Source organism: Malaclemys terrapin, chromosome 8 (genome assembly GCF_027887155.1).
Source record: "Malaclemys terrapin pileata isolate rMalTer1 chromosome 8, rMalTer1.hap1, whole genome shotgun sequence".
Lineage (NCBI taxonomy): Eukaryota > Metazoa > Chordata > Testudines > Emydidae > Malaclemys > Malaclemys terrapin.
This window is the reverse complement of record NC_071512.1, coordinates 86288703-86863078: the sequence shown is the minus strand read 5'-3', so window position 1 is coordinate 86863078 and position 574376 is coordinate 86288703. Positions and strand designations below refer to the sequence as shown.

General features: G+C 42.8%; 3 protein-coding genes and 2 non-coding genes across 11 annotated transcripts; all 5 read left to right on the top strand.

Annotated features, from left to right (window-relative positions):
• The first annotated feature begins 5037 nt into the window (after positions 1-5037).
• Positions 5038-30703, top strand: RABGGTB (Rab geranylgeranyltransferase subunit beta). 7 transcript variants are annotated; one of them, XM_054037183.1, is made up of 10 exons: positions 5038-5296; positions 13016-13123; positions 17708-17905; positions 21011-21116; positions 22840-22892; positions 23031-23141; positions 25246-25371; positions 26206-26355; positions 28085-28158; positions 28916-29006. In XM_054037183.1, exons 1-9 carry the CDS (start codon positions 5162-5164, stop codon positions 28148-28150), a joined length of 1053 nt encoding a protein of 350 aa, XP_053893158.1. In that variant the 5' UTR covers positions 5038-5161; the 3' UTR covers positions 28151-28158; positions 28916-29006. The 7 variants fall into 7 exon arrangements, with proteins under 7 accessions (XP_053893158.1, XP_053893161.1, XP_053893157.1 ...); XM_054037182.1 differs by lacking the exon at positions 28085-28158 and having other exon boundaries at positions 5044-5296; positions 28916-30703; XM_054037185.1 differs by lacking the exons at positions 5038-5296; positions 28085-28158 and adding an exon at positions 11779-12091 and having other exon boundaries at positions 28916-30703.
• Positions 13315-13397, top strand: LOC128842638 (small nucleolar RNA SNORD45). Its single transcript, XR_008446065.1, has one exon. It is a non-coding gene; the product is annotated as a small nucleolar RNA SNORD45 (small nucleolar RNA).
• On the top strand, positions 19306-19390 carry LOC128842637 (small nucleolar RNA SNORD45). Its single transcript, XR_008446064.1, has one exon. It is a non-coding gene; the product is annotated as a small nucleolar RNA SNORD45 (small nucleolar RNA).
• Positions 30704-41074: 10371 nt separating the features above from the next.
• On the top strand, positions 41075-99568 carry MSH4 (mutS homolog 4). Its single transcript, XM_054037929.1, has 19 exons — positions 41075-41231; positions 52251-52414; positions 58339-58449; positions 60688-60803; positions 61634-61807; positions 62753-62925; positions 67072-67139; positions 69749-69823; positions 70226-70290; positions 70899-71068; positions 79679-79815; positions 80159-80262; positions 81127-81251; positions 82613-82813; positions 83016-83134; positions 88132-88260; positions 88532-88706; positions 98501-98589; positions 99270-99568. The coding sequence occupies exons 1-19, from the start codon at positions 41114-41116 to the stop codon at positions 99459-99461; spliced, it is 2505 nt and encodes an 834-aa protein (XP_053893904.1). The 5' UTR covers positions 41075-41113; the 3' UTR covers positions 99462-99568.
• A 71076-nt stretch (positions 99569-170644) lies between these two features.
• Positions 170645-486979, top strand: ST6GALNAC3 (ST6 N-acetylgalactosaminide alpha-2,6-sialyltransferase 3). Its single transcript, XM_054038179.1, has 5 exons — positions 170645-170830; positions 314234-314425; positions 375789-376198; positions 475136-475243; positions 477932-486979. Exons 1-5 carry the CDS (start codon positions 170813-170815, stop codon positions 478116-478118), a joined length of 915 nt encoding a protein of 304 aa, XP_053894154.1. The 5' UTR covers positions 170645-170812; the 3' UTR covers positions 478119-486979.
• The last annotated feature ends 87397 nt before the right edge of the window (positions 486980-574376 follow it).

Sequence of the window (574376 nt, the reverse complement as noted above, 5' to 3'; positions counted from 1 at the left end):
ATAAAGATCCCACAGATCTACTTGGAAAGAATAAGGATCAACACTTTCCCCTCTCCATTTAAAAACAAATTCTCATCTGTAGAATGCTGTTTGAGCTATTGTTGAGTGTTTATGGCATTGACGTTTTGCCTGCAGTCATTGCAGTGACAGTATCTAACTTATGTGCTTTGGGCTACTTGGAGTACTTAAGAAAAAAAATCTGTTCTAAAAAAAGCTTGATAATCACTCCACTCTATAAAGAAGACAAATTAGTTTAAAATGCCATTTTTGCACTTATTCTAAAAAGATGATTTGGATGGAGTGCACTTAAATGTATACAAGCAAAAGTTTCCCTCGTGTGTGTGTGTGTGTGTGTGTGCAGTAGGATAGAGAGAGAACACAGAGAACCTTTTAAAAAGAAGGAATCATCCTTCTCTCCGCAATGGGATGCTCAAGGATAGGGTGCCATTTCCAACGGCTTGCAGCAATGATTTCACCCACCGTCCACCAGGTGCTATGAAGGAGTAGTAAAACCCACTGTTTACCATACTCCCAGTAACACACCAGCACCCAGGAGACATTGGGCCAGGGGTTCTCAAATTGGGGGTCGTGAGTTTATTACATGGGGGGGTCACAAGCTGTCAGCCTCCACCCCAAACCCCACTTTGCCTCCAGCATTAATAATGGTGTTAAATATATAAAAGTTTTTAATGTATAAGGGGGGGTCACACTCAGAGGCTTGCTGTGTGAAAGGGGTCACCGTACAAAAGTCTGAGAACCCCTGCATTAGGCCTTTCAAAGGGATAATGCTTCCTGATAAAATCACTAAGGTTGTGGTTACTCCCACTAACATGGCTGAGTCACGTAGGAGGTATAATGAATCCAAAAAGCCAAACTCTACCCTCACTTGCATCCTGTACTATCTCAGAGATTGTTGGGCTTATGCAGGGTGAAAAGAAGGCAAGAATCTGGCACTAAATGTGTCCAAAATGTATTCTCTTGAATCATCTTCTCCATTTTAGTCAGTCTTTAAGATGCCTCAAAAGAGGATTTCCACTGTAATATATTAGGTGGATAATGTCTTAAGTCCTTTGTGCTTTTCTTCATTTCCTACCCCTAGCTTTCATCAAACCATAACATTAATTTTTGCAAATGGGAAGTTTTGGTTCCTGAAACAAGCTATATGTAGGCATATGAAATATTTGCAACTTCAGAGCCCCTCCTCAGAGGATGTAATTAGTAAATGCACCAATTCAGCATATCAGGTGATGGGCCTCTTCTCAGTCAATTGCACTTGCAGTTCTGATTGCATTTGAGGAAGGGTTGTGCTCCCTGCATTCTGGCATCCTGCAGGAGCTTGGCTTCCCTGCCCTAAGGCTGCTCTAATTTGTGCTCTTTCCCATGGCTTTCAATAAGCCCTCGGGAAGCAGAGACTAGTCATAGTGCAGCATGCTCTGGCCACACTCCCAGTCCAACTCCTGCAGTGGTGGCTGGAAACAAGGCCAGTGCAGAACTCCTATGCTATCTCTACAGCAGCTGGGAAGACCTCTGCATAGGGGTTATTCTCAGAAAGCTGTTTCTGCCCACTTTAAGGCCCCTTTACACAACCAGAGTAATACACTAAGACTCCTTTTATAACAGAGTTGGGCTCCATCACTACATTACAGTGGTTGAACTGCTCCGGAGTGTATATATTTTTGTCCTTTCTGCATCCTTGGAATTTTTTTAAAGTGTTCTCAGTTTGCAGAAATTGTAAGAATCAAAGAAATAAATAGAATAAGGCAAAATATAGAGAATGATTAGCTAAATACCACTCTTTCCTATGTGTGGCTTTGCTTAGGATAATAAACCTGGTGACTATTGGCTGTTTTAGAAAACCTCCTTGGAGGACAGGACATGCTCAAAAAGGGAAATGGCAAAAATGTTACTAGGGAAAAGAGCAGAAGGGAGAAAAGGGACAGTCTTTTTTTTTTTTTTCTCTCAATGCCTCCGCTCACCAAACAAAAAACAAAACAAAACAAAAATGTCCATTATCATTTCTAGGAGAATCTCTTCTATGGGGACTTGATTAAACTTTTAACTTAGGTAGCGAAACAGGCAAAGGAATAGGAAAATCAGATGGTGGTTGTAGAAGACCATTCTCCACACTTTAACCGTCCTAGGTCTTGCTCTCCTTGTCAATCCCTGCTTTCCTAACCATGGTATGTTTAGTAGATTTACCTCTCAGAAGTTTAGACAAACCACGCCCTCAATCTAAATGGTGTTAATAGCTGTAACATGTCTGAAATCCCTTTCTGTATGTGTGTGTGTTTAAAAACAAAACAAAAAAAAGGCGGGGGGACGGGGGCGTTAGGACTGCTTCTTCCCACTTGGCTACACCATACATTCTTACAGCATGCACTCTAGTGGAAAATCTGTGTGATTTTTGGAGTGTTTACTTGTCTTGTTGGAGTGACTTATGTGATCTCATTTATTCATGTCTGTTCAGCATGTGAATTCTGTCATTTCTATCAGTCTGTACTTAGAAATAACTTTGCTCTGGGAACTGCTGAAAACGGCAATTTTCTGAGAGATTTTGTCACCAAGAAAGATTTCTCATAGAACTCAATATCCATGCACCTTTCCTTGGCTTCTTGGACATATTCCTCTTTGAGTGTTTTGTTTAACTATAGTCTTCTCCATCAGCTGAAATTTAACATCCAAACCCATGATTGGTGCTTATAGAGGACTTAGGTTATTTTTTTTTTTACTATTATTATTGACTGGAGCATTCGATAGAAGGCAAAGTCTGGCATGCAGACCATTTATTGTTCATTGTAGTTTTTTAATCTTCTTTAGTTATTGTAAATTGCCAGTTTGCTAACTCAGAGTATGTCAATCCTGCAACAGGTGATGCATACAAAAAACTGTAAGACTGAAAATTCACATTCAAATATCCTCTTTTTCTAGGGGTTTTCTACATATTACATCACATTGTTATACACTGCATTTCATCCTTTAGGATCCCAAAACATTTTACAAATCAAAATAACAAATATAAATTATACAGTGACACTCTGTACTCCATATTCACCACTTTTATATGATTATATGTTTCGTACAAAGCATGACTTGTGAGGTATCATTTAGAAACTCATAATCTGCTGACCATCATTGTCCTATTAAGATGTTTGTAACATTACTGGATGTAAAATTATGAGATTTTGCTATATGATTGTTACTGAAATATGTTGTAGTTCTGGGTAACACCCACAAACTAGTTTTTCAGAGCCAAAGGCACATAGCAACCCCAGACAGGTCAATAAAGTCAAGGGGGCTATCATTTAAACAGCCGTTCTTCAGCAATGGGGAAGTGTAAACAATAAATTTACATTTCCTCCCAGATATGGTGCAGATCTCACATATAAAGGGGACTGTTTATCCACCTCCCCCCCCCCCCAGTGGCGGGTGAGGAATAATCCTAAAAGAGAGGAGGTGGATATAAAAATAAAGGACAGTGACCTCCACAGGACCCTCATCCCTCCTCTCCTCTCCTCTTATATTGCTCTGCTCATACCATCAATGAATACCTGAAGAACTCTAAACTAAGGGGAATGGTCCCAGGCTGAAAGGAAGTCCAGCCTGAGAACTGTGAAGTGAGAATTGCCTGCAGTATCTAGTGTGGTAAGAATGATGTTTGCTTCAAATCTTATTTAGCTTGGTAAAGTTTAGGAATTAGCTTGCAGTTTTATTTTTTTTCTTTTGTAACCAATTCTGACTTTATGCCTTACCACTTATAATCACTTAATCTTTTTTTCTATTTAATAAACTTTTTATCTAAACCAGTGTGTTCGTTTGGAAAATCTTTACTCAGGTCAACAGGACTGGTGTATATTAATTACCCATCGTTGGAATGACAGACTAAATATGAACCTGTACAATCCAGTGGACTACTGAACAGTACAAGATGCACATTTGGGGGGAGGGGGGGGGAAGCGGAGGATCTGGGACTGATGGATATGTGGGTGTCATCCTGTATGGAATTCATGGATGGCTGGGCATAGCATTTGTGTACTCAGCTGGGAATGACTTTGCCTGCTGGTAGCTGTGAGTGAGCAGAGCCTGCAGGGGCTTGCTGTTCACTAGGAAAGCAGTGTAAAAGGCATCCCTAAGGAGACACACCAGTTCAGGTTGCACCTTGGGGAATATCACATGCACAGGATCACTTCTCCCAGTTCTGAAGTGCAATTGCCTCAGATGTAGAAAATAGTGACTGTTGAGTAGCACACAGACTACACAACTGTTTAGGTTAGGAAGGGCAGAACACCATTTCCATTTGCGACTTCAAGGAGAATATAGTTACTCTTGTTTTGAGCCAAATCCCTACTGTATGCACCTTTTCTGATCTAGAGTTCTAGATTCTAATACAAACATGTCAAGGTGTACAGTTTGCTGAGGAGTGTTTTCTGTTAGGGAAGAACAATATCTAAGCAGACTACACCAAGTTTGAAAAAACTGTAGCAGCAGGTCCTCTTCAAGCTTTCAGTACTTTACATCGAAATGTTCACCTCTCATTTGATTCCACTCCTCAGCTAGAAATTCCATATAAAATGACAGCAGATTTTCTCAAGTTCCTGTTCCTTTAAGAAGCTACAGCCAAGAGAAAGACTTACTCCTTTTGATGCCAGTAATATAAGAGCTTGCTAGTAATACAAGTATTAGTTTTGCAAACAATCTAAATGTGCTGTTATACATTCTGCTAAACAGCACTGGCTGTAGCTCCTTAATGAACAGGAACCCAAGAAAATCTGCCATCGTCCTATATTAGGGAGACAAAGTGGGTGAGGTACAGTAACTCCTCACTTAACGTCCTCCCACTTAATGTTGTTTTGAAGTTATGTCGCTGCTCCATTAGGGAACATACTAAGTTAAAGTTGTGCGATGCTCCCTTGTAAAGTGAGCCAAACGACATTATAAGGGAGCATTGCACAAGTTCCTCTTCTCCTCCCCCTCCCTCCCTCCTTCCCTTCCAGCGTTTCCCCTGCTCTCTGGCCGGCTTCGAAGGGGAAAGCGCCGCTTCTCTCTGGCTGCACGGCTGCCCCTGCTCCTCCCGAGTCCTCCGGCCCATGCTCACAGGGCTGCATTCTGAAAGGGGCATTAGAGCTGCAGACCAGGGCCCCGGGACCCCCAAAGTCCCCGCATTATGGGTGGCCCTGCCTGCTGGGGAGGTGGGGGGCAGCTCCCAGAATCACGGCTCCCAGAATCGTGGCCAAGGGGGCGGTGCCGCGCTGTGCAGAGCCACCTCCACACCCCCTGCACCGAACAGGAGCTGCTCCAGGTAAGTGCTCTGCACCTCCTGCCTGCCCCAGCCCAGAGCCTCCTCCCACACCTTAACTCCCTCCCAGACCCCGCACCCCCACCCTGAGTGCCCTCCCACAGCCTAACTTCCTCCCAGACCCTGCACCCCCAGCCCTGAGCCCCAGGGGTAAGCCCAGGGCACCTCCCCAGTACTGTACAGTACAGTATATAATGCCTTTTGTCTGCCACAAAAAAATTTCCTTGGCACCTAACCCCCTGCATTTACATTAAATCTTATGGGAAAATTGGATTCGTTTAACATCGTTTCACTTAAATTTGCATTTTTCAGGAACATAACTACAACATTAGGTGAGGAGTTATTGTAATATCTTTTATTGGACCAACTTCTGTTGGTGAGAGAAACAAGCTTTCAAGCTTACACAGAGCTCTTCGGGTCTGGAAAATGTACCCAGAGTCATAACTAAATACAATGTGAAACAGATTGTTTTGCATAAATAGTTAACAAATTTCAAGGGATGATTTAAGGTGAAGTGGCCCATTAACAATGTATAACCCACTAACAACCCCCCACATCTTTCCTCCTCTATGACTCCCCTCCAGTCATAGAGGAGGAAAGATGTGGGGGGGGGGTTGTTAGTGGGTTATACATTGTTATAATAAGCCATAAATCCAGTGTCTCTATTCAGTCCATGTTTTTTAGTGTCTTAGTAAAGTTATAAATTTAAGCTTTCAGGCTTGTCTTTTGAAACTGTTGTGCAGGTTCCCTTTGGGGATGAGGACTGATAGGTCAGATGTAGAGTGATCCCTTTGTGAAAAGTGTTCACCTGCAGGTGATGTGGTGTTTTTGTCTTTTATCATTTTCCTGTGTGAGTTTTATTTATTTATTGAAGCAGGTTCTCTTGGGGTATTTGGGTGGCCCGTTCCATGGTGCGATCTACTTCTCTGGTGGGATGTCCTTGTTCAGTGAAGGCGATTTAGAGCTAGATAGTAAAAATCATGGACTGAATTGAGACACCCCCAGCTGCGTTCCCTTCCTCCCTCCCTATGCCTGCAGGGGTGTTAAGAGGTCACTTCACCTTGACTGGTCCCTTGAGATATGTGTTAACTACTTATACTAAACAATCTGTTCCACCTTGTATTTAGTACTCCTGGGGGAATTATGTGCCAAAAAATTAAAAATTATGGGCACAGTATTTTAAAATCTGCATATTTTATTTGTAAAAATAACAATATAATCACACTAGTTTCAATTATTTTGGTAATTTATTTCAAAATACTTGTCAGCATATATGTCTGTAACAATACAGACAACAAAAAAAGCTTTAGGACAAATAGATTCCTTAGCAGGCATATTAATATAGAACTTTGAGTAATAATTAATTTAAAGAACAATACAGAAACATATTTCCCGCACCCCTCAGAAGCAGTGCAAAGGCTTGGGAGAGTCAGGATAATTGAGGAGCTGAGGGAGAAGGAAGTAATTGCTGGGAAGGAGCCTGGTTGTGAACTTGGTGGGTTGTTGAGTGTGGGTGGGAGACATATGGAACAGGTATTTTGGGGGGTGGGAAGGATTGTTAGGGAGTCTCCCCCATGTCCCTATGTGTCTCTACACCCCCCATTCCCATTCAGTCCCTGTCCCACTCTCCCCCCCCCAATAGCCCTTCTGAACCCAAGTCTATGACCCCCCTACCCCGCCTATGTGCCCTATGCTGTCCATCTGTCCATCCAATTCCTGTGCCTCCTGACCTGGACCCATGGCCAGGGCACTGTGAGGAACACAGCCTCTTCTCTTTCCTATCTCAGCTGGGGTTGCTCCCACCTGGGAGTGAATTCCCTGTTTTAGTGCCACAGCAGCCCCTGGTGGACGAAAGACACAACTGCAGCACTTGTCCAGTAGAATGTATTTTCTGTGGAGAAAAAAAATTCTGCACGGGCCCTGAATTCTCCTAGGAGTAATTAAGCTGTGATGCTGAGTACATTTCCCAGACCTGCAGAGGAGCTCTGTGTAAGCTCAAAAGCTTGACTCTCACCAACAGAAGTTGGTCCAGTAGATATTAGCTCACTGACCTTGTCTCCGTTATATCCTGAGACCAACATGGCTCCAACCCTACATATTCCCTTATATGGCATTTCTGTCTCAAGAATGGAATGACTTGTGGGACTCCCTCCTACATCCCACACACATAAAAAGTGATTCCCATGGGTCATCTGAGCTGGCATGCTGTTTTACGCTCCCCTTCCCCCAAGCATCCAAAATTAAATTTGTAGTTTTATATTTCTGCACAGGTGGTTGATTGTTGTGCAGCAGCCCAGATGAACTGTATTGTCAAGAAATTTTTGGTTTTGCAGAAGCTCTAATGGAAATCTATTGCATGTGGTAATAGGAATAGAGACGTTGCAAATAATGGAAAAGAGATATTTCAAAGACTGAAAGTGATCTATTTGATCTAATTACAGCGTAGTATTTGGCTCTTTTAGTTGGTACTTGACTAAGTTTCTAAAAGCCTGGTAAAGGTATTCCTTCAGAAACCGATGAACCCAATTCCTGGAATGTTTGGCATTTTGAAGGATGCTGTACTCTTAGGGCTTGTTTCAGAGTAGCAGCCGTGTTAGTCTGTATCCGCAAAAAGAAGAACAGGAGTACTTGTGGCACCTTAGAGACTAACAAATTTATTAGAGCATAAGCTTTTGTGGACTACAGCCCACTTCTTCGGATGCATATAGAATGGAACATATATTGAGGAGATATATATACACACATACAGAGAGCATAAACAGGTGGGAGTTGTCTTACCAACTCTGAGAGGCCAATTAATTAAGAGAAAAAAAACTTTTGAAGTGATAATCAAGCTAGCCCAGTACAGACAGTTTGATAAGAAGTGTGAGAATACTTACAAGGGGAGATAGATTCAATGTTTGTAATGGCTCAGCCAATCCCAGTCCTTATTCAAACCGGAGTTGATTGTGTCTAGTTTGCATATCAATTCTAGCTCAGCAGTCTCTCCTTGGAGTCTGTTTTTGAAGTTTTTCTGTTGTAATATAGCCACCCGCAGGTCTGTCACTGAATGACCAGACAGGTTAAAGTGTTCTCCCACTGGTTTTTGAGTATTTTGATTCCCGATGTCAGATTTGTGTCCATTAATTCTTTTGCGTAGAGACTGTCCGGTTTGGCCAATGTACATGGCAGAGGGGCATTGCTTGCACATGATGGCATATATCACATTGGTAGATGTGCAGGTGAATGAGCCCCTGATGGTATGGCTGATGTGATTAGGTCCTATGATGATGTCACTTGAATAGATATGTGGACAGAGTTGGCATCGGGGTTTGTTACAAGGACAGGTTCCTGGGTTAGTGGTTTTGTTCAGTGATGTGTGGTTGCTGGTGAGTATTTCCTTTAGGTTGGGGGGTTGTCTGTAAGCGAGGACAGGTCTGTCTCCCAAGATCTGTGAGAGTAAAGGATCATCTTTCAGGATAGGTTGTAGATCTCTGATGATGCACTGGAGAGGTTTTAGTTGGGGGCTGAAGGTGACAGCTAGTGGTGTTCTGTTATTTTCTTTGTTGGGCCTGTCTTGTAGGAGGTGACTTCTGGGTACTCGTCTGGCTCTGTCAATCTGTTTTTTCACTTCAGCAGGTGGGTATTGTAGTTTTAAGAATGCTTCATAGAGATCTTTTAGGTGCTTGTCTCTATCCGAGGGATTGGAGCAAATGCAGTTATATCTTAGAGCTTGGCTGTAGACAATGGATCGTGTGGTGTGTCCTGGATGGAAGCTGGAGGCATGTAGGTAAGTGTAGCGGTCAGTAGGTTTCCGGTATAGGGTGGTATTTATGTGACCATCGCTTATTAGCACAGTAGTGTCCAGGAAATGGACCACTTGTGTGGATTGATCTAAGCTGAGGTTGATGGTGGGATGGAAATTATTGAAATCATGGTGAAATTCCTCAAGGGCTTCTTTTCCATGGGTCCAGATGATGAAGATGTCATCAATGTAGCGCAAGTAGAGTAGGGGCGTTAGGGGACGAGAGCTAAGGAAGCGTTGTTCTAAGTCAGCCATAAAAATGTTGGCATATTGTGGGGCCATGCGGGTACCCATAGCAGTGCCGCTGACTTGAAGGGATATATTGTCCCCAAATGTGAAATAGTTGTGGGTGAGGACAAAATCACAAAGTTCAGCCACCAGGTTAGCTATGACATTATCAGGGATACTGTTCCTGATAGCTTGTAGTCCATCTTTGTGTGGAATATTGGTGTAGAGGGCTTCTACGTCCATAGTGGCCAGGATGGTGTTTTCTGGAAGATCACCGATGGATTGTAGTTTCCTCAGGAAGTCAGTGGTGTCTCGAAGATAGCTGGGAGTGCTGGTAGCGTAGGGTCTGAGGAGAGTCAAACTAGACACAATCATATGTCTATGTGCAAACTAGACACAATCAACTCCGGTTTGAATAAGGACTGGGAATGGCTGAGCCATTACAAACATTGAATCTATCTCCCCTGGTAAGTATTCTCACACTTCTTATCAAACTGTCTGTACTGGGCTAGCTTGATTATCACTTCAAAAGTTTTTTTTCTCTTAATTAATTGGCCTCTCAGAGTTGGTAAGACAACTCCCACCTGTTTATGCTCTCTGTATGTGTGTATATATATCTCCTCAATATATGTTCCATTCTATATGCATCCGAAGAAGTGGTCTGTAGTCCACGAAAGCTTATGCTCTAATAAATTTGTTAGTCTCTAAGGTGCCACAAGTACTCCTGTTCTTTTTCTTAGGGCTTGGTTGCAGAAGACACCAGGGGGCTTTTGGAAATCCTTTAATCCATTCTCTGAATACCAAAGGAATTAAGTGACGAGTATAGTTTGGCATAGCTGTAGACCACTAGTTAGGTATGATATCATGTAGTATTTGGAATACTCCTGTGGATTCTGTTTTTATTATCTGTAACAGTGTGGCTCCAGAACACATTTTTAATCAAAGCTTGCAAAAGCAGAATACTTAGTTATCTCCAGACCTTTTTATAAGTAGTAATATTGGAAAGGAGTGTAACTGAATTTTTTTTTCTTTTATATACTTTATGCATTTTAGATTCTCTGTTGCTCACCTTTATTTTTTCCTTCAAAGTTTGTCTTTGAAGCAAGCCACGTGTTAGAAAACTGCAACTCTAACAACCTTGGAAAGAACATATAACTGCACTCCTCGAATTCTGACTTTAACAAACAAAGGCTGTCTTGGAAAATGAATATAGTTTGTATTACAGAATGATAGAATTATAGGGCCGGAAGAGGAGACCCACGCTGAGGAAGGATGAAGTATATACATATTATGCAATTTACAAGTCCTGTAGTAAAGGCTCTAAGGTTCATGGAAGCAGCTGTCTGTCGACCTAGCTGCCTCTACACTTCTGGTGGGGTTGAACCAACTACAGCCCTCAGGATGCAAAATTTTTCATAGGTCTGAGTGATGTACTGAGGTCTATCTAATTTTTAAGTGTAGACCAGGCCTAAGGGGATGTCTATACTTAAAATGCCACAGCAGCACAGATGCTCCACTGTAATGCTTCAGTGTTGACACTACCTATGCTAACAGGAGGGATTCTCCCATTACTGTAAGTAATCTGCCTCCCCTAGAGGTGGAAGCTAGCTAGTGATTTATGCTCCCCTTATGAAGAATTCTTCCACTGACCTAGTGCTACGCCAGGGGTTATGTTGGCTTAACTGTTCTTCACAAGGATGTGGATTTTTTAACTACTGGAGGAATGTAACAGTTAAGAGTTTTCTTGTGTAGACCAGGCCTAAGCGTGTTTTGCTCCTGTTTAAAGTGGATTAAGCTGTCCAGGACCAAAGCACTCTTCCAGAACATGTCCACCTGCGGAATTATCAAGCACAGCTATTATGCTTTACATTCATTCCCTCTCTAAACCCGAATTAACTTTCACGCCTGAATTTGCTTTAAGTTCACCCTTGCAGTTAATCTAGTTCATTTTTTTCTGCATGGCATTGGGTTGCCACAGCTCGAGAAGCTACATCTCAATCTGCTCTTTGGTCTGGGGGGAGTCCCAGGTACGTTAACCTACAGGAGGGCCCAACGTTTATAAAAAGCAGGGGAGGGGGAGGGAGAGATTAGTGATTGAAACTAAAAATATTTGTATTCCTTGGAAGGAAGCCACAACCCTCCCCCCCGAAACAAGCCTCCCTCTCTAACCCTGCGGGAGTGCAAAGCAGTGTCCCGCCCTGGGCAGAAGGGGCTGACGGTACGTTGGGGCAGCGGGCCGGCTAGATGGCACTGCTGGCGGCCCGCTGATGCCACCACGGGGCTGCTGAGCTCTCTGCGTTGGGCGCAGCGCGGATGCGGGCGCGCGTTCACCCTGCGTCGCGTCGAGTGCGCACGCGCAAGCCGATGCCTGACGTAACTGCAGCTGGGCGCAGCCTCAGCCTCCGTCTCCTGGTCCCTCCCTCGGCACCCGCGCGACTGGGCGGGGCCTCTCCATGCTGCCCCCCGCTAGTCCCTATGACCCCCACGTGGTCGCTCTCTATTGTGCAGGCGGTGCCGGTCAGCCGGGGTCCTCCTGGGGCGGGCAGCGCGTGGGGCACCTAAGCGGAGTCGGGTCATCGCCAGTCAGAGCACGCGGCCCACACTGAGCCGCTAGGGCTAGGTGGAGCTCTGCTGCAGAGTAACCAGGCTGCGCAGGCAGCGCCAAAGACAGCTATGGCGGGGTCTTGAGAGGCCGGCGAGGGCACCGCCTTCTCCCGCTCAACGAGTCGCGATCCCACCTGTAGGACAGACGGTTGGTGGCGCGTGCGGCGGAGGCTGCTAACATGGTGGGTGGCTCGCTCCTGCGCGGGCTTCTCCGGGCGGTCTCCTTCCCCGTCCCCTCGCCGCTGGCCTGGCCCGCCCTTTCGCTGCCGGCTTCCGCTAGGTCGGGTCTCATCGTCCGGCCGGGGGCACCGGCCTGCGCCCGGCGAGCTCGGTTGGATCCAGTCGCTCCTGGACCAGTTGGTTCGCTGCAGAGCGCGGGAGGCGTCGCCCCGCGGTGACGGTTGTAGAGCCCGGCGCCCGCTGCCAGCCTAACAGGGCCCAAGCGCGCGGATAGCGGGGCGGCGGCCGCTGGAGTAACGTGGCCAAGGGGGAGGGGTGTGATGGGGCCTGGGCTGGAGATGGAGACGGGGGTGGGGGGAATTGCCCTCAGTCCCGGCCTGTGAGGGACCCGGGATGTGTAACGAGGCAGTGCCGGGCGATCCCAGGCTGGGAGCTGGGATCTGAACTCTGAGCTGAGCAAGCCTGACCTGGAATCGGGGCCGCGCTGAGCACGAGGCCCAGTCCCAGCCGCGTGAACCGCAGGCGCATCGCTATGAACCCGTCTGCATGAATTCGCTGCAGAGCGTCCCCTTGATTGCCGGGGGGGGGGTCGTTTAAAAAAATAGTTTGGTTAATATTTATCTGGGTTAGTGAAAATGTAAACTCATCGAAGCTTTTATTTATAGACTTTGTTCTGTCAAATAAGTTGGAACTTTTATCGGGAAAGAATGAAACAGACTTAGACGTCTGTTTAAAAGAAATGAAGTGCTGACATATTCAGTTTCGACAGGTACACATAACATGAATTGTTCGCTCTGACCTGTTACGATCAACTTAAGTGTTACTTGTAACAATAATTGGTTTATTAAAAATCAGGTACTGAGGTCTCTTTAGATTGATAATACAACTTAACTTTTTGTTTTTTTTTATTTATTTTTTTTAAAAAGGGAACACCACAAAAGGATGTTGTTATAAAACCTGATGCACCAAGCACATTGTTTTTGGAGAAACATGCAGATTACATAGCTTCTTATGGTGCAAAGAAAGACGATTATGTAGGTATTTGCTTATTTCACTATTGATAATACTCTAATAAGTGATATATCTTGCCATTTCGTGCACTGATAGGAGTAGGTTGGCAGGTGATGAGTTAGGAAGTTAGGTATCTTTTTGTCTCTGAATGCAAAGGGAAGAGTTAAAAGAAAAGATTCTGTTGCTCTGAGGGGTGGAGATAGTACTTTTCCTTGGTCAATGATGAGACTTGGCATGTATTATCTGACTCTAAAGTTGAAGATCACTGCTTTAGCTCTAGAATTACTCTGAGACCTAGGAAATGTGATCTTTTGCTTATTAGGATGAATTTGTGCTATAGTGATACAACGTCTTCCCAAATATCATGTATGTCCCATAGTTGTATTTCTACCTGCTATATAATGAGCCTCAGCATCACTGGATTTAATCTGGATTATACTAGAAAATGTACGTTGGAATTCAGGTAACACAAGGCAGGTGCGCCTCTCTCTTCCATATATTTTTCCTAGCAAATCAGCATATACCTCTGTCTTGTTAATAGTGAACCTTAGCCAACCAATCCTATCTGGTTTTATGAAAGAGAGACCGTACTCTTATCGGTATATTGTTGGTTGGTCATTCATCCCTCTTATAGTATCTTGTAGGAGAAGATGACCACAGCTATCTGTCACTGACATGGAACCCAGATCACTGTTTTATCACTGTCTCATGAGCAGCCAAAATACTTGTTTCCTCTTTCAGTGCATCATCCAGCAAGATTCCCAGCTAAGAAGTGACAGTCTGGTCCCAGTGAAATCACTGGGAGCTTTGGTATTAGGGCCAGGCTTTCACTCTACATTTCCAAATACAATTCCATGTAACTATCTTAAAAAAAACAGACAGGTTAAAAAAATACAGCTATGCAAATATTGTGGAAAGAATTCAACACCAGGCTAGTGATGAACACAATGATGAAATATCTGTCCCCGTGTGGAAGAGTTCTATCTCTAACTCTGCCATTTGAGTATTTTCCACATGAGTACTGATATTGCTGGCCAAACCTGAGGATTTCCAGTTCATGGGAAATTTTAAGGTTTTGAAATTTCAGGTGAGCCAGAAATACTGAAAAATCTTTTGGGGAAATACAAACACCATGTGGTGGTATTTACAAAATGAAATATGCTCCCTGGACCCCAGCAGCTGCTGACTTAAATTGATGTGATTCTTGTCAGTTTTACAGGGATTGGGGACCCCAGTTTCCCAGACTCCTGAGACAGTTGGCTCCATGGTGGCGGGTCTGGAAACCCTGGGAGTCTGGGCTCAAGCCAGGACTCTTGAGGCTTCTAAGCCTCATTTTATAGACCTGGGGAGCCTAGACCCTGAGGGTATACCTACACTGCAGAAAAACAAATCTGTGGCAGTGAGTCTCAGAGTCTGGGTCTACAAGCTCAGGCTTGTCCTATGGTGCTAAAATGTTCCCTCTTGGGCTCTGAGACCCACCCCCGTCTCTGGGTTTCACAGCCTGTGTGGCTATGTCTGCACAGCTGTTTTTAGCACTGTAACTCAAGCCTGAGTCTGCAGACCTGTGCTCTACCAATAGCTAGGGCTCGACCAATTTCACTGCTGTGAAAAATGTGTCACGGTAAAATCTGATCTCCCCTGCTGTTGAGAGCCCGGGGCTCCTAGCTGCTAGTCCGTCTGTGCTGGGAAGGGACAGGAGTTGTCCTTTCCCTGCAGGGCCGCTCTTGGTGGGGAGATCAGACCCAGCTCCAGAGGTAGTGCAGAAATGAGGGTGATACACCCTCACTTCTTTGCTGCAGAAGCCCAGGAACTGGGCTCCGGGATCTCTCTCTCTCTCTTCCCTCCTACACCCCCCCTCCCCCCCCCCCCCCCCCACCGCAGCTCTGGGTCCAGGTGCCAAGCTCGTGGCGTCATCCTGTAGCGTTTCCTGCCAGGCTGGGGGTTTTCACTCCTGGTTCCTGCAGCTGGGGCAGGCTCGGCTTCTGGGCTTGCCCTGCGCACTGCTCCGGTGCCAAGCCCAGGGCTTCCTCCTCTGGGGGCTTCCGCTCCTGACGGCTGCAGCCAGGGCGGTGGGGGAGACAGATGGCCTGGGCTTGGAACTTCTGCCCCCTGCCACTCCAGCCAGGGGTAGGGGCTTCCACTACACATGCGCACACACTCCTCGCGGCTTCTGCTGTGTCTCCGGGTGCGGAGCTTGGGGCTTTTGCTCCTGCCACCTTGGCCTGTGAGCAGCTCTGGTTTGGGGCTTCCCCCCTACTGCCACTCCTCCTGGGCTTGGGGGCATCCCAGGCTCGGGGCTTCTTCCCTTGCAGCTCCCACCAGGGCTCAGGGTGACCTGGTAGGGGCTTCTGACCTGGGGCTTCTTCTGGGGCTGGGGCACTGATTTTTTCTGGGGGGATTCCTAAATTGGCCAGGCCCCCTGCCTTAATCTGTCCCTGGTGTGGACTAGCAGCTAAGCACCCCTGGCTGGGGTGCTCCCAGCAGCATTGGCAGAGATCCTACCCACCTCCACCTCTGGGAGTTCCACTAAATGCAGGAAGCTGGGAGGATGCTGCCTTCAGAGTCCAGCTCTGAAGGCAGCACAGAAGTAAGGGTGGCAATCTCGGGACTCCGCTACAACAGCTTTACAAAACCTCCCTGCCTCTGCACCCCTCCCCCATCCCATTTTGGGTCAGGAGCCCCACAGTTACAACACCCTGAAATTTCAGCTATAAACATCTAAAATCGTTAAATTGACCAAAACCCTCTAGTCATGAAATTGACCAGAATGGACTGTGAATTTGGTAGGGCCCTATTTATAGCTGTCGGTTGGGTTTTTTTTGTTTGCAGTGTAGATATACTTTGAGAGTTCAGGATACAGTGGGTTTTCCATGTTTCCATGGCAGGGATCCTGGAAGCCCTGAGAACCCTAGTTCCCTGCTGCAGATACAGGAGGTGAGCCCTTATTACAGCCAGGGCTTTCAGGGTCCTGACTCCATTGCAAGGAGCCTAGAAGCCATGCATAATGGGACTGCCCTTGAGCTGTGAACCAGGTTCCCAGCACTCAAGTAGTGCACGTGGCTTACCTATCCGAGATCCTCAGACCCTGGAACCCTAGGCTCCATAGCAGCCCACCAGGAAGTCTGTGATGCAAGTTTCTCAAAGCACACTGTTGCTTTGAAACACATCTGGTTCAGTTAATTGGCTTTTTCGACGGAACTGTTTTGTTGGAAAATTCCTGACCAGCTCTAATTATTGAACCTCAGATGTTTCCTTGTTTCGGTCTGGCTTGATTTTTTGTGTTCCACTTCAAGTCCCCCAGTGGTCTGGCCTTAACCTTTGTGCCAGAAATACCAAAACATGAGGAATTTTCTCTTGGGAATGAGTACTTGCAGATCCTTTCAAATACAGATATTCTTTAACAATCCTCAGTATGCTGGAGGCATATCTTGACATGTTATGGGGTCAGTTCTGGGAGCAACGTTTAAGTAGAAAATGACATATTGTTAGTTTAGCTGTGTGATGTGTATTACAATATTGGGCAGGCTTATGACTTCAGCTGGGCATATAATGTATAATTCTTTATTAAATCTCTTATATTTTGCTCGTAGTAGTACTTCTTAGATAAGTTTTAATAGAATTACAAACTAAGCGAATTGGACATTCTAGTCAATTAGTACCTTTTCCCAAAGTAGTCTGTAGCAATTGTGCTTGGGGTTTTTTAAACCAGTTATAAATATCTGTATATATTATTTGATATTCATAAGGCTATGCAGAGAAAATGTACAGAAAAATAAAACTAGATGTTTAAATACGACAGGTCTCCCAACAAGATGGTCTCAATTACGTTTTAAAGTGTGGTGCCTCTGACTGAAACCTGCCTTCTCTTATGCCATGTGTATGGTCTCGCTCTCCTGCTCACCTGTAGCAAGAAAATACATAAATTACTATGGAATATTACAATACAATATGAAAAATCATAGGTAATGCTGATCAAGAAAGATTTATAACCATATATTAAGCTACAATAAATGAGTTTTTCTCCTCCTGTTACTGCTCTAAGTTGCTTTGCTTCAATTTTGGGAAATGGCAATTATGTAATTAACTGAATGTTAGGCTGTTATTTTGAGGGGACCATTTGGTTTAGTAACTTGAGCAAAGGACCAGAGCCAAGAAGATCGTAACTAATGATCTGGTCTGAGCTACTGTCTTGCTGCATAAATATGGGCAAGTAACTTGACCTTATGCCTCAGCCATCTAAGATGGAAAAATTATGTAAAAGGCAGAAATTCACTGAATCAGTTGCAGTATCTTAGCCAGCTTAGAAAGCTTATATTTCTTAAGTAAACAACCTAGAATAAAGTACAGTTTGGCTTGTTGGTTGGATGGGGAGGATTTGGTTATGGCTAGATCTTTAGTTCAGAGAACTTAGTCTAACTTACAAAATTGCAGAATTTACAGAGCCCTGCAAATCCACCGATATCTGCAGCTATATGCATCTGCGGATGCAGTTGTATTGTTTACCATCTTTGCAGATTGGATGCGGATCCAAATTTTTTTATCCGAGCAGGGCTCTACTTGTTTATATGTCTTTGTCTGCTTAAGAACTAAAATTCTGTACTACTTAGGAGTACTGTATGTCGGAATATTTGAGGATGAGTGGTGTCTACTGGGGACTGACAGTAATGGATCTCATGGGACAGCTGCAACGAATGACCAAAGAAGAAATTCTAGCATTCATCAAATCATGTCAACATGAGTGCGGTGGAATAAGTGCCAGTATAGGTCACGATCCTCACCTTTTATATACCCTTAGTGCTGTCCAGGTAAATATATAGAAAAGAAAATATTGGAAGTAAGTGAAAACAGCTGCTTAATTTAATAAATTACCTTGGTGGTATCTAGAACAGTCAAATTATTTCATTTTCTGCTGTCACATTGAAATGCTTTATTTGAGCCTGATTTGTTCACTAGAAAAATTGTTACAACTTATAGATTTAGTTCTGTGAATTCCCTAATAAGTTTGTTGCAAGTTAGACATGTATAATGCACCAAGTTGGAAAGCACAAGGTACAGCAGCTTGTCACCTTCAGGCAGTGATCATGTACTTCATGTGCACACTTCTAACTATGGTAATGTTTTATTTTCTAAAGAAATAGAATAGTCTACGGAGTTTTCAAAAAGGCTACAAGAATTATGCTGAATTGTATCAACCTCTTTCGGGGAAAATAAGGCACGTGTATAATAAGGATATATAAACCCAATTTCTTTAAAGCTAGTAGAGATGAATGTTTCCCTTTCCCCTTTGTGTGTAGTGCCTGAATTGAAACTTTTAATTGGGAAGCTTCTGTTTTAAAGATTACTAGTACAGCAATACAAATTTGAGAAGTAAAACATTGATGTAATGTAGATTTTTTTTTTTAATTGTAAGCTATTAAACACTTTCTTTTGTGGTGTTGGGGCCCCACGCACAGAGGTTGACCTAAGTGCATCTTGTCATTCTGAGCCAACATATACCTTAGTTTTTTCCCAACTTGCCTGCCTACTCATATTCAGCTAATAATGTAGAGTCTTCTTTCAAAGGGATGGTCTACACTGGGGGTATCGATCTAAGATACTTCGACTTCAGCTACGCTGTTCATGTAGCTGAAGTTGCATATCTTAGATCGATTTACCTCGGGTCCTCACGGCACGGGATCGGCGGCCGCGGCTCCCCCGTCGACTCCGCTACCACCGCTCGCTCCGGTGGAGTTCCGGAGTAGTCGGGGAATGAGTTTGGGGATCGCTGCATCGCATCTTAACGAGACGCGATATATTGATCCCCGATCAACCAATTGCTACCCGCCGATACGGCGGGTAGTCTGGACGTACACAAAGTGAAGGTGTGGTCTTGTATCTGCAGCTGACAGGAAGCCGTACAACAGAGATCCTCCTGATTACACACTACCTCCATTACAGATCTAGGTTCTAACTACTTGTAGAGTCGAGTTTCCTCTGCTCTATACCAAGAAATGTTACCCAATCCAGTTTTAAACACAAGAACTGGATGAAGTTAGTGTAAAATAGTTTGACAAGCTGGGACCAAATATATCTAAATGGCATTTAAATACTCTTGCATCATAGATCATTTTGTAGGGAAGAAGTGTTGTGGGTTGTAATCCTTGAATAGGATGAAATATAAAGTAGATGTGTCTGGTAGTGAGAGATGGGGCCCAGGAGTTTCACAGGTCAATGATGAGCCTTGGCATGTATTACCTGAATCTAAAGTTGATGATTATCACACTTTAGCTCTAGAATTACTCTGAGACCTGAGGAAATTGCTGTGCCCACCCTTTTTTTTAGCTTGAGTGAGTACCAGCTATTGTGGGTAGAGAGCCACACTTCTGCTTGTCATAGATTTGGGCACAAATTATTCTCAGTGTCCTAATTGGTTACCACACATTCTGGATCCAGTTTGGGTCTATCCACGCTGGCCAGGCAAAATATTTATATGTAGGGTTCCCAGCCCAGTATAGAGAGGGAATAAGTCTTGAGGTCCTTCCGATTTATTTAAACTCCTTACGCTTAATATTGATGTTACTATAAGATAATAAAACCACAATAGATTGCAGCGTAAATATAAAAATTTGCAAATTTAAAATAAAGTCAGGAAAGGCAAATCTAAGGTTCTTTTAGCAATGCTAAACTAACCCACCTTGCACATACTGTATTCATTTATATTTTACATTAAGAATTCTAAACTGCTAATCCAAAATAATAAATAAGTGCAGATTACCATCAGAAGCTTAATTTCTGCTTTTCTTGTCCTCCAACTCTATTATATTAACATTGCCATCTTGTGTTCTGTTTGTTTTTTCAATTTAAAAAGCATATTGCAACACTGGAGTATTATGCAATGCTCTGTAAACTGCAAAATATAGATTACTGCAAACACTGTAGCTGGAATTATGAAGTTGCTAATTTGTTTTCTGCAACTCCATAGGACTTAAATTGCAGTCAACAGATAAAGAGAACTTAGACCTGGATGAAATTTTTCAAAATTTTGTTAAGTATCAGAGGGGTAGCCATGTTAGTCTGGATCTGTAAAAAGCAACAAAGAGTCCTGTGGCACCTTCTAGACTAACAGACATATTGGAGCATAAGCTTTCATGGGTGAATATCTGCTTCGTCAGACGCGAAAGCTTATGCTCCAATATGTCTGTTAGTCTAGAAGGTGCCACAGGACTCTTTGTTGCTTTTTACAAAATTTTGTTGAAATTCTCCTCCTCTCCACCACCCCCTTATAATCCTGCTCAAAAAAGCTCTTGGAAAAATCTCTATGGAATGCATCACCTGCATTATTTTCTATAATATGACTTAACTAAAAATTTCATAACTTAAAATTCTTCTCACTATTACCAAGCATGTGCTTCTTATTGGGGACTAGTCTATACTATTAAAGTCTGACAGTTCTTAAATTGTGATTTTGTTTTTTGAATTTATATTTGTAAAAATTTGCCCATCCAAAAGCTTTCTGCACCTTTCCATTACTTAGGTATACATGCTACTACAAGCCCAGAACACTCTTATCTCCTAACAATTCAACCATAATCAGACACTAATAAATCAATACCATGTTCCATGATGCTAGCCTAACTCAAATGACTGTTTAAAACTTTAAAGTGGAGAAAGAGATTGTGTTGAGACCATGCATGGAAATCTTCACCTTCATTTGGGAATTTTAAAGTTTTATGGAATCAAGCTTGTAATGTTGGGTAAGTTGCAGTTAGCTGAAGCTTTCATGGTAGTTTAAAATGTTAGTGATTTATGTTCATCATCAATAAAATGAAGTTCTGGGTTTTGTTTTAAGAAAACTAGGGCTCTGGTTCTCTGGTAAATTCTAGGAAACTTTACTCTTCTAGTAATTGATTTGTGTCATTTTTGTTTTGCAGATTCTTACCTTATATGATAGTCTCCATGTTGTTGATGTAAATAAAATTGTTGACTACGTAAAGAGCCTGCAAAAAGAAGATGGATCATTTGCTGGAGACAAATGGGGTAACTTATATCTTCAGAGTCTCATGGATGGGTTGACGTATTTCATATAATGAAGCAGTTAAGAATAAGTTGCTCTGCATGTTTTTTCACTATGTATTATGCATGAACTGCATTTATTTCCCTCACTGTGTAAAAAGGAGCTATTGTGTAACAGCCAGTCACATGATTGCTTTTCTAGATGACTCTAAATTTACAGAAAAATGGATATAAATAACAAAAGCTGATCTACCTTCATAGAAGCTTCTGAAAGCTCAAAACTTGTTAGAGCTTGTGATGGGAGAGTGCCTTCTCATTTCAGTGTAATTTGTACTAGATATTAATCTTTGAGTTTAATATCTAGTGATTTCTAAGTTGTGGTATATATTTATTGCTTGTAAAAGGAACTACTTCTCTGCATAGTAATGACATAAATCTGTGTCTGCATTCACAGCTTTTAAAAATATTGATCTGGTTGATTTTTATTTTTAAAGGGTATGTTTGTTCACCTTTTCTTCTATTGACATTTTAAAGTATTCTTTATTTTATATAAAATATATTTTAATATTTCAGTATTGTATCCTGTTGAATATCAGTTACAACAAAACAATTTTCGTTTTTCAGTTAATAAAATGAACTGATCAAGATATTTCAACATACGTAAATCCATAAACATCAATTTGCAGTTGACAAGCTACGTGTTGGTATTAAAATGGTCATCCATATTCAGCACCGACTTTTACATTGCAGCCAGTTTTTCATAATATAGTAATGAAATACACTGGCAGGGATATGACCAATACTGACAAGAATGTAAATTATCAGATTGGATTACTGAAATGCACTATAAATGAGGCTACCGTTGAGGAAAATTCAGGAGCTAAAGCTAGTACAGAATGTGGTTACCTGCTTGATTGGTGATACGAGCTACAACAAGGATATTATACCATTTCTGAAAAACTGCACTCATTCCCTATTTGTATCTGGGGTACTGTTTAAAGTGTTGACTTGAGTTCTAATTACTGAGGTCTAATCAACACTGGGAAAAGGATTACTGGTATAGCCACTATAGAAATGTCATAAAAATCACTTCTCTAACTGATGAAACTATACTTGCAAAAGTTTCTAGTGTAGACCTTGCATGAGAGTCCTTTCTTGATCTGTGCCTTCACACCAGCTGAGGACCTTGAGCATTGTGGAGACTGGTGTTGATGTATTCTTGAGGGTCCATTGCTCTTTAACTTGCTTTATCCAAAGTTCTGAGTCTTTGTGGCCTTCAGATTATGATGTTGAAGAACTGAGTGGGCAATGTGGGTAATTTACTGGTGAACGAATCTGTGTTGACATTGTTCAACCAGTTCTCTTTCTGTTCAGTGTACATACTGTGCATTGGGTGCTTTTTATAAACTGAAAAATTAAATAGCATATTTACAAATTTCTCTTAACTGAAGTAAGCCTGGATATTTATCTGGCAACCGCTAAGTGATCAAAGGATTATTAATTAATGGTTACATACAGATCATTTTATATTTGTTTAGTGTGATCCTATTGGGAAATAATGTGAATGTATTGGCTGGTGGAGGAAAATATTGGTATAAAGCATTGGAATGTTTTCTATTTAATATTCAGGGAAACACCCTGTTTAGTGACTTACTGTGTTCTTTTTAATAGCATGCATCCTCTGTGTGCATATATATAATCAAAATTAGTTCTCTGTAGTTATACTATTTTCCCCACTTCTTTGTAGGAGAAATAGATACAAGATTCTCTTTCTGTGCTGCAGCAACACTAGCTCTTTTGGTAAGTTCTGCAATAGGGTGGATATTAGATACAAATATTTAAGTTTTCTGTAGATGGCAGACGAATGATGCTACAGTAGCTATACTTAATTTACTTGGTGGTAGTATAAAATATTAAAGGGACTTTTCTGACTTGCAGGGGAAGCTAGATGTCATTGATGTGGAAAAAGCAGTCAAATTTGTTTTGTCCTGTATGAACTTTGATGGAGGATTTGGTTGTAGACCAGGTTCTGAATCGCATGCAGGGCAGGTAAGTGCTGTTGCTTGCACATTGAAATATTTTAAATTGCAAAAAATTCTCATATCTAGTTTTTATAACTGTTTCTAAAACCTGTCAGCAATGCAGACTGAAGCACTTTTGTCACTTCCTAAATGTATGTAAAGAACTTTATTCCTTTAAATGACACAAGTACAGAATTGATCTGTTAAGAGGTCTAGGAGCTGAATTTTGTCCCTAAAAATCCATATCAGAACCACAGTTTTGTATAGTGGTGTGAATCTTTGTTTCAAACATCACAAGGATGAGTTAAAAATGTAACTAAAGTTCCAAAAGAAAAACAAGTATGCAGCTGTTCAAAAAGTAGTTAGCATTCAGATTTGTTAGGGAGGAAATATCTCAAGTTTTGTAATATGATTAGAGCACAATTTTGAAGTCATTTACTTTTTCTCTGTTAGATTAAACATATCAGAATTTTTTTTGTACTTCACTGGCTTGCACATTAATCAAATGTCTTGCCTTCTGGTAGCAAAAATACTTGTTTGGCCCAATTATAGTTATAGTTCAGGTGGAATTTACTGTAGATTCCACTCTTACCTTTTATTCTAAAGTCTGATATGTTGCAGGGGTAACTTGGTTAACTTCTTGATGGTGCTGGTGGAATTTCTTTTAAGGTGACAGGCTAGCTGGAGGTAAGGTGAAGGGGTACTAGAGCTAATTAAGAATGGATAAATTAGGGTTACCATATTCAAACATTTAAAAAAGAGGACACTCCACGGGGCCCCGGTCCCGCCCCAGTCCCTGCCCCCTCCTCTGAGCTCCCCGCATTCGCCCTCCTCCCTCCTGCTCTGATCTTGGTTGGGGTTTGCTAAGTGCTTCCCTGCTCCCCACTCACCCTGCAGCCCCTGCACCCCCCCCCCGCCCCTGCAGCCTCTATGCCCCTGCCTGTCCTGCTCCTCCTCGCCCTGCAGCCTCTGCACCCCCCGCCTGTCCCTACACCCCCCTGCCCCTGCAGCCTTTATGCCCCTGCCTGTCCTGCTCCTCCTCGCCCTGCAGCCTCTGCACCCCCTGCCTGTCCCTACACCCCCCTGCCCCTGCAGCCTCTATGCCCCCGCCTGCCCTGCCCCTGCAGCCTCTATGCCCCTGCCTGCCCTGATCCTCCTCGCCCTGCAGCCTCTGCTCCCCCACTCACCCGGCAGAGGGAGAGCTGCGGGCTCCACGTGGTGGACTCAAACACTGTTCTGTGCTGCTCTGCGGGGGAGGAGGGAGTGGGAGGGACTCTGGCTGCTAGAGGCCCCAGTGGCTGCGAGCGGCTTTCAATCAGGTCCCGCCATCCAATCAGCCGAGCCGTACTCTGCATGAGGGGAAGGGGGAAATCCTGGACATTTCTACTTGATTAGAAATCCCCCCCTGGATGGCCATTTAACGCTGAAAAAGCTGGACATGTCCGGGGAAACCCGGACGGATGGTAACCCTAGATAAATGCCAAGCAAGATGACCTGTATGACTTCCTCTAGAAACTTTACATGTAACTTAACTTTGGATGAAGTTGATAGCGACACTTACTCTGAACCGCCAGTTGATAGAAATTAACTTTAGCACATTTTAGTACTATTTCAATATAGATCTAATCACAATAATCAGCTATTCATTTTCCATAATTGTGCTGAGCATCGTAATTTGGAAGGATTTATTTGTTTAAATGAAAATATAAAAACTACTCAATGTAGAGAAACTTCATTATTTATGAAACGTACAACCTAAACGTGTTATAGTCCCCCTCCAAAATAGTTTTTTTTTTTTTTTTTTTTTCCCTAAATCTCCTCTAAGGTCCTGCATACATTAAGAAAATACCTTAACGTTCAATCTGATTTTTTTTTTTAGGGCTCTACAAATTACATTTTACTTTTAATGACAACTAGAGTACATTAGTAAAATGTTATCTTCTGATAAGATTTAAAAAATCGTAACAGTGGAGTAGTATGTTCACTTTGTAAACTGAACACTTAGTTAAAATAAGCAAGTTAGAAGACTATTAGCATGATGTGAAAGAATAGAATCCTGCTTTGTGATCCTCCTACATTTAGTCTATTACATGCTACTTAAATACACATGAACTTTATGTCTGTAATTTTAGATCTATTGTTGCACAGGATTTCTGGCTATAACAGGCCAGTTGCACCAAATAAATGCTGACTTGCTGGGCTGGTGGCTTTGTGAACGTCAGTTACCCTCTGGGGGTCTCAATGGAAGGCCAGAGAAGGTATTTGGTTCACTTTTTAAAAAAACTTTTACTCTGCTTAGTGTAGAAGCAAAAATATTATTTTTCTAATTTCTGGAAAATATCATGGACCTCCTTTCAAATGCTGTTGCAAAACTTTTCAAATGTTTTTACTTTTAATCTTGATTCCCTTGCTGTATCATCCAGTATGGGCCCCTGTTTAAGAAGAAGCAATGTTCTCAACATAGTTTAAGGTCTCAAAATACCTTGCTGAATCAGGGCCTGGATATATTGTGATGTTTTAGGAATGCTGTATACTACAGGATTTATAAATGTTCATTCATAAAGTAACCAGAAAAATACTTCGGATTTATAATTTTTGTGGGACTCCTTGTGTGTGTCCAACAGTTGAATAATGTAATGTGGAATGACTGACTTGCAAGTGGAGACTTCTTAGCACTAGTTTTCTTAATGAATGCAGCAGACAAATGCTTTCAAACTTAAGAGTTTTTTTTGTTAAATTATTAGTTGATACTGTCCTCATAGTCTCTTGTCCCTCTTGGCCATGAAAACGAAAATACCATTTAAATGAGTCTCTTCTTCAGAGCCAAAATCCTGTCAAAGAGACTAGCAAGGTTTCAAAAGCAGCAGAACACTTGTGATTCTGCTGCTGGGGGACAGGAGGAGGAGGAAGGGCATCTGTGAATAAGCTGTGTGGAGGAACTCGGTTCTCTGCCCAAGAAACAGTGCTCCAAAGTTGTACTCTGCTCAGTGATGTTTTGATGATATGGCTAGTGGTTTCACAAAACCTAGTGTTACTACTGCAACCCATGTATTTAAAAAACGTAATACTCTACTAATATATTTATTTGCCAGTTACCAGATGTATGTTATTCATGGTGGGTGTTAGCATCCCTGAAGATAATTGGTAGACTACATTGGATTGACAGAGAGAAATTGCGCTGCTTTATCTTGGCTTGCCAGGATGAGGAGACTGGAGGATTTGCAGACAGACCAGGAGATATGGCAAGTTCATTTAAATGTACATTTTAGGTTGAAATTCAGAGTTTACAGGTTTGCGAAAGGCTTTATTTTATATATACTAAAATTTAAACCAATGCAGGTAGTACACAAAGTATGAACAGGGTAATGCTACCTTAGCATATCTGTTTCCTTGAGGGAGCATGTGACAGTCTTCGATATCTGTTGACTATCCCATGCTGAGAATTCAGGACCCTTTCCCTGTTTAAATCCCCAGCAGATGGCTGAAAAAACATTTTGTTTAAAAGCAACAGACTAATAAGATTGTAGGCTGTATTGCAGTTGTGAATGTTACCTTTTAAAATGCTACTGTAAAAAGAGAAGTAAAAGCTAAAGATGTTTCCTTTAAATAGATTTGTCCAGTTAAATTTGATTTTTTTTCCCAGTTAAAAGTGGTGTTGGAAAACATTAAGAATATATGCTCTTGATATTTATAGCTTAGAACAGGGGTTCTCAAACTTCATTGCAGCGTGGCCCCCTACTGACAACAAATTACTACATGACCCCAGGAGGCAAACCCAGTAAAATGAGGTCTTGACCCACTTTGAGGTCCCAATCCACAGTTTGAGAACCACTGGCTTAGAATTTAGCTAAAACAAATGTGTCAATTTAAACAAAAAGCATTGGATAAACTAAAGATGAAAGTGAGCTACATGAAAATGGAAGGTGAAAATAGCATTTAAGGTTTTCCATTAAAAATTGTCAGTATATTTAAGGTCAAATTGCAATCTGGTCATCAATAAAAGTGTTGTGGCAGTTATTGTGAAAATTGAATACTGCTGCTACTAAAGCTAAATTCTCTGTTTGCCTTGTATTTACCTGTGAGACTGAATCCTTTCCCAGACCTGAGGAAGAGCTCTGTAGTTAGAAAGCTTGTCTCTCTCACCAGCAGAATAAATTATATTGCCTTACCCACTTTGTCTCTCTAATACCCACAATTGTGAATGTAGTTAGTTTCTCCCTCCCTTATTTGCTATAAATATATTCACAATAGTTAGCTGTTTCAGCAATTACTTGTTCAGGCTTGTCTTGTCTTAACTTGGGCCTGCCCATGTCTGCTAAGTTAGCCCTACATGTGTAGCAGGAAGCTTTTTTTTGTCTCTACGGAGAATTAGAAAGTAACATTAACTTTGGGTCCATGCAGGGGCCTGCCCAGCCCTCTATGTAAATTTAGAGCAGCCTCAGAGCTCCTTTTAGCTTACATTTGGCTTTTAATGGCCTATGTATGGGCCTTAGAAAGCAGAGAATAGCTAGTGCTGTGCATTCTGGACATGTCCATGATGTGCCTGCTATGTCAACTCTTTGAGGAAGGGACAGTCTTTTAATTGTTTTGTTCAGTACATTAGGCTCTGGTCTGAGCCTGGGCTTTTAGGTGATATCATAATATCTGGGAGGCTGGTAGCTGGGTCAGCGTAGAGCCCTTAAACCAGCTGTAAACTGGCCAACGAGGCCTCCGGTGCAAGTGGTATACGCATGGGGGGGGCTTTTTCCACCTAATTTATTGCTTATTTATGCTGCAGAGCAATGTAAGGAGCTTTAGTAAGTTGTGAACTAGGTCCTAAGGGTTTGTCTTTAGAGCATAGTTCGCTCAGGCTCTTACTTGGGTATTGTCCACACACATAATCCTGTCACCTGAGCTAAGTGGTGCTCTCAGTTTGGGCTAGCTGGCACAGTTGGGGATGTAGGTTAGAGCCCTGGTTTCTGTTTTCACTAGGGTTGGCAATGCCCACTTTGCAGAGAGGATACAGGCTACATCACTGAAGGCATACCCTCAGCCTAAGGGTTTAAGTAAGTAGCCTTCTATGTTGTCTGTGTAGGGGATATGCAAACTGTATAGCAGCCTTCTGGAAAATCTGTTCCTAATCTCATGAAGGAATCTCTAAATCTCAGAGAATTGCCTTCTACTTATGTTTTCTCTTCTCCTATGCCCCATTTTTCCTTCTGTTTTCCCTCCAGTTGTGTATTCAGGTCCCTTTGACTCCCTCTAAGACCTGTCAGCACAGCTCTATGTTCAGAGAGATTGCCAAAGAGCAATATAATGTTGAGTAAAAAATATGGAGTTTATGGCAGAGCTGATTTTAGATCATCAGGTTAGCATGTAACTTTTATATTATATACAGTAGAATCATGAGGAACTAGATTTACTATATTGTAACTTGCATAGAGGAATTGGTGGAAAGAGCTGTCAGACTTTTTCCATTATCTGCATGCGTGCTACTGAGTTCAGGTTTAAAAAAATTTCTGGTGGCAACAAACATCATCAGTTCAAATATCTCAAAATGGTATCCTAAATGTATACAATTTGAAGCTGGCTATTGGTTTCTTTTAATGTGTGTGAATATTTACTTCTGATATTTTAAAGTAATTGCATACTAAAAACCAGGAAGTTGTGCACTTCCATTGTTCTCTGAAATTAAATCTTCAACCACCATTGAGCTTTCTCAGTCTCTTCTAGCAACTCAGTCATCTTATTGTCTCACTGTAAACTCATCCAAAGGGTTTTAGTTGTCAGTGTGTATAAATTAGTTCTTAATTTTTTTTCCAGGTGGATCCTTTTCACACCTTATTTGGAATTGCTGGTCTATCATTGTTAGGAGACGAACAAATTAAGCCTGTCAGTCCTGTTTTTTGTATGCCTGAAGACATCCTTCAAAGAATAAATGTACAGCCTGAACTTGTGAGCTAGACCTTACAGAAGCAAAAGGTTGCTATGCTCAGCTGCTTTGATTTTGTTGGTTGAAACTCATCTGAAACATACTTGCATATATTTTTCATTTTAATGTGTTTACATCAGTACAGTAAAATTATCACTGTACAGTAAACCTTGTCACTTTGTGGATTGTGTCAAAATGGCTTGTTTAAATAAATTATGTGGATGTTACATGTATTGCAGGTTCTGTAACAGATGAAAAACATTTTTATCTGCATCTAAATATGTGGGCCTGTGGGCTCTGTTTGTACACTAACTCAAAACAACAGCGTATTAGTCACAGTAATAGAGTACTTGAATGACTTGATTTTTTTTGTATTTCCTACAATATCAATCATAAAACATTTGTCTTGATAATATAATATAAGCATATATTGATAGTGAATTGCCCTGAGTACTGTATTTAAGAGAAGCAGAGAAAAGATACTTGTAGTTAGAACACTTTGATGTTAGTGGACACATGTGCATTTAAAACATCCTGTTTAGGATATACCATCATTTTTATCTAATACTGAAACACACAAGTTTTCTTCTCATAGCAATTGATAAGTGTAAAGGTTTTTGTTCTCAGCAAATACAGTTACCTATCAGTAAAGTCCTTTATTAAAGAAAATATTTTTACTACTGGAAATACAATATAATTTGTGTTGAGTGTAGATTGAGACTTGCAGGTAATAAGCATTCTACAGATCACCTCTCTACAGTAGTATGACTTGCCAAATGTGCTGCTAATTGAAAATTTGTCATTGGTTTGAATTACTACTTCATTAGCACTTGAGAAAATAGTTGCGAAAGAAATAATATCAAAAATAAAAGTAGCTATGAAAAATATTTTCTGAAGGATGAAATCGTTTTGTCTTCATTGGCGTGCTTAAAGTGCCTCTACTTTACATCCCATAGCATTGTGTGTTTGCATCTGGCCACCATGTTCTGACTGAGAAGGACTAAGAAATTCCAGTTGGACCATATTAAAGGTAATTGTGAAGGAAAAAATAGCCTTTAACAGTCCCCAGCTTATTTATAGTTTAAAGATGTCCTAAAAGGTTTTTCAAAATAGTTCTCCATTTTTTAATAGAGTGGTCAATGCAGAGCACTAGTCCTTATTTCATTTGGCTTATTTTAAGGTTATTTTTCTTTAAAAGCCTTTTTGCCAGTCAAACTTTTTTTTTCTATATTAACGGGTGGTTCTTTTAGATAAGAAAATATATTTAAACAATGACTAATTAGAATACTAGTTTGCTTTGTATACCTTTTCTTACCAGTAGTCTTGTCTTCCATTTAATTACAATATTATATAGAATTTTTGGAAAGATTCTGGTACTGTATATTGTAGTCAATCTAGCAATGTGTATCACTACACATATGCATTTATCTGTAAATTGAATGAGAGATAATCTTCCATCAATAAAGCATCCAGTGAAGAAAATGAGTTGTCCTTTAACATGTGGAAGTTAAAGTACTTAGTTTCAGTGCAGAGTGCATTGGTATCATTAACTACCTCATTTTATCTTCTTAAATGTTAAGATTTTCAGCTCACTTTGGAATTACAGTAAGATATTAGTACTGTCTTTGGTGACAGCTTGTCTTTGCATGTAGAGATCCTTTATTAAATGTTTTCACACACTTGTTTCTATAATTTATTGATATTTTTACACAACTTCATATTGAAGTATCCTTCAGTGCATATATTTAAAACACATAATCATTCATGGCAGCATAGCTACTAATGTCCTGGAACTACAGTAACAATTTTGGGGTAAGAAGGAAGGTCCTCTCATGAATCAGTAACTGGTTAACACAGGAACCAAAGGTTTGGATAAATGGTCATTTTCAAAATGTAGAAAGGGAAAGAGTGGTATCCCTCAGGGATCTATACTGAGACCAGTGGTGATCAACAGCTTGATAAATCATCTAGGAAAGGGTAAACAGGTGGCAAAATTTGCAAACAATACAAAATTGCTCAAGATAGTGAAGACCAAAGCTGACAGTGAAAAGTTAGAGATCTCACAAAACTGGGTGACTGGGCAAAAAAAGGCAGATGGAATTCAGTGTTAAGTGCTATACATACAAAATGATGGTGTCCAAATTAGCTGTTACCAATCAAGAAAGAGATCTTAGAGTCATAGTGGATAGTTCTCTGAAAACAGCAGCAGTGGTCAAAAATGTTAGGCACCATTAGGAAATGGATAAATAAGACTGTAAATATGACAATATATTAAATCCATGGTATTCCTACACCTTGAATATGGTGCAGTACTGGTTGCCTCATCTCAAAAAAGATGCATTAGGATTGGAAAAGGTACAACACACATGATTAACGGTATGGAACAGCATTATGAGGCGAGATTAAAAAGATGGACTCTGCAGCTGGATGCTGCCTCTTGGGTCCTAGTGCTTGTTAGGCTCCCCTTCTATCCTGTTTTCTGTACAAGGGTGAGTGGCCGTGGTGGGTGAGGGGAAGAGGCAGTAGGGAAGGAAGCCAGATGGGATTGGACGGACAGGGGGATGTGGGAGTGAGGGGCAAGGAAGGGGATGGGGCAGAAGAAGAGGTAGTGGAATAGGGGGAGAAGCGGGAACCAGCATGCGGTGTCCCCTCAGCAGCAGGGGCTCCATTAAGCAGGCCCCTCAAACTCCCACCCCAATGAACCCAACCCACCCTGCACCTGGACCATGCTGATGAGCCCCCACACCCAGATGCCTACCCCTGAGCCCCAATCAGCTGCACCTACACACCACTGAGCCCCCCCCCCCACACCAGACCTCCCCTGCTGAGCCCCAACCACCTTCACCTGGATCCCTTTGCAGAGTCCCATTGCCCCTGAACCCAGAACTCCCTGCCCCAATGAGCCCCTGTCCATCCAGAGCCCCCACTGAGCTGCTCACACCCAGATTACCCCCACACAGAACCTTCTCACCTCAGACCTGGATCCCTCCATACTTGGATCCTGCTGAGCTGAGCCTGCCTGTCCACACCCGGTGCACCTGGCACCAGGGTGTTTCTGGGGCAGGCCCAGACCTTGTGCTGTGTCAGGGTTGGGTGCAGCCTCACCACCGAGTCCCTGTCCTCAGTGTGGGGTGGGCTGCAGGTGATCTCTCACCTGCATGAAGCCAGTGGCCTATGCTCACTGCCATGCTTGTCTCCACATTTATTGATAAATAAATTTTGCTGAATTAAAAAATGTTACTTTTTTTAGTACATAATTCCCTCAGGAATAAGGAGGAGGAGCTGAGGGCTCTCCTGGAGCAGGTGCTGCCTGTCTGAAGTGAGTCCCTAACTCACTGACAACCAGATGGGCTAGTCTCACTGGGGCAGCAATAGCCTCTCCTTAGGGCCCCCTGAAGAAAGCAGATGGGGAGCTGGCCAACTGGTAGACCCCAGAAGCCTGCTGAGGGGAAAAGGCCATTTGCCTCCTTGAAGACCCAACAGTGAAGCCTGGGGCCACTGAGGGCATGGAAGAAGGGATCTGTGGCAGCAGGGGAGGAATAAAGGAGACCTGGTCTGTAATGGCCAGGGATTCACAGAGTCTAAGGCCAGAAGGGGCTATTATGATCATCTAGTCTAACCTCCAGTATAGCACAGACCATAGAACATCTCAAAATAACTCCTAGAGTGTACGTTTCACAAAAACATCTAGTCTTAATTTTGAAATGGTCATTGATGGATACTCACCATGACCCTTGGTAAATCGTTAACAATGGTTAATTACTCTCACTGTCAACAATCTGAATGCACCTTATGCCCAGTCCAATTTTGTCTAACTTCCAGCCATTGGATGGTGTTATATCTTTGTCAGTTAGATTGAAGATCATCATCACCATGTTCCCATTATGCCTCCAGCATTTAGGGCAGCGATGAAGCTCCTCCACTCCTGTCTGTTTCTGGCAAGTCTTTCAATGGGTCCTCAGCTGTGCCCCAGGTTTTTCAGCTCAGCTTCCACAGCTCTTTGCCACATTGTTTTCGGGCTGCCTCGTTTTCACTTGCCTTCAGGTGTCCATCTTATTGCTATTCTGGTGTTGGGATCAGTTTCCATTCAAAGCACATGGCCAATCCATCTCCTGGCAATGATGGTGCTCATATCTTCTTGGCTGCACTGTGTGAATAGATCTTGGTTTGAGATTATTCTGGGCCAAAAGATACGGAGGATTTTTCTGAGGCAGGTTGTATGGAATGAAGACAGTTTGGACATGTCATACTTTCTCATTCCCCAGAATTCTGCACTATAATGTATAAATCTGATAAATCTTGAGTTTGGTTTTAGTGTTGTATTTTGATGATTTCCAGACTCTATTTAAGTTCCTGAGGGTGATCCTGGCTTTATTGATTCTGTTTCGGATGTCCTGGCTTGTTCCACTGTCCTGGCTGATGGTGCTGCCCAAGTCTGTGAATGTTTCTACATTGGTGAAAACATGATCCTCTAATCCATACTGGTGATGGTGAGGCAATATTAAAGGTCATAATATCTGTCTTATTGTGGTTGATTTTCAGTCCAATTTGCTGGTTGAATGTGTTGAGTCAAGTTGTTTTTTTCTTGTATATGGTGTTGGGTATGTGATAGGAGAGCGAGATCATCTGTGAAGTCCAGGTCTTCAAGGGATGAGAAGGGTGCCGACTTAATGCCTCTTGGCATGTCTTCTGTTGTACGCAGCATTATCCAGTCGATGGCAATGTTGAAGAGGATTGCAGACATGACACACCCCTGATGTATTCCTGCTTTGACTTCAAAATTGAGCTCACTGTAATCAACACTGCATATAAAGTTGGAATAGAAGCTTTTGATGTTGATTATACAAAGAGGGTTTCCATATGCCTGCAGAATGCGCCATAGGCTGGTCCTGTGAATGCTATCAAAAGCCTTCTCAAAGTCTATGAATTTTATGTAGAGCTGCTGTTGCCATTCTAAGCATAAGAACATAAGAATGGCCATCCTCGGTCAGACCAAAGGTCCATCCAGCCCAATATCCTGTCTACCGATAGTGGCCAATGCCAGGTGCCCCAGAGGGAGCGAACCTAACAGGTAATGATCAAGTGATCTCTCTCCTGCCATCCATCTCCACCCTCTGACAAACAGAGGCTAGGGACACCATTCCTTACCCATCCTGACTAAAAGCCATTAATGGAGTTAACCTCCATGAATTTATCTAGTTCTCTTTTAAACCCTGTTATAGTCCTAGCCTTCACAACCTCATCAGGCAAGGAGTTCCACAGGTTGACTGTGCACTCTGTGAAGAAGAACTTCCTTTTATTTGTTTTAAACCTGCTGCCCATTAATTTCATTTGGTGGTCCCTAGTTCTTATATTATGGGAACAAGTAAATAACTTTTCCTTATTCACTTTCTCCACACCACTCATGATTTTATATACCTCTGTCATCATATCCCCCCATAGTCTCCTCTTTTCCAAGCTGAAAAGTCCTAGTCTCTTTAATCTGTCCTCATATGGGACCCGTTCCAAACCCCTAATCACTTTAGTTGCCCTTCTCTGAACCTTTGTTCTGTTACGTTTCATAGAGTGAACATCTGGTCTGTACATCCACGCCCTTTCCGAAAACCAGCTTGCTCTTTTCTGAGAATGCTGCCAACTACCTCTGATATATATGCTGGACTATGATTTTACACAATACCTTGCTTGGCACAGATGAAAGTGTGATACCACACCAGTTATTCCAAACACTGAGAGTTCCTTTCTTGGGTATCTTCACTATAACCCCACTGAACCCTAGACTAGATTTAATAAGACCCTTATTAAATAGCTGTTCTCCATGTAGATAGGTGTAGCCTGTGATCAAGTCACCCGCAACCTTATCTTTGCTAAATGAAGGGGAAGGGCAGGAACACCTGGGGTAGAGGAAATCTTCAGGAAGATGGGGTGAGGGGAAGCCCCTGGAGAAAACAGCGGTGCAGGGGAAGAGGAATGGGGGGTGGGGGTGGCGTAGGGTATATGGGTAGCGCAGCGGAGCAAGGGGCTTGTGAACGTTGACCGGATCACAGGAGGGCCTGGGCTAGGAGCAGCGTGTGGGAAAGGGGAAGCTCCAGGGCGCCTCCCCAAGGGGCTTTTATATCTTGTCTGCTCGGGCAGACGGGGACCAAACCCACTGTGCAGTAGCAGTTGCTTTGTATGCCCACTCCCATGTCGGTGATTTAAAGGGCCAGCCATATAACACGCGGCAGGGCTCTTATGATTCCCAAAACAAAATGGCTTCCAGGCGGCGATGGTATACTGGATTGCGGCGGTGGGCGTCTTTTCCTGTTTGCGCACGCGCGGGTTTCACGTCGTCGCCGATGCCGCCATTTTGTGTGTGGCCTCTGGTGCCTGCGCTGAGGGAGATGTTACGGGGAAGCGACGAGAGGAGGCCGGCAGCGCGGGAGGAGGCCTCTGCCTCCTATTCTGGCCGCTGTTCGTCCTCGTCCGGGACGGAGCACCTGCCCCGTTACCACTTCGGGCTGCTGCAAACCCCGCTGAGTACGGCGGGCAGCGCCGGCGGCCCCCAGCGAGAGGCAGACTCCCTCGGCAGGGCCGTCCCGCCGGGGCTGGGGCCGCAGCTGTTCTCTGCGGCAGCAGGAGGTGGGAGCAGTGGGGCTGGCCTAACCAGACACGCCCTCCCTGAGCTGCCGGCCCTCTGTACGGGGCGTCTGAGCAGCCTAGCGCCCTAGATGGAGATAGGCCCGTCCTCCCGCCGTGCCCTCCCTGGGCCACCAACCCGCCCAGGCCAACTGCTGCTCCTGGGAAGGGGAAACAGGAATCTGCAACCCCAGGGGATCAGTGTTGCACAGCTTCCTGCATCCACGTGTATCCCTCCCTGAAACATCTCTGTCCCATTGGCCTGAGCAGTTAGATGGGCTGCCTGTGTAAGGAGGGTATCAAGTATCAGGAGGTAGCCGTGTTAGTCTGTATCTACAAAAACAACAAGGAGTCTGGTGGCACGGGCACCTTAAAGACTAACAGATTTATTTGGGCATAAGCTTTCATGGGTAAAAACCTCACTTGCATCTGAAGAAGTGAGGTTTTTACCCACTAAAGTTTATGCCCAAATAAATCTGTTAGTCTTTAAGGTGCCACCAGACTCCTTGTTGTTTGTGTAAGGAGGATGCTCTTCTCCTTTTGGTGGTGTTGGAACTGCAGCTCAAATTAAAGTCTCGTATGGCAGCAATACTCAGATCTCCCGTCATGAGAAGAAAGTGGGGAGATGTGATATTGCTAATGTTAAAATAAACATAAGAAAAAAAATTTGCTCTCTAAACCCCTAAAAAATTCCTCCACATTTTTAAAATTTGCTTTAGTTTATTTTTAAATACCTAAAATGGTTGGGGTAAGACGGAGTTAACAGTATCAGGTCAAGTCCTCAGCTGAACCAATAAAACCTCGTTCCTTGCAGGAAGTAGCCTCGTTATTTTAAGGGTCTGATCTATGTAAGATGACCAGACAGCGAGTGTGAAAAATCGGGATGGGGGGTAATAGGAGCTTATATAAGAAAAAGCCCCAAATATTGGGACTGTCCCTATAAAATCGGGACATCTGGTCACCCTAGGTCTATGCATGCTTTTTGTACTGGTATAACTATTTTAGTTAGAGGTGTAATTTTTTAATCAAAATAGTTACACTTGCACAACCTCTAAGTTGTGGACATAAAGTATACTGTTATGTCAGTAGAGCTTAGTCCCATTCTCTTAGGGAAGCACATTTTATACCAGTGTATCTATATCCACACTAGGGATGGTGGTACTATTTTGACTATGCCAGTATAGTTAAAATGGTACAGTTTTATGTAGATAAACCCTTAGATCCTGTTCCCACAAGCCCTACCTTGATGGGTCAAAAAGTTGTGGTTTTCAGTTGTATTAGCTCAATAAATCTAACATGATTGAAAAGACCTTTTAACGTTTTTAAAAATGTAGTCTAACAATTTTTAGGGCTGCCAAGGGATTAAAAAAATTAATCATGATTAATCGTGCAATAAAATTAACTGTTATTAATCACACTGTTAAACATTAATACAATTCTGTTTATTGAAATATTTTTGGATGTTTTCTACATTTTAAAATACATTGATTTCAATTACAATACAGAATACAAAGTGTACAGTGCTCACTTTATATTTTTGATTACTAGTATTTGCACTGTAAAAAAACAAAATAAAAATATTTTTCAATTCACCTAATACAAATACTGTAGTGCAATCGCTTTGTCATGAAAGCTACAAATGTAGAATTATGTAAAAAAAAAAAAAAAAAAACTGAATTCAAAAATAAAACAATGTAAAATTTTAGAGGCTGCAAGTCCATTCAGTCGTACTTCTTGTTCAGCCAGTCACTCAGACAAACAAGTTTGTTTACATTTGCAGGAGATAATGCTGCCCGCTTCTTGTTAAAGTGTCACCTGAAAGTGAGAACAGGTGTTCGCATGGCATTGTTGTAGCCGGGCATTGCATGATATTTACATGCCAGATGCACTAAAGAGTCATTTGGTCCTTCATGCTTCAGCCACCATTCCAGGGGACATGGGTCCATGCTGATGACGGGTTCTGCTCGATAACAATCCAAAGCATTACAGACCGATGCATGTTCATTTTCATTATCTGAGTCAGATGCCACCAGGATAAGGTTGTTATTCTCTTTTGCTGGTTCGGGTTCTGTTGTTTCTGCTCAGAGTGTTGCTCTTTTAAGACTTTTGTTTAGCATATCTGGCACACAAATACTTTGCAATGCTGGCTACAAAACTGCCAAGCAAATGCCTGTTCTCAATTTCTAGTGACATTGTAAATAAGAAGAGGGCAGCATTATCTGCTGTAAATATAAACAAACTTGCTTGTCTCTTAGTGATTGGCTGAAAAAGAAGTAGGACTGAGTGAACTTGTAGGTTCTGATGTTTTACATTGTTTTGTTTTTGAGTGCAGTTATGTAACAAAAAAAAAATCTACATTTGTAAATCACGACAGAGATTGGACTACAATACTTGTGTGAAGTGAACTGAAAAATATTTCTTTTGTTTATCATTTTTACAGTGCAAATATTTATAATCAAAAATATACACTTTGATTTCAGTTACAACACAGAATACACTGTATATGAAAAAACATCCAAAATATTTCATAAATTTCAATTGATATTCTATTGTTTGAGTGCGATTAAAACGGCTATTAATCGCAATTAATTGTATTAACTGCAATTAATTTTTCTGAGTTAATCACATGAGTTAACTGCAATTAATTGACAGATCTAATAATTTTGCAGTTGTGTTAAGCTACTTCCCACTAATGCAATTGAAAACTATACTCTTTTGGCCATCAGGACAGGGCCATAAAAGCTATGATAAAACTCCCACTGGCTTCAATGGTACAGGTTTTGGTCCTTGAGGCTGAATAAGGTGGAGCCCAGCATCTGTGCTGAGTCCCCACCCACCACAACTAATTACTTTCATTTAGTATAACCTCTAGCACATAGTAAAGCTTGGAGTACTCCATATTCTGGAGCATACAAGAACACACAAAATGGGTTTGGACTTAGAGCCACACAAGCTGTATTGTGGGTTAGAGTACTGACAGTTGAATATATGGCAGCTTGCAGGTGTTCAGCAGGGGCAGGGCCCTGCTTTCAGCACAGGTAGGGAGGAGGGTTATGGTGTATACCAGGGGTCGGCAACCTTTCAGAAGTGGTGTGCCGAGTCGTGATTTATTCACTCGTTATTCATTATTTAAGGTTTTGCGTGCCAGTAATACATTTTAACGTTTTTAGAAGATCTCTTTCTATAAGTCTATAATATATAACTAAACTGTTGTTGTATGTAAAGTAAATAAGGTTTTTAAAATGTTTAAGAAGCTTAATTTAAAATTAAATTAAAATGCAGAGCCCCCCCCCCAACCTCCCTGGACTGGTGGCCAGGACCCGGCAGTGTGAGTTCCACTGCAAATCAGCTTGTGTGCCGCCTTTGGCACATGTGTCATAGGTTGCCTACCCCTGGTATATACCATTAAATGGGAGGTGCATGGCCAGCCAAGTACCAGTGGCCAAAGTTCAAAGCACTAGAGCTGATATATATACATTGAGTATCATTAAAAAGTCAACATTTACCTAATATCTGTTTGAGATACCTCATCTGTTTTCTTGTGTGTGGAATGGGAATGTTGTGTTGGCTTGTGTGGAGGTGTAGGAGCCCATGACACAATTTGCTGTAGTGTTGTCTAAACTTCCCCTTGCTTCAATGTGCAGGATTATGTTAATAGATTAGAACATTAGGGTCAAAGATTATTTAATGGAAACGATTAAAGAGCATACAAAGGTACTTCAGGCTTTTGCCACTGGGACTTAGCTGGCCATCTTCCCCTCAGCAGGTGGTCTCCATTTTATTATTAGGAAAATAACTAACATACTGCAGAGGGTAAGTGTTATGTTTTTTAAACTGTTACTTCAGCCCTAGTCTGTATGAGTAATATTGTGGGTGCCATTTAAAAAATCAACTGCCACTGTACAGCAATTGGTATACTGCAGGAACAACTGTTTATAGGAAATATTATGGTTATTCCAGGGAGTAAGGACTAGTGAAGGTCAAGTCCTTTAATGGTATTTAAGTCATAGTATTTTGTGATCAAGATTTCTATTACATAAATGTGGTGGTGTAAACTGTGTATTTTTGTGCCAACCATCTGGAGATAATTTCAAGAAATCCATTAGGCATTTAGCAATTTCTCAGTGCAATGTATTATAGACCAATGTACCATATTTTCATAAAATATCATAGGATACAACCGTGGTTTTTTTTACAGACCTTGTTATGTTAATGATTTTTTTTTTTTTACATTTACTGTAATCTTTGGATATGAGAAAACATATTCTTGCTTTATTTAACACAAGATGGATCAAAAAATGTAAATCTAATTTCAGATGGTTCTTTACTTTCCTATACGTTGGTACATTTATCTCAAGAGAACAGATTTAAAATCAGTTAAAGATCTTAAACACAGATGGCCTGCTCTTTGTTACAAAGTGACACATCACTTTGAGCTGTGAAAAATTTTACGCCCCTTGTGATGTGGTTAAACTGAACTAAGCCCTTGTGTTGACTTTGCTAGGTCGATGAAAGTATTATCTTGGAGCGGTGGATTTACTACAGCAACCAAAGAACCCCTTTCTTGTTGTAGTAAGTGTCTACGCTGCATCTGTGCTGTTGTAGTGTTTCTAGTGTACTAAAATGAGAGCAGATTCTGAGGTAAATGCATCATCTTAGAATTTACAGTGCAGATCCATCTTAAAATTCATCAGTAAAATAGAAATTCCGGAAGCCCACCAGTTCTTAAATTTTAAATTATATGACTTTGAGTTGAACCATATAGGCAGAAGAGGATAATTTAACTGAATGAGTTTTTGAATATGGTTCTTTCTCTTCGTTTTTATTACCCTTTAAAATGTGTGTTCAGTATTAGGCAAATACATTCTTTTTATGACCCTTTTCAGACTTGGGAATTTTCACAAGCACTTTGTGCAACTTCAGATATTATTATTGAAATAGACAGGCAACTGAAGGTAGAAAATCTGACAAATAGAGCAGCCCCTTTTATAGGCCCAGAAATCCCTCAAATATGAAATTATGCATTGTATCTGGCTTTTTATCACATAATATTAGTATAACATCCTAAGCAGGGAATTTGCTGTCAGTATAAAGTAATGACATTAAGGAGAAATTATCATATCAATATGAGTTGGTTTCCAAAATAGCATCCTACTGAAGTTTACTTTTTCTCTTTTTATACTTGGATTATATAAATATTAATATCAATTCAGCAAACTCCCTGGGTTCTGTGACTGTATATATTAACCTTTCTCCATTAAGATATCTTAACAGTCTTTTAACTATTTTTCCTTATTTGTATTGCTTTTCAAACAAAACAATTCATGTCTGATTGTGTTAATTTTATTTTATGGAGTTTGTGTGACTTAAATAGCAAAGTGATCTATGCATTATCTTTTCAAGAGATGCTCTGACTTTTTTTCATAGATTCATACTTTGGGGACAAGAGTTCGTATGCAGAAAATGTTAGCACAATGAATTTTACAAGCTCTTCTTCTGCAAGAGGTCTAAATAGTGCCTGGATAGGAAAAACACCCCTCTCTTCTAGTAGATCAGGTTGTAGAAGCAGGACTCCTCTCATGGGATATTCAGGTAGAGTTGATATTTTTATAGGAGTAGCTCTCTTTAAATCTGTAGCCTTATTTTTTTAAATATAATTTAACAATTTAATGTTACATAGTAACATACTTAACATTAACTTTTATGTTCATGTATTTTGGGGGTATTACATTATATAGGATACCTAGCATTGATGGAGATGTACATAAGAAAAATATTTTTTTAGTTACTGATTAGCTACGTTTTCTTGCATTCGTCTTCAAAATAATTGATATAATTGGAATTTAAATATTCTCTCAAATTATTTAGTTTTGGTGTAAGTGTATGGACATGTTGGTGAGTCTATGGTAACTTTACTAAGGTAACTTTACCTAAATTTGTACTCTATATTTTTTTATCTTGTCAGACAACAACAAAATCAGCTTTGTCCCCATTACTTTTAGGAAGAGTAATTTTTACTTTTGCTAGTGCAAAGCTCTCATCCAGAATCCACTAACATGTGAAGGAGTTAGCAGCAGAATTCTTCTAGTTCATCTCAAGGAGTTCTTTCACAACAAAGAGTGTGGCAGTAGTATAACAAGGAGGCTGCTGGAATCAGAGTGCTGAACCAGGGCTGCTTAAAGTACACAAACTCAGTGCATACTTGTTTGCTGGTTGGAAGCCTCCAGATGAGGGAGCTCCAGCAGCAGAACATTTTGAGTCACTCACGGTTACAGGGCAAGCAGTGACATAACCCCTCACTGCCCTGGATTGCACCCCAGAACACGACAGCCCCTTGGACAGAGTTTCTGTTAATATTAGGTGTTGGGTCTTCTGATACTAAAATTACTCTTGGGAGAATTCTGTGCCACTGCACGCATGCAGAATTCATGTCCTCTGCAGATTTCTTGACTTCCTCTCAGAAAAATGACTTCTGACAGGGAAGCAAAGGGAAGCTTCAAGAGTGATCATGTACCCCTCCCCAGCAGCCTGGGTGTGTCTTTTCGGGCATCCGGAGCAGCCAGTGGAGAGGTAAATCACTGCATGGTGGGGGGTGGGCCTGAGGATGCCCTGGCCGGTTTCTCTTACTCTTTGCCGGGCTCAGCTATTAGTCCCAGATGGGCTGAAGGCAGGGGAGGACATGACTTCCTCTTCCCTTACAAGGAGCAGGCCAGACCTATTCCCAGAAACCCACCCAGCTGCAGGAAGCTCTGCACCCTCCCCACCCCTGCCCCCATCACTCCTCAGCTGCAGGGAAAGAGCTGCTCTCCCATCTGCCCAACCGCCTAGGTATCCAGACTCCCCATACCCGGCCCCCCACTGAGCCTCACCCCCCACACCCAGAATCCCCCCACTGAGCCCCCTGAACCCAGACTCCCTCCTGAGACCCTCCCCCCCTGGATCTGGACCTCCACCCCTCCATCCAGACCACACCCTGGCTGAGACCCCCCCCATGCAAACTCCCACTCTGATGAGCCCCCCCCCCTTGCACTTGGACCACCCCGTCAGACTCCCCACACTCGGGTCCCCACCCCACTGAGCCCCAACCAGATGTACCCAGACTCTCACCCCATCAATCCCCCCACACCAAGACCCCCTGCTGAGCCTCATTCCTACACACCAGACCTCCCCTTGTTGAGCCCCAACCATTTGACCTGGATCCCATTCCCTCTACATCCAAACCCCCGCAACGAGCCCCTCTGCAGAGCCGCCCACACCCAGATTGCACCACACAGAACCGTCTCAGCCCCTCCTGTATCCCTCCACACTAAGCCCGTCCAAACTCAAGAGAAATAGTAGAATCAGATTTTTTGGAGTTAAATATATTTTATTTTTAGAAATAATATGCTTAGATTGTTTTGGGGTGTAGGTGGAGTTTATAGGTATTGCCTTGTAAGTGAAAATACTGGTGGATGCCTTTGCTTTTGTGAGCAAGACACCATTTTTGTGCTGTATGATTAGGGATCTGTCTCTCATGGATGTCGCGGAAGTCACTGATTCTGTGACCTCCATGACTTCTGCAGGCAGCCCGTGTGTCTGACCCAGGGTCGCCCAAGCAGCTGACTCTAGGGCCAGCTGCTCAGGTGGCCCTGGGACAGCCACACCAGCCACTGCTGGAATGGCCCGAGGGACAGCCACACCAACTGCTGGTTGGGAAGCCCCGGCAGCAGTCTCTGGGCAGGTGGCTGGAGCAGCCACTGCTCGGGCCATCCCTGGCAGCTGATGTTGTTGGCCCTGGGCACCCTGCCCCCAGCAGCGGCAGCCCCCCCCCAACATCCTCCCCTAGCAGGCCCACCCCCCCCAAGATTTAGTCACGGGTATTTTTAGTAAAAGTCCTGGACAGGTCATGGGCTGTAAATTTTCGTTTATTGCCCATGGCCTGCCTATGACTTTTACTAAAAATACCCATGATTAAATCATAGCCTTATGTATGACTAGCTGCTCTTGGTAGAATCTACTTGTTTCAACTCATATGCCTGCATCTTGCTTGCTTTCTTCTCATCTTCAAGCATTTGGTTAAGTCAGAAGAACACAAATTGTCCCATATGCAGTTTAAGCACAGACTTTTGGTTGTGACTTTGGAAATTTTATCTGAGGCTAGGGGATAGTTATAGAATAGCTTTTGTTATCCTTATTATTGTTATTACTTAATACCTGAGAGTTTACAGCCTCAATAGACAACATAGCAGTAAAGGGATCCTTTTAAAAAAAATCCATTTCCCCCCAAATCTGTATCAAGATTGTATCACTTGGTTTCTCCAGTTTTGGCTAACAGTTCTTGGATCATTGGAGGAGAGGAAGCAATGAGATATGAAAGAAAACTTAATCCCAAGCACAGATTGTCTGACTGCAGGCACACAAATTTGTGTATTTATTTATTTCCACAGCATTTTCAAATTTGCTGCTTGCTTCTGACCTGCGGTGGCTTCCTTTGTTTTCGTGGACATGTTTATCTCTGGTTCATGGTATCAAAAGGAGTTGCTGAGATGCACAGTAGAGGGCACTGCAAAGTTATGTTATGGTTGTGAGAAATATAGAACATATGAACAGCTTTAGTTTTCCAGGAAGATTGCTTTAAGTCCTTTTTTATTGTCTTCACATTTAATGACAGAAATAGAATAGTTTACCTTTTTGTCATCCAGTGAAACCAAAACGGAATAAAATATAAAGAGAATGTATTCTATCAAAATAAAAAGTACCTCTACTAGATATTAGTTTAAGGACATAATCTGAAAAGTAGCCAGCAACAGGTCCCAGGGAAATGCCGGGTTTGAATGCCCTCATATTCAAAAAATGCATAACGTCTGTCAAAACAGGGTTAAGTCTCACCAGAAACATTATTAAATGGTAAGTTTTAGAACTAAAGTTTGCACAAATTAATTGGGAAAACAAAGCGCTTGACAAAGAGAGATTGCTTCTGAAATGTGGAAAAATGACATAATAGCTATAGCACATGGGCAACTCAGAATTAAAAACATACAGTTAAAATTCAAAAAGTGCCTGCATGAAATGGATATATTTGCTTCACTGGCATAAGATTAAAACAACCTCCTGTCTTCAGAGATATATCTGATGCTGTACCTTGAAATTTGTCAAATATTAGCAAACAGAGGAAATTAATTTCATGAGCAAAGGCCTGCAACTCTGTATGCCTAAAACTACTAAAGAGTTTGGTCAGAAACTGATAACAGTAGCGTGTCAGCTGATTTTGACTATCCTGACACAAAATACATTATTTATAATTTGTTTCCCAAGATAAGAAAAAATGTACTGGGTCTGTTGATCACCTAAGGAGGTTTTCTGAGCAAGGAAGTAATGCTCCCATACATGGTATGTGTATGTATGCATTCAACAGTTACTGCTTGGTTTCCCTCTCTGAATGATTGATCCTGTGTAATAGGGAGTGCTCTAAATACCCACTGTGGTCCAAAGGAAGTGAGGGCACTGGGCATCCTGCACATTTGGGCCCTGCATCCCCTTAATTTAATTTTAATTATTTGAACTCTTTCCCTTTTTCCAAATTAGAACTTGATCTGTGTCATGTAATTTAAAACAAAGAAAAAACAATTCTAATCTCTCCTCTGCCTTACACAGTAACACCGTTCTGCAGTTTTATGGATCTGTGGGATTCCTGTGAAAGAAATACTTTAAAATCTAAGACCATGAATGCATAAAATTTCCTAATCTATAGCTATTTCTTTTTTCTCTCCATCTCTTACTTTTCCTTTTCTTCCTGTCCTCCTAGCTCCATTGTTAATTTCTTCTAATTACACTATTTATTCTTCCATTAATTCAAACTACCAGTGTCAGAAAATCTGTTAAGTCTGATACTCAGTAAAAATGCATTGTACTTCAGACTTACTGTTTAGTATTGATCTCCCCATACTCAAGAAAAAATGGTTAATTAATTGGACTGGGTGAAACTACTACAATACTACTAGTACTGTAATGTACTACAAGAAAGGAACCACCTCTCCAGCATATGTTGGAAACCTTTTGTTGTGTGTGCAGTGATTATTTCACATCAGAAGAAATTCAGGCAATTCTCTGGATAAGAATTTTGGGGATCAGCTCATTAAGAGTAGAGGTCTTGCATGGGGCAACTTCATCCCTTGCTGGCTCCATCCTCTTCTGACAATAACCACAAATATTCTGTTCTTTTCAGATTTATAATATGCATTTTCTCCATCCAAATTGTATATGCATGATTATGACTAGAAGCTCTAAACTTCAAATTCCCTTAGTTTTGCAACTTATTTTTTAATTTTTAAAAGGATTGCTTCTCAGGATTCCTTACAATAGAGCAGCTACCTTCAGGCAATTGGAAATGCTTTTTGTGACACATGGATGTCACAAGAGGGACAAATAGCTTTGAAGTCTACTTTACCAGTCTGGATTAAGGAATTTATGATAGAGATATGCATCAGGAGAGGCAAGGAAGTAGCAGTCTCTTTCAAAGCTCATTGCACAAGATCATTGTCTCTCTCTTGGGCCAAGACAGTGAAGGTGTCCTTTCTTAAAATATGCAAGGTGGTGTCCCAGTCCTTGACCCCAGGATTTACAGAACAGTATAGGTTGGATATCTTAAGTTTTCAATAGGTGCAGTACCCTTCCATTTGTGTGGGTCCACTTCCTCTGTCATTGGATTCTGCTGGTATCTGTAAGACACTAATTCCTTTTTTTTTTTTTACATGAATTGTACTAGGAAGTTGTAAATATTTGGACATGTGCAAGTTAAAGGTTGGGTTTCACACCTTTAAAATTTCTTTAAGTGTTTCATATCAATCCAGACCACCTCCTTTTCAAGTTGGCTCTGGTAAATTAAAGACTGTTGTGCCTTATTTTCTGCAAAATTAGCATATTTGAAGAAATTGCTACATTCTAAGTTTCATCTGAAATATTGAACTGGCAGGACAGGTATATACAGTGAGCTGGCAGTATTCAAAAATATTAAATGTTCCTTCTCTGTCTTCTGGTAAGAGAGGCACTGTACAGTGGTATGGAATAATTCAAAGGGGAGGAAAGTAAGACATTTTACCTTTATGTAAGATGACAATAGTGAAAGTGAAATATGAGAATGAGGGTGAACAAAGCCAGAAGATGATGCTTGACATTGTATAATTTATGAACCATCACTGAAGTGTGTCTTCTAAACATGCATGTGTGCATTTCTCTTTAAAGACATATTTTGGCAATTTTCCATAAATTATGTGTCTCAGTGGTCTGAGCACATTATTTGGAATTACTAGACTCCCATGAACTTCAAGTCTGAATGCTGACATAGAGGATTTAGCCATTCTTCTTCGAATGCTTGCTCATATCGATTCCAATTAGGTGTCCTCGTGCCACGTGCACGATCGTCGGAAGATTTTTACCCTAGCAACAGTCGGTGGGTCGGCTGAGGCGCCCCCTGGAGTGGCGCCCTTATGGCGCCAGATATATGCCCCTGCCGACCCAGCACCCCCTCAGTTCCTTCTTACCACCCGTGACAGTCATTGGAACTGTGGAGTGCGGCATAGCTGATCTCCATTCTTTACTTGTTGTACTGTAGATAGTTGTTTAGTGTAGTTTTAACAGTTATAGTGTAGTTAATAGTAAGTTTTGTAGATAGTGTAGATAGTACTTGGAGGAAATGGGGTTTATCCCCTTCCCTCCTCCCCAGTACCAGGGCCCATGCCTAGGTCTCCGGGTTTCAAGCCTTGCTCGGCCTGTCTCAAGCCGATGCCTACGGGAGACCCCCCACGACTCCTGCTTGAAGTGCCTGGGAGAATCCCATCAACCAGATAAGTGCCGCATTTGTAAGGCTTTCAAGCCTGGGACAAAAAAGGAGTGGGACTTTCGTTTAAAACAGCTCCTAATGGAAGTGGCACTTAGCCCGGTGCCCTTGGCACCGTGCGCAGATCAGGCGCCGTCGGTCCGAAGCGCGCCTCTGGCACCGGAACAACCCGGCACCAGCAAAGACTCTCGGCACTATGTTGGCTCAAAATCTTCCTCTCAGGCAGAAGAGGGGGTTGTGGTGGGCATCAGCTTCTCAAGGACACTCCCTTGTACAGTTCCAGGAGGCTCAGTTCCTTTCCCACTTCCCATTTGACACATGTTAAATCTCAGGATAGGTTGTGAACTGTCACAGACTCCAGCTTCAGTAGTGTCCCAATGACTCCCAGCTCTGCATTTCCCTCATGTAAAACACAGCTTTCCCACTTATGATCTGAATATTTATTGCTTCCACCCTACTACAGCAATATCTCATACCTTTGCTTATTAAGATGTTCTAGATAGCACAACATGAAGCAATCCACCTTCTAATCAACATTGCACATCAAAAACACCATGGTGCTTCAGACACTACAGTGGCACGTGGTTCAATAACTAATCCGATGTAAATTTCTGATCTTGATCTTTGAGGCTGTTTGTGAGCTAACCTGTGCTTCTCAGGGACATTGGAGTTGTGAGTGCATCCCGAAGGAAACTCACAAATGTAGAGGATTGTGGCTTCTTTCCAGTAGACCCACTGCTGTGGAACTCCCTTCTGAGAATGAGCATAAATCTTACCACCTACAGAACAAAATATAACCCATTTATTTACATGAGCTTTCCCACAACAACTTCCTTGAAATTGAACAATAAATGAAGATGATGGTGGAGAGGAAAAAGGAAACATTGACATGAACATCTGCGTACATTCGCATCACAAAGCAAGTGGGGGATATTAAACTTTCAGACTGCTAGGTTTTTGAATTTCGGGTTGCATTCTGATACTACTTGGTCATGTTATAAATACCTTAATGGGGAAAGTATTTTTTAAAAAAAAGTTTGGTCTAATATCTGGACCAAAATGTCCCCTTGCACATAATTGTTTCATATCATATTGCTCTCTATTAGCTGGCTAACACCCTCCATCTCAGTGATGACTTCAGTTCAGAGCTGGTGTAAGGATTTACTATGTGAAGTGCTTTGGGATCCTTCAGAATGAAATATACTATATCTGTAAAGTAAGTAGTAATATTACTGTAACTTTTATTTAGCTTTTATTTTGAATTAGCTTTGATTTAAACTATTATACTATATCCAAATCTGGCAATAAATTGATAAAAGTTTAATAGTGAAGTGGACAAAAGGGAGAAATGACAAGTTGATGAAGAGGTTGACTACTGTGATAGCAAGTTTGACTGATAAAAGAAAAAAGATTGATGAAGATGTTGCCTTCTAGAAGAATATTTGATTAAAAAAAATGAAAAAGATTGATGAGAACACTGCCTGATACCACAAAGGCAGAGCAAAGAACTTTCTTTCTAGCAAAGAATCTAACGTATTGACTTTTTGACAGTTCTGGGATTTAGCAGTAATTCACTTTCAGTTTCAAATTGTTTGATATCTCAGTAAATCTCTCTGTGCCATAAAAGCTACATACTGTGGAATTGCTGTAAATAAAGCTTGAATGTGATGTATCTACCATATGCAAGAATTTTTCTTAGCCTAATTTGAAGGTCTTTTACATTTCAGAATCACCTTCTAATTAATGACATATTTTCTGGACAATTGTTTTATAGTGGCTTCAAACAGGATTAGGGTCTGTCAAGAACTCTGGTGGTCACAGTTTTCTTGTTTGCAGTGTTGTAGCTATGTTGATCCCAGGTTATTAGAGAGACAAGGTGTGTCAAAGATATTACCTCACCCACAATTTTCTTGAAAAGAAGTCATTAGTAATTTCTCCACTAGCCTGGTCTTTGGAAATACATAACATTAAATGTGAAACAAATAATCCCAGACACTAAACAAAGCTATTTAAATGTGCTTATGGTTTGCCATTTGTACCTTTTAATAAAGAATACTGTCTAAATGTAATATTCCTAGAATCAATTTGCCAAAGAATAGGTATATAAACTAAACTTCTCTGTGTCTCAGTTTAGTTAAGTGTCTTGTCTATGGTGCCCTGTAGCCTACCGCAATATTTCTCAAATGATGGAGCCATGCCTTCAGGTGTGTTGCTAAGGGTTGCCTGCTGGTTAGCACTCCACTAGCTGAGAACAACCCACCCCTTGCCACATAGCAGAATCCTATGGCTGTGAAGATCCAGCAGGAGCAAAGGGAGAGCAAGAAAGTAGCAGCTTGTTCCCCCAAATAATCCCCCCCACTTTTTGCTACTGCTGCTCCATCCCCAAACCCAATCACAATGGAGATTCTCCCCCTTCCCAGTGTTCAGTTCTGGGACATGATAATAAAGGACATCTAGAAGCTGTGGACCTGGCTTGATAGCCTCTTATAGTAGTGGTGAGAGCTGTGTGAGGGGGCATGGAAGGGTTGAGAGAGAAGCAGGGGCGGCTCCAGGCACCAGCGCTGCAAGCGCATGCCTGGGGCGGCAAGCTCTGACCCCAGCAGCTTGCCAGCAACACACCAGTCACACACTGGCTTCCACAAGCCTTGTTTACTACTTGCAAGATGACCCCAACGCACTCTGACTCCCGGATTTTCCCAAAAACGTGTGTTCTGCAATGACCAGCCCTCTCCTGGATAGTTCAGATATTAAGGACAGACATTGTCCCTGTAAGAAGTCAATATTCAGTAGTTTGTTACTTTAGATGGAGTTACCTAACAGTTCAGTTTAAACACGGCACTGGATTGGTTTAGATTAAAAATAAAACAAGTTTATTAACAAAAGAAGATAGGATTTTAAGTGAATTCAGGTATAAGAGATAGCAGTTAGAAATGGTTACGAACAAATAAAAGTGAAAACATGCATCTAAAAGTCTAAAACTTAATCTAGCAAGGTTTGGTTCAAGGTTTTGTTTAAGATGGCCTTTCTCACCCCTGGTTTTCCAGCAAGATCATAAATTACTTTTTACTTCATCAAAGGTTCTGGTGCCTTTGTTTTAGGTGAAAGAAAATGTGAGGTTCTCTACCCCTTTTTTTATAGTCCAGTGAACCTTTTAAATGGATTCTTCTGAGGGTTACCCTTCAGAGTAAAGTTTATTCAAGCAGTAAGAAAAACAACATGGAGTCTGGTGGTGAAGGAGGCTCCATGCCCCTACTTGTGTTTGTTAAAATGCAAATTGTTCTGTTTCCTGCCATCTCTTCCCCCTGCTGTCTTAAAGATTCTGTCTACTACTTATATGGAAATTGAGGCAAACATGCATTCCTTTGTTTAGGAATGACCTGTGTAACAATTTTTGCCTAGGCAAGGCTGTTTTGTTTTGAACATGTGCTAATGACATCATATGGGGGAATTCATATCTTTCATATAATGTTGCTATATACATATCACCATGATGATATTCTCCAGTGAGTTATTTGTTTTCAAATGATGTGTTACAAGGCATATTTTGTACAAAGCTTATTACAATAGTGTGTAGAGTGTGAATACATGGGATGCTTTTGGTCAGGTGTTTATAAGGGTTCTGAGTGGAAATGGGTTGAGAACCTCTGGTCTACAGGATTAGGCTTCAGTGTGGAAGTCAGGAGACCTGTATTCTAAACCAAATCCTGACACCGATTTGCTTGCAGTCTGATACGGGCAAATCAGTTCTTTAAGCCGCAGTTTCCTTAGTGGGAAGATGGGAGATAATGATGTTCATCATCTTCTGTGATGTTTTGAGGTATAGTCAAATCATGTTTGTGAAGTTCTATATAAGTGGAAAGAAGAGTAAGTCCTCAGCAGATGTAGGAATAGGATAGGCTTTTCTGACTTTTTAGCCCTGTGCTTGTCTCTCTAAACCATGTTTCATCTAGAACACCACTCCTATTTCCTCAAAACTTCTGTATGTTTTTGGATGTTTGCTCCTGTTGGAGTTTGTAAAGCACTTATATGTGCTGTGCATATATATGGAACTCTGTGCAGTTCCCGATGTACATATTAACCACATTCACTAATTGATTCCTCACCAACTCCAAGAGACCAAAACACGGAATTTCTAAGCCAGATTGGTTAGGAAAATTTCACCAAAGTGAAACCTACATAATTTGTCTCAATGCATTGTTTGATTTTCCACAAACATCAGAAAATTTCTCCCTTAGCATAAGATCAGATATGAAATTTCAGAAAGGTTGGCTTAGTATTTGACAAAATTAGGGACACCTCATCAGAACTACACTTTTAATGGAAAACTACCTTTAATTTCAGTGTCTCTCTCCATCTTTTAATTTGTCTAAATTTGATTAGCAATAATAGCTGCCCTCAGTTTTGTATTTAAAATTACAAATGCTTAATGATCATAATAGCCCTTCTATTCTTCACCTGTTTTTCATAATGCAGAAATAGTGCTCATGCACTGTATTTTCTACACATATTTGCACCTTTAAAAATGTCATTCTTCGTGTTCACCCCCTATTTGTGTACATGTGCTCTGTTCTTTATTTTTTCACATATATACATGGTGTTCAAATAATTGATAATATGGCTCATTCTCTGCATAGTACATCAAATGTAGAATTCAGCAACTTGTACTTTAAATTTTTAGGTAAATTTGGACAATTGCTAGACTTTTGCTTCTTTGTGAGTGGGGGATATAAGTACATACATTGTTCACTCTATTATGAACTGGGTCATAACTATAAACGTATACTACTGTTTTGCAGTTACATCCTCATCTGCTGTCTCTGCTCATTTGGTTGCATCCGTTATTGTAGCTGTAGTAGAAGGGAGAGGACTTGCCAGAGGTGAAGTAGGAATGGCTAGTATTGACTTAAAAAACCCTGAAGTGGTATTATCCCAATTTGCGGACAATACAACCTATGCTAAGGTAATTTTGAATACTTTTGGTTGCTGTATATGGTAGTATTTTACATAATGATGAAGATTATTATTGATGTCCTTTTTTGTCAGAAGTTTTTATAAATAATAGCAGGAAATCTCTGATTGATAGCTGCAGTTTGTTCATACCAAGAGTAATACAAAAAATAAAGTAGCATTGTTAATGTGAAGAGTAACATCATTTATGCTGGCTTTTTTGTACATTGGATACTCATTTTTGAAGCTGTCTCTCTTAAAAGATTCTATCAACTCATGATAGCAAGTGAGTTTTCTTTTCGGTAATAGTGTATTTATTTGTGTCTGGATTCTTTCTCCTCCCTTTTCCCACTCTCCTTTGGGGTTCCACTATGACCCTGTCCTTGGCCTTGATCCTCAAAGTTACCTTTCTAATTTTGATTTGTCTCCATCCATGCAATCCTGTATTTCAGTCTCACTCTCAATCTGACATCCCCTCTTAATTGTCTCCATCTTAGAATTAACATGATAAAAATGGAACTCCTTTCAAGTCCTTTCTGCATTTTCCTTGACTGTTGACCTCACTGTCTTCCCTGTCACTCAAACATAACCTGAATCGTCTTTGATTCTTTCTTCTCCCATGCTCCCACATCAAGCTCTGTCCAACTCCTGCTGTGTTTTGCTCTAATGTTTTTAAAATCTGCCCTTTTTCATACTGTACACACTGCAAAAACATGTTCCTCATTATCTCACATTTTGATTGCTGTAACCTCCTTTTTGCTGGCTTCCCTGACAGCACTTTCACCCTTCAGTCCATACAAAACATATCTGCTAAGATCATCTCCCTTTACCTGTCACTCTGATTTTACCCCTCCATCAACTTCCCATCTTCTGGCCCCACTGTCTTCAGTGCCCTTCACTACAATGCCCCTCTGTTATCCATACTTTTCTTATTGTGTTGTGACCTCTGCTTTGCCAATGATATTGGCTTCAACCATTGTTGCACTTTCTTTCATGCCACCCCTTATGCATGGAACACCATCCCTGAATTAATATGTTAAGGCCACTATCTTCTCCTCCTACAAATCCCTCCTTAAAACTTATTTCTGCTGTAATGCCACCAAAAAACTAAGCAGCTAATGATGGATAGGTTAGGCAGCCACAGCCCAAACAAAAATATATTAGATGGTTCAGAACTATTAAGTTGATGAAGTCTCATTAATTTATTATAGTTACTCCCATTCCCCTACCACCTCCTTTCAGTTGTTTGTCACACTGGTTGCATTTTGTCTTAGACTGAAAGAGATTTTAGACAGGGCTTATGTCTTTCTATTTTTTTGTACAGCACCTTATCACCTATATACTGGAGCCAAAATCCTAATTTGGGGCCTTTGGGCACTACTGAAAATAATACAATTAGAAACAATACATAATAATTGATCTTGTTAGGTATATGTAGATGTTAATCCTTTCCTAGATAAGAAACTAGCAGCAAAATTGAGTTGTACTTTAAATCAAAGTTGCCTCCTGACCCAGGCAGCACAGACTTTTGGGTCAAGACAGGGGACATCCTTCCTCTCCTCTTTCAGCTTCACCCAGAAGAACTAGCCCCTCTCTCAGGGGAAGCAGACAGTCCTTTTTTACCTTGTCTGTTGTGCCCTGTTTGACTTTCTGCTCCTGATCCTTCTAGCTGCTGGAAGACCAATTCTTGATGGTTCTGCCAGCTGCTGAACCTGGTGGACTCTCTTGGCAGCCAGTGGAGTATCTAAACACACTGCTCTTTTCCACCAGAAGGAAACGTGCTTGGGGCAGGATTAGCCAAGGTGGGAGGGCGTCAAACACGTGGTACACCTTGTCACAATGAGTATCTCATGTGAAAAGGAAAAGCTGGTTTAAATATGTATCTTTTGAGCCACCAAAACAGAGAAATAATGCAGGTTAGACTGTAGCATGAACATGTATACATAAGAAGTTACAAGGTCTAAAATATGACCTAATCCAAAGAGCCTTATACAGTCCAAGCGAGTCTGCAGCTCATGACCTTCAGGACCACCATGAACTTCTGCAGCTGCAAACCCAGAAAGTTACTTCTGATTGAAAAGGTACTTCCTCAGTCACACCTGTGGAATGCCATGTTAGGCATAACATTCTTCTTCTTCAAGTGCTTGCTCATATCGATTCCAATTAGGTGTGTGCGCGCCGTGTGCACGATCGTCGGAAGATTTTTACCCTAGCAATACTCGGTGGGTCGGCTGAGGCGCCCCCTGGAATGGCGCCTTCATGGCGCGGGACCAAAAAGGAGTGGGACTTCAGACTGAAGCAGTGCCTTATGGAGGCGGCATATAGCCCAGTCCCTTCCTCTGCACGCCGGGACTTGGCACCATCGTCTTTGGTGCGGAGTGCCCCTGCGGCACCGACTGGTCCGGCACCGCGTTCGGAATTTGCTCCCCCCACCCTTCCCCGTCCTGCTTCCTTTGCTTTGTGGTCAATCAACAGCACTTTCAATTCACCGTCCTTCCTTTCGGCCTGTCCACAGCCCCCAGGGTGTTTACCAAGTGCATGGCTGTTGTGGCTGCCTCCCTTCATCGACAATGGATCCAAGTGTTCCCATATCTCGACGACTGGCTTATTAGGGGTCACTCCAGGGATCAGGTGCAGTCTCATGTTCAGCTCACCATGAACATGTTCAATTGACTGGGCCTCCTGCTCAATGTCGAGAAATCCACTCTGGTACCAACCCAGAGGATAGAATTCATAGGAGCAGTCTTAGACTCAGGCCTAGCTGGGCACTTCTGCTGGAAGCATGCTTCCAGTCCCTGGCGAACATCATCCACAGCCTGCAAAGCTTCCCGACCTCGACCGTGAAAACATGCCTATGCCTCCTGGGACACATGGCCTGTTGCACGTATGTGACCAGGCATGCCAGGCTGCAACTACTTTCACTCTAAACCTGGCTATCAACAGTATACCGCCCAAGTCAGGACAACTTGATCACGGTGGTTACCATCCCACCAGGGATATTAGCCTCTCTAGGCTGGTGGCTGGACCCCAAATCAGTGTGCAAAGGGGTGCCATTCCACGCCCTGCAACCCTCCGTGTCCCTAGTCATGGATCCGTCATCCCTGGGATGGGGAGCCCACCTTGGGAACCTTCCATACACAGAGGCTATGGTCGGCAGGAGAGTTATCCCTCCACATCAACATACAGGAACTCAGAGCAGTGCGCCTGGCGTGTCAAGCATTCCGAGAGCGCATTCAAGGCCATTGTGTTGCAGTCCTCACAGACAACACAACGGCCATGTTTTACATCAACAAGCAAGGGGGAGCCTGGTCGTCCCCCCGTTGTCAGGAGGCCACTCGTCTGTGGGAATTCTGCATAGCCCACTCATCCATCTGTTGGCGTCGTTTCTCCCAGGAGTCCAGAACACCTTAGCGGACCACCTCAGCAGATCATTCCAGGCTCACGAGTGGTCGGTTTGCCCGGACGTCATCCACTCTGTCTTCCTGAAGTGGGGCTTTCCCCTGATAGACCTATTCAGCTCTCGCGAGAATCGAAAATGCCAGGTGTTCTGCTCTCTCCAAGAATGCTCTCCGGGTTCCCTGTCAGACGCCTTCCTAATACAGTGGAAGGATCACCTATGCTATGCCTTTCCTCCTTTCCTGTTAGTCCACAGGGTCCTAATCAAACTGCGCAGGGATAGAGCACGTCTGATTTTGGTCGCCCCAGCGTGGCCCAGACAGCACTGGTATACCACTCTCCTAGAGCTGTCGGTGGACACTCCAATTCAACTCCCGCTTTGTCCAGACCTGATCACTCAGGACCACGGACGACTCTTGTCATCCCAACCTGCAATCTCTCCACTTCACAGTGTAGTTGCTGCATGGCTAAATCAGTCTGAGCTATGCTGCTTTCGCTTGGTTCAGCAGATCATTTTGGGTAGCAGGAAGCCCTCTACCAGGTCCACATACTTAGCCAAGTGGAAGCATTTTTCCTGCTGGTGTGCTCAGAGTCATACGGCTCCCCTACCTACCATCTTGGACTACCTCCTGTCCTTAAAACAGCAGGGCTTGGCAATATCATCCATCAGAGTGCACCTGGCAGCTATTTCAGCTTTCCACCCAGGCGAAAACCGGCGTTCGGTCTTCTCCAATCCCATGATCAGCAGATTTCTCAAGGATTGGAGCGCCTGTTCCCACGAATTTGACAACTGGTCCCTACGTGGGATCTTAACCTGGTCCTATCCAGACTCATGGGTGCCCCGTTCAAGCCGATGGTCACCTGCTCGCTCCTGTACCTTTCCTGGAAGACAGCTTTTTTTGTAGCTATCACCTCGGCGAGGCGGGTGTCTGAGCTCAGGGCACTCACATCAGAACCACCGTATATGGTGTTCCACAGGGACAAGGTACAGCTGCGACCCCACCCGGCCTTCCTCCCTAAGGTGGTGTCTGCCTTGCATGTCAACCAGGACATCTTCCTCCCTATCTTCTAACCGAGACCGATGCCTCTCGACGGGAACAACAGCTGCACTCCCTGGATGTTCGCAGGGCCCTGGCCTTCTACATCAAGCGAATGAAATCTTTCAGGAAAACGTCGCAGCTGTTTGTTGCAGTGGCAGACCAGATGAAGGGCCTCCGGTCTCCTCCCAGCGCATCTCGTCCTGGATCACATCATGCATCCGTGCGTGCTATGACTTGGCTGGTGTCCCAACTACACACCTTACGCCCACTCCACGCGGGCTCAGGCTTCATCCTCTGCTTTCCTGGCGCACGTGCCCATACAGGAGATATGTAGGGCAGCGACTTGGTCATAAGTGCAGACCTTCGCCGCCCACTATGCTATATTGCAGCAGTCAAGGGGTGATGCTGCATTTGGTTCAGCGGTCCTTCACTCCGCGACATCTCACTCCAACCCCACCGCCAAGGTAAGGCTTGGGAATCATCTAATTGGAATTGATATGAGCAAGCACTTGAAGAAGAAAAGACGGTTACTCACCTTTGTAACTGTTGTTCTTCAAGATGTGTTGCTCATATCCATTCCAAACCCGCCCTCCTTCCCCTCTGTCGGAGTAGCCGGCAAGAAGGAACTGAGGAGGTGCTGGGTCTGCCGGGGCATATATCCAGTGCCATGAAGGCACCACTCCAGGGGGCATCTCAGCCGACCCACCGAGTGTTGCTAGGGTAAAACTCTCCTGACGATCGTGCACGCAGCGCACACACACCTAATTGGAATGTATTTGAGCAACACATCTCGAAGAACAACAGTTACAAAGGTGAGTAACTGTCTTTTTTTTGCAGGGGTGCTTCATCATATATATTCATGACATGAGATAAATTATTATCCAAATCTTTTACTTTAATTTTAGGTATTTTTGTAACAATTTTTCTGTTTTATATTAGTGAGCGATATCTGCAGACACTTCTGTTTGGAAAATTATTACTGCAGGCTATTTCTTTTTTAGTTCTTGTATGCAGCAGTTGGAGAGACAAGAGTGCATAAAAGGGAAGGAGAGGAGGAAAGAAATTTAGCAGATTTCTACATGCTATAAATAATAATATATGTTCATCTACTATCTTTGGAGCATGGTGCAATAGGTGTAACTAAATCCTCTCTTTTTGCATTATATTTATCTTATTGCTTTCTGTACTACACTTACCTCATTTTGTGGTCAACACAAAGTTCCTAATGATGCAGTCTCACCTGTTACCAGCACTCAAAGCTCAGGAAGTGAAAAAGCCATTAAATCATTTAGCAGTCCCAGGCACTGACTGGGAATAGATGATGTCTGCCTGGTTTTTGTGTGTGCACATCCCTTTAAGTGGAATTTTTAATTGATTTAAAAGTGTTTACAAAGATTATAGAATTTGTCAGTTATTTCTGGACTATTTTATTTATTTGTGAAAATGTACTTTGAGACTGCTAAATGATTTTTAATGAATTATGTTTAAATTTTGTTTTTAGGTTATCACAAAACTCAAGATTTTAACACCATTAGAAATAATAATGTCAAATACTGCTTGTGATACAGGGAATACAACAAAATTGTTCAGTTTGATAACAGACAATTTCAAGGTAATCTTTTTTTAGACTTCATTTAGTTTTTATAGGGCTCCTATTTGACTGGTTTTATATGGTTGCAGATTTGTGACCGTCTTTATGAGGGGATCCAAATGCTGAATCCCTTAGCTCACTGGGGCTGGGCAAAGTTTAGGCAGCGTTCCTGGCTTTTGGCCTCTGCGCGCACACTCCAGGTGTTACCTTGTGTCTGACACCTCTTTTGGCAGTGGTGACCCCACAGTCCAACTGCCTATGTCCCAAAAGTAATACCATCTCCCGCAAGCCTCCCCAGCAGCTCTTGCACATTTCCCAGAATCCTTCCAAAGCTGTGAGCCTTCTGGCTTACAGTTTGCCTCTTCAGGGACATGCAACAGACACATAGACAGACTTTCACAGGATTCTAAAGTAGTATTGCTCTTTACTTAATAGAATGAGAAGTGCATAGATCTAGATAAAATAATAAACATATGTATACACATTTCCTTGCCTCAGGTTCCTCACCATTCTAGAGAGTTCTTTAGGCTTGGGCAGAGTCCTCTGGGGTGTCTTCCTCTCCAGGTCATGTCTTCTGAATTATGGAGATTTTCCAGCCCATCTAGCCTACTCTGACCTTTGTCGGTCCTGCAGTTAAATTGGATCCCCCAGTATGAATGTTTGCCTTTCTCTTCCCCTCTTCTTACCAAAGCTTACTGTTTCTCTTGTGAGTCATTTTAAAATCTTAGCTTTGGCATCTCTGTCTCTGTGTCCTGTTTGGCAGTTTTCCATTCTCTACTTCCCCTCCCTGCAGACAAGTTGGAGGAAGTGGTTTCTCCCAGCTCCAGCCAATCTCCTTAGCATGTTCATTGTTTGGTCCAGAGACAAACAGTGATTAAGGTTAACAACTCTCCATTGGCCTTGGTCTGGTAGGTACATAGAGCTGTCCATGTCAGCAGCAGATGGATTCCACATACACACAGTCATTCTATGATGCAAAATTTTATAATAACTTCATAGCATCAACCAGAATTAATAAGTTGTGACACTTTGGGGTTCAACCTGGACCAATAAGGGGTTGTGTAACTGCCTGCCCTGCAACTCTGATGCCTTAAATGTGATGCTGGTGTGGCTCACAGCTCTGACACCAACAGTCAGCCTACATGCATGCAGGTCATATCCTGACTTCCACCATGCAATTGCTTTTTGCAGGTTGACCACAACACCTGTGCCCAATACTGAATTTCCCCGAAAGTGTTTGCCCTGGAGTGTCCAGTCCTGTCTTGGAATACTCACAGAAGCTAAGTTTGCTTCTCCTTTAAAGAGCCAGTAAACAACAGCTCATTAATTTAATGGGGGTTTGACAAACACCTTTTTCAGTCAAAGCACTGAACTGGTTTATAGTAAAAGTATAACAAGTTTATTAAATAAAAACTCTTAGGTTTAAGTGCTACCAAGTATAAGGAATAGGAAGGGTTACAAGCAAACTAAAGTAAAAATCTATTTCTAAGATTAAACTTAATTTTTAAAGCAAGTTACAATCTTTGTGTAAGCAGGGTTCTGATCTGTATTCATTCCCAGAAATTTCAGTCCCCTGAGTTGAAGGATCCAACTTTCTCTGATTTCAAGAGCTCTGACTCCTTTAGTCCCTCAAGTGATGGATGCCAAAATAGCTTCTTGTCTTTGCTTATATCTTCTAAAGTTCAATGAACTTTTGGGGGCTCAGCCTGCTGTGTCCAGCAGGGAGCCGACGCCATGTTAATTTTTGCAGTTTTGTGTTCCCCCGTCGTGATAGTTAAGAGGCTATCTCCCCCACTTACCCATTTGATGGTTTTATTTACCTTCAGTGTAAGTGCAGCTTCATCATCCCTGCCTAATGACCAGACCAGTCAGACAAGCAAACATACACTCCCCTGTCCAAGGCAGACAAGGCCCATGCAGTGGTTGCCAAACACATTTTAAGAACATAATTCCAGCACACCTATAACTGTTTGTACACACTCTGTACATACACCATGCAGTGAGCTTCAGGACCAGTGTGCCACCAATTTGCTCATGATATCCTACATGTCACCTTCCAGATACAGATCATAATAGCGGTGAGTGGGGGTACACTGAGTATGTCAGGCCTGACAAAAGTTGCTGACCCAGAGTTGTAAACTGCCAATGAGCCTCCGTGTCACATTTTTACATACAGAGATTCCCCAAATCACCACAACACTACGGTTCCTTTCCATAAGATTTTGAAACCTTTGCTGTTTTTGTTTTTGTTGTTATTAGAACGTGACTTTTACTACTGTCCAAAGAAAATACTTCAATGAAACAAAGGGCTTGGAATATATAGAACAGTTGTGTACATCTGAATTCAGCACTGTCCTAATGGAGGTTCAGTCCAAGTACGTTTAACCTAAATAAGAAAAAGAAGTAGCGTTTCCAGATAAAAGGTTTTAACAGTTTGTACAAATTTAATACACTGGCCAGTGGCTTCTCATTAATTGGTACACACATGCCTACCAGAGCATGGCGGGGAGCTCGGGGCTTCTGCCTTGCGGTGGGACTAGAGGTTTCTGCCAGAGACAACTGGTGCCTGCTGAGAGTGGGGAGGCACAATTTAAAGGTTTGCTCCCCCAACAGTTTGTCACACCCCTCCTCTCACCATCAGTGACCCCTCCCTGCAGCTCCCAGGTGTTAGCAGTGCAAAGAGAGGGAACAGCAAAAGCAGAGGCTCTCCCTGCAGCTCCCAGCTGTTTGCTGCTGCCTCTTCCCATGGCCGAAGCTCCCAGCATGTCAGCTCCAACAGCTGCTGTGCAGGGTGGGAGCCCAGTGGCACAATGTAACCGAGCAGGGCCAGCAAACCCTGGGAAAAATCTGGGGGGGGCATGTGACTCCATGTGCCCCACCACGCATTGCCTCTGGCTTCTGCGTAATGGGAAGGGTTGTCTTGGGGCTTCAGTCCTGCAGGAGTCATCTGCTGGGGCTCGGGGCATCAGCAGGAGTGGCATGCCCTGGTTCTCGAACTTCTGAAGATTGTCATATATGGTTCGGAGGGTAAGCAAGTTTGGCTACCCCTGGTTTATACAGTGCTCCCAATCCCTAATAGGTGTGAACATGACTCTACAGCTTGGCTAAGATTGCTAAGAGAAACCTTCTCCCTAAGTACAGTAAATGTTTTTGCGCTGGATGAGGAGAAATATTTAATGTTCAATAAATGATTACTACTTTACAGGTATTACTGTCTAGCAGCTGTTGCAGCTTTGCTAAAATATGTTGAATTTATTCAAAATTCAGTTTATGCTCCTAAGTCACTCAAGGTTCGTTTCCAGGGAAGTGAGCAAACTGCTATGATAGATTCATCATCAGCCCAAAATCTTGAATTGTTAACTAACAATAGAGATTCTCGGTAAGATTATTTTGTTTTTACAAATTAAATTTTTTTTCATTGTTATAAATTTATAATGCACCAAATTCTATGGCACATGTATCTAATCTATCTAGTCATAGTAATTATATCGTATGCAAAGCTGATTTTTAAATAATTTGAAACGAGAAATGAACTGCAACTTAGTGCAAAATTTGTAGTCCTAGCCTGGAATTTTTTTATGTGCATCAGGAAACCCCTAATAATAAAAGGGATTAGAAAGAAAGAAAAAAAGAAAAGATAAGAATTGTGTAAAGGTGTATAGTGTATCTGTCACAAATGAGCCTGCTGTCAGCAGGTTTGATTTATATAACTGACCCACAAGTTATGTGTGGCCACGTCTCTACCTAGCAGCTGAGCAAGGGGGATGTCACCACTTTTGGGGAGTCCAGAAGTGGGTAAGCGCTGCCCAGAGCCCGCCTCACTCTGTCCTGGGCACCAACTTCCTGCCCCCTCCCATACCCAAACTCTGCTGCTGCTCGGGGTGGGAGGGAGGGCATTGAGCCAAGTAGGGAGCCTGCCGGTCTCGCCCACACCAGCACCAGTGGGAGTCCCAGGCAGCGTGCCACCGCCTGTGCCCCACCTGCACCAGTAGTGGTTCTGGGCAGCCCCCCTTACAAGTTTTATTCACTGGTAATTTTAGTAAAATCATGGACAAATTCATGGCCCATGACCTTTGTTTACTGTCCGTGACCTGTCTGTGACTTTTACTAAACATACCTGTGACTAAAATGTAGCCTTACTCATAGTCTGATTTTCCATCTGAGGTCCCAGAGCTCACATGGAGTTCAAGGGAATTTGTGTGTGCTCAGCACTTCTGATAATCAACCTATAAATTGTAGGCTAATTTAATCTGAAAATTTCATTTAATTTGTATCCGCTTGATTTTTTTTATTTTTTGTTTTTTTAAATTTGTTATTTTCAAAGGAATGGTCACACTCTTTTTGGCGTTCTAAATTATACTAAAACTCCAGGTGGAAGCCGAAGACTTAGGTCTAATATCCTGGAGCCTCTGGTTGATGCTGAAACAATTAACACAAGATTGGATTGTATTCAGGAACTTCTCCAGGATGAGGAGCTCTTTTTTAGTCTTCAGGCAGGTAATAGCTTGTTTTATTTTTAAAACACTTAAAAATACCCATTTAAATATTTTGGTTTTTATAATAGCTGAAAACCCATAGCATGTATTAATAAAATAGATATGAAACATGTTTTGACTTGTCAAATTACATTTCATAGTGGATTTTAAAAATGCTATGATTTCTAGCAATAGTTCATAATCTGTCATTATTTAATTTGACTTTTTACCTCTTTTTTTGATCATTTTGCTAAAATTTTTAGTAAATGAGGCAAACCAGCGAATGGTGCTTTAAAGAGGAATAAAATTCGCAAAACCTTTATTTCCTGGTTTTGGACGGCTTATTGTGGTTTTTTGGCTAAACGAGTAATCACTTTTGGTCAGATCAGGAACTCTTTCCAAGGCTTTCACAACTCAAAAATGGATGACATGTAGTCTGTAGAGCTACACTCTTTAGCTTGATATTGTACCAGTAGAGCAGATTTGAATATATAAATACCACCAAATTTTGCAGATCGTCAGAGTGGCTCAGATAGTATGTTTATCCTTTATTTTTACACCTTAAATATTACAAATACACATTTTTAAAATAAAAGTTTGGAAAAAGTTACTGCATCACAACTACCTAAAACAGTGAATGGGAATTTCTCATTCTTTCTCTATCTCCATCCTATCATAGAAAATATTTTGACATTTATATCCCACCTGTCAAGAAGTAAGGAGGCAAAAGGTATAAAAATACCAGCCCACCCACTTTTTCTTTAGTATTTTTGCTTCCTTTCTCTTGGAAACATGGAGTGTATTTCTCCAGTTTTAACTTCATCCATACCCACCCACCCCATTTCAATAGATCAGAAATATGCATGTGAAGATGCAGCAGAGGAGACTGTGTTTTGGCACTTGTAGCTCAAAGGTAGTGAGGTAGGTAGGAGAGGTGGACTATAATATATGCTTTCCCACAAGACTACTTGTCAAACATTGTCTCTTGATCTTATTAGTGATCAGCTCTCTAACTTGTGAGGAGCAGCTGCTTTCTTTCTACTAAAAGAATAGGACAAGGAACTCCCAGAATCATTACTTTTGATTTTTAACAAATCTGGGAACAAAGAAGGATTGGAAAAAAGTCACCATTTACTAATATTTTAATATTTAAAGAGGGTAAATGGGATGACCCAGATAACTGTGGGCCTCTATCCTGGCAAAATCTTGGAAAGGCTGATATGGAATGCAATCAGTGAAGAATTAAATGATGTTAGCATAATTAATGCCACTCAACATGGTTTTATGGAAAATAGGTCTTGACAAATAAATTTGGTATTTTTTGACAAGATCACGTTTGATAAAGTTTACTGTGTTGACATAATATACTTAGATTCTAGCATGCATTCTGATTTTTTAAGAATTTGCACTATATGTAGCCCATGTTAAATGGATTCATATTTACAGATGACACTCAAATTGGTGGAGTGATAAATAATGATGGGGACAGGTAAATTATACAGACAATCCTAGATCATTTAATAAGGTGAACAATATGCATTTTAATACAGCTAAAAGTAAGATCATACATCTACAAACAAAGAATGTAGGTCACACTATTCTGGAATGCAGCAATCCTGAAAAGGACTTGGATGTACTGGCAGATAACCATTTGACTCTGAGTTTCCTCTGTAATGCTGTAGCTAAGAGGGTAAACATGATCCTTAGATGCATAATTGGGAATATCGAGTAGGAGTAGAGAGTTGGTATTATGTCTGTATACTGCATTAGTGAGACCTTTACTGGAATACTGCATTGAGTTCTGGTGTCTCCAATTTTTCCAACATCCTTTTTGAAATGGAAAAGGTTCAGAGAAGAACTACATGAAAGATTTGAGACTGGAAAACAAGCCTTATAGTGAGAGACTAAAGAAGCTCAATCTATTTAGTTTATCTAAGGGAAGGTTAAGAGGTGATTTGGTTACAGTTTCCAATATGTACATGGGAAAGTGATATCTGACGATAGATAGCTCTTTAACCCAGCAGAAAAAGGCACAGAAAAGGGCCCATGGTTAGAAACTGAAGCAAAAGAAATTCAGACTATAAATAAGGCACAAAGTTTTAACAGTAAGGGTAATTAACTACTGGAACAATTTACCTAGGGATATACTGGATTCTCTATCATTTGGAGTCTTAAGATTTGACATCTTTCTAAAAGGTATGCTGTTGCTCAAACAGAAGTTATAGGTTTGATGCAGAAATTCTGTATGAGGTTCTATAGCCTGTGTTGTGTAGGAAGTTAGATTTGAATGGGTCTGTCTGGCCTTAAAATGTATGAACCATACAGCTCTCATTATTTTCTTTGTGACTGTTAGAACAGTTCTGATGTGGGTGATGGTCCTTATGATTTGTAAAAATTTTCACTCTGGTCCTTGCCAGAAATGTAGATCTCCCATTGTGATCTCTCATTCTTTGCCCTTAAGACCAGGTGTGAAATGCAGCAGGAGCTAGGGTAATACCTGAGAAAGGTCAGTACACTATCTCCTTTCAAGTGGAGGCTAATTCCTCAGTTGTGTCCTTTTATGACATTTCTAGTATGGAAGTTGTCAACCTTCACCTTCCATCTTTCAGAGTCACAACAGAGTTGTAAAACTTCTAGGGCTGGTCCACACTAAGCCCCCAGTTCGAACTAAGATACGCAACTTCAGCTATGTGAATAACGTAGCTGAAGTCGAAGTATCTTAGTTCGAACTTAAAGGTACTTACCGCGGGTCCACACGCGGCAGGCAGGCTCTCCCGTTGACTCCACCTACTCCTCTCGCGGAGCAGGATTACCGGTGTTGACGGCGAGCACTTCCGGGATCGATTTATCGTGTCTAGACAGGACGCGATAAATCGATCCCAGAAGATCGATTGCTTGCCGCCGAACCAGCGGGTAAGTATAGACGTACCCCTAGTTTCCTTTGGATACCAGTCCACCTGGTGATGTTTCCAACATAGCTGGTTCTCTTTCTTCCTCTTGCCTGATAGTATAAGAGCTGGAATCAAGTTGCTCTGGTGATCGGCGAGCAATTTGTCCACAGAAAGATTTTATTTTCTTACCTACAATATCAAGTAATTTTGCTCTTTTAAATTGTTCCGTTTCATCATCTGATCATTCATAATTTTGGTTATCCAGCTAATTTTTAACCTTCTGTAACACCAAAACTTGAACACTCTGAGTTGTGTCTCAGTCTCCTTTTTAAATGTCCAGCTCTCACACCATACAGGAGGATTGACCATATGTGTAGCTCTTCAGCAATCAGTGCTGTTGCACCACTAAAGCATTGCCACACACCAGGGCTTTTATTGGATTTGGGGATCTTTCCTCTGCAGGATGCATGGGGGTCTGCTGCCTCTTCAATAGTTCAGTAGTGCCCACCAGCCAGCATCTTTCTTGAGCTATTGTAGTTGCACAATTAGTGCTATGTTCTGTCTGGCTGCCTTTTGATAAGGTCATTCCACCACAGGCTCAGGTTACGACTCTTGAAATTGCACGACAGATACATAGTCATCTTTTCACTGTCATAATTGGATGGGAATTTTCAAACAGAGAATGTTGCTATGATTTTTAAGATAGCCTGTTTGCTCTTGAGGACTGCCTGCTACATCTGCAGTCTGACATATTTTCTGTTATAAGATAGGAAGTAGAGACATTTGACAAGGGACAGTAGTTTACTGACAATGCCATTTTTGTTATAGTCTCCTGCTTTTCCCTCATTTATATTTCAGCCTTTCTACCCTGTTGTGGGGATAGTAATGTTCTTACCGTTCAATATTTTTTAGGTTGTTTAAGTTCTGAGAGTTTATTTACTGAAGAGAATACGGGAGAGCTGATGTCATTATAGCCATCATGATACAATGACCAAGAAGTGCTCAGATACCATGCTTATGGATGTGACATAAGAATCTAGATAGATAGGTCGTTCTTTTGTCTGTTTTCTTTCTGGTAATTGAAGCTACAATACTTTGTCAAGATTTTTCTGTGATAGGATGAGGGAAGAAAATGACTTCACAAACAGAAGTACTAAATAGTTTTCTGTGCCTGTTTTCTTTTGGAAAATTAAATCACTTATTTGTTAAAGATTTGTTATTAAAATTATCGCAACTTTTAACTCAGTTTCTAATTTGTGTTTAATTTTGTTTTACAGTGATTTCAAGATTCCTGGATACTGAACAACTTCTTTCAATTTTAGTACAAATTCCAAAGCAAGATACAGTAGGTTTATAAATGCATCTATCTCATAAATAATGAATAATTGTCAGTTATCTCAATAGAGTATGCAACATGTAAACTTCATATAGCAGTTGTACAATTGTATTATATTGTAAGAAAAAGATTGTACATTAAAAAGGGATGAAAACATAGTTTTAAAGATATACAGTGATTTATATATGTTGCTCCTCACCCAGAAAGATGAAAGTACATACCCCTTAAACTAAACCATATTTTTACTTTGTAACAGGAGAAGAATTTCAGCCAGTCATAAAGTGTTTTCATTTATTTATTTAGATTTATGTAGAGAGTAATAAAAGAGCAGCCATCTAATGCTCTAGGCATCTTTGACAATATTTTAAAAATACATTGAAACAGGCCTGTTGGTTCCCCCAGATCAGCTCAAATATACAGCAACAAAATACATGACTGATGTGAATTGCTCTCACACGATCCGCACCTTCCTACACCCAGTCTAATCTAACACTCATTTCTTCGCAAGTGAGGGAGAAAAGGTGGGCAAAGCAGCAAGGCTAACAAGCTCAAGCTGTTACGGAGTTGGGGAGGAAGCGAGGCCCTGTTACCCTTGTGGAGAATGACTAAAAAAACGTGACTGTTGTTACTTCACAAATGCCACTGTACTTTTAAAATCTGCATCCTCTTACTTATTCATCCTAATCACACCTCCATCTTAACATCACTGGAGAGTAGGAGAGAGAAGTATTTTCATATGAGCATGAAAGGTAAAATTCACCTTTTAATGTTAAAAATTGTGTAATAGAAATAATCTTCTTTTTGTAATATACTCACAGTTTTTAGATCGATTGCCCACTTAACTTTGCTTTGTCTATTATTTAGCCTCAGGAGCCTCTTATGCAATGTAAATCAGTTGAGATGATCCCTTATAAATGGGCTGCAAAAAATTTACTAAAAAACAAACCTCTTTAGTTTAGTTTCAGTTACTAAATAAACTTTCCAAATCTGTCAAGCCAGAACTTGGAATCTTGTTCCTTTTAGCTTCCAAACACAGGCCTTCATGCTTACACCAAGTGAAAGTCTCTTACAACTATGCCCCTATCCCCAGTGCATCAATAGCAAGATTTGAATCCTGGACTTCAGCACCGACCTCGACAGCTTCAACTAACACATCTCAGAGTAGGCTGTTACCACTTCAGTTATTTGCAAACTGCAAAACATTACTAATCAATGACTAAGTGCATCCAACTAGTGCAAAAAAGTATGTCAGGAAAGTACTTTAGTAACAAAACAGCTGCCTAGACTTCATTGTTAACAAAAGAACTATTCTGATTCAGTATACTTAAAATACAGCCAGTACATCACAATTTTCCTTAGTGTTTCTGGATGCTAGTTCAGACAAAAAAGAAATTAGAAAGGAAATAAATCTTTCTTTGTACTCTCATCCATGTGCCTATTTTAAAATGTTAAAAAATAAATTAAAACACCAAGTTATAATGCAACAGAGAGTCCTGTGGCACATTTAAGACTAACAGGCTAATGTTACCAACAGGTATAGAATAAAAAAACTGTTGAACGATGCTTTTTTTTTTTTTTTTCTTAAAAGCAAGACACACTGAAGTTCCTGGAGTTGTAATTGGTAATGTGTGTATGTGGGGGGGATTTTGGTAGAAACTTGCAATGGTTATTGGAACAGCTACCCTTGCTTGCTTTCTCCTTGGTAAGGTGACCCAAGGCAATCAGATTGCTCCATCTTAAGGAATATTTCTGTAAATGTCGCCCCTGATACTTTGATTGCACTAAGACACCATCTGGGCTGATTGCCAAGCTTCATTCTGAGAAGAAAATTCTGCAAAATTCAGTATCATATAAAGGGATTTAATTGAGTTCTGTGAGCACATTTTTCCTTCTAAGAAACTTCAGAACATTAGAAATTGGGTGGGTTGGGGTGTTTCTGTTCCAAAAATTTGTAGCATAATTATTTTTAAAGTAAACTTAGACTTTTTAGTAGATTTTTATGTGTAATTGAATTTTTCATAAAATTGAAATAAAAATACTGTTTAGTATTTCCCACATAGGAGCCTTCACTTTTATTTATATTTTCTATTAATTTGACTTTAAAAACAAGGAAGATTTTCATTTGTGCCTTTGAAAATCTGCCTTAGCTTCTACATAAGATTTTTCCATTTTTTAAATCTAAAGTTTTCTTCAGTTTCATTTTCAGAAGCCGTTGATTTTCCAAAATTGATTTGAACTCTCCACACAAAAATTAGATTTTTTTTTCTTATGGAACTGCTACCTATTCTTTCTTTATAAGGCAACAGCACATAGCAAATGTTCTGTTCTCTGTAAGAAAGCACAAATATTTTAGACTCCTTGTTAGGTGAAAGAACTCTTTTGAAAATATTGTATTGTAATTTGAGTTTTCTCAAGCCATATATAGTCAAATATATATATTTTTTAAAAACAGCAAATTTACAAATTATCAAGCTGGTCATTAGTCATATGAATTTTCATAAATCACTTAATTGTGCATGAAAAATATATTCAGAATATGTGTGTAAAATGCATGCTTGTTTTGAAATGTATTTTAAAAATGTATATGTACTGTATTTGTAATATTTTTTTTTCAACAGGTTAACGCTGCTGAATCAAAAATAACTAATTTAATCTATCTGAAGCATACTCTGGAACTTGTGGATCCTCTAAAGGTGAAATGTATTCTGTTACTTTTTCTATATAAAACCCAAACTAGTTAATATTTGTTGTCACACAGTGCAGTTCATTATATTTACTTTATATCTCATGGAACTGTACATTGTCACTGTAGTAACATCCTCTAAAAATAAGACAAGGGCCTCTAAATGTATGCTAAGTTTGATGTGGATTTAAAAATAAACATATTTGAGTCTCTAATAATTTCGGAATTGGATTCTGAATGCTAGGTAAAAACTTAATTTTATAATGATTATGCCAGCCCAGCCGGTAAGCTCTCTATATTATCCCAATTTCAAATAAGCCTAGGTGAATCTAAAGGCCTTACAGACTGTTAAAATGGTTATTTAATCATAAAAACATGATTAAATTTTAATCTATATTTTAATTTTCAATAGGCTGCTTTGAAAAGCTGCAAGACACATCTGTTAAAGGCATATTACAGTTCTCTGGAAGACAAAAGGTATTGTGATAATATTTTCATAGCTAGAATATCTTGTTGTCTCCTTTTTTCTGAGAATGTCTAGGATTTTAAGATGTTGCTTCTTGAATTATTTATAGATATAGCTCCTGTTTTTTGTGTTATCATTAGAAACTCTTAATTTTACTTACTCTTTATGAAGTTTTTAGAAATTCAGTTTTTCAACTATTGCAGGAGAAATTTTAAAAAAGATAAACAGAAAATTGGTTTTAACAATAGTTGATTGGTTATGAATGACAAACATAATTTAAATTCTTACAAAATTTAAATACTCCAGTAGATATTATTGAAAAGACAAAAAAAAAAATTGAGAATACTTTGATTTCTTAGAATCACCCAAAATGACTCAGGACAAGTAGCGGTTTCCAATATCTGAGCAGTGTGCAATGTCTGCTATTCTTTAAGGTATTAAAATATTTAGGTAAAAGTTAAGTGTGTTCATATGATGTCTCAGGTAAAAAAAAAATCACATGGTAAGTTTTTAGTATATTGGCTTCAGTCATTTTTATTTATAATTGAAGATGATATTGATAATGAAGTTGAAAAATATGACCTAGCTAATTCCGTTACTGATATAACTACTGTTGTAGGTTTGGAATCATACTTGAAAAGATTAAAACTGTCATTAATGATGATACAAGATACACAAAAGGATGCCTGAATATGAGGACCCAGAAGTGCTACGCAGTCAGGCCAAACATCAATGAATTCCTTGATATAGCTCGTAGAACATACACAGAGATTGTAGATGACATAGCAGGTATTTCATGATTGATCACTAATAGAAATATATTGCACTGTTATATAGAACCATAAAATTGTACAAGAATATATAGTGCTAACTTTCTAATGGAGAAGGCAAGTATTTTTATTGTAATTTGATTTTGTCATTGATTTAAAAAAAAGTTGAGGTACATTTGAAATTAGGGTTGCCATACATCTCAGTTTTCCCAGACACAACCTCTTTTTGGTCCTCCGATCTCTGTCCTGGCAGATTTTTGAAATATGAACAAATGTCCATGATATTTCCTTTCTTGTCCTATTTCAGGACATTTTGAGGACATTACACTAGTTATTTATAAATGTTAGATATTCAAAGATATTCAAAGTAGAAAGAAACTGTATTCCCCTCCCCCTCCAGCTCTCCCTTTCCCCTGGCAGTGTCCTCTATTTGGGAACTTAAAATATGGTAACCCTATTTGAAATGTACATTGAGGTTTTCCATTTGTAGATAAAAACTGTAATTAAAATGAAATGATGAATAATTATTTTGTGATTTTAAAAAGTAAAAAGATTGCTTCATTTATTCTGCCACAAAGAAACAAGCTGTATATGAATCAAACATATTGTAATATTTCCATTTAAAACCTATGGTTTGCACCTACTATGCAGTGCATCTAAATTCAGTTTGAAGTGTTGGAACAATATTATTTCAAATAAAATTTTCTGGTACAAAAAATTTAGTTTTATCGTCTGCTGACACATTACAAACACAAATACTTTGTTTTTAATATTTTAACTAGTTTGAGTCATGAGCTATGATTTAACTGTGTGCTATTAAGAATTGTGTAAAACCACTTTCTTGATATAATTTTAAAGCCAAAATGAATAAAATCAGTGTTGGAAGAATGCCTCTATTCTTTGAGTGTAACTGTTTTAGATAAAGTGTCTAAAGTTGATGAAAATAATTGTCTTTTTCCAAATGGCTCCTATCACGTTTCTGAGCAGACAAGATTGTTCTTTAGTTCACACTTTAACAGGCAAGAATGATAAATAGCACACATGAATAGTAGAATTTTTAATACCAATAATATACTATAGATTGTCTTGAGGTTCCTGTTAGCTTTGTAGCTTACAGTTGACATCACACAGAGTGAACATCACAAGAATTTAGTTGTTCCCTTGCTTTCCAAAATTTTCCTTACATGGCTGCTAAGACCCAGAGAAATGTAGGCAAGGAGGAGCTCTTTCTTCTTCGAGTGCTTGCTCATATCCATTCCATTAGGTGTGTGCGCGCCGCGTGCACGATCGTCGGAAGATTTTCTACCCTAGCAACACCGGCGGGTCGGCTGTGGAGCCCCCTAGAGTGGCGCCTTCATGGCGCTGAATATATACCCCAGCCGACCCGGCGCCCCCTCAGTTCCTTCTTACCGCCCCTGACGGTCGTTGGAACTGTGGAGCGCTGCTTAGCTGTTCTCCACTCTCCCTAGCTTAGTTTGTTGTATCACAGTGATAGTTATAGTTATAGTTCTAGTGTTTATAGTTAAATAGTTAAATAGTTTAAAAGTTGTTTTAGTTGTTCTAAGTAGTTCAGGGGATTAAGGGGGTCGTCTCCCCCTTTCTCCCCCGGCCGCGGGGCCGGGCTCATGCCCAACGCTCCCGGCTTCAAGCAGTGCGCCTCCTGCGCTAAGCCTATGCCCACGAGCGACCCGCACGACTCCTGTCTGAAGTGCCTGGGAGAGTCCCATCAAACAGATAAGTGCAAGATCTGTAAGGCCTTCAGACCAAGGACCAAGAAGGAGCGGGACTTTCGGCTTCGGCAACTCCTGATGGAGGCAGCACTTAGTCCGGACGCTCCATCTACAAGTCAGGCCCCGGCACCTAGCACCTCGGTGCGCAGTGCCCCGGCGGCACCGGCTATGACGACCACGCGAGTGGCGTCAGACAAGCCTCCTCGGCACCGGACCTCGTCGGCACCGCAACAAGTGCCTCGGCGCCGGTCACTATCCCCGGGGCATAAAAAAGCCCATAAGACGGGGACATCCGTGCCGAAGACGCCGGCTCCCCCAGTGCCGGGGGTAGAGCCGCGTCCGCCGGTGGAGCACCGGAAACAGGTGCCTCCAGCACCGTCGACTCCGGCGCCGAGGCCGTTGAGTCCGGTGCAGATAGCGTCTCCACCGAGACCGGCGGTGATACAGTGCCTCCCGTCGACTCCAGAGACTTTCGCGGCGGCGAGAGACTTAATAGCTCTCACGGAGCCGGCACCGCCTCAACCACCGGCACCGACTGCACCGTTGACTCGCCCGGTCCAGTCGAGGGGGAAACCTGCCTTGATGCGCCCTCCATCGCAAGGGCTGGAACCTCGGCACCGATCCAGGTCCCAAAGCAGGTCCCCACGCCGCTCGCAGTCCCGGCACCAAATATCGCCTCGGCACCGGTCGTACTCGCGGCCAAGATCTTCTTCGCGGCACCGCTCTACGTCTCGGCACCGCTATGATCGTCGGCACCGATCAACGTCGAGACGTAGTTCTCGGCACCGCTACGGTCGACGCTCGACGTCGAGAGGCCGCTCCCGGCACCGGGCATACTCCAGGTCCTCGTCGAGGTCCAGATCCGGCTCCCGGCACCGAAGAGGTCATCGGCACCGATCGCGGTCCCGGCACCGTTCGCCGGCACCGCGCAGAGATAGATCATCTCCGGACCGGTACCGTGCGGCACCACAGCACACGGGGATCGTTTCATCTCTCTCGGCACCGCCATGGCCATCAAGATCGGTGTCTCGCTCCTCGGAGGACCTGTCGAGATCGGCATACCCCCCTCAAGGGCAAGCCGAGGAACGGAACTTGGGCCATTGGCAGGAGTTGGCAGAGGACCACTCCCAGGGACCATCTCACTGGTCATTTTGGACCCCGTGGGCGTACCACCAGGAGCAAGGGGCTCCAATACCATCGACCTCTCGCTCGGGTCACTCGGTTAGAAGGGCCCCAGAATCCACCATCTCTCGACCTCCGCCAGGGGGCATGGAGGCTTCCGTGTCCACGCCACCTGACACCATAGACCCGAGTACAGGTGATGCTCCGGCCCAAGAGCAGGGGGATCAGGACCCCCCCTTGGATCCAGTACCACCGGAGGCGTCTTCCTCCTCCTCTCCGGATGAGGCAGTGGCGGGCACTTCATGTACGGGTCCCCCTCCGATAGATCTTCGGGCTCACCAGGATCTCCTGCGTAGGATGGCCCGTAATATGGACCTGCAGGCGGAGGAGATAGTGGAAGTACAGGACCCTATCGTGAACATCCTCGGAGCGGATGCCCCATCGAGGGTGGCGCTACCCCTGATCCGCACGATACAAACCAATGCGGATCCGATATGGCAAACTCCTGCCTCTATCCCACCCACAGCGAGAGGGGTGGAAAGGAAGTACTTTGTCCCGTCTAAGGACTACGGGTACTTGTATACCCACCCCCAACCGTGTTCACTGGTGGTGGCATCAGTGAACGCACGAGAGCGCCACGGCCAGCAGGCTGCAGCGCCTAAATCAAAAGAGGCTAAGCGGCTCGATTTGTTTGGCCGTAAGGTTTACTCAGCCGGAGGGCTGCAACTTAGAGCGGCGAACCAACAGGCGCTATTGAGCCGTTACAATTTTAACTCCTGGAACTCTATGGGGAAGTTTAAGGAGTTGATTCCCCAAGAGTCCAGGGAAGAGTTTGGAGCCATGGTAGAGGAGGGTAAGAAGGTGGCTCGGACCTCCTTGCAGGCCTCCTTGGACATAGCAGACTCAGCTGCGAGGACCCTGGCTTCGGGTATCGCTATGCGGAGGATCTCCTGGCTTCAGGTTTCGGGTTTGCCTCCGGAGCTGCAGCAAACCCTACAGGATCTGCCCTTTGAGGGACATGGATTGTTCTCGGACAAGACGGACTCTCGTCTGCAGAGCCTCAAGGACTCGAGAACAATCATGCGCTCCCTGGGGATGCATGTTGTGGGCCCTCAGCGCAGACCATTTAGGCCGCAGCCTCAGCGCTTCTACCCCCCCCCCCCGCCTCGTCAGAGACAGGACTCGACCCGGAGGCGAGGGCGAGGTGGTAGAAGAAGGTGGGCCGGCCCTCAACCCGGCCAGAACCAGGGGCCACCTAGACCACCTTCAGGCCCCAGGCAGAACTTTTGAAGGTGCGGTCGAGGACGGCGCCCCAGTCATCCCCCAGGATCCAGCCCCCTCCTTTCGGGATCGTCTCTCCCACTTCCACCGTGCTTGGTCCCTTATAACTTCGGACCGTTGGGTCCTCCGCACAGTGGAGAGGGGATACACTATCCAGTTTTCTTCTATTCCCCCCTCCCACCCCCCTTCCCCGTCCCTCTTCAGGGACCCTTCTCACGAGCAACTTCTTATACAGGAGGTTTCCACGCTCCTTGCTATGGGGGCCATAGAGGAGGTTCCAGTAGAGTTAAGGGGCAGGGGATTTTATTCCCGTTACTTCCTGATCCCCAAGTCCAAAGGAGGCCTGCGGCCCATCTTGGACTTGCGCGGACTCAACAAATTCGTAGTAAAGTTGAAGTTCCGCATGGTCTCTTTGGGGGCCATTATTCCCTCCCTCGATCCTGGAGACTGGTTCGCCGCCCTCGACATGAAAGACGCATACTTTCACATCTCAATTTACCCACCTCACAGACGCTTCCTGCGATTCGTGGTAAACATGGTGCACTACCAATTTGCAGTCCTTCCCTTCGGCCTATCCTCGGCCCCAAGAGTGTTCACGAAATGTATGGCTGTCGTGGCAGCGTACCTTCGTCGGCAAGGGATACAGGTGTTCCCGTACCTAGACGACTGGCTGGTACGCGGTCGCACCAAAGAGCAAGTTCAAGCTCACGTCCACAGAATAGTGCACACATTCAACGAGTTGGGCATCCTACTCAACAAGGACAAATCCACTCTAGAACCTACCCAGAGAATAGATTTCATCGGCGCAGTTCTAGACTCCAGACGTGCGCAAGCCATCCTGCCAGACAACCGCTTTGGCACCATCACGAGCCTCATTCAAGGGCTCCAGGCCTTCCCAACTACCACGGTGAGGTCGTGCCTTACCCTGCTGGGTCACATGGCTTCCTGCACGTACGTAACCAGGCATGCCAGACTTCGGCTTCGCCCACTCCAGACCTGGGTGTCATCAATATACCGTCCACATCGGGACAGCCTGAACATGGTGGTCACGGTCCCGAACTCGGTCCTGACCTCCCTCACCTGGTGGCTAGATCACAATGTGGTCTGCGAAGGGATGCCATTTCACGCCCCACAACCCTCTCTGCATCTGGTCACAGACGCTTCATCTCTGGGTTGGGGCGCCCATCTCAACGAACACCATACCCAGGGCCTGTGGACTGCACCCCAGTTAGCCCTGCACATCAATGTTCGGGAGCTGATGGCGGTGCGCCTGGCGTGCCAGGCATTTCTCAATCAACTACGTGGCCGTTGTGTGTTAGTTCTCATCGACAACACCACGGCCATGTTTTACATCAACAAGCAAGGAGGAGCACGTTCGTCAGTTCTATGCCAAGAGGCCATTCGCCTGTGGGACTTCTGCATCGCCCACTCAATCCATCTCACGGCATCGTTCCTCCCTGGAGTCCAGAACACTCTAGCGGACCGACTCAGCAGGTCCTTTCAGACACACGAGTGGTCTATCCGTCCAGACATCATACATTCCATCTTCCGGAGGTGGGGGTTTCCCCAGATAGACCTGTTTGCATCTCGAGACAACAGGAAGTGCCACGTGTTCTGCTCCCTACAAGGTCGAGCTCCGGGCTCCCTCTCGGATGCGTTTCTCCTTCCCTGGAAAGACCACCTGTTTTATGCCTTCCCTCCATTTCCTCTGGTCCACAAGGTACTGCTCAAATTGCGCAGAGACCAGGCGCAGGTAATTCTGATCGCTCCAGCGTGGCCGAGACAACATTGGTACACCACACTGTTGGAACTCTCGGTTCAGACTCCGATCCCGCTTCCGTTATGTCCGGATCTCATCTCTCAGGACCACGGCCGGTTGCGTCACCCCGACCTGCAATCACTCCACCTCACGGCGTGGCTGCTCCAGGGTTCACCCAGGCAGAGCAGCAATGCTCACTCTCTGTCCAACAGATTCTGCTGAGCAGTAGGAAGCCCTCAACACGCACCACGTACCTGGCCAAGTGGAAGCGGTTCTCCTGTTGGTGCGAACAACGAGCCAAGTCCCCGTTGCAGGCACCCATTCCCCTCATTTTGGAATATCTCCTCTCCCTAAAACAGCAGGGGTTGGCGATATCTTCAATTAGAGTTCACCTGGCCGCTATATCGGCCTTTCACCCAGGGGAACTCGCGTCCTCGGTATTCTCTAACCCGATGGTCGTTAGATTCCTCAAGGGCTTAGACCGGATGTACCCACAACAACGTCAGCCCGTCCCGACGTGGGACCTCAACCTGGTTCTCTCCAAGCTCACAGGTCCTCCATTCGAGCCACTGGCCACCTGTTCACTTCTGTACCTATCCTGGAAGACAGCCTTCCTTGTAGCCATCACCTCAGCAAGGCGTGTTTCTGAACTCAGGGCGCTTACATCTGAGCCCCCTTACACAGTTTTTCACAAGGATAAAGTGCAGCTTCGTCCACATCCTGCCTTTCTCCCTAAGGTGGTTTCTCCTTTTCATATCAACCAGGATATATTTCTCCCGGTCTTTCATCCTAAACCACATGCCACTCGCCAGGATCAACGTTTGCATTCCCTGGACGTACGTAGGGCCCTGGCCTTCTATATTGACCGCACAAAGCACTTTAGAAAGACGACGCAACTCTTCGTTGCAGTAGCCGACCGAATGAAAGGCTCACCAGTCTCCTCACAACGCCTATCCTCCTGGATTACGTCTTGCATCCGGACTTGCTATGACCTGGCAGGTGTCTCAGCACCGCACCTCACCGCTCACTCCACGAGGGCCCAAGCTTCCTCGACTGCTTTCCTGGCACATGTTCCGATCCAGGACATTTGTAGAGCGGCGGTTTGGTCATCAGTCCACACATTTGCAGCTCACTATGCACTAGTGCAGCAGTCCAGAGACGATGCTGCTTTCGGATCAGCGGTTTTGCACACAGCAATGTCTCACTCCGACCCCACCACCTAAGTTGGGCTTGGGAGTCACCTAATGGAATGGATATGAGCAAGCACTCGAAGAAGAAAAGACGGTTACTCACCGTTGTAACTGTTGTTCTTCGAGATGTGTTGCTCATATCCATTCCAAACCCGCCCCCCGTCCCCACTGTCGGAGTAGCCGGCAAGAAGGAACTGAGGGGGCGCCGGGTCGGCTGGGGTATATATTCAGCGCCATGAAGGCGCCACTCTAGGGGGCTCCACAGCCGACCCGCCGGTGTTGCTAGGGTAGAAAATCTTCCGACGATCGTGCACGCGGCGCGCACACACCTAATGGAATGGATATGAGCAACACATCTCGAAGAACAACAGTTACAACGGTGAGTAACCGTCTTTTCTCCCTCCTGATGGTTAGTGCAGTCCAGTTTCACTGCAGCCCACATGTTTACAGCAGAAGAGCTCCTTTTCCTGTTACCATGCTAAGCATAGAGGAAGCAAATGCTGACACACTGGAGCACTGAGTGACTCCAGGACCCAGAAAGAACGGGAGTGCTTGTGGCACCTTAGAGACTAACAAATTTATTTGAGCATAAGCTTTCGTGGATTCTATGCATCCGAAGAAGTGGGATGTAGCCCACGAAAGCTTATGCTCAAATAAATTTGTTAGTCTCTAAGGTGCCACAAGTACTCCTGTTCTTTTTGCGGATACAGACTAACATGGCTGCTACTCTGAATCCAGGACCCAGGTGTCCAACACAGCCCATCTTCTCTACCCAACCATTTGCTGGCCTGTCTCTCTGGTGGTAGCAACAGTGGGAGGTTGAGCCAGCTCAGTGAGGAGTGTGAATGCCAGGGAAACCTTGTTCAACAGCATCCTTCTTTTCTCCCCACACAGTAGTACATCATCAGTATTTTTCCTCATCCACCCAAGCACCCACACCTACCCAACCATTTGCTGTACCCCACTCAGCAAAATTCAGAATTCCTACCATTTAGCAGCACCTTTCCTCCTGTCACCTAATAGTCCCCTGCATCTATCACCCTCCCAGGTGGGTGGGTTGGGGTTAGGATTTAGAAATGCAAATAATTCTGAACTATGGAGTGAGTAGGAAAAGATTGACAGCCCCAGATCCAAGCATTACAGTTACCTGTTGAGAAAGCAGGGTGAAACACCAGTGGCATGAAAGTGGATTCATCTGAAGCTTACTTCTCTGAGAAATCTTCCTTTCCAGCAGAAGGACAACCCACCCCTGAGATCCCTATGACAACATATGAATATCTTTAAAAAGAACCTATGAATTCTCCTATTCTCACCTAGCACTTTTTGTCCACTAGTTTTATAAAGCTAATGCTCTTATTTTAATGGTTTACTAAGCTCTTTCACCTCCACACAAGCCCCCTTTCAAGGTCCTAACAAGGCTGTTTAATTTACTGGAATTGGTATCTAGATATCTGCATGATGAATTTCCTACTCAGATAACACAGTGAGTTTTATAGTATGTTAGAAAATATTTGAATTATGGCTGATTTTTTCCTCATATTATTTAGGAATGATAACACAGCTTGGAGAAAAATACAACCTACCTTTGAAGATGAGTTTCAGCTCTGCTCGTGGATTTTTTATCCAAATGAATGCAGAATGTGCAGCATTACCTAATGGTCAGCTTCCTTCAGAATTTACAAAGGTGTGTGTTCTGGACATGTTTTGTCATGCAATTAATGACCTCAGTGATATTACATAATAAATGAGGATAGAATTTATTTAACCCATATTCTTTTATACAGTGTGTTAAATGTCTAAATGTGGTATATTATTTGTGAGATGATATGAAATGTTCTAAGGTTTCTGTCATTCTGATATTTACATTCTGTTTTCTTGCTTTTTCATGCTGTTTTATTTAGGAAAAGTGAAATAAGGTAACAGTTTTGTCACTTGCTTTCCAGATTGTTCCTACTTTGTTTTCTGGAAATCTTTCTTTATGTGCGTTTATTTGACATGTATTACTTAAAGTTTGAATTTCCCTACAGATCACTAAAATGAAAAATGCGTATAGCTTTACTTCAGCAGACTTAATTAAAATGAATGAAAGATGCCAGGAGTCTTTGAGAGAAATTTATCACATGACCTACTTGTAAGAACATTTCAAACTCTTTAATATTTGTGTTAACTTGATTTATTTGCCATATTAACAACTAGTTGTGAGGTTTTCTAATATATTTTCATTATTAAATTATGGTGCATTATAAAAGCACTCCAGATTGTAGAGAGAGAGTGTTCTTCACGAGAGAGCACATTAAAAGGCTAAATCTACATTATTCTGAATTATGATGAAAATGTATAGGGATTTATTCATAAAAAAGAAGAGTATCCATCACATTTATTAAACTTTTTGTAGAATATTATCAACACAAAATGACACAATGAGTATAGCAATTTGGCAATGTGTAGCCATTATTTATATTAAGTATGCCTTTCATTTTAAGTAGAATTACCTTCAGTTTTTCCATAAGTTATGCTTATAAAGGGACCCAAGGGCACATATAGTTCTCTTTTCTTCTAGATCACAAAAGCTAACATAGGCTATTTTTGGCTACATCTTCTTTGGAGATCATGTGAACCCATTTTAAACATGAAGGACTCAAGAAACTGAAGAGTCACACTTTTTGGAGGACAAAGAACACCATTGGTTCAAAAGCTGTATTTTTTAGAGTCAATTTTGCACATGCAGCTCCCTTTCAAGCAGTGGGAGTTGCATCTGCACATCTGATGGCAGAATTTGTCCTAGAAGTTGTTCCCCAATAACTTACTATGCTTTTTAGAAATTCACACAATTGCCCATGTTTACAAATCTCTATGGCATTTATGTAATGCCTGTCATCCTAGTATCTAAGTACCATATTGACATTATGAACTTAATAATTGTTTTATTGCTGTAAACTGTATAAAGCAATAAAATGTAGTGTACAGTAACTAATTCAGAGCTGTCTGCTTGCAGGATAGTGTGTAAACTATTGAGTGAAATCTATGAACATATCCATTGCCTATACAAACTCTCTGACACTGTATCAATGTTGGATATGTTGCTGTCATTTGCCCATGCCTGCACTCTTTCTGACTATGGTAAGTTTCTTTCTAAGAGATGGTAAATATAAATTAAAATGCTGTCCCCCAATATTTATATAATAGTACCAGGTCTAGTTTGTGGCTCTTGTATTTATCTCTTCATATATTAGTCATCTATAGAACTAAAATTGGATTTCAGTTCAGTGTATGAATTACTTTTATAGCTTCATTTTTCCTACTTTTCTTTCCCCTTTTATTCATGTATTCCCCCACTTGCTTCCGAACACAATCTTGGCATGTTATTTGAGGATGGAGGGCTAAGATGTTATTTTTCTGTAATAGATCATGAGGACTTGTATAAAAGATGTAATCTGTACCTGAAAACAGCCCATTAATTCCTCCAAGTATACTGTCTTTGCTGATTTGATAGCTATAGGTCAGGTCTTCTACATGGGAATATCCTTTCTGATTCTTCCACTCTTGCTCATGTTGAATAATCCCTTCTTTGTGAATAGTTCTTGTCATGGGGTGACTGGCCTTTTAGAGAGAATTAGACAGTCTACCCATGACTAAGGTTGGTAAGCCAGTCTTGGTGGTTAATTGGTGGACAGGGAGCTAATCGATTGTCCAGGTGGCTGATTACTGCTCAATTAGGGGAGCACCTGACTTTAATAAAATTACCAGAACTCAGTATGGAGAGGAGGTCAGCAAGGAGCAGTGTCGGGGAAAAAAGACTCCTGATGATAGGAGACAGCAGGCAATAGAAAAGGGGAGGGTGCCCACTCTGTCATGGGATAGACAAATGATACCTGAACCTCAGTTCCAGGGAGAAGAACTGGATCATATCTTTATGCTATGTTAGCTAAAGCACTGGCAAGAGTTTTACCCAAGCTCCAGTGAGAACTGGGAAGGTGAAGGTGGTACCTCCAGTTCTGGGAGGAGGATGGAGGTTATTTTATGTAAACAGCAGAAAGACTGTTCTGAACAGTACTCCAGCTCCAGGGAGGAGGACTAGGAGCCTCACGATGAAGGCAAAATACAGAACTATGTAAGAGGGGTCTCCCAAATCTGGAGCTAGTAGTAGGATTAAAGGCTCGAGTGGAAGGTCTTTCCCTGTTTGGGATATTTGTTTCTGTTAATTAAAGGGAAATGCTTTAAGGCAAGCTTGTTTTGACTTGTTTTGTAGATACAGGTTGGGGGAAACTGAGGCAGCACCTTGTAGTGCTATGCCTGGCAGAGGAGTGAAGCCCCCAACTCAAGCAGCAAGACATTATTCAACAAGAGGAAGAGTAACAGACTCAGAGCTCTGCTCTGCATAAGTGATTCTTATTTTATTTTAAAATGTAACTTTTTAATAATTGTCGTAGGTTTTTTTGTATTTAGTGCTTAACATTTCTTATAATTTTTTCTTGGTTTAGTTCGTCCAGAATTTACTGATACATTAGCAATCAAGCAGGGATGGCATCCCATTCTTGAAAAGATATCTGTGGAAAAACCTGTTTCTAATAACACGTATATCACAGAAGGCAGCAATTTTATCATTATTACAGGACCAAATATGAGTGGAAAATCAACTTACCTGAAACAGATTGCTCTCTGTCAAATTATGGCACAGATTGGTGAGCAACAGTTTACCTTATAAGTATTCTTTTGCACTACTCAAATTGTTTTCTACCGAAACTATCATTATTTACTAAGTGGAAAAATGTGTTTCTAAAAATAAGATGAGATTTTATGTGTATTACACAAAGCCAATTTTTAGCTATAGTGTTACTACCAGTGATAACATAAGATAACTTGTACTTTTATTTTATTTTTCAGGTTCTTATGTCCCAGCAGAATATTCTTCTTTTAGAATTGCTGAGCAAATTTTCACTAGAATTGGTATGGATGATGATATAGAAACAAATTCATCAACATTCATGAAGGAAATGAAAGAGGTACAAGTTTAATTATTTTAGTATCAGGGGCCCTAATTAACATTAAGCTGGTACACTTTACATTGGTTTATGGATTATATTTCATTGGCACTGAAGCACTTTTATTTTAGACAAACACATGTCAAGGATAGTGTAGGAGTACTTGGTCCTGCCTCAGCACAGGGGGCTGGACTAGGTGACTTCTCAAGGTCCCTTCCAGCCCTACATTTCTATGATTCTGTGTACAAACAAAGCAGTCAAAGACAACTTGGCTTCTGTATCTCTCTTCCATATTGTATGTCATGAGGAGAGAAGCATCTTTTAGAAAGGTAGGTCCCAGGCCATTTAGGGATTTACAGGTCAAAACCAGCATCAGAAAATCAACTCAGGAACTAATAGGCTGCCACTATCAAGCACAGAACTTAACACACTGCTGACATGTTATGTGAATCACAGTCTTAATGTGATTATGGGTAAAACAAACCTTTACTTAACAAGTGAATTTTGCATCAGCTTCAGTTTCCACATGAATTTAAGATGCATCCCTTCATTACAGTAGTCTAGTCTTGAGGTGATGCATCTGAAAGAAATGTTAACTACTGGATGGCTGTTTATAGAGTGAAAGAAAGCTGTCTGGATGTTGCTGCTATATGATCCATTAGTTACTGCTCAGAGACTAACTAGAGGCAGGTGATGACAACCTTTTACCATGTGGACTCCATTGTTACGTGCTAAAGCACAACCGATATTGTCAAATCAGCATCCAAACATCACCCAGGGAAGTCCCGGATTGAAGAGCAATGGAAATAGTTACTCTTCAAAAAGTGACTCCATCCAGAGCCACTTAAGAGAATTGTAGACCCAGCTCTAAGAATTTGTCAATTGAATGTTGAAGGTATTTACCAGCCTAGAAGCGACCAGCTAGCTCATGTTACATGAGATAACATGATTAACATCATTGCCCTGCAAGAAACTCAAGGACCACGCTGCCATATTGCTTGCTACAATCTCATCACCTACCTCCATCACCCAAAACACAGCCATGATACGTGCATCAAGCTCAGCATTGAGGATTATGACCCGTAGTTGCTAGGAGCAACTCTGGAACCTTGACCATCTCAGTAAGAATCATCAAGATAAGAGTGTTTAATGTGTATAAATCACTGAATACAGACTTGTCTTCTCCCCCATTACCCACAGTCTTTTGCCTGGCTTATATATATGTCGTTGATTTCAGTCACCACCACACAATGTAGGGCTATGCTAGTAACGATATTGTGGATGAGGCACTTGTGGAATTGTCATCAAATGAAGACACATACCTTCTTTTCTATGCAAAAGACAGAGGCACTTTTCATTCTGCCCCCTGGAATGGATACCGCAATCCAGATCTCTGTTTCATCACCGAAGACCAGTTGAAATCCCTCAGAATGTCTAGCATTACTTTTGCTACTTCCTACACCGCTAGCATAGACTGGTGTTAATCCACATTGCCAGTAGTCATGTCATTGCCCAAATGGCAACAGAAGTTTCAAAGGGAAACTGGCCAGGATTCATTACAACAATTGAGGCCACCATTGACGCAATTCCACTAAAGCCTGGAAATTTCGGTCGTTTCAGCAAGTTTATCCAAATAGCTTCAAGAAAAAACATCTCTTGCAGCAATCAGAATCGATATACTCCATATGAAACCAGAAACAAAAAGGCTATTAAAGAAGAACCAAATAAATACTGTAACATCCCTGCTAGAGTCACTGAATCTAGCGTGCCATCAAAGATGACTCAAGACAGATGAAGGTCAGGATTTCACTTACTCCAGTCACAAAGCTTGGCTAATTTTGCATCAGCTTGGGGCGGCAAACCCAAGGGAACATCAAAAGCTGGTCCAATCGCAGAAACGCTTCTTATGAACTCAAAAGTACTAGGGGACAAATCAACTAAGCATAAAGTGTGCAGAGAGCTCTGACACATAGTCAGCTCACTACCTATCCCCAATCCCCGTATCATTTCCCTTCACCAAGGAGGAGGTGAATAAACTTGGAAGAATATTTCTTATATTGACAGCCAAACCAAAGCCCACTAAATGTATGTCTACATTGCATATTCCTTTAAACGGTGTATAGTGTACATACACTACATGCCCTCCTCCCCCCAGCACAAGTTTAAATAGCAGTATAGATGGTGAGGGATTATTTAGGTGAGTATAGTAAAGACATGCCTGAACCTTGTGGGTATGTACCCTACATGGCTCTCTACTCACCCAAGCAGTGACTCCCCCATCTACACTGCTATTTTTAGCAGTGTAATGTCCTGCAACTGGCTCCCCACTGCTGGAGTTTTTCCAGTTGCAGGGAAAGACTCCAGCAGCGGGAAAAGGTTCTGACAGTTCCCCACTGCTGGAGCATTTCTCTGCCATAGGAGCTGCTGGGGCCTTTGCCCCCCATTTAAGACTCCAGCACCAGAGAGCTACATCTACTAAACATGTGGTATGCAGTGTAGACATAGCCTAAAACTGGTGTCAGCATATCATCTAAACAATCGAAAAACTAGGGCAGAGCTGCACATGGACTTCCGTGACTAGAAGATAAGACTGCAAAATGTCTTGATGTGATGTTAGACCAAAGCCTCACATTTCACTAGCAGAGGGGCAGGCAAACTTTTTGGCCCGAGGGTCGCATCGGGTTTCAGAAATTGTATGGAGGGCCAGTTAGGGGAGGCTGTGCCTCCCCAAACAGCCAGGCATGGCCCAGCCCCTGCCCCCTATCCAACCCCCCCTGCTTCTTGCCCCCTGATGCCCCCCCCGGACTCCTGCCCTATCCAACCCCCCCCTGTTCCCTGACAGCCCCCCTAGGACCCCTGCCCCATCCACTCCCCCACTCCCAGTCCCCTGACCACCCCAGAACCCCCGCCCTGACTGCCCCCCGCAGCCCCATCCAACCCCTCCTCTCATTCCTGACTGCCCCCCCAGGATCCCCACCCTATCCAACCACCCCTTCTCCCTTTCCCTTGACTGCCCCCAGAACTCCTGCCCCTGACTGCCCTCCACCGCCCATCCAACCCACCCCCTCCTTCCTGACTGCCCCCCCGGGACTCCTGCCCCCATTAAACACTTGTGGTCCCCGCCCTCTGACCGCCCCGACCCCTATCCACACCCCTGCCCCCTGACCACCACCCCAAACTCCTCTGCCCTCTATTCAACCCCCCCTCCTCCCTGCCCCTTTACTGGTGCTCCAGCCATGCCACCCAGAGCACCAGGACAGGCTGGAGCCAGCCACACCACCGCGCAGCACAGAGCACCGGGTCAGGCCATGGCTCTGCAGCTGTGCTGCCCCAGGAGTTGCAGCCCCGCCGCCCAGAGCATTGCGCCGGTGGTGGAGCAAGCTGAGGCTGCGGGGGAGGGGGAACAGCAGGGGAGGGGCCCGGGGCTAGCCCCTCAGGGCAGGAGCTCAGGGGCCAGGCAGGAGGGTCTTGCGGGCCGGATGTGGCCTGCGGGCCGTAGTTTGCCCACCTCTGCACTAGCACCTGAAAAATATCTATGACAAAATAAGGATGTGTGTAAACCCCATCCATAAGCTGTCAGCAACAACCTGGGGAGCCGATGCAAAAAGTCTACAAACCTCTTCACTAGCCTTTATCTACTCTGACACAGAATACTGCTGACCCGTCTAGTTGAGAATTGACAAATGATATGTCTAAACACCATCATGCATGTCATTACAGACACAGTAAAATCAATGCCACAACCATGGCTTCCCATACTGGCACACATCAGCCCACTCCAAATTCATTGCTACATGAGGGAACAAGGATTTTCCGATATATGAATATCTAAATAATATATCAAGATTCCAACTCAAATCCAGAAAGCTTTTTTGGCTTGCAGCGCAAGAGTTCGAAGACTTGGGGTTCTCCCACGAAGTCAATGGCGAGCAAGGTGAAAGGACACCAGTGTTCCTTACAAACACCTCATCAAGGACTCAACTGAACAACCCACTGGCTTTTCACTCACATGAAAATATGCTACACTTTGAACTGAATGTGCACAACACATGGCAGATTTGCCTCTGTCCTCCATGAATGGAGACTGATACACAATTCTATTTGTGAGTGCAGAAACAGACTTCAAGCTATGAAACACCTTATCAACTAGTGTCCCAAATAATCATATATCAGTGGTATTTCTTCCATCTACTCTGTGTCACCTGAAGCAATCAATTCGATTGCCAACTTAGATCTGGACATCTAACGTTGCTGTTTTTAAGCCATATGAAAGAAGAAGAGTTTAACTAGACCTCCATATTGCAAACAGGTATTAGTAACTAGGACAACTGGACTTCTCAGGAAGCAGGGCAGAAAAATAATACCAGTAAGTTATTTTTTAAAACTTTTCTAAAATAGGCCTGCTATAAAATAAGGTAGAAAAACCCACAACCATCCTTTTCTCTACCTGTTGTTCCTCTCTATAACGCCCTTCAAACTTTCTATCTTGCCTTCCATCTTCTCTTTTTTCTTCAAGATTTTCAATGTGGGTTATGGACTTTAAGACCTGCTACCCAACCAGCAAGCTGGAGATGAGCAGGAAGTTTTAAGAATTATTCATAATAGCTTTTCTATAAATCATGTCACAGTTTTAAGTCCAATATCTCTGAAACCATTCCAACAGGAGTAGAAATCACTGTTCCATTGGACATTAGTCTTGATGTTTCATTAGGTATTGTACCTTAAATTATTGTTGGGCCATATCTGACTGTTGCTAGTATTCCACCTGAGACCTCATTTTGAGGAAAAATTACATATTTAGAGAGAAAGAGGCAAACAGTTTTGTGGCAGGATGTTTTGTTTGTTTTAAAATCTCAGCTGTTTGGAAGCTGCTCCGAAGTGAAAGCCATGGATCTTCTGAAGGATTCTGTTCTTTACTCACATTACGAGCGGACTTTTTATTGGTTTGTTTGGTTTTTCGGGGTGGGGGGGATTTAAAAATGTACTGCTAGAGATAACAAAGTTTTTTTTTTCCTTAGATAACATATATCATGCAAAATGCTAATGACAAATCACTCATCATAATTGATGAACTTGGCAGAGGTACCAGTACTGAAGAAGGTATTGGCATTTGTTATTCAGTGTGTGAATATCTACTGAGTTTGAAGGTATTTTTTATATTTTTTAATCATTAGTCTCTAAAATTTGTAATTGTTTTCTCACGCAGCCTTAAAATAAAAACATTTTCTCATACTCCAGTCTTCATTTTATGGACAATTCTAATCTAAATAATATGGATACACTTACTGGGATTTATGGATAGAAAAGAGATTGATCAAATATCAAATATATATTTTAAATTTATTTTGCTTAATTATAATGAATTATGAAGGATTACTTAATATGTCATAATATTTCCTTTTCTGTTGTCTAATTTAGGCATTTACTCTATTCGCTACACATTTCCTGGAACTGTGTCACATAGATGCTTTATATCCCAATGTGGAAAACAACCATTTTGAAGTGCAACATGTGAAAAACAGTGCTGGAAATAAGGAAAAAATTACTTATACTTACATACTTTCGAAAGGACACACAGAGGAAAAAAACTATGGTAATGGACTTCAGTGTTGATATTAATAACTTATTAAAAAGTACATAAGATATATTAAACTATTAGGGTCTAACATTCCTACTATCCACTGACAGATCACTCCATATTGTGAATAATTTTTTACATAGTAACTGTTCTTCTTCGAGTGATTGCTCATGTGTATTCCACTATAGGTGTGCGTACTTGCCACGTGCATCGGTACCGGAAGTTTTTCTCTTAGCAGTACCCATAGTGGGGGAGCACCGCCGACATATCGCGCCATAAAGGGGGCTGCATGCTCCCCCCACCCTCAGTTCCTTCTTGCCTCCAGTAAAGGTAGTCAGAACTTGCTCCAGCGCTTCTAGCCTTAGTAGTACTCAGTTCACTGAACTTTTCCTTTTTGAACTTCTCTGCCTGGCTCGGGGCATGCCCCGTGGCCCAGGCTTCAAGTCCTGCGACTCTTGTTGCAATTCTATGCCCAGAAGCGATCCGCATGTTAAGCGTCTTCGCTGTCTGGGCGAGTCTCACGTTACTGAAAGGTGCAAAATCTGCCACTCCTTCAAGCCGCGTACGAAGAAGGAGCGTGAGATCCGACTCCGAGCGCTTTTAATGGAGTCGGCATTGGCCCTGGCACCGACGCGTCGAGCTGGTACTGCGCTGGGCTCTGTATCATCAACACGCGGCAAAGTGCCTCCCGCGTGCCGCTCTGAATCGGCGCCCAGCATCGTGTAATCGGTACGCAGTGAGGCACCGTCGACGTCCCGGCACCGTTCCCCTGCTAAAAAGATGGGGAAATCGCTGAAGCACCGGGAGAAGAGTAAGGGGAAGGCTAGACCCATGTTGGGCAGCCCGCAATCCCCACCGGGACAGAGACCTCCGACTCACACTGAGCGGAGTAGTCCAGTCCCGTCCGTGCGAGCCTCTCCGGAGGTGTGCATGCCCTCGACGCCAGAGGCAGCTCAGGCCGCGCGTGACATCCTCACGCTCCCGGTGCCCGTGGCGCCGCAGCAGTCGGCTCCCCGGTCCCATGGGAAGCCGTCTTTGTCTGCCCATCACCTTTCCATGGAGGACTCGGAAGTCGAGCCGCCTTCCGGGTTGAGGCATCTACCAGACCCTCACAGCGCATGTCGACTCCGCAACCCGACTCTGCCATGAGCGTCTCCCACTCGTCTGGTCCCGACCGTCGTCGTCCCGGTAGAAAGAGGCAACACCAGACCTCTTCGTACAGTGACTCCGACAGGAGCGGGTCGGGGAGCCGTCAGCACCGCCATTCCCGCTCCAAGGCCCGGCACCGCCTTGGAAATCCACGTTGGTCCCAGTTCAGCGCATAACCTTTATAGGTGCGATGTTAGATTCCCGGACGGCCACAGCCTCCCTTCCGCGGGACAGGCACGAGATGCTCGAAGTTCTCATCACCTCGATCACGGCCTCTCCGGTAACTATGGCACGGGTGTGCCTTCAAATCATGGGCCACATGTCAGCATGCACCTACGTGGTGCGACATGCCAGGCTCCGAATGAGACTCCTCCAGCTTTGGCTGGCCTCCCGGTACTCTCAGGCCAGGGAAGGCCTGGGCAAGGTTGTCACGGTACCACCCGCGGTGCTGGCGGACCTTCAACGGTGGACCTTCCCCAGCAACATGCTCCGGGGTATTCCTTTCCGAGAGCCTCCTCCCTCCCTCGATTTGGTGTCCGACGCCTCGGACCTGGGCTGGGGAGACCAGGTGGGGCAGGGGCAGGAGCAGACCCTGCACATAAATGTCAGGGAGCTCAGGTCCGTATGCCTAGCGTGCGTGGCCTTCTGCCAGCACATACACGGGAAGGTGGTAAGAGTCCTCACGGACAACAGAACTGCCATGTATTTTATCAAGAAGCAGGGTGGCACATGCTCCTGGGCACTATGCCAGGAAGCCCAGTTCCTGTGGGAGTTTTGTATAGCCCACAGCATACTCCTGTGGGCCTTCTACCTGCCCAGCAAGAGCAACACCCTCGCAGACCGCCTGAGCAGGGTATTCTCCCAGCAGCATGAATGGTCCCTGCACAGGGAGGTAGCCAAGGGGATCTTCCTACAATGGGGTGCTCCCCAGGTAGACTTGTTCGCCACCGCTCAGAACCGGCAGTGTCCCCGGTTTTGCTCCAGAGCAGGAGTGGGCGATGGAGCAGTATCAGATGCATTCTGCTTCCATGGTCGGGGCCCCTGTTGTACGCCTTCCCTCCCTTTCCCCTAATAGGCAGGGTCCTCCAGAAGGTGAAGTTAGACCAGGTGAGGGTTATCCTCATAGCCCCGGACTGGGCCCGTCAACACTGGTACGGGATCCTACTTCAACTTTCAGTGGCCCCACCCCGCAGGCTCCCGCTCCACCACAATCTCCCCTCTCAAGGCCAGGGTCGCCTCCTCCATCCCAACCTAGCTGCGCTCCACCTGACAGCGTGGCTGCTCCGTGGCTAACCGAGGAGGAACACATGTGCTCTGCAGGAGTGAGATCTGTCCTGCTAGAGAGTAGGAAACCTTCCACGCGTCAGGCCTACCTTGCTAAATGGTGTAGGTTCTCTCTGTGGGCGAGGAATAGAGGTTCCTCTCCCTCTTCCGCCTCTATCCACTTGGTTCTGGATTACCTTCTCTCCCTGCGGACCCAGGGGCTAGCCCCCTCTTCTATCAGGGTGCACCTGGCGGCCATCTCGGCCTTCCACCCTCCAGTGATGGGACAGTCAGTGTTTCTTCCACCACATGACTTCCAGGTTTCTGCGGGGTTTGGATAGGGCGTTCCCTTATGCTAGACCCCCGGCCCCTCCCTGGGATCTGAACCTGGTATTGTCGCGCCTCACAGGGCCTCCCTTTGAGCCTTTAGCCACCTGCTCATGGTCCCACGTCTCCTGGAAGGTGGCGTTCCTGGTGGCCATCACCTCAGCCCGCTGGATCTCCGAGCTTAGGACTTTGACTTCTGAACCGCCGTATACGGTCTTCCATAAGGATAAGCTTCAGCTCCGCCCTCACCCTGCTTTTTTGCCAAAGGTGGTCTCGGCTTTTCACATGGATCAGGATATTTTCCTCCCGATCCTCTGCCCTAAGCCCCATTCCTCCTATGAGGAACGCCGCCTGCACATGTTAGACATGCGCAGAGTGCTGGCCTTTTACCTGGAAAGAACCAGGCCATTTAGGAAGTCCCCCCAGCTTTTCATTGCTTCGGCCAAGCGCATGAGGGGGCAACCGGTGTCCGTCCAGTGGATCTCCCGCTGGATCACCTTGTGCATTCGCACCTGTTATGACCTGGCACCTCCTATTGTGACTCATAGACTCATAGACTCATAGACTTTAAGGTCAGAAGGGACCATTATGATCATCTGGTCTGACCCCCTGCATGCTGCAGGCCATGAAACCGTCCCTACCCCTTCCCTGGACTCTGCTGTTGAAGTCCCCAATCCTGTTTTTAGTGACTTCAATCGGCAGAGACCCTCCTGCTAGAGATCCCTGCCCCATGCTGCGGAGGAAGGCGAAAAACCTCCAGAGGCTCAGCCAATCTGCCCTGGAGGAAAATTCCTTCCCGACCCCAAATGTGGCGATCAGTAAGACCCCGAGCATATAGGCAAGAGTCTCCAGCCCGACCCCGTTAGCCATTATACTATTTACCCACCATTGCTTGGCTTTCCTTGACTACTATGTTTTACCATTAAACCATTCCCTCCATAAACTTATCTAACTTTATCTTAAAACCAGACAGATCCGTCGCCCCCACCGTTTCCCTCGGTAGGCCGTTCCAATATTTCACCCCTCTGACGGTCAGAAACCTTCGTCTAATTTCAAGTCTGAACTTCCCCACGGCCAGTTTGTATCCATTCGTTCTGGTATCCACGTTAGTACTAAGCTGGAATAATTCTTCTCCCTCCCTTGTATTAATCCCTCTAATATATTTAAAGATAGCAATCATATCCCCTCTCAGCCTTCGCTTTGTCAGACTAAACAACCCAAGCTCCTCTAGTCTCCTTTCGTACGACAGCTTTTCCATTCCTCTGATCATCCTAGTGGCCCTTCTCTGCACCCGTTCCAGTTTGAGTTCATCTTTTTTAAACATGGGAGACCAGAACTGCACACAGTACTCCAAATGAGGTCTCACCAGCGCCTTGTACAACGGAAGCAGGACCTCCTTATCCCTACTAGATATACCTCGCCTAATGCATCCCAAGACCGCATTGGCTTTTTTCACCGCCACGTCACATTGTCGACTCATAGTCATCCTGCGGTCTACAAGAACCCCTAGGTCCTTCTCCTCTTCCGTAACTTCTAACCAATGCGTCCCCATCTTGTAACTAAAATTGTTATTAGTCATCCCCAAATGCATCACCTTACACTTTTCACTATCAAATTTCATCTTATTTCTGATACTCCAATTCACAAGCTCATTCAAGTCTCCCTGCAGGATATCCCTGTCCTCCTCCGAATTTACAACGCCTCCCACCTTCGTATCATCCGCAAATTTTATCAGCCCACTCCTGCAATCGGTTCCGAGGTCAGTTATAAATAGATTAAATAAAATGGGTCCCAAAACCGAACCTTGAGGCACTCCACTAGTAACCTCCCTCCAACCTGACAGTTCACCCTTTAATACAACCCGCTGCATTCTCCCCAGTAACCAATTCCTTATCCACTTCTGGATTTTCATATCGATCCCCATGTTTTTCAGTTTAACCAATAATTCCTCATGGGGTACAGTATCAAATGCTTTACTGAAATCCAGGTATATTAGGTCCACCGCATTTCCCTTATCTAATAAATCCGTTACTTTCTCAAAGAAGGAGATCAGATTCGTTTGGCACGATCTGCCCTTCGTAAAACCATGTTGTAATTTATCGCAATTGCCACTACCCTCCAGGTCCTCCACTAGTTTCTCTTTCAGAATTTTCTCTAACACCTTGCACACTACAGATGTTAGACTAACAGGCCTGTAGTTACCCGGATCACTTTTTTTCCCTTTCTTGAAAATAGGAACCACATTAGCTATTCTCCAGTCTAACGGGACCACCCCCGAGTTTACAGATTCATTAAATATTATCGCTAACGGGCCTGCTATTTCCCGCGCCAATTCCTTCAATATTCTCGGATGTAGATCGTCCGGTCCTCCCGATTTAGCCCCATTAAGGCGTTCAAGTTTTGTTTCTACCTCGGATACGGTAATCCCCCATCCCGAGTGCCCCTCTATAGTGGTGCTAGTATCCCTAATACCTTCATTGGCCTCATTAAACACCGATGCAAAATATTCATTAAGATATTGCGCCATGCCTAGATTGTCTTTAATCTCCTCTCCGGCAATAGACTTCAGCGGTCCCACTTCTTCTTTCTTTGCTTTCTTCCTATTTATGTGGCTGTAAAACCTCTTACTATTGCTTTTAATTCCCCTCGCTAGGTCCAACTCTACACGGCCTTTGGCCTTTCTCACTCTATCTCTACATTCTCTGACTTCACTTAGGTACATTTCCTTACTGATCCCTCCCCTCTTCCACTCTTTAAACGCTTTCTGTTTTTTCCTAATCGCCCCTTTGAGTCGGTCGCTCATCCAGCTCGGTCCCAGTCCTCGTCTGCAGCCTTTCTGGCTCATGTCCCCATTCAGGACATCTGTAGGGCTGCTACGTGGTCCTCTGTCCATACTTTTGCATCGCACTATGTGATCGTCTCCCAATCAAGGGATGACGCCGGGTTTGGTAGGGCGGTGCTCCGCCCGAATAACCCTTAAATCTTTACCTTTAAACTCTGACCTGCCTCCATCCGGGTTAGCTTGGAGTCACCTATAGTGGAATACACATGAGCAATCACTGGAAGAAGAAAGGACAGTTACCTGTTCCGTTACTGGCGTTCTTCGAGATGGGTTGCTCAGGTGTATTCCACATCCCACCCTCCTTCCCCACTGTCGGAGTTCTCTGGCAAGAAGGAACTGATGGTGGGGGTAGCACGCAGCCCCCTTTATGGCGCGATATGTCGGTGCCACTTCAGGAGTACCCACTACGGGTACTGCTAAGGGAAAAACTTCGAGCACGCACACCTATAGTGGAATACACCTGAGCAACACATCTCGAAGAACGCCAGTTACAGAACAGGTAACTGTCCTTTACAAGTTCAGCGGTGGCCTAGAAGAACTTCATCATGCCACTGAAGATGCCATTGCTTGGCTAGACGACTATACACATGCTAAATAAATAAACAGTTTAAAATACAGTTCCACTTATTTTTGTATTTTAAATAGTTGTGTAATAAGGTAGTTATTTTGTGTCCACAGTATGAAAAACTTAATTGTCTAATAAAATGATCTTTCTGCTCTCAGACTTCACCTGGCATCTTCAACTGGTTGAGAACACAGTGACCTGTGAACACAGTTTTTAAGGTCAGGCTTGTCAAAGCCCTGACTGGAATGATTTAGTTGGGAATTGGTCCTGCTTTGAGCAGGGGGTTGGACTAGATGACCTCCTGAGGTCCCTTCCAACCCTGATATTCTATGATTCTATGACCTGAGTTGGGTCACGCTGAGCACATAATAGCTGTACTGAGTGCTCTGCATTGATTTCCTGTTTGATTATGGGAGCAATTCAAGGTGCTGTGAGATAAGTCTTGAATGTGCAGGCATCCATTTAAGACTATCTGAGAGCTGCCTCTTTTGTATTTGCTCATATAGGATGATATAAAAAAGTTAACTAAAAGCTGTACCCATTTGGCTCATCCTAAATGAATGAAGTTTTATTAAAAATGACACATTAATGTTCATAGATGTGTGCCTCAGTTTATTTATGCAGAGAGATGCTTTTTATCCTTTGAAATGTCAAAACTGTGTTCTTGGGAAAGTGGGTTAATTTATCCTTTAAATTTAATATAAACTGTAGTGAAGCAGACTGTGTAACAGATTAAAACATTTTATTTATGTCTCATTGTCATCCATTCATTTCTTTATAGACCCATAATCCTTCAGGGAGTGAAAAGAATCCACATAATGTTTCTGAGGGCTGGTCTACACTACCCCTTATGTTGATATAACGTATGTCACTCAGGGATGTAAAAAAGACACCCCCCCTGAGCGATGCAAGTTACACTGACCTAAGTGCTGGTGTGGGCAGCAGTACATCAGTGGGAGATGCTCTCCTGCCAACATAGTTACCACCTCTCAGGTGGAGTAATTATGCTGATGGGAGAGCTCTCTCCTGTCGGCATAGTGTGTCTTCACCAGACACACTACAGTGGAGCAGCTGCATCAATGCAGTTGCGCTGATGTGGTGCTTCTAGTGTAGACTAGGTATAAATGCTAGATTTTGTAGTTGGATCTCTGATTTAGCTGGTTTAATCAATAGGGAGTTGTCTCACAACACACAATTTTTACAAGTCTGAGATAGCTGAAGACTATAAATTATTCGAGTTAAAGTTAGAATTAATTTAATATAAAATGTTCCTTCTATGCCTTTATCAAAATTTCACTGCTAATTTGCCTCACATTGGTAACACAAGGCCAGTTTTGGGGATTTTTTACAAGATGAGTTCTGAAGAATTATACATAGATTTATAGGACTGGAAGAATTCATGTCCCCCGCAGATTTCTTTGCTTCCCCACAGAAAAATGACTTTCTGACAGGGAAGAGCAGTCACATGCCACTCCCTAGCTGTGCAGGTACGTTGTTTCAGGCACCCAGAGCAGCCAGCAGAGAGGTAAATCACCACAGGGCTGGGGACACCCCAGCCAGTGGCTTCTACTCTGAGCCGGATCAGCTGCTAGTCCCGGCTGGGCTGGAAGCAGGAGAGGACGGGACTTCCTCTTCCCCTGCAAGGAGTGGGTGAGGCTGTGTCAGACCCACCCCCAGAAACCTCCCCCAGCTGCAGGAAGCTCAGCATCCTCCCCTGCTTCCTGCCCCCATCGCTCCTCAGCTGTGGTGGGGGGGGAGGGGTCACTGTACGGGGAGCTGCTCGCCCATCCACCTGACCTCCCATACCCAGACACCCCTGCCAAGCCTGACGCTCACCCAGAATCCCCCTGGCCCTTCATATCTGAACCTCATCCCAACCCCTGCATCTGGAGGCCCCCTGCACCCAGAACCCCTGCCTCTGGACCTCCCACTCCTGCACCCAGACTACCCCCACTGAGTTTTCTGCACTCAAACTCCCATCCTCATGAGCCTGAGCCCCCACATCCAGACTCCCATGCCACTGGCCCCCAACTAGCTCCACCCAAACCTCCACCCCACCAAGCCCCACTCCTCCAGAACCCAGACCCCCCTGCTAAGACCCCCACACCCAGACCCCTCCGCTGAGCCCCAACCACTTTCACCTGGAAGCCCATGCAGAGTCCCATTGCCCCTGCACATGGAAGCCCCCAATGAGCCTCTTTGAATCCAGATCCCCTCACACCTAGACCCCCAACTGAGCTGCCTGCACCCAGATTGTCTCACACAGAATCCTCTCACTCCACACCTGGATCCCTCCCCATACTGAGTCCCTCCACACTTGGATCTTGCCTGGTTGAGCCTGCCTGCCCCACACCTGGTGCACCTGGGGCAGAGGGGCAGGGCCCCAGGGTGTTTCTGGGGCAGGCCCAGGCCTTGTGCTGAGTCAGGGTTGGGTGCAGCCTCACCACTGAGTCCCGGGGAGTGGGGAGGCTGCAGGGTGATCTCCCACCTTCGTACAGCCTGTGCGCCCCACTGCCATGCTGTAGCCTCTGCATTTATTTATTGACAAATAAAACTTGCAGAATTTTAAACTGTGCAGAATTTTTAATTGTTTGGTGCAGAATGCCCTCAGGAGTAGTGTTCAGTTGAGGCACCTGGTCTGCCAGCATCACTGGGGGATTTAAGGACTCCTAGGAGCCTTGCTGTTTCCTCTCAGCTTTCAGGGGAGGCAGAAGCAGGCAGCCCAGCTATTGAAAAGAGAAGCTTTTCAGCAGCTGTTGGATTGGGTTAGGCCTCAAGTTCTCCTAGACCAGTTAAGGGATGGAGGAAGAATCAAACATCACAGTCTTGGGAGCAGGACAGGCATCAGTGATACTCTGTCCCTCTTCCCAAAGACAAATGGCTCATCAGGTGAGAGACTGGAACACACAGAGTCTCAACCATTTTCACTGACCCTGGAAACCGGCCACTCAAATTCTGCTCTCCACCTCATTCTCCTCACTGAGTAAGGCTCCTTCTGTCTAGGATTGTCACCTCTGAGGTACAAAAATACAGGACGTCCAAGATGATGTCCTGAGCCCATAAAATGTATGGCTGACAGCGTGATCACCCTTACAGATTTCCTGGACATTATCTCAGGAAAGGACGAACCGGAGAAAATGTAGACAGGTGGCAACCCTACTTTTGTTCCACACCGAGCTCTTCTCTCTTCCCTATTGGATCAGACTTAAGTGAAGGCTGCTAAACCCACTTCCCAACTTTTGTTCTACAATCCTCTTAGTGAGGGATTCTTCTTCCTACTCTGTAGACTTTGCCCCTCTTTCAGTAATGGAAAAAGAGCTGCCTATTCACAGCCCTAGTATTACAGCTAATGCATCTGAGCATGAGCAGTTAGTGACATCAGCAGTTAGCTTGTGTCATAATAGCTATTGTGAATACATAGAATATATATGTTTTAGAGCAGGCATCATCACAGACCCTGAGTAACTTTATTTAATCCCAGCTCTTCATAAGTCATACTGCTAAGAAAATTACTGAGTTCAGATACAGAGGAGAGGAAACTTGTAGGGGAATTAAATAAAAATTCTTTTTGAAAAAATTCATTTTAGAGTGACATTTTGATTTAGGTAAGGATTCATTCTGGCACAGACAGTAAAAGACTACTTCATATTTTTTTATATTTAGGATTAAAAGCTGCAGAAGTTTCTTCTCTACCACCATCAATAATTTTGGATGCAAAGGAGATCACAACTCATATTGCTAGACAAATTTTGGTATGTGGTAGTAATTTGCAGTAGTCAAATTATAATCTTATAAAGCACATACCTTCAATATATTCTCATGTATTGTCTATTGTTTGATAAAAATGTAAGTAGCTCAATGATATATTACAGAGGTACATAAGTATGGCACATAAAAATAAGATCTAATGATATAGGGCAACTGTGTTACTGGTTACTGGGAATTTTTAAAGAAAATCAGTTATGATTTTAATAAATTTGCTAATAAAATTACTGTGAGAAAGGGAGAGGATTTTATTTTATTTTATTTTCAAAAAGCTTCTTTATTTCATGAACTGTTGCGAAAAATAAATAAATCTGTAATTTATTTATATAACCTTTGTAACCTTTCACCAGAATTTTACAGACTAAGAAGCTGTTCGTAGGATAGATTTCAAACGGATTTCTCAGTTCATTCTGGTGTTAGGTCAAGAAACTAAATATTATGTTTTTGGGAACAGTTTTAATGGGTTTTACTGAAGATCACTGTCAAATGACAACAGAGAGCTCTGTCATTACTATTATGAAGTACTAGACAAGGTCCTAGATAGAATCTGCAAATGGTATATCAGCAGACTCAGATATGGGACAGGCAGAAAACAGCCAACATTACTACTTCAATAAATGAATATCTGTGTTCACATTTTAATGTATGTGTTTATTTTTAACAACAGCAAAAGCAAAGAGCCACTCCTGAGACATTAAGACAAAGGGCTGTATACCATCTAGCAACAAGGCTGGTTCAGACTGCAAGGAACTCTCGATTGGATCCAGACAGTTTGCGAATATTCTTGAAAGGCCTGAAAAAAAAGTATGAAGCTGATTGTACTGTGTCTGGACAAGCACAAACTGAAGATGGACAGTAATTTATAGCTTACACTGATGGATTAATTTATTTGGTGAGGGCCAGAATATTTATTTTCTGTATCACTGACATTTATTGTTTTTTATTTTTTAAAATCTTTGATTCTCATCATAAACTATATTCACTACTGAAGCACCACATTCCCTATATGTGGGTATAAATAGTTATTCCTCTGAAGAATTTTTTTGGAGCAAATTTTAAACAGAAGCATTTATTTTGTATAAATAATATAACTGTGAAACAATTTTTTTCCATATGACTCTTGATATGTCAGTGATGGCCAAAAGTCCCTATATGCTTTCTTCTGAAGAGATTGAGGGCAGGGGGCCCCACTCCATTTTGCTAGAGATTGGTGGAGACACTACTCCAACTCTTCTCTAGCAACAGAGGATGGTGAATAGGTTTATTTCAAAATAGAAAATTAACCCTTTTACAGAGTCTTCAGTACATCTCTCCACCTCCTGGAGCTGGATTAAATCCTTCTAAGATGCATGGCCCCAGTATGGAGAGAAGGAATGGATCAAACCAAAGAAAGGGAGTTGTGGTAGGCAGACAACTTATTTGCTCTTCCTGGATATAACTCCTGGGCAAATGAGGAGGTGTTGTTTTGGCCTTCCACCAAATGACACCTGTCTGTGGAATAGGTCAGTCAACAGCAAAGCCAGCATCAAATTTTTACAGAAAATTGCACATACATTGACATGGTTAAGCTTTTAGCATTCCTGATGCCTAAACATTAAAGGAATCTCATTAACATTAAAACTACATTTGACTGAACATGCTTTTCATGTACTACAGTTACAAGTAACATCTAAGATTACTTCTTTATAGTTATGACAAAGGCTAGAGAAAGTATTATTTCAGCTTTGTCTTTTCTGTTTGTTTTTTGTGTGCGTTTGACAACACTTTAGTCACTTCACTCTTATGTAGATGGCTAGTTTTTCTGTCTAGTCTTATGCAGTGATATATTGATATCACCTACTAGCCAGAGGCAGAGCATTTACCACACCTCTGGAAATAATTTTGGCTGAAGGTGGCCAAATTTAAGGTCCAATCACGGCTCTGAGTTGGGGCCAGTGAGGATCTCTCTCCACCTCAGTGGAAGCTCCAGGAGGGATTCCCTTTAATCTTGTGCCCACCTTCTCTTTAAGCAACCATATGGGGGCACAGTCTAGCCTATAAAAAGTTATTTAAACTATTCATAGTTTAAGGATTTATTAAGTGTTTGTATAACATTTAATAAATAGCCTTTTCTAAACTACAGTAGTTTACTTTTTTCTTGGGCATATTTTATTTTCACATATTTCAAAAATATCAAGAGAAAAAACGTTTTAAACTCAGTCTCCACGGTTTCCTTTTCAAGAGTGTCTCCTGCCTTAGCTGTGTCAATTACAAAGAGAAATGAAAGACACAGCATTTTGGTTGAAGGCAGTTTGCAGCAAAGACTTCACAATCCCCAGGGGCTTCCAGTGATTTTACATTGATTTTTAAATCAGTTGAAAACACCGCCAATAATTTTTTTTCTCCAATGTTTTTCCTCCCTTTTATGGATTATTATTATTATTCACATAGCATAGGCATGACTGGTCTCTGCTTCAAAGAGTTTACAATCGAAACTGAAGATGCAGACAAAAATGGGAGTAAGGAAGTAACAAAAGAAAATTCTTGCCGACAATATTCCCACTGAACTGTTCTCTATCTTATCATTTTTAATCTCTTATTATATGTGGAGATTGTAGGGATGCTTCAAGGCAAGGCTGCCTAACACTTTCTATTATAAGACCTTTTTTTCAGTTGCTTATAACTTCGTCAAACTTTAGGCTGAAATTTCTCATACTGCATGTCTGCCTCAGGTTGATTCTTTTTGGATCTTTACTGCAAAAATAGTTCAGCCATTTCTCAGAACAAGGTTAGGGACATATAGGTTGTTTTTCCCTCATTAAAAACATTCTTACAACTGTTTCAGTGTGAAGCTTCAGTACCTCCATGGTTTAGAGCAGGGACATGAAATTTGCTGAAGGGGTAAGTGTTGCCCGCATGTCAGGGAGTGCATTTTTTTGTACCCATAAAACAAATTTGGCATAATTATAGGGCTCAGAAAAAACAGAATTCACACATGCTCAGTAGAGAATTGTTTGACTTTGGCAACTAAATTCTCTAAAGATTCCATCTGTTCCGAGTATGCTGCAGCCTGGGGCAGCAGGGGCTGAAAAGAACTTTTCTGTAATTGTGCCTCATGGCTGCCAGGGTCCACTGTGGCACCAGACACAGGAACGGAAACCCAGGGAAATGCTCTCACCTGTACTCGCAATGTTCCTGCATTATTGCTTCCTCATCTACTGATTCCTAGAATATCAGGTTCATGGGTAGTGTTAGTCTATAGAGTGTAACTTTTTAGCCATAACTGAACATTTTTATTCCAAGCTGAACACACAGAATTTGATGGCAAATTACTCAGTTCCTCGGAGGAGAGAGTGAGGGAAAAGGCAGTTAGGAAAGACCTATTGACCTCCGCATCTGTTTTTTTTCATAAGGTAGCAGACAGTTTATGCAAAGGTTACTGCAGACACAGAGTCAAGGTCTCTAACATGACAAACCCAATCTTATCTCCATGGCCTTTCAGAATGACTAAATCTGATTTTAGTCAATCCTATCTCTAACCACTATTAGACACCCTCCTTTTCCAGAACCGGAGATAGACTCCAAGATTCCTGATCACCAGTATTCTACTGCTAACTAGGAAATAGTTGCATAATCCACTGGGAAAATGCATGTTAAGTCCTCCTCCACTGGGTAGTCTACAAAAGGGCTGTTTCTCCTGTAGCTCAGTAGTAAGGGTCTAAGATAGGAGTCTGAAGATCAGGAAGTTCAAACCCTGCTGATCTGTGTGGGAGGACTGAATAGTTGCATGTGCTTCATACATACGGAGAGACCACCGCTTTAAAACAGATTTTGTACTTTGAAAGTATGTTGCGCCGTACACTATGATTTGAATCACCAAAATACTTATGTTTTGTTTCTGGAAAGAAAGTCTCCTAAAACAGATTTCTTTCAAAAGGGGAGGTTTGTTCTCACAGCTTTCTCAATAAAGCATCCCTTTTATGCTCATGATTTTTCCATGTTTGGACTGTTTTAAATTTGTTTCTAAAACATTGTTTTGCTATTAGACACACAATATTCCCAGGAGAAGACTTTCCAGACGTCCCATTTAAGTCTGGTTGGTAAAAATGTGTAGATGATGAGCCTTAGTGCACTGAGCTACCATACCAACAATAGAGTGTAGCCATGATGGCATGGGCAGCCAGAGGACCTACCTGCCCTGAGAATGTGCCTAGTGTCTTAGGCCTTGGCTACACTTACCCGGTAGTTCGGCGGCGAGCGATCGAACTTCTGGGTTCGACTTATCGCGTCTAGTCTGGACGCGATAAGTCGAACCCGGAAGTGCTCGCCGTCGACTGCGGTACTCCAGCTCGGCGAGAGGAGTACCGCGGAGTCGACGGGGGAGCCTGCCTGCCGAGTGTGGACCAAGGTAAGTTCGAACTAAGGTACTTTGAACTTCAGCTACGTTATTCACGTAGCTGAAGTTCCGTACCTTAGTTCGAATTAGGGGGGTAGTGTAGACCTGGCCTTAGACAGGAACTTACTCAGAGTAGCTAGCCACTCTGACTGCTATGACCACACTCTGTTCTTAGCATGCTAGCTTGATTAGAGCTAACACAAGTATGTCTCTCGAGCTAGGAATTACACCCCAGCTCAAAGTGCAGACATTCTTTTAAGAGAATGATTTAAGCCTTTTCCTCTTTCTTCCCTCCCTCCAAGTACCAAAACACTTTCTTTGTGCATGTTTTATGTATAGAAATGTAGCATTAAACGCCCATAATTTCCTGGGGTCCATCTCTGGCCATTTTGCACCATTTCCATGCAACTCAGTTCAAGGTGGGTAGAGTGGAGAGAAATGCTGTTTTTGTTCCCTCTCTAGCTGTAGCCCAGGTAGTACAGTAGGTAAGTGTTATGAAAGGTCAGGGGTAGGGAGAGACTTACCATTTTAAAATCAAATACACAAATAGGGAACTATGAGGAGTGTTGAGCACTGCTGCAGGAAAGGGACAAAGGTATCTCTGAGTCTGTGCTTTCCCAGTCCTGGGGCTCCTTTATGCCAGGCTAGTCCCATGGTACATGTAAGAAGAGCCTATTCGAATTGCTTTGACTGCCTGTTGCTCCAAAAAGCCACTATGGCAGCCCAGAATTGCCAGGGTTCAGGATGCCTTAGCCAAGCCCCTTGCACTCTACAAGCCGATGTAGTGTATCTACCACACACATTGATTTCCCTTATGCTGGCAGGATCCTCTTGCAGCCAAGTAAGGCAGCGTTAGGACAGCTTTGCACTGATGGAGCTGCACTGATGCTGGTGAAGGTGTGGCGCATGGTGTCTTGCACATACAGATTAATTCACATAATTAACAGCAGGAATTTGAGTACAAAAAAACGGAGACAAAAAAGTTTGGTCTGATGTGAAATGACAAGTAAGTTGTCCTTTATTTAATGACTCCTCTTGGTCTTGAGAAGTGGGTGAAATTTATCAAGATTATATTCATTTTCCAATTTCCTACTAACCATAGCTGTTCTATATGTGCTGTGTAAATTCCAGCCATGATTTGACCTGTTATTTCTCTTTTCAACTTCTTGTAATTTAGAATTGAAGATGGATCTGGAAACCTTAATGTGGGGATAAAGTATGGAATGCAGGATTTTTAGACATAGGGTAGATGTGTTTGGTATTAGCAATGGTGGATTAGCCATTGGGCCAATGGGGCCCATGCCCAGGGCCACCGACCAGTTGGGGTCTCCCAGAAAAATGGGCACCCCTGCACCCTGACCTACTCCGCCTGTCCAGCATTCCTGCCTGCCCGGTGATGTAGTAAAGGGAGTGGGCTCTGAGAATTCTCTTTGTGTGTGCGATGGAGAGAGGGAGGGTCTCTTGGAGTCCTGGTGCAGGAATGAAGTTAGGAGGGAGGTTATGGGGCCTCATGATGAAGAGGTAGGTTGGGAGAGGAGGAGAGATATGGGGCCTCGTAGTGTAGGGGTAGGGAGGAGACAGGGGGTAGAAGAGAGAGAAAGGGAAGCCTGAGGATTTTGTGGTGCAGGGGGATCCACCTCCAACAATGAATGGTTGTAATTTCATTATTTTGCTCAGGAAAAAATTAGATAATTACTATTGTCTCTCCGCTTTCACAAAGAGAAGGGGAAGTTATTTTAACATGATTTTTGCTATTAATTTAGCAACTTCAGGAGTAATTTAAATCAATTAAGCCCACAAGTTTGATTCATACTTGGTATTTCTGTTAGCACAAAATGCACCAGTATTCTTTTCAAATACGATAAACTACAAGAAAGTGTTTCCTAACAGGTAAAGTTGCATAATACAATTTTATGTTAATGGAAATATAAATTTACATTTTAGAATGCTATTAAAACCTTCCCAGCTTAACTCCTCTGTGCAGCATTTAACTCCTTTCTAGTTTTTATATGACATTCTTATAATAATTAAATAGCAATGTGTTCATAGCATTTGTACCATCCCAGATGTACTGCGGTGAATGGAGAAAGGGAACAATTTCCTTGTTGGTCTTGAATTTGTTCATGTAGTTGTGTTTATGGATCAGACCCTCCCTAACACAATTACACTGAATAGATTAAACAAATACCAATCTTAAGCAATGGCAATATGGTATATCATAGGCTTACAGCTATGAATGCTAATAATATCATCTCTCATACAAACATTAAAAGTTTCTCATTTTGTATTAAGCTACTGTGTGAAATGTGGTTGTCTTGTACTGCTAAAATTAAGTGATTGTATTATTAGCATTAGAAAAGATGTAAATTACTAGATTCTGTTTAGGGAGCATAAGATCTCTATTTGCTCATTATCTGTCTGATTATTTCATGCTTGCTCCTATTACAAATTGCAAGGATCCTGGATAGAATTTTTTAGCGAAATTATTGACCAATATTTATTTGGCCTGTATAACAAAAAATCCATAAATTAATTTGCCTGATAGCAAGACTAATGGTAAATAGGCATCTTAAACTTGGCTTTTAGTTGTTTACTGTAGATAGCTCAACGAATTCAAATTACAGTTAGTATAGTGTTGACTTTAATGCTCCAAATTTAACCTTTACTATACTTAATATCTGGTACACTTTATTATACAGGCTTGTTTTTAAGGCTGCAGACCCATAATGAAAATTGCTTCTGGTTCAAACTTAGATTTTTACCCATATGAATGGGTTTTTTGTTTATAAATTCTAAATATATATGTTTATTTCATTGAGCTGTATATGTAGTAATCACATCTTCCATCTGCTTACCTGACCATTCATAAGTTTGATGTGGCTATTAGGTTTAAGTATATATATTGTCACCACTGGGAGAACCATAGATTTCTTACAGAGGATTTTGCCAGCTGTTAATTTGAGCACCTGGCATCCATCCCAGGTCCTGAATGGTTTGGAACTCACATTGCTATTGAAAAAAATGACTCCATATCACTTTCTGTTTCATACATCTTAAATTAAAATAAAATCCAGAAAACATACTGAACTTTTAATTTTACGCATATGAGTAGCCCCACTGAGTTCACTGAGACTACCTGCGTGCTTAAAGTTAAGCATGGACTTAAATGTTTTGCAGGAGCAGGTCAGCATGCTCAGCACCTTGCAGAAGAAAGATTTTTATGAAAGAAGGGTTTCTTCTCTATTTTGAAAGGGACATTTGAAAATAGGAAGTAGAGCTTGGTGAGATGGATACAGGAATACTGTGTAGTTTTGGTGTCCACATTTTATGGGAGGGAGGAAGTGATAGCTCAGTGGTTTGAGCATTGGCCTGCTAAACCCAGGGTTGTGAGTTCAATCCTTGAGGGGGCTATTTAGGGATCTGGGGCAAAAATCTGGCTGGGGATTGGTCCTGCTTTGAGCAGGGGGTTGGACTAGATGACCTCCTGAGGTCCCTTCCAACCCTGATATTCTATGATTCTATAAAAAGTACACCTCTACCCCAATATAACGCTGTCCTTGGAAGCCAAAAAATCTTACCGCATTATAGGTGAAACCACGTTATATCAAACTTGCTTTGATCCACCAGAGTGCACAGCCCCGCCCCGCCGGAGCACTGCTTTACCACGTTATATCCAAATTCGTGTTATATCGGGTCACATTATATCAGGGTAGAGGTGTATGTTGAAAAATTAGAAAGGTGCATGAAAGAGCCACAAAAATTGTTCAAGGGCTGGAGAAAATGCCTTACAGTGAGAAACTTACAGCTCACTCTGTTTATTTTATCAAAAAGAAATTGGAGGTGACTTGATTACAGTGTATGAATACCCTCATGGGGAGAAATTATTGGTTAGTAATGGGCTCTTTCGTCTAGTGGAGAATGGTATAGCAAGAATCAGTGGTTGGTAGCTGAAGCCAGAAAAATTCAAATTGGAAATTAGGTACAATTTTTTTAACAGCAAGGGTGATCAACCTTTGGAACAAACTACCAAGTGGCAGATTCTTATTCTCCTGATGTCCTCAAAACTGCATGCCATTCTGGAAGATATGCTTTAGCCAAACTCAAGTTATTGGGTTTAATACAGGGGTAATGGGGTGCAATTTAATGGCCTATGATATAGAGGACGTTAATCAAGATGATTTAATAGTCCCTTCTGGCCTTAAACTCCATGAATCCATCAAAATGCCATGTAAGCTCTCTTGAGGCAAGGACAATGTCTTCATATGAGTTTGTGCAGGATTAGTGCCTTGCGTCAGCGTTCACGTCACATTGTCAGTACCTGGCCAAAGAAGGGAAGCTAATGATCCAACCAGCGGCTCAAATTCAGTCATAAATCTTAATCACATGCCACCTGAGGCACGTTGTGCATATGCTAATACGAAGTGGGGCCCTGATCCTAATTAAGGCCTCTGGGGGCTATTGTATTACATTTTTTAATAATACAAAATAAATAATTTCCACTGATACTTTGCCACCCAGAAACCCAGAAAAATATTGGTGGAAATGTAACTTGAGTCTTGATTATCACCATCAGTTAGCACATAGCAATTGCTAGAATTTCAATGTATGCCTGCAGTAAGCAGGACTGACAGCCCTAATTTAATTAAAGAGTAGATTTTGAAATAAGCTGTTCCTCATGATGTCTCCTCCCAAAAAGATAGAGTGACCAAGAAAAATAGTTTTATGCATTTTACTTGTGTGGATGGCAAGCCCTGAATATTTTAATATACAACCCTAAAGAAAATGGAACATTTCATATGATCCAAATAAGTTATTATAGCAGACTTCATAAACTTTTATCCCCTTTGTGTTTTTATTAGCCAGAATGATGGCTGTCAATTAAAAGAAAACTGATTTGACAAATACTGTACATGCCCTTCCTTTGTTGTTTTATGATTACAAGGATAAAAATTATCCAGTGAACAAACAATTCCAACATCGTATCCTGTTACAAACAGGATATTACTTGTGACAGAGAATCATTTAATATACTTTGGGCCTGCAGAGGTCATCAAAAAAATTGCAAGGTCAACAAACAATGAAAAATTGACTGCTTCTTCTTGTGTGTTTTAATAACTGTATTGTCAAAAGAAATGATAATCAAATTTTAACATTGTTGTCCTTGAAGTACCTTTGGGGGCTACCTTCAAATGTAATACAAGATCAGAAGCGTTCAGGAAAGGGGAAATCACAAACACAGCCTTTGTTTAATGTTTTTATAAGATGCTGATTGATTGGTTTTATGGTATAATATTTAGATACCTATCAAAACATTTTCAACAAGGAAGCAGCAGCCAGCCTGAAAGAAATGTAGTTTCTTATGACTGTTTTTAAAAGTTAGTACAGAACACTTTTCTTGTCCTGTTTCTCATAGGTTATTTTGTGTGTTGTGGCATGATCTGTCTCAGGCATTCCAGGTCTGTTTCTGTAGCAGGACCTGGCCCTATTTGAAGATCTAGATTGGTGTGCTCAACCTCTTTATAGCTAAAAAAACATTTAATCAACAAATGGAGTCAAACCAGTGTAAAAAAAAAAAAAAAGCAATGAGTTACTCTCTCATCCTACTGAGTGTCCTGATAGTTATCTGTACTAAATCATTCATGTAGTCCTATAACAAAGTACTCGCTCTATTAACATAATTTCCTTGAAATTACTAATAAGGAGCATTAGAAATTGTCTTCTCTAATTCCCACACAGACTAAAAAATAGACCTGGAGCAAACCACATCCATGTGGAGAGGTGCCAGGAATTCCCTGCATTTTAGAAAACTTTAAAACCAGGCATTCCTGCCAAATACCCATGCACATAATACTAACCTGCCTGTGGCATGTGAGGCCCTGTTAGAATCCAAGGAAATGAAATGCACATGAAACAGCAACCCTCAGTGCTTCCCAAGTGTGGGATACATCTCCCCTCAGATGCACTGGAAAATTTTGTGCATATAAAATTAAATGCCAAAATCAGCCTTGTAAAAACAGCAAAACCCAAAGCAAAATACAAGCAGCACATTCCACTTCCCAAGGCCAGGAACCTTGTGGGGGCTAGTGATGTATAATTCAGATGATCTATGGATCATTGTTCACAAAGGCATTAATCCCTACATTTGCATAGAACAACATTCGTCTGCCTTGCTGGTAGTTTACCATCTCCTCCGACACTCATCTTTCCTTCTTTCTAGCTCTGCCTTTTTCTTCCCTCTGATTAACTTTTCTGCCCTCTTTTTATTGTTTCCTGTCTCTCTGACATCACAACCCCATTCTAGGGTTGCCAACTTTTGAATTGCACAAAACCAAACACCTTTTCTCCAGCCTGCCCCCCCATTCCATGAGGACCCACTCCTTTTCTGAGGTTCTGACCCCCTTCCTTCCATCACTGTCTCTCCCCCACCCTCACTCACTTTGACCGAGTTGGGGCAGGGGGCTGGAGTGCGGGAGGGGGTGAGAGCTCCGGCTGGGGGTGCAGGCTTGATGTGGGGCCAGAAATAAGGGGTTCAGGGTGCAGGAGTGGGCTCTGGGCTGGGGGTGTGGGCTCTGGGGTGGGGCTAGGGATGAGGTATTTAGGATGCAAGAGGGCGCTCAGAGCTGGGCAGGGGGGTGGGTTACGGGAGCGGGTAAGGGCACTAGATGGAGTGCGGGCTCTGGGGTGAGGCCAGGGATGATGGGTTTGGGTTGCAGGATGGGGCTCTGGGCTGGGACCGAGGGGTTGGGGTGATGGAGGGGGTGAGTGGTGCGGGCTCTGGGAGGGAGTTTGGGTGCAGGAGTGGACTCAGGGCTGGGGGAGGGGTTGGGGTGCAGAAGGGGGTGAGGGCTGTGGGCTCCAGTTGGGTGGCACTTACCTCAGGCAGCTCCTGGAAGCAGCTGGCATGTCCCTACAGCCCCTAGGTGGAGGGGCCAGGGGATGCTGCGCACTGCCTGTGCCCGCAGGCGATCTGGGTGGGAGCAGCGCACAGAGATCCTGTGGCCACTTCCAGGAGCAGCATGGAGCCAAGGCAGATAGGGAGCCTGCCTTAGCCCCGCTGCACTGCCAGCCGGACTTTTAGCGGCCTGGTCAGCAGTGCTGACCGGAGCCACCAGGATCCCTTTTCGACCAGGCGTTCTGGTTGAAAACCGGACACCTGGCAACCCTACCCCATTCCCTTCCCTCTCTCTGTTGCTCATCCTGTGATTTTTCTAACCCCTCTCATACTACTTGTTTCCTATAATTGTTACTCCTTTATGCATGGTCTCCTCACACTCTGCTTTCTGCAGAGAGGTGGTCAGACAGAAGCAGGGCAGACAGCAGGAGCAGAGCTAGTGGAGTATAATTTGCTAGTGGCTGCAGAAAGAAGGCAGCATCCCTGCTCCCTCTGCTGGCAGGAGACAGTCTGCGCTGGATTTGAGGTACAACTATTTGCTAAGACCTGGCTGGGCCTACACTACCAACCGATATTGGTATAACTATGTCACTTGGGGACGTGAAAAATCCACACCACTGAGTGACGTAGTTATACCGAGCTAACCTCAGGGAGGTAGATTAACTACACCAATGGGAGAAGCTCTTCAGTGAATACCAATGCAACATTTTAAGTGTAGACCTGCTCTATGGGAGCAAGCTAGGGATGAGGCAACCCCTATCGCCCACATCCACATAGTTATAGGCCAGAGTCCTTCCCAGCCCAATTTCATATGGGCCTGATCTTTGGCCCATTGAAATCAGGGATAAAAATCAACTGTGAATTCTTTTCTTAACCCAGCAGACCTCTATCAGTCATTTCAGTTTGTGTCCTTCTCTTGTGTGTGGCCAGAGTGTCACTATTTTTCTAGACAAATCAGAGGTGCCTCTGATGTTACAGGGAAAAACAGCTTGTCAAAAAAATTCTAATTTAGAAATTTCCCTGTGGGGAAAGAAAGAGACAATTTTTTTCACAATCTGCCCCCCCCCCCCATCTGATTTTCCAACCAATTCTAAGGGAAAAAAGCTAGAAGACAAGGCTTTTAGTAGAAAAACCTGTTCAGAAGGTAAAATCTAGAGTCCAAGTTGCTGGATCAAACTCAACTGATCTGGCCACATTACCAAACTGTTTAAAGAAAAGGCCACTGCTTGTTCACTTTTTGAAAGAACTGAAATATCTGTTATCTCCAAAGTGCTCTAAATTGGAATAAGGACTCAGGAAGTGGTCTCCTTAAAGACAAGCTACTCTAGGTATTTTCATCTTGCAAACTCTGTGTACCACCTACTTCATTTCAGCTGCATGAGCTGGGATGTCATGGTGGAAGCCCCTTCTGCAATCTACCAAATGAGATATGGCAGATTTCCACTATTGGGTGATTAATCCCACAGCCCATATGAGGGACTGAAATGGTGTTTCCATATGGATACAATATTTGGCTTCATGCTATAAATCTACTTAACAGTAACAATCAATTAGCTACCAATGCACCAGAATGCTTCTGGATACAATGTTACAGCTTTGTTTTCTTTTTGCACTGAGCGTGGAATTTGCACACAGGTAACTCATAACATCCTATACCCTCAGTACAGACCCACTACACCAGACATTTTTCATTAATTAGGCCCTCAGTTGCTTCTTACAAATCCCCTGTCACAGGGCTCCTTCGTACCCTTCCAGGGAGTGTGACATATCTGGAGCTTTACAGATGCTAGTGTAAAATAAAACAAGTAAAGTGGAAATGCCTGGAGGACATAATAAATGTTGTATGCAATGCAAATTCTTCCGACCGAGCAATTTTAGGGCATCTGGAATTGTTGTCTAGCTTTTGAAGGGCTTTGTACTGCATCAGACCAGCAAGTTTGATATCTTGCCCCTGGCAATGCCTAACTCCTGACAATCAGGAACTACCCTCTGGTAAGCGGGGAGGTTGTTATGAGAAGAGGAATCTATTCCTTCCTGATCCCTTCAGGCAGCCACCTGGTGCCCTGAAGTATGATGTTAGATTATCCTTGTAACATTGTCCCAGCTTGTAGAGCTAAAACTTTTATTAATAGTTATAAAACTCTCACTCTTAAAAATCCATCCAAATGACTTGTCTTCTACCTTTGGCTGCAATACATCCCCCAAATTCTCTATCTGCTGGGTGAAGGAGAATTTCCATTGGTCTGGTGTAAATATACTGACCTTCAGTTTCATCAACTTCTTGTATTTGGTGACAATGCAATTTTTAAAAAGAGAAGGAGAGAGAGAAAGAGAGTGTGGTTTTCTCATTCATTCCATAATTTATACTTCTCAGTCAAATTCCTTCCTCTGACTTGTTTAACTAAAATTAGTCTTCATCATATGCACTCTCTTGAGGTTGGCTGGCCTTCTCTTGAATTTCTAGTTGCAGTTCTAGCTGCCAGACCTGGGATAAGGTGATCACAGTTGTACTAGCTACTGGTAGCAGCAGTATATGTACAGTATATTCTCTGCTATCTTGCATTTTGCCTAGACCCAGCTGGAGTTTCTCAATATTCACTTTTATTTTTTTTAACTAAACTAAAACTAAACTAACTAACTAACGCAAGCTTATGCCCAAATAAATTTGTTAGTCTCTAAGGTGCCACAAGTACTCCTGTTCTTAATGCAACATAGTTTCACCAGAAAGTTCACCAATCTGCTGCTCAACTTCTCTGAAGACTGAACAAATATAGGGCTACATAATGGCTAAATGATACATGAGAATCTCACAGATTTCAATGGAAGCTGTACACATGTATTTGAGCATAGTTTTATGGATCATAATAAACAACAGTGCTCCTGCACCAGTTTTGGTGGTACACCTCTACCCCGATATAACGCAGTCATGGGGAGCCAAAAATTCCTACCACGTTATAGCTGAAACCCCGTTATATTGGGGTAGGAGTGGCAGGTGGACGGTGGTGATTTAAAGAGCTCTGGGCTCCAGCCGCTGCGGGGAGCCTGGGCCCTTTAAATCACCGGCGGAGCCCCACTGCCACAACCCCGGGGTAGGGGCGGCAAGGCTCCAGCGGTGATTTAAAGGGCCTGCGGCTCCCTGCAGCAGCTGGAGCCCGGGACCCTTTAGAGCACCGCCGGAGCCCCGCTGCTACCGCGCTATACGCGAACCCGTGTTATATCGGGTCGCGTTATAGCGGGGTAGAGGTGTACCACTATTTACTTCTCTCCACGCTCAGGATTCTGAGGAAAAGCTGTTCTTTATGACTCCTGACTGACACAGGATAGTACCTGGTATCTCATGATTATTAATTACTCTTTAATCTCTTACAAGAGACATTAAAACAAATTATGTCCCATGCCTTCCATCCCACTTGATCCCAAAGCACTTTAGAAGCTATATGTACAAGAACTGTGTCATCCTCACCCAAATATAATTCTCTCTTTGGTGGAATCCAATAGTTATTTGGATTTGCAAGGGCCAATGAGGATGAACACAGATATCTGGAATTTTTAGCCAAGTGCTCACAACTTGTATTAAATCCATAACAGGACTACTTCTCAGGGCAACCTGCCATGGCAGCAAAGGAAAAGAGGGAAGGATATGGACAACCACCTATCACACTTTTCAGTGGTCAAATCCAGAGCATCCCATTCCCAGGGCTCATGAGAGCCTACATTACCCAAAGCTTATCCTGACCGGTAATGTAGAATAGCCTACAGCAGTGGTTCTCAAGCTATTTACCTTTGTGGGCCGCATATGCAGTTCTCTGTGTGTTACATCCACACAGTATATATATGACCCTGAGGATGTCACCTGGGCTGCAGCTGTGTGCTGATTGGGCAGCAAGTGGCCCAGGGATTGAGAACCACTGGCCTACAGTCTGGGAAACCACCATGCCTTGTAAATGGCTCAGGCTTTCCTAGGAATCCCATCTTTTTTTCTAGGATTTACAGGGAAAAGAGCTTCACTGAAAACCTCCCTTACAGATTTGAGACCACCCCCCCATAACTACCCTGATGAAAAGGGGTTCTGACACTCCTACTGCCAGGACTACCAGCACAAATGTGTGACATCTGTATGTCACACAACAATTTCTTGATTCTGGTCACAATATCCTGGTTGAATTTACCTGCTCCATCAGCTCCATCACCAACTGGACAAAAGAATTTGGGGAAGCTGTGAACACATGCCTTAGTGTTTGGTCTCCAGCCACACCAGCAAACAATCACATTGCCTTGTTGACTTGCTTCCTAGTCTGGACAGCTGCCACAAAAGCACAGTCACCACTTTGTATAATTTAGATGAGATGCGCTTTATGCTAAGCCTTAAAGTGAATCAATTTAGGGAGCTCCAAGGGAAGAAGTTTCCACATTGAAGATGCTCTGCTAAGAACTCCCTACCTCCAGCCTCAGATTTTCACATATGTTAGAAAAAGCACTTCAGCTGATGTCAAGAGCATGTGCTGAGAATGGCTGTTTCTCAGGGCACATCTACACTGCAAAAAAACCCCAAACAAACAAACAAAACCCAAACCCGCAGCAGTGTGCCTCAGGGCCAAGGTCAACTGATTCAGCCTTGTGGGGCTTGCACTATGGGGCTAAAAATAGCACTGTAGATGTTCCTGCTCAGCCTGGAGCCTGGGCTCTGAGACCCCCAGCCTGAACTGTGGACATACCCCAAAGGACAGTCCCTGCCCTGAAGAGCTTACGATCTAGTGGACCATGCAATGAGATCTCGAGTGAGCACAATATGTGAGAGCATTGCTGGAAGCCTGCTGAAAATCCAACTAAATTATGGCCAGATAGTCGGTATTTACGAATACTTTCTAAGAAGTTGTTCAGTTTAGGAATGGAGTCAATAGATTTGGAGGTTCAATCTGGATAACCAGGCAGAAATGAAGCTGCTGATGTGAAACTTCTCCATTCCTAGAAATCTCATCATAATCGTCTTCCTGTGAGATTACTAGTATTTCCCGGAGTTGGTCAGACTGCAAATACAACATCAGAATGCTCATGGTGCAGAGTGTAAGGCAGCTTCCAAAATAGACTTCTCCTCTGGGCAGGTTTGACCGTAATTCCTCACTTTATGCTTTCTTATACTTTCTTCTGATGCAGTTGATACTGGCCACTCTTGCAGCAAACTTCTGGAGTAGACAGTCAGACTGATCGAGTGTGGCCTTTCCTCTGTACCTATTTCATGGCTCCCAATTCCAGATCGGATAGTGCCAACAAACTGTTAGCCAGGCATTTACAGACATCCAAATGGTGGCAGGCTTGGGTTTGATTTGAATCAGCTTGTAATGTAGTTTGACCACCTATCCCATCCCTTGTTCAGTGCACCAGTCAGCCAGAATGTGACAAGCCAGACGCTTCCCACATTTTTCTTTCCAAAAGCATTTTGTGAGGCAGTTTAATGGAATTTATCTGAGAGATGACAGTGAAAAATGCTGTGTGTCATTTTTTCAGATAAATAAGAAATTCTCTATTTGTTTCTTTTAGCCAACCCCCTTCCTGCTGTTTTCATGGAAAGCTCCCTAGCAGTAGAAGCAGTGCAGTTTTATTACACAAAGGTGGGCAGAATTTGAGGTGACTGTATGGGGTGCACATCCCCTCCTTAGAAAGGTTTGTACCTCAGTACACGTGAGATGCAATATTACTATGTCTTAAGATAAATATATTCCCCAAGTGTTGAGTTCATGTAACAAGTGTTAACAGCCAGCATTAAGACCCTGCTTTATCAAAGCATTTAAGCATGTGCTTTTAACTCCATCCCTGTTCAGCAAAGAACGTAAGCATATGCTTAACTTTTAGCGTATTCCAGTGAAGTCAATGGGACTTGAGCATGTGCTAAAGTGATTTGCTGAATGCGGACGAACTGCTAGATCGGGAATTTAATCTGGCAGCAACTCATTTAACTTGGTACAAGGGATTCAGTGGTCAGGGAACCATCTTTCCCTCTACAGATTAACTTCCCCAGAGAACTGATTGAAAATGACAAACTCCACAACTTGCTTTCCTTAAGTCTCTTGTTCTCAGTACCCTGTTTACTCTTTTAGGGCCTCAGGGTTTCCCTCAGTATCCATGCACAGAGGAGGAGCTTAGCCTGAGGAAAAATGGATGTTCTGCCCCAGTGGCATTTGCCCCCCTCTTCCCTTGACCCCCAGGAAGTCAGTATGCAGGATTTGGGCTTTACTGACCTCAAGGGGGACTGATCCTGTATTAGCTTGTACTGCTTCTCCCTCTGTAATGTACAGCCTGCCTTTAGGTTGGTTTTGGAAACAACAGCTGCAGTCAGGGGAGCACCTGGAAACATGGATCTTGCAAGAGCCATGCTTTTCTAAAGGCTTCGGAGAGCTAGCAGGTATGGGGCTGCAGAGCAGAAGCAAGGGGTCTCCAGGTGGATGCCCCTCGGTTCTCTAACCCACAGGTTTCTGGCAGCAAAACTTCTACTTATTTCTACCAAGTTATGGGAGCAGAGTGTGGTCTTAGGTCCTGATTCTCAAAGGTATCTAGGCACCTAACTCCCATTGAGGATCCAGGCCTTAGTCTTTCAAACCAAAAAAGGAAGAACTCATAGGAAATTCTGCGAGTTACAAATTGCAATTTCCTTTCCCCTCTACAAATTATACCTGCATGGGGGAGAATTGGGCCCTTGAATACTGCTGCTTCCCTGTTACAGTCCAGTTAAGCTCTCAGACTCAGAGAACTATTCTATACTATTCTTTTGTGTGTTCAATATCTTTTTTAGCATGAACCGGAAAAATGGGACATAGGAAGTATAATGATACTTAGAGTAACAGCAAAAGGTTACAGCAAGGGCATTGGCTATGGCTATCTGGGCCAGAGATAGTTTTGGCAAAACTTCTAAGATTGTGGGAGGGTTTCTGAATGGGGTGAAATAGGTTGAGTATTGTGTCTCTCCAGTTACTCAGTACAGCAGCAAGTAAGGAATTTCATTTTTGACATTAATGTAGGGACACTGTGAGTGACTGCATAAGCCTAAGATTCACTTTGATTGTGCCCCCATCAACAAACAATTGGGAATGTAGCAAGAAGAAAGAGCCCTTTGAATTTTAAAAATGAGAATATTTGCATTGTGCAAATGTAAATGACATCTTACACAACTCCCAGTTCCTATACTGGACAACAAGAGCTGCATATTTGCATTCAGATTTACTTTTCAGCTACCAGGAGAGTAGGGTGGGAGAGTTTATTTGGTTTTAGGAGTTAGTTTAAAGAGTCTATTGCAGTTTTGTACACTTACTATAATAGATACCTCCAGGGTCCTCTCAAGAGCGTTGTGGTCATCAGTGGGTGAGACAATTATTGATTCAAGTCATATACTAGGACTTGGAGTCCTATCTAATCAAGACTGTAATAAACTCTCATATTTATGACCAGTAAACAGAAAATATTTCATAGTAAAATATATTTATGCACATTTGTATATTGCTAAAGGGTAGGGCAGACAAGCTAAAGTGTTGTGTGCATGTGTATCTGGTTATATTTTTTATCTCCTTTTAGTGTTATTACTACACTTCTTATTCTCAGAGATGGGCCTTACCAGTTGGCTCATATAACAGCCTTCCCCTGAGATACTGCAGTCAGACTGCTGCTTAGAACTCACCCTTAAATGCCCACTCTAAAATGTTACTGGATAACACCACTTTTATCACCTTTCTCTCTCCACAAGTGTATCTTTTCTCACTATTTGTAGAGTGCTGAGTTTTGCTTTTCTGAGCAGGGGCACACAGGGATTATTTTTATTGCCTTCAGCTGGCTTCCCCAGAATGCCTGACTCTTAATGAAAAACTATCCTTTTCCAATGTTTCCCCCCATTCCTATGCTTTCAATAGCTCAGGAAAGCCTTTAAATCAAAGATTTTCAGAAGTGCTGAGTACCCACAACTCCGATTGGCTTCAGCTGGAGTTGTGAATACTCAGCACTTCTGAAACTCAGCTTCCAAGAATTTAACTGGTAACACATGCTCTTTGTTAGCATTGGCTCCAGCCCACCTGTGCTGATTTGCTGCTTTAATAGCCAGGCACTCTGGCTGTCCTAGACTAGTGCATCAGGAATAATTGTCTATTGAGGTTTGTGTTGTATAGGAAGGGGCCTGACTTGGGGAAGTGTAAAGGCAATGTTTAAACTGCTTTTAACACCCTTCCCTGCAGTCAGGGAGTTGAGGACAAAGGGAAGCCAACCTGTAGAAGAAGTAAGGTAACAAATAAACTAATAATAATTCATAATAAAGAGCCCTATTCACCTAAGTCTGGTGGGCTGCAGATTACTAGTCTCTCTTCAGAGATATTTTCTTGCTCACATTTAACATTGTGTACCTTCTAGTGTGACTCTAACATGTCCAAAGATTAGTATCATGCAAGCCCCGTGCACTGCAGGAGTGGCCTCTCTGGCAATGTAGTTGAGAGAGGGGTCTGTAATAGACTTAACCCTGTTGGAAGCCACCTACCAGCTGAAGTTTTGTGGTGCAACTCTGTGGGAGCTCCAGTTGTAAGCTGCTTCCCTGGTGACCAACTTTGTTTGACAAACCACTCAGTGATCCATCTGAAAACTGAGCTTCTACCTACTACGTAGCTATCAATATCTAGACTGGTGGCAAGTGTTAGAGTTTCCAGCTGATTGGCAGCAGCCATCAAGGCTTATGGCAGAACTTCGGCACCTCTCACCAATCTGCAAATTCAGGAGACTGACAACCAGTGCCAAGAAAAAAACCCACAAGGAGCTAAAAGAGGCCTACAGGAAGTCCAAGGATGATGACTGTGAGCCTGGGAAGGCACCATGTATTGTCCATTTTATAAGGAAAGGGCTCATATTATGAAAGACGTCCCCAATGCAAGGTGGGAATACATAATGGATATGGCCTTGGCCTCTACTGTTGCTGCATTGAGGGAGGAGATGACCTCTGAGATCAGCAAGACCCAAGCCGCTGCCTTGGACTATAGAACTTCATCCTCAGTCTTAGGACCTGTTTGGAGACATGCAGGCCTATCCTCTCCAGGAGACAGAGGTCAATGAGGATGTTGCGGAGGACATGCCATCCCAACCTGGTAAATTGCGGTTTTTAGTTATGCTACTTTATTCTGCCTCTGAAACTGGGCAGGGGTAGATTAAGGCAGGATGCTTGGATCTGGGACTATTGTGTAAGGAGGAGGTTGATACATTAGTAAGAAACCAGTTGTTCAATAGTGTCCTCCACACTCCTACTGAGATCATTAGGAGTGATTCACATAGTATGGAGAAGCTATCCTAAGGGCGTATGACATTCTGTAGATAAGATATTACTGAAATCAGAAGACCACAGCAAAATGAGACTTGTCCAACTGTTAAGAGTTGTATAAAAGAGATGGTGAGGTGCATAATAGCAGTAATGAATGCTGCTTTGTATATGCAAATATAATTCCTCCTTGCACCAACTTTTCACTGTGATGACTTCACTTAACCTGTCTGCAAGCATGACTGAGCTAGAGAGAGGGCACTAGAGTGCTCTGATCGAACATCAGCAAGGGTGTACTATGTGCATACAGACTTCAAAAACTTAAATTACTCTCGTATCCTCTGTGCTTATTTGTTTTGGTTGAGAGCAACGTGTCTTCTAACTGAACCAAGACAATTTCAGACAGGATAAAAGCAGCACTGATTCAGCTGAATACATAAAAGGTGGACTGAGGTTTCCAGGGTGTAGCAATGTCTTGGGAAGAAATGTTTTGTTCTCTCCTGAGTCATTTTTTTTATGTACATCGGAAGTGTACATAAAGCTTTCTAATGTAGTATTAGCAGTAGTGAGTGTGGCCTGTGACTATCTACTGATAGAAAAATCTATAGAACATTCAAGCCACAATAAGCTGAAGTCAATACAGCAGGCAGAGTGGTCTGGCTATTTCCTGGTTGCCTTGCTAGCATGACTCTTATTTGCGGTGGCAATAATACAACTTGGCACTAGCTTAACATTTCACATCTTCGGAGTGCTGTAAAAGTAATTATTTAACATCTCTCTACCTTCTGACACCTACATTTCCACCCTTTGCCTTTATTTTTTTCAGTTCTGCAAATTTGGAGATATGTCTTGTATAAAAGACACAGGCTGAGCTGCAATTCCTGGGAGATGTAGCACAGAAGGTGCAGCCTGGTCATAGGGCAAAAGTGGCTTAAGTTAGTTTGTACCACCCACATTCTGGGCTGATGAAGGTATCAAAACTGCTTTTCAGGTAAGTTAGAGTAGCTCCTATGCTCTTCTAACATATGGCAGCCTCTGGGCTGTACTATGGTCCATTCCTGTAATGGTCATTACAACCCCCTTTTGCCCCAGCCCTGTCTTCTTCCTTTATGCTAGGGTCTGTAAAGGGGGCTGTGTAGACCAGCTTACATCTGCCCTACCCTGCTCCTGTATTGGAAGAATGATCTTCCTGGCCCATTGTGGCACCTCTGTGGCTCCTATACCCTGCTAGAGTAGAGGGCCAGCCAGAATCAGCCCTGGTATATACAGTAAAGTCATTGCAGTAGTCTAGCAGGTTCTAAGGTTACACATATATTTGTGAATTAGAAGTGTGAGGCTCTCACAATATTTCTGGAAGTAATGGAGCGCTAACAACATTACCCACAAGGTCTGGTTACTTTACCAAATATAGTGTTTGTAGGGCTGGATCAGATCCCTACTGTCCAGATTAGTTTTCTAGCTTCTGGTTTAAAGAGAAGTTAAACAATGAAATATGAAAGGGGCTTCCTGTGGTTGAACTGGAGATGAATTTCCAAGTTTTATGTGAGTGCAGGAGGAAGTAAAAATGTGCAGAGAGAATCGGGGAGGGGAAAGAGAGGTTTGATTTGAGGACTTGACATGAGAAAGTGAAACCTGTGCCCAAAATCCCCAAAATAAATCTGACAGAAACTGGGAAATGATTCCCAACACAAACACGTAAGTACTCGAATGTTTGCACCAACGGCAGGATTGGGGAATCGTGTATAGTTACTACTGCAGAATGAGGTAAGTTAGTCCTGCCCAAAGCTCCAGGTTTGGCAAATCAGCTGCAGAACAGCAAATTTTGGCAAAACTGGTCACAGCTGCCTCCTCACATCCCCAAAAGGGTTTTTGCAGTTTCTTTATTACGAACTACTTTACAAGCATTATCTCTAATGTTACTCCACACCCAGCACGAGCGCTGTACTTTCCAGACTAGCATTTCATTCCCCTAAAGCATATTACTAGAGGAGGGACAGACAAGCTCTTGATTCTGTATCATGGAGGAATATGAGGCTTGGTTGGAAAATTCACACCCCTGAGTGATGTAGTTATACGGACCTAACCCCCAGTGTAGACAGTGCAATGTCAATGGGAGGCTTCTCCCGTTAACATAGCTACTGCCTTTCAGGGAGGTGGAGTATCTGTGCCAATGGGAGAAGCTCTCCTGTTGGCATAGGTAGTCTCTTTGCTAAGCACTACAGCGGTGCAGCTCTGTAAGTGTAGACTAACCCTTAGAATGAAGTAGCATTATGTGCTGTTCCACTTCCAGCCACAAATCAAACTCTACCCCCTGGAGACACAAGAATACGTCACCACTTTCAACACTGCAGTTCTCAAAATATTATTTTGCTATGCTGGGCTTCTAAGGCTCAGATACGGCTCAGTGGGCCTCAGATGTGTTTCAGGGCTCCAATAGTAGGGTTACCATATTTTAATTTTTAAAAAGGAGGACACTCCATTGGGCCCCGGCCCTGCCCCAACTCCGCCCCTTCCCAGCCCTGCCCCAACTCTGCCCCCTCCCCTGAACGCTCCACCCCCTGCTCCTTCCCCTCCCCTGCTTCCTGCAAATCAAATGTTCGCGGGAAGCCTGAAACAGGGAGGCAGCAGGTAGGCTGGGGCGGGGTGCGGCGCGGCTCAGTGCGGCTCTCCTGGCCGAGCGGCTCTCTTCGGCGGCCGGCTGGCCGGCCCAGGCCAAGAGGCTCTGTTCCCGGTGTCTCCCGCCCGGCTTGGGCCCTGGGGCCCCAGCCAACTGCCCGCGCCCCGGCCGAGCACCGTCCTGGCCCCGGCCCCCAGCCAAGTGCCCACGCCCCCGACCCCGGTCCCCGGCTGAGCACCGCCCCGACCCCGGCCAAGTGCCCACGCCGACCCCGGCCCCTAGCCGAGCACCGCGTCGGCCTCCGGCCCAGCACCCCGCCGGCCCCGCATCCCTTGCCCCAGCCCCTGCCGAGCACCGTGCCGGGCCCTCCCTCCCTATTTTCCCGGACATGTCCGGCTTTTTGGGATTTCCCCCCGGACGGGGATTTGAGGCCCAAAAAGCCGGACATGTCCGGGAAAATCCAGACGTATGCTAACCCTATCCAATAGGTTTTGTGCTCTCTTGAGAAAACTCATAGTATATCATGCAGATCTTCATGGCATCGTTGCCCCTCTCCTTTCTGTATATTTTGATCAGCAGTGAAATAGTTAACTGTGGATATTTTAAATTAGTATTGTTAGGCTTCCGTGCCAACATCCCCACTGAAGTTCACAAGGGAAGGTCCAATCTCTCAATGCTACTGTTTCAGGCTGCCAGCAGATTCAGACAGAGAGAACCCTGTTTACACACACTTCCTATTTTAAAGTTCATCTTCACAATCATAAGAAGGAGCGCCAGTGAAAGCCCAGAGCACAAATCCCACTAACTTGTGAGCACTATAGTCAGGGCTTGTCTTCCCTGCAGCACTTAGCTCGAGTTAGTAGTTCAAATAACTACACTCAAGCCAGCCCAGCTCCAGGGAGAGCAACCACACTTCAGAACAACGCTAGAATTACACAGAATGATTTGATTAGTAGCACAGAGTGATTGGATTAGCTGGTGCTGAGCTGTAACTTGAACTGTCACATCCCCATTGCACTACTAGCTCACTGGAGCTTCCACCCCCACAGGCTACGTACCTTGAGTTTAAGGCACCACTTAACTCAAGCTAGAGACTTGTGTGTGTGGGCCTGGGATGAGCTGGGGCACCACTTGTTATAACTCAAGCTAACTGCTGTGAAGTCACACCCTCAGACAGTACTCTTGCCACTGTTGTAATAAAATTGATGGAGATCCTCACCCTAGTGAATGTGCTACACGCTGTATTGTTTTTGCCATTTGTCAAGAACTGTTTTGCTTTCCGTATCCAATGGACAGGGCAGGCCTTTGAGAAAATGGCTCTGTGGGCGAACTGGCTCTGTAGGGGCGAGCCCTGCTGTCTGCACCTCCCCACCAGGCTGGCAGCTCCAGGAGGCACTGTCCACCCCTGTTGCTATCAGCCCAGGCCTGCCAGCTTGCGGCACTCAGACAGCACCCCCCGACCATGGCACCCTAGGCAGTCACCCACGTCGTCTACCCGAAAGGCTGGCCCTGCCAGTAGAAATATCTTTCCCTTTGCTGCAAATTACTGAACAATTGTGGGCCTTGAGATTGTTTGAGGATTAGCTAAGTGTTTATACAGTGCTTTGGAGATATCAAATGCTCTGCAAATGTCAAGATTCAAAGATAGACTGCAAAGGAAATGCAACTTATTGAATTTTTAGAGACAACGTGTTCGATAATGTTAAGTCTGTTGTTCAAAGGTAAAATGAAAGTCACACTCAACTTTCCCAAAATGTTAACAGTAAACTGTGTGGAAAACTTCTTAACACATCTCGTAGAACTTAATATGCAGAAACTGTTGATTCATAGACATTACTCTACTCTAAAAATCTGTAGAACTCAATACAGAATGAAGTACTTCCTTTAGAAGTTTTTAAACCTTGGGGTTTGTGATAGAAGCAGAAGCATAGCCCAGGGCTTGTTTGGTCACCGTAAAATTTGACTCCTGACTGAGATTGCTGCTTCTAATACCATTGATGCAACCTCAAGCATATTTTACATATCCTTTTTTATTATTGAACTGTGTGTAGTAGAGTAAGATTTCTTTACATTGAAACACAGAAGACCAGGCAGCACAGAGCAACATATCCTTATGGAAAAGTCCGATAGAGTTCAATAGAGTATTATAACCTTTCAGTATAATTTGGTAGAATTTTATAGCAGGGTTATACAGTATGACTTAAAATTTCTACAGAAAGAATATCCTACTGTAGTGATCACATGTCACTGAGTCATCACAAAACATGGCACGTTAATTTTGAAATGTCTTTGGTGGGGGAGGTTAATACCCTAGCATTTATCATTTTATATATAGTGGTCATCACTTAAAAATACCTTTGTGGGGTTTTTCTTTGCCATTGATCTTGCTGTGTTTTCTATTCAAGTATAGTACATAATGAAAATATGATGGAAAGCTCCATGACTGCAAAGTTGTAAATGTGATTGGATATTTTGGTTTGTTTCTGAATATTTTCTACTGTAGATCTTGTTTGAAAATGATTAGTTTACCACCAGAAATATTTTAACAAAGGCAAAAGGATCTTAATATGGGTCAAAATGGGTACCATCAGACACTGTTTCTACTTCTCTGATATGTTGCACATTATTAGACACACGGCTGCCCGGGGGGAAGGGGAGGAGTGGGGCAATTTGCCCCAGGCCCTGCAGGGGCCCCCACAAGAATATAGTATTCTATAGTATTGCAACTTTTTATATGGAAGGGGCCCCCAAAATTGCTTTGCCCCAAGCCCCCTGAATCCTTTGGGCAGCCCTGATTAGACAGCATAAATGTGATATCTTATACCTGTTTGATTCTGTGGTTAACTATGAGGTTGGAAAAAATATTTTGGTTCTGTTACAGTGACATTTTTCTTGTTTCCATAACAATATTTTACCACAATTGAACTGATTTAGCATAATCCCTGTAATAAATTCTGAGACTGAAATGTCCTAAAAGGATTGTAAAAGAAACCAAAAACTTGCTTACAAAGCCAGCATTTTTGGGGAGATATTGAAGATAAGGATTTTATACAAATTCTGGTAAAATATAGTGAAAATGCAGTAATTGTCACCACCATGAAACCTAAAATGCTTGCTACTTCAGACTTCTAATTGGTCTGTGGAGAAGCGGTCAATAATGGTCATGTATTTTCTATGTAAGAGGATTGTTTAAACTCTGAAATAAAGTGAAAACTCCAAACTAGGGATGAAATTTTCACTGTTGGAAAGAGGCTTTGTGGAGGTTTAGCACAGGATTATATACCACTTAAACCTTATTTTTACTGCTGAGTCATAGTAGTATGTGCATCATGTTAGTTCCAACTAGGATGTTGGTTGGATGGGAGAGGTAACTAGTGGCTGGAATGGGGAAGATCCTGCATGGAAAATCTAGCAATGGCCAAACTTGAGGATAAAGCATAGGAGAGCTTTATGTTCTGTTAGGTTTACCAAAAAAGCCAAACTTCAAAAGGGGTAAGTTTAGACTGCATATTCTGTTGAGACCAGGGTGGGAATTTCAATGGCTCACAAGCCACAATGAGCTAACTTTTATTTAATGAAATATTAATATTTTTGGATGTTCAAAATGAAACTGAATATAAAGAGAAGCGATTGAGATTCAGTGTCCTCGTATTACCTTTCAAGCATAGTTTTACTCTCACTGTAACTGTTCAGTCTTTGAGGCTGTCTTCTGAGGATCGATTTTTCTTAAGCCAAGTAATTTGGCATGCTTTGAATGTACCAAATGGACAAAATCACAATTCTGTTTAGCTAGGCTTCTGTATAGTGCCCACTGTCATATTTGTAGGTATGTCGACACTGCTGCTGGGAATGTGCCTCTCAGTCCAGGCAGACAGATGCACGCTAGTTCTGCTCTAGCTAGTGTGCTGAAAATAGCAGTATCGACATTGTGGGATGGGCGGCAGTTGGGCTAGCCACTCAAGCTCAAACCCAGGGGCTTGGGCAGGCTTGGACATGAGCAGCTAGCTGAAGCTGCTTCACATGCCACAGTGTCCATACCATGCAACCCTTCTGTGCTGCTGCCTTCACAGCTGGGCGGCCAGGGAGTGGCGGCTGCTGACTGAGGGCCCAGCGCTGCAGGCAACAGCGCGGAAGTAAGGGTGGCACCCCATGCTATGCCATCCTTACTTCTGCGCTGCTGCTGGTGGCGGCAGCTGTGCCTTCAGAGCTGGGCTCCCAGCCAGCAGCCACCGATCTCTGGCTGCCCAACTCTGGAGACAGGGCCATTGCCAGCAGCAGCACAGAAATAATGGTGGCAGTACTGCAACCCCATCCCCCCCTACCCCCCCCCCACACACAATAACCTTGCAACACCCCCACAACTCCGTTTTGGGTCAGGATGCCTACAATTGCAACACTGTGAAATTTCAGATTTAAATAGCTGAAATGATGAAATTTATGATTTCATGACCGTGAAATTGACCAAAATGGACCATGAATTTGGGGGGCCCTACACATGGGGGTTGTCCTGACATGTGTCCTCCCCTGGCTCTCCAGGGAGAAGCAGGCAGGGCTCCCAAACAAAGCCTTTGGTAAGTAGATACCATACATCATTCACATGGTGATTCACAGAAGAAATATGAAGATAGCTATATCCAACCACTGTAATTTATGCAGGAAGGCATAGTAGATTTGACTAGGATATGAATTTATACTTCTTCCATTCATTTACTTATTATAGTGCAAGGCCATTATTCATCTGCTTCCCAGCACTGTCAGGGGATGTCCAATTCACAGCCACTGTGCCATTAAATTACTAAACACGAGTTTTAGCTGTCTCTGTTTACATTAATAAGTATTCAGTTAATATTGAATTACCTGGCTCAGAATACAGCCATATCAGATATTTAGATTGACTTGTACAAATATTTGTATTGTGGTACACGTCAGAAAAACAATCATTTGACATTTGTATTGTGAAGACCTGTGAGAATTAAATGTATATGAAGAGAGGTGGTTTAATGGGGAGATTGAGGCAGGAGATTCACAATAAATCTTCCTCTCTTGCTAGCTGCCCAGGGAAAAGGGAACTTATTCATAGTGACAACCAGGAGCCCAGTCTTGGTTAGTTCTGAAATTGAGAGACTTCAGTGCAATGAAGAACACGGCCAACAAGCCACTGACGTATACCCATGTGAAATACACTGCAATCTACTTACGTATACACAATATTGCAAACTGCTTTACTGATAGACAGTTCTAAACTAAGAAAGAAGGTGTTAAGGCAAGAGTCAAGAAGAGGAACTGGCATCAGCTTGTCTGGGATACAAGGAAGAATAACTCTGCACCACAGAGATTTATTTGAGGGTGCTTTGGGGCATAAAGTGTGAATGAGTGAGTAGATATGATGTCTGAGGGGCAGAGTAGAGCAACTCCAAAGAGCCTTGAAAAAACATGAGAGCAATTTTAAGTGTGTTGAAAAGGCTATAAAGGTGACAAAGGATTATATGAATTTGTTTCCTCAAGTGAAAAATTTAGTTTGGGTGCAGAAATTTACAAAGGAAAAAACCTGGGATGTTTTAAAGGATGCAGCTCTGAGCAGGGCTTCCAACACACTCTGATTTGGGGGTGTATGTGCAGATTTTTTCTTCTTTAATCATAGCTAGGGCTAAGATTTTGTCATGGATATTTTTAGTAAAAGTCACGGACAGGTCACAAGCAATAAAGAAAAATTCATGGAAGCCCATGACCTGTCCCTGACTTACTAAAAATATCCATGAAAAATGGGAAGGGACTGGGCAGCTGTGGGGTGGCTGGAAGCTCCTGGGCCCCCACCACCCGTGGAGGCTCAGAGCTCCAGGGGCCCCCTGCCCCCACCGGCAGAGAGAGGCTGCCGGGTACCCCTGCTGCCCAGGGTGGCTGGGAGCTTGGGGGCCCATTGCCTCAGGCGGCAGGGGTACCTCACAGCACTCTGCCACTGCAGGAAGCAGCAAGACCCCGCAGCTCGGAGCTGCGGGGGCTGAAGTCACGGAGGTCTTTGGAAATCATGGATTCTGTGACTTCCAGCGACCTCCATGATAAAATCGTAGCCTTAATCATAGCCAGTCTCCCATCTTTTAAGTATCAGCTCACAGGAACTAAAAGAGCCTATCTACAACTCGGCATTATCTGCATACATCCTCCCCTTCATCTCGCTACTCCCTAGCCCTTGTTTGTAAAAACCAGGGCTTCTCACCTGGACCTATCCAAGCCCTTCCTCTGGCTGTGAACCTGGAGAGCATGATGTTTTCTTCTAGGCCTGTCTGGTGGACCTGTAAAGTCTGCTCTTTTATTGGTCAGACCTGATCCTGGGAAGTGCAACACGCTGCCCATGTCCAGCAAACAGTGAGCTTGTTTTGTTACGAACACAGACCCATTCTTTCTAGCGATGCCAACATTTGCATGGAGGATGAGGGTAGAGCAGCGGTCAGCAACCTCCGGCACGCGGCTCGCCAGGGTAAGCACCCTGGCGGGCCGGCCCAGTTTGTTTACCTGCCACGTCGGCAGGTTCGGCTGATTGTGGCTCCACTGGCCACGGTTCGCCATCCTAGGCCAATGGGGGCTGCGGGAAGTGGCACGGGCCGAGGGATGTGCTGGCCACAGCCTCCCGCCACCCCCATTGGCCTGGAGCGGCGAACTGCAGCCAGTGGGAGCTGTGATCGTCCGAACCTGCCGACGCGGCAGGTAAACAAACCGGCCCGGCCCACCAGGGTGCTTACCCTGGTGAGCTGCATGCCAGAGGTTGCCGACGGCTGGGGTAGAGTATCCTCTTGACAGCAATTGTCCAACTCCTAACTATCAAACTGTGCTATCCTCAACTTGATGGTGTTTTCAGCTTATGGAGTAATAGCTATCCTGGGTTGAACAGTCCCAAGCCTAAGGTTCTTAGCCCAGGACACCGTTATTCCCTTATTAAAAGGTAATACAAAGTACTCCCAAGTTATAACACCGACTCATCTTTCACTCAGCACTTTGTGGTGAGCTGGCATGTAGCAGTAAGCTGAGGTGTGAACTTTTGCTAGCCGTGGATGAAGAATTCACAGTAGGAACTGAAAACTGCTGTACAGCTGAGTCAGAAAGAGCACAGCATTTCTCTGCCCTTCCCTCCCCTTCTAGTGCATGTGCTATTTCAGTTCTGTCAGAATGAAAATGGGCCTGAGGGCAAGCTGGAAAGGAGGGTAGCAAGACTATATGGCAGGGGTGACCGAAATTACTGTCCCTTTAAGCCGCATACAACAATCTTCAGAAGTTTTAGAGCCGGGGTACACCTCCTACCCAGCTGGACAGAAGCTCCTACCCAGCTGGACAGAGGCTCCTACCCAACCACCCCACTACAAGGCAGAGGTCCCTAGCTTGCGCCCCCCCCCCCGTTCATATAGAGAATGGGGGGGTTGGAGGGGGCTTGTGAGCTGCATTTGTATGGTAAAAGAGCCGCATGTGGCTGGCAAGCCACAGTTTGGCCACCCCTGCTATATGGGGAAGGGGTAGGTAAAGAAATTCCGCTGACTCTGAGGTCACCCTATCCTCTCACAGGGAGAGTCATTTTTCAGTACAAGCAGTGAATTGCGTTGGTGGACGTGGGAGGGATGTTTAAAAACGACAGTGATCTGTTTACTGTTTTACCAGGCTATTTATTCAATGTATGTTGGCTGTGAAGGGAGGTGCCCCTGGGTGCAGCTCTGTTTGAGCACGGTCATGCACTCTTTGCTGTGTCTGGGCTGACATTGTGCACACTTGGAAGGTCTGATAATAGTAACCTGATTCTCCAGGGGTACCTGGGTGTGCTTACTCACCCTCTTGCATGCACATCCAGCCTCTCTGAATGCTGCGCCCAGGGCCGGCTCTAGGTTTTTTGCTGCCCCCCGTTCCAGCCCTGGGCTCCTCGCTGCACCCCCTGCCGCCCCAACCCTGGGCTTTCCCCCACCAACCGCAACCCCTGCTGCCCCAGCCCTGGGCTCCCCCCCCACACACACACACCCTGCCACCCCAGCTCTGGGCTCCCCACTATCCCCCCACCATTGCCCCCCACACACACCTCCTGCCGCCCCAGCCCTGGCTCTCCCCCTCCTCCCCCCCCCACACGGGCACCCTCTTTCCGCTGCAGCCCTGGGTCACTGGTAACTCGCTCCCAGGGCAGGTCATTCAGCAGGAATTTTGGATGTGCACGGAACACAGACAGGATTGGTTCCCATATGGTTACAGAACTGCAGTAAAGTGGAACAATTTTCAGCTTGTGTGATTGGAGGATATCTCGATGCATATTATAAGACTGTACTACATAAATGAGGAAATGTTGAGATGCCTTTATTATTCTTTTGTTCCACTCTTTCTCTCTATGGGGAATTTGCCAATGCAATGTCATTGTCTTCCTTTTAAACAAACAAAAGGCAATGGCTGTTGAAAATAGCAATTCCAGTCCTAATAATCACTGGGAAGCATTTCTTGTTCAATTTTATCCTACTTTTTCTACAGCAAGTTACAGTGGATCAGTATATTTGATTTGGGAGAAATGAAGTAACAGCCGCCCAAACTGAGCTTGAGCACTCCTGAATTTTGAGGTGTTCAAATCTGGAAGGCAGGTGCTTGGGGGGCGGCGGGCTGTGGCTCCGCAGGGGAGCACGGCAGCATATATGCAGCAGTGTGTCTGGCACTGTGCGAAGCCAGACACGCTGGTCTGAGTGGCCCGGTAAGGGGGTTGGAGAAGGGATAGGAGGTTCCAGGGGGGCAGTCAAGGAACAGGGAGCAGGGGGGGTTGGATGGGTCAGGGGTTCGGGGGGGGCAGTCAGGGGACAGGCAGCAGTTGGACAGGCATGGGAGTCCCAGCGGTTTGTCAGGGGACAGGTAGGGGGTGGGGTCCTAGGGGGGAACTTGGGGGGAGGGTCTCAGGAGGGTGGGGCTACCCTCCCCGTGGAGTGTCCTATTTTTTGAATGTTAAAATATGGTATCCCTACTCACGGTGCAGCTCTCCATTCACATCTGGCTGCAGCATGAGGTCTCAGCTTCCTCACTCCCTCCCGCTCTTTCCTGTTGGTAGCGGCCAAGGGAATGCTGGGAAATGTAGTTCTTTCCCTGCTCCAGGGCTGGCTCTATAGGCAGGGAGCTAACCAAGGAACTACAGCTCCCAGGGCCCCCTGTTGGTTCTCAGCTCCCATGCTGGATCCCTGCCGCCCCTGCAAATGGGCTGCCCCAAGCACGTGCTTGCTTTGCTGGTGCCTAGAGCCGCCCCTGGCTGCGCCCCCACCCCCACCAAACCAGCTGGTGGCTTTGCCTTTGACTTCTCTAGGAGCAGGATTGGGCCCTAACGGTTTCCAGTTGGAATGCACTCTGTGTGAGCCACCACACATTCAGTTACAGCTCACATGGAATATGTTAATTTTGGGGTTCCAGTGTTGTTCTTATTTGCTGATGCAAATGAGGCCTCTTGCTACTGTCACAGGGCTCCCGTTGCTGGCTAGTCCCTGCTGGGAAGCCTTACTAAGGCAACACTTTACTGAATGGCGCATTCTCAATAAAATAAGTTTATCTGAGAAACCTTCAAATGGCTGCTTCATTTTAAACTATTTTCAAAGAGAAGGCAAAACAATCCATTTAATCAGTACTTACTTAATTGGGACATCACCTCGGGAAGCCAATGAGCCCTAATAATACTGAATAACCCAGAGGGATGTTTTAGTGGAATAATAACTGGGACGCTTGCAGATGGTAAATGATTTTCAGTTTGGGATAGCCACTCTTGGTGGTGCTTGGACACTGTTGATGCTTTACCTTCCATCAAAACCCTTCTGTCAATACCGGCTCAGCAAAGCAAAATGCTTTAGGACTCATATTTGTAACATGGTACCTCAGGCCATAGGTGAGATTAGAATCCCATTGTGCTCTGTACGGTGTAGACACATCGTGAGACACAGCCACTGCTCTGCAGAACTTTGTCTTGTCAATTGGGACTGAAAGAGCAAATGGGGAAACGGAGGCATAGAGAGGTGAAGTGACTGGCCCCAGGTCACCCACCAGGTCAGTAGCGGAACTGGGCATTGATGCTGTCCACAGACCTTTTCAAACACTATTTGATGTCAGTTCTCTTCAGGATGGGAGGATTGTAAGACTTCCCAGAAAACTGATTGGCATCTGTATTTTTTGTTTTTGTTGGTTTTTTTTGAGCCATCACATATAATTGTAGCCTTCTTGCCAGGAAGGGGCTTGAAAAAAGATGCTCACAGAGACAGCAACTAAAACTGAGGCTTCCTGACTATCCTGTGCTTGAGGAATGCAAACAGCCTGTGGGGCCAGACCAGGAGCCTAACTTGTAAGCAGGGCAACCAACAGCAGGCCCTAGATAGCCTGCATGTGGCTGGGACTGCCCTGATGGATGAGCAGGTATGGGACAGTGCATGGGAGAGAACCCAACTTCCTGCAGCCAGCTTCCAGCAGCAGGAGAAGGCACAACTCCTCAGTGCTCTCCGCTGCAGAGTCCAGTGTTCAAGCATTAAACGGGAGTGAGCCAAGACAAAAACAATGAGGCGTCCTTGTGGCACCTTAGAGACTAACACATTTATTTGGGCATAAGCTTTCGTGGGCTAGAACCCACTTCATCAGATGCATGGAGTGGAAAATACAGGTATAAATACATGAAAAGATGTGAGTTACATGTTTTTGCTGCCACGGCTGCCACTCTGAAACCTGAGCCAAGACAATGCAACATTCAGGTTTTATTCTTTCCTCTGCAGATGCTGTTCTCTCATCAGGCATTTTCTGGAAGCAGAGTTTTCCAAGTTACTAGATGCAGTCATGCTGTAGGGACCCCTATTGGGCAGGTATTTATTAACACAGAGGCTCTTTCTAGCAGACAGATGAGGCAGTGGTCATGATCTGTCATAGCTTCCACCATGCTGTGTCCACATCCATACACCAGAATGTCATCAGCTACGATACAGATCCCTGCAAGTCCTATTACTATGTCTTGCAGTGTTTGTATTCTTCCACACTTCGGACTGATATTGTCCCAAATGACATTCTCAATCTTCTCTATCTACCCGCTGGTGTCCAAAATGTGGTAAGGTAGCAGCAGCACTTGCCACAATCTATTCCCGGCATTGAGTACTTGCTTTTGCCAAGTCAGGTAATATTTCTTTGTTGTAGTTGTAAGCATTTGGTAGGGAGCATTTAGTGCTTTGTCTAAGTTCCTTGGATCTATTCAAATACACAGCTTGATGGGTTTCTCAATGACTACCATGCTGCTTATCTAACTTGTGGGCATCGTGACTTTACCATTTATGATGCCTTTTCCCATTTATTTTCTTATACCCATTACTTTTTCTCTTAATGCAATGAATAGTCTTTTAGGTAGGTGCTGTATTGGCTGAGTCATCTTATCTATTTTCAGGGGCCATAGGCCTGGAAGACATCTGCTCATCAAAAACATCTTGGTAATCTTTAACAGCTTTGCTGCAGGGTTCCACAGTGTGGTGTCTACTCCGGATGTGTCTTTTGTTTTGCTTGTGTCTATTGTAGGTTTTTTTTTCTCTTAACCCCAGGCTTGATTCACAAAATAACTGGTTTTAGTGGCTCTTGTGTCTGTACTTTTCCTTGGTATTTTGCTTTCAATTTATATTGTCCCAGTGGTATTACAATCATGCCTTTGTATAATTTGGCTTTACTAGGTTGTGGGATTTTATTGCTGCGGGATGGGTCTCATTTATTTGATATCCTTGATTCCCTTGCCTGTTTCACTTCCTTTCTTCTAATTTACCCTTATCTTTTCTTCAAATACAACATTTCTTTACTTGGCTAGTAGGTGGAGGTACCAAGTACAAAGAACACAGGGCCCACTGTCCTAAGTGGGTCAGTGAGCCCCTGAGGAGAGAGGAATAAGAGCTCTGCCACCCTTAGGAACCAGCAGTGTCCCTTGGAGAATGGGGGTAGGGACAATGCGAATCTCAGAATCACTTTGGATACAAAATAGCATCTTTTCTTAACTGGGGTATTCGCTTCTTAGGACAATGGGGTGTCCACAAAGACCATCTAATTAAGAGGATTCAACAACATAAACCAGACTGATATAAAATTAACACTGCACCCATTAGATGAAAGAAAAGCTGGCTAAGTGATAGATCTCAAAATGTAATTGTAAATGGAGATACATCATTGTGTTTCTAGCAGGGTCCTGCAGGGATCCGTTTTTGGCCCTATGCTATTTAACATTTTTATTAATGAAGATGAACAAAATTATCACTGATAAAATGTCCAGATGACACAAACTGAAAGAGTGGTAAATAATGAAGAGGACAGGTCACTGACACAGAATCATCTGAATAGCTTGGTAAGATGGGCTCGGGCAAAAATGTGCTTTAATATGGTTGAGTGTAAATCTAGGATCAAAGAAAATAGGCCATATTTACAAGATGGGGGACTCTATCCTGGGAAGCAGCGACTCTGAAAAAGATTTTGGGATCCTGGTGGATAATCAGCTGAATGTGACCTTCCAGTGAAAAGCTGTGGCCAAAAGGGCTAATGCAGTCCTTGGATGCATAAACAGGGGAATCTTCAGTAGGAGTAGAAAGCTTATTTTACCTCTGTATTTGGCACTGGTGTGACCGCTGCTAGAATGCTGGGTCCATTTCTGGTGTCCACAATTCAGGAAGGATGTTGATAAATTAGAGAGAGTTCAGAGAAGAGCCATGAGAATGTTTAAAGGATTAGACAACATGCCTTATAGTGATAGACTCAAGGAGCTCAATGTATTTTAACAAAAAATTAAGAGGTGACCTGATTAAGGTCTTATATGTACTCTGTGTGGAACAAATATATGAAAATGGGCTCTTCAAGAAAGCTGTAACACGATCCAATGGCTGGAAGTGGGAGCTAAACAAATTCAGACTGGAAATAAGGCATACATTTTTACCAGTGAGTAATTAGCCATTGGAACAATTTACCAAAGGTCATGGTGGATTCTCCATTGCTGACAATTTTTAAATCAAGACTGGGATGTTTTCTAAAAGATTTGCTCTGGGAATTATTTTGAGCAAGTTCTATGCCTGTGTTAAACAGGAGGTCAGACTAGATGATCACAGTGGTCATTTCTGGCCTTGGAATCCCTGAATAAAGGCTATTCCAACCAGCATATCTATTTTGTAATTTTCGTGTTCCATGCACAAAGTCCACTCTACTTCTACTGAAACTTAATCTTCATTTTCTGTCACTGTTCTATAGCGTTGCATTATTAAACGGTTGCTTCATTTTACACCAAGGGAAACTGCATTTCAGGGATGGCTGATGCAATTAGTAGCTTTTGTAGAAAATAACAGCTTTGGGAGTAAAGCTATATAACTATTTTTATCATGCATTTACTCCTGCTGAACCTCTTCGCGAATATAAATGATATGTCAGTGTCTTGCATGCAACATGATCAACACAAATCTTAAGAAAAAATTCAGCGGCATGACTAGTGATTGTTTCTTTAACATAGATGTATTGTTTTGGAATGTCTGATCTAAAAAGTTACCACTACACTGTAGGGCTGTCAAGTGATTACAAAAAATTAATCGCAATTAATCGTGCTGATAAACAATAATAGAGTACCATTTATTTAAATATTTTTGGATGTTTTCTACATTTTTGAATATATTTGATTTCAGTTACAACACTGAATACAAAGTGTACAGTGTTCACTTTATATCTATTTTTGATTACAAATATTTGCACTGTAAAAAACAAAAGCAATAGTATTTTTCAATTCACCTAAGTACAGTAGTGCAATCTCTTTATCATGAAAGTTGAACTTACAAATGTAGAATTATATACAAAACAAACTGCATTCAAAAATAAAACAATGTAAAACTTTAGAGCCTACAAGTCCACTCAGTCCTACTTCAGCCAATCAATCAGACGAACAAGTTTGGTTACAATTTGCAGGAGATGCTGCTGCCCGCTTCTTGCTTACAATATCATTTGAAAGTGATGATGTAGCCGGCGTCACAAGATATTTACGTGCCAGGTGCACTAAAGATTCATATGTCCCTTCATGTTTCAACCACCATTCCAGAGGGCATGTTTTCCATGCTGATGATGGGTTCTGCTCGATAACAATCCAAGCAGTGTGGACTGACGCGTGTTCGTTTTCATCATCCGAGTCAGATGCTGCACCAGAAGGTTGATTTTTTTTCCTTGTAGGTGGTTCGGGTTCTGTAGTTTCAGCATCGGAGTATTGCTCTTTTAAAACTTCTGAAAGCGTTCTCCACACCTCATCCCTCTCAGATTTTGGACGGCACTTCAGATTCTTAAATCTTGGGTCGAGTGCTGTAGCTATCTTTAGAAATCTCACATTGGTACTTCCTTTGCATTTTGTCAAAACTGCTGCTAAATTGTTCTTAAAACAACATGTGCTGGGTCATCATCTGAGACTGCTATAACATGAAATATATGGCAGAATACAGGTAAAACAGAACAGGAGACATACAATTCTCCCCCAAGGAGTTCAGTCACAAATTTAATTAATGCATTATTTTTTTTTAATGAGCATCATCAGCATGGAAGCACATCCTCTGGAATGATGGCCGAAGTATGAAGGGATATATGAATCTTTAGTGCATCTGGCACGTAAATATCTTGCAATGCCGGCTACAACAGTGCCATGCAAACACCTGTTCTCACTTTCAGGTGTAATATTGTAAATAAGAAGCGGGCAGCATTATTTTCCGTAAATGTAAACAAACTTGTTTCTCTTAGCGATTGGCTGAACAAGAAGTAGGACTGAGTGGATGTGTAGGCTCTAAAGTTTTATATTGTTTTGTTTTAAAAGCAGTTATGTAACCAAAAAAATCTCTATTTGTAAGTTACACTTTCATGATAAAGAGATTGCACTACAGTACTTGTATTAGGTGAATTGAAAAATACTATTTCTTTTGTTTATAATTTTTACAGTGTAAATATTTGTAATAAAAATAATATAAAGTGAGCATTGTACACTTCGTATTCTGTGTTGTAATAGAAATCAATATATTTTGAAAATGTAGAAAAACATCCAAAATCTAATAAATTTCAGTTGGTATTCTATTGTTTAACAGTATGATTAATTGCAATTAATTTTTTAATCGTGATTACTTTTTTGAGTTAATTGTATGATTTAACTGCGATTAATCTACAGCCCTACTACAATGTAAAAATGTAGAAATATAAATATAAAGCCCAATATAAAGCACAGAACTAGAAATGGAAGAGCCAACCTAGAAGTGAGTTCCAAAAGACCCAAGCTGACTGAATTGTTTCCAACAAAATTAACCACCGAATTAGCCTCTATATTTCTGCTCCTAGACAATCTGTGAGCAGATCCCAATTTATTTAAATGTCACAATTCAAAATTATTTTACATAGGGTTACCATATTTAACAAATTAAAAAAGAGGACCCTCTATGGGGCCCTGGCTCCGCCCAACTCCGCCCCAACCCCGCCCTAACTCCGCCTCCTCCTCCCTCCCACTCCCAGCCACACGAAAAGGGCTGCCCGAGTGCTACCGGCGTCACAGTTTGCCGGGCAGCCCCCAGACCCTGCGCCCACGGCCGGTGCTTCCCCAGCGCAGCTGGAGCCCGGGAGGGGAAGCGCCCAGGCGGGGGCGCTGGGTCTGGAGGCTGCCCGGCAAACCGTGAAGCCGGTAGTGCTTGGGCTTCGGGCAGCCCCTATGCCTCTGGACCCTGCGCCTCCGGCCCGGCACTTCCCCTCCCGGGCTCCGGCGCCGCAGGGTCTGGAGGCATGGGGGCTGCCCGAAGCCGTTAGCGCTCGGGCAGCTCGGCTCTTAAACAGAGCTGAAGAGTCGGGGAGGAGCAGAGCCACCGCAGGAGGGGAAGTGCCCGGCCGGCATTTTCCCGGACATGTTCGGCTTTTTGGCAATTCCCCCCCCGGACGGGGGTTTGATTGCCGAAAAGCCGGACATGTCCGGGAAAAAACGGACGTATGGTAACCCTATTTTACAATATTTTAGCAATGTTCTTGCCCTCCTATTTCTCCCCCTCCCCCAAGAGAACTGAAGGGTTAAAATCCATGTGCATGTTATATAACAACCTGGTATATGAATTATGCCATCTCTTTTCCAGACCCAAAGTCCAGAGTTTGGTCTGGAGACCAGAGGCCTAGCTAAATAGTGATCAGCTACAAGAAAGCTGGGGTAAACAAAATAACATTGCCTTTGCTAAGATCTGCTTGGTCAGTAGAAATGCCAGATGTTGAAGCAATAACTGAATAATTATGTTTCATCCAATGTTTCAAATTGAACAAAGAATCCCTGTTCCTATTGTGTTTCTCCTGAAGGGAAAACAGTCTTCCCACAGATCCAACCTTGAGTTTATGAAATATTGGCACATGTCACTATAATGATATGGCATCCTTCCACCTCCCTTCCAAGGGACCAATGCCCCTGCCTTAAGACATAAAGGAGACAATCTCTATTTTCATATGCTTTCACTGTTTCTTTGCTTTATCCCCTACACATGTACCTGTCGGACAATCAAAGGAGTTACTCCGTTCCTATGGACCCCAAATCAGAATTCAACATATATATTTTATACTAATAACATTTTATCAAAGTATTAATCAAATGTTAACTTGCTAACTTGAGACCATGGGCGGAGACATTGTGTAACCTTTTAATCATTGGCTATTGTGCTATCTTGTCTTGCTCCGAAACCTATCCCGGGGTGTGGAACTGCCTACCCCGTCACCTTCCCCCGCCCATGGAAAATCTATATATTTCATTGGAATCAATTGATTGACAGTGTCTCTGAGCCTAATAAGCCAGGTGACACTCCGCCAGCGCTGTGTGTAATAAGCCCCTATGCTTTGACCTCTACATGGTGTGGATTTATGTCCTTCAAGAACAGTCCTTGAGTATTCTATATTCAAACTTGTGGTTAGGATTGGTGTGATAAATCATAAAGTAATGTTTGTTTCCTGATTGGAAACAATTGGCACTTTGAACACAAATGTTTGCATATATGAAGTCAGAATATTTTCCATGAATAACTGCATGTGCACTTTTTAAACTCATTTTTGCAAACGTTTGTACTGGTGAAACTCCACTGTTTGCTTTCCAAAAAATAATACATAAAATCATGCAGTAAATGCATCTAAAATTTTGAGCAAGTATTTCCAGAAAGTTCTTGCAATGAGCTGCTTGCTCTCTACCAATGGCTGAGGAATGCTTACAAAGAGTCACTGCTGCTCTGTGAAGTAAATAAAACTTTGCAGAGAGAAGAAAAAGTCAATGAAAAGAGAAGCTTTAGATTCTCACTCCTGTTATCTGGGCATATCTCCTGGGTATGAACCCAGCAGTTTGCTCTCACTTCTTTTGGTCTCTCTTCTCTCAAAGATCTTTCTTTCAGGATCTTAATGTTCTCATCCCATAGCCTCATTGTCTTACAGCCTTTTTTTCTGTGTGCCTGTGGACTGCTACTGCCAGCATGTCTGCTTTTCAAACCACTTGCTCTGGGTGCCTTGAAATCATTTTCTCCTCGGGACTCCTCTTTCTGCCAAGGTTTTTGGTATCTCCAAGCATTTCATTCACTTATTTTTATTAGCATGCCATCTTATGTAAGTACATTAACATGAATATGTATCCTCACTACCAGGGCCGGCTTTAGGCCAATTCCACCAATTCCCCCGAATCGGGCCCCGCGCCCAGTGGCAGGGCCGCCGGAGGGGAGGGGAGAAAGAAGTAGCCGAGAATCCCTTCCCTGGCTAGAGGCTCCTTTTTAATTTTTACTCGCTCCGGGTCTTCGGCGGCACTTCGGCAGCGGGCCCTTCACTCGCTCCGGGTCTTCGGCAGCACTTCAGCAGCAGGTCCTTCAGTGCCGCCGAAGACCCGGAGCGAGTGAAAGACCTGAAGACTAGGAGCGCCGCCCAGTAAGTACAAGCCCCACGTGTTTTTTTACGTGGTTTTTTTTTTTTTAGTCATCCCTGCCAGGGCCCCGTCGAAACTGTTCGAATCGGGCCCCACACTTCCTAAAGCCAGCCCTGCTCACTACCATAGCTTGCCTATGCAACTTCCAGCAGGACTAGACCTGAGCGATTCACCCTGGCCCTGTAATTTACCACTTCCCTTTGCTTTGCACTGGTTTAGAGAGCGAGGAACTGAGCAGCAATCCTGCTTCTTGTTTCAGAGCAATTCTAAGAGAGACACATGCTACAGTATCCTACTCACAGAAGCTTGGTTCAAAGTGAAACTTCTCAATACAGTTAGTATATGAAATGTTCAAAGCTAAAGTCTCCTATCCCTGCATTAAGCTTGGCTTTTTTAACAGTGTTTGTACTGTGCAGATAAAATGCTTCAAGCAATGCAAATGAAGGGCTGGCTCTGAAAATCAAACAGAAACAAAGCATGCATGCTATAGAAATGTAAATGTCACTGAAATCTCCACTGGATTTGAGTGTCTGCTTTGAAGATTTGCAGTTGTGCTTGCCTACCAATGGCATATTCTCAGGGGGCCTCGTTAAAAATACAAAATTTCACCTTAAGAAAGTGCTTGCCATTTCCATCTCTGTTTGCCAATGGGATTGGACACACATCTGGCAGGTCCTCAGCTACAGACCCAATCCTGATGCCCTTCTGTTTAAGTGAGATGTCAATCAGTGGCCTTGTGCTGTTTACCTTCCATCAGGAAATCAGTGTCTCCTTGGAGAAACTGTTGACATTGCTCACACAATGTACTGTGAGATTTAAAAATAGTCAGAAGTAATAACACAATAAACAACCAAAAAGTGTTAAAAGTTGTAGTTACAACAAACTTTCCTGGACAGCCGTCACTTCCTCTCATTCAATGATGCACTAATCATTCTGCATTTTCTTTGGGTACATCTACACTACAGGGGGGAGTCGATTTAAGATACGCAAATTCAGCTACGTGAATAGCGTAGCTGAATTCGGCGTATTGCAGCCGACTTACCCCGTTGTGAGGACGGCGGCAAAATCGACTTCTGCCGCTTTCTGGCGGCGGCGCTTACTACCACCTCCGCTGGTGGAGTAAGAGCGCCGATTCGGGGATCGATTGTCGCGTCCCAACAGGACGCGATAAATCGATCCCCGAGAGGTTGATTTCTACCCGCCGATTCAGGCGGGTAGTATAGACCTAGCCTTTGAGACAGTAAGGCCTGGTCTACACTGGGGCGGGGGGAGGAGGCGCGGGGGGAATCGATCTAAGTTACGCAACTTCAGCTATGTGAATAATGTAGCTGAAGTCGATGTACTTAAATCAACTTACCACGGTGTCTTCACTGCGGTGAGTCGACTGCTGCCGCTCCCCCATCCACTCTGCCTGCTTCTCTCGCCGAGCTGGAGTACAGGAGTCGACGGACTCGGGGGTCAATTTATTGCCTCTAGACTAGATGCGATAAATTGACCCCCGCTGGATTGATCGCTGCCCGCCGATCCGGCCAGTAGTGAAGACATACCCTAAAAGTGACTCTGACAAGTCTGGTAGGGCTAAAACCCACATGGCTGTATTCTGGTTCATTAATAATAATACCCAGCTCTCATCAATATGTCTCAGTGCTTTGCAATCTTTAATGTACTGATCCTCACAACACTTTCGTGAGGTAGGGAAGTGCTATTATCTCCATCTTACAGATCAGGAACTGAGGCACAGAGGCTAAGTGACTGCCAAAGTCACACCAGAAGTCTGTGGTGGAACAGGGAATTGAACCCTGGTCTTGAGTGTTCCAGGTGAATGCTGTAACCATTGGTTCATCCTTCCAGGTTTGGTCACTGATCTAACTATATCTTTGCTTTGCTTTGTCATTGGTGACCACTAATAAAATTGCTAAGAAACATAGCAGAGCGGCATGATGGAATGGGGTCTGGATGGGTCTACAGCCACAGAGATATGATGCTTTAGGCTTCTTGTTCTAGGTCTAAGTAGCTGAAATCTTACCTGTACTGCAGCCTTCTTAGGTTTGGGGTAGTATGGCTTTTTCTAGGACAAAAAGGAGGAAGTATGACTAAAAGCCTGCTCTTATTCAAGCTAAATTTTAGACTTTTCACATTTAAAGGTCTCATTTTTTCAACAGTGGGCCCTTGCAATTGTGTGCACTTAATTCATTTGTGCAAATACCATGACATGACATGACTAACTGGTCATTTGCACATTCAGTGCCCATTTGGCAACTAATTGCTTATTGCTTACACAACAATAAGGCTTGGAACATCACATGGTCAAAGAACTGTACAAATGCCCCCTAATCCTCATTACTCCCCTTAGCAGTAGATAGAAAAGTTTTCCTGTACTCAAAGCAGGGCCGGCTCTAGGTTTTTTCCCGCCCCAAGCAAAAAAAATGTTGGCTGCCCCCCATCCCCACCCTGGGCTCCTCGCCGCATCCCCCTGCCGCCCCAACCCTGGGCTCTCCCCCACCACCCGCACCTCCTGCCCTGGGATCTCACCCCCCCCCACCCGCACACCCCTGCCGCCCCAGCCCTGGGCTCCCCCAACACCCCCACCATTGCCCCCACACACCTCCTGCCACCCCAGCCCTGCCCCCCCTCCTGCCCTGCACCCTCCTCCCGCCGCAGCCCTGGGTCACTGGTAACTCGCTCCCAGGGCGGGTCATTCAGCAGGAATTTTGGGTGTGCACAGAACACAGACAGGATTGGTTCCCATATGGTTACAGAACTGCAGTAAAGTGGAACAATTTTCAGCTTGTGTGATTGGAGGATATCCGGATGCATATTATAAGACTGTCCTCCATAAATGAGGAAAAGTTGAGGTGCCTTTATTATTCTTTTGTTCCACTCTTTCTCTCTATGGGGAATTTGCCAATGCAATGGCTGTTGAAAATAGCAATTCCAGTCGTAATAACCACTGGGAAGCATTTCTTGCTCTATTTTATCCTACTTTTTCTACAGTAAGTTACAGTGGATCAGTATATTTGATTTGGGAGAAATGAAGTAACAGCCGCCCAAACTGAGCTTGAGCACTCCTGAATTTTGAGGTGTTCAAATCTGGAAGGCAGGTGCTTGGGGGGGCGGCGGGCTGTGGCTCCGCAGGGGAGCACGGCAGCATATATGCAGCAGTGTGTCTGGCACTGTGCGAAGCCAGACACGCTGGTCTGAGTGGCCCGGTAAGGGGGTTGGAAGGTTGGAGAAGGGGTAGAGGGTTCCAGGGGGGCAGTCAAGGGACAGGGAGAAGGGGGGGTTAGATGGGTCAGGGGTTTGGGGGGGGCACTCAGGGGACAGGCAGCGGTTGGATAGGCATGGGAGTCCCAGGGGTTTGTCAGGGGACAGGTAGGGGGTGGCGTCCTAGGGGTGAGGTTGGGGGAGTCTCAGGAGGGGGCAGTTGGGGACAAGGAGAAGGGAGGCTTAGATAGGGAGTGGGTCCCGGGAGGGGGCAATCAGGGGACAAGGACCAGTGGGGCTTAGATAGGGGGTGGGGTCCTGGGGGGCAGTTGGGGCAGGGGTCCCGGGAGGGGGTGATCAGGGAGCAGGGGGGGTTGGATGGGTTGGGGTTTCTGTGGGGGGCAGTCGGAGGGAGTGGATGGGGGCAGGGTGGGGCTACCCTCCCTCCCCGTGGAGTGTCCTATTTTTTGAATGTTAAAACATGGAATCCCTACTCACAGTGCAGCTCTCCATTCAAAGCAGGCTGCAGCATGAGGTCTCAGCTTCCTCACTCCCTCCCCCTTTTTCTTGTTGGTAGTGGCCAAGGGAATGCTGGGAAATGTAGTTCTTTCCCTGCTCTAGGGCTGGCTCTATAGGCAGGGAGCTAACCAAGGAACTACAGCTCCCAGGGCCCCCTGTTGGTTCTCAGCTCCCATGCTGGTTCCCTGCCGCCCCTACAAATGGGCTGCCCCAAGCACGTGCTTGCTTTGCTGGTGCCTAGAGCCGCCCTTGTCTCAAAGATGACGTGAATGGTCCAAGGCCACCGAGACAGAGTCTGTAGCAGAACTGTGGTTAAAACTGAAAGTTCTGACTCCTTATCTTGTGCTTAGTCTTTTTAAACTATGGCCTCACAATTGTTTATCCCCAGCTTTAAAAGTCAAGCCTCGAGTTTCCTTTTTAAAGTGAATCCTTTAAGCATTGTTTATTTTTATTAAGATGGGGATTTCAAACGGTAAATTTAGTTGGTTCTCTTTTGGTTGCTGCTACTGCTCTTCTGTAAGTTCCTACACTCATTCTTAATGAAAGGGGTTTCCTAGCTTTAGAACCATAAAAGCAGAGTCCCCAATGTAAATTTTGTCTTAACACACACGTACGATGCTTGCTTTCTCTTCCCTTTTGCAACCAAAACATGCCTGTAATTCATTAGGAATCTCACCTGTCTTCCATCTTTATTTTTTTTATATGACTTTGTTCAGAGGTAGAACATAGTTACAAAAAAAAAAAGCATCTGCAGGGGATTGACTCAAATACAGCCCTAGGCATAGATATACAAGTCCATCAGATTTTATTTTTGCGTTAATAGTGTGACGGGTTGGATCACCGAAACCCCCTTGGGAACTACCAACTGATATGCCAAGACTACTACTACTCCTGTTGTCCCTGCCAGCCTGGGACCCCAGCACCCTGTCTTGCTGAACCAGACATGCTCACTGCTTGGTTGTATGGAAGCAAGCTTTACAAATCCAGCAGCTCGGCTCTGAGAAGTGGCAGTTTCATGTGTTACTTGCTGCTTGTTCCCATTCAGCAAGGGACACTTATTCCTCGGGTGATCAGTGGACCTACAATGAGAGCACCTCTTGGGGCTCCTCTGCTTACACAGGAAATTTGGGACGAGTACCAGGGGAATGGGGAGGTAACCGCCCACACTCCTTTTTCCCAGGGGTAAAATGGTGATTCTGCTTTCCCCTAACCCTGTACCCTCTGCCAGTGGTTTATGTTTGATTGCAGTTTGTGCTTGCTCATAAGAGTCTGCATACCCAGCTAATTCACCCACTGCATTCACCTTTTTGTCTCACAAATACTGTTTTACATCATCACTGCATATATTCAGGAATTGTTCCTGAGTAACCAAATCACACATTCCTTCAAAGCTTGTAATGCCTTTCCCCCTAACCCACTTATCTACCAAATATCTCATTTCATTTACATAAGCCACATTACTCAATCCAGATCCCCCTCTTAAGACTTCTGAATTTAACCCTGTAGGTTTCAGGTGTAACCTGAAACTGTTTCAAAACCAGTTCCTTAAATTTACTATAGTTTGAAGCATCATCAATAGGCATCTTATTGAATATGTCCAGAGCTCTGCTAGTCAATCTTGCTATCAAGGTGGTCATCTTTTAATCTTCAGGGATGGCATGGAGGGTGCACAGTCTCTCAAAGATGATGAAATATTCGGCAATATCGCTGGATTCCTCATACTGTGGACACAGTCGCTCCCATTTATGGATTTTTGGGGAAGTGGAGCTAGCAGGTGGAGAGTTTTGTCTCTTCAACTACATAACAGCCAGTTCATGCTTCTGGGCCTCCATAGCGCTCTCATGGGCAACCTCTTCCCTGGCTTCCTCTGCCTCCATAGCTCTCTTGTGGGCAGCCTCCTCCTTCTCCATCAGTCTTTTATGTTCATTTTCTTTCTCTTTTGCTTCCAGTCTAGCCAGCTCTAGTTTAGTTGCTGCTTCATTGGTAGTCATTTTCCTGCTTTCTTTTGCTGGGCCACACCTCCTCTGCAGTTCACTGAAACTGGGATATACTCAGCTCAGGGGATTTTTAGTCAACAGCGACTTTTCCAGCGCCCAGTATTCAGACTTTATTTTGCTTCCTTTTCTGTCCATACTTCCCTTGCCTGAAATAAGCAAACAGAAAATAACAAACCAGTAACCACTTTATCTGCTCTCCAGCCACCACACTTAAAACTCACTCAAAATCACTACCAGTATCTCAAAGCAATCAGCTGTGGACAGACCCTGCTCGCTGCGCCACTGTGACGGGTTGGATCACAGAAACCCCCTTGGCACATCAGTTGGCAGTTCCCAAGACTACTTCTACACCTGCTTTCCCTGCCAGCCTGGGACCCCAGCACCCTGTCTTGCTGAACCAGACACGCCCGTCTGCTCCAACACAGACCTAGGGTCTGAATTACTTACCCCAAACAGCTACAGGCTTAACTGAAAGCAGCTTACAGAAGCGTTCTTGTTTTTAAGACTCAGATGCCCAACTCCCAATGGGGGTCTAAACCCAAATAAATCCGTTTTACCTTGTATAAAGCATATACAGGGTAAACTCATAAATTGTTCACCCTCTGTAACACTGATAGAGATGCACAGATGTCCCCCCCAGGTATTAATACATACTCTGGGTTAATTAATAAGTAAAAAGCGATTTTATTAAATACTGAAAGTAGGATTTAAGTGGTTCCAAATAGTAACAGACAGAACAAAGTGAATTACCAAGCAAAATTAAATAAAATGCGCAAGTATATGTCTTATACAGTAAGAAACTGAATACAGATAAGATCCCCACCACTTCCAGAATGTTTCCTTTTACAGACTAATCTCCTTTTAGTCTGGGTCCAGCAATCACTCACACCCATTGCAGTCACTGTCCTTTGTTCCAGTTTCTTTCAGGTATCTGTGGGGGTGGAGAGGCTCTCTCTTTAGCCAGCTGAAGACAAAATGTAGGGGTCTCCCCTGGACTTAAATAGACTTTCTCTTGTGGGGGTGGAGACCCCCTCCTCTCTCGTATGCAAAGTCCAGCTACAAAATGGAGTTTTGGAGTCACCTGGGCAAGTCACATGTCCATGCATGACTGAGTTCCTTACCAGCCAAGCCACATTCCTGGGAAAGCCCAGATGTGGATTGGTATCTACAAGTTCATTGTTGGCTTAAGTGTTTCTTGATTGGGCAATTACTGAGAATAGTCTTTTCTCAGGAAGCTGACCAACTGCTTCACTACAGCCTACTTAGAATCAAACAAGTATGCAGCCAATATTCATAACTTCAAATACAAAAATGATACACGCATACAAATAGGATTAATAGATTCAGTAGATCATAACCTTTACAGAGATGTATTACATGGCATATGTAGCATAAAACACATTCTAGTTATGTTATATACACCTCTACCTCGATATAACGCTGTCCTCGAGAGCCAAAAAATCTTACCGTGTTATAGGTGAAACTGTGTTATATTGAACTTGCTTTGATCCACTGGAGTGCACAGCCCCGCCCCTCTGTCCCCCCGGAGCACTGCTTTACCGCATTATATCCGAATTCGTGTTCTATCGGGTCGCGTTATATCGAGGTAGCGGTGTATATACATACATAAGCATATTTCCATAAAGCCTTATGGGTGGCACCGTCACAAATAGGATATGGCAGAAGTATAATTTTAAACTTATAAACTAAGGAAGGAAAAGGGATAAAAATCTTTATAAACAATGAATATTATGAACAAATAGAAATAAGGAAACCAATAGTATATACAATATAAAGCCAATTCAAAATAAAAAATAAGTGGGAGAATCCTAAAACACAGCATGGTTTTCTGGGGCATCATTGGGGTTTTTCACTGGCAGAAGTTCACAATTGCTGTAAGAAATTACTGTGCCAATATTATGAGAATAGTAACAACGGACCCTTTATAGCAATATTTCTTAGACTAATCCATGCAGGTTGCACAGAGAATACATTATGTCCAACTCCATTTCAGACGCTGCCTTTTGCTGATCTGCCATGATTTGATTATGTTAGCAAAAGTTCTGTCAGCTGATTCCTTCGGCTTCCTGTCTATATAAGATCATACCATCCTGCAGAAAAAGAGCAGTCATTAATGTCTTATGTGACACATGCTGAGTAATTACTTTATAGGACTCCATGCTTTGTAAACTTAAACTGTCTTTATGAAGAGAACTATTTTTACAGAGATGCTGCAACTATATCCAGCATGATTCTAGCCACATGCATTCAAACGGTCTTCCAGATGACTCCTCCAAACTTTTCCCTCCTGCAATCTGTGCTCCTCTGTCCAAGTTCCACTCAGGTTGCTACAATGAATACTTAGACGTGAAGACGTGAGCTGTTTAGTCAATGTAGAACACTGCAAGGCACCATACATGGGAAGGAACAATGTAAAACCACTGATGGAATGAGTTGTAACATCCTTCAATTTATGCAAAGCAAATAACAAAATCATTCTAGGCACACACCAAAATTGTAAAACACCTGAAAATACATTTCTATAAACCTAGGATACTCCATAGACAACTGATCCCCCACCCATAGTGGGATCGTTGGATGCTCAGCACTTTGGAAAAACTGGCCACTAATTTAGGTACTTAAACACTGATATGGGAGTTTAGCTTTGAATCTTATTTTTTGAAATTCTTGGCCTAAGTGCTGGAGGAACTCTCTTTTTAGAATGGAGAGCTAGGAAAGGGGAGAAGTACTGTGTGTGGTGCTTGTTAAGACCACGTTGCTGGGGATGTAGCAAAAGGAGATTAAAATGCTTTAAAATAATACTTGGTAGGCACCAAAACTTCCCTCACTTATTCAAGTACATATACACACACAGACCCCAACCCACTTTTCTCCCCCGGCGCAGAAGTTTGAGGGAGAGTCTGTGTGGGCAGGAGTGTCAGTGAGGCAGAGAGGACATAGAGCTCCAGGAAGAAAATCTCTTGGACTGTGTAAAGAGCTTCATGCATTCAGATCACACGGGAGAGAATTCCAAAAGCAGAGAAAGAGAACTCCTCAGTCTTTCCAAAACTCCCAGTTCTTTAGTCTAAAGATAGTTGGTGTGTCTCTAATAGCCTGAGCTTCTGGAGCCATATGGATAAGTGAGAATCTCAGATTTAGTTTAACAGAAAAAAGTAACTTTCTAGTCCTTATGGTTGTGGAGAAAAGCAGGAAAACACAAACCTAAAGGCTCAACCCCCAGAAGGAAAATGAAAGGACCAAAAAGTTACTTAAGTCACAAGACTTTGTCTAGCTATTGGTTGGGGTTTTTGTGTGTGGAGGGGGAGCCTGACTAGTGATGTTTAATATTTGGGGTTGGCAACACAGCATAATCCTTAAAGGGAAAGATGGAAGGAATAGAGATCTTAGCTTCACACATCAGGAGCACCACTCTGAGGGATCCCTAAACAAGAGACTACAAGAAAGCTCCTTCCCTGGTGTGACACTGGACCCCATATTCTTCATAGTGATATTATGATATGATTATGGCATAAGTATGCTGTATTTTATGCAAGATAGGTCATGTGAGATATCATTGAAAAGGTTATGATTTACTGAATACATTTCTTTTAGTGTTCCCTTATCTCTTAAAAACTTATTATGAAATGAATACACACACATTTTATGTAATTAATTTTTTTGTGCACAAGCCTGCAAAAGGGATAAAAGTGAAAGTTAGGTTGCAAATTTTATTCACACAGATATACACATGTGCAGCAATACACACACATACAATGAATGCATGCACACACTTGCTTACACAGACGCTTTTTGATACACTTTTCCAGGGGCTGCCTAATTCACCCAGCCAGAAAGGGAGGAGGGTGGGCTGGAGGGGAAAAAGATGGGGGGTGAGGAAGGAAAGAGGCCAAGGATGAGAGCAGGGTAGGGGTGAGGGGGGGGCAGTGAAGGAGAGAGGAGGGAGAGTGGGGAGTATATGGGGTGGATGGGGATGCAGGGGGAGGCAAAAGGCTACAGGTGCATGAGGATGTGGGGGGCACAGGGGTGTACAGACACATAATTGGAGTGCAGCAGTGTATGGAGGTGAATGGGGTGCAGAGCTGTGGGGGATGAGGGACATGGGGATGGCAGCTCTGGGAGGTGGAGAGGGTGGGTGGGAGAGTGCTGTAAGGGATACAAGGCTGGGACGGGTAGGTGTGGAGGACTGGATGGGATGGGGGAGGGATGCAATGACGGGGGTGGGAAGGGGAGGGATGCAGTGATGGAGGTGCAGTCCCATTCCCAGCACTCGGAGATGGGGATACACATACCTCCAACTCCTGGGTGCCGGTGCTGGGGTGACAGACCATGGTTTGCCACAGGGCACACACCGCACCTCTAGCCCAGCCACATGAGGAGTGGGAGAAGAGGGCTGGGTAGCAGTGGGAGGGGCGTGCACCACGCGACCCCTCAACAGCCACTTGCTGAGTGCTCATGAGTCACACTAGTTCCTCCCCCGCCCTGACGCAGCCAATGGGAGCTGTGCCGGGGGGCGGGGCAGCACGTGGACGCCCCTGGCCACCCCTAAGGCTAGGAGCCGGACATTCTGGCTGCTTTCCAATTTGGGAGCCGCGCAGAATGGCGGCTAGCAGGGAGCCTGCCAGCCCTGTTGCGTGATGCGGCTAACCAGATAGTCAACGGCCCAGTCAGTGGTGCTGACCGGAGCTGCCGGCTTTTTGACCGGGTGTTCTGGTCCAAAACTGGACACCAGGTCACCTAAGCTAAGTTCCCTGTAAGCTGCATGGCCACGCGCAGGCTCTTTAGGGCCGCGCAGGTTGCCCATCCCAGCCCCTCCTGAGCTGCTGGGGAGAGAAGTCCGTGCCCCAATCCCCAGCCCCTCCCCTGGCCAGGCTGCTGGAACTGCCACGGCTGGGGAGAGGCGCCCCGCTGAGGCTGCTGGGGCAGGAGAGAGGAGCCTCTCCCACAGTCCGGCCAGACCCAGGCCCGCCAGAACTGCTGAGGCTGGGGAGAGAAGCCCTTCCCCCAGCCCAGCCCCACCAGACCTGCCGCAGCAGGGAGGGGCACCCCTTCCCCCCAGCCGAGGTGCTGCTGGGGGGAGTCCTCTCTCTCCCTGCCGTAGCCCCGGGGCAGCCTGCATCCCAAGCCCCTCATCCCTGGCCTCATGCCAGAGTCCACACTCCCCAACACTCTGCCCTAGCCCTGAGCCCCCTCTTGCACCCCAAACCTCTCATCCCTGGCCCCACTTCAAAGGCCGCACCCCCCACACCCCAACCCTCTGCCCCAGCCCTGAGCCCCCTCCCACACTCTGAACCCCTCGGCCCCACCCTGCCACATGAGTTTTGTTATGTGCACCAATGTGCTGCCCTCATCTCTTGATAAGAAAAGTATTTGGGAGGCTTGAAAATAATTAAAAACAGTTTACAAAAGTGTGCTTCAGTATCTACAGCAAATTACAGGCTATTTTTAACTTTAATACTTTCTGGTGAGCTGAAAGACTTACTGAAGAAGTGAGGTTATTACCCACGAAAGCTTATGCTCCCAATACTTCTGTTAGTCTTAAAGGTGCCACAGGACCCTCTGTTGCTTTTTACAGATTCAGACTAACACGGCTACCCCTCTGATACTTTACTGTAGTTTAACAGTGATTATGACATTTAATTATCTTAATAAATCTGGGGAGGGGGGAAGGAATTAAACAGGGAACTTAACTCACTACATGACGATTAAAATATTTCTTTTCTAACCAACAGGCCCATGCATTTGGGCATTTTTGATGCCATACTATGTGTCATTTAAACTCTCAACATTGAGAATTTTTATATCCGACTGAAGAGCTGTTTTATTTCATTTGCTGTTGAATAATAGTATCATTTAGGTTGGGAATTTACAGAGGAATTTTAATAGGCATGTATGAAATCACTTCCATAATAGCACTTTCACAGGGATCTTGAATTCGTATCGAGGCTGTTCTCTTGTACGATATCACACACCAGGATTTTGGGGAGATAAAGGTGTATATCTCCCTGGATGTATATTGAAGGTTGTGATGTGATGTGAACACAGAAGAAATATCTTATGCAAATACAGTTATCTTCAAATAAAACCTTGCAAGCTGAATTCTTCCTGTTCTCTAAAATGCCAAAGTCTCTAGCCCAGTGTTTTTCAAACCATGGGTCACGACCCACTACTGGGTCATGGCGTGTAAGGCACTGGGTCGCATTGCTCTGGTCAGCACTGCCGACCAGGACCTTAGAAGTCCCGTTGGCAGTGCTGCCCAGCTAAGGCAGGCTAGTGCCTATCTTTTCTGAACCGTACTGTGCCCCGGAAGTGGCTAGCAGGGGGTCCAGCTTCCAGGCAGGGGTACCACGGGACTCCGCATGCTGCCCCCCCAAGCTCCGAGCACCGGCTCCGCACTGCTATTGGCTGGCAACCAGCCAATGGGAACTGAGTGTGTGTGTGCCTGCAGGCGAGAATCCTGCAAAGCCGCTTGCGCGCCTCCTCCTAGGAGCCAGACCTGCTGCTGGCTGCTTCCGTGGCGCAGCGAGGTCTGCGGTGCACCCGCAGCGCTGCGCCGCTGACTGGGAACCGCTAGAGGTAAGTCCGTGCCCCAATCCCCAGCTCTGAGCCCCCTCAAACCTGGAACCTCTTCATGTACCCCAAACCCCTCAGTTTGGCCCCACCCCAGAGCCTGCACCCCCAGCCCAGAGCCCTGACTCCCTCCCACACCCCAACCTCCTGCCCAAGCTCTGAGTCCCCCCCAACCCAGAGCCCCTCCTGAACCCCAAACTCATCCCAAGCCCCAGCCCAGAGCCCTGACTTCCTTCCACACCCCAACCCCCTGCCCCAGTCCAGAACCCCCTCCCACACCCTGAACTCCTCATTCCCAGCCCATCCTGCAGCACTCACCCCAACTCTCTGCCATGGCCCTGAGCCTCTCCACACCCCAAACCCTGCATCCCCAGCTCCATTGTATTGTGGGCATCAACAATTTTCTTCAAATGGATCCCCAGAAAAAAAGTTTGAAAACCACTGCTCTAGCCCACATAAAAGGGTCTGATCCATAATCATTGAAGTCCACTGAAAGACTCCTATAGACGTCAGAGGGATTTGGATCAAGCCCAAACTGAGTACAAAATTGGGCCTTCAAAAATAATCAAAAACTCAGTCAGCCATACTCCTGTCAAGTGTAGCTAATTATCTAGGCATGTATGTTCTGTCTAGTTGTCTTCATGTCAACTCTCAATACCAAACAAATATTTCACAGCCAGTGAAAATTTCCTTACCGGCCTTCACAAATCATCACACTTCAGGAAGGCTCTACTTTAATTTAAAAAAATCTCCATTTCTGATGATGGTGATGCTGAAGACTTACTCCAAACTCTGCAATTCTTATGTGCTCTTATTTTTAAACAAATTTTTAGAGATGGTTAAAACCATGTCTGAAACAAAAATGTTCTGCCCATGGTGCTACTTATAAATGTCATAAACTATTTCAAAAATTTCTTGGTGGAAAAGGATCAATTCATGCAAACAATACGAGTTGCAGTCTAATTATATACAGGCCTGATAGCACTGTTTATTATTAAGGTTGTGCAATACCTTGTATTTTAACACCTTATTTTCAATTGTTTATAACTTTTGGGCTGAAATTTTCCATGCTGGATGTCTCCGATAGGCTGAATTATTTTTGAAAGTTTCAGCCAAAATGGTTTTAGTCATTTCTGAAAATGAAGCTGGAGCAAAAACATTGTTTTGCAATGTTAAAATAACTCGTGACTTTTTTTCTAGTGCAGGGACTTGAAATTTTGGCCGTGGAGTGGCCATAGTGTCAGCAATGTGCCTTTTTCTGCTCCTGTGAAAATTTATCCGAATTTGGCCAAATTATCAGTCTTTGAAGGGGAAATAATCGTAGTTTGCACATGCTCAGTAGATTTTCTTAGATTTTTAGCAGCTAAAATCTCTGAAAAGCCCATCTTTGCTGAGCATCTTTGTTGAGCTCCCACATGTGACAGGACTATGGATGCGCCATCCCCACAGAGCAACTGACCATGCTCCCTCCCAGGGCTATAGATGCAAAGTTAGACTTTCCCTGTAATTGCAGCTCTCACCTGGGGAGGGGCCATGCATTGGAACTGAGAGGAGGGAGCCTGTCTTTCCTGTGCTCTCCATGTCCTCCCTGATGTCACCTAGGCAGCGTGGAGGAGAAAGCTGCCTGACTTGAATAGAGAGGGGGAAAAGTCAGATGGGGGTGGAGGGAAGAGGGAAAGAGTAGTTGGGGACTGGAGTGGGGTGGAGAGAAACTGTGACAGGAAGCTGGGGCAGGGATAGACTGTGACTGGTTGAGCAAGGAGACTGGGAGCTGGTAGCCGGTGAGGGAACTGGAGGGTGGGAGCTGGGAGCCAGGGGGGAGGGGCCAGGAGGAGGGGACATGGAGATCCGATAAGGAGATGGGGAAAACTGAGACTACATGGAATAGAAGACTAGGACTAGAACAGCGGAAGGTGGGGGGGTAAGATTTCTCAGTGACCCAAGATATGGAGGGGAGAACTGACATTAGCTGAGGAAAAAATTGGGTCAAGAGGCTGGGGTGGAGAAGACTGTGGGGACAAGTTGCGGGGAGGAGAGGGGCGGAAGGGGTCAAGTTTGGGGGAATGGGCAGAAGAATCTGTGTCCAGTAGAGCAAACTCTGCTCCAGATCCTGGTATGGAGCCCAGGATTCCAGGTCTGCCCTCAGCAAATACTTTCCCAGTAGGTTTCACGGATATCTCTGTCATCCTTCTCTAGGGCTGGTCCACACAGGGGATGACAACCTACTATTGCTATCAGTTACTCTATTAGCTCAAGGGGCAGACATCTGTGTGGTGGATCTAAAGGTTCCAACCATGCTGATGAACCATGTGGTTGTTAATATGATGCCACATCATGGAATTTCTAGGGTTTTAAAAAATATAGGAAATTGCACATCAAAAACCGTTAAAATAGTATTAAGATTGCAATGTCAAGCACTCAAAAGTTAGGAAATACCAGAATTAAAGTTGCTCAGCAACCTTTATTTGGCCCCTTAATGCACATGCACAATGATAAGATATGTTCTTTATTTACATGATCACATACTATTTTTTTTCTCGATAGGATCTGTGCCTCATTCAGTGGGCAGGCTCTGGAGATGAATCAGAGTTGTGTAGTGAAGGCGGCTATTGGACCCCTGCTTCATTTGTTGCAAGTTGGAAGGTGTATAGTATATGAGGCAGGGAGAGAGGATGGTCTCATGGTTAAGGCAGTTGAATGTTGCCCTGGAGAACTGGATTGTATCCCTGCCTCTGCTACAGAATGACATTGTAGTGCTAGGCATGTCATTTAAACCTAACTTCTTACAGGTGGTCACTAATGGTTTCTCTCACTTTCTGTGTGCCTGATGTGAGACATAGGGTCTGACTTTCAGAAATGCCAAGTGCTGACATAAATGGGAGCTATGCTTTGAACATATAAAGTGCGATATAATGCTAAGTATTCTCAAAAATCAGGTTCTCATCCTCTCCAAATGGGTACCCACTATTAGTGGAAACGTTTGACCCTAATTTCTCTATGCCTCAGTTCTGCATCTGTAAAATGGTGATAATACTATCCCCTCACCTCATAGGAATCATGTCAAAATAAACCGATGTTTGAGAAGCACACAGATCCTAGAGTGATAAGCGCCATATAAGAGTCCATGAGGAATTGAATACTGCATTCAAAGCAGCATTTCAATAGTGTGCAGTAAACAAGGCATGGAGCCACATTGAACAAAGAGTAAACAAAATATTGAATCATAGAAGATTAGGGTTTGAAGAGACCTCAGGAGGTCATCTAGTCCAACCTCCTGCTCAAAGTAGTACCAACCCCAACTAAATCATTCCAGCCAGGGCTTTGTCAAGCCGGGCCTTAAAAACCTCCAAGAATGGAGATTCCATCACCTCCCTAGGTAACCCATTCTAGTGCTTCACCACCCTCCTAGTGAAATAGTTTTTCCTAATATCCAACCTAGACCTCCCCCACTGCAACTTGAGACCATTGCTTCTTGTTCTGTCATCTGCCACCACTGACAACAGCCGAGCTCCATCCTCTTTGGAACCCCCCTTCAGGTAGTTAAAGGCTGCTATCAAATCTCCCCTCACTCTTCTCTTCTGCAGACTAAATAAGCCCAGTTCCCTCAACCTCTCCTTGTAAGTCATGTGCCCCAACCCCCTGATCATTTTCGTTGCCCTCCGCTGGACTCACTCCAATTTGTCCACATCCTTTCTGTAATGGGGGTCCCAAAACGAGACACAAGACTCCAGGTGTGGCCTCACCAGTGCTGAATAATCACTTCCCTTGATCTGCTGGCAATGCTCCTACTAATGCAGCCCAATATGCCATTAGCCTTCTTGGCAACAAGGGCACACTGCTGACTCATATCCAGCTTCTCGTCCATTGTAATCCCCAGGTCCTTTTCTGCAGAACTGCTGCTTAGCCAGTCGGTCCCCAGCCTGTAGCAGTACATGGAATTCTTCCGTCCTAAGGGCAGAACTCTGTACTTTGTCCTTGTTGAACCTTATCAGATTTCTTTTGGCCCAATCCTCCAATTTGTCTAGGTTACTCTGGACCCCATCCCTACCCTCCAGTGAATCTACCTATCCCCCCAGCTTAGTGTCATCCGCGAACTTGCCGAGGGTGCAATCCATCCCATCATTGAAACCATTAACGAAGATGTTGAACAAAACCGGCCTCAGGATCGACCCTTGGGGCACTCCACTTGATACCGGCTGCCAACTAGACATCAAACCGTTGATCACTACCTGTTGAGCCCGACAATCTAGCCAGCTTTCTATCCACCTAATAGTCCGTTCATCCAATCCATACTTTTTTAACTTGCTGGCAAGAATACTGTGGGAGACCATATCAAAAGCTTTGCTAAAGTCAAGATCTATCACGTCCACCGCTTTCCCCATATCCACAGAGCCAGTTATCTCATCATAGAAGGCAATCAATTTGGTCAGGCTTGACTTGCCCTTGGTGAATCCATGTTGACTGAATAACAGGTTGATTAATCTCTGTGCATTCTATCATAAATAGACAATATAGACAAAATACAAATACTGAGGTATAAAAAAGTATTCAGAAGACACTGTCAATCATAAATTTAACATTTTGTTTCTGTTAATTAAAAGGATTATGTGAAGCACGTTTTGTTAAAAATTGGTCAGTATAAGGTAGATGTTTCAGAAGATATAAATCAATCCTCTGTCTGGAGAATTCATATTCTCTTTCATAAGATGGGTTTTCAGGTGTGGCATTGTTTGTGATTAGCAATTGTCACACTTGTATGGCAGTGTTAATAACAAGGTATTGCTTCTTTCCATCTGTCTTGGTCCAATGAAGCTAAAGTCTATTGACCCTTAGGACACATTTAAAGGTGATTATCTATCCCAGGCCAAGTGGGAGGACTCAGAAAGGAGTAAAGGTGTCAATGTTTACACTGAGTGCATGGGTTGGAATTCATTATTTTTATTGCAAGTGTTCTTTAAGCTGTGAAGAGAAGCAACTTTAAGCATGCCTGTTCAGGGTTCTAAAATATGCCCATCAGTGAAGTATCTACATGCTGTTATCTTGGCTGTATTTCCTTTCTTTTAATGGAGGTAGAGTTGAGTTCAATGTAAACAAATTTGTGTATAGTTGTCAGTGTCTGTGTCTATCTATATTGCTCAGATAAGGAATCAAGCACAGTATATGGTTATAAATTCAGAAGACTTGTACTCTATGAAGACTCTTACCTTGGATGTACATCTAAGCATAGCGTCATTTGGCTCTTTTATTCAAGAAAGAATTTGTTTTTCTATTCAAATAGCTAAGGGGTTTTTACTCCCTCAAAATTGTGCATATAAAGAAAGTAAGCAAATTAAAAATATATCCAAAATAGAAAACATCAATAAATTTATGAAACACACTGACTATGATAATTGTGTTACAGATCCTTTTATAACATGCTGAAATAATGTTAAATCAGAACGCTCAATGAAATAAGAGCATGGTATAAATTCAGTGCTATCTTATAACCCATGCACATCCCATTAACTTTTACTGGATTTGTGCAGGTCTAAATTATCACTGATTTTTTTCCCCTTGTCAAAATTTTCTTTCTTATTGTCTAGGTTGAAGATGCTCACTCCAACTATAGCGAACTCAAAAATTGGAGTTAAATTTACAGACTAGGAAGGGAGGAATTCTAGAATTGCTTTTTTGCAGTTTTTGATTAAATTAATCTATCTTTACTGTTTGCTTTAAGGTCTCCCTGAAAGGAGAACATTGCATGAAGTCTGCGAGGCATTTTCTCTTGTGCAGTTGAGTCACCCAAATGCAAAATAAAGGCATTGTTTTGGTTCAATAGGATCAAATAATTAAAACCAACCATTGGATAGTGACAGAGCATGGCATAGAAACACAGGACTTGATCCACAAAGAGGACTGGGCTCAACATTGCAATGCCTAACTTCAGGCACCCTGGAATCAACAGCTCTTAGGTGCCCAGCCCCTTACACAATGCAAGGGGAAGCTGGGCACCCGAGAATGGAATTCATAGAAACCAGCAAGCTGAGTGGGGAGCTGCCAAAGCTAGCCCTTAGTAAATGCGGAGGAGAGGCATGGGTCCAAAGGCCCATCACTCAAAGGGAGTTGGACGCCAAAGTCCGGGTGCCTCCCTCCCACCTGATCTCCCCTCAGGATTCACAGCCATTAACCCTCTCCTGGAGTTAGGCACCTATACTCTTTCTCCCAAAAAATGGAGGAGGAGGTGATGCCTGTGCTGCACTTGTAACCTTTAGCTCAGTGGTTAGAGCAGTGATTCTCAAACTGTGGGTCAGGATCCCAAAGTAGGTCGCAACCCTATTTTAATGGGGTTGCCAGGGCTGGTGTTAGACTGAGAGCTTCAGCCCTGGGTGGCCCCCTGCCTGGGGCTGAAGCCCTTGGGCTTTGGCTTTGCCCCCCTCCCCCCCCAGAACAGCAGGGCTTTGGCTTTGGTCCCCCCCACCCCAGGGTGGTGGGGCTCGGGTAGGCTCAGGCTTTGGTCTCCTGTTTTGGAGTAGTGTAGTAATTTTTGTTGTTAGAAGGGGGTCACGGTGCAATGAACTTTGAGAACCCCTGGGTTAGAGCATTCATCCAGGATGTGGCAGACTCAAGTTCAAGTCCCCCCTCTGCTTGATTTCGACTTAGGTCTTCCACCTGCTGGATGAATGCCCTAACCACAGGGATATGGAATATTCTGTGATGGGTCTCCCTCTGTCTGTCTCTCCCATTGAAGTCATTCTACTCTGTGTATGAAATTAAATCATCATTGGAACAGGGCCTTGAACTTGGGGTCTCCCACAATCTCAGGTGCGTGCCCTAATTACAGAGCTATAAGGTCATTCCCATGTGCTTTCTGGCCAATCAGGAGATAGATGGAGTTCTCATTAATAGGCGTGAAATGCAAGATTAAATTTGGTCCTCTTTGTTAGGATTGAAAATAGCTTGGTTGCAATAGTCACCAGTTCCTTTTTTTAGCTCCAGTTTATGTAGAGTGTTATCTTCTCTGAGATAAAATCTAAACAGAGGATGAATAGGTAGAGCCGTTTCTAAGGATGAAATAAGTGAAAAGTTATTAAAGAGAAAAACGAAGTAACACTTGCATATTTCTAGCTCAAGGAGGTTGTACGAGGTACCTATTTACTAACCAAATCATATAGGCAGCTGTGGTTTTTGAAATGGTAATGAGATAATTTAGCTTTTTAATCCCTTTAGGGATCTTATTACATTTCCTTCTAGGAAAGAGGCCACAGTAAGTTACAAATTTGGTTTTCCTTAGTGTTTCTGCAGGGCAAAACACCTGGTGGCATACACAGCACAGCACTCTGAAGAGCTGCGTGCTCTGTTTTGAATCCGAGAAAAACTGTTGGGGAAGATGGACAATGTTTTCTTTGTTTGAGCAACATGGCTTCTTTCTTACATTTTCAAATTACAATTGTCTTAATACAGTATATTTACAAATAGCTGAGATGTGAAACAGGGTTTCTCATTATTCTACAACAGCCAAATCTGTAGCTAAATGTAAAGTGATTAACCGCACAATACCCCAGTTTAATAGTAGAAATATGTAGTGCTCCCCATCCTCTATAACAGCCCTTAACATATTTGAAGACTGTTATTAGGTCCTCCCTCAGTCGTCTTTTCTCAAGATTTTAAACATGCCCAGTTTTTTAAACCTTACCTCATAGGTCAGGTTTTCTAAATCTTTGATCATTTTTGTACCTCTCCTTTTGATTTTTCTCCAATTTATCCAGATGTTTCTTAAAGTAGGTTGCCCAGACCTGGACGTAGTACTCTAGCTAGGGCTTCATCAGTGCCAAGTAGAGGTGACAATTACCTCCTGTATCTTACAAACAAAACTCTTGCTAATGGTTCCAAGATTGCATCAGCTAGTTCCTTAAACACCCTTAGATAAATTTACATCTATCTTATCTAAATATTCTTTAACATGTTCTTTATCTATTTTGTCTTATGTTCCTTCCCCCTGGTTGTTAATATTCATAGAATCATAGAATATCAGGGTTGGAAGGGACCTCAGGAGGTCATCTAGTCCAACCCCCTGCTCAAAGCAGGACCAATTCCCAACTAAATCATCCCAGCCAGGGCTTTGTCAAGCCAGGCCTTAAAAACCTCCAAGGAAGGAGACTCCACCACCTCCCTAGGTAACGCATTCCAGTGCTTCACCACCCTCCTAGTGAAATAGTGTTTCCTAATATCCAACCTAGACTTCCCACACTGCAACTTGAGACCATTGCTCCTTGTTCTGTCATCTGCCACCGCTGAGATCAGCCGAGCTCCATCCTCTTTGGAACCCCCCTTCAGGTAGTTGAAGGCAGCTATCAAATCCCCCCTCATTCTTCTCTTCTGGAGACTAAACAATCCCAGTTCCCTCAGCCTCTCCTCATAAGTCATGTGCTCCAGACCCCTCATCATTTTTGTTGCCCTCCGCTGGACTCTTTCCAATTTTTCCACATCCTTCTTGTAGTGTGGGGCCCAAAACTGGACACAGTATTCCAGATGAGGCCTCACCAATGTCAAATAAAGGGGAACGATCACATATTAATTGTGTTAAGTATCTGATCATGATTAACCTTTTTAGTGAAGACTGAAGCAAAACAGGCATTAAACACCCCCATCTTCTTGATGTTATCAGTTCTCCTTCCCCACTAAGTAATGGACCGAACCATAGGCCAATAACCTGCCACCCCCACCCTCTGCCAAAAAAAAAAAAAAAAAAAAAAAATGAACAAACAAAATACCTGCAACAATAAAATAATGCAGGCAGAATTCCAGCAGCAGAGTGGGGGCTATCCAATTTATTGCACTGAATGCAGCATGTACAATTACCTGCCTTGAAGGCAGGTAGTGTATGTGTGCATTCAGTGCAAACAACTCATGGTCTTCAGAGAGCAAGTCCCCTTGAGACCGGAGTGGCTGAACTGGAATAGGGAGATGAAGAGGAACAAAGACAAGATTTTTCAGGGACACAGCAGGGCAATCCCACCCACGTTCTGATAGCCTCTGTGCTGTTGAGGAGGATGAAAGTGTCAGGAAAGAAGACCATCTTCTTGAGGCGCTCTTTGCTGATGACTGTGCCCTCATGGCTCACACTGAAAATGATCTTCAGCACATTGTCAACAAGTTTGCTCAGGCCTCGCAACTTTTCGGACTATCAGCCAGCCTCGGAAAGACAGAAGTTCTCCATCAACCTGCACCTGGATCAAATGCTTCTGTCCCGAGTATCTCCATTGATGGCACTCAGCTGAAAGTAGTGGAGAACTTTAAATATCTGGGTAGTGTCATATCCAGTGATGGATCACTGGATAATGAGATCAATGCACAAATATCCAAAGCAAGCCAGTCACTTGGCTGTCTGCATGTCAAAGTTTTAAATCACCACAACATCCGGATGTCAACAAAACTGCTTGTGTACAGAGCTGTTGTTCTTTCCTCTCTTTTGTGCAAGTGCAAAACATGGACACTATATAGGTGTCACATCAAGCAGCTCGAAGCATTTCACATGCGCTGCCTCCGCAACATCGTGAAGATCCGCTGGCAAGACAAAGTGCCCAATCTCGAGGTCCTCGAGAGAGCCCAGATGACAAGCATCGAAATGATGATCATGAAGTCACAGCTACGTTGGACCAGTCATGTCAGCCGCATGGATGCCAACAGAATCCCCCGCCAGCTTCTGTATGGTGAGCTCTCCCAGGGCATCCAGCATATAGGTCGTCCACGGAAACGTTACAAGGACACCATCAAAGCCAATCTGCACTACAGCAGTATCAAACCTAGGGACCTTGAGGACGCCGCCAGCGACAGAACACAGTGGCGTGCAACAGTCAGAAATACCTGCATCGCCTTTGAGGAAGACCGCTGCCGGCATCTACAAGAGGCACACGAACGACGTCACAGAGCATCAGCGGCGCACAATCCACTGACCGCGAACTTCCCATGCACCATCTGCAGCAAAATGTGCACCTCTAAAATTGGCTTGTACAGTCACCAGAGGGCACACCATGAGACCAACAACTGATGATCTGCACAGATTTGTCATTGTCGGATTCGATGGACTACCAAGAAGAAGAATTGTTTTGTACTCATCTTGAGTGATTTGTCCATGTTTCCCCTCTTTGTAAGATTCCTTTTTAATTTTCAAGTCATTAAAATGCTCCTGATGGAGCCAAATAGGCCTCTTACTATTGTTCCTGTCTTTCTGGGATAGTTTTCACCTGTATCTTTAGGAAGTGCCAGCTCTCCTGAACCCCTTTATCTCTTATTTTTTCTTCCCATGGGACCTCACCTACCAGTCCTTTATAGGTATTAGTCTCATAGTCCTAAACTTATTAATACTTTCACCATGTGATAAAATTACTCTCCACAGTCAGGATACCCCAATCTTAGAAACCTATTGGAAGTTCACAAGGTAATAAACAACATGTCACCATGATTAAATTGCAACAGTTAACTAATAAATAATCATAGGCAGCTCTCTGGCCAAAAAGTGTCCATTTGTAAGGGTAATTGCGTGTAGTGCTTATTGCAATACACTCCAAATTGGCTTCTACCCTGATTTTAAAATTGGTTAACATGTGGCAGCAGACTTGTGTAGTGAGCAGAGCAGGGGCTGTGTCTCTGGATTCCTGGCTTCTCTTCCTAGCTCTGGCATGGAGTTTGGCCTGTAGGTTAGAGCAGGGTATTTGGGTGTTCTGGACTCCTGGGTTCTCTCCCTAATTCTGATTATAATGGTTCCTTCTGGCCTTAATATTTATGAATCTGTGAATTGCCAAATCTTTTGGGTATATCTTTTCTACCTAATAAGAATGTGCACAGAAATATAGCATATTGTTACCAGTCACTAAATCCTCATAAGCATCAAAACCCTTCCTTGGACCAGCACCAATGGAACTTCATGCTGGCCTAATCAGAAGCAGGTGGTATAGAGCCTGCCCTGCAAACATGCCATGCTGGTCTTTGTAAGAGATGGGATTTTAATCCCCCTTGTATCATGACTACATTCCAATTCAGATAGAGGTAAAATCTCATTAGCCAAAGGGCTCCAGAGGGGGATCTGAAATTTGAAAAACTAACTTCAGAAAATGAAATTCTGATTGCATGACCCATCTCCAACTTCTAGACCATCCAAATTTCCAATAATCAGGGTTCAGAATATCTGAGTTTCTCTGATTATATTGTCTACCTAATTCTTCCTGCAGGGTCAGTGCAATAGCATCCGTCTGAGGGTTGCTATTGTATAGTATTCCTGCGTTCTGCACAGGCCTGATCCAATCAACAAGAGTCTGTCTATTGACGTCAATAGATCTTGAATCCAGCCAACACTCCGCCCTAGGAGTGTATGCTTTGGCTGTGGGTGGAGTGACCCATATATAAATATAAAACATATCTATAAATCTGCTTCACGGGGTGTTCATAAAGCATTTGGAAACCTTGGAGGATAAGTACTGTGAAAGTTAAAAATATAACTTATTTTTCTTCCAAGTGTGTTTTCGCTGCTCCTGTGCTTCCTGGATGAATACTTGCAAGGCAGACATGTTGCATCACTTCCTTCAATTTATCATTTTAAAAATAAAAGAAATCCCTAAATTTGCTCTGCACAAAGCATTCTAGCATAATTAAACCAGAGCATGTCAGGCCTGAAATGCTGTATGATCAGCCCACCTTGTTACTCTGAAACTGAATAACAAGGGGACAGAGAGCTGGATTTCTAATGTCAATAGCAGACTCAAGCCATCTTGTCTCTTCTGTAATTTTATTACCGGAAGGTTCTTTGCAGCACGGCCTCTGTCTGCTATGTTGTTGTACTGAGACAAAATAGGTAAGGTAATATCTTTTATTGACTCAACGTCTGTTGATGGAAGGTACAAGCTTTCGAACTACACAGAGCTTTTCTTCAGGTGTGGGGAAGGAAGCAGAGTATTGCTGTAGTTTGTTGACTGAAGTTTTAATATTGGACAAAGTGTTTCACTAAAGACAAATAAGTGAGATAAGGCTACACCCATCTTTGGCTTATTCACCAACACCCATACTTCCCTCTCCTTTAAAACTGTATGACTTTTCTTTAAATTCTATTGTGGTTATAATTTAAACAGAGGGCTGCACTAGCAGATCCCAAACAAGGAATTGGGCCCTAACCTTTATGTGGACTCCTCCTTAGGTCACTCAGCTCCCTGATTGAAACACCAGAGTCAGCAGGAGTTCCTCACTGGAATGCACCCTGTTTGCTTGGCTTAAGGAACCAGATCTCTTCTGGGATGTTTTTGTTCCAATGTCAGTGAGTATGTTTCCATAACTGGGGAGCCCTCCTACCCAGATGATCGTGTCCTGTGCCTCTGCCTTCATGCCATCTTGTCCTGTGCCTCTGCCACATTGGTGGACTATTGAGTAGTTTGTATCACTTGCACCTAATAATAATTATGTAAGCTGGGGGGAAAACTGAGATCTGGATATTAATTAAAGGGATTTCTGCTGCTTCACCAACCTGCACTGTGAGAAATTCCATCTCTCTCTATCTTTTGCTGTATGATGAGCTTTTGTTGTTTTTTTTTAAAGGAACTGAACTTGAAAAATAAACTATTCCATACATGGTGGCTTGGCACAACTAGTTTTATTATGTGAGTTGGGCTGTTTTAGGGATCCATTTCCCTTTGTCGTTGTTTTCAACAGTGAGCGGATTATTTAATCAAATCAACTTTGCAGGCTACACTCTTATTTAAAAAATAAGATGAATTAAAATGAGAGATCAAAAATATTTATTTAGATTTATATTAGAGGTGAACAATTTGTGTCTCTTAGAATGGGGGTAGTAGTACCCACAATGGTGCTGTTACTGTTACCAGGCTAACTCTGCCCTGACCCCCGCACCCCTACTCAGATCTCAGGCCTTGAAGCTATGGCATCTCTTCCGGGTGGAGTCATGTGATTCTCCCACTCTCAAACAGGGCTTTGGGCTGCAGTCCCCAGGTGCTAACCATGATTACCTCAGCAGGCCAAGGTCTGTTCATTGCAGCGGTGGCTCCAGGCACCAGCGCAGCAAGCGCGTGCCTGGGGCAGCAAGCCGTGGGGGGCGGCCTGCCAGTTGCTGTGAGGGTGGCAGTCAGGCAGCCTTTGGTGGCATGTCTGTGGGAGGTCCGCCGGTCCCGCGGCTTTGGTAGCAATTTGGCGGCGGGTACGCCAAAGGTGCAGGACTGACAGATCAGCCGCAGAAACGCAGCCAAATCCGTGTGATCAGCAGACCGCCCGCAGGCGTGCCGCCGAAGGCCGCCTGACTGCCGTGCTTGGGGTGGCAAAAAACATAGAGCCGCCCCTGGTTCATTGCCTGCAGTTCTGTTCCCTCTGAAACTAATAACTAGTTAATACAGTGATCAGACAGTCTGTTAAAGCAAAGTATTATTTATTTAGAACCAAAGCACGTCAGAGAAAACAGATCTTAAAACAATAAACTGTTCACATTCCTGTCTTTCCCTGAGGTTCATCATTCCCTGGAAGGTGGGAAAGGCCCCAACCGATCTGGAGACTCCCACAGGGCCAGTGTCTGTGCTCCGTGTCAGTCTGTTCTTCCCAGAAACAGCTCCCTCACAGCTCCCCTCCCGCTCTCTCCTGAGAGTCTTCCTAACCATTGAGCATCCCTGTGATTTCTGTCTCTATCACAGCCTTGGCAAAGCAGCTGTGCAGCTTTGGGCTGGAGTCTGGAAGTCGTCTTCATTGCTAATAGCTTGGCCATTGTCTTGCAATCGCCCCCCCCCCCCACCTCCACCCCCATCCTGCCCCGACCCTTTTATACAAGGAAGTTGGTTATCTAGAGCCAATATGTTGCCTACTTGCTTGTTCTTCTAACAGCCCCCCTGTTAAACTAGACCAACACATCCATGCAGGAAAGTCTAATAGCCACTCTACCTCATGTGATCAGGTCACATACCTAAAATTATTATAAACCAGGATTTTTAGATTATTACATAGCAGCTCCATCTCTACCATAGGCACCCTTTGAATGACCATTTTCCTGCTCGCTATTGGGTAAGGTTTGATATATATAATAGTGGCCCCAGTTCTATGGCCAAACTTGCACCTTGGTGCAGAATTGTGCTCAAGAATCTGAACTTTCATTAATTGGGAAAAAAAATCTTGCCTTTAGCTGTGTTTGAAGTTTTGTCCAACTTCAGGGCAAACAATTGTTCTTAAACCTGAAAAAATTTGTAGAAAGGGGGTTCCCCCTTTTCTGCCAGTTTTAGCTGAGACCTGTCTGCAGCTGCATCTTGCTCTCCACCTTTTCACAGTAGGGGAATTAACTGGATTATAGTACATACTCCAGAGAGAGCAGAAGACCACCTTGCAGTTGGAGAGCATGAGTAATCAAAAGTAAGCCTGGAGAACAGCACTGGAGCCAAGTCTGGGAAGATGAACTGCTGAAACTGGCTATAAACTCCCATCTTCTCTGACATACCTGGGGGGGGTTGAAATTCTTTGAGAATGCCATTGGAGCAAAGGCCTGGAGAATGTAGCCTGGCTTCCTCAATAGTTTAACAAGACAACCCACCCTTAAAAATAATCAATGAATTTTATCATTAAGTATCTTCAACTATGAGCCATAGCTGTGTGGATGGGAAGAGGGAGGTAGGGGAAGGATTAAGGGTGTATCATGGCAATAGAATAAATTAATATTGCTGTAGAATTTAGTCCTATTGTTTCCTGGTTAAGGCTGCGAGTCTGTCACAGAAGTCACTGATTCTGTGACTTGCCGGGACTTCTGCAGCAGCCACACTGGCCACTGCTGGGGTTGTCTTGGCCCCCCTATCCCTCCCCCGAGCACCAGCAGCAGTCTTGGGCTGCCCCACCCCCCACCCCTGAGCACCAGCACCCCTGAGCCGTACACCGTGCCCCCCCGCCCCGGAGCACCAGCAGCAGTCCCAGGCTGCCTCCTCCCCCGGCACCAGCAGCAGTCCTGGGCCACGTACCACTGCCCCCCTCCCAGCACCAATGGTGCCCCTGGGCCACCCTCTCCCCCACACCACCCACGGAGTCGCCGGAGTCCCCCCTCCAGAGCACCCAAGATTTAGTCGGGGTACATAGTATAAGTCATGGACAGGTCACGTGCCGTGAATCTCTGTTTAGTGCAGTGGTTCTTAACCTTTACTGCAGCCTGCACCCCTTTGGTTCTCAAAATATGTTCTTGCACCCCTTAAACCTAAAAAATATGTTCTCACACTCCTTAAACCTAGATATATATTTTGTTTGTATATGACAGTAATCGTTAAAAATGTATAATGTTAATAAATACATAGGTTTGTGTGTTCGATGATTTACCTTCTAAAAAAACCTGGCATGTCTTGCACCCCCAGAAAGGGCATCTCGTAGCCCCAGGGGGTGTGTGCACCCCAGATTAAGAACCACTGATTTAGTCCTCCTGACCTGCCCATGACTTTTACTAAAAATATCCATGACTAAAACGTAGCGTTAGTCATGGTTCTCATGGAGTACACAAGACTCCTCCAGTACTATGATCACCATCCTTAATTGTAAAAAATGCAACTTTTTAGGGGCACCTACTGTCTCTACTTCATAGGTACATTAGAAGAGCCTCTGACGGAATTTGCTCTAAAATGCATATTATTATTGTTTTATGGTGCTTTGTACCACATAGTATCTGTTCTCAGAAAAATCATGCTTTTTTGACAAGTCAATAGTCTATCAGTGGCGCTGTCTTGTTTGTGAGCATTGAACCAAACCAGCTCCAGCCATGGTGTGGGGGAGGCTATTCCCATATCTAATGCACAGTGACTGCAATACAGTAGTGCCATTTTTATATCAAAGGTAAATTTTACAGGTCTCGTGTTCTGCAGTGTCGTCTTCTCTCCAGTGTCAAGAATAATGAATGAAATGATGGAGGAGGTCTCCACACAGCTCTTACCCCTCCTCTTCTTGCCCAGACACACACAAGAGGGTCCAACCCACACCAGGGGTTCTGGGAGATATGACTTTCCTCAGCCGAGCCGAACAAAAAAATTATTCTATTCCAGAAGCCAGTGGACGCTTGAAGAATGGCGAGGGAACTGGGCAATTAAATGTGAAAAGAATGAATGAAACACTTGTGTTGCAAAGGATCAAAGCTTCTTTACAGAGTTACAGCCAAAAGATGCTTGTATTGTGGTCAGAAAAAGAGAAGCGGGGGAGGCGGTCGGTACTGAGGGTACAAAAGAGCTGGGGAGTTTGCAAGAGGGAGAAGCTGCAGGGCCCATATAGAACTGTAGCAGTCTGGCTAAGGGGTTTGAAGGTCAATGCTGATTGGTGTGCTCCTGAGGGGGAGACAGAAAGGCAGCTCCATGGTAAATGAGGGACTGTGAGCTGGAGAAGAGCAGGTCTTATAACAGCAAAGAGCAGAATGCCATCAGGAATTGGTCCAGGACCCTCCCACCATATCAATACTCTAAGCCAGGGATCGGCAACCTTTGGGACGCGGCCCATCAGGGAAATCCAATGGCAGGCCGGGATGGTTTGTTTATCTGCAGCGTCCGCAGGTTCGGCTGATCACAGCTCCCACTGGCCGCGGTTCGCCGCTCTAGGCCAATGGGGGCTGCGGGAAGCGGTGGCCAGGTATCCCTCAGCCGATCCCTGCTCTAAGCTATAAACCAGAGCCCTGTGAACCAAGGTGAAAGCTGAATAATGCAGCAGCCTGTTAGCTCAGTGTTATATGTAAATAGTTCAGGGTTGACTGGCTTTTTCACTCTTTTTTTTTTTTTTTTTTTTTTTAATAAAAAATGATTCCCAAAAGGGCTAGCTGGAAAAACTAACCTGTTTTATTGGGCTCAGAATTTCCATACACGTTCTTCCACTTTCTGTATTCGCAGCTGCTGGAAGTTCTGCTTTCCATACCGAACAAGCACTTTGTTGATTTTAAAAGCAAAAGGGACGTGTCAGAAGACTGTCATTGTCCTCTGACTGACTGACTTTTTACTGTAGCTTTAGCAGGCTGAAATGCAGTGTTGCGGGATTAGTGCCCTGACCACCCTTCTCTTGGACACTCGGTCCTTGAATTTCAACGATTAACTGTTATTGTCAGACCTGCCCAGTAATACATTTACATGGCACTTTCTACACTTGGTTGATGTAGTCTCTGCTCCAGACAGCTTATTCTCTGGGCATATGTAACCCACACGCCTCCTGGGTGTGGTGTTCTGTCCCATCTAGTGGCACCAAGACCATTTAGAGATTACTGAGTCTGCCCTACAGCCTTAATTAAGGACTGTGTGGCTTTTAGCTCATGCAGTAGAGGCTCATGCATTTAGTTCTAGAGATCCCAGGTTTGATTCTGCCTGTCGACGACCGGGGTATGTCAGTGTTACACATGAGCAGGTGTTTTCCAAACCTGTTCTCAGACACAGTCCACACACTGTGTAGAGTCCAAACTTGCTCCCTTGCTGGGGCTTGGGGTTTTATTATCAACACATCAACAAAGTTGAGCTCAAATCTTCTCCCAGGCTTGGCTGCTCCTAAGATTCATCCTTCTATATTGCTCAGTTCACACATTAGATCTTCTCTTCAGCTAGACGTTCCCAACTCTCTTTCATCCAGGTGCAATAATGGGCTACCTGCCTGTGTCTGCACTTACTGTTCCCCAGCAGAATCAACTCCTTGAAGGACTTATTTCAGGTAAACATGGCAGCTTGTTACAGTGTTAGACAAATGCAAGATGAGAGTGGACAAAAGCTCAGGTGATGGAAGACATAGGATTTACTGATTGATGAGGAAGCCATTCAGAGGGATTTCTCAAAGGGGTCGGTTTAACGAGGGATTAGAATGTAAATGAGGCTGCTTGGGTGACAAGAACATGGCGACTGTTCCACCTGTAGAAGAATCCAGATGAAAGGTGCAAAACTGAGAGAGGGAGAAGTAAGGCAAAAATACTGGGAAGAATATAAATAGTGGGAGGAGTATTGGGGGCAGAAACCGCAAAGGTGAAGGTGGGGACAATATTATGTGGAGCCTGAATCTGATGTAGTAGAGGGTGGAAAAATAGCCTGTGTCCAGATGGAGGAAGATGAATTCAGTAATAGCTTTAATTTTATTTCTCTGCAGTCCAGGTAAGCTCAAACAAATGCCAGAGACAGTTCAAAGAGCGGTCATCAGACTTACCCAAGTTAAAACCATTTCCTATTCCTTTCAGTAATATATGAGTCTATAATACAAAGTGATACACACAGCCCAATAGAAGGATTTCTCATGGGATATTTATGGGGGTTACTCCCGGTAAGTGGCTCATTTTTACAGGTAGTTACAGTGTTCCAGAAAAAGGCAAATTCCAGTAATATAAAGAGGGTTGAGAATGCAAACAAACATTACATAACAACGTAAAGATTTGTACAGTCCTAATAACAGAGAGATACTTTGGACTCTTCTGACATGACTGAGAGAAATATTTGCTGTTGATCCGTTTAGAGGGACTAATCCGGATTCCCTGTAAATGAGCAGCTTGCTTTTCAAATGCCTCAGACATCTGCACGCTATAAAATTGCCATTTGGTATATATCATATGATAGAAAGCATCCAAGAGCTTAAAAAAAATACATGCTAGAGTCATGAGTCAAATTCAGTCATGTGACTAAGGGGAGGTGCTGAGCTGGCTTCTAGCCAGTGGTAGAAGCTGATGGGTGGAACGAACAGGGCATGAAAAGACTAATAGGACTAACGGATCTTAGAATTGTGGTACCCTTATTTGGATCTTCAGGAATGTAGGCTATAGCAGTTTTGCAGCGCTACCAGCCTTTTGCCTCACACTGGAACTGTTTCTGACAAAGTAGAATCCTGCTGCTTTGTGGTAGGAAGGATAGAAAAAGAACATGGCCTGCATTTTGAAGGTAAATCTCTATCTGTTGCTTGAATGCATTGTTAAAAGGAGCCCCTTGCTGCTCTGAGGCACGAATTCAATGTGGTCCTATTGCATCTTAATCTTAGCTGTCTCTTTGAGTATTGGTTTTGTTTGGCAAATGAATATGGAGAGATTCTGAAACGCACAGCTGTGTTCTGCTTCCCTGTTCTGCCATTCTTTTCCTTGTTCCCTGCATTGTCAGAACTGCAGGCTATCAGCTAGTGGAAAAGGGACTGTGTGCAAAATAATAGGAAAGCAGGAAGGGGGTGCAGGGCTCTGTCTTGTCTTAGTTGACTTTGAGCTGAAATCCTTCAGGAGCTATAGCGTTAGGGAAGCGGACTTACAATACAAAAGACAAAATCGGGGAAGCTGTTTTCTTTCCACAACGTGCAGCACTTACTGCTTTAAAGAAAAGCTTGCAGGCTTACAAAAGCTGCACCAAGTTGCTCCCTAAGCACACTCCCCTTCTGAATTTACATAAGAGCCATATGCTGCTACATTTTAGAGCCAAATTGCACTAATTAGGGTCACTATTTTAAGGATTTTTCCCTTTATGCCAACAAATACGAACAGAAACTTATCTTGCACTAACATCTTCCTGTCAGACACCTTCTTCCCAGCTGCTTTCTTCACTACGAGAAAAGTATTCACAAACAATATATTTTTGTAGATGGGAGCATCTCTATAGCACGACAGAAGAACTGAATCCGACAGGAGGAGGTGGAAGTGCAAGCTGATAAAAACAATGAATCTTTGTTTCATTACATTATTTTCGCCAGCGGGGAATCACTATCAAAACACTTGTGGTTTTTATTCCATGGTTTAAAGATAAAGAAGGGTCTGATTGACCTGCAGACTGCCACCTTTTTCCATACCTATATTTTAAACACATGCACGGCACGGTTCAACCAAGTAAATAAAGCATGGCATGCAGACCTATCTGCAAATGATCCCTTATTTTCAATTTGATTAGTCCTCTAACAAAGGGCTGATATTCCAAGCTTTGGGACAGCCTGATATAGCAGTTTTCTCCAAAATATCTGCAAAGTTGTTGAACTGCAAATACTGAATTTACAATATTCTTCAAATAATAACCATCCTTGTTTCTCCGAGAACGACATTCGTATGATGATTTTGTTTTTCATCGAACTTTTTTCTTAAAAAAAACAAACACCCCCTTTATTGTCCTTCTTTTTCCTGCCCCAGTGCCTCTGTAAAACAGTATGTGCATGTGTCGTAGTTTGCTTTCATGCACGTGTAGCTTGTTGCAGTTTTTATTAATAAATATGTTGAAAGCTGCCTCAGCTGCTTGAAGTGTCCCAGTAACTAACTCCCAGGAGCAGGCAATGTTGAAACAAGTGATTTGATAAATTAAGATCTGGGACTTGAAATATAAGCTCTCGCAATTGGGCCTGGATTCACGAAGATAAAAATATATATTTTGCTCTTAAATGTCACTGGTAGTCATATCTGCCACCCATCCAGAATAGGATATAGATGTATATTTTAGATCACTAGCTTCACTACTTCTTCTTACTACTAGGAAAGTTCTTCTGCAGAAATTTTCCCTCTGGCCTGAAACGTGAAGAAGCAGGCCCCTTTGCAGGAAGAATCAAAGTTCTTTTACCCTAAGTGGCAGCATTCTTCCCCTTCTGCAGAGCCAATCTGCACACATCTGATCTCTGCAGGGCCTTCCTTGTTATCATATAATCCTGCTTTTCCAAAACCCTAGAGGTCCACTGGGGGTCTGATCCTTTAAATTTAAATCAATGGGTACCACAGAACGGCTAGTGCTCTCTAACAGACAACTGGTCTAATTCTTAATCTTGTTAAAAGAGGCAGGTGTGAGGATAAAAAGTGAAAGAGATATGTGGAGATTAGGATTGCAGTAAAGCAGGCATGACTTTTCCAGCCAGACAAGCTACATGAATAATCTAATTGCCTAGAGAGAGAAATAATTCATTATTCACTTCAATATACAGGTTTTTCATTCAACCTCCAAACCATAAACACTTGCTTTATCATATGGGTAGGACTTTTCAGACCTAGCATAAAAGGAAACCCGTAGACACCATAAAGGGACTTCACAAATTGTTTTAACATGATGATGAAACTCAGAATATGTACCAAACCTGTCCTGCCCCCATTTGTACTCTGCCTTTTTGGTTTTCATGTTATATAGCTGTTTTGGCTCCATTGTAGTCAGTACCCTGAAGTCTGGGTGGAGGATTGCTTGTCTTGTGGGGGTGAATTTTCAAAGAGAGCTGTACACAGGCAGAGCAGTGGACTGGGCGTCAGGATGCCTGTGTTCTAATGTTAGCTATGCTACAGATTGTGACTTTGCGCAACTAACTCACATAACTGTCTGCCTCAGTTTGTAGGAAGACTGGAGTAACATCTGCCTCATAAGGGTGCGGAGATTTGGTTAATGTCTGTAGAGTGCATTGGGATCCTCTGATCCAAATTACTGTATAAGCACAAAGGACAATGGTGACTATTAGAAGTTTCATATACATTAAAAAGATACTGAGTCCTCCCTTCTTACTATCCATACTATAGGAAATACCTGGAATGCTACAAATGTTGAGGTTATCAAAGTATAAATACTTCTGAGTGAGTTATCTGAGGTGTGGGGCTGCCATTTTGTTACGTCTTTGTCTGTCCTATCAGTTAAGATCTGGAGGGTTCCTCTGCTGAGGGTTTCTGAAACTTTATCTTCAGAACAGCAGTGGGGCATTCTATCTCAGTGGACACAGCAACGCTCGCTCCTCCTAGTGATCTGCCGGCGTCCATAATTACTGAGTTGTAGGGCACAGCACAAGGGATGTTTGTTTTTTTGCAGGTCTCTAAATAAAATCCATGGCAGACCCACAGTTCACTCACCTAGTCTGTCTTGGACACAACCAGTTTATCTTGTGTTTAATTGTTACTGTGGCTCCCACATGCCACAGCAATAAACACTGGATAAGTTTAATGGTTGCCATTTAAAAAGTCCCCTTTATCCCTGGTGAGGTCTGAGAGACCACAGCTTCTGCTGTGTCAACTGTTGGTAAATATTGACTTTTTAATGGTCGGCCCTGTAAACAAATAAAGGAAATGAATTCAGACAAGCAATAATTTCTGCTCACTTTGAGAATGGTCATCATATGTGCCTGCTTTGCATGGGAAAGTGCTACAAGAATGACTATACATATGTTTACTGAAGTCTATTTATATTCTGTATTGACATCACCTGCGGAGGATGTCGAGTTGTATATTTTAAAGCAAATGGAGCTGTAATATTTTAAAGCAAGTTAAGAAATAACTTAATGTGAACATTAGCCTTTTACATGCCTAAGAGAAGGCAGATTGGTTGAAGGGGGGGGGGGGGAATCACGGGGTATTTTTTATGGATTATGCCATTCCTCTCCCCAAACTGTCTCTTTTCATGGGAGTGTGTTTTTGTCTTCGTGGTACAATTATTATTTTTAGTGCATAGGGCTGATATGGTAGAATTTGTCATGAAGTTCTATCCCAGGCACGGTGCGCCTAGGTCCTGCTCTGGTCCTGGACAACTATGCAGCAAAGAGCTAAATACAGAATCTAGAAAGCGGTTTCCTCCCCACTTATATATGATGCACATTTACAATACAGTGAATAGAGGTTATTTCATGAATGCCTTTTGATTGCTGGGAGGCGATGCTGCCCCAGTGATCATACGTGAAATTGAGAATGAAGCTTGTCCCACGTAAAATCCTGTATTTATAAAAGGATTTGTATTTTCTGAGGACATCATTCACTTCTACATGATGCAAAGGCAGAATGTAAGAGTACATATCCCCTCACAAGGCAGGCTAAGCAGGTGGCCAGCTGGGATTATTGATATCCGTAGCTTTTGTTTAAAACTTCCTTTAAAAAGTCAAATTTTGCACATTTAGCCCTGGTCTACGCTACGGATTTATGTCAGTGTAACCATGTTTCTCAGAGGTGTGGAAAATCCACATCCCTGAGCGACACAGTTAAACCGACCGAACTCCTGGTATAAACAGAACTGTCAATGGGTGGGCTTCTCCTGTTCACATAGCTATGAGTGGGGTATTTATGCCAGTGGGAGAAGCTCTCCCATTGGTGTAAGTAGCGTCTTCACTAAAGCCCCCTACAGAGGTGCTACTGCAGTGCAATAAGTGTAGACAAACTCTTAAGGATGTGCCTAGCATGTTCAAGTGCTTTTCTGGATCGGGGCCATAGTTAGGCTCTGCAACCAAGTTCTTCTATCACCACTGCCCGCTCAGTCTATTTGGTTAAACCCCCAGGCTGAATCTCTTCTTAACCTAGACTGTCAGCTCTTTGAGCCAGAACTGTCGTCTTACCATGTGTGTTCAGTGCCCAGCACAATAGGGTCTGGACCTGTTTGGGGCCTCTAGACCCTGTTGCAATATAAATAATGCTAGTATCTGCAGGCAAATGTTTGTCCAAGGGAGTAAGTCCTGGTGTCTTTGCCATTTGGATGATAGCATACTGCCCCTCTAACTAGGGGCCTGATTGTCCGTCCCATGAGAGAAACTCTGCAAGGGGAGGCTCACAGATATTTCCTCCCAAACTTCTGTATTGTCTGAGGTGTGATGTTTGTTTCCCCCCCACACCATGCAGAACAGGCCAGAGGTTTGGCCCACGCACTCTCCAGCTCCTGGGGATCTGCAGGAGGTTGAGCTATCCATGTAGAAGACCTGTGAATCCATGTTGATCCTGGTCCCTGGGATCCATGTTTGCAAAGGGAGGGGATGGGTACTTCCCATAATGGAGAGGGTTCTGTGGGAAAGGCCTTACAGCCCATCCTGGCCCACCCACTGCCTGCTTCCTCCTCCATGTTGCGCTTCAACCAGTGGAGAGCACTGTGCAGTGTCCAGAGGGAAGAGAACGTAGCAGGGTTCGTGGCTCCCTTCCATATGAGAAGATCCCTCTGCACAGAGGATTCTCAGCAAGCTCTATGGTCCCTGCAGTTTAATTTAGTGTGTATTTCTCCCCAGCTGTCTGTCCTAAAATCATGTGCAGTTTGGCAGGCAGCTGTACTTGAGTGGTGGATGAAGCCATTCCCATGAGTATATGGTTACATCTTTAGGGATGAGATGTGCTACATAAATGTAAAGGATCAGTCTTCTGAGTTTTCTGTTGTTATAGCTGCCATTTTTCACTCTCGATGAGGTCAGTAAGACTCCTTTTAATTTATATTTTTTTGTAATGGAATGCATATGGGGTGGAAGAAATTATCATGTGAGGAAAATATAGGAAGAATTTGTACTGTTCAGGAGAGTTATCAAAGAAATGTATTGCTGGAAGGGATCTAGAGAGTTCACCCAGAGGCTTTCAACTGATCTGCCTCTTACCTCCTTCTGGACATTAGAAGTGTATTCTTGATGTATAATACAACACCCCCTTCCTTCCCCTCTCCTCCTCCCACTTGTCCTTCCTGAATAAACTACATCCCTTTATACCAATATTTCAGTCATGAGATTTATCCCACCAATTCTCTGTGATGCCAATTCAATAATAATTTAGCTTATGTACAAATCTCTTTCAGTTCTTCCTTCTTATTCTCCATACTCCTTGCATTTGTTTATGAACATTTAGGTTGTTGAGCAGATTCCGCTACTGATTTCACTCTTGTTGTTCCTATGACCCTGTTGTAATTTTCCATGCCCTCATCCTCCTCCAAACATCTAGCCTTCTATTAAGCATAAAAAAGGTGAGTTTATCTGTGGGCTTTTCTGACCTGCCCATTTTGAATCTAGTTTAAAGCCCTTCTCACTAGGTTGGCAAGTTGGTGTGTGAAGATGTTCTTTCCGCTTCTTTGTCAGGCGGATCCCATCTCTTCCCTGCAGACCTCCTTTTCCATGGTCAAGAAAGCCAAAGCCCTCCTGTCGACACCACCTGTGCAGCCATGCATTCATCTCCAGGATGCCCTTACCCTCAACCGAGAGGTTGGACAAGAACACAACTTGCGCCGCTGACCCGTTCACCCTCTCTCCCAGAACACTGTAGCCACTGCCGATCTGTTTAGAGTCATTAGTGCCCATGTGGATGAGCAGCCTGGGGTAGGGGTCAGAGGGACAGATGAGCCTCTGCAACCTTTCTTAAATAAGCTACGCTGGTATAAGCTACTTTTACACCAGTAAACCTGTATCCACCCTAGGAGTTGTAATGATAGGACTGTTTGGATTAAATAATTACAGCCCTGACCAAAATCGTTACACTATCACAAAACTTACATGGAGACCAGGTATAATTATATTTAAAATGTTGATAACTATTTTGCTAGAGATCACTTTAGCAAAAGTATTTGGCAAACATGCTTATTCAGGGTAGTTGTAGAACCCTGAAAATGATCGATTGCAGAGGTGGGCAAACTATGGCCCACAGGCCACATCCGCCCTGTGGGAGCCTCCTGCCCGGCTCCTGGCCTGGGAGGCTAGCCCCTCCCACGCTGTCCCTCCTCCTCCACTGTCCCTCCTCCCCCGCAGCCTCAGCTCGCTCCGCTGCTGGCGCAATGCTCTGGGCAGCAGGGCTCTGAGCTCCTGGGGCAGCGCAGCTGCAGAGCCCGGCCTGACCTGGTCTCTGTGTTGAGCGGTGGCGATGGCGTGGCTGGCTCCAGGTGGGCGGCACGGCTGTTGCGCCGCCAGCCACCGGTGCTCCAGGCAGCGCGGTAAGGGGGCAGGGGAGTTCGGGGGGGTGGGCAGGGGTGGTGGTGTGCATAGGGGTTGGGGCAGTCAGAGGGTGGGGAATAGGGGGGTTGAATGGGGACAGGGGTCCTGGGGGTGCAGTCAGGAATGAGAGGAGGGGTTGGATGGGGCGGCGGGGGGCAGTCAGGACCACGGCTTCTGGGGGCAGTCAGGGGACAGGGAGAAGGGGTGGTTGGATGGGGCAGGGGTCCCGGAGGCGGGGGCTGGGCCACGACCCCCTCCCCTAACTGGCCCTCCATACAATTTCCAAAACCCGATGCCGCTCTCAGGCCAAAAAGTTTGCCCACCCCTGATCTATTGAGTCATTTCATCCATCCCCAAGGCCCCTCTTTGAGGAGAAAGAGAGAGAGAATCCAAGAACAAGCAAAGCTCAGGAGAAAGTTTTGGCTGAGTTGCAGGGCTTTTGTTTTGTTTTGTTACCATTAATAAAAGCAATCCCTATTCAAAGGGGGGTAAGTTTTGCATACTTACTCAATGCATGTGATGTGCTGCTGAGTGTGACATGGGGACAGCCATGAAGAGAATCTTAGGCCCAGTCTACATTACAGATTTATATCCGTATAACTAGGTCGCTCAGGAGTGTGAAAAATTCACATCCCTGAGCGACATAGTTATACCAACCTAAACCCCAGTGTGGACAGTGCTATCTCAGCCGGAGAGCTTCTCCCATTGACATTGCTACCCCGCCTCTTGCAGAGGTGGATTAACTACTTTGATGGCAGCAGCTCTCCCGTCTTTCATAGGAGCTTCTTCACTTATGTGCATTGGTGCAGCTGTGCCGATGCAACGTTTTTAAGTGTAGCCCTGCCCTCACTAACAGTAAAATGAAGCAGGTAGCTCCTTATGAAAGACACATTTTCATTGCATTAACAATGGGTGGCTGAACCCTAGAGCCTTCAACAAAAATCAAGGTGTAGACTAGGAGTCTTGCCTCAAAAAGCAGTTGGAAGTACCCCTCTATCCCGATGTAACGCTGTCCTCAGGAGCCAAAAAATCTTACCGCGTTATAGGTGAAACTGCGTTATATCGAACTTGCTTTGATCCGCTGGAGTGCACAGTCCTCCCTCCCCCGGAGCACTGCTTTACCGCGTTATATTCAAATTCGTGTTATATCAGGTCGCGTTGTTTCGGGGTAGAGGTGTAACTAGAAAAAGTTGTTTAATTCATGGGCATCGCGATCTGTGAAGAAGGGATGCAGAGTGAAATATTTATACTCCCCCTTTCTTCTTTTAATGACACATTCCTTGCAGGTTGGTATAGTATAGGAACAGCGGTCTTGGATCTCTTCCTCTTTAAAATTCTCTTTGATACGTTACACCTATGCTATGGAAAGCCTGGCAGGTTTATAGCAAAGGAATGTCCTGCTGAGTTGGTCTAAGATGAGAATTCATTCCCCAGTGATTGGTGTTGAAGTCTTAATATGAAAAATCAGAAACCAAACTTCATGTTAGTTTCTTGCCATTTCTCAACCTTTTCCTTACCAGTGATTTTATCTCCTTCCATCTCTATGGTAAATTCAGATTTAAGAGCATTTCATTACCAAAATGATGGGATAATATAGCATCGAGAAATGACAGGGTGTGTTTTATTGGCTCATTAATACACGCTTTAGTAGCACTGTGAAGCCACTCAAGGCATGTATTAATGGACCATTAAAACTCACACCTGGGAGTGTTTTAATAATAACGGTTACATTTTTGTGATGTGTGTTTCTATGAAAATGGGTGCCTCTGCTTCCTATGTACTGCACCTTTAAACTCCTACGAACTTTGCCTCTCTGCAGGGCTTGTCTACACTAGGAAGTTTTGCTGTTTCAACTACTCTGGTTTAGTTAGTGTCAAAGCCCTTTTATTGTGGTCTTAGTTATACTAGTATAAAAGTGCTTAGTTATCTAGTTCATGCTGGTTCAGGAAATGAAATAAGCTATACTAGGAAAAAGACACCTTTATGCCAGAATAACTGCATTCAAGCTAGAGCTTACCAGTATAACTATATTATTTAAAAATCATATGCCTACCCACTAAGGCTATACTAGTATAACTTCTCTAGTCAAGATCAGTGGTTCTCAAAATCCACACCCCTGAATGATGTAGTGACATAGCTATGGCCTCCTAGGGAGCTGGATTAACCATACCAACGGGAGAGCTCTCTCTCATCAGCGTAGAGCATCATTAAAGCATTACAGCAGCACAGCTGAATTGGTGCAGCTGTGCGGATGCTGCCCTTAGAGGTTGCACAGGGTCACTTCAGGCAGTGGAGAACCCGGATTTTTAACACGACAGAGCCAGGTCTTATCTACTTAGCCACACTACCTTTCTGACTGTGCTAAATCTGTCTGTTATCCTGCCTGTAAGTACTCTAACCACTAGACTGTACTCTGTGCCAAGAGCCAGAAATAGAATCCACGTAACCAACATGCCACTGCTGTCTCACAAATAGTTACCCACTGGCAAAGTATGTCATGTCTCCCTCTAGGAGCTGGTCCATATATGGGATAATAGCTCATTCTGCTGCCAGTTGCTCCTTAGCTGAAGTGATAGAGGTCAGTGCTGTAGAGCTAAAGCTCCTCTTTTCCAGCTTTGCTGATCATCCATGTGGACAATAAGTACGGTTCCTCATGACTGAATGTGTTGTGCTTCGGAATCTGGTCCTGGCTGTTGTCACCTGGACTATGAGAAGTGAGACTGGATGGATCTAGGCATGCTTGCTAAGTGCATGGGACTGCCCATCTCTCGTGGTGTTTCAAGAAGTCCTCTACCTCTCTTGCATTCCTTTGGAGAGAATGTACCCCTGGCCCTCTGAAGTTTCATGTTGGACCTTTGCCCTGTGAAGGCCCCCACTTCTTAGCCATCCCACCCTCCACTTGAGTTAGTTGCATGCTATCCAGCTAGCCTGTCCAGGGCACATCTCCACATGCTCTTGCTCCAAAAAGGTCCGTTCCTCACCCTCCTGTCCTGCCCTGACAACATGTATATAAAATATCTGTACAGCTCATTTGCATGCTTTACTGTAGGCAAGGGAACATCTGAAAAATTTATGAAGCAACAATGCTACTGTTATCCAGGGTTCTTTCAACCCAAAGCTCTTGGTAACTTTTACTCTGTGTGAGGTGGTGTCAGGAAATAAATCAGGGGAGATACGGCTGTCCGACCGATAGATGGCTGGCACAAACAGGACAACACAAGAGTGCTTTCACTTAAAGCTAAACTTTACTTAGTCTCAAGCACTTACACAGGTCCGCAACAGGTTAGTAAAACACCCCCAACCCTCGAGAATTACCGAAGCTGAGTGTGGCTTTTGAGTGGCACAGCGGCAGCCCGTCTGCCGGTGGGGAACACAAGATGCATCCAGAGGGAGAGTCCCCTGCCTCAAACTTCCCCCCTTATTTATACATTAGTAATACAATGACATGTCACTTAAAGAAAATTTGTTAAGCAAGCAGTTTCAAAGGTCAAGCAAGAGGTTTCCTTCTGGTCATCGATTAACGAGGTGTGGTTTTTTCAGAGTTTGCACACCTTGAGGCCCCTAAAATGCATGTATCAGCAATTTCAACACAATTTTTATCAGGAAGTACGCGGGGTCAAGCTGCCCTTTCTGTGGCACCCAAAATCCCCTCCCCTCCTGCCTTGGTTAAGCTAAGGCTGCTGCATGGCCACTTTACGGCCTGCTGACATGGCTGCTTTAGTGGTTTCAGGCACTTTACTGGTTTGTCAAAATCTCCCCTTACACTACGTTACAATGATATCTAAAGAACCAGATTCTAATTGAACATTTTAAATTTAGTGTACAGTGCTATTGATGTCTGCTGGATTTTTGGTCTTGGATGTTGGTCCATATAGTTCTTCAAACTTTCTCTGTTCTGGGAACATCAGTGTATTTCTGTATATCTAAACTCTTTCTGGATCTTTGCCATCAAGAAACAGGCAGCTAACTGTTTCTTGCCTTGGTAATAGATCGCATACCCTCTCTTGTGAAACTTGAGCTTTGTGGTTGGATCTATTTTCAATACAAAAGAAATATCGATTACTAGCATTTACAATTCACTCAGATCTTGAAATGGTCATCTTAAATTCACACTACTTTAATTTATTAGATGATCTGGCCAAACGAGGCTTGAAGGAATTTTTGCTGCTAGGTTCCTAACAGAAAGGAAAAATGGGATTATATAGTACAGAGAGACTGATATTGATGCCTCTCAAATGCAGTAAGAATTTTAAAACTGCTCTTACCTGTCATATCTTACTGACATCGGAAGATATTTAGTGCCTGGCTACTTTATTGAAAAATATTGAAGTAAATCTCTAGATCATTTCAAAGTTTGGCCATGAGCATGAGAGTGGGAGCTGGTGAGCTGATATGCCATTCCCTGCAGAAGGCTCTTACCTGAGACACTCTACGGGAAAGTGAGCTGCTTTTTTGTTTTTTAAGGCTTTGCTTGTGTAGCTTATTGTTTTGCTGCTTGGTGTATCTTGTGTCTGTGGTGAATGTGATGCTCATGAAAAAGAGAACTCTGAAAATTTAGCCTTGAGTGTCTGCTAGAACCAATTTTCTATATGGTGATGCTTGTGAATTAACAGCAGATTTAATGTGCTTTTCCCCATGAAATCTGGTGGTGGGCCTTATTACCATGAGCCATTCACTACTTCCAATGGGAGTGACTGGCTTCAGAGTAACCATTTTGAATGCAAATTGCGAGCGCTCGAAGAGTCACATACTCATAGTGTTTCACTTTTTACCGCTTATCTTCAATTTTGAAAGTATGTTTAGTACCTAGATATTAACTGACACTGAGGAAAAATCCTATGGTGAAGAGTGACTCCCTCAAGCCTGTATGCCCAGCAGGTCACGGCTGTGAGGAAACAGAGTGCAGCTGCTATGCTGTCTTTGAAATCTGCAGGAAAATGTTTTCAGTAAAAGTGAAAAGAAAAGGAGCCTGACAGAGGGGCCTCCCTTCTGGCTTCTCTGTCTCTCTTTGTCAAGGTTTACTCTCAAAAGCAAAGTCATGCCCTGTGTGAATAAATTCTATAGTATACAACTTCTGATGCATCCAAATGGAAGTTACCATGACTAGCCATCTCCTGCTAATGGCACCATTAACACTTACGGCCATTGTAGCTTCATCTATAAATTGCCTTGTGAAGCATTGCATGAAAGATGCTCTAAAGCAGTTTATTTTCATAAATGGATTAAACTTTCCCATAAATATCTCGGTAATGAGGAAAATAGAAAACTCATCAGCAATTTAGGTGTAACCAGGGGAGGTCTTAAAAATAAAATAAATCTGAACATGGAGTTATCCAATTGCTGTAAAAATTATATATTGTGAGGAAACAGTTTGTTTTCTGATGCCAGAAGAAAATGAGTTTTGCAGTTTGTAAAACTGAACAGCAATTTCTAAGGGTCTTTGTGGTTCCAACAGCCTTATAAATATGTATGCAGTGTTATAGCTGTGTGGGTTCCAGGATACTGCAGAGACAAGTTGGGTGAGGTAATATCTTTTATTGGACCAACTTCTGTTGATGAGAGAGACCAGATTTTTGAGCTACATGGAGCACTTCTTCAGGGCTTGTTTACTCACCAGAATTAAGTCGACGTACGTAAAGTCAACGTACAGCACCTCAGTAATTAAAGCAGTGGTTCACGTAAATGCTATGCTCCTTCTGTTAGTGGCGGTGAGTGTTCTCACCAGGAGCGCTTCCACTGATGGATGTGGGGCATTGTGGGACACTGACAGCTGGAGACCTGCCGCCATGGGGCTGTCAGAGCTGGGGAAAGGGGGACCCAGCTGTGAGCCCGGCACCCTACTGACAGCTCGGATGATCAGCGCCAGGAGAGGGCAGGGGCTATAGCTGTTAGTTCCACTCAGGGCTGACAGCCACCAGCCAATGTAAGTAATGCAGTGTCTACATGGACACTGCGTTGCCAGAGCTACACCGACATAAGCCCTATGCCTCTCATGGAGGTGGAGTTGTCATGTCTGTGTAGCAGGCCATTTACTTCAGCAGAAGCAGCACTGTAGTGTAGACTCTGCCATAATTAGGTCAATGTAAGCTACCTTAGGGCGACCTAACTCTGTAGTGTAGACCACACCTCAGGTCTGGGAAAGATACTTAGCTTTAACTTAATTAACTTAGCACATGTTCTAAATTAAGTAGTTAGTAATATTCACATATTGAATGGTCCCTTAGAACATGTGCTAACTACTTATGCTAAACTATCTATGGATCTTTTATTTAGCTGGGACACTAAGTACCTTTCCCTGACCTGAAGAAGAGTTCTGTGTAGCTCAAAAACTTGTCTCGCTCACCAACAGAAGTTGGTCCAATAAAAGAGGTTTCCTCACCTACCTTGTCTCCACGATGGTTATTAGCATTTTAACATGAGTGGGAGTTATGCTTTGTGCTTCAAGTGGAGACTGCAGTCCTCCTGAACCAAAAGGAATGGGAAGAACTGTTCTGCCCAGGTAGCTCTGTCTGCTCTTTCCTCATCTTCCCTTTTCCAAATTCTAGGCAGTAGGAGTAGCTCAAGGATTGCAGGCTTCATTGATTCTCCATACTAAGGCATGGGTGCCTAATCTGACTATTAACTGGAAACAAACTAAACATAAAGCAGCACTGTATGTTTCTATAAGTAACGGGATAGAGTAATATAACAACTGGCAACAGGCTCATTGTCCAGATGCTGTCATTTAGCACACTATTCTTGAATATAAAATAGAAATGATCCTGGTGTTCAGTGGTTTTGTTTTCACACAGGAATTTAAAACATTATTTATAAACTAGGACCCAAAGGGCCAAGTTCTGCTCATCTTACTCATGGAAACAGTCCCATTAACATTAAAAGGATGGCTCGTGTGTTTGTAGGGAGTGAGAGATGCCCCCAAATTATTATAAAACATATTCAGTATTAGCATGTATAAAGCGACAAAGAGTCCTGTGGCACCTTATAGACCAGGCGTCGGCAACCTTTCAGAAGTAGTGTGCCGATTCTTCATTTATTCACTCTAATTTAAGGTTTCACGTGCCAGTAATACAGTTTAACATTTTTAGAAGGTCTCCTTCTATACGTCTATAATATATAACTAAACTATTGTTGTATGTAAAGTAAATAAGGTTTTTAAAATATTTAAGAAGCTTCATTTAAAATTAAATTAAAATGCAGAGCCTCCTGGACCGATGGCCAGGACCCGGGCAGTGTGAGTGCCACTGAAAATCAGCTCGCGTGCCGCCTTTGGCAGGCGTGCCATAGGTTGCCTACCCCTGTTATAGACTAACACGTATTGGAACATAAGCTTTCGTGGGTGAATACTCACTTTGTCAGATGCCATAGCATGTATGTATATCTTATTTGTTTAGTAGTAGCTCTGTCTTTTATACCTTTACTATGTATCTTTGCCAGGCAACCCACAAGGGAAGGCTGTGAAATATAATAGGAGCTGCTCTTTGTCTAAAGCCACAGGAGGAAGTAATTAAGCTTAATGGAAGCTTTGTCTTTGAAGTATAATAGCAGATTCATAGTGCTGCAGCAAAACAGGTTTAAGTAACACATGTTTTGAGATGCTGGTTTACAAATACATAATTAACACCATGTTTTTAAAAATGGCTTGTTGAAACTGTCTTCTGATTCCTGAGTTCCTGTGACAATAAATACCTCAATACATGTGTTCGTTTTATGAATTTTTAACCTGCCCAAATGCATCTCTGGTTCCCTCAGTCTCTAGGTTTATAATTGGTGTCACTTGCATTTCCTGATTTATTACACATCGTAGCCAGAAATGAAAAAGAAGTGCAATTCCCTTCTTTGGTTTATCCCAAACATCTGTTTCAGAGGCAGGAATTAGCTCAGACTGCTCAGGCAGACATTCTTCCAGCTCTTCTAGAAGAATCACATATCATATGGTAGCAAATTCATTATCTGCACTGATAAATCTTCACATGTAAATGGTAGCAAAATCTGCGCTAATTAGTATGAAGTCAGGAAATCAAATTGCTTTATAGTTAGCAAATGCTACTTGACCGGTGTAAAGAGGCTTTTTTGTGTGTGTACAAGAATATCAGAGATTTGAGAGGTTCCGTCAGTTTTATATCAAGAACTATTAAATTAGTTCTGCTTCTGCAATAAACAGGATAATGTATGGATTTCTTTTGTGAAAACGTGAATTTCATATTCAGTCTAACTTTAGCATCGTCTTATGAGTTTTCACAGCTCACTCATACCATATTTCTCTGCAAAACTGATTCAAACAGGAATACTTTCAGCATAAATCTGAAAGCTGTTTACCTGCTCTAAGTGCCTCCCAATGCTGCAGAATGCCAATGACTAATTCATTTCTGCCTGCACAGCAATGTTAAATATAAAAGTTGTCAAGTGTCTCAACTAATTGTTTCTGGCTATACTACCAAAGAACACTGCCCGGAAAGAGCTAGCAGTCTAGCATTTGGCATATTCTTTTCTTGCAAAGCCTCGCTGAGTGAAAGATGCGGGCTTAAGAATCTTTACACAGAGGAAAGAGCACAGATCAAATGATTGCCCTTCTCTGATTTGGCCTGTGAGGAACCAGTGGATGAGGAATAGGTGGGTGGCCTGGTATGAAAGCTGCCAATTTCCTGCCTCCACTGCAGGGAAATGAGAAAAGCAGGTGGCAGATTCTGGAGCCACTATCATGCCTGTCTGCTTATCCTCCACCCCACTCCTGCAGCCCTGGGAGTAAGAAGCTATTGCTAGTAGGGTGTGTGGATGGAACAACATAAGGTGGTAGCAGCCTGTCTTGCCTGCCACTACAAGGGATGGACAGAGGCACCAGAGGATGGCATGGGCTCTCTTCTGTTCTGTTCAGGGTCTTTACAGCACCTACCTCTGCTGGGGGAGCACCTGATTTAGGGTGGCTATTTTGGATGAATGGGATGCATGTCACTGCAAAATTGTGTTAGTGAGACCCTACTCTGAATATATGCTTGGGGCTCACTTTAATATTAAACTCTCTGGATCTCACCCTCCAGGCAAGAGTTTTTTGAGACAATATGTGTATAGCCCAGACTTGTTTATGCTGTTTGAATCAACACTGGTTAATGCATCTTAAATAGTTTTATTGTGATTATAGAATAGAAAAATAAAATCATCCCCCAGGCTGTCTAGGGTGGAACCTTTGCTTTTCTGTTTATAAATGTTGGTTGACAAGACTGACTCATGCAATTTCACTCTGTTGAGTTGAAGAAAACGTTGTTCCATGCAATGAGGCCACTTGAGGCTCAGTTGTGTGACATGTGATTGCTCCAAACGTTTCCTGAACACTAACAGGAAGAGCACAGGACTGCGCACAGCAGGAGTTGATTTGCTATGGTAGCCAGCTCTGCGTGGGTATTACTGTCTCTCCAAATACCAATAATGGATTGCACCTGGGTTGAGCGTACAAGTGACTGGCCCTAAGGCACTTCTCACAATGACAGCTTGTCATTTGGCTTAATTAAGGACAATCTTGAAAACAGGAGTTCTTTAGTTATGGTATTTTTTTAAGCTTGCTCTCTTCCTGAATAACACTCTGGGAAAGGGAAATTTGTGTAGGCACCAAGGTCTTGCCCTCTCCAGTGGGTTTGGGATCCACCATTCTACCACCTCCTACTACAGAGGGGTTGATTTGTAATCTCTCATGGACTGTGCAAGATCAGATGGTCCATTGGGAACAACCAAGGCTCATACCCTTCCAAGAGTAGAGTATCACTTTGTGTCTCGTGTGGGGGTTTTTGTGCTTTTAAAAAAAAGTGAAATTAAAGTTTAAAACCAAATCATAAGTGAGTTGGGGGGGGGGGAAGTCCCGGTGATGCCTCTCTTGTACAGTACAGAATTACTGAGTGCTCGTCCCACTACAACACATGTCCTACTTCCAAGAAACACAAGGTGCTTAGTGAAGTGGTGGTGGTGTGATGATGATAACCAAAATGGTCGCTGCAGTCTGACACACACTGTGTACTTCCTGAGGTAGCAAATATCTGTGTTAAGGTAGAATCACACTTAGCAATATGCAGGTGTGACCCAGTGTCAGGAATCAGAGCCCGCACAGAGCTAATCTCCAGGCAGCCTCATCAGTACAGCTGGCCTGCAGCAGGCTGCCTGATTGGCTGGAGGGGCCAGCAGGACAGCTCTTAAGCCAAGGGCCACAGCAGCTTGCTGGCTGCTCAGTGCTCATGTCCACCACTGTGACTGCTTCTGGGTTACCTTGTTCCTGCTGCTCCTGCCTTGAATCCAGCCTTGCCTCTGTCCTGCCCTGAACCCTTCCTTGCCAGCTACCCTGCTCGCTCCGGTTCCTACCCAGCTTGACCTGTGGCTTTTGCTTCTGACTACTGACTCAGGCTTGATCCTCGGTTCTGGCATCCAATTCCTGCTGTCTGGTGTTACCTTTGGCTTCAGCTTCTGACTACTGACTCTGGCTCTGACCGTAGTCCTCGGTTCCCAGCACCTGCTCCAACTTCCCTCTTGCCTGACACCCTGGGATCCCTTGGTGCCAACTGGCAGAGGGCATAAGGAGTGCCTAGGGATTTATGGGGATCCCCTGGGTCTGGGATCAACATAATAGTGCACCAAAGGGTGGCGTGTGAGGTCTCTACCGACAGCCAGTAACATGCTGGTCACCATAGTTACTGTGAAATGTATGTAAGGCTATTATTTAAGAAGTTAAGTATCTCTGCTGAAAGCTATGTTCTTAAGATACGTACGTTAAGGCAGGTCACTAGAGGGTGATGAACAGGTGCTGGTTAGGCAGGGGGGAATAGACACCTATTTCCCTGGCTGACTGTTGTAGGACACAGTACAAAGTAAGTCTATTTGCACATGGAGCCACCAGCTAATCAAGATAGCAAAAGTGACAGGAGATGACAAAATCTACAGGAAGGAGCATACAGCAGGAGAGTGTCCTGTTTGACTAAGATCAATTAACTAGTCTGGTTTATCAGGAGAATGCACGGAGACAAACCATAATATCCTTCACCCTAGGGAATAAGCTGCCCATGTGCTTGTTTTAGGAATGGAGGGTCACAGCCATCCTGACTGTTAAACACTGGGAGAAAGACTTGGGTAATCGAATGTTAGGAGAGTGCCTTGCTAGTTAAGTCCGGTCTACTTGAATCTTTGATCTTTGTTAAATAAATCTATATTTGGTTTCACTATAAACAAATGTAAGTGCTTTGAGTTAAGTGGCACAATGATCCTGAGGTGAAACTGGTAAGCTGAGGTGTACTGTTTCTTTGGGAATGGTGAATCTGTAAATCCTGTGAGTGGCCGGTGGAACAGAGACTGGGCACTCCAGGGGTAAGGTGCCTTACAACCCAGAATACCCTGGAAAGTGTCACAGCAGATCAAACTTCTTGTGTCTTTTTCTAAACTTGCTAAAATGGAACACTGAGTGTTATGCCCAGCAGATAATGGCATTGGAGGATTATGTGCTGTTTAAATATGGATGGGGGGTATCCTTTAACCATTGAAACTGGGTTGCCTTACTCCTGAAGAGTAACTTGATGGGGACCCCTGAAGTTAAGGAGATGAATAGCCTACTGTGAAGTTCACTTCTTGATTCTGGAACAATTGATATTTTACCAAGGTTTCTACAATAAAATGTGAGGCAATATTGGCTAACTGTTGAAAAGAGTTACAGCTTGTGATTGCTGGAAAAAGGCTCAGAAATGTGTTCCACTTAAAACTTTCAGTGGCAGCTGGTTTTTATCATTTAGCACCATCTTATTTTTACAGCGCATGAAACAGTTTAACAGTTGTCTTCCATTGTGAAGTGCAGCTCTTCACCTTCTGTACATTTCCAGTTGTACACATTTATTTTCAGCCAGAAAACTCTGATAGCTTGTTTATGTATCTGAAATAATGTGATGTTCTGTTGCAAACTAAATATAAGGTCCAGGTATCTTTTCTTAGTTTTCCTTTCTGGAGCATAACCAGCGAGCACAGAGAATACCTCTCTGAGTCAGCTCACTGAATCATAGCACTGCCCTGACTTTCCCCAGGGCCTTATTTAAAGTCCATATTCAGGATGATTAACTTTCTCACCAAGAGAATAAGGTTCTATGAAATTATACAATAGGGACTTTGCTGCAGTGGGGTATGTAGCTCATTACTGTTGCACAAATTCCATGATGTTTATTAAATGTTAAGAGATGGATGAGGGAATGCTTGATGCATAAGGCCTTTATTAGAGCAGAGTGTGATGAACAGGGATGATTAGTTCCAGCTGTCTGCCTCTGTTGGCATCCATACCTATTCTAGTTCCTTAAAGGACTACACTCCAGTACAGTCCTTTCTGTTACACACCTTAACCCCTGGAGGTCTGCACATAATGTGCGCTACAAGGTTATGCTGCTTCCGTTTGACAACACTAATTTCATTGGAACGAGATCGCATACAACACAATCCACAGACCTACAAGTAATACCTTGTTCAACATGCAACAAGCCTAGCTTGGGTAGGGCTAAAGGCAAATGTTTGAATGCTTTGATTAGATACCAGTGGCAACAAATATTAAATTTAATGCCTTTGAAAAAATTACATCAGGATGGTGAGGTAAATGTTTGTCTTTGATTTCTAAAAATGTATTTCTAATTTATATTCATTAACAGGAACGTACAGTAAACTGTTTCTCCTAAAATGCCTGCTTATAAATCAGTCTAAAAGAGTCACAGAAGATGAAGATGAGGAGCACTAACACTGGCAAAGGGAATTCATTCTAACATTGAAATCACAGAATCTTATCATCGAATTTTCAGTACTCCCCAGATCTACTTTTATACAGGTACTTTTCTCCAGTGGTCATCCAAGAAGATTCATCTGACCTCCTTTCTCCTATCTACCCTGTGACCTTTGGCTTTTGGTATCTGGAGATTTAAGGCAAAAATCAGTCAAAACCTCAGTTAATCCAGATTCTCAGCCAAACTGTGTGGAAACAATGTTGTGTGCTTTTGATCCAAAGTGAGATTATTGACCCTGTTCACCTGACAAGCCCACACAGCTCTGTGAATCCTCAAATGAAATGGGCAGAATTACTTCTTTGTTACAAAGATTGAACCCAGGCAAGTCTCGTGTGGTTTCTGGGGTTTGTTGTATCCATTTGCACACCTTTCAGCTCCAGTGTAGACTCCTCCTGGTGGTTGTGGTATTATTTATTCCAGATGCACTATAATTTACCAGTGTACGCTATTTTAACCAGGGTTTCGTCAGTATTATAAATGGCTTATCTAGTGTGTATATATATCTATTAATTTTATACTGTACCTTGAATCCTCTTTTTTTCACATATACTTTCTTTCCTGCCTCTTTGTCTGTTCCTAATTTTCTAACATCATCTGCTACTTACGCAATACTTTTTAATATCTTTGGGGTTAGCCTGAGACAGACTGCAGGCAATAAACAGATTACTGCACATGACTAGAATACGATTTCATTTACTGCACTTTGGAGCTCCATATTCAAAAGCAACAAAATGTTCTGGCTTTCCAAATGAAAGGATCTGTGGCCCATCTGGCAAAAGCTGTAAATAAACAGCACTGCTTTTACTTTATTGGTTTAATTGTTATAACATGCAGGGAGAACCAGAATATCCCTCTCCCTCCCCCTTTTGGTTCACAGCACTCAAGGCACAAGTATTTGTCACTCTATCCTGCAGTATTCAGAGATTTTGATGCCTTCTTTTTTCTCTCTGAAGAACATTTTTAAAATCCCTTTATCATAAAGGGCCAGATCTTCAGATAATGGTGCTACACTGATTTACACTAACTTTAATAAAGCTATGCCAGTTTGCACTAATTGAGAACTGGCCCCAAACAGTCTAGCTTTCTTCCCTTCCTTTATCAACCTGTGCTCTGTTAAATGTTAACTGCTATAGAAACTGCCAACACCATAAGCAAAGAAATTGAAACCAGCCAAACTGATCTTAATCCCAGTTTATTTGTTAGTGTCCTTAGTTCATTGGTTTTTAGATGGAGCCAAAGTGGAATCATTTACTGAGCAGAAATACTAAGGGTAAGCCTCCTCAGTGAGGTTATCAGTGGCAAATTCTCTGATGGCTCTATTTGAACAGTTCATTGGATCCAAACCACCTAGATCAGGGGTTCTCAGACTGGGGGTTGGGACCCCTGAGGGGGTTGCAAGGTTATTACATGGGGGGTCACGAGCTGTGAGCCTCCATCCGAAACCCCACTTTGCCTCCAACATTTATAATAGTGTTAAATATGTTTTTAATTTATATGGGGGGGTCGCACTCAGTGGCTTGCTATGTGAAAGGGGTCACTAGTACAAAAGTTTGAGAACCCCTGACCTAGATAAATGTAGTGTGTGCAAATAGTGTGATGTCTTATTTCGTTGTCTGGAAAATTCTCTTCAGGTATTTTCTTGCATTTTTTCTGACTGAATAAAATGATTTTTTTTTCTCCTAAATGGTTTTAAAAAACCCTCATCTCTCAATTCTTATTCTTCTCTTTTTGTGTGTGTGTGTGTGTGTCTTCCAAGGTTAACCGTGGCTCTGCTCAGATGGAATTAATTAGTCTGCCTTCCGTGAGGCTCCGTCTGTGTAGCCCTTAAGGGAGAATTGCATTTCTTGTAGAATAAGCACTTCTTTTCGTGAGAGTACATAACAGAGGGGATTTTTTTTCTTTTACAAAAAAATATGAGGTATCCTGCATAGAGTAGAATGTCTCCACTCTGACTGGGAACTCCAATACAAAATTGTCAAGTCATAGGGATCGTCTTACCTCATGAGTTCACAATTGCTTTCCGGAGCAGGCATACAAAGGGCTACTTTCCCTTCTGTAACCAGATCACTGAGGACCCAGTTAGAGAAGTCACTTTGCTTTGAGCATTTTATTAGCTGTAAAAAGAGTTTGAACCTATTTTATGCCCTAATACTACTTTTTGAAAGTAAAACTTGTTCTCAAGAGAAGAGCGTGAAAAAGCTTGTTGGAATAGGAACAAAAGAAAGTGGTGCTGGGGATATGCACAAAATGTAGTTGAGTGTTTGGTATTCAAAGCAGTCAACCCAACTCTGCTGAGGCTTTACAAATAGACTAGGAGATTTGTATAAACTGGAGCACATTTCAACAGTATAAATAATGCAACAAACAGAGCCTTTAGAATCCAACAGATAACTAACTCGTTGCTTTAAAGTCTTTCTTTTGTATCTGGAGTCCAAGGCTCAAACTCCTGACTGGACTGGTGCAACTTTATTAACACCTGTGTGGTTCCACCAGGGTAAGTGAGAGAAGAATTGGGCCCTGCAGAGCCTCTGTAGCAGGGATCGATAATCTTTCGCCTGCGGCCCGCCAGGATAAGCCCCTGGCCATTGGGGTCGGTGGGCAGGACCGGCTCTAGGCACCAGCAAAGCAAGCACGTGCTTGGGGCGGCACAATTCCAGGGGCGTCATTCTTTTTTGGGGGGAAGGAGGCAGTTGCACTCTTGGAGCTTGGGATGGCAAATTTTTTGCTTGCGGCTGCAAAAAACCTAGAGCCGGCCCTGGTGGCGGGAAGCGGCAGCCAGCACATCCCTCGGCCTGCACCGCTTCCCGCAGCCCCCCATTGGCCTGGAGCGGTGAACCGCGGCCAGTGGGAGCCGCGATTGGCCAAACCTGCGGACGCGGCAGGTAAACAAACCGGGCTGGCCCGCCAGGGGGCTTACCCCGGTGGGCTGCGTGCTGAAGGTTGCTGATCCTTGCTCTGTAGGCTACTAAAATAGCAAAGTGATGTGTATAGGACTGCACAAAATATTTGCAAAGAAATGCAAAATCTGTCCTGGCACCAGGTTTAATTACAACCTCAAATCCAGACCATCTTTGTTGAAGGATTCAGTCAATTTCATGAACATGGGAAGACTTATGATTTTACACTGATATTATGTACAAATTTTTGCTTTCACACTGTCAGTGCCAAACAAAGTGACACTGATGGTTTTATCTGTTTTTTGATTTGTAGATTTTAACCATTACATAATTTTGATTTATGATAGTTTTTATCTGTAGAGCTCAAAACTATTTACAAAACGGGATCGTAAGTGCCGTTACCTCCATATTACAGATGGGGAAGCATGAACAAAGAGATGGAGTGACTTGCCCATGGTCATGCAGCAAGTCAGTGGAAGAGCAGGGATAGAGTGTAGGTCTCCTGACTCTCAGTCCCATGTCCTATCCACTGGACCACACTGTATCCCTCACCCAGAACTCAGAGAAAACATGTGGGGCCTGAACCCACATCAAAACAGAATGCAACATTTGAACCCCTGCAAAGTGAAACCAACAAGTTTTAGGCAGTTTCAGATGTGTGCCCATGAACATGTAAGGAGAACCAATACCCAGACAGCCATTTTAGAAGTGCCCTTCAGGGCCAAAAGCTTGGAGCTTGTAGAGCGGACTCTCCATATTTGCTAGTTGCTCCTGTTCTGGTTCTCTGTCCTAAATGTTCAGTTCTACTTTATCTCCTAGCGCGCACACACTGCAATGTTTCTTGTGTTAGTGATTCATGGGTTACACAGAGCTAATATATTTACAAATAGCCTACAAAATATTTACAACATAGAATGACATCTGCCACTTTGACAACCCTAAAAAGGCATTTATTTTAAGGGCTGCATATTCAGAATAAATGTTTCATTAAATATTGTATTATGAGTGATTTTATTTAACTAGTAGGGCTTGTCAACAATCTTTAGAACTATATACACAGTGTTTTACCGTAAAGATTGCATATTGCCATGGCAAATAGTTTAGTAAGTATGGTACTATAGATAGCATCTTCATGCAGTCTGTTATGAATGCTTTATTAAACTGCTTTAAAAATGAATTCACTGCATTTATTTTATCCTAAGGGTTGCACATTTTATTATAAATGATTTATTGAACATGTATATAAACCATTTCAGTGAGAGGCGCTACCTTAGAAATGATTCATTTCAAGTGGTGACTGATATTATAAACACTTCGTAAATTATTTGAATAGTGTTTGTAAATTACTGTGCATCATCTAAAAGTACTTGTTTATGCACAGCTCTTTAGAACTCATTGTAGGCGATCTTTAAAATAATAAAGTAATGCAGTCTTTCTCAAATGGTATAATAAAACCTGTTTTTGTGATTCACACACATTAGTGAGAATGGCTCAAGGGGTTGTGGTGTAGGTGGATAATTGACTGACTGACTGAGGGTGGGTTTAAAAAGTAACTGTTCTCAGGCTTGTATTTAAAATGTTATAAACATTGCTAGAAGTGGCGTTGGGGGTGGGTCGTGGTGCAGGGAAAGTGGGCTATGACTGGATACATAGTCAATAGGTGACCATGGGCCAAATCTGGACTGCCAGATGCTTTTGAATGAACCCTGAAATCTTTTTATTTTCTTCATCTTTATCATCTTTTTCATTATTATTTTCTCTGGAGTCTTGACCTTGACTATACATTGACCAAGATAATTTGGACCTTGACAAAGAATAATTGAGTACCCGGCTGAGTCAGTGAGAGAGCGCTGTAGTGCTAGACCAAGTCTATCAACTCAGACTCTGAGACTTGCTGCCGCTCACTGTGTAGACGGACCTTAAGAGAGACTGTTTTTGTTGGTTTTCTCTTTAAGGATCAGTTCTTTTTCCTGTTTTGTGTGGTATGACTGAGTGTGAAAGACATTCTTCGATTTATTTTTTTCTTTCTCCTTTAACTGCAGCAGCGTTCTCTCCCTCCTTCCTGGAAAATTTAGAAAAAGGACAAATAAGCCAAGGCAAATGCATGTTCTTGTGGAGAAGCTAATGGTGGCAGTCACTGGGCTTCTAATAATTAAGAGCCAAATTACTCAAGCCTGGCTGGAGGCACAAGTGTGGCAGAAAAGCAAATGGGAACCTGAGGCACAGAAATAGCATTTAAAAAAAAACAAAACCAGAAAATTCAGGACCCTCAAGAAGAAGTGCCTCGCTAGGTAATGATCACTGAACCAGAAAATCCCCATTTTTTTGCCCGTACCTCACCATGGACACCCACTGAAGCCAATGGAATTCTACACCTTGGGAGCAAGGAGCTGTGTGTGGATCCATTTGTAGGATTGGGGTCTGAGAGAGGTTCTAAAATTCTACTGGGTGTTGAATTTTTGTTGAAGAACATGAGTTCAAGAAGAGCTTTGACTGAGGGGAGGGTAGAAGGTTGTAGGTGCATGTACTATGATCTTAATAGGCCTTATAAAATATAAGCTTTTTCAGCTCTGAGTGTGATGCTCATACAAATGGTAATGATATATGGTATTGGACCAGAAACCTTGCATTGTACAGCTTGGTGTGACTTCTGGTCTCTCAATTTTTATAGCTAAAAAGATGTGATGAAAGTCATAACTAAAAGACTAAATTATGGTAAATGGATTTAAGGAGATATTTTGAGATTTATTTTCTTTTGGGCTGTGTACAGGAAAGGCATATGCATCTCAAAGAACAGATAGCTTTTCTCAGGTTTGTAAATGTAAGATGCTGCACAGAGTATGTAGCAGAAGAAATAAGCAGTAAATGTTAGAAATCTTTCATCTTCCTACAATGTCTCCTTGAGAGATAAGTCAGCAGCAGATGGTAGTTGCCAAAGCATCGTGTATCACACAATACTTATCACTGAGAGAGAGGGTATCAAAGAGCAGGAGGTTAGTCACTGTTCCACACATGCACAGATAAGATGTCCGCAGAGGCACAGTGAAGTTAGGATGGATTACAAAATGCAAGTGGGAAGTAAAAGAAATTGCTAGTCACAATTTGAAGATCAAAACAGTTTTACAATGTAAATATTTAAGCTGAATAATAATGTAATATTAAGGTATGTCTACACTAGAGACCTGACAGCGGCACAGCTGTACCGATGCAGCTGCGACACTGTAAGGTCTCCTGTGTCGCTACTCTATGCCGATGGGAGAGAGCTCTCCCGTCGGCATAATTAAACCACCCCCAATGATCGGTAGTAGCTGTATTGGTGGGAGGGCATCCCCTCTCTCTCAGTGATAAGTATTGTGTGATACACGATGCTTCTGTCAGCGTAACCTGTGTCAGTCAGGAGTGGGGTTTTTTCTCACCCCCAAGCACGAAAAGATTTGCCGACAAAAGTCCTAGTGTAAACATAGCCTTAGAGCTCTTGCCTCTGTTCTTGTCGTCCTAAATGGCACAGCATTGTATTAACTCTACCCTCATTAGTGCGTGCCTAGAGGACCTTCCTCAGGAGTTTGCTCTTTCTTTCTTTTCCATTTTTTAATCTCTGCAAGTAGACAACTGCTGCATGAGTGCCTGGTCCCTGCCTTCTTTGTTTAACTGAAGACTTGGACCATACAATACTGAAGTGGACCAACAAAAATGATTTGTTACAAGAATAGTCTCAATAACTTGGACCTGAATCCTTTCCTGGAGTAAATGGATTGTGTCTGGGGCAGAGGAGAGACATTCTGTCTCCCATAGACCACTGACCAGCAGTTTAGCTGCTCCATGGCATGTTCTGTTCATGCCTCTACAGTATGTGGGGAGGGGTTGGGCCAGTTGTCAGATGTAATATTGTAATCCTCTTGCAACATTTCCTCCCCTCTCCTGGCCCACTTCAGAAAGCCCCTCCTTGGGTTTGCAGTGGAGACTGCCACAGAGCTGCACACTGAAGTTGTTTGGTCTCTTTGCCTCCTGCCCTGCTCCAAACACCAGACCAGAGCTTGTTCTTTTGCATTACAGAGCCTTCTAGGGCCATCACTTTGGCTTCAGGATTTGAATCTAAGGGCTTGTCTACCCGGTGTTAGTACACACTAGAAGGGTGTAAATTCTAGTGCACACTAGAGTGTCATGCACTAACTGACCTGTGTGGACCATGCTGGTGTGCACTAAAAGTTCTCTAGTACATGTTAATGTAGTTGTGCATACAGCAATGTGTTGTGTGTATGTGGTGAGAGAGAGAGAGAGCAGGGTCCATGTGGGTCAGTTAGTGCGTGACACACTAGTGCCTGTGCACTAGAATTTATACCTTTCTACTGCAGACTAATACACTGAGTAGACAAGCCCTAAGATTCAGTTGCTCAAAATTCCCTTTCCCCTTCTATAGCTGTTTGTTTGCAAAACCTGCGTGGACTTTTTTCTCCTGAAACAACAAAAAGAACCCCCAAAACACTAAAATATTTTCCTCTGTGTGAAAAAAATAATATGGTGCCAACTGTACATCAGCCATAATAAATATGGCCTGATCCAAAGCTCACCAAATTCAATGGAAAGATCCCCATTGACTGCAATAGGTCTTGGATCAAATCCCTAACTTGTAGAAAGAAAAATATCAATGGCATAAGAAGTCATGCATATCTGCTGCTAAATGAAAGTATGTTTGTGCCTAATACATTAGCAGATTTGTCAGCTTGTGTTATCAGCTGTTAGCAATACTGCTCACATGTGCACCCATCCTTTCCATGCATTATCCTGATTTGGGAGCATAAGCTTTCGTGGCTAAGAACCTCACTTCTTCAGATGCAAGACTTGCATCTGAAGAAGTGAGGTTCTTACCCATGAAAGCTTATGCTCCCAATACTTCTGTTAGTCTTAAAGGTGCCACAGGACCCTCTGTTGCTTTTTACAGATTCAGACTAACACGGCTACCCCTCTGATACTTGATACCCTGATTTGGAATGCTTGCTTATTTGCATTTGTCTCAGTCCCTTGTTTTGTTCCATTGCATCCCATTTCAGAAGCCTCTGAACCATGAATTCTGTTCAGTACCTACCCCCTGCCTTCCTTGAGGCCCTATGTGGCTGCCACTAGTCTTCCAGCCATAAGGACTCAGCTCCCTTTACAACTGTTCCACCTCTCTTATTCTTACTTTCTACTTGATTTTCAGCTAAGTTTCTCTCCTCCCCTGTTCTGGACCCTGTGTAACTTGACCCATGCCAAGAAACTTTCACCTTGAGATACTGAGGCCTGGTCTACACTACAGAGTTAGGTCGACATAAGGCAGCTTACGTTGAACTAACTCTGTAAGTGTCTATACTAAAATGTAGCTACCACCGATGTAATTCGCCCATTATACTGATTTAACTCCATCTCCGCAACAGGTATTGTGCTTAAGTCGAGGTAGTTAGGTCAACGTGGTGTCATTGTAGACCAGGGGTCGGCAACATTCGGCACGCGGCTTGCCAGGGTAAGCACCCTGGCGAGCCGGGTCAGTTTTATTTACCTGCTGACGCGACAGGTTCGGCCGATTGCGGCCCCCACTGGCCGCGGTTCGCCGTACCAGGCCAATAGGGGCGGTGAGAAGCGGCGCGGGCGAGTGATGTGCTGACCGTGTCTTCTCGCCGCCACCATTGGCCCGGGACGGCGAACCGAGGCCGGTGGGGGCCGCGATTGGCCGAACCTGCCGTGCCAGCAGGTAAATAAAACTGGCCTGACCCATCAGGGTGCTTACCCTGGCGAGCCGCGTGCCGAACGTTGCCGACCCCTGTTGTAGACAGTGCGTTGCTTACATGGGCCGTTTCTGCCTTTCAGAAACGGTCCCACAGTGCCCCACGCTGGCAAGTAAAGTCTAGTGCACACTAGAGTGTCATGCATTAACTGGCCTGTGTGGACCGTGCTGGCGTGCACTAAAAGCACAGTGTGGTCATGTAAAACGATTCAATTACTGCAGTGTCTGTATGTCGACATAACTTAGGTCGACTTAATTTTGTAGTGTAAACTTGCCTTAGAAGTGTATTTATCTAGTGTAGGTTTAACCAGTTAAATTCAGAATTTCCCTTACACTGAGAAAATGCACTCAGAGACCATGATGATGGGTGTGGTAGAAAAACTTGGGTCGCTCCAAAGGCCTTTTCACTGTTGTAATCAGAATGTTCAACTGTAGAAAATGAGTCAATGGCTTCAGTTCAGGCTCTCGTAGACAAGTATCAGTATCATTTAAACCACCGTCCTAATAGGAATGATGGGGCTGGAAGTGGGCTGGCATTAGTTCTGCTCTCACTGGGCTGTGTAGGATGTGACCTCTAACAGCTGTCTGTCTTTCAGTTACCTGTTTTCAGCCACTTTCTTTAGTGAGAGACTGGATTATTTAATGGGAAGGTTTTTTTTTTCCCCTTTGCATCTTCATGGACCTGCTCCTGTTGAAGTCAATGGCAACACTTCCATTGCTCTCAGTAGAATCTGGATCCAGGCCCTTTATCTCATAAATGAAGAGCATTGCTTGAGAAGCCTAATCTATTCCAGAGACCGTTGGACAGACCGGCTTTGCAGTTTGTTTCTGTCCCTCCAGGCAGAGTGCTAGAGGCAGATGTCCTCCTGCTGTGGCTTTCCAACCCCAGCACAAGCTGTTGTTCAGGCAGCTGAAGAGGAGCCGCAATCCAGCTTGCCACCAGATGTTTCTCTCCATGCAGAGTTACAAGCTGTGAAGCAGGGCCGCAGCCAGGATTTACAGGGTCAGCGACGATATAGAGGAGATGGCATTCTGTTGGCTTTAAGGTACAATGTTCAAAAGCATCTGTGGCCCAGATATTTAAAGGTTTTTAGGCATTGCTCCACTCAACATTGCAGTGCCTACGTCTCATTTGCAAAAGTGAGTTAGGCACGTAGGTCCAGATTTTAAAATGTATTTAGGTGCCTAAGGATGCAAATAGGTGCCTGGTGGGATTTTAAAAACGCGTAAGTGCCAAATGCCTGACTCCCACTGATTTCAATTAGGGTTGGGCACTTAGGCTTCTAGTGGGATTTTCGAAAGCACTGAAGTCACTTTTGAAAATGACTCGGGTGCTTTTGAAAATTTTACCTGTAGTAGAGATTGGTTATATTTGAAACGGACTCTTGAACATGTGATGAGGCAATTTTCAGCAGCTGGTCTAAAGATCATCCTGTTAAGGTTTGGGTGCATATACACCCTCACAAAATCTTCACGCGTGTGTGTTCTGTGTCTATCTGCCGTGGCTTGTCCTTGATCAAATTGTTAAGCTCTTTAGGGCAGGGACTGTTTTATGTGTATACAGTACCCAGTACAGTGGGATCCCAATCGTAATGGGGGAGGGTCTCTGGTGCTACTGTAATACAAATAAACAAACAATACTGAAGCTGCCCTCAGTTATTCTGGTAGTCCCTTCAGGTTTGGACTGAGCCACACTGGTTGGGAAGTGTGGGGAAGCTTGCCCACAGTGTACATCTTATTGGGATAAATAAAGAGCTCTCATCCTTGATGGATATCAGTCCAGCAGCTAGATACATTTTTATTATATATAATGTATAATAGTGTGTAAATACAATTAGCTAAACTTTTCGTGATCATGAAAAACCAATACCAAATTACTCAGTATCCTATGTGGATAACATCACAGTTCGATATTGATGAGGGACCACATCTCTCTCAAGCCAGAAATGTGGCCATTAGAGAGACTTGTCACTGTGGTATCTGAGCTAATGGATCAAGTACCAGGCTGTAGTTCCTGCTTTCTAATCCTGGCTCTGGCAATGGCTCTTTAACCTTCAGCAAGTCTTCTCCTCACTGCCTCAGTTTCCTCATTTGTAATATGTGGACAGTATCTCTATACTACACAAAAGGGGATTAACTAGACAATGCTCATAAAATGAAAAAGACTATGTAAGAACTAATCATTTTGCTTTCACTGGAACTATTTTTGTTTACTTTTGGATTTTTAACACATACACCTCTACCCCAATATAACGCTGTCCTCGGGAGCCAAAAAATCTTACCGCGTTATAGGTGAAACCGTGTTATATCGAACTTGCTTTGATCCGCCTGAGTGTGCAGCCCGCCCCCTCCGGAGCACTGCTTTACCACGTTATATCTGAATTCGTGTTATATCGGGTCGCGTTATATCGGGGTAGAGGTGTATTATGTGTCTGTGTGTGTTAGGAGACCTTCAGTAGATGCTGTGAGCACTGCAGAGGCAGTGTATTAAGCTTAAATATCAGGGAATACTTTGCATTGCTCAACAACTGTGTGCTCTTTAGTTGAAGCAGTGTTCACAAACTTCAGACATCAAGTTCTCTGTCTGGAAGGATGAAAGTTATGAGAGTATCTAATCTATCTAGATATCTCCTTACTGGGCATAAAAACTGCGGAGCTAAGCATCAATATCTAGTGTCCATGAGTAGCAACTCATGGCCACCTGTACTTTGAGAGATATGAATGGATTTTCTTCACCTTTCAGTGTGTCCTTTTGACCCCCTTTCCAAGTGTTCCAGTAACTGAGGTTTCCAGACAATAGGTGAGACTGTACCAAGTGTATCAGAAAAAGGAAACTGTTCTGCTGTGAAATCAACTTGCTGTAATCTATCCATTATGCCATGGCAGGGGTGGTTTGTTGTTGAGGAACAGACACTATGGGGATGGATCTTATAAATGTGTAATAGAAATAACGAGTGAGGACTTCAGTTAACCAGTATGTTTTCCTTGGCTCATTTTTTGAATTGTGCATTGAAGTACACAATTTATGCCGAGATAATTAAATATGTGCCCATATCGAACATCCTGGTTGGATATGGGCACATATTTAATTGCAAAACCATAGGAAGGATGGCCATCTTGCTAGAGGATACAATGAGAAGTGGGAGATGTGACTTCTATTCATGTTCCTACCACAGGTGATAGTACCGTTTGTGGTCATGGACAAGTGATATGCCCTTTTTGGGCCTCAATATTCCCAGTACACAGACCTGTTGTAAGGCTTATTTCACAGTTTCAGGGCAACTGCACCTATATTCCCCCCTCCATGGTCCACCCAGAGCACCTTCTCTAGGCTTCTGCTCCTATCTATCACCCCTCTTGGGCAGAGACCCACATCTCACTCCCTCCTGACTTGGGATTTTAAGGCTGCACAGTTCTCTGCCTTACACTGTGATATCTCTAGCAAGCCAGACTGCTCAAACAGGCCAGGGCTCATGCTTTGCTTTCTCTCCAAGGGCTATGACCAGTGTATTGCCCACAGTTCTAAGTTATTACACAGCTTCTTCCAAACAAGCACACTTATTCTTAAGGTAAAAGTATCAGAGAAAAAACATTAAAACAATAAAAGAAGTTGCATACATGCAAGAAAGCTTATCAGAGGTCATCCCCAACTCTGGCATAAGGCTCTTGTAGGTTTCAGTCCTTCAAAACCCGTGACTGGGTTTTCTCTGTGGTTACAAGTTCATCTTAGATCCAGAACTCGGAGATTGGGCTGATCAGCCATTTCTTTATACAGTTTGGGCCTTTGATCTTGCCGCTCTGTACCAGGCAATCAGCGGACAATGACCCTCTCCTCAGGATTTGCCTCCAAAAGGCTGGGGTTTGCATAACCGGAGTTGGGGAATTTACATTAACCTCTGACATTCCGGAGTGCAATCCTGACCAGTGGGGGGCTGTGTCGCCCCTGCCCTGCCACCTTGGGGTGCCTCACAGTGCTTTGCTGATCTTGCTCCCACTTGGTCCACTAACAGCCTTCCAGCGTGCTGGTCGCATCCTGGGTATCTGTGTATAGCTGTAGCCTTCCAGCCACACATCAGTCACATTCTGGCTTCCACCAGCCTTAGTTATCACTTGCAGGGTGACCCCAACACACTCCTAGGCCCAGATTTCCCCCCGAAATGTGTGTTCTGCACTGTCCAGCCCTCTCTTGGACAGTCCAGATATTTTAGGTCTGATCAGTGTTACAACAGTTTGCTACCCACACAGTTCACAGCACTAGCTTAGTTTTGATTAAAGACTAAAACAAGATTATTTAACTACAAGGACAGAAGTTTTAAGTGAGTACAAGTATAAGGCATTAAAGTTAGACATGGTTACAAGAAAAATAAAGATAAAATGCTTTGTAGTGCTAAAACTTAAAAAACTAGACTTGGTTCAAGATAAAGTTCTTACCATATGCTTCCAGCAACAGGGCTGACCAAGTTTCAGGTCAGGATCTGCTTCCTAAGTCCAAAGGCTGATTCTTTTGTCTTTTAAGGTGAAAGAGAAAGACGCACCTTGGGGGTTTTCGCCCCTCACTTTACAGTTAAGTCCCACTTTTGAAATGCATTTTTCTAAAGGTTACCCCTAGATAAAGTTAATTCCTGCTGTGAGGCTGGAGTCTCATGGTGAAAGAGGTTTCATACTGTTGTTTGCTAAGATACAGATCTGCTTTTGTTCCTGCTCCCCTTCCCTACCAAAGAATGGCCACTTGATAGGTGATTGCCCATAAATTTTGATGACACCTGGCTACAGGCATCAGCTTGTTCCTTGGCTTTGAGAAACTGGGTTATCCAGACTTGTTTGGTAACACGTTTGAGACCTAATTTCAGCTTATGTTTGTAACTCTACATATAATGTTGCTACACGTGTTTCATCATCATTATTGAGCAATGAGTTGCTATTTTTCAAATGATATCTAACAAGTCATATTTTTGTACAAAGATTATTGCAGTAGTGTGTCGGGAATACAGAGCCTTTGATTTTGCCCTTCTGCAACAGGTAATCAGCAGACACTGACCCTCTCCCTCCTTCGAAAGGCTGGGTTTTTGCACTACTGGAGTTGGGGAATTTGCATTAACCTCTCCCAAGGAAATCCACTAAATGCTTATTATCCCCAAAGTCTGGCATGTTTTAAATGTAGTCTTTTGAACTCCCAGGTCTGATATCTGCCACATATCCCTCCAGAGAGGTTATATACAACCACAGCCCACAATAATACATAAATTTAATACAGTGAGGTCTTCCAAGAATATTGCAGGAAATTGCCATCTCTGTGTTAGCTTAATTCATTACTCTTAGAAATTTTGAGTCTGTGTTAGGAGGCGCTAGATAACGCAAAGTAATATATACGTCCATTCATGCTGACGTATAATGTGCTGATTCTTTCCATTTGAATGCACAGAGAAACAATACAAATGATTGTACGTCTGATTGTAGATTAGAGGTGGGGCCAACAACAAATAGATCCAAAATGTTTTCTATCATGTAAGCAGCTCTAATCTTTCTTGCAAGGAATGACCTACAGTTCTCCTTCCTCACCTGCTCCGAAGCTTTTCTGAATGCGGCTGAAAATGAGGTTATGAAGTAAAGCCCCCATCCCCATTTCTTTTTCAAGATCTCTGTAGGTGCTGTGCTCCACTGCATTAGAAGTGGTGAGCAAGATATTGCTTTATACTCTTACAGTAGCACAGGTAGCACAACAGGCTTCACTGTTTGTTTATAGGTGTCATGAAGGATAAAGATCTTGGTAATATAGACCGTGCTCACAATCCAAGAGTCTTTGTATATTTTCACTCTTGTCCAGTCGTTTTTTTATAAATTGTTGCACTCTCTTTATCAGGGCCGGCTCTAGGTTTTTTGCCGCCCCAAGCAAAAAAAAATTTTGGCTGCCCCCCGTTCCAGCCCTGGGCTCCTCGCACCCCCCTGCTGCCCCAATCCTGGGCTCTCCCCCACCAACCGCAACCCCTGCTGCCCCAGCCCTGGGCTCCCCCCTACGCCCCCACCATTGCCCCCCACTCACATCTCCTGCTGCCCCAGCCCTGGAGTCTCCCCCCCACACCTGCACCCTCCTTCCGCCGCAGCCCTGGGTCACTGGTAACTCGCTCCCAGGGCAGGTCATTCAGCAGGAATTTTAGATGTGCACAGAACACAGAAAGGATTGGTTCCCATATGGTTACAGAACTGCAGTAAAGTGGAACAATTTTCAGCTTGTGTGACTGGAGGATATCTGGATGCATATTATAAGACTGTACTACATAAATGAGGAAAAGTTGAGGTTCCTTTATTATTCTTTTGTTCCACTCTTTCTCTCTATGGGGAATTTGCCAATGCAATGTCACTGTCTTCCTTTTAAACAAACAAACAAAAGGCAATGGCTGTTGAAAATAGCAATTCCAGTTCTAATAACCACTGGGAAGCATTTCTTGCTCAATTTTATCCTACTTTTTCTACAGCAAGTTACAGTGGATCAGTATATTTGATTTGGGAGAAATGAAGTAACAGCCACCCAAACTGAGCTTGAGGACTCCTGAATTTTGAGGTGTTCAAATCTGGAAGGCAGGTGCTTGGCGGGGGGGTGGGGGGTGTGTGTGTGTGTGCTGTGGCTCCGGAGCACGGCAGCATGTATGCAGCAGTGTGTCTGGCGCTGTGCGAAGCCAGACACGCTGGTCTGAGTGGCCCGGTAAGGGGGCTGGGAGGTTGGAGAAGGGGTAGGGAGTTCCAGGGGGGCAGTCAAGGGACAGGGAGCAGTGGGGGTTGGATGGGTCAGGGGTTCGGGGGGGGGCACTCAGGGGACAGGCAGTGGTTGGATAGGCATGGGAGTCCTACGAGTTTGTCAGGGGACAGGTAGAGGGTGGGGTCCTAGGCGGGAACTTGGGGGGAGGGTCTCAGGAGGGGGCAGTTGGGGACAAGGAGAAGGGAGGCTTAGATAGGGGGTGGGGTCCCGGAAGGGGACAATCAGGGGACAAGGACCAGTGGGGCTTAGAAAGGGGGTGGGGTCCTGGGGGGCAGGGGTCCCGGGAGGGGGTGATCAGGGTACAGGGAGCAGGGCGGATTGGATGGGTTGGGGTTTCTGTGGGGGGCAGTCGGAGGGAGTGGATGGGGGCAGGGTGGGGCTACCCTCCCTCCCCGTGGAGTGTCCTATTTTTTGAATGTTAAAATATGGTATCCCTACCCTGCCCAGTACAGCTCTCCATTCACATCTGGCTGCAGCATGAGGTCTCAGCTTCCTCACTCCCTCCCCTTCTTTCCTGTTGAATGCTGGGAAATGTAGTTCTTTCCCTGCTCCAGGGCTGGCTCTATAGGCAGGGAGCTAACCAAGGAACTACAGCTCCCAGGGCCCCCTGTTGGTTCTCAGCTCCCATGCTGGATCCCTGCCGCCCCTGCAAATGGGCTGCCCCAAGCACGTGCTTGCTTTGCTGGTGCCTAGAGCTGCCCCTGCTCTTTATGGCCAAAGGGTTGCCAGTGAAAGTTTGGATCAGTTCATAAGTTACTGTATATTAAATCTGAAAGCAGCATGAATGTTCTTTGATTTTTTTTTAAAGTTCTGGTAGAAAAAATGAGACACTGGAAAGAAGCTAGTAATATAATTGGGTGTCTCAAAAGTACATTAATAGGCAACTCGCACTAAGATTGGCTTTTCTTCTTTCATTCTGTTTATATGCAGCACGATGAAACTGCTGCAACATTATAGGTTCCAATTAGCATGTTTTTATTGGAAATGTTTTAACTTTGACATTTAGTTTAATTACCTCATTCCATCCTGACTTTCCAGGGCAGGGAATCCCTGCATAGACTCCAGTAACATTCACCAAATCTTCTATAGTTGGGGCTCTGTCAGCATTCCTGTTAGAAGCTCCATTTTCCAAAGTTTTATCAGTTGGTTATTAAAATATGCAGTATCTGGGTGGAATGTTGGCTTAGGTTGAAGCCTGAAAGAGAATGCTTAATAGAGTCATACAGCATCTGCCTTTTACATACAGGAGATCCACGCTGTTTTGCATCCCTGTAACTCCAAAAGGAAAATGGTGTTGCAGACCATAACCGCCTATGTAATGTGGATTAGGCTCTACATGTTATGTATAACATTTTGGCCACTATTAAAGATTAATGGGAAGGAGAACTGTCTATGATAAGAGCTGATTTCCTATCTTGCTAATATGTATTTCATAGTATTTTTAATATGCTGTACCTAATTCCATTAACATTAAAGGTTAATGAAGGCTCTGTGATCCAATATGGTCAACCCCAAATTTTCAAAAATCATGAGTCAGGCTCACCGAAAATCATGAGATTGGCTTTAAAATCATGAGTTTATGTAAAAATAATAGATTTGGTATTCTTTTTATTTGTTTTCTGCTCTTTGAGCCTTTAGGGGGCTCTGGGGTCACATTTTGAAACTTTTTCCACAGCCATGAGGGCTAGAAACTGACCTTTTCTTTAAGAATGAACCTCAAATCATCACATATCCACTTGACTCCGGGAGCAGGGGCTTTAAGGAAAAAATGAGACTCATGATTTTGTCATCAGAGTTGGCAACATTTGGATCTCTGTAGTACATTATACAGCTTGGAACAACACCTATAAATGTATATTTGCTGTCTGAAATTTCTTGCTTTTGTTGTTTTAAGGCAAACACAGAATGTGGGGTTTTGGGTTTTTTGTGGGTTTTTTCAGCTGTTTATGCTGCGTGGTTCCATTTGGTAGCTTGGTGACCTTTGTTTCTGACCCTGATCTTAAGCTCTTCCTTAATCCTTAACAACTGAGTGTTTCATTCTCTGGATTCCATTTGGTTTCACTGACCTAGATTTTGCCAGCTGGGACTGATTGCTGGGATGATCTAAGTCTATTAAAGCCTTAAATTCTCTCCTTTCATGAAGGGGAGATTATTTCTTTCTTAACTCCTTGTTTACAGTGTTGTCAGAACAGACCGATTCAGGTGACTTCATTATTAATCTTACTTCCCTGAGAGGTGACCCAACTTTGATCTCAGCTAAAAAAATAAATAAATAAAAGTGTAAATTGAATTTTCTTTGACAGCCGATGAGCTGTGACAACACTGAGCATTGTGCTCCAAGAGACCTGAGGCGTTGGGGAAAGATTTTCAGGCTGCTGGTTGGTAATGTGTGGCAGTGGTGATGCTGGCCGCTAGAAATGTTTGCAGAGAAAGTGATGGGTGCTATTTGGTGTACGCTGTGTCAATCCCCGATCCCTGGAGCGGTACTCATGTGACTCTTGGCAATGTTCTGTGGGTGGGCTTGGTTTGAGAATGATTCCCACTGTACCTCCATTTTTGGTGCTGTAGGGAAAAAGTCTCCACCACCGAGGGAACTAGGAAAAAGTCACTGAATACCATTTATAGAAAAAATTACATTTCTTTTTTTCATTGCCTCAAAGTCTAAACACAAACAAGAAGACATTCTCAAAGGCAAAATAAAACATCACTAACTTAGGTGGCTAAATTTCTCTGCAAATAATGTGGGCAATTTCTGCTGGATGCAAATTAACAATTTGCAGAAGAGTGGAATTTCTTACTGACTAAGGGTGAGGGTGGAAAAAAAGTGAAATTTCACTTGGGATCAAATACTTTAATATCTTAAATATATTACTTGTTATATCAGACTATTCATCCATGGAACCTTTCCAATTTCTATAACCATGGCCGTCTACAAGAGAAAGAGAGTAACAAGGATTTTAGGGAATATGATGATGAGGTGATGACAATCAGTATGAAGTATGGATGGGGGAAGGACAGAGAGAAATACTAAGGCTTGGTCTACACTACAGAGTTAGGTCGCTGTAAGGCAGCTTCCGTTGACCTAACGCTGTGTCTAGACTAAAATGTCGCTCCCACTGATGTAAGTTGCCCACTACAGCGATTTAACACCACCTCCATGAGAGGTGTAGCGCGTAGGTGGATGGAGGTAGGGTGATGCGGTGTCTGTGTAGATGCTGTGTTATTTACATTGCCTGTGGGGCTGACAGCTGGAGCTCTCCCGTCCTGGGGCTGACAGCCCGAGCTGGAGGGGAAGAGGGGGGAAGGAGAGGGCTCCATCCATGAGCCCCGGAGCAGCAGGATGGACAGCTTGGGCTCTGAGCCACAATGCCCCACACAGTTAAATGGGTGGAAGCGCTTCCAGTGGGGGCATGCAGCGCTGACAGAAGGAGCATAGCGTGGATATGAAACACCATTTAAAATTACTGTGGTGGCTGTACATTGACTTAACTTAAGTCAACTTAATTTTGTAATGTAGACATGTGGCCTTAGACCTCAAGTTGTCTACGGTTACCATTCGTCCGGATTTACCCGAACATGTCCTCCTTTTTGTGCTAAAAATAGCGTCCGGGGGGAATTTGTAAAGCACTCAAAATGTCCGGGATTTCCCCCCTCCCCCGGCAGAGCAGAGCGAGCGGCTGGGAGGGCTGCAGGGAAGTCCCGGGCTGGATTCCGGAGCAGCTGTAGAGGAGCTCCGCCCTGCATTCTGAACCGGCAGCTCTCCCCTGCAGCCCGGCTCCGGCAGCACTGCAGGGCCAGGGACCGGGTTTTGTTGTGCTGGGGAGCGCAGCCACGTGTCCGGCTGGCACAGAGCCCAACACCCTGTTCTGAGCAGCAGGGTAAGGGGGCCAGGGGGCAGGAGAAGGGGCAGGGAGGTTCTGGAGGGGCCAGTCAAGAAACGGGGGGGGGGCTTTTTGGGGGGAGTGGAGAAAGTTTTGGGCAGTCAGGGTACAGGTAGGGGGTAGGGTCCTGAGGAGCAGTTGGGGAGGGTCTTAGGAGGGGGCAGTTAGGGGACAAGGAACAGGGAGGCTTAGATAGGGAGTGGAGTCCTGGAGGGCAGTTAGGGGCAGGGGTCCCAGGAGGGGGCAGTCAGGGGACAAGGAACGGGGGGAGGGTTGGGGGTTCTGGGGGGGCGGGAAGTGGGAGGGGCGGGGCTAGGGCGGGGTTCCTCCCGTCCTCTTTTTTGCTTGCTGAAATATGGTAACCCTAAAGTTGTCTCTAGTTGGCCAAGAGCAGTGAGAATGAAGCAAGATTTAGAGATGAGGGTGGTGGTGGTCTCGCTGTGATAACTCCATTAGAATTTGTTCCTTTCAGCATTAAAAGAAAAATGATATCTTGATATTCTAGCTCTTGCCAGAATTTATGAAAGGACTTTATAGACAATATTGAACACTAGTTCTTGTGTTCTGCTTGGAAATTTCTGTCAGTAAGAGAGAATCTCATCATATAGCTTGAAAGGCACAATGTCTCTGGCATTTTAAAATACATTAGACTGTTACTGTTATGCACACGTCTTCTGTTACAAATAGCAATGTAACCAGAAGATTAGAAATATTGTGTGTACATACTGTACATGGAAACCACTTTGGTGATATATAATGTACATGTTAGTCTCACATCATGTTCTTGGGAAATCACATATACTTTATAAAACCTAGTGGGGGAGTGTTTTTGGTTTTGTTTTTTGCTTGCCATTATTCCACACGTTTGTTCTTGTGAGGAAAGTCATTTATGTTCCGTTTCAGTTGTTTTCCCTCTTGTTTTCGTGGCTGCCCTCTTGTCTGAGTCCGTGTCCGTGTTGGCTCAATAATTTTGTTCCTTGGTTTGACTTAATTCTCTTTTTACAAATATTGTTATAGTAGAATGAGCACAGATTTGCAGTTTATTCTAATCTTAGTTAACTTTCCAGTGCCTAACGTGCCATCTTCCTCTGTAAAGATGTTTGGTTTGGGTTAATATATAATTCTGCACTTTTTCATTTCACTCCTGAAGGTGCTTGGAACACTAGGTAGATATATAGCCAAATGGCGTGATTTGAAACTGCTTGGTATACTAAATGAAAGCTAACTTGCTTTAGCTAGAAGACAAGATATGTTGGCTGTTTTCCTCTTCCTTGCTTTTCTGGGGAAATAACTATATTTCAAACCTTAGGTTCTAGATCATTATGGCAGGACCTTTGCTTTGGATGACAAGACTGGATAGTGTTGGAGATTTTTTCTTATGATCCACTCTGTTCAGGGATCCTACATTTCAGCTTGAAGTGTTTCCACCCGGCCATTTTTTTGGTCTCTTTATCTACAAAGATTCTCTCAGAAATTAAATCTTCACTTACATATATTTTTGGGTGGGCTCTGACAAAATTATATATATTTAAGCTTAAGAAAGCGGAGTGAAAGCTGTAGAATAATTGAACCATTATCGGAAAATCTCCTCTCATATGACATTTATTACTCAGGGCTCTCATTTTGAGGATTTAAAAGTTGAACTGGGTTCCTAGTTCTTTTGTCTTTTCAATGTAAAGTCCTTTCTCCCTTCACATTTGAGAGTCAGGCTGTTAACAGTTGCTAATTACTACCCCTGTTGTTTAAGAAATGGGAGGGAAAGCATGTCTGTGGCCAGATAGCTTTTAAAGATGTAAGCAGCGAGATAACACTCATAAAATTCACAACCCATCCTGTGCAGCATAATGATGAGAAGAAGGCTAAGCCCTCTTTGTCCACCTTTTAGCTAAAAATGTAACAAATGGTGAGGCTGTATTTATAACCAACAACGTGCTATCATTTTAGCGGCTAGAGATGAATGTCACCATTTCCATAAATCTTGGATTTAGAAAATTAAAACACTATGGGGACCACAAAGGACTGAAGCCAATGACTAGTTTCAGTGTGTGTGCCACTGCAGAAGACAAACTGTCAAGGGCATTCAGCTTAATTGCTAGAGGAAGGAAAGCTCCAGGCAGGCACACAATTAAAACAATAAATAACACTCTGTTTATTGGTGTGGGTTTAATGTCCTGTCTGGATTCAACCAGCAACTCCCTCCTTTTTTTCATCTTCCAACCTCAGATAAGTTCTTGCTCTGGTAGTCTTCTTTTATTATTATTTTCCCTCCCCTGGTAGCTGACTCTGCTTTACTTATTCTGATAATTATGGCAGTCTTAACAAGCAACATGTGCATTTCCTTCCATAAATCTGGCTTCACTCTAACTGGTAACATTTGTGGCTTTTAATGAGCACCTGCAGATTTGAAATTTGTGGCACTACTCAATTCATTACCTCGGGGTGAGCATCTCTGATTTCTTTCACTTTTCATTTTTCTCTCTGCCAAATGATGCTCTCCTGACATTCCAGAGTAAATAGGCCATTATTATCTGGAAATTTCCCACTACAAACTGATTTGGAGGTGGACAGCATAGAGTCAGGACACTTTTCAGTTTAGTTCTGGGCTTCAAAATATTTTCTAATAGCTTAAAAGTGTTGGTTGGTTTCTTTTTTTTTTTTTTTTTATTAGAATTGGGTATATGTCAGTACTTCAGGCTGCATGGAGGATGATCCCCACAGAGCTCTACAGGGATAGTGAACATTGTTTCTTATTTTTCTTATGACAGTACAATTCTTCATCAGAGTAGTTTCTCTTATGTTAACTTGCCTTAGACTTTCCCAGTGTTCATTCACACATCTCTGTGCTGATTAAAAGTCCAGTGAAATAGAACAGGAGGGAAAAAACAAAATGTCAGAAGCAGACAAAGTTGCGGCGTCAGAGGTCATATGGAAGAATGCAGCTATGTTGTTATAAACTTTATACAGTGAAACACCGCACCTTTGCATGCTTCATTATTGCATACAATATTATATGGAGCATTTTTTCACACAAGAGGGCGCTCTTGGGATTTTAAAAGAAATATTAAGAAGAAATTAGCTGGGCCTCTTTTTTTATTTAATAAAATAAGTGTGTAAGGTCTCTAGCACATCTTCAAAGCTGTGATGGAGAATCTAGTGCTCCCACTCATACTGTATTTGTTTCAGATTGGGTAATACAAGTACATTTTAAAATTGCAACTTTTAACCGCTCTACCTTTTCAATAAGAATGGTTGATTTCCAACAGTTTTGGTCTAGAAGGCTGAACATACTTGGATAAGAACTGTGTAAATGACAGTAGATCATCTGCATGTACAAGTGTAAAATTTGAATATTGATCATAAGTATGGCTTAATTTTATGTCCCTGGAATATGGCTGAGCTACCCAAACTAAACTATGTTTAGACGTGTTCTCTTTTAATTCCATCATGTATGAAGCCTGATCTTTTTAGGATGTAACTAGAAACATATAGTAGGATTTGACAAGTGGGACATCTAGTCCAGCCAGCATCTTGTCTGAAATAGTGGCCAGTACCAAATACTTAAGAGGAGAGTATAACAAAGAATCTCTTTTATAAATAATGGAATAACCTGCCCACCATAAGGGAAATGTCTTTCTAGCCCTGTCAGTTAGTGGTTTCTGATGTCCTTAGAATCACATCACGTATAGTGTTGACAAGCCCGAAGTTCAAATTCTTAAATCAGACCTTAAAGATAATGAGATTGTAAGATTATTTCCTGTTCTTTGGTCTGTTGTGATTTTTTTTTTTGAGGCCCTCCCCTGCCCAATTCCTGATCTGTGTGTGATTTAATGTTGCTAACTCTCTCAAATTTATAGCAAGGCAAATTTGGCTTCACTGCAGAGTTCTCACCATACAAACACATAGTAAGGCCTGGTCTACACTAGGAGATTATGTCGAATTTAGCAGCATTAAGTCGAATTAACCCTGCACCCGTCCACACAACGAAGCTATTTAGTTCGACATAGAGGTCTCTTAAATTCGATTTCTGTACTCCTCCCCAACGAGGGGAGTAGCGCTAAATTCGACATGACCATGTCGAATTAGGGTAGGTGTGGATGGAAATTGACGCTAATAGCTCGGGGAGCTATCCCACAGTGCACCACTCTGTTGACGCTCTGGACAGCAGTCCGAGCTCGGATGCTCTGACCAGCCACACAGGAAAAGCCCCGGGAAAATTTGAATTCCTTTTCCTGTCTGGGCAGTTTGAATTTCATTTCCTGTTTGGACATCATGGCGAGCTCAGCAGCACTGGAAACGATGCAGAGTTCTCCAGCAGAGGTGACCATGCAATCTCAGAATAGAAAGAGGGCCCCTGCATGGACTGATCGGGAAGTCTTGGATCTGATCGCTGTGTGGGGCGATGAGTCCATGCTTTCGAAGCTGCAATCGAAAAGACGGAATGCAAAGCTCTACGAGAAGATCTCAAAAGCCATGACAGAGAGAGGATACAGGAGGGATGCAACGCAGTGCCGCGTGAAAATCAAGAAGCTGAGACAAGCGTACCAAAAGACCAAAGAGTCAAACGGATGCTCCGGATCCCAGCCCCAGACATGCCGTTTCTACGAGGCACTGCATTTCATTCTAGGTGCGGCCGCCACCACTACCCCACCACTGACCGTGGACTCTGAGGATGGGATATTGTCGACAGCCGCTTCCTCAGGATGACATGTTCTCAGAACTTATGGGCTGCTCCCGAGCCGAGGCGGCCCAGCAGACCCAGTGGATGGAGAACATGTCGCAATACCAGCGAGCACACAGCGAACGGGAGGAGAGGTGGCGGCAGGAAGACCAGCAGGCGACTCAAACGCTGCTTGGACTAATGAGGGAGCAAACGGACACTCTCCAGCGCCTTGTGGATGTTCTGCAGGACCGGAGGCAGGAGGACAGAGCCCTGCTGCAGTCTATCTCTAACCGCCCTCCCCCGCCACAAAATCCCATCCCCCCCCTCACCCAAAGTCCCAAGAAGGAGGGGCGGCAGGGGCCGTGAAAACTGTCACTCCACCCCTGCAGACTGCTCAAGTACCAGAAGGCTCTCATTCCCAAAAATTTGATAAGTCCTTTCCTTCCCGCCTCACCCAAGTCCCCGTCCCAGTTTCATCCTCTAACTGTGTAGTTGCTAATAAAAGATATGTTTCTGTTAATTACTGTTTCCATCATGTTCTTTTAGGGGAGAGTGTGTTTGAAGGGGGGGAAGGGGGTTGGTAATTGGAGAGGACAGTCACCTTTACCAGGGTACAGACACGGGGGCAGGTTCAGCAGAAGGTCACACACACATTGCAGTCACTAGGCACCCTGGTCAGTCTGGGAGGTGGTTTTCATGTTCTGTGTGTGTGGGGGCCATGTGACTTTGTGGCGGGGGAGGGCGGTTACAGATCTTATGCAGCGGTCCTTTTCCTGGCTCACAGAGCCACGCAGCAGGGGATCTGTAACCATCCTCCTCCGCCACAAAGTCACATAGCCCCCACACACAGAGTCCCGAAAAGGAGGGGTGGTAGGCTCCATTGAAACAACCAGTCCACCACAGCGGACCGCTCTAGGAGCACGAGCCAGTCATTCCTCGAGTTTAGAAGCGTCCTTTCCATCACTACGCCCGCTCCCCACCACAGTCTGCATCCCAGTTTCAACACTTTACCGCGAAATCCGTAACAAAGAAAACGGTGTTCATTTATTTTATTTTTCCATTTATTTTATTTCATTTTTAAACGTGTGTTGGAAGGGGGGGGGGAACGGGGTGAACAGGGTATGTAGCTGGAGAGGATAGTCAACATTAAGTGGGTAAAGAAACGGGGGCAGGTTCAGCTTCTCTTTAAACAAACTTAATAGTCACAGGTTACCCTGCTCACTGAGGAACCTAGCTTTCAAAGCCTCCCGGATGCACAGCGCGTCCCGCTGGGCTCTTCTAATCGCACGGCAGTCCAGGCCATGAATAGCTTACAGTCTGCATAGTGGTGAGTTTGTGACATGGTGGAATTAGGACTCTCCAAACTCATCTCCTAAAGAGGCTACCAAATTTCTATTAGATCAATTTTTAATCTGTGCTGATCTGGGTTGGATTCAAATTGATAACCTACAGGGGATAGGCTCTACAGCTCATTAATGTCACCCTGAGGTATCTAGTCCCCCATAAGTGCTAATGGTACCCTTTTGAGAATGAAGCTTGCTTTCGGGAAAGATGCACTTATTAAATCAAGTTCTGACCTTTTGGAGCTCTCACAAGCAGTTTCTTCTACTCCCTGGAAACAGGCAAAATCTCCCACAGGTTGCTATTAGTCTGTCATATTCTGTGCTTAAAGGGACAGCTCCCATTAACCAAAATACAAACCCTAAAAATGCAACAATAAAACAAATATTAATACAATATCCAAATTCACATCTAAAGACAATGTTTTGCAATGTAGTATCTAACAATTACTTTGGGGGTGGGGGGGGGTGAGGTGTACTTTGTATTAAAGAAGAGCTAGGACTAGAACTCATGGTTTGTGGGTATGTAGTTTACTGCCCCTTCCCCTAGTCTATGGAACATGCTGGAGGGGATCCCTCTTGATCTTTTTGTCTCCACCTCCTCCCCCCATTTCACCCCACCCTGCCTCTGCTGGGCTTTTCATGTTGTGAAACTGCCTGCAGCAGGGGCCAAAATCGCCTTGTGATAATGTTGCAAGATCTGGCAACACATAAAATATAGGATGTTCTCAGTATTAATATAATTGAATAATCAATTATTTAAATTTAGCTTCTGGTCTCTGATATCCTGTGGCAATGAGTTCCACTGGCTGACTGTGCTGTGTAAAAAGACGTTTGCTTACTAGCTTTAAATTTTTTGCCTTTCAATTTTATTGTTCTTTAATTAACCTTGCTTTAGTATAATGAGAAGGTAAGTAGAAGTGTCCAATTTAGCTTCTTCATACCATTCATTGTGTTGTATACCTCTATCATGATGACTCTTGTGTCTCCTCTATAAACCAACTTGTCTAATCTTTTCAATCTCTCTTCATATGGAAGTCTTTCCATGACTCCAGTCACTTTTGTTACCCATCTCTGGACCCCTTCTGTTACTTCTCTAGCTATTTTGAAAGGGGCTGACCAGAACCGAATGCAATATTCAAAGTAAGAGTGTGCCATTGACACCACAGAAAAAATGATACCTATAATGGCGGTATAATACTCTCAGTATTATTTCTCTCAGCCCATTCTTTATCCTCCCTAACATTTTGTTTGATTTTTTTTTTAATCACTGCTCCATTTTGCCACTCTGATACTCAGTTCTTTTGGCTAGTTAACAGTTAATTTGGAGCCCAGCAATGTGTCTGAGAGTGCAAATTATTCCTTCCTTAGACACCTTCCACACCTCAACAATCAGGGTATGTCAACACTTTGAGTTGGGGATGTAATTCCCAGCTTGAACAGACATGTTCATGCTAGGTTTTGATCCAGTTGGTGTGCTAAAAATAAGGTGTAGTTGCAATGGTGGGAAGGGCTAGCCACCCTGAGTATATACATAGCATCTTGGATGGGTACGTACTCAGGGCAGCTTGCACCCACAGCTACAAAATGTAGACATACCCTCAGGTTCATCTGCCATCATATTGTGCATTCACTTAGTTTGGAGAAGTATCTCTGAAGTTTCTCACCATCTTGTCTTGACTTACCTAAATAATTTTGTGTTGTACCCAGATGTTGCTTCTTCCCTCATTACTGGTTAAACGTGTGTTCCTTGGCAAAAATTGTAAATAACCCAGTACAGTGAATCCCTTTCTTGAAACTCATATAGAATATCTCATCTTTCTTGAATACCTGCCGCGCCCGATGTGATCTTATTTTAAAAGTATTTTGCTTTTTTCATCCATGCCCTACGTTGCACCAGTTTTCACCATCAATGGCACCAATTCCTTGGGTTTCTGGTCTCTAAGCCCCTTTTATATTTTCTTATCTGTGGCCCTGACTGCCACATTACATGAGAAACAATCAAAATGTTACATCACATTAAAGTAAGTCCTACCCTCATGCTCCCTCTTCCTAGAGGATGACCTTCATTTCTGTTCTCACTTGGGAGGAATCTTTCCTAGATAACTATGCGCCTTATTGTGCCACCAGTTTGAAACAGAGCTCCCCATTTATTTAATCACAGGAGGTCTGTTTAAAATGTGACAGCACAGCATGACCCAGTGTTGTTCCATAAATCAAACAAAAGGATGCAGTTCACACACTTGAGTCCGTTGTCTAAGCTCCAGTGGTTACTAGAGGGAATGAGAGTTCCCAATCTGTTTCCATTTCAAAAGAAACATTTTTTCCTCATTGGTTTCAGATTCCTCTCCAAGAAATACCTGCTAATATATATATTAGCTCATCTTTTATATGATGAGAGAATTAAATCTGCGTAGGAGTGCTAATTTTATAACCATACTATGTCTTTTCCAGCCATTCCATTGAAATTATTTTGTTCTGTGAAAAGAAATGTAGACATTGATTTCAAAAATCAAAAAAATGGATAGACCCTGGTTAGAGAGGTGCATTTTTCCCTTTCACAGAGAGGTTTAGAGCAACTGGCAAAACATTGGATGAGCGGTGCAAACTGTCTGGGCCTTCATTTATAATTCTGTCAGTGTATGTATGCCAGCCACTAATGACTACAGAAGAGAAGGCATCTTATGTTGCTGAAAAATCTAAATTATATTCCAGACAGGTTGACACTGATGCTCCAAAGTGCAGGTTTGGAAGATAATTCCTAATCTCAATAGAAAAGAGGTGTCAAATTCAATTTTACTGAGGGACTGATTGCAATTTTCCTTTTAACTCTAGGACACCACAGAAAAAATCCATCTGACTTGCTACTGAAGCATTATCACTTGTTGTTCTGTCTTTACACAAATATATTTAGTATGACGCTGCATGTTCTTTTGTACTCCTTTGGGTCACTGCCCAGCCTGACTCTAAGCATGATTTAATTTTAGTACAATAAATTCGTTTTATTACTTGTATTGTGATAGTGCCCAGAGGCCTAGTGCATTAGGCATCACAAATAATAATAATACTACATAAAAATGAGACATAGTTCCTGTCTCAAGGACTTTACAATACAAGGGTCTAATGGGCTAACTCGTGACAATACCTTAGGTGACCTCTCCTAGCTCCCCAAGGCCCTGCATTTTCTAGGGTCTTTGAGGTTTTAGATCCCCTTTGATCCCAGGCTTTAGTACCATTCTAGCCTGGATGGAGACAGACAAGTAGTTTCTTCACCATTGATAGTCCAGCCATTGTTTCCTCAAGGAACCTTATCTTTGCCATTGTCTTTGTTTCTTGTAGCTTCCCCCTTTAAAGCCTCCGTTGAGTTAACTCCTGGCAGTCAGGCAAGTTAATATTAAACAGATAATATCAGGTGCATTTGACATTTATAAAAAATAACACATTCCCCACCCCAGGGATAAGTCAACAAAGCCAAGTCTTTTATGTTAACTGGTTTAGAGTCTTAGGAAAATGTGACCCTACATAGCGCACCGTCTGTTGATGTCTATGTAAATTCTGATATTTCAGCATATCTGAGTCCAAAGAATAAACTTCTAAGTGCATAAAATCTCTAAAACATGAAATCAAATGCTTGTTCTTCATGTTCCTTTTTGGGGGGAGATGCGCTAGGTGCAGGGGTATTATGAAAAACAAACAAACAATAAAAACTAATCCTAATAGCAGATTTCCTTTTAAAGATAACCCATAAGTACAGCCATGCATATCCTATTTAGAACAGAGTACTGATAAATTAGCCTGCTGTTACAGTCTTTAAGAGATAAATAATGACATTAAAAACATTTCCTTAAAGATGAATTTGGTGATGGAAAATGGTTTTATAAACTTACCAGTACACACAGTATTTATCTGGGGTGGACCAAACCATCTAGAGAAAATGAGTCTGGGCAAGAATAATTAGATATAGTGGTCTGGATTGGATCACAGCAACAAGGTTAACTTTAAAAATAGGTACTGATTTAAAAAAATCTGGATGTCTTTGTCCTCAGACAGTTCGCCCAGCTCTTGTATTTAACCAGTATATATTTGGATCACTTCTGACTATTAACATGACTGAACCAAATTGTTACTCTATGCAAACATTTACTAAGGCAGCGTGAGATGTGTTCTGTAGTCTGATGGAACTTAAAGTGCCAATTAAAAATGATGAGTTGTTTAATGCCAATAGGCCAGACCCTGCAGTGCTCACTCATGCAAAATTCTAATTGACTCCAATGGGAGGTCTGCAGGCATAAGAACAGTGGGGAACAAGGACAGAGGCACAGCCTCAGAAAACTACTTCAGGAATCATAGGGGGAAGCATTTTGTGTTCACTGGAACCATCAGCAAACTTGTGGAGACTTGGGGACACTCTAGTCTGCCCTCTCTCGAACCTGTGCTATTGGAGATATACCTATCTCATAGAGCTAGAAGGGACCCTGAAAGGTCATTGAGTCCAGCCCACTGCCTTCATTAGCAGAACCAAGTACTGATTTTGCCCCAGATCCTTAAGTGGCCCCCTCAAGGATTGAACTCACAACCCTAGGTTTAGCAGGCCAGTGCTCAAAGCACTGAGCTATCCCTTCCTCCTATTGTGTTACCCTTAAGATCCGTTCTGTCAGAGACACCCTGCTCCCCTTACTCCCAGTGAGAAGTTTTTGACTGGAGCTGAGCAAATAATTTTGTAATAAAATATCTTTATTGATGAATTTTAGTCTTTTTTTCCTCTCCTGTTAATGGAATAACCATGAGCAGCTTATGATTTTTTCAAATTCATTAATTATTAGTGTGTGTTGTGAACTCTGATGGTGAAGAGTTTCTGGTCAGTATTTGATTTTATTTTGAGGTGTGAGTTGTACAAGTTGGTGTTTTGGTTTGTATTCGTGATTAGATGAACTCATAAGCACTTCTGGCAGTGCCAAAAACAAAAGTTCACAGGGCAAACTGATGACTATTGGCTTTTAGTTGATTTCTCTTTACCGATATTAAAAATGACTTTGTATTCACTGGACTCTTACAAATACTGGCATTGTGAGCTTTATTGGAAAAAAAATTTTAACTTAATAAAGGGTGTAGAAGTAGCAATTGTTTTGGACTACAAATATGACTAGAAATTTGCAAAAGGAGTGAATACAGCAAAATGGTATGTAATGAAGTTTTGAAAGACAAGACAAAAGATTTTTGGTAGGATTTACTTTTTGTTTTCAGACCTATATAATTATTTTGAATGTTAGAAATGTAGATATGATGAATATCTAGAGAGGAAGGATGTCCTAGTGTTTGTGGCATTAGCCTGGAATTTAGGAGACCCAGATTTAATTGCCTGCTCTGACACAGACTCCCAGTGTCACTTAGCCGCTCCATACCTCAGTTTCTCATCTGTAAAACGGGCAATAGCATTGCCTTACCTCACCAGAGTATAGAGGATAAATACAGATATTACAGTGATGGGGGCCATATAAGCAGGGCTGCAACCAGGGTGGGGCAAGTGGGGCCACTGCCCATTGTGCAAAGTCGCAGGGGCGGAAAAATGGGGTGGAAAAATGAAGGGAAAAAAACAGCAGAGGGCACACATATGGTTGCTCGCCCCAGCTGCTAAAATGCCCTAGTTACGGCTCTGCATATAAGTATCGAAGATAATGTACTTCTGTTTGTAATAGCATGTAGGAGTCTTTGTATACAAGTTTTGGTTCCTAGATAACTTCTGTTCCCCTTTCCTGCTTACTTTGCATAAGATACAAATATTTTAGAAGGGGTGGGGGACAGATATAAGGCTACAGTCATCATGTTAAACTATAAAGAGCTCTAAAGAAATCATCCTGGTTATCGAACAGCAATACTGACTCAGCACTAATTTGCCACATAGACTTGTGCAAGTCACTTCTTTATTCTTAATTTCTCTCTCTGTGTGTGTTTGTGTATTAAAAAAATAAATGCTTAATGTACTTCACATTGCAGTTGAGGATTAATTGAATTTCATACAGCACTTTGAACATCTAAAGTGCCACGTAAGTGCTATTATCACAGTTGAAATGCCAGTCATTTCAACATTGTTACACTGGAGGTGGAATTTAATCACTCTTGGTTACTGACATAACAACGAGGAGGATTTTTAGAAGTGCATCATCATTTAAAAGCTTTGCTCCACCCTATCCAGTCTTGGGAGGTGTTAGAAGTTGTGACTTTATATTGGACATTTAAAAAATCTACAGTACTGTATGTTTTAAGGGTTTTATTCTGCTAGATACTGTGTCCAGAACACCCTTTACAATGAGAAATATGTGGTGCTGTAAATTGTAGTCTCTATGGTGGTGATGCAACTCCAGTATACTTAAGGTGATCGCTGGGTCATCATATATAGCACACAATAAATAAGCTAGACATTGACTCATGTTTTCCTTAATACATTTTGATAAAATATAGCTCTTGTACTGATTTACCATACTCCATTTGTTAGTATTTGAAGAGAACTATTGTATATGATAATTCATTCTTAAGAAAATCTTTGTTTGCAATTTCTCTTGTATTCGTCACATCTAGCTTTTATTAGTTTTTAATTTGTTTGAACTCTAGCAATATTTTAAAATTATGAATTTTAAGTGAAGTATCTTACTATTAGAGATGACAAAATAATTTGAAAGGAATCATTTTATTTGACTAACTTCACCAGTTTTGTTTTGCAAACAGATTGCAAAATTCATATACCTATTTGATTTGAAATTTTACAAATTTCTCCAGTAAAAAAACATTTTAGTTTGTTCATTAACTGACCATTATGAATATTCCCAAGTGATGTGGTATTATTTCTTTTCCCAGATTGGAAGACTTATGTAACTAATTAATATACTATGAGTTGTGTATTTTGCAGTCTAATACACAATTCAGTTTTTTGCTACTACTAGCATTACTATAGCTCTAGCTTGCTAATGTTCATGGAAGGCAAACACCAAAAGGGTTGTGAATACAGTGAAATGGAAATTCACTTTTGAATGTGAACAATCATTCACTAACAATTTTTTTTGCAATATTTACTCTGCTCTACTCATTTTACTGAGTAAGAGAGTGTCATAAGAAAAGTCAGTGGAATGGTAGGTCACTCAGATAGTAACTTATGAAATGGATCAGCTTGACACCAGTGTTTCATTTTACCAGTAAGTTGTACACCTTTAACATACATTTGTTTAGAAGCATTATGAGAGATTTAGGTGTTTACTAAATGGAAAATATATTTATTTAACAGATCTATTTTGGGAGATCAGTTTTCTATTGGAGTTTTATCTCTTGCATCTGGACATATATTTCTTTATCGGGGTTGATTTAAAAAGGGAGTTTTCATATTGGGAAACTTTCAAACATCTTTGACTTAAAACCCAAAAAAGGTTTACCTTTCTCTTTGTTTTTTTCCCAAATAATATAAAATTTAGCTGCATATACATCTCTACCCCGATATAACGCGACCCGATATAACATGAATTCGGATATAACGCGGTAAAGCAGTGCTCGGGGGAGGGGGGGGGCTGCGCACTCCGGTGGATCAAAGCAAGTTCGATATAACGCGTTTTCACCTATAACGCGGTAAGATTTTTTGGCTCCCGAGGACAGCGTTATTTCGGGGTAGAGGTGTATATACATTATAAATATTTACTGTTTTAAATAATCTCTGGCTCCTTATCTCGTCTTCCCTTCCTATTGGATTGTGCAATTCTGCATTGGAATATAATCCTGAAAATCACATGGGAGTCTTACCATGGACTCCAGTGAAAGCAGGATGGGGTCTTTATGCCATAGATTAGACTGATTTCCATTTGTGTCGTGTGGGGAACTCTGCAGTGTTTGAAAAGATGGAAACTTTACTACCACAAGTAGTCCCATTGAATTCAATTAGACTCCTCACAGTCGTAAAGTAAGCATGTGCATAAGTGTTTGCAGTATCAGGGCCCTAGTCTGGTGGTGGCTGAGGAGCTATGATACAGCCCATCCCAACTACTTTTTGTGCATGGAAGTTAGAATATCAGCAGCTGCCCTCCTGCATCCCCTTTGCAGTGTTTTGGTCCATTGGCTCTGCACTGGGTCAGGAAGTGCTGCCCCTAAGTTTGCTTCAGAATCCAAGTCTCTGGTTAAAAGGGAATCTCTCTCTCTCTCTCTCTCTCTTCCCCTCTCGTGAATGCACCATGTGTTCTTTATGAAAGGAATATTTATTAAAGGGGAATTCATTTAAATGTTTCACAGTACCAAAAAGGTATAAAATATTTGAAAGCTGAAGAAAATGGGGCCTACTCCCAGAACACATGGTAAGTGAAACTTGTTTTTCTCATGATAAAGAATATATGGAGAATCAAACCCTGCTGAAGGTTGATCTGTGCTTGATTCGCGTTTGTCAGAAGAAATAGTGTACACATAACTGATTAGTGTAGCCTTAGCTGATATAATCCCATAATGACACTCCTCTGGTGTGCCAGTCTGCATTAATGGGCTCTCAGCCTCCATCTCCGCTCTAGAGCAGCCTTTACAATTCTCAAAAGAATTTTCTAGAGATCACCAGCTTTTAGGTTCTAAATAACCTTCATCCAGTTTCAAGTAGAAAAACTGTATTTGCTCCATATAAAGAATAATTCTTAATGCTTATTACATTTTGCAGTAATCCATGTAGACTCATTTCCAAGAGAGTGGCATTCTCTCCTTACCCCTGTAGACTGCTCATAGAAATCCTAAAAGTGAAATTATATTGCTTTAACCTTACCCTATTGTTGCCATTTTATCCCTGTCCTCTGATTTCTAACAAATTATAGCTTTTTAAATGTTTTGTGTGTCATTGTGAAGTTTACTATGCATGCTAAATGATTTGAGTTATTTAAATGGTATTGGAACAAATTACTGCCTTCATTATGACAGACAACAGATGAGTACATTATACTACTTAATCTCAGCTTCTTTAACTAAAATACCATGATTGCTTTCCATCCAGTAGTTCTGTAATTGTTCTCTTTGTATTCCACTATATGGCTTTGGAATAAAGCTAATGCTGACTTTTTTGCTCTTGTTTTTTAAAAAGCACAATAACATACTTAGCTATTGCCAGGCAGATGATCAATTGTTTAGTTAATTCTTTTATACATAAGTCTGAATAGGACTGGCATAGAGCTGTGTGAAACTTGGCAGTCATGATTTGCTACCTTTATTTTTGTTTGTGTTTTGGGTTTTTATTTATTTTTGTACTTTTTTTTTAAGGTTTCATTCATTCGGTTTTAAGGTTCTTATTAGTAAATTGCATGAAGTTCAATTTATCTACCTAGGACACCAATCCTAATGAGATTTGAACCCAGAATTCCAAGAAGTCTAGGTATTTCAAACTTGGTGCTTACATCACTAACTCACCTCTTAATCATTACATTAGCCAGGTGACTCAAGAATTTGGGACCTCTGATTACTGATCCTTTCTCTTCAGGCTTTTCCTGTAAAGCTCACTTTGTAATTTTCCCAAAAGGTAATTTTCCAGTAAGAGTTCCATTAAGAGTAAACCTGGTAGTGCACCATAAAGGCTCAAATCAAACAGTGCTGCTTGGTTGTTCAGCATTAATGAGTCTGACCAAAAAAAATTGGAAATACTGTCATACTCTGCACCTTGCCCAGGCCTGTCTATGCTAGAAATCATGCTGTGTTTTGCTCAACTTTATTTCCGCTTCAAATGTTAGTTAATCACTATTTTACTGCATATGGCTGGCTGAATGGTTGTGATCAAATCTGAAATCCATCTGGGGGACTTTGCTTTCTGTTTCATATTGTCCAGTTTCACATTAATTTGTCAGATCAATTGCCAGTGAATGAGGTGAGTGAGTTTGTTTACATAATTTGTTTTATTCTCTGAGAGATGGGTTGAGATCTGAAATATCTCCATATTTCACTATAACAAACAGTTCATTTATATAGTTCAAGCATATTGATAGAAATAGTGAGAAGAACCTTGTGGCCCAGCACTGAGATAAAACTTGCTGATATGCAGAGATGGGATGGGATGAGATTTGTAAGTGGCATTTTCTGAGGATCTCTCTTGAATTTTTACCAGGACTTGGGAATAACTAAAGAGAATATCCAGGAAACCAGTGCATGCTGTGACAAGAGTTTGGCAACATAGTAATTGCTGTGTGACTATGTATGCAGAGCAGATATGACAACTGAATATCATAATGATATTAGGGCTGTTGTCTCAGTGCTTCAATTTTTAAGGCGCTGCTGTAACTTTGGTATAATGCACTGTAGCTGCATATGGATGCAGGCACTATGGTATTGGTCTGCAACTGAACATAGGACCTGCATTCCCAAAGCACAAGCCCTGCCACTTGAAATAAAGGCGTAGGTAAAAGTCTTTCTTGCCAGAGCCATGGAGACATAATTACACACACTGACAGTGTAGGATGCAGCGATAAGCACACGTTATCCAAGGTAGAGGCATTACAGCAGAAGAATGGTTGAGAGCAGACACTTGGGTACACAGGTAGGTCCAATTCAGAGCTCGCTGTAAACTTTATGTACAGACCATAAGGTAAGGCTGTAAGCCTCTGAGTCAGTCTTGGGCTCTAGAAGACTTCAGAAGGCTGATTATACAGGAATTCTCCCTTCTATGGATGGTCGGCCAGTGCCTGGCACTTCCTCTGAAGAAATTACTTAAAGGGCCTGTGCTTGGGGAAGCAGAGGACAAGGAAGATAAAATACGTTACAGAGAAAGATAATTGATTCTTTTGGTTTATTAGTTTGTGTCTCTGTTGTGGAAATTTTGTCAATAACAATAACACTGCAAGTGTCTGTCCACAGTCAGGCTATATCTAGATCGTGCACTTTAAGGAGTACTAGCTACTTGACTTCTCCTTGAAGTTTTGTAACTAACTCCTGGAACAGCTTTAAAATGCTGCATTGTTATTTATCTTTGCTAGTCCAGACTAAGATACACTGGTTATATACAACATTAATTTGAATTTGTGCAAGTCTATTAGATATATATACAGATAATCTTAGAATATATTCAGAGCAAAGTTAAAGAATAGTTTTTTTTTCTTTAACTTGATTAGAAAAATGCAGGGCGTTCAGAATTAGCCTGGTTTAAACCCTTTCAATAAAGCATTTGCCACGCTCATAACTTTAATAAGGATTGCAGCCTAATGAAATTATTTTACAATGATATTTCATTTAAATTGCATTCATTTTTAAGTTCAACACCCACTGCCCAGCAGTTTTAGTACCTAACAGTGATTCTTTCATATTAATACAGCACTTTGTACACTGTCCATTGGCATACTAAAAGGGGAAAGCATGTCTCGACGTGATACTGAAGTTCTGTACTAACACCCAATTAGCAAGCTGTCCTGTTCAAGATTGCTATTTATAATTGGATGAACACTGGACAGTTAAATTATTGCCATGCTAACATTCTAAATATTTCAGTGACAGTATAAAAATAATTCACTGCTGCAACATGACATGAATCCTCCAGTGTTAGTAACGTTGTGCAAAGAAGTATACGATGGTTTCCTTTAGCAAGTAACCTTCATGTAATGAGTTAAACCCAGAGTTGTGAGTTAAGTATATGATTGTGTGACCTTCATGTCAAGGAGTTTATTTTGGCCTTCCATCAGACAGGCCACTTAAACAAACACCTACCCTTGACGCTCTCTTCTTACTTGAATGGAACTGTTTTATAAATGTATCACCCTTGGTTTGATTAACACAAACACTCTGCCAGAGATGATATTCAGTTGGCCTTATAGGCAGTATGGTATAATGGATAGAGTATTAGACAGGAACTCAGAAGATCTGGGTTCTATTTGTGGCTCTGCTACTAGCCTGCTGGGTGAATTTGGACAAATCACTTCATCACTCCGTGCCTCAGTTTCCCTATCTGTAAAATGGGATTAATGATCCTATCTTTGTAAAAGAGATCTACTTATGAAAAGCACTACACAGGACCTGACATTAATAATAATTATAATTATCTATTCATCTATTAAGAATTGACTACACTGCTAGGACATTCTTATTCAAAAGAAAATATTTGGTAGCTGAGCTTAATGTCTTGGTTGGCCAAGCAATCAACCATCACTTGGGAGCAGTTGGGTCAAAAACAGTCTGGACAAATCTGTTTAGATGAAGGAGGAATCCAAGTTGCCCTTTCCCTGAAAATAGAAGCTGGAGAAGAATTTGGGGTTTCATTGGGAATCATACAAGTTTATATGGACTCTAAAAGATAAAGCTATAAAAACTAAAATAAATTCATCAAATATATTAGAAATAAGTGGTGGCTAACCCAGTAGAACACCTAAGGAAATTGCCCTGTAAGATGGGAAACCAGAGTATGTGGTATGTGGATGGAAATGGAGATTATTCCAGTTCTGTAGCTACTTGGTCACGTGGTCAGTGATGTGCTGCCAATAGTTCAACAAGGGGCTCCTACAAAAAATGTCCTGCTTTACCCTGTGATTGAAACCCCATGTGCTGCAGAGAGGGGGAGTGAGAAGCTGGAGAATCTATTCATTTGTTTTCCCATTTAAACAGAATGCTTTCTCATAATCAGGAGGGAGGCAACACCACTAGGCAAACAAGTGTATTTAAATGCACTTTGCTGGCAATGTTTCTGCTTTTGTTTCTGAAATCTATTTTGAGTTCATTGATGTATATAATTTGTTTCCTAGAATATGAGAGAATGGGGTTCTGGGAGGATCCTTCCCTGCAAAAATGGCTTCAAAATAGCTGGCACTTGATGGATTTCAAATGGTTTTTCTCTGCAGAAGAACTAGGATTAAAAATCCTCTCTGGCAGGGATGCTTTACCAGTACCAGAGAGGGATTTAACCACTAGAGTCAGAGACTTTCCTGATTCTGCTTTCAGTTTGGGGACAGGATCCTACCAAGAGACTCCTGCTGATTACCTCTGGCACATCCCCGCACATGGCAAAGATGCAAAAATAAAATCCTGATCACTCTATAGCTATTGTTTGTTGGAAACGGAGCTTGTGGGAGGTTATTTACTAATGACTGTCAGAGCAGCTGTGTTACTGTGCCACCCTTCCTGGAGGATGTAACAGATTTAATAGCTCTATAACAGAAAGTGAAGTAGGGAGTGGGACCCAACAGCATCCCAGTGCAAGAGGCCAAGGGGCTCATTGGTATCTGGTAGTAAATTTCAGCTGGCCTGACCAGTTGAATGTACCCCAAATGCACTAATGTCGTAACCTGAACCTAGCGGTGTTAAGTAAAATATCAGTAGAAAGCTAGTAACATGCTGATCCTTAATGTGATTATATGGTGTATGTATGGAGGGCAAATTTCAAAATTCCAAACATATTGGAAATTGTTATCCAAGTGCGTCTGCCAGGCAGAGCTAAAGTTAGGCCTCCCTAGACAAAGGAATGTGGCCACCTGGAAGGTATTTCCAAGATAGGTTAAGAGACAATTGGAGTGCAAATACATAGAAGGTACTCAGAACCATCAAGACAGCAGAGGGAGGAGATTGCAGGAAACAGATCAACTTGCATATTAGTAAACACCAGCAGGGGAAGAATACTGAATGAAATTTCCTTCACCAGGAGGCTCTGTGTGGCCTTCCTCACAGCTTGAACGAACTTTACTTTGGGGGATAAGTGTCAGAAGAATCCATTTCAAAGGTTTGCTGAACTATAAGGAGAGGGGCAAAGAATCCCAAGCTATCTTTCACCAAGGAGACAAAGGAACCAAGCACTTTGGACTTTGTGGAAGTTCCTGACCAGAGGAATGGTTTGCTTGTAACCATTTCTAACTCTATCTTTCATCATAGAATCATAGAATATCAGAGCTGGAAGGGACCTCAGGAGGTCATCTAGTCCAACCCCCTGCTCAAAGCAGGACCAACCCCAACTAAATCATCCCTGAATTCACTTTAAAATCCTATCTTCTTTTGTTAATAAACTTGTTTTACTTTTAATGTAAACCAGCCAGTGCTTCATTTGTAATGAAAGAGGTGCCACGGCTCAAGCAATTAGGCTCAAGCAATTAGGTGCCGGCTCAAGTAAGGAGGTGAGACAACCCCTCACTGGTTTGGATTGCACTCCACAATGTGACAGGTAAGAATCTGTTTTCATTATTCTATCAATAAGGCATTACTTGAATCATGGGATGATTGTCAAATAATTGCACCCGAGTTGCAGATAAGACATGGAAAATCGCGAAAAAGTAATAATGGACCTTTATTAATAGCGGTAATTTGGAAAAGCCAGAGCAGACCTATTTAATGAAAATTTGCTGGAATGATATAAACACTCAAATATTACATTATGCCTGCTAATTTCTTTGATTACCAGAGATTTTTCTGCAACTATATTACATTCATTAAAAAAAAAAGTGACTGATACAATATAAAATTCAGAATACTAAAAGTCTTAACACAACTGCTGTAGAAATCTAGTCCAATCACTTTAGCCTTTTACAGTCGTTGAATGTTAGTGCAGTTCTAATTGCTTACTCACAATGTATGCAAAATTGTGGACTGTGCAAAATAAGATAATTAAAATAAAAGTTGCGGTGGAAGCCTAATATTGTGAGATCTGCAATTTCCACAATATCGCGAATGAAGTAGGGCCTTATCTCTCTCATACATCGATAGATGTCATTTCAATTAACAGGTGCCCATCCTGTGTTCTCTGAGTGCCCTGGCAATAATTAAATGAACAGTCTCCTACCTTATCCACCATAATGAACAATAAGAATATTAATTCCAGCAAAGGCAACTAAGTAACTTTTCCCCCAGTGCTCCCAATGATAAATATAAATTCCACTCCCATCCCCCAGGGCCTGAAGAGATAGGCAGTGTGCCTGGGAGACTAAGAAATCTAGGCTCTGGTGGGGAGTAAGTTTCAGAGTTAAAACACATTCACAGAAAATACTCTCTCAGTAGCTCTCTGACATTTATAGCACGGAACTTCCAGCTGGTTCTGAAAGGTAGCACTTACTCTGCTTCTACGAGAGGTTTGGATCCAAACAGCCCCAAACTATAAAGTTTAAATCCAGAGCAGATATATTTTTCATGCCCAAGGTACTTTCTCTGTGACACACAGATAATATTCTGTGTGTAAGGTTTCAGTCAATGGGGATAGGTTGTTTCTTTATAAACTAAAACAGGTAGGAATTCTGTGTGAAAACAAGAGCTCATAAAAAGTATATTTCCATAACTATATTGTCCAATCCTGATGATTTTTATGCTTGAAAGAGTAGAGAATTAATACTTGGCAGTAAATACAAAATCTGTGTGTGGTAATTGACAGATTAAACACTAGGGATTCCAGAGGAGATTAGACCACTTTCTAAAACTTCAGATGTCAGTTTTAGTTTATATACTAGTGCTGAATGAAGTTGCCTTATGTCCTCTCTATAAAAGCAGGGACCATTATATGATCCATTCATACTTTTCTGTACACATTCTCTTTCATTTTAGCTCATTCACATTGGTACCCATATAATCTATAGTATTATCCTTTCCTGTGGAGGTCAGATAATGACTATGATTAAGGCTACGATTTGGTCACCGGTATTTTTAGTATAAGTCATGGACAGGTCACTGGTAATAAACAAAAATTCACGGCCCATGACCTGTCCATGACTTATACTAAAAATACCTGTGATTAAATCTTATGGGGGAGCCATGGGGAGGTTGCTGCTGAGGGGCCGTGTCCATGGGGAGTGGCACCAGCTGCCCGGGGCCGCACACTGCTCGGGGCTGGTGTGGCTGTCCTGGGGGCCACCAGAGCAGCTGGCCCTGTAGCCAGCTGCTTGGGTGGCTGTGGGGTCAGCCATCGAGGTTGTGGAAAGTCACGGAATCCGTGACTTCCGTGACAGATACGGAGCCTGAACTCTGATGCATGACAACCACCCGGGCAGACTCATGGATATAAACCCATCAGAGAAATGAAGTAGGTGGCCCATTGGTTGGGCCTAATTTAAGAATGATTGTTCTGAGGCAGGCGGAGGAATAGCGGGGATCCGGGGGAATGACTGGAGGTAGAGGCTGGAGTTGCAAGCAGAAGCAGTGGCAGAGGAGAGGCAGGGAGGAAAGACAAGAAATCAGGAGATAGGGAGCAAAAAAAAAGGGAAGACTTGGGAGTGCAAGTGGTTTGAGCAGTTTTTTAGGTGACCTGCAAAATATGACTCCACCCAGTTTGCCAGGATTGTTCCCACATGTATATGGAATTTTCTAGCCTTGCTGCCCATTGGACATGTCACTGACTATGCAGTGAATGCTCTCTAGCCTCTGTTTGTCAGAGGGTGGAGATGGATGGCAGGAGAGAGATCACTTGATCATTACCGGTTAGGTTCACTCCCTCTGGGGCACCTGGCATTGGTCTGGCCCAGTATGGCCATTCTTATGTTCTTAACTTACTAGCACTAGGTTAATAATTTTACTTATATAGCAGTACTGTACTGTACTTTAGTATTCCAGAACTTTACAATAAAACTGCTGCATATTAAATTATGCAAAATGTACCAGTTGTTTTTAAAAACAAGTAATTAAAACTCCTCAATAAAATAAGTATGCTGTGCCACAGGTCTTCTGAGATAAAAATGTGTATAAAATGCTTTGTTATCCCCCATTAAATAAAAGAAAAAGCTGAAACTATGGTCAGAATATGTCTACACTGGCAGAGTTATAGCGCTGCTCAGAGAGCGCTGAAGGGAAACCGCTGTTGTTTGTTCACACTGTCAGCTGCCTGTGCAATAGCGTGTTCACACTTGCGGCACTTGCAGTGATATTCGGAGCAGTGCACTCTGGGCAGCTATCCCACAGAGCATCTCTTCCTCTACTTCCGCTCTGAGTTGTGGGAAGGCGGAGGGTGTCGCGGGGCATCCTGGGTCCTGTCCCAATGCCGTGTGATGCATTGCTTTGCATCCCAGAAATCCCTGTGCTTCTCTCCGCATTAGGCACCATCTTTCAATGGTTTGTGTACTGCGCGCTCTGCCTCTTCGGTCTGCAAGAATGGATCCCACACTATTGACCAGTATGCTGCTCGCTCTCACTAACACTTCATGAGTGGCAATGGAGTTATTCCTTAAACTACAAAGGCAAGAGGAGTTTGACATAGATCTCGCCATGCGTAGTAGTTACAAAATGAGATTGCTTGTGGCATTCATGGAGTGGTTGACCACAGTGGAACGCCGCTTTTGGGCTTGGGAAACAAGCACTGAGTGGTGGGATCACATCGTCATGCACATCTGGGATGACAAGCAGTGGCTGCAGAACTTTTGGATGAGGAAAGCGACATTCATGGGACTGTGTGATGAGCTCACTGCAGCCCTGCTGCACAAGGACATGAGAATAAGAGCTGCCCTGCCGTTGGAGAAGCGCGTGGTGATTGCACTGTGGAAGCTGGCTACTCCAGACTGCTACCGATTGGTTGCTAACCAGTTCGGAGTGGGAAAGTCAACCGTTGGGCTCGTGTTGACGAAGGTGTGCAGGGCCAATTGCATCCTGCTCCGAAAGACATGACTCTGGGCAACGTGTGTGACATTGAGGATGGCTGTGCACGAATGGGCTTGCCTAACTGTGGAGGATGATAGATGGCACTCATATTCCAATTCTGGCACCAGGCCACCTAGCCACCGAGTCCATTAATCAGAAGGGGTATTTCTCTATGGTTCTTTAGGCGCTTGTGGATCACTGTGGGCCTTTCATGGACATTAATGCAGGTTGGTCTGGAAAGGTGCATGACGCACACATCTTTCAGAATACTAGCCTGTTCAGGAAGCTGCAAGCAGGGACTTTCTTCCCAGACCAGAAGATCACTGTAGGGGAAGTCGAAATGTCCATTGTGATCCTAGGAGACCCTGCCTACCTCTTAATGCCGTGGCTTATGAAGCCATACATGGGGAACCTTGACAGCAGCAAGGAGCGGTTCAACAACAGGCTGAGCAAGTGCAGAATGACTATTTTGTGTGCTTTTGGACGTTTAAAGGCCCGCTGGTGCTACCTAAATGGGAGGCTGGACCTGGCTGATGACAATACTCCTATGCTTTAGCCACATGCTGTACACTCCATAATATTTGTGAAGGGAAGGGTGAAAGCTTCACTCAGGGCTGGACCGCTGAGGCTCAATGCCTGGAGGCTGAATTTGAAGAGCCAGAGACCAGGGCTATTAGAGGGGCGCAGCGCAGAGCCATAAGGACCAGGGATGCCTTGAGGCAGCAATTTGAAGCTGAAAGCCACTAATATTTGTTGCTATGCTTGGGACTGCAGTGCATGTAATGCTAGGAGGTGATTGTGATTGGTGCAGACGATGCACTATGAAGGTTTAAGAAAATTGCCTGTTGCTTTGCAGGGCTCTGTTTGCTTTCAGTTAATAAAATGAAGATTGCTTTCAAACCAAAACAATTCTTTTATTAAAAAACAACTACTGGAGGAAAGAGACAAACAAAAAACCACATCAGCACTGAGGGGTATGGGGGATGGGAGGGTCCCAGGAGGAGGTGTGTTCCCGGGACAGTTAAAGATTTGTGTATGTCCAGGTATCCTATCCAACCTTCTCCTTTGGAGTACAGTGCAGCGGGTACTGTACTTCAGAAGGGCTAAACTGCAGAGAGACGGATGTTGAGTGCAGTGGGTACTGGGAGTCTGCAGAGCTGGAATGTGACTAGGCAGGAGTGGAATGTGGCGGGTACAGACTGGAACCAGGAGGTTAATAAGAGTGTGTTGGCGGTGTCCGGGCGGTGCATGGGAAAGAGATTTGTGATAGCGGCTGCAGGGAAGGTTGGGCACAGAGCTGCTAAGTTTGCAGTGCTAGTAGCGCCTGGAGCGTGTGTGCTCGGCGCTCCATAACATTTAAGAGCCGCTCCATGGCTTCGTTCTGGTGCGCCGCATTCTCCTTTTGGTCCCTCTTCTTGCTGTCGCACCACTCCTTCAATTCTTGTTTTTCAGCTGCGGAATGCATCATGACTTCACGCAGAAACTCTTCTTTAGTTCTTCATGGCCGCTTTCTAATTCTGCACAGCTGTTCAGCCGGCGATAGCAAAGAGGGAGGCTGGGCTCCCAGGGTCATATCTGTGAAGCCAAACTGCAACGTTTTACAGAAGCAGTATTGTTTGCAACACACAGACCACTGATTCAGTCATTTTAAAACACAGCCGCTATTCACACACCTGTCACCAACTGGCTGACCCCAAGCAAGCACACATGAGCCACAAGACCCCCAAAATGGTGAGTAACCGCAGGGGCAGGGGAAATCAATGTTCCAGGACCGTACTGTACACTGGGCACGTGGCTCTTGGGGAGAGTCAGCACTGTGGGGGGGGAGGCTTATAATCAGTCCTGTCCCCACATTTTCCACAGGCTGTGTTCATTATGGAAGATATCTCACTGCTGAGGGTGAGCAGGGAATCAAGGGAGGGTCTTCTCCAAGGCTGAGGCTTCCGCCCTGGCCCTTATGCGGCTCGCCTGTGTGCAGCAATGGTCCCCCCTCCCCAGTGATGGCAGAGTGGTGCAGGAAAGTTACCCTTAATGGGGCAAGGAACAAAGCAGCTCTGCCAAAGAACCTGCGGCAGCGGACTGCCCAGTATCTCCATGAGAGTTTCCTAGAGATCTCTGAGGCAGATTCCCGTGAAGTGAGGGAGTCAATCAACCCCCTGTTCCGCCGCTCAGACTAGGCATGTGGTGGGACGCACATCATTCAGACACAAGCCTGCTTTATGCAATCCTCCTGCCCCGAACAACTCGCTTCAGCGATTCCCCAAATCAAAGTCACTAACCCAGGGGCCTCCTCTCCTGTTTGCACTTCGCCAAGATCCGACAGCTGTGACTGACTAGCCTCCTCCAGGGTAGAGAAGAACTCCTGGCTGCATGCATCTCTGGCCTCCTAGTGATCCTCTGCCTCTGGGTCCCCCTCCCCCTCCACATCCTCATCCAAGATTTCCTCCTTCTGGCTCTGTCCACTCTCAACTAGCATGTGACCCACTGCAGTATCCACAGTGGCCTTCGCAGTGGAGGTGGGGTCACCACAGAGTATCACGTTCAGCTCTTTGTAGAAACGGCAGCTCGTGGGTGCAGCACCAGAGTGGTGGTTTGCCTCCCGCACCTTGTGGTAGATGTTCCACAGCTTCTTCACTTTGCCCCTGCACTGCAGTGTGTCCTGGTCATGGCCCCTTTCTGTCATGCACTGTGAAATCTGTCCGTAGGTATCATAATTCCTATGGCTGGAGCACAGCTGGGACTGGACAGCCTCCTCTCCCCAAATGCTGATGAGGTCCAGCAGCTCAGCATTGCACCAAGCGGAGAATTGCCTGAGGCGTGGAGCAGGCATGGCCACCTGGAAAGATGCGCTGAGACCACTGCACGTGTCACTGAGCAAACAGGGAGGGGACTTTCAAAATTCCCAAGGAATGTAAGGGGTGGGGATGACGGTTGGTCACCTGAGGGCAGGGTAGTAGAGTTCAAACTGATAACAAGAGAGGCGAGAACAGGCATTTTGGGACACCTCCCGGAGGCCAATCACAGCGCTGTAATCGACCAGGGTGTCTACACTGGCACCACAACGCTGTACTCACCGGCACAGAAAGATGTATGCCTCTCGTCGGGGTGGTTTGTTTACAGCGCACTAAGTGGCTTGGCTTGGCACTAAGTGGTTTGGCAGTGTGTATACCTCGGGAATTACAACGTAGAAAACTACTTTACTGCGTAGAAATTTGCCAGTGTAGACAAGGTCTAGTTTGAGAGGGTATCTGTCTCCACAGCCCCGGGCCATGTGGGGAGAGATTCTGTGCTGGGCAGCACTGAACTTGCAGCTGAAGCGATGTGGGGAGTGTGCTGCTAACATGGCTTTCTGCTATCTTTTGTCCACTCCTGATCTTTGGCTGCTCTGGGGACTGCAGAGGCTCTGGCATAACTTATCCCTGGGGGCAAGTCTTGGTTTGAGCAGTCCCAGGCTACCGGGCAGACTACATCACTTTCCAGAATTTCTGCAGCACAGCCCATGCTATGTCCCTCTTGTACCCAGCATATCCTCTATGCCAGGTCTTGTGAAGGGGTCCTCAGATCTTCCACAGTGCCTGCACCGGGGGAATCCTCTAGTGGCTGGTTATGGGTCTTTTAGGGCTCCATTAGGCCAGGCTGGACCTTTTACTCAGTATAAAGGGGCTGGAGTGAGGGGTGACTGTCTCACCTGTACACAGTATTATTCCTGCTTTTATGAACCCTAAGTTCCACCAGCAAAACTTGCATTAATTTCAGTGGGGCCAAGATTTCACTCCATGTGTCCTGGGGCTTCACAAGGTGGGATGGCAGGGCATATAGGGGACCAGGAGCTGCATAAAGCATATGGGATTCAGTCCATTAAGAACTGTAAAAGTTAAAACCAAATTTTCAAACTTTTCTTATTCCCATGCACTCAGTTGAATGGGGAATGCTGCAGCTGGTAGGCAGCACACCCTCTGCTCACCACTCCAGCTGCTGCACTGGCTGGAAGCAATAGATTAGGTAACCCACCGTAGAGTTATTGGAGTAGTCTAACCTCGGTATCACAAAGGCCTGCATCATAGTCATCCGATCCACATGGGAGGGAACCAGCTACAATCTTGCAACATTCTTACAATGGTATTAAAAGAAACCCCTCTGACAATGGGCACTGTGAGATCTCCTAACATCACCTCAGATCAAGAGCTGTGCCTAGCCCCTCAATCCTTCTCCGTGATCGAGCAACAGAGACTGGCACTCTGCATTGCTTTCCGATCCAATCAGCACAACTTCAGTTTTGCTGGGGTTCAAACTCAGCCAGTTTGAAGCCCCCAGTTCTGTATTTCAGTTCTGTATTTCAGGGATGTATCTGTCAAGACAGTCAATAATCCTCTGGGCAGGGGTGGCCAACCTGTGGCTCCGGAGCCACATGCGGCTCTTCGGAAGTTTATATGCGGCTCCTTGTATAGGCACCGACTCCTGGGCTGGAGCTACAGGTGCCAACTTTCCAATGTACCGGGAGGTGCTCACTGCTCAACCCCTGGCTCTGCCACAGGCCCTACCCCCACTCCACCCCTTCCTGCCCCCTCCCCTGAGCCTGCCGTGCCCTCACTCCTCCCCCTCCGAGCCTCCTGCATGCCACGAAACAGCTGATCGGGAGGCGCTGATTGGCGGGGCTGCTGGTGGGTGGGAGACGCTGGGAGCAGATAGTGGGGGCTGCTGACGTATTACTGTGGCTCTTTGGCAATGTACATTGGTAAATTCTGGCTCCTTCTCAGGCTCAGGTTGGCCACCCCTGCCCCAGGGTATCATTCACATAAAATAGTGTAGCTCAAAGTTATCCTAGAGGAGGGTGGTAAGCAGCACAAAAGCAGAAGAATGTCTGAGCCAACACCAATGCCTGGGGAGCTCTGCACATACCCAGCAAGGTCTGATCAGAATGAACTAATTTCCACCAGCTGAGATCACTCCAAGGCATGGCCGCAGCCTATTCAAAATATAGCCATGCACACGTAACTGATCACTAAGCAGTGCAGCAGGATCTGTTGAACAGTATCAAATGTTGCTAATAAATCTAGTGCCATCAAGGCCAGGCCTAGCCTTTGTGCCAAGCAGATCATTAGTAATTCTTGTAACAGTATCTGCTGCAGTCAGTGCTGTGCGGCAAAGATGTAACTCTGACCTTTTGTAACCCTGGCCGTTGGCATTTTGAGACAAGGAAATAAATATCCGTTTCTCCCCAGTATTCCGGTCTCGCACCCATATTACAACTCTGATAAATGCAGACTCGGTACTTGGTCTGACCCTGAAACCAGATTGGAATGTGCCATATAAATCAGTGTTGCCTAAGTGTTCCTGCAGTTGCTTCATTTCTCCAAGGCCTTAGTCAAAAATGTAAAGGTTAATAATAACCCAAGCACAGATGGGCATTTATAAACTTTTTCAGATCGGGGACCTTGTCCCTCTCCCTCTCCTAACGAGGCTTCAGCTTTGCTTGAAAAAACAAACTCTTCCTGGCATTCCAGTAGGAACTTTGATTGGCAAAGAGCCAAATCTCCCAAAGAAGGCTGAAGACCCTGTAACACCCTGAGTAATTCTAAATGAGAGGTAACCACGACACTTAGGCCTGGTCCCCACTAAGTCCCCACTTCGGACTAAGGTACGCAAATTCAGCTACGTTAATAACGTAGCTGAATTCGAAGTACCTTAGTCCGAACTTACCGCGGTCCAGACGTGGCAGGAAGTCTCCCCCAGTCGATGCCGCGTACTCCTCTCGGCGAGCTGGAGTACCGGCGCCGACTGTGAGCACTTCCGGGATCGATCCGGGATCGATTTATCGCGTCATAACCAGACGCGATAAATCGATCCCAGAACATCGATTGCGTGCCGCCGGACCCTCCGGTAAGTGAAGACAAGGCCTTAGTTTTCACCACACTCAGGATGTGATACTCAGTGCTTCAGTGCTCTGTTGCAGGTGTGAAGCCCACACAAGCCAGAGGCAAGGCATTCTGGGTAGCAGACACACGCTAATGGAATTCACTCCATCAAAAATACACTTACACCTTTTCTGGTCTGCATTTGGGAAGCACAACAAGAGGCATCTCTCTGTTCTGGCCTTTCATTGACTTTGCCCACTGAAATCCCTGGCAATGGACATTAAACTTGTATTTTAAAAAAAGATTGGAAACATATAACAGATTATTGCTCTTATGAGATGATGTATGGATTAATTTAGTGCTCAGAAAAGGAGTTTAAACTGGATCAATTTTAATGTTATAAGCACACACATAGACGAACTTCTTAATTTTCCCATGCCAGGTGTAAATACGTAGAGCAGACCCTCATATGATGGTACTGTTTTTGTCCAAGGCTATCCAGTTTCTTATCCTTCCTAATATGCTCGACTAGCTAATGTAGGAGATTGGGACAGGAGAACCCCACAGGTGACAGTGTAATGAACCATGGCTGCATAAATACAGTCACCATGTGTGTCAGCAGGGAACAAACTTGAGACCATCAGCACCAAAGGCACAATGTAATTTGACTAAAGAAGAGCTCCCTTAACTATAAGGGATAAGTAACAAGCTGTTAACTCTAGGTCCAAACCACCAGCAGGAGACAGAATCACATGACAAAGTCTGTGAATTATATATGCACCAGAAAGAGGTGTGCTAGCATAAGGGATTGAAAACCTACTACGCAGTGTGTGTAAACATAACATAATATCCCTTTTGTCACATTTGAGAGAGCAAAATTAAACATGAATACCAAAACATATTTAACATGCTCTAATGCTCCCTTAAAATCTATCTTCAGATATATAACTTAATCCCAACTTTTTTGTTTCTGTTTTTTTGGGTTTTTTTTAAATAACTCTTAACATACTTGGGAATTAAGGTGTTTTCCTCTGGATTTGAGAAGGTTTTTTTCATGCCTTAATATTGTACAAAGTCTTATGTATACCTTGCAAGTGGTTTGATGTGGGAGCGAGCGCGTGTCTTTCTTGTGATGAAAGGAGGCTGCCTGGCACTTGGTTCATCTGGTGGTGTAGTGTGTTGAGAATCTGTTCTGATATCTGCTGATTGCTTTGTCAGCCCGTGTACTTTCTGGGTCTTGCTGATCAAGTCTCAATGAAGTGTGTATCTCACCATCCTCCAAACCTATGTTATTTATCTTATGTTCATAGTGCATGAATGGGTTGTTTCTGTGTAGTAAGTCTCCATCCACTACTACGTTATATGAACAAGGATTTATCTGTTCAATACACATAGCTTGCTTCCAAGTATATGATTTGTCCTGAGGAAATTGGTCCTCACAGGCTTTTTGGGCATAGTAGGTTTTGATTTTTGCATTTCTCTTGCTGTTTTTGTCTGTTGTAGTAAGGCTGGGGCTATAGACACTAAGGTACACGTGAGTCTTGACATCAGGCATTGTACCAAGCTGGTATTAAGGCCTTCTGTGTGACTGCTGTGATGGTGCTATCATCATTTTAATTAGACTTTACTTGGTTGCCATTTCACTTTCTTCTCTTGCATAATGCTGAGGAAATCTTTGTAGCCAAGCACATGCACTAATTTCCCTCTGTCTATTTGGCCATTTTGTTTGTGTTTGTGAGCTTCTGCCTTGTCTTTGCATCTGATGCTAGTCTGAGCTTTGCAAACCATTTTTTCCTTTCTGTTTTGCACTGCATGAATGTCATAAGTGCAAAATCTCATCCTCTGAATCTCTGCTTGCTTCCTTGATATGCTGGATATTTTTTCTTTTGGTTTTCTTGTCTGCCAGCTTTGGCATAATAATTTCTCTTGCTACAATTATTGCATACAACTCCCATGTGTAAGTCATTACCATTATCAAGTTTTTCTCCACAGTACTCGCAGGTTTTCCTTAGCATTTCATTTATGTCCTCTGCTTTGTATCTGAGCATTTGCTTTTGCGTAGTATTTTTTCCTTGTATTTTCATGCTTTCCCTGTGTTACTTGATTTATCTCAGTGTCTATTCCACGTAAGCTCTGGTTGTGAGCTTGTTTAGCCACGTGTAAAGCTAGTATAGCTCTTGGTAGAGTTTATGTGGGCTCTCTGAGTGTTCTCGGTCAAGCTCCTGCATCTTTTGTCCCTGTCACTACTCTAGTATGAATTAGTTCATCTTTTAAGATTTGATAATTGCATGAGCCAGCCATTTTGCACAGTTTGACAACATACTGATCTGTTGCTTCTCCAAATACTTGATATGAATTGTTGAAAAGATGCCTTTCTTATTTGACAGTTTTTATAGGCTAAAAATGCTTTTTTGCAGCGCTTCTACGATTCTACAGTTTCCTCTCAGTCTGCTGCTGACATAGCCAGCTGCTGTTGGAACGTGCGGCAGCTTTTGCCCATTGCAGCTAATAGTGTGGCTGCTCTTACTTCGTTTTCCATTTTATTTAGCCCCGTTGCAATTTGTACCTCTCCCGCTGTGATCTAAAGAATATCCGGTTGTTTAATACTTCCCCTTTCAGCTCCATCTGCTTGGGGAAAGGAATCTGTTATGCTGCCGTGTGTGTGTGTGTGTGTTGCAGTATTTATAGTTTCTGATTTCATAGGCGCCAACTCACTTCTGACCGTGTTCAGGCTTAAAAAGAGAGAGAGCCAAGACAGAGTAACATTCAGGCCTTATTCTTTCCTCCATATGATATTATCCTCTCTTCCACAGAAACTTTCTAGACATAGAAAGTTGTCTGCATTCTTAGTCATTGCCTTTCACATAGGCATGTTACCATACTCTCACACTGCCTATTGGGAAGCTGTCTATCATAACACAGTGGCCTTCTGAAAAGTGTTTAAATATTTTTCCTCTTAATTAGCCCATCTGTAAAAGGAATGTATTTGGGCTTCACCTGTAAAATGCTTGGAGAACCTTGAATTACTATTATTATTATTTTATTATTAAAAACTGACTTATTGTATTATTACAGCTGAACTTTGAGCTGATTTCTGCCCCCCACTATCCCCCAGCAAAATATGGGATCTTTCTTCCGGTCAGTGTGCAACAGCATCAACACCTAGCCATTTCACCAATTCTTTGCTATAAGATAATACACCTCTACCCCGATATAGGCGACCCAATATAACATGAATTCGGCTATAACACGGTAAAGCAGTGCTCCGGGGGGGCGGGGGGAGGGGAGGGGAGCGTGGGGCTGCATGCTCCAGTGGATCAAAGCAAGTTCGATATAACACGGTTTCACCTATAACATGGTAAGATTGTTTGGCTCCTGAGGACAGCATTATATCGGGGTAGAGATGTATTGCTTGAACTCTATCAGTATTGAGCTGCATTTACTATTAGTCCAGGCACCTGTACTTAAATGGTGTGATTCCTTCTGTATTCAACCCCACTGGATATCCTCACTTACTTATTTATGACCATTCAGTGTTTTAAAAGTCAAATCTTCCTATGTTTGTATTTGTTAACTACATTCTGTCCTGATTCCTAACACTAATATCCATTCTCTGACTAGGCTGATCCGAGCTCCTCAGAAATGTTGGGCCATGTACGTGGATTAATCTCCTGTAGGCAAGTAGGGACTCCAAATTTCAGTTCAGAGTTTCCTTGTAATTCTTCTGAAAGAGGCCAGGGGCTTGTTGCATGGAAAAGCGAGGGTTCGATCCCACTGGATCTGCAGATCCTTAGGGATCCCTGCAGATGAGGGGTTTCTGCATGGAGGTTCCTTCTCTGCGCTCATTGGTTCCTGAACAGTCTTCTTTTGCACTGTTCAATGTCTTCTCCTACCATAGCTGGAATGCCCTTGGAGGGAAGACTCCAAGCCAGGGTAGAGAGAAGCATTACAAGTTATTGCAGATTCTTTCAATGCTCTGTACCTCTACTGGTGTACCCGACTGGTTTGGGGTAGATGAATCAGTGAAACGATGCCAGTTTCCCATCCTGCCCCTACCAGGCTTTCTTTTCCAGAGCTCCTGGGGAGGAAGAGGTTTTTGAAGGGACAGAAAGAGCATGTCAGAGTAGCAGCACTCCCTCCTTCCAGTAGGATGCTGTTTGCACAGGCTCCCTTCTATAGATGTGTGCTGAAAGGAGCATAGGGGACACCTTTTTACTTAGCAATTAACCTTTGGTTCTTGCCCTCTGGTCTATTTTCAAATTCTTATGTCAGTCATTTGCCTAAACATAATTCCTCATCTTTCTAATTAACCTCCCACTTCAAACTTAGTGAGGTGCTTCCTGACTCTCTTGCTCTCTCAATCTCTCTCTGAAAATGAACGTGGTAATATTATGTTTGCAGTATCCTCAAAGAATCTCCTCTGATCAGAGCCAGGGTTTTCCCTTTTGGAACTAGATCATGTTTGTTTTAATTGAGCAAGTTCAGGTTCACTGTTCCTATCTCTGATCTTGTGAGAGAGTATTTTCCCTTAGTGCAAGTTGGTCTATGTTGTCTGATTTCCTGATGCATATGTCTAAGTCCTTGTTTGTGTAAGTCTTTTCACTAAGGGCCTCTCTTTACCTGAGCCAATATATAAACATCTCTACAGTAGCTTCTCTTAGGCTTGCTCTACGCTACAGACTTACGTTGGTATAACTGTGTCACTCAGGGGTGTGGATTTTCCACAACACAGTTATGCCAACTGAACTCCGGGTGTAGACAGCACTATATTTACGGGAAGGCTTCTCCTGTCAACATAGCTACCACCTCTCAGGGCGCTGGATTAACTACGCCAACAGGAGAAGTTCTCCCATTGGTGTGAGTAACATCTTCACTACTGCATTGGTGCAGCTGCAGCACTGCATGTGTAGACAAGCACTTGTCTTAGTGTCATCTTGTGCTTGGCTGTAAAGACGTATTGCCCTCCTCAATTTGCAGCCTCTAAATTGTTTATGGTGCTTGCAGTATTAGGTGGTAAATTAGGTGACACCCTCTTTACTGGGTGAAAAAATTGGATGTAATCACTCATTTATTTTATTACTCTCCTAGTAGTATTTCTTGGAGGCATATTGTTTGAGAAGGTTCCTAAATTGTGCCCACAAAATTAGCACCAAGAATAGGGTTACCATATTTCAGTGAGCAAAAAAGAGGACGGGAGGAGCCCCGCCCTAGCCCCGCCCCTGCCCCTCCCACTTCCCGCCCCCCCTGACCTCCCAAGCCTCCCCCCGTTCCTTGTCCCCTGACTACCCCCTCCTGGGACCCCTGCCCCTAACTGCCCCCCAGGACTATCTAAGCCTCCCTGCCTCTTGTCCCCTGACTGCCCCAACCTTTATCCACACCCCCACCCCCAGACAGACCCCTGGGACTCCCACGCCCCATCCAACCACTCCCCACCCCCTGACAGCCCCCCCCAGAACTCCCAACCCATCTAAACCCCTCTGCTCCCTGTCCCCTGACTGCTCCGATCCCCCTCCGCACTCCTGCCCCCTGACAGCCCCCCCCAGAACTCCCAACCCATCTAAACCCCTCTGCTCCCTGTCCCCTGACTGCTCCGATCCCTCTCCGCACTCCTGCCCCCTGACAGCCCCCCCAGAACTCCCAACCCATCTAAACCCCTCTGCTCCCTGTCCCCTGACTGCTCCGATCCCTCTCCCCACCCCTGCCCCCTGACAGCTCCCCCCCAGAACTCCCAGCCCCCCACCCCCCCGCTCCTTGTCCCCTGACTGCCCCCTCCTGGGACCCCTGCTCCTAACTGCCCCCCAGGACTCCACTCCCTATCTAAGCCTCCCTGTGCCTTGTCCCCTAACTGCCCCCTCCTAAGACCCCCCCCCCAACTGCCCACCAGGACCCTACCCCCTACCTGTACCCTGACTGCCCAAAACTTTCTCCACTCCCCCCAAAAAGCCCCCCCCCCGTTTCTTGACTGCCCCCTCCAGAACCTCCCTGCCCCTTCTCCTGCCCCCCCTTACCCTGCTGCTCAGAACAGGGTGTTGGGCTCTGTGCGAGCCGGACACGTGGCTAAGCTCCCCAGCACAACAAAACCCGGTCCCTGGCCCTGCACAACAAAACCCGGTCCCTGATCCGGACCGGGTTGCAGGGGAGAGCTGCCCTTGTATCAGCACAAAGTGCTCTCGCTCCCGTTTTGCTACGCTGCATGGCAGAAACCGCTCCCAGTTGCAAAAGGGGAGGGCTGCACTTTGTGCTGAGACACTTGCTCAGAATGCAGGGCGGAGCTCCTCTCCAGCTGCTCCGGAGTCCAGCCCGGGACTTTCCTGCAGCCCTCCCAGCCGCTCACTCTGCTGTGCCGGGGGAGGGGGAAATCCCGGACATTGTGAGTGCTTTACAAATTCCCCCCGGACGCTATTTTTAGCACAAAAAGGAGGACATGTCCGGGTAAATCCGGACGAATGGTAACCCTAACCAAGAAAGCAGGCGGTTGCACACACATGCCAAATTTGGTTAACAATTTGCTGGGCTTTCTGCCATTCACATTGGCACAAGTATAATCTGAGGCTCTTTTGCAAATCTGGCTTTTCTATTATGGAATATGGTTATAGTGTTGTTTTTTCTATATGTTTTCTAGGCCTTATTTTTTGCCTGATATTTATTTTTATAAATTATGGTGATGCCGCTGTCTGTGATAGAGCCTAGGAACCCTAGGAAATAAAATGTGATGTCTCAAAGTAAATTATGAAATTGTATTTTGTTTTACACAATAATATCAATACCATGTGTTTTTTTTTCTTTGTACACAATATCTTTCATGATCAGCTGAAGTGAGCAAATTATTCATGACTAATTTTTCTAACTAGCCTAGTCTTTTTTCTTTCAGAATGGTGGAAACACATCTTGATTTCTTCAAATGTATTCATTATTCCGGCTGAGCTGAATTTTTTTCTCTCTAGATTGATCACGATCTGTTCTCTGCAAGTATTTGATATTCAGTATGTGAGCTGTGTTGCTTAGTTGCGATTGGCCAGATAAGTTATGTCATAGTTTCGGTTCTCTGGTTGGGTGAGCATTGAAGCACTTCCAGCATGGGTGTTCATGCATTCAAAGGTAAAATTGCGTTTCCACAAATAGGCTTGTGCACAACTTTGAAACCTACTTTTCATTAAAATTGGTATCAGTAAAACTACATCTCTCAAATACAGGCAGAAAGCAAATGCACAAAAGAAGCATGTGCGTGGCCAAAGTGAATTCATTACGGTTGTGATTATTACTAAATGTTTTTATTATGGTAGTGCCCAAATGCTCCAATTGGGAATGGGGCTCCCTTGCACTGGGAATTGTTCAAACATAAATAAATGACAATCGCTGTCCTGGAGTCTTACAATCCAAGACACAAAACAGACAGACAAAGGGAATGGTTTGGGGATATAAAATACAAACAACTGAAATGGTGAAGATATGGCCAACTTAGTTCTAGGTAGTGCTGGTAATGGAGATACATTTTGGGGCTTTTTTTAACCGGGGGGTAGAAGTAGGGAGAGGAATGCAAAGATGGGGGTATTACTAGGGGAAAGAAGGGAAGAACAGTCACAGTTCATCACCAGCCTATTTCATTGTCAGCAGGCAGGTCTTTCAGGCATCAGAGAGGTGAATCTTGAGGAGGATCTGAAGGAGGACAAGGTAATGGCTAGGTGGATTATATCTGTGACTTTTCCCTCACACATGAGGAACTGTGCAAGCGAAACATAGAAGTGGTAATGGGAGAAGCTGACAGGTGGGGAGTAAAGGCTGGAAAGGTTTCTGGAAGGAAAGCAGGAGTCAACATTGTGATAAACTACTAGATCAGCTAGGAAAGGTGAAGCTGAGTCATGAAGGGCCTTAAAGATAAACTTGTGATTTGATTTGGACATGAAAGGGAATCCATTGGAGGGAATCACAGAGGGGCTGATGTAGTTAGAGCAATAAGCGAGGAAGATGAACTTAGCAGCAGTATTTTGAATGGACTTGAGTTGAGTAAGATTGTGATAGCCCAGGCCAGATAGGAGAAGGTTGCAAGAGTTAAGATCAAAATGATGAGGACATGAATGAGTTTCACCTGTGTGGACAAAGGAAAAGATGCATTTAGACATGGCCTGAATGTGTGGGTCTATAGAGAAGGCAGAGTCAAAGATGACATGCAGGTTACGTCCGAGTATAAAAATTCAGGAGACTGTTCTCAGAAATATTTCACAGTATTAGCTCAGTTTTATCAATCATCTTTCACATGTACTGCAGATTCACAGAGAGACAGGCAAATCATTGTTTTTCTTCTCCAATTCAGCTGAAATGTCGCGAGACAAATACTGGTTACCTTCATACCAGTTCTTACCTTCTGTAGCAATAATGCTGGTACGCATTCTTGGGGAGGTAAGACCAGCAATATTTAGGTTTCAATGTAAGCGAAGACATTCATAATTTTTTTAAGTTGATTGTTTTGTATTTGTGGTTTCATATTTTTGCAGAAGTGTTTTCTTCAAGTATCCATATTAGAAAAATACCTTTCAACAAAGCATTAAATACTCATAGTTTGAATATTTGTTTAGAAACAAGTTATTCCATTAAAACATTATCCTACTATTTGCTCATATAAATATGTACATACAAAAAAGAGATTATATTAAATGATCAAGGACATGTAACAGAAAAAGCCAGGGTGTGAAAGTTAAAGGTATTGCAAAATGTATTGCTGATTACCGTAAGATTTATTTCTCCGGAGACATTTTGTGTACAGTAAAGGTCATGAATGTACTGGAAAGCAATGTTTATTTTTTCTTTAAAGTACCAAAAATCAGCTTTTTCATCAATTAGCAGCAGGAGGACAAATCATAAATATATTAAACTGTTCCTGCTACATAAACCACAAATCTTGTTAGAGAAAAAAATAGCACCATCACTGGTAATTTAAAAAAACTGCCTTCAGCTCTGAATAAGGATTGGCTGTAGACATATGTTAATAGTCTTGCTGAAGTAACAGTAATTTTCTTTTAAGGAAACGAAGCATTTCTGGAACTAGCAAAATTAATTCTACGCAGCAGCATGAAGTGGTGGTGTGATTGATAGCCAGGACTGAGGAAACAAAGGCTCATATGCCGTAGAAGTGGCTTGTTAATTTTTTGTGGATGCGTGGATCAGCTTTTGCTGATATATAGTTCAGACTGGAAGAGCTCCTCTGTAATCAGAATGAATGTCACCTTTTTACTGTGGCTGTATCTTAGGTTGTACCTGTAGGGCATCCCCGTGGGGTGGGCACCTTTGTCATTACAGATGACCTTCTCTGGCTGTAGGCAGTACTGTAGAATTTAGAGTGGATTGTGGTTCTCTGGTTGTAAGTCTTAGGCTGGGTCTACACTACCCGCCTGAATTGTAAGTCGGCTGCGATACGTCGAATTCAGCTACGCTATTCGCGTAGCTGAATTTGCGTATCTTAAATCGACTCCCCCCTGTAGTGTAGATGTAGCCTTAGGGAGGTGGTAACCCCTTTCTAGGCATAAAGCAGTGCCAAAATGGTAAGGGCAAACCAAATAACACCGCAGCCTACAAAATCGTACGGGCTCACTCAGCAGTTCCTCACAAGGTAAGAGATCAGATGCCTCTGTAAAGAGGGTCTGGGCCCCTAAATTGTGTCTGAAGGACCCAGGCTGAGCACCCTGGGTTATAAACAAAGAGAGGAAACAAAGTAAAGAAGCTCCCTCTGCTTAAGAGGTTCATAGAATCATAGAATATCAGGGTTGGAAGGGACCTCAGGAGGTCATCTAGTCCAACCCCCTGCTCAAAGCAGGACCAATCCCCAACTAAATCATCCCAGCCAGGATGATGATTTGTCAAGCCTGACCTTAAAAAACCTCTAAGGATGGAGATTCCACCACCTCCCTAGGTAACCCATTCCAATGCTTCACCACCCTCTAGTGAAAAAGTTTTTCCTAATATCCAACCTAAACCTCCCCCACTGCAACTTGAGACATTACTCCTTGTTCTGTCATCTGGTACCACTGAGAACAGTCTAGATCCATCCTCTTTGGAACCCCCTTTCAGGTAGTTGAAAGCAGCTATCAAATCCCCCCTCATTCTTCTCATCTGCAGACTAAACAATCCCAGTTCCCTCAACCTCTTCTCATAAGTCATGTGCTCCAACCCCCTAATAATTTTTGTTGCCCTCTGCTGGACTCTTTCCAATTTTTCCAAATCCTTCTTGTAGTGTGGGGCCCAAAACTGGACACAATATACCAGATGAGGCCTCACCAATGTCAAATATAGGGGAATGATCACGTCCCTCGATCTACTGGCAATGCCCCTACTTATACAGCCCAGGTTCTCAACCTTTTTCTTTCTGAGCCCTCCCCCCGCCAAAAAAAAAATTGCTATCAAAATTCTAGGGTCCATGTGTGCCACAACAACTGTGTTTCTGCATATAAAACCCAGAGCCGGCATTAGGGGGTAGCAAGCAGGGCAATTGCCCAGGGCCCCACGCCACAGGGGGCCAGTGAAGCTAAGTTGCTCAGGCTTCGGCTTCAGCCCTGGGTGGCAGGGCTTGTAACCAGGCTTCAGCCTCATGCCGTGGGGCTTCGGCTTTCTTCCCTAGGCCACAGCAAGTGTAATGTCGGCCCTGATTGGTGGACTCCCTGAAACCTGCCCAGGGCCCCCCCCCCAGTGGGCCCCAGACCCCTGGTTGAGAACCACTACTCTACTTCAGAGTGTCCAGATGCGAGAGACTCTTCAGCCATTCTCTTGGTAAGCTGCCCCTGTCCTGTGGGGTAAAACGCCACCCTGTATTGGGCTGGGATTTGCCCTTTTAAGGAGTTATCTCGATCCAGGTTTGACAGGCCTCGGAGGTGTACTGGGTTGGAGCTGACTGTGTCCAAAGGAGCTCTTTAACTCCTTCCTACCTGGGGAAGGGACCTGTCCCACCATAGAGTAAAAAGGAAAAGAAAAGAAAAGGATCAGAGGGTTTTCGATATGATTCCTTCACATTTAGTTCCATGTTTTTTTCCCCCCTGTCCTTTCACATAGCAGCCAGTCTCAGGCTTCCTGATATGAAAGGGTGGGGCATAAACAGTTGGTTTATAATAACATATTAATCAATTTCTTTCTTCTTTTAATGAATCCTGAGGTCGATGTGGATGATAATCTTAAAATGGAGTCTACACAAATACCGAAATGAGAATTGCAATATATTCTGTTCCTGTTTATTTGGGGAGTTGTGTGCAACTTCAACAGTGTTAATGGAAGTTATAGGCATAACTTCAATATCATAAGATGAGACTGGGTTAAACCCTTAGGATCTCCCCTTTTCATCGTTCTTAGAGTAGAATGCACTATGCCCTGCAGCCTGCCTTCCCACCCCGTCCCTTTCCCTGGTTGGCTCGTGCCTAGTTCTTCTTTTCTCCTCTCTGATTTACCGAGGGTTTTTTAGATTTATGTGATTTCATAATGGCTCAGCTAATGTCTCTGGTAGGTTTGGTCTGAGATAAGGATGTGGGCTATGCAAATATTTTGTTGTTTTGTAATAATGTAGGTAGTTACTACTTGAAGGCTCTTCCTAATTTGTTGCATTTAGGGCTTGATCAAAGACTGATATAAACAGACATTATGGCTGGACACATCTGTTTATTTAAACTTAGAGCTTAAAGGACTGAGTTAGAACAAAAGAACATAATGACTGAGCACAATGCAACCAAATAAAACAAATACTTTTCAGCAGCCTCTTTAATTTTTTAGATACTTTCCATTTGGTTAGCAGATGTTTATACTGTGGTTCTTAAAGCTCTTTTAAAATTTATCTATGCATCTTTAATGCATCTGAAAACTGTGATGTCTAGGCGCCAGATACAAATCTCAGATTTACTTCGATTTCTGTCTGAAATGGAATCTATATTTTTTCACCTTCCTCCTCCATTTGTTTTGTTAGCCAGGAGGACTTTGCTGGTTCCTTAGTTTGCTTCATTAGAGAGAAGGGGAGAAGAGAAACCTGTGTATAGAAATTAATCTTGCAGAGAGCCCTAGATATAGTAAGACATAGGCTCATTCTTCTCTTTGGTGGTAAAGAAGTACATAGCCTGGTTCTTCCGAATAACATCCCCTCTGTTCTGGATTTAGCTTGAGCCAGCTAAGAAAGAAACCTCTTGCCAATATTTTAATCCATGCCAGTCATTCCATTTTGTTTAAATGGCTATACTCTAGTCCCACTATTTTCAGATCAGCATTTTTCAGAAAGAATTTCTATATTGGAAATATTCTCTCTCTCTCTCACTCTTCCCCCCCCCATCTACCTCTCTTCTGAACAAATCAATTATAATGTCTAAATCAACTTTGTGTGGTCTTCCGTGAAACAAGAGAACTTTCCTGATGCTGTATGTCAAGAATGATGGATAGCATTCCGAAAACAGACACTGGACCTCAACGTGCTCCTGCTGAAGTTGATAGCAAAACTTCATTGACGTAAAAGGGAACAGGATTAGCCCTGTATAAACTCTGAGGTATTTGGTAAAACAGTTTCAGAAGTATATTCTACCAGCTGCAGTAGCTTTAGAATAAAACCAAACCATACCTCCCATGTGTCCTCATGTAAGACATCTTTTGCTTTGTCCTGCAAAGTCCTTATATCTTAACTTTTTTTTATTTTAAACTAACATAACAAATGGACAAAAAAGAAAGACTCAAAAAACACAAATTATAGGCACTATGTGCAAAAGATACAAATTTTGTATTGCTTCTTTCACAATATTATATTTCTTTTCCCTGTGTTTTAATTGCTGCCCTGTGTTTCACCCATGTTTGGGCTTTGGCTGATGGTTGAGTGGACAGAACTACTAGGTCTTGATCCCGAAAAATGTACACATGTGAATAGCCCCACTGAACTCAATGTGACTATATCAAGCACTAGTAAAGGCCTGTGTAGCACTCTAAATTTTCAGGCCAGGCTTCCGTGGGATTATTCATGTATGCAAACTTACTCACAAGCACAAGTGACAGCAGGATTGGGGCCCTCATAGGTACCATTTCCCTTGTCATCAGGGTACGTTGTCATTTTGATTTCAGAAATGGCCAAATCCCATAATTTTCATCCCTTCCAAATTTCCTATTCTAGTACATTCTGCTAAAACTTCTAATGATGCCGAATGTACTTGAAAGTTCCTTGCTAAAGTCGTGCTCTTCTGGTGTGACTGACCAACTGGTATTCTCTACTGCATTGTAACTTGATGTAGTAGGCTTCTCATATATACAAACACTAGTCATGTATTAGTGATGTGACTCTCCCCAAGAGAGGTTTATAAACTGAACATAAGGCAATACATTTAGCGAAGAGCTTGGCAGTACCGTAGCAGTCTCAGAACTAGACTTGCACGATATGGATCATATTCAAATGGAGCCCTTGGCTGCCAGTGTGTAGTTCCCACTGACGTCAGCCAGGAGCTGTGGATACATCAGAACAGCGTTTGGTCCTTTGAATGTAAGTAAATGTGTACAAACTTTGCCATTTTCCAGTGCTCCTAATACAATATCATCTCTAACATTTTTATACTGAAAAGGGATAAAATTGCATATTTTTGCTGATTATGTCTAATAAAGAGAACCTGTGCTGGACACCACTCTTTTGTTATCTTGTTTCCCTTGCTTTTGGAGATGTTTTCTTTTAATTGTATTATTTAAAAAAAGCTCGATGGGAGACTTTTTTCTTTTAGTAATTTTCAAAAATGTAATCAAATAAATAGCAAAAGTACAAAAATGAATCGAAACCCAAAGGCAGCATACAAACTGAAGAGAATCAAAAGAGGTTGGGAAAAACAGGCAAATTGAAAAGAAGTGTTTATTTTCTAGCTTCTTGGTTTTTTTTGTGGTAATATTCCTCCAGAATATCCCTCCTTCCCTAACTATGTGTGAAAATTGTTATAAATAGATTTAAAATGCTTTGTCACCAAAGAGCTGTACAAATATGCATCTTTGACATTACTCATCGTGAATTACTACTGATCAGGAAACTGAGGCAGTAAAGGTTAACTGATATTGCCAAGGCCAGAAAGGGAGAAAATGAAAAATGTCAGGATTGGAACTCAAACATTAGTTTAACTCCTAGTCTAGTGCTTAGATCATTCTTCTCTCCATGACAACTCTAGAAGAGAAGCCACCCAATTAATCTTCAATTTTGAAAATCCATGTTTAATCCTTGTGAAGGTTAATAATGTTTCTTTTCTATTTGCTGGTGTAAAAACATAGCAGATGACTTTATTGGAGCTATTATGTTACAGTTGCATTGACATGTATGTTTTCTGCCCAGATAGAATCATAGGACTGAAAGGGACCGTGAGAGGTCATCTAGTCTAGTCCAGTCCCCTGCACTCATGGCAGGACTAAGTATAGAAGATAGAAGAATGGTTTCCTTGCAAGTAAATCAAATGCACCAAGACTATTGGTTTAAAGCACCACTATAGGGTTTTCCACCCAATCAAGCAAAACAGAGTTTGAAATACATAACACGATATAACTCGACCGGATAGAACACAAATTCGGATACAACACAGTAAAGCAGCGCTCTGGGGGGCGGGGCTGCACACCTCGGCAGATCAAAGCAAGTTCGATATAATGCGGTTTCACCTATAACTTGGTAAGATTTTTTGGCTCCCGAGGACAGCATTATATCGGGATAGAGGTGTATTTTGAAATTTGACAACATATTTTTCTTCTAAAAAAATATAGTTTAGGACAGAAAAAAAAAGTATGTTCATGGCAAATGGCAAGCTTGGTATTTAGTGTAAACATAAGAGCTGTAATTCCTCAATCTGGGAATTCAGATACCCTGCTAGCATGTTCTCTCCCAGTCATTTTCTTTCCCTTGTTTTCTAACTGCCCCAGTTTTCTTCAACCGACTTACTGCATCTAACTCAGAATATTGAGCACCGTACTACCAGTACAAACTTTATTACACTTCAGATTTAACGCAAATGACTACAGATAGGTATAATGTACTCTGACTGGCAGAAAAGTATTAATCAATCATTAATATATATTCATTTTTCTAAGCAATATGTTATTTTTAATCTTCCCTGGAGATCATTAGAGTATAAAATAGAAAGACAAATCAGGCATATAAATGTTATGTGCTAAGTGTTACAAAATGAATTCTCAGAAATCCTTACTTGATTATTAATGCCACATTTTAGAAGTTATGAAAAACATATTGGCATGTATATGACAATGTTAATAGGAAAGGCATTTTTCTGCAAAATCTATACAAGTACTTCTGATGAAGGATTTTTCTTGCACACTATCTAGATGTGAATAGCAAAACATTTATTTGGTTTCACTAACCCCCTGTAGATTCCCAGATGATTCTTTTATCTTTCCCAACTGTGAAACAACATAAAAATATTAGTCTAGTCATCTAATATTATAAAATAGTAGCAGCAAATCTGTAAATCTAAGTTGCAGTAAATGTATAAGATACACAGCTCTTCAAAATAAAATTTGCAATCTATATGGTCTCTGGGTAATTCTGTAGAACTACCCTGGAATTAAATTACATACACTAAATTTCACGTATGGGACTCTTTGTCCTCTACTTTGGAACAATTTGGTTAATTTATAATAGGTACTAGTATGGACCTCATGCTGCGTTCTCTACTTCAGGAAAAACTCCTGTTGAAGTGACTGGGAGATTTGCCTGAATAAAGCTGACAGGAATGGTCTCCCTATGAGAAGCGGATGACAAAGTAGCCGACAACGCTACCTAGGAATAGGTGGACAGGCTAGTGAGATCAGAGAGGGGAAAAAATAGCCTGTTTTTCCAGGAGAGGAAAAATCTGCTTGGTTATTTCAAAGAAAGCACCTTCCCCTGAGAAGTCTAGAAAGGTTTCAAACTCATTTCCCTAAGGGTTTCCCCTGTCGAGATGTAAATATTTGGGGTGAAATTTTGGCTCCATTGAAGTCAGTATTTTACCCTAGATAAGAAAAAGGCTTATTGGTATTAGGTCATTTATTCCAACTCTGTGCTATCACATGGGTGCTACTAACAATATATTTTCCACCACATATTGCAATTTACTTTTAAAGATCTCTTCAAGAGAAGAGGCTTTCAGATGAGGCCATTAAAATATTGTCCTTCTTTTCTGCATAGACCTAAGGCTCCTGTGTCACCTTTCCATAACCATAAAAGTTTGTTCTGGTATCCTGGGTCATAATTCCCATCCCACCTTCTCCAAATATATTGTTCTGTGTCTTTGCTCGTTATGGCTGCAGCCTCCATTATAGAGATGGCTGTATTTCAGTTTTGCTCTACAGATATGGTTTGTGAAGCACTTTGCATTGAAAAATAATACGTGCATGTGAAGCACTTTGGGTTGAAAAATAATAAGTGTGTGTATAATATTTATTTTATTTCTCTCTGGGAAGACTATTCCCTAGTCTAAAATTCTATCAGTAGCAGTGTTTAGGATTATGAAAGTATCTGAATATCTTTCTTTCACATTTAAGTACAGGTTTTTCAATAGCTATTTTTCACAGTAGCTAAATGTTATCAGTCAGAGAAGTGACATGAAAGATCTATTATTCAGTTAATGCTCTTTGCAAATTTCAAGTGTCTTTCTCAGATTGACTTGATCAAAACACATGGAGCTGGCTTTAAAATAGAATCTTATGTTAGGTCCTGAAAAAAAGATTTGGACCTCACTTTCCACCAAATCAGCCTCTGTATTCAAAAGGGTTGGCAGTGTAGATTTCTTCTGCATGCTGTTGCCATGAATCTGGCCTGTTTAGTAACACTGAAGTAGCTTCTGAAGGAAACTGGATCAAAAGCCATGAGCTGCCTTTTGTTGTTGCCACCATTCATAGCCTTTATTTCAAAGGTTTTGCAGTAAGAAAATTAAAAAGTTATGCCATCGGTTTGGGTAATGTTTTGCTTCTCTCAACAGCACTCTCGTTGACCTGTGGGGAAGGGGCAGGAGCGGGGGAGAGATGCCCAGGCAGTTGCAATACAAAATGTGCAAAGGACAGAGTAGTAAAGCACATTACTAAATGTCAATGAATACATTTAGGCATTAGTATTCAGAAAATGTCTCTCGTTTTCATGACAAAGATTGGAAAAGAACAGAACACGGCACATGAATCAGTTGGTGAGACAAAGATCAATGGGGAAAACTTTTTTTAACTGTGTAAGTCTAAAAACCTTTTAAACCTTCTGTTGGAGGAGAGGGAGAGTTAATAATTAGTTTTGCACTGAATGTTTGAAAAAACACACACAGCTGATGGGTTTTGGTTCCCACTCCTTCCCTGTCATAAAGATACAGGAATGAGAACGAGGCAAATATAGGACACTATCCTGCAATTGATAATGTGTGGACAGACAGCTATGCCTATGCAGAGCCCTGTTGGCTTCAGTGGCAGCGCTGTGTAGGTACAGCCCTCTGCCTATAGCTGTCAGCTGCAGAATTAGGTCTTTAGTCCATTCTTACTGAAGCCTTCAACTTGGTTATATACTACTTACTAGTCACTGAGGAAAGCATCCACTGACATCAAAGGTAGTTCTGTGTATGGAGTAATAACAGAAAATAGCCTTCTATCTCACAGTTTAAAAGTAGCCATCCTTAAAAAAAACAACAACAATAACAAAAAAAAGACCTTCAAAAACAGACTTCAAAGAGAAACTGTAGCATTACAATTCATTTGCAAACTTAACACCATTAATTTGGGCTTGAATAGGGACTGGGAGTGGCTGGCTCACTACAAAAGCAATTTTCCTCTCTTGGTATTGACACCTCCTCATCAATTATTGGAAGTGGACCACATCCACCCTGACTGAATTGGCCTTGTCAGCACTGGTTCTCCACTTGTAAGGTAACTCCATTCTCTTCATGTGCCAGTATCTCTATGCCTGTATCTGTAGTTTTCACTCCATGCATCTGAAGAAGTGGGGTTTTTTACCCACAAAAACTTATGCCCAAATAAATGTGTTAGTCTTTAAGGTGCCACCGGACTCCTCGTTGTTTTTGTGGATACAGACTAACATGGCTACCCCTCTGATACCTATCTCCCTATACTAACACAAGAACAATTCAACATACCCTTGGAGCCCCGACTGGGGTTATTTTATCTACTACCCAAGATCCACAAACCTGGAAATCCTGGATGCCCCATCATCTCTGGAATTGGCACTCTCACTGAAGGACTATCCGGATATGTGGACTCTCTGCTCAGACCCTATGCCACCAGCACTCCCAGCTACCTCCGTGACACCACTGATTTCCTGAGAAAACTACAATGCATTGATGATCTCCCAGAAAACACCATCCTAGCCACCATGGATGTGGAGGCTCTGTACACAAACATCCCACACACAGATGGAATACAAGCTGTCAGGAACAGTATCCCTGATGACTTGTTGCTGAGCTCTGTGACTTTATTCTCACGCACAACTATTTCAAATTTGGTGACAATATATACCTCCAGACCAGTGGGCACCCGCATGGCCCCACAATATGCAAACATTTTTATGGCTGACCTGGAACAACGCTTCCTCAGCTCTCGTCCACTCACGTCTCTCCTCTACCTACGCTGCATTGACGACATCTTCATCATCTGGACCCATGGGAAGGAGACTCTGGAAGAATTCTACCATGATTTCAACAGCTTCCACCCCACCATCAACCTCAGCCTGGACCAATCTACATGGGAGGTCGACTTCCTAGACACCACAGTACAATAAGTGATGGCCACGTTAACACCACCCTATACCGAAAACCCACCGACTGCTATGCCTACCTTCATGCCTCCAGCTTCCACCCCGGACACACCACACAATCCATCGTCTACAGCCAAGCACTGAGGTACAACTGCATCTGCTCCAACCCCTCAGACAGAGACCAACACCTACAAGATCTTCACCAAGCATTCTCAAAACTACGATACCCGCACAAGGAAATAAGGAAACAAATCAACAGAGCCAGACGTGTACCCAGAAGCCTCCTGCTACAAGACAAGCCCAAGAAAGAAACCAACAGAACTCCACTGGCCATCACCTACAGTCCTCAGCTTAAACCTCTCCAATGCATCATCAGTGATCTACAACCCATCCTGGACAATGATCCCTCTTTTTCACAGATCTTGGGAGGCAGGCCAGTCCTCACCCACAGACAACCTGCCAACCTTAAGCATATTCTCACCAGCAACCACATACCGCACCATAACAACTCTAACTCAGGAACCAATCTATGCAACAAACCTCGATGCCAACTCTGCCCACATATCTACACCAACAACACCATCACAGGACCTAACCAGATCAGCTACATCACCACCAGTTCATTCGCCTGCACATCCACCAATGTTATATATGCCATCATGTGCCAGCAATGCCCCTCTGCTATGTACATTGGCCAAACTGGACAGTCACTACGTAAAAGGATAAATGGACACAAGTCAGATATCAGGAATGGCAATATACAAAAACCTGTAGGAGAACACTTCAGCCTCCCTGGCCACACAATAGCAGATGTAAAGGTAGCCATCTTACAGCAAAACAACTTCAGGACCAAACTCCAAAGAGAAACTGCTGAGCTTCAGTTCATTTGCAAATTTGACACCATCAGATCAGGATTAAACAAAGACTGTGAATGGCTAGTCAACTACAGAAGCAGTTTCTCCTCCCTTGGTGTTCACACCTCAACTGCTAGCAGAGGCCCTCACCCTCCCTGATTGAACTAACCTCGTTATCTCCAGACTGATTCTTGATAGCATATTTATACCTGCCCCTGGAAATTTCCATTACATGCATCTGACGAAGTGGGCATTCACCCATGAAAGCTTATGCTCCAATACATTTGTTAGTCTTAAAGGTGCCGCAGGACTCTCTGTTGCTTTTTACAGATCCAGACTAACATGGCTACCCCTCTGATACTATCTCACAGTTGTTTCTGGATGTCATATAGGCTAGTAAGTTTATTTTGGGGAGTGGAACTGAGGGTACGTCTATACTTACCTCCGGGTCCGGCGGTAAGCAATCTATCTTCTGGGATCGATCCCAGAAGTGCTCGCCGTCGATGCCGGTACTCCTGCTCGGTGAGGGGAGTACGCGGAGTCGACGGGGAAGCCTGCCTGCCGCGTGTGGACCTGCGGTAAGTTCGAACTAAGATAGTTCGACTTCAGCTACGTGAATAATGTAGCTACGTGAATAACGTAGCTGAAGTTGCGTATCTTAGTTCGAAGTGGGGGGTTAGTGTGGACCAGCCCCGAGTTTCAAAGTTTTGAAGGAGTAGAGATCCAAAGTTCTAGTTTTGGGATTATCTCTACTAGTGATCAGTCCTTCAATATGCAGTCTTAATATATGTTGTGGTTCTACTAATCCTTTAACAGTTTCTAGTTTTGATCTTTGTTCAAGATAAGGCTAACTACTGATACTGTCATTAGCAAGAGATCGTTTAAATAAACATCTTGCCAAAAACAAAAGTCATGGCCAAATTTTTCAAATGTGTTAACTGTTAGGTACATAACCCCTGTTCAGGGTCTTAAGTAAGTTGCCTAATTTTCAAAGTGCTGCCTCAAAAGGAGCAATGGGTGCTCAGTATCTTTTGGAAAATTGACCCACTGATTTTCAGCCCTAGCTATAGGTTGCCTAGTTTTTAAATATTGTGGGAATAAGTTCTTTATTATTTATTGTACATGTGATAATGTACTTATAGAATATATTATGAAGCATACTCATAAGGGGTCTGAATTAAGGTTTCACAGGCAACCTTAATGTTGACATTTCCTAATTTTTGAGTGCTTGACTTTGCACCTTAATGTTCTTTTAACACAGGTATTTTTTTTTTATATGCACCCAGAAGCCCTAACCCAGAATGGGGCAACATTGTGCTAGGGACTGTCCAAATGCATAAAAAGATGCAGTCCATGTCCTAAAGCACTAAAACGTTTGGCTTTAATTCTGTAGCTATTACAGTTGTGTGGAGATTACCATATATTTTAATTATGTAGGTTGCACAATAAGAATTAAATTTGGAATTTGAACAGTGCTTTTTGTCAACTTGTCCCTAGTTCATTTCCTTTCTACCATCACTATCTTAACTCATGCAATACAGCAGCAATAGTGCTTGTGATAAATGGCTGAATTAAGAGGCACTATTAGTGTTTGGGCAACTCACAAGAGTGCATGCACGTATTCTTCTATTTGGTATGTATTAAACGAGCTTTCAAAACCATATGGCAATGTACCTTAACTATTCTCTCCAAAATAGTCTATCTTTTGAAGCCTTCTGTTCTAATTAGTTACAACTTCTGGGCTATACCAGTTCATTGGGAGAATTGCACTCTCACTATTACTTACGTTTTACACACATTTCTATTGTTCTTGTGGGTGCATTGTTGAGATTTAATTCTGTGCATGTGAAATGCAGATAGCTTCTCAATTACTTGCTTTACTTTTAATATCTCCCTGGATAATACACAACGCACTTTTGAAATAGTTTCCCCTATTTATTATAGTAAAAAATATTCTCATGGAATTGTCAGGATTCATATTACTGTACCGAGCCTCACAAATCTGTTTAATCTGAAATCAACTGGAGACTTCAAGGCACAGCCACAATAATAAATTTTCTGTATTTTATTAACAAACTTGTTTCAATTGGGAGTGTTCTGTATCTTCAATTCTGGATCCTTCTTCTCAGTTCAGGAGTATATTCTTCTTAAAAGAGGCATTGTTAAATAATGGTATTTTCATGGTCGTTTATATAATTTGGAAACAAATATTTTTAAGGCAATTGAATGACATGTGCAACATGAATGAGCAATTGTAAGGTTGTGTAAGTTTTTATACCCTTTTGCCCATCTCTTTTGGTAGTAGCAAGCACAGTGTCCCTAGACTATTCTGAGGCGGCTGTTGTGCTGCTCCATAAACTCCAGTAGAGACTACTCTAAGCATGGCGTGGCTTGCACTTTTCTTTCTACTGAAGAACCCAAATGGATCCATCGCCATGATGCATGAATATCCATTTGTCCAGTTAACTGGAATCTCAAAATCATTGCATTATTTACTGAGTCAGCCGAAACATCTGTGGTTTCATGAGGGCTGTGTACTAAAATTTGAGCAAATGTCAGCTTCAGGTCTCTCTTTCAAGGAAACACACACTTGTGCATAAGAATCATTTCTTATTTCTTTTGAAGGATTGAAGAGTGTGTGTGTGTGTGTGTGTGAGAGAGAGAGAGAAGTACCTACCACAGGACCTATTCATCAACAAAGATCTCCATTCTCTTGGTCTCAAAGGCCCCATGCAAGTAGAATAATATAATCCATAATATCTAATCAATCACATTTACAGTTCTAAAGCATCTTTCATAAGAGCACCCCAGAGAGCTGTATCCAGCTATAAAAACACAAATACAATGGTATATTTAACAAGCTTAACCTTAAAAATGGACAGTAAGTCACAAAGTTAAAAATACAGAAAATTTCATCCTGTAGCTAAGGAGCAAGAAGTACAAATGCACAATCCGTGCAGTTTATGATAAGCCTTCATAGCTTTGAAGAGAGAGAGAGAAGATACTCTCAGGCTAAATGGGTGACTTCACCCTGAAAAAGGTAGCACAAAATGGTGATAAAAGCAGGATGTACCACAGCTTGGTGGGGGAGTGCCAGAATACTGTCATTAACTGCCAATATTGGAAGCAAACAAAGATAATTTAACATATTGTTAGATGTAATGCTGAGATTGTGGATCAGAGGCTCAGAATTGAAGAACTTTCCAAAGTTAAACTTGCTCTCCGATTAACTCAGCCATGCTGCATATATTTGTTTTTAAAGTATAAGTAACTATCACATTTAACAAGGCAAGAGGAATAGGAAACAGAAGATTCTTAGGACAAGGACTCTTTGGAGATGGTGGTGGTTTGGGAGTTAATATGGGGCCATCATGATCATGGCACTATGCTGCTACAGACCAGTCAGCCTAACTTCAATACCTGGAAAGATGCATATTATTAATCAATTTGTAAGCACTTACAGCATAATAGGGTTATAAGGAATAGCCATTATGGATTTGTCAAGAACAAATCATGCCAAACCATGACAGGCCCATGCCGGCAGATTCAGGGTCACAGGGCACAGCTGTGGGGCTGTTTCAGTGTTCCATAGACTTGTGAGCTAGAGCTGAGGCCTGAGCTCTAGAACCCTCCCATCTGGCTGGGTCCTAGAGCCGGGGCTCCAGCCAGAGCCTGGAAGCCCATACAGCAATGAAACTGCCTCACAGCCTGAGCCCCGTGAGCCCAGCTTGGCTGACATGGGCCAGCCATGGGTTTTTCTTTGCTATATAGATATACCCTGTGAGGGAGAGGCAGAAAGCCCCAAGAAGCTGAGAGAGCATCAGACACAGCCACGGAAGCCCTCGTAGTATGGCCTTGAGGGAAAGCTAAGAAAGAAAACTTTTGGGCCGAGTGCTGGCTAGAAAAGTGCTTGGAGCTGTGAGTAAAGAAACTGTCTCCTGCTATGATCAGGGAAATAGGACTCTGCACATTCTTTGTAAATAAACAGGATTGCATCAAAGAAATACCTGGTTCCATCATAAATTTCTCCTTCTAACCAAAACAACCTAACATAACATAACCTACCATAAACCTCGTGTCATAACTATAAAGGGAAGGGTACAGTACTATAAAATCCCCCCTGGCCAGACACTCCAAAATCCTTTTCCCTGTAAAGGGTTAAGAAGCTCAGGTAACCTGGCTGGCATCTGACCCAAAGGACCAATAAGGGGACAAGATACTTTCAAATCTTGGTGGGGGGAAGACTTTTGTTTGTGCTCTTTGTTTGGGAGTTCGTTCGCTCTTGGGACTGAGAGGGACCAGACATCAATCCAGGTTCTCCACATCTTTCTAAACAAGTCTCTCCTATTTCAAACTTGTAAGTAAATAGCCAGACAAGGCGTGTTAGTTTTACTTTGTTTTCTCAACTTGTAAATGTACCTTTTACTAGAGTGTTTATCTTTGTTTGCTGTACTTTGAACCTAAGACTAGAGGGGAGTCCTCTAGGCTCTTTAAGTTTGATTACCCTGTAAAGTTATTTTCCATACTGATTTTACAGAGATGATTTTTACCTTTTTCTTTAATTAAAAACCTTCTTTTTAAGAACCTGATTGATTTTTTCCTTGTTTTAAGATCCAAGAGGTTTGGATCTTGATTCACCAGGAGTTGGTGAAAGAAAGGAGGGGGAATGGTTAATTTCTCCTAGTTTTAGATCCAAGGGGTTTGGATCTGTATTCAGCAGGGAATTGGTGAAGGTCTCTCAAGGCTTCCCAGGGAAGGGAACTAGCCTTGGGATGGTGGCAGCGGACCAGAGCTAAGCTGGTAGTAAGCTTAGAAGTTTTTCATGCAGGCCCCTACATTTGTACCCTAAAGTTCAAAGTGGGGATACAGCCTTGGCACCTCCCAACCTAACATAAATTTTCCTCCAAACCACAGAAATCTGAATTTTGGCTAACCACTTAGATTAAAAGGTGGTTTGCTTTCATTTCTCAAGACCACCTCTACCAGTATCTTAACATTCTCCATGGAAACATTTGATTTCCTGGTGAGTTGTGTAATGTGTTTGCACTATTTCCTCATAGTATGGAGAAGCCCAAAAATAGTTGATGCCTTATACTCTCTTATGGTCCGTAGTGTGACCTGATGGACAGAGGTACAGTATTGCACAGACAATCAGACAAGGAAATCTCTTTTGGAGGTGTGTGTTGATTAGTGATTATATGACTGACAGATGTTTGTGTACTTTGCTGTTGACCTTAATCAAATATTACTAACGCACATTAACTTGTCCTTCTGCTTGTTAGACTACTAACTCTGTAAAGAAATCTGTTTCCTAGACACAAACAAACAGGAGACACACACACAACATGTAAAATGAATAAAAGTTTAACACACACAAGAGGAAAGAGACAAGGGAAATAGTGGGAAACAAAACATCTCTTGAGAGGCTGCCATCTACTGAACCCGCAGACCTCATCTCATGGTGTGGAATGAACCCTTGGTTCTGACATCTGCTCTTCTTTGCTTTATGGCAAGTAAGAAACAACTTCTATACTAAATCAAACTAATGGCAGACCCTATGGCTTAGCTCTTTGTTGGCACAGCAGGGATGGATAGGACTTAGTGGAATTCCCTTAAAGTCAGACAAACAGGTGCTTTGGATGGGTGAAGATAATGACCCATTAGCCAAATGACCATGTAATGACTGTTACTGTCTGTAGTGTCTTCACAGTGCTGTTCCTAACTCTCCTCTTGGTGTGCCAGCACGGGCGGCAGGTAATCCAGCCATTGGGGGAGGCTAACCCCAGCCCATCCCTTGTGCCCAAGGCCCCGCCGCTTCCCTTCTGTCCTCCTCCCCTGCAGGAGCCCAGAGCACCCCCATCGCAGCCCCCAGCCCTCCTGCGCCGGTTGGTGTGGCCGCAGCAGCAGCCGCCCTGACTCCCTGTGGGAAGCAGGCCAGCCAGCCTGGGCTAGCCATGGCAGAGCACTGGGAATCGCAGGAGGGAGCCTGGCCTGGGGGCGGAGCATGGGCGGAGCCACGCTAGGCTGTTTGGTGAGGCACAGCCTACCCCTGCCTAGGATACTCACCGCCCTCGTGTGCCCATCTTTGTGTTTGTTTACTGGGGAGGCCAGGATTACTAATTTAGCTTCTTTATTCTTCACAATATTTTTCAGCCTGCTTTGCTCTTTACCTTTTTGTTTGCATGCATGTTTAAAATGCCTGAATCAATGTTATCAGCAGACTTGTCTCCCCTGCAGAAGACAGTCTCTTTCATTTGTATAATCACTTAGCCCCTGGGAATCCTCCCTATGGATAGGTGTCATTACTGTCAGCTCAGGCAAAGATCATCAGAAGTATAGGGCTTTTTGCCCTTAGGGGCTGTTTGTGTCTGATGATATTCTAAGGAGTGAAGTAGAAGAGACATAGTTCCTGTATCACAGTTAGGCTTTGTGGCAGCTTGAAATGTTGAGGCCCATTAAGTTTTTGCAGCAATTGAAAGTTTTGCTGGAACTAGTCTTAGGGGTATTTTAAACAAGATATATATGGTTTGTAAATACAGCAGAGTTCTGAAGTCTTATTCCAGTTAGAAATGTCTTTTCTCACTTGAATTATAGTGATACTATACGAAAAAATCTTGATCTAATTTTGGTAAATAGTTCAGAAGCAGAGTTCAGTTTTAGATGAGATTTGCAGAACGCAGTGGCTCATAAAGCAACCTTATGGGGGGAAAAAGATTGCCAATATAGTCTACCTTATAGTAGTTTGTGAAAAATTCAATCATTGTTTTGAAATGATGATCAGAAATTATTTTCCATAACAGACCATGAGTTTCCAGATGAAAAGAGTAAGAATATAAAAATGAGATTAAATAGAATTCCCCCCCCCTACTATCTGTTTTACTTTACAACAATGAATAGAGGCTCTTCTGCTTTCTTTAAAGTTTCTGTATATAATAAACATTTAAAGCCAAAGAAATTGCAGCGCTGGAATAGCAGTAATATTTTTGTCTGGGAGTTTATTTAGGATGAACAAACTATTTCAGACAAAATAAAAATCCTTCTGAACCTTTATCCCAACCCAAACTGACCTGAATCTGGGTGCTGTCCACAGGTGTCAGCCATGTCCATGTACTTGTATTGTAGCAGGTTGTGCATGCTCAGGTCCCAGCATACTGTTCCAAGACCCAGGTGATTGAGTTCAGGAAGCACATGACAAGGGCCATCTGACTGCAAACAGCACCTGCTATGAATAGAGATTGCCTACCCTTGGTAGGGGGAGACCAGGGTCAAGGAAGGATGGGGAAGGCTCTAAACCATGGGTTCTCAGCCTTTTTTCTTTCTGAGCCCTCCTCTCCCCCCAACATGCTATAAAAATTCCACAGCCCACCTGTGCCACAACAACTGTTTTTCTGCATATAAAAGCTGGGGCTGGCATTAGGGAATGGTAAGCAGGGCAGTTATCTGGGGCCCTGGGCTACAGTGGACCCCACAAAGCTAAGTTGCTCAGGTTTCAGTCCTGTATGATGGGGCTTGGGCTCAGGCTTCAACCCCGCTGCAGTAGGACTCCAGCTTTCTGCCCTATGCCTCAGCAAGTCTAACACTGGCCCTGCTTGGCAGACCCCCTGAAACCTGCTCATGGCCCTCCCAGGGGGCTGTGGACCCCTGATTGAGAACCGCTGCGCTAAACAGTAGCCAGGAAGATGTGAGCTTCCCCTTCCCAGCTGGAAAGGTCCTGGTCTCCAAGTCTGTTATCTTGAGCCTTTTGTATGTTCTGTTGTTCAGAAAACCAACCCTCAGCAAAGGGATGGGGAATGTGACTCACACGTAGGACTGTTTGGATTGTTCTGGGGCTTACAAGGAGGAAGAGGCAAATTGCTATGACTGAGCTTGGAGGAGGGTTTGTTTGCCATGGAAGAGCTGTAGTGTCCATGAAGGGTCCAGAGAGACTTAAAACAAAGAAACTAACACCAGCAAAACAAAACTGGTCATTATTGTGAGACATCCCCCTTAGCACCCCAACTAGGTAATTTCTATCTAGGGAATCACAGACAATCTCTGCACATTGCCTCAATTTCCTGCTTCCTGGTTATATCGGTGAGTTACTCCCGCTTAGCATAGGCGCTGACTCAGTGGGTGCTCCGGGACTGGAGCACCCACGGGAAAAAATTAGTGGGTGCTCTGTACCCACTGGCAGCCAAGCTCACCGCCCCGCTTCACCTCACCTCCTCCTCCCCTGAGCGCACCGCGTCCCCACTCCTCTGCCTACCTCCCAGTGCTTGCCACCGCCAAACAGCTGTAGCAAGCTCCGGGAGGGAGGGAGGAGAAGTGGGAATGTGGCACGCTCAGGGGAGGAGGCGGGGCTGGGGCGGGGATTTGGGGAAGGAGTCGGGATGGGGCAGGGAGGGGGCAGAGTTGGGGCAGGGACTTTGGGGCAGGGGTTGGAATGAGGGTAGGAGGGGGCAGGATGGGGTGGAGTTGGGGTGGGGCTGGGGGCGGGGGGTCAAGCACTCACCGGCGCCAGTAGACGTCGGCGCCTATGCCGCTTAGTACAGAAGTACCTGTAATTATTTTTTGGCAGTCAGGAGAGGAATTTAGTCATGAGACTTTCATGTTGGGCCCTACAACATTAGGACAATTCTCTCTTATTGGCACTAAGTTGATATGTATGACTGTGCAATGGTTGGCTTCTGAGTGAATAGTGTTTACTCTGTTACTGACTTCTGCAGCAACATATCCTTTCTGCTGATAAGATCAGGCTCTTATGAGCTATAAGCTCTGTAACATTCTCCGATGTGAAATATCTTGGGAAAGTGGATAGTTTACTACTGTATGCAACCCTGATGTTTTTATATCTTAGCCTTGTATTTGCAATACTGAAATATGTGGGATATATGGGTTGCTACACAAGATGCAGTTTAAGTCCAAGATGTTCTCCTCCTTGTCTGGGTTTTTCTATAGATGTGCCTGAAGCTGAAACCTACATCTAAACACTTCCAAACTTGGGAAAAGTTGAGCGCTAGTTTAAAAAAAAACGAAGGCCAAATTTTGGAGTTTCGCCCTCTCTCTTTTCCACATTAGCACTTACCTCCCATGCCATATTATAGCTTTCTTTGAAAGTGGGTTTCATTCAAGTGAATATTGGCACTTGAGCAGATGTGCAACTACATGAGAAAATTTGAAGGATAGGGGTGAACTTAAAGTGAAAATGCAAGAGTCTTAAGTACATCGGTAGGACAGAACAAAGTTTAGGGTTGGGAGCATTTCCTTGCTGGTCTCCCAGTGGCACGGTGTCTATGTATTTGAGGTGGGATACACCCGCTAAAGTAGGGTGACCAGATGTCCTGATTTTATAGGGACAGTCCCGATTTTTGGGTCTTTTTCTTATATAGGCTCCTATTACCCCCACCCCCGTCCCGATTTTTCACATTTGCTGTCTAGTCACCATACACTGAAGAGACATGCATTTCACAACTTCTAGTCTCTTATCCGGCAATAGTATCCCATGTTCTTTTCTGAATTGCTCATGTCGTAAGTGCTTTAAAACCCTTGGTTGCTCCCTATTCACTAGATGGATATAACTTCAATATTTGAGAGGAATATTACCATTCCTTTTTACACTGTTTATTCACAAGTCAAGGGTATTACTGTAAAGCCAGCAGTTCTTGGCCTGGAAAAATATAAACTCTAACAAATATGTTTTCCTGCTAAAGAACGCCTGGGGGATAATTCCTAGCAAGATGCAGTTATTTGAATAAAGTTACTACAGACTCGGGGCCAAATTCAGCCCTGGTAGCCAGGGTTTGATTCTACCCATTATTGTAAAACAGACCCAGATTCTGTAGCAACCTGCCGGGATCTTAGTGGGAAGAGCACAGGTTGCAGGAGGGAAGAGTTTAGAGAAGATTCCAGGAAGTCAGTCTGTGTGCACTGGGCCTCTCACAAAAACAAAACCCAAATCTCTTCTGGTTTCTGGCCTGATGTGAAACTTTGAGGTTTTGGTTTGTAATGAGGTAGATTTTACCTGGTGTGAGAGATTTGTATGGCTCTAGTTACAGGTTGGAATCGAGGTCCATTTGCAGAGCTTGGATGTACTAGTTTGCCCAGAATCTTTCCATCTGTCTGTGGTTCTGTAACATACACCTCACCATTGTGGTTAAGGACTTGGGGCCAAAAACATATAGGTGCCTAAAGATGCTGTTTGGCACTTAGTGGGAATTTTGAAAAGCACCTGAGCAGGTTAGGGGCTAACTCCCATTGAAGTCACTTTGCCTGACTGCTTAGTGCTATGTCTCATTTTCAGGGCCAGATTGTGAAACCCTTCATTGATATTGGTGAGCACTTACAATGGTGAGGGGGGCTATTTTATAAGTAAAGGGTTCACAGTCTGGCCCCAAATGTACTTAAATTAGATAACAAAACTGAGTGGTGTGGAAAGAGGGCACCTTAAAGTCACAGAGCAAGAGAGCCCTTGTATCTACAGATGGATCAGTCACTCTGGTAGGACATGAAATGGTCATATGGTTACTGCTGAGCAGCACTTTGAGGATTTGGTTCTGTCAGTCACTTCATTTTCTATAAACTCCTTTGCCACACCATAAAAGTGATTCAAGGGTATGTTTCCCTGTGACCTGCTCTCTCTTCATCCTCTGTGTGGCAGTGTTTAGTGTTGGACCCTGGGCCGGCTGTAGGCACCAGCAAAACAAGCTGGTGCTTGGGGCGGCACATTTTTAGGGGCAGCATTCTGGCACGGGCCATGCCGCCTCTAAAAATGTGCCCCGGCCACCCTAACTCACCTCTGCTGCTGCCGCTCGCGCGCCCTCCCTCCCAGGCTCTCAAACTCGGGAGGGAGGGGAAGATCCTGAGCGGCCGCGGCGCGCGAAACAGCTGATTTGCACGCCGCGGCCGCTCGGGATCTCCCCCTCCCTCCCAGGTTTGAGAGCCTGGGAGGGAGGGGGAGACCCTGAGTGGCCGCGGCGCACGCGCTGCTTCTCCCTCTCCCTCCCTCCCAGGCTTGAGAGCCTGGGGGGAGGAGGCAGGGCTGGGGATTTGGGGAAGGGGTGGAGTTGAGGCAGGGCATGGGGTGGGGTAAGAAAAAAACAGGGGCGCGCCGGCCAAAATTGTTTTTGCTTGGGGCGGCAAAAATCCTAGAGCCGGCCCTGGTTGGATCTGTACTGTACAGTGCAAGGAATTTGCAAATCGGAAGGAAAATCTGGCATCTGGCACACTGGGCTGCAGTTCACAATCTCAACATATGTCCTTGATTTCAATCTGGCAGATAGTGTCACAAGGCATGCAGCCATGCACCATTTGATGTTGTATCGCACCATATATATCATTACATGCCGCACACCCCTTTGATTGCCAGAGTTTGTAAACTAAGAGGATGGAATGGTGTGCCAGTGCATAACAGGCATACAATGCCCTGACATACTATTGCGTATGTACTGGCAGTGTTCACATGCAGAATCCCAGGCAATGCATAATATTTTTAATGAAAATCTAAACTCTGTGAAAGGAAGCTTTTGAAGGCTAGATATAATCAATGCAAAAATTGTACTGGTATTCACCTCTGGTGCAATGTAAAAGTGTGTGTATGCACAGATGTGCTTATTTTATACACACACACACAGTACTGAGTACTGCTACTGGTTTTTTAATCCAATAGGATCAGAAGCTCAGAGAAGATTTCCAGTACTTTAGCAAATGAGAAAACTTAGGGAGGCTATCTACTCAATGAATACAGAAAATGCAGTCTGACTAAGACATTGAATGGAAATATATTCCTCAGGCCTGGGCAGTAATGGCCTTCTGAGGAGTGCTGGGGCTTTCTGCTGAAATAACTCTTCATGCTATGGAAATGATATTGCACTTCATCTTTATTTTAATTTCCACATTTTTATTTTAGCCCAGATATTCTCCTGTTTCTTGTAATCTACACTATGCTGTCTGCCACAAGGTAAAGGGGACAGAGCTTTCTCTGGAATTGGTTCCAGACTAAGGGATGAACTCCCACAGGAACTAAGATCCATCACAATCCTCCCCACCTTCCACTCCATATGCAAGGAGCACCTTGACTGTGCCTTCTCTATTACAAAGACAGAGCAGACATAGTAAAACAAAAAACCTTACCAGAACTTAACACTACTGTGATTCTTCCGTCAGGAGCGTAATGGAAATAAAAAGGCCTGGTTCAATACATCTAGGGTCCCTCTTGATGAATAACTATACCGTCTCAAGCTGTCACCCAGAAACTTGAGGGACTAAATGCCTGAACAAGCTGAACTTCCCCACTCACAAGCATGCAGAGACAGTGTACAAATGAGGAAATATTTATTAAGGGAAAGGGAACATCATCATAAATTAGGAAACCCAGTAACAGAATATATATGTACATAAAGATTAAAATAACAATAACTTTGGCAGTAGTCCTCTAGCTCCCTTCTTGCACACTGATAATAATGGCCCACGGATGATAATATAGTCCTTTGGCAGCACTACCTCATCTACCCACCAAATCCCACTCACGTTTGGGATCAGCACGTGCCGTATCCAAAGCTCTGTTATTGGGTCAGTCTCATGGGAGCTGCTTCCCTGGAGATGCGACCACCTAACTAGTTTAGTGATTCACCTTTATAAAAGTGTTGGGTGGGTGAGACCTCACCAGAATTCTCTCAGGTGCGTGCCGTCCTCTGTGCCAATCTTTACGGCAAGCCTGTCTTGTCTTTCGCAGCAGTCCCTATGGGAGAGGAGCCAAAGGCATGTAGGACCTCTGAGCAGAGCCTTGGCCGCTCGAAAATGAGCTCTTTGCCCCAAAGTAAGAACTCTTTCCCCAGTAGAGGAATTGTGGGTAGGTAGAATATGCAAATGAAGTTCTGACACAGCACTTTTTCCTTTACACCAATCAGGGTAGTAGAGAGCTCTTCCTCACTAGATTGTCTCACCATAGGGCTTACACTGCACAGTACACACAGTTTTACCCTTGGGGAGAGGACAAGTGAGAGAGAACGACCCACACATAATAAACGTTAGCCATGTCAGTGAATGCACTACTGGAAGGTGGTAGGATACTAAGGTTCATAAATAGTTTCTGAGGCCAGAAGGGACCATTGTGATTTTTTGCTCTGACCTCTTGTATAGCACAGACCATAGAACTTCCCCTCAATAACTCCTGACCTAGAGTATATCTTTAAGAGATTTAAAAATGGTCAATGATGGAGAATCCACCATTACCCTGGGTAAATTGCTGTTAAAAAAGAGTGAGAGAAGGCACAGGCCCTGCCTTGGCTTAGTTCTATTCTATACAGGTTCTTATACCAGCCTCATCGCCTCTTTTTTTTTTTTTTTTTTTTTTTTTTAAATGTGGAAAGCTCCTAGAAGATTATGGACACTATCACCAGCATAAATAACAAAAATCCACACAGTGGCATCATTCTCAGCCCAGTGAACATAGACTGGGACCAGAAATTGAACCCTGGTGTCCTGCATGAGATAGTTGGGATTAAATTAATAGCTATGGAATCAAGTCAGCCCTTGCTCACTACCACTGAGCTAAAGATGCTGCAACACTGACAAGACCCTTGCACCAATGTTTGCTGGACTCTTAGATCAGAAAGCTGTAGCAAGTGGGAATCAAACTCAGGGTCTCCTGCATGGTAGTTATCTAACCACAAACTCACTGAGTGACAAACTAAAATCTGGTAATCTGCAACAAAATGCAAAACCACTGTGGCAGAGCTCCAACCTTGTCCCCACACTTCTAGGCAGTATATGCTAGCCTCAGGGGCTCACGGCAACCCTCCACGTAGCCCTTCTCTCTCTAGGGCCAGGGTTACAGTCTACTGAGCCCTTTTCATCATAAGCCAGCAAGGAGGTTGGTGAGAGAACTCCCACAGGGCTCCCTTATCAATAACTTGAGGGTGTCTTCATTAACCATCCCTTCAGCTGCACTTCCTTTCCTCTGGCTCCCCATCTCTTCTCTACCTGACTGGAGTGAGCCCTTTTTATAGTATCAGAGGGGCCTTAATTAGAGTCAGGTGGTCACATTAGCTTAACGGCCTCACCTGACTCTTTGCAGGTTAATTGGAGTCAGGTGTTCTCATTAGCCTGGAGCAGCCCCTGCTCTGGTCAGTCAGGGAACAGAAAACTGTTAATCCAGTGGCCAGTATATCTGTCTTCTGCTACTCTGCTGTACCCAACTGGCCTGGGCCCATCACACCACATATTTTCAGAGGAGAGGCAGGATGAAAAAGAGATACGGAGTGGTAGAACAAAAATAAGCCACAAGCGAATAAGACCAGAAAACATGAAACAAAAGCAGAACCAAATCTACTAACAACTTATAAAAGAATTGTCAGACAAAAAAAGAAAAAGAGAACAAACATGAGAGTGCAAGAGTGAAAGTAATGAGATGGGGGAAATAAGGTTCTAAATGAAATCTGGTAATAAAAAAACTGTCAGACATGAAACGAGCCAACGTATGACAGAGCGAGCCAGGAAGAGACACAGCAAGGCAATTTTTGAAGGATTAAACTAACCAGATGCTGCCTCCAAAGGCAATCTGAAGCAAAGTTGATACTTCCCCTGATTTCTAATGACATATCACATTCTAAGGAAGACCTTTGTAAAACAAGAAGGTATTTTTTAAAAATTTAAAAATAAAAAAGCGTGCAAAAGAAATTGGTGGAACTCATGTTACCTGCAGTAAAAGACAGCTAAAAACAATAGGGTGAATGCAAGCAATGAGACTGAGTCTGATGAACAGAGGAGGAATGTGGTCTAAAGGTTTGAGCACCAGACTGGAAATATCAAAACTCTGACACTGAGTCCTCCAGAGTCTTGGGCAGATTACTTAACCTCTCTCTGCCTTAGATTCTCCATTTGCAAAAAAGGGATTATAATTCCTACCTCACTGAGCAGGTTTGAGGAAGAATTAGAAAACTGTAGTAAAGCCTTTGCCCGTGGAAAGTATATTCTAAGTAGTATGTGTGCTGAATAGTGTAACTGGCACTGAAAATTATAGAGGAAATCTCTGAGTTACTCTTCAAAGATCAAGATGAAAGGCGTATCGTTGAGAAACTGAGCCGTGTGCTGCTCACTTTGCTCACAAGGAGTTCCCTTAGCTTCAAATTATCTGGGATTTGAAAGAAAGAGACCACAAGGTATTTCAGTGGATTAGCTGAAGTAATCCAGAAGAGGCCCTACTGCTCAGATTTCTATAACTTAAAACAAAACAAAACCGAAAAACCCAATAATTCTTTGTAATGTTGGGATTCTCAAAAATCTGTGTTCCTTAAAGGCCCATGCAACAAAATATTACATGCAGATACTTCCAACATTACTGGGTATATACTGCTCACTTCACTACCAAACATGCTCTAGTTTAATGTAAAAAGAAATCATCATGATGGTCAGTTCTATACTGAAGAGCATATTATTGGTGCTGTTTATACATCAAAACAAACACTATTCTAAGTTAAGGCCTGATTAAAACCCATTGATGTCTACTGGTGTCTTTCTATTACTTCATTGAGCTTTGGATCAGACATAAAACAGCAGTTCCCTTGATCAAACTCAGGAATTGGCAATATTTTAAAACCCTATATTTTCTTTAATCTGGTTTAATAATTTTAATGTCTTCAAGTCATGTATTGTCAATCTATGTTTTATGTGTTGCAGAATTATCCAGTTGAATTTTGAGTTTTTGTTTTATTTGGAGACTCATTCATTAAGTTATTCTAATTTTTGCTAATGTAGGTATTTTCCAAATAGTTTGGACAAAGATGTCAGGCTTTGGTGAGGTACAAAATTTGCCTGGCGTATTGATTAGTTGTGGTGGGCGGTTGATTGATAGTTTTCCTCCCATTGGAGAAGTTTCAGCTATCCAATCAGGGAGAACAAACACCAACAATGAGTTGAACACACCTGTTTGCATACGAAAATCGTGGCTCCTGTGGTCTTTGTACAAAGGACATGCATGTGAATGAAATTATTTTCTTTCTGAACATTCCCACAAACTACAAGAGGCACAGACTCAGGCTAATTAAGCAGCCATTCAGACTCTGAATACATGTTCACGAGCATTTTTTCTGGGGTATGAATTCTATGTGAGTCTTTCTGTTGACTTCAGTGGGCTTTGAATCAGGCTCCATATATCTCTACTCCTCACCCACATGTTCCAGGTGTATGTAAATTAAAATACAGTTCTAAAATTCCCTCACCCCAAATTTGTCTTTTAAAAAAGACTGGTTTTATACCTGATATAATGTTGTATAATTTAAATTGTATAGTCTAGCCTTGTGATGGAGTATAACTGTACTCCCTAGTACAGTAGTAGAGGGAGAATGGCTGCTGATTCATTCTGCTTCTGCTTCTTGTCAACTCCCCCAACCCATGTAGAAGGGGGCTTATCCTCCAGCTGACAGCCATCAAGAGAAGCAACAGCCCCTTGAGCAAGAAAATCCTGATGAGCACCAGTATCCACTTCCCAGTGCCATTAGCACCAGAGGCACCTAGCTGAACAGGATCAGTAATATCTACCTCTTCCCAGCTTCCCTGGTATTTTTTGGATAGGCTGGAAATTAGTCTGATGCCAAAGGATGCAGATTGTGTTTACTCTCTTGCTACACAAGAAGTTGCCTAAAGCCCCCTGCCAGCCATACCAAGTCCTGCAGGAGCTCTTGACTTCTGCAAACTCTTCCTCTTTTACTCTGAGCATCATTCTGCTCAGCCAAAACACCTTCCCAGCCGCAAGCCATCCCTGATTGAAGCCACATGTCAGCTGACTGCAAAAGCAACGATCTCGCTGCAACACCACCATGAAGCTGTTGCTATGATCTCGCAACTGTTCCTGTGGCTCTGCTTCTTAATCATTGATGCTCCCATTTGCTGGGTCCCCATTGCTCTTTGGCAACAGCAGTGGGGCTGTCAGCAGCCTTCTGAAGTTGTCAGATATGGCTGCCAGACCATATGTGGAGCCTTGTGCCATGGGCAGAGGTGGTGCCAAAGGATGGTTGTTTCTGGATGCTGGTGCCCTCTGCCTCCAATATGTGGCCACGCCACAGACTTCTTGCTCCAGGTCTAAAACATGGCCAGTATCTTTCTTCTTCTTGAGCATCCCTTGTGTCCTATCTCTTTCTCAATGCTGCTCATATTGATTGCTCAGTTGAATTCGTTTTGTTTTAATCCCTTGCATCCACACCCCCTTGCAACCTCTCCCTTTCTCTTAACACCCTCACTCCCATACACACACAGCCAGAGGATGGCCAAGTAAGCATGTCTGGTGCAAATGCTCCCTTTCATGCAGGATTATTTATAGTCACATGACTGATTCTTGTGAAAAAACCTGTCGCACAAGTGTCCACATGTTTGCATCGAATCACATTTTGGATTTGGCAAAAGTGTTGGCAAATAATCTTTCCCTCACTACTCCGAGCTCTGTGAGGATAATGGAGAAGGGTGAACTATATCTATCGAAGGATCAATCATCTATTTTTTAAAGAGAAACTAATGCCTTTTCTCTTTCTTGAAGCTTAAATGGGAATATGACCAGTAAGCACATGTCCCTGGCTATGTGAAAATTACTGGGAAGGTGACATTTGGAGAGAGCTTTGGAGAATACTCAGAGTCACAGTGAGGAATGAGAAATAGAAGTGAGACTTTCCTCTGAGGGATTTATCATAACCCTAGTCATCATGTATGATTCACTTAAAGTAAGTACATTTTCTCAAGGCACCTTACAATTAGATACTTGTAAGGTAATCTATAAAAAGCTTTGAGTCTTTGAATGAATGAGTGATCAGCAGGAGAGAAGAGAATTCCGAAATGTAACCTTACATCAAGGTCAGAAATATGTTTCCTTCAGATAAATATCTGCTTTTTGTAGTTTTGCTTCCAATTTACAAAATCACTCTCTATCTATTGTGTGCTCTTCAAATGAAAGATCCCTTAGCAACATGCATAAAAAGAAGCTGAAATAAGAAAATTATTGAGGAGCGCAAAGATCTGGACCCAAGGCAGCACCCTGATGAAATGCACATCATATCTGGAGATGACAAAGTTAAAAATGTATGTGACTGTATTGGAATTAAGCCACCTAGGGTGCTGTGTGCTTACAAAGAGTTGAAGGAAACTGCCTGCAGAAAGATGCCTTAAGGATTAAACTTTTGATGGTGGCAATAAATAATGTACATAATTCAAATGCTGAGTGCAAGAGAGACTTCAGACAGCAGAGCCTTGCTGAGACTCCTTTTCACATTGTTCTTTCCATTCACATTCTTTCCGCTGTTATTCGTAAAACTAGTGGGGCCTCCTCTAGAGAATTTTATCGAAGAGCCATATGTACACTTTGGTGCAGTTTAAAAGCAAACACTCCACTTGATGGCTAAGTGAAAAATGCAAGAGATACGGAACTGGCAGGGTCAAGTCCCAAGGTGAGCACTAGAGCATTTCACTGAAGAATTTTCACCCTGAGTTATCATGTAAATGATAATACAGTATCTAAAAATCCTCTCGGAGTTGAAATCAATAAGGCAAGAGTGGCACTACATGTTTATGATGGTTAGGTTTGTTTTTTTAGTAGAAGGTAACTGTTATGCTGCAGCTTATTCTACAAATAATTCCACTGTTTAGATATATAGTCTATACAAAAATACTGTATTAAGACAATACTGCAAAGAGAAGCACTCAGAAGTCATATGCATCCGAAGAAGTGGGCTGTAGTCCACGAAAGCTTATGCTCTAATAAATTTGTTAGTCTCTAAGGTGCCACAAGTACTCCTGTTCTTCTTTTTACTCAGAAGTCAAACAGTGACAAAATTAAGGTGGCCTGTGCAACCTTAACTCTGCCTCCTTGTGCGTTGGCTTTAAAATGCAGCCTATTATTCCATAATGACAAACTGATTTTTCTGCTGAACACTTGTCTCGTTCAGTGCGCAGGATGGATGACGCTTATTAAAGAAGGCAACTGTTCAATATCTACTTTCATCCTTATTGTTCAGTGTGTGGCCCCATGCCTTATTACTGTACACTAGCCAACCCCTGCACTTAAGAATTACTTTTTTCTTTCCTGATAGAACTCTCATCACCATAGTATCTGACCACTTCACAAAGAACCAGTTCATCCTTGAAATACCCCTGTGAGGTCAGACATTATTATTATCAGCCCTGTTTTACAGAGGCAAAACCGAGGCATGGCGAGATTAAGTGATTTACTCTGATCATGCAGGAAGATTAAAAAGACTGGGACTGTTCAGCTTGGAAAAGAGGCAACTAAGAGGAGATATGATAGAGGTCTATAAAATCATGCAAGGTATGGAGAAAGTGAATAAGGAAGTGTTATTTACCCCTTCACAGAACACAGGAACCGAGGGGTCACTCGAAATTAATAGACAACTGGTTTAAAACAAATAAATACAAGTACTTCATACAACACTGTCAGCCCCTGGAACTCATTGCCAGGGGATGTTGTAAAGCTCAAAAGTGTAACTGGGTTCAAAAAAGAATTAAATAAGTTCATGGAGAATAGATTCATCAATAGCTGTTAGCCAAGATGGTCAGGGACATAACCCCATGCTCTGGGTGTCCCTAAGCCTCTGACTGCCAGAAGCTGGGGCTGGACAACGGGATGGATCACTCGATACTTGCCCTGTTCTGTTCATTCCCTCTGAGGCATATGGCAGTGGCCACTGTTGGAATAGAAGATACTGATTTGATGGACCTTTGATCTGACCCACTATGGCTGTTAGGTTCTTAAGTATGTTTCTGAGGAGGACAGGAACACAAATCTCTCCAAGTTCAGTGACTTAAGCATGAGAGAAGTCTTGCTTTTCCAGTAGGCCCTTGTTTCATTTGCTTTACACCATACAATTTCTGCAGGTTGTTCAGGATCCCAGATCAACTGGCTACATCAGCCTGCCTTACTCTTTATCCAATGTACAAAACTGACTGAGGCAGGGTTCTAAGAATAAAAAATGTAATTGTGCAATAGAAGACTACATTCTAATGCATACACACACTCGGGAATGACAGAGTTAAAGTAGTATATTTGAACTGCTACCTCGTTGGAGGAGGAGTTTTTACAATATCCAAAGGTGTGTGAGGCATCTCACAACACAGATGAAAATACAGAGGGTCTGATTCTCATTTACATTAGTGCTGCTTTACACTGACTGCTCTGACAGTGTAAATCAGCCTTGCAGTGGGTGTGATTCACATTTATGTTTACTCCCCACTTTAAGCCCCTTTACACTGCCAGAATGGTGTAAAGTGGATTTAGAATGAATGAGAATCAGGCCCATAGCCTGTGCTCCAGTTTAAACATGACGACTAGATGACGGGGAGGAAGAAGAGGGTGATAGCAATAAAATCACATGGTTACTAAGTAGGGCATCTGCACCTCATGATGGAGCAATGCTTTTCATTGAGAGAGAATTGTTGGCCCATATCTTGTGGGCATTGTGGAGGAAGTGGGTCTGAAAGTGGTTTGGAATGAGGGCAGGTTAATGGCTTGACTAGCCAGTTTAGAGCGGGCCTTCAATATGTATAGATCAACTTTTTAAACAAGTCACTTGAAGCAACTGTGGGGGAAGCCGAAAAACTGAGGCTGGGTCTACACTACCCGCCTGAATCAGCGGGTAGAAATTGACCTCTTGGGGATCAATTTATCGCGTCCCGACGGGACGCGACAATCAATCCCCGAATCGACGCTCTTACTCCACCAGCGGAGGTGGGAGTAAGCGCCGTCGATGGGAAGCCGCAGAGGTCGATTTTGCCGCCGTCCCTACAGCGGGGTAAGTCAGCTGCGATACGTCGAATTCAGCTATTCGCGTAGCTGAATTTGCGTATCTTAAATGCCCCCCCCTCCCCCGTAGTGTAGATGTAGCCTGAGTGTTGTCTCCGGTATTATTGGTGGAGCAAAGGGCATTGTGGTAATGTAAGAGTAAAATTTTCAAGAAGTACTATTGACTTTCTATGGGACATAGACACTCTTGAAATGTTACCCTACGTCTTGCATTTAGGCAGGGACAGAGCTGTGCAAGGGCAAGAATGTAAATGAGCTAGACAAGTAGGAGGCAATGGAGGCATTCAACAAGAGGGTTGATGTGATCAGGTTGGTAGGCAAGGAAGATGTAGTTTTGGACTGGAAAGGACAGGTGGATGTTAGGGAGGCCAGAGAGGAGGAAGATAAGATCATGGATGAGAGTTTCAGCTACATGGCCAAAGAAGAGAGCATAAATAGCTCTTTTAAATATACAAACAGGTTATGGAATATTTTTTGCCAGTTTACAGAATGTTACTCCTAAAACCACAGGTGACTTATAAACATGTCAGACATTCAGGAACACTCGCACCTTAGTCCTTTGGTTTCACTGTTGCCAGCGAACTGGCCATCTCTTTGGTACACGTCTGTTTTATGATCAGTGTATTTTGCAGTCCCTTTACAACTTTAAGGGACAGCTGCACTGAGTAGCTTGAATGATAGAAATGATGCTGTACTTTATTTTTCCAATTTATCTAATCATTCAGTACAGTCGAATACAGTTACTTTATTTGTAGAGTTGGGTGCCTCACTCCACAAATCCACTATAAAATGTAATTGAATTCAGCTATTCCAGTTAGACAGTGAATGGCAGAACATAATGATACTGCATTACCAGGCTAGTACAGTATATTGTAAAGATATTACAGTATGATTACTAGAATGGATGCTCAATTCCATGGTCTTCCAGGCATACAACTAAGTCACTTGTAATTCAGTATCATTTGTGACTATTTTTCCCCCTGCGTTGTTGTTTTATGATCACTATCAAAATCTGACACAAGCCTCCATGTTTACTTAGAATCACCAGGGCAGAAAAGTCCAGTGTGCTCACTGTAGAAATCCACCCCAGCATGCAGCAGAGAAGGAAGTGTGTGTGAGAGAGAGAGAGCGAGAGAGAGTGCATAATGCAAACGAGTGAAATTCTTCCTCAAAAATCCCCATTAGTGAATTTGATTGAAAATTGTTTGCTCCTATATGGGCTGAATGCCTGATCCAGTGTTCTGGGGTGAGAAAATTACAGCAGGTTATCTTGGCATCTGTGATACTCATGTGTGGACTCTTCAGAGGCACAGCACAGTTATCAATCAAATTGCTTTATCAAACAGGCCTCCACAGTATCAGAGGAATGCTTTCATGGGAGGTACAGAAAAGAAAAAAATTCTAAAATGCTTGGGATCTTGCTTTGCCAGACAGGTAGGCAGGCATGCTGTATACATGTGTGCAAAGCACTTGAGATGCACATACTGCACTCTCACAAAACACTTGCTCTCGACAATGCCCTCCAGCAGTTGTAGAAATCAGAAATGTAAGTCTGTAGGTTGTAATCCTTTAAGACAGCTTTCTCAATCTTGTGGGCTAAGGTATAATCAGACAGCATTTCCAGAATTCGCCAAACCAATCGGCGCTTGCATATCTCTGCATATTAAAGCCTGCTTGTTCAGGATACTATTGTTACATTCCTCTACTAAAACACGAATTCAACAATGTCAGACTCTTGCATGTATATATTTTTTTCCTCTTTAGATTAGGTTTAACAATAGGAGCATTTTTAAGTTAATATCAAAGTGTGGGAATGGTTGTCTCCAGTGAATTTGCTCTGTTTTCTTGATTAATTAAATATTGAACATTGGAGCATCCTCATTTCTCACGTATTTGAACTGGATCAGCTTCCATTCAAAAAACATTTAAATTCATCAGTTGTAATCACATAGCTGCCTTGAGGATATATTAAGCACATTCGTGGTAATAGGAACATAAGTAGCCCTTTCAACATGTGCTGTCTGTCCTCAAATTTAGGACTTTTTTTCTTCAAAGAGCTTTTTAAAAAATAACAGACATGCCGAACCCACGAAAAAAATGCAGAAATTGGGCTTGTTTTTGGCTTGTGAGTTGCTTGTTGGCTAGTTTTTGGCTTGTAGCATGTTGCTTCTTTTTTTTGATTGGCTCCCGACAAGCAGGGACGGGGGGGGGGGGCAAGCAGGGGCAACGGGGGAAGAGAGTCTGGGGTGCACAGTGGGCCCATCACAGTCCCAGACTGCACACTGGGGGGATCTAGTCACATAGAGTGTTGGGGTTCTTAGGGGTTGACTTGTTTTGGCCTTGTTTTGAAATGGGATTAGCTTGATTTTTGGCTTATTGTGAAAGTCGGGGTGCTTATTTACCCCCTGAAAGTTGGCAACTGTGCTCTCCAAGTGTCCCCTGCATTTCTGGCGTGATGCAGCATGCCGGCTCCCTCTTGGTGCTTACACAATTTAATAATCCATATTTCTGCATAGCTAATATCCATTGTAGATCAGTTTGCAACCCTGACCATGAATCCAGAAGATGATACAGTCCAGTGGGGTTCACACTGTTGAGTGTCTTATAAATTGCAGGGACTTGATATGTTTTAACTTTTCACTGTTTGGCTTGGGAGGTTTTAAATGTTAGACATTTTTGAAAAATTTCCATCCCCTCCTCCCTTTAAGGTCCTTTTGAGCTGACTTTTCCTCTTTCACACTGGTGTAAATCAGGAGAGACTCCATGGAAATCAATGGTATTACATTATGTAAAGCTAATATTTATGAAGGGGGGATAGGCACTATCTTAGAATTTACTGTAGAATGAACTCTCATGCAATTTTTGTGCTATTTGCCAGCCAATGCCACACAGTTTAATAAACATTTGCACTGTTCATGTATGTTACATTACAACTTTTTACTCTAAATTTGCAGTACACGTATCAAATGAATCACACATTTTGGGGTGCTTGAGCTAAAGATACATACTGAGACATTGTGAGAACTTGAGATCCAAATTTGTCTAGGATAAGTGATACTTAAGACAAAATACTTGACTTTAAGATCATCTGTATGTATATTATAATTATCTGTCACATGAACATCAACATATGATTTCAGCATTAAGCTTTTCTGTTGAAAACATTGTTTCCTGTAGTTATTGTCTCCATGTACAGTATCATAATGAACTAGTAATGCTTGTGTACCATTGCTGGTTACTGGATGGAATTAGAACTGGGTATCATGGACTCTCTATGGGCAATAATTCAAGGAAAATCTCCTTTGGCTCAGTTCTATCCTTGTTGTGAAGTGATTTGTGCCTGTGTTGTGCGGTATAGTTAAAACTCTCAATTCGTCTTTGGCCCTGGATTTATTACAGTATTTAGCAAAGCCAACACAAGGCCAGAATTAGAGCATTACAGCGTATTTTACTCGATAGGTCTCAAATACATTGTATCACCAAAGGCACTAACTAACTACCACAAGAAAATGCATTTGGTTCAGTGGTTAACAAGTTGGAGCGTATTATCTTATTGTTCCTATGGCTTTATAGAGAAATGAAAGCAGCCAAGGAATACTCATAAACAGTTCCTAAGAACATTGCAGCTTAATTTTACTTTCCTGACCCAAAGTTTACTGAAGACTAAATGAGAAAAATCTGTTCCTTAAAAAACTCTTCAGTCTGTCTTCACTAATGATTCAGATACAAATCATAGTGTTCAAGGGCCCAAGATGGAATTACCTGTGGTGACCCGATCAATGTCCAGTTTTAATAGGAAATGAGATACAAGCTGTGGGCAAAAGAAAACTCATCTTTGTTTGACCACATAACTGGAAAAAACTCCAGGATGATGGCTACAACACTGCTCCATGCCATGGTCTAAATCCATGAAGTGTGGGGTCAGGTCAGAATGAATGGTTATCACCCATGTGAACTCTGACTCCTTAGGGACGCTTCTGATCTTATATAAATAATTGCAAAGGGGTAGGGGGAGTGTGTGTGCATGTGTGTGAACGCGTGTGCATGCATATGTTTTAGCTCTGGCACTTGTTTCTCTAATTTGTGATCCACCTGGAAATCAAGATGGCATTTTACTTCCATTATTACAATGCACTGTGTAGGCGATACAGAGCATGGTTATTTTTCCTGTGAGACTTCCCTATTTAAATACTATGCTTTGTAACTGTCTGAAGTGAAAGACACTTTGGTCTGTGTATGAATTTCTGTTCACTCTTAGTCGTATCTTCTTCAGTGGTTAAAGAATAAGGTACCCTGTTAATTATGCTTCTAGGAGTTCACGTCTCATTTCATGGGACCATTACTGTATATGAAATTCCTGATTTCCCTCCCGCCCCCGCATATACCCCCTCTTATTTTCATTTTGTCTGTGTGTACTAGCCCATTTTCGAAGCTGGAAAATTAAAAAATTGTACTCAGTATATATCTATCAAACTGCCTAAAAGACCAACCAGAGAAGCAGCACAATTTTTCCAGAAGGCCAAAAGATCAAAATAAGGACTGATTGCTTTGTACTAGTAATGTGCAGGTCTCATTAGAGACCTTTTAGTTTTGGGTTGTTTTTTTCCTCCTGCAACTTTGGCAGTGCAGGGGGCATGCCTTTTGTGGCAATAATTTATATTTATAAATGTAGGGTTACCATATTTCAGCAAGCAAAAAAGAGGATGGGAGGCGCCCCGCCCTAGCCCCGCCCCTGCCCCTCCCACTTCCCGCCCCCCCAGAACCCCCAACCCTCCCCCCGTTCCTTGTCCCCCCTCCTGGGACCCCTGCCCCTAACTGCCCCCCAGGACTCCACTCCCTATCTAAGCCTCCCTGCCTCTTGTCCCCTGACTGCCCCAACCCTTATCCACACCCCCACTCCCAGACAGACCCCTGGGACTCCCACGCCCCATCCAACCACTCCCCACCCCCTGACAGCCCCTCCCCAGAACTCCCAACCCATCTAAACCCCTCTGCTCCCTGTCCCCTGACTGCTCCGATCCCTCTCCGCACTCCTGCCCCCTGACAGCCCCCCCGAGAACTCCCAACCCATCTAAACCCCTCTGCTCCCTGTCCCCTGACTGCTCCGATCCCTCTCCCCACTCCTGCCCCCTGACAGCCCCCCCCAGAACTCCCAGCTCCCCACCCCCCCCGCTCCTTGTCCCCTGACTGCCCCCTCCTGGGACCCCTGCTCCTAACTGCCCTCCAGAACCCCACCCCCTACCTAAGCCTCCCTGTTCCTTGTCCCCTAACTGCCCCCTCCTAAGACCCCCCCCCAACTGCCCCCCAGGACCCTACCCCCTACCTGTACCCTGACTGCCCAAAACTTTCTCCACTCCCCCCCAAAAGCCCCCCCCTGTTTCTTGACTGCCCCCTCCAGAACCTCCCTGGCCCCCTTACCCTGCTGCTCAGAACAGGGCGTTGGGCTCTGTGCAAGCCGAGCCGGACACATGGCTGCGCTCCCCAGCACAACAAAACCCGGTCCCTGGCCCTGCACAGTGCTGCTGGACCGGGCTGCAGGGGAGAGCTGCCGGCTCCTCTACAGCTGCTCCAGAGTCCAGCCCGGGACTTTCCTGCAGCCCTCCCAGCTGCTCGCTCTGCTCTGCCGGGGGAGGGGGGGAATCCCGGACATTTTGAGTGTTTTACAAATTCCCCCCGGATGCTATTTTTAGAACAAAAAGGAGGACATGTCCGGGTAAATCCGGACGAATGGTAACCCTAATAAATGTGTCTGGGCAGCCTCAGGTGGTCAAAGCACAGAAGTGCATTGAAAAGCAGTAGTCAAGGCATGAGTTCAAAGAAATGAGGAATGGAGTTGGTGGAAAGTCTCTTTCCCTTATTTGCAACCCCCTAACTTTTGAGAATTGTTTATATTGATCAAGTACCACTGAGCTTGAGTGTAGTGTGTTTTCTATGACAGTGGGACCAACAGAAAGACATGATTTGATTGAGACAGGCAGGTTTATGCTATTTTTCACACTTTACAGGAAATGCATTTTTGTTCATTTAACAATATTAGGAGCTGACTTCCAAAGGTGCCTCCGTCAATGCACACGCAACACTCTGCATTCGCTACTTGAACACTAGAACTTGCACATGTAGCATATACACACTCCATCTCCCACACACAGATGTTAATGCTCAAAAAGCACTTGAGCAACAAAGAAAGGGTATTTTAAAATGGTTTTGTCCCTCTGTGTGGCCCGCTTCCCATTTGTCACTACAGTGCCTCGCACTTAATAGCTTTGCTAATAAAGAAGAAAACCAATTTCACTTGGGTAGATTTCCCACAGAGATAGCAAAAGTATTATTTACTAGAGTTGGTAATTACAGCTTTTCCAAGAAAAAAACTACAAACTTTTAAAAAAACCAACCCAAGCTACTGTGCTTCCCAAGTGCGTGGGAAAAGGACATAAAAACAAGGGCACATGAAGCAATGAAAAAATTGCGAAGTTACACCACACTGTTCTTATTAATCTTTCTCTATTGCATATACTTAAACCCAGAGATGGTTAGAAGTTAAATGACTTGCCCAAGGCCACATGATTTGCTAGTGGTTTCTTAGAAATGGCAATAGCACTCAGGAGAGCTGACATTTAATTCCCTGTGCTAACCATTAGGAACACTTCCTTTGAAAACTGGTGTAGTCTTTGAGTGACACAATACATTCCTCCATATTTTAATTATCCTCACTTTTTAGTTCCAGAGTTCAATGAATGCATGTCATTTGTTTATACATCTATTTTTATTTGTTTAATTAAAACAACCATTTGATTTAGATATACCCATCACATCACACTTGCTAGTTTGCTGCTGCTTTGAAATGCTCATAGGTGTACTAGAAAACTGATGGATTCCTAATTCGGTTTACGCCTAGCAGCTGGAAGATCAAGGTTCACATCTGGTCAAAATAGTGTTTCTTGTCCGGTTTAAAAGATTATCTGTTAATGACTCTTTCACACAAGATCTGTTGGCATCGATGTGGGGAGATGATTTACGCTGCCTAAAAATAATCTAATCACGAGGCAATTTTACTGTTGTACATTTAAAAAAAGATGATGGAAAGCTCAGTGACCATGTCTGTCCATAGTATCATTCTGGATAGAACTGTGTGCTCAAATTAAATCTTGGATGAATATTAAAAACTTCTTTGGTGGAACAGTAATTTATTTTTAATCTCATTCCAGTGGAATCAGAAGGCTCATATTTAGGAAAAAAAAGTTTTGAAATGAATTGCTCCCCTGCTATTAATTACGAGGCCATAGCATAAGTTTGACTAATGCACACTTATTTTTAAGAAATGGCTGGGAGTGGTGATGGGACATTAGATTGGGGAGCGAGGGGTGGGAGGGCTCCAAGTTATTATAGAGAATTCTTTCCCAAGTGTCTGGCTGGTGCATCTTGCCCACATGCTCAGGGCATAACTCAGAGGTGGGCAAACTAATGTAGCCCGTGGGACCGTCCTGCCCGGCCCCCGAGCTCCTGGCCCAGGAGGCTAGCCTCCAGCCCCTCCCCCACTACCCTCCTCCCCTGCAGCCTCAGCTCGCTCGCCCCGCCGCTGGCGCAATGCTCTGGGCAGTGGGGCTGTGAGCTCCTGGGACAGCGCAGCTGCAAAGCCCGACCTGACTCGGTGCTCTGAGCTGCGTGGTGGTGGCAGCGGCGGCGTGCCCCGCTCCAGCCGGGTGGATGGCTCCAGTGCTGCCAGCCACCAGTGCTCTAGGCAGTGCGGTAAGGGGGCAGGGAGCAGGGGGCTTGGATAGAGGGCAGGGGAGTTCGGGGTGGTGGTCAGGGGGCAGGGGTGTGGATAGGGGTTGGGGGGGGAACAGAGGGTTGAATGGGGACAGAGGTCCCGTGGGGGTAGTCAGGAATGAGAGGAGGGGTTGGATGGGGTGGCAGGGGGCAGTCGGGACAGGGAGAAGGGGTGGTTAGAGGGGGAAGGGGTCCTGGGGGGGGGCGTCAGGAATGAGAGGAGGGGTTGGATGGAGCGGTGGGGGTCTGGGGGCAGTCAGGGGACAGGGAGCGGGGGTGTGTGTGGATGGGGCAGGAGTCCCAGTGGGGGGCAGATAGGAGGTGGGGGCCGGGTCACGACCCCCTCCCCTAACCATCCCTCCATACAATTTATGAAACCCAATGTGGCCCTCAGGCCAAAAAGTTTGCTCGCCCCTGGTCTAACTGATCACCATATTTGGGGCCGGGAAGGAATTTTCCCCGTGTCAGATTGGCAGAGACCCTGTGGGGTTTTTCACCTTCCTCTGAAATATGGGGAACAGGTCACTTGTAGGTTTAAACTAGGGTAAATGGTGGATTCTCTGAAACTTAGTCTTTAAATTATGATTTGAGGACTTCTGTAATAAACCTCTGATTGAGTTACTGGAGCGGGTGGGTGAGGTTCTGTGGCCTGCAATGTGCAAGAGGTCAGACTAGATTATCATAGCGGTCCCTTCTGACCTTAAAGTCTATGAGTCTAAGTGTGGCCCATAAATCAAAATGCAACATTTGTGTAGAGTTCTTTGGAAATGGCATGCTGTAGCTCTAGCAGTAGGATGTGATATGCGACCCTCTCATTGCTTGAGTTTGGTTCAATGTGAAGAACTGTGGAAAGGCTGGATTAATTTGTATTTTGCCCAAAATGATTTGCTCTTTGTAGGGTAGGTAGCTATGTACGGAAAGGTGCTGGCTACATTGTTTGTGTGTGAGTGTACATTTTGAATACCCAGGAGATTCCTTGCCTCTGTAAAGTGAGCTTCCATTTTGTCTTTCACTCAGGGTATATCTACACTACGAAATTAGGTCGAATTTATAGAAGCCGGTTTTATAGATATCGGTTTTATACAGTCGATTGTGTGTCCCCACATAAAATGCTCTAAGTGCATGAAGTCGGCAGACCACGTCCACAGTACCGAGGCTAGCGTCGACTTCCGGAGCGTTGCACTATGGGTAGCTATCCCACAGTTCCCGCAGTCTCCGCCGCCCATTGGAATTCTGGGTTGAGATCCCAATGCCTGATGATGCAAAACAATGTCGCGGGGGGTTCTGGGTACATGTCGTCAGCCCCCTACCCCTCCGTCAGAGCAACGGCAGACAATCGATTTGCGCCTTTTTACCTGGGTTACCCGTGCAGACAACATACCACGCCAAGCATGGAGCCCGTTCAGCTCAGCTCAGCTCACTGTCACCATATGTCATCTGGGTGCCAGCAGACGTGGTACTGCATTGCTACACAGCAGCAGCCCCTTGCCTTTTGGCAGTAGATGGTGTATTAAGATTGATATCCATCATCGTTGTATTCCAGTTCAATCAGAGGCACCTGGGCAGACATGCTTTGTCTCCTGGAGACTCAGTCCTGCCGGCAGTCCGATTGAACCGTCTTGATGATGATGGCTAGCAGTCGTAGTACAGTATCTTCTGCCAAGCAAGATGCTGAGGGCTATCAGTCATGCTGCACCATCTGCTGCTAGCTTAAGATGTAAAAAATAGATGTATTCATTTGCTTCCCCCTCAGTCCGTGAAATCAACGCCTGCTAAACCCAGGGATATGAGTTCAATCTTTGGGGGGCCATTCTGTGTGACAGTTGTTTGTGTTTCTCCCTGATGCACAGCCGCCTTTGTTGATTTTAATACCCTGTACCTGTACGCCATGTCGTCAGTTGCCCCACCCTCCCTCGGTCAGTTTCACGCCTTTTTTCAGACCAGACGCCATAGTACTGGGATCATGGAGCCTGCTCAGATCACCGCGGCAATTATGAGCACTATGAACACCACGCGCATTGTCCTGGAGTATATGCAGAGCCAGGACATGCCAAAGCAAAACCAGGACCAGCCGAAGAGGCGACTGCAGTGCAGCGACGAGAGCAATGAGGAAATTGACATGGACATAGACCTCTCACAAAGTACAGGCCCCAGCAATGTGCAAATCATGGTGTTACTGGGGCAGGTTCATGGTGTGGAATGCCGATTCTGGGCCCGGGAAATAAGCACAGACTGGTGGGACCACATTGTGTTGCAGGTGTGGGATGATTCCTAGTGGCTGCGAAACTTTTGCATGCGTAAGGGCACTTTCATGGAACTTTGTGACTTGCTTTCCAGTGCTGTGCGTCCCTGTTATGGCCTTTGTCCTTCATGGCCTTTGAGACCTTTTCTAATATTTTGCCATTTCGTTTACTGCTACGGAGTTCAGCTAGCACTGATTCGTCTCCCCATATGGCGAGCAGATCCCGTACCTCCCGTTCTGTCCATGCTGGAGCTCTTTTGCGATCCATCATGGTTACCTGTGCTGATGAGCTCTGCGTGGTCACCTGTGCTCTCCACGCTGGGCAAACAGGAAATGAAATTCAAAAGTTCGCGGGGCTTTTCCTGTCTACCTGGTCAGTGCATCTGAGTTGAGAGTGCTGTCCAGAGCGGTCACAATGAAGCACTGTGGGATAGCTCCCGGAGGCCAATAACGTCGAATTCCGTCCACACTACCCCAAATCCGACCCGCAAAGGCCGATTTTAGCGCTAACCCCCTCGTCGGAGGTGGAGTAAAGAAACCGGTTTAAAGGGCCCTTTAAGTCGAAAGAAAGGGCTTCGTCGTGTGGACGTGTCCAGGCTTAATTCGATTTAACGCTGCTAAAGTCAATCTAAACTTGTAGTGTAGACCAGGCCTCAGATGCAAAATATTAGTGAATCCATGAAGTGCTGTTTCTCTCTCTCTCTCTCCACTACAACTGACACAGAGGAATTGTACTGTTGTTGGTATTGGCCCTGATCCAAATTCCACTAATCAGTGGGGGACTTCTCCATTGATTTCTGTGGCATTGGATCTGGCTCACCATATGGACATTTTGGTTCATGAGAGAAGTTAGTTCCCTTCTGTTTCTGCTGGCACCTGAGAACCAGAACCAGAGACAAAATGGGATGAAAGGCAGCACATTTTCCATTAGTGATTATCAATATTTAAATTGATTTTTATTTATTTTTATGATGTCACAAATTCTTTCTTTCTTTTACTTTAAAACAATGCATCAAATACTATCTTTTTATTTTTTTGTCTTTATCTTGCTTTTGGGAGATGATTACTGTTGTGTTCGCTAAAAGTTGGAGGAATGGGAAAAAATTGTATAATGCTAATAGTGTATTTTCCCCAGCAATGCTTTGTACAGTTTCATCTGGGATAATCCCTGGCACAATCTGACAGATAATGTACAGGATAAATTATTTAACATGAATATTCCTCTTTTAACAGTATATTTTTGAAGTGGGTTATGTGATGTGATATAACTATAGACCTGGGCTTCTTACTATCCTGCCTTCAGAGGCTTGCTTTCTCCATAACTCCTCTGGGGTTGATCCTTGTTCCAAGGCTAGGATCCCAGGTCTTATTCTCTCCCCTAGGTTCCCCCCCCCACCTCTCTGCTCCCTGCAGCCCTCTTCTTCTTCAAGTGCTTGCTCATGTCGATTCCATTTTAGGTGTGTGCGCACCCACGTGTACAGTCGTCAGAGATTTTTTTGCCTTAGCGGTATGCAAAGGGTCGGCTGTTGCGCCCCCTTGAGTGCTGCGCTCATGCACTGGTATATTAGGCACTGCCAGCCCTATGTCCTCTCAGTTTCTTCTTACCGCCCTTGACGGTTGGTCAGAGCACCTTGTCTTGCTTTGCAAGAGCATTAGCGATTCTTTACAACCCATATTTCTATCTTCTTTGTATGTAATTCGTAGGTACTTAGTTAGACTATTAACTTAAGTGTTAGGTTAGTTTAGAAGTTAGAGTCCCAGCTGGGTCTTTGCTCTGGAGTGGGACATGCCCCTTTCCTCTGGCTTCAAGCCATGCTTGTCATGCAGCAGGCTGATGCCTACCAGTGACCCCCACGAAAAGCTGTTTGAAGTGTTTGGGGGAGTCCCATAGAAAGGACAAGTACAGGATCTGCAAAAACTTTCACCCCAGAACCCAGAAGGAGCGGTATATCTGCTTGTGGGCCCTTCTCATGAAGGCTGCGCTTCGTCCTGCGTAGGACTCCACGCCTAGCATCTCGGCATCAGTGCGGAGCGCGGCACCGGGCCCTGCCTGGCACTGTTCCCCCCTCACTGATGCCTAAGAAGAGGCAAAGGAAGAAGGGCTTCCTGGCACCAGAGGAGAAGGGGGCTTTGGGCAAAGGACCTATGTCAGGACCCGTGCCCGCCCCAGAGCTTCAACAGAGTACTACTGTGATCGGACCCCCTAGCCCAGCCAGGGATCCGCCTCTGACTTTTAGGAGCAGTAGGGGACACTGGCTTCTCCTTCTCTGCCCAAAGCGTCCCTGGCAATTAAAAGACAAGTAGGCTGGCCAGCAGTGCAGCTGCCACGCCAGGTGCCGGACTCAGCTAAGGCCCAGGAGTTCGCTGCTTTAGTGGAGGAAGGCAGAGCAGTAGTGAAAGGTGCCCTCCAGATGGCCTGGGACGCTACGCACTCGGCAGCCAGGGTGGTTGACTCTGCAGTGGTGATCTCCTGCTTACAGTGCTCTGGGTTGTCCCAGGAGATGCAGACCACTCTTCAGGACCACCCGTTTGAGGGGGGAAGAGCTCTTCTCCAAGCTCACTGACTCAAGGCTCCACAGCCTTAAAGACTCTTGTGCCACCCGCTGCTGCTTGGGCCTTCACACTCCTTAGCAGGCTAGGAAGCAGTTCTGTCCTCCGCCTGCCCAGTCTAGGTCCTGGGGGACTTCTCGACCAAGAACCTACAGGAAAAAGGACAGAGATAAGGGGTTTACATGGCAACACCCTTCGTTTTCCCATTCCTCTGCCCAGCCTGGCCCTTCCAGAGGCTTAGGAAGCCATCAGCAGATATTTTGAGGGTGCGCCTGAGTCACTTCGAAGGGTCCATCCTCCTGCTCTTTCCTCAACCCCCTGCGCCCCTTCCAGTCAGCCTGGTCGCAGCTGACCTCAGATTGTTGGGTGTTCAACATAATCTCTTTGGGCTACACCCTGCAGTTGCTGGCAAGTAGGAACTGAGAGGGCGTAGGGCTGGAGGCGTCTAATATACCAGCGCATGAGCACAGCACTCAAGGGGGCGCCACAGCCAACCCTACGGATACCGCTAAGGCAAAAAATCACTGATGACTGTGTACGTGGGAGCACACACACCTAGAATGGAATGGACATGAGCAACACATCTCGAAGAACAACAGTTACGAAAAAGTAGGTAACTGTTTTTTTTCTGCTGCAAACTTCCTGGTTTTATACCTTATCTAGCTTTTCCCTCCATTGGACATCAGCAATTAGTAATTTATAAATCTAGCCTGACTCTCCCCCAGGTGTGGCCTTTATGGTTAGTTGGCCTTATCTAAGCCATCATAACCCTTTCAGGGCTGGTATGGGGTGAACATACCACAGCACCTAAATAAAATGGCCAGATTTTCAAAAGTGCTTAGGCCCACCAGCTAGAAGAATGGGAGCTGCTGGGTATGAGAGCAGGTTTTCCAAAATACTCTTCTCTTCATGAGTAGCAAGTTAGTTATTATTAGTATCAGATCTACTCAGTTGCTGAAGGCTTCACAGGTGTTTTGGGACATTAAAAACAACAACAAAATAACCTTCTGAAGCAAATTACTGTTCTTAATTAGAGTGAGGAGCTTCAGAGATGCAAAATAAATTAATGATCAACATATACTTCCTGCTGTCTATACAGGACACTCCATCAGACCTGATTACAACAATGCATTACATTTTCTTTATATAGCATCTTTAATCCAAACAACTGGGGTTGGGTAACACAAGGTTAAATATATTAATAGGGCTGCACTGTACAGGCACCAAGTAATAACAGAACACAGAAATAACACATAGCTAAAAGTCAACAACTAGAACAAATAAGTGAACCGGTGGTCCTGAGTTGGAAAGAGTGATTGGGTTTACAAGAAGAGATTAAATAATTCAAAGAAATAGGATTAAATTGAAGGGAAGGGAATCCTTGTGAGAGGGGACTTAAAACAGAGTGGGTAAGATAAACAGAGAGAGAAGAGGAAATGGAGTTTAGAAATAGTAATAATGGAAGAATGAATTGTAGTGAGTAGATGAAGGGACCAAACAGGAAGGTAGGGAGTAACTGGAAAAGAAAGAGGGACAGAAGCAGTGCGGATTAAATGAAATAGTGAATGTTTTAAAGCAATAGTACAGATGAGTAAGTAGCCATTGGGGAGACATGTGAATACCATGGCAAAGCAAAACTGAGACGTGCCACATTGTTTTGGAATGATTGGGGAAGCTGTGGAGTGGCGGGGGAGAAAAAAAATCTGTCTTTGTGCTTTGAGCCAACAGAGAGGGAGCAAAATCAGCTGAAACACAAGCAGTAACATTGGTGGCAAAAAAAAGAGCTACTTGAAGAAACAAGATAATGCAAAATGGAAAGAAAGGGAATTGTCTCTTTGAACATACTAGTCTGCAATTGCAACTTTTAGCCAAAACAGCTTGGCAGCAACCTAACAAAGCTAGAGCGGCAGCTGCTTAGGCCTATTTGTGGCTCGGGGGGAGAAGAGGTTGTTACACATGTAAAACCAAAGAAATTGCAAACAGGTATTCTGATTGCTAGCATATTCCATTGCTTATTTAATGAAACAAGGTAAAAAAAGAGATCTAATGAAAAAGGAAGGGCATCATTAATTTTGGAGTCTGAAAGCAAATGAAAAATGATCAGCTGATTAGTGATATGCAATTTGTTCCTTTAACTCCTCCAATAATGTGTGAATGTCACATTACATAATGTTTACCATGATTAAATCTGGAGATGAAATGAGATAGGATAGATCTTGTGTTCCTCCTTTGACTAGCAGACACCTTGTCTCATTAATCTCTCTCAGTAGAGCAGACTTAAATTAAACAAACAGCATTATTTGTTGAGATTTATGGCTAAAAGACCTACAGGCTCATGAAGGAAATCTTGCACTACTATTTTCAGAGTACTGGGGGATAATGTTTATGATTTGTGGTACTAAGAGCTGACCATAAAATACTCTTGTAACTTGTAATGAGTGTACAAACTAGTTCAAAAATTTTATATTCTGACAGCAAAATTGAAAATGGTAAATGGTTGATGGCCACCTTCACAGGATCTTAAAGAGCACTCTGCCCTTTTTAGAATCATTATTGAGAGCTGCTGTTGCAGCAGCACTGTGACTAAACCACAGATACACATACAAATGAAGATGCTTGGAAAAAATAATAAAAAAAAGGTCTGCTTCTTAAAGTGGCCAGAAATGGCATTTCCTTGTCTGATGTACTTGCTCCATGAGTACCTTCTGTTCAGATGTACCAGTGTTACTGACAAAACATCTGTGAAACAAGAATAAAACTCCCTTACCAGAAGGGGCATTCTGAGGGTAAATTCATTGTCACTTATAGTACTACTTTAGGCAAGAGTGGTGTAAAAGGTCCTGGATGTATATGAGACCTGGGGTCCATTGCTATTTGTGGGGCATTTTAATACTACAGTGACAGAGACCATGTAAGTAGATAGAATCTGCCTCCTGAATCTTCAACAAATGGGTAGAATTAACTGATGAAGTTTTATTACCAGTGACAGTGTAAGGGGCAGAAAAGACACCGCTTGCGTCTCATATCCTAGAATGAATTTGCTCCGCTGGCAGTTAGAAAAAAGCCCTTGTAGCTCAATCTTACAAGGTATTGCGTTCCTTTAACTCCTATTGAACTCAAAAGAGATTGAGGGTGGTCAGAACCTGGGAGGATTAGGCCCATTAATTTCAACGGGAATGGAAGGACGCATTGTTTTTAAACGGAGGTTAAAGACTGTGGGAGTGAATAAATGTGGAATCCCCACCAGGATGTTTTTCCAGTGTAATTTTCTGAATTTAAGTGCCCTTTGAGCCCCATTCTACTTTCATCAAAGTCAATAGCACAAATACCTTTAAATTCAGTGGGAGCAGAATTGGGCTCTCTGTTTCAGCTAATTTGACAGTAGCTAGACTTGCTGGCATGGTATTGTATTCAAAGAGTATCTTATGTCTTTGATTGACTAAAAACTGGTGAAAAATATTTGTTAGAGCTTGTTGTTGGTTGAAATACCAGTTATGAGTCTCCCACCACCCAGCTTCTATTGCAGTAAATGGTAAAACGTCCCATACATTGAGAACAGCATTGGCCGCTATTGTAGAAATCTATCTGTAATGGGGTTCTGGGGGTGCAATCTGGACTGTGGGACCGCTGACCCTTCCAAAACCACCAGTCTAGAGTATCCCTCTCACAGCGATGCTAATATCAAGCTACAAGCTTCTGACAGGGATTGCACTTACAAGACATCCCCAGGCAGGGACACACTCAACTGAGTTACGTGAATGGTCTCCCAGCCACTCATGAATCAACAATAGAGACGCTCCAGCCAATTCTCACCCAGTTCCAGCCCTATACCCCAGAACTGTAACATTTTGCACTGGACAGAAGCTTGGCCAGTGTAAGTTCATTACTTTGTTTGCCACTTCTTCATAGGAAAGTGGGCATGCACCAGCCTTTGTAACCTGAGCAGATTTCCCAAGCATGTTAGACAAACTCACTGGTAAGGATAAAACATTAAAATAAGTTTATTAACTACAGAAAGATAGATTTGAAGTGATCATAAGTGGTTGGCATAAAGGTCAGAGATAGTTTTAAGAAATAAAAATAGAAACAAGCATTCTAAATCCTAAACTTTTAGTCTAAGCAAGTGTTGAAGCAAACATCTTTTTCTCACCCTGACAGATGTTACAAGCAAGTTACAGTTCCTCAATACACAGGCTAGGACAACCGTCCATCCTGGGACCAAATTTACCCACTTCAAAGTATCAGAGGGTACATCTACACTACAGGGGGGAGTCGATTTAAGATACGCAAATTCAGCTACGTGAATAGCGTAGCTGAATTCGACGTATCGCAGCCGACTTACCCCGCTTTGAGGACGGCGGCAAAATCGACTTCTGCAGCTTTCTGTCGGCGGCGCTTACTCCCACCTCCGCTGGTGGAGTAAGAGCGCCGATTCGGGGATCGATTGTCACGTCCCGACGGGACGCGATAAATCGATCCCCGAGAGGTCGATTTCTACCCGCCGATTCAGGCGGGTAGTGTAGACCTAGCCAGAGGGGTAGCCGTGTTAGTCTGAATCTGTAAAAAGCAACAGAGGGTCCTGTGGCACCTTTGAGACTAACAGAAGTATTGGGAGCATAAGCTTTCGTGGGTAAGAACCTCACTTCTTCAGATGCAAGTAATGGAAATCTCCAGAGGCAGGTATAAATCAGTGTGGAGATAACGAGGTTAGTTCAGTCAGGGAGGGTGAGGTGCTCTGCTAGCAGTTGAGGTGTGAACACCAAGGGAGGAGAAACTGCTTCTGTAGTTGGATAGCCATTCACAGTCTTTGTTTAATCCTGATCTGATGGTGTCAAATTTGCAAATGAACTGGAGCTCAGCAGTTTCTCTTTGGAGTCTGGTGCTGAAGTTTTTTTGCTGTAAGATGGCTACCTTTACATCTGCTATTCTCTGGCCAGGGAGGTTGAAGTGTTCTCCTACAGGTTTTTGTATATTGCCATTCCTGATATCTGACTTGTGTCCATTTATCCTCTTGCGTAGTGACTGTCCAGTTTGGCCAATGTACATAGCAGAGGAGCATTGCTGGCATATGATGGCATATATAACATTGGTGGACGTGCAGGTGAATGAGCCGGTGATGTTGTAGCTGATCTGGTTAGGTCCTGTGATGGTGTTGCTGGTGTAGATATGTGGGCAGAGTTGGCATCGAGGTTTGTTGCATGGGTTGGTTCCTGAGTTGGAGTTGTTATGGTGCGGTGCATGGTTGCTGGTGAGAATATGCTTAAGGTTGGCAGGTTGTCTGTGGGTGAGGACTGGCCTGCCTCCCAAGGTCTGTGAAAGTGAGGGATCATTGTCCAGGATGGGTTGTAGATCACTGATGATGCATTGGAGAGGTTTAAGCTGAGGACTGTAGGTGATGGCCAGTGGAGTTCTGTTGGTTTCTCTTCTGGGCCTGTCTTGTAGCAGGAGGCTTCTGGGTACACGTCTGGCTCTGTTGATTTGTTTCTTTATTTCCTTGTGTGGGTATCGTAGTTTTGAGAATGCTTGGTGAAGATCTTGTAGGTGTTGGTCTCTGTCTGAGGGGTTGGAGCAGATGCGATTGTATCTCAGTACTTGGCTGTAGACGATGGATCAAAGTCTTTGTCCTCCAGAGGTTCTTCCAGGTGTTGAAATGGGGGAAGGGAGGAGGAGGAGAAGAAAAGAGGCCAAGTTGTGAAGTCTCTGTCTCTCCTCTATATTTTCTTCAAGCTTGCTGGAAAGACCTTCACCTTTGCTGTGACATGGAGATCAGGCAGTCCCCGGTGGTCACTGTCTGCCTCTTGATGGCTACTCCTTTGTTCTAACTGAAAGGCTGGTTGTGGGTGTTCACACCCTCAGAACATATTTTATTAACACATATAGCAATAGTTCAGAACTTCACATATAATGATAGCACATACAATTCAATATATTATTAATGTTCAACAGATCAAGACTTTTAAAATGATACCTCACAAGGTATACTTTGTACAAAATATACAATAATAATATGACAGTGGTGAATATGGGGGCTATAGGGTGCTACTTTGAGGTACAGAGTGACACACTTATCAAGTGTGATTTCCTTCAAAGTTTGAGCAGTCCATAAATGAGATGTATTTTCTTGTATATCTAGCACTTCTTAGGTTCTAAAATGGATAACAGTCCAAACTGATTTTGTATCAATACCTTACTAGACAGATTAGTTGTCCAGTATATGGATTTTCCGCAGGATTTCACTTCTGCATTAATATATGCAAAGATTCACTTACAAAAGAAATATACATATCCTTTCTACCTGAAAATACATACAATGAAAATCCAAATCACTTAAATTGTTTTCACATTAAAATAAAATTCCAGCACAAGTCTGTCACATCCAAAAACCTCCCTGCATGCTATGGTCTGCTTAAAAAATGAAAATCTTAGGTTTGATTAAATTAGCTCTGGAGTGTAACCTACACCGAATAAATCTGTCTTCCTTTCATGTGATTTGTCAGTGTTTATAGCAGGTTTGTACACACAGCTTTCACCATTATTTTCAAGGCAATAAAAGCAGCCATGCAGAAAAGCCACCCATAAATGTCAGAAACCAGAGATATTTTGTTGCATTCCAAGGGCTTTGAAGGTCGAGTTCAATTCAGTTAGCTTACCCAGAGTCAGAGTAGTGTGATAGACTGTGTGTTTAGGTAGGATGTACACGTTACTATCCCTGTACTATCCTAGCAGGATAACAGATCAGTGAGGGAGTATACTTTACTACCTGGAGGAATTTTCTTTGGAAAATTCTGTTAATTTTTATGATTTCCTTTTCTCCTATTGAGATGAACTGCTGAAATGATGTATCAGAAATAACAAAATCAGGTTTGTACAGCACTTAGCACAATGCAGCTCTGACCCTGACCGTGGCTTTTCTGTGCTGCAGTGTTACAAATAATAATAATAAGGAAAATATGCCCAAATTATCTATATTCAAAAAAATCGGAATGTACGTTCTGCTGTACAATTGAAACTTTGTTTCGCTTCAGGCTGATGTAAACCAGTTCACCACCGCTGAATTTTTATACTACTTACTGGGAAATGCTCCCAGCATGTCATTCTGGGCAGTAATTGGCAGTGTATAAATAAGCCCACTTATAAACAAACCAGTAATTTAGACTATTTCAGGAAGGTTTCACTGAAGCATTTTCTCTGAAAGAGGCCCAAAGCTTGAGTGTCATGGGATTGGTGGCTCAGCCTTTTGCAATGTTTTACTTAACTACATCCTGCCTCCATGTTCTCTTGTGGAGATATTTTTCATTTTCCTTTTTGTCTCAATCATTCTAACTCTAAATTGACCTTTGGATAAATACATACTGTAATCCAGACACATTCTGTGGAGTGGAAGGATATAGTTTCCCTATGAATCAGCTTTGAGTATGTGTGGGTCAGAGTAACGGCCTAAGAACATCCACTCTAGATTTGGGACAAGGATTTGGAACTGACTGCTTCAGAACATCCTTATCAGTTCATCCTGAGCCTAATGCATGCTAAGGTAGGACTTTGGGAGCATTGTCAGTGCTATGTGAATGCTTACAAAGTGCAGACTTGATCAATAAAGCTCATAATTAAGGCCCTATTTGAATCATGGGATGATTGTCCAAAAATTGCACTGAGTTGTGGACAAGTCATGGAAATTTCAGAAAAGTAATAATGGACCTTATTATTGGTGGTAATAAGTCCCATTATTACTTTTCCGTGATTTTCCACTGCTGGCTGCACGGGGCTTAGAGTGGGGAGCCCAGCTATCAAAATTGCTGTGGAAGTCTAATATTGTGGGATCCACAATATCTGCAATATCATGAATTAAGTACAGCCTTACTCATAATTTAATTGAGTCTCATTGCCTTGATTAATGCTTTCATTGAGTCTCAGGACCTTGATTTAAGGCACTCCCTAGTAAACTGGAATATAAGCCATCAACTTCCCAAATAATATCTGAGCAGTTACTATGTTCTGTAACTACAATACTGTATATTCTTAGCTATCTAAAGTCTCCTTTGTGGTGACTTGTGATAACCTTTAGCTCATACCCTTTGAGAAAAATGAACAAGTAAAAGGAACAAAATTGTGCTCAACAGGCAAGACATTTTGCTTACACTCCTGCCACTTTCTCTTGCAGTCATATCAGCAAGGACAAGTTAAGCAGGGTGAGGCCATGTCTGTACTCAAAAGTGGAACCTCTAAGGCACATGGAGGTGCTATAGGAAATGGTATGAGTGATTCAGGTGGTAGATCTCCCTTATTTGTCAATACTGAACAAAGTGTTGGGGGTACAGTGTGCTTGTGGATGGGCTCTTTCAGCTGACGCATAAACTTAGGTCCTGACTACTTCATTTTATTTATTATTTAGATTGTGAGCTCTATAGGGGCAGAGATGCTGCATGAGCACATGTATATACACCTCTACCCCGATATAACACGACTCGATATAACACGAATTCGGATATAACGCGGTAAAGCAGCGCTATGGGGGCGGGGGGGCAGGGCTGCGTGCTCCGGCGGCTCAAAGCAAGTTCGATATAACATGGTTTCACTTATAACGCGGTAAGATTTTTTGGCTCCCGGGGACAGCGTTATATTGGGCTAGAGGTGTAGTACCTAGCACAATGGATCTCCAGTCCTTGATTGCAGCCTCCAGGCTCTACGGAAGCGTAAATAATATTAATTTGTTGATTGTTTCTCCTGTGCACAACAACAAAGTGTTGATCCTGAGATCTAGATGCCTGGGTCCAAAAGTGAAAATACAATCGAATCAAATGTCAGGCTAACAGCTACTACATTGCCTCTAAATGGGGAAGTAACCTACCAAAATAAAATCAAGCCCCAACAATATCCCCATCCCTACAAACATCAGCCCTTCTTTTGCTCCATTTTCCCACAAGCTTGGCGTAATTAAAAATCCTATCTTCGTCTTTCGTGTGCGTCACATGTCGATATCTAAATTGTTCAGTCACCTGAGGGGTGCATCATTGAGGGTAGCAAAGTGTTGCAATCCACCTTCCAGTCTTGTCATTGTGGGCTTCTCCACCACATGTCTGACCATCTGCATCACTGCCCCGCAGTCCCAATGAAGATAGGGCTAAGCCAAATTTCTTCATTGTGGCAGCCACTCTGGCTGTTCCAGTGGGCAGTCTGTTAAGCCTAGTCCGGGATTTGCATCACAGGTTGTAAAGAGGTGGGTGTAAATTAAGGCTTCTGAAGTTCATCTCTCTATCCCTGAGTTGCTGCCACCCTGTAAGGACATAGCTGCTGCCCCTGATATGCCATTTGTCATCTGAGATTGGCACTGGGACAGGCAGCACTGGACAGAAATGCGTGAATGACCAGCACAAAAAGATGTTGTGAAGGCAGTTGTGGCAAGTCAGCAAGAATTGCAGTGTGTGTGGTTTGTTCTGGAGGCAGCAGATCGTCTTGTCAGAAGTGGGCGTTGCTTATTAGCACCTACTGGAACTATTGTCAGTCTTGTGTGCAATTTAGATATCGACATGTGACGCACACGAAAGCATTCATCCATCATAGCTCTACATGCAGTTTTAAGGATGATGGCATCTCATCAAAATTTTGGGGGCACGACATGAGCCAACACATATAAGTTAGATGTTAATGTGGCTAAGGCAACCGCTAATGATACTGGTTGTATTCATCTCCGAATCAATGCATATGTCAAGTTTAAAATCCCATGACATTGAAGTAATGTGATTTGTGCATTTAAATCCCTAGCTTTGGAAATCTCGACCATGGTTCTTAGCTCTGCTGCCTTTGACAAATTTAAGCTCTGGTGGTTATGTTCTTGCTACCTTGATTTCCCCTGCAATTTGAAATTCTACACTTCTTACGTTTTAAACTACTGTGCATTGCTTTTGTGCAATAGTTAGAGCTGTCACACTTTTCTCAAAAGTGATGGATGAAGTGATCTTGATGTCTACTTTTTTTTTTATCAGCTTAAGTTTTGTTTAAAACAGCAAGAAGAAACTTCCGGCTCCTTCAAGATGAAAGACATTAAAATTTTAGAATGATATATATATGAGAGTGTTCTCTTCAATTATATAAACGGCAGGCTATAAATCATATGGCACAAAAATTGTAACTTCAAACTAAGCAAGTACCAGTCTCAGCTTCAATTTCACTATAATTAGGTCTCACATTTTTATAGGCTTTAAATTATTATTTTTGCCCATTGATATTTCAGGCAGATATGCCAGAAGTGGTACATGCTTTTAGGCAATGAGTGACAAAACATCCACCAGATTTTTTTTGCCTGGTATAATATTGGTGTAGATTTTTTTTTTAAAGTAGTACCCCCACATTTCTAATGAAATATGCCAGTAGGGACTGTTTAAGCGTGATTTAGGCTAGAACAGTTTTTATCCAAAGATGACTTGTCCAAGGACAACTAAATTTGATTGTCTGATGAGGAAAAAATGGCTGTGTCAATTCTTTTTGAAGCCATAATAATTATTTTTGTTGTCTTTCTTTTTTTTCCAAATGAGATCTGTGACTAAAATCGGATTGTGTCTCTCCCTCTAGATCAGAGGTTCTTAAACTGTGGGTCGTAACCCCAAAGTGAGTGGTGACCCCATTTTAATGCATATGTCCCCCCTCTTTTTGTTGGTCTATAGGTCTATTTGTCCCATATTTACTTTATTCTTTTGAGGTGGTGCATGTCTGTGCAGAAGCTAGTATATCTGGGGGTTGTGTCTCGGTGCAGTGTTTGGCATAGCTTCAGATAAGTGGTCAGCATCCATGACCTTGTAAGACTTCATTGCTGTGGTCAGCTAGGACTTCTATCACAAATGAAGATAGACCTCTCATTCTCTTGTTCTTAAAGCACTGACCTCCTACCAGGTGAGCTAAAGGTGCTCCTTGAGTTGTAGCAGCACTGGGGTTCATATAAATACACAACTGAGTATGTCTGATATTCTATCCAGCACAGCATAGTTGTGCAGAAGCACATTAAGCTTTTAATAACTGCATGAGCTCTCTCTCTTTTTTTTTTTGCTACATACAGCTCTTACCTTTCTGTCTGATCTGTTTTGTCTGTGTAATGCATTTTTCTTGTCAGACCCCTAAAATGCAGACCCTACCAATACTGTCATGCAAAGGAAATCTTCTTAGACAATGTACCTGCTAATGTTAGTGGGTATGCGCAGAAGTGAAAAGCATTGTGTTTCCCTGGTTTACATACTGTCATGCCCATTTCTGGTAGCAGATTTCAACTTTTTGAAAGGGAACCTTAATGGAAGTTTCAGCAGAAACAAAATTGCGAGTCAAGCGTCTGACAGAGCATATAGACCAGATGTCAATTACTGTAGTTAGTTTGCTCTTAACACATTGTCTGCCACAAACACACGTTTCTATACAGGAATCATGTGGCTCACAGAATAAGGTATTTCTGGAAAGCGAAGCGTTAAAACTAAGAGGGAGGCATTTTTCCTATAAACGGTTTCTCAGCAGGTGAAAAATAGCTACAATCAGGTGGGTCTTCAGTAAATAGTAGCAACTATTTGCCAGGTTGAAAGATCCACAAATTCTTGTACCAGCACTCTATTTACAGGGAAGTGTTCTTCAAGTTGTATGTGTGTCTGAAAGCTTGTCAGACTGTTGATAAGTGGGCACTAATCCAGAGCAAAAGGCAGCTGTGCTGCAGAAGCTATTTTTTTTACCTAGTACCACAACATCTTGCTTACTGCAGCATCACGTAGAATTCATGTTCATAGCTGTGCAAAGTACATTTATAGCTACTGATCAAGTTTGAGCCCAGTTCTGCAGGAGCACATCAATTAATCAATAGCAAATTCAGAGAAATCACCCCTAATGAAGGGATTGATCTGATATCAACCTTATTTTAGGGAAAAACAGATCTTGTGCATGTATTTCTAAAGCCCAACTTTGAAATGTGTCTCTCTTTGCCATTTTAATAGGTTAGATTCTAAGTGGTAAACTAATAACTTTTAAATTACCGGAAAGATTCCAGTTACAGAGCATCTAAAATGAAATACTAGACTGATAGAAAGACTATCTTGCTCAAAAGTTCAGGTTGCCCTTCTGGCAATGCAGTTTTTTTTTTTTTAGTCATGCAGATTCAGTTGTGAAGACTACATATTCATACTATGTTTGGGAGGAGACTGGTTGTGTTGCATTTTCATGGGTCAGCAGTGTTGATGGACTACTCAAAAGATTGCAAGTGCCTATCAGCTGAAGCCAAGGTTCTATGTATGGAAATAATCAGTGACCCTAGACCAGGGGTCTCAAACTCAAATGACCATGAGGGCCACATGAGGACTAGTGCATTGAACCGAGGGCCACATCACTGACACCCCCCCGTCGCTGCCTCTGGCCCCACCCCCACCCCACCCCTTCCATTAGGCCCCGCCCCAGCCCCACCTCTTCCCACCCCTTCCCTGCCCCATTCCAACCCCTTCTCTGAAGTCCCCACCCCAACTCTGCCCCCAGGGGGGCGCAGAAATGGTGCAGGGTGCGGCGGGGCTCAGGGCAGGGAGTTGAGGTGCAGGTGGTGTGCAGGGTGTGGCAGGGGGCTCAGGGCAGGGAGTTGGTGGGTGGGATGCAAGAGGGTGAGGGGTGCGGCAGGTGGCTCAGGGCAGGGAGTGTAGGAGGGGTGCGGGATGCGGCAGGGGGCTCAGGGCAGGGGGTTGGGGTGTGGGATGTGGCAGGAGGTTGGGGTGCAGGAGGGGTGTGGGATGTAGCAGGGGGCTCAGGGCAGGGGGTTGGAGTGCAGGTTGTGAGCTCCAGCCCGGCGCCACTTACCTAGAGTGGCTCCGGGATGGCAGTGGCACGCACCAGGGCCAGGGCAGGCTCCCTGCCTGCCTGCCCTGGCCCCCAGCCCCGCGCTGTTCTGTTCCAGGAAGCAGCTGGAACCGTGTCCCTGCAGTCCCTGGGGGAAGGGGGGGGGCTCAGGGTTCCGTGCGTGTGCTGCTCTTGCCGCTCCTCTAAGTACCTCCCACGAAGCTCCCATTGGCCGCGGTTCCCTGTTCCCGGCCAATGGGAGCTGCGGGGGGCGGTGCCTGGAAGGAGGCAATGCAGGAGCCCTCTGCCTCTTTCCCCCTCCCCCCCGGCCCGAAGGGGTGTGCTGCCAGCTGCTTCAGAGAGCGGCACGGGGCTTGCAATGCCACAGGGGCCAATCATGCGGGTAGGCAGAGGGGCAGGAGGGGGGCGCGGGGAGCTTGGCGGGAGCCCCGCAGGCCGCGTGTTTGAGACCCCTGCCCTAGAATATGGCAGTGAGCAAAAACAAAGATGGTTGTTGGAGAGCTGGAATGGTTTTTAAGTCTTCAAAGGAGCTATTCATAATAAGACAGGAGTGTGTTGATAAAAAGGTTTTGAATCATATTAAAACAGTGGGTTAATAAGGAAAAAATAGTAATGCAAATTAATTCTTAAGAAGACATTGCAGAATTGAGTCTGCTCAGAACCTTCATATGAACTTTCAAATACAGTAAGTCTTCCATTTTATACTTAAGTTGTATTTTCCAAATATCTCTCTTCCATCTATAGTTCTGCTTTAAAATTTCCCAGTTTTCCATTAAATAACTTTATAAAATTACTTAAGTATGTATGGTGTTTCCTATAGGAATACTGCATGTAACACAATAATATAGTTATCTAAATGTTGTTTAGTTATTTGGGGCTAAATTTAAATAACAGCAATTATCCTACACATAACAGTCAAGGCTTTTAAGATTGATCACTGTACATCTTCAGTTCCTTGTACAATGACAAGTATGGCAGTTCTCACTTCTGGGTCCCTCAGTTGTGCACAGTTGAGGCAGATGAGATCAAGGATCATGTCTTTAGAATTGTGTAAAAGCTCAGCAGTGACAGTTTTACTGATTTTCCAATGCTCTCTGCAGAGGTCAATGCTCTTTATTTTGTTTTTCAGCTATGCCAGCAGTCATATTTCTATGATTCCTACTTCTTTGCTTTGTGTGGGTCCGTTTTTTGGATTTAAACACGAGCTTTTTTCCCCTCAGCCTCTGCTGGCCAGGTCACCTGTTGCAAGATGGCTTGGTCATGCTAGTCTCATGGATAATGCAAAGGTGTGAGGTGCTCCAGCTTCAGCAAGAAAATTTCTTGCTTTGTAAAGGAGACAGATGCCGTTTCTGACCCAGCTACTTGATACTTCAGGGGACTTTATTTACTTCAGAGTTAGAAGAGTATCCTGAGGTTGTTGGCCACTCACAAAGTGAGAGAGGCAGAACCTTGTTTCATGAATGCAGCTGAACTGACAAAAGATAAAACAGAGGGCAAGACAGAAGACAGAGCCCGCTGGGCAAGGCTTTCTTCTTTGAATGTCAAGGGGCTACTGACTCTAGTAGCTCCAAAGGGGTCCTTGCTGCCATGGAATGTACAAAACTGGTCACAGTGCACCCTCACTAACATACAAGTAGTCAGTCTTCAGGCAAGCATCTGACCTGACATAACAGCTCAAAACCACCAAGCAAATATCCTAGACCAGTAAGGGCTAGAGAGCTTCCTCCTTCTTTTCCAGATAGTCATCCACAGTCACGATGCAAGGTCGGACTCTAAGCCATCTTTGTTGCAAGATCTCACCCCCAAGGAAATGAAAGGGTAAAGAAGCACTTAGTGCCCTGGCAATCTTTTTTTTAGCCAGTGAGTTCAGTATTCTGTCACTTTGTCAGTCCATATAGCATTCATTATAGCAATCTCTTATGTATACAGAATGTTTGGAAATGGGGAACGTGTCAACTGAGCAGCAGTTTTGCACATTCACAATGACAAAAATTGGCCCCGAAGGCAGTACGTCATTCCACTGTTCCCAAGAGATTATTTTGCCATCTTGTCGCCCAAATCCTCCTCATCTGAAGGAAGTGTTGTTTGTTACAACTGATGTAAGGAGAGTCATAGGATCAAAACGATAAGCAAAACAAACCTCATGCTGCTTTTGTCTTCAGTTATCTATGGTCTGATATTAGAAAGATGGATAAAATATATCAGAAGAATATATACAAGGGTTTCTCATTCCTTAAGGGCCTCAAGATATTTCTCCTGGAAATTTTTAGTAATGTCATATATAAAAAGAGTAGGAGATGAGACATTGAAGGTAGCCACCTGGTATTCCATCCATGCTTACTGTGGTGAGTAATCATTGAAGTTACCTCTGAGCCTGTGCCTGCTTAAGCCTGATGAGTCATCCCTGAGCCAGAGTGTGTGATGAGTCACAGAATCATAGAAGATTAGGGTTGGAAGAGACTTCAGGAGGTCATCTAGTCCAACCCCCTGCTCAAAGCAGTCATCACAGGCAATTCTCTGCAGGACTTGTGATAGGCTCCATGCCATTCAACCAGGGTTCAGCCAGTCCACGAGCAAGGACCCACCCAGGTGATCCTAAGGGAAGCAGTCTCTCCAGTCTGTTCAACATCACTACCTGGCTGGGAGCACTCCCACTGACAGGTACGTCTGACCAACTGCCTGTGCTCCAGCTCTTGTTCCTGCTCCTTCTCTTTTCCAGGCCTGCTCCAGCCTGCATCTTCTTCTGCCTCTGGTGGCCACCTGATGGCGCTGACATTTTCTCAACATATTATAAGCTCTACTCAGGGTCAATAGCTGATGAGGCCACTTTTGGTAGAAAGGTTCTCCAGGCCAACACACAGGTCTGGCCCATATTTTTTTTTATTGCAGAGTTTCTGTTTCTACATAAGTATTATGAGGGAATTTCTGCTCCTTGCTCCAGTGCTTCCCTGCTGGTCATGTTCCAGAAATAAAGCACAGCAGATATATCCTGGTCCAAAAATACCCTTTCATCTTGTCTTGCTAATTTCTATTCTTAAAAGCCGAGCTGTCTGCCAATCTCGCCCCAGTCCTTTTTTCTTCTTCCCAAGGAGTGGAATCAAAAATCCACTAGCTGTCTCATGTTTCTCTTTGAGTGTTTTCAGATAAACTTTCACATCTAGATGCAATGCAAATTTATCTCCAGCTATAGATTTGTTGCTAGTGGTTTTTGACACGCGAGTATATTTAAAAAAAAAATCTCTTTACTAGTAAGCATTTTTGTGGTTATGGCATTTGCCATTTTCCAATGTTAATCCTGTTATACTTTTTAGTAGTTACAGTTGAAATTATATCTCTGGAGAGCTCAAGAAGAGCAGTCCCTGAATGACCATTAGCAGTTCTAGGCAGCTGTTCGCATGATGCCAAGGAGAGATGGATGCTGGAAGGAAGGACTGGAAAGCAGGTCTGGTGAAATATTTTTCTGAAGGAATTTTACTCTGTGGACTTTTGTGACAGAAAGTGACACTTGAACAAGGTGCTCAAGACTATAAAAGACAAAATAAAATAAATCTGGTTTTACATACAGTAGTTCACAAAATGAAACAAATTCGGTAAATGTAGCCGTTATTGTTTTCAATTGGAGGTATACTTGAGTAAAAATCAAATGAAGCTTGAAAACCTGAACCACTACAATAAAAGTAGTATAATGTGCAGGAGTATTTAAAAAAAATCGAGCTCTTTGTTATAGTCATAAAAGTAAGTATTGTGAAACCAGTACAATATTACACCGTATCATGTCATTTAAGAGACTCCAAACATACATGTTAATCTTTACTTCTCACTTTTCCTTCCAGGGTCACTGTTACCATGTATTCATGAATATAGTGGATAGAAAAAGATCTATAAAAATCAATTTCTCCCCAAAATGTATTATTTTAAACTGCTCTTTGGGGCATGGAATTGTCTTTATTAGTGTCTTGTACTGCACCAAGCTCACTGTTGGCATTTTACAGATGATAAAATAATAGTAATAGCTGTCTTGACAGAAAGCACTGGTCTAGTGCTTAGATTAGGGGACTGGGAGTGAATTTTGTTGCTGATTTACTGTGTGGCCTTGGGCAAGTCACTTAAGCCTTCGTTTATATATCTGTAAAATGGATAGAATAGCATTTAGTTTTTTACCTCACAGGAATACTATGGGACTTATTATTACTTGTAAAATGTTTCGAGAGACTTTTCCATATATTGTTCTGCAAGTGACAAATTTTACTGGTTTACTGGTTGGTTCTGGATCTAGGAGTTAGTGTGGGGAACACTGTAAAGCAGATACTTACTACAGACCTTTGTAGAATTTACTACAAGTTGTGACACTGCTTTGTCATACTGAAAATGTTTTCTTTTTTGTTAAACCTGTAAATTATTACTAGCCCTGTTAGACAACAGTATACAGCACAAAATACTACAGATCCATTTAAATGTGTTACCAATCCATCAAAAATGATGAAACTGTAAAATGTTGTTGTCACATCGATATTCCTTATCAGATCATAAAAGAAAAATAATTCTACCTCACTCAGAAAACTGTCAAATTCTTGTTAAAATAAAACTAACGAGTCACACCGGTAACTGGTAAGTCCCCAAAATGTAGGTAATGCAATGGTTATATATGTTAAACCACATTAGAAACCATACTGTCAAATATAGACACACACACACTAGTTTCATCATTCATGTTTTATTTCCACAGAGCTTTCCTCGGAATCCTAACCAGCAACATAGTATGACAGTCCTGTGATTATATAACAACATACTGTATATAAATTCAAGCCTAGAAGGAATGATTCATCGTGCCTACTGCATGATGCTTATTGATTTTGATATACATCCTAGACAGAATGATTCTGATTGCCAAGAAATAACAAACAAAAATTGGGATTCTATTATGGATATTGAATGAAAAAAAGAGAACAAGAAAGAAAAATGGCTAGTGCCCCAGCAACTTCCCTGTCTGAGGTAATCACAAGTATTGCATTGCATATATTCAAATCCCTTCAGTTCATCCAATTTTATCAGAGTAGCCATACACATAAATTTTTACCCTCAGTGAGCATCTACTTTGGTTACTGAGTGAAGTTAACAAACAAAAGCCTGTTGGCCACTGTAAACGAATATGGTAATTTTCTTCTAGCAACTCCCTGCTAGATTAAAGTCTAGCACTGTTGTAAAAGGAATAAAAGCATTTGAAAATTAATATAGCTTGAAAGTCAGTCAGCTATGAATCTGTTAAAAATGTATTATCTGCTATACCTTGCTACGGAACATGTTTAAAACTAGATATCTTTTAATTAAAATGCCAAGTGCATCAAAATGCCTATATTAAATTAGTTAGAAAAGTTTATAGATTGACACAGATTTTCATATAGATAGCGTTCCTGTCAGAGGAAATAGATTCTAAAAGTTTCTATTATTAAAGGGCTGTTTGCAACTACCTGAAATGAAAAGTAAAGCGGGAACAAGATTTTTCCCTATTGTAATTTGCTAATTTAATTCTGTATTGGTATGGCAAAATTTCAAATGATTGGTTTTGCGGGTGCTTAACATTTTGATGTGCATAAGATTTGAGATGAGCAATTGTGCAATAAGCTATAAATATGGCTCCATCCATATTTTAATGACCCAATGTGACTTAAAAAGCCTTGAAATCCAGTTCGAAATTGTAAATTTCAGGAAAGGAGAGGTGACAATGTCTATTTTTTAGCAGGGGGAGTTTACAAGGGACACTGCAGGAGGGATACCTATGAAAAAAGTTTTCTGAGTGGCTGGAAAAAAGCCTCTTTAGAGGGGTATACCTCTGTTTAAAGTGACAGGCATAGTATTTTTTAGGCATTGATCATGTGCCCTTTTTTTGCTTCTTAAGAAAGCCTGAAAGTTAGGTCGGTAGGGTCTTTTTCTGCTTGTTTTTTAACCAGAGCCATTCTGAGGGCTGTCAGTTCTGGTCTTCCTTGGTTTCTCTAGCAGCCTTGTTGTAGGAGGGTATGTCTCGGAGAATGGGTGCTTGTGGTTCTCACACCCTAATGAAATAAATGAATATGCTGAACCGTTAGCAAAAAGCTTCCTTTCTTCAAAAAGCTAAATAAACTTAAATGTGTGTTACCAAAAATAAAATAAATATCCAAATTTAATAGTTTGATTAAAAATCCTTTCAGCTCTCTTGTGAGGTCATCATGGCACTGTTTCTCCAGACATTGTAGAATATTCTGTGTAAAGACACGCTCTGCATTTCTAATGCAGAAAAATTCCTCCCTCTGACTTTTTTTAAAGAAACCTTTTAGTATTTATAGGAAAGCCACCTGGGGGTGATTGCAAATGGTGATAACTTGATTCTCACGACCTGGTTGAACCTTCCACACCCCCTCCAAGGAGTTATTAAAGATACAGTCACTGACTTTTGTTTTTGCTGGTGGGTGCTCCTCTCTGCCCCCTCATCCCCTGCGTGAGCGGTGGGCAGGGCCTTGGGGAAGAGGTCAAGCGGGGGGTGGGGCCTCAGGGTGGAGAGCAGGCAGGCTTCAGGGGGAAGAGGCCAAGCGGGGGCAGGTCCTCGGGGTGGAGCATGGGCAGGGTCTCAGGCTAAAGAGACCAAGCAGGGGCAGGGCCTTGGGGCAGAGTGTGGGTGGAGTTTCATGGGAAGAGGCCAAGAGTAAGTGGGACCTTGGGTGGAGCAGGGGTGAGGCCTTGAGGTGGAGCATGGGTGGGGCCTTAGGCGGAAAGGGTGGAGCCCAGGTGGGGCCTTGGGACGGAGCATTGGGTGGGGCTTTGGGGGAAGAGGCTGAGTGGGGGCAGGACCTTGGGTAGAGCGCAGGTGGAATGGGGGGTGGGCCCACAGTCTGGGCACTGGGGCCAACAAAAGATTAATCCGGACCCGCGGGTGCTGAGCACCCCTGTTTTTTTTCAGTTGGTGCTGGAGTCCCAGAGCACCCCCGGAGTCAGCATCTATGATTAAAGGTCTTCAGTAAAGCTGGAAGGTAGACAGCTATCTATTGGTGACATCTGTTGGTGGTGGAATAGAATACAATGCCATGTCTTGTAGCTGTGTGTTTTTTCAAACGAGACTTACAGATGTAGTGGAAACATGCATTCAAATACATTCTGGCAATCCCCTTTAAATTGTTGCATTATTTAGTGGGCGGAAAGTCCTAAATGGGGTAAATAATCCAACAAATTTATACCGCTCATTGCTTCCTGGATATTGCTGTGCTGCACAGCCTGGCCACTCAGAACTGTTAAAAGCTTTCATATATAACCAAACAGATCCTATTCCATCTGGAATGGCACATGTGCCCATGCTAGCCAACTTGATGCAATATAATGTGCATCTTTTGTAATGCAGTTGATGAGACGTTCACAGGCTCTTAGTGTTTCTGGAAGTTAGATCTGCTATTCTATTATACTCCTATTCTGCCCTTCAGACTGCTTGCTTTAACTTTTTTTTAACAGTTTATGAATAACTTGCCTCTTATTTTATTCACTAAAACTCATCACTGGAGGGAGCACCTCTCCTAGTTTCCATTCTCCCCTCAGTAACTCCTTTCTCCCTGATTTCCCATCTCAACCTGTCTTGCCTCCCATTACTCATAAAACTACTGTTTTCCAAGATGTCAAAACAGACAAATCATCTAATTAACCTACCATAACTATACTGCCAACTGCAGTGTATATGGGAATAGGATAGTAGCTCTTTATATAATCTGTGAACCCTCTAATGGTGCTCACTGTGTTCAGAAGCCACCAGAACCCTACTAGAGCGGTAGTATATATATTAAGCTAGTCCTTGCATGTTGTATATATTCAATAAACATGGTTATTTAGACCCTGCCAAGCTCATGTGGTTCTTTTATATAATGTTTTCTGTGAAAGGAGAAAAACACACAACACCAACATTACCCAGAACGGAATTTTAATTTCTCCAGTCTGTTGACTACTCAGTATGTAGTCAAATGAAACTCCAGGTCAGGAAAAGATTATATCTTTACATACTTGAGTCTTTTGCCCTCTCATTCTTCTCTCCTTTACAACAGCTAGTATCCACACGTAATAGCCATTGCAGATATGCTACTTGTGCTAGTTGCAGCTATTCTGGATTGCAATTAAATACAGACATTAGCAGTCAGCTTTTGACATTCATCAGTAAGAGATAATATGTACTTTAAACACTGTACCGTCTCAAAGGGCTTGATTTATTTCTTCTTACTGAAGCTCCATTAATACGGCTGTTTACAGTGATGGAATTAGTTTCAATAGAGTGATTAAATAGAAGCAAACGAGGTAAAGCAATAATCCAATGGGAGTAATATATAAATACCTCAAGCCTATAAATGGCATATTCCTCCAACAAAACCTTTAAAACAGTGTTTTCTGTAAACTGTATAGTTCTGTTGTGTCTAAATTCCTTAGCCACTTGCACTAGCTGGACTGCTTTGTCCCTAAGTATATCTCTACCCCTATATAACACGACCCGATATAACACGAATTCTGATATAACGCGGTAAAGCAGTGCTCCGGGTGGGCGGGGCTGCGCACTCTGGCGGATCAAAGCAAGTTCGATATAATGCGGTTTCACCTATAACGCGGTAAGATTTTTTTGGCTCCTGAGGACAGCGTTCTATCGAAGTAGAGGTATAGTTTGGAAGCAATTTCTCTGCTCTTGTTAAAAGTGCAGGACTCATCAAGTGATATGTTAAGTCATTATGTTGAAATGTGTCACCATCCTGCAGCTGTAATTAATACGTTTTCCTGGTTAGAAGACTAGGTGGGTTCAAGTTTAGGTGGATTAGAGGTGAGTATCAGGGTTTAAGTGGACACTCAAGAGACCTTTTAAATTATTAACAATTGAGGTCAACTTGTCCTTGGTAATAAGGGCTCACTTTGTAAATCTGTGAGCCTGGAAAGAAGCGGAAAGTCTGGCCCGCTTTTTCTAAGGAATGGAAGGGTCAGATTCTGATTTCAGTTACAGTATGTAAATCCAGGGTAACTCCACTGACTTTATTGGAATGATTTAGAATTAACATGTAATAAATGAGATCAGAATCTGTTAAGAGAAAGGGACAGTCTTCTCTTATCACTTTAGCCTATACAGATATCATTGTGTATTTTGTTTCAGTGCATCAGCTTTGTGCAAAAGTGGGAGTACCAGTCATGTATGCCATGTCAGGGAACTACAGATTGAAACTGTCCGAATTTTGATTTTATAGTGACATTCCAAGATGAATTTTTCATGTAAAATGCATCCAATTTTTCAGCCAGCTATATAGCTGGTTAATATTTTTGCCATTTTGATTAAAATTGGGATGAATTTTTTCACAAGAAATTTTTTATTTTTTCAACCAGCCCTAGGCAAAACTCTTAAAACAACTGAAATTCAAGTTTTAAGATGCAAAATTATTCAGTTGCCTATCTTACTGGGATCTAGCAGCATTAGCAGTTACAACTCCCTGAAGTAGGCACAAGCAGATAAAACTTTGAAAAAGGGAAAGAGTACTTACTATGGATATTGCATATATAGATTTGTTGTTGTTTGAAACTGATCCTTATATTTTCTTTTTTTCCAATTTTAGAGAAAGTCCATTATTGCAATAAGTTTCATAGCAGCATTCCTCTTCGTCATCGTTCGCCTTACAAATGAAGTAAACTTCCCTTTGATTCTAAACTGCTTTGGACAAACTGGTGTAAAGTGGATGCCATTTTCCGACAAACAAAGGCGGCCTCTCAGAACTCACTATGGATATATAAATGTAAAAACACAAGAGGTAAGAACTTCTACTAGAGTGATGACTAGAAAGGATCAATAAATTTGGTAACTAAATGAAGCATTTGAAAAACAACAAAGCCAACCATGTGCTCAACAATCCCCCATTTCACTGGCCCCAGACAGGAGTTTTAACTGTCCTGACAGAAAATGTCCCACTGAAAAATCTAAGCAAGCAATGTTTTTCAACACCAAAGGAACCTTTTAAAAATTTGGATAGTTTAAACTCTGTAATCTCCATAACCAGAGCTTTAAAAAAAAAACAGTAAACTGGACTCAAAATTCTGGGTAGTTCTTTTTGGGAGATGGCAGGAAGGAAGGGCACCATTCAGCAAAAGTGTATGAATAAGAAAGCAAGCATCAGATTAGTGTTTTGTGGGATTTAATTTAAATATTGCATTAATATTTAGTTTACAGCATGTCAGTTTATTTTGAAAATTGTTGGATTTTCATTTCCACTGTGTATCATATGGTGTTTTAACTAGTGGTATTTTATCATTTGCAAAATGTTTGGATTGGGTCTTGTGGATAAGCCATTTTGTCAAGATGCCAGATTACATCAACTCCAGTACTTTAAGGACTCTGATGCTATTGGCACTCTTGGAGGTATTCCTGTATTAATTATTATTATTAGTTATATTTATTATTTATTATATTTATTTTACTGAAATCTTCTCCACTCTGTCTTCAGAATTTGTTTGCTATTTGTGCATAAGTGCAAATCCTTCAAATAAATTCAATAACATTAAAACATTAATTTGTTTTACAAGCTCTTCCTGATCGTTATTCCTTTTTTACACTGGCAATGCTTTTACAGTCCCATTTTCTTATTTTCTTTGTTTGGTTTATTTTGCTTAAGGAGGTAATAATTATTAGATTCATGTACGGAGTATGTTGAATATATCTGCTTTGAGAATGAAGGTATTTTTTCCACTTTGTGAGTGCAGCTGTTTTTCATTTAGTTTTCTAACTGCACTGGGTAGGTTAATTGTTTCACCATTACAGTGTCAAAGGTTAAAACCAGAGCAAGAAATTGTAGTTTTGTAGTGAGTTATTTTTTAAAAGCTTTTAACATTTGTAATGAATGTAGTGTTCATGAAGAATGCAGAATTGAGAGCCCTGGAGTACATTTGCCTACAGAACAAGCACAGGACAAGCAGCGGGAAAGAAGGCTTCCTAAGTCAGTGAGTGAAATCCTGGCCTCATTGAAGTCAACGGGAGCTATGCCGTTGACTTAACTGGGGCTGGGATTTCACCCAGTGTGCCTTAAACCTAAAACCTATTGAGGAACCCATTGAGGGAGAAAGGGCAGTTAATTCTCCATGCCAGCTAATGAAGTGCACCTGTCTCCCGACATTGCTGACTGCCCACTGCGGTGGTGGGTTTGAGATGAGGACACTATGTGAACTGGATGGAGGCCATCAACTTGTGTAAAATAAGCCACCAAAATCATTTGGTCACTTCCAATCTGAACTGGATTCAAACCGGCAGCCTTGGAGGAGAAGGGCTTAATATCCTATTGCTGTTGCCCTGAACCAGCTCGTTCGCCTAGAGGTTAGATGTGGATGTAGAAACACGGGTAGTTCCACACTTACTGATTTGTTTACTTAACGTATTTCAAAGGTACTGCCGTTGTGAGGTGTCCTTCCCAGTGAGGGTAGAGAGACATGCGCTACCTTTGCTTGAGCTAGTGTGCTAAATATAGCAGTGTGACTGCGTGGCAGCCACCCAAGTATGTACCCAAGCGGGTCGGGCAGGATTGTGCTTGGGCAGTTAGCCTGAGCTGCTACTATGGCTACACTGCTAGTTTAAGCTTGAGTGTCTGTGCTGGGAATCTCATGTAGATGAGCCCATACATCGGAGATGGAACTGAATGGTCTGATAGTCAGTGACTGATTAATCGATTAGCAAGACATTATTTGCAATGTAGCTGAGGCCACGGAGGATTTTTTTAATTAGTAACTTTAATTGTTTTCCCCCTCAAACATGCAGATTACATTAATATTTGCTAATTAACAATGATGAGGAGGATATCGAACATGCCTTGCTAATTGTGAATACTCTGCTCTTGAATTAATTATTCCCTGTGTGAGGGAAATTTTTTGTGTCGGCTGTGTGAAAAGCTTTCCTGCAGCTCGCCTTTGTAACTCACTCACAGCCTTTTTAGACTAATAGTTTTTATTTTAGAGTGAATGCATTAGAAGTATAAATGACTATGTATGTATATGCTGTACCCTATATATTAAAATGATTAGATACCCTTCTGCCTTATTGGTGGAGTCCTAAAACAGATGTTGTCTCATCCAACAAGGTGCTGAGTTCAATTCCCTCTAACTTCAGAGTTCAGATGTTCTTGCGGTGTTGTGTGCTGCTAATGTACAACTTCAAGCAGTCTGTCTTTCTCTGCCCCTCCCCCCCATCCTTGATGCATGCACCCTGTGTACTTCCCTGTCTCCTTGTACCCCATCAGAGCCCCAGTCTTGTCTGCTGCCACTCTACATTCTCTTCTATGTTCTGCCTTTCTGATAGCTCTTTGCACTTCTTTCATCCCTCTGCTCCATTCCCCTTCCCTCCCTGCCCCCCCCCCCCGCCGTCTCCCCCACAGCCTCCCATTCTGAGGCAAGGGAGCATGCTACATACTACTTTGCATACATACTCTAGTACCCTGCCTCCCCAGAGTTACTGAAAGGCACTCTTCAGTAAAGCAACAAAACAGAACACATTAATGCCATGCCATTTCAGTCATCTGTCAAGACAAAAAGGTGAGAAAAATGTTTAAAGATGAACTACACATACACTTTAAGATATTTTTCCTGATGTTTACCATGTTTCCCCCCCAAAAAAACCTCTACCGTGGGATGAGCTACGGCATGTGAAATTTCAGGCAGTTGGTATCTTTTGGGGGATAACTGAATGTGATGGGACTTGGAAAATTTGGCATGTTATGAGAAAGTAGTCACTCAGTAATTAAGGTTAAAGCTATCACTGATGCATAATAGGAAAGTTTATGCAATGTAAGTAAGAAAGTAAGTGGTGACATAAACATGTCTATTTATCACAAAATAGACAAATTTTAAAGGGTGATGCATGTATATCACTTGGAAATGTGAACATCTAACAGAATGCGGCAGCAAAAGGGATATTTCTAGTCCATTGTGTGCTGGAATTAGTAACATAATGACTTGAAATATTTTTCGCAAAAAATAACTAAAACATTTTAAGATGAAATATAACTAGATTACATGGGAGTACTTAGTAGATTGCAGTGAGAGACGTGATTTAACTATCCTTAATTAAGGCTGTACATAATACAATATTGTTGCTATGGTTTCCTTGAATTGTAGCTATAGCAACAGCTATAAAAATTGGTTTTGTGTTCAGTAAACATACTATATTTAATGTAAATCGGATATTAAGTGTTATTGTCCTGACCTGTTATGCTAAAACACACTTTAGTTTTTCTGACTAATGCAATATTTCTAAAATATAAGGTCCGAAGTTTACATTCAGGGGCTCATGGATTCCAGAGAATTTGCTGCAGCAGCATCCAATCCTTGCCCACTTTAATTCAAAATGGAATGGAATGCTGCCTAAGAAACAATCTGAGAAGATCCCCTTTTGAACCCGCACCCAGGGATATGTCCCCACACCGGGCAGGACCACCTGTGGGAGGCTAGGGCTAGCTGCTTCCACACTGGCTGTGGACCCGGCCTCCAGTTCCTGATAACAACCCTGAATGTGGCGGTCCCAGGTTCCCTACGTGAGACTTGAAATGTTAATATGATCATGTTATCTTTTTTGACTAACTTCTGCTAAGCCAAAGGAACAATTTGCATCCATCCATTCCAGCCAGTATCTTCCTATTCACCCCACCTATACCTGAGCCTCTGAAGAGAGGCCTCTGGGGGATGCAAGGAATGGATGAAGACTGTGCTTTGGAGCTGCTAGGCCCGCTTCCTTTGGAGGCCTAAACACTTTGTGTTTATCCTTTCCCCATAGAACTTTTACAGAAAACACACATTTAATTTAAAATTGAATTTACTACTGGAAAAAAGCTCTATGATTAGCCCAGAGAAGAAAATGCACTCTTCACAGAACCAGTACTGCACAGGCAGCAGCACTCCCAATTTCTCCAAACTGATCTGCCACTCTGCCTAAAACCTGACCTGGAGCAGTTACTTATATAGATCAAAAATAAATTCAGTCTCATGCTCATTTTGAGCCCCATCTTCCTGCCAAGAGAATTGGTATCTGTTATAATGATGGTTTCAGTGGTGTGATCTTCTGTCGACTGTGACCTGTCTGAAGCCCACCTACCGTTTACAACGGCTAACAAGCAGCTCTCAGTTGGTAACCACTATCAGGCATTACTGGACTCAGACCAGTGATGATGGTAACTGTATTCATTCCAATCGCTTGAGCCATCTATCTCCATTACAATTGACTGGGTATTTTAAAACTAGACTGGACAAAGCCTATGAGTATTCTATAGGGAATGGTCTTCCAGTGACAAGGAGATGGATGGGTTGGATGACCTTATAGGACTTTCCATCTCTAATTTATTTGATTCTATATCTCAAGCTTTTTTGTGACACTTCTGTTGAAATCTACATTTTGAGAACTATCTTCTGCCTGTTTGTGAAAGTAACCTTTTCTCTTGGCATTTTTATTTTAAAGCAAGTATAACTTTAAGATATAGTGCTGCAACACTTACTTAATTGAGGGCTGTTGTCATTCTGATAGCTTCCCCCTCCCCCAAAAGCTCATGTGATCTTACTTGCAGTGTATCATAAACAGATATAGGAGAAACAGCTATCAAAAATTGCAACCCCACAACGAGATCCAGTCAAATTAGTGAACATCGTGTATTTAAATAGCAGCTTTATGACATCAATTTTAAACACATTAGCAGTGTGAAGCCTTATACTAAGCAAGTCTAAAAGTATGCAAAGTCATATGATTGTAAACCCTGAAAAGTGAATTTTGAATTGTTTTTTTATTCCACCATCAGTATTCATGGAATTTACCATTTTCTTATTGATAGCAAATCCAGAATATAGCCACAATAATACTTAAAATCATTATAATAAATATATCCAAATACTGTACACAGGCTACACAGTGGGGTTGGAAAAGGTACGTTCTCAGATGGTCTACAAACTCCTGCTGTAAACAAAGACTGTGAGTGATTAATGTTGTTGTCCATACAAATACAGTCATAACTCAGAAGGGAAGAGAGTGACTCCTTTGCTTTCAAAGTGCTTTCATGAATTGGACATTGAAAGTGCTCAGATACTCTGTTGATCAACCCTGTATAAAAACCTATGTAGAATAGAATAGACTGTAATAGTCATGTTCTTCTTTAAAAAAATCTCCAAACACCTAAAGGAATCCTTTTTTACAATGCAGTGATGTCTGCAAATCTAGAATGATGTGCAGTTCCCTAGTGCCTTTTGTCCAAGATCTCAGAGAAATTTAGGAACATTAAGCCATTTTACACTCAGGCAAATGGAAGCCCAGTGATGTTGTAGTTTGCCCAGTGCTTAATTTGTAATGAAAGAGGTGCTCGAGCCAATTTTTTACATTCATAACTGGTGCAGCAAGCCCCAAGGTGCTGGTGCTCTGAACTGCCAAGCCTCGAGGTGCTGGGGTTCAGCCCTGGCACAAGTTAAGCAATGAGTTTGCCCAAAGCTATACAATGGGGAAGTGTTGGAACCAGGATTGTAGTTCAGGAATCCCGACTCCCAGTGAGTTGCAACATTCTTAGATTCCAAAAGAAATGCTCACTCTGCACCTAGAGCACCAGTTCTGATCAAATGTTTGTAATCACTGCTTTTAAGTGGTTCTGGACACACAAACACACACACAACCATTTTTTTTTCATCCTGTCCTACTCAGTATAGCTGACTAGGTATTTTTCAACAGAACTTTTTTAGTTGGAAAATTCAAATTAGTGAAAACTGAATTTTTTGTGTGTGGAAATGTGTTAGTTTTGACAGTCCAAGATGGACTGACAGAGGGAGAGACACACACATGCCCAGACATTTTCACCCCACCCCCAGAATGGCCAATAGCCCTCCTTGGATATAAAAGACACATTTCAGGTGAGTGCCCTACTCACAGGGCTATTGGCAGTTTGGAGTCGGGTGGGGGAATAATGAAATGGAACTCTTGTTTTCCAACCCGTCCTACTCTTCAGCAGTGTCATTGTGTGTTATAGGAAGATAAGACCTTTTGGAATATGAGAATCTTAAGATTGTCAGAGCCTGATATCTTCCCAAAGTTAAAGAATTGATACAAAGTAGGAAAAGGGTGCCTCCCCCCCCCCAATTTCAGTTCACTGGAAAATGAGTCAAGAAAACACTATAGAAGAGCAGGAAGAAAAGCATAGATTGTAAGCCTTTTGGGGCAAGGACTGCCTTTTTGTACAGCACTAAGCCCAGTGGCATGCTTGTCCATGGCTAGGGCTCCTAGGTGTTAGCACAATACAAATAACAATATTTTAAAAAAAAACTTCAGGCTGCACGTTCAGAGAAGTTCACAGAGTCTCTTTCTCTTTCTCCATGATGTAGGAGCCAATGGGTTTCCTATTTTACTTTTTTCAGTGTTTCTTGTTTATCTTATTCCACCACTTTGTCTCCATTTTCTAGGGCTAGATCCATACAGAACTGTTTTCTGACATGCAACTGTCCTAGCCGAATGAGTAATATATAATGCTGGAATGATTGATAAATAATAATCTGGAGTTTCACTTTCTGGAGGCAGTGCGCGGAGTGGTTAGATGAGCTTACGTTACATGTGGTGTAAGTATTATGCAGAAGTCAGGAGAGCAAATGCAACTTTCATGTTACAGTGTCATTCTGGTTCTCTTGGGAAAGTATTTGGGTAGTTCATCCCTAAAGAGCTGAAGGAGCACTCCCTGGCTCAGAAGAGGCGATATGTTTCTGTTTATCAATTAGCTTTTTTTCCTTTCTGTAAAGAAGTAACACTATCTTTTTATAAAAAAGGTCACTTAAGGGAATGAGATTATATTAGAATAAGAACATTAGCAGTCAGTAGGTGGTGGTATTCTCTAGAGACCGGGGGTGCCGCAAGAGAATTGCAAAACATCTGATAATACACTTATCTGACTCCGAAAATAAAAGGAGCTGATTCTCAGCTGCTGTAAATTGCTGCAGATCTGCCCTAAGAAGAAGAAGAAAATTCTCATACCAGATTTTCCAAGGAAACGGGGAAAGAATTATGTGAACACAAACCAAATTTAGACTTTTTTTTTTTTAATAATAGACGTCTGACCACATTCATCCATGGTGTAATTTTATTGAAATCAGTGAAGGCACAACAAGGGTGCATTTGGCCTAATATTTACTATCCAGATGAATATCCCAATAATAAATAACACTAGGAGGCAGGACTGGATTTCCCTCTAGGCACAGTAGGCATGTGCCTAGGAGCACCAGCATTCTAGGGGCACTTAATAATTCAAATTTTGCTGCTCCCGGTCCAGCAAGTGGCAGGGCCGAAGTCAGGGTGGCTGAGGGGGAGTTGGCCCCATGCTGCCCTTTTGGAGCACTCTTCGCTCAGCCCAGCACACAGAGTCACCTCCCAGCGGGGCCAGTGAGTCTGGCCATGGGGCAGGGCTTGGAAGAGAGGATCTCTGGGGGCGGTTGTGGGGGGCGCTGGGCAGTGGGGAGTCTCGGGGGCCCTGGAAAGTTGTAGTGGAGCTGCGCAGGGGGTACTGGGCAGTGGGGGTGTGTGTGGCGGGATGATAACTCACCGGCATGGCGCCGCCTGCTGGTTGTCCAGGGAATTAGCTCTTTCCAGCCCAGAGCGCCCTCTACTGACTGATGTCTCACCTGCTGCTGGCCCCCGTGTCCCTCTCGGACCCCGGTGCCCCTTTATCTTGAGGTTCTGCCCTCCGCAGTGCCCCACAGTCTGGGTCTCTCCTCCCAAGGGAACCCCCACCCTCTATCCCCACCTTGCATCAGTGGCTACTGCCAGTCATCGTCTAACCCCCGCTCCCTGGGGCAGACTGCAGTCTGTAAACCACTCATCATCGGCCAGGGGGGTTGGACCAACTGCCTCTGCCTATATCTGGGCTGCCCCTCTGCAGCCCTAGTACCCTTTTGTGGGCCCTTACTTCGGCCTGCAACTTGGGGCTTTGCTAGGCTGCAGCTCCCCAGCTCCCTCAGCTCTTCCCCAGCACTGCTCCACCCTAGATACCATTCTCAGCTTCCAGGCAGCCAGGTCCTTCTCTCTCTGAGAAGCTAAAGAGAGTGTCTAACCTTCCTTCTGGCCCACCGCCCTCTTATAAGGGCCAGCTGGACCCTGACTGCACTGGCTGCAGCTGTGGCTGCTTTCTAAATCAGCCCAGCTTTTCCCCGGCCACAGCCCTCTCCCAGGGCTGTTTTAAGCCCTTCACGGCATGGCAGGGTGACTACACCGCCACAGGGGGTCTGTTGCATTGCATTTTAAAACCAAAACTATCCAAGGCAATAGGAAAATTGACATAAGAGGTTGGAACACAGGCTATATTGTGTATTTACCTACCACATACGGAGAGTCTATCCTTTCAGTGCTAGAAAGTGCATAGTTATCAAACATATTTTTAAATAGGGATAGTAATGGGAAATGAGGAGGTAATTGTTCCAGTCACAATAGGCTGCATTCCTATAAAACTTCCGTAACTAAACTAAGAAATGCACAAAGAAAGTAAGGAAGGGAGCTTAAAAGTTAGTTTCTTTCTAGATACAAATATCACCGCGAATTACAAAAAGGACTAAAGATATACTATGAAATACTGAAGGAACAGTGGAAACACTGAGGAGCCTTGGAGAAAGATAAAGCACACATCAAGCAGCTGGTATACAATGCAGAAGGCTGCAGCTGTTGAAAGAACCTTAGAGAATAGCATCAGACTTGGGTTAAGTGAAAACACCAGTTTTATACCAGTGTAGCTCACATGACTTCAGTGGAGTTGTTTCTCATGTGTGCTGGTGTAAGTGAGAAGAATCGGGTCTTGCATCATAAAATCCCACATCAACACAACTTACTATCATAGAAAATTGCTTGACTGTTAATATTTCACATATTAATGGCACCCATTCAGTCTTTTCTTTCAGGATCTTGTCTATTGTAATGTCTTAAGAATTCAAGTGATTTTTTTAAGAGAAAGAAGTCAAGTCAGTTCCATTTTCTTTCATAATTTATTGTATACCCCAAAAACTCTTCTGTTTTGGTTATTCTCATCTCACATCTCTTCAGACCCAGTAATTTCCTTATTACAATAATGGAGACAAAACTATATACTGTACAATGTTCTTCTGAATGTCTTACAAAGTTTCAAAAATAATTTCTGTTGAGGATCTGTAGATGGAGTCAATGTACAATCCACTGTTTTAATGAAGACCATGCTTGGAGACATTTCCTTTCAGGGGTGGTTAAAGTTTATTTGTACTAACTACACGAGAGTTGGGAGTCCTTGGTACACTCTTTAAAAATAAAATTTATATGTAGGACTCAATCAAACACTTCTGAGAGCGCAACTGCAGTAACAGTATTCATATAACACACATCCATAGAATCATAGATTCCAAGGCCAGAAGGGCCCGATGTGATCATCTCGTCTGACTTCCATAGAATGTCCCCAAAATAATCCCTACAGATCACTTTTAGAAAAGCTTCCAATCTTGATTTAAAAATTGTCAGTGTTGGACAGTTAATCGACCACTAATTACTTTCACCACCAAAAATGTACACATTATTTCCAGTTTGAATTTGTCTAGCGTCTGCTTCCAGCCATTTGATAATGTTATACCTTTGTCTGTTAGATTAAAGAGCCAATATGAAATATTTGTTCCCTATGTACATACTTATAGACTGTAATAAAGTCACCCCCTTAACCATCTCTCTTTAAAGCTAAATAGATTGAGCTCTTTGAGCCTATCACTATAGGGCATATTTTCTAATCCTTTAATCATCCTGAACCCTCTCCAGTTTATCAACATCCTTCTTGATTTATGGGCACCAGAACTGGACACAGTATTCCAGCAGCAGTAGCACCAGTGCCAAATACAGAGGTAAAATAACCTCTCTACTCCTACTCAAGATTCACCTGTTCATGCATCCCAGGATCACTTCAGCTTTTTGGGCAACAGCATCACACTGAGATCTCATGTTCAGCTGATTATCCACCCAAGCCCCAAATCTTTTTCAGAGTCACTGAAGATTGCCTCCTGCGCCATTTTCTAACCATGGGATTTGTGAGAAAATGGCTGGCACTCAGTCTACCTGAAGGAATCAGGATCATCCTTCTCCCAACATTCCCTCCTGGCAAGGGCAAAAAGATAATCTTGAGAGCATGCTGCAAGGACCACCAAAACCACAGGCTGTTATGAACCAATGGAAGGAAGTGAGTTCCAAAGACGTGTCCTCAACAGAAGCCATCCTGCCAGTAGGCCCTTTTTCATTTATAGTGCTGGAACCTGTGCTGACCACAACTATGACAGAGTTTCATGAGGAGAAAGATACGGTACAGGCCAAATGTCAAATCAACAAATTAAAAAGAGGTAAATTCGCTTTACATCAAGTCTGAATTTTGTGTGTCAGGTGGTGGACAGTCCTTTTTTAGAGTAGAGACTACCCCCAAGCAGAGCTGTATTGTTAGATGTTAATTCATCTTTCCTGTAAAGAATCTGAGGGAATGGAAATAAGACCTGCCTCCTTAATACCCACAGACTGATGGACTAGATAAGTGTTTTGACTGAGCCTTTGCAATTGATGCCCAATTATGTTGGAGTATGTTTTTGCTGTTCTGACTAGGTTGCATATATTGAGAGTTTCCACAGGGTTTTCTCACCTTTTTGAGATGTTATACTGTTAGCCAGTGGAAGATTCATGTATGTCAGAGCTTGACCCCTAAAAGTAGCGTGGCCAGTTGTGTTCTCCATATGAGAAGTATGTTGGACATATCTCCAAATGAGAGAGAATGTGAGAATTGGCTTGAAAGCATTTGGAAATGTCTAGAAAAACAAAAGGCCTGGGGCAACTGGTCAGCTCAGAAGAGAGAACTGAAGCGTGGAGACAAAGGGCTTGAGTTACAACCATCAACAGAGTATGTTTCTAGCGAAATGGCAGATGTTGTGTAAGGTCCAGAGGAAGTGAGGTGAGTTAACTACAGCCTGGTCAAAAGAGGAGCAAATGGATTTGGCATAATAACTTCATGAATGAGTACAAAACAGTGGAAAATAAAGATGGGTCTGCTAGACCAATTAGTAGAAGAGGATGAGGCCTAGGTAGACTGGTCAGATCAGTGGGAGGTAGGAGACGCTGCCTCTAAACTCAAAATGCTTTCACTCTGCATCAGAACAGAATTTTTCTTATTATGAAGTTCATACACCTGTTCATAGACACAACCTGGTAATTTAAGGATGGTCTGGCTGACACTAGTGGCAAATAAACAGCCTTCTTAGAGTTTCATCCAGTGTTGCTCAGTGGGACTGACTGTCAGCTGAAACAGCAATGTCCCATCATTTGCGAGCTGGGCTCCTGCCCATTTTAAAAAAACAGTAGGGTGTGATATTGGATTTTTTATTGACCAAAGCTATTAATGCTTTCTTTCAGGTAGGCAGAGTGCCAGCCACTTTCTCACACATGCAGTGGTTAGAAAACTGCTCAAGAGGCAATCTCTTGATACTGAAAATCTTGCCAATTATTGTCCAGTTTCAAAGCTGCTGCTTTCTTACTTGAAGGCCCTTCTCTTTGGAATTTGCTGCCTGTGGCCATCTGTCACAGCCTAAGCTTGGCAGCTTCAGATTCTGCTGCCAGGCTCTCTTCTTTAGTCATGCTTTGGTTTAACATTTTGCTTTGGTTTTACTTATTGTTCTCTCCATTTTTAGCAGTTGGATGTTTTAACCCAGGCAAGGTTTTTATGGTTTTATTTGGCTTTTTGATTGTTTGAAAGATGGCCCTTTAGAGTTCTGTGTGCTTATAACTGCTGAACTGCACCTAGGTACTCTTAGGCCAGGTCTGCATGAGGAAAAGTGTGCTGGTCTGCAGAGCCTGCAAAGCCGCCTTGTGCAGACACAGTTCATAGTAGCAATAAAGTGCTTTCCCCGGGAGGGTTTATACCGGTTCCTCTAGCAAAATAAGCTATACCAGCGAGCCCAGAATACCCTCAGATTCCTCTGAATACGGGCTTCAACTCCACAGTTTCATAAACTCTTCCAGTGAAATGCACTTAAATTTTAGAACTGCACATGCAAATCTACTTCAGTGGAAATTATACACATGGATTGGAAGATAGAACTTGACCCATAGTGTGGGGTTCCATGCAGAGCAGATAAAGCACACGACCACTGTGGTTGCAAGCTGAATCCGAATCCTGTTTATTGCAAGCTTTCTTTTATAGTTTTTCTCAACATTACATAACACAATTAGGCTATAATAACACATCTACGGATTGGACAAGAAGGAGAATCATGTGTTTATCACATGTATAGCCCCACACCGATTGGTTCAACCGTTCCTTACATAAGGCCATGATTTGTTTACCTCATCTTATATAATCCCAGACCACCAGGGGGTCTTACATAAGGCCATGATCATTTTATATAATCCTAGACCACCAGGGGGCCTTACATAAGGCCATGATCATCTTATATAATCCTAGACCACCAGGGGGTCTTACATAAGGCCATGATCATCTTATATAATCCTAGACCACCAGGGGGCCTTACATAAGGCCATGATCATCTTATATAATCCTAGACCACCAGGGGGCCTTACATAAGGCCATGATTTGTTTACCTGGCAAGTGTCCCATCATGACCCTTACCTCCTCATGGAACTTTTCATTAGGTTGGTGTAGGGATGATACATCCCCACACCTCCCCCCTTTTTCTTAAATAAGGCCTATAGGAGGGTCCAACTAACATTAGGACAATTACTAGCCACCTGACTACTTTTTTTGAACCTATAAAACTGACGACAGGTGACATTTAACAACTGGGAACTATTAAAAAACATAACATTACATAAATACCCACGAAAACCATTGGGGATCCGATGGGGTGGCCATGAACAAGCAAAAAGGGCTTTTTGGCCAGTTTGGTTCGCCCAGGTGATTCAAACATTTTGTCGTGGGTTAACAAAAGGTACAGAGTTTGGACATACAAAGACCCCTGCTCCTATAATAAGGAGTCTGAACAAACAGAAGTACAGCATTATTAGGTGTTTAGGCTGTGACAAACAAGTGCAAGTCCGGTGCCACGGGGTTCTGTGGATCCGGTGTTACTACTGGATAAGCCTCAGGCGCAAATTCCCCCTCTATATGGGCTTCCCTAATAAGTCCGTGCCAACGCCGTACGGAGTCTGGGGGGCCCGAGCCGCCCGGGATATTGTCCGAAGCATGTCGCAGGGTGGAAACATCGGATGAGCAAACGGGTTGGCGACATCCAGTGGCCGGTGCGTGGACACGTTATCCCGTCCAGTGCACCCAATCGCGCAGCCCCACAAACCACAATGAGGACAGGGGGTAGCTACATCATCCGCCGGAGGGATCTTATCTGGCGGTTTTTTCCTATATGTCCTTTCAAAGTTAGATAAGCCTGGCTCCGCCATTCTTTTCAACCTATTCCGCAACTTCTCACCCTGCCCCGGGAACTCCGCCCGGAACTCTGGGGTACAAACATCACTGGTGACAGGAAAGCCGGGCTGGTTCAGGGCTCGCAATGTGTGGGACTGCGGGGGATGGCTCTCACCGGCCAAATGGGACAACTGATTCAGCATGTCCTGTAGCTGAAGGCCCTGTTTGTACATTCCCGCGTTTCTGCCCCCATTTCAACAAACGGGACAACGCGTCAGAGGGAAGCTTCTCTCCCCGCTTTTTAGCGATGCGTAATAAAAAATCATGCACCATCTCCTCCCCTGCAGACAAAGCAGAGCCCATTTTATTAAAAGCAGCCGCTCACCTGTGAGCTCACGAACGTCTCTCTCGGACGACCAGGAGCCGGTATCCTCCGGTACCTCCTGCCGCGGCTGCCACCTCCGCCTTTTCTCACCGAACGCTTTAGTCGGCTGTGAGCTCACAAACGTCTCTCTCGGACGACCAGGAGCCGGTATCCTCCGGTACCTCCTGCCGCGGCTGCCACCTCCGCCTTTTCTTACCGAACGCTTTAGTCGGCTGTGAGCTCACGAACGTCTCTCTCGGACGACCAGGAGCCGGTATTCTCCGGTACCTCCTGCTGCGGCTGCCACCTCCGCCTTTTCTTACCGAACGCTTCAGTCGGCTGTGAGCTCACGAACGTCTCTCTCGGACGACCAGGAGCCGGTATCCTCCGGTACCTCCTGCTGCGGCTGCCACCTCCGCCTTTTCTTAAACCATGTTCAGTTTTTGGTCGTGCTCCAGTTGACACTGAGCTTGGCAAACCATCTAAATCTTGGTAGCCTGCCCTCTTATTCCCACAGATTCCCTTTCTCTGATGATCTCTGTGAAGAAGGCCTGTCTCCACCTTAACAGGGCACGGCTGTTTGCGCTTTTTGGTAGAAGGAGTGCTGGAAGGAGAAGAGCCAGCACTGAGAGCCTTTTTAATATCTAAATTCAATTGTTCCAGTTTCTTCATGAGAGATGACATAGAGTCTGACCACTCAGATCCTTTTTTTGGTTGGATCTGCTTTTTCTTTGCTCAGCTTCTGAGACAACACCTGTTGGGTCTACTGTCTGAGAACATTGATCCCTGCTCCACTGGCGGCTGTGTTTAGTATGATTTTTGCTAGCTTACTCTGGGCAAAGTCCTGGCTGCCTTGATGTCCAAGCCGAATCACGTCGGGGTCACCATTTGTGGCGTCCCAGGCGGAGCGGATAAAGTACACGACCAATGTGGTTGCAAGCTGAATCCGAATCCTGTTTATTGCAAGCTTTCTTTTATAGTTTTTCTCAACATTACATAACACAATTAGGCTATAATAACACAGCTACGGATTGGACAAGAAGGAGAATCATGTGTTTATCACATGTATAGCCCCACACCGATTGGTTCAACCGTTCCTTACATAAGGCCATGATTTGTTTACCTCATCTTATATAATCCCAGACCACCAGGGGGTCTTACATAAGGCCATGATCATTTTATATAATCCTAGACCACCAGGGGGCCTTACATAAGGCCATGATCATCTTATATAATCCTAGACCACCAGGGGGTCTTACATAAGGCCATGATCATCTTATATAATCCTAGACCACCAGGGGGCCTTACATAAGGCCATGATCATCTTATATAATCCTAGACCACCAGGGGGCCTTACATAAGGCCATGATTTGTTTACCTGGCAAGTGTCCCATCATGACCCTTACCTCCTCATGGAACTTTTCATTAGGTTGGTGTAGGGATGATACATCCCCACACCATAGTATAACAATAATCCAGAATTTGGTGACAAACAAGAAATTATGCAGTTGATCAAAAACACACTTAATTTATAGATTTGGTTGTATTTTTCAGTTTGGGACCTAGCATCATCTTCATGCAACAAACCTTGCTTCTGATAAACCTTTGTATAAGATCTCTAATTTCTGTCCCATTTCCCTTCTTCCCTTCACTTCCAAACCAATTTCATGCACTGTTTACAACTATTGCCTTGTTCCTTTCATCAGTTTCCATCTTGGCTCCCCTGCGGTCTGGCTTCCCCTCTAACTTCACTGAAACTGCTCTCTCCAAGGCTGCTTATGACTTCCCCCTGAAAATACCACATAGAATTACATAAGCATTAGGACAGATTCTGAAGCACTGCACAGATATTCTGGTGGTAAGAAGTTGCGCTTAACAAGTGAGCTTGTGCGCCAACTTTAGTTTCTGACTGATTCAAAGTATAGTCCCAAGTAGAATTCATTACAGTAATCCGGTCTGCCAGTGACAAAGGCATGAACAATTGCAGCATGAGCGGAATAGGAAAGAAAAGTTTGCAGCCAGATGTAAGTGATGATAAGCTATCTTGGCTTTTGCTGAAAGATGATCGTCCAGCAGTAATTAGGAATTTAACCTGACTCCTAGATTGCCAATCTCAGTGACCCATGGCAGAAACATACCCTCAGTTGGTGGGACACTTGTTTTTGCAATGTCTTTTGGTTGTTTCTACAAACATCACCACTATCTTAACTGGTCTGAGACTCAGCCAGTGTACCCTCAGCTATGCTCAGTTTCCATCAGACACTGGGAAAGGCACTCAACAATCTGGGTCCAAAGAGAGAGAAACAAAAAGCTTCTTGAAGACTTCACAGACCACGCTTCCTTACTAATCCTCCTAATGGCATCATATATACATTGCCCAAGAGTGGGGACAAGATGGAGCCTTGCGTAATCCCACATGAGAGGTAGAAGAGTAGTTCCATGGGCTCTCCTTCAGAGATAAGAGCAAAACCACATAAGAGCAGCACTGCCAGTTCCTGCTCAGGTTCACAAGCACATTGCCAACACCTCATGATCAACAGCAGCAAAGGCATTGGATGGATGTAATACTCATGTGAATAGTTGATCTTCATCAATCACTAGGAGAAGAACATCCATACATGCCACAAAAAACATTCTCTGCAACATAGTCAATCAGAATACAGGCATGGGTATGTACAGAGATTAACCGGACTCTAGAAGGTTGCCATATATCATTATCATCATAATTTAATACATGACAACTCTCATGGTACCTTGATGCCTCAGATTTTCTTGATCCTTGTCAGTCTTCCTTTAATAAGCACATGTAACTTCCATTAAATTATACTAGAGCTATCCATGTGAACTGAGGAGAAAACAGACCTCCATAGCTACGGAGGTTGGCGATAACTGAAAATGAGTAGGCAAACTGACAAACAAAAGTATATTAGAAGTCATTTCCAGCTGTGGGTAAAAGTGATATTGTACTGTGCTCAAAATGAGGAGTCTCCACTTCCTGACAGAATGTAAGGTAAATTTTGTGCCAGCTAAAGCTAAAACATTTGCAGTGTTTTGTTTGTTGATTATCACCTAGGAACTAACATCACGGTTCTCCTTCCACTTATCATTAAATAGCTCACACTCATTCCAGCAGGTGTTAGCCAGTCTGCTTTTCATTTTCTGGGGAAGGAAAGGCCTTGTATGAGGTCATTATCAGAATGGTACAAATATCATTTTCTGAAAAAATAACCATGATGATAACAGAATCCTAAAAAATGATTTTCAGGTTTCCTGGATTAGTATATATCTTAAGGCCTCTGTTTTTCCTGATATTAGTCCCAACCCCTTCTCTGAAATTACATTGTATGTCCAATATAAATAACATGAGGAATGTATATATTTTTGACAGTTCATGCTAAATGGTTTATTACATACATATATAAAGAATCTAGAGATAGAGAAGACTGACTAGATCTTCTAGGTCATCTCCCTGCTAATGCATGATTGAGCCATTTTGCACATTTGAGTATTTTATGCAGTCTAATTTTAAATGCAGTCTAATTTTAACAAGCAATGGAGATTCTACCACATCTCTTGGAAGATTATTCCACATGCTAGTAAATCACTTTTTCAGCTTTTCCTCATATTCTAAAATTTCCCTTTCTTAATTTTGTCCTATTGCTTCTAGCTACACCCTTTTAAATATATTAAATATTATACTCCCTCTCCATTGTCTACACCAATTTTTATAGACTTCTATGCATGCAGTTGTATCCTGACTTCTTGAAAACCAATCCCTTGCATGAAAATTCCAAATTACTACATTCCAAAAATTACATCTATTGTTTTCCCTTCATCCACTAATTTTGTCATTCTACTAAAAATCATATTTGTCTTGCAAGGTCTTTATAATCATATATATATTTGTAATTTCAACAATGCATATCACTGACAAGTGTTTGTACATGTGGGTGCTAGTAATTAGCTAATTTTCTGTGATGCATTTTGGTATTCATTCAAATTAGGAAATTGCTAAAGGGTTTAAGAACAGATCATTTTTGTTTCCTTTTAGTCTGAATATCTCATTCCATTGCCATTATTTACCTCTAAATACTATGAAGTATTTGCATCCTGGATGAGGTCCTTAGCTTCCTGAATTTTGTGCTTATGCAGGGTCTGATAATCCTTGGACATCTTTGTCTGAAATAATAGTTGTCATCTGTGTACATAGGTGGTATATAGTCAGCAGCAGTAGTGTACATGAGTTTCTAGACTCCTTAAGTTCATCTGCATCCAATAATTTCTGCAAATGACACCCAGCTTCTTCCTAGTTTATGGGGGAAAGTATGGATATGTCTTGGAAAGGTTCTGTTTCTTTTAAATCGATTTGGTGCTTTATCAATTGTAAACTTGAAATCCCACTGATATTGATAGAATGCTTGGTCACAGTCCTTTGAGTTTCTGGTTACTGTCTCTCTAGCCTAGGAACAAAGCTGACTCAAACAAGGTGAAGGAAAATTCATTTACACTCAGTCCTGTGCTTGGTGGTATTTTAAATCTCATATTTGTTTGCCAATGGCTAAACTGTTCAAGATTATCAGTAATGTTCATGTCTATAGTTAAGCTCTTCCAGTGATATGATGGCCAGTTTCACTTTGTATCAGAAAATGAATATGACATGAGCTTTGGTCCCTATGTAATATCTTCCTGACAGCTCAGTATGTTACTTTCAGCAAAATGTTTACCGAGGAAATCAGTGCATGTACAGCTATCCACAAATGCATCCTGGTTTGCTAAGATGCAGGTGATCCAAACAAATCTGGATGCTATTTAATAGTTTCACTCTTAAATCTTCCCTTATGGAAATATTCTGTAGTAGTTAACAGTGATCAAACCAATATGATTCTACAGAAATGAAATAGGGTACCATAGAAATCACTGTACAAATTAAGTGATTTCACTGGAACTAGTCCCTTGCTTGAAGTTAAACATCTCCATAAATCTTTATAGAATGTGGCCCTTTATTTGTATACCTAATTGTATGCCATTTATAGGTTTAGATTGTAGAAACGGAACATGGCTGTTAATTGGATTTCCTATTTCGAATTAGAATGCTAAGATATAAACAGAGTAGATGGTCCTCCTCTTATTCTTTGTATCATGATGAAGCTGTAAACTCCATCACTGAGGTCAGGCTCTTTCACCATGATGCCTATAAAACACTTGACAACGGTTAGGCTTCTGGTGAGCTGAGACTACTGCCTAATATGTTGACCAATAGTGACTTGTTGTTTCCCTTTACTCTCTTGTCTGCCTCTTTGTATCCATCTGTTGTCTCTTGTCATATACTTAGGGTAGGCCAACACTTACCCGGTAGTTCGGCGGCAAGCAAATCGAACTTCTGGGTTTGACTTATCGCGTCTTGTCTGAGATAAGTCGAACCCGGAAGTGCTTGCCATCGACTGAGGTACTCCAGCTCGGCGAGAGGAGTACGCGGAGTCGACGGGGGAGCCTGCCTTCCGCGTCTGGACCGAGGTAAGTTCGAACTATGGTACTTCGAACTTCAGCTACGTTATTCACGTAGCTGAAGTTGCGTACCTTAGTTCAAATTGGGGGGTTAGTGTAGACCTGCCCTTAGATTATGAGCTCTTTGGGGGCAGGGACTCTCTTTTTGTTCTGTGTTTGTGCAGTCCCAATAACAGCGGGGTCCAAGACATACTCCTAGGTGATAGAGTAATACAAGTAAATAATAATAGGCTTGTAACATTTTTCTTCTCTCTGCCCCAACTTTTTAGTTTTTGCACTGTGCCTCTCCCCTAGGCAACAAGGTGAAGTACATTTGCATAAGATAAAGCGGCTAAGTTAATTTTCTTGGATAGGGTTTTTTATTTTATTTTTTTGGTAAATTCCACTTCAGAGTAATAGAACTTTGCAAATGCAATGTGTTTCTGAACATGCTCAATATACTCTACACAGGCATTACGTATTAATGATTTCCCTTTTGTGCTTATCCCTGTAACTCTAATTATGCCTAGAATTACTATACACTTTTTGCTAAGTGAGAGTGCTTTGCAAGGTAAGGAGATAAGTATCAGTGACATAATTTGGAAAGTCCCCATGGGTCATGGGTATCTATTATGTGCTCAGCAATAGCTCCCACCGAGCCTGAGCTATTTGTTAGGATCAGATGTGGTAAGGACATCACAGTTATGTCCTACTCTTTTGAAAATTGCTATAGGATCATTACCTTTGTGTGGGTAGTCCCCACTGATGGATAGAAACGACCTTGATTTAATGTCTTCTGTGAAGGCAGACAACTCTAACAGTGCAACAACATCCCCCAGGCACTCCATTGCAAGGTCAGCATTGAATACAAGCCCATATCTTGGCATGAGATGCGCACCTCTGGGCTTCCAGCGCTGGGGGCGACGGTGCTGCCAGCTGTGCTATTTTGATAATCGTGGGCGTTGGGTTTGGAATATAGGAGCACAGAAGTGGATCTAAACACACCAGCGTCTACTCTTAAAAACAAATAAACAAAACCCAATCCTAGTCCTTTAGTAATCAAATCATCTTGTTTTACAGTTTGGTAGGAATAATTTACTTCATTAATGCAATTTTACAGTATGCTATCAACCAAATTTTATCCCAGAGCCAGTTCTTTTGGCTGTGTAATAAGATCTTTAAAATACAGTTTACATCCTAGAAACGCTGCCACAACATTAAGTATAGCGATGCTGGTAAGGAATTCTGCAATGTCGTGGGGGTCAATGCTTGTGAGCTGCATTTTCAAAGCAGCCTACGTAGATTTGCATGTGCACAAGTCAGATTAGCACTAATATGATAGGTACGTGTAACTCTCTCTGCAGTACTTTGGGAACATAGTGAAGATATTTACTACTCTGAAGCTCATGTTGGAAATATGAACAGCTGTGCTGCAAACAGAGAACACACTTTCGAAGTAAGACAAGTATACTGAAAATTATGTTCTGGCAGTTAACATTTTTATTTGTACACACTGCTATGCAAAGCTGAAAGGAAATATCACTCTTCTAGGATTAATATGTTTTGCAGAGCTAATGGGAAAAATAACCTTTCAACAGAGGAGGTTTTTTGCTCATTATCTTTTTTTTTTATTGCTGTTCCTGTAATGTTGATCTATAACAAATAAAATCAATATAGGAAAACTATTGCCATTTTGCTAATTATATTTTGCTAGCAGTACAGGCAACCGCTTTATACTTTTTCATAACCAAATTAATCTATTAGTCTAGAACATCTATATAGAGAGTGAGTGATAGAAATATTTTGTGTTTTACTTTAATACCTTTGCAGGGGGCTCCTAATCTTGGTGCTTACCATGCATTAGAGATGTATCTTTCAGTCTGTCTAGGTTCTTTTCTTTTACCTTGCTCATAAATGGTCAGAGTCATAACTCCACTAATTTCCATTTATAGGGAGCAACTGGGGTTTTTACAGTGACATCAAAAGGGGACTCCATAATATTAATACTTGGCCATTATATGTAGCTTTACATCTTCAAATTCTTTACAAACAATAACTGAGTTCCCCCAGTGCACCCTGGAGGGTATGTAGCATCCTCTCCATTTTCCAGATGGAGGAAAATGAGACAGAGGTTGCGACTTATCCAGAACCACACAACAAATCAGTAGCAGTCTGGGTTAGAGTGCAGAGAATGCATGGCTCCTGCTAGCCCTTTGGGGGATCAAAATTCAGAACATTAGCAGCAAAAGAGTTTGGCTCGCCAGTTAGATTCTTAAATAAGGCTCAAGCACAAGATTACACTGAGCATGTGCAGAGAGAGAGGCTGAGATTTGTAGGCGTACTTTCACTGCATTGGAAGGGGTCACGGGGTAAGCAGAAAGCCATTGATCCTGAGCCCATGCAGCCAGTGACAGTTTAAGTTCCACCTCAGGCAGAAATCTGGAAAAGGTCAGAAATATATGGCTAAAATTTGATTTGGGGAAGGGGGTTATTTTGGGGGAATGTAGTTGAAATATTTTTGTTTTAAAAAAAAATAGACATGCAAATGCTCCTGGCAAGGAAGGAACATTTTAGGAGGTGGTGGAGTGGGGGAATAGAGGGATTTGGGGTTGCATCATGGGGAAGGGGGAGTGAGATAAATGGGGGGGATGGATGGTAGGGGAGGTGATAGAGGTTGGGGGGCTCAGGTGATGGGGAGTGACACTGGGAAGGGGACATGGGGGTGAGTGGCAGGGTGCCTGTCAGCTCCACTTTCTCCCTTTCTCTGTTTGTGCTGGAATATGGGGACTCTCCCCTTCTGGGGCGGGGTGTGTGGCCCTCCCCCGACCCTACTCATGTGAGTTGGGTTACAGGAGGGCTTGCTTTTCTGGGGGTGTCTGAGCCTTGCTCCCTGCCCCTCTGTGTGTGTGCCAGGATCTGGGGTGGGGGCTGCTCATTTATGGGGGTCTGAAATATTTTGGGCTTTGATTTTTCACTGTAATGGACAGGCACCACCTGCCCTACGCTCAGACATGGAGTCTACTCCCTCAGCACTTCTACAAGAGTGTGAAGCAGTGGGGTAGGCTGCTGGGGAGTAGGCTCCATGTTTGAGCATAGGGTGGGTAGCACCGGTCTATTATAGTGAAAAATCAAAACCCAAAATACCGTACTTCTGAAATATTGCCACTCTATGGGAGTTGTAGTTTGGATGCCTCATGTTTCCATTCTCCTTTAAAGGCCAGGCTTGCTGGTCAGAGCACATTTTCTCCTCTTGGAGAGGGAAGGTGGTGCATCGTGTTAGCTACATGGCTGTGGTGTATTCTAGGAGATGATGTCTGGCTGGGGAGCCTGGCCCACAAAGGAAAATGGGAGCACAAGGCACCCAAATTACAATTCCTATGAGGCACCATGGTGGCATTTTTTAATAGAAATGTTTCCGTGTTCAGTTTTTCCATGAAAAATCAAAAAGCGGACATTTTTCATGAAAAATTAATTATATAGAAAACCCAATTTTCTGCCAGAAAATGGTTTCAATAGAAAATTTCCAATAAGCCCAACCCATTAGACTTTCATCTACAGAGACCTGCCTTCATATCTGATCATTTCATCAGTGAAAATTAGTTTGGTCTAATCTTAGTCTCCAGGGGTCAGTATAACAGGCAAAGAAGAAAAGATCACAACTGGAATAGAAATTAGGACTGAGATGTCTTTGCAGAACATTTGGGAAACTTGTATTGTCTTTGCCTAGAGCATGTCTGAATTTGTCCACTGCATCACCTTAATTTCATGAGACTTATAGTCACCCAAATCATAGGTGAGCTTGGAAGACCCATCTTTTATTAAGGATGCCTGACACTTCCCATTATAAGACCCCATTTCAGGATGAATGTTTTGGGAAAGTTTCAGTCAAAATGGTCCAGCCATTTCTGAGAATGGAGTTTGGTAAAAATACATATTTCACAATGTTTAAATAACACTGCTCTACAGCCAAAATGCTTCTGAAATAAATGTAGTCAAACTTTACTAATTCTGGGTTACTGAGAACGAAAATGATGCTTAAAATTGTTGATTGGCTCTAGTTTTCAAGATATGCTATTGGGTCAGTATATACGACCCTTGACTTGGGAATGGGGGAGGATAAGTGAGTTATAAAGGGAAGGGATCTCAATTTAAACCAGAAATGACTACAATACATCTTTGACTGGATCTGTGAATAAATCTATGACTGGGTTTGGACAATACTTCCTTTTTAGGCAAAACAATGAATGATGCAATCTGAAGCTGGTATTGCGTCATACATGATATGAATTGCATCATGTTATTCCTAGAAGTCATAGATGATGCAATCATAACGAAGCTTACATCACTCTGCTGAACAAATTGCTCTATATCAGCTCTAGAAATCATACAGTGTCGTGCTCTCTTATTTGTCAGTGTTTGATTTTGCAAAGGGACACATTTCAGTTTAGCCAAAGTGAGCAGAGATGCCTTGTACTTGTGTGAACAGTGCAGATAACTTCTGCTATGTTTGTGGTGAAGTGACTTTTGCATCACAAAAGCGCAGTATAACCACTATGGTTAAGAAAGCCTATCAGCTTTATTTTGGCTGCAAAATTGGAGATCAGGACAAGAGGTGGGCTCCACACATATGCTGCAACACTTGTGCAACAAATCTTCGCCAGTGGTTGAACAGGAAAAGGAAATCTATGCCTTTTGCAGTGCCAATGATTTGGAGAGAGCCAACAGATCATACCAGCAATTGTTACTTCTGCATGGTGCCTCCAGTTGGGAAAGGTGTGTCAAAGAAGAAAAAGTGGACTGTGCATTATCCAAACATTCCATCAGCTATACGCCCAGTACCCCACGGAGAAGAACTGCCGGTTCCTGATGCACCAGAATCATTCTCACTTGAGTCAGACGAGGAAGAGGAAGAGGATGAAACTTCTGATCCTGAACCATCAATGTCACAGGACCCACATTTTCTCCCATCCTCCTCCTCTGAATCACACCTCATAACACAAGGTGAACTGAATGACCTTGTCAGGGATTTGGAACTACCCAAGAGTAAGGCAGAGCTGTTGGGCTCCAGACTACAGCAGTGGAATCTCCTGGCAGGTGATGTTAGGGTTTCCATGTTTCGTGACCGTCAAAAGGATCTTGTCCCATTCTTCTTCATGGAAGGCGATCTTGTAGCCTGCAACAACATTGATGGTGTGATGGCAGCCCGCAACATCGTTCACGATCCAGATGAGTGGAGACTGTTCATTGATTCATCGAAGATGAGTCTTAAAGCTGTTTTACTGCATAATGGCAATGTTTTGCCATCAATTCCAGTTGGTCATGCAGTCCATATGAAGGAAACCTATGACAACATGAAACAACTTTTGAGGTGCATAAACTATGACCAACATCAGTGGCAGCTTTGTGGCTATTTGAAGGTTGTTGCTCTCTTGCTTGGTCTGCAGACTGGATACACAAAATACTGCTGTTTTCTCTGCGAATGGGATAGTCGTGCAAGAAATTCCCACTACATCAAGAAAGATTGGCCACTCGACAGTCATTGGAGCCTGGGAGGAAAAGTGTTTAGCATCCACCACTTGTTGAATCAAGGAAGATTTTGTTACCACCCTCACACATCAAGCTGGGTCTGATGAAGAACTTTGTCAAGGCCATTGACAAAACACAAGCAGCTTTCAAGTACCTCCGTGGAAAATTTCCAAGGTTAAGTGAAGCTAAGATAAAGGAAGGTGTCTTTGTTGGTCCTCAGATTTGTGAACTTCTTCGAGATGATGCATTTGACCATGCACTGCGTGGCAAGGAAAAGACAGCATGGAAAGCCTTCCAGTTAGTGGCAATAAATTTTCTTGGAAACAAAAAGGCAGACAACTACAGGTTGTTGGTGGAAAACCTCCTCAAGGCATACAAAAGCCTTGGTTGCAACATGTCACTAAAGATACATTTTTTGCACTCTCATCTAGATTTTTTTCCTTCAAACTGCGGAGCAGTGAGCGACGAGCATGGCAAGCGATTTCACCAGGACATTGCAACAATGGAGAAACGCTATCAGGGCAAATGGAGCCCGTCAATGCTTGCAGAGTATTGCTGGACAGTGACAAGAGGTGCTCCATTTAATGAATACAAGAGACAAGCCAAGAAGCACCGAGTAGACACTGAATAGGACTAAACTATGTACATAATAGTTTTTTGCCTTTTGTTTCATAATAAATTTTATTTATATAACCCTTTTGCTGATTTTTAAAGTGTTACATAAACAGGACAGGTGAAATATTATCATGTAAAGCAACCATAAACACATGTAAAGACCTAGGTTTACAATTTATGATTAAAACTCTACAATCTACACAATATACATAGACATAAAATGTAAAAACTTAAATATCTTAGAAACAGTAGCCAATCAGTTGTTTTAATTGTCATATTTGAATTCAGCACATCAAAATACATAATAAATAGCACATTTTATCTCTGAAGCAGACGACTTCTCAAAAATTGTAGACCAGTGTAATTCTGGTGACCTTACCTTTGAAAGAATCTAGTGCCCCTGTTCTTTGGAGCAGGGACTTGAAATTTGACAGCAGACTGACCTTTGTGTCAGGGATGTTCCTTTTGCTGTGAAAATCTGGTCTAAATTTGGCAAGTTTGGAAAAAAAATCTGTTTGCACATGCTCAAGTCATTTTTAGAGTTTAGCAGCTAAAATTTCCAAAGAGTCCATTCTCACTTAGCGTATGCCATCTCTTCACAGCTCTTATATGTGACCAGATGGTGCATGCACTCTCCCCACTGAGCATGCTCCATCCCAGGGCTATGGGGGAGAATCCAGACTTTCCCTGTAATAGTTCTCCTAGCTGCTCCTGGCCAGGGTGGGACCAGACACAAGTACTGAGAGCAGGGACCCTGTCTTTCATGTGATCTAAATCAGCGGTTCTCAACTTTTTTTCATTTGCAGACCCTTAGAAAATTTTGAATGGAGGTTCGGACCCCTTTGGAAATCTGATGTCTGTATATATAGTTGAATTCTGTTCAGTCAGTTTTCAGTCTGTCTTTTGTGGACCCCTTAGACATAGGTTGATAGCTACTTGTCTAAATAACCCCCCTACTGGTGCCTAGGCAGCATAAAGGAGGAAGCAGTTAGATTCGAAAGTAGAGGAGACAAGAGCCAGGGCAGAGGGGAAGGTAAGGAGCAGATTAGGTCAAGAAGTCTGGTGAGATATCGACTTCAGGTTCCATGAGAGAGAGAAATGATGACTGGATTTGGGGTGCTGGAGACTGAGACTTGGCTGAGCAAGGACACTGGGTCTGGTTGCCATGCCAGGAGGGATGGAAAACTGACTGGTTGAGCATGAGACTGGGACTGGGAGCCAGTGAGGGAAAGCAGAGGGGATGGCTGGGGGCCAGGTGTGGGGGGGAACTGAGATAGGATGAGGAACTGGGGGTGGGCGGAGACTAGGACTGACTGGAAAAGTAAACTGGCATTGGAATACAAAGGCAGAAGTGTGAAGACAGGGACTGGAGAGGCAAGGAGAATGTGACTGGGCTGAGAAGTCAGGTGTGGGGAAAACACAGGACTCTCATAGGGATGGGTTGGAGGAATGGAGCAGAAGGGGTAAAGCCTGGGGAAAACAGGCAGAACAGTCTCACTTCTGCTGTCAGCAGATATCTGTGAAACCCAATGGTAGTGTGTATTTCATCCCTTTCTAGTGCTGGCCCATACTGAGGATGACACCCTGCTACTGCATTAGGTACTCTGTTAATTCAAGTGGCAGAGGTATGTACCAACAATTCCAGCCCTGCTGATGCCCCTTGTGGGTGTCAATATGATGCCACATCATGGAATAATCGGGGTGGGGAGGTTGCTTTTAAAAAAAAAATCTAGGAAATTATGCACAAAAAACTTCATTAAAAGAACACTATTATGGTTGCAAAGTCAAGCACTCAGAAGTTAGGAAATGGCACACATGCATCCTAATTCAGATCCCTTGTGCGTATGCATTATTATAGTCTTTAATACATGATTCCACACTATTTTATCCACAATATTCTTGCCTCATTCAGTGCACAGGTTGGACCTACTCTGGGGATGATTCAGAACTGTGTAGTGAAGAATGCTATTGTCTACAAGACCCCTGCCAAATTTGTTGCAGAAATTGCAAGTTGTGTAGTGAACGAGGCAGGGGATTGCAGGAAAAGAAAAGACAGTTGAACATCACACTGGATAATTGGATTCTACCCCTGCCTCTACCACAGTTAGTCAAGTAACTTAAACCAAACTTTTCACAGGTGATCACCAATGGTCTTTTTCTCATTTTCTTGATGCCTAACTTGAGACACTGGTCTGATTTGCAGAAGTGCTGAGCACTCACAACTACACACGAAGTCAATGGGGAGCTGTGGTTTGAACATATTAAATGCTATATAATGCTAAGTACAGTACTATGAAAATCAGATCCTTGGTGTCTCAGATTTGGCACTGACAAATAGTGGGAATTTGTGACCTTAATCTCTAAGAACAAAAGAACAGCCGTACTGGGTCAGACCAAAGGTCCATCTAGCCCAATATCCTGTCGTCCAACAGCAGCCAATGCTAGGTGCCCCAGAGGGAATGAACAGAACAGGTAATCATCAAGTGATCCATTCCCAGTTGCTTATTCCCAGCTTCTGGCAAACAGAGGCTAGGGATACCATCCCTGCCCATCCTGGCAAATAGCCATTGATAGACCTATCCTCCATGAATTTATCTAGTTCTTTTTAGAACCCTGTTATAGTCTTGGCCTTCACAACATCCTCTGGCAAGGAGTTCCATAGATTGTGCGTTATGTGAAGAAATACTGCATTTTGTTCAGGGGTGCTGGCAGCCATTGAACCAAACTGTAAACCCTGTATATAATGGAAACCACTTCAAGTTAGGGGGTGCTGCAGCACCCCCTGCACCTTTGGTTCCAGCACCTATGCTTTTGCTTGTTTTAAACAATGCTGCTTATTAGCTCTCTGTTCCTTGGCTCCTCCTCTGTAAACTGGGGATAATTACCATATACACACACGTGCACACCTCATGGGGCATTGTGAATATAAATGAATTAATGTTTGTGAAGCACTCTGAAACGACAGTGATGAGCATCATAGACTTTAAGGTCAGAAGGGACCATTATGATCATCTGGTCTGACCCCCTGCATGCTGCAGGCCACAAGACCCTTCCCTGGACTCTGCCGTTGAAGTCCCCAATCCTGTGTTTTAGTGACTTCAGTCGGCAGAGACCCTCTTGCTAGTGATCCCTGCCCCATGCTGCGGAGGAAGGCGAAAAACCTCCAGAGGCTCAGCCAATCTACCCTGGAGGAAAATTCCTTCCCGACCCCAAATATGGCGATCAGCAAGACCCCGAGCATGTAGGCAAGAGTCACCAGCCTGACCCTTGTTAGCCATTATACTATTTACCTTCCATAACTCTGTATTCCTCAGCTAATATGTTTTACCATTAAACCATTCCCTCCATAAACTTATCTAACTTAATCTTAAAACCAGACAGGTCCGTCGCCCCCACCGTTTCCCTCGTAGAAAAGCCCAGGAGGAAATAAATAATTGTGTCTTCAGAGCTGGGTTTGACTAGTGTGCAGTAAATGAGGTTTGGGGCCATGCATAGAACAATGAGGATAAAACAAAATTTTGAATAGTTGCTCATTAATTGTGCATTATCCGTCCTGTGCACTGAGTGAAAACTAGCATGTGGTCATGTAATTAAAGACTGTGTCATAATGCATTTGCACAAGGGGCCAAACAAAGATTGCACAACAACCTTAATTCTGACATTTCCTAATTTTTCAGTGCTTGACTTTACAAACAATGTTTTTAACGTAGTTCTTTTTTGTGTATAATATATATTGTAAAACAATTCTCCACATCCCTTCAATGCCATGTTGCCAATTAGATGGAAATGTTGAGCAGTGTGGTTAGCTGGATAAACAGAGATATCACAATGGCCCTCAGATAGCTAAATGGAGATTAGCGAACCTGAGGCTCTCACAGTATTGAAGGCCGTGCATCTTTGGGGAGTAATACATTTTCTTTGCTTATTATTTCTAAGAGGTTAGTCATTTTTGTAGTGTAATCTTTTCAGTCATTGTTCTTGATCATCCAATTCCAGCATTCCTAATGTTGTTTCTGCATTCATTCTTCATAACTTATGGCTAACGGGGTGAATAAAATCTCTCTCTCTACAGTTGAGAGCTACATTCATGAGACTTGTATGACTTCAGCCCAAGCAGGATCTGGCACTGACCCTTGTTTTAGACGATTATTTAATTTAGTTTACAGCAAAACACTGTTTGGAATCATATGATTTTTGTTTTCAGAAAGCAGCTTTGGAAGAAAGGCATTGCTTTCTTGTGTGATCTTTAAAAATGATTCAAGTATTAGCAAAGAACAATAAAGGTGAAATAGGAAGAATCAGGGGAAATTGGGAAAGAGGAAAGCCGGGGGAATGAAGCACGAGGTTAATTTAGTCTGACTGTACTGAACCCATGAACAAAATCACTTAGAGCTTTCAAATGTAGGCCCCAATCTGACTTCAGTGGAATTACTCACATGAACAAAGCTACACAGTGGCTGTAGAACTAGTTTGTGACTTGGACTACATGCCCATATGAAGGAGTAAGAGCCTCCCTTTTGCCTCTGTGAGGAGTATGTAGACTTCGGAGCTGAGCATGTAGAAATAAGCCTCACCATCCTCAATGGGTGTAGGTGGCAATAGGCAGAGATTTGGCTCCCCACCACTCGCTGCTCAGGATAGCTGAACCAGAATGGATGGGTGTCTTCACTGTTGCTGGTATAGGCTAGGTTCCATTCCCCAGCTTCCAAGAGCACCAAGGAAGCCGGTATTGTGATTCAGTCTCTCTCTCTGTCAGGTACGTCCTTGGGTGACTTCTCTGTTTTGCAGCTTAAACACCACCCCTTGTTCAGGAATATACCTAATGTCACCTAAATGTTTGCAGGGTCAAGGACATAGTGTTCAAAAGCTTGATTTTGACACTCTTACCCTCATTAAGTTGTACCTTGAAATTAATGGGGCTACTTATGAAGTAAGGTGATACTCAGCATTAGCGAGAGAGTCAGGATCTGGGCCTAAATGACACAGTCAGTGTTGGGGGGAGGGATAGCTCAGTGGTTTAAGCATTGGCCTGCTAAACCCAGGGTTGTGAGTTCAATCCTTGAGGGGGCCACTTAGGGATCTGGGGCAAAATCAGTACTTGGTCCTGCTAGTGAAGGCAGGGGGCTGGACTCAATGACCTTTGAGGGTCCCTTCCAGTTCTATGAGATAGGTATATATCTCCAAAGTCCTTAATTCAACCTTCTGTATCTTTCCCCGCCACCCATAAACCAATCCAGTTTTCTTGCACAACTTAACTTCCAACTGAAGTCAAAGACTGCAAGAATGAGTACAAGGAATAGTGGGGTAAGGGATCCCTATATCTTGCTTCCAACACTATGCAATGTATCAATACTTCCTGCTGTTACAATCAACTTCTGTCTACTTAAACACTTAGAACACGGCAAGCTGGAGTGTAAATCTACCATATTCTAGCCCTGCCATGCATAAGTGTCTGTGTGGCTCCTGCTGCTGTGCACTAAAAGTTCCCCAGTGTCCTTTAATTTACTCCCACTCAAAAGAAGTTAGATCAAAGTGCACTATGGAACTTTTAGTGTGTGGCAGGTTAGTGCAGGGTAGATTTACACCTGCACTTTCTGCAAACTAAGTGTCCGTGTAGATAAGACCTAGCAAAGCACTATTGCGCAGAATGAAGGAAAACATTATTTTTTTCTAAAAGAAAAGTGAATTCCATTCCAGTAGAGTATTGTACCCAGTGAAGGGTTAAATAACTTTAAAATTACAAGCAATAACCTGCAAATGTCCTTTTAATGTAATTAATTTACAAATCATTTTAATTTTGGTTTGGATCTGCTCTAATTGTGCTCAGTGTTAATTGCTTTAACATACTAAAATCGTGCATTTAAAAATCTCCAAGTTGCATTAAGAACTCTTTACAAAATATCCAAAGAGGTAATGAAAATAAATGACTAACTCTGAAGTTATATTGACTCTTTTATCACTGTTTATATCTGTTCTATCAGATTTTTAAAAAGATAAGCTTTCTACTTTAGAAAATGTATGACAATGGAATAAAATCATTTGACAATGAATTACATTATGGCATAGCTTACAATTACTGTTTTATCGCACATGAAGTGAGAAATATTAGACTTTTTTTAAAGACTTGCATTGTTAAAGGATCTGACAGTCTTGGAGTAATATGTACGCTACTGAAGCATTGTTATTTTGATACACGGAAGTACTATTTTGAGCTTATATCTCAATTTTCTGACACATTTTCCACTTTTATAGTTATTAAGGATTTGTGGAATCATACTCCTGTAACACACCATTCACATGAATTGGAATTAGAAATGTGTTTGAACTTCACACAGAGGTTCAGATGGTAACATGCTGGATAGCAAGTCAATCTAAAGGACACTGAGGGCTTTGTAGTCTAACCAGCCCTGCTTTTAAAACTTCTGTTTGCCCGTGTTGTTTCTGTTTAGAATGTTAATATCTCAAATTCCTAAGTGGCATCAATCCTTTTTATGTTTTTAAGGATCTTTTCTACAATAATTTAGCTCTGTGGGATCTTACTTGATCTCTTAGACACCTATTGAGCAAAGCACTTAAGCAGCTGCTTAAGTGTTTTCAGCAAGGGCCTGATCTGGTAGTGTAGTGGGGTGGTTACCCGCTCCTGCCCAGAGGGGTTTAAAGACAGCCCTGGGAGAGGGCTGGGGCAGGGGAAAAGCTCTAAAAGCTGGACTGATTGGGGAAGCAGCCACAGCTGGGCCACGCCCCAATCAGGCCACAGCTGGCCTGTATAAAAAGGCTGTGAGCCAGAGGCTAAATAGTATCTCTCTGCATTCACTGATAGTTTTATATGAAGAGGATGCTGAGAATATGGCCCGGATTTTGGAAGCAAAGCAGAGAAGAGTCTAACAGAAATGTGCAAACACATGTACCCATATTTTTGGGTTCAAAACTCACTTGTGTGGACAGACAGGAATCCTTACATCTTGAAATCTGCATTCAGCACTAGCTAAACACCACTCCAAGGCTGCAACACAGTCAGATCTACTGGGTACTTTTCTTTTAAAAATAAATAACTTGTGGCTGAGATAAGCACACCTGAAAGCATGGGTCTAATTGCTTTTAATTGGGCAGAGCCTAACAGAGGGCCAGAATCTGATATCCTTATTCATGAATGGCACCTTATTCCACAAGTAGTCCTGTTAACTTCAGTGGGATTACTGGTGCAGTTGATACTGTTCAGTGTAAGGGTGATAGAATCTCACCCCTTGTAAACTGACAGGCAATGTAAGTGCACCTCAGTCACTGAAAGACTGGTATACATAATCTGTTCTAGTTATGAGGCTTCTTAGGTACTGCTGTGTCCAGCTATGTGGTAACTGTGTGGTATGGAGTACCCAGGAGGAACCCCTCGAGGAGCCCCTCCATTTATTTATTTGCTAGATACACTTCAGATCAAAGTTTCAGGGACTTTTAGACTTGATATTTTGGCCAGGGCTCTTATCTCCACCTAAACAAGATTTGAGCAGAGATCTTCAGAGATGACAGGCTAACAAATTAACACATTCTTTTGCATCAGTCCACTTCTGATTCTGGAAAAAGAACAGGAGTACTTGTGGCACCTTAGAGACTAACAAATTTATTAGAGCATAAGCTTTCGTGGGCTACAGCCCACTTCTTCAGATGCATATAGAATGAACAGATATATAGAGGAGATATATATACACACATACAGAGAGCATGAACAGGTGGGAGTTGACTTACCAACTCTGAGAGGCCAATTAAGTAAGAGGGAAAAAAAAAAAACTTTTGAAGTGATAATCAAGATAGCCCAGTACAGACAGTTTGATAAGAAGTGTGAGAATACTTATAAGGGGAGATAGATTCAATGTTTGTAATGGCTCAGCCATTCCCGGTCCTTATTCAATCCTAAATTGATTGTATCTAGTTTGCATATCAATTCCAGCTCAGCAGTCTCTCGTTGGAATCTGTTTTTGAAGTTTTTCTGTTGTAAGATAGCCACCAGCAGGTCTGTCATTGAATGACTAGACAGGTTAAAGTGTTCTCCCACTGATTTTTGAGTATTATGATTCCTGATGTCAGATTTGTGTCCATTAATTCTTTTGCTTAGAGACTGTCCGGTTTGGCCAATGTACATGGCAGAGGAGCATTGCTGGCACGTGATGGCATATATCACATTGGTAGATGTGCAGGTGAACGAGCCCCTGATGGTATGGCTGATGTGATTAGGTCCTATGATGATGTCACTTGAATAGATATGTGGACAGAGTTGGCATCGGGCTTTGTTACAAGGATAGGTTCCTGGGTCAGTGTTTTTGTTCAGTGATGTGTGGTGAGTATTTGCTTTAGGTTGGGGGGTTGTCTGTAAGCAAGGACAGGTCTGTCTCCCAAGATCTGTGAGAGTGAGGGATCATCTTTCAGGATAGGTTGCAGATCTTTGATGATGCACTGGAGAGGTTTTAGTTGGGGGCTGAAGGTGACAGCTAGTGATGTTCTGTTATTTTCTTTGTTGGGCCTGTCTTGTAGGAGGTGACTTCTGGGTACTCGTCTGGCTCTGTCAATCTGTTTTTTCACTTCAGCAGGTTGGTATTGTAGTTTTAAGAATGCTTGATAGAGATCTTGTAGGTGCTTGTCTCTGTCTGAGGGATTGGAGCAAATGCGGTTATATCTTAGAGCTTGGCTGTAGACAATGGAACATGTGGTGTGTCCTGGACGGAAGCTGGAGGCATGTAGGTAAGTGTAGCGTTCAGTAGGTTTCCGGTATAGGGTGGTATTTATGTGACCATCGCTTATTAGCACAGTAGAGTCCAGGAAATGGACCGCTTGTGTGGATTGATCTAGGCTGAGGTTGATGGTGGGATGGAAATTATTGAAATCATGGTGGAATTCCTCAAGGGCTTCTTTTCCATGGGTCCAGATGACGAAGATGTCATCAATGTAGCGCAAGTAGAGTAGGGGCGTTAGGGGACGAGAGCTAAGGAAGCATTGTTCTAAGTCAGCCATAAAAATGTTGGCGTACTGTGGGGCCATGCGGGTACGCATAGCAGTGCCGCTGACTTGAAGGTATATATTGTCCCCAAATGTGAAATAGTTGTGGGTGAGGACAAAGTCACAAAGTTCAGCCACCAGGTTAGCTGTGACATTATCGGGGATACTGTTCCTGATAGCTTGTAGTCCATCTTTGTGTGGAATATTGGTGTAGAGGGCTTCTACGTCCATAGTGGCTAGGATGGTGTTTTCTGAAAGATCACCGATGGATTGTAGTTTCCTCAGGAAGTCAGTGGTGTTTCGAAGATAGCTGGGAGTGCTGGTGGCATAGGGCCTGAGGAGAGAGTTCACATAACCAGACAAGCCTGATGTTAGGGTGCCAATGCCTGAGATGATGGGGCGTCCAGGATTTCCAGGTTTATGGATCTTGGGTAGCAAATAGAATACCCCTGGTCGGGGTTCTAAGCATGTGCCTGTACAGATTTGTTCCTGTGCTTTGTCAGGGAGTTTTTTTAGCAGATGGTGTAGTTTCTTTAGGTAATCCTCAGTGGGATCAGAGGATAATGGCCTGTAGAATGTGGTGTTAGAGAGCTATCTAGCAGCCTCTTGGTCATATTCCAATTTATTCATGATGACGACAGCACCTCCTTTGTCAGCCTTTTTGATTATGATGTCAGAGTTGTTTCTGAGGCTGTAGATGGCGTTGTGTTCAGCATGGCTGAGGTTATGTGGCAAGTGATGTTGCTTTTCCACAATTTCAGCCTTTGCACGTTGACGGAAGCAATCTATGTAGAAGTCCAGTCTGTTGTTTCGACCATCCGGAGGAGTCCACGCAGAATCCTTTTTTTTTGTAGTGCTGTTAGGGGGGATTCTGTGGGTTAGTATGCTGTTCAGGGGTATGCTGGAAATATTCTTTGAGTCGGAGACATCGAAAGTAGGATTCTAGGTCACCGCAGAACTGTATCATGTTCGTGGGTCTGGAGGGACAAAAGGAGAGGCCCCGAGATAGGACAGACTCTTCTGCTGGGCTAAGAGTATAGCTGGAAAGATTAACAATATTGTTGGGTGGGTGAAGGGAACTACTGTTGTGGCTCCTTGTGGCATGTAGCAGTTTAGATAGTTTAGTGTCCTTTTTCCTTTGAGGAGGGGCAAAGTTTGTGTTGTAAATGGCTTGTCTAGTTTTTGTAAAGTCTATCCACAAGGAAGTTTGTGTGGAAGGTTGTTTTTTTATGAGAGTATCCAGTTTTGAGAGCTCATTCTTAATCTTTCCCTGTTTGCTGTATAGGATGCTGGTTTCGCAGTTTCTTTGAGAGTGTGTGACACAGTCTTTCAGCATAGTCTGTGTGATATGTAGATTGTAATGGATTTTTTACCTTTAGTCCTTTTGGTATGATGTCCATCTGCTTGCATTTGGAAAGGAAGATGATGTCTGTATCTGTACGAGTTTTTTCATGAAGTTGATGGATTTCCACTCCATACGGCTAAATGCAGTGCCTTGCATAATGACAGGTTTCAGAGTAGCAGCCGTGTTAGTCTGTATCCGCAAAAAGAACAGGAATACTTGTGGCACCTTAGAGACTAATAAATTTATTAGAGCATAAGTTTATGCTCTAATAAATTTGGTAGTCTCTAAGGTGCCACAAGTACTCCTGTTCTTTTTGCGGATACAGACTAACATGGCTGCTACTCTGAAACTTCTGATTCTGGGTAAAATCTGAAAGTGAGAGGCATATGAAAACATTTAAAAATAAACCAAAAATTACCAAAACATCCTTGAATTCCTAAAAAGTTCAAGGCTTTTTTAAATTTGGTTTGGTTTTGTCTGGATGGAAGGTTGGGTTGGTTGTTTTCACTGGATTCTGCTTTTCCATCCCTAGCCATGCTGAACATGTACCTTGGCTGTTGAGTGACACACTGCACTGCTCAAAATTAAATCTGCAATGAAATATTAGCCTGGGCAATGAGCATAGATGCTATTGGGTACTCTCATATTCTAGCACAGGTGAAGACTGCCATTGTCCAGGTAGGTATTCTCTTTAAGAAGTTGACTGCATCTATTAATTTCACTAAATGTTCATATTTATGTCACATGGCCATCAGGATATATAAACTTTTGCAGCCATAGCAGTCATTTGTAGAAGCCAAACGTCATGTTGAGAACAAGATTACAGCATAATGATCCCATTTTGGGAATGTGATTTCCCTTCCCCCGCCTTTGAGGGCTGAGTGTAGAGAGTAGTGGAATGAATTGAAAGCCAAAGTGAGGTTTGCTAGAGAGAGAATGCTAGAGGAAGAAAGTAAGGGAGGCACACTTGGCTGGAATCCCAGCAAAGTGAAAATGGCAATTATTTTTATTTCAAAATGTCTCTGAGACAGAAAGGGAAGAGAAAAGTGGAAACGCAGATAGAGACAGGACAAGAGTTCTAAATGCATTCCCCCCTACTCCCCCCCAAAAACTGTTGTTGTAAGAGATGGCTGGCAGGGGATTTTATGCCCCAACCAGCACTTGTAAGTGCTTTTGCTTTTACAGATAACATGTCAGAGACTTAGAAAGGAAGAGTAGGAGACAAGCAAGGTGCCCCAACAGATTACTTCTAAGTGTTTTTTGTCCCAAAAGTATTTGGAAGACCAAGAGAGAGCTTTCCCACCTCTCCCTTGAGTATTTATTTTCTTATGTGTGATTTGACAGAAACTAAACTGGGACATGAAGGGATACTCTGGAGAATGTCCTGATTTCCCAAGGTCAGGAGAACAAAAGTCATGTTTCTTTCCCCTCCTTTGGTTTTGATCTGATTTGCCAGAGCTACAGCAAACTCACTTTTGGGAAAGTAAAATAGAACTTTTAAGTGGTATTTCCTCATGTTTTAGAATATATTTATATCGGGAAGAGAAAATGGGGGGGGTGGAAGACTTTCATTTTCAGTGTAGACCAAATCTCTGTGAACTGTGAATGAAATAAAAGGAATCCAATAAAATTCCAAAAGAAGAGAGGACTATAGTCTCTCTGCAGGACCTGGAACAACGTATATATATGTGAGCTGAAGAGCATCAGACAGTTGCTGCTGCTGCTGCTATGACCATTACCACAAACTGTTCAGCAACAGAGCATCCTCAGTCAGTGCTGAATTCCAACTTGACAACAATCGTGCTCAGACAATAACCCACCACTCAAACTGATTTCCTAGTCTACCTCCTCAGTAGTGCTACTTGGACCTGATGCTAGAAGAAGACCTAAACTTTCCCCCAGCCCTTTGAATTCCAGTATATTAAAAATGCATTACATTTACACTCCAGGGTATGAGGAGAGGGTCTTGTGGCACCCCAGTCAATCATCACTGAGGTAATTGCCCTATTACAAAGCAGTGTAAATGAAAGCTACTCTTGGACTGCTTGAATACACGTCAGGCACTAGTCCTGCCTCTGGCTGTGCCCAGAATTAGGTGAACTGTAAAGGTAGCCTAGAATCACCTTTGCCTCCTCCACTCCAGCTGAGTTGAAGATTAAGCCTTCTGTTCCTACAGCAGTGGTTTTCAACCTTTTTTCATTTGCGGACCCCTACGAATTTTTGAATGGAGGTACTGACCCCTTTGGAAATCTTAGACCTAGTCTGTGGACTCCCAGGTTGAAAACCACTGTTCTGTGGTAATGACAACTTTTTGTGGACCTCTTAGACATAGTCTGCGGACCTCCAGGGGTCTGCAGACCACAGATTGAAAACCACTGACCTGCAGTATATGTTTGCCAAGCTGCAAAGCCTCAACGCAGGGACTCTGAATCCCTTTGTATTGCAGCCAATCAGTCTGAGCTAGAGTAATCACAGGAATGTTACTGGGAAAGGAAAACAAATGTGCTTCTACAGAAGAGGAAGAGTGGGAGGAAATAAGGAGAAGCATCTTACCGGTGTTGGTGTCCCAGGGAAAGACCATTTATACCTAGTCGGGGTGAAAGGCTGATGTGGTGACTTTGCATTTAAAAATTAAAAAAAAAAAGACTGTGCTAAGCCTGAAATCCAAGCTGGCACATTAACGTCAAGGGGTATGTTTCTCTCTTTGACATCAACTACAAAATAGATGGCTTGGGTCAGGCAGAAGGTGTGGCAAGAAATCCCCAGCAGAGCTAGAATGCTGTTGCAAGACCCGGAGGCACTCATAAACCAAGTGCTCTTACCATGCCGTTCTTATGCTTATGCCTCCTGGCCCTGAATATCAGCAGTACTGATTGGGATATTGACCTAAACACAAAGGTGACTGGTGAAGGAAGAGGGAAACATTGTCCTTAGGGTGAAAGTGCTGGACTAGAAATTTCTATCACAGACTTCCTGTGTCACTTTCTCTTTGCGCCTTAATCCCCCATCTGTAAAATGGGGATAATAACCCTTACCTGCCTCACAGAAGTATCATCAGGCTACATTCATTAATACTTGTAGGTGCTCAGGCACTTTGATGATGGTGTCATAGAGGTATCTATATAGACATTTCTGGCATCCAAAAAAAAACACTGATCTCCTGTCCCTATGAACTATTCCTCTCTTCCACTGAAAAACTATGAAAAGACTTTGTGCTGCTATAAAGTCAACAAAAATGTTGTACATGTCAAATACTAGCCAAAGGCAAAATATTAGAAAATCTGATATTAGCTTTTAGTGGAGGGGTACTGGGATGGTGGTATCTCTAGTCTGAGCAGTGACTCACGCTCTGGAAGAGCATTATTAGTCCAAAATTGAATTCTCATCAGTCATACAGCTACATCTTATTCTCTCTCTCTTTCTCTCCATCAACAGGAAATGCTGCGTGCCAATGGCTTTACTTAGGGCAGGGAGTCAGAATCAAAAGTTTTCAAGGCAATTATGAAACTATTTTCTTCTCCATGTCTTCTCTCCTCCTCCTCCACGAAATAGTTATCTAGATTATAGATTTGGATACTGGTGTCAGCTATGGCACTCAAGTAGTATCCAGCAAATAAAAAATGAGTTATGATCATGGGATGAGAACTTTCACACTTGGTCAAGGTTGTCGAGTGCAACTGAATGACAGAACAATTTGGCAAAAATGAGAACTTTGAATCTGAACGCTCCTGAACCTGGGAAAAGTTCACATTCAGATACAAATCTCACAGTTTAGACCCATCTCAAAATTTCAGCAATGGTTGCATAAGAGTGAGATGCTACACAGCTGGGCACCATTAGAAAGACTCAGCAAGTGAAGGAAAGCATTTTGAACAGTACAACAGTAATATCAAACAATTGACCAAAGAGATTCTTTTGCTAGAAGGTGGTTGGGTCCCATGCTGCTTCACTGCAGTTTTCAGACCTTGCCTTTGATAGTCTATGCCTACCATTAGTGATGACTAGCATCAGACACCTGTGGTTTCACCTAGACTGCTGATTGATCAGCCAAGTTAGAGAAATGGCCTAATAATTCTTTGAGTTTGTCCTCATGAAGGTCATTGCTCTTAAATAGAGGATGTTTCAGACATCAAACTTAACTGTGCTATTATTATTTCTTAATTCTCTTGGGGTGGAGAGGTTCTCCCTGACTGTGAAGTATTGTCAACTTTAATGAAGCTTTCCTAGGATTCTGAGAGCTTGAAAACTTTTTATGGTTTGTTTGTTCTCAAGCAAACTTTCTCTCCCAGACAGATTTTTTTGAAGCTCTCCCAGCTGCTGAGAGCATTCACCATGGCACTGCCTGCTGCTTGAAACTGAATTTGTTTTGGCAATGAAATAAAACAAAGCATTAAACTGTTGTGTTTCAACAGTGAAACTGGTGCTAAATGAATAATTGTAAAAATAAAGAAATTATCAGACATGCAGGCATCTGGAATTACTTTGTGAGGTATATTGGCTATCTTGGCAGTTAATTACATTTTGTTTTAAAATACACGAGTGGGAGTAAACCATGATGTGTTTAATAGTTTGTCACTATATCTAGGTAGCCCAAGCTGCATTTAATCCACTTCATGTCAAGTGATTGCCAGTAAAAGGTGTCATGGGAATATCCAGTCTTGGCAAGATAACTACCATGCTATTTACTTTTTACTATTAATCCATATGTAAGAAGGAGAAATGGTCAGCTATCCATGAGCAGCAGTCAGATGCTTTGCCCTTTTCAAATGTACTCTGAATGAGAATGAAACCATACTTCTTGTTTTGCCCATTAGATAGCATTATCTCCATGGAATGCCAATTCATATCTCCGTGTGCTATGTGTGGTTCTCACATATGGGATTTTAATAACCTTCATGCTGTGCTATGAATTCATAAGCAGGGTTGATAGAGGAAAAAGCACCACAGGACTTTGTTTTTCAAAACAGCAATAATGAAAAAATAGGGTCTGCAGCATTTCTGTAAGGATCTTCTGACAGAATTAGCAATGTGTCTGCTACTAAAGTGCAATTGTTACTAGGGCAGGGGATAAGTACAGTATTTAGTTGCTAGATATCTTTTCAGAATCAATTTTTCTCATCCCACATTTAGCAGCATCTATCACTTTCTACTGTGTTATAGTTGCAGATTTGCTGATCTGATTGCATAGGCTGTCCCCCTATTTTTCCAGAATTTCATATATGTTATATTCTGATTTCTTATTACACATCCCTGGAGATATGACTTTACATTCTCCCCAGCTAATGAGCTACAGTTTATGCTAAATGACCCCTAGCTTGTTGCAGTGCTTTGGGTTTTAAGTTAGAAAAGAATTCATCATGCTGGACTAGTTCTTTTCAAATTGCTTTTTATCTCATCTACCATAAATTCAATGTCCGTTGACTTGACGTGTGCAACCAGAAATACATCAGCCAACACTGGTGCAGGCACAGCAGTTACCAAAATGGTATGTAATAGCAGCATAGCCATGCCCTCCTTCCCCGGGCACTAAATGGGTTGCTTTCAGTGCTGGAGGCCCTGGGATCAATCACCGATGTGTTGGCTGAGATGGTGGCCATCATATAAACACTTCATTTTCACACTGCAGTCAGTATGAACCAGCCTCAGAAACAAAGGACACAAGAATGAGTCCCATCCAGATTTCCCATATGACCCTATGCTACACTGACTGCATGGATTTCAGAGTAGCAGCCATGTTAGTCTGTATCCGCAAAAAGAAGAACAGGAGTACTTGTGGCACCTTAGAGACTAACAAATTTATTAGAGCATAAGCTTTCGTGGACTACAGCCCACTTCTTCGGATGCATATAGAATGGAACATATATTGAGGAGATATATATACACACATACAGAGAGCATAAACAGGTGGGAGTTGTCTTACCAACTCTGAGAGGCCAATTAATTAAGAGAAAAAAAACTTTTGAAGTGATAATCAAGATAGCCCAGTACAGACATGGAGCACACTTTGGGGCAGGTACTGAACCCCAGCTGTAGAACCCAGCATTGTGACTGCACAGAACAGTGTTTCGACTAACGATATGATTTATTTAATGTAGGCCCTTTGCAAGATTGGAAGTCTGACGTACAGTCTAAACAAGCAACTTTCAAAATGTTTAGGACAGGCACAAACTATTTGCCTGTCTGGCAAGGTTTCAGACATTTGAAGTAGAGATTCATTTGCTTCATGGACTCCCCTGGAATATTTTTCATGTCCACCGGGGGCCCTCAATATTTTTCTTTGCTACCAAATTTTATCATCCACCAGTGTGCTTTTTGTTTAACAGACTTTCCTCTCTACTGCTCTCGTCTGTGTGTGATTGTGGCAGGCAGAGAAAGTAAAAAGGAGCAACGTAAGGAGAAAGAGACACTTTAGGTTTCATTAACTATTCAACTCTCATTCATTCACAATTTTAAAATGGACTCTTAAAAGTATCAAAGCTAGTTAAATGACTTGGAAATATATGGAAGATGATAAAGGGGTGTTATATTTTAGCACTTCTAATCAGTAATGGATGAAATTAAACATTATATTAGTCAGGTTAGTGATTGTTAGAGCGAGTTAAGGTTGTTTGAGTTATCGTGACTTCATATTTTCCAATATTTTGTTGGTTTTTAAATTTTTGTCATCACTTAACATTTCCAAACTTTCAATGTTTGTTTGTTTTAAAAAATTCAGCGTTCCTTTATTTTTTGTGGTTTTGTTTTTTGTTTTGTTAACCCCTTTAGGAAATTGTTGTCTTCGTGACTTTTACTTTGGTGTACTATTTTTTTTATTTTGGTCTTGGGTAATATGTTTGTATATTTATTTTGATTTATATTAGGGTTACCATACGTCCGGATTTTCCCGGACATGTCTGGCTTTTGGGGGCTCAAATCCCCGTCCGGGGGGAAATCCCCAAAAGCCGGGCATGTCCGGGAAAATCGGGAGGCTCGGCCGGGGCCTCTTTGTCTGGGGCCGGGGCCGGTGCGGGGCCGGGGGCATGGTGCCGGGCCGGGAGCCGGGCCGGGTGTGCGGTGCCGGGCCGGAGGCCAGGCCGGGCGGGTCGCAGGGCCGGGCCGGGAGCCGGGGGTCCGGGCCCGCGGGGCTGGGAGCCGGGGTCGCGGTGCCGGTCCGGGCCCGCGGGGCCGGGAGCCGAGCCGGGGTCGGGGAGCCGGGCCGGGGTCGGGGAGCCGGGAGCCGGGCCGGGCCCGCGGGGTCGGGGAGCCGGGCCGGGCCCGCGGGGTCGGGGAGCCGGGCCGGGCCCGCGGGGTCGGGGAGCCGGGCCGGGCCCGCGGGGTCGGGGAGCCGGGCCGGGCCCGCGGGGCCGGTAGCCGGGCCGGGGTCGGGGAGCCGGGAGCCGGGCCGGGCCGGCGGGGTCGGGGAGCCGGGCCGGGCCCGCGGGGCCGGGAGCCGGGTCGGGGAGCCGGGAGCCGGGCCGGGCCCGCGGGGTCGGGGAGCCGGGCCGGGCCCGCGGGGCCGGGAGCCAGGGGGTGCGCCGGGCCGCCGGGGGGGCCAGCCTGGGCCGCGCCTCCTCCCCCCCACACCCCCTTACCTGCTTCAGGCTTCCCGCGAATTAAATGTTCGCGGGAAGCAGGGGAGGGGGCGGAGACTTTGGGAGGGGCGGAGTCGGGGTGGGGCGTGGGCGGGGCTGGGGGCGGGGCCGGGCCCCCAGGGAGTGTCCTCCATTTGGAGGCACAAAATATGGTAACCCTATTTATATCTTTATGAAAATATGCCTCTCCCAGACTCAAGCAGTGTGTGTGTGTTTGTGCACATACTCACTTCCACAGTGGCAGCTGGATCCCAGAAATGTTGCTGGTGGGGCTAAAGATAGCAAGATCCCTTTCTCCACACACACTCTTCATATTTTCAAAGTGGAAAAACTAGGGCACTGTATTCATGGGTATTACAGGGAAGCATTTTACTGGGGGATAAGGAATACTTTGGGGAAGTGGAAATAAAAAAGGACACCCTCTCCCTCCCCCCTTTCAAATAAAAAACAGTGACACTTTGCAGTAAAGGGCAGGGTGGAAGAAAACCATTTTCTCTCTGTAACCTCTTTACTGTACTTTCCTAGTTGCAACATCTCTGTCTCCAATCTTCTGTTCTCTCCTGTGTGCGGGCCTCCTACACATAGCTACGCACACAAAGGCCATTAATTGACTCAATCCCTGTGCACTGAACTCTGCCTAACCCATCCATTTCCTGGCTCAGAATCTTCTTAACAGCTTCTGCTCCTCCAGCTCCACCTTCCATCTGCTCTTGATCACGCATGCGTGCACACATTCCATTCCCAGTTCATAGATTCATCGGTTTTAAGGCCAGAAGGGATGATTAGAGCATCTAGACTGACCTCCTGGATGTCACAGCCCATTCCATGTGACCCTGTTACCTCTGTATTTGAGTAAAGCATATCTTCCAGAATGACATCCAGTCTTGATATGAAGACATCAAGAGATGGAGAATCCACGACTTCTCTTGGTAGTTTGTTCCAATGGTTAATCGCCCTCACTGTTTACAAAAAATTGTACTGTATTTCTAATTTAAATGTGTCTGGCTTCGGCTTCCAGCCATTGGCTCTTGTTATGCCTTTCTCCTCTAGAGTAAAGAGCCATTTGGTAGTCAATATTTCCTCCCCAGCTGAGCACCCCTACTCTTCCTACCTAACCTCTCCATTTCTCAGAACCACAGTCTTCAGCTCTAAGCCTCTTCAACCTGAGACACCCCTCCGCCCCCCGACCCAGAACACCTTCTCCACACTCCCCCGCACAACACGCTGTTGCAGCTCACTTCCTTCTTCTACCTACCACCCATCATCAACTCCCTCCACCACCACCAGGATCAGGAATTTCCCTTTCCCCTGTGTCAGAACCCGCTGCCTGTCTCAGCCCATTCCCTCACCCCCAGCACACACTTAGAGTCAGAGTTAAAGGCCAGAAGGGTCCACTCAATCATCTCGTCTTACCTACTGTGTATATCAGGCCACTAACACCACGTGGCACCTGCACATTAAACCTAACAATCAAAATTAGAGCGAAGTATTACAGCCCACAGGAGACTAGACTATTATGTGCCACTGGACAATAATAGGCAGTACTGTGGTGCACCAGTGCCTGAGGCCCCTGCCATGGCAGGAAAATGATTATGTGGGATATACCCAGATAATCCTGCCAAGTGACCTGCACCCATGCACTGCAGAGCAAGGAGATAGCCTCCAAAAGTCACTGCCAGCCTGACCTAGGGGGAAATTTCTTCCCAATCCCACGTATGGTGATCAGTTAGACCCTGAGCATGCAGGCAAGAACCAGCCAGTCAAATGCCTGAGAGAGTATTCTTGGAGCCACCTCAGAACCCTGACCCTCCATCCGGTGTCCTGTCTCCAGCCAGGGCCATGCCTCAGATGAGGGAGATGACAACAACCATCAAAAAACAAAACAAAACAAAACAAAAAAAACCCCAAACCTCTAACACTATGCAGCCTTGTTGGGTCTGAAGAAGCATGAGGGAAAACAGTAAGGAGCATGTGCAGAGAGCCCTATTCACTGAATTAGCCCCACTGAAATGTCACTGCTTGCCCTGTGCCTCCTTCCTCTGCTACCTGCGGTTTGGGCACTCCATCTCCAGACCCACCAGTTGTCCCCTGAAGGCAGCAGTTAGTACTTCACCCTACAGTACAGCAACCATCTTACGCTGTTGTGGGATTACTGGTGGGACTTAGTCCCTTTAGCCCATAATGACCCCCTCACACACAAACACCTTTGAATGTAGGTGTTTGTGTGTGTGTATCACCCAAACACAGACACACACCTAATATGCACAATTTGCTTTCTACCACATCTATGACTTTGTGGGGGAGAATGAATCATAGACCACAAACTCAGAAGCCTCCACATTTGATCTGAGCACTAATTAATGTAAATATTTTCTTACAAGGAAACTGTTATTTTAACATACATCTTGCCTTTAAAAAACATTTAGGTGCTTTTAGAGATTTTACATTTTTTTTTAAATAATCAGCCAGGAAAGGAAAGGAATGGAAAACCTTGGGCACTGACAAAGCTACAGAAACAAAATATTCCATGGCATTATTTTCATGGAAATTAAGGGTCTGTTCTTCCAATTTCCATGCTATTCAAGCTCCCATTGATTTCAGCTGGAATTTTGCCTGGATACAGTCTGAAATCTGTATGGGTATTCTTTTGGTTCATTATTTGATAACTAATCTGTGGCCATACAGGACTTTGTGATTGGACTTCACCGAGGCAGAAGGACAGGACTCACTTCTTCCTGCTCCAAAAGGACAGGTCTCCACCACTCAAAGCTGTTAGAAGTACAGAACCTATAGCACAAATGTGTACTATGTCCAGATTCTGTCCATTTAAAAAAAGCGCTCTCTCTCTCTCTTCATGCTATTGTTACGAGAGAGAGCTTGATAACGTGCCCCTGGAAGCAAAGAAGAGCCCAGACCTCATTCAAGCAAATGGATGTTTAAAAACAAATACACACAAAGGAGGAGGCTGACACATGGTACCATCTAGCCAAATCAACCTGGTGGCCACCCTCAGAGAAGTAAGGAGCTAACAGTCTCCTAGGTTTCAAATACAGGAGTGGGTGCTGGGACAAAATTTTCTATGTACAGTCAGCAGAGATGAAGGGGTCCATCTGTGGCACTCATTGCAGAATCGGGGCCTTCCTTTGGGAAAACTTTGGCTGGGTCAAGTAGTGGTGAATAAGGCTCTCTGGGGTGCCATACTCAATTCAGAGATGGAGGGAGAGCACACAATGAAGTATATAGCACTGATTAAAATGTGGCTAATTGACATATGCACTGAATCAGCATTGTAATAGGAACCATAATCAAATAAACTACAGCAATGCCTGTGCACAGTAAATCATTCAGTTAAAACATCCCTTTAGTTTCAAGGTTTTTAAAAATGCAGCTAACCTCCAGTAGTTCCCATTAATAACTTAAAAGGCTTTAAAAGGCATCTTTCTAATTATCTGAGCAAAAAAACCAAATCTGTCTTAAAGTTTTCCTATAGCGCCCAAACCATAGTGTTTAAGTGCTTGTGTCTCATATTGAAACTTAAAGCTGAGTTTGTTGCTTTCTGTAACTAAAAATAGTTTTTAATGCTTCAAGTTCAAAACTTTAAAAAATAATGATTTGGGAGCTTGGACCTTAGATTTGTAAAAGGAGAATTCTTACGGCTGACTCAGCCACAACATAGGACAGCAAATATTCCTGGTATAGTATTGAGGGTAAGAGAAAAGTATATGGCCAGCAGCAAACATACATTTCCTTATTAGATAAAGTGTCCAGCAATTAAAACTCTGGACTCAGAAAGCTTGTTAAGGTTTATTTTGTCAAATGAAAAATGGTATTGGTTTAACAACTGTTGTAATAAGCCTTATTGTTATTCTTAGCATAGATTTTTTTAATTTCAGAAAAATGGATAATTAGCATTTTAGCTTATCACTTTCTCTCCATGCATACAAATAATTTGATAGATGGACCACCAAGAGTGACTAAATTAAATAATGGATCTAGACAGCATGGTACTGAAATAAATTGGAGATGAGGCTTCTAGCCTGTTAGCTGGATTTCCACTTTTTTAAAATAATGGGAATACAATCTAGTTCTTTCGTGAGTTTTTGTTGCTCAGTCTAATATCACTTTCTCAGATCAAGGCACAAATAAATTGACCAGAAATAAAGTGAAAACTTCATTTTAGAAATCATATAATTTGCTGGTGGAAAATGTTCAGACCTATTCAGATGGGAGACATAACAGCCAGTCACCCTCCTGCATCTGTAATTTGGCCAACTAAATTCCTAGATAATGGCCCATTATTAATGACAAGTGCTGCTAATAGGAAGTTATTAGAGGAAAGCGAAATCAGAACAGATCTTCTGCATATATTATATATTTTAGTGCTATCTGTGGGCATTTACTATAAATACAAATTAAACCAGTGGTTGCAAAATAATCTCCCCCACTCTCCGCCAGTATTTTAAATATGGGTCAATGTCTTTCTGAGACATAATCAAATAAAATTTCTGGGTTGCCCCCCCCCCTGATAATTGACTCCGTTCCAGAGTGACAGTGAATTCTTTGTGCAGATATTTATTGCTAGCAGGCTGGTCTTCAGAGGAATCAAAGAGCCATTATGGAGAGTCATCTTGGCCTTGGTGGTCTTCAAAAACCTCATTCTGTGGTACACTCTGTATGGGAGGATTATGTGCTGTGTGTTACTTTAAATTGTACTGGGCTACAATGCGAGATATCAGATGTGAGAAATTATTTTTGGTCCTCTGGTATTGTGATTCATTCACAATCCAGTCCATGCACTAACAGTATGTTCCTTCACACTGCGTATCCTTGAGCTGTAACTGACATTTTACCTCCTGGTGCTTTGTACTGTTTTTCTAGCAAATATCCCTGCATAAAGAGGAAAGAAATGTTCATATCTGCCTGATTAGTAAAATATATTTAATTTTATCACTAGTATCTCATGAAAAAATCAAAGAGAGACAATGTGAAGGATAACTTTACAAGACAACTTAAATTGTGGCATTAATTGAAAGGAGGCTCCAACCTGTTTCATCAGTACCATGTATTCTTTGGACAGTATTGTTGCAAATGTAAGGGGACTGTTATCCCCTTACTAACATTCAGTGGCGGTGTTTTGGTGGCTAGCTCCCAGCACTAAAAGGGGAGGGGTCGATGGGAAATCAGGAGCCTGAGACTGACAGTCCCCAGGGGCAATGGGGAGAGGCCAATGCTCCAGGTCAGCCTGATTGACAGGGCGGGCAGGCTACTCAAGGAGTCAGGAGGCTCCCGTCCTCAATGTGAGCTGGAATTGCCTTGGTCAGACAGAGTGGGGCCGAGCTAAGGAGAGAGCAGGGGCCCGAGTTAAGCTGCTGGAAGCAGAGCTGCAGCCCCAAAGCCAGAGCACAGCCCAGAGAGAGCAGAGCTGCCCTGGGAGCAGAGCTGCAGCAACCAGAGCCAGAGAGGCCAGAGCAGCAGCCCAGGGAGCTGAAGGCAGAGCAGCAGCAGCAGCCGTGCTGAGGCAGAGTGGAGCAGTCCGGAGCTGGGTGCGGTGAGCAGCTGGGGAGAGTGAGGGGGACCCTGGGCAGTGGGCCCAGCACAGGGAGATGCCTCAGCCAAGAGGCTCTGCAGGCCAGACTTGGAGGGAGATCGTAACCCTGACAGGGCAGGGGTGACACTGGGAAGAAGGGTCCTGCCACCTAGAGCCTGAGAGTGTGTGGCCACCTCCAGAACAAGTGTCCGACCCACAGCGTCTCTGCAGCACAGCCAGGGCCTGAGAAGGAGCCTGGGACCTACAAGAAACAGACTGTGAACTGCCCTGATGTTCCAGAGACACCATTTGTGATTTTCCCTGCCTCAGAGCAGGGTGATGTGTTTCCTTCAACCTTTCCCATTTTTCCTTATTCCTTTTGCTTTAAATCGTATGTAAGGTCAGGAAAGCATCCGGTGCAGAGAGAGTACCCCGGAGTGGGGACACCCTAGCCCCTGACCTAGGTGACCACAGCAGGGTTGGGGGTTGAGCCCTCCCAGGAATCCTGGGCCCAGCCTTGTTGGGGTTACGAGGATTCTGCCAGACAGGAGAGTGCAAGGGGAGTCCTCGAGGGCAGGGAGGCCTCTGGGTAAAGGAAGTGGGAGCAAGGACTCAGATCCTTCTGCTAGCCCATTTCATCAGGGTAGTGCAGAAGCCAGGAAAGTTCCCCACAATAGTGGGACTATTTTCCCGCTTACACAAACACTGTAGAAAGCTGCAAAAGAGCTTTAAGCACATTTTGGACAGAGGCCATTGCATGTTGAAAACTGATTATTTTATGTTTAGCGTTAATGCAATTTGTTGTAAGAACGTCTTACTTAAATTGTGTAGTATTGTTACCTTTACTCAGCACAAGACACAACCAATCCTGCAATGCTAATGAGAGCAAGTAAGCAACATGGTGAGTGTTAACATGAATGGGTTATTGGCTTCAGCATGCAGCAAGCAAGCATTTGGCTAGAACAATTTCTGGCTCTTGAACTATTACAACCCTATGATATTCCAAAGGCGGTATATTTGCAAATGAGTGATAGATGGAGTTGGACAAGCATTCTGGTTATTTACAGCCATTAGCTAGAACATTTGAATGACATTACGCATGTTCTAGAAAAGTAATTTCTTGGGTTTTGCTGGATGAAAAGTTCAGCTTTCTATGCAATAGTTATTTTAATGTTGTCACTAAGGCCTGGTCTACACTAGGCGTTTGTGTCGAAGTTAGCGCCGTTACATCGAATTAACCCTGCACCCGTCCACACCGCGAAGGTATTTAGTTCGACATAGAGGTCTCTTTAATTCGACTTCTGTACTCCTCCCCGACGAGGGGAGTAGCGCTAAATTCGACATGGCCATGTCGAATTAGGCTAGGTGTGGATGGAAATCGACGCTAATAGCTCCGGGAGCTATCCCACAGTGCACCACTCTGTTGACGCTCTGGACAGCAGTACGAGCTCGGATGCTCTGAACTGCCACACAGGAAAAGCCCCGGGAAAATTTGAATTTGAATTCCTTTTCCTGTCTGGCCAGTTTGAATCTCATTTCCTGTCTGGACATCGTGGCGAGCTCAGCAGCACTGGCAACGATGCAGAGCTCTCCAGCAGTGATGGCCGTGCAATCTCAGAATAGAAAGAGGGCCCCAGCATGGACTGATCGGGAAGTCTTGGATCTCATCGCTGTGTGGGGCGATTAGTCCGTGCTTTCCGAGCTGCGATCCAAAAGACGGAATGCAAAGATCTACGAGAAGATCTCTAAAGACATGGCAGAGAGAGGATACAGCCGGGATGTAACGCAGTGCCGCGTGAAAATCAAGGAGCTGAGACAAGGCTACCAGAAGACCAAAGAGGCAAACGGACGCTCCGGATCCCATCCCCAGACATCCCGTTTCTACGAGGCACTGCATTCCATCCTCGGTGCGGCCGCCACCACTACCCCACCAGTGACCGTGGACTCTGAGGATGGGATAGTGTCCACGGCTGGATCCTCGGACATGTTAGCGGACGGGGAAGATGAGGAAGGAGATGAGGAGGACGAGGCAGTCGACAGCGCTCACAACGCTGATTTCCCCGACAGCCAGGATCTCTTCATCACCCTTACAGAGATCCCCTACCAACCCTCCCCAGCCGTTACCCCGGACACAGAATCTGGGGAAGGATCAGCCAGTAAGTGTTGTAAAAATCTAAACATTTATTTGTAACAGAACAGGAATATTAACAATTTAAAAAATGGGTTTCTCATGATTAGTTTGATTAGCTTAACGGTTCAGTCATGGGCAGTGCAACTATTGAAAAAAAATCTAGCAATGTCCGGTTTTGCATGATTGTCCTGCCCAAGCCGCTCTACTGGTTAGTCACTGCTACAGCAGCTACAGTAAAATGCGGTCTATATGTCCGGGGATGGAGCAGAAATCCTCCTGTGACATCTCGAGGAAGCTCTCCTGGAGGTAATTGGAAATCCGCTGCATTAGGTTCTTGGGGAGAGCGGCCTTATTGGGTCCTCCGTAGTAGGACACGTTGCCACGCCACGAGACAAGCAAGTACTCTGGAATCATTGCTCTGCACAGCATGGCGGCATACGGCCCTGGTCTTTGCAGGCTTTCCCGGAGCATTCGCTCTTTCTCGCTGTCAGAGATCCTCATGAGGGTGATGTCGCTCATGATGACCTGCTTTGAATGAGGTAGGGGAATGTTAGTGTTGGGACTGCTTTGCCGTTCCTTTACAGAACTGTAACCGCTGGTTTGCAGCCACGCGGTGGAGGCGGGAGAGGGGCAGCCGAAAGGGATCGTTCCCGGGGACAGCCGCGAGGGTGTGGGACAGGAGCAGACTTCCTGCTTGCCGAATTGCTGGCAGCAGGGACCGACATTGATTTCAATGTGAAATGAGGCCATTGCTAATATTAAAGTTTTAAGCTGCCACAAGTCTACGGCTTACCATGTCTGCCTGCAACAGAAATTCCGTTCTCCTGAGAGGCTTCTCAAATGTGCTGTAGAAGACCCCAGGCACGGAATGCGAAGGCCGAGAATTCGACCTTGTGCTGAGTGCGCATGTGATAGGTGCTGTGCATGGTCTTGTTCACAGAGAAAGACTATGTTCTTTGTTCACAACTACATTTATCTTTCTGAGGAATTCACTCCCTTTTTCCCATTCCCACAGCCCCATCTGCGACTGTCTCACAACCTAGCCTGTCATCACACTCCCAGAGGCTAGCGCGGATTAGGCATAAGAAGAAGAGGACACGGGAGGACATGTTCTCGGAGCTTATAGCCTGCTCCAGAGCCCAGGCAGCACAGCAGACCCAGTGGCGGGAGAACTTGACCCGAATGCACCAAGCCAACATGGATCGGGAGGAGAGGTGGCGTCAGGAAGACCAGCAGGCGACTCAAACCCTGCTTGGACTAATGAGGGAGCAAACGGACACGCTCCGGCGCCTTGTGGATGTTCTGCAGGAACGGAGGCAGGAGGACAGAGCCCCGCTGCAGTCCATCTCTAACCGCCCTCCCCCGCCACCAAGTCCCATACTCCCCTCACCCAAAGTGCACAGAAGGAGAGGCGGCAGAGTCCCTGCTAACTCTCACTCCACCCCTGCAGAGAGCTCGAGCAGCAGAAGGCTCTCATTCCCCAAAATTTGACAAGTTCTTTCCTTCCCGCCTGACACAAGCCCCCGTCCAAGTTTCACTTTCCCAGTTCCATGTTTGGTTGATAATAAAAAATACGTTTCTGTTAACTACTGTTTCCATCATGTTCTTTTGGAGGAGGGGGGGATAGGGGGTTGGTAATTCGACAGGACAGTCACCTTTGGCAGGGTATATAGTCGGGGGCAGGCACAGCAGCAGGGCACATACATAGTGCAGTGATGCAGTGACTAGTTACCCTGGTTAGTCTGGGAGGTTGTTTTCATGTTATGTGGTGGGGGGTGGGTTGCTCTGTGACTTTGTGGCAGGGGAGGGCAGTTACAGATCTTAAGCGGCAGTCCTTAGGCAGGATCACAGAGCCACACAGCAGGGGATCTGTAACCGTCCTCCCCCTGCCACAAAGTCACATAGACCCCCCCATACACACAGTCCCTATCAGGAGGGGTGACAGGCTCCGTTGAAACAACCATCCCACCGCAGCGGAGCCTGTCAATCCTTGAGTTTAGAAGCTGCATTCGCGCCACTACAGTACACCCGCTCCGCACCACAGTCTGCGTCCTAGTTTTAAAAAATTCCCGCGAATACAGTATTAAAGAAAACGGTGTGCTTTAACAAAGTAGAACTATTTTTATTTTGAAACGTGTGTTGGAAGTGGGGTGAAGGGGGTATGTAACTGGATAGGATAGTCAACATTAACTGGGTAAAGAAACGGGGGCAGGTTTAGCTTCTCAATACACAAACTTTAAAGTCACAGGTTACCCTGCTCACTCAGGAACTTTGCTTTCAAAGCCTTCCGGATGCACAGCGCTTCCCGCTGGTCTCTTCTAATCGCCCGGCTGTCTGGCTGTGAGTAATCAGCAGCCAGGCTATTTTCCTCAACCTCCCACCCCGCCATAAAGGTCTCCCCCTTGCTCTCACAGAGATTGTGGAGCACACAGCAAGCTGCAATAACAATGGGGATATTGGTTTCGCTGAGATCACAGCGAGTCAGTAAGCTTCTCCATCTCCCCTTGAGACGTCCAAAAGCACACTCCACCACCATTCTGCACTTGCTCAGCCGGTAGTTGAAGAGTTCTTTTTCAGTGTCCAGGGCGCCAGTATAGGGCTTCATGAGCCAGGGCATTAGCGGGTAGGCTGGGTCCCCGAGGATGACTATAGGCATCTCCACATCCCCAAGAGTTATTTTGTGGTCCGGGAAGTAAATACCTTGCTGCAGCCGTCTAAACAGACCAGAGTTCCTGAAAACACGAGCGTCATGAACCTTGCCCGGCCATCCCACGTAGATGTTGGTAAAACGTCCCCTGTGGTCCACCAGTGCTTGCAGCACCATGGAAAAGTAGCCCTTTCTGTTAATGTACTGGCTGGCCTGGTGTTCCGGTGCCAGGATAGGGATGTGAGTTCCATCTATGGCCCCACCGCAGTTTGGGAATCCCATCGCTGCGAAGCCATCTATGATCGCCTCCACGTTTCCCAGGGTCACTACATTTGGCAGCAGTACATCAACGATTGCCTTGGCTACTTGCATCACAACAACCCCCACGGTAGATTTGCCCACCCCAAACTGGTTCGCGACTGACCGGTAGCTGTCTGGCGTTGCAAGCTTCCACAGGGCTATGGCCACTCGCTTCTGGACAGTCAGGGCTGCTCGCATCCGGGTGTCATTGCGCTTCAGGGCAGGGGACAGCAACTCACAAAGTTCCAGGAAAGTTCCCTTCCGCATGCGAAAGTTTCGCAGCCACTGGGATTCATCCCAGACCTGCAGCACTATGCGGTCCCACCACTCAGTGCTTGTTTCCCGTGCCCAGAATCTCCTTTCCACGGCATCAACATGACCCATTGCCACCGTGATGTTCTCGGCGCTGGGTCCCCTGCTTTCTGAGAGGTCTGTGCTACTCTCAGACTTCAGGCCATCACCGCGTTGACGTAGCCTCCTCGCCTGACTTTTCTGCATCTGCCTCAGGGAAAGGTGTATGATAAGTTGCGAGGCGTTGAGAGCGGCCACAACTGCAGTGATGGTTGCAGCAGGCTCCATGCTCGCAGTGCTGTGGCGTCCGCGCTGTCACTGACTAGAAAAGTGCGCGAACTGATTTCCCGCCGGCGCTTTCAGGGAGGGAGGGCGGGAGTGATGGACGGATGACGACAGTTACCCAAAAGCACCCTGGACACATTTTTTTTACCCAGAAGGCATTTGCGGCTCCCCCCAGAATTCCAATGGGCAGCGGGGACTCCGGGAACTGTGGGATAGCTGACCACAGTGCACCACTTCCAATGTCGACGCTTTCCCCGTTAGTGTGGACTCACAAAGTCGAATTACTGTCCTTAGTGTGGACACACACGTTCGACTTTGCAATATCGATTCCAAAAATTCGATTTAAGTAAAATCGAACTACTCTCGTAGTGTAGACAAGGCCTAAGTCTCTCTGGTTTTTGTTGGGCCTTTTACCTTTTCCTGGCTTCACACCACTTTTTCTGACTTTCCTATAGAACATTTATTTCTTTGCCTGTTTCATTTTCAGTGTCTGCTTCCTCTGTTTCCCCCTTTCCCTTACATTCCATCTCTTCATATCCCTTTGTCTTTCTAGCCCTACATTGTATTGTATATTCTATATTTTCCTTTATATATTTTCTCCCAGTTCTCACCTAAAAGTCAGTCTCTCTCTCTTATACCCTGTTTCCATCAGTCACCTACCAACACACTTATCTATAGTCATGCCAACACTGCCTTGCCCTCAGATATAGGGCTAGAAAGGTTTATCAGCTACCTAACAACCAGGGGACCAAGCTAAGAAGATGATCCCACTGACCAGGGAAAAACCCGGTTACTAGTTTCAGTGCCTACCCCAGCTGCTGCTCAGAGCTTTCTCAAGCTCTAACAGAGTAAAATTTACCTGACTCTTATCAGTTTCAAAGCTGCCCATGCTGTTCCCAACAGCAGTGGCAGACACTGATGACATTCCTGTCCGCTGCTGTTAGGAAAGCTGCAAGCAGCCACAGAGGGACTGGAGCAGTCTGTCTGCAGACTCAGAAAGATGCTGCTGCATCTGTTTACACTGTGGTTTGCATTTGGAAGGTTTTCTTCGCAATCACAAGGGTAAAAATGGTAATTTTTTTTTAAACAAAAGGCTTATATTCTGAAGAAGATAATGGCATTCATGGGGAAAGTATCAAATGTGTTCCGAGCCCTCAGGCTGCCTGCCCTGTTGCAATGGCAGCGTAGCTGTAATAAAGGCACGCTACCAGGTTTGCCCACCAAACACAGCAACAATCCATAAAATACCAGTGCCCTCTTCTAGCCAAAGTAAAGGGGACGATGTGGCCCTTTCAGGGTAAGTCTACACTGCAATTAAAAACCTGCAGTTGGCCCTTGCCAGCTGACTCAGGCTTGGGCTCATGGGCTTTTTAATTGTGGTGTGGACATTCAGGCTTGGGCTGGAGCCTGGGCTCTAGGACCCTGCAAGGTGGGAGGATCCCAGATCTCGGGCTGCAGCCCGAGCCCGAACATCTATACTGCAATTCAACAGCCCCTTAGCCCGAGCCCCACAAGCCCGAGTCAGCTGACACGGGCCAGGTGCAGGTGTCTAATTGCAGTGTAGACATACCCTTAAAGAACTTTTATCCATGAATAATAGTCCTGTGGCAGCTAAATCCATGTCTGGAACAAGAAGCCGGTGATCCTTCTTTATTCAGCCCTTTGTTGAAAGACTTCCCATTCAGAAACTATCGTACTCTGGTCTCCAACTCATACAATTCAAATAAAAACTTCCTCTCGTACATGGAGTAACTAGGCACATACAATTGACAGAGACGCACACCTAAATAAAATACCCTAGTCACTTGTGTCTCAGGAAGATCATTATAAAGAAGGGAGCATTATGTTCCATATCATTTAGAAACTGAGACACATGTTGACACATGGCTTATTTTGAAATAATGTCCAAATGTTAAAATGTTTATGAATTTTAATACTACATTTTATGAAGACTCAGACATTTGCTGCAGTGCAATGCCGAGCTAGGAGCCAACCCAACTGCTGGAGTTTAAAAAAAAAAAAAAAAGGCAGGAGGAAAAGGGGAACAACCACAGTGTAATCAGATCTGGGGCTGCTTATTATTATTTGATGTTAGCTATAGATTATTATTTTTATATGGTGCTCCTGAGAGCTGCATCAAATTGAAAATTTTGGTTTGTGAACACGCAAGCAAATTGAGCATTGACTCTCTTTCCTTCCTTCAAATGTGCTAAGTATTCTCTAGGAGAACCCTGGAAATTCTTTGCTCCCAGTTAGAAGTCTGCAGAAAGTGATTCAGTGTAGATTAAAAACAGCTTGGTTAATCATTACTGAAATATGGAAAAAATTAAAATACATTTTTTGCTTGTAAAGCAGAGAAAAGCAATAAAAACAATGCCAGACGGGTAATGCCTCTTTTGTACCTTTCATTTGAAAGACCTCAAAAGCACATCAAGATGAATAAAGGCAAAATCTATTCCCTATTGGCATCATTATACATGTTGTATCCTCTAACACTAAAACTCTAAAGACATCCATGAAGAGTAGAGGAATAAATGGCACTGAAATGAGGAATGCATCTCTGGAGCTTTGTTCAACCGGCTTTGTTAGAATTCACTCAAATTGGATGATTAGAAGAAAAGATCTCATTTGTTTCAGCATTAGGGGAGTAAATTAATATGTGGTGAATTGCTAATAATTGTCCCTTTATATTTTACATGTGTATTGTCTCCAAATTACAAAATTACTTTCTCATTATTAAAATAACAATGGAAAAAATAAATCTGCATTTCCTTAACATCATTAGTAATTGAATCAGGAGGCTGACAGAGTAAAGCACAGAGGAGAGGTAGAGTGGTGCACTGTGGTACACTCAGAGTCAGGGATGGTTTTGCATCTCTTGGGCCAAATTCAGCTTCATGCCAGTGGGAACTACATCTGCTTACCTCCAGGGCTACATTTGGTCCCACCCGTGAGTAAATTTGGATGCATCTGGTCAGCTGTAGTTAAGATTGCTCATGACCTTTTTTCTAATTCTCCTTGTTTCATTATTTAATGACTTGACCTTTGATTCTGTGGAGCCACTTCAGTACTAAGTACAAAGATTTAATAACTAGAACTGGCTGATAAGTGACCTTTATTACACAGACATTTCTCTTTGCTAGAGAAACAACACTGTTTTGCAAGTTTTAATTCAGTTTTAATTATCTTTTCTATTGTCTATAAGCTTGCACAGAAAATTGAAAGGTCAAACATTTCATTTTCCTTACTGATTAAAATGTAAGTGCTCCACAACTGTTACAATGTATCATTCAAAAAAGATGGGACAATTTGTCAGAATCATGCCCAGCTAACATTGCTGAGGAGTTTTATATAGTTCTGGGCAACAGCACAATGAATCATTTTTACAGAGGCAAAGCAAATTATTGAAGATAATAGCTCAGAGAGAGAGACAGAGTTTAGGGGCTATAGAAGTATCTAAAGAGAGAGGGAGAGAAGAAAAGGTGAATGGTTGTCTATGGTCACTTGTTTTCTTTAAGTAATATAATATCTAGATATTATGTAAATGTATTTAGGGTTTGTGAAAGTTGCCGGATTATACCTTTGATTGAAGTCCTTTAACTAAAGAATATATACAGTATCGGTGCAGGCTTCCGCACACTGTCCTGCCAATGTACCTCAGCCCTGACATGAGATCACCAGCTCTAAAGGTGAAGAGGGCATTTTGTTCTCCATGGAGTTCAGTTCTTGGCTTCTATGCTAAAGGTTGCCGACAAACTAGTGTTTAATCATGATAGTATTTTTGGGATGTAGACACCTATACATAGTCATCAATGGGGTAGGTTTTTGTAATTCTCTCATCTCCATCTCCCCCCACCCTCTCATCCCATATTCATGCACCTGTCATTAGAAATCCTGTCCCTGCTTCTTTCTTCTCTTTGTGCATATGACACCCTGGAGTTTTGCCATTGAGTTTAATGGAAAGAGGATCGGTCTCATATAGCACTTGGAGGGTTAGTAATACACAGGAATGGTAATATAGCATATTGAACAGGAAAAAGAGTTATAGAGCAAGAATTGTTGAAACCATCATTCTAAAAGGTGGCAATTATAAATCAGGACAACAGGCTACTGGGCTACTTCCACAGAGGGCTACAATATACAGTAAGTGAGAACTGATGCATATTCTGTAGTTAGACCGCAGAGGGTCTGATTCAAAGCTATTGAAGTTGATGGAAAGATGCCCATTGATTAACTTTGGATCAGGTCCACATGGAGTGCTGAGTTAAGTCTTCATTGGCTTTCCGTGGAGCTGATTGCTTGTAGAAAAGGTGCAAATTAGAACAGCTAAGGCAATTCCATCTTTTAAAAATATTTGTTCTGAGAAAGGCTAAAGAGACTGAGCCTCTTCCTGTGAAAGAGAGCAGATTGCAAGCTAACCTAATGTATCAGCATTCAGAATTATGAAAGGATTTGATAAAATGGAACAAGATAAATGGATCACAACAAAAAGGTTAGAAAACTGAGGGACACCATTGCAAGTGTAAGTGTATGGCGTTTATTGAGGCAGAACAGTTTTACTCAGTGAATAGAAAACATGGAATAAATTTCCAAGTGAGACCATCAAATCAAAGAATTTAAATGAGTCTGAGAGAGCTATACATTTTAATGAAGAAGGAAGGACACAGCGAGAAAGCAATAGCATGAGGCTGAGACAGCTTTAAGCGGGACTAGATTCTTGAACCAAGTGATCTTTTCCTGTCCAGCAATTCCTTGTTCGTTAGTTGTTAGTTTGAACTTTCATCCTAAAAAATATAAATTAATCTACCGAGACTGCAACAGTCATTTCATGGTGGTATGTGGGTTATGCTTATAGATTTCTTTAGTTCATCCATCCATGTACTCTCAGTATTTTAGGGACGATTTCTGTAACTAAGTGGTAAACAGAAAGGTGGTTGTGTTCAGCTGCATCTCCTGGGATTTCATTCATGTTGCCAGAGAGCTATTCAGGACAGCTCCCAAAGACTACCAAACATACAGCATTCTCTAAAGAAAATATTGTTGATACTTTTGTGTGCGGTCAAGCATCCTTCACTCCTAGTGAAATGAGGAAAAGACATTTTAAAAAACAGCTAGAGCACACCAATCACTCCAGCACAAGCCTTTACATCTGTGCTTAACGTTCCTTCAGGGGCCTGGTGGGTAGAACCTTTGTTCAGTTACGTATTTGTTACAAATAGGAGGCACTGTTATTGTTATCATTTGGCCCTCTCCTAACCTGTTTGTCAGCTTCTGACCTCACAGTTTTCACAGCTATGGCATTACAGTTTGTTGTCACAGAACAGATTGTGATGTCTTAGTTGGTTTCCTTCCAAGTCTGCAATTGTCAAATGTGGCTGGGACATGGATTCACATCACTGAAGTAAAGGGCTCCCACTCGGCTGCTAGCCATCCTTTAGAGGGGCAGGTAGCACGCCATAAGGCTGATGGCTCAATACTCACTGGTGTAAGAAGGCAAATGGAGGCATTTACTGCCGGCAGAGAGGAAAAGAAGAGATCAGGTCGCTGATCAAAGGTAAAGTTGGAGAGGATGCATTACCTGGGCTATCGGATGGATTAGGGACCAACATCAGCCCAGGTCCACTAAGCATATGTAGACCTGGCTGATTCTTCTAGGACTGGTCTGCTTTCAGGTGGATTTAGGATTCTAGATTCACACGGCACACACTTGAATTACATATAGTGCTTTTCGTCTTCTAGCTGTTTATAAAGACTTAGGGCTCAATTTTACTCTTCTTGGGCATCGGGGGGTTTTCTCACATGCGTCAGGCAAACAGTATGTGAAACAGGCTAATTCCCCCAATACCCATGTGCAGTAGGAACCTATTGCTATTCCCATTTCATGCAGAGAAGCAGCTCAGAGAATGTGCTCAGGTCCACAAAGAGAGTCTGTCAGAGCCAGCATTAGAAGGACTCAGGTGTTCTTGGTTTGGGATCTGAACCTGCACTATTGAATTCAATGGAAATTTTGCTATTGACTTCAATAGGCATAGATCAAGCCTCTAGCTCACAGGTCCCCAGTCCATTTGTGTCTCATTGGCTCTTCCATGGGACATAAGTGTCCTCTGAAGAGAACCTGTATACATATAATAATGTGCTTCAGACATAAGGAGCTGTTTTATAACAGTACAGGCATGTTTTCCCATATGTTCATAGGCTCAAGCTGCAGAAGAATGTCTGCTGGAGAGCCACTTCAGAGCTGACTTTTATCACAGATTAAATATCCATTCATCCAGACCTATAGATGAAATATGCAATCTATGCACAGCTACATTTCCTTCATTCTTTTTTCTGTTTTTAAATCTACGACTGACAACAATCTCTTACAAGGGAACAAAACATCCATCTAACTATTATTTACATGTTTCTTATTTCAAATTCTTTTAATTGAAAGGAAAAAATATATAGTGGAAGAAAAATTATTACTTTCCAGTTGACTTTGAAATGAGGAGAGCAGAAGCAGAAGATTAGCGTGTGCTGATTTGTTTAGTAGAAAAGGATCTCATTCAGGGCTTCGGAGCAATAGACTTTACCGCCCTCTCCTCTACACAGGATTGATGTGCTTTGAGAGAATCTTGCTCCCAGTTTGTTGACTATTTACTTCTTTTAACTAAATTTTCAATTTCAATGTGTAAGGACCTGTCATCTGTTTTGTTCTCTCTCTTTCAGCCTCTCCAGCTAGACTGTGACATCTGTGCCATTATTTCGAACTCGGGTCAGATGGCTGGTCAGAAAGTGGGAATTGAAATTGACCAGTCCTCCTGTATATGGAGAATGAACAATGCTCCTACCAAGGGTTATGAGGTGGATGTTGGGAAGAAGACGACCATACGAGTGGTCTCACACACCAGTGTTCCCCTATTGCTCAAGAATCCCGATTACTTTTTCAAGGAAACCAATAGCACGGTATATGTCATCTGGGGGCCTTTTCGAAACATGAGGAAAGATGGCAATGGCATTGTGTACAACATGCTGAAGAAAGCTGTTGACAGCTACCCCGATGCCAAAATCTATGTGACAACAGAAAAGCGCATGAATTACTGTGATGGGGTATTTAAGGAGGAGACCGGAAAAGATCGGTAAGTCCTGCCTGTGAAAAGTTACTCTGACGTTAATGACAAAAGATAGGCAAGAAAAGGCCATCTTGCATGCCAGCTATTCAGTGAGCCCCCAGATATGTTTTTAATGGATTCTTATATGTTTCTGACTGTTACGAGCGCTTGATGAGGCAGCAGACAGGCCCCATTTATCCCACCTACGCTACCTTCTGTTCTTTCCATTTTTGTTGGCCTGGATCCCAAAAAATATTGGATATCTTCCTAAATCCTTTTCAGAGCTGTGTGTTGTTTTCAGCTCAATTTAATATTGATTAAATTGACATGTTATTTAAAGAGAGGAGGCCTGCACAACATCATTCCTATACATACAACCTCAGGACAAAGGGGGGGAAGAGGTCTTATATTTACCTCTCTTGTCATGATACCCTGTAGCTTTACCTCAAATCCAAAGAATTCTGTTTCAGTTAAAATAGATTATCGGGCATATCACCAAATGGCTAGTGTTTCTAGTAAAAGTATACCAAAGTTATATACCCCTGGCTTGTGGAGAACCATGTGTGTGGTTATGCTGCTCCAAGAGGGTGCTATATGCATGATGGAAGGTCAGTGTATTCCCCCTGTACCAGGGCCGGCTCCAGGGTTTTGGCCGCCCCAAGCAGCCCAAAAAAAAAAAAAAAAAAAGCCGCGATCGCGATCTGTGGCGACAATTCGGCGGGAGGTCCTTTGCTCCCAGGCGGAGTGAGGGACCATCCGCCGAATTGCCGCCGAATACCTGAACGTGCTGCCCCTCTCCGGAGTGGCCGCCCCAAGCACCTGCTTGAGAAGCTGGTGCCTGGAGCCGGTCCTGCCCTGTACAGTACAGAGTGAGCTCTACAGAGGCCATCTGTACAGCAGCATGTGGGGTTGGGGCTAGAGGATCTGCCATGATCTATCCCCATCCCATCCATGGAAGAGTGTGCTGGGAGAAAGGCTTCTTTAGTCCTTCACCCTGCACTCTCCCCCACCCCCCAACCACACACACATTAGCAATCAAGTAACATTCCTATGTCACCACAACAATTGTTTCCTGTTATTACTTTTCCAAATAAAACTATTAAATGTATCATTAGCTTCATTTAATGTGATTTGCCTGGAGGAAAACAAGGAAAGCAAGCATCATGTCACCAGCTGGGACTCCTTGTACCCCAAGACAACACTCCACAAACCACTGGTGGTCTGTGGCCCATATTTGGGAACTACTGACAGGGCCGGCTCCAGGGTTTTGGCCGCCCCAAGCAGCCCAAAAAAAAAAAAAAAAAAAAGCCGCGATCGTGATCTGCGGCGGCAATTCAGCGGGAGGTCCTTTGCTCCGAGTGGGAGTGAGGGACCGTCCGCCAAATAGCTGGACGTGCTGCCCCTCTCCGGAGTGACCGCCCCAAGCACCTGCTCGCCAGGCTGGTGCCTGGAGCCGGCCCTGACTACTGACATGCATCATCAGTTAAATCCTCAATACGTGTTTTGTTGTGCTGCTTCATTCAGGGGTCTGGGTATGATAATGAAGTCTACTTGGGATCTATCCTGCTTATTGAAGCAGCAGAGAGCAACAGAGCTCCCTGGATGAGAAAAAATGGCTTCATGTATCATGCCAGACTATTATGATGTTGACACAGACTCTTTCAGGTACCTCAGCCAAATATTCCTTCAGTTCCTAGGAGAAACATCAGCGCTTGCTTCCAATATTAGTTTGAACAGTGCTCTGTTTTTATCATGTTCCAAACAAGAAAATTGGAGGGAAACCAAGTTCTGCTCAACTTTAAAAATATACAGTGTGAGTTGTAACTGGATTTATTTTGGGTTTAATCCTAAAATACTGCCCTTACGTGTGGTGTATATTCCCAGTGCATAGTAAGATTACAAGAGATTTCTAGTTTGTCAAGCTTTTAATGAGCTTTCTGTTTCTACATGTTGATGTAATGTCTCTTTAGGAAATTAATGGAACTTTAAATATTCTCACCATAATGGTGCTCACATTCTATTTTAAGAGTTATGGAAAGTATCAAACAGGCATATGGTGTATCCACCTATAGGCAAATAAACTCTGCTCCTGCACCACAGAAGTCAGTGGGAGCTTTGTCATTGATTTCAATAGGCATGGGATCAAGCCCATAATTTGTCATTTTACAAGTCAATGATTATTGGTCAATGGAAGAAACAGGGCCAGACCCCATTATTGATTAATAGAAAACAACCTTCCTAATTTCAAAATGAAGTGATTTTTGTTCTACAGGGGGAGCATAATATCTGCTTGAAACGGGCTTCCTGTATCTGGGGATTGTTCTTGACACACACTATTGTGAATTTGGGCAGAGTTTGGTCATTCAAGGGGGTGTGAGAGCTCATTCACTTTGAATAATTGTTGTGCATAAATAATATACATTGGTAGACATTCACAGTTTTGCATTAATGCATTTTAGTGGCACTGTCCTCTGTAGTGCTGTAAATCCAACAGTTTCTCTCAATACTTTACTGCACTTTCCTATATTATGTACATAGAGTCAGATGAAAGGAGAATTTGAAGCACATTTGAAGAAATGCCAGCCAATAACTAAATTTTACATCATTATATTTATTTGAATCCAGGTGGGTAGTTATAAAGGCAGTTATAACTTTCCCTGTACTTTAGAAATGTAAGGGAAAACCTTATAAACTTCACTTAATTGGTAATAATAGAGAAAACTGTAGTCTCCATTAAAGCAACAGAGCCAATTCTGGTCTGATAAAGTGCACTGAGCAGCTCTAAATAGGTTTTAATTAGCTGCCGCCAAAGCTGCACCACCCTCAGGGATGGGTACAATTAATGAAAACTAGCAGCAAATAGATCAATGTTACCAGATGTTATTGCCTTAGGTGAAGGTGATGAGGAGGAAGGGAGTGTCTTTTAAGGATCATTTAGAAAACAGTCTGCACTAAAAGTCACTTTCAGAAAGCAATAATATAATGAATCCTGAGTTTGCTAATATCACCTAAACCAGTATAATGTGAACTCCATTTCTATCTATACGGCAAACAGCTCAGATTAACAACTCAGTGTGGTGCATGTTGTATAGTGCCTTCAGCAAAAAGAGTTCTGCAATCCGTTAGGGGGCCAGCAATGCTGCTATAGTGTTCCTGTTCAATTATACATAAAGCCATGGGACCATCAAATGGAGCTGCTGCACAATCAATGATTCACACCAGTGGTGATATTGGTTACTTCTGGTATGAAATTTTTTAAAAGAGCAGCCTAAACTAAGCACAGCTTAATCTGGTGGTTTTACTTATGGCTTATACATGTAACAACATAGAAAGCTCCATGATCTCACATAGAAAATGTATTCCAGTGTCCTGAAATTCTCATTAAAAGAAACAAAATAAGAGGACTCTAAAACCTGGCCTGTTTTGTATGCGATTGACTTCCCATACACACCATCTGAACTCTCTATTACACCCATACCCAAACAATTCAGTTCAATGACACTTTATTGGCATGCTTAGCTATGCAAGTGTCCCTAAAAAAGATTCAGTGGTCCATGTTTTCAACCAGGGAGTATAAATAAAACAACTCCCCCCCCCCAAAAAAAACAAAAAACCCTGTTCCTTAGTTTAAAGGGTTATTTTTTGTTTGCTTGGTTGGTTGGTTGTTTTTTTTTTTTTAATATCTTGGACAACTCCTAAAGCAACTAAATGGCTTTTGTGCTTCACTTCCAGAAGTTCTCAGCCTCCTCTGTGCTTGTGCCAGATGGTGCTGCATATTAGGTTGTGAGAAAGCTGTTTTATCATTTGAGGCAGAGAGATGGATCATTCTGCTCACTTACTTCGGAGTCAAGATTCAGAATTTGGGTGCGGTGTTCAACCTGCTATTTTGTGCAGTTACTCGTTAATTATTTATTACCTTGGCAATATATGAGCCTTTTATTCTAACACTGTCATTTAGCTCTCACAAATTATATTCATTTACTGTTCAGATTGACACGGTTAGCTAACTGCAGTCATCGCATCTCACCTCAACTAATATGTGGTTCTCCATGTGTCTGATTAATCTATACAAAGCCTTAGACTAGTGAGGATATCACTGAAATTAAGCAATAAAAGTACATCATGTTGCTGCCACTTATATTGTTTACTTCATAGGACAGTCTCACCAAAGTAATTAAGCTAGTAGTGGGCAAATATCAGTGCTTTAAACAATTTCCATGGATGTTGGCTTGAATCAAATACTGAATTGCTTGGAGCATGTTTGTGCCCCTTTTGTACAGTAACTTCTCACTTAAAGTCATCCTGGTTAACGTTGTTTCGTTGCTATGTTGCTGATCAATTAGAGGACATGTTCGTTTAAAGTTGCGCAATGCTCCCTTATAACGTCGTTTGGCAGCCACCTGCTTTGTCCACTGCTTGCAGGAAGAGCAGCTAGTGGGGGCTTGGAACCAGGCGGGGAGCCCCCCTATCAGCTCCCCGCCTCCCTAAGTTCCCTGTGCGGCAGCAGCCCAGCCGGCTATCAAATTGCTGGCAGTTCAGCTGTCCTTCCCGCCACCTCCATGTGCTGCTCCTGCCCTCTGCCTTGGAGCTGCTCCTGCTTGCTGTGCGGTAGGGGGAGAAAGGGCGGCTAATATCAGGGTGTCCCCCTCCCCCCAGCTCCTGTACCTCACTTACCCATCTCCATGTGGGGGACACACGATATGACAGGGCTCAGGACGGAGGGAGCTTTCTGGGAACAGCTGCTGTCTCAACTTGCTGATTAAATAACAAGGCAGTGTACTTAGAGTGGGGTCAGCCTACTTAACGGGGCAATGCGCATCTCTCTCACACACACAGGGTGTGTGTCTCTGTCTCTGTCTGCCATGCTGTCTCCCCTTCCTCCATTCGTGCTGCCTTGTAGAGTGTGTGGCTACATTAACAACCATGGGTTAACCCTTGAGGGCTCAGCCGATTGCTAGTTCATCATTTAGCAGTAAGGCATTCCCTGGGAAATATCCCACCCTCTGACTTTAGCATCTCACCCAAGCTTCACAATCATTATCTCTGTGTACAGTATTAAATTGTTTGTTTAAAACTTATGCTTTGAGTGTATGTATGTGTATATAATATAGTCTTTTGTCTGAAAAAATTTTCCCTGGAACCTAACCCCACCTATTTACATTAATTCTTATGGGGGAATTGGATTTGCTTAACATCGTTTCGCTTAAAGTCACATTTTTCAGGAACATAACTACAATGTTAAGCAAGGAGTTACTGTATTTGCTTTCCACAGATACACTAATTTACTGGCAGGAAAACTTGTGGAAATAGCAAATGTTAGGCCAGAGTTACAGAATATTTAGAAAGCCATTCTTGTACAGGAAGTTGTGAATATTGGTACTGGAAACTAGGTTCTAAGAGCTGGAGTCTGTGACTCAGGGAGTACAAACAATAATTCGTGACCTGTGTGTATGAAGTAATACTCTAGATAGATTTAAAAAGTTATTTTTGTGTTCTGTGTGCATCTCTTCATAACGAAAACTGTAAGGAAGGTGAAAAACTAAGCTACCTCCTTCTGTTTTGAATGTAAAGGGATTGTTTTAAGAGAATGTTATTTTTTTACAGAACCAGGTAGATGTATTTTTTACAGAACCAGGTAGATGTATTATTAGACAATGGAAGATGCTACAGTTCATAGCTAAATAGAAAATATATAAATATTTGAGTAAGCATTTTTTTTGGAGGGGAGGGGGAGTTTTTGTGGCTTTTGTTCAAGTATATTCATATCCTCCATACCTAGGCCCTGAGCCTGTATCATTAAAGCCAATGGGAACTTTGCCACTGACTTCAGTGAACATAGAATCAAGCCTCTAACCATGTACCTTACTACAGTGCCAGTGTTCCAGGTACATGTCTCTGGGCCTGTCCTGAACCACTCCTTGGCACCTCCATCCTTTTGTTTTATAAAGGAATTTCTTAAAAAAAAATTAATGGCTTGGTTCATCTTAATTCATACAGTGACTAACAGTTTCATTGTCAGTTAAGGCTCCTTTATTACCTGAAAAAAGCAAGGTTATAAAGCATGAAACCTTAATGAAATAAATGGGTTGTTCATTCTAAAACACTTAAATCTCAACCCATATCACTGGTTGAGGTCAATCACAGGCCTGGTAACAACTGTTTAGGAGTTTTATGCTCTCTGTATTTACTCCACCATGAACTGATAAGGCGCCATTTGTTTCTGAATATGCTAGATTTATTCCCTGTAGCCCATTAATAGCTGCATTTATGTTTCTTTATGAAGATTTTCCTAATTAAGATGAACATTTTTCTCTATTAGGCAAATGGAACTCAATTGAAGGAGCTCATTTTTTCTTAACATGCCAGTAAATCAGTAAATACTACATAAAGCAAGAGCAATTGCATTAAGAAACACAGCAATCACTGCATATACCAATTATGTAGTAAAGCAAAATTTTGTAACAAAAACTTGATCTATATTAACTAATATTTGTGTGATAAAACTGTGGTAGGGAATGGATTTGTGTGTGTGTGTGTGTGTGTGTGTGTGTGTGTGTGTGTGTGTGTGTGTGTGAACTTACTGATTTTGTAATTATTGTTGACTCTAGCCTTAAAATTATTTATTGTTACCTGATGATGTAAGCCAAGCATTATATCATAAGTGGACACTTGATCTTCCTCTGTGCATTTTCCCCTTTCCTTTGAATTTATCTGTTGATTTGTGAAGAACAAAATACCACTTAATCTACTTTTCTGGTTGCTCTCTTGGTTTTGGCAAGCCAGGTATTAAATCCTTATTGCAGTATGGTCCATTCTCTTATTTACATATGCCTTCCTCCCACAGCACCCAAATTTTCTATCACTGATACCATAAATTCAGCTCTACTGGTCATAGCAACATTGGGAGTCCTAGCATGGAGAAAGTGCTGCCTGCAGTTTTACCTACTCTGAGAAAGGTTAGACAACATAGTGGTAAATATGCCAGCAGCCCTAGTAGTTGTGTGTACTCTAGCTCTCCCACCATTGCTACTACTGGTGGAGCTACCTGATAGTAGTAATTGTAGGAAATTTGGGAGGAAAAAGATTAGTATAGGCACAGCTTATATGGAATTTTTGATATAATTTGTTGACACTTTGCTGGACCGACTCCCATAATACAGTATTTCATGACTTTGCAGCTCACCGTGGCTAAAATGATTCTCCTTTTTAAGGTGCCTAAATTAGAGCCATAGGAGTTGTGTTTTTTTTTTTAAAAAAAGGATAAATTCAGATCTTTCTGAAGAATATAACTTTGTTGCCGAGTGAAATGCAAGTGTCCTAAAACCGCAGTCATTGTTGAAAGTCTTCACTTAGCAGCAACTGTCCCCCCATAATACAATAGTTGAGATACACTACTTAGACTAGAAGTTAAATGCAGTATCACAATTACCTTGGTGTGATAACTGTTGGTTATTGTGGGCTTCTTAATGGAAGTCACCTGAAGTGCACTGAGTCATATGTAGCATTTATGCTTCTATAGCAACCACTTCATTCATCTACAGGATTTGTTAAAAGAAAACTCACTGCAGTCGAACAAACTGCTGAGACTCACAAAGGGAATTTTTGTTACAGAAATGCCAGTCAGGCCTTGAAGGCGGCCCATCCTGGGAGCAGGATAAAGCTGACAGAAAAGTGTAGCTCTAGATTGAAAAGGTTGTGTGCGCATCTGACCACTCATTAATCAATCAGGCTCATTCCCCCAACAACTAGTCAGGCTTGTGTGTACAGCATAGAAACTTTCAGGGATGATGTGAATAAGGGCTAAAAATGACCTAACTCCAACATTTTTTTAGGATGTACCTGTTGTACCAAATCAACAGAGGATCCACCTCTCTACCAATCTTTGTGTAGACAGGCAATGGTTGAGAAGAAAGATTGTTCAACAGCGAAAGCTAGAACTGCCAAGAAAATAGGTCAGCCAGAGCCCAATTCAGACTTTCTCTTTAAAAATGTCTGAAGAGAAACTAAACAAAACTACACTGAAAAATCAGTGGGCATAAAAACTGTGTGAAACTCCCCAGTTATTGTCCACCTATTTCTGTAGAAAAACGAGAATTTACGCTCCATTTTAGAATGCAGCCCTAACTGTGAAGCTGCTATCAGTATACCTCCGTGATGTATTTCTATTTTAATATAGACAAAAAGATTAGTCTTTCATGGGTTAAATATCTATTCCATACAGAGAATATATGATACAGTTTCAGAACAATAACACTGCTGTGCGCATGTGTTTATACTGTAGATCTGTGGTCTCCAACCTTTTTACACCCAGGATCACTTTTTGAATTTAAGGGCAACCCAGGATCTACCCTGCCCCTTCCCTGAGGTCCCGCCCTTTCCCCACAGCCCCGCACCACTCACTTCATCTTCCCCCCTCTCTGTCACTCACTGTTCCCCACCCTCACTCACTTTCACCGGACTAGGGTAGGGAATTGGGGTGCGGGCTCTGGGCTGGGGCCGAGAGGTTCGCAGTGTGGGAGAGGGCTCTGGGCTGAGCCTGGGGCAGGGGGTAGGGGTGCAGGAGGGGGTGCGGGCTCTCGGAGGGAGTTTGGGTGCAGGAGGGGGCACAGTGTTGGGGTGCAGAAGGGGGTACAGGGTACTGAGACTGGGAGGGAGGTCATGACTGAGGCTTGGGGTTCAGGGTGCAGGAGGGCTGGTTTGGGGTGCTGGCTCGGGGAGGGGGCTCAAGGCTGGGGCTTGGGGTGCAGGAGGGGGTTCAGGGTGGCGGCTCCGGGAGGGGGCTCAGGGCTGGGGGTTGAGGTGCGGCCTCCCGCTGGCAGCACTTACCTCCAGCGGCTCCCAGTCGGCAGCGCAGCGTGGCTGCCACTAAGGCTCCCTGCGTACCTCGGCCCCACACCACTCCTGGAAAGCGCCAATGCGCCCATGCGACCCCCGGTGGAGGGGAGCGGGTGGCATGTGGCTCCGCACACTGCCTCTCTCTGCAAGCACCACCCCCGCAGCTCCCATTGGTGTGAATGGGGAGCTGTGGCCAATGGGAGCTGCAGGGGCGGTGCTTGCAGAGAGGGACAGTGCGTGGAGCCACATGCCACATGGGGCCACGCTGGCCACTTCTGGGAGCAGCATAGGGGCGGGGCAGGGCAGGGCAGGGCAGGCAGGGACCCTGTCTTAGCAGCAGCCCTACTAGCGCAGCCATAGATCACGATCGACTGGGAGATCCTCCAGGATCGACCAGTCAGTTGCGATTGACCATTCGTGACCACTGCTGTAGATGGTAGAAAGTAACTTTCAGGGATATATAACTACACTTCTCCCCTTGATGTTCTTTTGGGATATAATGCAACTTGAAGTGAGACAAATTCAACTGAATTACAGTATTGTTTCTTCTGGTTAGATAATCAAATTATCTAAGCTTGTAAAGGTGGGCATAATTATGAATAGTGTGCATAAGATGTACTGGGGGGAGGGATAGCTCAGTGGTTTGAGCATTGGCCTGCTAAACCCAGGGTTGTGAGTTCAATCTTTGAGGGGGCCACTTGGGGATCTGGGGCAAAATCAGTACTTGGTCCTGCTAGTGAAAGCAGGGGGCTGGACTCAATGACCTTTCAAGGTCCCTTCCAGTTCTAGGAGATGGGATATCTCCCTTAATTATGATTATTATGGTGTAGTGTTACTCAGGTGTTAGTGCCTTCAGCAGATTTTGGAAGTTGCAACAGTTTGAGAAATATGACTTCTTCTGCAGGGACTTGGTCTGCACTAGCAATTTCTGTTGGTACAACTATGTTGCTCAGGGGTGTGGAAAATCTACACCCCTGAACAACGCAGTTATATCAACCTAACTCTTTTCCATCAGCGTAGGTAGCGTCTTCACTGAAGTGCTATAGCGGCACAGCTGCATCAGTGCAGTTGCATCAGTGTGAGCTGCACCGCTGGAGCCTTTTAAATGTAGACAAGCCACTAGTATGAGTCTTCAGAAATGTCCACAAACTAACTGTGTGCTGTCTCAGATATTGATCGGTATATAAGGTGGTCTGAGTAACAGTGCATGTGAATGTGACCTATCATGGACTCATCCCAAGCAATTCTTGTTTATAATACCATTCAGTGTGATTCACACTCCGCACTATAGAGAGAACACACAACCCTAACCTTCCTGACAACCCTACAAAGTGCATTAATATCAAGTAAAAATACAACTGCAATCAAGGAAAATGTTCCTAAATGCCCATGTTTTTTTACTTTTGTAAGGTTACTCTGATTATCCGCCCTGATCCTTGTAAACTCCTTTTTCTTTATTTTTATGTTATGGAAGAGTCATCCTATAAACATCTCCTTTATGCTATTGATACATAGGCTAGAGGGAGAGAGACATGATTTACCTGTCCAATAACCTTCTCTAAATGATTAATTTAAATTAAAAAAAAGACCATGATGCTTGATGCAAAACATTTGAAGATAGCTGTAGAAATTACCATGATGCCACAACTAGAGGATTATCACATCAGGATGAAAATAAGCAGCAAGAGCAGATGAATGCCTAAGAAACAAAGAGTCTATCTCTAATTACATAAATCTTCTTAGCTATAAAAAAATAAGGAAAGATAAATTTCAAAAATATATGCTAAGTACTCAAGTGTTTCTTCATAAATTGTTTCACAGTTTTCATAAGAACATAAAAATGGCCACTCTGAGTCAGCCTAATGGTCCATATAGCCCAATACCCTGTCTTCCAACAGTGGCCGGTACCAGACACATCAGAGAGAATGAACAGAAGGGGGCAATTATTGAGTTATCCATCCCCTGTCATCCAGTCCCAGCTTCTGGCAGTCAGAGGCTTAGGAACACCAGGAGCATGGGATTGTGTCCCTGACCATCTTGGCTAATAGCCATTGATGGATGTATCCTCCATAAACTTATCTAATTTTTTTTTTTTGGAACCCAGTTCTACTTTTGACCTTCACAACATCCCCTGGCAACAGGTTCCACAGGCAACGAATTTCCATGAGGTATTGGCTGCAGTTTACATTCACAAGATATTATGAAGCTCCTGTCTCTTAAAGATATTCCACAGATCTTCCATCTGAGTATTTCCAAGCACTTTACTGACATTAGTTATTTAAACCTCAAAACATCCCTGTGTGTCAAGAAAGTATTTATCCACTTTTTACAGAGAGAAAAACAGGCTTAGAAAGATTAGTCAAATTCCCTGAGAAAAGGGACATTAGGAAAACAGTGGCTACTGCTGCTTAGAAATTCATGCAAAAAAGGCTTTTTAAATTTTGCATGCGTCACTATGACAACTTCTCAGTCTTCTGCTATTTCATGAACAATCAAAATTTCAGGGGAACAAAATCACCTGAAAAGTACTGGCAAAACAGTTTTCAGGTTACAAAAAAGATAGTCACCAAATTTGTTCCCTTCTAGTATTGTGTTCTATGTAGGTTTCTGTACTGTGTTGATCACTGTAGCTTTTGAGCACCTACCAGGAGTGCATTAAGCAGCGTAACTAAATCTGTCATGTGTGATTTATTCCCTCATCCTCTCCGCAGGGGGAGAATTGTGTGTTCTGGGTTTCTGAGGCGGTTGTTTGGGTTTTGGGGGGTTGGGTTTTTTGGTTTTTGTTCACACACTCTGTGAATATATTAGAGACGGCAGGGATGAAACAGTGTATCTTGCACTTGGAGCAGAAGGTAGTGACGTATGTGATGGTTCTTAGTTCCTGGGGGAGTTCATTCCATAGTCTCAGATGAGCTACTGACAGAGCTTTGTCTCCTGCACACATGAGCTCCACCCTTTTGGTGGATCGTTCCACTGTGCCGGAGGAGCAGAGTTGTTGACCACTGTCTTCCTCTCAGAACTTTAGGCTATATTTTAGGCCTGCTGGGTCCAGACCATTCTGCACCTTGAACATAAGGACTGAGACTCTGAATTTGATTTAATATTCTATGGGAAGACAGTGAAGAGACTGGAGGACAGGTTTGATGTGTGTACAGTGTCCTGGGCTGGTGAAGAGAGGCACTACAGCTTTCTGTTCTAAGGGCTAATGGCTTCATGCCCAGATATATTGCATTGCTGTAGTCCAGACAAGAGGTGACAAAGGCGTGTGTAACTGAGGATACGTCATTGTTCACAGGATGGGACAGAGTGCCCTAGTCAACCAGAGATGATAGAATTATTTGTGAATGCTGTTATTTGAGAGGTGAGGCATTATAGTCGATATGTTAGGTGCACAGAGGTCAGATGACTTGTTGAAAATCAGACAGTTACTTAATGGCAGATTAAGAAATACATCCCCAGGAGTTCTCACTCCTAATCCCCCCCTACTGTGATTACTAGATAACATTCCTGTTAAAGGAATATTTTCAAGAATTGGGAACACACACACACACACACACACACACACACACACACACACTACTCCTGATGGACAGAATGCAGAGTGTAGGGCTTCTTGTTAATTTTACTAACTGTTAATGTATTGAGTGTAATGAGTGGACAGGACTGGGATTATACATCAAACTATTAGAATGTTAATTTCCCTTGATCTAGACATCCTCAAAGAGGAAGTTTAGATCCAATTCCAAAAGTTAAGACTTGAGTGCATCTTTATTCTCCGTTTTTGAAATTTCATCAATAGACTTGACATATGTTAGACTAAATTCAGAGTGGTATTAGCAATAGTAGATCAAAAGATCTCAGCTGAGTTGCTCCTTGCTTGCATGTATCAGGACTGAGTTTGGCCAATTGCATATATATTTTCTTCACTGTTATTTTGCAATTTTCCCTGTGGCCGTAATATTGATTTTTGAAACTGTGGCCGTCATTATAGTAAAATGGAGGCATTAATAATTTGATCTCTATGGGTGGATTATAATAAAAGGCTTTATAAATAATTGCCCACTAATGTGAAAAGTGGATACATGTTCAGTATTATATTGCTCATAATATAATCATTAAAATAACAATTATGTGATAATGAAAGGACTTATTATGCTTTAGTTTATCTTTACATAATGTTAATAGCTAATGAAAACTGTGAAGATTATATCTAATTAAATTTAGCAGCACTACTGCAATACTTGCAAAGGGGTGATCTTTCACAGAAACAGTGGATTCGTATATACTAGTGAATCACATTATCCATTTTTAGATATTCAGAAATGTGACCACTTTATAATCAAAACTGTAACTGGTTTTATTTCTATTAAATGAACTGGAAATGTGTAGCCTTCATGAACCTTAATTTATTAAGGGTCCTTGAAATTACATTGATGTGAAGTTCTGAATAAAGGAGAACAAGAATCCTGTAGCACCAATTGTACTGAACCAATCAGTGAACAAAACAAATTCTAGAAGATTACCTCTGATGTGTAAGAGGAATAGAGAAAATAGCCTAGCAGTGTATGAGTTCGTGCGATATGTGGTCTCTTTCTGTTGGTGAGAGAAAACTGAATCGAATTAAATTTTAAGGGTTACATGCCCCTATTTGCAGAACTATGGTGACTTTGTTTTGGTATTGGTACAACTAGTTATTGTTCAATTTTTCTCTTGTAAACTCCTAGATCTGTAAACAAGTTCTGCACTTGAAATTTAATTTTTACTTCCATATTCACAGAATCATATTCCTAGACAAAACTGTGTTAGGATAAAGTATATATCAGTAATTTATGGTCAGATCATTACAGGGATATTAAATTATTCCCAATATTGTAAACTCAGGAAATTCAGAGTTAAGGTTAAATTTAAAAGAAACTCGAACATGTTAAAATATGGAAATGCACAGTTAGGGCACCCAAACAACCTTAACTCTGCCCCATAGTGCCCCATGCAATAATCACTGGTTATGAATAAGACATTTTTGGGTTTGTGATCCCAATTAGAAGAAAATGATTATTAGATGCATTAGATCTCCCCTTCCCTTTTCTCTTCCCCTTCCCCGTGTGTCACTACAGGTGACATATCGTGTGTTTCATACATAACAAAGAGGTTGAACCCTTGTTATAAGTGCAACTCAGCCTTAACTATGGACCAGCGACTGGCACCTCCATAATAAATTACAGATGGAAATGGCATATTAGGTCACCTAATCCACTCCCCTTCAAAAAAGAAGAATTTGTCCATATTATTGAAGCTAAATATTAGCCCTTTAGAGCTAGGAGTTTAAACATTTTATTTTACTGATTTTTGTAGTTTTTTTCCCCAACTGATACTAATGGAAAATGTCTTCAGTTTAACACTATGGAAATTCCATTAGCTCTTATAGTCGTATTTGAGAGGCAGATGGCCTGTTTCTTTTTTTAATTTTAGCCTTTGATGATCTTTTGTCATTCTTTTTGGCTCCTTCTCTTCCCAATGCACATACACACCCAGGACATCCTTTAGAATTGGGGGAAACTACAAACCAAGTAGCCCCTTCTCTGCTGCGGTTATACAGCAACCTGGCATCTCCTCCAAAGGCCAAAGAAAGAGATATAGGAGCCTCTCCAACCCAGGAGAAGAATGAGGAGGGGAACAGGCACCACCAGCTTCACTCCACATCACATCTCGCCACATTCCAAAAGAATAAAACAAAGATAAGACTGGCAGGATGTCTTGAGGGTGATTGGGAAGGAAGTAGAAATTGAGGAGAGTGAAGAGGAGGGCAGCTTCTGCTTGGGGCTGCTCCTGGGATGTTCCCCATGGAGGTTTGGGTTCTTTGATTTCAATTTGCTGTGCTTACTTGCAGGGGTTGTTTTCCACTTTAAGTTCCTGTATGTGAGTTCTGTGAGAAAATAAAATCTGGGTCAGTGAGGTGCGGGATGGCTGACGCCTTCACACTGCTACCCAGCAGCCATGACAGGTCTATGTGCATTATCATATAAACCCTGAAGCAAGTTCTGGTCCAGGAAGGTCCAGCAAGTTCTGCTGAGACTAGGTCATCCAGCTGTATACATAGGTGACTTCAACAGCCACTATCCTGACTGGGATCATCTAACAATGATCTTACCCTCATCCATGATGCAAAGCAGGGATGTCCCTTCCACTCTGCAAGATGGTCTCGTGAATACTCTCCTGGTTTATGCTGAGTGTCACTCCTAACCTATATCATGTCTGGTCTTGGAAGACTTTCCACACAGCCAACACAAACCTTCTACAGTATTATCCACATCGGCCGACAACTCCCAGTCATTAGAACCTTTAATAAACCAAGATGGAACTTCAGGAAGAAGTTCACAGATGCTCTAGAAAAAAATGTCGACTGGGATGATGTGTGGTGGTATGCAGACAAGCTTTCATTCAATTCCGAAGAGCCATCTTCAAAGCCACCTGCATATCCATACCACACAACTGCTGTCCAGTCTACACACCGTGCCTTGATGCCGAATGTTCTAAACTGCTCAGTCAGTATGAATCCTCTGATGATCCAGATAATGCTGATCCCCTAACTGAGTCACTGGATGCTGCTAGACAGGCACAATTGGAAGAGACGACTTGAAATCTAGATGTCACTCACTCAAGTCAGAAATGCTGGAATTTAATTCGTTGTCTCAGCACAGCTCAGCAACCATCGGCCTAAGCCAACCACCTGTCACGCCAAACCAAGCTGCCAGCCATCTGCTGAATGTGTCAAAGGCCCCAAATGAGAAGTATGTCAGATGACAAGTCCATGATGAATGATGTCAGCTCCATCGGAGAAATGACACTCGGCAACTCACGGAGCTATTCACAGCCAGAGTTAGACAAAATTCTGAGTGATATTAGGAGCAGTACTGCTGCTGGCTATGACAACATATCGTTTGTGTTCTTAACACATCTCAGGACTTGTGCTCATAAGCAGCTGGTACAGCTCTTCACATGATTGGTCAATGAAGAGTGACTTTTGAAGACATGGTGAATGTCAAAAGTCATTGCTCTCTTGAAACCATAGAAAGACCCACATAGTGATGCAAGCTATCGACTGATATCTCTGTTGTCTGTGCCGTTCAAAGTGCTGACGCATCTCATTCTTCTGTGCATCTCCCCAGAAATGGAGTCAATTGTCAGAGTCAAGCAAGCAGGCTTTCGGAGAGGATGGAGCACCTGTGATGAAGTGCTAGCTTTGACCACATTAATCAAAAATGGCTTTCTGAAAAACCCGAAGACAAGAGCAGTATTTCTGGACCTGACAGCAGCATATGACACAATCTGGCAAATAGTCTGGCTCTCATTCAAATTATCAAGAGCACTCCCACCGTGGGTAGTCAACGTCACTGACTTTCTCCTCCACAACAGATGTTTCCAAGTGCACATGGGAGACAGTTAGCGCATGGAAAAGGCAAACAAATCAATCTACCCCAAGGTTCTGTGCTGGCACCAACACTTTTCAACGTGTACACAAACGATCTTCTGCTTATCCAGTCCTGCAAGTTCACATACACAAATGACATTTACTTAGGCCAAACACAGTCACTCCCAGAACTTGAAGATGCCCAAATCCTGTAGTCAGTGCAATGAAATATGACCAAATCAGATCTGAGTGTGTTCCATCTTTACAATGCCAGAGCAGACCAAGAACTGAATATCTTTCTCAGTGGACCTGGCTTGAAACACAAATCCTACCCAGTCTACCTCGGAGCAACCCTAGATAGATCTCGCATATCTTTACCATCTGAGGAAAACTACAGCTAAGGTGCAGTCACATTACAGCCTTCTAAGCAAATTGGCCAGCACTTCCTGGGGAGCAAACATGCAAACTCTCTGATTATCTGGTTTAGCCGTCTGTTACTCTTCAGCAGAATACTGTGCTCCAGTTTGGCTCTGTTGGTCTCACATCAAGTTGGTTGAGACACAACTGTATTCAACCGTGCATACTGTAACTGGGATGATTTGACCCACACCAGTATGGTGTCGCCCTGTGTTATACAACATCACTCCTCCACACATCTGTTATGAGGATGCTACAGCCAAAATGATTGAGAAGAACAGAGCAAGCCCGAGCCTGCCACCATACACAGTCCTCTTTGACCATCCAAGAGCACCCATCGTGGGCCTATTTGCCTTGCCCAGATTTCTCTGTGATGTTTGTGGCATGAAGAGAGGTCTGCAGTTGATATCAGTAACCAGTCTCTTATAATTGACCCGTGATGTTCCCTCCAATTTTTTCCATCCATGTGCAGAATAAATTTTATTATGGGCATCATGGTATGTGCCTATGTGTGCCACCAGTAGAAACAAAACACCTAGATATAAAAGTTTTAAAAGTTACTATAGAGATAATTATTTCAGCCAGGACAGGTTAGGCATTTTAGAAACTCACTACTCAAAGAATTAAATTTAAGTGTAAGAGAAATAAAAGTTATGAAATGCATAGACCAGTCAAAACACTAACATAAGATACTTTGAAAGCATAAAATTACAGAGAACATATGTGCATTGCAGGAAGTACCAAGAACTAACAAAAATAATAATACAAGTATGTGTTGGGAGGTGTGTGTGAGACAAAGACTGTGTATGTGTGTGTGTGTGTGTGTGTGTGTGTGTGTGTGTGTGTGAGACGGAGAGAGACACATTGACTCTGTGTGTGTGTGTGCTGGCTGCTGGGGAAAGCTGTGCATTGTCTCTTTAAGACACTCACTGAAAGCTCTCCTGCTCTGTCCTGGGCCCTGTTGTCTCCCCTCCCCGTAGGGTGACCAGACAGCAAATGTGAAAAATCGGGACAGAGGGTGGGGGATAATAGGAGCCTATATAAGAAAAAGACCCAAAAATCGGGACTGTACCTATAAAATCGGGACATCTGGTCACCCTACCTCCCCGGCTTTGTGGAGATGGGGTACATGGGGAGGAGGAGAGAGAAAGAAAGATTGTGTGAGCTGGCTGCTGGGGAAATCTCAAAAACAGTGTATTCACTGTCTCTTTAAGAAAAGCACGCAGCCACTCACCATTCAGACCTCAGACGGCAGCAGCTCTGAGTCCTCCTGACCAGGCTGTCCCCTCCGCCCTGCTCTGCAGAGATGTAGGGGAGAGAGAGGGGGACACCCTGACATTAGCACCCTCCCCCCCTCCACATGCAGCAGGAGGATCCCAGCTCCTGGGAGCAGCTGCAGGACAGAGCAGTAGGGGGGGAGGGGCACCTGAACACATGCTGCTGGCAGTGCACGCTCTGCTAACTAGTTGGGCTGCACTTAAATCTCTCCTGCGCGGCCGCCCAAGTGTGCAGCTTACAGGGAACACAGCTGACCCAACCACATGTGTACCTGGCTTTGATTTGCTACACGGTTCATGGGCCCTTCTGAACAGATTTTGAATGGGCTGGGGTCAATGTACAGCCAGTCTTCACACCTGGGGCCAACGAGATGACCCCACATGTGCCTGTGGATAAAGACAGACAGTTTCTCACATCACTGACAACTGTCCTCTGACCAGGTTTGATGATGGTCTGAGGGCTCTGCACTTTGCTGATGCGGCAGCCACAAATTGGCTTGACAAGCTCTGCATCTGGTAAGAAGACATAAGCCCAGTGGAGACAAACACCACAGGAAGTAGCACTGTGGAAGGTAGGCTTACAGCTTCCCTCAGAGGCTGCCTGGACCAATCAGGGCTATTTAAGCCCAGGAGGAGTTTCAGGAAGTGTTGGATGCAACAAGGTGGACTCCCCTGCTAGTTATAGTGCTGGACGTGCTGCTCGGCTTGCTCTTGGACTCCTGACCCCAGCTCTGACTCTTGGCCCTGACTCCTGGTTCTTGGCCCAGCTCTGACCTTCAGCGCTATTCCTCGCGTCTGACCATCACTGCTCTGAACACTAGGCCTGCCCACCCAAGCCAGGTTGTGGCACTCTGAGCCAAACGACAGCGTAGGGTTTGTGAGCCAAACCATGCAGGGTTGCACATCCCTGATCAAAACATAATTATTTTCTCTCTGAGTATTTTGTTGTTGTTTGGAAGTCTGGAGAGCTCAATAGCTAGCTAAGATGTGTTTGCCAGGAACCCTGAGGTCTGGCTTCCAGCAATCCCTACAGCTTTTCCAATCTTGTGCCTCTCCTTCTTTGTACCTTGTCTGTTCCTTTTGACTCTAGTCACAGTGTGTAATGTTGTCTGTGTCTTTGCCTGGTGATGGCCCCTTCCTTGTTTATATTTCTGTTTTCATGGGCCCATTGTCCTGTTTGGTTTGCCATGTTTCTTGGGTTTCTTTTTTAATCTTTATTTCCTTTTAGAGTCTTTTGCTTTATTGATACTTTTGACATTTTTCCCTTTGATTTCCTTCCCCATTGTTTGTTTTTAACCCTGCTTTATGTCTGTCTTAACGTCTGCTCACTCTCCTTTCTCTTTGATGCACGTTGCCTCTGGTTCACTGACAGTTCTCAGCACACACTCTCTAAAGTGGCTCACTGAGTGGGAGCTGCATTGCAGCTGATGAGGAACATAACAGTGACTGAGTGATTGGGATGGAGCTGCCCTGCTTTGTGCTATCCACGCTCTTTCACTTGAATCATACAGAACTGGATTCCTCTCAGTGGTTTAAACAGGTTGGTCAGAGAGAGCAGGCATGAGAGCCCTGATCTAGAACTGGACATCTGCAATTACTTGATGGGGAGGGGAGAACAAGTGAGAAAGAGATAATTTTGTAGTGGGATGTGGAAGCTGTGACACTGTGAACCAACTTACATTATTTAAAATTATTTAATCGTGGTTGTTGATAGGATGCATTAAAGGAGCAGGGAGCTTGAATGTTGATCAGAAGGCAACTGAATGTCCATGCTTATTTTTATAACAAAAAAGAAAATGAAAGTGGAGCAAAATTTAAGTTCATTTTGGTCATGCTGCAAAGCCTTAAGCTCTGCCATTTCAAGGCATTTCAAGTACTAAATGTGTGTGCCTAATGTTGCCCTCTCACACTCTGTGCCATTTGTGTGTAGCACTGTAAATGCAGTCACTGAAATGAGACTTGGGTATGTCTAAACTGCAAAGCATAAACACAAGCAAAAGCCCACAGCGGCAAGTCTCTGAGCCTGGGTCAAATGACTCAGGCTTACAGGGCTTACACTATGGGGCTAAAAATAGCAGTGTAGACGTTCCTGCTTGGGCTGGAGCGAAGGCTCTGAGATCCATTTTTCATTCCCCTGGCCCAGCAAGCTGTGTGTACCATTTACAACCTAAACTCAAACATGCAAGTTCTAAGGTAGGTGTAGAAGGCAGGAAGGGAAATGCAGCCTAGATGGAGCTACTATAAGGTGGGTGCATAACTGGTTAGAAAACTGTTCCCAGAGAGTACGTATCAGTGGTTCACAGTCATGCTGGAAGGGCTTAATGAGTGGGGTCCTGCAGGGATCAGTTCTGGGTCTGGTTCTGTTGAATATCTTCATCAATTATTTAGATAATGGCATAGAGAGTACACTTATAAAGTTTGCAGATGATACCAGCTGAGAGGGGTTGCAAGTGCTTTGGAGGATAGGATTATAATTCAAAATGATCTGAACAAACTGGAGAAATGGTCTGAAGTAGATAGGAAGAAATTCAATAAGGACAAATGCAAAGTACTCCACTTAGGAAGGAACAATCAGTTGCACACATACAAAATGGGAAATGACGGCCTAGGAAGGAGTAGTGCTGAAAGGGATCTGGAGGTCATAGTGACCACAAGCTAAATATGAGTCAACAGTGTAACACTGTTGCAAAAAAAGGGAACATCATTCTGGGATGTATGAGCAGGAATGTTGTAAGCAAGACAAAAGAAATAATACTTCTGCTCTACTCCACGCTGATTAGGCCTCAACTGGAGTATTGTGTCCAGTCCTGGGCACCACGTTTCAGGAAGGATGTGGACAAATTGGAGAAAGTCCAGAGAAGAGCAAGAAAAATGATTAAAGGTCTAGAAAACATGACCTCTGAGGGAAGATTGAAAAAAAATTGGATTTGTTTAGTCTGGAAAAGAGAAGACTGAAAGGGGACATAACAGTTTTCAAGTACATAAAAGGTTGTTACAAGGAGGAGGGAGAAAAAATGTTCTTCTTAACCTCAGGATGGGTCAAGAAACAATGGGCTTAAATTGCAGCAAGGGAGGTTTAGGTTGGACATTAGGAAAATCTTCCTAGCTATCAGGGTGGTTAAGCACTGGAATAAATTGCCTAGGGAGGTTGTGGAATCTCCATCATTGTCTAACCTGCTCTTAAAAATCTCCAAACACCTGTCAGGGATGGTCTAGATAATACTTTAGTCTTGCCATGAGTGCAGGGGACTGGACTAAATAACCTCTCAAGTCCTATGATTCTATGATTCCTAAATTTCAGATTGGGAAAAGCAGCACTCTAGACTGTCAAAGATTATAAGGCCTAAACGGAAAAGCTCCAAAACTAAGATTAAATACTCTCCTGGCGCTGGAATGGGTTAGTGTGTGTGACTATGAATATCTATTTAATCCAGTGATTTTTGCCTCCTCCGGGGTACTTTACTGCAAAGCATTCTGGATGTGTCAGCCAATCCAAAGCACATCACCCATATCTGAGTAAGGTGAGCTATCATGGGTACATCACACCTTTGCTCAGATATCCTGGATGCTGGGTCACATTTTGGTTCCAGTCTTAAAACCTGAATGGTCTGGGAACCTGTTGTTGGTGTTCAGCTGGAACACTTTTGCTGTCAGTTTCTAGTTCCAGTAGAGGGCACTCTCTTGTGTTCCATAGAGCCTGATGTTGGCAGTGAATCTTCACTTCAGGGCATGATGCAAGTCAAATTAGGTTTGTTTGGCTTTTTTTTTAATGCTTCTAAATTATGACAGTCTGAGGACAAACAGTTTGTGGCAGTGGCTTTTAGGCTACCCTTCGTGTAGCTATACATATAATTTATTTGGTTTTAATTTTTTCAACACCGCCCAACTGCTAAGAGAATTAATGTTTAAGTAAAGTCTAAATAATTGATGATAGCTTTATTAATCAGGTGTCTTCGGCATAGCTGAAAGTGATCTGATGGCATAGCCTCTAGCAATGGGGAAAAAAAGGATTTCCTTGTGATTATTATCATTATAATACACCATAACTGAAAGATTACAAAATTGATACTTTTAAAAATTAATGTAGCATGAGTGAGTGGGCTCTATCGTATTCATATATTTCACTGGTACTTGGGGGAAAATGGTTTGTTTTACTTCCTGGCAGAAAACTGCTGATTTTCTAACAATCATATTAGAGAACACAGCCCCAGAACAGACCTTTATCCTTATGCTTTACCCTTTCCTGATGCATTCGGAGAGTTCAGAAACAAAAGAAAGTTGCATTCATTACTGAGAGAGCCTCGGGAAAATCTCTTTGGCCAAGCAATTTTGCATGAAGCCAATGGGAAAATATTTGACTGCAAAGAGCATAAACTCTTTCCATCAATATGCAATTTTCTGGATCCATTTATCCAAATGATTATTAAGAAATTAGTAAATCTGTGGTGCTTTACATCTTCAAAATGCTGCAAAAGCATTAACTAGTTAAACAAGTAAGACTATTTTAAAGAGACCCAATGCAAGTTATAAGGCAGTTTAAAGTGCAATGTATTGAAAACAGCAGGAAACCTCAAGATAGCAGTCATACAGCTTCATCCACCCCACACAGGAAAGTGGAAACCGCAAATTTAAAATTATGTAATTTCCTCTGAATTGTTCCTCGGAAGACAGATTGGCCTGCACATCCTTGTGGAAAAAGCTAGGTGTTCCATCCCCCTTGCCCCACTCACCCCACCAATCTCAGCACTCCAGTGTCTCCATTTAAAGTCATCCCTATAGTGGAAAATAGTTTGTGCAAAAATGTGTTGAAATATTTTTGACAAAATGTTGGAGTTCAGGAACTCAAAAGCAAGTCAGTTTGATTGAGGGACTCTTTTTATGACAATGATCTCACCCAGTTCCAGAAAAGACTCTTAACGTGTAAGTTGCTTAAAATTCTCTAGCCTTAATTTGGATGCATCTCCTCAGATACTCATAATGACCTCATTAATGCCCTTATTAACTTAAACCCACTGTGCCTCACTTTTTACTATTGCCATCTAGTGCAAATAGCTGTTTTACCCTGTAAGCATTTAAAAATGTACCATAAGGGCTACATAGAGGCAGTCAAGTTTTGCCCTGCATTGAGAGTGTAGCATAGCACTATACTACCCCAATGAGAGCACAAGCTGGTGTTGAATCTCCCTGAAGTACAATGCCTCCTGGAGCCACACGGTGCACAAGGGAGCATACCTGCTTCACCATGCTCCTAGAGTGCAGCATGTCCTCCATTCTGGGCAATGCTGGGTGTGTGGTCATGTACCCTCTTCCTCCCTGCCCCTCTGGGGTATAATGTGCACCACAGGACGTCTAGCAGCTCCTGTGATTTGCTACCAAAGGCTGTGCTCAGCCTTTGCAATCAGTAGGGTTGCAAGCAACCTAATTGCCCTGAAGAGCCTAGCTCGCCCTGGATTTTCCAGACCACACCCTTCCTTCCCAGTACAAGATTAAAAGCCTCCCCACCCTGTCTTGAGAAAGCAATGGGCCTTGCAAATTGGGCATTGGAGTTTCCGGGGGCGGGATTTCTCCTCTGAAGAGGCCCAATATTATTTTATTATCAATTCCCATTTGTAAGTCAGATGTTTATCTCTTGTATTATCCAACAATGTCTTCAATCTCTCAGGTTTGCCTTTAGATAGAAATAATATAAAATATAGAGTAAATTTATAATCAGTATTCCCCTTGTCTTCCGGCTCCATTGTTATGTCAAAAAGGTGACAAATCTCTGCTGGCTGTTATGCAATGCTTTCCTCTACACCAGATCTTCAGAAATAGATTGCCTTACTGTGTCTCCTGTTTTTTAACCTGGGCTAGAAGTCAGGAAAATAGGTTGATAGCTTTCCAGGTCCTGTCTTTCCTTTCATAGTATTCTTCCTCTGATTAGATTCTAACATTATTTAGGACTTTCATCAGGCTTTTCATCCATGGACTTCAAAGCACGTGCAAAGGTGGATCAGTATTACCATCTGCATCCTACAGGTAGTAAAACTTAAGCACAGAGATATTAACCAAGTTGTCCAATGTCAAACAGCAAGTCAATGGCAGAGTCAGCAATGCATCCCAGAACTAAGATTTGCAAATATAGGAACTTAAAGTTAGACTTCTATACACATAAATGAATGGCCAGATTTTCAAAAGTGCTGAACATTCAACAGCTCCTGTTAAATATACCAAATTGACTACATTTGTAAAATTTGAAATATATTCTACAGACTACATAATATGTAGTAAGCCCAATACTGCATTCCTTGCCCACCCAAACTCACATTGAACATATTGGGAGTTTTGGGAGGGCAAAGGATGGAGGATCAGGCAGATTAAAAAGTACATTTTTATAAACAGTGAACAGGGGAACTCTCTGCCAGTTCGTTGGAGATCGCACATATTCTAAATAACTGGTGACTCTAAACAGCTCTTGTTTCTCTATTTCAATGCCAAAATAGACTTTTTATAATCATTTCCACCTTTTTGCCTACTTACTTGTTTCAGGCTCATGCTTTTCAGGGAAGAAACCTACCCTAGGATTTGCAGAGAAAACTTACAAAGAGAAGTCCAAGTAGCATAGCTGTATCCCAGGTGTTGCATTTCTGCAGGTTTCCAGTAATCAGTGTTGCCTATCCAAGAAAATTGGATACATCAACTGCTACATCATTACTCATTTGCATTAGAAATTGCTCTAAGCAATAACAAGATTATCTCCAAAAAGTGGCAGCATTTTATCACGCAGGTATGTGATTTAATATACAGCAGTACCTATTTGAAACTGCACGTACTTTTCTTGAGCTCATCATAAAAATCATTCTGAATGGAAGCATTTAAGGTGATGATGATTCAGATTAATTCCTTTAGAATAACATGACTGGAATCAGATACCATATTTCTCTTTTCATTAGGCATTTTTGATGGATGGGGTAAGAAAATACAAGCTGTTGTAAGTGATCTTATAGCATGAGATGAGTGAAAGTAACTGAAAAAACCTGATGAAGATGGTTCACAACTGTGTTGCTATTCTATTGTTGCTCCACATACAATGATAGCAAACTCAATGAAAACAGACATATATCTGTTAAATCAGCATTCTTAACAGTAGCAAAATGGGGTTATTAGAGCTGGTTCTCAACTACAACATTTTAATAAGATCTGGATTTCAAATTACACACTCCACACCAAATTTATCAATTTATATAGAGTTGCTAGACTGGAAATATGGATTTAGACCAGGTTCCTTCCCCCCTATATATTTTTGGTATTTAATTGTTTATGTGTGGTAGTGAATGTAGTCTCTAGGTTCTGCCAGTTCTTTATTCTTCTTTGTATTTATCAGCAGTACTGCTACCTATAGACGGTAGAAAAGGCACAAACATAAGGGGTAACATTTTCAGAAGTGCTTAAGTCATTTCTGAAAATGAGACTTAAGCTTAAAGTCACTTAGGCACTTTTGAAATTTTTCCCCATGGTGTATTATAGATAATAGTAATTATAAGGCTAATCTCCAATGGCTTCTTTGCTTGGAAGTACAGAGAACTTCCACCAAAAGCCATTGGGTCTGCCTGAAACTATTGCTAATGTTTTTAATAAATGTGATTATGGTATCTCTCTGCATAGTAGGTAACATAGTTTTGTAAACTCCAGTGGGTAAACATAAAACGGATATAGCATGGACACCGTGATAGTGCAAACCCTGTTAGTGTGCCTTCCCTTGACCACAGCTGGAAGTGTTGCATTCTGATACCATGGTGATGGGTGTACTAAAGTACCTAGATCCTATACGTCAAATAGAAGGCATTGCCTCAAGAACCTCATGGTGGGACTCACAAGGGGGACTTTTGCCGTGACTAACTCTTAGGCACCTTGCTGCCTAGAGGAATTCACGGCCTGAGTTAGGCACCTCGGCTCCCCTTACAATGCATGGAGAAAGCTGCCTAAGAATGGGACCACAAAAGCCAGAGTGCTGAGCAAGGAGCTGCCTAACCTAACCAATAAGAAATGCTGAGCAGAAAGGTGTGGCTTTAGCCCCACCCCTCAAGGGGAATTAGGTGCTTCGGCCCTGGTCTACACTTAAAATTTATATCAATCTAACTACATCGCTCAGGGGTGTGAAAAATTCATACCCCCAAGTACCATAGTTAAGATGACCTAATCCGCAGTGTTTGAAATTTTCTTCTGTCAACCTAGCTGCTATCACTCGGAGAGGTGGATTATCTACGGCAGTGGAAAAACCCCTTCTATCAGTGTGGGAACCATCTGTGTGACAGCACTGTGGAGGCACAGCTGCAGCTATGCTGTTGTAGAGCCTGTAGTGAAGACATAACCTAAGTCTGGGACCAAGGGATCCGCCTTTTCCCACTTGGAATTCACAGCTGTGAACACTTTCCTGGAGTAAGGCACATAAAGCAGGTCATTCCTTTTGCAAGAAAAACAGTGGAGGTGGTGCCTCCTTCTCCCCTCCCCTGCCTATCACTAGCCTTGTAATTAGAGCACTCGTTCAGAATGGGGGAGGCTTATGCGGGAGTTAGGCTTCAAGCCAATCTCAGGGTTTAGGCAGCTCTGCACATGTCTAAGTACCTTGAAGATTTTAACCGCAGGATTTGCGGTGGCAGCTGTGCACGGGTTTTGTGAATATCAGTGGCACCTAGTTTTTGGACTTGGGTGCCTAAAGTGGCAGTTAGGCACCTAAATCCCTTTGTGAATCCTGCCCTCAATCTCCATGCCCATTCTTTCCTTGGTTTCTCTGATCAGGCTACCAAAAAGGGTATTATCCATGGGATGATAGTTTTGTGATATGGACACGCTGTCTGCTAGAAACCACCCATTTATCTCACATGGACTATAGAACTGCCATCCAGTGGTGGTAACTTTCTGTCAGTGTACACTTGTATTAGATTCCTGATCAACTTTGAAGAGCTATGTCTTTCTCTCTCTTTAAATATCTTATTTTAAAGTAGCTTGATTCATTTTAATAGTCGTGAAAGTGATGGACTAATAGCACTGACTAAACCAGGTATATTCTGGGAAAGGAGTTGGGTGAGCTACCCTTTACAGTTCTATCAGTTTGCGTCAGAACTGATCTACCATAACCCTGCTGTTCTGGACTTTGGCTTCTCTCCTGAGCAAAGACTGCTGAGCAGAATAAATTAAACAATGCTTTTATTATGTGAATGAACCATCACTAGGGATTGCTGAAACTGTCAAATTACAGCATTTCATTTAGTCTAGATTTGACTGAAAGTCTCCCTAGATAAAAGGCTAATTTAAGTGCTTATACATTTAAACATTTCAGGTAAAACATACAGTAGCAATGTGTACAAATCACTAAATATTTTAAAAAGCAAAGACTGCAAAACATAACCCACAAAATGTGATATGCAAAAGCAATGAAGTGAAGAGAGCAGGGAGGGAAGCCAATGAGCCAATCCTATTGGTTTCAAATTTAAGGTTTACATGAAAGTAATATCTGAAGTGTTTAATATGCAATCATTGATTCTTCTAGTTCCTGGGGGAGCATTTGCTGTTTTCAATAAATTTTACTTCAAATTGTCTTACAACGTCACAATTTAAAAAGTCGTATCAGTCTAGCACTGAACAGGTCTGAGAGGTTGCAGGCTTAGAGCAAATGTTTAGGCTTTTTTCAGTTAAATCTTTCTCACAGATTCCATGCAAAATTGCTTGGCCAGTAGACTTTCCTTAGGTATTCCATGCAATGAATAAAATGTTCCCATTTTCCTGGCTTGTTTCTGAAAACAGCAGAAGAGGGTAAATCATAATGGTACAAATTTGTTGTAGTAGTCTAAGTTTGTGCTCTCTAATGTGATTGATGGAAAATCAGCTGTTATCTGATGGGAAATAGAACAACTTATTTTTCATTGCAATTTAAGTAAACATTGAAAAAATCAGAATTCTACAGGGGCCATTAGCTTATATATCAGTGCAAAGCATTTTTATGATCCTTTGTATAAAGGATGATATATAAAAATTGTAACCAATCAAATATTTTTCTGGTTATGAATGATAAAAATACTGGCCTCAGATAAACAATTTTTTACCATTTGTAGTGGCCAGAACATTAAGCTTCAGCTTTATGTAAGACTTCTGCTATAACTAAAGAACTAGTTGGATCTATAACAACTGCTTTGTTAGATTCACTGTTATAAACCATCTTTTACTCAGGAGAGACATTTGGGCAGGAATGTCTCAATGCACTGCCATTGCTATTACCATGACTGCATACTCATAGCCATCAATGTTTAAACCACTGACAAAGTGTATAAATGCAACATAGACCATAAGACATGGAGTTTTTAATGGTGAGCAACTCCGAATGAAACATTGTACAATCTGTAGCATTGGTGTGGTTGCTTTGATATTAGTGCTACACAACACAGGCAAAAAAATATTAGCCCCTTGATGTCATAGGTTGTAGTTTCTTGACACAGAGCACTAATGCAAAATGCATTAGCTCTTGAAAGCAAGAGCTCCAAACCCACTGAGTACCCAGGCCTTGAATTAAATGTGGTTAAGAGACTAGGGTAGCGTACTTATTTTAAATATAAAATATAGATACACTCAGAGAAAACTACATTAAAATAACATCAAGGTCGAGACATAAAACCACCAGTGCAAATCCATTCTCAATTTAGGCTGCCATAGCAACTTAAATTGGCCACTTATTACCTACTGGCTAGCCAGTGCAAATCATAGTTTCTAACCGGTGTGTGTGTGTCACTGTTTAGCATATTATTGTATATAACCCAAGTTTCTTTGCCAATTGTGTATCGGAGAGGCATTATTTTTCATACTACTATAACATGAGTACGTTCTTCTATTATGCCATGTTAGCCCTTGTCTGGTCAGCCATTGACTCTCTAATTTTTGGTGACTTGCAATGATATAAAACTGGATTTTCAACTGAATGGCACACTACACCAATGGAGAAAATAATGTATCCGTTTTGTAAAGAAAGTGCTGTACAAAATAGGAATATCATCCCGTAGAAGTTTGCCCAAATGGCTAGATAATTTGTTCCCATTATGGTGATGATTACATGTGAACCTCCATGGAATTAATCACAGTGAATAATATCAAGAGAGTTTTTTTAATGTTTATACAAAATTCAAACAAATGTGATGTCTAAGGTTACTAAAGTTCAGTAATTGGTTACCAGGATCTAGAAAAAGCTTTTGACATGGTATAGTGAGGTTATTGTTGTATATGAGGGCACATTGGGACAGACATAGTATGAGAAATTTTGTTGAGAAATGGATGAAACTGCATTTCACTAATTATGTTGCAGATGAGGTCACCTGGCATTCTAGCTAACACCCCTGATTTTTAAACATGTAGCCACTGCTGGCTGAGCATTCAACTCACAACTCTAGAATTGACTTCCCCACACTGGTCTGATAGCACCTGACTTGGTCAGCTTTTTAGGACCAGATGTAAGACCCAGCTCTTTCACTAAGCTCTCACTGGTGGCAGTTGTGGGGCTACTCAGAGGTGTGGTGTGCTGTGTGTTTGTTTCTAGGAATGTCTTTTTCTTTTCAGCTAGTGGTGTTGACTAATGTTCCTGTGCCCTCAGATGTGTGTGTTGCTCACTTGAAAAATCAAACTAATGTTCACTGTTGTTATGCTATTAGATCAGCTGTTCAGCAACTGAGAGGAGCTAGACTGGGCTGAACCTTTCCCTCAGTGCTGTTGGTTCTGTTCTTGGAAATGCTGTCTGCTGAACCTACAGAACCCCAGCAGGTTAAGCTAGAGTATCAGTACAGAAACATTTGGATGGGTGGGCAAAGCTGGGTCAGTATATAGAGCATTTTAGGTGATATTATATCCTTCAAAGTTGGTGGGGTGGGAGGAGTGGAGCATATAGACCTATGGAAGTTGGGGGGTAAACTGAGGTCTGGGAGGTCAGCTGTCCCCTTATGCCATAGCAAACTATGCCAATTTGCTGAGGTTAAGAGTCTGCAGTGACTCAGCTGGAGATGTGTTATGTTATGTGTTAAAGCTGATTTACCTGGCACCTGGAGGATCATCCCAGCATATGGATATTCATGGGTGTCACAGCCACTATGGTGTGGTGCGTGGAGACTGTGCAGGGTGTGAGTGCAAGAGAATGGGGATGTGGCTAGGTCCCCCTGGCATTCTCAGGCTGCTGGAATGGCCTTGAGTCCCCTGGCAGCCAGAGCGACACTGAGCTCAGATCCACCCCAGATTGGAGGAGCACAAAGGTGCACCTCGGCCCGGGACCCCCGCTGCTGCTGGGGAGGGCGGGCAGCGTGCGTGGCCCAGGACCCCCACTGTTGCTGGGGGGACAACAGTGGCCCGAGACTGCCCCAGCAGTGGCTGGTACGGCTGTCCAGGGGCTGCCCGAGTGGTCTTCAGGTCAGCTGCACCAGCCTGCTGCAGAAGTCATGGAATCCATGACCTCGCAGCCTTAGCAATCATCTGTCAAGTGGCCATTCTTTGGCAACAAAGTGGAGGCAGAAGCAGGTGGAGCTGCATTTTAGCAAATAATAACATGGAACCTCTTTCACCATGAGACTCCATGTCTCCGTCCTCACCACTGGAATGAACTTTATGTAGGGGTAATCTTCAGGAAAATGCATTCCAAAGGATGACTGCTATGAAAGTGAGGGGCAAAAATACCCCAGGTTGTCTCTTTCTCTCTCGTTCACTTAAGACGACAAAGGAATCAGCCTTTTGACTTTGGGAGGGTTTCTGATCTGATAATTCGGTCATTCCTGTTGCTGGGAACATGTGGTAAGGATTTGACCTTGAACCAAGACTAGCTTTTAAAGTTTTAGCTGCTAGGAAGTGTGACGGGTTGGATCACAGAAACCCCCTTGGGAGTTGCCACCTAATGTACCAAGACTACTTTTATTCCTGTTTTCCCTGCCAGCTCAGGACTCCAGCACCCTGTCTTGCTGAGCCAGACACTCCCATCTGCTCCAACACAGACCCAGGGTCTGAATCACTTGTCCCAAAGCTGCAAGTTTACCTGAAAACAGCTCACAAAAGTGTGCTCGTCTTTAGCACTCAGATGCCCAACTCCCAATGGGGTCTAAACCCAAATAAATCCGTTTTACACGGTATAAAGCTTATACAGGGTAAATTCATAAATTGTTCGCCCTCTATAACACTGATAGAGAGATATGCACAGTTGTTTGCTTCCCCAGATATTAATACATACTCTGAGTTAATGAATAAAAAGTCATTTTATTAAATACAGAAAGTAGGATTTCAGTGGTTCCAAGTAGTAACAGACAGAACAAAGTAAGTCACCAAGCAAATTAAAATGCGCAAATCTACGTCTAATCAAACTGAATACAGATAATCTCACCCTCAGAGATGCTTCAGTAAGCTTTTTCTCAGACTGGACACCTTCCAGACCTGGGCACAATTCTTTCCCCTGGTACAGCTCTTGTTCCAGCTCAGGTGATAGCTAGGGGATTCTTCATGATGGCTCCACCCTCCCCCCCCTCTGTTCTCTTCCACCCCTTTATATATCTTTTGCATAAGGCAGGAACCCTTTGTCCCTCTGGGTTTCCACCCCCACTCACTGGAAAAGCACCAGGTTAAAGATGGATTCCAGTTCAGGTGACATGATCACATATCACTGCAAGACTTCATTACCCACTTGCCAGCGCACACATATACAGGAAGACTCACAGGTAAACACAGCCATCTGCAGACAATGGGAGTCATCAAGATTTCAAACCACCATTAATGGCCCACACTTTGCATAATTACAATAGGCCCTCAGAGTTATATTTCATATTTCTAGTTTCAGATTCAAGAGTGGTACATTTATACAAATCGGATGATCACACTCAGTAGGTCATAAGCTTTGTAATGATACCTTATAAGAGACCTTTTGCATGAAGTATATTCCAGTTACATTATATTCACTTATTATCATATTTTTATAAAACTATTCCAGTTACATTATATTCACTTCTTATTATGTTTTTATAAAACCATATAGACTGCACAACGTCACAGGAAGCATTTAATCTTTTTTTATATTTCTGACTTTAGTACCTTAAACTTGTACTCACCTAAAACCTATCCCTTGTAGTTGAATAAACTTTTTATTTTTAATCTAAATTAATCCAGTGTTGAGTTTAAACTGAACTGTTTGGTAACTCCAGTTAAAATAGAAGACTGTTGAATATTGACCCTTTACAGGGGCAACAGTCCTTTTAATATGTGAACTGAACAGGAGAAGGCTGGACAGTGCAGAACAGACATTTGGGGAAAATTCAGGACTGGGAGTGTCTTGGGGGTCACCCTGCAGGTAGTAACTAAGGCTGCTGGAAGGCAGAGTGCGACTGGAGTATTATTGACAGGCAGCTGGGGGAGAGTTGCTGGACCATGGCCATAGCTATACACAGACACTCAGGGTTTGACCTGCATGCTGTTAGGCCGTTTGCCCATGGCTCTGATTGGGAGCTAAAACAGCAAAGCATTTTGAGGCACCCACGGTTGAGGGGCAGACAGTAACACAACCACTCTCTGGTGTGGACTGCACCCCGGAATGTGACATCATGACTAGTAACTCTTGACCCAATGACATAATCCTAGTGGAACTAATACATATTTGCCCTCTTTCTGTAAGAAAGATGAATCTGATTTTATGGAAGACAAGGGTTGGGAAATCTGCTGGGAAATTAGATGGCATTACTTGATATCATTCACTGCATTTGTTTATAATAAATCTTAATGAGTTGACTTAATCTTGATGGGCGGTTTTTTTCTTCTGCAATGAAACAAAGAAGCTGTTTAACAGCACACAAGCATTTAAGAATGAAAGTGAAGAAAAACCATATTATTGAAACTGCAGGGAAAGCATAGATCTGAAGGGTGTAGTTACTACAGCTGGTTGAAAAATGGGGATTTTTTTCATGAACTTTTTTTATGGAAAGTTAGTCCCTGTTTTTTATTGAAAATTTTCCAGGTTTTTTTGGGGGGGTGGAGGGGCATCTCTAGTAGTTACTCAAACTTAGACTGGGTCAGCAAACTGGGACTAACATCTCTACTCTTGCAAGAAGCCCCTGACTTCTTTAATGGCCCCAAGATGGTGAAATCTTGATTTTACAGGAGATATCTCCATAAGACAGGCCTGATTCTTCTTTAACTTACACCAGTGTTATGCTGATGTAACCTGATTGACTTCATTGGAGTTACTGCTGACTTATACCAGGTTAATGAAGTGAGAGTAGACTCAGCCACAGAACCGCTAGTAGCACAGGTTCCCAGTGCTGGGATTCTGACCCAGATGGTAGAGTACCACCTACTGAATTATTATCAGCACCATTTCTTGTAAGCTCTGGGAATGAAGAAGTAAGAAAGAGGCTAGCTGGCTGTTGATGAATGCTCTGTCTGTGTGGAGATTATTTGAAAGCTCCAGTTAAGCCTTTTATATATCGAGAGAGAGAGGAGTATTGCAAAGATCACTTTGCCAAAATAAAAAATAGAAAGATCCAAGGGATAGCTGCTCTATTACAAATGTCAACCACACAATTATGAGACAGTGTATACAAAATAGGAAATGTTCTATCAAGCTCAGCAAGTTGTTTATCAGTGATAGCAGTAGACACATTCATTATAATGCCCACTGAGATATGCGCACACAAAACCCCCTCTGCTTAAGTTAGGTTACTAAACTTAAATATTATATGCCAATTCACATAAACTATTACTACAAAATTGAAACACATTCAATCAGTACAGTACTAACATATATACTGACTGAAAGATAAGTGGGAGACTGTCGGTTTTCAGAAATTGAAAAAGGAGGCAGTATCTTCATATCGTTGATTAAATGTGTGAAACTAACTAAGAAAATAATCTGTGAAGAAAGATGATGTGATACGGTCATGTTGTGTCATCAATTTGTATTAAATCCCAAGGGAACAAGAGACTTTGAAGATTTGCTTTTCATTATTGTATGAATTAATGCTCAGCAACTGAACTGAAAGAGATTTGCATAAGAGTTAGTAATTCTTGCTAACCATTTGGAATTTTATTCTGTACAGAGAAATTAGATTTTGGAGTGATTATATGAAAGACTTTCTTCTCTGAAGCAAGACTATAATGCTAGAATTATCCCTTCTTACCGGGTCTTTAGATTAGGTGGGATTCTTACATATTGCTTACGTTATCTAAATTTATCATCTAAAATTATTTTCAAATGACAAATTGAATTAATCCTATATTAAATGCAAGAAACTGTTGATGCAATATTATGGTTGAGACTTCAATTGCCTGTAAAGTTGTAGGTCATACACCAAGTGTAATATGCCAAAGATGACTCACTTTCAAGTATTATTTATTTCAGTTTATAAAAGCACACTAATCCAGTGCACTAGGCATATACATGGTTAATTACTTACAAAAATACAAGCCAACCCCATGTCACCAACAAAACCCTCTGAATCCAGAAACTTTCAACCTTCTCAACTCATGTCTGCCACATCCTCCCTCTCCCCCTGACCCCCCCCCCGACACACACACCCCATCCCACTCCACCCATCCCCTTGGGAAAAAATCCTATATAAATAGATGGGCTTTGCAGCATGCTCTGAACATAGCATGCTCACCCCTGTTACATTAAAGTGGGAGAGTTTGTTCCAAAACCACAGGCCTTCTACTTTCTCACACCATTCTCCAGATGAATTCACCTAGTCCCAAAGTGTGGTGGTGTAGTTGGATGTGGGCTCTTTCAGATAATACAGCCAGCAAACATCAGATGCTACAGGAGAATGTCTACTCAGAACTGGCACATGCCCTCATCATCAAGTCTCCATTGATACATACCAGGGAGCGGCTACTCAGAATCCAACATGCATTCAGGGCATGATGATTGAGCTGTCAATGGAAGGTGTTGGTTTTGCCAACCCCAAGCATTCAAAAACCAAGAGTCAGCACCCCTCCCCCCCCATATTCGTAAGATAGGAGTAAATATGAGATTTTAAAATACTACATTTGGGGTCTTTTAATTTGCCTTCTGGTTTTTGAGCCTTTAGGGTTGATATTTTCCACTCTTTCTGTGAAAGCATGAGGGCCAGAAAATTCCTAATGAAAGCTGAGATCCTCAGGTAATCAGATGACTGAGAAGCTGGGGCTTTAAGAATAACACCAACCATTGCAAAACTCACAATAAAATCATGAGCGTTGACAACACTGGAGTTTTGCCATTGACTTCAAAGCACTTTGGATGAGGCCATCAAGCAGTAAGTGAAGCCATGCTGCTGTAAAGATAGTGTTTGTGGAGGCAGAGCTATCATATAATTTTGCGGTAATATTATAGAGGGCTTTCCTATACTATACAGCAGTGTTTCCCAAACTTGGGATGCCGCTTGTGTAGGGAAAGCCCCTGGCGGGCCTGGCCAGTTTGTTTATCTGCCGCGTCCGCAGATCCGGCCGATCGCGGCTCCCACTGGCCGCGGTTAGCTGCTCCAGGCCAATGGGGGCTGTGGGAAGCAATGGCCAGTAAGTCCCTTGGCCTACGCTGCTTCCTGGAGTGGTGAACTGTGGCCAGTGGGAGCCGCGATCGGCCAGATCTGCGGACGCGGCAGATAAACAAACGGGCCCGGTCCGCCAGGGGCTTTCCCTACACAAGCGGTATCCCAAGTTTGGGAAATACTGCTATACAGCATTGAAAAACCTGGAAAATGTACCTCAATTTTTTCACATCAAACTCCCAGTGTTGATTAACAATGTTTTGTCTGGCTCTCATGCTATTTTGGATTGGGAGGCAAAGGAGGCAGATGTGTTAGGGTTTCTTTTTGCCAGTTCTAGGAATTCCCAAGAGAGGAGAAGCTGAAATGGGTCAGAGGTTGGGTTGTTCAGGGATCAGTTCAATGTTCAGCTCCCCACAACCTCCAGATGTGATTTTGATTCCTTCAAAACTCTTCATGCTCCAAAGCTGGCATTCCCCACATTTCAACTGTAGCCTCTTGGACTATTTTCTTGTGGCATGCAGCCAGCATCACTTCCTGTGTGTCTGAGGAAGGGGTTTCAAAGGCAATATAGAAAAGCAAAGCACTTCAGTCTGAACAGTGCAAACATCCTCCAAAAATATTCTTTTAATAACTCTAGTAGCACTATTCTCCTTCCCCTGCCCGCACCAGTTACCAGGGACAATAGCAATTGATGAATTTATTAACAGAGCTCAGACAACATTACATTTCACCACTCGTAGCCTATTGCTTTTATCAATTCTGCCATATTTAATGGCTTTGTCCTCAGACGATGATTTAAGTGCTGTTAGTCTGTCTCTGTTGGATTATGATCCAGACAACTGACGACAGAGAAACAAGAGTGTTAAACCTTAGAGCACCATATATATGCAGGTGTACGCATTCAAAACTACACTAGACGGCACTGACACCCTGCCAGGGAAAATAACCATAAACAAACATGAAACACACCTCATTATTTTTCACAGACTCTGCTGAGTGAAATGTAAAGGCCTGTATAAGAGGCTTTTAAAAAATCCTATTACTTCCTGACAATCTTCAGATGCTCCCTTTGTGATAGTCTTGCTGAGATACTAAGTTGGCAGTGTCACTTTGGCATGAGTAACGTAGCTTAGGAGAACTCTTGCTCACTGATGCCACTGTAAATTGGCATTTCAAAATCCTTACTGGTGACATTGGTTTCTAATCCTCAGCCCGCCTCCACCTTTAGATAATTTGAAAGCAGACTTCTTAGAGGGAGCAAACATACCTAGTCCTGTCATGTCTGCAATCAACCCCCCCAATCATGCCATCTACCTGTAATGCTATTAATACCTTTGTGTTTGTATCATTATACATCGAGGCCAAGGTGTAAAAATGGATGCCTGAAGTGAGGTTCCCAAATCCACATATAGGGTCTTAAATAAGTGGCCTGATTCTTCCAAAGTGTTGAGCAATCAGCAGATCCTTGTTGTTGTTAAACTTGGCCACTATTTTTTTTTCTTTTTATGCCATTCAAAGATTAAATTATGATGAAGCTAATGATACAATAGAAAATATTGATCACCAGTTCCCCACTAGACAGTTAACAGAAATGCGATTTAAATATCAAGGCAATTAATTTTGAGAACTCATTTTGTTTGTGCAGAACCTTCCTGCAAACTGATTTGAATGCAAGATGCCCAGGACTAGGTACATTGTTTTAAATGTAATAGTGTCCTGCACTGGATATGCAGAGTATGTGATTTTTCAAATACTCACAGGTTTCCTATTTCTAAATCAAATGACTTCAGATATCTCAAAGCCGCTAGCCCTCAAGGAGTAAATCCCTGGCAAGTCTGCAATTTTAAACCTAAAAATCTGAGGCCTTGGCTACACTTACCAGCTAGTTCGACGGCTGGAAATCGAAGTTCTGGGTTCGACTTATCGCGTCTAGTCTGGACGCGATAAGTCGAACCCGGAAGTGCTTGCCGTCGACTGCGGTACTCCAGCTCGGCGAGAGGAGTACCGCGGAGTCGACGGGGGAGCCTGCCTGCCGTGTGTGGACCAAGGTAAGTTCGAACTAAGGTACTTCGACTTCAGCTACGTTATTCACGTAGCTGAAGTTGCGTACCTTAGTTCGAATTAGGGGGGGTAGTGTAGACCAAGCCTGAGATGCCTGGCTCTTGCATGGGTGGGTGAGGTGGAAAGGGTGGAAGGCACTAATAGCCTTCTCCCATCTTCTGTGCAGGGGTCAATCACAGCTGCACTCCCTCTCTGCTACCATGCAGGGACTTCTTCCTGACAGTGCTAGCTGGGTGCACCTTCCATATACTTACTCTGCTCCTTGGCAAGATCACTCTTGCCCTGGGGTGACTCCCCTCAGTTAGGGTTTATGACTAAACTGGACTGGGGCTTGTGGCACAAAGTGGCTGCCCTCAAAGATCTGGCCCCTTAACTTCCTTAAAATTTGATATGTTTGCTAGCTTTCAAGAGTCACATTTCTCTTTGGACATGCATGAGCACAAGGTCCCATCTCCTAAAATCTGACCTGCATTTTGAACACTTCCAAACTTGCGTGTGTTTAGATCTCCAGTTTAGGTTCAAAATTCTATTTTCTGCTACTCTGGTGTGAATCTGGTAATGGGATTGCTCTGGAATTTACACAGTTGCAACTGAAAGTGAATTGTGCTAAATTAAGGGTCAGATTTCACTCTTCTCTTCCCCAAAAATATGTCTGGAGTGCTTGGATCTGGAGTCTTGTTCTGCCTTATTTTAATTGTTGCAATTAGCTGTTCTATTGTGTGCATGATAAAGAGCCTGTAATTTAGGAGGTACCCACCTTCTGTGCAGCCCCACTTGTTAGAAGCTAGCTCAACGGAGAATGAAGAGTGTAACAGCACTAATCTCTACAGTGAAAATGTATTTGGGGAGGGCATTAGCACACAAATGGTGAGTTTTTTTACCTATAGTCCTATATGTCTCTTCGCAGCTTAATTAATCAGTTAAGATTAGTGCACTCTGTAATCAATTCCAAGAGTGATTGATGCATGCCATATTAATTGCAACAGTCACATGAAGCATGTCATATACACAGTCATTGTACAGCTGGGTCTCACATTGGGTTGCTCATAAGGACTTAATGGCAGAAATATTTTAGAGTTGCAATCAGGGAAATTGTGTCTCACAATATGCTTTATATCTTGCACATCTTGGTTAGATGATAACCCCTCCATTTCTGATCCGTCCTTCTGTTCCTCCCCTCTGGTTCAATAGTTGGCAAAGTAGCCAATTTCCAAAGGTTTTCTGTTGCTGTGGAACAAGAGGTATAATTAAATTGTGTCCCAGTAGTGAAGGTTTCTAAATGATGATGAGCCAAAACTAATTGTATTGATTTGTTTATTACTGGCTTAGGAAGCTCATCAAACAAATGGACTGAAACTATTTCCATATTCTTATCTGGTTGGTAAACGAGAAACAAATACACTTCCATATGTCTATTTCATGCTAATACTGATGACAGACTCAAGCAAAAGAAGAGAGACTATCCGCACTACATTTTTTTTTCTCCATCGGGCCTGTACCACGTTGCTTTCCACACTGTGGCCCTAGGAGGAGCAAAATGAAATCGATATTATTTGTTTCTTTTAAAAATGTTGCTATTATTGAAAATTGCAAAACTGTCAGCACTGGAAAGGTAACTCTTCTATGGACCAGGTACATCATATGCCGCAGTGGGGCAGGCCCCTCACAGTAACCTGACAGTGGGCCTCAACAGTAATTTAAGGGGACCATCTTTAGAGGGCCATCTGCATGCACATTCATTCTTTGGCCTCCATGTTGAACAGAGCTAAATGAAAACTGCAAAATAAATACTCCCGTTAATAATTTTTCATTTTAAAATGAATTTGCTTCAGAATCCCGTGTCCATTCGCTGTGAAGATTTGGGCAATCAAATCAGTACAAATATCTGCAGAAAGTGAATGTCAAAGTTGTATGCAGGAGTATTCTCAGGAACTGAATTTTAAGTTTGAATCTGCAAGTAGTCATGGCAGAAATGCTCATCCATGTGGATCCATGTGATTAATCACAGCTAGCAGCACAGCTGAAATTCTGGTGATCAAGTATCCCTGATCAGACCATAGAACAGAAAAACTAGAAAAGGTATTAATCAAATAAACTCAAATATGACCTGATCTAAAGACCATAGAAGTCAACAGGGTTCTTTCCATTAACTGTAGTGGGGTTTGGATCAGGCCTATAATGAATATATTTGCGGTAATCCACAAACAGACAAAAGGCTACATTTATTGAATAAATTATTTAGCATGGATTTCTAGATGAATTGTAATGTGTGTGACATGGTGGCCTGCCCATTTAAGAGTCTGGAGACCTGGGTTAGCCATCCCTGTTCAATCAGCCCTGCCTGAGCTCTAAAAACCTGCTTCACAGCCTAAGGGGGCTGGACTAATTGGAGTAGGTGGGGTAAGGTGACAGCCTGAAACACCTGGACCTCATAAAAGGACTGAGAAAGCCCAGTTTGGGAGAGGAACCACAGAAAGCAAGCTTGGCTCCTGTGGTGGACCCTGAAGCAGAAAATGGAAGGACCTCAGGAAAGCAGCCTGAAGATATTCAAAGACTTGAGCTCTTTGTTTTATGCTCTCCTATTGGCTCTGAAGAGACACAGCAGTAGATCTTTTTAACTGCTTATATACAGTCTGCGCTTGCAAGGAGTTGAGTTTCTCTTCTTCAAGCTGATATGTCTACATGCAGATGGAAGTGTGCTTCCCAGGATGGGTAGACAGACCACACTAGCTGCGCTTGAACTAGCAAGCTAAAAATAGCAGGGTGGCTGCAACAGCACGGGCAGCTGCTCAGCCTCACTTGCCCAACCCCTTGGCTACGCAGTTGGGTGGCTAGCCCAAGCCACCTCCCATGGTGCTGTGGCCACACTGCTATTTTTAGCATGCTAGCTTGAGCGGAATTAGCAGATGTCTATCTACCTGCACTGGGAAGCACACTCCCAGCTGCTGTGTCGATGTCCCATGAGGGTCAATGCTCTATCCCAGAGCAGGGAAGACTGAAAGGTAAGCCAGAGAGGCTGCGACTGTGAAGGATTGCAGGGAAGGAACCTAGGAAACAGGGCTTTGTCCCCGAAGGGACTGGGAACTGAGCCTGGGCTGCAGAGTAGCCCAAGCAGGGCAGAAGAACATTTTTTGTTGTTTGGGGCTTTTGTTACCCCGGAAGGGGATTGAACTCTTAGAGCAACCCAGCTAGCGAGCTGAGCCACATGAACCCCTGGATGTGAGAGGAGGGGAAATTGAGACAGGCCAACAGGGGGTGCTGCAAGGCAGGCACGCCCTATGACATGATTTATTTTGGGGATGTGCATTCCTAGGCACGGGATTTGAGAGCAGGCTCTACTTCCCTGAGCAATCCAGGGGCTGTACCCAACCAAGAAATTGAGGGTCTGCTCCTGCTCCCATTGAATATGCTGGCAAAACTCCCACTGCCTTCAGTGAACGCAAGAAAGGAACCAGGCCCTTTAATTTTACAAATATTGTAACATTAGTTAAGGCTGTTATTTATTTAGATGGTGTGGAATTATCCCATTCATTTTCAGAAATATAGCTTCCTTTTGCCCCTAACGAGGCAGATGAAATTATAAGTGTTAACCCTGATGTCAAATGTTGTACATACTGTAGAGCACAATATATTGTGGCAGCTTTGGCTCAACTAGGAGGTTTTGCTCCAAAGAGGATTCAATACAACTTGGAGGCGGAATTACCCTTATATCCCTTGAGAAGCTGATCCTGTCAGCTTGGCAGAGCACTGCTCAAACTGCTGCAGTGCATATTATGTCTAGACTGTGGAAAAGTTAATAACGCTGGAAGTAGAGCTAAAGGTAGACGGAATTATGTGCTACAGTTATTAAACTTTCACCTTTATGATGCTTTAAAAATCATAAAACACATTTTAAACTAGGTATGCTACATACAGGATAGCATTACTGTGTGGAAGGCTGCCTTTTAGTATAATGCATAGCGCAGATGTCAGCACCGCGCTTCGTATTCTGTGTTGCAACAAACAGCAGCTGAGCAATGGCAGTTTACCATTCCCTTTATTTAACTTAACTGTGAGAATGTTGCCATTGACTTCATTGGAAGCAGGATTGGACCTTTTGCAAAGTGGTACCATTTGTGATGATAAACCATCCCCACCCCTCTTACAGTGCACTGTATAGTGTGTTTCATTGCACAATTGCAGTGCTTTATAAACATTCATGACTTTGGCCTCACTAGTCCCCTGTGAGGTGTATTATCCCACTTTGTAGATGAAGGAATTGAGACACTGACATTGACTTGTCCAAGTTCGCACAGAAAGTTGATGACAGTGAGAAACAGCACCCGTGTCTCCTCAATGCATCTGGTGGTTTAACTGTAAGGCAACCTTTCCTCCCGATTAGCTGTACTGTCATAATGCTGCCACAGGGACTGGAGAACAGGAGGATTAAAACCAGCTGTATGGCTCAAGAAGCAAAACTCTGAGCTGATTCCAGGTTTTAACAAAACACTTCAAAGTTTGAGGATTTTCAGAGCCCGGATTTACATTTGGTCCATTTTAAAGATAAGGGCTCTTTGAAAAAATTCAGTCTGTTTCCTGGTTCAAATTATTTATACCCCTAAAATAAATAAGCACATATTGACTTCTAGTAAGGTGAACATCAAAATCCACCACCATATCTACTACATTTTCATGTTCACAGAAAAATAATAACATTGTTTATTGTTACAGATATTCAGAATGCTTTCATTAGAAATAGCTGACAATCTGTCCATTATAGCCATGAATTTTTGTCATATAACATCTTAAAACTTTTTAAAACCCTCACGTTTAAAATGGTAGATGAAGTCAGAGGTCCAGGAGAAACTATTATTGACCTCCCATGAGCCAATCCAGAAGCAGGGATTTCCATATGTCATGTGATTTGGCTGCAGCTTGAGTTCAGATAAAACTGAACTCTCAGCCATTTAGCATGCAGACATTTGCATATGCAATCTAATTTGGTTAGCAGTGCTGCATAACTCAACTCTGTGGCCACTGTAGAGGTTAGCAATACAGTCTCAAATGTCTGTTCTCATCTCATCGTGAGCCACATTTTTTTCCATCAGGGAATGATAGTTAAATAAATAAATATATGTATACATTGAGTTCAATCCTGGAACAAGCTGAGTGCCTCCTCTGAGCAGCCAAATGCAATCATATCCAAAAATAATAGGAGGTGGGGGTGCACGGCACCTGGCAGGAGGAACTCAGCACCTTGCAAGCTCAGCTGTACATACACTGTTAAAAAGATCTACTGTCATGTCTTTTCAGAGACAATAGGAGAGTATAAAACAAAGAGCTCAACTCTTTGAATAATGGCTTTTGATTTTTGTTTGCTGTTGCTGTGCTCTCATTTGTGTTCACATTGCAACAGGTGCAAATAAGTAGTGTGCAAGGCCGTAGAGAGCCAGATGCATTATCTGAAGTCTACGTGTGTATTCACTCTACCTATTGTACCTGAGAACAGAAGTTAAATAGTGGTAACATTTTCTTCAAAGATCAAGGGGCCAGGAAGGCCATGATTTGTTATCTTTCTGAATAACTCGGAAATGAAGGTTGTGCAGTAGAGATTTCATATCTGTTCTCTGGTTCCACAGGCAGTAGCAGTTTCTTCAGGGAGATTCCATTTCTGCACAGCAGACATCATCCCATGACTAAAATAAGGGCTTCTTGTATTGCTTTAACTTTCTGAAAACATTCTTGTGAAGAAAACTCAAGTGGGATTTTCAAAAGGCCTAGCTCTGCTCCCACTGATGTCAGAGGGAGTTTTACCATTGACTACGATGGGAGCAGAGTACACCAAACTGAACACTTCTGAAAATCTATCCTTTGTCAGCAGAATGTGTTTGACTATGCAAACAGAAAGAGAGGGGAATAGCAGTGAAGGGAATCAGCTGGTCTTATTCACACCAAATATTCATAAACGTATTTTTCTGCATTTGCCCAGCTCTTTCAATGACATTAAGGGACAAGTTGACTCAACTGTAGAGTTTCTAACAAACCAGGCAAAATTCTAATGTAGTGTCCAACAACAGAATTTGTCCTGTTAAATTTCACTTGGGTTGACAGAATGAGCAGGGGAAAAACTTGAGTATGGAGGACAATTTTAGCTGAGAACAGTTGTGTTGGAAGATTAGATATGTATGAAAAGTAAAACACCTTAAATTCATGGGAAGTCTTTTAGATGAGAATCCAAAGACTAAAGAACCAATATTTTACAAGGGATTTTAAAATCTTAGTATTATCTGAAGGAGAGCATCACAAAAAATCTAATTTCCTACCTCAACCTTCCCAGGTTTGCCCTTATTGAACCTGGCTGTTTCTAGGGTTCTAGAAGCAATACTGTCTTTGGGCCCAAAGAGACTCTTCCTCACCCCCTTTAGTCAAAGCTAATTGGACCTACCTGTGATCATGACCCAGCAGTAATTATCTTGAATTTTTTGCAGGGGTTGGGCGACTCAACAAAAGAGCCATGTATTCCTATATAGGGTCTTTGAGTAAGTCATCTGTCACAGTAACGTACAAATTTAATGAATGACTGGAGCAAAAGGTCAATAGTCAATTAAGGAGAACCACAAAGATTAAGCAAATTCTCTAGAAGGTAGAGGAATTTACAATACTCAGCTCCCTTTCTAAGGGTTATGGAGATATCTTTCATGAGAAGAAAGAGATACTGCAAAATTCTTGAAGATTGAATAAAATAGTAAGTTCAGTGATATATAAACAGGTCTATAGACAAAAATTCTATATGCAGAAACTGTCCACTGTCATGCTATGTTTTCCACTGTTAAGAGATGAGGGTCTTGGGAGGATTGTAATTTCTATTGGAAGCTAACAGACCTAAAATGAGACAGAATACACAAATCAACTGAAGATGCTGAAAGACCAAATGGGGTGGAAAATAAGAAAGCTTTTTCTTGCCAAGTTAAAAAGTGCATATCATAGCAATTTCACTGTCTCCCAGTTAATGGAAGGCAGGACTCTGAATGAAAAGAAATGTAATGGGTTTGTTTCTCTACTGCCTTGCACCTTGTGTCGTCACAAACCTCTGTGCAAAGAGGATGTACAATACTGCTATTCTGGTTTGTTGGTATATGCACCATAGCACAGATGGATGGTCTAGAAATGTGAGAAATACCTCAAAGACACATTAAAAATGGAGCAGCAACTTGTCCTTTATATAAGCAAACAATACACTATTTCTGACATTTGGCGAAGGGAGGTCTGGAAGAAGGAAAGGTTTTACATTGCTTTTGGAGGCTGTGTATTTTGACCATTAAAAATGAAGGGGATATACAGGTTTCATCTCAGGGTATTTAGGCAAACAGCATGAGCCCATATTGTCCCTTCTAGATCTTTGCATAAGGGGAAACCTTTCACACAAGCAGATCCTTCTTCTCTGCAGCACTGTTTCCTTTATTCCTCCAGATCCTGTAGAGGAGACTCTATGGGTTTATAGCCTGGGGGGGGGGCAGAAGGAGGGAGGAGGAGATTGGGCAAGTGGGGGTGGAGTGGGGAAGAGTGGACAATCTAGGGGAGGAGATGCATATCCCTCCCTCCCCCCCCCCCAAGTCAGGGGAACTTATTCAGAAACATACAGCCTCAATTTCCCCACAATGCAGGTCCCAGAGGCACCTGTGGCTGGGGACAGACCCTGTGGTTCCAAAGTTGGTGCATAGATAAGGTCTCTGTGAAGCTGACCCTGGCCACCTTCAAATTCTTGGAGTCACCAGCTTTGGGGGCAGACCCTACAGCCTGTTCACCGAGAGACAAAGCCTGCTTCCCCGTTGAATCAATTGGGAACAAACTCCACAAGGACTTCTTGCTGAGATTCCCTCCTCAGAGCCCTCTCCCATAGGCTTTACCATAGAAAGGGATGGAGTGAGCCTTAGAAAGGAGCATTGCACATTTCTGTACACCAGGACTCCTAATACATATTGTTTGTCTAGTATTGTAATAATATGCATTTTCCACATCAGTCCTCACACTTTCTCTCTAGCCACACCTTCTGTTGGCAACTGCAAAAACAATTTCTTGTGACTCACTGGCAGGATATGCATTCACTTACGAAGCTCAATTCTGTAATAAATATTTGGGGATCTGAGTGCTTTCTTCACCTTTCCCTGCTAAGGGAAGCATTGGGCCTTAGGCCATAGCCTCCGAGCACTTTTCTTCCTCTTTATGTTTCAGGACTTGCCTAGTCTCTTCTTGTAGACCATCCACATTTCCTGTTGTACGATGAATAATTCAGATGAATGAACAATGAACAGAAACATGTGGACAATGTTCCAACACTTGTCCACTTAAGTTATGCACGAATTGTCTTGAAATAGAACCTGGGCTCTGAATCTTAGGTGCTTACAATGTCAGGTAGTGTTGCAACATGATAGTGAGCAGCTGTGTTCAGTTCCAAATACTCAGGCATGAAATACATTAATAACTTTTTCCTTGACATATAATTGAAGATGAAGTCTCTAATTTGAAGTGGTATATTGGCCTAATGTTAATGAGTCGTGTCATTACTCTAGATTCTTTTAAGTTGAATTTTCTTACATTGGCTCAGCACAGTAGAAATTAGTAGCAGCTCCCATTAGTTCCATCTGTGATTCCACAAGCAGCAGCAGTTACCGGTTTCAGGTTTCTACAAGCCATTCATTTGGCTGAAAGTGTCATAGAGTCACCACTTCATTTTTAAAAACATCCTTACTTTTCAAAATAAGCTGCTTTCCCCCAAAGTTCCATCAATAACATCTTAAAAATTCATTTGCGATTTAAATTACTCATAAGTATAATCCCTCCTGCTGTGTTCCAGAACACTTCCTTCATATTGAATTGCTATAGACACTTTAGTTACTAATTAAACTGTATTGTTTATGATGATGCATTTCATTAATAGCAGTGATAAAAAAAATGTATGTTTTAGCAGAAACTCGGCATGTTAATTCCAGTCTTGGGGCAGAACTCACCATTAATATCAGAGGGTACATTTCCACAGACTGTGGGGTTGCACTCCTAGATTCCTGCAGTGAATTTGCCCCTCAACCATAATCTGGAAAAACAGGGGCAGGTTTGGAAAGAAACACCATTAGACAAAAGAACCTTGTGCTCTGGAGCGCTGAACTGAAGTAAAACTTTCTTGACTTGTAATGAACAGTCAGGCTAACTTTAGAAATACAATCCGAGTCGTCTGCAGAAGACAACTTTGTGTAAGGCAAAAACAAAGAATTGATTGATCAAAGAGGTTTTGATCATGGATGCGAACCATTGCACCAGGATTCAGAGACTGAGAGACTACCAAGCTTATTGCCCATTCCACAGAATAAAAAAGATTTAGGCAAACACTGGGCTACAGTACTTTCTCCAATGGAGTAACTCCTGGGGTGAGGACAGACAGCATCCTCAGAGGACCAATGAATGAGCAGCATTTAGCATAGATTCTAAGGAGCTGAAGGTGAATGATAGAACTGACACCTCCCAATCCCATGGATCTTGGAGAAAGGAGCTCCTAGATCTACAGAGGCTAGCACCATTCTGTATGGACTGTCCCTCCCTCCTACTCCTGAGTCCAGCAACAGCCTCAGGGACAAAAACCCCACAAGGTCTAACTCCCTCTCAGATTTCCAGACACATCCTCAAGGAGGAGAGCACTGAGAGCAGAGGGTTGCCTTCCGTGCTCCTTCCCACCTTTAAGGCCCATGGAGAAGCCTCTACGGATCCCAAAGTTAAGGGAACAATAATGCACAGGTTACATTCTCCCTCTTCTACACTCCCCAGTGGTTTTCCACCTGTGCACCTCCACTTGCATAAACGGATGTGGTGATGTGGGCCTCCATTTCTTGCTGGTTACATGCCTGTAGAAGGTTTGTTCTGCCCTCACTGAAACCAGATGGAATCTTTCTCCTCACTTGTCTCGGAGCGACAGATTCTGAAGGATTTGATAAAGTGAGCCATTTAATGTCATGCAGTCATTCATTCGATATAGCCCCAAACCGAACCCCCACTGTACTAGCATATATAATGAAATTGGCAATGTGCTAAATAATGGCTGCAGTCTTAATGAGGAGTTTCTTTGGAAACTGAGAATTATTCTCCCAGGTTAAAGCTGTATTGAACTGATAGTGTAAGCAAATCGGCCCAGCACTGGGCAATGTGCCAACCTGCAATGTGCAGACTATAGTATCTGTCCTGCAGCTAAACAATACTTCCGCCAATGGCGCTCACCTCCTCATCTCTCACAATGCATCCCTTTCAGCTTGGAAGGAAACGTTGGTCTCCTGATGGCTGGCAAGTCTAAGTTGGCTTTGTGATTAAGAACTGGTTTCTTTTGTGCCTTGGCAGAGAAAGAATTCAAATAGATGTGATAATGGCATTGCATTCAGCATGTAAAGATCATTGGATATAAACGTGGAACAGAATGTACTTCTGTTTCACAGACAATTGCGTTTAGAACTTGTTGTTACTTTGTTGCTATTGTAATGCTTCAACCTCAGACCTTGCATTTCAACATAAATATGTTGGCGTTTCACACAAAGGATTCTAAGAACATCTATTATCTCCCAATAGCTGAGGAACTCAGCAGGGTGCATTAAGACATGATGGGATTCTTCCACACATGGCTCTACAGAGAAGTCACAAAAGAGATTATTTTAGAAGAATTAATTGGGTTTTTATTTAAAAAAAGGTCCATTTTATTAAAAGATTTTGTCATGGTCTGTGACACACTCAGGAAGGGCTACTGAACGCGTATAGGAAAGCACAGAGATCTCATCTACATTGAAGATATACTAAATCTTGGATTAGAAGCTCTGGATTCAAATATTACCCAACAGTTTTGCCAAATGTCATCATAAATTAAATATTACTAAACAGTTTCCAGCAACAGTGTAGCTTATTCACTAGAAATGTAGGCCAAGATTTACAAACATGGGTATCTAAAATTAAGCGCCTAAATCCATATTTAGGCATTTAAAGGAAGACTTTTAAAGGTTCAACTAGCAGTTAGATGCCAAAATCTCATTGGAAGTGGCTGCAAATTAGGTGACACACTACTAATTGTGCCTTTGAAAAGCTCCCCCTTAATTAATGGCCTGAATTTCAAAAGTGCTAAGATCCAACAGCTTCTATTGGACGATTATGGGTACTCATCACTTAGGGAAAACTAGGCCATTTAGGGTATGTCTACACTGCTGTTAAAAACCCACAGCTGGCCCTTGCCAGCTGATTCGGACTTGCGGGGCTGAGGCTGCGGGGCTGTTTAATCGTGTAGACATTCGGGCTTGGGCTGCAGTCAGAGCTCTGGGACTTTCCCACCTTCCAGGGTCCTAGAGCCTGAGCTCCAGCTTGCACTCATAAGTCTACACTACAGTTAAACTTCCCCTTAGCCCGAGTCCCATGAGCCCGAGTCAGCTGGCAGAGGCCAGCTGCAGGTTTTTAATGCAGTGTAGATATATCCTTATATAGGCGCCTAAATAACTATTTATGAGCCTGAACTTGAGACCACTACTTTTGAAAATCTTGGCTGTAACATTCTAGTGGCCAACGTTTGTTTTTTTAGTTTGGTTGTGGTTTTTTTATACATAGCATCGACCATATCATATAAAATCAGACTGCTGTGTTGTGTGTTTGGGGCAGTAACTCAAGGATGGAGTTAGGGTCTTCGTTTTGCCTTGAAGGTTTCCCCAAATTTTGAATACATCTAAATGTTATTTAAAATAGCTTTCATTTTAATTCATAGATATCTTAGGTTTTCCACTATGTAGCAGCTGTTGTAGTACGAGTCTTTCCACACTGAATGTAATTAACAAAGCAGCAGGATGAAACATTCTTTTCAGGGTGAGTTACTAACATGAATGTTTTTATTCTCCAGTCCAAGCCAAAGATGAGCTCACGTCTTTGTAGACATATTGGATGAGTTTGAGCTATAGCAGATCCCTGATTTTTCATTTCTGCTTTCATCAGTTCAAAATCACTCTTTATCCACACGAATTCCAACCTCGCACACCTGTTTCTCTTTGTCTTCTCCCCTTGCTTGTAGTTACACAGATATGCATATCCTACAACTTCTAGGAGGGGATCTTGTGAGATACAGACTGAGCCCACCAAGCTTTTTATCCCTCTGCTGGGGACTAAATGCTGCTGCTTCATGCTCCAAACTCCCACTCTCTATTGTCCTATTATGCCTCCCAAACACAGCTTGTCCAGCCTGACTGGGTTAGCATTAGTAGCTGAGCCGTTAGACTGACAGCAGAAAACAGTCTTTTGTTTATACAGTACAGCATGAGAAGTGTGAAATGATACACTGTAATCTTCTGAATGCAAATATTTGTGACATTTTAGTTTTTGCAGTTTTCTGAGCAAGTAGCTACCCAGGGCATTGTAATGAATTGGTGAACATCACACTGAAATTCATACGAAATTCATCAACAGAGCTCAGTAGCAAGGTGCTAATGCAATGCTCCTTACTATGTTTGCTCACATGATATCAGCAGGGATGCTGTATGGCAAAAGCTATCATATTTCTAATTCAAACCTAACAACTGTGTTTTTTAGCCTAACTAAAAAAGGCCACTGAGAAGGTAATTTAACTTCTGGTTTTCAATTCTTATGCACCATATAAAAATTGTATAATAATGAGGTTATTCACATTTTCTTGTGTCACATAATGAGCTCTATATCAAAGAATGAAGTTTGCATAATTGAGAAGATGGACTCACTTACAACAATGTGAGAATCCATTAACAGGAGGCTAGAACAAAGCTAAAATGATAGCATTTGATGTCACTTATTTCAACTGAAGAACTAGACTGTTTCTTCAGATTCTGGTATAGGTATATATGCACAATGTGGAATATAAATGTACTATTGCAGTTGGCAAATGAACAATGATCGGGGCCGTCCAATAGCCCACAAGCATTGTATATAATAAATAGGGGTTATTCTACTCTAGATATACAATAACTTACCAATATCCCTAAAGTGCATGCTACTTAACTGGATTTATTACAATAGATAATTTATTCATTCATTTTCATGCTAGGATCTCTGCAATAATTAAAAATACCATAAATAATACCACACATACATTAACCGCCTATGCAAAATAATTGCCCACCATAATTATCTGTTGATCTTTGGGCCTATCAAATAACTATTGGCATGTTTTAAAGCTCATAAATAATTGTATTCCTAGCAACAAACCCACTGCACAGTGTCAGTAATTCAGCTACCATTGCAGTACAAGTCAGCCCTGGACTGCTGCATATCTCTCCCTTGGAGATATAGCAGTTGTATCGATTATTACTTTGTTAAAATACACATTTACAAATGACAGCTGAATACCAAATGCTGTCCCAGCCAGTCAGAATATCCTTTGGAATGCAGTTAGCTGGCACTATAATGCAGGCAGTTATTGCTTTCATCCTGCATTTTGTCTTTACCATGACTGCAGACGGAAATGTTACATGAATTCAGGGAATCCAAACCTGAGCTGGAAAAAGGAAAAAAACTCTTATCTGAAACCTGCAGGTAGTAAAACCTACTTCAGTGCATCTGCTTAGAATGAAAGAGAGCTGCAAGCTCCATGGTAATATAAGCATGAGAATACAAAAACAATCTGAAAATGACAAAACAGTCCTGCTTACCTTCACTGAGTTATAAGTATCCATGTATGGATGTGTGTAATGTATTTTTATGGGCCTTGGGACAAATTTACAAACCATTGCTTACAGCAATATTTCCAAAGCTTTTGCCTATACATGAGTGGTAGCTCTAGCTAGAGCATAGGCATCTCACTGGAACTTTAAATGTTACTTTAAATATTCTGCTATAGTATCAAGATCACAGAGATGTAATTTCTTGAAGCTTTATATCAGACGGTGGGGCTGAGCACTACAAGAAATACACAGCGATGTGGCAAGGGTTAATGTCCTATTTTTCATAAGATCTTGCATGATTTTCCTGCAAACTTTAATTTCCGTTGGGAATAATAACTTTGCAGCTGCAGTAATGTGTGGTACACCAGTGGCAAATTCTTGTCTTTGGAGGTTTATGCAAGTCATTATTTCAAAATAGATACCCAGGAGTCACAGCTGGCTAATTAGTGTAGTACTAAGGAAAGCTAGAAAGTGACCCACTTAACAGCTTTCAGGAACCCACTGTTACAGTTCAGCAAACTTTTCAAATTGCAGTTCCAATAAAATTGTCATTTATTTTTTGCTGATTATCAAGATATGTTTAAGAAATAGAAGCCTCTTGCCGTAATAATCTGCCTCCTCATTTCTGACACAGGTTTTCAAATGACTGTGCTGGTCTAGATGCCAAAATACCCAATGTGCACATGCTGTTAAGGTATTTACACAGGCACGTGCCAGGCAGGTATGTTATTGTCCATGTATGTGCTGAAATACCTGACTGACACACATACATTTGGTATTTGCATGAAAGTAATTGCATATGCCTAAGTGAAAAGCTGGCCTTCATACCAAGGTGCAGTGTTTGTGGCTTTATGCTTCACTTCCATTAAGCTTCTTGTAACATCACAGTTATGAATTTTCCAGCTCGCTCTCCCTGCTGCAGCCCCAGGCCAGAGGAATTCTGTGCCCCGCTAATTATTGAGGGGACCTGTGCCCCTGCTTGCCCTCCTCTTGTGCAGGCCCCTGTCCCTTCTTAACTAAACCCACCCAAACAAAACAAAACATCACAGAAGTAGCATGCCGTCTGCCACCATCACATGGTTCATGCTGGATGTTAGATCCCTTTCCTCACCCTCACTTAGTCTATTGTAATTCTTCAGGCAGGGACCATCGACTACTCTGTGTTCGTACAGCGCCTAGCACAATGGGGATTCACTTTTGTTTGGACCTTAGGCCCTACCATAATAAACATACATGATCAATAAATATTTAAATGTGTGGTGCAGTAGTTAGGATAATACATCAAACTGGGTTCTCTTCCTGGCTCTGCCAGCTGCTTCACTGTACGATCTTGGGCAAGTCACTTAACCTCTCTGCACTCAGTTTCCACATCTGTAAAATGGAGATGAAAAAGCTGGCTCACCTTTGCAAAGTGCTTTTGGGGCTGTTGATGAAATCTGTAGTAATTATTTCTATTTATTGTTTTAGCGTAAGAGAAATGTGAACATGCATGTTTGTAGAGGGAAAAGAGCTGACGGCTGCTTGGCTCAGCTCAGCTCAAATGTGTATCAGGTGATAGTTGCCTTTTCTGTGTCCTTATTAAAGGCTTGATCCAGTGCCCATTGATGTCAGTAAAAAAACTCCCCTTGACTCCAAGTGGGATTTGGATCAGGCCTTCCTTAGAGTGCAAAACAAACGGCTGTGACCTTGCCATCTGTCCCTTTGCTATATCAATATTTCCGCCACACCCGTGTTTCATTCTCTCATATATCTGTGCACCTTAATGGCAATTTTTAGTCATTAATTCATCACATTTTTTCTTCATCTAGTCTCCTGTGGAGAATTCTATGCAGATGTTGGTTAACAACAATACCTGGGTTTATTTAATGAGTTCAGATGCTTTCTAAATGTTGTGGAGCAAACTGGGAATCTTGTCATTCCTAAAGTGCTAAAGGCAGTAGTGAGATGCTGCTGGTTGTAGAGCACTGGCTGATATATTGCTGTTTTATAGCAACCATTTTCTGTCTTTTCTGTGATATTCAGCCTTTATGTACACACACACACACAAACACACACACACACACACACACACACACACACACACACACACACACACTTTTTGATGGAGACGTAGTACAAAACAGACACGCAGTGGTAAATACTCTACACAGTAATTGTAGCCAGGAAGGGAAGTCTACAATATAAAAATTACTTCTTCTTGATAACGTTATTGCTACAGGCCATTTTTGACAGGTACCGTGCAGCCCTGTCTTAGTAAATCCGAGGCAAGAATTGCAAGGATATAAACATAAAGCACCAAGAAATTACTTCAAAAAGTACCTGTGCATAAATATTGGCATTAATAATTAATAACAATGAATAACAATGTCTTGGTCTGTTGGGTTGAAATCATATAATAAAAATTGATTAAAACATTAAACTTCTGTTCTTTCAATGGCATGTAATGAATCGAGAACCTATTTCTGCAAGTGGACAAAGAATGTTTAGAATCACCTTTAGTTTCTTTCTTCATGCAAAACACAGAGATAAAAGATACAAAAAAACTGTCAGGGGCTCTCGATTAACCAGGACCTAACCAACACAGAAAAACAGCAACAGTTCATACAGCTGGTAATTAATCTCCACATTTGCCAAGTGTCTCCATATTTGCCAGATAAAGTGCCTCTTTGAACATTAAGCTTCTTCGGTTAGAACCAAGGTATGAAACCAGATTTGAAGATGTGCATCTTCCTATGACTTCTGCTTGCAAAAAAGAAAAGCCAATTAAGTGGGAGGACTAAGCAAGCAAAAATATTGCCCTGGGATTTACACAGGTAACAGAGTTGGAAAGAGGGGTGTTTTTGTGACTCTTTTCCTAATTAGGTAGGGACTTTGTTTTTCACTTGTTGCTCACTCTTTGCAGAGCATGTTCAGAAAGCTTCCTGCTTTTACGCACAGGACCCTCTCATATTCTGTGCCATCTTTTGCCTCCAGGCAGTAAGGTCCTGATCCTGAAAAGTGCTGAAAGTCTTCCAAGAGGAGCTGAGTGCCTTCAGTGGGAGTTGAGGCTGGCCTTCTACATGTCATGGGCTCAGCATCTTATGGGATCAGAAAAACAACTCATAGAATAGGCAACAAGTCCTGTGACTGAAATGAAGTGTCAGAAAACATTCCTCCTAATAGAGGGGGAAAGTATTCTTATTCATGTTGTGTCTATACATCTCAAAGATCTTGATGAAGAATTCTACAGGCATCCTATGTGACCTGCACTGCAGAATACTGAACTGCAAGGGGAAAACTTCTCCCGACCTGCCCTGCAGAACTAGACTTTGTCCACAGAGCATCTCTCTTCCATATTCTGCACAGTGTCTGCAAGTACAATATGTACCAATGACCTCTAGTGCAGATCAGAGGAGAATTTTGCCTTAAATGAGGATAAGCCAATGTGCTGCCTTTCTGCATTTGATTTTAAAAACAAATAAATTAGAGAGGTTTCCCATTTAGATCCATCTGATGGGTAGCTACTTGGCACAATTTAATATAAAACAATCAGGAATGTGGATTCAGACAGCAGTATTCATAACATGGTTGTGCTTGTCAGAAGCAACTTAATAAAGTTGGATTTGGCAGAGGAAATAAAGCTTTTTTTTTCTTTAAGCATTAATGTGCTTTTGTTTTGAACTTGTCAATTTGATTTGCCTGGGAGCTTTGTTTTGATTTTCCTTGAAGATTTCTGGTAGCAATAACTGTTTCCAACAGGAAGATTCATGTGAACTGACTGCCATTTTAGACTTCAAATCCTACAAAATGAAAGGAGACTGTATCTCGGATGTGAGAAGAAAGGGCTGATGCTTCTGTATGATGTACATCACTTCTAACCATAAATACATTTTCAAGATTAATAAAAAGAGCGTGGAAGCCTCGGTGTGTGTGTGTTAGGGGTTTATTGATGGCATCTCCCCAGAATACTGAGAAGAAACTATCAATACTCCTGACATTCTGCTTAATCAAGATGTGACCCTCCCATGCAGCCAAACAGTGTGTTTACATTATAGACAGGCTTTTTTTTTTTTTTTTTTTTTGAGAATTTCATTAAATATTTAACAAATGCCACTAAATAATATACTATGACCAACAGTGCTGTTGGCTATGAAGAGGAAATCAATCAATTTGTTCTCTAGTTCAGCAGCCTTCAATCTAAAGCCAGGCATGTGAGCTGTGTATATAAGGGGGAAACAAACTGCACCTTGAACAATAGATAAAATCAGATCAATAATAGTATGTTCAGTTTTGTTTCTAAATTGCTCTTGCTTGGAATATGCCAACAGGCAAGTTCGATAACAGAACTCTGGGCTTGGAACAAGAGGTTCTCAAGCTTTCCCATCATGCTTGCAAATCAGTAAATAGTTTGAATCTATAAGTATTGCACATCAAAAAGCCAAACTGCTGTAGTAGAGGCGCCTCAGGGTAAGCTGGGAAGGCTATGCTTATTGTCAAATATACAGACTGATCTTAACCCGATTATGTAAATTTGGAGCGCATTTTTACAAGCTTTACGGTAGTAGCCATTCTTCACTGGTTCAAGAGACAAGGTGGGTGAGATGATATGTTTTATTGTCCCAACTTCTGTTGGTGAGAGAGAGACACTTGAAAATGTGTCTCTCTCACCAACAAAAGTTGATCCAATAAAATATTACCTTACCCACTTTGTCTCTATAATATCTTGGAACCATCATGGCTACAACAATGCTGCATTCACTGGTTCAAAGCATTCCTTTTCCTTTTCATGCATAGATGCTTGGCAATTGGTGCCCTATAAATACTTAAGCAATTGAGATAGATTAGGGATGGGACCAAATTTTGGCCTCAGTTACAATCATTACATCCATTAGGGATTGCTTGGTGCTGTCTGGGTATACCTGAGGGGAGAAGTTGGCCCATTGACTGCAGTAGATATTTCTTGACCATGCTATCTAGGTGTCAGGGAGAAATCCAATCTGAAGCGCACACAGTAGCTCTGCTGAATGCTGGGAATGTCTATAGGTGGGAGAGGAGGATTGGGAACCTCTGCAAGGCATTAAATAAATCTGATCGGCGTTTTTTGTGTTTGTAACTAAACCCCAAATGAGGTGAGTTTTCACATAACTTCAAATTCTACTGCAAACATTTCATGCAGCTCTAGACAGACTGCATCTGACAGCTCTTTACAGCTTTTAACCCAAACATAATTGCCTTTGTGATTTTTCCAGGTAAGATACAGTAAGCTACATAGATAAAGGATCCATACATACTGTTTGTTGACATGTATATAAGGAGAGGTCAAAGATAGATGGACGAAAGCAGAGGGAAGAACCAGTCCTTTGAAACTGAAAATATTTTACTGTGTGAATCCCAGTAAGATAAAACATCTCATTTCCAAAGATGTCCTGAGCCAGGAAGTGAGAGATCACCTTATACTGCACCAGCCACATTATCCTACAAATTAAAATCTAATAAAACACATTGGGAACAATTACACACATTTTTGAGGTCTTTACACAATAAAGTTATATAATCTGTCCACGTAGCAGCAATTCTTGCTGACAGATGTGATAATATTTAAATATGATGCTACATAATTATATGAAAACTTATTTTCCCCCTTTGATACCACAAAGACTGCTTAATCAGCCATGTTGAGCAAACAAAATTAAGTCCTCCTGGTGCCTTGTGCTGTCTACGGGTGGATGGAAAGGAATTCCTGAGTCTCTCTCTTTAGGAGCTAATTCCTTTAGGTAGTATATATATCCTCTTAATCTGCGTGCACTTTATAACTTTGCCTTAACAGCCATTACAGTACACTCTTTCAATGGACTTTCTAAAAAGATTTTAAAACCATTTAAATGACATATTAAAATATGTTCATATCCCTATAAGCATGTACCGTCAAGACTGGTCCTAGGGTTGTATGACCCACACAGTTAAATGTGACACCTTCTTGCCCTTGGCAGCTAAGGTGCTGGGAGTGATGACAATGGAATCCTTTTTTTTCCCCTCCCAAAAAATAAGAGAAGGATGGAAGTGGTGAGAGTGGTGGAAGCTTTTATGGGAGCGCAAGGAGCCTTGGTGGAATGAGGGGAGGAGGGATGGCTGAATAACCCACTCCTTCACCCCAACCAAAGCAATTCTCCACGTTCCTCTAAAGAAAAGTAAGATGAGCACTGTGTGCAGTTGGAAGAGCTATTCAGACCATGTAGTATGAGTTTGTTGCTTTATTTTGTGTATTTAGTTCCTCAGACTATCTCCATCCCAGCATGAGTTGGCCATAAACTCACTGAAATCGCATCATAATTTGGAATCTCTGCGGGAGACCGAACTCGCATCACCAGAGTGCATCATGCCTATGCATGTATCAATGCACAGCTACATACGCATGCAGCTGTTCCTGGCCCACACTGAGATTTTTCAATGTAATATATTAATAAGAGCGCTGGGATTTTTTAAATGTATACAGGAGGAAAAAGAGCATTACAATGAGGTTAGAAAACCCAGCAGAACACTGACACAGAAGTACATTACTTAGTGTGCAGTTGCATTAATGAACCATTACTTCAAATCCCAGGTTTGCCAATTGTGTCACTGTTCGTTTATCAAGGCAGAATCATCTTGGATGTGAATAGAATGCCTGTATAATAGATAACTGCTCAATCCTCCTGTACCAAATATTTCCTTGAGTCCATTACAAAAGATTTATTTTTAAATTGGATTTTGTTTTACAGCTGGACAGAGCAAGACAGTGTTTGTAGAACAAATGGTGTTAAAACCCCCCAAGGGGCTGGCTGACTTCAATAGCAACCAAGACTACTGCTTGAGCCCACTGATGCTCTTTTAATGAGTACTGCTTGTCGAGGATCATATCTACAAGTTGCGGCATACAATAAGTTTTCCATGAGTTTATAAAGCAGTCTGTCTTTTGAAATGGATGAGGCACCGTACCAATCTCTGCTGCACAAAATAGACACTGGTTTGAATTGAAGGGGAGTGGGGAGGGCGGATGACAACCCAAAGTGTGTGACGGTTTTTCTTCTCTTTATTTTTCAAGTTGTTTCCCTCTTCTGTGACAGACTGTGTTGTGTTTGTACACAACAAGCTCAATAAATTCAAGGAGAAAAATGCTGAAATATGAGCTTCAAAAAGAATTTCAACCTTGGTATGAGTGAATTAATAGAAGTATGACAGGTCGCTTATTTAGCAAACTGGGTGGACAGTAAGATAAAACCTTCTTATATGACAAAACATCCCAAAAAGTCTCTCTGTTTGTCCCTGGTAAACTATTCAAGATAAATTGAGAAGGCTCCCAGGCAAATCAAAATGACAAGTTCAAAACAAAAACATGTTAACGCTCTTAAAAAAGAAAAGAAAAAAGAATGCCTTCCCTTTACCAAATCCAGCTTCGTTAATGTTGCTTCTGACAAGCACAACCATTTTATGAATACTGCTGTCTGAGTCTGCAAAATTACCTTTAAATAAAACTATACCGAGTAACTACTCTTTAGATGGATCTAGATCTGAGATCACAATAAAAGGACAGCATTTAGTAGCCTTATTCTTTTTACTCACACTCTCTCTCTCTCTCTCTCTCTCTCTGTGTATATATATATATATATATATATGGCATAATATGGTATAATATATATATTATGGCAGTTTAGGTTATACCTTTGAATATCACATTTCTCACCCGAAACAGCATTGAGTAATTGGGTACTGCAGAATTTAATGTTCAATACTGAGTCATTTGATTAAACCCATATTTTATCACTCATACTATTAGCATCAAAGATTTTTAAGCCACAAGAGTATATGCTTGGATTTGATGTATGGAAAATTGGGGAAATCAGGTTCTAATACTCACTTTTCCCTTCAAGTATTAATGGTTGTTGTGTCCCATGCATATCAAAACAGCTCAAATCACTGAAAGTTCTGGTTAAAACTGTTAGACAAACTGCATCCGCCCTATAAAAATGAACCACCAAAGTTAATACAGATTTGTTCAGAGCTTTGAACGATGTAAGTCATGAATCTTTCATACAATTCAAACAGAACAGAAATAGAATCCACTTAAATGTTACCATTGGTTGGATTCAATCTTACCAACCTGGATAGGTCTGAAATACCAACTTGCAGTGGATGAGACCTACAAAGCCTAATTTGACCCTAATAAAGAGAGAGGTTATGACACTTGTTTTTGTCTATTCAGTTAAATGTTTGTATGCACATTTATGATTTTGGTCAGAAAAAAGTGAAATTCTGTTTTGCTCTGAAAATCTGTTTTAAATTTGGCAACTCTTCTTTTCTTTTGCACTGTACAGATCTTACATCTATGATGATAAAATCCTGAATTAAGGATAAAAACTGGAGAACTCTTTCTGACACAAAAATGTGTTTTGTTAGACATCTGGGTTGAATGCTTCACCTCTATTAGCCTGTATTCCAAACCAGCGGAGGACTGGAAACATTTATTTACCATATAAATGCAAACCAAGCTGCTCTTTCCTGTGAGCAAAAATGCTGTCAAACTTCCTTTGCGAGTAGAAAGTCTTATGTAGTTTGCTACATATAATTTGCCAAAGTTCCTTACCATTCTACATGCTGGGCAGACAGTAAGTCGGAGTTCCCTCAGATATATTATCAATTGTTGCACAACTGACATTCTACTGTGGTCACTTTTTTGGGGATTCATAGTTAACTTTTTTACAAAGTCTGAAGTTTGTCCCAGTTTTTAATACTGTATGTAACCAGCTCTCTTCTGATGCCATCTTATATATGATATAGAATATGCAACTGCTAAACTTTCCCGTTAGCAGCCTTTAACATATTATCTGCATGTTTCAGCTGAAGTTAAACAAGAAAATGTTTTCACTTTCATCTTTCCTAGCTTGTAGTGTTATCAGCCTCCCCCACCTCCATATAAACAGAGGGTGAGATACAGAAGAAAATTTATTTTAAAACACATGAACATTTTCTTCCTGTTCCATTAATATCTAACTGAAATACCAGGAAAAGCTCTCAACAAATAGATTCATAGACTTCAAATCCTGAAGGGATCATCATGATCATCTAGTCTGACCTCTTGAACATTGCAGGCCACAGAACTTCACTCACCCAATAAGGGTGTTGCCTGTCAGGTGACTCTTTGCTAACATTGTACAAGGTATCTTAGTAGAACAAGAAGCAATATTGTCCTTAAAGTTTCTCTCTCTCCACTTCACTGCAGAGCTTCCGCCTAAAACTTCCCACTGGCTCCTTGCTACATTTGTCAAGGAGCAGTACACATAACCTTACAGCTTCAATTCTAGATGAAATCTAGAGTAAAATATTAGAAGCAGCATTCAAAACAATCTTATCAGCCTATACATCATCATTAGCCTGGGACAAGGAACAGAAGGTATGAGAAAAGGATAGATTCTGTAAATACGGAGTGGGTGGCTAGTTAGGCCAAGCACTGAGACCTGAGGTAGCAGGACCAGTAAATAATGATAAATGGAACATTCTTTTCTGAGGTATTTCAAGCATGGACAGAGAGAATGGAGTTATCAGCTATTTGGCAACAGGTCTCCATATGTGGTTTGGGGAAAAAATAAATGTCAGTTGGTTTATTTTGTTGCGTCTGTTGTTTGTTTTGTTTTTGCTTTCAGACATTCAGTGTAAAACTTTAGGATCCCCAATTCACGTAGTGTTAGCCTGGCATTAGTTGTGGGATGTGTCCATCATACCAATCACTGAAACCCTGGTGAGACACCATAGAGAAGGAGATAAAGTCATAGCTGTCATCTCATGAACCCTGTGTTCTCAGGCAACTGAATAGAGATGGGAAAATTTAAGTTTCTTTTGAATTATGTGCTGCAAAGTTAATTGTTTATGCTAATCTCTAATTGGTGGTTTAGTTTCCTTTCTGCAGTTACAGTATCTGGCAGTGTAGGGCTCTGAGAGCCAGACACAAATGGAGAATTCGCCAATAGAAATTGAAATATTAGTCTCCCGAGACTCCCAATGTACAGATTTCTTTGGCTTATAAAAGACACATCAGTCATACCACCACTCAGAACCAGCCCCAGCTGATTTCTTAGACTTTGTCATAGGCAGCTGGTAATAACTCCAGTGTGCAGATGATACGTTACAAGGGAGATGCCAAGGTGTATGCACGGATTAGTTCAACTGACCTTTTTTTGGCAGATGTCACAAAAAATGTAAAATGGCTCAGCAAATTCCACGGGGATAGATCTAGCTATTACATTCCTTCTTTCTTTTTTCATTCTCTTTTCTCAGTAACTCTGGTGTAATGTATTGCAACAAGAAACAATTGAATAATATTGTAGTGTATCGATGTTTAGAAACTTTTCTTAGCTTTCTTCTTTAATGCTTGCCCTAGTACAGTTTACCTCTCTGTCCCATCTCTAGGGAAATGGTATCACAGGGTGCCACTGGCCCGTTAAGAGGGAAGAGGCCAGTGCACCTGTGACTCATCAGCTACTTCCCAGTTGGGTTTTAAGAGAGAACATCTGAGCCACAGACACAGGAGATCCCAACAAAAGGGAGAGTCAGTCAGGGAAGTGTAGGTGAGCAATGCCTGAGAATGAGAGATCAGCAGGTGAGGGCTGTCAGAAACCAGAAAGCCCCGGAGAGAAGCTGTGGGTGGTTCCTGGGGGAAGGTTGAAGGCAGGAAATCAGTAGAGGGATTTGCTGAGTGACTTCCCCAAGCTAGAGAACCGGGGCTGTAGGCCAGAGAGTAGCGGAGGGGCATCTCCACACTGGAGAGCTGGAGACTGAGAAACAATGAGAGGGCCGGGGGACTGAGCGATGCTCCACTGGTGAGACTAATCTCCCAGAAGAGTGGTTGTGGGGATTTCTGCTGGGAAGAGCAGGCTTGCAATTCCAGCTGGAATGGCTGGGGCTGTCCTGGTAAAAGGATAGGAGAGGACTGAAGAAGAGCCCAGGTGGATGGAAAATGCTAGAGTATGGTATGTGGGGATGTCACGGATTCACAGGGTCTGTGCTATGCCCCAGCCTGGAACTAGTCCCTTGGGAGTGACCCTGTAGTATGCCAGTCCACAAGGATCCTCAGTATTCCACGGGGGCAGGCCTGTGGCCTCCTTGACTCCAAAATTGGGCCTTCAGGCACCAGAGATCCCTGTCTCTCTCCATGGCTCCCTGCAGCCAGCCCAGCCAAGCCAAATTCCTGCAGGAAACTTGTTTTGACTCCTTCTGAGTGCAGTACTCTCAGTAAGTAGTTGCAGCAACACCAGGCAGCCTTTCCAAAACAAGGTAACCATTTATTAGCCACCTGGCATAGCGCAGAGAAAGAAGTAAGGCTTAAGACAGAATTCAGACTGGCCAATGCCAGGGTTTCACTCAGCCAACCTTCTGTAGATTCCATCTTGGCTCTCTTTTTCTGTCTCTCTTCCTTTATCTTAGTCCCAGTTCAGACCCCCATGTTTCTGAGAGCTCAGTTCTTAATACAGCCACCAGACACCTCTCCCATTGGTTCTCCAGCTTGGGGCCTATTCTGTGCATCCTGCAGAGCAGTGGGGGAAATCTCGTTCCTCTTGTCTGTTGGTAGCTAAGTATGAAGGTCCCAGGCGGTGGGATTTCCATTGTCTCTTCTGGCTCCTCCATTCTCATATGTAGACTTTATTCAGTTTGTTAATGAGTCTAGTCTCCACCCAGGCTGCTACGTGAGTCAAACACCTCATCCCTTCCCTTTACCCTCAGTGCATAGTAACACAAAGCCCAGAGGGAAACTGAGGCACACGTAGGAGTCATAAAAATATTACTAAAATTCCCACATTCATCACAGGGGCATTGAGGGGACTAGATGTTGTGAGGTTTTAAGGAGTTACATGCACCAGGGATGATAAATGGACTATATTTTGGGGCTTTTGTTAGGAACTGCTTTGCACTATGTTTTGTAATAAACTGGCCCCAAGTCAGAAGAGCCTGATATAGCCTTACTGGGGACTCTGAAGGAGGAAAACTGAGGCAGACATGCCTGTTCTGCTGCAGTCTGCCACTGCAGGGCACTCCAGGTGGTACTGCCCTATACAAATAGCTATAGTGCTTCTGTAGAGCTCTAGCTTGAAAAAAAATGAGTTTCAAAAGTATCAACGGTGAAGCTGTAAAATAATTTCTGCTTGATGCCAAAGTAATATTAGCAATGTTAGATTAACCAGTTCTTCACTCAGCAGTAAGTCTTACGTTTTAGTGGAGCTGGAATATGAGTGTATGAACCTGGTTCTTTCAATGGAACTTCATGTATGACAGCTAAGCTTGAAGTAATCATGGCTCATTAATTCATGTCATGTTGGCCAAAATTATAAGATTACCATTTCATAGATATAATCCCATCTATAAATCATATAATGAAAAATGTCATTTTCCTTTGGACCTTGAAATGTGATCACTTTACCTTCTTACAGCAGTTGCTTTGACTAGCTCTTCATTGAAAGTGAAATTTCAGAAAAGTTAGAGGATGTGAAGTACTGACTGGACAACACGCTAGGGAATATGCTATAGATTTATTGTAGTAAATGTTTCATTGGCTTGCAGGAGGGAGTGGAAGATCTAATAGGTCTTTTCCATCTCATAGTTCTATGATTCTGTGACATCTGACAACCCTGGCTTTTGAAATCTGTTTTTTAATAGACACACACATATAACATCAGTGGGAGCTAAGCACATGCCTGGCTGAGAAAACAGACCTCTATAGAATTGTGTCAATGAAGCATACTATTCTGAGCGATCATCTCCCCCATGTTTCAAACACTCATTCAGTTGAAGCTGAGAGCTGGGTCTCTTTGGGAAACCAGCTGGGTAGATCACAGTGAAGCACAATGAAAGAGGATGTACCTTTATTTAATCTTGTTTGAAATTCTTTACTTTGAAAGCTTTACAGTACATTCAGAAGAAGGTGAAGGTTTTTCACTGCACCCAAAGAATTAGCAACCGCTATCTCATATGTTTGAACGTAGTTGTTCCTCTTCAGACAATGTGTTAACCATTGTTTAAATTCTGTAAATAATTTGCACAGATTAATATCCATTTTAACTGTTAATCTGCAAATCTGTGACAAATCATGAACTGTATTTTTCCCATTAAAGAACCATCACATATATCAACTTTGATGTTTCAGGGGTCTCTGTGTTGCCTATTGTACTGTGGAACTTGATAAAGTGCATTTGCAAATTGCATGTCACTCTCATACTGTAGATATTATATTTTACACTGCAGACAAACTACTTTAATGTGATGTACATTGGCAAATGGATGGTCTTGTAGTTAATATAATGGATCTCCTGAGTCAGGAGATATAACTTCTGTTTTGTCAACCACTTTAGGTCTAATTCTATGCCACAAATGTCAATAAATGTGTTACTGTTGATTTCAGCAGCAGCAGGGCAGGATTTATGGACAAGCTTCAGTTTTCTCATCTGTGAAATGGGTAATAATACCTAGTTAGTTGACAGATGTGTTGTGTCAGGGTCTCTGGAACAGGGGGCTATGCCCTCCCACTTTTTCCCAGCTATAAGGGTGAGCAACGGCGGGGTGGGGAGTCTTGGGGGGGAACAGTTGGTGTGGGGGCAGAGCCTCGGGGAGAAGGGGCAGCACGAGGACAGGGCCTTGGGGAGAAGGGGCAGTATAGGGGTGGGGCCTCGGGGGAAGGGATGATGCAGGGGTTGGACCTGAGGGAAGGCGTGGCACGGGAGGTGGGCCACGGTTTGGATACCAATGCCCCCACACACACACTTTTAGGGACCTTCCGCCACTCCTGTGTTGTGAATTCATTTGAGTTCAGAAAGCACTTTAAGAAGCTTGGATGGAAGGTGTGACAGGAAAGTAAAGATTACTATTCATTTTAGAGCATTAAAAAACAATATGAAAGTAACTTAAAACAATTCAGCATGACTCAAAGTAGACAGCACTTGAAACTTTGGAGGCTGTGGGCATCTATTCATGCGGTCATACAGTCATGTATATATAATGGTACTAATTTAATACCAACCCAAATTGGGTTGCTTAGGAGGATATATAAAATAAATCTTCTCAGACATTAATTTTGTCTGGCATTTTGGAAAGTGTAGAATTTAATGAAAACAATGGTTCACTTTCTAAAAGACCATCTCCAGAAGTGCATCCATTATCAGCCTCCTGCAGCAGAGCAGACGTCTATAGTAATATTAACCTCCTATTAACTGTGGTGCCAGATCTCTTTGCTTCCTCATCCCACTATTGACTTTGAGCAAGGTTAATGGCTCAGAAAAAGTACTGAAAAGCTATCACCATTTTTTTCTTAGGGAGGAATGGTTCCTTATTAGTAGCTTTCTCTTGTGTTGGCCATTGTGTTGTACAGTATTTGCCTCATGGGATATCATAGACACAGTTCTTTTTAAGATGAATACGGTTACACATATAAGCTATGGATGGGTGAATTGTATAACATCCTTATGCAACTGATCATTCCCTACCTGCTATTTGTGCTTCTGGGATAAACTTCTAGTATTCTGGTATTGTAAAGTGGACTTACACCCTGGTAGCAAGTATGCTGAACCCAAACTTGCAAAAAAAGATTTGGTCCCTCTAATCTCAGAGAGGACAATTAGGACAGGCTCAGATTGTTTTTGAAACATTTACCTACACATAATTAAAATAGCCAACTTTCTGCCTTCCTTTCCCAGATTCACTCACATCCCCAATTTAGCATATACACCTCTACCCCGATATGTGACCCGATAGAACACGAATTCGGATATAACGCGGTAAAGCAGCGCTCCGGAGGGGCACGGGGCTGCACACTCCGGTGGATCAAAGCAAGTTCGATATAACACGGTTTTACCTATAACGCGGTAAGATTTTTTGGCTCCCGAGGACAGCGTTATATCGGGGTAGAGGTGTATATAGAAAATTTCAGGAAGCAGCCACTTGAAGAGAGTTTTCTGCCATTTGAAGAAATAATGGCTTTTAAGGCATCTTGTCTGAGCTGCAATATATTAACCTATCCCACTGAGCCAGGGATAGAATGGAACCGAAACCAGTCGATGATGAACCTAACCATCAGTCTTACTATCTTGATTGAAAAAGCCACCTCTAAATTTAGCTGCTATCAGTTACTTTTGAGGCCCCTGACAGTTGCTGGAATTTGTTGATTTATCGTTTTAAACAATGATTCTCTTAAAATTGTTCCATTTGCATCTCATCTTCTCCCTGGTAAATTTCTTAAATCTGTTTAGCTACCAAACTGAAGCAAGACGATACTACAATGTTGCCATTTAAAAATTCAGCATTTCCCAAAGTGACACCACAGTATCAGTTGTTATCCCCATTTAACAGGTGGGGAATCGAGGCACAGATTTTTCCCCCCTTTTTAAAACCATGTATTTAAGCTTTAATTTAATATCTCTTCAAAGCAGTGCATTGACAGTATTTAGAGTGGAAAAGCAATAAGAAACCCTTTTAATACTCTAATTTCTCTAGTAAGTAATTCCCTAACTTCTCCCCACCCATACCCATGTGTTCTCTCACACACACACACACACACACACACACACACACACTCAGCTTGTGCGAGTCTGAATTTTTATTTGAAAACAAAGGGCTGTAAAGTAAACCATCATTCACTCTTACAGGAGGAACGTCTGATGCAATTAACTTAGAAGTTATTGTAACTTCCCCAGATTAACTTTCTCCATCAAATAAAAAACAAAATATTTCTGCTGCCTACCTTTATAATTTTTATTGAGCCAGCCACACTTACAATCGTTGCTGGGATCACAAAGCTAGCTCTCGGTGTTACCATCAGTGGATCTCTTCCTCTATACTGAGTGGGAAACATTCCACCCAAATAGCTCCACACCACCACTACTCCCTAAATCAGCTCCCTTCAAATGTTCTGTACATAGAAGGAGGCGAACACCCTTAGCATCCTAACTAGTTCCACTTCTCCTTGCCTCCCCAACTCCATCTTTTTGGGAGTATAGCCCTACCTGTCATTGACTTAGCTTCTGCTCCCTTTTCACTGACTGCCCCACTCCCACCAACGGGAATCAGCAGATGGGGGAGATTCATTTAAAAGCTAGTTTAACTCACCTGTCTTTTGGAGATTCGGGCTCTACCCAGAATAAAAATCCTTCCTCCTTTTACCATATAGTGCAGGTTCAATAGCATTCTTTGGCATCCAGGAGAGACTGGATTTTCTCTTCAATAATGCTCGAGTGTCCAACAGCATCTGGAAGAGGGGAACATGACATTTCTCTAAACCAGAACTCCATAACCCTCTGAAGTGACCAGGGTCAACACTGATAAAGGGGCCCTGGTCTCCTTTCCACAGAGAGATCCTACAACCAAGGTGGACAGTAGCTGACTGCTGTCTATATCTTCATAACCTTTTAAAGCTCCAGAGGTTTTTCTGTTTGTGCAAAATGCTCCCAAATGGACCCTCTGCATTCAGGAAAGGGAGCTGAATGCTCAAATCCTGTCTGTTATGAGCAGGCTTAGAGGGATACACTGGCCTTTTGGTTGGTGTCTTTCTCTGCGGAAGAAAGATGTAGAGCGCTTTATTAAAGGACTTCTGAAATAAGCGGTGTCTTTCCAAGTTTTGGGACCAGTGGCGTTAGTTTCACCTTCAGCCAGAGTTACACAGTAGGGCCTTAAGTTTCTGTTTCCTGATGAACGCCAGATACTTACAGCCATGTGTGCAAGCATCTATCCTGGAGGTGGCTACTCTATTGCTTATTTGACAGAAGAGGTACTAAGAAGGACATGGCAAGGAAATGCAGCTTTTTCTTTCAAAAGTTCATTGAGCAGGCACTGAGGGAACATGTGTTGCAGCGAACAACTGAGAGGCACATAGTGATCCCAGGGAGGAACTGATGGCAGGAGGTACTCAGAGTCATTGTGGCTTCTCTACAGGAGCACAGCACTATGCCTCCCACTATAGCCAACATCAAGCTATTTCCTGTTCAGATGAGGTGTATGGAACCCAGGGGAGAATCTCTTACAACTAGGACCTTGGAAAAAATCTTGATGCAGTTCTTAACAGCTCATTTGTTACCAGATTTGCCCGTTACTTTTGGGTATGCTCATTTATTCAGGTTACTCCTCTGGGGAGGGGATTCTGTAATTCTATCAATGTACTGCTTGTGTCACTTGTGTTTTCATATGGAGCTCTACTTCTCCCTTCTGCAAGTCCCCTCCCAATGGAGCTACCCTGCAGGACCTAGGTTCCCTAGGGCTGGGTTTCTCCAGCCCCAGAACCTGATGTACACCCACACCTACACATACATTAACAGAGCAAGTCTGAATGGACCGGGTCAATCAACACTGTCAAGCTGACCCCTTATATGTCTCTGGACTCACTGGGCTGGATGAAGCAACACTTTCATGCTGCCTCTCCTTATATGCCCCTGGGCTCCATGGACTGGGTCAAGCAGCACTTTCAAGCTGTTACCCTTATGCGTCCCAGATTCAGCAAGTCCCTATTCCCACTCTCACATCACAATTGTACTGGCAGTAACCTACTTCATGAGCAAACCCCACAGTATTTTGGGCACTGCATGGATCTTTAGCTTAGGTAAAAGAAGCCTTGCTGTAGAGTGAATGGGGGAAGCCAAAAACACAAAAGAGTAAAGTTCAGCAAGAGAGAGAGAAGCAACCAACTTAACTATAAAAGTTATTTATTGAATAATAGTGATAACTGCACAAGGAGGGCTAACCCAACATAACATACATTATTAAAGGCTAATATCTAAGGTAGAAAGGAAAACAAAGAGAGAGAAAGAGGGGGGATCTCACCCACTGCATGAGGCTTGAACTGGTTGGGGTTCGCAGGTGATGGTGGTAGCTCAGGGTCCTGAGTGCTGGAGACAGGCAGAGCCCGCAGCACGATCAGTCAGGAGAATATGGAGTCCCAGTGGAACTGATGCATAGTTTGGATCTAAGCATCAGAACACTGACTGGAGGGTGAGTAGGGGTTTTTGTAGAGAAAATACAATGGTTCAAGGGAGAACACTAGATTTGTTTATAGGTAAACTGATAACTCAAGGATTTTCTTTAGGCTAGACAATAGGAGCTGATCACTCTTGGCTATGGGTGGTATTTTCTTCCACAGAGCTCACAATGCAACTAGGCTGCTTCAGTATTTGGATATCAATCAAGGATTCATTACTAGAATTGGTCTGATAATTGCTGAGCTGGGTGTGTGCAGGCATAGGTTCATTAGCATCTGGAGCAGAGATTCCCATGATGCAATGCGTCCCTGCTTTTTCTGGTCCCAGAGTTCAGTGCGGTTCTCTGTTCTCCATTCTGTATGCAAATTGAGATGTCTCCTTGTCCCATCTTTCATGCAGATGAGGCTAGGGGAGTTGTCTCTGTTCTTCATTCTGTATGCTAATGAAGATGTCTTAATCTTGTCACCTTTGTCAGGCGGAGTCTAGGTGTGTCTCCCAACGCCCTTCACTGCTCTCTGCGAGTTTTTTTCCCCCTCTGGTGGGTTTTGGTTTAAGCAGAGGCTGGGGGATGGGGTGGAGGGGGTGTCTTTCATGAGTCAGGCTGGATACTGCACCCTGGTTCCCCAAGAACACAGAGCTGACTGGTATCACATTAGAACAGTAGTAACGTTTTCTGTAAGTGTATTTTTATGGCTTGACTGCCATTGATTGAAGTACAGAATCAGTGCATTTTCTGAGGCAGTTAGAATCCCTGGTTTTGATAATAGTAAGTTCAAAAATTATCAGTCTAATCATCTAGACTGTACACTGTCAGTGTAAGCCAATATAGTGAAGGATTCATTTAGTTTAAATGGTTTGACATTTCAAATGAAACAAAGTGATTACATTACTCTGTTATAACAGGAGAATGGTCTTTCACTTCAAAAATAAATGCCCCAATTTCCCCTCTACATGTTATATTCCTTTCACTGACATTATCTCTTCAATAATTTTCAAACTAAGCTAGACACGGTTTGGATTTGTTGTCATGAAAGTCCTTATGTAAGTAGCTCTTTAGAAGGCATGACCCATATACCTGATACACAATTGTACACTTGTCAGAGGATGCAGAGCTGTTTCTGGACATCAAAGTTACAATAACTGATTTCTATTTGATTTGTTTTAAATTCCTTTATGCATATTAAAAAATGCAGGCATTTAAAAAATTGTTTGTGGGCACTTTGTCTATGAAATGAGACTATGAAATATCTTTTAAACATCTTTTTAGGCTCAGGCAAACTGTAAAATTCAAAAGTGCTAACTGTGCCAAAAATGTATCCTCTGGCTGCAGAGAACCCCAGGTAAGCATGAATAGCTACACTGCTATAAGGGATACCAGATTAAAAATTAACAATTCAGTTGCATGGAATATTGGAGATAACATCACAATTAGCTTTATAAAACGGCACCATTCTTTATGAAGCTTTTGCTTTGCCTCTTAATGCTATTTGTCTGATAACCACTTGCCAACAAAGGCATTATATGAATTACAATGAGTTATACAAAGCATGGGACAACTGTAATGTTCTATTGATTTTCCCTTAAAAATAATCCTTCATTTTGTGCCCCAAATATATAGATAGTTAAAGAAGTGGAAGACCTAGACTATAGGCTTAGTCCAGATTTGTTTGTGTATATATACACAAGAAATCCGGATTAAACTATAAACATTACAGTGGTTATCTGGGAAAATAAGTACAGAGCAAATGTGTTCCATTACAGATATATTTATACAATTCAGTTAATTTGCCTCCTAAGCAGACACTTCTAAGGTCCAAAGCTAAGATCTACTCTGCTCCCCAATGAGGTCTTGCAGCCAAGAGTTTTTTCCAGTGGTAATTCATAAAATATACCTAGACTATAATAGAAGTCTGCATATAGCTGTTTTCCTTGCAGTATTAAGGTTCTCTTTACCATGTCCTCCATTTTATCTCATCTACAGTCTACATCCATTCTGAAGAGATCAAATAATGAAAAGCAATAAGTTAAACATTTGACACGCATGGCAATACAGTGTAGTGATTCATTTTATAACATTATCTAAGCTCTGATAGAAATGACTCAGGCATCTCCCTGTTTTGGCTACGTTTGAATTAATTCTAACCACCTCTCTTATAACCCTCCTCCCCCGAGGACCACCCAATTGTGCACAGCGACGAGTGCCTCCTGTCAGGTACTGAACATCCTCAACTCCTCTGAGTGCTCAGATAGATGTCAGGAGTGATGGGTTTGGCATAAGAACTTGAAGGAACAGAATTCAGCACTCAACACCTGTTGGGAAACCCACAGCACCTTACAAGGTTGGGTCCCAAACTCCTATCAACATGGGCTAGTCCTGAAGTCCTTACGCAGCCCAAGTTCCCATGGAAGACACCAAAGAAATATTTAGATGTACCTAGGCACAAACAGCTTATCTGGTGCAGCGACTGTGTTATATAGGCCTCTCAGGCCTTGTTATATCCCCAGTCTCTGGAGCTCCACCGCCTTTGAGCATAATATCACTACAGAATATTAGCCCTTCTGAAAATCCATGTAATGCAGACAGACAATGGCAGCTGCCAGTTTAGACCTCAACTTTCTGAATCTAAGAAACGGAGTTGGTGTATCTATATAATACCATTTACCACTATTCTAACCACTTAGCTTTTAAATAGTCTTCAGTCTTGTCAAGAGAGGGCACAGCACTTAGGCAAACCACATTTCCATATTCCTTTTTGGTCTGCGAGTCAGCATTATCTGATTAGGTCTACTTCCTGTGGCTTGTTCAGTCTCACTTATCAGACACAGTGGAAAATATTTCTAATAATAATCCACCTCCATAATCTGCCTCTATATCTGGTGTTGGTCTGCATATAACAGAAATCTTTTCATTTTAGTTTTAAAGTATTGCTTCGTTCAACAAGCTGACTGCTGGCTGACATACAATCTAACCTAAAGGCTATGGATTAGCAGATAAATGCAGAAATTCTATTAGTTTTCAGACCTGGGGTTTACGCCTTTCCTTTCGAATGAAATCAAAATCCTACACATGACTAGATAAAGCACAGAATATAGATCCTTTCTTAAAACCATCTGGTTACCTATTGCATGAGTCCGAAAAGAAAGTAGTTTCTGCATCCTGTAGTTACTGTATTTCTTGTGCTCAATGTCTCTGACAAGGATAGTAAATAGCAGACATAAAAGAGATCCATTTTGAGGAAAAATTAAAACCGTGACGAATGTTATATAAGAAAAAGTGAAATCCTGCTCAGGTACAAAGACAGACAAATTCAGATATGTTTGGTATTAATAAAAACCTCTCCAAGCTTGTATAAATCTGAATTCCTTATGTAAACCTGAATTTAAAGTCACAGGCTAACTTGCGATGCTTAATCTGTGCCAGGGCTTGCAAGGCTGAGCCCTGGCACCTCCAGGCTTGGCAGTTTATAGCCTGGGTATGTCTGGGCTTGTTGCATCTGTTATGAATGTAAAAATATTGCTTGAGCCCCAGCACCTCTTTCGTTACAAATTAAACACTGCTAACTTGTCAGTGCTTTAGAGGTTCTGGCAATGAACATCCTCATTTATTGCCAGGGTGAAGAATTACAATAGCCATAGTGATAGGGTGACCAAATAGCAACTGTGAAAAAACGGGACAGGGAGTTGGGGGGTAATAGGCACTTATATAAGAAAAAGTCCCCAAAAACGGCACTGTCCCTTTAAAAACGGGACCTCTGGTCACCCTACATAGTGAGATAGTGCATATTGCAAAACGTCCAGAATGTTTAGGAAAACAATTTCCTTTCTAAACAGCAAGATAAAACAGTAATAAAGGGAAATTTCATTCCCTTCTTACAGAAGTATAGATGAGCTTGATCAGTAATCAGACTGCCTACCCAGCTTTATATATAAAGACAAAAGATTTATGAATGAACATGACACCTGAAACTGTAAAGTTACCGTTTGCTGCAAAGAAATGTATTAATGTGAAGTACCTCTAAACACTTACATCCATATTTTGACACAGCATATGTAGCAAATCTCAAAACTGATCATGAATGGACCTACTTTACCGTTGGTGTGAGCAGAAAGTAAAAACAAATAACCATGGGTGAATATATACATTCATATATGTATTGGACATGGGCCTAATCATAGAATCATAGAATATTAGGGTTGGAAGAGACCTCAGGAGGTCATCTAGTCCGATCCCCTGCTCAAAGCAGGACCAACACCAACTAAATCATCCCAGCCAGGGCTTTGTCAAACTGGGCCTTTAAAACCTCACAGGATGGAGATTCCACCACCTCCCTAGGACTCTGCACTTGTCCTTGTTGAACCTCATCAAATTTCTTTTGGCCCAATCCTTCAATTTGTCTAGGTCACTGTGGACCGTATCTCTACCCTCCAGCATATCTACCTCTCCCCATAGCTTAGTGTCATCTGCAAACTTGCTGAGGGTGCAATTCACCCCATCATCCAGATAATTAATAAAGATGTTGAATAAAACCGGCCCCAGGACCGACCCTTGGGACACTCCGCTTGATACTGGCTGCCAACTAGATATCGAGCCATTGATCACTACCCATTGAGCCCGACAATCTAGTCAGCTTTCTATCCACTTTATGGTCTATTCATCCAATCCCTACTTTTTTAACTTGCTGGCAAGAATACTGTGGAAGATCGTATCAAAAGCTTTGCTAAAGTCCAGATATATCACATCCATCACTTTCCCCATATCCACAGAGCCAATTATCTCATCATAGAAGGCAATCGGGTTGGTCAGCCATGACTTTCCTTTGGTGAATCCATGTTGACTGTTCCTGATCACCTTCTGTGACGGGTTGGATCACAGAAACCCCCTTGGGAGCTGTCACCCGATGTGCAAAGACTACCCCTGCTTCTGTTTTCCCTGTCTTGCTGAGCCAGACACGCCCGTCTGCTCCAACACAGACCCAGGTCTGAATAACTTGCCCCAAAGTTGCAACTTTACCTGAAAACAGCTCACAGAAGTGTGCTTGTCTTTAGCACTCTGATGCCCAACTCCCAATGGGGTCCTAACCCAAATGAATCTGTTTTACCCTGCATAAAGCTTATGCAGGGCAAACTCATAAATTGTTCGTCCTCTATAACACTGATAGAGAGATATGCACAGTTGTTTGCTCCCCCAGATATTAAAAAATACTCTGAGTAAATTACTAAATAAAAAGTGATTTTATTAAAAACAGAAAGTAGGATTTAAGTGGTTCCAAGTAGTAACAGACAGAACAAAGTAAGTCACCAAGCAAAATAAAATAAAATGTGCAAATCTATGTCTAATCAAACTAAATACAGATAAGATCCTCACCAGTTCCAGAATGCTCCCTTTTACAGACTAATCTCCTTTTAGCCTGGATCCAGTAATCACTCACCCCCCCCCGTAGTTACTGTCCTTTGTTCCAGTTTCCTTCAAGTATATCCTGGGGGGGGTGGGGTGGAGAGGCTCCTTCTTTAGCCAGCTGAAGACAAAATGGAGGGGTCTCCCACAGGTTTAAATAGACTTTCTCTTGTGGGTGGAGACCCCCCTCCTCCCTCCTATGCAAAGGCCAACTTCAAGATGGAGTTTTGGAGTCACCTGGGCAAGTCACATATCCCTGCATGACTCAGTCTTTACAGGCCGAAGCCATTGTCCACATGCTATCTTGTATGTCTCCAGGAAGACTTCTTATGTGGATTAGAGCATTCCAAGATGCGTTGTTCCCCAAGTGCTTCCTGATCAGGTACTTAACCTTGCAAATTCCTTCCTAAAGAAACTGATAAAATGCCTCACAAAGCTTACTTAGAAACCATGCAAGTATACAGCCCGTATTCTTAACCTCAAGTAGAAAATGATATATGTGTACAGATAGGATGAATAGATATAGTAGACCATAACCTTTACGGGGATATATTACATGGCACAGGCAGCACAAAACATATTCCAGTTATGTCATACATACATTTATAGGTTTCAGAATAGCAGCCGTGTTAGTCTGTATCCGCAAAAAGAACAGGAGTACTTGTGGCACCTTAGAGACTAACAAATTTATTAGAGCGTAAGATTTCGTGGGCTACTGCCCACTTCTTCGGATGCACTCTCACAGATCTTGGGAGACAGACCTGTCCTCACTTACAGACAACCCCCCAATGTAAGGCAAATATTCACCAGCAACCACACATCACTGAACAAAAACACTGACCCAGGAACCTATCCTTGTAACAAAGCCCGATGCCAACTCTGTCCACATATGTATTCAAGTGACATCATCATAGGACCTAATCACATCAGCCATACCATTAGGGGCTCGTTCACCTGCACATCTACCAATGTGATATATGCCATCATGTGCCAGCAATGCCCCTCTGCCATGTACATTGGCCAAACTGGACAGTCTCTACGCAAAAGAATTAATGGACACAAATCTGACATCAGGAATCATAATACTCAAAAACCAGTGGGAGAACACTTTAACCTGTCTGACCATTCAATGACAGACCTGCTGGTGGCTATCTTACAACAGAAAAACTTCAAAAACAGACTCCAAGGAGAGACTGCTGAGCTGGAATTGATATGCAAAATAGATACAATCAACTCAGGATTGAATAAGGACTGGGAATGGCTGAGCCATTACAAACATTGAATCTATCTCCCCTTGTAAGTATTCTCACACTTCTTATCAAACTGTCTGTACTGGGCTAGCTTGATTATCACTTCAAAAAAATTTTTTTCTCTTACTTAATTGGCCTCTCAGAGTTGGTAAGTCAACTCCCACCTGTTCATGCTCTCTGTATGTGTGTATATATATCTCCTCAATATGTTCCACTCTATATGCATCCGAAGAAGTGGGCAGTAGCCCACGAAAGCTTATGCTCTAATAAATTTGTTAGTCTCTAAGGTGCCACAAGTACTCCTATACATTTATAAGCACACACACACACACCCATAAAGCCTTATGGGGTACACTGTCACACCTTCCTCTCCTCCAAGTGCTTCAAAATGGATTCCTTGAAGACCTGCTCCATGATTTTGCCGGGGACTGAAGTGAGGCTGACCAGTCTGTAGTTCCCCGGGTCTTCTTTCTTCCCCTTTTTAAATATGGGCACTATATTTGCCTTTTTCCAATCGTCCGGGATCTCCCTTGATCGCCACGAATTTTCAAAGATAATAGCCAATGGCTCTGCAATCCCATCAGCCAACTCCCTCAGCACCCTTGGATGCATTAGATCTGGACCTATGGACTTGCGCATGTCCAGCTTTTCTAAATAGTCCTTAACCTGTTCTTTCACCACTGAGGGCTGCTCACTTCTTCCCCATACTGTGTTGCCCAGTGCAGCAGTCTGGGAGCTGACTTTGTCTGTGTAGACTGAGGCAAAAAAAACATTGAGTACTTCAGCTTTTTCCACATCCTCAATCACTATGTTGCCTCCCCCATTCAGTAAGGGTCCCACACTTTCCCTGACCACCTTCTTGTTGCTAATATACCTGTAGAAACCCTTCTTGTTACCCTTCACATCCCTTGCTAGCTGCAACTCCAATTGTGCCTTAGCCTTCCTGTTTACACCCCTGCATGCTCTAGCAACATTTTTATACTCCTCCCTAGTCATCTGTCCAAATTTCCACTTCTTGCAAGCTTCCTTTTTGAGTTTAAGCTCACCAAAGATTTCACTGTTAAGCCAAGCTGGTCGCCTGCCATATTTGCTATTCTTTCTGCACATCGGGATGGTTTGTTCCTGTGCCTTAATAAGGCTTCTTTAAAATACAGTCAGCTCTCCTGGACTCCTTGCCTCCTCATATTAGCTCCCAGGAGATCCTGCCCATCAGTTCCCTGAGGGAGTCTAAGTCTGATTTTCTGAAATCCAGGATCCGTATTTTACTACTCTCCTTTCTTCCTTTTGTCAGGATCCTGAACTCAACCATCTCAAAACCCCACACACAAGCAACCCCACATTTGTGGCAAGTTCAAATCTGCATCCAAATGTTGTGGCTCAGGCCCATGTCTAGTATATGTATATATTACTCTAGAATTCTCCCAAATTGTGTTTTGATCCAAAGTGTGGGGCTATTGTGTGGTTGTCTTCTCAGTGTAGCAAAGGATGCTCACTGAGCAAGGGGAGGAAAATTAATTGTGATTAGATATTGTGTTCCCACTAATAGATATGGTTTTGTCTGTCGCCTTAAGACTCATTTCAGTCAATTCAGCTGGGGAAAGTGTTTCACTTCTTTTTCATTTATCCCGTGTAATTTTCCCCTCGTAGACTAGCTCAATTTTTTTCATTGCAGTGAGACACTATACAGGAGTGAAAGCTATTCATTTGGTGAGCCTTCTATTTTCACGGAAGTATAAAGCATCTCTTTCATTTGACTTTTGAATTTCCTATTTTTCTTTGGCTGTCGGTTTGACAGCCTCTGGGTTCATTTCGTACTAATGTTATGTGATAACACTTATGCTTATCTGGGAGCTTGCTGCCCCTCCTTTGATTCCTATCTAATGCTGTTGTGTCCTGATAGTTGGTGGGGTTTCTGCTTTTCCCAATAGAAATGTATCACAGTTGCCACAGGGAATACAGTAGATGCAGCTGTCCACGCAGTATGATAGGATTTTGCCATTTTGCCTTATTTGTTCAGAACAGTAGATGTTACATCCGTTGACTTTGAGCAAAAGCAAACAAATTAATAAATGAAGCCATAACAATGCCTCAGTCCTGCTCTCACTAAAGTCATGGCAATACTGTGATTGTCTCAGACCCGAAGACATAATCAAAATAACCATGGTCTTTCCTATGTTCTCACAGCACTCAGCAGCTGGAAAGCTGGCTGAACTGGTACCATCAATATTCCCCTGGAGTAAGGGGCTCTTTGGGTGGTATACACAAGCCTGGTGGTTCTATGATGGCCCTTCTCCTGCCACAGGAACTGAAGGGCTGTAGCCAAAGAAAAGAGAGTGTGGCTAGACTGGATTCCCACTGTCCCCAGCTGCCAGAAAAGCTATCCTAAATTGTGCTTGGTGACTGACCTAGTGCTGAGAAAGGCCAGGATTAGGAATGCATAAAAGTGATTTAGACCAGTGGTTCTCAACCAGGGGTACCGAGAGGTCTTCCAAGGGGTTCATCAGTTTATCTAGATATTTGCCGAGTTTTACAACAGGCTAGATAAACACTAGTGAAGTCAGTACAAGCTAAAATTTCATACAGACAATGACTCATTTACACTGCTGTATATACTTTACACTGAAATGTAAGTACAATATTTATATTCCAATTGATTTATTTTATAATTACATAGTAAAAATTAGAAAGTAAGCAATTTTTCAGTGTGCTGTGATGCTTTTGTATTTTTATGTCTGATTTTGTAAGCAAATAGTTTTTAAGTGAGGTGAAACTTGGGGTATGCAAGACAATCAAACACCTGAAAAGGGCACAGTAGTCTGGAAAGGTTGCGAGCAACTAATTTAGACCATGTTTGCACACACCCCACTGAGTTGCAAATAGTGCAGATCCAGTAAATCCCAGCATCAGCATGGCCAGATGTCTTTGTTTATGTAGCACCTTTCATCAAATTGCTTTACAAACTACCCAGGTACAGGAATCCTTTCACATGCTATGGAAATGCAGCCACTTCAGGGGTGGAATGTGGAAGCTATTTGGCAGCACAATAACAACAAGGTGTGGCAGCATAGGGGAAGTGAAGAATACTGTACTCAGTTGAGCCCCTCCAATATCATATGGGGACATTGGTTCAGCGCCAACAGAGAGAGAATTCTCCTACTGAACCATTTTCTAAAGCATCCTGGATTTTCCTTAAAGGTCTCTTATCCAAGTATTGACCAGAACTGACACTTCTTAGCTTGCAAGAGCTGATGAGATAATAATGCAAGGTGGCATGGCTGCAGGTGTGTGATAAGGAGTTACAGTGTTAAGAAGAAACAGGCACTACCTACTACAGAAAATTAAAAACACTCAACACGGACATTAGTCAGTATATAAACATACTCCTTTTCCATACAGACACATTACAATGTATATTTATCTCTCTATAGAGAATACATAAGTATAGATGCAATAGATCATGGTATGTGGAGGTATAAAGGATTTATTGGCCCTCATTTAGGTGGACCTGTATTGTTCATGGCCTTGCCATTTGTGAGTAGTGTCATCATCCCAACGCATGCTAAGAAAATCTTCATACCATATCAACAGGGTGAAAGTAATATTAAATTCTTGCCAGTACTGGGGCCTGGCTCCAGGCCCCCGGAAAGGGTGGGACCTTAAGCAAAAGGGGCGGGGCTGGGGGGGGTCAGCCTCCCCAGCCAGCCCATCCGCACTCTCGCCCGCGCCACCCAGGGCTCCGGTGGCAATTTAAAAGGGCCCAGGGCTCCAGCTGCTGCCGCAGTAGCAGCGGCGGTGGCTGGGAGCCCCGGGCCCTTTTAAATCGCCAGCCCCAGGGCAGATGCCCCTTTTGCACACACACACACACACCCTGTTGGTGGTCCTGCTGGTAGGGTCCCGGTAGAGTGCCTGGGTTAAGCCTCTCTTCCCTCAGGGAGGCTCTGGCAGGCAGGAGTCTCTAGTCAGGGCCCAGGCAGCCAGCCTTCTCTCACAAAGTGAAGGATGGAGCTGGAGTCAGCCCCAACTGAGCAGAGCTCTCCCCCTTTTAACCTCTTCCTCCAAGCCTGATAGCTACTACAGGGGTAGAGGGTTGGCAGTAATAGAGCCCATAGCAGCTTGTTAATCCTTTCATAGCCAGTGTGGGATTTTTATAGCCCCTCACATAACTCCATGACTTCCTAGTCTAAGAATAGGAAATATTGCTGTTATTTCTTTTCTCCTAACCCTTTGTCTGTCTCATCTATTTAGATTGTAAGCTCTTTGTGTATGTACAGTGCACAGCCCAATGGGGCCCCATACTTGGGGCCTCTCAGGCTATACCTATGCTGCAGCTGGGAAAAAGCCTCCCAACCCAGGTTGACAGACTCTGGAGTCCATCCCACCCCTTTGGGTTTGAGAAGCCAAACTTCAGCCTGAGCCATGACAGCAATTTTTAGCATGCTAGCTTGAGGAGACCTAGTGTGTGTGTCTTTGTACCCAGGCTGGGAGGCTCACTCCCAGCTGCAATGTAGACAGACCCTAAGTGCTACCGTAATATAAATAATAAACAAAATAATATGTTTGCAGCACTGAACTCTGATGCTAAAATTCAATTGGAAGTTAGGTGTTTTAATTATAGATTTGGAAATTTATGGAAACGTTCCTGTAAAGACTGTTATACAGGAGACATGCAGGGGAAGTGAGACAAGATATTGGTACAGGGATATGGAGTACATGTCAAGGCACCAGCAGTATATTTTAAAAAAAATTCCTCAGTTCAGTCTTCATTTGTCTGTGAGAAATGAAGTTCTCCTGTTAATGACATGGCTGGTCCCTTGTAAGACTTTTCTGGATGATCATCATTCATTGGAAAAGGCAGCATGCTCAATTAAATACTATGCAGGGAGAGAAAAACACAATGCCCTTCCATCCCCATCCGACAGTACAGAATGGAGTAATTAAATTGATACAGAACCCACAAATCTAAAAAGTAAACAGAGAGCAATGTCCTCAGCTGGTGTAAATCAGTGTAGCTCCATTAGCTGAGGATCTGACCCAAAGGCTTGAGTCTCCCTTCCCCTGACTTGATCGATCAAGATCAGAGTACAGTTTCACTCTGGCCATTCTCCCATATTCAATGTAGAAAATCACAAAATACATTTTTAGTAGCCTCCATTGCCAAGCCGCAAACACGTGCTGTGTCCCTTTTGGAATTTGTCTCCTATTCACTTTTTCTATTTTTGTTTTTTGTTTTGTTATTAAATAAAATGGTGTGTGGGAAATACAAGTTACTTTCAGCCAAGGGTAGATAAATGCTTTTCAGTATCTTGTCTTGACAAGGTGAGAGCTAATCGGGGAATTTCTCTTGTGTTCACCTACAATAGATTTCTCTAAAACATGCAGCTAGGAGTACTAAGTATCCTAATACTGAAAGAAAAGGGTGGGAAAGCCTATCAAATTAATTCACTCTGGGGATGCTGGATTAACTGGAGCTCTGTTTATTTTACATCTTCCTTGGAGAAAAAATGTGCAGCATAAAAATGTCAGGTGTGTGATTTCAGTGTATTTTAAGAGAAGTATTTTATTTGTATCAGCATGCTATTCTTTTTCAACTTTGCACATTTCTGATCTTAGGTTCTTTTTTTAGTTAGGAAAGGGGAGAGCCTCAACCCTGTTCCAGTCCCTTTATGCCATGTAAAAGGGCCTGAGCAAAATAAAGAAACCCACAAATCCCCTGGGGCAGAAACTGCAAATGACAGCCATAAGGTGCCTTCCAAGGACCCTTGCACAAGCCCTGGTGAAGGGGGCATGTCAGGGGCAGGGCTGGGGGCAAGAGAAGCATGTTAGGGATGGAGGGGGGGGTCAGGGCACAGCACAGAGCACTGCAAGAGATTCCAGGCAGGTCTGCAGCCCTTAGGGCAGACTAAGGAGGCTGCCATAACTTAGGGTATGTCTACACTGCAATCAGAGATATATCTGCAGCACGTATAGACATATCTGAGCAGTTTAGAATTATACCGCCTTCAAGATTCAGAAAAACTAGCCACTCGCCACTCCCACCACTCCCCACCAACCAAAAGGATCCCAGCATCAACTATAACAAAGTATTACTAATATGTTTTAGAGATCCGTTTTACACAAAAATAAGAAAGAAACTGTATATATTTATATTATTTTGTCACTTTTCTTACCTTGTCCTAAGGTAAATGTTTGCAAACTTTGCACATCACACCGCCTCTTAAGTCTTTTTTGAATTTGTATTTGATTTTGCTGCTGCCAGCAAGTTCTTATTTTTAGTGGCGATGTCACAGAATTCCAGCGATGAGTACTTGAAGTTGCATCTAATGCAAAGGCTGAGGCATTGTGCAAGAGGCCCAGCCAGGGAATTATGGGTGCTAAGGGGGCGGTGCCAGGAGCTATGTAAAGGGTTGTGGATGATCAATGCCTGAGGAGAGCTGATGGGTGCTGGGTGTCTGGGGTTCGAGGATAGTGTGTGCCTATGAGAGTTGGTATATTTTTTAAAATTAAAATACTCTCTGGGAGCCCTTTTGATAAGCCCCCATCAGAATTAATATATTTTCAAAAATGAAAACATTTAACATTGGTTTTTGAGTTGAAATGCTGATGCAGAGTCAGGTGGATTGTGCAGAAGGTAGGGGGTGCTGGGTGTCTGGGAAATGCAGGGAATGAGTGCTGGGTGCCTGCAGGAGCCCAATGAGAAGACTGTTTGCAGCCAGGAGACTCCTCTGCGCCACTGCTTCCTGACAATCCCATGCCTCCAAATATGGTGCTTCTATCTGGTGCATCAAGCACTGGTGCCTCCCCACGCAAGGCTGCCCAGTGCCTGTCAGCCAACCTGAACTCAAGAAACCCCCTCCCCGAGTCCCCTACCTCTTCCACTTCTGGTTACTGAGCCTCCATCACTTTTTCCAGAGCAGGGAGCTTAACTGTGCTTTACTCTCCAGTGGGGAAAAAACAGTATTCAGCACATATTTGCCAGCAACGGGCAAGGCAATACAAAAACTTGTCAGGCTAGCTAAATTCCAGCCACCCTGGCAACTATACATTCAGCCAGCTTGGATCTAGCTATCTCAAATAATAGCAGTGAATGCCATAGCAGCAGAGGTCTTACAACCCCTTTTGGGACCCTGGGGATGTACTCAAGTGGCTAGTCTGTGCTACCGCAACTTCACACCTATTGTTATTCGAGCTAGCTAGATCAAAGCTAGTCAGGTATGTCTACATGTGCTGCAGTGACACCTGATTGTAGTGTAGACATACCCTTAGACAGGCCACGAATGCTGTAATGGAATATTATTCTGTTCAATCACTAGGTGAACATTATGTATAAAATACGGTATTGAAACGAACCTCAGCCATACCTGCCAGAGCATTAAAGGATCTTATGATGAACACATCCGGTGGGTATAAAGCTCTGTAGCTAGTCCATCTCTGGTACAGGACCATGATGTGGTGTCAGGAGTAAACTACAAAAAGAAACAGAAGAAACAAAGCACTAAGGGTTGCAGGATCTCATCAACATGCCACTCTTCAGTGCCCCAGAGAACTTCAGCTTTGACAATACCTTTGGAATGGACTAGGGTGACCAGATGAGAGGAAGAAAATATCGGGACACATGGGTGGAGGGGTCGCCGGCGAAGCAAAAAAAAAAGGGGGTGGGGAGTGCCCCTGGTGGAGCAAAAAAACCCACCGGAGTGCGAAATATCGGGACAAATTGTGTCCCGACCAAACATCAGTCGGGACGCAGGACAAACACCTAAATATCGGGACAGTCCTGATTTTATCGGGACATCTGGTCACCCTAGGAATGGACAGAGTGGAAACAACATTTTGCAAGCAATATTTTTCAAGATTGTTGCCAAGCTCCACAAGGAAACTGTTGATATACAGGTATCTTCTTTAATTTATGCTATGGGGAAGCAGGCAGAGCATATGTTTAAATCCTTTCATTTTACTGAAGAGAGTCACAGAGATTACTGTGAAAGGGTTCTGGTTATGCTTGTTGCATACTTTATACCTCAGAGAAGTGTGATTTATTAAAAAGCATGTTTTCACCAGCGAATTCTAGAGCCAGGAGAAAATGTTGAATGTTTTATAAGAGCTCTGCATACACTGGCTGAAATTGATTTGGGGAATGCAAAATATGAAAATATTTGAGACAAGCTGGTTATTGGGTTAACAGGTAAAAACCTTTCACAGCAGCTAAAATTGAAGAGGGATTTGACCTTAGCCACAGCTACACAGAGAGCAAAGCAATCTGAGCTAATGAGATAGCAAAACCTATATCAACTTGACAAGCTTGAAAAACCTGAAACTAGTGGAGAAACAGACACTTGAGTGTTAAAAGTCATTATCATAAAACTCCTGATGCAAGGAGAGAGAACTCCCAGGGGGCTAAAAGGGACAAATTCCAGCCTACATCATCCACAAGGTGTGGAAAAAGTCATATCCCAAGAGACGATGCATGTTCAGTCAGAGGCAGATAATATAATACATGCACAGAATATGGACATTTTGCAGCTGTATGCCATACCAAAGAAGTCAGCGAGTTGACTCATTTTACAGAAAATCAAGAGCCATTGTTTCTGGGATCTATCACTTGTGATGACATAGAGCCTGCTTGGATAGTGAAATTGAATATTCATGACAAGACTATTATTGACTTTAAAATTGACTCAGGAGCTGATGTCACAGTCATCTCAAAAGGAACTTACAATCACATTCAACCCCTTCCAGAGCTGAAGTCACCTGACACATCTCTGACTAGCCCTGGAGGCATGTGACTAAAGGATTAAAGACCAACAACATTGTCAGCTGCAGTTCGGGAGCCATGATGGGGGAAGTGAGAAAGGAGGAAGAACTCAGTGGAGGATTTGATGATACTGGACTTTTGAAAGAAGATTTAATACGAATCAACTTAAGAGACAACGCTAAACCACATAGTGTACAAATATCCCAACCAGAGGGACCTTGGAAGAGACTAGCTGCTGATTTATGCAGATTCACAGGACATCATTACCTGATCGTTGTGGACTATTTTTCCAGGTATATAGAAATAATGTATTTGAAAAGACATAACATATTGCAGTGTTATTCAGAAACTGAAATATACTTTTTCTCACTTCGGTATTCCAGAACAACACAGCTGCAGAATTTAAATCATTCTGAATTAAATATGATTTTGATCATATTACTAACAGCCCACATTATCCACAAGCAAATGGAGAGGCTGAGAGGGCTGTTCCGATAGCCAAGAAAATCCTACATTAGAAAGATCCATTCCTTGCTTTTCTGAGTTACAGATCTATCCCCAGATGCTGCTATTGGTGTTGTTCAGCACAACTCCTGATGGGAAGACAACTCAGAACTACTGTTCCAGCTTTGGAAAAGAACCTATTTCCAAAGAGGCTGGACTTGAAGTGATTAGTCAAATCAGATAAAAGGGCTAAAAGAGTTTGTGAACAGATGTCTAGAATCTGATGACCATGTTCATGTCCAGTTGGATGGAGAAAATGGATGGACAACTGCAGTTATGGTAAAGAAAAAGAAATCAGCACCCAAAATGATCTGAATATGAATGTGATCAAGACCAACAGTAAACATTTCAACAGAAACCATCGACATCTACAGCTTGTTCCTCAGAAAGAACAATCAACAGAGCAAACTCGGCAGATGCAGAACAAGAAGAAGACTCAAGGATTCCAAACTGGCCATAGCCAGTCATTACAACTAACGGCCAGCTGGATGACCAAGTTGTATGCATTCAGGTTGTATAATTAGAAAACCTGTATGATTCAGAGACGCTTAACAGACTGATATGTACTGAACCTCAAAGACAGCATGATAGTGTAAGTATTGTAAAGGTTAGGAATGTAGAACTCAAAGGAGGAGATGGAATGGAATGCTAAATTGTATTATACTGTTCAGTCGCTATCTGACACCGTGTACAAAACACCATATTTAAACAAACTTCAGCCATACCTGACAGAGCATTAAAGGATCTCATGATGAACACATCTGGTGTGCATAAGCAAGCTCTGTAGCCAGTCCACATCTGGCACAGAAGAAAATGACACAAACTGTCTAAGTTATGCCAGGGACCTCTTCAACATCCTGAGCAGCCCGGGATTGGGAGGGTGCAAAAGTGAGTTAAAGTCACCTTGCCCCCCACCTTCCCCTGGGCTGCACTTCTTAGAGAATTTCAAACTAAATCTTCAGTGAAGACAACAGTTGTTGAGGGTACAACAACTGTAATTTTCTTACAAAAGTATAAAAGGAGAGGGTGTCAGACATTTGAGAAAAGGGAATGGTACAGAGTTGAGACAATAGAGGTTTTTCTTATACCAATATTAATCAGTGGGGTTTTTCCAATTATTTTATACAACTTTAGCCAGTCACAAGATTTCTAAACAAGTTCTTTGTTAATTTCACTACATCAGGATCCTTCCCAGAATTTTTTCTCTTTTTGGGGGTGGGAGGAAGGCCATTAGAGGGAGGGCGAAATCTATCCCTGAAATAACTTGTATTAGTTTTTCCCCGCATCAGGTCAGAAGCTTTTCAGTTTGAAACGATCCTAGAAGATATGAAGATGATTCCCTAGAACATGCCATTCCCTCCAGCATTATGTTGTGAATTTTAGGCCAGGTTCAGTGCAGCTGCTTTGAGCCAGTCAGTGCTGCAGCTGCAGAGCTGGCTTAATCCAGTGGTAAAGCAGGGAAAAGTGGACATAGCCAAAACAAAGAGGGCATGGCCCTTTGTGACCACCCCCACCCCAACTGGTGGCTTCCAGGGGCCATTTGCAGTTGCTGTATATTTGAGTCACTTAAATCACTTATTTTAGAGTAAACTGAGTCACAACTTTCCTAATGCTTCAAACTATGCCCTGTAAAATGGGGGAAACAATACTTACCAACTTAACTGGGAAGCGTTGTGAAGCACTCTGAAATAATGAGTGATCGTCACATGCAGAATTTGTAAGTGATCTACACTCAGAGGGTACAATAATGTGTGGTACAAGTACATAGACAGATGCGAGATCCTTGAATGAAAGTTGCTATACATGCAACAACGTAAATTAGTGGTGTTCGTAAACTGATTGGATTTGTTCAAGATATAAATGATATAATCTTTCTTAGAGCACATTCATACATGGCATCTATTAAAGGGTGTGACTTGCCCCTCGTGTGGAAGGCATGCACAATGTGCTCTGCATCATGTAAGCCTTGCTACACAGCTGCAAGGTGCTACCAGGGAAACAGGGGTGTGTATACTTTGTTCTCCTGGTGTACCTGGAGTAGGTCATTGACCCAGCCAACACAACCTTGAGCAGGATCCTGGGAGGGATGGAGCAAATTTCACACCACCTTTGGTTCATTTCAACGACTTAGAGCCCAATTATTCATGTTTTGGGCCAGATCCTAAACTGGTGTAACTCAGCATACTTCCACCAGCTGAAAATATGGCCTTTTATGTGCGTGAAGTGACTTTCACACAGGTGCTTTATGATAAAAAAAAATTACACTAAAAATGGTGCCTTCTTATCCCTCAAATCTATTCCCTGTGTGCTTATAGGGGCCCTTCTGCCTCAACTGTTCTGACACAGTAGCTATTGTGTAGTATAAAAACCTAGAAGGAATAGGAAAAAATTTTTCCCAATCTACAATTTTTTTACTGCTCTTAGCACTGCAGAGTCAAGACCGCTGTGGGAGATTTTTTATTGATTAGTGCATCCACAGAAATGTTAAGCAAGTTCCAAATGCCAAATCTTTACTAATGTATGTACACTAAAGAACTGCAGATGTCAATTTCATCTACTGTATAATACACCTTCATTGGGACAGGGTTATTGGTAATCATGCATAAGCAGCATGACTTTTAGATCCCAGGTGAAATTTGCAAGATGGGAATTTGGCAAAAACATCGTTCTCATTATGAACTGAATAAACAGTGTTCTCAGGGTCCTCTGGGACCAGGATTTGCACCTGGGACACAGAACTGATAGCAAAGGATTCAAAAGAAACCAAGAACATGTATGTTTCTGGAGAGGGTAAAGTTAGAATGAAAAATGGAAAAAAGGGGGTTGGAGTCAAGATAAGCCATGTAGGGCTTTTCTTGTTCTCGCCCATAATCTAATATTCTTTTGTATCTTGGAATATAGTCGTCCATACTGAGCATATCTGAGATACTGTTCATATCTGAACAAGCAGTGTAAACTGCAAAGGCCATGCAGCTGTAAGAAGCTATAGAAGTCAGAAACTCCCTATCTCTATAGGGGTTACCCTCTGACATGAAAAGATTAAGTACCATGAATTTTCCTGTACAAAAGTCAACCTTAAAACAATATTGTCTGTGGCAGTGTTTACGATTGTAATTATCCCTTTAGTTTGGTTCTCCTGCTTGTGCTTTGCTGTGAGCCAGGTCTGCATGATTGCTCTTGATAAGCAAGATTGCTCTTTCTCTCCTCTGAGCCCGGCAGCCCAGTCCTTTCAAGCAGCCCACTGTGCTTGGATGAAATAACTTCCTTCTCTTGTCACTTGAGTTCACAGCTGAGCAGGAATGCATCAAAGTCAGGTCAAGGAACCAGAAATGAGGAAACCACAAAACCACGGGTAGGAGAAGCTGGTTCTTTTAAGATTCTTCCCCCCGCCCCCCTCTCTCCTCCAGGTTCCCATGTGTAACAGCACATGAAAAAAAGATTGTACAAATGTAAGCCCTGGAATTATATATATAAAGACATGCTGCCGATTCCAGTAAATGCAGTGATTTGCTCTTAGTTATTTTAAATTTTATTTTTACATTTGTTGCCAAAAATTACAGATGTTAGGTCAGATCTTTGTTTATTTAAAAAAAACCTGCAGATAGGCACAAATTAATGCAACATCAGTATTCTTTGCTCCTTTATTTTGGTCAGCCTAGGAGCATCCTCGCTGTCTCCTCTAGGCTGCTCACACACACATAATTCAGAGCCCCTTATAGTTGTTGCTTCTTGTCTTCAATGGGATGGTCTTTAGGGGAGGGACTGTCTTCTACTATGTGCTACAGCACCCAACACAAATGGGGCCCAATCCTGATTCTGGCCTATAGGTGCTAGTGTAATACAAATGGTAAATAATAAAAATATTATAACAGGACAGTGAGTCATAATAAGACTGGATGCCCAGGTGCTCTTCAGGAAGACTGGGTGGTATATGCCTAAATGTGTGAATTGTGCAATGTGACTGCTGTTTTGAATGTGGCTTCATGGTTCAGTGTGTGGCAAATCTGTTTAATGAGAACGCAGTGGTTTTGGGGGGGATCCATCATTTGAGCACAAAATATGTCTTACTATCCCCCTCTTGGGTACATATATTCAGGCATACTCTCAGCCTGAATCCAGAATTTGGTCCACATTGCTCGTAACACATTCAACTTGCTTAATCTTTGCATGAAACCATGCACAATGGATAATAAACATCTGTCAATACATAAATGGTTCACTTTACAGAATGACCTGCAGTGTCATGTGGGGTTTTGAATGTGTGAAGCACAGTCTGCTTGCTGCTTTAGGGGCAAGGGCTGGTTATTATTAGATGTCCTATATTGTTACGGAGCATACAGTGGGCCCACACATGCATGCACACACAGATGAGTGAATAATTATGGTAAACAACTGCCTAACAGGTATCCCTGTACAAAAGAAAAATATAAACCCTTTTCACCAAGCAAAATCAATTTTCTGTGTTTGTGCCTTGTTCACAGCCCTTCTTATGCCACTTCTTTCTCTGCAGAAAGCATGCAGTAACTTAGAAACTATTAGCAACAAACCTTAGAATTATAATTGAATAACATCAGTAGCCTTTGATTTACAGAGAACAAAATCAAACCCGAACTAGTCTTAATGCTCTTTAGCCCTTTGGAGTCTTTCTCCTGAGCCAGACTGCCTTCTCTAATTCCTGCCGAGCCAACAACTTGCTGAGTTCAGACCCAAATGCTCCCCTCCCATGAGACGGGCACACAAAATGGATTTTTTCACTGTCCAAAGGGGTGGGGTTCTACCTACCACAAGAAGAGAAGGTTTTGGCCCATAGCTGCCTGGTGAGGAACTTTGTTGTTTACTCTGGAAGACAAAGGTGATGTGTAATTGATGTGCCTATCATTGGAAGGTGCTACCCCAGCAAGAAAGAGCTCTTTGTCCAGACAAGCTGAGAATTGTTGCATTAATCTGGTGAGCGCAAAAATAACCACAGGGACATCTGTCTGAGCAACTGAGTTTTGAGAGAATGGCAAGTATTTTTGGTAGGATACAGATACTAAACGTATGGATATTTAACAATAAACCAAAGCCTGGTTTGTCGGAGACAAAAAAAAATCCAGTATCTCAAACCAGGGAACATCACATACCCTATGAGGACAACTGGATGTAGTTTATGAAATATGCTTTTCAAATGTGGACAAATCTGACCTTTGAAAGTCTTTTTGCAGCAGCCAAGACTTCTCCGCACCTGGGCTGAGCAGCAGGCTCAACAAGGCTCTACAGGTCAGATTTTCCTGGTCCTTGTGCAAACGCATTTGGGGAGGGCGCAAGGATTCTTCCCTGGTTCCATCTCCTGTTTGGGGGCAAGACAGTGGAGCTCGTGAGTTCTTCTACTGGGGCAAAAGTCACCCCAAAGAGGGAGAGGAAGAGAAGATGCAGGGCCTCCCCACTGTCCCGCAGAGTTGGCCCAGCACCTGATGAGAACATGCGGCACCCTCCCTGGGAGAAGATGCAGTGTAGACACACAAACTGAGTTCTGAGGTGTTCCAGGGGCTCTTTAAGACAAAATACCTCTCGGAGCTCACTGAGGGTGTGTGTGCTCCATCCTGGCCCTAACACAGATCCAAGCACAGTCTGGTCTCAGATATTGAACAGCTCACAGAAAACTCTGATCATGTTGGAAGGAGCCTAGACAATATGAAACCTCCTGCTTCACGGATCATAGCTGGGAATTCATTTAAGCCAATAGACTTAAGTACACTTACTTAATTTATCAAGGGATCAGTCCTGCTCCAGCAGCAGTCAATGGGAAAATGTCTGCTGATTTCAGTGCTGCAGTGTCAGGATGAAATGAGAGAGAGCGCCTACAAAAACAAGTGTATTACGTTTTTCATCTGCCCCTCCTGCCTGGGCCCCAGGAAGTCGTAGTATTTTAAGCTGTCAATGTTGAGTTTGTTCAAGTGTTTTAAAAATATATTTTTTAAATGAAGCAAAAAATGGATATCTGGTTAGTTATATTGGCCAAATACTCTCTGTACTAATATCCAGTGCAAACCTAAATGCTGGAACAATTTGTATAGTGGGGGTGCTGAGAGCCCTTGAACCAAACTGTAAATGCTGCATATAATGGAATCCACTTCAAATCGGGGGGTGCAATAGCATCCCTACTCCCAGCACCTTTGCCCCATCCATTGATTTCTCCAAGTTAGGAATTAAAACAAGGGGAGAAAAAATTGCTGTCCTGACTGAGACAGATAGCCTAATTTGTCATGCTCGTTATCTCATCCAGGAATCAGAAACTGGCACATCAAGGGTTGTTTTAAAAAAAAAAAAAGTTAAATATTCACTGCAGAACTGCCCATTGGAAAGGATCGTTCACCCAACCATGGGATTATCCACTTCTTTAAACATAGAAGAGCTAGGTTTAAAAGTGTCTGTAAAATTATGAAACAATTGAATTGAATTGCTTGAACAAAGAAAAGAGCTTCCTGGGATTTTTCTATTAGAACTTTGATGATGATAGAACTTTTACCTGATTTGAATGCACTCAGCCTTAATCGTTTAAAAAAAAGATTTGATGCCTTCTGTTTTCCTCTGATTAGAGAGAAATCCAATTTTTCCTTTGTTTAGCCTATATCAGAACATATTAATAGGTGTCGAAGATTGGTTTTTGTTTTCTAACCCAGCATGAAACATACTACATTTAGATAATGACATGAGAGTACACTTATAAAGGTTGCAGACAATACAAAGCTGGGAAGGGTGGAAAGAACTTTGGCAGGCAGCATTAGAACTCGAAATGATCTTGACAAACTGGAGAAATGGTCTGAATTAAAAAGGATTAAATTAAATAAGGACAAATGCAAAGTACTAAGAGTAATCAATTGCAGAAATACAAAAGGGGAAATGACTGACTAGGAAGGAGTACTGCAGAAAAGGATCTGGGATTATAGTGGATCACAAACTAAATATGAGTCAATGTAATACTGTTGGAAAAAAAGCGAACATCATTCTGGGATGTAAGCAAGATAAGAGAAGTAATTCTTCTACTCTACTCAGCGATAATTAGGCCTCAACTGGACTATTGTGTCCAATTCTGGGTGCCACATTTCAGTAAAGATGTGGACAAATTGGGGATAGTCCAGAGAAGAGCAACAAAAATGATTAAAGGTCTAGAAGACATGACCTGAGGAAAGATTGAAAAAATTGAGTTTGTTTAATCTGGAGAAGAGAAGACTGAGGTGGGGCATGATAGTCTTCAAGAACATGAAAAGGTTGTTATAAAGAAGAGGATGATAAATTGTTCCTCTTAACCTCTGAGGACAGGACAAGAAGTAATGGGCTTACATTGAAGCAAGAGAGATTTAGGTTAGACATTAGGGAAAATTTCCTAACTGTTAAGCACTGGAACAAATTACCTAAGGAGGTTGTGGAATCTCTGTCATTGGAGGTTTTAAGACAAACACCTGTCAGGGATGGTCTAGATAATATGTAGTCCTGTCGCAGAGCAGGGGATTGGACTAGATTAGCTATTGAGGGGTCCCTTCCAGTCCTACAGTGTGTGATTTACAGGATCTGTGCTATGTCCCGACCTTTAAGCAGTCCCTTGGAAGGACCCTTTCAATGTGCCAGACTCCGAAGGAGCCTCACAGTGTGCCAGATCTCAAGGGTCACAACAGGGTAGGCCATGCAGCCTCAACACTCTTGTTTCTCCCCGTGCACTCTGCCCAGTGAGTCCAACTGAGGCATACTCCTGTTCAGAGACCTTTACCCTCTTCAGAGGTCTATGCACTTCTGCAAGTATCTGCAGTGACTCCACACAGCCTTTTCAAAAGAGAGTAGTCAACTGGACCACAGCAGTGAGAAGTCCTTAGATTAGCATAGAGAAACCAAGGCTAAGACAGCATTCTGACTGATCAGTGCCAGAGCTCCCTTGAGCCGTGCTGCTATAGGAACATAAGGACATAAGAATGGCCATACTGGGTCAGACCAAAGGTCCATCCAGCCAAGTATTCTGTCTACCGACAGTGACCAATGTCAGGTGTCCCAGAGGGAGTGAACCTTACAGGTAATGATCAAATGATCTGTCTCCTGCCATCCATCTCCACCCTCTGATAAACAGAGGCTAGGGACACCATTCCTTACCCATCCTGACTAATAGCCATTAATGGACTTAACCTCCATGAATTTATCTAGTTCTCTTTTAAACCCTGTTATAGTCCTAGCCTTCACTACCTCCTCAGGCAAGGAGTTCCACAGGTTGACTGTGTGCTGTGTGAAGAAGAACTTCCTTTTATTTGTTTTAAACCTGCTGCCCACTCATTTCATTTGGTGGCCCCTAGTTTTTATATTCTGGGAACAAGTAAATAACGTTTCCTTATTCACTTTCTCCACACCACTCATGATTTTATATGCCTCTAACATATCCCCCCTTTGTCTCCTCTTTTCCAAGTCCTAGGCTCTTTAATCTCTCCTCATATGGGACCTGTTCCAAACCCCTAATCATTTTAGTTGCCCTTCTCTGAATCTTTTCTAATGCCAGTATATCTTTTTTGAGATGAGACCAAATCTGTACGCAGTATTCAAGATGTGGGCCTACCATGGATTTATATAAGGGCAATAAGATATTCTCCGTCTTATTCTCTATCCCCTTTTTAATGATTCCTAACATTCTGTTTGTTTTTTTTGACTGCCGCTGCACACTGCATGGACGTCTTCAGAGAACTATCCACAATGACTCCAAGATCTCTTTCCAGATTAGTTGTAGCTAAATTAGCCCCCATCATATTGTATGTATAGTTGGGGTTATTTTTTCCAATGTGAATTACTTTACATTTATCCACATTACATTTCATTTGCCATTTTGTTGCCCAATCACTTCGTTTTGTGAGATCTTTTGGGAGTTCTTCACAGTCTGCTTTGGTCTTAACTATCTTGAGCAGTTTAGTATCATCTGCAGACTTTGCCACCTCACTGTTTACCCCTTTCTCCAGATCATTTATGAATAAATTGAATAGGGTTTGTCCTAGGACTGACCCTTGGGGAACAGCACTAGTTACCCCTCTCCATTCTGAAAATTTACCACCTTCACTTCCTCACTATCTGCCTCTTCGTCTTAGTCCCAGGCAAGAGCTGCTGTATTTCTTTAAGCTCGGTTTTTATCATAGCCTCCTGTCACCTCTCAATCCATTGTTCTTTTGCAGAACCATGGTGAGTTCACATTTTCAGCCTGCAGGAGCATTTTTAAACATCAATTCTTCTTAGCATATGTGCAACCTGCCTCAGGTGGCATGTGACCAGGATTCATCACCGAATTTGGTCTGTTGGTTGGATCATAAGCTCCTCTGGCTTGGGACGGACACTGATGGGGAGTTCAACATGAACGCTGATCCATGTGATCAATGGTGGGATTTTCAAAAGTGTTCAGTGTCTGTATAACTCTGCTCCAATTGACATCACCATCACTCTTGAAAATCCCACCCTATAAAGTATGAAGAAGCTGGAGTAGACACTTACTGAGCATGCAGACAGTTGGTTTTCTAAATGAAATCATTCCAAGGGTTTTAATTTTCAAACCTAAAATATTTAAATCTGTATCCTGAGAGGTTCTGGGCACCTTCCACTCATACCATGTACAGTGGAAGTGGAGACTATTGAGCATATCAGGATTAGGACTTAAAGTGCTGGTTCATTTTACACACTGGTATGTAATAGCATGCGCAACGTAAGGTGTTTTTGTGTGTGTACGCGCTAAAATATGAACATGTTTAAAAGAAAAAAATCTGCAAAGATGGGATTTGACATGATCTAGTGCGTAGAACACTGGGCTGGTCTGCAAGATAGCTGGGTTCTTTTCATACCTTTATCACTTGTGTGACCTGGGCCAAGTCATTTCATCTTTTTGTACCTCAGTTTTTCCATAAAATGCTATTTACAAAAACTGGTCAAAATATTTTGACAGAAAATTTTTTCCACTGAAAAATCGAGTTTCACCAAAAGTGACATTTTCCATGGGAAAATATCATTTTCAACTTTTCAAATAGGGAATGTAAAAAGAGTTTAATTTCAAATTGACATTTTAATTTTTATTTTATTTTCAAAAGCCTATTTTTAATTTAATGCTTCCCCCCATCGCCTCTTTTATTTGTGACACAGAATACGATGAAATATGATGTAAAATGTTTTTTTTCCCTTTCCCATTAACTCTTTAAAATTTCTTCAACTTTAGAAAAGTTATATACTGCCAGAGTTTCATGTTTTTCTCTTGGGATTCTGTAACTTTTCAAAGCTTTCCAAAGTAGGAGAGGATACATTGTGGAAAAGGAAAAAAGTGGGAGTGAAGGGGGCTTGAGGAACCCCTTGAGGTTTTTTATTTTATTGGACTCAGTGGCAAAAAGGACAAGGGGGGCGGAATGAAAATTTGATGTTTTCCAAAAAAGTTATCTGCAAAAACTTCTTAAATGAAAAATTGTTCTATTTTGAACGGTGAGAAACAAGAACTTAGACACTTTTAATTTTTTTCCAAAATTGTTTTTCTGTGTGTTGACCACTTCTGATATTTACCCACCTGTGTGAAAAGCATGTTAAGATCTACAGATGAAAAGCACTCTCTAGACATGATCCTGCTCTCTTGATGTCTGTGGAAGCTGAGCCATTGATTGCATACAACTTGAATCCCTGCCCAGTTTGAGCTAAACATTCAAATTAGTGTTTCTTGGTGAGGTTTTGAGGCAAAGAGTATTTTTTAATAAATGAAAAAAGCCCTTTGAGCAAAAGGAACCATATGGAAATCAGAGGTTAAGAACATGTGCATTTTCTCTTGTGTTATTTGAAATGGCAACCCAGATTTCTGTTTATATCTAAGCTTTTTCCCAGATACCTAATTTGCCATTTGATGTGCAAATTCTTAACAAATTATTAGTTCTCTACATTTTGTATAGAACGATCATCAATCCTTTCTAGCTCAGTTATAGAAAACTCCCATAAACATAAAACTGCAGTGTTTTGAAACTTGAAATTTGCAAATAACTTTTAAACGCATTCATTTTTAAAAAAATTGAAGTGAGTGATATTTTAAACAGATACAGTCACATCCGAGTCCCCAGTTCAGGAAGATACTTAAAGCATATGCCCAGCTTTAAGCATGTTAGTCCTATTGGCTCCATTTGAACTACTTGTGCTTAAAGTTAAGCACATGCTTAAATACCTTGCTGAATCAGGGCCTTAGTTAGGAGCGTGAATTAAATCCCAATAACTAACATTTCTCTGAAGCCCTAATCCTAGGAGATTGGGCAAAATAAGCTTTTAATTTCCAAGATAAATAGACCAAATAACTTTTGCTGACCATTGCCTTGTTTTCACATTTTCTGTATTGCTTTCATTAATGTGTCAAAATATGTTTACAGTATCAATAGAATTCCAAGGTGTTACATTTTATCCAGAACTCCCACTGTTTTTAACTGTGTTCCTTCATTAGCCACATATCTTCAGGAAGAAGAAAAGAAAAGAAATGTTTTGTTTTAAAGAACATAATCTGTATTCTGTCACGTACTCCATCTCCCAGGGAAGGTATCTGGGAACTTACTCTGCTATTTTTATTTATCCTGTCAGTGTAGTATATTGATGAGAGGACTAAAGTCCAGTGGTGTTAAAACAAGACATGAAATATTGATTAATTCTTTTTAAAATTCCTTTTTACTCCTGAGCATAGCAGATTTCAGATGCTACTGTCAATATAGTTCTGTCCAATAAGCCTCCGTTATCGGAAAGGTCCTGATCTTCATAGTGCTCTGATAAATGGTTATTATGATCTTAAATGGTTAGCCCAAGGTTAGTGTGTTGCCGCTGCTGCTAGAGCAGGAAGCTTATTAGAAGCATTACAGCTCAACATGGCTGATGCTACTCTGTATTAACTGCTTTTGAATACCCACTTCAGCTCCCCATGATTTGGTTGAGAATTATGGAAAGGTTGCGTATTTCTCTATAGTAGGCAGTAGGAAAAAATTCTGCCTAGAATAACTGGAGAAACTTGGGGCGGGGCGGGGGTGGGGGAAGACAGATAAAGAGATTTAGAGAGAGTGGGAAAATGAGCCAACCTCCAAAGCTGGTAATAAAGAGCACTAAGAAAATGCACAAACTACTAGAAGCAATTTACCTGTGGCAGTTGCAGCATGTAGCAACATTTCAAAGTGTAAAAAGGAATAGGACTGTAGAAAACCAAAAGGAGTAATATGCTTTGAAAAGGAATATAAGTGGCTCATAGCTTACATTTCATTGTTAATACACTGGCTGAAAGGTCATATTTTAAATTATATGTCTGTAAGCCTATTTAAGGACAGCACTGATAGCACCATTCCTCTGAGAGAAGAGCAAGTAAAATTAAGCAGTTTCTGATTATAAGTACATCAGTTACCAAAGTACAACACTATTCAGAGCCAGTCTGGTGAAAGATTGATAGCTTTCACTTGTCACCCTCCCTTATTTGCACATGGATACATTTTTCAGAACTAACTTATAATATTATAACACTGATTCTGGCTTCCCTGGTGGTCTCTTTGGTACACAAAGGCAGCTGAATCAGATATCTGGCATTTCTCCTGGTAAAAGAGAATTTTCTATGTAGTGTAAAGTTGGCAGAATGGCTCTACACCTCACCCAACATATAGATAATTTGGGGAGTTCCAGGAGAAGAGACGGTGTAGCCAAAGCACCTCTTGCCACAGCAAGTCCCTTTGGGAGGGCCTTTGCACTCAAACTTAATTTAGAGCAACTCTTAGACTGCTTTAGCTTGTGATGGAGAACAGACAGGTCGCTGCTGTGCCCAGTATCTAGGGGCTACAAAGGTGGCATACAGCCATCTTGCCCACTCTCCTTCCCCTCACCCCACATCTTCCTGAACTGAGCTCAGTCTTAGAGCTACACTTAGCTAGCTTTGTGACTTGATGTAAACATTTACCACATGGATTTTTTATTATTAATATTTAGTTAATCTCACTAGAACTGAAAGGCATATACATTCTCTAAGAAAAGCTGGACATTAACCAGTTTGTACGCAGGGTAGAATTCACAAAGGTATTTAAATTGGAGTTAGGCACCTAAGTATGTTTGTGAATCCCACCCTTAGTGCCTAGCATATTCCTTTTTATTCGAGATATTAAAGCAACATCTCTTGCTTGCTCTGCTCACGTGGGAAGTTCTGTTGACTCCCAATAGTGCTGCTTGTGTGAATAATGTGAACAGGATTTGACCTTTATTAAAGAATATATATTTTCTCAAATAGGAGCCATTTGGAAACTGTGCACCAGATCCTTATTCATGTGATTAGTTCTCATTCATGCAAGTGGTCCTATTGCTTTCAATGAAACTAGCTGCATGAGTAAAGGTTGCCAAACCAGACCATATTCCCTTACACTTTCCTCCCTGATACAAGTATGTCATCTCAGTGAATGACACCGTTTTATTTTTCAAAACAGCTTTTGATTCTACCAGGTGATTGTCAACACAATCTTAAAAATTGCATTTTGTGTGTAAATTTACAATATTCATGTAACATTCATGACATTGTAGTGATAGTTCTTGTGTACATGAAGATGTGTGTGTATATATAGGTGGGTACACACATCCCTTTTAATTTGACTTCTGGCAGTGATTGTTATCTGTCATCTATTATGCTACATTAATTTGGCTTTCAAATGTACAAATAAATTACTTTTCACCTTACGGGACATGAGTTGTTTCACTTCAGATATTTAGCATATGGTTTTTTTTCTGTGGGCTGTAGCCTGAGGCCCCAACCTGGAAAGAACGAGAGAACACCTATAACAATTCAAAATAATTGTATATTTTTGACAGATTGTCAAGTTGCTTAATGCCTTTTGGCCCAGATAACAGTGATATTTCTTTGATAAAGTGTTAGTAATTTCTCATTGCAATTTGTTGTGTTTGGTGTTGTATTTTTACAGAGTCCAGTCAGGTTCATATCTCAGCACTGGGTGGTTTACCTTAATTCTGGCTATGGATGCCTGCTATGGAATTCATGTCTATGGGATGATAAATGACACCTACTGCAAGTAAGATCACAGGAAATTATTTTCATGCATCTACAATTCTGATATCTTGTCCAAAAATTCACAATTCATTTTAATATCATAAATCTGAAAAATGGATTAGGTATCCATTTCCCAGTGTTTTGCATTGATGTGATGCTATATTGTCAGTGTATTTAGTTCCAATATGATAAAATAAAAAAACCTTTATTAAACTTTAATGTCAAATGTCATAAGGAACTTTTTTAATCAAAGACTTTCTGCAGTCTTGGAGTTAGCTGGGAAATGGAGAATGCTTTTGCTCTTTTGACAAAGTGTACTTGTTTTCACTGCTCAAACATGTCTATATAAGAAATATTAATCTATTAGCTCACAGAATACCAAAAGCTCTTGGAAATGAGGAACTGATTATCTCAGGATGGTTACCTGAAACTATATTACATCACTAAATGAGCAACCTGTCTGAACTTTATTTCTAGGTATATATATGGTCTGCTTGAGTAGCTGGGGGTTTCTCATTGGAAAATAAAACAAGTCCTCTGAGCTTTATCAGGGTAGTGTGACATAAATTCCTACCAACAATTGTTGGTGATCCAGCCTTGTCATACATCCTATTCTATTATCATAAGTGCAACCACCATCTTAAAAATCCAAATCAGATATTTTTAATCTATAGCATAAAGATAATGGAATATATAATAGACGCGCTGCTTATTCACAAAAGCAGGAAATTCAGTCAAGTGATGTAAAATAATAAAGCAAGCCACATTTTATGTTAGCAGGGCTAGTTCAAGCAAACCCGGAGCCTCGGTAACCATTTGATTGGGTGTACAACTTCTACCTGTGTCCACACCCTTGCCATTCTCTCTGCTCCATACTGGACAGCTCAATGCTCATTGACACCAGGACATGGAGAAAGGAGTTAATGCTCCAAACTTGGCTCTTTAAAGTTAGGCACCTACATAAGAGGATGATTTTCAGAACTTACAGCTCCTGGTAAATGACCTAAACAACATTGTGGAAGGTTGCACTCTCAGCTGGCAAGCCCCCTCAGGGCTGGGCATGGCATAGCAGCTCTTTCCTGTCTAGCATCCCTTTCCAAAGGTCAAACTGGTTCTGCGGTGGTTCACCTCTTCTTGCAACTCAACCCTCTGGCCAGGTCACTTTAAAGTCTCTTCCCTTCTGGAGTACCAGAAGGTACAACTAAAAGTCCAGAAACATCCCAACACAAAAGATCCTTCTGCCCTCTCTTAGGCTATTACTCAGCCCATCCTTGAAGCTGTCTTGCTCTCAGACCAACCTTGGACTTAGTAGTCCTTACCTTGGCCTTGTACACCCCTTCCTCAGGGCTGGCAGGGGAATGCAGGCTCACCCTCTGCTCTGGGTTCTAGCCCTGGGACCCTGTATTAAGCAACTAGGTCTGCTCCTTCAGACATACTGCTGTTTTCCTGGGCCACTTCCTACCTCTGAGCCCCTGGCATTGCTTCCATGCAGCCTGTGCTTAACGCAGTCTCTCAGGCCTCTGACTTCTCCCTAGGTCTTTCCAGCTTATTTTTTCCTCTGCTGTAACACTGACCCCTCAGGACTCCCTCTCTGTGCCTTTCCCAGGCTCACCACAGACATTAATGCTGTTCCCAAGCCCTTCTTCTGTCTGCCTGCCTCAGGCCCTTCCTAGAGAGGGGAAACTCCCTATCTTCTCTCTCTTGGGTCCCTCAGCAAGACCTCACTTCCTCCTTTTATGAAGAAGACCCAGCTCCTTCCCAGCTGGAGCTAATAATAAATCAAGCCTGACACACCATGCAGATGCAGCAAAGTGGGCTAATTGGCTGTCAGATTCCTGTTAACCTTTGATTCGGCTGTGTGGTAGACACCACATCACAGTCATCCAGACTGAAAGGAGATGTGTTGTTCTTTGGAAAACATTACAAAGGCCATGAGAAAAGGAGAGACATAACTCAAGTTTTTCATAGATTCCAAGGCCGAAGGCACCATTGTGATCATCTAGTTGGACTTCTTGTACGGCGCAGGCCATAGAACTTCCTCAAAATAATTCCTAGAGCAGATCTTTTAGGAAAACTTACAATCTTGGTTTTAAAATTGTCAGTGATGGGGAATCCACCACAACTCTTGGTATATTGTTCCAATGGTTCAATACCCTCACATTTCCACTGTGTCCGTGATAGGGTGGGATGGGGTTTCCCTATAGGTGCAGTTCTGGCTGCATTGCCTGATTAGAAGATATTTTGTTTGTTTTAGCTTAATCACTTTCTAAGAACAGCAGAGCAAGAAAGATCCCCCTCCTCTTTTGCTTGCTAATACTAGCTGCCCTGTGCCCTAGTCAGACAACCCAAGGGCCTGTTGCGGGGACTAGGACTATACAATGAAAGCCTTCCATTTAGAGATACTGACACATTGGCTAACTTTTGCAGTAGGACAACCCAGGGGGAGTGTCCTCTAGGCCCTGACCATAATCCTATACTAACTAGTAAGGCCAGTGTATCTTAAGGACTTGTATTTATTTATTTGATCTGTTAAAATGCACAAACCATACTGTGCATATACTATAATGGAAAGATTTCTTACACGATAGCTTTTAATGCAGTCCAGATACAAGACGCATGGATGGGATTCCAATGAATACAATTACAGTGTATATAATGGATCTCCTGGAAAATGTATTAACATGTATCTGTGTTTTGTTTTCTTTCCCAGGTCAGAAGCCTTTCGAAAGGTCCCTTACCATTATTATGAACCAGGAAGAGATGAATGTGATGAGTACTTTCTGCATGAAAATGCTCCCTATGGAGGTCATAGGTTTATCACAGAAAAGAAAGTATTTGCTAAATGGGCCAAGAAGCACACAATAATATTTACACACCCCAACTGGACACTGTCTTGATGTTGGTTCTTCTTTAGTAGCATAATATTACAAAAATGCCTCAGTTTACAATGATCTTGCTTACATCTGATGGACTTTCACACGCTAGATAAACTAAACTAAAACTCAATGATAGAGAAGTTGATGGATCAGCTGTTAAGCAAAACTTACCAATTTGTGGAAGGCAGATGAGTTGCTTATTTTATCACTAAGGGGTATAAACTACATAATGCACTTTACATTTTGACTGCATTTTAATTCAAGACAACAGCCATTTCCAGATAGCAGTGATTTCATGTTATATACAAGCATGCCCACAGAGTGGTGGCCCTTAGAAACTTTCCAGTTGCCTTAGGTAATTAAAATGACTATTTGCAGTTAGTTAACCTCAAGATTTGCAGTACTAAAGGTAACTTCCTATAGGCAAATATAAGGGAAGATAGTAGATTCTGAGGTAACTGTATTTATTTGACTTACATACAACTGGATAAATTTTAAGGACCACCAATGTGACAGTATGTATATACTTTCACATGCATCCACACTCACTGGGTGTGCTAAAGTTAGAGATGGGATAAATAATGATTCCTGAACTATAGATAACGCCCATGTGCAAAGATATTCATAGCTCAAAGGCCCATAGGTAACAAAGAAGCTCTGGTTACCTACTTACACCTCTACCTTGATATAACACGACCCAATATAATACGAATTCGGATATAACGCAGTAAAGCAGTGCTCTGGGGGGCGGGGCTGCGCACTCTAGTGGATCAAAGCAAGTTCAATATAATGCGGTAAGATTTTTTGGCTCCCAAGGTCAGCGTTATATCGAGGTAGAGGTGTACTTCCATATTGGTTGGCCTCCATCATCTTGAATGATGTAATTCATCTAGACACCGTCTCAAATTGTAGTATTTTTAGAAGATGACGTTCCAGCATCCACCAACATTAGTTCACTTTTTGGGACATCACCCTAAATTGTCCCTGGTTTTTGAAACAGTAGCTCTACAAATGGTGTAAAAACATGGTGGTGGGTAGGGGACGCCTAGGGATACCAGGACAGGACTTGGAGTACAAAACTCCTGAGTTCTGATCCCAGTTTTAACACCGAATCCCTTGCAGCCTTGGACAATTTGTTTCCCCTTTCTGCCTCTGTTTTTCCACCTTTAAAAATGGGGATAATACTTCTCTACCTCACAAAGGTCTTGTGAGGATTAATTAATGTCCATAAAGTGTTTTGAAGGTGAAAAATGGTATATAAGCATTTATTATTATGGCAACACCAATGGCACTTGGCATAGCCAACATACAAGAATGTATTTGAGGAGAGTGGCAGCCGTGTCAGGGTCTGATCCTGCAAGATGCTGTGCCTCTCTTTTATCCTGTGTGTTCTCCCTAATGCTGAGTTCCCTCCACTTTCAGTTAGAGTTGAGGGTTCTCTGCGCCTCACAGGATTATCGCATCAATGGGATAGCTCTTGAGTTTTTATACTTGCCCATCTCTAATTCAAATACACTGTTCAAAGTGAACCATCATTTATTTCAACTGCAGCAGAACCATTTTTAATTTGAAAATAATTCAACTAAACATGTGACCTTTTTTACTGTATTTAAATTAATGTTTAAGTCTCTTTCCATTTGAAACATTTCCTAAAAACGTTTTAGCACCTGGAATGTCAGCTTCAACACTGTAATAACCAATACTGTGAAACTTGAAAGAAGTGTGTGTGGTGCACTCACACTATTAAACAGGAAACTTTGTATGCTTTTATAAATCATGAAAAGGGGAAAGGAAAAACCTATTTTTACATGTTGCAGTGTTGTTATAGCCGTGCTGATCCCAGGATATGAGAGAGACAATTACCTCACCTTTCTTGTCTCTCTATTTTTACATGTAAGTGTTTGTATACTGACTGAATTGCCTAATGTATATTTGTATATGTAAATCTATATTTGATATGTCCGGAGCATATATATTCTTCTTCAACATCATTAAGTGCCACCCTTCTGTAATGAAGAGGAAACGCCATTCCCCTTTGTTGTTGAGAGTGATGTCCGTGTTTCTTCTTTGTTTCCCTTGGACTATGCCACTGGCTTTTTCCATTGCCGCATCTTCCTGATGGTTTTTAAAATACATGAGCTTTCTCCTCTTATTACCTATTGTGTGCCATAGGTGTGCCTGGTTCGTGGCAGGCACAACCCTGATGGGCTTTTGGTTAAGGCACTGGACTAAGCCTCGGGTGATTTAGGTTCAATGCCTGGCTCTGTCACAGGTCACATGATCTCTCTCTGCCTCAGGTCCCCATTGCAGAATGAGAATTATCACATTTCCTTACCGCATACTTTGTCTGTCTTTTTCTTTGACTGCAAGCTTGTCAAGCCAGATAGTGTCATGCACAATGTGTCTGTACAGCGCCTTGCACAATGGGGCCACAATCTCAATTGGGGCCTGTAGACACTTACATAATATACAAATAATAAAAATAATTATTAAAATGCCTCCTCTATTATAGACCAATACAGCAAGGGCTGAAAGAAAGAAAGGATGGGGAAAGGGTAATGTAAGGATGAAGGTTGCAGCTGTGAGCCCATGAACTAGATTTGCTATGTGCATACATATCTTGTCAATTTGAATGGATAGATAGAAAATTAATAAAAGGAGCTGCAATGAGGGATTTAAAGGAAGAACAAAGGATACTGGGCACACTGCGCTATGGGGAATGTTCTCTGCATACTGTACAAGGGCAACATGGGGAAATGTGTAAAGTCACTCGTAGGGAAAGGAACCCAAAGGGTGAACATCAGGCGAGACAAGGTGGCAGAATTAAAAGGGTTAATGGGGAAGAAGGGGTGACTAGTGATGAGATATGGGCAGAAATTGTGCATGTGGGTGAGAGGAGCCTTCATGTGAGAGAAAATCTTGCATGATAGGTCGTAGATTCCTCAGATCAGTAGCCTACAATTCTTCTACAATATACACTTTGGCAAAATGCCCTCCATCCTCTCTCTCAAAAATATCATTTTTTTCCCACAATAAGGACAGAATAAAGACCTGGGTGATCCTTTATCCACATGTGGAAAGGACAATATTTCAATATCATTCCAGCATAAAGGCAAGATAGTTTTAAGCTGATTGGAACTTGTTCAGATCAACATAAATCTGTTGTAAAGTGTGTGAAGCCTTATTCTTAAAAATAAACAGGGCCAATGCAAATATTTAATACAATTATACAACATCCTCCAAGAGTAATCAGGACATCCCACTCACCAATCCACAAATGGTGTTTTACATTAATATAAAAAACGGGAGACCTAAACTGGTTTAAAATTTGCAGTGTGTGTTTACAGATAGCGGTTAACACACATTCTGCTACAGAAAGCCAATCTTTGGTATGTATTCAGTTCTGACTTTGCATTCTGTTCAGCATTTGCAGTATATTATATGGGAAAAAGGTGCAGCATGGCTTAGTGGATATGGCACTGGATTGGGACATAGGAGAGAGAGGGTCTAATCACTTCTGTGCTATTGCCTGGATGTATGACCTTAGGCTAGTCACCACTCTATGCCTCAGTTTCCCCATCTGGAAAAGGAGGGTCATGATACTGACCTTTATACAGCACTTTGAGATCTACTGATGACAAGTGCCATGTAAGAACTAGGAGGTATTATTTCTTTACTGACTATAGAGTTTCTACGGAAATGCTCACTGACATTCCTCTATCCCTGTACGAATGGGAACTAAGGCAAAGCATTTCAGTGTGTTCTTAGGTGCATTGCTGAAGAGAGATAGAGTTAAAAACAAGCTTATGTCCCACTGAAGTCATCCATGTGCTTTGCTCATTAGGAATGAACTGCTAAATTGGGGCCTAAATGGGGGAGTTTGGTGAGCCTAAGGCTACCAATCAGTTTCTCCCTAAAAATTAATACTATTTTCTCTGCTATCATTGGAAAATACACCACAAATGTTTTTAATCTGTATTTAAAAAAAACTTTTCTAAAGAGGAAATTATTCTAAAGTTAATGGAATCTATTGTAGCTCTTTATGGAATATTTACATGCTGTATGGAATGGCTCATCAGACTTTATCATGTGCAATGCCCAGTTAGGTAAATACATCTCTAGCAGCAGCTAAATGGGTAGCAGAATTACAAAACTCATTAGACTGCAGTTGTCACAAAGCAAACTTGGAAGTGTTGCTACCTGCTTGTAGTAGGATCCTTGAATTTGCAGGTTGAGAAGAACCACATTGAAACCACATTAGAAACATTGCATCAAGCTTTATGCACACCAGAGTAAATGAACATCACTTCCTTTATTTAAATTAGCCTGTCTTTAGCATAAACTAAATGCAATTTTTCATTATTTTTATTATATGGATAAGGAACTGTGACCATTGTGTTAAAGATGATTGTGTTAGAAATCAGCACTGCAGTGTGGAAAAAAGGCTTTTGTTGTGTGACTGCGTTACGAGACCTTGATCATTTACCTTCTGAGAGCAGTTAGGACGGCAGTTCAGAAACATTTATTCTTTTAAATAAGGACTACTACAAATTACCTGACCTTAATTAGATGCTATTTGCTTACTTTATTTGAGGACCCCTATTTTAATCAACTGCTCATGTGAGTAAAGAAAGTAAGCAGTTGACCTGTAGAGTTCAAATAGTTCTCCTAGTTATATTTGGTAGAATGATATTCACAAATAATTTGTGTGTTTTTGCCATCTGTCATCAAATAAGTGAAACACAAATATTTGTATCTTAATTCAGTCAGCTGTTAGACAGTTAAATATTTGTCAAATGAATTATTTGTGAATACTTTTTATTCGTGTCAAATAAGTAAATTTGCATTCATTGTCTGACCAGCTATAGGCCTAACTTAGATAAAAGGTTAAAATATAGGACCCATTTATTTTGCATACTTTCTGTGTGGCCTGTAGAGCTGGTTACAGTTTTCAAAAATGTCTTGGAAAAAATTGGGGCAAATATTTTCACAAAATGTTTTCCATTTTTATCCATCTCTAGTTGCATGTTACATAGCTACAGGTATGTAACTTCGATACATTTAGATGATGTTGCAATTGCATATGATGTGTGTCAAGTTAAATAATGTTTTCCAGTCAGTCTCTGGAAATTGGCCCTGACCTGCTCACTCCTCCCCTCCCACTTGCCAAGGCTCCAACTCTGCCACTTGCAGAGGAGTACGCAAGGTACAGAGGAGAGAGGAGATGGTTCCGTAGAGGCAGCTGAGCCCCTCTCCCAGGCAGGATGAGGAGATATGCACACAGAGGGCTCCATATGCAGACAGATACAAAGTGGGTGGTCCAGGTTCTCTGTCTTAGATACCTGGCTTGTGTGTCTTGTTCACATGTTCAGGATCTAACTGATTTCCAGATTTGGGGTTGGAAAGGAATTTCCCCACAGGTGGGGTGTGGATCACCTGCTGGGATTATCTGGGCATGTCTCACCTAATGAGTTCATGGCCATTGCAGGGATCTTGGGCACTGGTGACACCTCAGTCTCTCATGTTCTCTGTCTGAGACGCAAAACAGTTTATTGTCCTGAGGACTAAAATGCTTTAATTTAACTGACGCCATTGGGCTCAGCATAGGGTATTTGCATGAAATGCAATGGTCTGTGTTATACAGGAGGTCAGACTAGATGATCTAATGGTCCCTTCTGGCCTTCAACTCTTTGAAACTTATGAAACTCTGAAAGGTCATAACAGACTGAAGGAGTTTGAGTAGGAGCAACCTGTGTTCAGGAAAGGTCATTTTAGCTATTGCTTCAACATTCATAGAGTGCTCATTGCTATGGTATAGGCCCTGGGTAGTCACTGAGGGCCCAATCCAAAGCCCACTGAAGTCAATGGAGGTATCTCCAGTTACTTCAATGGGCTTTGAATCAGCCACAGAATACCCCTCACTATAAAATCTTGGCAGTCAGATGAACTGAGGTAAACAGTCTTGTGTAGCAAGCACCAGGTGCACTATTGCATTGTATAAATAGTAATAGTAATAGTAATGTTAAGGGAGAGCAAGTTCAGCATTGTTGGGGCTGTCCCAACCAATGCTCTATCACCAGAGGTACAATGCCGGAACCTGTCTCAGGACAGCTGAGGTCAGAGCACAGATGCTCACCCAGAAATCATGTCAAATAAAGCAAAGAACATTCAACCTCGAATTATAAATGTTTATTGCCCTGAGAAGATGGAAAAACAGGCACTTTACACATTCCTGCTTGTGTTTGGTTGCAAATCATCTCTGACTGTATTTCAGAAATAGCATATGCCTCTAGTGATGCTAGAGCTAGTCTAGTACTTGTTTTTGATGAACCTTAGAGTAACCACAAGAGTAAAATTCCATGTCAGTTTCCAAAGCATCAGCTTAGAGCTGTCCTTGGGCAATGGTACATATCGAGTACAACAAATAGTCGTGGGTTTTGTTGTTGTTGTTTCCTGACTTGGCTTGGTTAGCTCTTTTGAGCAGAAAGTGTTTAATTTTCAGCAGATGTGTCTCTTTCTGTTCCTTTATTCTTTGGAGGATACAGAGAAATGTGACTTAAACATGCAGAGGTGAAGGATGCCTTGGTGAATAAATAGCCAAAATCCAAATGTACCTTCTTGAGTACTGATGTGTTTCTGTGCAAAGCTTCAGGAAACAACATGTTGTTTGTTTACTCCCTGTTACATAACCCACAGAATATTCATGTCCATGGATTGGATTGGTGCTCCCACGGTGAAATCTTCAAGAGGAGACTAATGGGGGTAGGAATGAAATCCTTCCCCATAAGATCTGTCCAAAATAGGGATTCCCAGGAGATCAGGGCCGTCTGCTTGGCGTCCCAGCTTTCACTGCCAGCTTTGGCCCCCCAAACTGCCCTGCTCCCACAGCTCCATTAGATTATATGCATCCTCCACCCCAAACAGGGCAGTTCATGACCTGCTTGTAGCCTGCCCAATTCTTTCCCCTTCCCCTCCCCCACAGAACCTGTTCCCACAGAGCATCATTTGAGGACTCTTGGGAAGAGGAACCCTCATCCCCTTTAGCACTTGGAGATATAGAGTCATAATCTAGCCCCAGGTATGAGTGGTGTGAGTGTCCAGGTCTTGGAAGAGGGGGCAGTTCAGCTGAAATGCCATCGAGTTATGTTACTGTCAGTATGTTTTAAGCTTAACTCACTTGCAAAGGGTAATGAGTTCATGGACCCTTCCAACATTTGATTTTGAATGTATCACTGGCTGCTATTGTAATAAGTCCTGTAGAAATGAGGGTGTTAGTATGTTAATATGATCTAGTACCATTCTGATTTACCGGCTCTAAAGAAATTGTAACTTGAACTAATGCATGTTTTTACCATGTAGTATGCATGATAGCATGTTATGTATTATTTTATACTCATACTGTAATAGGTAATGTAAGTTATGTGCATATTGTAAGCAATAGTAGCTCTTTCTCTTTAATATTGTATGACATTGAGTTGTAGTGCTTTGCTTCAAACCTATAGCAGTGCCATTAGCAGACTGTGGCATATAAACTAGTGAAGCCAGTCAGGAAACGTTTACTAAACTTGACATTTTTCACTTGAATATCAGACATAGTTAAACATGTTTTTGTGAACCTACCTTGGGGCTCAGCTATCATTTCTGTGCCCTGCTATAAGGAAAGCCCACATTTGGGTATAACCTCAGGAATGACTTTCTTGACACAGGCTGTGTCAAATACATTATGTTGTTAGGGCAGCATTTTACAAATGTTTGACTCCCGTACAAGTACCGTAGTTTTTGCATGATTTCTGTATGTGACAGGATGAATGTGGTAGCTGCAGAGTTTGTTCGTGTTGAAATTCCTGACACTAACATTTCTGAGGCTGGGGAAAATTTTTTCTATGCTGACTGTTGTCAGGGCCTCCCATCTGTTCCCTCCTCAGCACATGCACATTCAGTTGATAGCACAAGAAGCATTTTTCCAGGTATTACCAAATCAGAATGCGGAAAACCAATATTTCTTATAGCGAGAACTAGTAAATGCAGAACTGTTTGTTGCTTTATGTTCACTAAAGTCCTGGTACATTCTCAAAGTGACCTACTAGAATGTTCTACAATACCAGGAAGAGTAACTTCGGTTCACCCCATTTAGCAACACAATCTTTTGGCTAAACAGAAGCTCCAGTGTTGGGTCTTTCCTCCATACTTCTTGGCCTAGGCTCATTCCTTTCATAACTCTGCCTTTTTCAGATCTGAACCCTCTCAGGTAATATGAGGTGAGGGGGGTCTCAGCACCTAACAGGACCGTGCCCTAAATTTGCTCCACAAGTTAGAAATGTGATGCAGTAGAGTATAATCCAGTATGTGCACAATATGGAAAGTGCCTGTCTTGATCAGATTAATTTTCATTTCATTAACTCAAAATAGGCATTTTATTGTGTACATACTTGTTACTAATATTGCTCTGCTAATGCGTCCGTTGTTTTTATATATATATAATGCACATCTTCCCGTTCATCTTTTTACAGGGACTATTTTTGTTGTTCTCCTTGCATACCAGTAGGTTCCTATATATATATGTGTGTGTGTGTGTGTGTGTATACATGATATACAAGCGTTCTCCTGTTTTTATGAAGTTGCTATTACATGTTAATAAAATGAATTTAATTAGACGTTTCATATATTATTACATTTCTTTCTTATTTGCTTTTTTTAGTGCTAGATTTAAGAGTCTTTTGTACTGTTAAAATTTATTTGAGATGTTTTGCGTTTTGTCGGTTTTCCTACTGTGTGCTACTTACTTTTCACTCCCATTTGGATTATTTTTATGTGCTTTCTCTGTATTTGCAAAATTGTGCCTGGGATATTTTAAAGTCTGAACAATAAATTGTTAGAGAATATTTTTATGTTACATCATTTGTGCACATCTTTGTGCCAGACAAATATTATTTATTTATACGCAGCTGCAAATGTACAGGATAGTTCACAAAACACACACAAATCCCCAAAGTCCCTGCCCCACAAAAAGTTTACTATTTGCTTCGGACAAGTAATATATGAACTGAGCTTCAATTATTACTCTTATTGATATTAGAAGACCTTGGTATCTGATGACATTACATAAATGCAGCCCTGATCCTGCAAACACTCACATGTGCTTAACTTCAGGTATGTGGGCAGTACTATTCACTTCAGTGGGTCTACTTTTGGGAGTAAAGTTAAGCAGCTGTGTAAGTGTTTGCAGTATTGGGACCTAAATAAGCACATTCGTTCCCTCCAGTAACGAGTGCATAGCTCTCATCCACTCTCCCACAGAGTGAAGTCACTTAGGAAGTGATATGAAGGAGGTAAGAGAGAGTGTTCAGCACTCAGAAAGAGAGAGAGCACTCCAAACATAGAGTGTTGTTTGAAAGCTCATGTCTAATGATAACAGGTGAGTATTTGCTTCTTTTATTGCACAACTAGTAGAGTCATGGATGTCCAACATGCTTCAGTATACACAATGTAACTTGATATGACTTGTCCATTAGCTAAGCACATATAGACCCGACTGGGCTTTTGAGAAGATTCCAGATTTCAGGTGTGTAGGTTAAGGCTGTGATAAATAATACAGCCTTTGTATCAGCTAATTTAGGCCCAGATTCTGGTACCTGATCTGACCTGTGGAAAACCGGAGTGCTGGATAAAAGGACATGTTTCCTATCCCTTGCTGTGGCATGCTCACTGTGGTGTCAAGAGGAAGAAGGAAGAGTGGGATTTCTGTGGTAAAATGACAATTAAATATAGGAAAGAAATGGCATTCCCAGGCTGAGCTCTGAGCGTCTTTCAAACTTGATACAGGTGTATCCTGCCAAAGGACTTGTTAAGAATTTGTGTGTTATTTTTCAAACATACTCACTGGATACACATTAATGTTCCCTTCAGAGCCATTAGAGCGTGAGCTGCACATGCATACTAATAACATGATGAAATATGGATTCATTTAATCCCCTTTGTCCATACAGCTCCGTTAGTTTTGTGGGTTATTTTTGATCTGTGTTCACACTCAACTGCTGTGGCATACTGTATGAACGCGAATTCATTCAATTATGCATTGTGGATCTGCATGTGGTTATGTAATAAAATCTAATTATTGAAATGTTTTAATGTAATGATAAAAACAAGAGCCTTGATGCATGCAGTGGTTCACATATTAAAACAGACACTTTGGGCCATTTTTGAGCACATCTGTGCTCTACATGAGCTTAGCCCACAATCACATTACGACCTAAGGCCCTGATCCCACAAGCAGCTTCATGCGAACAAACTCTTGTACTCTGACACAGTCCCATTGACAGGAGTCTGCCCGCAGCTTTGCAGGATTGAAGCCAGAGATTTAAATATTGATTTATCTACAATAAGGTCTATTTTTAAAAAAAAAATCCAAATCTCTCATTAGACCAACTTGTTAATATTTGAAAGTGCTTTGATGAAGAAACAAATATCTATGTTTTATTTTTTATGCTGATTATTTTAGTTCAAGTTAGTCATTTTGGCTTAGTTTGCAGCAAGGGAGATTTATGGTAGATGTTATGAAAATATTTCTAACTATAAAGATAGTTAAACAGTGGACCAGGTTACTTAGGCTGGTTGTAGAATCCCCATCGTTGGAGGTTTTTAAGAATAGGTTGGACAAACACTTGTCAGGGCTGGTCTAGGTATATTTAATCCTCCTTCAGCTCAGTGAGGTGACTTCTTGAGGTTCCCTCCAAACCCACATTTCTATGGTTTCTGTGTGATTTTTTTTAATCTTGTGTTAAGTTACAGGAGTACCAACAAGTGTCTGGTATCTGAAAACATCTAAACCTTGCAACGGCCAATCCAGACTATGACTCTATACTTCTCCCAGTGCTCCACAATCTAACCTTCCATTTTAAAAAGAGAAGCAAAGTCCCCAACTTCAAACTGGGTGCTGAAAGTTTCAGAGGAGCTGAGTCAAGTCACATACTCAATTTCCATCCAGTCAGATTGGGGCACAGAACTCCCCACAGCTCCTTTGAAAATCTCAGTTTATATGCCTAATGTTAGGCTCCTAATGCATATAAAGGCTCTGGATTTTCAGAATGGCTACAGAAACCATTGCTACTCCATCTGCAGAGGGGCACTTCTGTTGCTAACTGCAGGAGCTGATGATTTTCAGAGTCTTGATTGACCAGGCTGTCCAAGAGCCATAAAAAAAATCTGCTGAGCAATACTTCGACAAAGCTATAGTGGAGTCTTTTGTGTCCAACGCGGCCATAGTGTAAGAATTCAAAATGTCCCTACAAAGTGATTGATTATCTTCAGTACAAGACTTCTACCCCTGTGGCTCTAGTCATTGCTCTCCTACATCAGTTGTCACAAATCCTCCATAAGCCAAGGTGACCTCTAAGAATAAAGGTGAGGAAGAGGATGCCTTAAAGTAACCCTAGTGGACATCAAAGACAAAGGACAGCTGTAAAGTCCTGCCAACCCATTCATAGTGTGGCTTGTGAGAAACAACATTCTCCCTCAGACACCTCTGGAAAAAAATCACTCCAGTTTTATTAACCTCCAGGGCTCTTGCCAGGAGAGTTCTGTCCCCACTTCAGTGCACAGGAGGTAAGGATCTGTTTATGACACATCATAGGAGATTTCCCTAGTTTTTCAGTTACAATGAAAAGTCGTTAAGCCATGATTGTGAACCCATCAGCACCATCACCACTGCTTGGTCTATAGTGAACTACATTATATGGCAGAAGCCTCATGGAGCAAAGATAGCATATGTATGTCTACACAAGCTGGGAAACACCTCCCAGTTGCTGTGTAGACATAGTGACGGTGACTGAAATTTAGCCAGACTGCTCTTGAATGTCTGTATTTCATCAGCCCAGGCCCTTCAGGTTTATTTCTTTCAGCTAAGGCATCCATTTGGCCCCCAACTATTTTCTATATATATCATCACACCTGAGAGACAGATGCCCAGTTGTTGACACTGCCTTGTTCCGATGCTCTACAAGTTGCACATCTCCATCTTCTCAGTGATTTTTGACCAGTGAAAGGAACGTAATATATGGTGGTGTCATCTGTCCTGAAACCTGGTGGTTTCCTTGCCTGACCATAGCTCTGCTTAGTTGGGAACAGAACTATGTTAATGTGTTTGTATCCCCATCTCCAGTAGAAAATGAAAATAGGTGGTTTGCTACTGGTAGCATTTGTGGTATTACACACTGACAAAACCTACGTTTCCAGACTGGGAAAAAAAAAAAATCTATGTTTCAGATTCCATTTCTTCTTAGTGTAGGAAGTGCAGTCTAGTGGACTGAGTCTCTAGGGAACTGAAAAAATTTAGCTCAGCCATAAACTTCCATTGTGTTATTGGGAAAGTCACTAAATCTACCCTGTGCCTTATATCCCCTCTGTAAAATGGGGATGATAATACTGCCCTACCTCACGGGGTGTAGAAGCTAAAATTCATTAATGGATTCTCTGTTGATGAGAGACTTATAAGTACCTAGAAGATATATTTTCCTTCCATAGCATGAAAAACTACCAAAGGCTTGGGCCCAAAGGCCTTAAAAAGGCATTTATACTCTGATTGTGTCCAGCCATAGCTAGTGCCCTACCTTCTGATGTAAAAAAAAAAATGAATACAGAATTAAAGGAGGGTAATATCAACATGGGATTATGGACAATAAATTCTGTCAAGCTAACTTGATTTTTTTATGAGATTACAAGTTTGGTTGATAAAGGTAATAGTGCTGATGTAACGTACTTAGCAGTGCTTAATTTGTAATGAAAGAGGTGCCGGGGCTCAAGCAATTTTTTTGCTTTCATAACTGATGCAGCAAGCCCAGAGGTGTCGGGTTTATGAACTGCCGAGCCTAGAGGTGCCGGGGTTCAGGCCTGGCAAGCCCTGACAGAAATTAAGCACTGATATTTAGACTGCTGTAAAGCTTTTGACTTGGTACCAGGCAATATTTTGATTAAAAACTAGAATATTAAATTAACATGGCACACATTAAATAGATTAAAAACTGGCTAATTGGCAGATATCAAAATGTAATTGCAAACAGGGAATCAGCATTGAATGGATGTTTTTCAAGTGGGGTCTCACAGGGACAGATTTTTGGCCTTACACTATTTAACATTTTTATCAATGACCTAGAAGAAAACATAAAATCAACACTGATAAAGTTTGCAGATGACACAAAAATTGAGGGAGTAGTAAATGATGAAGAGGACAAAGTAACTGATATCAGAGAGATCTGAATTTCTTAGCAAGTTGGGCACAAGCAAATAATATGCATTTTAAAAGAGCAAAATGTAAATATATGCACCTAGGAATAAACAATGTTGGCCATACTTACAGGATGAGGGACTCTATCCTGGGAAGCAGTGACTTTGAAAAAGATTTGTGGTCATGGTAGATAATCAGCTGCACAGGAACTCCCAGTGTGACGCTGTGGTCAACAGAGCTAATGTGATCCTTGGATGCATAAACTCAAATTTTGAATAGGAGTAGAGCGGATATTTGACCTCTATATTTGGCACTGGTGTGATCACTGCTGAAATACTGTGTCAAGTTCAGGTGTCCACAATTAAAGAAGGAAGCTGATAAATTGGAAAGGACCCGTGAGAATGATTAGAGGATTAGAAAACATGCCTTATGATAGCCTCAAGGAGCTCAGTCTATCTAGCTTAACAAAGGAAAGGTTAAGGAGGGACTTGATTATAGTCTACAAGTATCTGTCACGCACCGAGGTGTGGGTGATTGGGTCCTGGTGGTTGGAGTAGAATGAGAGGGCAGAATCAGAGTCGTGGTCAGGAGACAAGTCAGTGGACAAGTATGGAGCCAAGAATTAGGAACCAGGAGCACTAGGGCTGGAGCAGAGCAGGCCAGGGATAAAGCAAGGGCTGGACAGGAAGCAAGTCTGGCACAGCCACAGGCATGGAATGCACTGAGCAAAAACTATGATGCTATTGCTACAGGGCTTAAATTGTGATGTTTGGCTCTTCTGACCAGGGAGCACAGTCACTTAAGTGAGGGTTTATTGGGTCCACAAGCTCATTGAGTTGCTAGGCAACCCAGCCCAGAGGCATCTGAGCTCCTGACATGGGGAACAACTATTTAATGATGGGCTCTTCAATCTGGCAGAGAAAGGTATAACAGTCGATTGGCTGACAGTTGAAACTAGACAAATTCAGACTGGAAATAAGGTGTAATTTTTTAACAGTGAGGATAATTCATTATTGAAACAATTTACTAGGGGTTGTGGTGAAATCTCTATCAATGACAATTTTAAAGTGAAGATTGGATGTTTTTCTAACAGTTACACTTTAGTTATTATTTTTGGGAAGTTGTATGGGCCTGTGCTATTCAGGCGGTCAGGCTAGATGATCACAGTGATCCTTTCTGGCATTGGAATCTATGAATCAATGAAAAGTTTTCTTGAATGAATGGACTAGTTGTATAAGTTTCACTCGGCCACCGATCCAGGCCTGGTGATACTTAGCACTTTCTCTTTAGCAGAGAATCATAGAAGTTATAAATGAGCCTAGCCCCAATTTCTAAAACTGCAAATGCAATTTTGCTTGCCTCCCTTTTGTGCATTGAAAAACAGATTCGTGCACACACATTGCATTTTTGGATGCAAATAGGGCTGTGATTAAGTCAATGTTTTTTAATAGTCTCCAAGGGAAAAGAGGTAAGTGCATCCCTGGTAGTATTTAAACTGAAACTAGGCAAAACTGTAGAAAACAATTGGTATGGAACAGCCCTTTAATGGCAGGTGGAGAGAATAGATGATATAGTATTGATAGATCTTTCAAGTTTCTAATTTCTAAGCCTCTGCACTGCTGCGGACAATAGGTCTGGAGTAATTTGGGACTGTGAATCATGATTTTATGTGTTCTGTTGTCTGGAAGATTAATATACACACAAAACCAGCAGACTCACCAGGACCATATGGCAAAGCCTACATTCCACTCTCTTTTAGTGAATACATTGCCCATGATCAGAGCACTTAGCTGTCATTTTGTTCTGATAGAGGACTATTAGGTGAGATAAGATTGTATAGTTAACAGTTGCATAGTTAATGACAGTTAGATATAGATACAGTAAGTAAACTAAACAATCAAAATACATTAGAGGGAATTAAAGAGATCATTACAGGGAGGTTCTTTGGGGTTAATGTATAATTCTTATTTTTATCTTAATCGGTATTTTCTCACTATTAGGAATAAATTGTGTCAAAGATTAATTCCAACAACCATAAACAAATGAGCACTACTGAGATAAGAAATATTGGAAGCAAAGTCTGAATTACTCTGAGGGAGATATGGGAATTGGAGAAATGCAAAGAGAGTAAATATTTAAGTTAAGGACATTGGGCCATATCATGCCATCTATTATAAGTTGAACTTCTCACTGAAATCAATGGAGATGTCTACTTGTGGCTTAATATGGAACATGGGGTTTTGCAGCTTCATATGAGCTAATGGCAGTGGAGCACAAAAAGAAGCAAGAAACAAAATCGAACCACTTTCTATGGTGCTGGCCCCCAATTGACTATGTAGGGGAATTTTTTTTTACCTCTCAGGGTGCTTGAAATGGTAAATTACCTCACCAGCAGGCCAAGTGAGTGTAAGACTTCACTTCTAACAAAAGGAGGGCAAGTCAAACTGCCTCAGACCTCCTTGGGAGTTTAAAAATGTGGATACTAAAGCCTTAATTTGAGTCTATAGCTAGCAAATAGGATGCTTTAATAGCTCTTTTCACTCTCAAGTGTTTCTTTCCTTGAACAGATTATTAGACAGCAAGGATTGAGGAGCCCAACTTTGAATCATGAAAACGTGTGTCTATACCGAAGCAGTGTTATCATGAAATTATAAACGTTTGTAATAGTTTAGGATCCAGTGGGCTCAAGACCTTTGCTTTTAAAAACATGTTTTAGAATGTTATCATTCTACAGCAGCATTTTCTCTACTCTTTATCTTCTAAATGCTTTTGGACACACAGACCATGGGATTAATTATACATGTGAGCAACAATTCATGAATATTTAACATATTCATTTATACTTAATGAATAAATTTGCATTTTGACAGTTTAATGTGTTTTAAGGAAATACTGCTCATTACCTTTCAATTTTGTAGATCAGTAGAATGTAATTGGAATGATAAGGTGAGATATAGCATTATTTACTGTAATTATTCTTACCGTTTTGTCTTTTAAACATCTGTATTTGTTTTATTTTTATGCAGTTTCCATCTCTCTCAATCATTTCACCTTGGTTCTTATTTTAAAACAAGTATCTCAGAGGCAAGAATATCTAATGCAATTTAAATAATCAAGTGTTATGTTTTAGAACACCGAGTTCCCCTCTTAACAACAACAAAGAGAATGCCTACTCACAATTGCCACTAACTGGCATCAAGAGTTGACTGTGTCAAGAGAAGTGCCACGGTCTGAACAAGCAAAACAAAAAAATTTCCTCTTACTCTTGGAGACAGTTTTTCTTCATATTAGAGTTTTAAGCAGACCCGGAAAGAACTGTGTGGGGAAGCTGGCACTGCACCTCTTCTGTAAATGTTGCTGTTTGTAGGCCACCATTTTCAAACCCGAGTGCCTAAATTAAGATTTTAAATCCATATTTTCAAAGATGCTGAACCCTGACAGCCCTCCAAAGCTTCAATGGGTCTTGTGGGTGCTCAGCACCTTTGAAAACAGGCTACTTGTGCAGCATTCCCAACTCTCATTATATCAGTGCAAGTCTTGTAATACATGGCATCCTTCTAAAAGCCCCAGTTCCTAGATTCTTGTGATTATATGCCAATCACAACTTGAATTTTTTTTTAAGTTCATTTCTAGCTCTTATGGTTATAGAGAAAAACTTTATAAAGTAATCTGAGTGTACTCTAGAGGCTCAAAAGCCAGAAGGCAAAGAAAAAAAGGCTCTAAAATATTTTTAAGACAATCTCATGGATTTTTTGGAACTCATCAGTTCCAAATGTTTAGAGTTGATAATACTGCTGGTGAAATCCTGATTGAAATCAATGAGAGTTTAGCTATTGATTTCAATGAGGCCAGGATTTCACCCCTTATATTTAGGTGCATATAGATAGGTTTGGAAGCCTAAATTATGCCAATTCAAGTCTGACAATTTTGGCCTTAGTGTCTACGATTCACTAGGCACTTTTTAGACAAATATGGATATAAAGAACTTAAAATAATAAGAGGCAAAAGGAAGAGTTCAGTCTTTAGGAGCTGATGGCCTTGCACTCTTTATATTCACAAATATCAATTTTAAAGATGTAGTAGGCAAATAAACAAAAACATCTCATAGGATTCCCATGCTAACTACTGAGGAAAACACTTCTCATAAGAGTCTTTAGAATTGCTTATCAACAAATTGCTTCGTTAACATATAATTTCTATTTGTTACTATAAAGCACCATATGGTGGCAGATAGAAATCCACAATAGCTGTTACCATAGTGCTACTCTGGTCATGACTGAAAACAACAACATAATTGCCAAAATGGAGACTTGACCTTTCATTCAGTTTTAATAGACTGGTTTCTGAATACAGTTCTGATTCAAAAGAATTGCATGAATTCTAAGTTAGTTCTATCAAACTTGTATAGCATTGTCAAATCCTCAGGCCAGAAGCAAGTCTCGCTATGGGTTCATTCAGCACCTGGAGTGATGATGTTTAATCTTGACTGGGAAGTACTAGAATACAGGTAAATAACAATGTCAATACTAAACAAAATCTGACATGGTCACTTCACACACACACACACACACACACACACACACACACACGAGTTTTGATTTGGTGCATAAACAAAACTGATTTATCTTGTTTGCCTCATATATTTTTAATTGGAGATGGACACAAGGTGCAAATTTGGATCTGTATTTTGAAACCATACACCTTCAAATTTGTGAGTTTAAGGATCTCAGGTTTGGTTTTGGCTATTGTTACACAGGGGCCAGACAGGATTTGGATCCAGATTTCAAATACCAACATACAGACATTCTCTCTAAGGCTTCACAAATGTTTGGCTTCAGAAGTTTTGTTTGGATGTATGTCACAGAGCTGGTTCAGGGCCCTGTGCCTGAAAGAGTAACATGCCCCTTGCCCCAGGGAACCTTAGGTAAGAAGCAATGGGAACCAGGAAGGAGAGCCCAAGATAGTTTGACTGTAGATGTTGATTTTATCTATTTTGGATGTGGGACTCTGCTACCCCAAAAAGGGAATGACAGTTTGTGGCCTGGCCAGAGGGCTAATGGGTCAAATGAGAGAGGACATGCTTGAGTGGCAAAAACTGGGCTTAGGCATGTCTTGATACAATGGGGTGCCCCAACAGTGGGTTGCTCCTTGTTCCCCCATGGACAGCCTACTTCTGAATGTCATGCATTTGTCTGTAATAAATCAGAAGGCCAGATCCTGCACAGGGCTCCACAGAAGTACTCCAAATACATCTCCTGTAGCAGCCTACTCATGCACCATTTGTGGTGAGAAAGCAGGCCACCTGTTATAGCAGTGGCTGCATGTGGCACTGGGCTGCACCCCATCTATTTGCTATTTCCTGCAGAACAGAAAATGTATGGTGGAGACAAAGAGAGGTGTGATAACACCATGGTCGGTTGGCTCTTGTGTTAAACATGCAGTCATTTTGTATGCCTGCATTTAGTTCTGATGGGAGGTGCAATGTATTTGTATATGCAGATACAAGCCAAGTTGCAAAACTGAAGGCACCTCCCAACTGGAAACAAGTTTAATTTAAAAGCAGCAAAGAGTCTTCTGGCACCTTATAGACTAACAGACGTATTGGAGCATGAGCTTGCGTGGGTTAATACCCACTTCTTCGGATGCATGTAGTGGAAATTTCCAGAGGCAGGTATAAATATGCAAGCAAGAGTGAGTTTACTTTGATTCTAGTGGTGCGGCGAGGTACCTCCTTCTCCTTGGCAGCCTCCACCTTTTTCCCTCTGACAGTGCGAGGCCTGGAGAAAATCAGTCCCACTCCAGAGGTTTTTAATTCTTTGCTTTGGTTTATTTTTTTCAATGTTTGCATGGTAGGCCTGGTGGTTCTCTTAAGCAAAAACAAACTCACAACACAGAAGAAATAAATTTTCTTGTCCCCTCACTGGGCCATTGACTTATGTTGGCATCTGGTTGCCAGCCCTTCCCCAAACAGAAGTGAACTCAATTGTTTCCCCTATAGCAAGGAGATCAACCTTCCATATAGGAGAAGCCTTTTCTCCTTATTGCCCCTAACCCTGCTGCAATTTGTTTCTCATCTCTCCTCACTCTCTCTCACCAGCAAAGGGGGTTTTTAAAGGTCACCAGCAGTCCTTAATTGGGCTCAGATGTCTCTAACTTAAGGTAACCTCTTTTCAGTTCAGAGGGAAAAGGGCCTTCACAATTTTAGGGCTAATATACCTGTCTTCCACTATTCTCTTATAGCTGTGAGGTCTGATTTTGTCAGACTGGTTACTGATCGCTTTTCCTGCACTCGGTAAAAATTATTCATCAAATATTAAGGAAAATGTCCTGACTATATCAGCTAAATCAAAGAAACTAAAACGCTCACATTTTGGGGTAAAACCTTTTGCACGTGGGCTACACCCTTGGTACTAGCTCAGCCTTTGGATTGTAGTATCCATATGTAGGACTCAGAGGTGAAGGTGGGCTGGTACAGCGTACTGGTAAGAAGTGGCCAGCAGTACCAGCCTGTACATAGCCCATGTTAAGGCCGCCAATAAGGGGGGGGGGGCAAAAGGGGCAGCTGCCCTGGGGTCGGGTGATTTAAAAGGGCCTGGGGCTCCCGGCTGCTGCTACCGTGGCAGTGGCCGGAGCTCCGGGCCCTTTAAATCACTGCCGGAGCCCTAGGCAACATGGGCCAGGAAGTGTGGAAGGGCTGGCTGGAGGAGGCTAACCCCCCCAGCGCCGCCTATTCCGCCCGAGGCCCTGCCCCTTCTGGGGGCCCCATACCGGTAAGTATTTTACCTTACTTTCACCCCGGTAGGACTGCACATTTAGAGCAGCCCCACAGCCCTCCTCCATTCTGTCTAAGATGCACAATAGTCTTGGGCTAAACAGAGTGCCTGAAATATTTCCTACATGCAACAGGAAATCCTAAGATTTAAGAAGCCAGTAGGATCAGGCCCTAAGTATGTTTCCCCGGATATTTATTGCTGACTCCATGTGCTGCTTGCTTCCATTTTGATAAGGGATGAAAGCAATAAAAGTCCAATCTTTAAGACTTTTGCCATGGGGAAATCTTGAATTTGTGAATATGGTGACTGATTATATGCATCACAAAACAAAAATCCATAATTGAACAGCAGCAACTGTCTAAAAATAGCCTACTCCTATTCCAACCAGTTGAAGGTTCCAGAGTGACAACTCACCCAGTAATAAAACTTTCTCATTCTGGGTACCATAGCTCATATCTTTTATCACCAGATAAAAGATATTAGCTATGAAGACATGAAAGAAACAGTTTAATCCGTCCAGGGCCACACCTCTGTGTCTGCCTAGAGTGATGTTTTATAAAAGTATTACCAGCACAGGCTCAAAAGGCAACTGAATACACAGCATGCAGCCCCATTGTGCATTTTACTGAATATACATTCTCTTAAAACATTAAAGGCTTAATACTTGTGGGAAAACATAGGGAAGCTTCCAGAAAGATTAAGCTTGTCTTACTGACTGGTCACTTTGATACTCAAAAGTGTACCTGCACACCTTTGCTCCTTGTTCTTTGAAAACGTAGGGAAAGATGCATTCCAACAGGTAGATTAACACGTGAGCATCCCAAATCTTTCCCTGCTTTTATACCACTGCTTCCTGTCTCCATGAAATTGAAGTGCACAAACCTCATTCAAACAAGCAGGGAATAAGTTTGACATTTATTTTGCTTTCCCAAAGCCCTGGTGTACATACAGTAAATTACATAATGGCAAGGCACCCACACAGTATAGCTTGTTATACAGATGGATCTGTTCACATCTGAACCCTGGAATGAAGTGGTATTTTATATAGATGTCTAAGCCTAAGGACTTTTTCTTCATTGAACTGCAAGGTGAATGTTGTTGCTGTTGTTGAGCTTAAAAGTAACTTTTTCAAGGCTTGCATCATCACACTAGTGTGTGTCCTGTGCAGCAATCTATTAACCCCGTGATAATCTACACCTCTGGAGTATTCCTCTTTCAGCTACTAAACTTCATCTTAAGAAGTTCTTTTCTTGCACGCTATTACTATTAATGATAGTCCTAAAATCACTTAATAAGAAAATGGTTGAGTTACGAAGGATATTGCTCTCCATCTCAGGCTACACTGTGGTTCCTATGAAAATATTCCCAAATACCTTTTGCATTGTTACTGGGACCCCTGCAGGGTTCTCTAGGAATGCCTCACACTAGCAAAGGGAATGGTGTGAATACCGCTGTACTTGTTGAAGCAGTGGGGGATAGGCGGGTGTGGGCCTGTCTATTACTAATGGAACCCCCCTCAGCTTAATGGGAGCAGCCACAGCATCAATAAATTTCAGGGGACAAGAAATGAAAAAACAGGGACAGGAATGTTTACAGGAATAAGTGAAGTTTACAGGAATAAATGAAGTTTACAGGAATAAAATTAGGGATCCACAGGGGAACACAGAGCAGAGAACCCCGGACAGCACCCACTGCTCTTCAAAGGCATCGAAGGAGGTAGCGGACCCAGCCCAGAGGAGCTCTGCCCAGAGACATAACTTCAGGAGGGATTGGAAATAGGTCGCATAGTCACAGAGCACACCTCTTCCCCACTCCTGACACCCCACCAGTCCAGCTTCCACCTCCTAGTATGGTGGATGGCCACCTTGGCCAGCACTAGGAGGAGGTTACCAATGGTACTTGCAAAGGAAACTTAATAAAGACTTCAGTGGTGACAATTGGTTATTACTGCCTCCCTAATTCTGTTAACACCTACGTACAATATGTATTATTGTTATTTACAATAAATTAACTAGATGTTGCCAGATTTTCAAAGGTGCTGAGCATTTGCAGCTCCTATTGACATCAGTAAAATCTAGGGTTGCTCATTGCCTCTTATCTATTAAGCCAATGTTGACATAGGCTTCTAGGTTGATTTTAAATTGTTGGCTTTGACCTACAACACCCTAAATAGCCTGGGACTGTGAACCCAAGAGCACCCTAATGCCAGCTGGCACACTCTTGTGATCATATTTACCTGAAAGGTGCCACGTCATCTAGAATTGGAAAACTATTAACTCACTGATCACTACTATTTTTGTGTGATGTATGTATGGTAAAACCACCAAGGACTTTATAGGTATATGCTGGAGATGTAACTAATATATAAACCAGGCATGTTGGGGAAGTCGATAAACGTATTTCCTCCAGACAAAGGAAAGAACCTAACACCTCTAAACAGGTGTGGCCAAATTCAATGGGCTATTCATTTGTATCAGAGGTAGCATAAAGAGCTCATTTGTATTGTCAAAATCACCATTAGGGGAGAAGACAGCATGGACTCCAGCATGGCATTCAGCAGGGAAAACAAACCTTGTCTGGGCTTACTTTTCAAAGAATACATTTCAAAGGTTTACTGGGGGTGCGAGAGAGATCCCCATAGTTATCCATTCCTGGGCAGATACAAGAGGCCAGGGCCCTTGTATATCTTTAAAAAAGCAGATCCTTCAGCCACAGGGGTTGAAGTCCCTGGGAACTGAATATAGGTGAAAAACCTGCTTAGGTAAAGATTGTAACTTTCCGAAGTTAAGTTTTAGTCTTAGAAGCATATTTTTACTTTTGTTTGTTTGCAGCCAACAGTCACTTATTACAAGGAACGTCCCTTATTTTTTCATCTCTGTATAATAAGATCGGGAATGTTGCAAAAAGGAGCAAGAAATACCCCTGGCGAATGCAGGTGAGTACTGAGGCTTAGTATTATTATTATTTTATTTTTATTATTTTATTATTAATTATAATGATAATAGTATTGGGACGAGGAGTGGATTGGGGGTGCTAAGAAAATAGTTCCTTATTTTTGAAGTACAATATTGGCAACCTTACCCTGGGTTCATAATACCGCATGTTCGTTAACCTTTTCTTTTTCCCTAGCCCATAAGAAGATGGGCTGGAAAGCAGTGTGAGGGAGAGTCATAGAATCATAGAATATCAGGGTCGGAAGGGACCTCAAGAGGTCATCTTGTCCAACCCCCTGCTCAAAGCAGGACCAATCCCCAACTAAATCATCCCAGCCAGGGCTTCATCAAGCCTGACCTTAAAAACCTCTAAGGAAGGAGATTCCACCACCTCCCTAGGTAACCCACTCCAAGTGCTTCACTACCCTCCTAGTGAAAAAGTTTTTCCTAATATCCAACCTAAACTTCCTCCACTGCAACTTGAGACCGTTACTCCTTGTTCAGTCATCTGGTACCACTGAGAACAGTCTAGATCCATCCTCTTTGGAACCCCCTTTCAGGTAGTTGAAAGCAGCTATCAAATCCCCCCTCATTCTTCTCTTCTGCAGACTAAATAATCCCAGTTCCCTCAGCCTTTCCTCATAAGTCATGTGCTTCAGCCCCCTAGTCATTTTTGTTGCCCTCCGCTGGACTCTTTCCAAATTTTCCACATCCTTCTTGTAGTGTGGGGCCCAAAACTGGACACAGTACTCCAGATGAGGCCTCACCAATGCCAAATAGAGGGGAATGATCACGTCCCTCAATCTGCTGGCAATGCCCCTACTTATACAGCCCAAAATGCCGTTAGCCTTCTTGGCAACAAAGGCACACTGTCAACTCATATCCAGCTTCTCATCCACTGTAAACCCTAAGTCCTTTTCTGCAGAACTGCTGCCTAGCCACTTGGTCCCTAGTCTGTAGCAGTCCATGGGATTCTTTCGTCCTAAGTGCAGGACTCTGCACTTGTTCTCGTTGAACCTCATCAGATTTCTTTTGGCCCAATCCTCTAATTTGTCTAGGTCCCTCCTTATCCAATCCTACCCTCCAGCGTATCTACCACTCCTCCCAGTTTAGTGTCATCTGCAAATTTGCCGAGGGTGCAGTCCATGCCATCCTCCAGATCATTAATGAAGATATTGAACAAAACCGGCCCCAGGACCAACCCTTGGGGTACTCTGATACCGGCTGCCAACTAGACATGGAGTCATTGATCACTACCCGTTGAGCCCGAAGATCTAGTCAGGTTTCTATCCACCTTATAGTCCATTCATCCAACCCATACTTCTTTAACTTGCCAGCAAGAATACTGTGGGAGACCGTATCAAAAGCTTTGCTAAAGTCAAGGAATAACATGTCCACTGCTTTCCCCTCATCCACAGAGCCAGTTATCTCCTCATAGAAGACAATTAGGTTAGTCAGGCATGACTTGCCCTTGATGAATCCATGCTGACTGTTCCTGATCACTTTCTTCTCCTCTAAATGCATCAGAATTGATTCCTTGAGGACCTGATCCATGATTTTTCCAGGGTCTGAGGTGAGGCTTACTGGATCCTCCTTCTTCCCTTTTTTAAAGATGGGCACTACATTAGCCTTTTTCCAGTCATCCGGGACGTCCCCCCAATCGCCATGAGTTTTCAAAGATAATGGCTCTGCAATCACATCCGCTAACTCAGGAGTGGGCAAACTTTTTGACCTGAGGGCCACATCTGGATATGGAAATTCTATGGTGGGCCATCCGTTGGGGGCTTACATTAATTTTTGTTCTGTGATGTTGGCATCTTGGTATCTGATCTGGGAGTAGCAGGAAGAGTCATCTTATTTTAATAGTGTCTTCTTTAACAGATTAACTAGGGTGCCCAGAGTCTGGGCCAGAGCTCTTTTACTGCAGAGTAGTAAAAACATAAATAAATAACAGGTGTGAATGGGAGCAAAGAGAAGATCAATGATGGAGCGTTGGGATGGGACGCATGCCCCACGCTGGGCTCTAAGGGGTTAATAGAGCCCTAGGGAGGCTGCACAGGAGGCAGCCAATCAGAGACGGTCTGAAGGGAGCAGCCAATCAAGGCCAAGCAGGCTCATATAAAAATGGAGCTGCAGGGCAGAGGAAAGCAGTTCTCTGCTAGGAGCTCAGGGAGGAAGAACTGTGTCTCTGGAGGGCTGAGAGAACTGCCAGCACTCTTGACAGAGCAGTGCTGCTAGCAGGGACTGGGGGAGTGAGAGATAGCTCCTGGCTGGGTGTTAGGGTTTGCAGGCTGAGGCCCTGAAGCAAGGACAAAGAGGATGCAGGTGCCACGAGGAAGTGGCCAGACAATTTGCTGCAGTAGCCATTAAGGGAAGTGGCAGAACAGCAGACTGCAGGTCCCCTGGAAGGGGGGTGGGAGGGTACAGTGTGTGGTACGGCTGGAGGGCTGTGTCACTGAAGAGAATGCTGCGGTCATTGGAGAAATATGGGTCCCAGAGCAGGAGTGACGGCGGTGAGGTACCACCCAAAGAGGGCACACTAGTACACAGAGCTAATTCCCAAGACAGCCAGAAGGAGGCACCAGAATGGTGAGTGAACCCCGGTTACAAACACCAACCAGAGAAAATTGGAGGGGCTGAAACTAGACTGCTGGAGCTGGACCATCATAGATTCCAAGGCCAAAGGGAACATTGTGATCAGCTTGTCTGACCTCCTGCATAACACAGGCCAAAGGCCTGGAGAAGGTGAGAAGACTGTGGCCTAATCTTCCGTTGCTGCCCATCCTGCTGGCAGTAGGCATGAGGAGTGAGGCAATAATGGTATCCCCTGCTCTTGGAAAAGGCTACAGAAGAAAAGGGACCATCAGGATTCTGCTGCTGCAGAATATTCAATTGACATTTGCTGCCCCACAATCCAATAATTTGTTATTGAGTTGGAAGCAGGATAAAAGCCATTCTAGTTAGTGTCCATTTTACAAAGTTAAATGTAATTACTAAAATGTTTAAAAGTTAATGAAGAATATATGATCTTAAAGTGGGTTCTAATGAAAGGCAATCCTCTCACACACATACTTTTGCTGTCAAAATCTTATTATGTATGTAACAGCTCAATGTAGATGCTAATAAAATACTGTAAGTAATGGGGTTGAAGGAGTGCCATAAAATGTCTAGAAATCCCTTTAGAGATTCATCTTATAGTAAATGAAGGCTCCCTATGGACACGCACACTAAAATAAGGCACTGAATTCTATTTTTCTGACTGCCACTTGTATCTGTTACTTCAAAACATCAGACAATAAACCAGAAGGAAAATGGAGATGTTGTGAAAAGACAATGTAGCATATAAATACTTGTTGTTATTTTGAACTACTGCCGTTACATAGGAGAGGGCTAGCTTGGAATAATGCCCCAGAAAAATCCAAGAGGGATATAGTTCTGCGATTTGTCTAATCATCTACAAAATATCTCCAATGCTCCACAGAGATCCAAATGACAGAGCATTTATCTAGCAGTTAAATACTTGACACTTGAAGAAAAAAGTTAGGAAATTACATTTTTGGGGTGCTGGTTATATCTCTAGGGGAAAAGCTCTGTAATGAAACTAAAACTCAGTAATAATAGGCCTTGGCTACACTGGTGCTGTACAGCGCTGCAACTTGCTGCGCTCAGGGGTGTGAAAACGCCCCCCCCCCCCCCCCCCGAGTGCAGTGCTGTAAAGCACCAGTGTAATCAGAGCTCGCAGCGCTGCAAGCTACTCCCCTCGGAGAGGTGGAGTACTTACAGCACTGCAAGAGTTCTCTCACAGCGCTGGCAGCGCGACTACACTCGTGCTTCACAGCGCTGCCGCGGCAGCGCTGTGAATTCCCGAGTGTAGCCAAGGCCATAGAGTATTATATTGCTCCCTTGCCCTGTGAAATTTTAGCATTTTCATCTCTACAGGGGAACCCAGGGAATATTTGTGTGTGGGAGACACACTGGAAAAGCAGTGGGTAGTGAAGGTTCTCGCGTTTGCACACTCCAATGGTCTGTGGAGACTAAAACAAAAACTGTTAAGCCTAGAGGCTGAGGCAGAGCCCATTGTGTTGAATTGTATAGCTTTTAAATACACATTTGTCAAGTGAAAAATTGTGCTTAAATATAAAGGAGCTTTAAATTAGAGAGGAGACAGCCCTATTAAAAAAAAGATTTGGATGTAGCTGCATGACATAGCAGAAGGACAGATGCTGTGTGGGTGTAAATTACCATTGCTCCATTGCAGTCAAGTAGAAGCTGAGGATCTAGCCAAAAATGTTCAAAGTCCTGCAGGGAGGCTGGCTAATTTCTTACCCAGACTTAAACCTTCTTGCTGCCTACAGGTTGGTTGGTTGCTTATTAGGCCTCTGTCCCTCATTAGAATCTAAATATTATCACCTCAGATTTGGCTCCTTTTTTTCAACAAATATTCACAGAAACTAATTACAGGCTATTTTCATGTTAGGGTTTGAATACAAGTAATATCTAGATAGGATTCAACAGAACTACAGTGTGAGCCCATATAGTTATGAATATACTGAAAATACCCAGAGAAGGAGCATCCCATACTATTTTGCTTCATGACTTAGATAGACAAAGGTATTTTTTGGAAGGGACTGCAGAATGAGAGGTTTTTTGGGTGGCGGTAGGGGGGAGAGAGAAACAAAAAGATTATGGTTAGAACTATGGTATCTCTTCTTGCAGAACAAGCCCATGGAAGAAGCTCCGAGACCTCACTGTTACAAAGAGAAGCAGCCCCCGCTCACCTATCCCTGATCTCCCTGAAGACACTGGAAGGCAAAACAGACCTGCCGTCTTCTCCTGAAGATACTGGAGGGGGGCAGCAGGCCACTGGGCCTATCTTCAAGACAATTTAAGGTCTAGGGAGCCTATCAAGGAAGAAGGGTTGTTTGGAGACAGAGCATCATGGAGTCTTGTGACATGGCAACTTCTTAGGTTCAAAAAAACATTTATGAGGCTCTGGTCATTGACGTTAGTACTAAGAGTCAGTCTTATATTTACTCTCTACTACACCCTTGGCTTATTTAACCCACCCCAGAAACATTTTTATAATGTTCCCAACTGAAGTGGGAATCCCAGTGTACATTTTAGGGAGGCCTACTGCTTCAAAAGTGCTTGGTGTGGATTTGTCATAAGGAGGAGATCTTTCATCTTAGGCACTAGGGTGACCAAATGTCCTGATGTTATGGGGACTGTCCCAATATTAGGGGTTTTGTCTTATATACGCAACTATATGCCCTTTCTCTCCCCTTCCACACCCTGCCATCGCCAAAAAAAAATGTGTCCCAATTATTCATACATGCTATCTGGTCACCCTATTAGGCACTTGGGCCTGAGTCTCATTTAAACTAAGGCCCTTTTACACTAAGTGGTTCAAATGTGACCTTAGTTTAAATCAGAATCAGATCCTTCTATGCTTACTGACCATCTCCTTCAGTAGGAACAGGACTGAACCTTTAATAAATTATCTCATTCTATAATCTACTTCTTATGCTCTCCATGAACTCCCAGCATTTTGTAACTTTTGTCCTTGACTAAGGGTCTATGAGGCTATAGACACTGCATCTATGATATTAGACAGAAAACTCCAAACCATTTTTAAAGGCACCTTCATAAATCATTAAACTGCTAAAGGAAGAGGAGCCTTTTTGTTCATGTCTGGTGATGAGGACTTCAGGAGAAGAGTGGTGTATGAGCAATATGTCTCTGTCAGTTGGCTCTCGTTAGCTGCCTGGAGGTTAAGCGGCAACTGAGGGAGAAAGAACAAAAGATTAGAATCCTTTTATTATGATTATTATGTTAGTTTTCTTGTTGGCTCTAATTTGTGAGACTCTGTTAGTGGCAGGATTTTCAGGCAGTGTGTTTTCCTCTCTTGATTTCAGTAAACTCAGCTTTGAGTGGCTAATAGTTCACATCAAAGTCTGTACTAACCTGCTGGGCCAGGGTTTTGAACTGATCGTTTTATCATCCTCATTTGGGTGGGACATGAAACGGGGAAAATACTTTATAGGGAACAATGATTTGTTGAATTTAACCCTTTTTGTGGTGGTGGGGGCGGTGTTCACACATCAGCTACAAATACATCACCAATGTAACAAATTTGCCTGTGGGTTGCTCATGAACTTTTTGCTGTCACTATTTCATACTCGAGCTGTGTGAGTGGCTGGGTGCCTAAGACTCATGGTATTGTTTCTGTTAATTGACTGAATGTCCATAATATTTATAAACAGGAGACGTACCTGAGTTGCTAAGGCTTTGATTGTCTCAAGGAGAGAGTGAGGGCATCTTAAGGGAGTGGTAGCAAGAGATGTGCAGACCTAAAGAATGTTAGGAAATGTAAACCCGTTTTCTTTCCTTGCTCCCACAAGAGCATTATATTCTGCCTGCATGTGCCTACATGTTAGATATAAAAACATTTGGAGCACCCAGTCTAGATCCTCTCCCCCGCATTGCTGCATGGCATTGCACCATTGTATTTAAGAATTTTTAGACAGCCACTCACTTTCTCTCCTCAACCTCGCACGGCCTCCTACTCCCTCACTCCCAAACCCACAGAGAGTATCTCAGATACTCACTTGCACATGCTTGCAGAAAACTAATAGTCATGCGGGAACACAGCTGAACTCAATTCAATGCCAGGCTCAGGGAAAATACTTCCACTGTTCACTACATCTAGTTAAAAATAATCTTTCAAGGATTTCTTGTCCCTCTCCCACCTCCTAACAGGAGAAGGTTTTATTATCCCTAAGTCATCCCTAAGAGATAATGGGCTTGAATATTTTCAATTATGGCAATTCTACAACCTCTGGATTCTCAGTTGGTGTTAAGTGATGTAGTTCTATTGCCTTCATTGGAGTTATTCTGATTGGCGCTGACTGGCTGTGAGACGGATCTCCACAGGAATAATTTGGAAAGAGCCAGGTGGCACACATGGCACTTTATTTTCCTGGTTTCACAAGTATCTTGTGCCCTAAGTCCCAAGGGAACCCAAATAAAGCCCCCACATTTCTTCTTTAGGTAATTTCAAATAAAACTGAAGCTCTGGGAGCAGGTTTTTTTGTTTTTCACTAGCCTTTTGAATGTCTCAGGGAGCCATTTGTGTGCCAAAATCATAGAGTCTGGTGGTCATGTCCAGATTGCTGGTTATTTTGGCTCTTTAATTGGTTTTCTGAGGCATTAAAAAAGCCAGTGAAAAACAGACACACAAATACAAATACCAGATCCCATGTACAACCCTGCATTGCATAAATATGCCTCTGATTAATCCTGAGCTCTTTTAAGACATTTTGTACTCCATTTCGAAATGTAGGCAGCATTTCTACATTCAAATTAGTGTCAGTATAGCTCATTCAGTAGCACTCTACCTCCTACTCATCCTCCAGCTCCCTTCATCCTCTCTACTGATTTCATTTTTTGTCTCCTTTGCTCACTCCCAATTTTGTTCCATTTCTTATGCCTGGAACAGCCTCCAGATGCACATACACCCAGTTCCCTCACTCTCCTATTCTCATAAACTCAAGACAGTCTACCTGTTCCATGAAGTCTTCCTGTTATTAGGACTACATTCTACTCTGTGTTTGCATTGTATCTGCTGTATATGGCATTGTACTTCCCTGGATCCATTGGTGTGCCTTGGGGGCAGTCCACACTTTAACTGAGACAAAAGACTAAGTTACAACTCAGTTAAATGTTATCATGTAAATGAGATTTAGTCCTGTAAGTGGGCTAGATTCTGGATTGTCCAAGGCATTAGACCAGACACTAGGACAGGTATAAGTTTTGTCTGTTTTTTACCAAGTTGTCGCTGGTTCCATTTTATGGTCATACTGTAGAGCCTAAATTCTTTAAGACAAAGATGGTATATTTTGTTTGGCATTTATGTACTGAAAAGTATTATGTATAAACACGTATGGTGTTATAACCAGTGGGCACCAGACCCTGGGTTCAAGACCCTGACCTGAAGTTAAGCTCATGTTCAGTGTTAGTGCTGCGTTGTTAGAGGTACAGGAGATGATAAATCCAGATTCCTTCTTCCTGACTCTGCCTATTCAAGTAGAAGTTAGCTATCTAGTTGCACATTTTATATAAAAGAGAGATAATAATCCCCTCTCAATAAAAAAAGTCTAATGTCCAGTGCTGTGTATTGTCTACTAATGAGTGCACAATGGTTGTTCCATATCTCTATGCAGTGGCAACACTGCCGTTTTACTCCTTAGTGATAAAGCACTTTGGGATACCTTGAATATGATAGTCTATAAAAATGAAACTCAACTGTATGGCCCCATTTCCCAGTATTAGCTAAATCGCACTGGCGTATTCTGCACATTTTCCTTTGTACTTTGAACGGATTGTCATTTCAGAGAATGACAAATTCTTTATACAAATCTGAAGAACAACAAACTCTACGTGGCTTTTATATTCAAATTTGTTTACAGCATGATATTTGCAAATAGCTTTTTCAGTCACACTATTTTATTGAAGAAAAAAACCATTGATGATGGAGGCAATAGTTTGTTCTGTGGTATCCTCAATGCTGGGAGGTGCATTTCCTTCATGATATTAATTATTCACCATGGCTTTGTAGTTGTTTCTCTGCTACACACATCAGCTATTGAAATGTTTCATTAGCTTCTACCTTCACTGAAGTATCATTTCATAAAATACAGGACAGAGGCTGATATATGAGTTTATACATAATATTTTTTAAACACCAATGTATCATAGAATCATAGGACTGGGAGGGACTTCAAGAGTAACCATCTTGTAAGGTAAGATCATTAGATTTCAGAATTTAAGGTGACTATTTATTTATTTATTTACCATGTGTATTGTTGTAGCATCTACTGGATAGGCTATGTCGAAACAAAGCCCACATGCTTTAAGAAGTGTTGATGGTGGCTGAATACTGTTGGTGGCACTCTTGCCCATGTGGCAGTATTGAACCAATGACCCATGATAATAGCTCTGTTGGAGCTATTCTGTCTTCCAGGTGAGATATCAAAATGGGGGTCTTGACCTCTAAGTTCATAAGTGATCCCATGGCTAGTATGGGGAAAATAAGTATAGGGATGTTAACCCTAATATCCTGGTCAAATTCGGATCTGGGTAAGTAACCTAAATCTCCTCCTCTAGTTATAACAGTTAAATTATTCTTCACTTCCCCTTATACAAACATTGGTGTAGTGCATCTGGCATTGAAAACATCAACATTTCCACCCCAGAATATATTAAGGTTCAATGATGGGTGAAACAACCCCCATACATAAAGGGTATAAATCACTATAGGATCTTTTGGGGTGTAAAGTGCTACATGAATGTGTGGCATTTACAACATTTTCTGTCAAAACTGACTTTTATTTTGTACTCAGCAGGTTAGAATTTTCTCAGCGCCACCATCTTATGCTGCAGAAGCTGGGATTGCAATGCAGTAGTGAATGCATGTGAAGTTACATGGCAAGAAGCTTCTGATTATGCTGGACAACACAACTGGAAAACAATGGTCTCAGCAAAGATTATTGTTAAAGCAAATCGCAGACAGCGGGAAGTGCTATGATCAGCTGATTACATTCATGTAGTGGTGCATTAGCTTAACATATTCAAGGTAAAGAAGTCTGCATCTCAGCAGCACTAAACTAGAAACCTTCAAAATATTCTGTCAGCCAGCAACGAGTGTCAGGATTGATTTTTGTTCAACTGTGACTAGAGGGACTTTTCCTGTACAGCAGATAGGTCGCCCAGTACACAACTGGGGACCGGAGGTCAAGTCTCCTTATGTGGTTTATTTCTTAAGTGTCGCTGATCCTCTAGAGATGGGTGTAATAACTTCCACTTGTCTGTGTTTGCGACGGTGAGACCATTATTAAAATTCAAAATAAAGAAAAGGAGCAGACAAGTTGAATGCTGATGGATGGGACTTTGTTGTTTGATATGAATTCTCATTCCTTCCATATTATTTTGTAGGCTGATCTTAATTTGCAGCGATGTTTGTTTTGCAAACAATGCTGCTGCTGCAGCAGCAGCTGCCGTTTACATTGGCAAATGTGCCATTGGTGAACTTTGGGGAGTGCCACGCACGTGGTTGTCTGAAAGACTGGCAAGGGTCAGAGAAACTGCTCCGATGCCACTTAACACATTCCAGGACTGGGAAAACATCACAGGGTCTAAACACATGCTCTGGATTTCTTGACCACAGCAGCTTGTCTGCTATTTTACATGTAGTCCGCTGTAATTTGCTAGACTACTCTTAAATGGTGCTGAATTTCTTTTGTTAGCATGTTAATTGGGTAACTGTGAGAAGCAAGAAGAGTCTGTATAAGGAGGCATATGGGTCTGTTAAGTCTGTTTTGTGCTGGTCTCCCAGTGCAAAGCAGATTTAAACCTGGCAGATCCAGCTGGTGGTGGTTCCCCCTGAGTCGGAGAATACTACAGCACAGAGCTAGATGGGGGAAAAATGGAAAATGTTGAAGTAATTTTCCTTCTGCAGGTTTTAAAAGGGATTTTTTTCCCCATTTGTTTTCAAATGTTTGGTTTTCTTAGTTTATGGAGGGCGGGGGTCAGTTTCCTTCCCCTTCCTTTTGTCCTTTTTCCAGTTTGTTGTTGAAAAAGGAGGTGAAAGCGTATAGAAAAGAGGGAGGAGGCGGGGAAAGACCAGGGTTTACATTTTTTCAATTTTGCTGAAATTTTCAAACAGATATTTTGCAAAAATAAATCAATTAAAAAAAAAAGATATTTTTTTATGGAAAAACAATTACTTTGAAAAACTTTGAACAGCTCTTCTCCAGCAGCATATGCTTGTCATAATGGCTCCATTTCCACTGTCCACCCTGGCCTCCAGAATATGGGCATGCCTGATGTGACGGGTTGGACCCCTTGGGAAGCCACCTGATGTTCTGAGATACCACCGAGTCTATCTGTTCTCCCAGCATGGGCCCCCTTTTACCTGTCTTGCCGAGCCAGGCTCTTAAAACCTTCTCTAACACACACACAGCAGGGCCATACCCATCTGCAGATCAGCTCTGGGAAGACTCAGTTTAGGGATTGCTCCAGCACTCAGATGTCCACCTCCCTTGGAGTGCAGACCCAAGGATATATTATGAAATTTGCCCCCTCCCTCAATGTGGAGAGAGGTGTGCACACCTCTTAACCCTCCCCCTGTTAGAAATGACAGAAACTGGGTTTAATAATAAACAAAACAAATTTTATTAACTATAAAAGGCAGATTTTAAATGGTAAAAGGGGTAACAAACAGAACAAATCAGATTAATAAGCAAATGAAATCAAACACACAGACTAAACTAGTTTCACTAAAGAAATTGGTTACAAATAGTGTTTCTCACCCTAGATATTGTTGCAGGCAGTTCGCAAAGTTTCTGTGGTTCAGAGTTCCAGTTATATTCCTTTTCAGCCTGGACTCCTGTCTTAGTCTGGACTCCCCCTTTGCCTTCCCTTTTGCAGTCTTTCTTCTTGGGCAGACAGGCCATGGAGAGGAGGAATCCTGTGTGCCTTCCTCACCACCCTTAAATAGGATTTACATAAGGCAGGAATCCGTTGTTTCCCAAACTTGACCCTCCTTCCCTTACAGTGGAAAATTACAAGAAGTCCCAGGTAATGTTTTAGTATCAGGTGACAAAACCACCTGACCCTGAAGTATCACAGCATCCATGAGTCAGTGGCAGTATGGAGCGTCCACAGGAAGGCCGAGCTTTTCAGTCTATTTTCCTTACTGATGGGCCATCCGCCCTGTCTGCCTTTTCCATTGTTGTACCTGAAGTGTTAGCAGTGGACATCACCGAAAGTAGCATAGTTGAAATACAGATACATAGTCAATATTCCTAACTCCAGATACAGAAATGATACAAGCATACAAATTGAATAATTGCATTCAACAAATCATAACCTTTCCAATGATATCTCACATGAGCCATTTTGCATGAAGTACATCTCAGTTATGTCATATTCATATCATAAGTATATTTTCATAAAGAATATGGAATGACACGTCACACCTGAGATGTACGAAATCCAGGCAATATATGACATCTAGGCAGTTTATTCCAGTATTTAACCACCCTGACAGTTAGGAACTTTTTCCTAATGTCCAGCCTAAACCTCCCTTGCTGTAGTTTAAGCCCATTGCTTCTTGTTCTATCCTTAGAGGCTAAGGTGAACAAGTTTTCTCCCTCCTCCTTATGACACCCTTTTAGATACTTGAAAACTGCTATCATGTCCCCTCTCAGTCTTCTCTTTTCCAAACTAAACAAACCCAGTTCTTTCAGCCTTGCTTCATAGGTCATGTTCTCAAGACCTTTAATCATTCTTGTTTCTCTTCTCTGGACCCAAAACTTCAAGGCAATCCCCAGCTGCAGAATATGGCCCTTGGAGCCATAGGCAGCTGGTGAAGCTTAGAGCAGCCCTGAAGTTAGTCTATACTACACCAGAGACTATGTCACAGCAGAAATGGCTCCAGTGGGTCACAGTGGGTTCTTTGCACCCCTCTTCTCAACTACATGTGACTCCTTCAGCACAGCTGAGAATCTGGTCCATGGTTTAGTGATCTGAGCGCAGGACTGGGGGCCACAGACTCCTGAGTCATAAACCTAGTACAGACAGCAACCCCATCTGCAGTTTTGGCCACATCATTGAAGGGCTGTTCTTGTCTCCTGCTGGTGTTACTCAGGAGCAAATCCATCCAGGTCAATGAAGTTACATCAGTGTAACAATGGTGTAAGGGGGAAGAGAATTGGGCTATCTGCCTCAGTTTCCCCATCTGTAAAATAGGTTGTTGTGAGGTCCTGCTTGTGTTTTTGAACACAGCATGAATTATTAAGGATTGGTAACAAATATAATAAATCTTAGTATGATTATAATACTGAGTATGATAATAAATCTTAGTATGATGATAATAATAATGAGTTTTAATATGTAGCAGATTGCAGTAAGTACACCTCTACCCCGATATAACGCTGTCTTCTGGAGCCAAATATCTTACTGCATTATAGGTGAAACCGCATTGTATTGAACTTGCTTTGATCCGCCGGATCACGCAGCCCCGCCCCCCCAGAGTGCTGCTTTACCACGTTGTATCCGAATTGGTGTTATATTGGGTCGTGTTATATCGGGATAGAAGTGTATTAGTATGATTACATTCCCCAAGTGCAGGAGAGTATGGAAGCCACATGGGCAGGAGACAATACACTGAGATACTATGGTAATGGGTGTTAAAACCAGGCTTGGTCCTGCTCTGTGGACAGACTCCAGTCTGTTATGAGTGGATCCAACTGCTGAATCCTCCATTCTTCTCAGTGACTAGTCACTGCTCCTTGCTCTGGGTCTCTCAGACACGTTCCAAAGTATAGACCCTCATGTCTAAAACCTTTCTCGGCAATGGGACCTCACAGTCCAGCCACCTAAACCCGGAACCAGTGCCTTAGTCCCCCTGAGCCTCAGTTGCTTAGATAGGTACCCCCATAAACCACTTAGCTGTGGGAGCTCTGGGTGTCTAGTTAAATCCTTCAGAGGCAATGTGTCAGTAAAGCCAGGAACACAGGCTTAGTAAATTAATTTCTTAACTACAGATACTTTTATTCTTGAAAGAATTAGAGAGTTACATTTCTCAGGAAAACAACAAACTCCTGAATGCATCTGACAGATCTCACCCCACCTGTGAGTCCTGGCTCTGGTCAGTATCCTTGTGATGTAGAGTCTCTGCTGCCATCACTTTCTCCAGCAAGTTCTGCTTGCCAGCCACAACAAAATGGCCCCTCCCTCACAGACAGTCACCATCTTAAATAAAGTCTCTCCTCATTAGTCAGGTGGTCAGTTGGAGAAACTGCCACTCTCCCAATCATGTATGTAGGTTGGGGGATTCCACCCCTCCACTCCCAGATGGTTTCTGTATAGAGAGTTCATTCAAAGTCAATGGCCTCTACTGGCAGCAACCCATTGTTCCAGTAGGGAAGAGCCATTCAGAGTTGATTTACAGTCTCATTTACAGTCATTCGCCTAGTTGTCCACTCCCAGCACAAAAGGGATGTTCTAATCCCAAAATGGAGGCTGCAGTACAACATGGCGTTGACAAAACAAAATGGAATTCACAATCCAATACAGACATATCCGCCGATTGGTCACAAAGGGCACATCAGAAATGTCTGAGCTAGACCGGTATCTTAACATCATGCCACTTCCAAATGTACAAGGCATTGTCATGTTGTTTTCTGTCATTCCCAGCTCGTCTCCCACACTACTTTCTGCATTAATGATGCAACAGTATCAGAAAACTATAATGTGGAAACCTGGCATAGCTGCCAGCAAGACCATTTGGTGGTCACTTATTTGGTGATAGATGGAGAACCACACATAGTAAATATAGTACACTTTTAGTACATGTCTTGTAACTACACTGTGTGTATAAACCTCTGCCTAGTATCATGCTATTTATTTCCTGCTTGAGCTGAATTGAGATAGAGAAGCATGGAGCTGAATTCTTACCTGGGCTTGGTAAATACGTTGGCTGATATGAACTTTTCAATCCTCTCTTTTAGCACCTGCAACTGTACAATATAGGAAATGATAGTTAAGAAGTAATATATCCAATTACATTTCTAATTACATTAATTAATTACTTTGAAGATATACAATAAAAAAAGTCCTACCAGAATGACCATTTAAAGGAACAGATGTTTTTAAAAATTCTACTTTTAACTCAGGGGATGGTGCAATGCTGGATACTTAGTGCATTACTTTTTTATAACATAGCGGTTCTTAAAAAGGTATTTGCAAGCTGTATAAACTAGATAGAAATATGCAACTGTCAGGAAATATGACAGCCTGCACTAGGATGGAAGAACATAATGACAGTGGAGATCATTTCAAGGATCATGTTGAATCCTTAAAATGAGGACATCAGGCAGAATGAAAAAAACATTTTTTTTCCCTCACTGCAAACTTTCTCTCTGATCTTCCCATATTCTTCCTCTCCTTGCATCAGCTATTTGTGCTGGTTCACCTTTTATATTCCAGAAACCAACTTTCTTCTCCTCTCATAATGTACTGCCTAACACAGCTAACGTATTTCCCCTCCTGACCCCTAGAGACTCCAATTTCAGATCCACACTTGCCCAAACAGGAGGAGCTAGTGCAACCCACATGCTTGCTGTGTACTATTTTGTGCTGGTCTCAGCGTCTGCACAACGTGCCTCAGGTGGCACATGACCAGGATTCATCACCAAATTTGGTCCACTGGTGGGATCATGTAACTTCCCCGGTCTCGGCCAAATACTGACATGGAGTGTGACATGAATGCTGATCCATGACCCCCTATTTGTGTTATAAATAAGGCAAGAAACAGTGGGAGGATATATAGTTCTTGTGTTTGTTTTGGGAGACTGTGTACGCCTGCATATTTGTCATAACCTGATGGGGTGACTCTGTTGGATGGGCCAGAATCATCCAGAAACTAGGTGCAGTGGCACTAGCCAGGCTTATTAGCTATTTGAAGCTCCTTGGGTGATTTCAACTGTAGATAAACAGCTTGGCAGTACACACCCCAAGTCACTCTCTGAGATTGGAACCAATGGAAACTCCAGGGGAGGGGGAGGAGTTTATAAATAGGAATGGGAGGCAGACTGGGGACAATTCAGCTGCAGAGCAACAATGCAAGGACCAGAAGGGTCTGCTATAAGGATTGTGTTCCAGGCACTTTGCCAGTTTTGTTGGATTAGAAGGCAGGCTCCCTCTTCACACTGTAGAAGAAGAAGAGGACTGAAATTGTTGCAGGCTCTGCACATCGCAGAGTGTCTTTGCAAAGACCTCAGGGGAATCTGAAGGAGATGGTGGGACTATTACTTGTTTCCCACACTTTAAGGATCTGACGTACCCTATAGAGCGTTTGGACTCCATTTCACAGAGGCTGAGAAGGTTCCTCCCAGAGAAGAGCCATAGGGAAGTGTATTTGGACTTAAATTGTAACAAGTATCATCTTTAAATAAGAGTTGTTGACAATATTCAAGTTGTTTCAGCGGTTATAAGCAAACTGTTATATATGCAGTTGTAGCTGTGTCAGTCCCTGGATACTAGAGAGACCGTGGATGAGGGAATATCATTTACTGGACCAACTTCTTCTATGTGGCTAAAAAGCGTGTCTCACTCACCGACAGAAGTTGCTCCAATAAAAGATATTGCCTCACCCACCTTGTCTCGCTAATAGATAGATATTTTCCTAGAGATTTTGTCACTCTCCTATATTATATAATATAAAGTGTGTGTGCATGTGTGTATACATACTGTGACAAAGTTCCTCCTCTATCTTGGTGGGTCCTGTACTTATTGGCAGATTTTCTTGCCTCAGAGATTCCCCATGTGGGTTGGGTAGGGTTACCATATTTTGTGCCTCCAAAAGGAGGACACTCCACGGGGCTCTGGCCCCGCCCCGCCCCCTCCCCCGCCCTAACTCCGCCCCCTCCCCAAAATCTCCGCCCCCTCCCCTGCTTCCCGCGAACATTTAATTCGCGGGAAGCCTGAGCAGGTAAGGGGGGGTGTGGGGGGAGGAGGTGCGGCCCAGGCTGGCCCCCCTGGCGGCTCCAGCCTGGGTCGGCTCGGGCCCTGGGGTGCCGGCCCTGGCCCCCGGCCGACCACCCCCGGCCCACCCAGTACTGCCGGCCGGCCCCCGGCGGCCCGGCGCACCCCCCGGCCCCGCAACCCCGGACCGGCTCCCGGACCGGCCCCCCGGCTCAGCGCACCCCCCCGGCTCCCGGCCCCGGCGGCCCCGCGCACCCCCCCGGCGGCCCGGCCCCGGCGGCCCCGCGCACCCCCCCCCCCCGGCGGCCCAGCTCCCGGCCCGACCCCCCGGCTCCCGGCCCCGCGTCCCAGCGCACCCCCCCGGCGGCCCGACCCCACGGCCCAGCTCACCCCCCCGGCGGCCCGACCCCACGGCCCCGGCCCGGCCCCGCGACCCCGGCCCGGCCCTCCCTCCCGATTTTCCCGGACATGCCCGGCTTTTGGGGATTTCCCCCCGGACGGGGATTTGAGCCCCCAAAAGCCGGACATGTCCGGGAAAATCCGGACGTATGGTAACCCTAGGGTTGGGGAACAGCCAAGAGACCTTCCCCTCTGGAAGAACCCACAGTCCAGGTCAATTGGGAGGTTTGGGGGGAACCCTGGCCCACCCTCTACTCTGAGTTCCGGACCAGGGCCCTGTGGACTGCAGCTGTCTATAGTGCCTCCTGTAACAGCTGCACAACAGCTACAACTCCCTGGGCTACTTCCCCATGGCCTCCTGCAAACACCTTCCTCCTGGTGTCTGATAACACTTGTGCTCCTCAGTCCAGCAGCAGCCCCTCTCAGCTTCTTACTCCCAGCTCCTCCCACTCACACCACAAACTTAAGTGAGCTCCTTTTAAAACCCAGGTGCCCTGATTAGCCTGCCTTAATTGATTCTAGCAGCTTCTTCTTACTTGGCTCCAGGTGTCCTAATTAGCCTGCCTGCCTTAACTGGTTCTAGCAGGTTCCTGATTACTCTAGTGCAGCCCCTTCTCTGGTCACTCAGGGAACAGAAAACTACTCATCCAGTGACCTGTATATTTGCCCTCTACCAGACTCCTGTACCCCACTGGTCTGGGTGTGTCACAGTACACACAACATCCTGAACAGACTGGTCTGTGCCCCAGCAGAGAAATAAGCTGAGGTAAAGGAAGGGAAGAGACATACTATTCCTATCAGCATAGTGTATTCTCCTTGCTTGTTACACTAAAACAATTCTTGGGCACACCTGTCACAGGGCCAGACCCTCCACATGCAGACTGCAACACCTGCCTTCATTTATCACCATTCAACGGCAATTGAGTGACTCATACCTTCTAATAAAAATCTCATGACATTTGAGCTTATACAAACTTGAACTCTTTCAATGCAAACATGCAAATTTAGTTCAAGTTCATTCATCTTTGGGGAATTCATTTCCCCCAATAATTATTTGGGAGGGGTTGTTAAAATGTGATTTTTCTAGCTAAAGGAAAGCCTATGCTGGCTACTGGGGATAGAAAAACATTCCTCAAAAGCTAGGCTAACAGAGGTGGATGTTACATAGCAATATATAGCAGCCTTGTAGCATTGGCATGAAAATCTTCCAGCCCAGACACAGTCTACCCACTGGCCATTTCAAGTAAGGTAAACTAATTATATTTTTCTCACCCATCCAGTATGTAAAGCAAAAGAAAATTACTCATGCTGGGCAAGCAGATTTTAACAAGGCTGGTATATTTATTTGTATTTTATTAGGATTTTTTATTTCCCTCTCTTCCATTTTCCACTTTTTTATAGTAATTTTTTTCTTATACCCTCTTATATGCACCTTATTTCAGTCTTTCCTAAGTGGAACATGTGCCCTGTAACACCTGTGCCAAACTTTTGAATGTACTAGAGATGAAAGTTAATTTCCATAATGATTTACGTCTGGGTTTAGGATTTAAGTAGGGGGCAGCATTGAGTATCCTGGCTCTCCAGACTCAGTTTATGTCCTCTCAGCCAAGTCATGTCACAAGGGTATCATCATTTGACTGATTAACTTAATGATAAGCTGTACCCTTATTGGTTATTGGCTGAGGAAGAGTGAGGACCTGAGTGCAAATTCTGCAGGGAATGTAGTTGAAGAAGCATATTTACAGCTAGCTTTGGAAAGCAGATAGTTTCTCTGCTGTCATAGAGGGAAAAACTATATTTTGGATGTAGGTTCATATGTTCTTGGCTAAGGGAGCAATCCTGGTCTCATTGAAGTTAATAGGAATTTTGCTATTGACTTAATTGGGGCCTAGATTTCACCCCCAGGGGTTTTGTAAAGAAGGAAAGCAGAACTTTTTCAGATTGTCATGGGGAAGAGAATATTTCCTGAATGGAAACTGTAAAGGAAACCAGAGTAAATCCTTGCTTAGCAAACACTCAAACTCTGTTAAAATATTTAGTTTCACAGGTTGCTGTAGAGGGAAGAAACTTGTAAGCAACCTAACAAGCCATAAAATCTTATTTGAAGCAGGCACATGCAGTTAAATGAAGAAGGACAAACTAGAGGTCATTGGAAAAGGTTTGATGAAAAACAGGCATGAAACAAAATCTTGAACAAAAGAAGGGTCATTTCTTACTGGATGATAGTTGAATTGGGAGTGTGACACTAAGCTACTTTCTGCCTGACTGGCAAATTCTAGGTTTCAGGAAATCTACCATTACATCATAGTGATCAAGGAGGTTCAGAATTACACAAGACACCTTCACTCATCCCTGTAACTAATGCCACACAAGTACTTATAAATTAATTTTCAGCAAAGAATGAAAGATGCCAACACTGTACAAAACACACATGTTCTACCAACATAGGGAGAACATAAGTGATTTCTGTCAGTGTATTTGAAAGAGCCTGAGCATAGAGACCCTGATGATATTGCACAGTTTATAGAAAGAAAGTTACAGACCCCTCAGAGATTTCTAAAGAACAAGGAAGTTAACAAGGAAGGGAGATTTAGATATAAACAGAGTATCTTACTCATACAAAAGCTGAATCCCAGCAATTAAAACATTTAAAAGATGGTGCGGCATGCTAATTCTGCTTCAAAGATGCATCCTATTCTTTTCCAGTCTCATGTAATGTGCTTCAAATCAGGGAAACCAGGGAGTTTGAAGGGAAGTCTTCAAAATAGTGTCTTTCTCCCTAATGCTATGAATCCTTCCTTCAAGTGATATTTAACTAATACCTTCTATTAGCCATAAACCAGAAGATAGCCTAAATCTGATTATAGTAGTGATGCACTTTTTTGTAGCTATCATTTCAAAGCAGAGAACCTGAGGGTATGTTTATTTACTGCTTTGAGAACAAATATATTCCTAGATGATGACAACTGAGGATAACATCTTGCCTTAACTGCAATTTTTCATGGCATAGCCTCTTTTCACATTGCCTTATTATTCACCTTCTTGGATTTTCTGTTTGTTACTAGTTTCTATTGCATGCATCATTACTAATCAAACAGGTTATGCTTCTAAAGAACACGTAGGGTTACATTTTCAAACAGTCCTCTCTGGGCTGAATGTATAATAAGGTCCCATATCCAGCTAGAAAAACCAAAAGAGCTTGATTCATTGGCAATGCAAAGAATGGTATAATGATCTAGGTGCACGCAAAATAGTGCAAGTGAGATGTAAGTGCAATTTGCATGCAGGTGTAATTTTTTTGTTAGTGTAACTATAGTCTAAATCCCCACAGCTGGTCCTGGTAGTCAGGACAGAGGGGTGGAGTACAGGCAGAGAAAGAGGCAGCTTTTGTATTAAGTATCGTGTCCTCCCTTTCTGGCAGTCACACTCAAGCAATGGTGGTATAAGCATCACTAACCTCAGTGTCCAAATTAAAGTAGCGAGTGGGAAAAAAAGTCTATCATTTTCTGTGGAATAATTATACAATTGTATTTACACAGCACAAACAAAGTAGATATGTGGCAATAAAGACTTACGTGTAGTGGCCCTCTGTTAAATATTATGGAGGGCCTGATTCTGATCTGATGTTGGTGTGAAACAGGAATAACTAAGGCAATGAACCAAATCCTCAGCAGGAGAAAATGTGTACTCAGCACAGCTAAGGAGAGCAGAATGTAGCCGTAACCCTTTCTGCACCTCTCTTCCTGGGCCAAGCGCCAAATTGGCCCACAGGGTAACTTAGAGCAACCTACAACCTGTCTCCTCTGTTAGGGGGAATCATTGATGGCAGTTTTCTGACTGCTTTGTGAAGCTAAAGTTGGAATGAGGCCAAGGACTGATCCTAATGCACCCGATATTGTTCTAATTTAGGCCAAAGTAAATCAGGAGTGACTCCATTGAAGGACATACTGGTTTTACTGTTTAGGTAAGATCAGAGTCAGGCCTTGATGGTGAAGGAGTTTGCCGCTGCATAACAACCTCTTAATTACTCTGGTTTCTGGCCTCTATAAATCTTGGCTCTGTTTGGTATCTCCCATAACTCCTGAGATTTGCTCTTTTTAGGCGGAAGCATCCAGTTCCTCCTAGGAATCTGCCCCAGGATGAACTGCATCAATGAGGTATGCAGTCTGAGGGCCCTCTCCACTGGCTGCTCTGCTATCCACATTGAGATCAGGGTTAATGGTTGAATCCTCTTTCTTGCACAAATGAGTTGCAGCTATGAGTTGTGTGTCTAATATGTCTCTTATGAAACAGTAACTGAACTGGAAGGCCTAGGCATGTTGATTATTAGTGGGGCTTGTGATGCTGGTAAACCAAGTCCAGTGCTGGCCAAGGCCATAGGCATTAGCTAAGAACTGATAAACTCATCGCTGGAAACCAAACCAGCTCACCTGTATGTTAGTTGTGTTCAAAATAGGTATTGTCTTATAAGAATGTATTTAGTGTTTAGACTCCATTAAATGCCTATAAATTGCTACATGCATTAATTTCCCTTGTACGGTCTGAATTCCATGCTGTAGGGAAATATGTAAGTTTTGCTTCATAACTTTGAAAATGTTAGCTCTGAACTTGGGAACCTAGGCATCTCCCCCACCCCCGGCCCATTCAGGGCCTGTAAGGAACATCACAATACAAAGGATTGGTGGATGGCCCTATCACACCTTGGAAATGCTGCATACAAGGGAGCTCATCTCATGGACTGGAAGGCTAAATGTAAAAGATAAAAGGGGGTCACAAGAAAACTTTTTCATCTCTTTTCTGTTGGAACTCTCACAGGGCAGAGACACTAAACTAAGGCAGAGATCCCCCCCAGGGGTTGTCCCTGGGACCACCCGGAAAGACATTTTGAATTGACAGATTAGTACATCTCTAGCATCTTTAGGAACAAGAGATGCTTATTTGCGTGTATATGCTTGCTTGCTTAACTTGTAAATAACTCTCTGTTGTTTCTTTTTTTCTAGTTAATAAACTTTTATGTAGTTTATTACAGGATTGGCTACAAATATTGTCTTTGGTGTGAGAGCTGAGATACAAATTGATCTGAGGTATATGACTGGTCCCTTGGGACTGGAATTATCCTGAATATTTTGTGATCTTTGATATAGGTGATCAATTTTCACCATGTCCAGCTTGCCTAAGTGGCAATATAGACTGGAGAGCCTATGGGAACTGTCCATGGTAAGACTATTCTAGTGATCCAGGAGTTCACATTTGTACTGGGTTGGTGAAATCTAATTATAGAACATATCACCAGTTTGGGGTGTCTGCCCTGTTTTTGACAGTCTGCCCTGAGGTCGTGAGCCACTCCAGACAGTGTGACAAGGCTAATCACATACATTTTAGTAATACTGCAATTATATTGTGGCATGGTGTTTAACCTAGGCAAAGATTCAGATCCTAGAACTGAGCATGGTTGAGACCTATGGATTTTCTTCATCTTCCCTTTATTTGCTAATTATATTCTGTACATCCCTGTGGACAATGGACACATTGTTCATCATGCACTAACTTTTTCCTGGACTTTGCACCCTGGGGGATTGACTGTTTATCCATGGGAAATAGCGTAGCCATGTATAATACTTTCTTTAGAGTACATTGTGGCTTTCTTTTCTAGCTGTCCTTGCTGTAGATGTCTTGTGTTTCACTTCATCCAGTCTCTTAAAACCTCATTTGTATATGTACATCTGAAAAATTTAGTAGGCCAAATAAATCATATTTGGATTCCTACTGTGGAGATTTTGTAGGCTGTGTAATGGTTCTGGAAGCTAATCTTTCCTGATCTGAGACAACTAACACTAATTTCCATTGCAATGAGCAGCCACTTGGACCATTTGGAAGTTACCTTAAATTTCTTCATGCTATTTGTTTTGCATTTATGTCTCTGCTTAGACATCTTCCTTTGGCTGTCTCTGTGTATGCTTGTAAATCTAGTTCTTATAGTCTTAGGGTAGGCATCATTTATACTTAGAAAGGCATATCTGAAAATACATTACCTTTAAATAGTAGGATCCATCACATCTGAGCTCCCATGTCTGATAACCAGAAAGCCCCATTTCATTTCAGAAGAAAAATCGCTTCTGTCAGGGTAAACAGAATGCATTATCCCCCTTTAATAACCATTTTTAAGTATGCTTCTGTATTACTTTTTCACAGCTGTATTGCAATAAGCCTTAGAGTAATTGCCAGTTCTCCTGTCTAATAGGTTCATTATTCTTTTGCCATAATTGCAGCCATTAAATGTCCAATTGTGAAATTTCCACTCCTACATTTACTTAGTGTTACATTATATAATGGGGCAGATCATTACGGCACCCCAGTGGCATGGCTGTTGTTCAAAGTGTTTCTAAAAGTCAATGAGATTCATTTGAAATATGTCTGTATTTTTTATTTCCACACAATCTCTCTAGCCCCCTATGTTTGTCTCCTTTTTTTAGCTCTCCAAAGATAGCAGCTGCATTTAGGTAGTTTTTGTTGAAAGCTTAAGAACCTGACTTATTCAAGAAGACATAAAGCTGTAACTTTAATATTTCTAGAGCACCACTTTCTCACTTTTATGTAATGATTCATATATAACAAGGTGATAGAGCAAAGATTTAACTAAAGAAATTAACACTTATGGCTTAATGGCTTTTCGAGAACTGTGATTTATCTTTTGTCACGTTAAATTTGTTGAGCTTTTTCCTTGTGGTAAAAGAAGTCTAGCCTGGGTGTTAGTTACAGTGATGGTAATAAAAGTATCCATTTAATGCCCCATACCTTGTTATTTGACAGTTCTAGAAAAGTTAAATAAATATGCCAGGATTGTAGATTTTAAAATGGTCTATTTGAACATAAATATAATGTAAATATTTTTATTAAAATGAATAGAGGCCCGTAGGATTATCACTCTGTTTATAGTCATTACCACATCTTGTTGTTTCATAAGAGACTCCAGCTCTACAGTCTGGTTGTACTACCTGGTATCAATTATTTTTGCTGTAATGACACTAAAAATGGGTTTGGCCTATCTACACTAGCACTTAAAACAAGTTTCAACACCAGATAAGAGATTGTGGTAAAGCGCTGGAGGCTCATTGTGATCAAGCATTGTCAACACAGAGCTCATTGCTAGTGTAGATGGAACCTCAGGCTCAATAACTTTCCTTGGGAGGTCATCTAACCCTTTTATAAGTTTGGTGTGTAGCTTCATGTCATTTTAAAATTCTGATTTACACGATTTAATTCCTATTACTTAGGTTCCCCAATTTGCTATAAATGTTAGATTAAAATTACATTTGAAATTTATATCACTTAAGATTTTTATATGCAACAGTTAAATTCATGTCCTCATTACGCTATAAATATTTGAGTAGTTAAATTAGCCTTGCAGATCACACTTTAAAAATAATGAATCAGCATTTAATATTTTCTACATCATGCATAATGACAAAGACAATAAAATGGGACAACAATGTATATGATCTAGTGGTAGGGAAACAATCTGATTTGCAGAAAATACATCTTTTTTTGTTAAAATATGTTTTAAAGAAATTATACTAAATTTATTTTCTGAAGTCCAAGTGGCTTCACATATGGAAAGAGGAAGGCTCAGGTATAGAAAATTTGGTTTCCTAGTTGTTGCACTGTGCTGATTGTCTTTCTATAGAAGACAAGAGGAGTCAGGGTAGCTTTTCACCACTAGGTCACAAGTTCAACTCCTGGTCAGTAGAAAGCAGATGGTTATTACTGTTTTTCCTTTGGATACCTGTATAAAATGAATTTGCTGGTCTCTGTCCCATTTCCAGAGCACAGGTGTCTATCTCTTAGAAATGACTGCGACATTTGGCTTCAATTGGTGCCCTGATGGTAGTTTTAGGAATCATTTCAAGGACTACATGTTCCACTGCCCGCTAGAGGTAGACCCTTCACTTCAAGATAGAGACATGTAGATGGGATGGGTTTCAGAGTGGTAGCCATGTTAGTCTGTATCAGCAAAAACAACGAGGCGTCCTTGTGGCACCTTATAGACTAATAAATTTATTTGGGCATAAGCTTTTGTGGGCTAAAACCCACTTCATCAGATGCATGGAGTGGAAAATACAGTAGGAAGATGTATATAGCAGTACATGAAAAGATGGGAGTTGCCTTACCCAGTGGGGGGTCGAGACAAATCAATTAAAGTGGGTTATTATAAACAGGATAAAAAATCACTTTTGTAGTGGTAATCAGGGTGTCTCATTTCAAACAGTTGACAAGAAGGTATGAGTAACAGTAGGGGGAAATTAACATGGAGAAATTAGGTTTTTTTTAGTTCTTGTAGTGACCCATCCACTCCCAGTCTTTATTCAGGCCTAATTTGATGGTGTCCAGTTTGCAAATTAATTCCAGTTCTGCAGTTTCTCGTTGGAGTCTGTTTTTGAAGTTTTTTTGTTGAAGAATTGCCACTTTTAAGTCTGTTATTGAGTGTCCAGGGAGGTTGAAGTGTTCTCTGGCTGGTTTTTGAATGTTATAATTCTTGACATCTGATTTGTGTCCATTTATTCTTTTGAGTAGAGACTGTCTGGTTTGGCCAATGTACATGGCAGAGGGGCATTGCTAGCACATGATGGCATATATCACATTGGTAGATGTGCAGGTGAATGAGCCCCTGATGTGTGGCTGATGTGGTTAGGTCCTATGATGGTGTCCCTTGAATAGATATGTGGACAGAGTTGGCAATGGGGTTCGTTGCAGGGTTTGGTTCCTGGGTTGATATTTTTGTTGTGTGGCGTGGTGTTTTTTCTCTTACTTAATTGGCCTCTCAGAGTTGGTAAGACAACTCCCACCTGTTCATGCTCTCTGTATGTGTGTATATATATCTCCTCAATATATATTCCACTCTATATGCATCCGAAGAAGTGGGCTGTAGTCCACGAAAGCTTATGCTCTAATAAATTTGTTAGTCTCTAAGGTGCCACAAGTACTCCTGTTCTTTTTGTGGATACAGACTAACACGGCTGCTACTCTGAAACCTGTCATTATGCAAGGCACTGCATAGCCGTATGGAGTGGAAATCCATCAACCTCATGAAAAAACTCGTACAGATACAGACAGACATCATCTTCCTTTCCAAATGCAAGCAGATGGACATCATACCAAAAGGACTAAAGGTAAAAAATCCATTACAATCTACATATCACACAGACTATGCTGAGAGACTGTGTCACACACTCTCAAAGAAACTGCGAAACCACCTGATCAGCATCCTATACAGCAAACAGGGAAAGATTAAGAATGAGCTCTCAAAACTGGATACTCTCATAAAAAAACAACCTTCCACACAAACTTCCTCATGGATAGACTTTAGAAAAACCAGACAAGCCATTTACAACACAAACTTTGCCTCTCTACAAAGGAAAAAGGACACTAAACTATCTAAACTGCTACAAGCCACAAGCAGCCACAACAGTAGTTCCCTTCACCCACCCAGCAATATTGTTAATCTTTCCAGCTATACTCTTAGCCCAGCAGAAGAGTCTGTCCTATCTCGGGGCCTCTCCTTTTGTCCCTCCAGACCCACGAACATGATACAGTTCTGCGGTGACCTAGAATTCTACTTTCGACGTCTCCAACTCAAAGAATATTTCCAACATACCTCTGAACAGCATACTAACCCACAGAATCCCCCCTACCAGCACTACAAAAAAAAGGATTCTGCGTGGACTCCTCCGGATGGTCGAAACAACAGACTGGATTTCTACATAGATTGCTTCCGTCAACGTGCAAAAGCTGAAATTGTGGAAAAGCAACATCACTTGCCCCATAACTCAGCCATGCTGAACACAATGCCATCTACAGCCTCAGAAACAACCCTGACATCATAATCAAAAAGGCTGACAAAGGAGGTGCTGTCGTCATCATGAATAAATTGGAATATGACCAAGAGGCTGCTAGACAGCTCTCTAACACCACATTCTATAGGCCATTATCCTCTGATCCCACTGAAGATTACCTAAAGAAACTACACCATCTGCTAAAAAAAACTCCCTGACAAAGCACAGGAACAAATCTGTACGGACACATGCCTAGTACCCCGACCAGGGGTATTCTATTTGCTACCCAAGATCCATAAACCTGGAAATCCTGGACGCCCCATCATCTCAGGCATTGGCACCCTAACATCAGGCTTGTCTGGTTATGTGGACTCTCTCCTCAGACCCTACGCTACCAGCACTCCCAGTTATCTTCGAGACACCACTGACTTCCTGAGGAAACTACAATCCATCGGTGATCTTCCAGAAAACACCATCCTGGCCACTATGGACGTAGAAGCCCTCTACACCAATATTCCACACAAAGATGGACTACAAGCTATCAGGAACAGTATCCCCGATAATGTCACAGCTAACCTGGTGGCTGAACTTTGTGACTTTGTCCTCACCCACAACTATTTCACATTTGGGGACAATATATACCTTCAAGTCAGCGGCACTGCTATGGGTACCTGCATGGCCTCACAGTATGCCAACATTTTTATGGCTGACTTAGAACAACGCTTCCTTAGCTCTCGTCCCCTAACGCCCCTACTCTACTTGCACTACATTGATGACATCTTCATCATCTGGACCCATGGAAAAGAAGCCCTTGAGGAATTCCACCATGATTTCAATAATTTCCATCCCACCATCAACCTCAGCCTAGATCAATCCACACAAGCGGTCCATTTCCTGGACACTACTGTGCTAATAAGCGATGATCACATAAATACCACCCTATACCGGAAACCTACTGAACGCTACACTTACCTACATGCCTCCAGCTTCCATCCAGGACACACCACACGATCCATTGTCTACAGCCAAGCTCTAAGATATAACCGCATTTGCTCCAATCCCTCAGATAGAGACAAGCACCTACAAGATCTCTATCAAGCATTCTTAAAACTACAATACCCACCTGCTGAAGTGAAAAAACAGATTGACAGAGCCAGACGAGTACACAGAAGTCACCTCCTACAAGACAGGCCCATCAAAGAAAATAATAGAACATCACTAGCTGTCACCTTCAGCCCCCAACTAAAACCTCTCCAGCGCATCATCCGAGATCTACAACCTATCCTGAAAGATGATCCTTTACTCTCACAGATCTTAGGAGACAGACCTGTCCTCGCTTACAGACAACCCCCCAACCTAAAGCAAATACTCACCAGCAACCACACATCACTGAACAAAAACACTGACCCAGGAACCTATCCTTGTAACAAAGCCCGATGCCAACTCTGTCCACATATCTATTCAAGTGACATCATCATAGGACCTAATCACATCAGCCATACCATCAGGGGCTCGTTCACCTGCACATCTACCAATGTGATATATACCATCATGTGCCAGCAATGGCCCTCTGCCATGTACATTGGCCAAACCGGACAGTCTCTAAGCAAAAGAATTAATGGACACAAATCTGACATCAGGAATCATAATACTCAAAAACCAGTGGGAGAACGCTTTAACCTGTCTGGCCATTCAATGACAGACCTGCGGGTGGCTATCTTACAACAGAAAAACTTCAAAAACAGACTCCAACGAGAGACTGGAATTGATATGCAAACTAGATACAATCAACTCAGGATTGAATAAGGACTGGGAATGGCTGAGCCATTACAAACATTGAATCTATCTCCCCTTGTAAGTATTCTCACACTTCTTATCAAACTGTCTGTACTGGGCTATCTTGATTATCACTTCAAAAGTTTTTTTTCTCTTACTTAATTGGCCTCTCAGAGTTGGTAAGACAACTCCCACCTGTTCATGCTCTCTGTATGTGTGTATATATATATCTCCTCAATATATATTCCACTCTATATGCATCCGAAGAAGTGGGCTGTAGTCCACGAAAGCTTATGCTCTAATAAATTTGTTAGTCTCTAAGGTGCCACAAGTACGCCTGTTCTAGTAGCTGGTGAGTATTTGCTTTAGGTTGGGGGGGCTGTCTGTAAGCGAGGACTGGCCTGTTTCCCAAGGTCTGTGAGAGTAAGGGATCGTCCTTCAGGATAGGTTGTAGATCCTTGATGATGCGCTGGAGAGGTTTTAGTTGGGGGCTGTAGGTGACGACTAGTGGCATTCTGTTAGGCCTGTGGCTTTCTTTGTTGGGCCTGTCCTGTAGTAGGTGGCTTCTGGGTACCCTTCTGGCTCTGTCAATCTGTTTCTTCACTTCAGCAGGTGGGTATTGTAGTTATAAGAACGTTTGATAGAGATCCTGTAGGTGTTTGTCTCTGTCTGAGGGATTGGAATAAATGCAGTTGTATCGTGGAGCTTGGCTGTAGACCAGGGATAGGCAACCTATGGCACGCGTGCCAAAGGCGGCACGCGAGCTGATTTTCAGTGATACTCACACTTCCTGGGTCCTGACCACAGGTCCGGGGGACTCTGCATTTTAATTTAATTTTAAATGAAGCTTCTTAAACATTTTAAAAACCTGATTTACTTTACATACAACAATAGTTTAGTTATATAGTATAGATTTATAGAAAGAGACCTTCTAAAAACTTTAAAATGTATTACTGGCACACAAAATTAGAGTGAATAAATGAAGACTCGGCACACCACTTCTCAAAGGTTGCCGACCCCTGCTGTAGACAATGGATCATGTGATGTGGTCTGCATGAAAGCTGGAGGCATGTGGGTAAGTATAGCAGTCAGTAGGTTTCCTGTATAGGGTGGTGTTTGTGACCATCGCTTATTTGCACTGTAGTGTTCAGGAAGTGGATCTCTTGTGTGGCTGGTCCAGACTGAGGTTGACGGTGGGGTGGAAATTGTTGAATTGTTGATGGGATGGTGTGGGCAGACTTCCAGTGCCTGGTTTACATTTTGCAGGGCTGTTAATCCAGCACCTTTTATATTCACTAAATTCACACACACCCAAATGCAGAGGGGGGGGGGGAAACCCATAGTAAATATATAGTTGGAAGAGTTCTTGCCCATTTACAAAGTGATTATTATTAGTATCAAGAAAATAATTAGCAATAACTCATACAGTTAATTTCACCTTCTTTTAAGCTTTGCCATAAACAGACTGAAAAATGCTCAAAATTATTCTTTATTCAAAATCTGTCCCAAATTTTTTACTGAACAATTGTCAGTCTGCAGATCAATCCGGTTGTGCATTGCAAATATCACAATAAAATATACTATTCACATACAATGCACGAGTCATTCTATTAGTCAAATAATTAACTAACAAACAGAGCTCAGCTTTGAAGCTCAGTAGTAATATTTGCCATTTGGAATTCACAGTGCATTGGTTACAGAAATCATCCAGTCTAGTTATGTGATTAATCAATATAGCATTAATGAAGAGTGGTTAATTTTACAATTTAAAAAAAACAAAAGATGCTTTAGGGCTTCAGTCTAAACTTAATGTGGTCAATGGAAGTATTCCCATCTACTGGGCTTTGGATCAAGCCCTTAGCAAATATTTGTTAGTTTTAGCTAAAAATCTCACTTTGGGCAGTATTTGCACCAGTAAAAATTGAGCACCTGAACATTTGAGAAAGTGAGCATGAAATGTTTGCACACTAAAGGTGATCAATTTTTTTCTGCTGAAACTATTTTAATACAAAAAATGCAGATTCGGTGAAATATTTTGTGAATTCATGTGGGTTTTGCCAAATTTTTGTTTAAAAAAACAAACAAAAAACAAATATTCTGAAAAAATTGGAACTTTGTTTTGACATTTTCCAAATGAAACATTTTGAGTTTTCATTCAAAATTACTTTGTTTTGAAATATCCTTTACATTTATAATTAAAAAATTAAAAACAGTAAAGTGCTCTAAAATGAAACAAAAATTTAGTTGTGGGTTCAACAAACTGTTTCATTTGACCCAAAATAATTTTTGATTTTTGATTCACTGAAAATTGCAAAAAAAATAAAATAAATAAAAATAAAAATAAAAATCATTTTTTGTTCAACTGAAAACTTATCAGTGAAACAAAAAAATCAGTTATTTTCACAGCTCTATTGCAAACACGACTGAATCAAAATTCACCATCAGTAATTAATTTCCTTCTAGTGGTGTCACTAAAAACCAAAGCTAAACTAAAAAAACTTCTCTTCACAGCGTGGTACAATAAGACCTGAGAGAGTGTAGTCATGGGAAAAAAGACTTGCCAAATAAAGGCACTAGGACAACAGAAAATAACACAATATTAGATGTGGTTTAAATTTGGGTATATAATAGAGAAAACACTTTGCTGAAGCAAAACCAAAGCACCTGCACAATTTTTAAAAATTATTTAAATGTGTAAATAATATTTGGATAAAGTTAATTATAAGGATGACAACTGCAGTGCTAGGTGAACAAGACTGAAAATGTATTTCATATAGCAGTATAGAAAAAAGAGAGAAGGTGGTTATGGGCTTGATTCAAAGCTCAGTGAACTCGGTGGTAAAATTCCTACCAGGCCCCATATATTAAGATTCAAAGACTTTATGCAACATGTTTCAGAGATAGTGGCCACAATCCTTGGCTGCATTCCAGCTGCTTTGCACTACCCTACTGCTCTATAGCAGTCCCAAACAAGAATAAAGCGACAAAGAGTCCTGTAGCACCTTATAGACTAACAGATGTATTGAAGCATAAGCTTTCGTGGGTGAATACCCACTTCGTCAGACGCATGCATTCACCCACAAAAGCTTATGCTCCAATAGCTGCTAGTCTATTAGGTGCCACAGGACTCTTTGTCGTTTTTTACAGATCCAGACTAACATGGCTACCCCTCTGAAACAAGTATAGAAAGCCTAGTTTGGGGAGAATATTCTCGTGGCATAAAGTCAGGTTAGTCCCTCTTCCCTTGGGGCCATTATTGAAAAGTGTAATTTAGAGCAATCATAAAGCTGCTCTTAGTTATGTTAGGGGACTGGCCTGGCACAAAGCCAGCTCAGGACTGGGGAGCACAAAGCAGGTTTAAAGCTATTTTTGTACCTAACCCACTCCTGAGTTGTGCTGTGCATTCCTCAATAGAACCATAGATTGAGCCCATGTTGTATTTTGCTTACCTGATTAATACCATTGCCTATATAATATTAACATAGAGTTATATGTAAAGGGGGGGTGGGCGGATTACTGTTAATAAGTAATTTAAAATAAGGAGGGGGGAATTAAAGAAAATATTTGTTTCCCCATTCAAGCAAGTATATATGGAACATTTCTCCCTCTCCATTCACTCAGCTCTGATTATTATTATTATTATTATTATTATTTGGACTTAGTGAAAGAATGATAAATATGAGCCTAACACTGTTGTATGCCTTCAAGATAGAGTCTAATGAATGAGTTAATGGAAACAATACATTTGCAGTTCCATTTCTAGTCCGCTCCTGTTCCAGTGAGAAGGAAAGTGACGGCATGCCCACATAAAATATATATAGTGCAAGATTCATCACCATAATGTATTTATTACATACAAAAGACAGCAAGCCCTTGTCAAATCCCTGATTTTTGGCTACAGTAACAAGCATTCTGGGAAGCTGTTACACCAACCCTCTTGAATGTCATTACTTACTGAAAGAGTTCCTAGAGGACAGAGCATGTCCTTCCTTTGCTCCTCAGTAAAGGGTGTGTTACTTAAACCTTCCCCCCACTTCCTTACTGCAATATTTTTATTAGACTCTCATCGCAGGACTGCTAAGTGCTATAAAATATAGAAGAGCTTAGGCATTAAGAAAATCTTCTAACTTTATGTAAGGAGGACTCTGCCGAGTGGGGAGAAAAGAAAGAAGATCCAGGTGTTAACGTACTGTCTCAGCTGAAAGCCAAGAAAGAAGCGTTTCTAGGAGGTCAAACCTATCTTGTAACTGCTTGGAAGACATTCAAATCACACACAATCACAATGTGCTTTATTCCTTTCCCCTCCCCCATCATAGAGACATTTTACTTTGACCCTATAGATTAAACTCCTAGTTTAACTTTTGGTGGTTATATCTGGATTGTAAAGAAAGAGGAGAATCTAACCCACTTAAAAGCCTTTATGTCTTCCATTAGCTTTCTAAGGCTTTGGGTGAGATACAGCAGAACTGCTCTGAACCACTCCAGAAACAAGTGTTTCCTTACAAAAAGCAGCCTCTCCAAAGATAATTACACAATTTTGTTTCTCTGCAGAATGCCAAGTGTTAGATTCAATAGGAAACCTGTTCCGTAAGCTAGGTAAGATAGTTGACTTGGTAGATCACAGAATCACACTGGGGCAGTAGTCATTTAAATAACTTTACTCATTTTCTGTGCTGTTTTATATGTAAAAAAAAACCCCTTGTATATACAAATGTCCAATGACTGAACACAAAATATCTGAAGGATTAAAAAAGGTACATCAATACCCATAAATACAAATATAGTTTATGCCACTAAATTGAGATGGCTGTTTTATTGGGAAGTCTCCCTCCGAACCTGTTTAACCTAATGATAGTGAGTTGTGACTGCTGCTTAATTGGGGCGGTTACCACCAATTCCATGCAGTGGGGACACATTTGGTTAGTACCAAGTGGTTAAGTGGTGCTCAGGCAGGTGGTAAACAGGTGTGAATTTTATGCTTCTGTCTTTTAATCCAAAAATTTGCCAAATAAGGATTAACAGAAGAAAGAAAGATCAGACAAAATTAAAGTACAGGGAATATCATGTTTTCAGACTTTTTATTTATTTTGGTTATTCATCTTGCAGCCTTTTCTCAGATAAGTAGCCCATGTGAATGAGAGCTTCAGGGTCAGGACCTTAATTCAGATGACAAGTTATCCACTAAGATGTCATAACGAAGAGCATTTCAAGGCATAGACATTAAACGTCTGTCTCTTTCCAAGAGGAATGCAGCAGTAACAAATGCACTGATTATCTTAATGTTTAGAGCAGAATTTGGATAAATGACGTTAGTTTGGACAAATGAAATTTCTTTTTATACATGTCAGATCCAGGGGACATGTATGGATTTCAAATAATCTGACATTCAGATAACTGAGATTTTGTTTCTAGGTTGTGGCTAGGAACAGTCCCCTCCCTGTCCCACTTGCACTCAGGACTTACAACTGCAGACTTGTATTTGCCCAGTTCTTCCTTCTAAAGTACATACAATAGATTTCAATATATTATAAAATATTCATAAGTCACCACCCAAAGGACCACAGATATTGTTCACCTAGAAAAGACAGTCTTTATAGGTCAAACAGAATTGCTCTGGAAAGCTTACTGTCACTCTCAAGTTGTCATTGAGGATTGGAGGCTGCATACTGGAGGTGGCCCTGAGTGCAGGTTTAACTGCATTGCAATTGTAGCAACCAGCATGGAACTTGGAGGGAAAAGCACATTTGTTGCAGCAGAGGGAAGAGTTTGAAGGTGGCACCCAGAAGTCAGTCTGTAGTGTATGCATATGGCTACACTGCCAGATGCAGTTACAGCCCCTCTGTAAATAGTTCTCTTGATAAAAAGCCAGGTTAGTTTTATAACCCTGGAGTCCTTTCATGTTGTTATCCAGCCCCTGGTATGTGAAACAACTCTTGTAGAAGTGTCTCTGATTGCATCCTATGGTCTGTCATACACTTGTGTTCATTACCTCTCATTTGTATTACTGCAGTAACCTCCCTCTGGTCTTCCTGCAGTTTACACAGAGGTTTTCAGCTTTCTCCATGTTCTCCCTGTCTTTTATGAGACCTGGGTCACAAAAAGGTCCAGGGAGGGTTGCAACCACACTGTCTTTCTTTATGGCGAGATGGGAAGGGATAAGAAGAGGAGGTCCCAATATTTTTTTTCTGTTGAAAGATGGGCCATAAAAGAATAAGAACCCCTGCCGTAGTTGCTTATTTGACTCACACTTGGCCATTCCTGGGCCCCACACAAAGCTGAGATGCTCATGAGGTTTTCTCTGGGAGTAAAACGTTAACCTATATCCTGTTTTGAGGGACCTTCATTGGTTTCCCCATAAACAATATCTTGCTGCTCACTAACGTTGCCAACTTTGTAATGTTTAAAAACCAGATGCTCCAGCAGGAGTGCTGGAACCTTCCCCGCCCCACTTCTCCTCTCCCTTCCCCTCCCCCGGCCCCGGCCCTGGCCCTGCCTCGCCTCTTCTCTTTCCTTTGAAGCCCTGCTCCTGCCCTGCCCTGCCCCTCCTCCCGAGGCCCCGCTCCCCTGTTCACTCCTCTTTCCCCCTTTCCCTATTGCTCAGTTCTTTTCCCCTCTCCCCTGCCCAGGTAAGGAGGAACTCAACTGCAAAGTCAGGGCTGGGAGCTGCAACCACCTGACTCATGTAGGAGACAACCTCAGCTCATTAAGGGCTGGTGCAGGTGATGGCCCGGCACCTCCTGCCTGTAGTAACTGGACTTCGGGTGTCCAGTTAGTAGATCTGACTGGACACTGTCAGGTCCCCTTTTCGACTGGGCTTTCCGGTTGAAACCCAAACACCTGGCCAACCTTACTGCTCACAAATGTGCAGTACCTTAAGGCACTACCCAGCTGTGTCCTGCATTATTTATATAGGTACCTACTTTAGAATTGAAGCCTACAGCACATTTTTGTCCCCCTGTTAGGATTAGGGGGACATTAGGATTTCCATGCTGTGCTCCTCACCTGGGTAGGACTCAGCACTCTCACATCCTTACAAAGATTTAACTCCCTTGAAAAACAACTGTCATCAAGTGGTTAGAGAGCCTATTGTTCTTCATCCCCCTGCCAGCAGGCCTCTGAGCATGAAGACTATTTTCACAGGCTTGCTCCACCGTGTCCCAGCCACAGAACAGTTTTCTAAGCCACCCTGATTGCTTTCCTGCAAGAGGTGAGGGATGGGCCAGAAATCAGAGGAAGCTGGGACAAAGCAGGAAACAATAAGGGTGAGGGTAGGGCGGTTCCTGGTCAAGAAAAGTGGATCTAGCCAGGACTGGCTCTAAAGTATGCAGTAATGTTGTAGCTGTGTTGGTCCCAGGATATTAGAGAGACAAGGTGGATGAGGTAATATCTTGTACTGGATCAGCTTCTGTTGGTGAGAGAGACGAGCTTAAACGATGTCTTCATGTCTCGAAAGCTTGTCTCTCTCACCAACTGAAGTTGGACCAATACAAGATAATACCTCACCCACCTTGTCTCTCTACATAAAAGTCACAGCTTGGCCCCTCTTTCCTCTAGCTGAACATCCTCCCTGGCATAATGCTCACTACAGACCTCCTCTAGCTCCAAGAAACTGTCTAGTCCTGAAGGGGTTAACACTTGCTAGTATTCTAAGGGTTAACAAACTTTCCATGTGATCAGATTGGCAATGCAGCAGAAAGAGGTATCCTGTCCAATCTACTGGATAGTAAGGTTGTCCCTTTTTAAAAATCTCTATACAATATGTTAAATTATATGCTTTTACTAGAGACGGTAAGATGCTCTGGGTAAGATGCTATTTTTTTTATTTTAATATTTAACTTTGCTCAGCATGTTGCGGGATCAAGTCCTAAATACATGGGTTGAAATATCAGTACCCTTGACACGTGCTAGATAAGTGACTATGTAAGGGTTTTATTTATTGTGGCTGGTCTCTGTGCAGGTGGTTGGGGACTTCTGTGTATACAACAAGCCTTTTTCCTTCATGCCCCCTACAGAGAGGCTGACCGTCTTTATGCTTTCCTGAGAGCATGGACTGTTCCTGGCTAATGTACTAGCCAATCTAAAAGGGACGAGGAAGGGCCAGGAGAAGGCAGGGCTATGGTCGTGAAAGATGAAGGGTGTAGCAGCTGGTATGCTCTCCCTGCATTCACTTCCTTCAACATATTATCTATTCCCTGTGTAAGTGTTAGTTATTTGTTCACTGTCAAAAATACATTTTGGCTTGTCAACCCTGCAGAGCCAATCCAGCAATGGAACAATAGGATAGATTCTGTCCTGAAAATGCAGCAACACTCTCTACTACATTCCAGTTGCAAAATCTTCATTAGTGGTGGTGGAGATGAGGATGATGGAAGAGACAGAAAGAACACAGCTTAACTATTTATGGATCCTGTTTCCACTGTGTTCAGTGGGAGCAAGACTGGTCCCTGTGTTTTCAAGTCTGTCAGAGGAAAAAAATCCTCTTGTGGCTTGTAAATTGAATGACTTTGATCTGGTATCATTGGAGTAGAATATATAACCCCACCGTGGGTGTGCGCCTGTTTGTATTGAAGTCACACCACTGTCACTACAGTGACTTTTCTGACTGTGAATGTGCTTTCATTGCTGCTGTTATATCCTTTCCCCCCCCACACACAGTGCACCAACATATCAGCCTAAGCTTGAAATAAGAATAAGGTTTTAGATGGTTTGTGACACAGCCTTAACCTCCTTTAATAGCAGTTTTACGTATTCAATATTCAGCTGCTCTACTTGGCTTGCACTCTTTCAGAAGCAGTAGTCACTAATAAAATCAAGTTCATGTTTATTGCTAAATGTCATCTAAAAGCAATCATTCAAAACAAGAATTATAAGATCTGCTAGAGAGGAAAATGTTTTTGTGATGGAAGTTGGCAAGGCCAATCTGTTAGTGTGAGGCACAGAGGAGAAAGGCCAGTGTTCCTGACGTTTGCTGAGTGCACTTATTTTCTTTTTGCAATTTTCATTACGGCAAATTGCTTGACCCAGAAGAGATTTCTTTTCAAGGCTAGGATCTTATTGTTTTGCTAGTATAATTCCATCACACTCAACAATGGATGTAAACGAAAGATGAAAAAATGAAATGGAAAGGTACAGTAGTAAGGGATGGCATGTTTTCAGCTCAGTTATCAGTGTCTGTTTAAAGCAATAGAGGAATATATGGAATGAGCTGCCTTGACTCTGTTTATTAAGGTGAAGTGAAGTTTTATTACTGGTGTTATGATCAAGTAAAAGAAAACGGGTGGTGAGAGCTACACACAGGCAACTAAAAATCAGTCATGTTAACCTAACAGTTCTTGACATTTGGTGAAGGCACTGAAATGTGATTCTTCACTGAAAGCTAAAAAGTTTCTGTGTTAATATTAGTTAGAGAGAAAACAACCGAAGTGCTGTGAGTTATGCACATGGGTCTGCGTTTTTCAATGAGATGGTGCTTCTGAGGGAAAGATGCAACTTTAGGAAACAAGACCTTAGAAAAGAAATAGTTGTTTACATCATGAACTTCCCAATAAGAATGGAAAAAAATTAAATACAAACCTGCAGCACCCTTTTCTTTCCAAATACAAGCATTTGGTTTTCACCTGATTCATCAAAACACCATAGTTACATGTTACATGAACATACTAGTTCTTATTGTTCTAAAACTGACTTCTTTTTGCATATTACCAGTTTTTAATTTAATGAAAACATATTTTCATCTCCCTATGTAAATTAAGAGAAGATCCTTTGCAATCAAGGAGTTACTCCAATGTAAAACTAGTCGGAAAGGAGAATTAGCTCCTTTTAATTTATATTATATTTATAGCTTATAATTTGTAACCAGTTGCCAAATTCAACCATAGTACAATTTCACTGACTGAAGGAAAACAGAGAGACAAGGTAGGTGAGGTAATATCTTTTACTGGACTATGTTCTGTTGGTAAAAGAGACAAGCTTTCAAGCTACACAGAGTTCTCCTTAAGGAAAATAGATAGGTTTTGTTGATAGTATGTTAACTAAGTGCTTCAGCCTACAAACTATTATGGAATGGTTCTGAGCATGTGAGTATTTTCACTGAGGTCGGTTGAACTACTTCTGTAAGTAAGAACTACTTGTGAGTGTTTGCAGGTTCAAGTTATAAAAAATAACCTTTATTCTTCTGTTATTTTCCTCATTTCGTAAGAAATCTGCCTGTCTCAGTACTTCTTGAAAAGCAAAGCAAAATCTTTGCATTTAATGTTTTCTATCAGACTACAAAAATACCCTACAGATTTGGCTTTCTGTGATGCCACATGGCAACTATCGTATAACATTTGCATGTTTAAAGCATTTCTGGGCCGTTTTTATTGTTTTATAGACATATATCCTCTTTGTATGTTTGCATGCATTCAAAACACCAGAATTCTTACATCAAAATGTGTGGTGGCATTCGGTTTCTGAATTAAAATGATCTGACATAAATCTCCATCCGTTATTATTGGGCCCAATTCTCCTTGATCCTGAGGCCCCTTGACAGCAGTCTGGCAGAGTAGACAGGCTTTAAACTGGGTACAAATATAATTTACACCCACTTATTCCCACTGTCAGAGCAGTGTAAAGTGGTTTAGTGTAAACGAGAACCCAGCCCATTCCCTTGTAATTTATATGAAGTTTTAAGTCTTAAATAGCACGAGCTGGCAGCACTGCAGATATAAATGACTACATGAATGGCAAGGCAGTGGAGAATATATATAAAACTTGTACTTTCTACGGACATAGGTTTAAGGGCTTGAATGATATGCATACCCCACACCACTGCCCTCCGTGGGTCTATGAAGGGGGCAGCTTTAATCAATAGCCATGGTTCTGTAGGAATCCTGGCTATGGGACTGCACAGCAGATGCCTATCCACCTTTGCCAGGTCCACTCAACAACCAGCACCATGCACTTTTGAAGTGATGCTGGTTGACCCTTGCTCCTCCCTGCTCCACCAGAGCATTAGATGGAGAGCACGCTCCAGGTAGACTTTCCACACACACCCCAGGAAGGTACCCGGAGAGATGCTGATAGAAGCTAACCTGTCCTAAGGCTGAATCAAGCCCTTAGTTTTAATTTACTGTGGTCTTGCCTAAGCTGGAGGTGTAGCAAACATTTGGTTTACTAATCAAGAAATGAGCCCCGCACAGGCAATGTTTATCTGCCTTGTCTTGTGCTGGGATTTTCAGACTACTACAAGCCAGGAAAACAGCAAGAAAATATTGGTGTGGTCCCACCTCTTTTATTTATTTTAACTATTTCTACATAAGAAATGGCTGATGATATAGTTGAAGTTGTCTTCTTCTTAGCGTATGCGCAACGTGCCTCAGGTGGCACATGATCAGGATTCATCACTGAATTTGACCCGCTGGTTGGATCACTAGCTTCCTTGGCTTGGGCTAGGTACTGATGGGGAGTGTGATGTGAACACTGATCTATGCCCCCCCATAGTTGAAGGTGCTGTCTAGCAATCAGGAAAGACTGAATGGAATAGGGCTATTTTGTCCAATCACTGTTTGCCAAAATACTCATAAATACTGTATGAAATACAAAATGTGATCTGTTTGTCAAAATTTTGTTGATTTTACCTTTAAATGTTAAATATTAGTTTATTTCTAATCTGCTGTACAACAGAGAACATGAGAACTCTAATGGGTGGCTAGTTGGAGTGTTTCAGTGGAACTCATTCACTTTTCTCTTTGTTTCAAAAGTTATCTTACAGCATTTAAAGCTGTTGTAAGAATAAGAGCATCTTCCCCAGACAGTTTTTTTTTCTCTTTTCATTTTGGAGCAGCTCTTTGTAGAAGTTGCTGATGGGTTTTTGTTTTAGATGATGGCAAATTCATCCATTTCACCATGTAGGCCACATTTTAAAAACTTCCAGCTGAATGTTGTGAATTACTAGTTGACTCAGTATTTTATTCTCTTTCATTTTTAAGATGTTTTGATGGTGATGACTCATATGAAAAAGCACTTCTGTGCATAAGTAGTTGCTGGAATTGTTAATTACACTCCGCAATGACTTGCATAGTGTTGGTTAGATTTGTCACTGATGGAAAGGTTTTGTAAGGACTGCTGTTCTGTGGGTATTCAATTCGGGTAGACAGTGAAGTCTCTTGCCATGATTATATCAGTTTTTCTTCCAGAAGTTTGGTAAAATTGCTAGACTTTGTTATCAGAATATTAACTAGAGCTCACTGGAAAACTTAAATTAAATGAAATGTAGACATTTCCCCCCTTTTCTAATCAGTTCTAGTTTTAATGGCTCCTCCTGGTATCCAGGTCTTGTTAGAAAAATCACTTGTCAGTTACAGATCAAAAATAACTGATAACATTTTCACGTACATTGGTTTAACTCCTTGGACGTCAGTGGAGTTAATCCTGATACTGAAATCACTTATGCACACAGGCCCTAATCCAGCAGTTCATTGCTGTTCAGTAAAGTGCTTAAAGTCACTAGGGCTACCTGCATGCTTAAAGTTAAGCATGTGCCTAAGTGTTTGGAGGATGGGGGCCAAACACTGCTGTAAGGCCCAGATTTAAATGCACTTGAGTAGTCCCATTCACTTCAATGGCATTACTCACATGCTTAAAATAGGCACTGCTTAAATATCTTGCGGAATTGGGTACTTAGGGGGACCAGAATAAAGCCCATTGATTCTTCGGGGTTCAAGAGTCTTGCTTCAGTGAAAATGGGGGCATATGTTTGCCAAAAGCTAAATAATGTCTTTTGTCATTTTGTAATTGCTATCACTAGGTATGTGAGCAGCTTGTTTGTCTGCTAAGTCACTTACCAATAGGGTGACCAGATAGCAAGTGTGAAAAATCGTGACCGTGGGTGGATGGTAATAGGAGCCTATATAAGAAAAAGCCCCAAATATCAGGACTGTCCCTATAAAATCGGGACACCTGGTCACCCTACTTACCAATTCTAAATGTTTATATGTGAGACCAGATAAAGGAGTGAAAGTACATCCAATCTCTAAAACTAGTGTCAGAAATAAATTATTAATCAGTTATTGACAAGAGTTGGTTGAATATTTTAGAGGATAATATATTATTCAATTCAATAGTTAACTGTGGGGTCCTCTAGATCTGCCTCTGTATCCAAGTTCACATGCTGATATTTATTTTAAGAGTGCAAGCTAGGTTTCAATTATTGCACACCTCTGATAAGACCCCCTAGTACAGTATAACTGTGAAACTTCAAGAAGTGGATTCAGCCCAAACTTTCTTTAAAAATTTAAGAACCCTATTATGAATCTGCAGTTATGTAATAAATGCATATGTTTGAGAGACCATTTTAAATACAATTCCAATCTTTGGGAAAGGATAGAACTTATGTCCACAATAACTCAATTTCCAAGGTATTGATAATATCTTGTGTCTGTATGTGGATGACAAAACAATAGTCTCTTGTTTCCATTTAAGTTACTGCTGAGAACAGATGAACTTTCACATGTTTGAGCTACACAAGTCACCTCCACACAACTGGGATTCCAATTAGCCAACATTGAGCACAGTCCACTTGTCAGATTTTGAGTATCTAGCTTTGCTGCTTGCTGGAAGCAATAGACGCTTCTCTACAGGGAAAGCTATTATTGGCATAACACAGGAAAATATTCATTGTTCTCTACAAGCTATATCGTGTGTTTCATCAGCAAGTATGGCAGAAAACCTGGCCATGTTTCCTGCCTAACAAGTGTTGGCACACCATTCTTTCATCTGATTTTGATAGCGTAGTCAGAGATAGGTAGCATTCTCTGGCTTTTGACATTGCCGATGTAGTATAACTGAATGAAATCTCTTAAACAGATTAAATTTCTTTAAATTACATCTTTTAAAGATTTCTTGATGCTCTCTGTGACTATCCCAATGGCACTATATAAATAATAGTAATAGTATACAAGGCAAAGCTAATCTGTCTGCCAAATATACAATTCCTATTCTGTATCTCTGATCTTCTCAGCTCTTTTATATCTTTGCAGTGATTGACTAAGTGCATGAACTAAAATATATTTAATTTTTCTCTCTATCTAGGTTTTTATAAAGTTGTCCATCACCATGGTATGTTAACTTTCATAGAACTAGAGTTGGATAAGGTTGGATAAGGTGGTTAAAAAAAATCTAGGGAATCTCTTCTAAAAATACAAAATATAGGCTACATTTAGTACTTTTCCTAATTGGAGGCTAAAAGTGGATTCAGGCAGAATTACTTTCTCTAAATGGCACAGTAAAAAGGGAATACAGTAAAGAAGATATGGAAAAATTTCCACAGAAAATTTTTAGAATTTTTGTAGAAGGGAGACTTCAGGTGCACTGGGAAAAAGTAGGAAAGTGGCGTTAAGATACATTTGAAACACGGCAGGGATGTTGGGCTAGATGACCTTCTTCAATTGCTAATTTGGCTTATGTTTTATGTTCCATTGCACATATGCTCTCTGAACCTCAGTTTCTGAGTGCTCCCTCAGTTTCTTCAGTGATTGGTTCATTCACTAGTTATGGGCCAAATCTTCAGAGGTGCTGTACATCTGCAAGTCCCATGATTTCGGTGGGAACTACAAATGCTCAGTCCATTCGGATTGATGCTGGTGAGAAGAAGTTGTATCCGTGCCATCATTAGCAAAAACATGTTAATACCAAATACGTTCATTTACAGCATTTCTCCTCCAGCCTACACTGTTATTGGAGCAGGAACTGGGCTGAATTGGCTCTGCAGTATTACATTAGCTGCATCACTTCTCTTACCATTAACTTAGTGTTAGCACCACAGGCCGCTTCACCAGGCATCTTGTTAACACTTGTAACTTATTTGGATTGTCAGTTCTTCAGGGCTTGTCTCCTTACTTGTTTGTAAAGCCCCTAACACACTTTGGGCACTATATGCTGAAAATAATTTAAAGCATACTGGACATCAATGGCGCAGCATAACCTTACCCCGAGCTGAGGATCTAGCCCAATGATAATAAGAATGAATCATTTTACAGATGGGAAGAGGAAGCAGGGCATAGCCTCAAAACTGGCTTACTTATTTATATGAGGTTTTCCTTTTATTTATTTCAAGCTCTAGCAGTAGCAAACTTCCTTGGTACCAGCATGGCCCTGGGATGGCCAACAGTCACACTGGGATTGTCTGGAATGAGAACCCTATTGTTTATTTCGCTTCAGTTGAAATGTACCAATTGCAGCTTTCAGTTCAAGTGAATGTTTCAAGTGCAAACTGTATAATATTATATGTGAAAGTCCATGTGGTTTTAATTTCTATTAACACGGGGTGCCGTTTAATGCGGTACAAATTGTAGATCCATAGACTAATTGGCCTTTTTCATCACTAACTTCTGTGGCATCTTCCAGACCAGGCAGGGTTACTTTCTACAGTCTATTTTTTAGTAATATGTTGACTCTAACAGGGCTGCTGTCAGTGAGAACCAAGCAATACTCTGGACCCAGCCTGGGGGGCACCTATCAGGTGAAGGAACTTTGTCTCCCCAGAATTCCCAGTTCTCTAGTCTATTATATGTCTAATCTACCTACCTACTCTCTGCTCAGGACACTAGCCGTGCATCTGTGTCTTAGTAGCTCCTTCCCTTGCCAATCAGCTGTTCATTCAAGAGTGAAAGCAATGTCTCATTTATTGCTTACCGTATTAGCATTCCTTGCTATTGTTTAGCTCTGAAGTCACCTTTACAAAAGCCTAGTGTGACACTTCGGGGATTCACCCAGACCAGGAAGGGGTTGTGTCCCCGCCTATCCTGTAACTCTGAGTGCTTCTGTGCTGTGCAGCTTTGGCTCAGAGCCCTGACACCAGCAGCCTGCTCTCTGTCATGATGACCTCATCCTGGCTTCCACCCGCCCACTTATTCCTTGCCGGGTGACACCAACAGCCCTTCCAGTACTGAGTTTCCCCCAAACCACGTCCCCTGTGCTGTCCAGTCCCTCTATCACAGGAGTGAAGTTTGCTGCCTCCAAAGAGACTGTGTACACACCAGCCTGCTAGATTAGCTGAGGATTTTACCCCTTTACTTTAATAGACAGCCCTGAGATGGTTTTGTAAAGTAAAACAAGTTTATTAACAGAACCTAGATTTAAGTGACATCACAGCAAGGGAATAGGGATAGGAATGGTTACAGACAAAAGTAAATGTGCACTTCTAATACTAAAATCTAACGTCACAACTAGAGTCTTTTCTCACCACTGTCACTCTTCCAGCATGCCTGGCCAGTCTTTAGTCAGAATCCAACACAGAGCCCCACATGGTTGGTTTCTTTGTCTCCTCAGGTGAAGGATAAAGGACAACCTGAAACACTTTTCCAATTCGATACATTTCCCCAAGTTCATTGGCCCGGTGTCAAGAGCCAGGGAGGTCCGCTGTCTCCTCCAGGGGAGTGATGCTATCTTGATCAAAGTGTCCCCTCCTGCTGAGTTCCCATGTGATGTTTCTTGCTGCAATTTTACAATGCAAATCAAGTCTTCCCCCCTGCCTCTGAGCTAATTGCTTTGTTTTCTGCTGATAGAGCCTCATTGTCCATGGCTCTCAAGATACATTTTGTCTAAAAAACCCCCTTTTTATCAACTTTTTCTGATCTCCCTGGCTTAAACTCATTTTAGTCCCGTATTTTCAGCACATTTATATTGTTTTTTGCATGTTAACTGTATACACATCACACAGGGCTATTAATCATCAGAGAGTTACTAGTTTTCCAATGTTACTTTACAAGACACCTTTTAAATAAATATCATAACAACAGCGTGCGGGTGGGGCACTGAGTTGATCAAGCCAGCTGAGACTCTCAGCTGCATACCAGGGAGCCCCTTGCCCTCTGGCATTGGGGTGCTCTTAAGGTCACACATATCCACCTTTCACTGCCTCCCTGGACCTCCTTTAGATCTACTGGGAGACCCCATTCTACCAGACTCTAGTTGAGGTCCTGTGCCTAGTTTTAAATACAATAAGCAATTGGCAGGACTAGTTGAAAGCCATATAGAAACTTCTGACACCTTCCAAAAGTTCATGAAACACTTCCACTTCCTGGCTCCCACAGGGGTACCCAAGCAATTGTGTGTCTAGGGCCGATGCTGACAATAGGGCTTTCATTAGTTCCCAGGAAACATTTTCTAAAATCTAACCTTGACCGCAACGCTAGGAAATTTCTCCTGATAGCCTGATTACATTTTCCTTTTCTTACTTTTGTTCTATTACCACTAGTTATAAACCATTGTACAATTCTAAACAATTTTGATTCTTACATGAATCAAATATTTGTAGATGATTATAAAATCCCTCCTTACCCAATCTAGATATATTTAGCTATTTTAATCCTTCCTCATAAATCACTCCTCTAATCCATTTGTTATTTTTATGCTTTTCTCTGATTTACCTTTGGTCTGTTGATATCTTTCTGGTATTGCAATGCCCAAAGCTGAATGCAGTATTTTAGGTGCAGTATCACCAGAGCCATATGGAGAAGGACTAACACTTCTGTGGTCAGTGTCTTCATATATGAAACCCCAAATCACACTAGCTATTTTGACTGCAATAGCTCTTTACTGTAAACTCTAATCTACTGTCCCTAGCTTGCTATGAGTTTATTGAAATTTTCAATATCTCCTTCCTCTTGAATAGCTGTGTTTCAAATTATAATGTAGATTGACTTAGTAGACAGGTGGTTGGTGAGATGAAAGCAGCTGGAAGACTAAGGGAGTTAGCCAGTAGAGGAAGGCAGGAAAGCGGGGTTTATTTCCTTAACTTGCAGGTACTCTACAAAGAAGAACACACAATGGGAGGAAAATGGCATGTCACCAACATCACTGCTAGTTCTTCCTCTGCCTGCATCTGTGGGGGCCCTGGCCCAACAGGCATCCTGACCCTGAATGCATCTATTCAGGTCCTTGTCTTGACATGCTGCAAATGAGGCCTGCATGTCCCTGCCAAGAAAGCCAGGCAAGGGGGAACCACTTGATATGAGAGGTGTCTGTTGGTGGAGTCCCGCTGGAAACAGGTAAGAGAGCTGCAGGAGGAGGTGGCTCATCTAAATAGCATCTAGGGGTACAAGGATGTCCAGAATGGAGGATGCTAGCCAATTAAACAGACTACATCAACCCCAGAGGGTGAAGGAGAACGGGCTGCTCTCTGAGGAGACTGGCTGCTGGCCACCTGGGGTAGTAGACAATGTTCCACCCCCTGACACCCAGGTTTATCTTCCCTCAGGTCAAGCACTAGTATGTGGTACTGGCAACAAGGAGGAGAAGAGCAAACCCTAAGGACTGAGGAAGGAGGAGCTACCTGCCCCCATGGCTGAGAGGCTCACAGCCACCACACCCAAGAGAAACAGATGTAGGGTAGTGGTGGTCAGGGCCTCCCTTTTGAGGGAGATGGAGGCATGCATTTGCCAACCTGATGTGACATCCCAGGAGGTGTGCTGCCTGCCAGAGCCCACATCCCAAACATCACAGAAAGATTTCTGAGGCTCTTCCATCCCTCTGACCCTTACCCCAGTCTGGTTATCCACCTGGACACTAATAATATTGCCAGATATGACCCTGAGCAGATAGATCATCAGTGGTTCTGGGAGTGAGGATGAAGGAGTCAGGGGCACAAGTGGTGTTCTCATCCGTCCTCCCTGTTGAGGATCAGAGCCCAGGAAAAGGGACATATCCTGGAGATGAATGCATGACTGCATAGTTGGTATCAATGGGAGGGCTTTGGCTTCCTCGACAGTGGGATGCTGTTCTGGGAAGGAGGAATGGTGGGGAGAGATGGGATCCACCTGACCAAAAGTGGAAGAGCATCTTTGGACTCCAATTTGCCAATCTGATGAGGAGGGCTTTACACTATATTCAAATAGGGCAGGAGACAAATTTTTGAGAGAAGAAGATTGAAGGGGGACCTGACAAGTTTTCAAATATGTTATAAAAAGGACAGTGATCAACTTCTCTACATGCCCACTGAAGGTAGGACAAGAAGACAATGGGCTTAATCTGTAGCAAGGGAAATTTAGACTAGATACTGGGAATACCTTTCTAACTATGAGGAAAGTTAAGCACTGGAATAGGCTTCCAAGGGAGGTTGTAGAATCTCTGACATTGGAGGTTTTTAAGAACAGGTAAGACACCTGTCAGGGAGGGTTTATCCTGCCTCAGCATAGGGGGTTGGACTAGAAGACCTCCCAAGTTGCCTTCCAGCCCTACATTTCTATGATTCTAAGTTCCTATTCATTTGATTTTCAAGGAAGAATTGCATTTTGTTACTGTTTGCTTTTATTCTGAACCTCAATGTAGAGTCCTGTATGATTTCTCTGTCCAGCCCTGGAGTTTGCAGCGCCTCCCAAATAAGTACCAATTGTTGTGCTGTTTAGTTCTTCTTTCAGATCATTAAAATTTTAGATAGAACTGGGCCTGGACAACTCCCGCAACGTGATACATTGCTGTTTATTGTTTATTGTCCTTCAACCAGTTTCCAGTCTCAGTGGAAGTGTTCATATGTAAGCTAATTTGTATTAATTTTTCAAGTAAGATTGTTTTGACTTGCTTGTAAGAGATGCTTTGCTAAAGCCCAGCTAACATATCTATGATGTACAGCATTCCCATCAGCCACTACTTTTGGAATTGAATCAATAAAAATTATTAAATTTGTCTGACATGATATTAACCCTTCTCTAATTATTTTACCTGTATTACACTAGTGCCTAGACCCCCACTGACATCAGAGCCCCATTGTGCTCTACAGACATGTGCCCTATAGAGCTACATAGGATAGTATCATTACCACCTCCGTTTCACAGATGGAGAACTGAAGCACAGAGGCCCAGATTCTCAAAGGTATTTATATGCCTAACTCCCACTGATTTATGTGGGAGTGAAGTGCCTAAATATCTCCGAGGATCTGGGCAAGATGAAGTGATTTGCCTGCGGTCACACAAGAAACTTAATTCAGAGCTGGGAACTGAACCCAGTTTAATCCAAAGTGCCAGTCTATTGCTTTAATCCAAAATCCATCCGTCCTCTCTTAAATCTAGAGTGTGTGTTAGTTACTCAGAGTTCTTTTATCCCTGATATATTCATAAATTTTTTTCCTTAAAATTTGTTCCCATATTTCACGAGGGACTGAAGTTGGATAGTATTTGCCAAGATTTTTCCTGTTTTTTAAACAAAAACAAAACACAAACGACTGGTCAGATTTGTTTGCTCTTTGTCATCTGGAGCCTCTCCAGTTCTCTGTATCTTTTCAAAAATAATTGTCAGCGTTCAATCAGTTCATCAGCTTTCTCCCGGAAGATCCTAAAATTAATATCATCTGGACTGACTGACTAGTATTTAATAAGGTTTTAAAGACTTCCCTTCTCTTTATTTTATCAGAAGATGTATTTGACAGTCTTCATTATTATTTAACTGTCCATATCACTTGTCTTTTTTTTCTCTTGTTACAACCAGATTAAAAAAAATGCAGGTAACTCAACCATTTTTGAGTCATTAGTAAGTTAATATCCTTTCTCATTTATTAGGAGTTCTAGTTTCTCATTAGTGTATCTCTTTCTCTTATTATATTTGTGATCATTCTTATTATTCCTCTAATTTCTTTGACTAGAATTAATGCATTTCTCCATTTCCAGAACATATTATTTTTGCTTTCAATCTTTGAGCAATCACTTGGGAAGCTAAATTGTTTGCTTCTTTTCCTTGGCACTTTTTTTTTTTCATTTTCAGCAAAATTATAGTTGGTTGTACCTTAATTCTGGCGTCTTTCAAAATTCTGCAGCCTTCTTCCATAACTCATGGATTTTAATACCTCCTGCCATAGAACCCAACTATCTGAGTTTCATAACCCCTCAGATTAGCATCCGTGAATTCCAATACTGGTGTTTTATGAGCTCATGGTGTAGCATTCTTCAAAGAACTCCAGGCTGCTACCAGAGAGCGCCCCTATTATTCTTAATCAGTTGTTCACAAGTGACGAAAATTAGCTCTGGGATGATCTTTCTTTGACTGAAATCCGTACTTTCTAGTTCATTAAATTGTCCTCTACAGAATTTAATTTTTTGATTCAAAGTTAAGCTCCATGAGCTCAATTCCTCATTTGTGCCACGGTGCCAGTACAAAGGGCCCATAATCCCGGTGGAACCAGCCCTAAGAGAATTCCCCTTTACATAGAGGGAATCCCTCGGTGACAGATTCCTAAATGCACTGCAGGTATTCCTGGCTGCAGGGCCATCTCTAGGCACCAGCGTTCCAAGCATATGCTTAGGGTGGCACTTTTCAAGGGTGGCATTCCATTTGGTTGGTTGGTTGGTTGGTTGTTGGTTTTTTTTGCTTTGGTGGCAGCACTCCGGCCCCATTTTTTTTTTTTTTTTTTTTGCTTGGGGCGGCAAAAAACCTGGAGCTGACCTTGCCTGGCTGCCCAGCCCTATAGGGACATAGGTAATTGGGTTCAAGTTAGAGCAACCTGAGGAAATAGTCTCTGGTTGGCCCCAGAGTAGGGCAACTGCAAAACCACCTTCACACCTCCCACTCTGTTTCTGCAATGAGCAGCACCTGGCCTGAATGGAGAACTGGGGGTTCATGTTTATACTTGTATCTCACCCCCCAAAATGTTGGGCTAGTTAGAGCTCTTGTATGTACAGTTCCTATTATGTCATATGCGTTTGGTCACTGCAGCCTGCGTCAGTATTGTGAATTCTACCTATCTTTCTTACACATTTATATGGTGCCTGTCACTGTAGTATCTGAGTTCCTCACAACCTTTAGTGGATTTATCCCAGTGAGGTAGGGAAGTGCTATTATCCACATTTTACAGATGGGGAACTGCGGCACAGAGAGACTAAGTGACTTGTCCAAGGTCACACGGGAAGTCTATGGCAGAGCAGGGAATTGAATGTGGGGCTTCTGAGTCCTAGGCTAGCACCTAAGCACTGTCCTTCCTCTGTTTCTTCCTGAACACATCTTACTTTATTTTCAAACCGCTCAGAGTCCCAACTCCATGGAGACAAAATCGGATTTGTTACCATTGTGTACGGCAGACTCACTTGTGAAGTGAGTGTGTCCACTCCAGTCCATGCTTCTCCCCCACTGCTGCTTATAACTGTCAAAACAAAACTGAAAGTTGAAAGACAACTGTCAAAGTTGACAGTTGCATCTCCTCTGCCCACCTTTATTGTAAAAATTCCACCCATATGGCCCCTTTAAAGGAACATCCATCAGCTCTGCAAGAGAAGGGCTAGAGCAGTGTGACACTCCCACATGCTAATCTCAGGAGTCTGTAGGGACTGTAGCCATGTGGGTGCGCAACTGAGCAAACTTCAGAGAGCAAAGTTCTTGTTTCAGTGCCCGGGAGATTCACAAGAAGACAGAGGGCAGAGAAGGAAGTGGGATGCACAGGTGTGTGTCTGCAGGCCCAGCAAACCTAATGCTACTTTGAGCTGGGATTTTAGCGCTGTCACAGGCCTCATGAGGCAATGTTTTTATTATCAAAGGAGTATTTTCAAACAGAAAACATCCTTTTTAAGAGAGGAGCCAATTTTTGAGCCTGTCAACCTTGAAAATGTCCCTTCCGCCCTTTGATTTATGGAAGTTTCACACGAAGCGATAAAAATGTAAATAAGGGGTGGGGGGAACTATGAAGATTTTTAAACATAAGAAAAAAAGACTGAACAAATGCCAAGGAGGATTTATAGTGCTCTATGTGGCGGGGATTGGGGAGGGAAACAGACACTGTAGTACTCCTGTCATCCCCTTTTTAAACCAGCCTCTTGAGAAACATGTTGCAGATAATTCAGCCAGAGAGGCTATGTAGATGGGAAGATAGTGAGCAAAAGCTGACAAATTCGGTTCATAAGCCATGACATCCAGTGTTCAGAGAACAAAGCTGAGGATGGAAAATACAATCAGACAGTTGGGGAAGACAACAAAGGGAAAGAGCACGTTAAAGAACCAGACAGAGAGATGGGAGGTGTATTTGCAACACTGAATAGTGCTGAGAGTTTGTGATCCCGTAAAATCACCTCCTCCTTCCCCAGATTGTGTCACTTTAGCAGGCAACTGATAACAGTCTGTGTGTGAGTGTGTAAGAGAGAGAGAAATATCTGTATTATATGTTCTTGGTGGCACAGCAAGGAAAGAAGAGGCTCTGACATGAATTAATTCATTTATTATTTGTATTAGAGTAGCACATAGAAGTCCCCGTCATTGATCGGAATGTCATTGTGCTAGGCATTAGAAAGTAGACTGATAATAGTACAATAAGCAAACGGCTTTTCACTACCTCATGTTATGTCTTTTCAGTCACAGACACATCATGTGCCTGGAGCAGGGCCGATGCAAGGAAGTTTCGTGCCCTAGGCGAAACTTCCACCGTGCGCCCCACCCCCCCCCCCCCCCTGAGGCGCCCCGCCCCACAGCAACTCCCCCCCGCCCTGAGGCGCTCCTCCCCGCCCCGCGGCAGCTTCCCCTCCCAGGAGCCGTGCGGCAGCTCCCCACCCCAGCTTACCTCTGCTCCACCTCCTCCCAGAGCACGCTGCCCCCGCTCTAATTCTTCTCCCCTCCCAGGCTTGTGGCGCCAAACATCTGATTGGCACCACAAGCCTGGGAGGCAGGAGAAGTGGAGTGGCGACTGCGCATTCAGGGAGGGGGCATAGCAGAGGTGAGCTGGGGTCGGGAGCTGCCGCCTAGTTTGCCTTAATGGTAGCACCAGCACTGGCCTGGAGATGGGAAGTGATTCTTTGTATATTGTATATTCAGAATCACTGTTAAGGTTAAACTTGAAGCGTATTAGTTAGTGTTATTTCATAATTGTAATGGTATTTGTTATAATAACTTTCTATGGTGATGTAGAGTGCCTGCTTGAAGGGCCCACTCCATTTCACATTTGAATGGTGGTGGGGTGTAGAGCCATGAGGTGATCCAGTTCCAGACACTGAACGTAGCTTATGAATGGTGCCATAGAGCCCTATGCAGGTTATTTCAGGCCAGGAGCTGGGAAACTCAGTGAGTTTGGATTCGTGGAATTCCTCCCTCCTCCTCCTGGTGTGTGGTTTGCCCCCTCTGGGAAAGTGTCAGGGGTTTGGCTCCAAAACCTGCAGATCCTCGAGGAAATGAGTATGAGCCACTCCTGTGGAGACCCTGTGCTTTCACACTGGCTCCTAGTCCCTTATCCCTCTGGCTCCCTGGCAGCATGCTGCCTTGACCACCCATTCTGATCATGGGTTTTTGGCATGCACACCCCACCCTGAGGCAATTCAGCACAGTAGAAGGAGAACCTGTGCAGGTAAATGTTTTTTTGATAGAGCATTAACCTACACCAGGTTGGTCTATGAATTTGGGGAACAGGGTTTGATGCTGGGGAGAGATGCTGTCCCCACCTCCTCCTCACTTCTGCCTTTAATGTGCCCCTTGTAGATCTGGAGACCCTGAACTCTGCAGATCACCCAGTGAACAGCTTCCACAAAGCCTGTAGAGAGTGATCATCGTGCTGCAAAGCTGGTTCTCCTTCCTTTCACATCGCCCCTGCTGGGAGCCACAGATTTGTGCTCTGTTTGGAGAAATGGCAGGGAAAATTTGGCCCGTGGCATTCTTAATAAATAATGCACTGCAATTGCTTGCTTAATCATTAGGTGGAGATGGGGCAGTGATCTGTAGGGAAATTCAACTAGAGGAGCTCTACCTAGAGTGAGCACAACAAATGACTCATGGCTGCATTGCAGTAGAATTGTGTTAATCTGTTGCTATCTGCCTTTATTTTGCTAACCTGCTGAAATGAACACCATGACAATCATGCAGAAAAGGCAAGAAATATTACAATATCTGATCAAGGTATAAAATGATGCCTTTACAACCCTGAACATTTCTGGGGGGCTGGAGTACAAGAAAGATGACTTTCTCACTTTGCCTTAGATCACATTCTGAAACTGCTGAAGATCCACTGGTAGCTCAGAAGAACAGGACATTTTTTACAACCCCCAAATACTTTTACAATAAGTCACTAAAGCCTCGTCTACACTTAAAAATCTAACCCCTGATGTAGATGCAGCTAGGCTGATGGAAGAATTCTTCCATCGACCTAGCTACCAGCTCTCAGAGAGGTGGATTAACTGCATTGACCGAAAAAACCCTTCCATTGATGTAGGAAATGTCTCCACTTGAGCAGCACAGCTCCAGTGGCATAGCTGTGCTGTGTGATGGGGCGTTCATACCACACTGGCAGATAAAGGGTTAATAGAGCCCTAGGGAGGCTGCACAGGAAGCAGCCAACAGGACAGAGGCTGCAAGGAGCAGCCAGTGAGGGCCCAGTGGGCTCACATAGAAGGAGCTGCAGGGCTAGAGTCAGTCAGTCACTGCTTGAAGCTTGAGGAGAAAAGACTGTGTCCTGAGTAGGCTGCAACCCTGTAGCACCTTGGACAGAGCAGTGCAGGCAGGGACCTGGGGAGTAGAGAAGACACTCCAGACAGGCTGCTGAGACTGAGAAGGGCACTGTGGCTGCAGGGAAGTGGCCCAGGGAAATGCAGTGGTAGTCAAGGCAAAGGAACACAGTAGGTGACTACAGTTCAGAGGGTCCTTGGGCTGGACCCCAACAGTAAGTGGGTCTGGGTCCCCCACCCCACTCGCCATTGGGGAAGTGGCTGGATAGTCGGACTGCAGTACTATCATTGGAAGGCGGGGCCACAGATGGTGATATGGCTGGAGGGCTATGTCACAAAGAGGACACCACCAGCGGCGGCTCCAGGCACCAGCGCTCCAAGCGCGTGCCTGGGGCGGCAAGCCGCAGGGGACGGCCTGCCGGTCGCTGTGAGGGCGGCAGTCAGGCAGCCTTCAGCGGCTTGCCTGTGGGACGTCCGCCGGTCCCGTGGCTTCGCTGGCAATTCAGCGGCGGGTACGCCGAAGCCGCAGGACTGTCAGACCTCCTGCAGGCATGCTGCCGAAGGCAGCCTGCCTGCCGTGCTTGGGGCGGCAAAAAAGCTAGAGCCGCCCCTGGACACCACAGTCCTTGAAGTGATATGAGTCCGAGAGCAGATGTGACTATGAGCTAGGCACCATTGGCAGCCAGCAGAAGGCACCATTGTGGGAAGTCATGCCCCATCACATGCTGCTGTAGTCGTTATAGTGTAGACATACCCTTACTCACAAAATTGAAGAAAGTTCAAAGTCAAGTCTTTAAGGAGATAATGTCTGCAGCCCTTACAAAGATTTTACTCTGAAAAAATCCAGCTTGCTTGGCTATGTGGTGCTGACTACGTCAGGATAGTAGGATTTTGTCTTAAAAATCCTAAAATTATACAGCCTGCATTGTTAGTTATTTATGATGTCCTTAACTAGAATAGGTTCATTTTTTATCCTTTATTTCTTTGCCAAGACCTGTGTCCTGAGAATTCAGGGTTTGGCAAATAAGTAAAGAAAAACTGATTTTAACAAGTATTTTGCTTTATTGTAAATCTATTTATATTTCTAGGCCAAATTATTAAAAGGGGATTCAACCTATTCACTAGGATTCTAGTCCTATAAAACTCACGTGTGTAACTTTATGAAGACAAGTGATGGAAATTGATGGAAATGGGACTAGTCACGTGTACAATTAAGCTTGTACATTAGTCTTTAAGTCCCTGACCTTGCAAACCGGGGATGACATTTTGAAGATGACTTTGAAGATGTTGGACATGCACATTTTCACAAAACAACTTCTGGACATCCAAGTTCTTGGCTGTTAAAATTGTATGTGCAATAGTATGGGCATACAACATTAAGTTCACAATTTTCTAGGGTTTTTTTTTTTTTAATGTTTGCTTTGTAAGGACAAGACTCCCCACTCCCTTGCACTTTATGCAGTCACCTGATAAAATACTAATCAGAATGGTAACATTTTCCTCTCTTAGCACAGGTGTAAACGGCTACACCAGGCCCAAGGCAGAGGAACAGTCCTAAGTCTGCCCATACATTCCATTAATAATTTTGGAGCATCAGCAGTTTTATCTATTATTTAATTGTTTTACGAGAGCTTTGCAATCCACCTTTAAGTACCAAGAGCAATTAACTCTCAGCATATGCTAATTGCAGGAAACTTTTCTGTTTTAAACAGAACTGTAGGAGCTCAAAAAGCATCGGAAACAAACTGGGCAACAGATTAAAAACTGACACAAAAATTCTGCATCTGCATGGCCATCTTCAATCATTTTTTAAGCACGTTGTTAATGCTTAGTTATAAATCCCTAGAAATAGGTATTTCTAATGGAGCTGCTGATAGGCCCTGAACCATAGTGGCACAAATGGCATACTATAATTAGACAAGGGCGGGGGAATGATCTGATGTTCTGCCAAAGCTCATTAAAGCAGGTCATGCACTCCAGTGCACAGAATATTGCTGATGATGGGTAACAGAGGAGTGTGCTACTAGTTTGGTGGGAAGGAGAAACATAAAATCACTTTTTGAAAATCTCAGAGCAGTACCGGGGGAGAAAAGGGGGAGATGAAAGAAGAGAGAGATTTGATTTCAAGTGTTGACAAGAATTGGATGCTCCTTACTAGACCTTGCTAAAGCAAATTATAGTTGTCCTTTGCCATATAGTTACCAGGGCAGATCTCTACTGTCAAAGATTGCAAGGCCAAAGTCAATGTCTATGTAGCCTCCCTTTTCTGATTGGCACTTGTTTGGCAGGATGCTCAAATATCTTGGCAGATCTGGTTTGCCCCCTTGCTAATCGTAGACTACACATTTCTGTGCTTTTGTGCTTGACAGTGGCATAAAGAGATGTGTGTGGAGCCTGGAGCTGCCATTTCTTATTAATGCTGATATGGTTTATCAAACATTTGACTTTGGGGTATTGTTTTTCTTCCTCACTTTTCAAAGGCAACCTTTCGATCCTCTTAACGTGGATCCAGTTAACACACACGCTGCCTGCCATCTCACCATTTGCAGTGATGCCAAATGAAACACACATTGCTAGCTGGCAAGCTTGGCTCTTTAATTTGCCCGGCCGGGATAACTACCGTCCATGTGAGAGCTCAAGACAGAAAAAAAATGTTGTTAAAGGCCACAATTCACCCATGAAGCTTTCTCTAAATACAAACATACTATTGTTTGTGGAGAGGTTACAAAAAATCAGTGAAGCAGGGCAATTTAGATAGAAAGCAAGATAGCCTGAGTTGGTACAGATACTTTAAAAGAATAGTAATATGAAGTAAATACTGACTAAAACATTAGAAAATCACTGTAGGAAAGGGCAGAGAGGGGCTTTATATAAAGGTTTAAGGTAAAGCAGTTGGTAATCAACTAAAAGAATGGGTCTGGATGCATGGTGGGGCTGTCTAGTGAAAAGGGGTGGGGGAACCCCACTCTCTTGCAGAGGAACCCACAATAGATGGTCCTGGGGAGGAGCACTCATGAGACTCCCTCACATCACTTCATGGGAGTGCAGAGGTGTAAGATTTGCGCCTCTGTGCAGAGAACAGCTGAGTGTGCAAAGGCGCCAGAGTCAGCTGTAGGATGAGGCTCTAAAAGGTCTAGCTTTATCTATCCTAGGGCCTTATATGGCCCTCATTACCAACAGCTCTGTCATTTAATGGATTTTATCCTCACAAGAACCCTGGAAGGAATGGAAGTATTGTCCCTGTTTTACACAGGGTAGATTAAGTGACTTGCCCAAGGTCATACAGCAAAGTTTCTCAAATCCTGGTTCAGCGCCTTCTCCATTAAATTATCCTTCTTCCCAACTTGGTTTAGGTGCCAGTGTTTGAAAATTGGGTCCACAGTATGTAAACGGTATAGTATTATCGCTATTAATTAGTTTATAAATAAAGTCCGTGAGTATTTCAGGATTGGCACTGATGGAATTCAGATTCGAGCCTGGCCCATCATCCCTAACCCAATGAGTTTGCAAACTACTGCAGACTGATGTATGAACTTATGACACACTATGCACTACAGTGAGGAGCTGAGAGGGAAAGTTAACAAAAAAAGTGTGTTGTTTCTTGGAAGCCAGAGAGTCAGATTGCCAGCTGGTGTAAATCAGTGTAGCCCTACTGAAATCAGTGACGCTATGCTGATTTACGGCTTCTGAGAATCTGGCCAAAAGGTTCTTCTGTCGTCAGTAATTTGGAAGGCTCGCTGAAGGTTACAAGCCAGGAGACCATGGAAATCATGGTTGTTTGGAAATGACAGAAAACACAATAGGTTTATCAATGTCTGCTTCTAACTGTTTTGATGTGTTTTCTGCAGCAGTCTTATCTGCTTTTCTCTCCTGTATAAACGATTGGGCATTCCTTGCAAATGCATGAAAAATCCTTCATGATAAAATCCAGAGAATGTCCTGGCAAGGATGAATTTACGGGGTCTATTGCATGTACACCTGGTGAAATGGAGCAGTTAGCTGGGTTATTGAGAGCTCTGGACTAAAAGGTTGTGAAGGTTGTGTGGTGGGTGGCATTAAGGAAAATGAAGATGTATAACAAGAGCTTTGGATAACTGGATTTCATGAGTTGGACAGGAATTAGTGACACCTGCAGTCATTTTGTAAATGGGAGCAATGCAAATTAATAGCAAAAACTGGAGGTATATATTTCCACCTTCTCACACACGCAGTCAGTTTTTATACGTAGATGAGCAGGTGTTTAGATGGGGGAATATGGGAGCGTAGAGAGCATTCATTACTGGCTCACTGTGTTGATACTTCGGGAAAGTAAAGCAGAAGGAAGGCAAACAGCAAAGTCCCCACCCCTGAAGCAATAATTAGATAGCTCAGGGCAGCTTGGGGAGTGAGAAAATGAGCTATAAACAACATTAGCATTCTGCTGCTCTTGTGGTAGGAAAGGGACTAGCCTGGTCCCTGGTATAACTTACAGAAGCCAGGGTCTTGAAAGTACAGCCTGCTGTCCACAGCCCCAAAGGTCATTCTTGCAGACAGGAATATTCTGGTCACATCCCCTTTTTCTGGAAAATACCCCATCTCCTGGGGGTTTGGAGAGGGTAGTGCAGTGCTGTTATGCCAGATCTTAGACTTTGCCACCTGAGGAGTGCCTTACATAGGAGGACCTGCAGAGAACCCGCTAAGCCAGCTTTACAGCATCTTTGTACTACAAGAGCAGCACAAACCAGAACAGATTTGGACACAGTACGTGACATGCCTCAGCTGAAATCATTGACTTCAGTGGGGTCAGGATTTCACCCATTGTATAGAAGCGTGAGCCACAGCCCCCACCAGTGTCTTCTTCTACCTCTCAATCATTTTCCTGATCTTAGTTATATCACATGATGCGTTCAGAAGTGAAGTGACATGTCCAAAGGATCAACATTCTGGGTAGCAATTACATTATTGCCTTCCCTCATGTGTATTCCAGGCTATTCACCCCCCACCCCCCGCATTGGTGTTGGGTCCTGTTCAGCTGCTTCTGTTCCAGTCCTAGTGCTGTCAGTTCACAGTAAGTAGAACTTATGTGACAATGAACCCTATGATTCTGGCACTGAACAGACAATGTGGTGAGTTGGTAGATTGCCTGATACTGGAGTTTGATGGTGACATCACCAGCATATATGAGACAGCTTTGTGATTGCAAGATTTTGTGACGAGCTCATTTGCTATCTCTGACATAAGCCAAATAAATATATTAATAGAACAAAAGAAAGGAGAGAGATGTCAAAAGAGATGGCTGAATTGAAACCAGATAGTGATGGGAACAAAATCTTATTGCAGGATCCAGGAGTTGACATCCCCTGCTGCCAACACAGATGCGGTTCTATAAAAAGTCTTCTCTTCTTCTCCAACTATCCCTTGATATGAGGATGATTTCTGCCAAGGGGGTTCAACCCACGCACCCACCCACATGCAGCTGTTACTGAAAGTCAAACAGCAGGAATAAAAACAAATAATAGCTTGTTCCAGAGATATGGTCCGATGTCAGCCATGAAGCTCCTCTGAAATGACCATGGTTTGTCTTGTGTAAATGGATATATTAATCTCTTAGAACTGAACCACTGAAACAAACCAGCTGAACAAGAGAACAGCAAAACAAAAAGCTGTGCTGTCTCCCACTGCCTACAGCAATATGCAGTTGATAGATGAATCTTCTGCTCATTTCCATTCTAAACTAAACCCAGTCTCCAATGCCATCAATATCATCAGTGTCATTACTGCAACTGCAGCCTCAACTGGATGCAATAACTATTAATTAGCCCACTTTGTCCTTCTGCAACAGCAGCATGAGCCCTGCAATTCCTACTGAAGTTTATTTTATTTGGGGTTATCATAGGCATCTTTCCAAGTGCTAAAGTGCCTGTAAAATTATCAAAAGTACAACATAGGATAGATAATACCCTTAGCAGAAAAGATTTTACCACCCGAATCTGTTTCACAACATAAACCATCAGCAGCATAAATAACCAAGTTGACATAAAAATAGTGACTCTCAATCATTCACTCAAAAACCCTTCACTCCTCCTCTCCCAGAACAAATTCATGATAACGTAAGAATGGCCATACTGGGTCAGCCAAAGGTCAACCTAGTCCAGTATCCTGTCTTCCGACAGTGGCTAATGCCAGGTGCCCCCGAAGGAATGAACAGGTAATCATCAAGTGATCCATTCCCTGTCACTCATTCCCAGCTTCTGGCAAACAGAGGCTAGGGACACCATCCCTGCCCATCCTGGCTAATAGCCATTGATGGACCTATCCTCCATGAATTTATCTAGTTCTTTTTTGAACCCTGTTGTAGTCTTGGCCTTCACAACTTCATCTGGCAAAGAGTTCCACAGGTTGACTGAGCATTGTGTAAAGAAATACTTCCTTTTGTTTGTTTTAAACCTGCTGCCTATTAATTTCATTTGGTGCCCCCTAGTTCTTGTGTTATGAGAAGAAGTAAATAATACTTCCTTATTTATTTTCTCCACACCAGTCAAGATTTTATAGACCTCTATCATATCCCCCCTTAGTCATCTTTTTTCAAAGCTGGAAAGTCCCCATCTTATTAATCTTTCCTCATATGGCAGCCGTTCTATACCCCTAATCATTTTTGTTGCCCTTTTCTGAACCTTTTCCAATTCTAATATATCTTTTTTGAGATGGGGTGACCACATCTGCATGCAATATTCAAGATGTGGGCATACCATGGATTTATATGGAGGCAATATGATATTTTCTGTCTTATTATCTATTCCTTTCTTAATTACTCCCAACATTGTGTTCTCTTTTTTGACTGCCACTGCACATTGAGTGGATGTTTTCAGAGAACTATTCACAATGACTCCAAGATTTCTTTCTTGAGTGGTAACAGCTAATTTAGACCCCATCATTTTATATGTACAGTTGGGATTATGTTTTCCAATGTGCATTACTTTGCATTTATCAACAGTATGCCCCAAAGGTCAACAAATCCAGACTGTATCAGATCAAGAGGGGAAAGTGGGTTCCAGAGTTAGTGACCCTTTGGCCTGAAGTCCCTGCTAGCAGCTCTCTCTTTTAAACCAAATCTCTGTTTTCTTAAATACCTCCAGTACGTCACTGTTTTCCCAGTCTGTAGCAATGTTTAGCATTTGATGTAAACTGAAGGATTTAGATCCTTGGATCATTATCTGGAACAATGGTAAACCCTAAAGACATGCCCAGAGTGAAGCCCTTTAACTGGTGAAGGGGCTCAGGTTGCTGCTTCCATTACTGGATAGAGGAAATAATGGAGCATCTGCTCATACTGTGGCTCTGCCCCCCTGTAGTTTCAGAGAAGGCTACTACTACTTTGGGGGTAGGAGATGGTGCACTCTCCTCCTCCCCTTTTTACCTAACTCACCTGTCTCTGCTGCTGCTTTGCTCTTTTCCCATACCTATCTCCGTCTGAACTTCCCTTCTCTGTACCAGCAAAATGAAACAAAATAAACACTTTGGCCAGTTATTCTCCTGGACACCTGGCTCCTTTCTTCAGTTCACTGCAAAGACCCCACATCTCCCCAGCTGGGGCCAGAATTAGGGAACTCCAACTGGCTTTTTGCCAACTCCCCAAAACGCAAATTAATTGATGTCTATAATTTTGGTGGGGATGGCTGGATTACTGTTGGGCACGGCCATTGCATTTCCCCTGCCACTGTGCATGAGTTTGCATTGCTCACTGAAGATAAGCATCCCAAAAGATGGGATCTGAACTCGTTGAGGCAGCGATAGTGTGCAAGAAGCAGCTTTCCCATGCGATTGCTACTGCTTCCTGCTTCTGATTGCCCCAGAAATACTTTGAAAACACTGTCACACTATTTCATGCCGAATTCTAGTATGGAAAGCACAGAGGGGCATGAAAATTAAAAATAGTTTTCAAGTGGGAACCAAACTTTTTTTGAATAAAAAAAAATGCTTTGCTTCAGGTTTGGCTCCAGTTTTCCACACAGGTTCTTATTTCATCACAACCAGAAAGTCTATGTATAATTACAGTCTTACATCTGAGCCTACAATCCCTATGCAAGCAACCTTCCGCCCTTTCCCCCCCACCATTGACTTCAACAGACTTAATGGCAGCTTTCCTACATAGTATGATGGGTTTCAGCTCCTACAAGTGTGACGCTTTATGTCCAAGAATGCTGAGAGGCTTAAAAATATCTTTGAACAGAACTGCTGAATATCAGTATTGGAGAAATGGCAAAGAAGTAATTCAAACATGTCTTGATGCAGCCTCCTTATCACTAATGTTATCCCTGAAGTGGTGCGGAACTACAGGGGCCATCATAATCTTTTTATAACATCATTATAGCATCATCCCTTTATAACACTCAGAACTCTTGGCTTCCAGGAATGGAACAGTAATGGAGTGAGCACACACAGGATTCTTGGCAGTATCACAGACTGTTGCAATCCTCAAATCCTTACTTGATTTTGAAGTCAGTGAGTGTTTTGCTTGAATGGAGGTGAGGAAGAACCAAGAAAAGGCATGAGGATTTGGCCCTATAATTGTATTTGATTTGGAGTCAGAGAAACTCAGATAAAACCCGAGTTCCTATTTTGGTAAACCTGTGATTGAAATGACTCCAAACTCTATCTCCCTTGATTCTTAATGTCTACAGAATATTCCTTATAATAAATATTAATAATTTGCAGTGACATGGATGAATACATTTTTATAATTATCAAAAACCAGACATACTGACTTAGTGTTTAAAATTAATTATTGCAGGGAAACTAGCATTACATAAGGGAATTACATTAACACATCAGAGTAAGTTCATCTTGCCTTTTCAGTTTACCCTTGTTAAACTTTATTTAGTGGTTTTGTATTTAACGTCTAAGCACTTAGTGAAAACATGATTTTCCTAACTAGAGGGCTTTATTTCCAAGCATTTCAAATAATGTACATTTAAATTACATCAAAATAGAGCTAGAACCTGTTATGAGACCATGAATGCCAACAAATTAACAGGACTGACTATTTTTAATATTTATCCACAGTGGAATAGTCATTGGGCCAGAGAGAGAGAGAGAGAGAGAATGGGAATGACCATGTAGTTCAGTGGTTAGGGAACCTACCTGGGAGGTGGACAACCCCAGGACCTGTCCCCCTCCTTCAATCAGTTTTTCTCTATTTATGTACAGTGGACCAGTTTCAACAGGAGAGATTGAGGGAATCTACAACAGTGGTGGGAGACCCCCTATGGAAATCCTTCCCAACCTTCCCTGGTAGAGAGGGGGAATTGAACCTGCATCTTGCACATCCCACGTGAGTGCTCTAACCACTAGGATAAACGTTAGAAAGGTGGGGACTACTAGTGATGTCAATGAGGTTCTGTGTGGAGTGAGCCAGGTGCCTAGCTCATTGTCTCAAGAAACACTTTAGGTCCCTGAGCCACCTGTCTCCAAGTGGCTGGTTCCCATTCATGGATCTCTAGCAGAGATAGGTGCCTCCCTACATTCCGGACTTAGGTGTCTATCTCTGAGAGAGAGGTAGGGCTTAGGACACACCCCTTTTGTTGACATCTCCCATTGGCTAACTTAGGTGGCTCCACACCTAGTGTGCTGGCTTTTGTGGATTGCATTCTTAGGAGCTTTTCTCTACCTATTTACTGTATGGGGAGTTTAGGTGCCTAACTTGGATTTGTGGATCACCGTTTTGTTCCTGTGATTTTTCTAGATATCTACAAGTTAGGTGCTGTGATGTGCAGTGTTGCATTGCCTAAGTTCCTTCATGGATCCCACCTTTAAAAGGGCTGTTTTTAGCATGTTTGTTTTTCCTCCCATGCCCACCTTAGTTTATCATATCACTGAAATGTTTAATTAGGGGTAAGATTTCTAAAGGCACAAATGGCAGTTAGAAGCCCACTGACTTTCAATAGAAGAGAGGTTTGTAACTGCCCTTTGGGCTTTGGAAATCTCCCCTTGAATTTTTCTCCAAATTCCAATGTTGAGGCTTTTTGTCTTGGAAACCACTACTCAGTTGCAATGTATTAAAGAGAATAATGACAAATAGCATTGTAACTGTTAAAGAGCTGTTGTGTTTCACCCCAAAAGTGGCTGTGTTTCAGGGGTGGTGGAAATGCCATATGACATAGACAATCTCCCATGTATGTTGTGTTGAATATGCTAAATTGTGGGAGCATGTGCTAAATTGTGGACCCATGTGACAAACTGTGGACTCAGTGGTTTGTTTGTTTAATCATACACCTTTCACTATTCCATCTGTGCTCTGCCTTCTAATCTGTTTCTGGTGGGACTACTCCCAACTTTCCAATCCTGGAGAGGCTATTTCAATATGGAAGCTGCCTAGAAGTCACAGAGTATTTTGCTGTGGAGAGTGACCTAAGGACAGAAGGATCCCTGCCCACAGTCCCAGGGAGCAATCCAGAACATAACCTGCCTACCCAGCCTGGGCAAGTAACACCAAATAGGTAGGGATGGGGTGAGAAAGAAAAGGGTTACAATAACAAGATTGTGTATTGGGGAGGCTGGAGGTGTTAAGAATCATGAGCTGTACTGTGTAGGAGTCAGTGAAAGCCTCAGAATAGCTCCACCAGTCTCTTCTTTCCTGCTCAAAGATCTTTGAGCAGTAATTCATCTTAAATCTAGAGAGTTGCCTCAAACCAACCATTATCTCCAGGATTTGGTTTAGACACTCCAAAGGATTAATAATATATAATAAAATATTATTTCACACTGTGTAAGGACAGCTGTGAGAACATGAGCTCTCAGCTCTAACACATACTGCTGTAGCCTCCCTCACTTATTCTTTTAAGAACTGGCTTGCTTACAATTACACAAATAGCACTGAAAGGGGGCATCCTTGACTAGCCCCCCTCCAAAGTCAAAATGAAGATAATATTGTGACATTAGCATGTATCCTTGCTCAGAATGCTGTAAACGATGAAATACATTCATGGCAAATTTTAAAATTTCCATCATAGTAAAGAGAAACTGCCATTCAATCCAGTGCAATGCTTTCTCAGTGTCAAAAGATGCTATTACTACAGGTCTGGCATCATTTTTCATCTTAAAGAGGATATTAAATAAGCACAGCAAATTCGTGCAGGTGAACCTACTGTACTAAACATAAAATAAAATCACACGTTCAGGATGAATTATTTTAATGCTTGTGCTTTGAGTCAATTGGCCAATAACTTTGGCCATTTGTTAATACCTACACTTAGGAACAAAATAGATCTATATGACCCACATTCCTATACACATTGGTCTAGTTTCAGTGTTGCTACAATCAGCTGGAAAGCAGCCGTTGGTCTGCACTTCATTTGCATAATTTAGTGACACCAAGGCATGAAAACAGCAAACATTAGCTTGCAAAAATGATGTTCCCTTTTTGAACTGGGAGGACAAGGCTTGCCTAAGGCTTGTCAGATTTATGAACGGCTCAGTGGCAATAGCCTGGAACAGGGGAAGGCCAGCCCACACATTAAAAAAAGAGTAATCTGCCTTGTCTAAAATTAGAAGTAGGTCCAAGACACATTTTGGATCCAAATCTGAATTTCCTTGAAGTCAGTGGGAGGTGTGAGTGCTCAGGAACTTTGAAAATTAAATCACTTCTATTTAGTGATTAATCCTAACTATGGATTTAGGGACAGAAATTTAGGCACCAAGGTTTGATTATTTAGTCTCCATCTTGTGGGTCTGTGGGCCCCTGGACTCCAAGCTAGGTTGCAGAGCACCAAGTCATCTCCCTTTAAACTATCTATATTTTTAAGGTTGTAGATGTGATATTCCTGCTAGTCCCAGAATTTCCCACCCCCAGTACTGTCAGTGAGCGTACACAGGATACCAGGGCTTCTCTGCATGCAGCCCTCTACTTTCTTACTAAGTCCCTGTTAGCTGGTTTGAGATTTCAGCAACCCCGGGCAGGCTTTAGACCCCAGAGCTTTTCTTCTCTGCCTGCCTGAGTGAAATTGTGCAACTCAGACTTAATACTTTTATAAATACCTTTTTTGGCCTCGTGGCCCTCTGTGATGATGTCTAAGACCGTGTTTATCCCTGGCATACCCCTCAAAGTGCTTATCATCATGCGCTATATCCTCACTTGCTTCACATGCTCTCTCCATCCCCTAATCCTTTCCTTTGCCATCCCATCCTAAAATATGAGTAGCACAAATGGGGGCACTCTTTCTTCTTCACCTGACTAATACCCTGGCTGTGGAAGTAGAACTTCTGGTGCTACATTTCCTATTAATCCAGGAGCCTTGCGATCTCACTCGCATGCATATATGCGCGCGCGCGCACACACACACACACACACACTATTACATATGCCGATTTAGCATGACAGCTTGCTCAGGATGGAAGTATCTGAAGGGTCAAAAATAAGGCAGTGGTCCTACTTAATCTCTCTCTGAGCAATTGTGGGGAGTGAACAATAACAAGGGGAAATGAAACAGCCTTTCAAGTCATAGAAGGCTTAAGAACCATGGCCTATAAGCAGAAAACCTCAAAGCTGGAAGGGTAGGAAAAAGATAGTTCTACGCTGACTCTCCCATGGCTGGTGGATTGTGCCTCAGGAAAATGTATTTGAGAAGCCAGTTGTTTCAGATAGCACAATGTGTTACTGGGGATCAGTAAAGGCAACTGCTGTAGCAAAACTGTATGGGGAGAATTATAGCAATGTTAGGGGTAGCAGCTGAGGTTGTGCAAGCCCGCTTCCCACCTGGTACTGGCAAAGGAGGTGATTTCCATGAGAAAATGAACCTGAAGTGGTAGGTGGTGTATGGAGATGGAGAATTGAGGAGGAGACAATGGAGATAGCAAAGAAGTAGGAGATTCTTGCAGCAGCTGACAAACTTTCCCACTAATTGGCTCTGTGTTGTGTGTTTGGTAGGGACGGAGATGAGGGCCCCAAATATTTTCTTCTGGTGGCCTCTTGGTCTCAAATGCATTTGGCTGTGTTCAGCTGGAGTTGATGGTAAGTCAGTAGAGGCTGGGAAGTTTTGAGACTCATTGTACCTGAAAATGTGCAGCTGTTACAAAAATATTTGCCCTGAAGCTTATTGGGATATCTGATGCTGCTCTAGTTATAAGAGGTAGTGTTTTATTGCCCATTCATTGAAGCTCTAATTTAACTTGAAAGGTTTTCTGCCTCTATTCTATCAGGCTGAAATGAGACGTGTAGTCTGAACACAGGACTGAGAGCCAGTAACTTCTTCCTCTAAAAGTGAGTTGGGGCCTGATTTTCAAACCAGGTCTCTTGTTTTGGGTGCCCTACTTTAGTCTCTGAGGGCTTGACTGTCAGAGTTACTAAGTGGTCACAGCTCTAAGGCTTTGTCTACCCTACACACTTGTTAGCGACACAGCTGTGCCGCTACAGCCATGCCGCTAAAAAATGTGCAGTGTAGCTGCTGTTTGTCAGCAGGAGAGTGGTCTCCTGCCAACAAAAAACTTCCACCCCCAACCAGTGGCAGCAGATTTGTCAGCTGTTCACACTGGCACTTTTTGTCGGTAACATTTTTGTTGTTCGGGGGGGAGGGGTGTTTTTTGTAACACCCCTGAACGACAAAAGGTTTGCCACCAAAGTTCCAGTGTAGACAAAGCCTAAGAGATGTCAGCTAGAGTTGTGAGTGAGTGGGGTTTTCTGAAAATGTGGGCCTTACCTTCTCTGCCCAAGTTTCCACTCTGTAAAGTTGGGATCAAAACACACAACTTCTCTCATGGGGGTGCTGTGAGGATTAGTTAATGTTTAGACAGGACTTTGAAGATTACAAGTATTTGGAGTAAGGTTATGTAAGAGTCTTAAGGCAAATTAGAAAATGTAGCAGTTTCTTTGATTAAGTGAGATTGATTAAGACACACAAACAGGAGTGGCAGCTGGTTCCATCTCCCTGCTTGAGGAAAAAACACCCTCCCACCAGCCGGATAGCCAGTTATAAATATGATATCTTCAGAACAAGCTCAGTGGCTGATCAAACATTGAGTGACTCAGAAGTCATTTTATACTAATGCTTCATGACAAGGTTAAAGGCTAATTTAAATGCTGGAATCCTCACTCTCCTGGCCAGCCCTTATTCCTTTCCCAGTGTCTGTAAATCCTTCAAATATGTGCTTCTAGCCCTTCATCACACCAGCAACCTTGTTAACCAGCCAGTTACTCAGACTCCAAGCTCTGCACTCTCTCAAACTGACCTTACCAGGCTTCAGAGGAGCTCTTGTTTACCAGCAGACAGAAACTGAAACCAATCAAAATCCAACATATACATGTGAGGGTTGGTCCAGTGTGATTTGGGGTTGTAACGGAGATGACTCAGTGGGAGATTGAGCAAAGGAAACATATAAAATAAGCAACAAGTTGTCACACCAGCATCATTTCTCTCTCATCTGAATGTGTGGTCTAAACCATGAATGGTCTAGGACCACATTCATTTGAGTTTATACTGTCCTACTTCAAGTACTAATCAGAAGAAAAATTGAACAGACTCCACAGAATGTTGTTTGTGACTACTGGTAAATAAGGCATATATTACAACACAAATGTAAAATATTCCAGAGAAAACAAAGACTTCCAAACTGGCCCTTCTAAACTGAAACAAACAACCATAAGCAAAGAGGACAAAATAAAACAATTACATAAACATGACTACTTGATTATAACACTTTAGACTGAGGAGAGATTATGACTCTCCAAGCAAAGGGACAAAGAGAATTCTCACAAAGGAGACTATCAGAAGGAAATGCAAATTCTGTAGCAAAATTAGTGTTGGTGCATTCCAGGCAAAATGCTTCTGTTGTACTATGTATACAAAGATAAGTAATGGTCAACTTGAATAAAGTATTTAACAGTGACCAGGAAAAAGACCAGGATTTTGAAAGGGTTCCCATAGCTGAATGAAAAGCATGGCTGGGGGAAAGGGGATGAGGGCAGAGATACCAAATAGGACAACTGCAGTTCAAAGAAAGGAAGGTGCCCAGTGATATAAATTCCACATCAGGCAGGGGAGGCTATCTAATTGCATGTTGATTTGAAAGTGATGAATAACAATAATCTGGCAGAAATGATTCAATAGGCTCATGGTAATTGACAAAAGAATTATACTACACAGAAAGAAGACAATCCATCTACCTTGATAGCTGGTTTGAGAGGGGTTGATTAGATTTGCATTGCAAGGAAGAAACTCTTCTACCAGTGTGGGGCCTGATCCTTACTCATCTAACTAGTGTTAATGTCTTCATAGGTCTGGTCATGTGAGTAAGAAGTTAGGGTTTACAGAATCAGGCCAGGAAGAAGGAAATGGGTAAGGTGTTAATGTGTAACCCCTCTAACATGACATTCTTAAGGCCACATTCTACTCCCAAATGTGGGTCAAATAAAAATATATAAAAATGGCTTCCTTCTCTATATCTTTGTACTATCACACTACATCGCTCATTCTCTATCATATTTCCTAGGACAAAGCTACCCTGGTGATTGGCTCTGGACTGTGGCACCCAACACTGTATCGCTAACGAGCACCCCGCTTTCATGCAAAGAAAGCCCAATCCTGAAAAGCTGCTGAGTGACGTCAACTCCTGTTGACTTCTCTGAACACTGGTGCTCAGCACCTTGCAGGATCAAGACAATATCCCGAAGTACAGCCGCATCCATTGGGACAACTGTATTTGGTGTATGCTGGGGAAATACCATTTGAGTTTTATGAACATATGGAAAAGACCACTAAATAATTTCAGCCTAACACTCTATGAATTAAATGTATTGTCTGCTTTATCTTATAAAGCTGAAATATGAAACATTAAATTACAGCGTAGCCTAGACTCTGAGCAGTACTGTCTTTAACCAGAGAGAAAAGGTGCGTGAGGTAATATCTTTTATTGGACCAACTTCTGTTGGTGAAAGAGACAAGCTTTAGAGCTTACACAGGGCTATTCTTCAGGTCTGGGCAAACAAACAAACATAGCAGGGACATAAGTTATACTAAAGCTATTATCTATGAATACTAAGGACAGCTTGGATAAACCCTTAGTTAAGAATACTAGTTTTCTGCCAAAACACAAGACAGAGAAATCCAAAATTCAAGGACTTCTGTCGATTCACTGACATGTCCCTGTTTCAATTTCATAGTAACAGATCCACTTGTCATAGTTGTTGTTCAGCCTGTCACCATAAGTACCAATTGTGTTTTTGTAAGTAACAGCAGGAGGGTTCCAAGCTGACTGTCTAATAATACATGAGGCACTGAAAACCAGACCATGATAAGTTCTTTTGCATTCTTTATTAATGCTTGATTCCTGGTTATTCATTAGGGCATCTTATTTTTTTAACTATTAAAAAAAGTTTAATATTTCCTCCCAGCTTAATGCTTAGCCTTCATACTGGTACAGAGAGTTCTGTGCACTGGTTCTAAGCAAAGGAAGACAAAATATAGAAACATTGGATGTTACAATCTACCGGAAGAAGGCTAAAAATCTTATTGATATTGCAACTTCTGTATTAGATCAAAAAGCACACCCACAATATTTCAGTAAATATTTATCCAATCTCTTACAAAACTCTAGTAATTAAACTAATTCCCCCAATGACTTTATTCCATATAAAATTTGTGCTGTGTATAGAAAATTATGTATTTCTTCCTTCTCTTGCTTTTGTAGAAGACAGTAGCTCAAAAAAACCTTGCAGTGTCTAGGCCTTGGAGTGTCTATTCTCTGCCAAAGCTGGTACTGTATACTGTACCTCAGTGATTTCGCCTCCTAATTTCATCATGTCTAAAGAATAGAAGAAGAATATCAACCTCTAACAATTTACATGTATAAGCTATGTTATAAGCAACAAAGAGTCCTGTGCCACCTTATAGATTAACAGACGTATACTTGAAGCTATGTCATGTTCCTGTATCATTTTTTGTTCATCCTGCATTGAGCCTTGTCTATTTCTACATTTTTAATTTTTTTTTCAAAGGTGATCAGAACTAAGCACAGTATTTCATATATGGCCTTATGACTAGTAAGTACCTTTTGTAGTGCTAGAAAGATTGGTTCTGAAATATCCATTACCTTTATTTATGCTTCCCAGATTGGGGAGAGAACCAAGAAATAGATATGAATAAAACAGCAGACTCAGCAGATCTTACCTCAGTATTTTTCCCTTGTTTTCATATGCACTTCTATTTCCATGCAATATTTCATTTTTGTATGCATCTGTCACTGTTTGCTTCTGTCAGAAGTTCAAAGGCCGCCCAATTTCATAAAAGGGAGACAGTATTGACTGATCCATAATATTGTTTCTATCTTTTTTTGTTTTGTTTTGACCAATCCTTGATGCACATCTCCAGTTTTGAAAAGCATTTCATGACTCACTGGGCAGTTTGAAAAATCTATAGCATGAGCTCATTACCATGTTGGCTGTTGAGTGTTTTCCATTGGTAGTGTTTGCAATGCAAAACCGGTTTCACCAGGCTCTTTTTCTCTATGGGGAAAAAAATATTAAAAACTAATATATACATACATAATAAAACATATGGGAGGGGATATCAATGTGGTGGATTACATTTATCATGCAGCTTTGACTATCCTGTGCTCATTAATCCACTTCTCCCACCAATTTCCAACACTCAGAACACCTTCATACAGCCATAATGTTTAATCAACTCATCAGAAAAAGATTTTCTTCTTCCCCCTGAAATGTGGAATTCCCAATCATCCCCCAAAATCACACTGGCAATATTCTGTCCTGCACCAGTGACAAACTCTTTAAAACATTATATCTCAAGAGCCTGCAGAACTAGATATAGAACTTTTACACTCTTGGGGTGAAATCCTGCCCTTAATGAAGTGAATGGGAGTTTTCAATGGGGCCAGGATTTTATCCCTGTAGAGGGAAAAATCCCAGCTTTCATAGAACCACATAATTTGCTTCTAGCCCTGGAAGTGCTCAAAATATGAAACTTTAAAGAAAACACAATTTTAGGTAATTTTTAAAGGTATTTTGCATGTTAAGCAAAATGTTTTCTCTTATTCTCAGCACGATATGGGACTTTAAGACTAAGGCACCTGGCTTTAGGGGCATAAAGATACAATTTTTTAAAACTATTGGGACTGGTTTTGTATCTGAATCATTTTTGTGACTCATTTTTCTGTAGAATACATGGCACTTACAGAATGCATGATGGTGTGGTATAAAGGTGTTTTCAGCATTCATTTTGGATGACCTCCAGAACTCACCTAGAGCTTTCCCACTGATGATGTATTCTCTCCCTCTCTCATTCCTTTTCTCTCCTTTGCACATGATGCTAGACAAACAAGAACTTTATTTTCTTACTGCCCCTTAAATTGGGTGCACAGCAAGCAGAATTACTACTTCATCATAACACTCACTCTTTTACAGCAAAAGACCCACACTGGCATCAAAAGAATATCACAGAGCGCCACAAAATAATTAAAGATTTAAGGCTAGGTTCTGGCTTTGATGAGATTGAGGCACATGTGAGCAGCTGGAGCAGCTGTGTGGCAATGGCTTGGAGGCATTCTCCTTACAGAGGGCAGACACAGACAGAATGCCTCCTGGGTATTGTGAGAGGGATGGAGGAGCTGCGTGATCAGAAGTGGCATTTGCTATACCTACGCAATGGGAGTAGCAGCTGCCCTTGCCAATGCTGGCCTCCAGACACTAGGCAGTGTGCATACTGGCAATGTCATGGCCTCAGTCCATGAGGCATCCTTTTGGGCACCAGTGGCAATGCTAGCCATTGTCAAACCCCCAACTTGCACTCAGGGTGCATGTGTGAACATTAGCATTTTAGATGTCTCCTACTGGGGTGCTCTTGGGGGGGGGGGGAAGGAAAAGAGGTTCTCCCTCGACAGCACCCACCCTAGGGCAGCCATAATGTGGCATTTGCTGTGTAACAAATTTATAGGCAATAGTTAATGCACTCATCTAAAAAGCTAAGTAAAGGTTACAATACGAGCAGAGTTTCTTTAGCTATCAGTGAGAGATCTCTGGCATTTCCAAGACTGTTATTGGTTTTTAGAAGTTTGCTTGTCTGAATCACTGCTACCTACACGTGTTTCTCAGTCTGTCTGTTTTCATGTGCCATTTTCCTTTTCTGCCTTGCCAGTAACCACTACATGCAGGTCAGGACATCATGCAACTTCTAACTCAGCCCACAGATAATACCAAGGTTTAAAGTAAAGAGGGTGTGTGTGGTGGGGGGTGAGGGAAGCTCCCCTTCCTCTCCCAGGCCTGACTGAGTAGCATTTACCCTCCCTCTTTTTGTAGTGTGGGGAGAGCACCCTCTTCTGTTTTAATCTACATTAACCCCTTGATCTCATAGTGATGGGGGTCATATAAGTACAGAAATAGAAACTCATAGAAAGAGACACGTGCAGGGTGATGACAAGTGGTATGTGTGACACTGGTCTAGC

What these genes read in the sequence shown, in the direction of transcription:
- RABGGTB (XM_054037182.1), top strand. Translation starts at nt 5,162, where the DNA reads ATGGGTGGCCCTGCCTGCTGGGGAGGTGGGGGGCAGCTCCCAGAATCA. An exon ending in CCGAACAGGAGCTGCTCCAG is followed by an intron (nt 5,297 to 13,015) that starts GTAAGTGCTCTG and finishes TTTTTTAAAAAG; the next exon opens with GGAACACCACAAAAGGATGT. An exon ending in GTGCAAAGAAAGACGATTAT is followed by an intron (nt 13,124 to 17,707) that starts GTAGGTATTTGC and finishes TGTACTACTTAG; the next exon opens with GAGTACTGTATGTCGGAATA.
- MSH4 (XM_054037929.1), top strand. Translation starts at nt 41,114, where the DNA reads ATGAATTTTACAAGCTCTTCTTCTGCAAGAGGTCTAAATAGTGCCTGG. An exon ending in TCCTCTCATGGGATATTCAG is followed by an intron (nt 41,232 to 52,250) that starts GTAGAGTTGATA and finishes ACTGTTTTGCAG; the next exon opens with TTACATCCTCATCTGCTGTC. An exon ending in AACTTGTGGATCCTCTAAAG is followed by an intron (nt 69,824 to 70,225) that starts GTGAAATGTATT and finishes AATTTTCAATAG; the next exon opens with GCTGCTTTGAAAAGCTGCAA.
- ST6GALNAC3 (XM_054038179.1), top strand. An exon ending in TAAATGTAAAAACACAAGAG is followed by an intron (nt 314,426 to 375,788) that starts GTAAGAACTTCT and finishes TCTCTCTTTCAG; the next exon opens with CCTCTCCAGCTAGACTGTGA. An exon ending in ATAAATGACACCTACTGCAA is followed by an intron (nt 475,244 to 477,931) that starts GTAAGATCACAG and finishes TTTCTTTCCCAG; the next exon opens with GTCAGAAGCCTTTCGAAAGG.